General features: G+C 43.7%; 4 protein-coding genes, 1 non-coding gene and 2 pseudogenes across 17 annotated transcripts; 3 read left to right on the top strand and 4 right to left on the bottom strand.

Moving 5' to 3' along the window:
- Positions 1-12952: 12952 nt before the first annotated feature.
- On the bottom strand, positions 12953-127638 carry PTPN20 (protein tyrosine phosphatase non-receptor type 20). The gene is made up of 11 exons (XM_078076854.1): positions 127550-127638; positions 83824-83927; positions 77570-77667; positions 74974-75083; positions 66010-66012; positions 50322-50470; positions 47309-47399; positions 26838-27172; positions 22777-22992; positions 15287-15349; positions 12953-14397 (listed from the first exon to the last, which is right to left on the bottom strand). Exons 1-11 carry the CDS (start codon positions 127554-127556, stop codon positions 14332-14334), a joined length of 1242 nt encoding a protein of 413 aa, XP_077932980.1. The 5' UTR covers positions 127557-127638; the 3' UTR covers positions 12953-14331.
- On the bottom strand, positions 19598-19730 carry LOC118542737 (small nucleolar RNA SNORA42/SNORA80 family). The gene has a single exon (XR_004920743.1). It is a non-coding gene; the product is annotated as a small nucleolar RNA SNORA42/SNORA80 family (small nucleolar RNA).
- On the top strand, positions 58034-58436 carry LOC118542720 (activated RNA polymerase II transcriptional coactivator p15 pseudogene; annotated as a pseudogene).
- A 10352-nt stretch (positions 127639-137990) lies between the features above and the next one.
- FRMPD2 (FERM and PDZ domain containing 2) lies at positions 137991-161374 on the bottom strand. Its single transcript, XM_036103167.2, has 7 exons — positions 161267-161374; positions 159290-159437; positions 157380-157594; positions 154919-155017; positions 148678-149021; positions 142446-143679; positions 137991-139905 (listed from the first exon to the last, which is right to left on the bottom strand). Exons 1-6 carry the CDS (start codon positions 161372-161374, stop codon positions 143631-143633), a joined length of 963 nt encoding a protein of 320 aa, XP_035959060.2. The 3' UTR covers positions 137991-139905; positions 142446-143630.
- Positions 161375-254006: 92632 nt separating this feature from the next.
- MAPK8 (mitogen-activated protein kinase 8) lies at positions 254007-365662 on the top strand. Of its 4 annotated transcripts, XM_078077466.1 has the most exons (13): positions 254008-254162; positions 255528-255676; positions 328199-328369; positions 332751-332880; positions 338297-338355; positions 338442-338580; positions 351257-351422; positions 354635-354706; positions 356491-356673; positions 356997-357121; positions 357667-357730; positions 360904-360981; positions 362801-365662. In XM_078077466.1, exons 3-13 carry the CDS (start codon positions 328248-328250, stop codon positions 362944-362946), a joined length of 1284 nt encoding a protein of 427 aa, XP_077933592.1. In that variant the 5' UTR covers positions 254008-254162; positions 255528-255676; positions 328199-328247; the 3' UTR covers positions 362947-365662. The 4 variants fall into 4 exon arrangements, with proteins under 4 accessions (XP_035959055.1, XP_035959057.1, XP_077933593.1 ...); XM_036103162.2 differs by lacking the exons at positions 255528-255676; positions 354635-354706 and adding an exon at positions 355070-355141 and having other exon boundaries at positions 254007-254162; XM_036103164.2 differs by lacking the exon at positions 255528-255676 and having other exon boundaries at positions 254007-254162.
- A 10176-nt stretch (positions 365663-375838) lies between these two features.
- ARHGAP22 (Rho GTPase activating protein 22) lies at positions 375839-548176 on the bottom strand. Of its 10 annotated transcripts, none has more exons than XM_036103151.2 (11): positions 547796-548154; positions 544018-544182; positions 491253-491452; positions 465620-465707; positions 405600-405776; positions 387481-387688; positions 384557-384689; positions 383586-383659; positions 382855-382976; positions 380103-381009; positions 375839-376402 (listed from the first exon to the last, which is right to left on the bottom strand). In XM_036103151.2, the coding sequence occupies exons 2-11, from the start codon at positions 544067-544069 to the stop codon at positions 376174-376176; spliced, it is 2190 nt and encodes a 729-aa protein (XP_035959044.1). In that variant the 5' UTR covers positions 544070-544182; positions 547796-548154; the 3' UTR covers positions 375839-376173. The 10 variants fall into 10 exon arrangements, with proteins under 10 accessions (XP_035959044.1, XP_035959046.1, XP_035959048.1 ...); XM_036103153.2 differs by having other exon boundaries at positions 405648-405776; positions 547796-548153; XM_036103155.2 differs by lacking the exon at positions 405600-405776 and having other exon boundaries at positions 547796-548153.
- Positions 457464-458190, top strand: LOC118542714 (small ribosomal subunit protein uS3 pseudogene; annotated as a pseudogene).
- Positions 548177-576716: the final 28540 nt, after the last annotated feature.

Genomic DNA, 576716 nt, shown 5'->3' with positions numbered 1-576716 from the left:
TCATTGTGAGCTGAGCTTCAGATGAGGTGATGGGTGGCGTCTCTGCGCTGTGATCCTTATTCTGCAGGGAAGCACAGACCTCACACTCCACGGAGGCTGGCGCCACTCTCCCTGAGGGTCACACAAAGAATCAGCATTCAACTAATATTGAGTAAGGACGAACTCACCCCGCTGCCCATTCTTACAACATTTATTTACTTGATTCGTTCATTTCCCTAATGTTTCTGGGGGCCAGAAAATACATCAAGCACTGACAATACAAACTGAATATGGCAAAATTAGAAATACGGTAGACCAAGGTTAATTTAGACGTTAAGTAGTGAAATTATCACCCCAACCATAAACTTTCAAAACCGTGGTCTATTTTTCTTTTTCTTCCTCTGGCGGAGGGTGGATTTCTATAAGGTGAAATTCACCTGGGTAATCAGAGAGGTGGGACTGCTCTGCACCCAGCCCGGCGCAGGGCTCCCCCCCACCCCCCAAAGGGAGCGGGGGTAAGGAGGAAGCTAGTGCGTGACCAAGAAAGAGGAACGCTGGGCCCCGCACAGGTTCTGCCCAACCTGCGGCCCACAGCCTTCCTTCTCAGCAGTGTGGAACACGGACGTGGCGTGGGGTCTCCATGGGTGGAAACGTTTCTGGCCCAGGGCAAGTCATCACCCAAAGGGACCTCAGATTCTTCTTGTCAGTGGAGGGATGAGCAGCAACTGCTACTTAAGGGAACACTGTGATCCCACTTCTTCCACAGGAGGAGCCCACGTACAAACCGTACCCACGGAAGAGGCCCCGTGTACAAGGCCAGGGCAAAGCCAAGGTCCACACGAGCCCAGCCACAGGTGGAAAGCACATCACACCCAACAGCAGTATTGTCAAGAGGGCCCGCTTGCACTGGTGAGCTCCTATTTTGACTCAAGGATTATCACTTTCTCTCTCTGTTCTCCCTGGTCCCGTCGGTTTCTTGTTCCAGGTGTTCTCAGTGAGTGAGCGGTCAGCGGTCAGGTTCCAGGATGAACAGGACCCGCCTTTTATCGTAAGCACCTGAGACACACGGGCCAAGGGGGTGTGAACGTTTGCGCCGCTCCACACATGGCGAGCAGAATCCTGGGGTCGACATCCACTGCGGCTTATTTTTAACCAGTAACCTTGGTTTATCTGTTATCAGCTGAAGCTGCTAAGCAAAACAGGAATGCCAACATTCAGAAGGATTAGCTTCACAGAGGTTTCCCCAAATGCCTTATACAAACAACAGGAGTCCAAATGGTGACTGTACTTTCATTATTACTGGCTTGCCTCTCTTGAAAGTGGCCTGGGAGAGAACGAGGCCTAAGGTGCCATTTGGCCTGTCAGATGTTATCTACTTAACTCCAGTGGGCACGGCAGAATGAAAATTCAATGTGTCCCTTTTCGTTACCCCATAAAGGAAAAGTCCTAAGGGCCCTCTGTGACAAGACTTAAGCTATTTATTCTTGGCCCTGCAGTGGCACTTGGTTTCTCGAAGAGCAAAAGACCATGGGTGGCAGCCTGCTTCACCAAAACACGAGGAAAATGCATTGTGAAAAATAACGTATTTGCCTGCATTCACCCATGCAAAACTACACACCGCTTGGAACTGAGCAGCAGGGACACACGCAGAGGACAGCGTTGCTGAGGACACATTTAGAGACTTTAAAGACGACAGAGCAAAGTCCCAGCTGTCAGCTGAGCCAGCCCTCAGCCCTGACTCAACCCCAGCACCGCCATTAGCTGGAAGGAGAAGGGCTTCCTTTCCAAGGGGAGAGGAATTACCATGGAAGCTGGTCAAAGATACTAGAAGGCACATGCATTTTATACGGAGCCAAAATGTCATACACGCATAAAAACATTGTCAGATACGCCAGAAATCCAGGAATGGGGAACTCATGAGCGCATCTTGAAAAAAACCATTGGAGGATGAACTCTCATCGGCCTGTGGAATTTCTATCGATCCACTAAAGAGACAACACCAAGTTTGTTACTGCATTCGGATATTTAATTCACTCCTCCTTTGTCCTCCAGCCACAATCTCCTACCAGAGGCTGAGAGAGAGATGGCATGTTTGCATCCAAACTCCCTTCCAGGCCCATCAGACGCGAGCGTGCTAACATGCTCTATGGAACTCCAGGAGGGGCCTCTGGAATGCAGTGTTTCCCAAACTTCTTTTATTTTTTAAAAAACATTTTATTTATCTGAGAGGAGAGGGGGCAGAGGGAGAGGGAGAAGCAGACTCCCTGCTGAGCAGGGAGCCCAACTCAGGGCTCGATCCCAGGGCCCTGGGATCATGACCTGAGCCAAAGGCAGACACTTAACTAACTGAGCCACCCAGGTGCCCCCCCCAAACGTCTTTGATCAAAGAAGCTTTCTCGTACTGACTCTCACGGGACGTTTCTGTGGAACAGCCTTAGGGTTTTGGGCAGGTATGCTCATGTGGAAACCAATGTCTATGGTGTGAACCACACTCCAAACTACTGACATCATTACATACAGGTAAGTAATCACAACTGCTCTGTTCACTCACTCTCCATTCACCTAACTTTTACTGAGGACCTACTCCATTTGGGCATCGTGCTAGGTAATCGTGTCTCAAAACAGAATAAAGCACAAGCGAGCCCTGGAAGGAGCTCCTGGGAAAGCCTTCAGTCCGTAACTGCCTGATGTGATGTCTGCTGCGGTCAGGGCACAAACGCTCACTGTGAGCACCGGGGCCAGAGCGGACAAAAGCAGATAATGATGCTTCACGCACCTGCACCTGTGTCTCCTACCGTCCTCACACCTGGCAGGAGAAGGCGGTGACTGAATAGGACGCTGCTCCCCCCCGCCCTGCTCAGCACGGTGTGGGGCCGGCAGGGGCACCCGCAAGAATGTCCGTGTGTCGGGGGTGCGCACCCAGGGAGCGCGCGAGTGGGCAGACGGGAGCGCGCCGGGAGTCTATCTTCGGGCAGTCCGGGAGCAGAGGCCGCAGCCAAAGCAGCCTCCCCAGCCCAGGGCCCCTCTGGCCGCCTCCCAGCAGCATCCAGGTGTTCTGGAGTCACTCCTGGCTGCGCCCCCCGCCAGGGCCTTTCCCCTGAAGGTCTGGCGCCAGAGGAAAGAGCAGCCCCCGCCCTGTGCTCAGGAGCAGGCCTCCCTAACAAACCCCTTACTCATGGTCCTTGGCTCTGGCCAGAGCCTTGGCGGCGTCCCCCCCCCGCCCCCCGCCGACTCTCCCCCACAGACCCTGACCTGAGAAGTGAGGGGCTGGCCGTTGTGCCCGGATGCCCTGGCAGGAAGAGTACGACTTCGCTCTGGGGGCGGCAGGCAGTGCCAGTGGGCGCAAGCCTTAGCTCCCCCAACAGGTCCTTGGAACTCTCGAAAAAGTAAAGGGCCCCCACGAGCACGCCCGCCCAGGCATGCTAGGCAGGCCCACCTGCCCCCCCTCGCCGGCCAGGCAGCTTGGACCGCGGCTAAGAGAGCCGCACCCCACTCTGTTCTGTAGGGCCCAGAACGCGCACACTCGGGAATGCTGCGCCTGCCTCGTCGGCTGGGCCCGTTGTTGCAAAGGGCTTCAGTGTTCCCCGTTGTTTTCTGCTTCGTACTGGCGGAATCCCCTGTGAATCAGCACTTTACACGAGAACGCTGTACTCTTCGGGAGATGTATTTTCCTGGAGAACAAAATACTGCTAACACAGGCCCTTCTGTTTGGCCTGAAGTGCCTTTTATACGTTGGGTTTTTAAAAAAGGATTGGCTCTGGGTTGCTGACAACTTAGTGGTGACCCTGAGCAGCAAGGACACTGGCAGAGGATTTTAAAGCTGTTCTATGGGGTATAATGAACCAAATCCCCTCCCCCCATATCTGAGAAAGAACTTAAGAATCATCACCAATGAGGAAGGCATGATCTTTTGCATAAGAAGATGCTGTCACTTCCTCGGGGTGAATATCCAAGCCTGGTTGTGTGGTGGACTCAGTCTCGCCGGTTCCACTCCCCGCTCCCCATACTTTTCAGAAGATGAGTCCAAGATAATACTTGGTTTATAGGAGGGGAATAGTATTTACTATTAAATAAATGAATGTCCGCTCTAAGCTTGCTGTAGCTATTTGCTCCAAGATTAAGGTAATTCTCTTCTATTCCTAACTTGCTAAGTATTTTCTTTTCTTTTTCAAAATCAAGAATGGATATCAGATTTCATCAGAATTTTTCTTCTGCATCTATTGAGCTGTCCATAGGATTTTCTTTAATCCATTAGTGTGATGAATTATATTCATTGGTTTTACAATGTTAAATCAATATGGCATTCCTAGAATAAACCCAACTTGATTATGATATATTACCCTTTTTATATTGCCAGGAAAAACTGTGACGGGCCCTGAAATGAATCAAAAGGATTACTTGATGTTCTCAAAGGTAAACTGGAAATTTTCTAATTTTAGGTTTTCTGATTTTATGGGAACTATACTTTTTGTAGTCTTTGAGCTATTTTACAACTCTGTAAATTGTACATAACTAACAGCAATGCAAATGATTCTTACTTGTATACATGCAAGTTAATTCTGCCCAGTGGAGGTACAACTGGTCCTTCTTCCTACCCCTATGGTAAAAGTCAGTTTATTATCTATTTGTAAATTTCAGCATTGATGTGTGGTTCTTTGGAATTTTCCTATGAAACAGCTATGGGTTCCCTCATTAATTGATGAGTTAAATAAAATCTTTGACTTGTGTATGTTTAATATTATGAGAGGGGCGCCTGGGTGGCTCAGTCAGTTAAACATCTGCCTTCGGCTCAGGTCATGATCCCAGGGCCCTGTCGGCTCCCTGCTCTGCGGGGAGCCTGCTTCTCCCTCTCCCTCTGCCACTTCCCCTGCTTGTGCTTTCATCTCTCAATCTCTGTCAAATAAATACATAAAATCTTTAAAAAATATTATGAGAGTAATAATTACACTTTCTTTGAAAATTATCTTCTAACATTTTATTTCTGGATTCAATTTGCTGCTGCTTTAAACTACATGCATACATACTCGTAAGTGAAATTGACCTGTCATGTTCTCACAGTTTCCTTTTGGGGTTTTGGTATGGATGTTATGCCAACCTAATTCTTTTTCTCTCATATAATTGTATAAGATTGAAATCATTTCTATTTCATTATTTTGGAGAACTTGCCAGTGAAGCCACCTAGGCTTGAACTTTTTATTGTAGAATGTTTTTAATTATGAATTTGTTTCCTTGAAATTTTAGACCTATTGCAAGTTTTCCATTTTGATTGTGTTAGTTTTAATACTCTTCCAGGAATCTGTCCATTTCAAATTTATTGGCATAAACTTATTCATAATATTCTTATTTTTTTTCAGTTTTTTAAAGTGAGGTATATAACTGACATAAAATAGTATATTAGTTTCAGATATACAGTATCATGATTCAGTATTTGTATATACTGCAGAACGATCATCAGAGTAAGTCCAGTTAATGTCCATCACCGCACATAGTTACAAAATTTTTTTTCTTGTGATTAGGACTTTTAAGGTCTACTCTCTTAGCAATTTTCAAATATGTAACACGGTATTATTAACTCCAATCACTATGCTGTACATTACATCCCCCAGACTTTATAATGGAAAGATTGTACCTTTTGACCCCCTTTATCTATTTAGCCCACCCCCAACTCTCCCTCTAACAGCCACCAATCTGTTTTCTAGATCTATGAGTTTGGTTTTGTTTGTTTAAGTTACGCATACAGATGAGATATGGTATTAATCTTTCCCTGTCTGACTTATTTCACTTAGCATAATGCCCTGAATGTCCATCCATGTTGTTGCAAATAGCAAGATTTCATTTTTTGTGTCTGTATAGTATTCGTGTGTGTGCGTGTGCATGTGTGTGTATCACATCTTCTTTTTCCATTCATCCATTGGGTTGTTTTCATACATTGGCTATTACAAAAAATGATGTATTTTCTTTTCTTTATATGTATTTAAGGCTATATATTCTCCTCTAAATACTGCTTTAGCTGTCTCACAAAAGCTTTTCAATGTAATATTTTCATTATCGGTTTAAAAGTTATTTTAATTTTGATTATGATTATTCTTTTGTTCTATCATTTGAAAATACATTTCTTAGGTTTCAAGTATATGGGGTTTTTCCAGTTATCATTCTGTTTCTAATTTCTAGCATAATTGCATTTGGTTCAGAAAATGCATATGATTTTAATATGGGTTTTGGAATAAATTGGAACTTACGTTATGTTCCAAGGTGTGATTATTTTTGGTGTGAGCATATAATATGGGTCACAAGGGCTTGAAAAAATTTATATTCTGCAGTAGTTGTATGCAACTGCTATATATGTTCTTTGGTCAGTTGGCTATGTCATGTTCTTCCATAATCTGATTTTTTTTTTTTTTTTTTGCTTAAACAACAGAAATCTATTTTCTCACAATTCTGGAGGCTGAAGGTCCAAGAACAAGGTGCTGGTAGGGTCGATTTCTTCTGAGGCCTCTGGCTTTGGCTAGTAGAGGGCTGTTTTCTTCCTATAGTTTAAATGATTTTTGTTCACTTGGCCTATTAATTACTAAGAGAGATGGGTTAAAATCTCCATCTATTATTTGTACTTGTCTATCTCTTTAGAATTTCAATTTTTAGAGAAAGGAGTTAAGATGGCAGAGGAGTAGGGGGACCCTGAGCTTGTCTCATCCCTCAAACACAGCTAAATAGTTATCAAATCATTCTGAACCCCCAAGAAATCAATCAGAGGTCTGAGAGAACAAAAACTGCAAGTCTACAAGTAGAATTTTCAATTTATATATATGCTTTGTTTTGTATATATGCCTTATATATTTTAAGGTCCTGCTCTTAGGTGTATGCAAATTTAGAATGGTCATATACTCCCAGTGAACCTCTTGATTAATGCCTTTTGCCTGAATTCCATGCTGTCTAAAAGTAATATACTACACCAACTTTCTTTTGGCTGATGTTTGCATCATTTTTTACACCCTTTTTTTTTTCTTTAAAGATTTTATTTATTTATTTATTTGACAGAGAGAGATATAGCGAGAGAGGGAACACAAGCAGGGGGGAGTGGGAGAGGGAGAAGTAGGCTTCCTGCTGAGCAGGGAGCCAGATGCGGGGCTCGATCCCAGGACTCAGTCCATGACCTGAGCTGAAGGCAGACGCTTAACGACTGAGCCACCCAGGCTCCCCTACACCCTTTTGTTTTCAACCTTTTCATATCCTTGTGTTTTAGATTTGTCTCTTGATGTTTTTCATCATTTACCTTAAGCATTTGATCCACTTACCACTTATTGTAATAACTGATATCTTTGGGCTTCAAGCTATTCTCTTAGATGCTTTTTATTTGCACCACCCTCTGTGTTTCTTTCCTTTTCTTTCTCTTTCTTCTTTCTTTCTTTCTTTCTTTTTTTCTGTCTTGCCCATTGTTACTTTTTCTTAGTTTGGAGATTATATACTCTTTTCCTATTCTTTTAGTAGCTATAATAGAAATTATAAAAAGCATTTTAAAGTTATCAAAATCTACCATTGAGTGGTAAATTCACCCTTCTCTTGAATAATGTAAAGACCTTAGAACATTTTAAATTTATCTACATCACTCCTGAACAATATACTAGTGTTATAATGTATTTAAATTCAGTATGTGTATTTTAAACTCAACAACATATTTAACCCATTCTCTGCTCTTAATTCCATCATTAATCTGAGATCATTTTCTGCCATTTTCATTTTAGAATTTCCTTTAGGGTATTCTGCTTGAGGCAAACTCTCTAGTTTGTTGTGTCTGAAAATGTCTTTCTATCACTTTCACTCCTGCAAGATTTAGAAACTGAAATCTGGGCACTAGTGATGTTCACTTTTACTGGTTGGTCACTGTTTCTAGGCCATTTAAGTTGACAGAGCATCCATCTATTATCTTTATCATCTATCTATCTATCTATCTATCTATCTATCTATCTATCTATCTATCTATCTATCTACATACCAATCCCCTACCAACGAATCATCTATCTATCCATCATCTAAACAGTTTCTTAGTTCATATTGTCATTTCTAAGTGAGAACTATATGGTTTTTACTAAACTTCTGTATTATACCGTATCTTTTTTCTTCCACATTGAGAGTCCTCATTCACAAGGATGCAAAGGATGATTGAATTCAAATATTCCATAATTACTCACTGGCTTTCCCCAACATTACGATAGTGTCAAAATAACAATTCAATACTACTCTACCAGTTATTACCAAAAACACTTAAACATGTTTTGCCTATATTATACCCATGTTATACTATTCTCTCCCATTTTTAAAAGATTATATCTACTTTGTTAGGTAATGTAGACATTTGTATACTATAATTTCTCCCTTTTATTTTAAAACACATATATCCATACATTTATTAGCATTAAACATATATAATTCATATTATATATATAATTAGAATACATATATATAATGTCATTATGTAAATGACTCTAAGTATTTTGGTTATTTAAAGTGTGTTTTTTTAGTAGGTTCTCCAGAAAGGGAACTTGGGAACAATTTTTTCTCCCATGTTGACATTAATTTACACCCTTTATACATCAAGGTTTTACCAGATATAAAATCCTTGGCTCATATTTTTTCCTTGAAAATCTTAAATATATTACTCTATTTTTCCTGTCATAAAATGTTACTGTCAAAAAGACTGATAGTAACCTAATTTCATTTTCCTCCTATTCTTTTTGCATAGATGCCCAAAGGATTTTTTTCCTTTTCTTCAAACTTCACTAATTTTACTAAAACATTCCTTGGCATTGGTCAAGCTCACTTGATAGTCTCAGGTATGTACTGTAGTATTCCAATATGTAATTTTAAATATTTTTTTTATTTCAGGAATATTTTCTTAAATTATATTGTGTTTCCTCTGTACCCTTTCTTTGGTTTTCTTCTTTAAACTTCTATTATTGGGGTGCCTGGGTGGCTCAGTCGTTAAGCATCTGCCTTCGGCTGAGGTCATGATCCCAGGGTCCTGGAATCGAGCCCCACATCGGGCTCCCTGCTCCGCGGGAAGCCTGCTTCTCCCTCTCCCACTCTCCCTGCTTGTGTTCCCTCTCTCGCTGTCTCTCTCTCTGTCAAATAAATAAATAAAATATTTAAAAAAAATAAAAGTCATATAATCTGTATGCTAGTCTTCTTTGCCTATCATTGATATTTGTCATGCTCTCAAGCTGTTTCCTTCATTTTATTTTGAAAATGTTTCTCCTCTGAAACCTATTTCTTATCAAGGCATCAGTTATTGTATTTATTTACTTGTGTTCTTTCTAATTTAGTCTTCATTTTTAAAACTTTTGTCTCTAATCCTCAATTTGTCAAACAACTTTGAATTCTTCTCATACTGATCTTTGTAGTTTGTGTATCTTATGTGATTTTCCTAATGTCTTTAAGCTAATTTTGAAATACTAGGTTATAGTTTTGATCTGTTTTTTGATCACGTCTTTCTGGTGTACCTTCATTGTCTGTAGGGATGCTATTGAGTTTCCCAGCACTTTTTCCCCCTTGTAGTAACTTGTATGTGATTTAATCATGATACTTTTCGGTTACTCATTTTTATGTGAATTTAATTTTCCTGAACTTTTAAGGGGTTTGCTCAGATAGCTCTGGTAACTTGACTGAGCTCACCTTCTGAAGTTTTGCCTCTGCTCCCCTTGTTCACTTTTATATGGGCCTTCTCTTTTCTTCACCGCTATTATCCCTGTTTTGCTCAATTTTGATTCTACAGTTTCTCCTCAGTGTGGGACTTGGTTCCAGAAAGGAATCTCAGCTCATCAGCTTTTAGAGTAGATAAAAGCTAGATTGTTCTAACCCCTCTAGGCTTTACCAGGTGCTCCTTGCACTTAATTACTTTTTAAGTGGACGATCTTCTAGCTTTAGCTGTTGTCCTCAAGTTAGCCCACCACATTTTCCAGTAAATATGTGATGGGTATTTTGGCTGTTTTGGGATCCATCTGTTTGTAAATAAAATGGGTCCTTCACCAGAGAGTTTGAGAAGTGCTGATGAAGGAATCAGAGGAAGGACAGATGAGTATTAGGAGGCTTCATGGGCTTCGTGAAAAAGGTGGATTTTAGGCTGGGCCACGAAGGGCAGTCAAGGTAGGAATGAATGTTGACATTCTCCAGGACCCTGCCATTGGCCTCCATCTCACTTTCTTTGGGGGAGCTCATCCATTCCCATACTTTCAAGCACTGACTTCAAGGAAAACATTCCTCCAGATCTAGGTCTTCAGCCCAGGCTTGTAGAGCCACTTGGAGGTCCCATAAGCATAACAAATTCAGCACGGTACAAACTAAGCACATGACTCTCTCCAAAAACTTTGTCACTGCATTATGTTTTTATTTTATTTCAAAATATTTTTTGTTTTTATGTTTTTATTTTATTTCAAAATATTTTCTAATTTCTCTTGTGGTTTTTTTCCTTTGACCATAAGTTATTTAGAAGTATACTGTTTTATTCCCAAATATTTTGGGATTTTTGAAATATCTTATGTTATTGATTTCTAGTTAATTCCATAAACATACTTGTATAGTTCCTTTCCTATGAATTATATTAAGGCTTATGATCACCAAAATATGATCACTCTTGGTGAATGTCCCACATGCACTTGAAAAAATGTGTATCCTGCTGTACTTTGGTGCAGTGCTCTAGAAATGTCAATTAGGTCAAAATGGTTTGTAGTGTTATTCAAATCTTTTATATTCTTACTGATTTGTCTGTATACTTATTCTATCAATTACTAAGACAGGAATGGTGAAATCTCCAAAGACAATTGTGGACTTGTCTATCTTTCTAGTTTTATCAGTTCTGTCACTTTTTGTGTCACAAATTTTGAAGCTCTGGATTTGAAATGCTACATTTAGCATACAATAAATTCATAAATATATATGAGTCTGTTGAGTCTCCTTCTTGACTATTTCGTTCTATTGATCCATTTGTATATCCCTGAGCCAGAATCACCTTGTTTGAATTAACTGTGACTTTAGATAATACTTTGATTATTGCTAAGCAAACAATCTCTCTTCCCCACAATTACCTTTACTTTTTTTTGAATTTTTTATTTAGATTCAATTTAGTTAACCTCTTCTTTTTCAAAAATGTCTTGGTTCTTTTCATGTATTTATTGTTCATTTAGAATGCGAGCATCAATGGGTCAAGTTCTTGGTAAGTTAAATCTTAAGTATTTTATACATTTCACATCTCCCTGTTGCTCAGAGGCATTTTTCCTATTGAAGATATAGAACAGAGGGTGGCAGACTTTTCCTTTAAAGGGCCAGATGGTAAATATTTTTAGGCTCTATGGGCCCTATGATCTCTGCCCCTGCTAACCTGGCTATTGTCACTATAGCACAAAAGCTGCGATAGACAATACATAAATAAATGGGCATAAAACTTTATTTACAGAAGCAGGCAATACATCAGATTTGGCCTGTGAGCCATAATCTGATGACCCCTGATATAGAAAAAAATTAATTTTTACAGTTATCTTGTCTCCAGACTTCATGATGATTTTTCTAATACTATATTTTAGTTGTGTCTATGATTTCTATGTGGGCAAACATACAAACAAAAGATCATTTTGTTCTTACTTTCCAATATATTTATACCAGTTATTCCCTTTTGTAGTCTTCCTGCATTGACGAGGTAACTCCAGAGCAATGCTGTGGTGCTAACAGGAGTTACTGTTTTGCTAATGGGAAGGCTCTATTTTTTCACTTCCCAATATGATGTTGCTATTAGTTTATAAAAAATGTTCTTTATCATGTTCAAGTTTCAGATATGGTAGTTACATTAGGTATGTTTTAAGATCCCTTGTAATTCAAATTGTTTCATGACGAGGTCGTTACTTCCTGCTTTTTGATTATAGCTGTAGACAAAGGGGGTACTCCACTGAGCAGTACATCACCCCCACTGAGTGCCACTGACCTGTTTCTACTTAATGAATACTTTCCAGATCTTCTGGTTCAATTACTTAATCCTCAAGACAACATATAAGAAAAGTAATTCTTCCCAGGGATTAAGAAAAAGTAAGTAGGAAATGAAACTGTTTTGTTTTAGAGTTACCTAAGGCGTTTTTATTTAAGACTTTTCAATAAGAATAAATCACTGAAATGACCTTTGAGTAGTAAATGTAAAGTTAATTGAAAATTCAATAATGTTCTAGATAGATTAGGGGTGAAAAGCTCAAGGAAAAATAAATTACCAAGACTTATATGAGAATAAAACCTACAATGTTTATTTCTGAAAAGCTTTGGTCCAACATGTAAGTCCATCAAGCACAATGCAACTTTAAAAATATGTATTTAAGAAAGTTAATAAATGCATATATGCTTTTATCTAAATAGTTTAAACTTTCCTCTAAATAAGCATTCATATACTTACAAAGGTGTCAGTGGGAGTTTCATATTCATATTCTAGGCTAAGATTGATTTACTGTTGGTAGGAAACTTAGTATTTCAATTAGTCAAAAGCTTTCAATTTGGAATTCACTTTCCAAAAATGAAATAAAACAAGTGCAATCAGTATTTCCATATTGACTTATTTAATTTCCCTGAAAAACTAAAAATTAGTCCAGCTATAAAAATATGAGGCACACATTAAAGAAGAAACATGTTTACCATCAAAATTGTGGCATTTTTCTTTACAAGTACATTTCAAGGCCTAGATAATAAAAATACTTCAGGCAATACACAGTAAGTCTTTTCATTTAAATAACAGCATAGAACCTTCTCAGGAATACTGTTGTACATTATATCTATTATTTTACAATAACAGAGAGAAAATAAAATTAGGGATACAAATATTAAAAGCCAATCATCAAAATGAAATTAATGTTTAGCATAGACTATTATTTATATGAACAATGTAAATAGGTAGAATCATCAATTTGATTTAATATAAAATACATTTCTGGGATAAAATTATCAAGTTTAATTCAACAAATTCAAATATTCATTCAGCCAAGGGAATAAAATAAGCCTCTTATAAATTCAAGATTTACATTAATATTAGACATTTTCTCAATATGATACATAGAATATTCTGATCTCCACTGAATTACACTGTACAAAGACATGTAGCAATTGCTATATAGCTTATAATCAGGTATAACTGGTCACTAAAATTCCTTGACCAAATATCACTGTAATTGTATGAGGCAAAGTCCTGTAATAAGATGGATATAATAATGGCCACATCTTTTCAAAAAGAGAATATGGAAGTTTTCATTTTCACAACTATGACTTTGGTTTTCCAAAACCTGGTTCCCAAAGCCAAGTTCTAAATGTTACAGCAGAGGTGGGGCAGTAATGGAAAGAAATGATTTAATGGAACTCTGAAGAAAAAAATAACTACCATAGATCTTAGTGTGAGAAATATATCTGGCGTAAGAGATACACGGAATTATGTAATAATGCTTATATCAAAGTTTATTGGTTAGCTAAAGGGCAAAGAGTAAGAGGCAAGTAAAATGTAATATGTGCTTTTAACAAAGCAGACTGAGTAATACATTAAGTGTTAGGGTGGGATAGGAAAGAACTCAAGCCGGGCAAAAATCTCCTCTCGGACTTTCTATATAAACATCTATTTTAGTTTTGGACCATTCACCAGTGTGCTCATGTGATGGAGCAGAGGAACTCTGCCCACCCACAAATACTTCCCCAACCAGCAGGTCCCTGTGCAGCTGCTCTAGAAGGGCAGCTTGTCCTCTGAGGTCCCTGGGGCCCCCGAGAGTATGGAACTATAGGAAAATGGAATCCAATTTGTGTGGAAAGTTAATTCTCCTAATTAGTGAACTGAGTTATTCAAATACGAGCTAAAAGTGCAGCCTCTAGCTAAAAAACATGGATGAGTATCTGTCTTGAAAAGGCCTGTAAGAGCTCATGATGTGATCTTGCATTTACTAGCCCTGTGTTCTCCAGAATAAGGTAAGGGCTTTATAAGGTCCTGGAAATCCTCAGCTTCCTTTAGCTGCCTGTCCAAATGGCATCTTAATGAATATAGTTCAAGTCCTTTATTGGGCTCTGTAATCCCTTTAACCACATGGGCTGCAGTTGTTTTATGCAACTTTTGTTTCACTGGAAAATGTGGGAGTGTATTTTGCTATTATCGAAGTAAGATGAATGGATAAACACTGTTCACCCCAAACCAAATGATGCTGCCTTCAGGGAGTTGTCAGAAAGAAAGGCAAATGATACACCCAGAAAGCACATGGTACACGTAAGCAAAGCCCTTCAGCACAACCGGAACGTGTTCTTTATGAGGAGGCTCCAAGGCACTTGGTAATTTCAAATGTGAGGCAACAGAAGTCTTTCTTAATCTAAAGTCAGAAGCTTCTGAAGAACTTCAAGCACAACTTTATAACAAAAGAAATACTGCTCCTATATACATATATATGAAAAACAACAGAATGTTAAGTAGTTGAATACCAATATTCACTTTCAGAAAACATAGTTGTAATTTTCAACCATAAAGGAAAGTTCCTAAAAAGAGCAAACGTTTAGCCAGGAACTTCTTTACGAAAACATATATTTTTTAAATATCAGGAAGAAAAATGGTAATATAGTGCTTGGTCTAGAATTAATTAACTCAAGGCTTAGCTGAACAGAGGGGAAACTGACCCTCAATCTCAATCTCCTTATATTTCCCTGGATACATCACGTTTAAACTTTCTTTTCTTTTCTTTCTTTCTTTTTTTTTTTTTAGGTGTAGCCTCAGGTCTCTCAGACAACCCAAGTTCAAAGAAAATGCTTCCTATCATTCAACATTGGCCTAAAAACAGGTCAACCTAAGGATTTAGGGGTTCCTGTTTGTTTTCATTATCCATACTCTTGATTCCCTCTCCCAGTGATTAATAACTAATCTGTAACATCAATGCTATCTTTTTATGACATGGCAATGACTTCGATAATTTAGTGGCAAGTAAATATCCCAAAACTTCTATCCAGAAACCTATGAATAACTTTAGATACGTTACTTAAATAACATGGCATCATGGATGGACAAAGCATGTGTTTGGGCATCAGGAGACTTCAGTTTCCCACCTGGCTCCTCCACGTACTATATGAATGACCTCACAGAACAGACTTCATTATTCTGAACGTGAAGTACTTCATCAGTAATATCAGAGAAAAATTAACGTCTACCCCAAGCAGTGAGAATTCAATGACATCATATAGGTAAAAGAGATTGACAAATTGTAACATGCTATACATGTTAATCTTTATATTCATTATTCTTTTTATTAGAATTTATGTAGTGAGAGCTCACCTTCGTTTGAATCATGCCATAACGCTGTTCCCTCATTTGGGTCACTATATTCTTGATGTTGAACTGCAACAGGATGACAGTGATTTTTGTGTTATTCACGTAGGGGGAAAACACAAACCCACAGACTGCCAAATGAGTACTCCATAATTCTTTCCAGTAAAAGAGATGTCAAGATTTAACCAGAAAGGTCTCATTTCCAGCAATAAGAAAATGTACTATTTTTAACCTACTCTAATGGAGAAGGAAGACTTTAGTTTAAAAGGTTTCCAGGAAAAAGCAGGAAGCAATCATTTATAATAAGAAATGCTCTCCAAAAGAAATAACAACAAATTTGCCCCGGTGTCTACTCTTCTGTTCTCCAAAGGGAAAACTTAAAGCAGCGCTCTAATTCTGGAAAAGTCTGAAGCATAGAATACTTTCTCTGGCCACATAGTAACACAGCTGTTTCTCATCTAAAGAGCCCTCTCAACTCAAATGGAGACCCCGAGCAACAGTTGGCCTGATACCAGAGTCTGCACCTGTGCATGGAGACCAGCCTAGCCAGTGTGGTTGCTGAGCTGGTGCAGGTCTGCAAGGAGCTGTTGCTATTCCACAATAAGGTAAGTCCAGAAACTGGTAGTTAAGTGTTTAGAAACTCTTCTGGCAATCTGACAGCAGCATCAAGGAGAATCACTAGCAGAACAGGATATAGACCATCTCAGGTGATGCTGAACTTGCCTAAGAGCCACAAGTGGTGCAAGCTGAGGACCAGTCATGTTCAGCAAAACCTCATCAATACATGAAATTTTAAGGTTTGTTATTTATAACCCCAAAATATATGAAAATCAGAGAAAATGTAACCAATCCCTTATATTTATAACTTTTCATTTTTATAATAATTTAAAATTTTAACTGAGCCATTAAAAAATTTTATACTGGAATAATTATAGATATACAGTAAGTTGCAAAAAAAATGTACATGGAGATCCTATGTACCCTTCACCCAATCTCCCCAATTATGCCATCCTGTATAATTATAATATAATATCAAAACCCAGAAACTGACATTGGTACGATCCATGGAGCCTATTCAGATTTTGCCAATTTTTCAGGCGATCATTTGTGAGTTTGTGTGCATGTGTTTGTGTAGTTTTGTGCAGTATTACTACATGTGAAGACTCAGGCAACTGCAACCACAATCAAGATACATAACTGTTCCACCACAAGACTTTCTCATGTTATCCATTAGAACTACTCATCCAACCCAGTTCCTAACCCTTGGCAACCAGTCTCATCTGTTCTCCATATCGACTGTTGTGTTACTTTAAGAGGATTATATGAATGGAATCACATAATATCTAATCTTTTGAGACTGACTTTTTTCATTCAGCATAATTGCTTTGAGATCTATCCAAATTGTTGTGCAAATCAATAGTTCATTCCTTTTTATTGCTTAGTAGTATTGCATGGCATGGACATGTACCAGTCTGTTGAATCATCAGCTTGTGGAAGGACATCTAGGTTGATTCCAGTTTTTGGCTATTATGAATAGATCTACTATGAACATTTATATACAGGCTTTTGTGTGAACGTAAGTTTTCATTTCTCTGGGACAAACACCCAAGAGTGCTACTGCTGGAGTTATATGGTAAATTTATTTATTTATTTATTTATTTATTTATTTATTTATAAAGATTTATTTATTTATTTATTTGAGAGAGAATGAGAGACAGAGAGCATGAGAGGGAGGAGGGTCAGAGGGAGAAGCAGACTCCCCGCTGAGCAGGGAGCCCGATGCGGGACTCGATCCTGGGACTCCAGGATCATGACCTGAGCCGAAGGCAGTCGCTTAACCAACTGAGCCACCCAGGCGCCCAGGTAAATTTAGTTTAGTTTTGTTTCTGTTTGTTTTAAAGAAATTGTAGGGGCACCTGGGTGGCTCAGTTGGTCAAGCATGTGACTCTTGATTTTGGCTTAGGTCATGATCTCAGGGTCATGAAATCGAGGCCTGTGTTGGGGACTGCACTGACTGTGGAGCCTGTTTAAGATTCTCTCTCTCCCTGTGCCCCTCCCCCCACCCTGCACTTGTGCGCTCTCTCTAAAAAAAAGAAAAGAAGAGAAGCTGTAAAACTATTTTCTAGAATGAGTATACCATTTTACGTTCCCACAAGCAACAAATAATTAATCTAGTTTCTTCAACTCTAAACCAGCACTTGGTGGTGTCACTATTTTTTATATTAGTCTTTCTGATAGATGTCTAGTGATATTTCATCATAGTTTTAATTTCATTTCCCTAAAAGCTAATGAAGCTGAACATCTTTTTATGTGGTAATTTGTCATCTTTTTATACTCTTTGGTGAAATGTCTGTTCATATCTCTTACCCACTTTCTAACTGGGGTGCTTTTTTGTTTTTTGTTCTTTACTACTGAGTTTTGAGGATGCCTTCTATAATTATAAATGTAAGACCTTTGTTGGATATGTGATTTGCAGTTTCTCCAAGTCTTTAGCTTGTCTTTTCTTTCTCCTCACAGGGTCTTTTACAAAACGAATTATTTTAATTTGCTTTCCCCCTAACATTAGTAATGGCAAGAATGTTTGCTCTCACCACATGTATTAAACCCAATACTTAAAGTTCTAGGTAGCTTAACAAGGCCAGAAAAACAAATAAGAGGGACACAGGTTGGAAAGAAAGAGAAAAATCTGTCCCTATTTGTAACTAGAATGATTGTCTACATAGAAAATCCCAAGGAATCTAAAAACAGAACAAAATAGAATCCTCCCCCCAAAAACCCTGTTAGAACTAGTAAGTGAGTTCAGTAAAATCACAGCATACAAGATCAACACACAAAAATCAATCACATTTCTACATACTAACAATGAACATGTGGAAGCTGATAGTAAAAACACAATACCATTTACAATTGCTCCAAAGAAAATGAAATAGGATAAATCTAAAAAAACACATATAGGATCTATATGCTGAAAATGACAAAATGCTGATGAATGAAATTAAAGAAGACCTAAATAAATGGAAAGACATACCATGTTCATGGATTGGAGGATTCAACATAGCAAAGATGTCATGATGTTCTCCCCAAACTGATCTGCATATTTAAAGCAATTCCTATCAAAATCCCTGCAAGCTTTTTTGTAGACATAGACAAGCTAATTCTAAAATTTATGTGGGAAAGCACAGACCCTGTAAGAGTTAAAACAATTTTGAAAAAGAATAAAGGAATCACTCTTCCTGATGTTATATACAGATACAGGAATCTATAGAGTGGTACTGTCAGAAGGATAGACACACAGATCAATGGAACAGAATACAGAACCAGAAAATGGCCCATACAAACATGCCCAGTGATTTTTGACAAAGGTGCAAAGCAATTTGGTGGAGGAAGGATAGCTTTTCAACAAATGGTGCTAGAAAATTAGACATCTATAGGCAAAAAATAAAAATAAAGAAAGGAAAAGTAACCTTGATTTAAACTTCATACCTTATACAACAATTAACTCAAAATGGATTATGGACTTAAATATAAAACATTTTAAAACACAGAATGTTTAGAAAACAATATAGCAAAAATTATTTGGGACCTAGGCTAGGCGAGGAGTTCTTAGACTTGAAACCAAAAGCATGATCCATAAGAGGAAATATTAATGAAATGAAATCTCACTGAATTTAAAGACTGTTACTTCTTTGAAAGCCTGTTTTCTAATTTATAATTTAAGATTAGGCAACTTATGGAAATGAATTTTGTATTATTCATTTTTCATCTTAATTTAATGATGGCAAAACAAGTTTCAGTGGACTGTCTTGTCAAGAAAAACACAGCTTTCTGAAGGTAGCTATAGTGGTTAACCCAATGATGACAATGGAAATAACTGCAAAGAAATGAAGGCAAAAAGAGTTCATGTTCATTTTACTTGGAACTATGATTCCTTATGTGTTGTATCTTATATCCATTACTGATTGTGAATTGCTAAAGCCACACCTGTTTTAATTGCAAAGATGTACTGGCTAATAAAGCAAAGGAACTATTAAAATTTACTTGTCATTTACAAAAGAAGAAATAAGTTCAAAGACAAAAGAATTATTTAAAAGAGTATTAAATTTAAAAACAGAAGCTGATGTTCATTATTTTTCACATGTAACATTAATGTTCTGCAGACTTACAAAATAGCACTTGAATTGCTAAGACTAAAAACCCATATACAATTACCAGGACAACGATGAAAGACTACTGAAGATGTTTTGGCAAATTTGGGTAAATATGTAGCAAAAAGGACAGTTAAAGTACCGTTTTCTTTTCTTTTCTTTTGTCCCCCCACACTGTACAGCCCCCTTCAGTGCTCACAGCCCACCTGCGAGAAGGCTGGGCAATGGTTCAGGGCTGCATGCTCCTATGGCAGGTTCACTAGGAGAGGCCCACAGAAAGTACCGTTTTCTAATGACACAACAGCTTGACAAATTCAGGGACTGGCTAATGATATGAAGTGGTGCCAACTTATGAAGCAAATAAAAGTATCAACGCATTCACCACTGCAACTTAATGAATACGGAGATATTGCTAACAGTGATTCAGCATGTGTGTTATTTGAACATGATATGTCAAGAAGGAGGAATTCTTCCTTTTTTCTGCTTGATTACTGACAAACAACTAGCTCTAAACTGTGCAGAAATGCAAGTATTACATTGTCACCAAATGTGATTTGGAGCTTGGGCTTTGTGTAGGATTATGTTCTAGTAGCAGAGCTGCAAGGACAAGAAAGCCGTCTGAGGTATTACACCGATCAAGGAACTTGTGCCCAAAGATAAATCACACTGCTTCATCAAGAGAATCTTACTACAGGGATGCCTGGGTGGCTCAGTCAGTTAAGCATCTGCCTTCGGCTCAGGTCATGATCCCGGGGTCCTGGGATCGAGCCCCACGTCAGGCTGCTGGCTCGGCGGGGAGCCTGCTTCTCCCTCTCCCTCTGCCTCTCCCCCTGCTCGTGCTCTCTCTCTCTCTGTATCTCTGTGTCTCAAATGAATAAATAACATCTTAAAAAAAAAGAGAATCTTACTACAAAGAACAAAAACAAAAACAAACAAAAAAACAAAACCCTGCCAGGTAAACTTGACAGTGTGCATAGTGGTGTAGTAAGAATTTTTAATTATGTAAAGGCTAATGTGTTAATTCTGGATTATTCACTTTAGTATGTGATAATATGATTAACTGATAATGAACAGCTCTTCTTGCACACCAAAGACTGTTAGAGGAGAAAGGTCGATTGAGAATGTCTAAAGTACAGAGCAATCTCAGTTCTTCTGCAAGATAAGAGCCAGTTTGCTCCCAACATTTTACGGATTTTTAAGCAGGAGTGATTAAAAATGAAAATGACTATAAAAATAACAATTAAAAAAGAAATAAATGGTTACATATTCTCAGCTTTTCATACCCTTTAGAGTTATAATTGATCAAGGAATCTTACAGCATTGCAGGTCACAACTGTCCAGTCTCACATAGCTGGCATGCAGCTTGCTGCATGTACAACTCCCCATGTGAGTTCCACAACACACAAACTGGTCTACACCCCATTCGTCAAGACCAATCCACTCACTGGTCATGTTCTTGGGTGTCACAGCAATACAGCAAACTGCTCTGGAAGTTTCTAAATGCTTACTCTCAATTTCTAGGAACTTCTCTTACTGTAGATGACAGACATCCACAGATTGGGGCTGGTTTAAGACCACATTTAGTAGCTCTGGTGGACAAAATTTCTGAAAAGAGTAGAAAGGGGCATCAGTAAGAACATTTGACAGTTCAAGGTTCTGTGGAAAGCCAATAAGGAAACAGTGGATGTGTTTTCTATTTTTGAATTACTCTCTCAAATCTAAGGATCCTTAATTGCAAAATGCATCATTATTTTATGTACCACTAAGAAAAACACTGTCAATTAAACGTGACTCATTATAAAACACATTCCGAGTTTAAAGAAGGTATAATGTGGGAGAAAACAGTGCTCCTTAGGATCATGAAGTATAATATTTACAGTTTTTACAGTTTCTACAAGGAAAATAAAATAAGGACAAACACAAACCAATTATTTAAGAAATTATGATGGGGAATATATAAAAGAAAATTATACTAACAAATTTCTGCTAAAAGAATCAAACAACATTAGTTATGGGAATGGGTAATATCAGACTTATACTACTTAAATTTTCAGCACTTTTCAGCACATTGGTCTTTTTTGGGAGGATGGGGGGCACTCTCCAGTTTATATTCATTCTCTGAGTTTGCTTTGGAGAACCATTCCTCTCTCACTCTCAGCCTTATGGCCTGGTGTAGTCCTGACTGGCCTAAAAAGACCAGCATCTCCCACAGTGATTAGTTCAGGGAAGGGGCTACAACTCAGAAGCAGTTGAAATGCTGGGAGATACTGGCTCAAGTTTCCGACAAAAAGAAATTTCCTCTGTCCTCCAAGGAGTTATGGGGAGAAGCCATTTTCCCATCCTCCCATATAATATGGCCTGAGGATGCTGAGTTCTGGAACCAAAACAGCCATTCTGCTGCCATGGGAGAGAGCCTCCCACTGTTAGGGTTTAACTAGGGAAGGCCCAAGAGAGCAGAGATTTAGTTGTTGTGATGATAATCTAACTGCAGAATTTGCCTGGCAAGGCAAATGCCTGGTAGCAGGCTTTCTCATGGGGGTGTGTGGTTTTTTGCATTCCTTGTGGTCATGGCACGGTGGTAAGAGCCACCCCCCCCCCCCCCCCGCCGGACCCCCCTCATGCCTGCTAATAAACAGATGTCTTCCCCTTTGCACTTCCGCAGCACAGGAAAAACAGTTCAGTGAGTCAGCCTTTCTGGCCACAAATCTCAGGTCATGTTCCCTAAGCAGTTTAATCAACAGTAAAGGTAATAGTATAAGTAATATGTGTCTAATTCTTGGGTCTATCTCTCAGCTGGTTCCAATTTTAGAAGGAAAGCAAACAATTGTTAATGATGGACTCAAACCCAACAATATTATTATCCTTATTTTACACAAGAGAAAACTGGGTTTCAGAGAGGATGAGCAATGTGCACAAAGTCACCAAAATCTAAAGTATGAGGCAAAACTGTCAGTCCAAGCTAGGGACCTCTCATTAAAACTCTAAAGTCTACATTTTTTCCAACGTGCTCATGTGCATGCATTTCTGTTCATTAAAAACAGGCATACTTCATCAACATTCTTTAACCAGATTTAAAAACCTCTATGTGTGGGTAGAGGGGAGGAAAGGGAAATGAAGTTGCATCCACTGTGCATCTACTGTGTCCCCAACACTGTCCCATATCCTTCGTGTGCTTTCTGTGCTGTGAGCATCATGGCCACCTCCAGGAACCTGCGGCACTGAATTTAGAAGCAGGTCCCCAAAGTTCACAGGCTTTCTCTTTACTGAGTTCTCCTGAAGGCCAAATCTTAGTCTCCAGGCCCTAGAAGGCTGTTACAAGTAGAGTGTTTACTAACAGCATCACACACTTACTGGAAAGTTCTTTTCAATGGCACAGAACACAACATCCGCACATAGGAACACCCCCGTCCGGCCCACGCCAGCACTGCAGTGAACAAGCATAGGTCCTGTAAGGTGGCTCTTCCTCACATAACGCACGTACTTTATGAAGCCATCTACCGAGGCAGGAGTGCCATGGTCTGGCCAGCTGGTGAACTGCAAGTGTTTTACAAAGTGACTACTTCCTGTCTGTGGAGAGAGAAGGGGAGGAAGAGAAGAGGAGGGAGAGGAAGGGAGGGAGGAGGAAGGAGGGGAAGAGAGAGATTTATCAACTTCTTATATTAAAGATCTAAATTGAATTTCTAATATAGTACTACTACTAATAATAATAATAATGGCTCTATGGTCATACAATAATGAAAATCACAATACGAAGAGGTAGCATGATTTAAGCCCTCACGATGTGCCAGGTACTATGCTAGAAAGTTCACACGCATTCTTTCATTTAATCCACACGTCAACTCTGGGAGGTAGGTACTGTTTCATCCCCATCTTACAGATGAAAAAGTAAGGATTCAGGTGATTGGGAGATGCATGCTAGGTCAGAAGGCTCGCATGTTCAGAGCTGGAACTATAATGTAGGCCTCCTGAATTCAAATCTATCATCTTTCTTCTGGACCACGGTACTGCAGAAAAACCAAGAACCCAAAAAACTCAGAGTGAAAGATGGGCTAACACATTAAGAAAAGCATTCTATCTTAGCTTAAATACTATGATACAAATTTTAATTAAAACAGGTAGGTGCTGCCAGGTTGCTTGACCAGTGGGGCCCCAACCTCTTCTGGTGATGAGGACAGGGTAGGTGATGACCAAGTGAGTGGACTGTGCCCCCACTCTCGTGCTGAGCCCCCTGAAAATACAGTCATGAAACTCCCCTCAGAGTTGACAGATAAAGCACTTTGAGTTTACACATTGTCCCTTCCAAAGTGGGAGCCTTTCCCAGTGTGAAGCCCTCATTTTACTTCACTGGGAACCCTTGTGGGAAAACTCAGGATGGGTTTCTTACTCCTCCCCTGCTTCTCCCTAATGCACCCATTTTTCCTGAGTTCCAAACAGAAATAAGTTTTCCTAAGTCCAAATAGAAAACTCAAGTTTGAATCACTGGTACATGAAATTGAATGATGCCAACAACCCTTGCAAAGTTTGTGAAGGCACCAAGTTGAGGACAGCTCTAACCCTACCACGTATTTTAGGGGTTAAATCTCTCCTGCCACTGGTGACCACTAAGAATCTGCGTAAAGGTGGACCTCACCACTTTCCTGACCTAATACCATTCAGACAGAAATCCTGATGCAGATTCTTCAAACATGAACCCCATGGTTCTGAAGCTTGTGGGCCTCAACCCCATGCCAAGGCTCCACAGGTGGACCCCAGCCTTTGAGTCCCTGCAACCAGATCATTCCTCTGTGCCTCCCACCTGCCTATACTCTCCAAGCAGGCTGTCTTTCTTTTGCCATAACATGTGCCTCACAAGTCAGTTGGAATTTCCTTTCCCACTAGACCATAAGCACTCTAAGAGCTGAGAATGTGTATGTATTCTGTCTCTAGCACCTGGCACAACACCTGGTTAATACAGGAGGGAATTAACAAGTATTAGGGGAGTGAGGGCTGAGGCGAGTCCCCAAGTGCACAACCAAGTGCAAGGCCTAGCACACAGCTAGCAAGTGTCAGCCATCATTCTTGGCCTCCCTGGTCACCACCCATGCGCCGATCCTCCTCATACTTTTCAATTCCAGCTTTCCCTCCGACCCTACTCCTTTAACTCATCAACTTCTCCCTTTGCAAGCAGGTGCCCCATCCCATAGTAAACTCTTCGAAACCCTCATCATTTCCCTAAATGCTTCTTCCATTTCCTTCCTTGCCTTCTACAGCGCTTCACTCTCTGCAGCCCCTCCCTCCCATGGAGGCCACCTACTCTCCCGTTCTCCAGGTCCCACAGAGCATAGAGATTAGGTTGTGTACTCCTTGCTGCCCACTCCTGTTTCCAATCCATCATTTCTTCTTGTGTAAAAACCCTTTCCCTTTTGAGTGTCATACCTCTTAGCTTCATACCTTCACCCTCTCATTACTATTACCAAGTGGCTTTAGCCTCCAGTCAATCTGCCACATTCACTGAAGACCCTGACCTTCCCTCTCCCACAGACTCTGACATCATCCAGGGCAAACCTGGGTCTCAACAGCCCAACAGACACTCTAACCTCACAGCATTTGTATTTCTCTCTTGCAGAAGAGACTACTCGTTTCTTCTAGTCCTCACAGTGATGGTCACTCCTTGAACTTAGCATTACCTATAATGTCCAGTATTAAAAATCTTCCAGTTCTTAAATTCCAACATCACTTTCTGACCAGAAGTTCATATGCTACCATCTCATTTGTGCCCCACTTCTACTCCAACAACAATGTGACCAAATGGAGCCCCTCTGTCCTTTACACCCTCCACTTACTCCTACTTGACTGGTTCCTGGATCCATTTGTCCCCCTAAATTTAGACTTCATGGCTGACTATCTGAATCATTTTCTTACCAAACTGTTACGACCTTTCATCCTTTGAATTTTACCACACATAGTCCTACCCTGGGTCAGTCCCATAACCTGTGTTCAGGAATCCCATAGTTAGGATGCTGGGAAGAAAATAATCTGTAGGTACATATTTTATTGCTATTGAAAATTTATGGGTTCCAACTTCAGCGCTTCCAGCAACCCTTTTCCTAGTTACTGTTTGGACTCCAATCAACTTCTTTGGTGATGACTCGTCACTCTCGTCAGGCTTCCTGTTTAACACCCATCCCCTTCATTCCTGTTGAACACATGTATCACCTACTTGCTAATCAAATCCACTTAGAGCAATGTAACTCATCACTTTTTTCCTATAAACCATTCCTTTTCTATTTTTGAATCTATTAAAGCATGAAATCTAGGAGTTCTCCCTTCTCAACTTCTCCCTTCCCAGCAGAACTTTCTACAATGATGCAAATGTTCTACCTCTGTGCTGCCCAATATGATAGCCATTAGTGACATGTAACTAAACACCAGAAATGTGGCTACTGCAAGTGAGACACTGAATTTGTTGTTTCATATAAGTTTAAATAATTTAAATTTAAGCTTAAATAGCCACATGTGGCTATTGTATTGAATAGTTTAATTCTGACCACTCCTTCTGGTCACTTGTAAGTCACAAGTCATAAGTCACATATAAAGTCTGCCAATTTTATATGAAAAAACACCAAAGTCTCTGCATTCCATCTCAATGCCAACTGCCCTGGTTAATCATGGCACCTGCTTATTGAAATTCTTCAATGTCTCCCAATTATCTTCATAATGAAGTTCATGCTCCTTAGTTAACATCCAAGATATTTCATGTTCTGACTGGTCCCTGCTTACTTTATATAGCTTCATCTCACCTCTCATTATTCCCTGGCATTAAACTTTTACATTCCAGAAACACTTAACTACCTACAATTCTCTATATATACCCCATGCTATTTTAGATCTTGATTACCTACTTTTTCTTTCCATCTTTGTCATTTGGGTAGTTCTCAATCCAGATGTTCCCTCCTCCAGCAAACCTTCCCCTAAGCCCTACGTGAAGCTACGTACTTCCCTTCCAGGCCCTCAAAGCATCCCATATTATCACGGAGCACAGTAACTGGAAGTATCAGTAAGCATACCCAAATCTCCAATAAGTAAGGTGCTGATAATGCCTGGCACAGTGGTTAGCAATATACTTTAAAGACTCAGTACATCTCTGTCACACTCAGCAGAAGCAGCCAAAGGACATCCCAGGATTAGGCAACTTCCAATACTGTCACTCCCTGCCCCACCTCCCCTGTTTAGGTTTTTCATCTCTCCAGTCAGAGTTTGGTTAAGCAGAAGCAGATACAGTGGTGTCTTAGTTTCTGGTACCAGTGAGAATTAAAAACAAATTACTCAAAAAAGTATCCCCAGTCTGTAACACATCCTAATCCTAACTTCTCATCCTGACATGTGGCTTATCTAAGCAAATATATATCTCATACTGATTTTTTAAAACTTACAGACTTCTTCACAACGTGAAATATTCGGATGATAAAATATTGAAGTATCTGGTAGTTCTCCAGGAAGATACGACAGTTTTTCAATTCCAAAGGCTTCTTCATAGAAATGGGCCAGTAATGGTGGCATTTGATAATTCCACCTTCTATCTCTCTGGTTATCATGACAATAACATTAGAGTTATTCTCTAAAACCATTTGCCAAAAGTCATCTGTGGTACTTGGCAGTGGTCCTTGAGAAGCAATATAAAAATACTCTTCTCCAGAATTGACTATTCTAATATAGCTAGCATTGATGTAGTCCTTGTTTTCTCCAAGAGGAACACGTGTTGAATCATCTATCATAAAAACAGAAATATCTGGTAGATAAAGGAAAAGTAGGAGATACAATATACCCTGGATTCATGAATGTATTTCACACTGGTAAATCCATTTCTCTCTTTGACCAGGAGGAATCACATGAGTCCATGAATTTCAATTCTTCCCTCCCCCAAACCTATTGGCATGACTTACAAAATACACAATGAGGAGTGTTTTTTGTTTTCATCTGTTTCTATTAAACAGAGAAGGATGCCATCAGTGTCCAGACACTTTGGGAGATTTCTATTAGATATGGCACAGGTAGGATTAGGCCAAGGGAGTTACCTACTAGTCTGCAACTGAACACAGCAAAGGAGGAACCCTCTGAGGGAGTAAGTGAATGCCATTCTCCTACAAATCCAGAGAACTTGCAAGCCCAGAGCAGTAGGGGCCAGGAAAAAAAAAAAAATTTGACTGTGATAGTTGATCAGTTACAAACCCAAGGATTAATGGAATTCTACCAATGCTCCAAATACATGCCAGCCAATTTTTATGTCCATCCTCAGCATTCACTGGGTAAAACAGCATGCTAATCAAAGCAAAGATATTGTGGCAAATGATGCTATGAAGGGATTTGGTCCAAGTAACATGGAACTCACATAACATGGACTCTTGCAACAAATATGAAAGAGGAAGCCCGCTACTTGGCCCTGGAGCTCTTTATTCATTTTACATAGACAGCTGGACCTCTGGTTCAACCACTGCTCCCACACAGATAGTAAATGCCCTCAGTAAAGGATGGACCTTCCCTGCCATGCAGCGGTCTCACCAATAGCCCCTCTCTACTACTCAAGAGTCCTGTGGACCACTTATCTGGCCAATAGGGTATGACCAAGATAACTGAACAGGGCCTTACACAGTTTCTGAGAGAACCATTCTCAGATTCCAACACAGCAAATGTAAACTTCCCCTTGTAAATATGAATAAATTGGAAAAACAATCACTAGATATATAAAGATAGCCAGTTCTTCACAAAAGGAGACAATTTTTAAAAATCACAGCAAATATTTTCCTTTCTATAAGAGGGAAGAATACTTTGAAACTCCTATTTTTATTTAAAACAAAATCTGAAAGGACATTATTTAAAAGAATAACATACATCTATGGTTACTGACATATTATTAAATTATAAAGGAGGTAACAAAAGCGTTATAGTGAGATCTTTCATCATGTATGTACATATATATATACACACATATATACAAATACATCATATATAAACATGTAATAATAATAAACCTGGCAAGTATTCACCAAAATGTTAGCAGGGGCTCTTTTATTATCTAAATTTTTATAGTGAACATATACTATTTTATAGCAGAAAAGCATTTTTTTATTTTTAAAAGGGAGATTAAATGTGTGAAAATTAAACAATTTAAAATAATAAAAGCTTGCTTTTTTTTTAATTTTTTTATTGTTATGTTAATCCCCATATATTACATCATTAGTTTTAGATGTAGTGTTCCATGATTTATTGTTTGTGCATAACACCCAGTGCTCCATGCAGAACGTGCCCTCCTCAATACCCATCACCAGGCTAACCAATCCTCCCACCCCCACCCCCTCTAGAACCCTCAGTTTGTTTTTCAGAGTCCATCGTCTCTCATGGTCCGTCTACCCCTCCGATTTCCCCCCCTTCATTCTTCCCCTCCTGCTACCGTCTTTTTTTTTTTTCTTAACATATATTGCATTATTTGTTTCAGAGGTACAGTTCTGAGATTCAACAGTCTTGCACAATTCACAGCGCTTACCAGAGCACATACCCTCCCCAGTGTCTATCACCCAGCCACCCCATCCTCCCACCCCACCCCCCACTCCAGCAACCCTCAGTTTGTTTCCTGAGATTAAGAATTCCTCATATCAGTGAGGTCATATGATACATGTCTTTCTCTGTTTGACTTATTTCACTCAGCATAACACCCTCCAGTTCCATCCACGTCGTTGCAAATGGCAAGATCTCATTCCTTTTGATGGCTGCATAATATTCCATTGTATATATATACCACTTCTTCTTTATCCATTCATCTGTCGATGGACATCTTGGCTCTTTCCACAGTTTGGCTATTGTGGACATTGCTGCTATAAACATCGGGGTGCACGTACCCTTTCGGATCCCTACTTTTGTATCTTTGGGGTAAATACCCAATAGTGCAATGGCTGGATCGTATGGTAGCTCTATTTTCAACTTTTTGAGGAACCTCCATACTGTTTTCCAGAGTGGCTGCACCAGCTTGCATTCCCACCAACAGTGTAGGAGGGTTCCCCTTTCTCCGCATCCCCGCCAACATCTGTCATTTCCTGACTTGTTAATTTTAGCCATTCTGACTGGTGTGAGGTGGTATCTCATTGAGGTTTTGATTTGGATTTCCCTGATGCCGAGCGATATTGAGCACTTTTTCATGTGTCTGTTGGCCATTTGGATGTCTTCTTTGGAAAAATGTCTGTTCATGTCTTCTGCCCATTTCTTGATTGGATTCTTTGTTCTTTGGGTGTTGAGTTTGATGAGTTCTTTATAGATTTTGGATACTAGCCCTTTATCTGATACGTCATTTGCAAATATCTTCTCCCATTCTGTTGGTTGTCTTTTGGTTTTGTTGACTATTTCCTTTGCTTTGCAAAAGCTTTTTTTTTTTTTATTTAAATTTTTTTATTGTTATGTTAATCCCCATACATTACATCATTAGTTTTAGATATAGTGTTCCATGATTCATTGTTTGTGCATAACACCCAGTGCTCCATGCAGAACGTGCCCTCCTCAATACCCATCACCAGGCTAACCCATCCTCCCACCCCCCTCCCCTCTAGAACCCTCAGTTTGTTTTTCAGAGTCCATCGTCTCTCATGGTTCTTCTCCCCCTCCGATTTCCCCCCCTTCATTCTTCCCCTCCTGCTACATTCTTCTTCTTCTTTTTTTCTTTCTTAACATATATTGCATTATTTGTTTCAGAGGTACAGATCTGAGATTCAACAGTCTTGCACAATTCACAGCGCTTACCAGAACACATACCCTCCCCAGTGTCCATCACCCAGTCACCCCATCCCTCCCACCCCACCCCCCACTCCAGCAACCCTCAGTTTGTTTCCTGAGATTAAGAATTCCTCATATCAGTGAGGTCATATGATACATGTCTTTCTCTGTTTGACTTATTTCGCTCAGCATAATACCCTCCAGCTCCATCCACGTCGTTGCAAATGGCAAGATCTCATTCCTTTTGATGGCTGCATAATATTCCATTGTATATATATACCACTTCTTCTTTATCCATTCATCTGTTGATGGACATCTTGGCTCTTTCCACAGTTTGGCTATTGTGGACATTGCTGCTATAAACATCGGGGTGCACGTACCCTTTCGGTTCCCTGCTTTTGTATCTTTGGGGTAAATACCCAGGAGTGCAATGGCTGGATCGTATGGTAGCTCTATTTTCAACTTTTTGAGGAACCTCCATACTGTTTTCCAGAGTGGCTGCACCAGCTTGCATTCCCACCAACAGTGTAGGAGGGTTCCCCTTTCTCCGCATCCCCGCCAACATCTGTCATTTCCTGACTTGTTAATTTTAGCCATTCTGACTGGGGTGAGGTGGTATCTCATTGAGGTTTTGATTTGGATTTCCCTGATGCCGAGCGATATTGAGCACTTTTTCATGTGTCTGTTGGCCATTTGGATGTCTTCTTTGGAAAAATGTCTGTTCATGTCTTCTGCCCATTTCTTGATTGGATTCTTTGTTCTTTGGGTGTTGAGTTTGATGAGTTCTTTATAGATTTTGGATACTAGCCCTTTATCTGATATGTCATTTGCAAATATCTTCTCCCATTCTGTCAGTTGTCTTTTGGTTTTGTTGACTGTTTCCTTTGCTTTGCAAAAGCTTTTTATCTTGATGAAGTCCCAATAGTTCATTTATGCCCTTGCTTCCCTTGCCTTTGGCGATGTTTCTAGGAAGAAGTTGCTGCGGCTGAGGTCGAAGAGGTTGCTGCCTGTGTTCTCCTTTAGGATGTTGATGGACTCCTGTCTCACATTGAGGTCTTTCAACCATTTGGAGTCTATTTTTGTGTGTGGTGTAAGGAAATGGTCCGGTTTCATTCTTCTGCATGTGGCTATCCAATTTTCCCACACCATTTGTTGAAGAGACTGTCTTTTTTCCATTGGACATTCTTTCCTGCTTTGTCAAAGATTCGTTGACCATAGAGTCGAGGGTCCGTTTCTGGGCTCTCTATTCTGTTCCATTGATCTATGTGTCTGTTTTTGTGCCAGTACAATACTGTCTTGATGATGACAGCTTTGTAATAGGGCTGGAAGTCCGGAATTGTGATGCCGCCAGGAATGTTTTCAACATTTCTCTGGCTATTCGGGGTCTTTTCTGGTTCCATACAAATTTTAGGATTATTTGTTCCATTTCTTTGAAAAAAGTGGATGGTATTTTGATGGGGATTGCACTGAGTGTGTAGATTGCTCTAGGTAGCATTGACATCTTCACAATATTTGTTCTTCCAATCCATGAGCATGGAACGTTTTTCCATTTCTTTGTGTCTTCCTCAATTTCTTTCATGAGTACTTTATAGTTTTCTGAGTACAGATCCTTTGCCTCTTTGGTTAGATTTAGTCCTAGATATCTTATGGTTTTGGGTGCAATTGTAAATGGGATCGACTCCTTAATTTCTCTTTCTTCTGTCTTGTTGTTGGTGTATAGGAATGCCACTGATTTCTGTGCATTGATTGTATATCCTGCCACTTTACTGAATTCCTGTATGAGTTCTAACAGTTTTGGGGTGGAGTCTTTGGGGTTTTCCACATGAAGTATCATATCATCTGCAAAGAGTGAGAGTTTGACTTCTTCTTTGCCAATTTGGATGCCTTTTATTTCTTTTTGTTGTCTGATTGCTGTGGCTAGGACTTCCAGTACTATGTTGAATAGCAGTGGTGATAGTGGACATCCCTGCCACGTTCCTGACCTTAGGAGGAAAGCTCTCAGTTTTTCCCCATTGAGAAAGATATTCGCTGTAGGTTTTTCATAGATGGCTTTTATGATATTGAGGTATGTACCCTCTATCCCTATACTCTGAAGAGTTTTGATCAAGAAAGGATGCTGTACTTTGTCAAATGCTTTCTCTGCATCTATTGAGAGGATCATATGATTCTTGTTCTTTCTTTTGTTAATGTATTGTATCACGTTGATTGATTTGCGGATGTTGAACCAACCTTGAGCCCAGGGATAAATCCCACTTGGTCGTGGTGAATAATCCTTTTAATGGACTGTTGGATCCTATTGGCTAGTATTTTGGTGAGAATTTTTGCATCCATGTTCATCAGGGATATTGGTCTGTAATTCTCCTTTTTGATGGGGTCTTTGTCTGGTTTTGGGATCAAGGTAATGCTGGCCTCATAAAATGAGTTTGGAAGTTTTCCTTCCATTTCTATTTTTTGGAACAGTTTCAGAAGAATAAGTATTAATTCTTCTTTAAATGTTTGGTAGAATTCCCCTGGGAAGCCATCTGGCTCTGGGCTTTTGTTTGTTGGGAGATTTTTGATGACTGCTTCAATTTCCTTAGTGGTTATAGGTCTGTTCAGGTTTTCTATTTCTTCCTGGTTCAGTTTTGGTAGTTGATACATCTCTAGGAATGCATCCATTTCTTCCAGGTTATCTAATTTGCTGGCATAGAGTTGCTCATAATATGTTCTTATAATTGTTTGTATTTCTTTGGTGTTGGTTGTGATTTCTCCTCTTTCATTCATGATTTTGTTGATTTGGGTCATTTCTCTTTTCTTTTTGATAAGTCTGGACAGGGGTTTATCAATCTTGTTAATTCTTTCAAAGAACCAGCTCCTAGTTTCGTTGATCTGTTCTACTGTTCTTTTGGTTTCTATTTCATTGATTTCTGCTCTGATCTTTATTATTTCTCTTCTCCTGCTGGGTTTAGGCTTTATTTGCTGTTCTTTCTCCAGCTCCTTTAGGTGTAGGGTTAGGCTGTGTACTTGAGACCTTTCTTGTTTCTTGAGAAATGCTTGTATTGCTATATACTTTCCTCTTAGGACTGCCTTTGCTGCACCCCAAAGATTTTGAATAGTTGTGTTTTCATTTTCATTGGTTTCCATGAATTTTTTTAATTCTTCTTTAATTTCCTGGTTGACCCATTCATTTTTCAGTAGGATGCTCTTTAGCCTCCATGTATTTGAGTTCTTTCTGACTTTCCTCTTGTGATTGAGTTCTAGTTTCAAAGCATTGTGGTCTGAAAATAGGCAGGGAATGATCCCAATCTTTTGGTACTGGTTGAGACCTGATTTATGACCTAGGATGTGATCCATTCTGGAGAATGTTCCATGGGCACTAGAGAAGAATGTGTATTCCGTTGCTTTGGGATGGAATGTTCTGAATATGTCTGTGAAGTCCATTTGGTCCAGTGTGTCATTTAAAGTCTTTATTTCCTTGTTGATCTTTTGCTTAGACTATCTGTCCATTTCAGTGAGGGGGGTGTTAAAGTCCCCCACTATTATTGTATTGTTGTCGATGTGTTTCTTTGCTTTTGTTATTAATTGCCTTATATAATTGGCTGCTCCCATGTTAGGGGCATAGATATTTACAATTGCTAGATCTTCTTGTTGGATAGACCCTTTAAGTAGGATATAGTGTCCTTCCTCATCTCTTATTATAGTCTTTGGTTTAAAATCTAATTTGTCTGATATAAGGATTGCCACCCCAGCTTTCTTTTGGTGTCCATTAGCATGGTAAATGGTTTTCCACCCCTCACTTTAAATCTGGGGGTGTCTTTGGGTCTAAAATGAGTCTGTTGCAGACAGCATATCGATGGGTCTTGTTTTTTAATCCGATCTGATAGCCTGTGTCTTTTGATTGGGGCATTTAGCCCATTTACATTCAGGGTAACTATTGAAAGATAGGAATTTAGTGCCGTTGTATTGCCTGTAAGGTGACTGTTACTGTATATTGTCTGTGTTCCTTTCTGGTCTATGTTGCTTTTAGGCTCTCTCTTTGCTTAGAGGACCCCTTTCAAGATTTCTTGTAGGGCTGGTTTCGTGTTTGCAAATTCCTTTAGTTTTTGTTTGTCCTGGACGCTTTTTATCTCTCCTTCTATTTTCAATGACAGCCTAGCTGGATATAGTATTCTTGGCTGCATATTTTTCTCATTTAGTGCTCTGAATATATCCTGCCAGTCCTTTCTGGCCTGCCAGGTCTCTGTGGATAGGTCTGTTGCCAATCTAATGCTTCTACCATTGTAGGTTACAGATCTCTTCTCCCGGGCTGCTTTCAGGATTTTCTCTTTGTCTCTGAGACTTGTAAGTTTTACTATTAGATGTCGGAGTGTTGACTATTTTTATTGATTTTGAGAGGGGTTCTGTGTGCTTCCTGGATTTTGATGCCTGTTTCCTTCCCCAAATTAGGGAAGTTCTCTGCTATAATTTGCTCCATTATACCTTCTGCCCCTCTCTCTCTTTCTTCTTCTTCTGGGATCCCAATTATTCTAACGTTGTTTCATCTTATGGTATCGCTTATCTCTCGAATTCTGCCCTCGTGATCCAGTAGTTGTTTATCTCTCTTTTTCTCAGCTTCTTTATTTTCCATCATTTGGTCTTCCATATCACTGATTCACTCTTCTGCCTCATTTATCCTAGCAGTTAGCGCCCCCATATTTGATTGCACCTCATTAATAGCCTTTTTGATTTCTACTTGGTTAGATTTTAGTTCTTTTACTTCTCCAGAAAGGGTTTCTCTAATAACTTCCATGCTTTTTTCAAGCCCAGCTAGTATCTTTAAAGTGATGATTCTGAACTCTAGATCTGACATCGTACTAATGTCCGTATTGAGTAGGTCCCTGGCAGTCAGTACTACCTCTTGTTCTTTTTGTTGAGGTGATTTTTTCCATCTTGTCATTTTGTCCAGAGGACAACAGATTAATGAGAGAACAAAATGCTAGCAGGGTAACAACATCCCCAGAAAATATACTCTAAGCAAATCAGAAAAGACCTGAAGCAGTGGGAAAAGTAAGGGGAAGAGCGAAAAAAGAAAAAGAAAAAAAAAGAAATAGATAAAGATAAAAACAAACAAAAACAGAACAAAACAAAACAAAAAAAACCAGAATGTGATCAAATATGTTCAGGCTGGTATATAGATCAGTGCCACACACTAGATTTTGGGTGTATTTTGGTCTGTTAGAAGAAAGTGCCTCCCAAAATTTTAAAGAAAGAAATACTTATATATGTACAAAAATAAGGGTTGATATGATGAAGGGATGGAATATGACTGTAAAGATGGAAATTATAAAAAATTTTATAAAAGGAATTGATAAGAAGTTGTTTGAAAAAAGAAAGAAGAGGATTTAAAAAAAAAAAAGAAAAAAAAGGGAGAGAATGTGATCAGGCAGGGGAGTAGAAAAAAACCATACACTAGAGATTTAGGGTATATTTTGATCTATTAGAAGAAACTATCTCAAAATTTTAAAGAGAGAATAACTTATATATATATGCCAAAAATATGGGTAACTACTATGAAGGGATAGGATATGACTCTAAAAATGAAAAAGAAAAATATTTTTTAAAAAAGGGATTGATAAGATGTTGGTTGAAAAAGGGAAAAAGAAAAATTCAAAAAGAAAAAAGAAAAAAGACAGTTAAAAAAAAAATTAACTTTGAAAGACTAAAGAATCATGGTAAAAAAGCCATGAATTCTATGTGCATTTTTCCCCTAGCGCTGGAGTTCTGCCGTTCTCATTGATCGGTAAACTTGGTCTTGGCTGGCTGTTCTCGCTGATCTTCTGGGGGAGGGGCCTGTTGCCGTGGTTTCCAAATGTCTTTGCCGGAGGCGGAATTGCCCCACCCTTGCCCGGTCCGGGCTAAGTAATCTGCTCGGGTTTGCTCTCCGGAGCTTTTGTTCCCTGCAAGCTTTCCGTACAGCTTTGGAGGCCAAGAGTGAAAATGGCGGCCTCCCAATCTCTGCCCTGGAGGAGCCGAGAACTCGGGGCCCCGCTCCTCAGTGCACCCCCAGAGAAAAGCAGTCAGTCACTCCCATCTCCCCGGTCTCCGGCCGCACTCCGTGCTCACCCGGCCTGTGACTGCGCGTTTCTATCTCTGGCACCCGACCCTGGGTGAAGTCTCCAAACCCAGCAGATCCCTGCGGTGCGCTCCTGTGCCGCTCCTCCTGGGGGAGGAAGAGGAGTCTCCCCGGATCTGCCGCTTGTTGGGTCCCTGCTGGAGGAGCAGTGGCCCGACTGTGCTGCGGATCACGGTTTATGGCAACCCCGAGCCGAGAGCCCGCGCCTGGGCTCCGTCTCTGCAGCCGGCTTCCCTGCTCCGATACCTGGGAGCTCTGCCGCACTCAGGCACCCCCGGTCTTTCTGTGACCCCGAGGGTCCTGAGACCACACTGTCCCATGAGGGTTCCACCCCCCGCTTAGCCACCGGATCGACGTCCCTCAGCGGAGCAGACTTCTAAAAGTTCCGATTCTGTGCTCCGCGGCTCTATCACTTGCCAGAAGCGGCCGACAGAGGCCCCTCCCCCGCCGGCTATCCTCCCGAATATCGCCTCGGATTCACTTCTCCGCACGTCCTACCTTCCAGAAAGTGGTCGCTTTTCTGTTCAGAGAGTTGTTGCTATTCTTTTCTTCGATCTCCTGTTGAGTTTGTAGGTGTTCAGAATGGTTTGATCCCTATCCAGCTGAATTCCTGAGAGGAGACGAAATCCAGGTCTCCTACTCCTCCGCCATCTTGCTCCCTGTCTAAAAGCTTCCTTTCAAATAAAAACCACAATTACTCATTTAAAACCCCTAAAGTGAGAAGTGAATGGGGAAAAAAAAAATCAGTGGTGGAATTTTCCCAGAACTCAGGAAAAAAGATGAAAAACATGATGATAATATTAAAATGTTAAAGGGTACAGAGCATGTAAAGAAAATACATAGAAGGAATATCAGAAGCAAACTATGGAATACACAGCAGGAAAGAAATAACTCAAGTGATCACAGGAGAAATGTTCCCCTGAGAGAAGAGACAATTGTACAATTTAGTGCAAACATGCGCAGGTCCAGGCAATGTACGTACTCTGTATGTATGTACTCTGTATGTACTCTGCATACATCACCTCATTGGAACTTCAAAACAATCCTTTGAATGAAGCACATTATTCATTCTTTTCAGATGAGAAACCCTTACTCAAAGTGGCTAAGTAATTTGTTCCGTATTATGTAGCAATTCTTCTAGATGCCACAGTCCACAAATAAGTCCATGATCTGCTGCCCCTCAAGGAAGACCAAGTTTGCAGATGGAAAGACCACATCAAAAGCCAGACAAAATTACTGAAGACAGCCACTAAGACCTCAAGACTAGCAGAGCATAAGGTCACAGACACAGGAAGCAAAACTTTGCTACTGGATCACTAGAGGTCTCAATGAGTTGTACCACTCCCATTTCCAGTCCTCAATTCCTGAATCCTGGCTATGGCAGAAATAGCAACGTACACTGGATGCTAATTTGGAGCATATACAACCTCTGAGAGAACACTGCCCCAGCCCTTTGAGGTACTGCCACCTAGCTGGCACTGTAAAAAGCCACTTCATTGCTCTATCAAGCCAGCTGCTTCAGAAGGATGAGGAATATGTTAAGACCAGTGAACTCCATGAGCATGAGCCCACTGCCACAAACCACCTGCCTTAAGGTGAGCTCCTTGGACAGAAGCAATGCTGTGTGGACTACCATGATGTTAGATAAGGCATTCTGTGGGTCCATGAATGGCAGATTTGGTAGGAGTACTGCATGCAGGGAAGGCAAATCCATATAGTGTCTATTCTGTAAGAGAAGTGCTGAAAAAAAAACTGTTTCTTCTATGATAGAAGTAGTTCAATATAATCAACCTGTCATCAGGTATTGGCTGAACACCCTGGGAAGCAGTGCCATGTTGGGGCCTCAGTGTTGAGATCTGCAGTGGGCACACTGGACACTCAGCAGTGACCATAACAAGGTCAGCCTTGGTGCCTAGAAGTTCATGTTGCTGAGCCTATTTATTCATAACTTCTATTCCCACCAGCATGTCCATTTTGTTCATGAATCCACTGGGTAATGACAGGATTGGCTGGGAAAGAGACTGACTGGTATGCACAGAATAGGTCATTCTATACACCTGATTATTAAAATTTTCTCCTTAAGTCACCTTTCAGTGAACATTCCCATATGACACAAATACGTTCATGTTTTTTGCCCATTCAGAGAGGTCTACCCACACACCTCTTCCTCAGACCTCCTTGTAACCAACTTTCCAATCATGTTCCTTCCAAGTCCCTGACCATCCAGTGAAGCCATTGGCCACAGCCCCTGAACTGGTACAGATTTATACCTCTGGCCATTGCTCCTTCTAAGCAAAATGGACAACCAAGTATACTGCTAAAAGTTCTACCAACTGGGAAGATTTCCGTTATTCACTGTCCTTCAAGGATGTCCCCTCCAAAAAGGCTGTAATGTTGCTGCTGTCCACTTCCAGGTGGTGCTTCCATATGGTGCAAAAGCATCTGTAAACCACATCCTAGTTTTCTCTTCCTTGGTCAACTAATTATAGGGAACTCCTTATGAGGCCACAGATGCAGGCTGGGAGAGAATAGGTAATGTAGCAGGAAAGGGGACCTCAGATATTTTGCTTTCTTCATCTAACTTACTCATGCCTTCAAGGCCTGCTCAAACCCAACCTTGTATATACCACTTCCATTTGATGATGGAATGCTGCTGTGCACACACTCTACTTTCCAGTTTGATGGCCTATGGTTAAGTGTCCAGTCTCTACTAATACCCCATAGCAGGGCAAAAATTGTTCCTTAAAACAACAGTAGTTATACACAGAGATTGGCAGGGCTTTGTTCTAAAAGCCCATGGCATGAGCTGAGATTCACTTGTAGGGGCCTGTCACAAGCTCCAAACAGTATCCCTGGCTGCCACTGACACTGCATCTACGAGATCATATGGCCCAAGTGGCAGAGCAACTTGCACAGCCTGGACTTGTTGTACAGCTTTCTCTTATTCTGGGAATCACTCAAAATGAGTCTTAGTAAAATGAGCCAGGGTAGCACACCAAAATGAGGAATATGTTGTCTCCAAAGTCCAAAGAGGTCATTAGGCATTTTACCTCTTTGGGCTATAGGAGGGACCAGATGCAACATCTTATCCTTCTCCTTAGGAGGGATTATTTTGGCATTCCCCACACCACTGGACCTCTAGAAATTTCAATGAGGTAGAATTTTTATTGGACTCATTTTCCCCACTGTGACTCACAAATATCTTATGGATAAGTCTGGAGTAGTTAATTGCTACTTCTTATTCCCTAGATTCAATCAGCATAATGTCATCAATATAATGGACCAGTGTGATGTCTTAAGTAAGAGAAATGTAATCAAGATCCCTGGGAATTATGACATAAAGGGCTGGAGAATGGATCTATTCCTGAGATAGGGCAGTGGAGGTGTACTGCTGGCCTTTCCAGCTGAAAGCAAACTGCTTCTGGTGGTCTTTACCAAGAGGTATGGAGTAAAACACTTGCCAGATCAATAGGTATACCCTAGCTACTAGGGGATGTGTTAATTTTCTAAAGCAACGAAATCACATCTGGTACAACAGTTGCAGTTGGAGTCACCACCTGCTTATGTTTATAATAATCTACTGTCATCCTGAGATCATCCTTTTCTTTCCCTACTTTGCCCAGCACAATTAGAAGCAACCAGCCAATCTCATTACACTTGTTAGTTTGACAAAAACATTCTAAGGTATGGAATACACAGTCATCCAGACCTTGCTTCTTATAAGTATTTGAGAAGGAATACCCAGTGATGAGATTCTGTGTATCTCTACTGCCATTATTGCACCATGGATTATCACTGCTCTCTTTATTACTGGAAATAGAGTCACTAATGCCTTTAAATTTTATCAGAGTACAAAACCAATTCATAAAACTCATCCTTAAGATTCCGTTCCTCTAGAATCACTCTTGGTATCAAAATTTATATTAGTCAGTGTTCTCAGAGAAACAGAATCTATAGGCTATGTACATACACACACACACACACACACACACACACACACAAATGAGAGAGATTTATTTTAAGGAATTGGCTCACACGACTGTGAGGACTCGCCAGTCTGAAATTTTCAGGGCAGGCTGTCAGGCTGGAGATCCAGAAAAGAGTGGATGCTGCAGTCTTAAATCCAAAGGCAATCTGGAGGCAAAATGGCTTTTTTCTTGGGGTACCTTAATCTTTTTCTCTTAAGGCCTTCAACTGATTGGATGAAGCTCATCCATATTATAGAGGGTAATCTGAATTACTCAAAGTCCACTGATTTAAATACTAATTACATCTACAAATACCTTTACAACAACATCTAGACCAGTGTTTGACCAAATAACTGGGTAGTATGGCCTAGCCAAGTTGACACATAGGACTAAGCGTCACACAAGCTAAAAATTTTAGTGGATGATTTGAAGGAGGAAGGGCTCTCTGGAAACTTAAATTAGTTCCCTAGAAGACCAAGTGAAAGAAAGTTAACAATAAAAACGGGGGTGGGGGGGGAGCATGTGCCAAACTACCAAGAGGCAAAAGTAATGAAATAAATAGGGAAAAGATGAAAGCCTTAGAAGACAGATCCAAGAGACCTGCCCTATAAATCATAGGAGCTCCAGAAGAAGAAAAACAGAGTAGAGAGAGGAAGAGCAATTACTAAATAACTGAAGAAGCTTTCCTATAGCTAAAGGAAGACTGAATCTGCAGATTAAAAGGCTCTATGGATTCTAGGTAAGACCAATGAAATGAAACATACATGGTAATGTTCCCAAACTTCAAGGAAAAATGAAAATGTTAGAAGGTTTCAGAATGAAAGAATATGTTTCTTATAGAATAAGGTCACATTACCATTGTATTTGTCACCTAAAACACTGGAAGCTGGGGGACAATGAAGTAACACTCAGAAAAACTTAAGACAAAAGGACTGGAATCCCACAATTCTAAAATCAACAAAGATATTCATTTATTGGGGGGGGGGAAGGGAGAGAAAGCTGCAGATAGAGTCTGAGGCAACTATATCAACTACACAGCCTATCTCTAACCAAACACATACATAGCCTATCTCTAACATACTACATAGCCTATCTCTAACCCCGACTAATGAATCAGAACAGAGACCTCAAATTAAGGGAAGATGGAAAGAAAGGGAAATAATAGAGAGCAACAAGCTTTGCAAAATATAGTTTTATATCTATATAAAGAATGACTGAGAATCTATCGTTAAGTGCTAAAAATCGTTCTTGAAATAGAAAATAACATATAGCACAAGAAAATCTTTTAATAGTCTAGAAAAAGAACAAAGAGAAGCACTATTGCATAGTGGTTAAACCTAGGTTTGAATCCTAGATCTGCCTCCTATTTGCAGTGTTGACTGGGGGGAAGGTAATTAATTTATTTTAGACTTTTTTGTAAAGCAAAGATACTAAGAGTACCAACATCATAGGTTTGTGGTGAGGATTAAATGAGTTACTACCTATGAAGGACTTAGATCAGCACTGAGTACATACAAACATATTACTGCTACTACTACTGCTGTTATTGGTGGCGGTGGTGGTGGTAATAATAGAAACAAACATACTGGGGTGCCTGGTGGCTCAGTCGGTTGAATGTCTGACTTGATTTCGGCTCAGGTCATGACCTTGGGGTCGTGGGATTGAGCCGCACTTGGGCTCTGAGCTCTGTGGGGAGTCTGCTGGAGGTTCTCTCTCATTTCCTCTACCTCTGGCCCTCCCCCGCTCTCTCTCTCTCTCAAATAAATAAATCTAAAAAAAAAAAAAAAAAGAAACAAACATATAGTGACCTCAGCTAATGTATGCGTGTGGATGCTTGTTAAATCTCTCCCTTAGAGAGCTGTATTTTCCCAGCTGTCTATATATTATAATGGTAAACTACAAAATATTAAAAGTGTGATATATCTTTTATACTCACTCATGAACCATTTTTAAAAGTGTATTGTGGTATAACTGTTATACACGCACACCCATGAAACCAATACTACAAGAGAGATAATTGAACCTCTCCAGCACTGCTAAAATTTTCTCATGCTCTTTGGTGATCTATCCTGCTTGCTCCACTCCTGCCCTCAAGGTAACCACTGATAAACTTTATGAATTACTTTGAATTTTCTAGAATTTTATGTAAATGGAGTAATACAGTGTATTAGTCTACTCAGGTTGCCATAACAAAATACCACAGACTGGATAGCTTTAAGAACAGACATTTATTTTCATAGTTCTGGAGGCTAGAGGCTAGAAGTCCAAGATCCAGGCATCAGCAGGGTTGGTTTCTTATAAGGCCTCCCCTTGGCTTGAACAGGCCTGCCTTTTGTCATGTTCTCATGTGGCCCCACACCCCTCTGTGTCCATACATCCCTGGTGTCTTCTGAGTGTCCTAACTCCTCTTCTTACAAGAAAAAAAGTCAGATTGAATTAGGGAACACCTGAAGGGCCTTATTTTGTTTTTTGCTTTTTTAATCTTTTTTTTCTTTAAGATTTTATTTATTTTTTGACAGAGAGAGAGAGATACAAGTGAGGGAGATACAAGGGAGGGAGAGAGAGGGAACACAAGCAGGGGGAGTGGGAGAGGGAGAAGCAGGCTTCCCGCAGAGCAGGGAGCCCGATGCGGGGCTTGATCCCAGGACTCTGGGATCATGATCTGAGCTGAAGGCAGATGCTTAACGACTGAGCCACCCAGGCGCCCTCCTCATTTTGTTTTAATTACCTCCTTAAAGGCCCTATCTCCAAGAACAGTCACATTCTGAGGTACTGGGTGTTAAGACTTTAACATAGGAATTTTGAGGGAACACAATTCAGTAGATAATGTACAGTATATATTCTTTCAATTGCTTTTTTTCATTCACATAATTACTTTGAGATTCATCCATGTTGCTGCCTATATCATTAGTTTACTATGATATGGGCATATCAAATTTGTCTATCCACTCTCCTGTTGATGGATATTGGGTTGTTTTCAGGTTTTTGCTTTTGCAAAGAAAACTGATATGAACATTCATATACATGTCTATATGCAGATACATGTTTCAATTTCTCTTAGGTAAATACACAGGAGTAGAAATGCTGACTCATGTTGTAGATATATGCTTAATACTATAAGAAACTGTTAAACTCTCTTGCATCGTAGCAGGTGTGAAGTGTATCTTATTATAGTTTTAATTTGTGTTTTCCTAATGATTAATGATGTTGAACATCTTTTCACATATTTGTCCACCCATATATCTTCTTCGAAGCGGCCACTCAAGTCTTTTGCTCACTTATTTTTGGGTTATTTGTCCTCTTATTGAGTTGTAGAAATTCTTTATATATTCTAAATGCAAGTCCTTTGTCAGATAAATGTTTTGAATGTATTTTTCTCCCAGCCTGTTGCTTGCCTTTTCATTTTCCTAACAGTGTACTTTGAAGGGCAATATATATATATATTTTAAATCACAGAAGTCTAATTTGTTTTTTTCTTTTATAGTTTGGGGTTTTTGTGTCCTATTAAGAAAAACTCTTCCAAACTCAAGGACACTAAATTTTTCTCAAGTATTCTTCAGAAGTTTTATGGTTTTAACTCAAATTAGGCCTATGATCTATTTTGAGTTAATTTTTATATAAGGTGTGAGGTAACGGTATGGTTCATTTTTTAATATAGGAATATGCAGTTGTCCAGAACCATTTGTTGAAATTCTCCTTTCCTCATCGCTTACATCCTTAAATTCAGACATTATCATCTACGCTGCCTTCCTTGAATGACTGTAGACAGCACTCAATGAGATATCTGTAAGCATGCTCTGTGAAGTGGAAAACTACTAGAAATCTAAGTCACTATTGTTATTAGTTAGTTCTGAGTAGATCCTAACCCAAAGACGAGTAACAGAAAAAGTATTAGGCCAGAAGTCGGAGAACATGACCTGTGGTTTGTCCCTACTCCTTTATTAGCCTTCAAAACACCTTTTATCCCAGAACTTATTCCCTCTTCTGTGAAGTAGGAATTATGGTATCCAATGGTTTACTTCAGAGATATTTTATGAAGATTATATAAGATTATGCATTTTAAAATGCTTTGCAAATTGTAAAGCGTTATAGAAATCCAAGATGTTGTCTTTATATCTAAAAATCCCTGGACTACATAATGAGGCCCATTCCTTGCATAGTAGTATAGGGCCATAAATATGACCATGCAAGCTGAAGCTGTACAAAAGATCTTAATAATCAATAGGACAAATTATGATTGTTCCATAATCTTTTCCAGGGCAGCTATTTATTCTATAACTATTCACATTCTATTAGAATCTCGCTCCTAGTATTACTACTTTTCCTTTCTTTGCTTCAATTTCATCTTTGTTGACCAATCAACTTTTGATAATCCATTTTTATAAAATGTAATGTGGGCTTATCACCGAAAAATAAGGAGGCAACACAACTACATGCTTTGCTATCTGTGCGTGAGCTGAATAACAGACACAGAGTGACCAACTGTAGACCTATTTTAAAAGGAGTAAAAAAAAAAGAAGAAAGAAGAAAAGAAGTGACATGATTAGTCAGTGATCATGATGAGCACCTGTTATTTACATAGTAATTTGCAGACTGAAGAGTTAGACGTGACATTTGTACTTTATGCAATTACTCTCACTTAATATCTTGTGATTACTGAAATTTGAATTGTATTGTTGAGGGGCTGGTGTTCTTTAAACCACACTAACTGAAATTTTTGCATACCGGAGCCATGCAAAGTGAGGACCACATATACTTGCAATGTCCTAAGATGTATGAATCCTCCAGTTAGTCTTCTCAGCATTTAAAAAGAGGGAAAAATTAATTATTTCTCTGGCTTTCTTGATGTGATTCCTTAGGAAACTTCTCTGTTAATTCAAGAATTGTGTGGTAAAGAAATCAAAGAAACTTTCTATGATTGTCACTTAAGGAGGCTTATTGAGATTAAATTACACTGTGGTATAAGGTAGATAAATCAGTGGACTTTAAAACAGAATTTGGCTTAATAACTGTTGATTTTAACAGAAAAGTAAAAAGGTTTACATGATTTTCCCTAGTTTTAATCATTGAACTTTATTGTTCATATCTTTGCGTCTCTTTTCTCTATAGTTATTATTCTTCTTGTACCCAGAGTAAAGAGTTCAAGCCAGATCAAATGTTAAATGTACCCCATATCCTAAAACAAGCTTCTTACAATCCCCAGAGCCTCATTTTTTAAACGATTTTTATTTTATTTTTAGAGAGAGAGAGAGAGAGCATGAGCAGAAAGGGCAGAGGGAGAAGGAGATAGAATCTCAAGCAGACTCCACACTGAGCGTAGAGCCCGATGTGGGGTTCTATATCACAACCCTGAGATCAGGACCTGAGCTGAAACCAAGAGTCGGACTCTTAACTGACTGTGCCACCCAGGTGCACCCCCGGAGCCTCATTTTAAAGGCTTGTTTGCATTCGGTTTCTTGAGGGCTAATTGCACATGCAGGGATGGGAATTATATAATTGGGAACTTTGACTCTCAGAGTAGCACCAAATTGTTGGCATTATCTCTTAAAATGTCTAATAGTGGTTCATTACCATGATTTCAGAAATATTCATCAATGTATTTCGGTACATTCTCCCCACAGAAGGTAGTAGAATAAATTATTTTAATTATCTGGGAAGGTATTCATTACTTTTATAATCATAAAGTTGTCTTAGATTTGAATGAACCAACTAAACATAAAGGTATTGATCCAATTATGGCAGTCACTGTCTTACCCTAATTTCTATCATAACCACCTCAAGTCTAGTGCAAGAAACGAACACAAATAGATAATTAAAATATAATTTGTTAAGTTGGGAAGAGCAGTCACAAGACAGTATGAGGCTATCGGAGAAACAGTCAAACCTAGCTTTGAGGAAAACAAGAAAGGTCTGGCTGAGCTAGCTCTGAAAGACAGCAGGAATTACCTCAGCAAAAAAAGGAGGATGTATGGTTCTTGCAAGAACTGCGGGTTCAAAGGCTTGGAGACAGGAGAAAGAGAATGAATTCCAGAAACAAAAAGAAGTCTGTGAAAGAGCTGAGACAAGAAAGATGAAATTTATGCCATGATGCTAAAGAGCTTTACCATGATCGTTATAGAGAGCCAAAGAAGAGTTTTAAAGGGATTTGTGTTTTAGGAAAATCATTTCAGTGGCCACTGTGAGTAGATGGGCATGGAGGCAGTGAAGACAGACCAGCTGAGAGATGAAACAGGCAGATTCAATCTAAGTTAGCAGCAGTGGGAACTGAGAGATGGGGGAGGATTCTGGAGGTATTAAGGAAGTAGAATCAAAAGGACTTTATGACCACTTTTAAATATCACTGGTGACTCAAAGTTTTCTGGCTTGGACAACGGGGTGGTTACATTAAATAAGATAGAGAATAAAGGAGGAAAGGCCAAGATGGAGGAGGAAAAATGGTAAAGTAACTTGGAAAATTTTTTACTTTGAAAGGAACGTGAGGCATAAAATGAGATTTCCTACCTAAGATTAAAAATGCGGTGTATTTGGTTTCTGCTCTTCGGATGGCCTGGGATAGACAAATCCTGTAAGTAACTGGCTGGGGAGGAGAGGGGCACGAGCTTCACCCAGCGCAGGGAAGCAATGTGGAGGGCCCTTAGAGACAAACAAAGAGCAGCCTCCTGTTGGGAGGGTAGATGGGCAGTTTTATTGTCCAGGAGAAAGGATATAAATAGCCCCATTGCATCTGTATGTCTAAACAAAACAGCCAAGGAAGGTGATCAGGGGTTGGGTTACCAAAAGTGACAATGTCTTAGGCTACTAGACTTTATATTTTAGATGGCTCATGCTCTGAGAAGTAGCATGTGCATAAGGACAAGGTTGAGGGACTTCTATAAATAACCCTATGATAGTTGCTTGAATGTAAGACTTGAAATTCACCATGTATTCTAGCATATTCAAGAATATGCCCAGGCTACCCACTGCTAGCTATCAGAGCTCTTCATCATGGTCACAGGTCAAAATGCCTAAGTACTGAAAGCCATACAACCCATTTTTTATCTTTTCCCAAATGCAAACAGGAAAATAATCAAAACCATTTTTAGCTTACATGGAAGAATATCCCGATATCTGTTTTTTTCTCTGTTGCGTAGTTCATTCCCAGAGTTGAACGCATCAGGTATGTTCTTATAATCTAAAGTCTTTAAAAGGTAAGAAATATAAGTCATGTATTTACTATAACAAAAAGATAAAGAAAAAAAATCTGCTCTTGCTTAGTGTTCATGATCCTTAAACCTCTATATGGCATGACCTGGTGTTAAATGTGTTGTATGATAAGTGAAGTCAGAATCCCATTAAAAATACTATATACTGAGGGATTCAGAGGGGATGGGGGTAGGGGATGGATTAGACCGGTGATGGGTATTAAGGAGGGCACATACTGCATGGAGCACTGGGTGTTGTACGAAAACAATGAATCGTGGATCACCACATCAAAAACTAATGATGTATTGTATGGTGACTAACATAACATAATAAAATAAAATTTAAAAAAATAAAGAAAGAAAAAAATAATAAAATATCTCAAATTTGAGATGTCAATCAACAAGTTGCTTGATAAGAAAATACTAATCTTGGGATGCCTGGGTGGCTCAGTTGTTAAGCGTCTGCCTTCAGCTCAGGTCATGATTCCAGGGTCCTGGGACCAGGTCCCGCACCAGGCTCCTGCATCAGGCTCCTTGCTCAGCAGGGAGCCTGCTTCTCCCTCTGCCTGCCGCTCCCCCCCCCCCCCCGCCGTTTGTGCTCTTTCTCTCTCTGTATCTCTCTCTCTCTGACAAATAAATAAATAAAATCTTTAAAAAAAAAAGAAAATACTAATCTCTCTGGACATACTTTTTCCCTTGAACTTCAATATTTTTCCTTTTCATTAAAAAAAAAAAAACAATAAAGAACATTCACTTCTTAGGACCTACTCATTAATCTATCATTTTATAAACAAAAATAATAAAATAACAGCAAGAAAAATATATAAATATATAAACCAAAAAGAAAAAAAAGTCTCACAATTTACTCCTTGCCCCATGAAGGAATTATAGCCAGGATACCAATTAAAGATTTCTTCCTTTCAAAAAAAATTCATTACCAAGTATGAATTCAATAAACACGACTGAACACTTAATACATACTCAGCACTCTTCTAGATATTGGAATAAAGAGATGAATCTGAAAATGGCCCCCTCCTTAAGGAGCTATCAGAGCAGTCCGAGGGGTAGTCAATGCCACAGAGATGTTAGTACAATGGTAGTGCTGATGACCGTCATCAGAAGTTAGTCATATGAAAGTCTGTGTGTGTGGAAGGAAAGGAGAGCTGAGGTGAGCAGGTTATCACACCAGGTGGAAAGGACAGGAATAAAGGCATGGGGGCATACATCTCCTCTTGGGGAAACGGTGAATAGCATGGTAACAAGAGCAGAGAGAACATGATCTAGCCCAGAGGGAAACTAAAACTACCTAGGAAGGCCTTGTTTCATATACAAAAGAAGTGGAGATGTATCCAGCCCTAGTCTATTAGAATATTTGTGGATAAAGCCGAGAATCCGTACTTTTCAAAAGCTCTTTAGTAACCCTTGGGTAGCCAACTTGGCACCACCAGTCTTTAAATAAGTGTTAGCAACTACTGGCTTGGCAAATGAGAAGCTAGTGAAGGTTTTAAGCAGTAGGATAATATGATCAGATTTTTACCTTTCTTATCTTTATGCAAGCCAATTATAAAATTAATTTGGAAAAATATCTGTAGGAAAAACTAGAACAATTTTGTAAAAGAAGAGAACTGAGGGAAGACTAGTATTAACAAACAGTAAAAGATAACATAAAGCTACACTAATTAAGAGAGCTTGGTACTAGTACATGAATAAACAAATCAATGGAAGAAGTCCAAGAATAAATTAAAATTTATGTAGAACTTCAGTATATAATAAAAGTGGCCTTTTACATCACTGAAGAACAATTTCAAGAGGATCTGGGGACAACAGGATAGCTATATAATGCTGAGTCCCTACCAAATACCTTAAATTCTAGCTGGATCCATTTTAAAAAATCACAAAAATATTAGAAAAAGACATGAAGTAATTATTATGATCCTAGAGTGAAAAGGGCACCTACAGGATACAGAAAACCCTGAAGTTCCAATAGATTGTCATATCTGACCACTACAAATTAGCTATTTCTTCATACTAAATGTGTATATGTGCGCATGCACACTTCTGTGTAGCACAAACAAGGGGGAAAATTTACCATATATAGCACATACAAAAGAGACAGTTTCTTCATTATATAAAACTATTAATAAGAAAAAGAATAAACAGAAAATTGGGCAAAGAATCGGAACAGTTCACCAAAAATAAATATAAAAAGCTTAAAAACATATGGAAAGCTATTCCTTTGTTCTCAAATAAGTGTCAATATAAATCAACAAGGAATCATTTGTCATATAAGACATAAGCAAAGATCCAAAAATTTGACAGCACAAAATACTGGTTGTGTTTCTAGTAACTTGTTATAAGAATACTCATACATATGCACAGCCATATGAAGAGGGGTAATTGCTGTTCATAAATAACAAAGACTAGAAAAATCTAAATGTTCACCACAGGGGCCTACTTAAAGAAAAAAAGTCTTTATCTATATAATTAACTACACTATGAAATACTTAAAAATAATGAGATAAAAAAATGAGATAGAGCTATATGTACCAATAATATATTTGGAAATTATTTCCTATGTGAAATATTTTTCAAAAAAAAAAAAGGAAAGAAAGGGTAGAATAGTTACTAAAGTACATGCTGATAGTTTTCTAGACACTTATATGAGAAACTTAAATAGTGGAAAGGGGGCCTAGGAACTCAAGAGAGAAAAACAAAGAGGCTATCCTTTTATAACCTTTTATGCTATTTAACTTTTCTTTTACTATATAAACCTATTACTTTAAAAACAAACTTAATATTTAAAAACAAAAAACAAAGTACTCAACCTAAAAGAAAAGATTAAAAAGGAAAAATAAGAAACCCCTCTGTTAGTAATGTGGAAAATCACACACAGACTTTTGTTAAGACCAAAATATTTACCATAAATTCCTGGAGGATTTCATATTCTGCTACTTTTTTCTCAAGCATTTTAAAACAATCCTTGATGACTGATTGCTCATGAAAATTGAATAGTAATGGTCGAACCTGAGCCAACTGAGCTAGCTCCCTTTCAGAAACAATTTGTATACCTAAGAAAAAGAAAAATTCACATTTTTAAGTTACTCATATGTATGTGAAGGGAGATTTTATTTTGTCGTGTTTTCTCTTAAGTGAAGGCACAGTCACTTAAGGATTAATGGAAATTTATTTTTCCAGAAGTGAAGAGTCTATTACCTTGAAAGAAAGAATCCTTGTTTTAGAAAAATCATGATTATGTACCTTGAAATTACACAAAACCCACTATTCTTAGAAAAAACTGTTAAGTGCTATAAATATAAAAGATGCTATAGACTGAGAAGTATTCTGCTTTATAGTGTGAATTAAGTATATGTACTGACAATCATGCCAAGGCAAGCATATACAAACAATACTTGGATGGGAAAAAGTGAGAACTTTTGCCCTCCCTCAGACCAAGTATTTGAAAGCCCCTGGAGCCTTAGATGAGAGGATGTGGACAGTCTAACACACCTCTTACTCTAAAACAGATCACATACAGACACACAACAACACACATACACATACCCGCCAAGGATAGAGAGACTCTATATAATTAATAAGACTAAAAATATATATAATATGCAATATAATTATATATAATAAATATTTTGATATACATTATATAGTTACACATGTATAACCAATAATAATAGAAGAGAATACATGCTATTTAATAGTACACATGGAGGTTTTTTATTTTAATGATGATTTTTTAGGCCATGTTGACAGTCTAGATTCCAAATATCTGAAATTTTACAGATCATGTCCACTGACCAAAATGCAATAAATCTAGAAGTCAATATTAAAAGAATATTTTTTAAATTTCAGAATTTTGAGGTAATGTGCTCAAGTGAAGCCAGTTCTCAAAATCTCTTTCCAAAGCCAACTAATATGAACAAAAATCAAGTTAATATTAGCAAAAAAATATATACAAGAAGCAATTCCACAAAAGAATGGGCATAAAAAAGATAAAAGCTTCTAAAAATATGCACAGTGCTGTAAAACTCTTCTTGTCTTGGAACCCTATTTAACCAAAAGCTCTCTATAGGGGTGGGAGTAAGGGACTGTTGGGTTGGGAAAGACAGTCACAGAAATCCTAAAATTTCTCACAAATATCTCTAACCTTTGTATGAGAGGAGGTCTAGGAAGCCCAGAGGGGGAAATAAAATTCCACGAGAGTAGAAGCCATTTTGATCATCTTTGATCCCAAACAGAAAAATCCTTAGAGCTCTCCCCATGTATTCCAGCACTGCTGGAACAGAAGCTGAGAGCAGGGAAGGAGAAGAGGAATAAAAACGTAGAATGATGGTAATGGACCCTGTCATTGCTTCCCCAACACTGATTCTACCCTGATGGTTAGTTTAGAGCCATATGTGATCATTCCACAATAATTCCCTTGCCAGTGAATAATTCAGCAGTATGTAGGTGATTTGAGCCAATGGGAAGTAAGGAGAAGTTTACTCAGGGCTTATGGGCAAAAGAAGCAAGCCTTTCTCCCATCTCCATCCATTGTCCTGACATAAGTCCAGAGTATAATTATGGCCCTGATTATTACAAGCAGCCCTGCTGTGACATAAAAGGAATGAACTGAGTACAGCAAATATGAAAAAAAGAAAACATAAAAAACCTAAGGTGTTAACGACATCACTGAGCGATGTGATCATATTGAACTTGGAATACTGCCTACCTTTGTACTTCCATTATGGGAGAAAATATGTTTCTTTATCGTTAACATCATTTTCAATTTGGTTTCTTTTTATTGCAGCCTGGCCCAAGAATTCCAATCAAGGTGAATAAGTCAGGCCTCAGCTACAGATCATGGCAATCATCGCAGGAGGGGAGTTTTTGCAGAAAGGCAGTTTACAGGAAGGGATTTTATCTAGCTGTTTGGTGCTGACATCATTGGACAGGTTAGAAGAGCAGGTTCTTCCCCATATCATGGTCCAAAAATAACACCACAAAATGGTCTGCCACAAGAGGAGCTAGCTCTGGGCGCCTGGGTGGCTCAGTTGGTTAAGGGACTGCCTTCGGCTCAGGTCATGATCCTGGAGTCCCTGGATCGAGTCCCGCATCGGGCTCCCTGCTCAGCAAGGAGCCTGCTTCTCCCTCTGACCCTCCCCCCTCTCATGTGCTCTCTCTCTCTCATTCTCTCTGTCTCAAATAACTAAATAAAATCTTTAAAAAAAAAAAAAAAAAAGAGGAGCTAGCTCTACTGTGATGAGGAATCTGAGGGAGCTGGACACCACTGCTGTAACCACTAGCTCCTGGATGCGACTACTTCAGCAACCATGGAGGAATTAGAAAGTCACCACTACACCTGCTGGCTCATAATGTACCACTTTAGTTATAATGAGACACTAGGAATGCCATGCCTGTTATGGTGTGTATCAGCAACACGGATGCTTCTCTTCACATTTCAGTCTTGGCTAAGTGCATATGATTGGCCAAACCCATACTAACTACCAGGATTCCTGGGAAATGTAATTTTCAGTTTTCTTGCCTGGACCCTACAGAAAGACACACTAGGAGGAGAATGTGATTAATGTTGAGTAAACTAGTCTTTAACATCTGCAACACAACTCATCCACACCCATTGAGTTTTCTGCTCTTTTCCCCCAACCCTTCTAAACACTTGTCATTATCCTCTCAGGCAAAATCCAGCCCTCAAAGTGTAGTTTATAATAGAAGATAACTAATCAAACCAAATCAAATAGAATGGGAATCAACAAGAATTCATTCATGACGGGGTGCCTGGGTGGCTCAGTCAGTTCAGCGTCTGCCTTCGGCTCAGGTCATGATCCCAGGGTCCTGGGATGGATTCCCACATCTGGCTCCTTGCTCAGCAGGGAGTCTGCTTCTCCCTCTGCCTGCCACTCCCCCTGCTTGTGTACACTCTCTCTCTCTCTGTCAAATAAATAAATAAAATCTTAAAAAAAAAGCATTCATGCTCAAACAGCAAAATCAAAGAGATGCAGAACTATATATGTTAGTGAACAAGCTGGAAATAAAACACAAAATGAAGAAAAAAATGAGTAATGCAATATGGTATGCAAATAATTTCAATCCATTCTGAATGGATTACCTAAATTGTAGATCTATCATCTGTAGAAAGAAGTAATAAGAGTATAAATTATTTTATTTTATTATTTTTTTTGTAGGTTCCACACCCAGATGGAGCCCAATGTAGGGCTTGAACTCAGGACCCTGCGATCAAGACCTGAGCTGAGATCAAGAGTCAGATGCTTAACTGACTGAGCCACCGAGGCACCTTCAGAATATAAATTATTTTAAATGACTTTAAAAGTAAGATTAAAAAAACAGAATGACCTTTTACATGAGGTTCCTAGAGTAGTCAAATTTGTAGATACAGAAAGTAGAATAGTGGTTGTCAGGTGCTGGGGGGAGGGAGAATGGGGAGTTAGTATTTAATGGGTACAGAGTTTCAGGTGAGGAAGAGGAAAAAGTTCCAGAGATGGATGGTGGTGTTGGTTGCACAACAATAAAAATGTACTTAATACCACTGAACTGTACACTGAAAAATGGTGAAGATTGTAAATTTTATGTTCTGTATATTTTACCACAATTTTTAAAGATGTCACTAACAAGCGAGATTCTTTGCATCACTGCAGTCTGTTACCCAGAGATCAGCTGCTATTATAAGATTAGATTCTCCTCACGCTCATGAGAAAATTGTCAACAGCTATATCAGAGCCACACATTTTCTTGCTTACAAGCTCTCTCTTAATAAAGCAAGGACTAAGTTTCCCAAAAGATTCCAACAAACCTCTACTTGAATTTCAGGCAAGCTGGGTATCTGAACCATACCCAGCAAAAGGGATAGGTTTATCTTCAGACCAGTCAGGGTCACACCTTGAGTTGAGAGCAATTCCCCAACTTGCCTTGCTGTAACTCAATGGAAATGAGACAACAGGAGTGCTGAAGAATCAGCCACGGTGGTCACTACTGCCTCTACACAACATCCGCAGCAACCTTGACTCAAGTGCACAGACTAGGGTGTAAAATCTGTGTGCAAAATTCAAGCCATTCTTCCAGCCCTTCCCCAGCTGTCCGCTCCCAGTGCCAGCGACACTCCCCTACATCTCAGTTCTGATGCCTCCCCATGTCTTACCCGACAGTAGTCGGGGAGGTCACATTTTTGGGGGGACAGGGGAGTAGATGAAGGCATCAGAAAAGAGGCCACATTTACATTTGTATCAATATCATCTAGGAAGTGCCTTGAAAATAGGGGTTCCTGGCTCTAAGCCAAGAAAGGCTGAATCAGAACCTTAAATAAAAACTAAATTAAAAAAAACAACAACAACAACAGAATGAGGTGAAAAATAAGTTTATAGACCTAAGAAAACAAAGGTCAAAAGTACATGATTATAGAATTAATAATTAAATCAAAAACTACAAGAAACAAAGTAGACAGCTGAAAATGAGCTTATTCATAGGACAAAGACGTGTACATAAATTAATGAAAAGAAGAAAAGACAAAAATACAAAAGATAGTGCATGTAAGGGCCTCATTAGAAGTTCAGAAGAAAAACTTAAGATAGGGTGAGGAACTCAAGAAATCTTCCCCTCGTGGTACAAGCTTGGAGAGGGAAGCAGCAGCTTCCAGGTAGGAAAGGTACGATGCCTCATTCTGTTCCTTTTTCTCTATCTCCCCTAAGGATCAAAAGCGTAAGAAGTTGGGAAAGTGCAGCAAACCCTATTATCCACAAAGTACAGGTTAAGACACAATAACATTGGGAATTAGGAGGGGAGAAAAGCATCCTCTGCTCAGCCCATATCCTCTACCCCTAAAGAAAGGACAGGTAATTAAGAAGGCACCATCCCTGACCAGGGATGAACCAGAGACACTGCACCTGCCTGCAACTGATGCTGAACAAGGACAACAGAGAATGAACTCCCACACCCATTTAGGTGAGCAAGTAACATAGTTACAAATAAGAGCACTCTATTGCTGGGGAATAAACAAGGTCATGGACAGGAACCTCCTCTCAGGTGCAGGTGTATTGGGGACATTTAAGCAAAGGGTAGACATTGAAATAAACCCTCTGGCATTTTCCATTCTAAGCACAAAGTAACAATACAGGAATTTGAAGACAGTGATACACTAAGAGTAAGCACAGCAACATCAAAACCCAAACCCTGCTCAATTCCTGACTAAATTGACTCAACTCATCAAACTGAAGGCCTACAAAAGGAAGAGGTATGTCTATTCCTGTTTACCTCAGTCTCTAAAACACAAGACATCCAGATTTCAACAAAGAAATTATATGCACACTAAGAAGCAAGTAAAAGAAGAAAAAAAAAAAAAAGGTCAAGAGATAAAGCAATCAAAAGAACCAGAAAGAGATATGACATAAATGTTAAAACTATCAGACAATTAATTTTAAATAACTAAGATCAAAGCTAAAGGCTTCAGTGGAAAAGTGGACAACACACATAAACAAATGGGGAATTTCATCAGAGATATGGAAACCACAAAAAATCAAGCAGAAACCCTAAAAATGAAAAATACTATACTAGAAATAAAGAATGCTATCAATAGGCTTATCTATAGGCTTGATACAGACAAGAAAAGAATCAACAAACTTAAAAATAGGTGAATAGGCATTATTCAAACTGAAAGACAAAAAAGAGTCAGGGAAGGCACAGAAGAGACCATCCAAGAGCTACAGCCCAATATCACACAGACCAATAGTCCTACAACTGGATTCCCAAAATAGAACCAAGAGAAGGTGAGGATGGGGGGGTGGAATTGGGCAGAAAAAATATCTGAAATGACAATGGTTGGCAATTTTCCAAAATGAATGAAAGACACCAAGCATCAGATACAAAAGCTCATTATAAACAATACAAGTCAGAAGACAACCCAGAATCCTATAACCAACAAAAATGTCTTTCAGAAAAAATGAAGGAGAAATAAACACTTTTACAGACAAATACTGAGAGTTCATTAGCAGCACACTTACACCATAAGAAATGTTCAAGAAAGATCTTTAGGCAGGGTGAATATATTATAGAACAGGAAACTGGATCTACACAAAGAAATGAAGAGTTCTAAAGATTCCATAAATGTAGTTAAATATAAAATTCATCTTTTTCCTTAATTTTCACTTCTCTGGAGTGTAACTGGCTATCTAAAACAAAAGCAGTAAATATGTATTTCATGATTATTGTTATGTAAAATTAAAACATTTGACAACAATTGCACAAAAAATGAATGGGAGAAAAAAAATGAATGGGAGAAATTAGAGAGACACTATTGAAAGGTCCTTATACCACCTGTGAAGTGATAAAATGTTATTTGAAGATAGAAAAAACAGACTGTGAGAAATTAAAGATGTATATTATAAATCCTAGGGTGACCAAGAGAACATTTTTAAAAGAGGTATAACTAATAAGCCAATTGGGAAAATAAAATGTAATTACAAAATAATCCAAAAGAAGGCAAAAAATTAGGAAAAAAGATAAAGAATAGAAGAATAAGTAGAAAACAATTAGCATGATGGTAGAGTTAAATGATGGTAGATATAAATGCAAACAGTCTACATATACCCCAATTAAAAAACAGAAATTGTGAGATTGGGTGAAAAAGCAAGACCCAACCATACAATGCCCACAAGAAACCACTTTAAATACAAAAGTGTAGGCAAGTTAAAAGTAAAGAGATGGAAAAATAAATACAATGGGAGCACTAATCAAAAGAAGCTGGAGTGGCTATATTGATAGCATAAAATGTATCAACAACAAAGTAGACTTCAGACCAAGAACATTACCACGTTTAAAAAGGTCATTACTGGGGAGAAGAGGGATGAATAAGGGGAACAAAGAGAATTTTTAGAGCAGTAAAACTATTCTGTTTGACACTATAATGGTGGATACATGCCATTACACATTTGTCCCAATCCACAAAATTTACAACACCAACAGCGAACTCTAATGTAAATTATGGATTCGGGGTGATAATATGTCAATGCAGATTCATCAACTGTCACAAATATACCACTCTGGTGAGGAAGACTGATAGTGGGGGAGGCTACACATATGTGAAGGCAGTGAGGATATGGGAAATCTCTGTACCTTCTGCTCAATTTTGCTACAAACTTAAAACTGCTCTAAAAACTAAACCTATTTTTTAAAAAGATGATTACTAATGATAAAGGGGTCAAAAATCACAGAGAAGACATAACAATGCTAAATGTGTATGCACCTAAAAGAATTTCAAAATACATGAAGTAAGAACTGATAGTGCTAAAATTAGAAAGAAAATTCAGGATTATCACTGAAGACTTCACTCACAAATCAATGGAACAAATACACAGAAATTCAGTAAGGACAGAAAAGAACTGAACAACTTGATTTAATTGATGTTTATAAAACATTCTGTCCAACATTATAAAAATTCTCAAGTGCACACGGAACCTTCACCAGATAGACCATATTCTAGGTCAAAAATCAAACCTTAACAAATTAAAAAGAATTAATATAAACTATGCCCTTGGACCATAATGAGATTAAACTAAAAATCAATGACATATCTGGAAAATCTTCAAATATTAAGAAAGTTCAAAGCAGAGCTGCAAGTGAGCGAGCAGAAGACAGTTCGGCTGCTAGAGTGGAGCAATGCCTAAATCAAAGGAATTTGTTTCTTCAAGCTCTTCTGGCAGCGATTCTCACAGTGAGGTTGACAAAAAGTTAAAGAGGAAAAAGCAAGTTGCTCCAGAAAAACCTGTGAAGAAGCCAAAGACTGGTGACACTTCAAGAGCTCGGTCATCCTCTGAGCAGAGCAGGGATGAGAACATGTCCCAGATCGGGAAAATGAGGTACGTCAGTGTTCGGGACTTTAAAGGGAAAGTCCTAACTGATATTAGAGAATATTGGATGGACCCAGAAGGTGAAAGGAAACCTGGAAGAAAAGGTATATCTTTAAATCCTGAGCAATGGAGCCAGCTGAAGGAACAGATTTCAGACACTGATGGATGATACAGTAAGAAAACTGTAAAATCAGAGCTATATGAAACTTGTACTATCCTAGTTGTTTTAATCTGTCTTTTTACATTAGCTTTTGTTTTCTAAATGTTGTTTTCCAAGCTACTGTATATTTGGGTTGCAGAACAATTTGTAAGATGAATACTTTTTTTTATGTGCATTATTAAAAGTGTTCTGAGTGAAGCTAATTGTCAACTTTATTAAGGAGGATTGCTTTGTGCCCACCACCTAGTGTAAAATAAAATCAAGTAATACCAAAAAAAAAAGAAAGAAAGAAAGAAAGAGAGTTCAAAGCATATTTCTACATAACCCATGGATCAAAGAAGTCACAAGAGAAATTAGAGAATACTTAAAAAAAAAAAAACAACCAGACTTTAGAATAGATTTATGTTTACCAAAAAAAACAGTAGGAAGTACATAGGGTTCCCATATATCCCCTGCTATAGTTTCCCCTATTATTAACATTTTATATTAGGATAGTACATTTGTTAGAATTAACAAACCAATATTAATACATTATTGTTAACTGAAGTTCATAGTTCATTCAGATTTCCTTAGGTTTTCCTTAATATCCTTTTACTGTTCCAGGATCCCATCTAGGAGTCCTTATTACCTTTAGTTCTCATGTTTCCTTAGGCTCCTCTTGGCTCTGATGCTTTCTCAGACTTTTCCTGTGTTTGATGACCTTGGCGGTTTGAGAAGTAATAATCAGATATATTCTAGGATGCCCCTCTATTGGACTTTGTTTGATGTTTTTCTCATGATTAGCCTAGGGTTGTCAGTTTTGGGGAAGATCACGGAGGTAAAGTGCCATATTCATCACAATATATCAAGGGTACCTACTATCAACATGATTATTATTGATGTTGACCTTAATCACCTGCTGTAGCTGTGTATCATGCTTCTCTACTATAAAGTTACTCTTTTTTCCCCCTTTCCACACTGTACTCTTTAGAAAAAAAATCACTATGTACAACCCACACTTAAGGGGTGGGGAGTTTGGCTCCATCTACTTTAGAGTGGAATATCAACACAATTTATTTGGAATTCTTCTTCATGGGAGGTTTGTTTCTTCTCCCCACTTATTTACATATTCAATTATTTGTTTGTATTAGTATGGACTCACAGATACTTATTTTATACTTTGAGTTATAATCCAACGCTACAGTGTATTGGTGCTCAAATTTTTCCAGCTGTCACCAATGGGAATGAGAAAGCATTCTGAATTGAATGTAAACAAAAGCACATCAAAATTTTAGGGATATTGCTAAAGCAGTATTCACAGGGAGATCTGCTTTATTAAATGCTTATATTAGATCAGAAGAAAGAACTTATATCAATGAAGAAATCAACCAAATCAATAGGAATAATACTAAAAATACTAGTGAAACTAAAAGCTAGTTCATGGAAAAGATCATAAAAAGACAAATACCATATGGTTTCACTCATATGTGGAATTTAAGAAACAAAACAAAGAAAAAAAAAGACAAAATAACAGACTGTTGAATAGAAAGCACAAACTGGTGGTTGCCAGATGGTGGATGGTGAAATAGATAAAGGTGCTTAAGAAGGACAAACTTCCAGTTACAAAATAAGTAAGTTTTGGAGAGAAAAAGTAAGCATAAGGCATATCGTACAGTAAGTTGGTAATAACATTGTATGGAGACAGATAGTGACTATACTTATTGTTGTGAGCACTGAGTAATATATAGAACTGTTGAATCACTATATTGTACATCTGGAACTAATATAACATTGTATGTTAAGTATACTTCAATTAAAAATAATAAAAATAAATAAAATGGCATTGAATTTAAAAAATTAATAAATTTCTAACCAAACTGATCAAAAAATAAAAGAGAAAAAACACATTTTTCCAAATCAAGAATAAAAGAGAGGGCATCAATTCAGATATTACAGACATTACAAAGTTAATAAGGGAACATTATGAACAATTCGAATTCCATAAATTAGACAACTTATATGAATGAGACAAACTGCCAAAGCTCATTAAAGAGAGAGATGATCTAATAGTCCTTTATCAATTAAAAACATTGAAGATTGCTATAGGCTGAGTTGTGTCCCCCCCTAGAATTTTATGTTGAAGTTCTAACCTCTAATAACTCAAAATATGACTGTATTTGGAGATGGGATATTTAAAGAGATAATTAAATTAATGAGATTATTTGGGTATACCCCAGCCCAATATGACTAGTGTCCTTATGAAAAATGAAAATAGGACCCAGATACCACACAGGGAGAAGATGGCCATCTGCAAGCCAAGAAGAGAGGCCTTAGAAGAAATCAAAACTGCCAACACCTTGATCTTGGACTCTAGCCTCCAGGATTGTAAGAAAATAAATTTCTGTTGTGTAAGGCAATCAGTCACTAGTTTGACTAGCCAATCAGTCACTTTGTTATGAAAGCCCTAAAAAATGAATACAAATATGTATTTTAAAATTTTACAAACAAACACATTCCAAGACCAGATGGTTTCACTGAATTCTACCAAACATTTAAGAGAGCAATAATAACAATTTTGTATAAACTCTTCCAGAATATAAAATAGGAGGGAACACTTCCAAACCAATTTTATGAGGGCAGCTTTACCCTGATACTCAAACCAGAAAAAGGCATCACAAAAAAGAAAACCACGATCAATATCTATCATGAACATAAATGTAAAAATCCTCAGTAAAATACTAGCAAATCAAATTAAACAACATATAAAAAGGATAATACACGAAGTTGGGCTTATCCCAGGAATACAAAGCAGGTTGAACATTTGAAAATCAACCACATCAACAGGCCATAACTCACCATATCAACAGACAAAAGAAGAAAAACTATGTGATCATCTTGGTAGATACAGAGAAAGCATTGGAAAAAAAATTCAACATGCATTCATAATGAAAACTTTCAGGAAACTAAAACCAGAAAGAATGTCCTTAATATGATAAAAGACGTCCACAAAAATCCTACAACTAACATTATACTTAATGATGAAAAACAGAATGTTTTTCCCCTAAAATGGAGTCTACTCTCTCTATTCTTATGCAGCATTGTACCAAAGGTCCCAGCTAGTGCAGTAAGAAAAAGAAATGAAAAGCATATACATTAGAAAAGTTGAAAAATAAAACTGTGTCTATTCACAGATAACATGAGAGTCTTCATAGGCAAATTCCAAAAAAGAATATACAAAAACAGAATTAAGAGTGAATTTAATAAGGTAAAAGGATACAAGGGCAATATAAAAAAATGAATCATATTTCTTTATACCAGCAATGAATGAAGTTAAGGTATTTATTTATTTTTTTTTAAGATTTTATTTATTTATTTGAGAGAAAAAGTGAGAGCAAGAGACAGCAAGAAAGCACAGAAGGAGAGGGAGAAGCAGACTCCCCCCTGAGCAGAAAGCCAGAATCAGGGCCTGATCCCAGGACCCTGAGATCATGACCCGAGCCAAAGGCAGCCGCTTAACAGACTGAGTCACCCAGGCGCCCCAAAGTATTTTTTAAAGTCCCCTTTATAATAGCACCAAAACACAGAAGATAATTAGATAAAAACCTAACAAAATATGTACAAGATCTGTATGTTTAAAACTATGAAACACTAATTACTGATGAAAGAAATCAAAGCAGACCTAAACAGAGTGAGAAATGCTTCCATCAGGGAACACAACAATGATGCCATTAAATTAGAAGTTGAGAATGCCACCAGGCCATTTTAGGTTCCTCATGCTTACTGAATTGACAGGCAAAGGTGGGTTACTATATTGCTTGATACAACTAATTCTTTTTTTAATTTTATTATGTTATGTTAATCACCATACATTACATCATTAGTTTTTGATGTAGCGTTCCATGATTGTTTGCATATAACACTCAGTGCTCCATTCAGTACTTGCCCTCTTTAATACCCATCACCAGGCTAACCCATTCCCCCACCCCCAACCCCTCTAGAACCCTCAGTTTGTTTCTCAGAGTCCATAGTCTCTCATGGTTCGTCTCCCCCTTCGATTTCCCCCCTTCATTTTTCCCTTCCTACTATCTTCTTTTTTTAACACATAATGTTATTATTTGTTTCAGAGGTACAGGTCTGTGATTCAACAGTCTTACACAATGCATAGCACTCACCAGGGCACATACCCTCCCCAGTGTCTATCACCCAGCCACCCCATCCCTCCCACCCCCCACCACTCCAGCAACCCTCAGTTTGTTTCCTGAGATTAAGAATTCCTCACATCAGTGATGTCATATGATACAGGTCTTTCTCTGATTGACTTATTTCACTCAGCATAATACCCTCCAGTTCCATCCACGTCGTTGCAAATGGCAAGATTTCATTCCTTTTGATGGCTGCATAATATTCCATGGTATGTATATACCACATCTTCTTTATCCATTCATCTGTCGATGGACATCTTGGCACTTTCCATAGTTTAGCTATTGTGGACACTGCTGCTATAAACATCAGGCTGCACGTACCCCTTTGGATCACTACATTGGTATCTTTGGGGTAAATACCCAGTAGTACAATTGCTGGGTCATAGGGTAGCTCTGTTTTCAACTTTTTGAGGAACCTCCATACCTATTCCAGAGTGGCTGCACCAGCTTGCATTCCCACCAACAGTGTAGGAGGGTTCCCCTTTCTCCGCATCCCCGCCAACATCTGTCGTTTCCTGACTTGTTAATTTTAGCCATTCTGACTGGTGTGAGGTGGTATCTCATTGACGTTTTGATTTGGATTTCCCTGATGCCGAGCGATGTTGAGCACTTTTTCATGTCTTTTGGTCATTTGGATGCCTTCCTTTGGAAAAATGTCTGTTCATGTCTTCTGCCCATTTCTTGATTGGATTATTTGTTCTTTGGGTGCTGAGTTTGATAAATTCTTTATAGATTTTGGATACTAGCCCTTTATCTGATATGTCATTTGCAAATATCTTCTCCCATTCTGTCAGTTGTCTTTTGGTTTTGTTGACTGCTTCCTTTGCTGTGCAAAAGCTTTTTATCTTGATGAAGTCCCAATAGTTCATTTTTGCCCTTGCTTACCTTGCTTTTGGTGATGTTTCTAGGAAGAAGTTGCTGCGGCTGAAGTCAAACAGGTTGCTGTCTGTGTTCTCCTTTAGGATGTTGATGGACTCCTGTCTCACATTTAGATCTTTCAACCATTTGGAGTCTGTTTTTGTGTGTGGTATACGGAAATGGTCCAGTTTCATTCTTCTGCATGTGGCTGTCCAATTTTCCTAACACCATTAGTTGAAGAGACTGTCGTTTTTTCACTGGACATTCTTTCCTGCTTTGTCAAAGATTCGTTGACCATAGAGTTGAGGGTCCATTTCTGGGCTCTCTATTCTGTTCCATTGATCTATGTGTCTGCTTTTGTGCCAGTACCATACTGTCTTGATGATGACAGCTTTGTAATAGAGCTGGAAGTCTGGAATTGTGATGCCGCCAGCTTTGCTTTTCTTTTTCAACATTCCTCTGGCTATGCGGGGTCTTTTCTGGTTCCATACAAATTTTAGGATTATTTGTTCCATTTCTTTGAAAAAAGTGGATGGTATTTTGATGGGGATTGCACTGAGTGTGTAGATTGCTCTAGGTAGCATTGACATCTTCACAATATTTGTTCTTCCAATCCATGAGCATGGAACGTTTTTCCATTTCTTTGTGTCTTCCTCAATTTCTTTCATGAGTACTTTACAGTTTTCTGAGTACAGATTCTTTGCCTCTTTGGTTAGATTTAGTCCTAGGTATCTTATGGTTTTGGGTGCAATTGTAAATGGGATCGACTCCTTAATTTCTCTTTCTTCTGTCTTGTTGTTGGTGTATAGGAATGCCACTGATTTCTGTGCATTGATTTTTATATCCTGCCACTTTACTGAAGTCCTGTATGAGTTCTAACAGTTTTGGGGTGGAGTCTTTTGGGTTTTCCACATAAAGTATCATATCATCTGCAAAGAGTGAGATTCAGATGCCTTTTATTTCTTTTTGTTGTCTGATTGCTGTGGCTAGGACTTCTAATATTATGTTGAATAGCAGTGGTGATAGTGGACAGCCTTGCCGCATTCCTGACCTTAGGGGGAAAGCTCTCAGTTTTTCCCCATTGAGAATGTTATTCACTGTGGGTTTTTCATAGATGGCTTTTATGATATTGAGGTATATACCCTCTATCCCTATACTCTGAAGAGTTTTGATCAAGAAAGGATGCTGTACTTTGTCAAATGCTTTTTCTGCATCTATTGAGAGGATCATATGGTTCTTGTTCTTTCTTGTATTAATGTATTGTATCACACTGATTGATTTGCAGATGTTGAACCAACCTTGCAGCCCAGGTATAAATCCCACTTGGTCATGGTGAATAATCCTTTTAATGGACTGTTGGATCCTATTGGCTAGTATTTTGGTGAGAATTTTTGCATCCATGTTCATCAAGGATATTGGTCTGTGATTCTCCTTTTTGATGGGGTCTTTGTCTGGTTTGGGGATCAAGGTAATGGTGGCCTCATAAAACGAGTTTGGAAGTTTTCCTTCCATTTCTATTTTTTGGAACAGTTTCAGAAGAATAGGTATTAATTCTTCTTTAAATGTTTGGTAGAATTCCCCTGGGAAGCCATCTGGACCTGGACTCTTGTTTGTTGGGAGATTTTTAATTACTGCTTCAATTTCCTTAGTGGTTATAGGTCTGTTCAGGTTTCCTATTTCTTCCTGGTTCAGTTTTGGTAGTTTATACATCTCTTGGAATGCATCCATTTCTCCCAGATTATCTAATTTGCTGGCATAGAGTTGCTCATAATATGTTTTATAATTGTTTGTATTTCTTTGGTGTTGGTTGTGATTTCTCCTCTTTCATTCATGATTTTATTTATTTGGGTCATTTCTCTTTTCTTTTTGATAAGTCTGGACAGGGGTTATCAATGTTATTAATTCTTTCAAAGAACCAGCTCCTAGTTTCGTTGATCTGTTCTACTGTTCTTTTGGTTTCTATTTCATTGATTTCTGCTCTGATCTTTACTATATCTCTTCTCCTGCTGGGTGTACGCTTTATTTGCTGTTCTTTCTCCAGCTCCTTTAGGTGTAGATTTAGGTTGTGTATTTGAGACCTTTCTTGTTTCTTGAGAAAGGCTTGTATTGCTATATACTTTCCTTTTAGGACTGCCTTTGCTGCATCCCAAAGATTTTGAACAATTGTGTTTTCATTTTCATTTGTTTCCATGAATTTTTTAAATTCTTCTTTAATTTCCTGGTTGACCCATTCATTCTTTAGTAGGATGCTCTTTAGCCTCCATGTATTTGAGTTCTTTCTGACTTTCCTCTTGTGATTGAGTTCTAGTTTCAAAGCATTGTGGCCCAAAAATATGCAGGGAATGATCCCAATCTTTTGGTACTGGTTGAGACCTGATTTGTGACCTAGGATGTGTTCTATTCTGGAGAATGTTCCATGGGCACTAGAGAAGAATGTGTATTCTGCTGCTTTGGGATGGAATGTTCTGAATATATCTGTGAAGTCCATTTGGTCCAGTGTGTCATTTAAAGTCTTTATTTCCTTGTTGATCTTTTGCTTAGACTATCTGTCCATTTCAGTGAGGGGGGTGTTAAAGTCCCCCACTATTATCGTATTGTTGTCGATGTGTTTCTTTGCTTTTGTTATTAATTGCCTTATGTAATTGGCTGTTCCCATGTTAGGGGCATAGATATTTACAATTGCTAGATCTTCTTGTTGGATAGATCCTTTAAGTAGGATATAGTGTCCTTCCTCATCTCTTATTATAGTCTTTGGTTTAAAATCTCATTTGTCTGATACAAGGATTGCCACCCCAGCTTTCTTTTGGTGTCCATTAGCATGGTAAATGGTTTTCCACCCCTCACTTTCCCAATCTGGAGGTGTCTTTGGTTCTAAAATGAGTCTCTTGCAGACAGCATATCAATGAGTCTTGTTTTTTTACCCAATCTGATAGCCTGTGTCTTTTGATTGTGGCATTTAGCCCATTTACATTCAGGGTAATTATTGAAAGATATGAATTTAGTGCCATTGTATTGCCTGTAAGGTGACTGTTATTGTATATTGTCTGTGTTCCTTTCTGGTCTATGTTGCTTTTAGGCTCTCTCTTTGCTTAGAGGACCCCTTTCAAGATTTCTTGTAGGGCTGGTTTCGTGTTTGCAAATTCCTTTAGTTTTTGTTTGTCCTGGAAGTTTTTTATCTCTCCTTCAATTTTCAATGACAGCCTAGCTGGATATAGTATTCTTGGCTGCATATTTTTCTCATTTAGTGCTCTGAATATATCCTGCCAGTCCTTTCTGGCCTGCCAGGTCTCTGTGGACAGATCTGTTGCCAATCTAATGTTTCTACCATTGTAGGTTACATATCTCTTGTCCTGAGCTGCTTTCAGGATTTTCTCTTTGTCTCTGAGACTCGTAAGTTTTACTATTAGATGTCGGGGTGTTGACCTATTTTTATTGATTTTGAGAGGCGTTCTCTGTGCCTCCTGGATTTTGATGCCTGTTTCCTTCCCCAAATTAGGGAAGTTCTCTGCTATAATTTGCTCCAATATACCTTCTGCCCCTCTCTCTCTTTCTTCTTCTTCTGGGATCCCAATTATTCTAATGTTGTTTTGTCTTATGGTATCGCTTATCTCTCGAATTCTGCCCTCGTGATCCAGTAGTTGTTTCTCTCTCTTTTTCTCAGCTTCTTTATTTTCCATCATTTGGTCTTCTATATCACTGATTCTCTCTTCTGCCCCATTTATCCTAGCAGTTAGCACCCCCATTTTTTATTGCACCTCATTAACACCTTTTTGATTTTGACTTGGTTAGATTTTAGTTCTTTTATTTCTCCAGAAAGGGTTTCTCTAATAACTTCCATGCTTTTTTCAAGCCCAGCGAGTATCTTTAAAATCATGATTCTGAACTCTAGTTCTGATATCTTACTAATGTCCGTATTGATTGGGTCCCTGGCAGTCAGTACTGCCTCTTGTTCTTTTTGCTGAAGTGATTTTTTCCATCTTGTCATTTTGTCCAGAGGAGAATAGATGAATGAGAGAACAAAATGCCAATAGGGTAAAAACGTCCCCAGGAAATATACACTAAACAAATCAGAAAAGACCTGAAACCGGGGGGAAAGAAAGGGAAATAAAGAAAAAAGAAAAAGAAAAAAAAAGGAAAAGGAAAAGATAAACGCAAACAAAAACAAAACAAAACAAAAAAAACAGAATATGATCAAATATGATGCATAGATCAGTCCACACACTAGATTTTGGGCGTATTTTGGTCTGTTAGAAGAAAGTGCCTCCCAAAATTTTAAAGAAAGAAAACTTATATATGTACAAAAATAAGGGTAAATACGATGAAGGGATGGAATATGACTGTACAGATGAAAATTATAAAAGATTTTATAAAAGGAATTGATAAGAAGTTGGTTGAAAAAAGAAAGAAGAGGAATTAAGAAAAAAAAAAAAGGAGAGAATGTGATCAGGCAGGAGACTAGAACAAAGGCATACACTAGAGATTTAGGGTATATTTTGGTCTGTTAGAAGAAAGTGTATCCCAAAATTTTAAAGAGAGAACAATTTATATATATACCAAAACTAAGGTTAACTACTATGAAGGGATAGAATATGACTCTAAAAATGAAAAATAAAAATGTTTTTTATAAAAGGGATTGATAAGATGTTGGTTGAAAAAGGGAAAAAGAAAAATTCAACAAAAAAAAAAATTTAAAAAATTAACTTTGGAAAGACTAAAGAATCAGGGGTAAAAAGCCATGAATTCTATGTGCAATATTCCCCTAGCGCTGGAGTTCTGCCGTTCTCATTGATCGGTAAACTTGGTCTTGGCTGGCTGTTCTCGCTGATCTTCTGGGGGAGGGGCCTGTTGCTGTGGTTCCCAAATGTCTTTGCCGGAGGTGGAATTGCTCCGCCCTTGCCGGGTCCGGGCTAAGTAATCTGCTCGGGTTTGCTCTCGGGAGCTTTTGTTCCCTGCAAGCTTTCCGTACAGCTTTGGAGGCAGAGAGTGAAAATGGTGGCCTCCCAATCTCCGCCCCGGCGGAGCCGAGAACTCAGGGCCCCACTCCTCAGTGTGCCCCCAGAGAAAAGCAGTCAGTCACTCCCGTCTCCCCGGTCTCCGGCCGCACTCCGTGCTCACCCGGCCTGTGACCGCGCGTTTCTATCTCTGGCGCCCGACCCCGTGTGGAGTCTCCAATTCTAGCAGATCCCTGTGGTGCGCTCCCGCACCGCTCCTCCCGGGGGAGGAAGGGGAGTCTCCCCAGATCTGCCGCTTGCTGGGGCCCTGCTGGAGGAGCAGTGGCCCGACTGTGCCGCGGATCACAGTTTATGGCAACCCCGAGCTGAGAGCCTGCGCCTCGGCTCCGTCTTTGCAGCCAGCTTCCCCGCTCCGATACCTGGGAGCTCCGCCGCACTCAGGCACCCCCGGTCTTTCTGTGACCCGAGGGTCCTGAGACCACACTGTCCCAGTGAGAGTTCCACCCCCGCTTAGCCACTGGAGCGACGTCCCTCAGCATAGCCGACTTCTAAAAGTTCCAATTTTGTGCTCCGTGGCTCTATCACTTGCCAGAAGCGGCCAATGGAGGCCCCTCCCCCGCCATCTATCCTCCCAAATATCGCCTCGGATTCACTTCTCCGCAAGTCCTACCTTCCAGAAAGTGGTCGCTTTTCTGTTCAGAGAGTTGCTGCTATTCTTTTCTTCGATCTCCTGTTGAGTTCATAGGTGTTCAGAATGGTTTGATCTCTATCCAGCTGAATTCCTGGGACCAGACGAAATCCAGGTCTCCTACTCCTCCACCATCTTGCTCCTCCCCTCGATACAACTAATTCTAATTATCAAGGGGAAATTGGGTTTCCACTACATAGTAGGGGTAAGAAGGAGTATGTCTAGAATGCAGGTGATCTTCTAGAGTGCCTTCACAGTGATTAAAGTCAATGGAAAACTATAACAATTAAATTTAGACTGTTACTAGCTTAGACTTTTCAGGGATGTCTGTTTGTGTCACCCTACCAGACAAGGAACCACAAGCAACTGAGGTGCTTGCTGAGGTCAAAGAGAATATGGAATGGGTAGAAGAAAGCATCTACCAGATACAACCTTGCAACCAGTTGCACAAATGAGGATGTAATAGTTACAGGTAAATCTTTTTCAATATAAATATTTGATATATATATATTTATATATATACATATAGATATATAGATCATATACATTCAAATATATAATTTAGCCAAATATTTTTGTTTTCTTTTACAGGATATTAAGGGGGAGTGTTAATTAGCTGAAGAAGAAAGACATCACTCAAAGACCAAAAAGGAGATTTTTATATCCTCTTTTGACGACAGGGTGAGAGCGTGTTTTCAGTTGCCCACAGGTTAACTGTATCATCATAGATGGAATAATAATGTTTTTATTTGGAGATTAGGTATGGCTTAAAGAGATGTGTATGGGTGCCAAGTTGACAAAACATGGACTGTGGTCATTTTGCAATATGTCAACATGGCTAGGCTGAACTACTTCTCCAAGAATTCTATTTCCCAAATGTTTTCAGTTAAGATGGTTGACAAGAGAGGTTCTTATGTGAGATTTTGGAAGGTGAACCTGAAGCAATAGCCATTTTGTAGTTCACACACACAATAGCTGATCTCCTGACACACCTCATTCTTTACTTAGAAGGAAAAACTTAATATCATAAAATGCCAATATTTCCCAAATGAATATAAATGTCATGCCACTCTAATCTGAATTTCAAAAGGGTTTACATGGGTATACATGTACCCCAGCAGCATTATCAACAACAGCCAAATTATGGAAAGAGCCCAAATTTATATCGACTGATGATGGATAAAGAAGATGTGATGTGTATATATATACACAATGGAATATTACTCGGCCATATTAAAAAGAATGAAATCTTGCCATTTGCAACGAAGTGGATGGAGCTAGAGAGTATGACGCTAAGAGAAATAAGTCAGTGAGAGAAAGACAAATACCATATGATTTCACTCATGTGTGGAATTTAAGAAACAAAACAAAAGAACATGGGGGCAGAAAAGGAGAGGCAAACCAAGAAATAGACTCTTAACTATGTAAAACAAACTGAGGGTTACTGGAGGGGAGGTGGGTGCGAGGATGGGTTAAATAGGTGATGGGTATTAAGGAGAGCATTTATTGTGATGACCACTGGGTGTTATATGTAATTGATGAATCACTAAATTCTACAAATGAAACTAATATTACACTGTACGTTAACTAACTAGAATTTAAATAAAAATTTGGGGAAAGAAAAAAAACAAAAAACAAAAGGGTTTACATGGGAATGAACAAAATAATTTAAAACACCATATGTAGCAATAGCCCAAATAGCCTGTAAAATTTTTTGATTGAAATATAATTGATATACAATATCCTATTAGTTTCAAGAGCATAGTGATTTGATATCTTTATATATTATGAGATGATCCCCATAATAAGTCTATTTACCATCTGTCACCAAAGTTATTACCATATTATTGCCTACATTCCCCATACTTTATATTATATCCCCATGACTTGTTTATTACTGGAAGTCTGTACCTCTTAATCCCCTTTACATTTATTTTTTAAAAATTAAGGGGAAGATTTGCCTTTCTAGATATGACTTACAACTACTATAATCAAAACAGAATAATATATCCACAGGAACAAACAAGACAATCAGTGGAAAAGTTTGGAGAACAGAAAAGGATACAAACATTTTGGGGAACTTAATATGTGATAAATGTATATTTAAATTTAATTGGGAAAAGTGGCTTAGTGAATAGTGCTGGTATAATTGTCTAGTCCATTTTCTACAGGTCTACCATACTTAGCAGACAGATTAGTGATCTAAGTAAAAATGAATGAAGGAAGGAAGGAAGGAATGGAAATTCTGGGAGAAATTTGAGTATTTGTACATTCTTCCAGTAAAGAACTTTCTAAACATTCTAGAAACCACAGTGGTTATGAAGTCTCCCTTCTTATATGGGGCAGGAGAAGAATTTGTATTTGTCAGACAGACAAGATGTTAGGATTTCCAAAATGTAAAGAGTTCCTACAAAATAATAAGAAAAAAATGGCAAAGGGTACAGATATGCAAATGAAAGAGGCTAATAAACAAACAATAAGATACTCATTCTCATTAGCCATCAGGATAATGTGAATTACAGTAACAAGAAACTGCTATTTTTCATTCATCAGATTGGCAAAAGTTAGGAAAAGGCTTATCTAGTGATGATAAAAATATGGGAAATTGAACCCTTCAAAACAGCTAGAGCAAGAATAAATTGCTCTAACCTCTGGAAAGGAGTCTGATATTATCTATTAAAATACAAAATGAATATATACCTTGACTTACCAAGGGAATCTAACAACAAAAAAAGCACTAGTACATAGGAAATATGTAAAGAATACATGTTGCAGATTAGTAAAGGGAAAAAAGTCAACAGGGGAATGCGTTAATTTACAGTATTTCCAAAAGATGGAAAAGAAGAATTCAGATAAAAAAAAAAACCTTCATATCTTGCTGAAGGCTGAATGTGGCCTAGTGTGAGAGCACAGAATTCTGGGAAGCCACAGATACTAGAGAGTTTACAACACCCTTGCAGACTCAACAGGCCTCCAATAGGTGCTCATAAAACAAAAAAGAAAAAAAAAGTGGACACAGAGCTGGAAATGGAAGGAATTCTTCCCTCAGTGGCACAGGCTTAGAGAAGAGTTACTGCCACTGTGGAAAATGTATAAAGCCCTATTTGGACCTGCCCCCTCCCCAGAGAACAAAAGTCTTCAACTGAAGGAGGACTAGCAGCAAACCCTGTTGTGCACAGGTAGAGAACCAATGCAGTTAGAAAAGGCTAAAGAAAAACACTCTACTCCTGGAGGAAAGGCAGAAAATGGTCCTGAGTCGGATCCTATACGATACTATCACCAGTCTCCTACCACTAAGCAAGGAACAGGAAACCTTCTCCCACAGTAAACCTGCCAAAAATACAAAGCAGAATTTGAATGCCATAGTGAGGAGAGACGGCATCACTGACAAAGCCTCTCCCCTGACAACCAGGAACAGAGAACCTGCCAAAGGGAGAGACTGGACTATGACCACAAAGAAGTCTGCCCTCCTGTCCAGGCCAACCAGCACCAGGCTACCCCTAGAGCAGGGGCATGAGGGTGGGGAAGAGCCCTTCTGAACCACAGGTACACAGGGAAGGCTTCAAGCCAAGGATGGAACAGGAATGTGAAGAGAAACTCTCTAGCATTGTGGTTGCCACACTAAGCACAATTTAAATCGTGAGAAATTCTAAATCAATAGTTCACTGTAGGTAATGACAAGCAACACAAAACCAAAATCCAGCTCATGTCCCAAACACACTAAATCAAGAACCTACACTAATGGCCTAGCAGAAGAACAGGCATGATATTCCCAGGCATAAATTCTACTTACCTCAATCTCTACTCTTCTACACCCAACATCAACACCCTATCAAAATTTACAAGACATACAAGAAACAGCAGCAGCAATGACAAAATCACTGTCAAAAAAAAAAAAAAAACCAAGGCAATTCTACAGAAAAAAACTTAGAAATGACCCATGTGTTAAAATCATGAGAGAGGGAATTCTAAATAACTATGATTAATATGTTTAAGCTCTTATGGAAAAGGTGGACAAAATGCATGAACAGATAGGGAATTTGAACAGAGATGGAAATTATAAGATAAAGTCAAATGGAAGTTTTCTCAATAAAAAACTTTGTAAGATGGGTACCTGGGTGGCTCAGTCTGCCTTCAGCTCAGGTCATGATCTCAGGGTCCTGGGATCAAGCCCCACACAGGGCTCCCTGCTGAGCCAGGAGCCTGCTTCTCCCTCTCCCTCTTCCCCTAACCCCCACTCATGCTGGCTTGCGAGTGCACTCTCTGTCTCTCAAATAAATAAATAAATACATACATACATACATACATACATACCTACATACATACATACATACTTTGTAAGAGAGCTAAAGACTGTTTTCAAATGGGCTTATTTGTTAGTAGACTAACAAAGCTGAGGAAAGAGTCAATAAATTTGCAGATGAGTTGATAAAAATTACCTTAAACTGAAACAAAAAGAGAAAAGAGTAGGAGGAGAAAAGATAAAATGCATACAGGTACAGCCTCTTTGGAAAACAGTCTATCAGTTATATACTTATGACTCAGAAATCCCACTCCTAGATATATTTACCTTAAAGAAATGGAAACGTAGATTTACACAAAACCAGTATGTGAATGTTTGTAGTGCTTTTTTTCGTAATTGTCAAAATGTGGAAACACCCAAATGTCCCTCCACTGCTGAATGGATAAACAAACTGGTACAGCCATACAATGGAATACTATTCAGAAAAAAAAAATTAAATAACAACAAAAGCAATGCTTGATATTGGAAACAATATCAAGCATTACTCTAAGTGAAAGAAGTGGCACTCAAAAGGCAACATATTTATGATTCTATTTATATGACACTTTGGAAAAGACAAGACTAACAAGAACAAACAAAATCAGATTACTGGTTGCCAGGTGCTGGTGGTGGGATGAGGGGATGACCAACTACAAGAGCATACTAGAAATATGAAGTGTGAAGGAAATGCACTGTATCTTGATGGTGGTGGTAGACCTTTGTCTAATCTCACAGAACTGTATGCTAAAAGGATGAATTTTACCATATGTAAATTATACTTCAGTATTTAAAAAGTATTTTCTTGTAATCTATTTTTGTGTCAGACCTGTATTTTAATAATTACACAGTGTGAGATTACCTTAATTAGATTTGACATTTTCCAAATTTAAAAAAGTCATTAGAGAAGATGATTCTGGCACTTGATCTAAGGTTGAAATGCATGATCTCTATAATCCTCTCTAGCTCCAAGGTTTTTTGAGGTATGGGATTCCCCAACCTCACACACACAAATTTTACATATATAGAAATTTATATGTTTTTATATTTATAATTTTTATAATTTATATATGTATAAATCTAGATATGTTCATGGTTATATTTATGTTTACACTATATACAAATATAAATATACACACATAATTTTGAATATTCTTCAGTATTATGATTTTTTATACATATTTGTATTTTCTTTTTTCCTTACAACATATGTGTAATCAAAAAAAAAGATTCCTATTTTACTTATAAAATATATACTGTGCAACAAATTAAGAAAATGAGGAAGGAGGTCATATGCTAGTCTATACAAATCTGTAATTCCTAGTATAAGAAAATATAAATAGCTCATTTTATTAAATTGACATGTTTAAAGAAACATTTAAAGAAAGGGAGACTATTTGCCCTTATGAAGGTGGGGTGTGGAGCATTTTCTTCATTCTTAAAAAAAAATCCTAGGAAACCCTGCTTTCCCCATCTAAAAAAGTTTTTCTTAGCTCTTTCCTGCATTCATATTAGAAATTTCTTTGTTCATACCTCTGAAATATAGCCTCTTCAAGAATGTGCTAATAGAAAGAGGATGAAGTCTTACCAGGAAGCTGAGGAGGGACGGTCTGGGATGGCCCTGCAAGCTCTTCATCCTCACTGCTCCACTTTTCTCTTAGAAAGGAGCCACCGGGGGCCAATAGGCTCTCACTCTCACTAGAAAAGAAATTTATGTATTTGTTCATGGTTTCAAAGAATATATACATTCATGAAAGAATCTCTGATAATCTATATTAATTATTCAGTTGACATTCATCTCCATTTTAGTTCAGCTACGTACTTCTGTTGTCAGCCCCTGGAGTTGGCCCACTTCCAGAGATCATTCCCAAGTCCCAACGCCTGATCACAAACTCCATCTCTTCCCACATCTGCCTGGCTTGCAAACTAGCCATCTTGGATCAACTAGCCTCCTTTACCTCAGCTGTGGGGAGAAAGTACTGAGGTCACTGGGGTTTCCAATATCAACAGAAAGCCATCTGGAAAACACTGGTATGTCCCTGTTGAGTTTCCTCTACCTTCCTTCCACGGCAGCTAATTCTGAACCACCATCCTCATGTAGACCCTATCTTAATTCTCTGCCTTTGTAAAAATGTAGCCCCTTCTAGAAAATGTAAGCCAGAAAGCAAGAACACGTTCAACTTACTTTTTTAAAATGTGTACTTAGATACATCAACATTTTCAATTATTCCTTACTTTCTCCCTGATCAGAATTAATCCTTCCATATTCAACTCTGTGCCTTCTGTCTCCTAGACATTTTTCCTAAAATTATCTTTTCTTATATATATAATTAATCTCCCCTATGTACAAATTCTTCCATAACATAAGAATACTTGATTCTCCCTGATCTTAAAAATAGAAACCCTTTTCAACTTTCTATCTCTTAGCAGATTTTTCTTTCAAATACTAGCCACACTCTCTGTCTGTTCCTTTCCAGCTTCTCACTATTCCGTTTACTTGTTGCCCTTTCATCTGCACCCCTACTTAACAGAAGCCTCCTAATGTGATTTCTGGTTCTAATCTCCGATGTCTAGAGAAAACTCTCCCTAAATTCAAATTTAATTCTACCTGCCCACCAACTTCAGGAAAAACCCAGGTCCCTCACAGAAGTTTAAGTTACTGGCAATCTGGCCCCTTCCTACTTTTTCATCATCAGCCCTACTAATCTCTTTTGTGCATCTTATGCTTTAACCTTAACAAAATAAATGCCTTTTTCTTTTGCTTCCATGCGTCATTTCAAGTTTCTTATTCTTTCTCCTTCTCATCTTTTTTGGGATTACTATAAATATCTAATTGTTCCCCATTTCTTGCCAGATATCATCCACCTTGCTACCTGCCATCCTCTTCCTAGACGGGTAGACAGATATATGCATTAATACAAGAAAAATTCCATCTGTACTTCCTTTTAATTCTAACAAACTGACTAAAATATGCACTCCTTGGTTTCACGTATATCAAGTTCCTTCACACTCCGGCCCACATTATATTTTTGGCTCTACCTCTTATCTTCTCAAGCTTCCTGGCATTCCAATTCACAGGTACCCTACAGCTCTTAACACATAACATTTCTCACCATTAATAAGATATTTTCACAACTTCTTATCTTTGTTCAAACTTCTTCCCTGAGCTTGACATTTTCTCCCCTCCCTTTTCCCCTGCTAGATTTCTACTTATTTAAGATCCTAAATCCAACCTAAATATTTTTTATTCAAAGAAGCTGGTGAGAAGCTCCCCCCATGCATATTTCTGTCTTCTGTATTCACAATCCTTGGACTTTGGCTCTATAATACTTACTACATTGTATTTAAATTTGTCTTTTACATATATGTTTCCCTAATTAAACTATAAACTAAAGGGCAAGAACTGTGTAATATTTTGCATTTGTATACAGTGCTTAGTATATAATTAGCATCTAATAATTGGTCTATACTATTAGCATATAATAGGATCTCAAAATGCCTTTTGAATTACTATTTGTTCACTTAATGCACTTTTGAAAGTTGTATATGCAAGTTTTATACTATATACATTATTATGCGGTGCTATTCCAGTGACTACAGCTAATATTACTTATAAATCTCTATGGAAATATGGCTCATTAAAATGTTCTCTTCTTTGATATGATTTTGCATATAACACCTAAATTTGAACATTTTATAAGCACGAATGTTATTGTTTTTGTTTTTCTAATGGAAATTTATTTTCTCTTGGTTCTTTAAATGTTTTCATATATAGTGCCAAGAATTCACCATGCTAACAGTTCTACTGTTTCTAGCACATTATTTTCTTTCTTGGAAACCTATATAATTTCTAGTAGAATTAATTGTGTCCTGTGCTTTACCTTACCTCAAGTATACTGCCCTCTCCATAGCTCCCAACACATTTACAAAGACTCTGGAACTGTATAATTCTTGAGATGACAGAGACATTAAATTCTTTAGGAGTATCTTCTTCTTGTGTTAATACCATATTTATGAGATCATAAATACATCCAATTTCCAGCCAAATCAGGTTGTACTTACTACAAAGAGTTATCTCTTGAGAAACTAATCAAACATTTGAGGGCCGTTATTCACTGTCTCCACTGACAGGGCTATGAGCATGAATAGACAGAAAGCTCACTAAATAAGCATATTGGTTATACCTTTCTGTAGCATCTTTAAAAAGATCATCGTAATTATGGCGTTGGAAATTCTGAACAGAGTGGTTTACTTTCCCTGAGCTATCTGCATTTTCCAAAACCTACGGGAATAAGAAAGAAAAGAAAATTATGGCTATGATTTTAAGAATGTATAGTTTAAAAGAAATATGATTTCTATAGCTTCTTAAAAAGAGTAATAAAGTCTTCAATAATAGAATTAAAACCACAATCACAGTCAGTGTGATTTTCACTTCTAGAAAATCACCTGAAATGTATTGCTCCCCATTAAATATTTTACAATCTGTCAAAACAGAGTATAAAGTACTATGCACACACAAGTGAATTTTTATTGAATCAAGTTATTTTCCAAAAGTTGATAAAAATAAGCTTCATTTTCAATTAAAAAAACTTATCACTGTAGCCCAGAGAAGACTCTTAAAATGAGTACTTATCACATTTGGTTTACTGTAAATACAAAATTCTTAGCACTATCTTTATTTTAGTTCTTATATAATCTAAGCACTAAGACAGTAATTCTGTCTCTGCCATGAGATTTTGTACTGCCCCATAGACTTCAGTCCATTCTGTTGCATTCAGAGTCCTGCATAATTAAAAAAAAAAAAATTGAGTGTAGAGGGGGAAAAAAATCACATTAAAATAAAGATTCAGTAATTCTGCTTCAATTAATCCATTCATTTGACAATTCTTTTCTGAGGACCTAGTATGCACAGATACTGCCCTAAGTGCTATGGATAAAACAATGAACAAGAGAGGTGTGTGTTCTGCCCTTGCAGAGCACGTATATTCTCATGAGGAGAAAGAAAATACACAAGCAAACATACAAATTACAGCTGGTGGTGTTAATGCAGTAACAGAGTATGGTGATACATAACTGCCCTGTACCTAAAAGACAAAAGGAAAAGCTAAGCAAAGAGAAAGGGAAGCATACTGAGCAAAAGAAACAGCAGATCTGAAGTCCAGGCAGCCTTCCATGGTCTGGCCTCTGCCTAACTGACCACCCTCATCTCATACCTATTTCTCATGCAGCATCTCAAGCCGTAGCCTATACCATGTCTTTTCATCTTTTCTGAAGTGTCTTTTGACGATTCTGACTGTGTAGAACTTCTTAATCTTTCCCCTCTTGCTAATATGTTTACACGAGCACATGTGTGAGTGTTTTGTTTATTCCATGAAACTTCTTAGACCTGGAATACCTCTTGTGGGAATACATATAGCCATCATTTCAGAACACGGACCCAAACACAATCAGTTTTAGAAACAAGCATATTAATGGAAAGATGTAAACAACTACCCAGCACTCTTACCAAGCGTATTCATTTGGCTGAACAAGTCAAAACATAACTTACTAAGTTTTTAACCTAACATGAATAAGGATTACTTGAAATATAAAGTTAATTTATATTTTAGTAGTAGTTTGCTAAATATATTAAATTCTAGTGGATTAGCTAATTGCCATTTTGAGCAATATATAAAACATAAAAAGTCCTTCCTTGTGGTGAGCATACCCTAACATACAGAGCTGCTGCATCACTATGTTGGACACCAGAAACTAATGTAACATGGTAGTCTCAACTATACTCAAATGAAAAGAAGTAGAAAAATAATAATTAAAATAAAAAATAATTAAAAAGTCCTTCCCTATGCGAGTAAGAAAAATACCAACTGTCAAATATTTTTACAAAATTTTTTAACATTTGCTTTTAATATTTGGGGATTTAATTCACCTAGATTCAATTTCAGTGTAAAGTGTACCCTGCCCACTCTGCTCAACCACCAACAGCGATCTTGTATTCTACTGGACATTCACAAGATCCAGTAGGCCACACCCGGTATCAGATGAGCTTTGCAAAAGGATACAGGTGAAGAGTCACAACATGTCAGCAGGACAGCCTTAGACTTGCCCTCATCAGGAGTCCTAACAGCATTCTAGTGTAAGCTCAGGTGTGATGCAATGAGACCACATGGGTGTGTACCTAAGTCCCCCTGGCTTAGAAACCTCAAGTTACACAGGAACCAGTATCTCTTATAATAATTCATGAACCTAACCTCAGGCTCACAGCAAGGGGATTCCCACATTCACCCCATTTGTACTCTCAACAAGACATTATTGTCATGGTCATAATCCTCCCAGTCCAGGGGTCATTTTTACCATAACCAATGCGCCTGGTAACACAGCTGATAGTCCACCTTTATCAGGTTTTCAGAGAAACAGGGTCCTGGAAGGCTAACACAAGATCATTTCCTCAATGGGAAGAAGAAAAGGTTCTGTTCATCTTTACTCACAGGTAGTAATGCATTTTATTTGTCCTATTGAAATAACCAATTGTACCACACCATTAACTGAGCAGACCACTGTAGAAATCTACAATGTCACCTGTCACATAAAAAGTTCCCATACGTATATGGGTCTTTTTCTGGCATTTCTATGCAGTTTCATTGGTCTTATTTGCCACTTCCGATTGTATTACCACATTTCTTTAATTCCTATATAGCTTTATCCTAAGCCTGGACAACCTGCAGTGCCAGTGGCCCCTCCACCACATATATATTCTTGCTGCCTTTCCTAATACTGTCTTGCCCATTTTTGACTTCCTATTTTCCCAAAAGATTTTTAATCAGCTGATCAAATCTCATACACACACACACACACACACACACATTGAAAATTTTATTGAAATTAAGTTAAACTCATTTTGTAGTTTAAATTAGGGATAACTAGGACACTGGGTGGCTCAGTTGGTTGGGCATCCGACTCTTGATTTCAACCCAGGTCATGATCTCTGGGTCGTGGTATTGAGCCCCACAATAGGCTCCATGCTCAGTGGGGAGTCTGCAGGAAATTCTCTCCCTCCCTCTCCCTCTCACTCTGCCCCTCCTCCCGCTCTCTCTCTCTAAAATAAATAAATCTCTAAAAATATAAATAAATAAATTAGGGATAACTATTTTCTTCATTCATTAAGACTTATTATCCATTGATATGATATAGCTATAACAACAAAATATTTTTAAATATTCTCAAGAAAAGTAATTCATACCTTTTCTTAGATTGACTCCTACATACTTTATAGCTGGTACCATTGTAAATGTAACGGTGTAATCTATTATGGTAGATAATTTGATATTTGGTATACATGTGCTAACTACTGCATAATGAGAAAACCACACATTTTTATATACTGTAATTTTGTATTTATTCTATTATAAATATTTTAAATTTCCACTATGACCTCTTCTTTGACCCATGAGTTTTGAGTATGTCTTGAGTGTGTTTTATCTATTTGTGGTTGACTTCCAACTGAATTTCTCATGTCAGAGGCCACAGTCAGTACTATAAAGATTATTTGAAATTGGTTGAGATATATTTTAATTTGGTACATGGTAAATTTTTATAAATGGTCCATGTATGCTTGAAAAGAATGTATGTTCTCTAACTTTTGGATGCAAGTTCTATAGATATGTTTGTTCTATCTATCTGGATAATTTTTTTATAATTCTATACTCTTAACTATTGTCTATTCTTTTAATAAAAGATATCTTTTTAAATGGTCCACTATCATAGTGAATTTATCAATTCCTTCTTATAATTCTGTCCAATACTGATTTACATATTCTGGTGCTTATAAATTTAGAATTTTATATCTTCCTTGTGAACTAAACCTTTTAGTATTATATAGTGACCTCTAAAGCATAATACTTTATACTTTTAAGTCTTTTTGTCTGATATTACTATAGCTACATTAGTTCTCTTTTGTTAGTGTTGCTCTGTGTATTTTAATTCTTTTACTTTAAAACATCAAGGGAGGGCGCCTGGGTGGCTCAGTCATTAAGCGTCCGCCATCGGCTCAGGTCATGATCCCAGGGTCCTGGGGGCTCCCTGCTCCGTGGGAAGCCTGCTTCTCCCTCCTCCACTCCCCCTGCTTGTGTTCCCTCTCTTGCTGTCTCTCTCTCTCTCTGTCAAATAAATAAATAAAATCTTTAAAAAAAATAAAAAATAAAACATCAAGGGAAGGGACACCTGGGTGGCTCAGTTGATTAAGCGTCTGCCTTTGGCTCAGGTCCCAAGGTCCTGGAATCAAGTCCCACATCGGGCTCCTTGCTTAGCCGAGAGCCTGCTTCTCCCTCTGCCTGCCACTCCCTCTGCTTGTGCTCACTCTCTCTCTCTTTCTCTCTCTCTGACAAATAAATAAGTAAAATCTTAAAAAAAAAAATTAAATCTTAAAAAAAAAAATCAAGGGTGTCCCCCAAAGATTCCTTCTCATTAAACTACACAGATGACCAACAAATTGAATGAGTTCTACAGAGTTTGCCTAGTCCTGAAAACTAGTTTGTCAACACTAATTGGTAAAACAAATCCTTAAACACTAATTTCGGGAGAATTAAAAAGGAATGTGAAGATTATGAATAAAATGGGATGGAGGAAAAGAAAGAGAATAGTACTATTGCACCAATACAATCCCTCTCATCTCCAACAAGACATGTTTAAAAAGCCATTTTCTTATAACTCAGTTACTAAGAAAAAGTGACATCACCTGGGCGAGAATTCCTACCATAATTTAAACCTGAGACATATTTCAAGTCACACTTCAAAATCAACTTGATTACATTTATCCAAGAAGCAAACTGCTTTAGATGGCTGCAATTCAAATTAAAGCCTCACTTAGGACTCTAATATGTCTTTGATTGAGTGAAATGTGATTTGGCTAACAACGTTAAGAAGGTGCAAGGAGAAATATACCAAATTACCAAGATGTCAGGTCTTTTTGGAGACTGCTCACTGAATCAAATTAATGTCAAATTAAAGAAAGGGCCAAATAACTTTTTCTGAGGAACTTAAGTTAGCTTTTCTGCACTGCATATATATGCCAAGGACATATGAGGACAAAGTAGTAAATACTAGGAGTAATACTAGGAGCAGTAATACTAGGAGATAGGAGCCTGGTTTCTAGTCTTTGCTGTGACTGAAGAGCTGTATGATCACAGACAAATCATTTCAGCTCTCTGGGACTTAGTTTCTTCACCTCTAAAATGAGTGTTGGAATAAAAATGTGTTGACCTAGCTTCCAAATCTAATCATCTATAAGTCTGAGTCTAGATAGTTCCTAGGGATAGCATCATAACTGAAAGTGCATCAAGTGGTTATAACATCAAATTAATTCATGAAATGTTAAGAAAAGCAAATCCTGGTAAAATCAGCTGGTTTTCCCAACATGCTACTCTAAAAACCATCCAGAAATGTTCTCTAAGATACTCTTTTCTAAAATGAAATTTTAAAGCATATCAAAATTCATCCTAGATAGGTCAAGCCATAAAATATAGGGGAAAACAAACAAACAATAAAATGTACTTAGTTCTAGAAGGGAGTCAAGTATGGACATTCTATGAAAGTGCTCACTTTGAAATTATCTCTCCTTCAAGTACAAAATCATTCTGATCAGAGAAAAGTATCAACAGTGGGGCTGAGAGCCCAGCAGTACATTCAGATTTAGAGACTGCCAGCCAGAGATATGATGGTAGGTGGGCTCGATGCAGCACAGATTCCTATATGAGAGGTCCCTTCAAAGCAGCAGCATGACTGTCAGTCCTGGGTGGAGAGGGCAGCCAAACTGGAAAACGGGAGAAGCAGTATCTGTTCTTGGTACTTACTCTGATCTCTAGTAATGCTGGAACCTACAGAATAGAATGTGAGTCTGAAAACAGCAACATGATGGCAGTCCCAAAGCTCCAGTAGATAAGAGAAAAAAACGCAAGCCACCCACATGATGAAAATGCATTGCTCTTTTTGTGCTCTAATCCTGGCAGTTATCTCCACAAGGAAGGAGACACATGTCAAGGTGAGAGTGTTTGCCCCAGATTTTCCCAACCCTCTACCTTTCCATAGTTTAGAGACACTGTACCATGCTGTCTCTATCATTTAAAAATTCCATCAATCAATATATCTAAAGGTGCTTCAAATTTTATATGAAATTCATTTTGTATCTCTATTAGTAGCACAAAATGAAATTGATGCCAAAATAAGTAAAATTTCCAGAATAGTATCAAGAGGTTTTCTTTAGAGTTGCAAAGAGTTCCACTCTTTCAAATTGCTATTTTGGTTGTCTTCAACATCAGAGGGACAGAGAACTGAGAATTAGTGTGCTAAGGAGAACAAAATAGACCCCCCCTATGCCTTAGAGAGCTTACTCTGTGATTCCACAGTAGCCACAATCATTTAGCAGAGATCCCTCTTCTAGTTTTACCTCATGAGTCACTGATTTAGGTGTCTTTTCCTCACTTGATGAAGTCAAAGTCTCCCTGGAAATCATGTCTTCTGAATCACAGTCATGTACCTTCTTATTTTTTCCTGAAAAAGAGAAGGGAAGAATTGATCAAATGCAAAGGGTTACACAGAGAAAGGTTGTGCCTTAATGAGAAAACCCAAGCTACACAAGGGGAATGTTCGCCTACTTTTCCTATTGTACAGTCATCTCATCTTTATCTCCTATATTAATCACTTTTCTCCCTGCTTTAAAAAAATAACATAGCAAACATGATCCTTCTTCTAGGATCATCCTCAGAAAGTTAATTTTTGAGCGGTCCCTTTGTTCCTACTTCTGTATTACTCTTCAGGTAAATCCTAAATATACACAACTTCCAGAACCTATGCACTGGGTATCACATAAGATAATTCTTCTGTTTTTCAGGGTCTACTTCTTAGATAAAGAACAGTGTGCTACATAAATCTCACTTTAACTTCCTGAATTATTAATAATAAATAAATTAGCAATATGTTAATGTATATAGAAAGTCATTTCAGGCTTTATTGAGGAATAAAATATGAATCCTCCCTAGGAAAGTCATTGCTGGTTTTATTATAGGATCATTGCTAACCTGTTATTTTCACTGCACAGAATATTTCATATAGAAGCCAAAGGAGATATTTTTCTCTGATTTTGGAACAAGCATTCAGAGTACTGTTCCCTATATCGTGGTAGCCCTAACTATTATGGTTTAGAAATTTTGTGACATGGCATATTATAAAATCAACAAAACAAATATAGTAAAAAAAATATATAGTAAACGTATACTTTGGAAACGAAAAAGGTCATTCATTAATGTGTTAAAAAGGACAAAAAGAAATTGTGAACTATTATAACACGAGTTAATTTTATATGTATACATTATGAAATATCAATGAAAAAACAACATATCAAAACTAACATGAAAGTTAACTAAAGCAGTATTTAAAGTGGAAATGTATAGTTTTAAATACATTTATAACAGAAGCAGAAAAAAAGGACAAAAATGAGTTTTATATTTAATCATAAAGGCCAAGTAAAACTGAGGAAACCCCCAAAAAAGTAGAAAGTAAGACATCATAAAGAAATACAGCAAACAGAAAACAATTTAAAACAACAAATCAACAAAATCAAATATTACTTCTTTGAAAAAGGACTTAAAAATATGCAAATGTCTTTCACTACTCAATTTAATTAACATTAAGAAGGAAAAAGGGCACGGCCACGGACCCAACTATCATTTTTAGAAGTAAGTACCTTTAGACAAATTTGATGAAATGGAAACTTTTACAGAGAATTATAAATCATCAAAATCTACCCAAGAATATGTAGAAAGCATAAATAGTATAATAAGCATTTAAAAAGTTAAACCAATAATTAAAAATCTCATCCCCAGGAGGTAACAGACATCTGGGCCCAAAGAGGCTTCCAGATGAGATTTTATCAAACTTTCAATGAACAAAATCTCTTTCTTATACAAACTATTTTAGAGAATTTTTTAAAATGTAAAATTGTGTAATTTATACTAAAAGGTAGTAAAATCCTTACATGAAAACAAAACATGTAAAATACAAGAAAAATTATAAGCCAAACTTAAAAATGGACATCAATGCAAAAATCCTAAGTACAATATTACTAAATGGTGCAATGGAAGAAATGTGTAGACTAAGATTTATCACAAGACTTCAAATTATGGTCGGTATCATAAAAATCTATCAGTGTAAATTGGTATATAACAAATGTCAATTAAAGGACAGAAATCATATTATCATCTGAACATATAAAGAAAAATCATTTTAAAAATTCAATAGCCTTTCAAGGTAGAAATAGAAAGGAACTTCTTTAACTTATAGAAAAGGTTATCTATTCAAAATATTGAGCCAACATTAAGCTTAATGCTAAAACTTTAGACATATTCTCATTGTTTAAGAAAAACATAGAAATGCCTGTTACCACTACCCTTATTTAACATTGTATAATGTATAATGTATTTGTATTATTGCCCAAGCAATAAAACAAAAGAAGAAGAAAAAAAACCTTAAGAATTGGAAACAAAGCAAGTAAATGGTATTTGCAAATACACAGAAAATTAAAGAGACTCTATAGTCAAATTACTAGAAATCATAAAAAAGTCTGACAGGATAGCTGATACAATAAATTAGAAACATTCCATAAACCAACAATAACCAACTAGACACTGAAACAAAAGAAAATGTATCATTCACAATAGAAATAAAAATATAAGGTAACTAGAAATAAACCAAAAATATATAGTAAAAATCGCAAAATCTTACTGAAGTTTACAAAAAGTAGAAGAACCCATATTCATATAGGAGAAAACTCAGTATCATAATAATGGTAAGTAGCCTCTAAATTAATCCACGGATTCAATGCAAATCCAATCAGAATTTAAGCAGGATGTGTGTGTGCGTGCATGTGTGTATGTGTGTGTGTGTGTGTGTGTGTAGACAAACTAGAGAATATAAGTCCAAGAACAGCAAAGACAACTTGGACAAGGAAAACAGATTGGGGCATTTGTCCTATCAGGTATCAATACTGATTATAAGTTAGAGTAATCAACAGTGTGAATTGGTATAAGAGTAGAAAAATAGAGGACGAAAAGAGAACAGGGATTCAAAAACATGCTCAAGTACATAAAAGCATTTACTATTAGATAGTGGTGGCATTGCAGATGAGTAGGGAAAACACTAAAATAAATGGGGTTGGGACAACTGGCTTTCCTACCAGAAAAAAAAAAAAATTATATCCCTATCTCAGAGCCTGATAAGATCAAAGATCAAAGTATACAAAATAAATAAATAAAAGAGGCTATTTTTATTCTCTCAGGGTAGGAATAAATTTTCTAATTACAAAAGCACAACTTATAGGAGAAAATATTGATAAACTTGAATATTAATTAAAAGATACTGTCAATAGGGGCGCCTGGCTGGGTCAGTTGGAAGAGCATGTGACCCTTTATTTCAGGGTTGTACGTTTGAGCCCCAGGTTGGTTGTAGAGATTACTTAGAAACAAAATCTTAAAAAAATAAAAAATGGAAAAAAGAAGATACTCTCAATAGAGTTTTTCTTTTTTTTTTAAAAAGCATTCACCAGGAAGAAGTGATATGTATCTAGGATACATATCGCATTCCTGAAATTCAGTAAGACGAGCCAATGGGGGGAAAAATGAGTCAAGTATATTAAACTAGCTGATACTCTTAGTTGGAAGTAACAACATCCAACTACTGCTGATTTGAGAATAAATAAAATTTATTGTATGTCCTCTGGGCAGTTCCTCTAACCACCAAAAAAGCCGAGCAAAAAAACATGGTCTCCTGAATGCTGAGGGTGCACATCTAACACTCACTCCTGTTACTGAGTGCTAAAACTATACCATGTCTTCCCATAATCCTTGACATTAAATGTTACTGCCACTATTGATTCACACCAAGATTCAAAGAACCAGGAATTCTGTACTTAAAAAGGAGCTTCATATGCTAGGGAGGCAAATTAAAAGAAAAAAATATATCTGTAAGAATTATAAACAAGCAACTCATAGAAGAAGAAAACTTACAGGCCAATAAATGTATTTAAAAAAAATCCAGTGTCACCTAATAAACAAATGAAAATTAAAGTAATCTACCACTGACTTTCACTTCTGCCTATGAGAAATTTATCACTTAATCACAACCAGAAAATAGGACAAAATACATTGAAACCACAATTTTCAGACATTGTGCAATAGATTATGATCTCAGAGAGAGGGGAAACAAACGAGGTGAGTCTTATGATTGCCCCACATTAAGTCCTCAAGGAGTTTCCAGGCCACAGCTCAGGGAGAGAAGAAAGAGTCCAGTGATCTCATTGAGTTGCAGAGAAAGAGATCAAAGCTCAGAGAGACCATGGCAAGTAGAATTTGCAGGGCAGAATATCAAGAGAGGAGATAGTTGTACAGAACAAGAGAAGTCTGAACATATGCAAAGAAATCCTCTCTTATCCTTTACAGAATATGGGTCTTCTTATATGTAGGACAATCCCTGATATCAAGGAAAATCAGTGGAAAGCAGCAGAGTTTAGTAAGGGTGAGGAACAGTTTGTGTTCTTACAAGCCAGAATGAGATCTCGCAATACATTAGGCTCCAGGGAGAGTTCACAGAACAGACACTTCTTAGCAAAACTAAATTATCCCCAGAATAAAGGCTACCCTGCACCACCTTTAAGAAGCTTAATAGCAAGCTTCAAAAAGAATCAAGTTTAATTTGAACTTCAAGTAATATAACTGCAAGGCAGAAAATACCAAACACTTTCTTAAAGGAATAAAAAAAAACCCAGCACCCAAAAATCATATAATTTGCAGCATCCAGCATCCAGTAAACAATTAACAAGGATGCAGAGAAATAGGAAAATATATCCTATGACCAGAAAAGTCAGTCAATAGAAATATACTTAGAAATAATAGCTGATGAAAGTTATAAACAAGAACCTTGAACAAGCTGTTACAAATTTTATGAAGGTGCTCAAGGAAATAAAATAATACATTATATGTTTAAGAAAAAGAACAAGAAGATAGTAGGAAGGGAAAAATGAAGGGGGGGAAATCGGAGGGGGAGACGAACCATGAGAGACTATGGACTCTGAGAAACAAACTGAGGGTTCTATAGGGGAGGGGGGAGGGGCAGGGGTTAGCCTGCTGATGGGTATTAAAGAGGGCACGTATTGAATGGAGCACTGGGTGTTATGCAAACAATAAATCATGGAACACTACATCAAAAACTAATGATGTAATGTATGGTGATTAACATAACATAATAAAATAAAATTTAAAAAAAGAAAACATAGAAGAGAAATAAAAAATGTAAAAATGAAACCCAAATGGAATTTCTAGAGATGAAATACATAATATATGAACTGGATAGAACTAACAGCAGACGAGAGAGTAGAGAAGAAAAGACCAGTGTATGTCAACATACAGCAATAGAAATGATCCAAAATGAAGGAGAGTGGGGGAAAAAGGACTGAACAGAAATTCAGCAAACTTTAAAAGAAAAAAGAGGGAAAGAGATACCATGCTAACACTAGTCAAGAAAAAGTTAGAATGGCTAGATTAGCATTAGATGAAGTAGACTTCAGACTAAAGAGCATTACCAGTGATAAAGATGACATTACATAATGGTAGATGTTAATTTATTAGAAAAATAGCAATTCAAAATCTGTATTCAACTCATAGCAAAAACCCAGATTAATATGAAATAAAAACTAACAGAACTGAAAGGAGAAAGACACATATCCACAAAACTCTCTTTCAGCAACTGACATGAAAGAAAAAAAACAGGGGCACCTGAGTGGCTCAGTCAATTAAGCAGCTGCCTTCGGCTCAGGTCATGATCTCAGGGTCCTGGGATCGAGTCCCACATCAGGCTCCCTGCTCAGCAAAGAGCCTGCTTCTCCCTCTCTCTCTGCCTGCCTCTCTGCCTACTTGTGCTCTCTATCTCTCTGTCAAATAAATAAAATCTTTAAAAAAAGAAAAGAAAAGAAAAAAATCATAAAGACAAAGATTTGAAACACACTATAATTCATACTGTCCTAACTTAAAAGTACAAAACACTTCACCTAAAAACAACAGAATACACATTGAAGTATGCATGGAACATTTTCAAAGATTATACACTGGGCCATAAAACAATTCTCAAAAAATTAACAAGCTATGAAATCATATAGAGTTTATCACATAAATTATAAAGATCAGATCACAATGTAATTAAATTAGAAATTAATAATAATAAGGTATATGGGAAATCTCCAAATATCTGGAAACTCAACAACAAATTTTTTTAACCTGTGAGTCAAAAAATAAATCACAAGAGAATCTAGAAAATATCTTAAACTTCATGAGGGTAAATAAAAACAGCACATTGAAATTTTAAGGATGAAGCAAAGTAATGTTTTATAGAAATGTAGAGCATTGGATACTTGTATGAGGAAAGTAGAAAGGCCTAAAATCCAATTATCTAAACTTCTACCTTAAGAAATTAGAAAAGAAGAGCAAATTAAATTCAAAGAAGTAGAAGAATGGAAATGGTGGTAAAAACAGAAATCATTGAAGGAGAAAAACAATAAAATGCAACCAACATTGGGTTCATTGAAAAGATCAATAAAATTGGTGAATTTTCAGATGCATCAAAAAATAAAAGAGAGAAGAGGGGCGCCTGGGTGGCTCAGTCAGTTAAGCGGCTGCCTTCGGCTCAGGTCATGATCCCAGGGTCCTGGGATCGAGCCCCGCGTCAGGCTCCCTGCTCAGTGGAGAGTCTGCTTCTCCCTCTCTCTCTGCCTACTTGTGCTCTCTCTCTATCTCTCTGTCAAATAAATAAATAAAATCTTTAAAAAAATAAATAAATAAAAGAGAGAAGAAACAAACTAACAACCTCAGAAATGGAAGGGAGGACCTCACCATATTTTCTATAAAAATGTAAAGTGTGTTAAAAGAATAATAAGGATAACTTTATGTCAGTAAGTTTGACAACTTAGATGAAATGAACAAATAATTTGAAAGACTGAAATTGAAAATCTACCATAGCTCATCCAGGAAGAACTAGATAATATGAATAGCTCTATATCTCTTAAAGAATTTGAATTCAACATGGTTGGAACTGGAGGGGATTATGTCAAGTGAAGTAAGTCAAGCAGAGAAAGACAATTATCATATGGTTTCACTCATATGTGGAACATAAGCAATAGCACGGAGGACCATAGGGGAAGGGAAGGAAATCCAAAGGGGGAGAAATCAGAGAGGGAGATGAACCATGAGAGACTATGGACCCCGAGAAACAATCTGGGGGTTTGAGAGGGGAGGACAATGGGGGGAGGGGGTAACAGGGTGATGGGTATTGAGGAGGGCACGTGCTGTGATGAGCACTGGGTGTTATATTTAACTAATGAATCATTGAACACTACATCAAAAACTAATTATGTACTATACAGTGGCTAACTGAACATAAAAAAAATGTGGCTACTAGATTTTTTTTTAAATGCCATTGGAATCTTACAGAGATTACATTGAATCTATAGATGGCTTTTGGTAGTATTGAAATTTTAACAATATTAACTCTTCTAATCATTAAACACAAGATACAAAAAAAAAAAGAAATTGAATTCATAATTTAAAATCCTCCCCCAAACAAACATCAGATCTGAATAGCTTCACGGGCAAATTCTATAAAACATTTAAGGAAAAACACCAGTTCTACACCAACTTGCCATAAAACTGAAGAGAAGGAGACATTTGCCACCTAACCAAAGATGCAAAGGATCTGTACTCAGAAAACTATAAAATACTCATGAAAGAAATTGAGGAAGACACAAAGAAATGGAAAGACGTTCCATGCTCATGGATTGGAAGAACAAATATTGTGACGATGTCAATGCTACCTAGAGCAATCTACACATTCAATGCAATCCCCATCAAAATACCATCCACTTTCTTCAAAGAAATGGAACAAATAATCCTAAAATTCGTATGGAACCAGAAAAGACCCCGCATAGCCAGAGGAATGTTGAAAAAGAAAAGCAAAGCTGGCGGCATCACAATTCCGGACTTCCAGCTCTATTACAAAGCTGTCATCATCAAGACAGTATGGTACTGGCACAAAAGCAGACACATAGATCAATGGAACAGAATAGAGAGCCCAGAAATGGACCCTCAACTCTATGGTCAACCAGTCTTCGACAAAGAAGGAAAGAATGTCCAATGGAAAAAAGACAGTCTCTTCAACTAATGGTGTTGGGAAAATTGGACAGCCACATGCAGAAGAATCAAACCGGACCATTTCCTTACACCACACACAAAAATAAACTCAAAATGGTTAAAAGACCTCAATGTGAGACAGGAGTCCATCAAAATCCTAAAGGAGAACACAGGCAGCAACCTCTTCGACCTCAGCTGCAGCAACGTCTTCCTAGAAACATTGCCAAAGGCAAAGGAAGCAAGGGCAAAAATGAACTATTGGGACTTCATCAAGATAAAAAGCTTTTGCACAGCAAAGGAAACAGTCAACAAAACCAAAAGACAACTGACAGAATGGGAGAAGATATTTGCAAATGACATATCAAATAAAGGATTAGTATCCAAAATCTATAAAGAACTTCTTAAGCTCAACACCCAAAGAACAAATGATCCAATCAAGAAATGGGCAGAAGACATGAACAGACATTTTTTCAAAGAAGACATCCAAATGGCCAACAGACACATGAAAAAGTGTTCAACATCGCTCGGCATCAGGGAAATCCAAATCAAAACCTCACTGAATTATCACCTCACACCAGTCAGAATGACTAAAATTAACAAGTCTGGAAAGTACAGATGTTGGCAGGGATGCGGAGAAAGGGGAACCCTCCTACACTGTTGGTGGGAATGCAAGCTGGTGCAACCACTCTGGAAAACAGTATGGAGGTTCTTCAAAAAGTTGAAAATAGAGCTACCATACGATCCAGCAATTGCACTACGGGGTATTTACCCCAAAGATACAAATGTAGGGATCCGAAGGGGTACGTGCACCCCGATGTTTATAGCAGCAATGTCCACAATAGCCAAACTGGAAAGAGCCAAGATGTCCATCGACAGATGAATGGATAAAGAAGAAGTGGTATATATATATACAATGGAATATTATGCAGCCATCAAAAGGAATGAAATCTTGCCATTTGCAATGATGTGGATAGAACTGGAGGGTGTTATGCTGAGCGAAATAAGTCAATCAGAGAAAGACATGTATCATATGACCTCACTGATATGAGGAATTCTTAATCTCAGGAAACAAACTGAGGGTTGCTAGAGTGGTGGGGGGTGGGAGGGATGGGGTGGCTGGGTGATAGATATTGGGAAGGGTATGTGCTATGGTGAGTGCTGTGAATTGTGCAAGACTGTTGAATCACAGATCTGTACCTCTGAAACAAATAATACAATATATGTTAAAAAAAAAAAAAAGAAGAAGAAGATAGCAGGAGGGGAAGAATGAAGGGGGGAAATCAGAGGGGGAGACAAACCATGAGAGATGGTGGACTCTGAAAAACAAACTGAGGGTTCTAGAGGGGAGGGGAATGGGAGGATGGTTTAGCCTGGTGATGGGTATTAAAGAGGGCACGCTCTGCGTGGAGTACTGGGTGTTATACACAAACAATGAATCATGGAACACTACATCAAAAACTAATGATGTAATGTATGGTGATTAACATAACAATAAAAATTTTTTTAAAAACCTTAATAAGCTCTTTAAAGGTCTTATCTCCAAATACAATCACACTGGGGATAAGGGCTTCAACATGTGAACTTCAGAACATAGTGCAGTTCCTAACAACTATCTTGATACCAATATCAAAGATATTAGAAGAAAATTATAGATCAACATCCTCTCATACAGATGCAAAAGTCCTTAACAAAATTTGCCAGATCAAATCCAGAAATACATAAAAAGGGTAGTATACTGTGACCACATGGAGTTCATCCAAAAATGTAAAGTAGGTTAACACTTGCAGAGTAATCAGTATAAGTCACTGTATGAATATACTCACAATGAAAAAAGACAAATAAGAATTTCAATAGATGCAGAAAAAAAATTTAACAAAGTTCAATTACTGAAAAACCCTCAGCAGACTATGAATCGAAGGGAAACTTCTCAACCTGATAAAGAATATCTACAAAAAAACCTATGGCTAACAACATTCTTAAGAGTGAAAGACTGAACTCTGTCCCTCTAAAATCTGGAACAAGTCAAAGATGTCTGCTCTTAACACATCCTTTCAACAATGTATTAGAAGTATTAGCCAGTGCTGTTAGGCAAGAAAAAGAAGACAAAAAGATTGCTAAAGAAGATGTATGAACAAACAATGAATCATGGAACACTACATCAAAAACTAATGATGTAATGTATGGTGATTAACATAACAAAAAATTTTTTTAAAAGATGTATGAAACTCTTATTCAAAGATGATATGATTGTCTATACAGAAAATCATGAGGAATCTATTTTTAAAAGCTTTTAGAAATTATAAATAAACTTAGCAAGGTTGTGGGATATGCAGTCAGAATACAAAATCAGCTGTATTTCTATGTTAGCAAGGAACAATCTAAAATTAAAATTTAAAAATTTATTAATGTAAGAAACCTGAAATACTTGAAACATGCTTAAGACCTGTACACTGGAAACTACAAAGCATTGGGGCATGTGGGTGGCTCAGTCGGTTAAGTGTCTGTCTTCGGCTCAGGTCATGATCCCGGGTCCTGGGATCGAGCCTCAAGTTGGGCTCCCTGCTTAGTGGGAAGTCTGCTTCTCCTTCTCCCTCTGCTCCTCCACTCCTGCTCTCTCTCTCACTCCCATTTGCTTGCTCTCTCTCCCAAATAAATAAATAAAATCTTTAAAAAAAAAAAAAACTACAAAGCATTGCTGAAAGAAATTAAAGAATACCTGAATAAATGGAGAAATACACGTTGCCTTTGTGTTAGAAGACTCGATATTGCTAAGATGTCAAACCCCCCACAGTGATCTCAATCAAAATCCCATCAAGAGTTTTTTGTAGAACTGACAAGCTAATTCTAAAATGTATATGCAATGCCAAGAGCCTACAATAGCAACAACAATTTTGAAAAAGAACAACACCGAAAGACTTAACCAATTGATTTCTAGACTTATTACAGAGCTATAATAATTAAGATACTATGACATTGGAATAAGGACAGAAGTATACAGCAATGGAAGAGAATAAAAAGTCCACATATAATTCTACACACATATATTCAATGATTTTTGACAAAGAGGCCTAGGTAATTTAATGGAGAAAGGACAGATGTTTCAAAAAGTGATGCTGAAATAACATGGAAAAAAAAACTCAATCCTTATATTACCCCATTAAAAAAAGGAATAAATCAGAGATATAAATCTAATAGCTAACACTATAAAATTTTAGAAACAGGAGAAAAATGTTCACAAGTATGCAAATATGTCTTAGTGCACAAAAAACATGAAGGACAAAAAAAACCTGATAAATTGAATTTCCTCAAAATTCACTGTTTGATTAATCCTAATAATTTCTCAGCACCTTTCTCTTGAATTTATCCAATCAGTAATTTCCAAGTGTTATATATCACACTTGAATTTCACCTCTTTGATCCCAGTTCTGTCATTTATGTGGTGCATGATTTTGGTCAAATTCCCTAATCTCTCTCTGTCTCAGTTTCATCATCTATAGAACAGAAATACCAACAGTGCCTGTGTCGTAAGGATGTTATGACAATCAGCTGAGGTACACCTGAAGCACTCAGCACAGTGCTTCACAAAAGGCTCAGCATTTAATGTGTTGGTTATTACTGTTAACATTTTGAGAATTCACTTTGTTCATTTACATTTTTTCAAGATTTATTCCATTAAACCATGTGATTATTTTTCAGTCTGTTAAAAAGAACTATCCAGGGGCCAGAAACAATGATACTACAGTAGCAACAAACAAGCCCAGTGTCCATATCTTGATTCTTAAATACTATTCTCCAATAAAAGAAAACAAATCTTTTTCGAGAAATGGCTGAATCTAGGCCGGGCTAGGGGGACACTTGAGATAAGCCTGGAGTATCTTGTAATGCAATAAAGTAGTGAAGTGCTCAAAAAACTAAAGGATGGGATATGTGATAGGACAGGACATAGGAGTCAACCTGAAAGACCTTCCAAGGGCCAGAGCTAGAACAACTGGAACACTAAAGTAAATAATAATTGGATTATAATGAAGTATAAAATAAATATAAATGAGTCCCTACTCATATAGACAAATGATCAAATAAATAAGCAGGGGAGGAGAGACAAACCTTCTTTACAGAATAATCCCCCAAAATGTATATATACTCCCTCCTCCAATAGGTAGAGCTTAATTCTTGCCCAATTCCCCACCCAGGAGGGCAAGCTACACTTAGTGACTCAGGTCCAAAGAGTGAGAAAAGGGAAATAGAGTAACTTTACAGCAGAGAAAACATCTCTGGCAAATACCACCTTAACTAAATGATGACCATTAACAGCATCAGTGGTGTCACGTGGATGTCATGTGCCTTCTGATATGATGTGACAAGAAGAGCACTTCACTTCTGTGGTATTCCTCCCCCAAACCCATAACTCTAGTCTAATCATTAAAAAAAAAAAAATCAGACAACTGTAAATTGGGGATACCTGGGCCACTACTCAGCCTGTCAAGGTCACGAAAAACAAGACTGAGAAACTGTCACAGACCAGAAGAAACTGGGGAGACACACCGACTAAATGCAATGTAATATCCTCCATTGCATCCTGGAACAGAAGAGAACATGAATGGGGGGAAAATGGTGAAATTCAAATAAAGTCTGGGATTTAGTTAATTCTCATATACCAAGACCAGTTTCTTTAAGGTCAGTTTTGACAAATGAACCCTGGTAATATAAGATGCTAACAACAGGGGAAACTGGACGAGGGGTATTGCAGATGTTCCGTACTATTATAATTTGTCTATAAATCAAAAGTTATTCTAATATAGAAGTTTTTATGCTAACAAAATTAATAATTTAGGGAAATAAATTTCTTCAAAGACACAATTTTTTTTTTAATTTTTGGACATGTGCATTTTAATAGAATATGGTCCCTCTGTTCCATTGTTTTTAACAGAATCCTCCTTATTTCACTTTTACCTGAGGTCTCCTCATGATTAAATTCAGATTATTCATTCTCAACTGGAATACCGCATAGGTGAGGCTCCTTTCTCAGCGTTTCACATCTGAAAGCTTACACTGTCCATCTCTCCCTCATTAGTGATGTTAATTTTGACCACTGCTTTAAGTCCAGTTTTTCTCCTATAGAGTATTTTTATTTTATCTTATCTTGCAATCAATGCACAATCTATAGGGAGACACTTTGCGACCACACACATCCTGCTCTTCATTGAAATTTTCACCTAGATTTAGCATCCATTGTTGCTTTTTGCCTGATTCAGTCTTTTGTAATGGGTACAAAATGGTAAGTTTCCAACCCTAGCACTCCCTCCACCTTTTTTTTAATTGGGGTAGAAAACATATAACATAAAATTTACCATCTTAACCATTTTTAGGTATACAGTACAGTAGTGTTAACTATATGCATACTGTTGTGAAACAGATCTCCAGAACTTTTTCATCTTGCAAATCTTAAACTTAATACCCATTAAACAACTCCATTTTTCCCACTCCCCCCAGCACCTGGTAACCACCGTTCTACTTTCTGTTTCTATGAATTTGACCACTTTAAATACCTCACATAAGTGGAATCATACAGTATGTATCTTTTTGTGACTGGCTTATTTTACTTAGCATAATATCCTCAAGGTTTATTCATGTTGTAGCATGTGACAGGATTTCTTTCCTTTTCAAGGTTGAGTAATATTCCATTGTATGAATATACCACATATTTTTTTATCCACTCATCCACTGATCAATTCCCAGTTTTATTCAGATATAATCAACATGCAGCATTGTATACATTTAAGGTGTACCACATAATGATTTGACTTATGTATATCATGAAATGATTATCAAATCAGTATAGTTACTATTCATCATCTCATATAGATTCTCTTAACAAATTTCATATATACCATACAGCAGTGATAACCAGATAGACATCATGTTGTACATGACATCCATAGCACTTATTTATCTTATAACTGGAAGTCTGTACCTTTTGACTATCTTCATCCAATTCCCCCCTCCCCCATCCATTCCCCCCTCTTCTGGTAACCCCAAATCTGATCTCTTTTTCTATGATTTTGTGTTTTGTTTTTTGTTTTTTTAGATTCCACATATAAGCGAAACCATACAGTTTTGTCTTTTTCTCTCTGATTTATTTCACTTAGCATAATGCCCTCAGGATCCATCCATGTTGTTGCAAATAGCAAGATTTCCTTCTTTGTTATGGCTGAATAACACACCTGTGTATGTGTGTGTATAGCTTCATTTTTTTACATATGAATATTTAATTTTCTTAGTACCATTTATGGAGGAGACTGTCTTATCTCCATTGAGTATTCTTAGCTCTCATGTCAAATATTATTGACCATATACATGAGTTTATTTCTGGGCTCTCAGTTCTGTTCCATTGGTCTATATATCTGTTTTTATGCCAGTACCGTACTGTTTTGATTACTACAGCTTTATAAAATAGCTTGAAATACAAAGTGTGATGGTTTTTTGTATTGCCGTGTAAATTTTAGGATTGTTTTTTCTACTTCTGTAAAAAATGCCATTAAAATGTCAATTGGGATTGCATTGAATCTGTAGACAACTCTGGCTAGTAAACACATTTTTAACAATTTTAATTCTTCCAGTCCATGAACATGGGATAACTTTTCACTCATTTATGTCTTCTTTGATTTCTTTCACCAGTGTAAAGACACAAATTTTAAACAAACACAACAAGAAATAGAAAATCCAAATAAAGAAGTTGAAAATTTGGGTCAAAAATCTTGCAAAAGACATACAAACAACTTCTAAGGCTCTATGACTTCACTTATACCAAGTATTTCAGGAATAAATAATACCAATTCCACACAAAGTATTCCAGAAAATAAAGGAAGACAGAATACTTCTCAAAAACATTTTGTGACACCAGAATTACCCTGCTATAAAAACAAACAAAAGTAGTAAAACACCAATACCCCTCATGAACATATTTAAAAAAAAGTCTTTCAATACCTGGTACCAGTTCAATTAAATATCCATATTCAAAACTCATTCCAGAAGGATCATAGATCTAAATTTGATAAGTTAAATAAGTTTTTAGAGGAAAATATCTTCATGACCTTGAGAAAGTGAATATTTCTTAAACAAACACTAGCCATAAAGGAAAACATCGAAAAACTGGACTTCCTTAAAATTAAGAATTTCTCTTCATCAAAAGATACCATTATATAATAAAAAGGCAGTGGTGCCTGGCTAGCTCAGTTGGAAGAGCATGAGTTTTGATCTCGGGGTCATGAGTTCGAGCCCCACATGGGGTGTAGAGATTACATACATACATACATACATACATACATACATACATACATAACTTTTAAGAAAAGTTAAGTCAAAAGGCAAACCATAGAGTGGGACAAGATATTTGCAATACATATATATCCTATAGTAAGCTCATTTAAATGATATATAGAGAACTTCTACAAATGAATAGGAAAAAAATCAGACTACTCAATAGAAAAATGGGAAAAGTGTTTGAACAGATAAAATAGATAAAAGAACAGATAAGGGAGGATATCCAAGTGGACAATACTCATGAAAAAGTACCCAATTTCACTAGTCAACAGGGAAATAAAAATTAAAAGCAAAATATAATGTTACTACACAGCCACTAGGCTGACAAAATGAAAAATACAAATAAGTTCTATTAAGGATGTGAAGCAACTGAAACTTCTGAACATTGCTGGTGGATTAGGCACTTTGGAAAATTGGTAGGCAACATCCACTACACCTTAACAGGTGCATATTTTATGAACCAGCAGTTTCACTCCTATGTATATCCCCAACATGAACAAGTATATATATTCACCAAAAGACATTTACAGGGATGTTTATAACAGTACCATTTGTAATAAATACTAGTAACACTGTATTCACCTAAAATAGAATGGATAAATAAACTGTAGTATATTGAACAGAATATTACTTAGCAGGAAGAATGAACAAATCACAACTACATAGAGCAACATGTTTGAATCTCACAAATATAACAAGAAGTCAGACTCAAAAGAGTACATAAAATGTGCTCCCATTTACATAAAGTTCAAAAACATGCAAAATTAAACTATGGTATTAGAAGTAAGGGTAGTAGTTCTCCTTTGAGAAAGGGAAGTAATTGAAAGGAGACTCAAAAGATATATTAAGATTCTGATAATGTCTTGCTTCTTGATCTGAGTGCTGGTTACACAAGGTGCAGTCCATTTGTGAAAATTCATTGAGCTTTTACACTTATGAGTACTTTACTACATGTGTATAAAATAAACTATACTGGGATAGTATTTTATTGTATTTCAATAAAAATATAAGAAAATAAACGATAAGCTAGAACCTGTGAAAAGATCTTTGATTTATATATTCAAGATAACGTTACAGAACATACAAATTTTTTAAAAAAGAAAAAAAAAAGAAGATAAGAACAGAAAATTCAGATGAAATGGAAATAGCCTAATAAATAAAAAAGATAACCTTGCTAGCACTCAGGAAAGCATACATTAAAATAGTGTGATATCACTTTATCAGTTGAGAAAAATTATTAAAATGGATAAAATTCACTGTTGATGAGGGTTTAGTGAAATAGGCTAAAGGGAAAGTAAATTGAAATAGTATCAATCCCCTTTAAATGTGCATAAAATTTAACCAGAAATTCCTCCTCTATATATCTCTCATACAGAAATACTCACACATGTAAAAATTGATCAAAGGACAGGATGTTTATTGTAGTACTATTTAGGACAATAAAAATTGGGGAGAAAAACAAAATGTCCTTCAGTTTTGGGACAATTAATAAATTAAGACATTCATAAAATGGAAATCTAAGAGACTATCCTGAATTCCCTTGATTTCTATCCCTCTGCCCTTTCAAAGGCTTTCAAACTTGATAAAGCTCTACTGGGTCAAACAGTTTGTGAGGTATAACACAATTAGTTATAAATACTAATCAAATAACCAAAATTGCAGGTCATATATTTATATCAGAAGTTATTAGTTTAATAATATCATTTGGTTAAGATGCCTGTCTGACTTAAAAGGTTATGGTTTCGATGCCCTGTAGAACATTAATCAGTTTTATTTCTAATTCAGAAACTTATTTCAAAATGCCTTCCCTAATAGACAGTACATACCTTGTTCCTCAAAATGTTCTATCAACCAGCACTACTCCCTGATTAATGAGTTGAATAAATTATTTGAAACAGGGTTTTTCTGTATTTGTAAGGGCTTTCCGCTAATACAATGTAGCTAAATGAAGTGACACTTGAACGCAGAGTGATTTTTCAAGAATATATGATTTTGACCTTTAGAATAAAAAGGGATTGTGTCTACTTGTCTACAATGCTTTTGAGAATTTTGTCAAATCAGAAGCTTTCAAAATTTGATTTGAATAAATGAAGAACCTTCAAGTTCACTAGACCATACTTTTTAAATAACCTTTAAAGAAATGCAGGGCTATGTTAAGAACTTTTTTAAAATTAAAACAAAAACCTGCTAGATTTACTGACCCACTTTTTGTGCTTATACCAGACAGCTTCCTCTCTACTAATTTATTTATATAATGCCATTTATTGTCATAATCGCATCTCATGGTCCAGTTAGATTTTATACTTAATAGTCTAGCAATCTCTTAAAGAGATTCCCTTATATGATTCTATTCAAACCTGTATCGGCTTGTGTCAGACAATCACGATTTAATCCTGGAATAGCACAAGCCATTAACACGTTCAGCCAGTCTTGCTGTGTAATCTTTGACTCCACTCCTGCACTCTGGAGCACCACAGAATGCGTCCCTTCACAACTGTTCTTGGCACATTGGCTCCCTGTGTAACATCTACCGTTAGGTTCTCTTCCCCAGGGTTGACATCCCTAGTTCCTTATTTCACTCCCTTCAATTCCTTTCTTGTTCTACATTGAAAATAAATGTGATGACACTTCATGTCTGAGAAACCCTTTCTTGTGGCTTCCACTGAGATACTCTGATAAGCTCATAATAATCGAGAGCACATTTCTTTACCTGTGACCTGTTTTATTCTCCCTCACTGGAAACATATAGGATTTTCTCCCTGTGTTTCGAAATTTCACAATAATGTTCCTTGATGTGGTGTCTCTTTTGCCTTTTGTTTTGCTGGTACTTGAACTCACTCTCAAATCTAGAAATTCATGTCCTTCCATCTGGAAATTTTTCTTCAGTAAGTAGCTCCTCAATCGCTGTTTTTTCCTTAATTCCTATTAGTTACATGCAGGCTATCGTGGATTCATCTTCTAATCTTATCTTTTTTTCTATTTTCTATCTGTTTATCCCATTTTCCGAAAAATAGATCTAACTTTATATTCAATTCTGGTATTTATTTCTGCTAATAGTTGCTAAATTTCTCAGAGCTCTTTCTGCTTATTGAACGGTCCTTGTTTTGACCATCCTGTTCACATTTCTTGGTGCGGTATTGTTTCTTAGTTCTCTAAGCATATTAATTACAGTATTTACTTATTTGTTTTCTACCTGCATTGTCTCTGAATTCATTTTTTTTCCCATTCATTTATTTTACTCAAAGGCTTTCCTTAGATTCCTGGTCACCTTTGGCTATTCATTCATGCATCACACTGAGATATTAAGAAGGTAATTAGGAGCTGTGTATGTGGCTGTGTGGCTCATTGACTACTAATAAGTAGTCCTTGTTATATGAAAATTCAAAGAGAGAGGGAGACAAAACACATTGTCCTTCAATTGAGAACTTTCCAAAGTCTGTAGATCTCTCGGGCCAGCCAATTTCCCCAGGGAGAAATCCTCTGACTTCCTGCCTGGGGAGTATAAATCTAGCTGCCAGCCTTGTTGAGAGCTGAATGGAGGAAAAAAGGCCGGTTTAGGGGAAGGAGGGAGGATGAGTCTTAACCATGTGTTAAGTGCAGACTTTTAACTACTTCCCTGTTTTCAGTCTAGCAGCCCACTCCCACTCCCAGCTCAGCCAACCTCCAATCCAAACCAACTCCTCCAACGTCATCTCTACAGAGTAAGCCTCCCGTCGTCTGCCAAGGTGAGGGAAGAACACTTATCTTGCTGCTCAGGCTAACAGAAGAAACCTAGGTGTCTAAAAAGTTCTAAGACAGACTCTAAACAATTATCCTGTTTCACTCAGCACCTTCAATTACTGAACATGTCATAGTTCCAATGCAGAAATCTGATAGTTTCTAATTGGCAGCTCTCCTACCCCATACTCCAACCCTTTCTGGCAGTTGGGTTTCTGCTCTGCTCTGCTAAAGGCATTGCCCGCCTCCTTTCCATTTTCCAGAATGGTTAGCCTTTTTCATCTGCTAATGTCTCCTCTCCTGTCAAGATGTTTTTGCGGGTTTACATCTTTTCCTCCTTCACTACCCCTTCGGTAGGATTTCCAGAGGGATCATACACTAAAGCCGGTGCTCGGTCTACCAAGTTTCTGTGCAAGGATCACTCAGGTTCTTGTCTCCCAAGTATATTTGAAGCACAGCTTACCCTGGTCATACTCAGACATAAACTTTTATAACATAATAAACAAAAAACATTAATTTTATTCTTACTATGTTTTACCTTTAGTTCCTTTTCCAAATCTGCTGAGATTACTATAGCACCTTTCTGATATGACTGTTACAGAATTACCATTTGTATTACAATTTACCTGCATACAAATTACCACAGTATATTGTAATCTCCTTGGAGAGACCATGCTTTCTCTACTTCCCTACTTCCAACCCAGAATACAGTGCCCAGGCCAGAACATGCACTAGATAAATGTCTACAGAACAGTGAATTTTGCTATCAACTGTCATTGTGTGGTCCATCTTATTACATGTTTCTCTAGCAATAAGAGTACTTTCCCAGGTTTGGACAAATGCAAGGTGTTGGGCAACATGGAAAGCTTTTCTGTTAGGATGGTGGGGGAGTGCCCTTCCATCATGGATTCTGGATTAGTTGACTCAAATGGTATTGTCTCAAAACCATGAAAATCCCTTGGCCAGAAGAAGAGTCCAAATCAGAATCAAAGAAGGAAAGCAACAGGTCAAAACTGGAGAAGGAGTACTAGGCATCAGTTCAAGGACTGAAATATGAAGTGGAAAGCTAGAAGAGCAGGAGTAAGTCATACAAGGCATATAAGGCCATAAATTAATGAGGCCCATGAAAATGAAGACAAGAGAGATCCAATTTTATGCATGCTCATGTGTGGCTTAGGGGCAGACGTGAATGTTTAAAAGTACGAGGATGGACAAAACACCCCCTTGTCCCACCCTACTCATTCCTAGATTCCCTAGCCTTGGGATAAGGTAAGCTGTCCCTTTTTTGCCTAGTCTGAGATCCCATTCCTAAGAAAGTCTAAGCCTCAAGTTCCTATGAACTCCTTTGGTGTCCAGCCTTTCTCCTTGGTTTGGGCCCTGGAGCAGGCCTTGGAGGAGGCTGTTTGTAGAGCATGTTCTGAAAGTTCTGGTGCATGACAATATCCATGGGCATGTGGGAATGGTCAGGAACAATAAAAGACAGGGAGAACATGAATGAATTAAATTATAGTAGTAGAGAGGTGGTCACCTTTATTACTTCAGTGATTCAGGAAGAATCCAGAATGTGGTTTCCTAAAAGGTTCACATAATAGAGATTTCATGGGAGTTGAGCAAGTCTAGATTGCCTGTGGGATTTTCCCAATGGTGAGTAATGCTGTATCAGCTGAGGCCTAGTAGCAGCCCCTGGTGTATTTATATCCTATAAATCCTTCTTGTGGATGGAGATTCCTCGACCAATGGCCAGAGTCAGGATGGTTCTAGATAGAGGAGAACCAGGACGGAAGGACATAATTACTATAAAGGATGTGTGGACTGATTTCATAGCCCACTGTACATAAATTCAGCATCTGGGTGTTATGCAGCCTGTCACTCTACCCACACAAGGCACAGAACCAAAAGTACTTTCCAGTGACTCCTCTAAATAGCCCATCTGGCTTCCTGATAGGTGGGCATGAACTCAAAGGCCTTAAAAACAAGATACAAATGTCACCCTTTCTCACATGGGTGGGAAGGTGAGAAAGAAATATCTCTTAAGAAAAAGTAGGGTTGACTACAAGAACTAAAAGTGAACTGGCATAAAGAACCCAGTGGTGTGTTTTGGCATGGACATTTACTATAATAAGAATTGTGTTCTCTTCCAGGATACTCAGGAACTAAGAGAGAGCAGCATAAACCCTGGGCTAGCTAGCACAGGTCCTACATGGTTCTGTATAATTCAAATTCTATTGGACCTGATGCAACAAGATGACCAGAAATTTCAGGTCACTGTGGCTAAGTTTTAAGGAGCCTAAAACATGAAGAAGGCTGAGGATCTTTACACACTTTCCCAAGAGGACATCTAAGTGACTAGTTAACTAGTTAACCTAGTAAATGAATCTCCTGAGTATTCTACCACTTTCAGAATCAAAAAGGATGACTTCTGACATCAGCAAGCACTGCTAAGTTCAAGCACCTATCTCACTGGATTCCAGGGGAGGCTTTAAGGCCATCAAGAGCTCCAAGCAAAGAATTCCCTGGGGTTTGGTGGTTTGGGTCATCCGAATCTTAGGGTGGCCAGGAAGAAGAACATTTACCCTGTCAGGATGAGGAAAGCTTCCTCTTGATCCAGGGCTGCTCTAGACTACTCTATTCAGACCCATTAGCTCAAGGATCCCAATCCTGAGAATTTATCCTAAAGAAAGAATTTAGCCCAAAATAAAAGAAGCTGGTTTAACTTGTCTTGTTCTTAGTGAAACTCTGTTCTTAAAGAGCATTTCATCCTCTCCTAAGGGCTCACAAACGATCTGTTTGGAATAAAATTTGCCATAAATCAAAACTGCTAATCTGTCATTTCTTAAAGGACAATATATTGTAGAAACTACAGATCAGGGGCGCCTGGGTGGCTCAGTCGTTAAGCGTCTGCCTTCGGCTCAGGTCATGATCCCAGGGTCCTGGGATCGAGCCCCGCATCGGGCTCCCTGCTCCGCGGGAAGCCTGCTTCTCCCTCTCCCACTCCCTCTGCTTGTGTTCCCTCTCTCACTGTGTCTCTCTCTGTCAAATAAATAAAAAAAATACTAAAAAAAAAAAAAAGAAACTACAGATCAGTAGTACCTCTTCTATTCTCTGCTTTCTTCCACCATTAAAAGCAGCTCTGAAATGTTTAACTCAACAAACATTATTAAACATGTACAATATACAAAGCACTGAGTGTGTTTAAGCAAAGAGGAAAAAGACTCAACCTTTATCCTCTAGAAGTTTGTCCTTCAATAGGGAAGTATAAAAATAACTATAATGTGAGACAATAAAACAAGCACTCTAATAAGGATATAAATAAAGGCTTAAGGAAGCCCAGAAAAGAAAAAAAATTCCATCTGGAATTCCATGAAAACTATAAATGCTTCTAATAAGTGACTTTGGGACTGGGTCTGTGGCTAAAGATTTTAATTCACTTAAAGTAACTTGGTTCTTGCTCTCTCTTATTGTGGACTTGAAATCCATCTATATGTTTTGCAAAGCAATTTTGCAAAGCACACTCTTTCCTTGGGAAGAGAGGCCATTCACTAGGTGGCAATAAAGAACAAAGCTATAAATTACCATATATATTTAGAATCTAAAAAGTTCTGCCAACAAAATATGACAATTGCTACTTTCATTATAATTTCTTTTAAGGAAACCCATCCAGTTTGGTCACTTGCAGAGTATTGCAAAGGTCTTAAGTAAATGGGTGCCTCAACTATCTTTTTGTGTACTGTTTTTGTCCTTTTCACAAAACCTAAAATAAAGGAATGATGTGTTTGGGCATAAAATAGGAAAGAAACGGATTCAAAATTATATTTAAAAAGACTCCAGTAAAAATTTACAATTTGATCAGATTCTTAAGTAGAAGGTCAGAAGATAATTGATGAAACTGTTAGTGCATAGTTATCTCAAAAAGGGAAAAGCAGCAAGCAGACTTTTAAAAAATCAAGTTACACAAAATGAAATAAATAGTCCTGAACAGTAATCATAGAAATGGAAGACAAAAAGAGGCTCAAGATATATTTCATAACAACTAAATTACCTTCTTGCTGTGATAACAAAGGGAGGTTATAGTATAACTAATATACTGCTGGTAATAGGATTAACCTTTTCTGGAAAATAATGTGGCAATAGAGAGTAAAAAGCAATACAAAATTCAGACCCATTAGCTCAAGGATCCCAATCCTGAGAATTTATCCTAAAGAAAGAATTTAGCCCAAGAATAAAATCCATAAATAATAACATGCTGTCAATAGTAATGTCTATAATGGAAGGAAAAAAAAAAACTGGAAACCACATATGTGCTTGGATAAGTAGTATCACAATGAGAAAGCAAGCTGCTTCTGGGTCTTTCAGGATGTAGACAGGACCAGAAGGACTTCTGGAGTCAGAGCTGCAAGACTAGAGAAGCAGCCCAGCAAGGACGACCCTCTGTAGAGCTCTGGCTTTGCCCTCTGAGGGAGGGAACAACACTGAGGACAAGGAGGGCAGGACAGAAGAGGGTGCAGAAGCTGGGCTGAACTTGGAAAGAATGACGAAAAGTATAAAAGAAATGTTGAAAAATGCTACCAATGTTGGAGACAAGACAACGACAGTATGGGTCACCGGGAAACAGTGGCGTCTCATTAGAACACTGTTCGCATTATGTATCGAAAGCCACTTTCTTTGTGTTTTTGTCCAGATTCTCTGCAAAAAATATATTTATTACTATATATAATTATATATTACATGTTATATATGTAACATATTATTATTTACATAATTGGAAAAAAATGTTATTTGGAAACACAAGAATCTAATCCTCGCCACTCAACTAACAAGTGTGACAGCTTGTTAGATGTGCACAATCTTGTGTTTCCATACAGACCCAGTGAATCAGAATCTGCAGGTTAACAAATGCACAGGGGTTCCCACTTATATTTATAGTCTGAGAAGCGCTGTTCTGGTTCCTCCTGCTCCTCACACCCCCCAAAGTATGTGAGGCACGAGAATTTACCAGACTCTTTTGTGGCCTTCCTGTATGAAGACATGTCCCCATGCCCGGATGAGGTGGATAAAAGGCTTCTGGAGGTACTAAGCCTTGTGCCCTGAGAGTCAGGCAGAAGGTCTGATTGGTATCCTGGGGCCAGCACACAATTGTTGTTCACCTGGTCGAATATACAATGCAAAGGCATTTCTATTACACAACTCGAGTTTTCACAGCTTTAACAAATTATTAGTGACATTTAGTCAGTCACTGCATCTCAGGGACCTAACTCCTTTAATGCCACACTTACGCTAAATTAGGTGTTGGGGATTCAACACTGAATGGACAAGAACTAACTAAAGAGCCTGTCTTCAAGTATTTCATGTTCAATCTATCAAAAATCCTCAGAATAAGCACTGTTTTTTCTCTTCTAACCTTTGCCATAACAGGCCTATAAAATCGTGTTATGTTGTTCCCACTGGTTAAAACCTAGAATATTTTTTGTCTGGCAACCTCTCCATTAGCTACCTGCAAATGATAATGGGTTACTATAACCTGAATCTAAAAGTTAATATTTTGAAACATGCATATTTTAAAACTTTGAGCTATAGGATTTGTTTTAAAGATCTTATTTATTTATTTGACACAGAGAGAGCTAGAGAGAGAAAGGGACAGAGAGCAGAGAGCAAGCACAAGCAGGGGGAACGGCAAGCAGGGGGAACGGCAGGCAGGGGAGAAGCAGGCTCCCCGCTGAGCAAGGAGCCCGACGTGGGGCTCCATCCCAGGACACTGGGATCATGACCTGAGCCGAAGGCAGCTGCTTAACCGACTGAGCCACCCAGGTACCCCTGAGCTATAGGATGTTAAGAAAGATTATTTAAAACATGGATGGAAGGCAAAAAGGTAGGTGGCATTTCCTTTTAATGTTATATGAGGATGATATTTAACAGGCCCTCTCAAGGATTATTCAGTTATGTAGTGAATTATACCTTCAACTCATTGTTTAAATCCTAGACTTAGTAAAGTTACATGTTAACCTACAGATCTTTGACCGGTAGGGATACAAATAATTTCTGATAAGAAATATAACATCAAAGATTATCATATATTGCCCTGTCAGATGTTAAACCAGACTTTCTAAATCTAACCTAGCATTCTTATTCTAACATTCATTCCAAATGCCTATAAAAATCTGGATCCTCAAATGTTCTCTGAACCACCTTTGCCATCTTCTTGCTACCTTTATTAATCATAAATTGAAAAAATCTCTAACATGGCTTCATCTCAAATTTTAATGCATCACATTTTTTATTTTTTTAAATACTACTTTGTCGAAGGGGAAAAAATCTTTTCTTTTTAAAAGGACAGTGGCTGCCTCATGACTGGTGATGTGGTCATGGACTTCAGTGGTGAGCCTTCCCTGGAAGCAGAACTGAGAAGTTAAAGACCTCACTGGTAACTAAGAACCACTAAGAATAATGCCCAACTTTCTGCCTCCCAAATACATGAACTAAAAATATTTAAAATGATACAATCTTAATTAAAGACAAATAAAATGAATTTTCTTTAGAAATTTTGTTAGGTAATTCCAAGATACTCCTTGATAACTGGAGAGACACCTACTTAAATACCAGGTTTTAAATATGTTACATGCTGCATTCCACCAAATAAACATATGAATGGTCCTATACTCCAACTTGTCCTCTTTATATAAATACGCCCCCACATACATGAAAGATCTCTCTAGCACACCGATGAGTAGACTGAAATTCATATTAATCCAAACCAACAGTCCCCAGTTTCACATCTTTCATAGAAGTCAGTAGTGCTCCCAGAGCAAATAACTTTGATCAGAAACACAGGCCCATTTCTGGCATTTATTAGTGCAGTGAGTTTGAGATAGGCCTATAGAAACAGAACAATCAAAATGGATGAATTTCTCTTATCTTACATTTTATCTAGTATATCTTAGGACAGATAGACAAAAGAATATCTTAATTAAGCTGATTAACATTTAATTCAGTTTTTGAGTTGTAGCTACTATAGTAAATCAGCAATAGTTTAAGATTATACAATTCAACAAGTATGTATTAAAGCCTAGGTGGTCTATAAAGTCTACAAAAGTAAATTATATAATAAAAACAGAATCTTCATTTATTATAATGCAAAAGAAATTTTTAAGGAAATATAGTGAAAACTTTAACCGTATTACCACTTCCTCCAATGCTTGACTAAGTAAGCCCCCAGCAGTGCTTCCCCTATAATTTCCTTTCTCACAATGATTTCTGGACTCATCTTTCCAAGTTGAACCATAAACACCTTGAGAGCAGGAACTTTAACTTTTTCATTTTTGTATGTTCAGTGACTAGCACATTCTAGACACTCAAGAAGTGTTTGATGGATTAACTAATTAGTTAATTCCATGAAAAATGTGTATGCACCATCATGTCAAGAACTCTGGGAAGTCACAGAGGTCAGATCCCTAAATTAAAAGTTTCCCTCCAATTCCTAAAGAAGGTTGCTGTAGTACAGAAAATCAGAGAATTAACCCCGAGAAGGGGAAAATATAAAAAAAAAAATTAGTACTTGTTTGGGATACAGCACTGAGGATAGACAAAGTTCCAATATGGCACAAAGTGGTCCCATGTGCTCATAAGAGGAAGGAAACACAAGTGTTTGGTTTGCCCAAGAAACTAAAGCAGGACATTTTTCTTCAGGAGTTAGAGTGACATAGAAGAGCCAAGGAATACTGTACATATTATCAAAGGCCCAGTTAAGGCGCTATTTTCAGTCTGCCTCAAATGCTCTCAGAACTAAAGCAGATGCCAGCAAAGACCATTCCTGCATACTGGACTTTATGTTGGATGCAAGATGCCAAAATAGAATGTGAAATGACATGCTCATCACCTTGTTCTGGTAATTCTAACCTCTAGGGCTGAGCACTTCTAATTCTTTTGAAAGTTCTATCATGATCCACTCTCTCTGAGACCTATGTTGGCCTAGAGAGAAGAGAATGAAAGAAACCCAAATACCCAGTACTGAGTATCCTACTGCCCTACCTGAAGTCACGTCAGGAATAAGAGTTCCTTCCTGTGGAATCTATATTTCCTGTGATCAAATTCTCAGGGCATGCTTCTTGGACTATTAGTATTTAGCATGTTTTACTCCATTTAAGAACTGGTTTTAGTTTAGTTGTGTGTGTGTATTTTTTTTTTTAAGGAATAAATTTTTCCAATTATGAAGATAACCAATATTCATGTAGAAAGTAAAGTTACCTTTAGGAAATGTCACTTTTGATCAGTAGCTTCTTAGTCACTCTCTGCAATATGTGTGTGTGAGGCTTGGAAGATACGGAGCAGGGAGGGATGAAGCGCTGAAGCGCTACCTCAGGAGCCACTGGTAGTTCTGGCCAACACAATCAGGCAAGAAAAAGAAATAAAGTATTCAGGTGGGGAAGGAAAAACTGAAACTGTCTTTATTCACAAGATGAAGATTTTCCAACATAATTATACCTCAGTAAAGCTAATTTTTAAAGGCCATAAAAAGATAAGTAGTCTATTTCAATAAAAGTAAAATAAAACACACTGAGGTGATTGTGTAAGAACAATTTAAAAAATCAAGTTACCAACGGAAGTTTAAACGTTAAAAAAAAAATAGTTGCTATCCACCGATCAGAAATGAGAAAAAACTGTCACCCCTCTTGGGTCCTTACCATCTTGTTTGTATTTTAAAAAGCACTGGAATTCTGTGTCAACAGTGATCAGCCACTTGCAACCCAGGGACTGACATACTTACCATGAGCCACACTCTGAGCAAATATTTTTTCAATTGTTAGAATGGCACTAGTAAAAATAACTACTTATTAAAAACATCATTTTAAAATGATTTCATTACCTAGATGCTTCTGCTATTTAGGTACCAAAATAAACAATCTTCTACTGTTTGTTTCATTCATGACATAAATTGCTTTGGCATATTCCCTCAACATCAGGTCCATCTGTCTGTCCATCCATCTGTTCTTCCTTTTTATCTTCCCTCTTACCTGCCTCTCTCTCTTTAGGAAATATGCCAGTAATTACAAGAGCATGCCTATTTCAAAATATATAGTTCCTGTACCCTTAATCAATAGACCTTGGCTTGTATAATCCAAGAAACTATTTATTTATAGGGCACAGTCACAAACATATACACATTATATATGTGTGTAGGCAAGAGTTGACATAGCAGGCCTGAGACTGCTACACGTAGAAAAACCTACTTGCAAGGGTGGGCCTTGGCTATCATCTGGGAATTTGCCTGGCAAAACTTTCCCTTAATGAGAAAAGAGGCTCACCGTGCCTACACTGTATAAATGATGTGGTGTATGCTGAACACCTGATCTCTTTATGGGCATCTGGAATTTTAGTGACCACCATCAGTCACACAAGCACTGTGTGCCTCCATACTGACCCCCAAGAAAGACCCTCAATTCCTAGCCTCAGGTGAGCTTCCTTGGTAGACAACATTTCATATAAGTTGCCATAACTTGTTGCTGGAGGAATTAAGTACATTCTATGTGACCTCACTGGGAGAGGACTCTGAAAAGCTTGCACCTGGTTTCCACCTGTAAAGGACTGAATGTTTGTGTCCCTCCAAAATTCGTATGTTGAAACCCTAAACCCAATGTGATGGTATTTGGAGGTGGGGCCTTTGGGAGGTAATTAGATCGTGAGAGTGGAGCCCTCATGAATGGGATTAGTACCCTTATAAGAAAACCAGAGAGCTAGACAGCTCTCTTTCCACTACGTGAGGATACAACAAGAAAATGGCAGGCTGCAACCTGGAAGAGAGTCCTCACCAAAACATGACCAGGCTGGCACCCTGATCTTGGACTTTTAGCATCCAAAACTGTGAGAAGTAAATGTCTGCTGTTTAAGCTTCTTAGTTTATGGTATTTTGTTATAGCAGCCTGAAGTCACTAAGAGGAAAACTGGTACTGAGAAGTAGGGGTGCTGCTGTAACAAATACTTAATGCAGAAGCAGCTTTGGAACTGGGTAATGGGTAAAGGCTGAAAGAGTTTGAGGTTCATGCTAGAAAAAGCCTAGATTGCCATGAAAGGACACTTAAAGGCAATTCTGGTAAGAGCTCAGGAAGAAAAGAGAGCTACAGACAAAGCTTCCATTTTCTTAGACAACACCTAAGTCACCATGAACAGAATTTTGGTAGAAATATGGATGGTAAAGGTGATTTTGATAAGGTCTCAGACTAAAATGAGGAATAGGTCACTGCACAACATTAAAGGATCAAGTGGAAAAGGAAGATAACATATATGAGCAGATGGAAAATTTCAGTAGAGTGACAGAAACTACTTTACAAAATCAAATGGAAATACTAGAAATAAAAAAACTATCAAAGATAAAGGATTTCTTAGATGGAGCTATTAGAAGACTGAACACAGCTGAAGAAAAAAATTGTAAGCTTGAAAATAGGTAAATAGAAATTATCCAAAATGAAACAAGCAGATGAGTGAAAATCAGAAGATCATTCAAAAGTTATGGGACATTATCAAATGGCCTAATTTCTGTATAATTGGAGTCACCAAAAGAGAGAATAACTGAGAAATTTCCATAATTAATATGTGATAAGAAATCACAAATCAAAGAAATGTTCAGAACCCCAAGTGAGGCGGGAGAGTATATGGATTGCACACATTATAGTCCAAGTGCTGGAAAAAAAAGATATTAAGAAAATCTTGGAGGTATCTAGAAAAAAAAAAGAAACATTAGAAGAGATTCCTTAGCAGAAATGATTCAAGCCAGAAGACAATAGAATGACATCTTTAAAGTGCTGAAAGATATCTGTCATTCCAGAATTTCACTTCCACCACAAATATCTTTCAATTATGAGGTCAAAAGAAAGAAAAACGAAAGAAAATATAGAAAAAATAAAGAAAATACAGAAATACAAAGAAAAAATATAGAAAAATAAAGAAAAAAGAAAAGAAAACTGACAGAATTCAGTGTCAGCATACTAGCACTAAAAGAAATGTTAAATGAAGTTCTTCTAGAAGAAAATGTGTGATACACATGGAAATTTGAAGCTACACATTCTGGTAAAAAATACCAGAAATGGTAAAAATATAAAGGATTTTTTAATCTCTTTAACAGATAATTATGACTTCTGGTTTAGATTCGACATGCAAAGAGCTAGGAAGTCATCACTCCCAACCTCACAAGAAAAAGGCTGAAGAAAGTAAAAACCAATGACTTTTCTTAGATCCACCAGACAACTGAGGTAGCAGAGCAAATAACCACCCCAAATCTGGAGAGATAGGTAAATACAGAGAAACACAGCTGAGATCAGCTTACCTACAACAGAGGTACCAGCGCCAATTAGGAGTAGGAAGAATTAAATAGTAAGTTTTACAAAGTGCTGGAGGCTGAGTATGGACTACTTTGAAAGTGAAAAACCCCTGAGGTGAAGGTAGTCAAAAGGTACAGACTTGCAATTATAAAATAAATAAGCTCTAGAGATGTAATGTACAGCAGGTGACCAGAGTTAATAATACTATGCCGTATATTTGAAAGTTGCTCAGAGAGTAGGTCTGGTAAGTTCTTACCACAAGAAAAAATTACAACTCTGTGGTGATGGATGTCATTTAGTCTTACTGTGGGGATTTCTCAATATATACAAATAATGAATCATTATGCTGTTCACCTGAAATTAATATGTTCTAGGCCAATTACATCAATTCTTAAAAAATGGGCAAAAGACAGACACCCAAAAGAGGTAAAGAAATTGCCAGTAAGCATGTGAAAAGATCGCAACATGATTAAATAACAGGAAAATGCAAAATAAAACTGCAATAGATACCACTACTCCCCCCACTAGAAAGCCCAAAATTAAAAAGGCTAAAAATTGGAAGTGTTGACAATGATTTGGAAAAATTACAAGTGTTGGCAATGATTTGGACAAATTATGTATTCTCATATATAGTTGGAGAATGTAAAATGATACAAATGCTTTTAAATCAAGTGTGGCAGTTTCTTTTTACATTTAACATGTACTTACCATAGAAGCAGCACATTCACTCTTAGATATTTACTAAGAGAAATTTATTAAGTGAAATGAAAACTTAGATGGGCACAAAGACTTGTTCATCAATGTTCATAGCAGAGCTTTTCATAATAATTTCAACCTTAAAACAGTCCAGATGCCCCTCACTGGATGAATGTATAATGACACCATGAAATGAAATACTGTTCCAAAATAAAAAGGAGTGAAGTGGGGGGAAAAAAACCCAAAACCGAGGGTCCATACTTACAAGGGCCCCAATACTTGTATGGATTTTAACTCTAGGTACTCTACCAAGTTCTCATGAGGAAAATTATTTTTAAAAATACCCCTGTGTTTTAGATGAGGGAGGGGAGAGCAGAGTAACCATTTTGCATTGTCCCTAAAGCATTCTCCTGGATACAGGCCTGCACTCCAAGGAAAAGTACTTGAGCCTTATCTGACCTGGAGGAAGAGCAATTGGCAACTCTAGCCTCCTCTAGTCATCTGTCTTATGTAAAGAGGAATAAAAAAGAGACTAAAAACACTTCAGAAAGTCACATCCCCAGGACTCAGGCCCACCAAAAAATGAGATCTAATCATAAAATTTTACCATGCTTTTCCTTCTCAAAACCCTACCATATCAATGAGGCTTTAGTATGTTAGCAGTGGATTATAACTGAAAAAGTTGCAAGTTGCAAGTCACGAACTTTACTTAAGGGGGAATTCTTAGGAAGACCCAAAGACAACGAGGTAGGGAAAGATTTAAAAAAAAAAAAAAAGGAAATTAGAAGAAACTGCAATCCCTGGCACCTACAGCTATAGGAAACATTAGACAGAGCCCAGCTCCTAGCCAGAATGACAAAAAAACCTCACTCTAAAAGCCTAAGTACCTACCTCAGTTCCTATTACTCAAATACTATGTCTGGCTTTCAACAAAAATTACAAAACATTCTAAACAAGTAAAAGAAAAACCCCACTATCTGAGGAGACAAAGCAAATATCAGAACCACTTTCAGGTATGACACACACATTGAAATTATCAAGTAGGGATTTAAAATAACTAAGAGCTCTGACAAAAGAAAAAGTAAATAATGTGCAAAAACAGATGAGTAATGTACACAAAGAGATGGAAACTCTAAAAAGAATAAAAAGGAAATGCTCAAAGCTGAAAACATTATAACATAAATGAAGAATGCTTTTGATGAACTCATCAGTAGACTGGACATGGCTGCAGAAAGAATCAGCGAGCTTGAAGATATGTCAATAGAAACTTCCCAAACTAAAAAGAAAGGGGGGGCAGGGAACAGAACAAAATATATAATAACTACTGGACAATTCAAAAAAGTATAACATATGTATGATGGGAATGCCACAAGGAGAATAAAGGAAAGAAGGGAGGAAGGGAGGGCGGGAGGAAGAGAGGGAAGGAGGGAAGAAAGGGACAGAAATACTTGAAGTAAAATTAATCAAGAATTTCTCAAAATTAATAACAGACACCAGACCACAGATCCAAGAGGCTCAGAAAACACCAAGGAGGATAAACACCCAAAGCATATCATATTCAAACTGCAGAAAACCAAAGACAAAGAAAAAAATCTTGAAAGAAGCGAGAAGGGGGTAAAAAAAATCTTGAAAGAAGCGAGAAGGGGATACCTATAGAGGAACAAGGATAAGAATTACATCAGATTTCTCCTCAGAAACCACACAAACAAGACTATAGAGTGGAGTACTTTAAATGTTGAAAGAAAAAAACCCAAATGTAGAATTCTGTATCCAGTGAAATTATCCTTCCAATGTGAAGGAGAAATAGACTTTCTCAAACAGACAAAAACTGGGGACTTTGCCACTAGCAGATCCTCTTTGCAGGAAATTTTAAAGAAGTTCTTAAAAGAAAAGGAAAAAGTCAGAAACTAAGACATACATTAATGAAGGACATCACAGAAAGAATAAATGAAGGTGAAATAGAATTGTTTATTTTTCTGGAGCGCATAGGTGACTCAATCATTAAATGTCTGCTTTCAGCTCAGGTCATGATCCCAGGGTCCTGGGATCGAGCCCCAAATTGGGTTCCATGGGTTCCCTGCTCAGCGGGAAGCCTGCTTCTCCTTCTCCCACTCCCCCTGCTTGTGTTCCCTGTTCCCTCTCTTGCTGTCTCTCTCTCTGTCAAATAAATAGAACCTTAAAAAAAAAAAGAATTGTTCATTTTTCTTATTCTTAATTGATCTAATAACTTTCCAAGTAATAATAGTAACAATGTACTGAATGATTATAGCATGTGGATAAAAGAAATAAATGACAACAATGTAAAGGATAAGAGGGGAAAAAACGGGACTACTGTGTAATAAGATAATTGGAGTTCCCATGAAACAGCATGTTATTTGAATGTGGACTTATATTTATTATAAATGTATACTGCAAACACGAGGGTAACCACTAAAAAAATAATTTTCTAATTAAGAGGAGAGAAAATGATTTACCATAAATGACTGACCACAAAATGATGAATTAAAATCAGAAAAAGCAGGAAAATGGGGGAAGATCAAAAAACAAAGAACAAATACAACAAATAGAAAACAGTTACAAATATGGTAGACATTAAATCCACTACATTATTATCACTTTAAATGTGAATAGTCTAATAAATACAGTCACATGTCAGTAGATTTTTTAAAAGACCAAAATACAAGTTGTCTACAAGAATCCCACCTTAGGGGCACCCGGGTGGCTCAGTCAGTTAAGCATCCAACTCTTGATTTCGGCTCAGATGATGATGATCTCAGGGTCGTGAGATCAAGCCCCCATCGGGCTCTGTGCTGGGCATGGAGCCTGCTGAAGATTCTCTCTCTCCCTCTCCTTCTTCTCCCTCCCCCCCCAAAAAAGAATCCCACTTTAAATATGAAGACAAAGATAAATTTTGTAGAAAGGGAAAGAAATAGATATAGCATGCTAACACTAATCAAAAGAAAGCTAGAGTATCTATATTAATCTCAGGCAAAGCAGACTCCAGAACAAGGAAAATTATCAGGGACAAGGAGTGGCACTACATAATGATAAGTTGTCCATTCTCCAAGAGGACATAACAATTCTTAACATGTATGTATCTAACAAAAGTGTCAAAATATGTGAGGCAAAAAGTAATAAAGCTACAAAGAAAAATGAACAAATCCACTATTTTAGTTATAGACTTCATCACCCTTCCATCAGTAGTTGACAGATTCAGTAAGCAGAAAATCAGTAAGGACACAGTTGAACTGATCAACACCAGCAACCAACTATATCTAATTGACATTTATTTATTAAATACTTCCTTCAACAACAGCAGAATAAACACTCTTCTCAAGCTTACATGGAATATTCACAAAGATAGGTCACATCTCAAGCCATAAAACACACTAAAATAAATTTGAAAGAATACAAAATATGCTATCAGACCACAGTGAAATTAAACTAGAATAATAAAAGGATAGCTGGGGATTAAACAACATGTGATTATATAACACAGAGGTCAAAGAAGTCTCAAGAGAAATTTAAAAATATTTTGAAATAAATGAAAATGGAAATACAACTTATCAGAATTTGTGAGATATAGCAAATGCAGTGCTTAGAAAGAAATTTAAAGTACTAAATACATATATTAGAAAAAGAAAGATAAAATCAACAACAAAGCTTCTACCTCAGGAAATTAAAGAAAGTAAACCTAAAATAAGCAAAGAAAAGAAATAATAAAAATTAAAGCAGAAATAAATGAAATTGGTAACAGCAAATCAACAGAGAAAAATCAATAAAACCAAAAACTGGTTCTTTGCAAAGATAAATAAAATCAATAAACTTATAACCTGGCTAGCCAAGAAAAAAAGTGAGAGGATAGCAATTACTAATATCAGAAATAAAAAGGGCCCATCACTACTGATTCTATGGACATTAAAAGGATAATAGAGGAATTTTATCATGCCCTCAAATTTGATAACTTAAAGAGACCAGGTCCTTATAAAACATAAACTACCAATATTCACAAAAGAAAAAGTAGATCATGTGAATTGGCCTATGTTTATTAAAGAAATTAAATCATTAAAAACTATACCAATTCCCTCCAATCTCTTCCACAAAACAGAATCATACAGAACACTTCCTAACTCATTCTATGAAGCCAACATTGCCCTAACATCAAAGCCAGATAAAGACATTTAAAAGAAAAGAAAAAGAACTATAGACCAAAATCACTCATGAACACAGATACAAAAATCCTCAACAAAAATATTAACAATTGAATCCAATAATATATACATATAATTATACACCATGACCAGCAAAATTTATTCCAGGTATGCAAGGTTGGTTCAACACTTGAAAACCAATTGATGTAATGCAACAAGACAGGCTAAAGAAGAAAAATTATATTAACATATCAATATACAAAGAAAAAACATTTAACAAAATCCAAATTCATTCACGATAAAAACTCTCAGGAAACTAAGATTAGAGGAGGGGAACTTCCTCAACTTGATAAAGAACATCTACAAAAAAATCTACAGGTAACTTAATGATGATAAACTGGATGCTTTCTTCTAAGATGGGGAACAAGGCAAGGATGTCCTCTCCCACCACTCCTATTCAAGATCAAATTATAGAAGTCCTACCTAATGCCTAAGACAAGAAAGGGAAATAAAAACACAGATTGGAAAGGAAAAAATAAAACTGTCTTTAATCTCTGATGACATGATTGTCTAAGAAGAAAATCCCAAAGAATAAACAACAAAAAAGAACTCCTGGAACTAATAAGCAATTATAGCAAGGTTGAAGGGTACAAAGTTAATATACAAATGTCAATTCCTTTCCTATATACCAGCAATGAACAAATGGAATTAGAAATAAAAAAACACATCATACATTAGCTTCACCCAAAATGAAATACATAGGTATAAATCTAACAAACTATGTACTGGATGTATAGGGGGAACACAACAAAACTGATGAAAGAAAGGAAAGATCTAAATAAATGAAGAAATATTCCATGTTCATGGATAGAAAGACTCAAAACTGTTAAGATCTCAATTCTTCCAAATGTGTTTTATGGAGTCAATGCAATCTCAATCCAAATTCCAGCAAGTTATTTTGTAGTTACCAATAAACTCATTCTAAAGTATATGTGAAAAGGCAAAAGATTTAGAATAAGCAACACAATGCTGAAAAACAAAGTTAGAGCACTGACACTACGGGATTTCAAGACTTAACTATTATAAAGCTACAGTAATCAATACAGCATTGTACTGGTGAAAAAACAGACAAATAGATCCATAGAGAGCCCAAACACAGACCCACACAAATTCAGTCAACCAATCCTTGAAAAAAGAGCAAATGCAATTCAGTGGAGAAAGTTCTTTTTGACAAATGGCATTGAAACAACTGGACATCCATAAGCAAAAAAATATATATATACATATATATATATATATATATATACTTTACCCTTACAAAAATTAACTCAAAATGGCACAAAACTATAAAATTTCTAAAAGGTAACTGTATTGGTGCCCAAGGGCTACCATAACAAAGTATCACAAACTGGGTGGCTTTAAAAAAAAAGAACCCTTAAAAAGCTCAACAATTAAAAAAGATTTTTTTTAATGGGCAGAAGATGTAAACTTACACCTCACCAAAGAATATATGGAGCTGGCAAATAAGCATATGAAAAGATGCTCAACATCATACGTCATTAGAGAGCTGCAAGTTACCACATGTTACTACATACCTATTAGAAAGGCTAAAATCCAAAAAACTGACCAAACCAAATACTGTTAAGGATGGAGATTCATTGCTGGGAATGCAAAATGGTACAGCCACTCTGGAAGACAATTTGCACATTTTACAAAGCTAAACATAGTACTGCCATATGACCTAGCAATTGTATTCTTAGGTATTCACACAACTGATTTTAAATTTATATCCACAAAAAACCCTATGTTCAAATGTTGATAGTTGCTTTATTCATAATCATCAAAAACTGGGGACGGGGAGGGGGGAAGCTGGAAACAACCAAAATATACTTCAATGGTTGAGTGCATAAACAAACTGTGGGACATCCACACAATGTAATATTATTTGGTGATAAAAAGAAATGAGCTATCAAGCTATAAATAGATATGGAGGAACCTTAGTGAATGTTGCTAAGAAAAAGAAGCCAGTCTGAAAAGGCCACACTCCCGATGATTTCAAACTATGTTACAAGTCCTCTATCAGATACGTATTTTGCAAACATCATCTCAAGTGTGAGGCTTGTTTTTATTTTCTTATCAGTATCTTTCACAGAAGTTTTTAACTTTAATAAAGACTAAATTATCAATCTTTTCTTTCATGGTGATCCACAGATGATTCCTTTTGGTGTAGTATCTAAAAACTCATTGCCAGCACCAAGGTCACCTGTATTTTCTCCTACGTGATCGTTGTGGGCAAATTGTATCTCCTAAAAAGATATTTTGAAGTCCTAACCCCTAGTACCTGTGAATGTAAATTTATTTGGAAAGAGGCTATTTGCAGACATAATCAAGTTAAGATGAGGTTCTAATGCAATGACTGATGTCCTTTTAAGAAAAGAGAAATTTGGACACAGACGCAGAGGAAGAAATCCATGTGACAACAGAGGCAAAAACTGGAGTGATGTGTCTAGAAGCCAAGAATAGCAAGGACTGCTGGCAACCACCAAAAGTTAGGAAGAAGCAAGGAAAAAGATCCTTCTATAGAGACTTCAGAGAGAACATGGCCTTGTGACAAAATTTCAGAATTTTGCCTCCAGAACTGTGAAAGAATACATTTCTGGGGGGTTTTTTGTTTTTGTTTTTGTTTTGTTTTGTTTTGAGCCATCCACTCTGTGGCACTGTGTTATGGCAGCCCTAAGAAATTACTACATATGCTGGTACCAGAAAGTACAGTGTTGCTGTAGCAGATACCAAAAAAAAAAAAAAAAAAAAAATGCAGATGTGGCTTCAGAATTAGGTAATGGGTAGAAGATTGAAGAGTTTTGAGGCACATGATAGAAAAAGTCTAGAATGCCTTGAAAAGATTGTTAGTAGAAATATGGACGTTAAAGATGGTACTGTGAGGGGTCAGAGAGAAAAGAAAGGAATGGTGAAAAAAGCACCTACAATCTTAAAGAATACATACACCATCTTAGAGAAGATGTATACTGTCAAGAACAGAATGTTGCTAGCAATATAAACTTTAAAAATTCTTCTGGCAAGACCTTAAAAGGAAATAATGAATATATTATTGGATACTGGAAGAAAAGCAATCATTGTCACAAAACGGCAAAAACTAGCTGAATTATGTTCTACTGTTGGATGGAAAGTAAAACTTAAAATTACAGTAGACCCTTGAACAAAGTGGAGGTTAGGGGCACTGACCCTTATGTAGTAAAAATCCATTTATAACTTTTGACTCCCCAAAAACTTTACTAAAAGCCTACTGTTGACTAGAAGCCTTGCCAAAAAACACAGAGTCAATTAATACATCATTTGTATATGTATCATATACTGTATTCTTTTTTTAATCATATACTGTATTCTTACAATAAAGTAAGCTATAGAAAAGAAAATATTATTTAAAAACCATAAGGAAGAGAAAATATATTTACAGTACTATACGTTATTTATTGAAAAAAATTCACATATGCGTGGACCCATGCAGTTCAAACCTATGTTGTTCAGGGGTCAACTGAATGAACTTGGCTATTTAGCTGAGGAGATTTCTAAGCAAAGTGTGGAAGATGTGACCATGGTTTCTCCTTGCTGCCTATAGCAAAATGCAAGAGGAAAGAAATAAACTGAGGAAGGAACTGTTAAGCAAAACAGAACCAGCACTTGATGATTTGGAATATTCTCAACCTATCTAATATATCATGCTCTGGAAATAAGACTAAGGGTATGGCTGGACAAACTTCAGTGAGAGCATAGCTCCACTCACAACTTGATTTCAGACTTCTAGCTTCCAGAACTGTGAGAAAATACATATATTAGGACACTAAGAGCACAAACCACAAAAGAAAAAATTGATAAGAGTCATAAAAATTTAAAAACCCTGCTCTTTAAAAGATAATGTTAAGAAAATATGAAGATAAGCCACAGGCTAGAAGAAACACCTATCTGAAAAAGGACTTGTATTCCAAACATATAAAAACCCTTATAACTCAACAAGAAGACAAACAACCCATGTTTTTCTAAATGAGCAAAATATCTGAACAGACATTTCACCAAAGAAAAACTATGGATGGTAAATAAACATATGAAAAAATGCTCAATACCATTTGTCAACAGAAAATGCAAAAGAAAACAATAACAAGATACCACTACAGACCCATTAGAATGGCTGAAGTGAAACACACATGCACACAAACAATACAAAATAGTTCTAGCAAAAATGTGGAGCAACTGGAACTCTCAGGCATGGCTGTCAGGATCACTTTACTCATTACCTTGCTTCATTTTCTTAAAAGTACTTTTCATTACGTTAAAGTTTACTTATGTATGTAAGTCCTTACGCATCTGCTCACATGTTTACTATCTCCCTCAATATAAGTACCATGGTGACTTGTGTCACCATGTGTCATCTCAGCACCAAGATGAATGGCACAAAGTGGGCATTCAACACATACGTATTAAAGGACGAGAAAGAAATGATACGAAGGAAGTAAATTTGAGAAGGCAAGGAACCTAGTCATAGCAGTCCACAGATGGCTACCTGCTGGTGTAAAAGAAAATAAATTTAGACCACCAGGACTGTGCACATTCAAATTACCTGGAGCGCTCTGCAAAATACTGATTCCAGGCCACGGCAAACCAATGAAATCAGAATCTAAGAATGGGATTCAAGTTTTGATCATTGAAGTTCTCCAGGTGATCCCAGTGTGAAGGCCAGATAGAAAACTACTGAGGAAATGGAACCTAGGCTGTGGAGCTGCACACACTGGGGTGGAAATCTGGGGCAAGTTACTTAACCTCCCTCAGCCCCAAAAATCTCTTCTACAAAGTAGTAATAATACACACTTCCTGAAGATTGTGATTATACACAAAGCTCTTAGTAAATGTTAATTTGCCTCTCCAGGGCAAACGTGATGAAATTTTCATTGCGGGGGCGCCTGGGTGGCTCAGTCGTTAAGCATCTGCCTTCAGCTCAGGTCATGGTCCCAGGGTCCTGGGATCGAGCCCCGCATCGGGCTCCCTGCTCTGCGGGAAGCCTGCTTCTCCCTCCCCCACTCCCCCTGCTTGTGTTCCCTCTCTCGCTGTGTCTCTCTCTGTCAAATAAATACATAAAATCTTAAAAAAATAAAAAAAATAAAAAAAATAAAGAAATTTTCATTGCGTAGTATGATAAATGTTAATTCAATCGTCAATTCATACCTTCTTTTGTTACCTGATTACTGAACTGAACATTTGCATTGGAGAAGTTCAGAAATGCTAACTTTTTTCACCGTCCTGATGATAAGATGCTGCCTGAACTATGTCTATTTTAAATCTATGAGTAACTAAACTTTGAAGGGAAATCTAGCTGATTATTTATACCAGTGATTCTCAAACCTGGATGCAGGTTAGAATCAACCTAAGCTTTTTTAAAAATAACCAATACCGATGTCCAGACCTTGTGCAAGTCAATTAAATCAGAATCCCTGGGGTAGGTCCAGAGTTATCAGTATTCTTTAAAAAGCTAATTGATCTGTGATTCTAAAACACAGCGCTGAAAAACACCTGATTTGCACAAATGACATCCAATGCTAACTGCACATCTGAGTCATTCGTGGAGCTCTCAAAAAATATTGATTCCAGAACCCTGCCATAACTTAATGATTCAGAATCCATGCACATGGAGCCTGTCATTTCGAAAGCATCATAAAACTTCCCCCTGGTGATTCTGACAGAAACCCACAGAGAAGCATTACTTATATCATGCATTTACTCTCCCTACTATATACCAGCAAAGATCATTTAGAACTTTCACTGGCCTTCCATGCCAAGCCTGCCCAGTTGCTTTTAATCAGTAACTGATACAACACATCACAGAAAGTCTAAATTTTTTCAGAACATTTTAATATGCAGACTACTGACCCACATCATTTACCATACGCTGTGCCCAGCCAACAGCTATGCAGGCCGCTGGTCTTTCTAACTAAATCCCATTAGGCTGCCGATTTGGGAATGACAAAATGGGATGCCCAGGCCTTATTTCCCTTTAAGTGGTATACAACACCAGGACTAATGAAATTAACCTCACTGGTCAAATGAGTCTGAATGAAACCTAAGTCGTTTTCTGCACCTAGAGGCAAATTGTTATATTTGCTTCCCACAGAGAGATAATAAAATCTAAGGAAAGGCAATCCCTGAATTAGGAACATTAATAGAGTACCCTGCAATTTTCAAACTCCACTAAACACAGTAGCATAGCAGGGGCCTTAGAGAATGATTTTAGGGGAGTCAATCAATCAGTACACATATCACCCTGGCTGCACTACCAGGGAGATGATAATAGCATTTAAACAACCAGGCATTATTTTAAGCTTATTAAATACATTAATTCATGTGATCCTCACAATAACCCTACCAAGCAAGTACTATTATTATTCCCGTTTCATAGAAAAAAAACAACAACAACAACACAAATGTACACAGAAGTTAAATGATTTGAACAAAGACACAGAGCTAGTAAGTGGCGGTTTTTGAACCCAGGCAATTTGGTTCAGTCTGTTACCTTAACTACTACACTACAGTGTAGATGAGTGATGGCCAAGCAGTCTTAAAACAATTTTTTTAAAGTTAGGCTGCAGCAGAAACTGGAGATCAGACTGTGTGTACTATGGGTCAGTTATTTAACGTCTCTGCACTATTTGTGCACCTGAAAAAGAAAGATAATGACAGTACCTGCCTCACTTGAGTTGGGGTGAGGATTAAACAAAACAATGCATGTGATATACTTAGAACAGTACTTAGCATTTTTTAAAAGAGCTGTGGGTGTCAGCCCATATTATTATTTGTATCACAATACAGCACAAGTGGTCAGGGAGAAATGACAACCTATTAATCTGAAAATCTCTTCTGGTGATCTTAGAACTGTAGATTCTGTAAATCCCCAGTACATCAGATCCAATATGAAATGCAAAATAGAAGATTTTCACAAGAACTTTACAACTGCCACTGTGACCAAAGCCCTAGCCCATCCAGTTCAAGACTGATTCAGTCTGACAATGAGAGCCCCATTTGCCACAGTTTGGCCTTTTTAGCCAACATCCCCAATTATCAAGCTGTATAAATATAACCACACCAGAAGCCAGACTTCCAAGGAGCCGGAAACAGTGCATTCAGGGTTCACTGGAGAACAAGACCCTGTCAGGTGGTAAAGGTCAGCTCCCCTTAGTTACATTTGCATAAACAAAAGAAAAACAAAATGAGAACTCAGACAAAAATAGGTAACATTCATCATGTGCTTGCCACTTATTAAATGGTTTCCATATATTGCCTCATTTAATCCTCAAAACCCACTTCCAGGGTCTAACATTCCCAGAGAAAACCACACAACCCCCACTGGTTGATCTCACTTTAAATTCATGACTACACATCTCAAACAGGTATTCAACACTGCTTGACAGTCCCATCCCATTTCCCTAGTAAGTTCACTTTTCCAGTCTCCAGAAGGACGATGGCACATGCGTCTCCTCCAAGTCCTAACACCTCTTCTCCTCTCCCCTGTGCCCTTTCGGCCAATGACCGCATCACAGACACATGGTGCCACTACCCCGTCTGCATCCGCACCGATTGTCGTAACGGAATATGTGTTCCTGTCAATTCAAAGCCAACTACCCATGTGCCCTGGGGTCTCCTCCCTTCTCAGATATTCAAGGACTTCCCCCTGCAATGTTCCCGTCTCTCATCTGCAATTCCCCCTATGCGTTCAATCCCACTGGCATATAAACATATTCTAGTTTCTTCTATCTTGCAAAAAAAAAATCCACTTGACCTTAAGGCCCCTCTACTCCACTGAAGTCTTTCTTATTAAAATGATTAAAATCCTAACTCTGCAATTATCTTACACAGTAGCATTCACCACAGTTAACCACCACCTCCTCCTTTTTTTGACTTCCCCTCCTCTTCTTTGTGTACACTTTCAACCTAAGTGTTCAACCAATCCCTTCGTTTAAATACCATCTATATAGTAGTGATTCCAAAGCCCTGACATCACCCAGGACTTCAGACTCAAATTTCCAATGGCCAATCTAACAACTCACCTTAAAAATCTACTAGATTTATGTTATGTATATTTTACCATAATAAAAATAAATAAATCTGCAGGGTGACAGATGGAGAGGGACAGAGAGATAAATCACTATGTGAAAAAAACCAAGGGTGGCTAGATGTTAATGGTAGGACCCAGGTGGTGGGTATACAGAGTTCACTGGAAAATTCTTTCCAACTATGTTGTTCGTATGTTGCACGTTGGAGAAAAACCTAGTGGGCATCTCAAACCTAACATATTCAAAACCTAATTCTTGGTTCTACCCCTTCCAAAAATGAAAACTACCCCCCACCTACAGTTTTCCTCATCTCATTAAAGAGAGGCAAAAGTAGGCAAGGCAAAAAAAACAGGACTCAGCCTTGACTGGCTATCTCCCACCTGTAATATAACTCCTTCGTGGCAGGAACCCTGCCTATCTTGTTCATGTATATTCTCAACTTCCAGAACAGTGCTTGGCACACAGGAGGTGTTCAAAACATGCTGTTGAATTAACTGATGAATTAATGCTGTTTCTTGCTAGGCCCCTCAACCCTCACTGGTCCTTGAGTGGGAATGGAGTTCTTGGCCTCTAAACCTCCCCAGCCCGGGCCAGCGAAGACCATGTCTTAGTACCTTAGTACCTTAGATTATGGCTTCTTACCAATCATATCAGCTCCATGCTCCTCAACGAGAGTTCAAGGCCTTTCTTTACCACAGAGCCAAAGTGTTTCCTGCCCCAAACCTGTCACACACAGGAACCACAACACATATCACAGTACAGCTGGGCATCACACTGCCCAGGCTGAGGGTCCTCACCGCCCCGCCAGGCTGCAGTGGACTCGGGCCTCACTCTGCCCAGGGCCTGCCCGAAAACCAGCGCAGGCAGGCCTCCTGGTGTCTAGGGCCACAGCCCACTCTTTCGGCCCCTGGGTATCAATGGCATCTCCCTCTGGGACCACAGGGTGGGCCCAAGTCCGCCCTCTCACGCTGCTGCGCAGCGGCCTCCCCCATCGTCCCCCGTCCCACCTGGCCCCCCACCACCTTTCCTCACCTGGCCCTGCCCCGCCCCGCCCCACCCGGCCCCGCCCCGCCACGCCCCGCTGGCCCCAACCGCCCCCGGCCCGCCCCCAGCCCGCCTTGCCAGTTGGGTTCTCGCGGGAGCCCGCCGGCCCTGCGGGGTCGGAGCCGTCCAATCCCAGCGGCGCCCACGAGCCTGCGCATTGGAGCCTCGTCGCTGCCGGGCTGGCCTGAGTCCGCAGTGCCTCCCTTGCTGGCATTCCGAGGCACTGCAGCGCTCACTGGGGACACGGCGGGGACTTGTCTGTGGTCGCTGGTCCACCACCCTGTTGTACATACCACTTTCCTAAGCTAGGCTCCTGATGCCAGCAGCATTCTGAGCCATGCCCACATCTGGAACTTACTGACGACTATGTTCCCTAGGGGTGGTCACTTGGTTCATACTTACCCCTGACCGCACCCCCCCACCCGCGACCACCAAAACCGAGTTGCAGAGGGGCCGGGGTCGGGGTGGGTTTGCAGTGTCAGAGCAAGACAGATGGAGTGTTTGGGCGCTTTGGACAGGACAGACTATTGCAAAAGTCATTAACCTGTGCTAGACTGTGAGGTCAGTTGGCTACAGGTCAGCTGGGAGTTTCAGTGTTGTCAGTGTGTAGAGAATTCAGGATGTAAACATTGCCTCAATACATGAAGCCAGAATCTTTTTATCTTGGTGCGTACATCTCTCTCCATTTGGTCCTGACCAGATCCAGTTTCCTGGAAGTCATGACAAGACCTGCCTCTCTTAGCCCACAGCCTTAAACGGTGGTCTAAGGAGACAGCCATATCCTTGAGCTGGGAGGGGAGAGGGGGGTGCTGAGCAAAAAACGGCCACCCTCTGTCCAGGCATGGAGGGGTCAGCTCTCTGCTCTGTGAGTCACTGACAATAGGTAGATGCCTTCTTTCCATCAGAGGCCTGGTTTTTCCTCAGCAGCCAAGGCGCCCTCCAGGTGAGCTAAACCAGTGCCAGGGTGATTCTTCTTCAAGATGGACCCCATGTCTGATGTGTCTTTTGTTTTTCAGTCTGTAATATCAGAACTCTACACATGGTCACCATTTCACAAATAGGAGCAGCATGAATGAATTGAAATGTTATGAATATTGTAATGTCCCTACACACATGGCTGTCCGGGGACACACAGAAGAAAGAAGTCCCATCCACAACATCAGGAAATCCCTGAATGGAGACTAAATGAACACTTGGTCAAAGTGACCCTGAGGTCTCTATCCCCCAGCTTTCTTCTAAACCACACAGTACCCTCAGAGGCCACTGACCCAGAAGTCTTTTTTTGGCTTCTGTGAAAAATTCAAAGAACTGTAGAGTGTGTTATCAAACTTTCTACCACTCTTTGGAGGCCTTTTCAAACCCTGTGTCTGATCAGTTATCAGTAGTGCAAGGAGTCTCACAGGCCTGGACTTCAGTCTCTGCTCTGCTACAGAATAGCTGGTGACCTCGAGCAAGTTACTTCCCAACTTCTGCCTCGGTTTCTTTTTTTAACAAAAGAGGCCATAGGGTTGTAAGTGCTTAATGAGACAAAATACAAAAGCTTCCAGCACTGTGTCTGGCACTAAATGCTGCTTCCCTTTCCCAGGAGAATGGTTTCACACATTTTGCTAGGACTGTGGCTCTTCAAGAGTTGCTGCACTCACTGTTTCCACCCCTTATTGTCTGTTTCTCTCTAAGCAAAGGACTCATGGCAGCTGTGGCCTCTGCCCTGTTGTAGGTAAGGCTGGATACCCTTCACAAATTAGACCAGACATATGCACACATCAGTCATTCAAAATGCAGGTCTAGAAGACCAGGTTGCTAATATTCCCTTTCCTCTGGGCCCCAGGACTCAACCTCACAGGACTCTCCACCACACAACCCCAGGCCCTTGCTCCTTATTACAGGCCTGGTCCTCCAGCCCAGACCTCAATCTGCCTCTCCTAGTCCATCCCTCCAGGTCCCCTTTCTAGCCTAGCTGAGGAGTCTCCTGGTTATCCCCCCCCACCCCCCGTTGCCCCACAGACACCACCTTCTAATGTCCTCCTTTGCCTTAGGCTCACTGCAGATATCTGGGAAAGCTCATATTGGGGGGAGCAGCAGTGACCAGCCCAGAGACATAACACTGATTCTGCAATTCTCAGTCTGCCTCCCTGCCCCTGGTCTGGGCATCCCGGCTCCCTCTTGGATGGACCTGAGAGCCAGGCAAATACCTGCTCTCTGCTGAGGTGGGGCCCATCTGCTTCTTTCAAGTGCAAGAATTTACTGCCAAAATGGCCCCTCATCCCAAGCCATAGGTCTCCGGACACCATCAGAGAGGACCCATGAGGGGCTTCCAGACCCCAGTGAACAGCTCCCACTCACAACCTCACAACCCGAAGTCATTTTTTCAGTCCACAAGGTCAGTGCTCAAGTTTAGAATTTTCTAAACCTGGCTTGAACCACGGAAGAACACATAACAAAGAATAAGAAACACTGGCATAAAAAAAGAATCATCTCAGCAACACTACCCTTCCCTAGGATCCATCATGGTACAGGCCTCTGCTTTGCAGCCTGGTTTATTTTTAGATGATGTTCTTCACACCCAACACCACCAAGTGTGAGTCGATGGGGATCGTGAGCTTGGAAGAAGCCATGGGGCCTTCCTGTGTGTTTCTTTCCTTCCCTCTGCTTAGCTTTGAGACACTTCACATAAAAGGCTCTACAAAAATAAATTGTGGAAAGTACAATGCCAATAAAAATCCCCGTGGAAGCCGAAAACTCTTTTATTTAAAGAGCAGAAGGACATGCACTTACCTCATTGTGAATTCCCAGCCGCCTAGTCCCCAAGCCCGGCACATGGTAGATGCCCAATAATACTAATTGATTGACCTATTAGTTGGCTGCTCATCTGTTTGCAGAGCGTCAAGCAGCCCACCACTCTGCATGCATACCCCGCAAGGAGAGAGAATCCTTAGGCTTTGACAGGAGAGCTGCTAAGTTGGCGGGCTCACCTGCCACAAACTCTTACACATAAATGCCCTGCCTTCCACTTCCAACTCTACTTATTCACAGGAAAATAATGATGTGGCAGAAAGTGAACTGCAAACACTGCCAAATTCTAACAGAGGAGCTGGATACGTGCCTTTCAAACCTCATGTATTACCCCTTGGTCTGTGCTAAGCCCTGGGCTTTCCAGCAGGACTACAGATGCCATTATCTTATTGCATCTTATAAACTAGATAGAATGGGTGAACATAGAAGGCAACTGCTTTGTTTCTCTCCAGTGCCATTCAAGCTCAATGTCCAGATGCATTTTTTTCCTGGGCCCTTGCATATAAAATCTTGCGCAGGTCCCTAACTTTGAGCACCCAGAACAGTCCCAGTTCAGTGTAAGATTCCCTCTACCTTCCTATCTGTTAGGCTCTCTCTGCCCTTGAGGTCAGGACTGCTTTGGGCTGCAAAGAGGCATGGGAAAATGGGCGCATCCATTTCTCCTTCCTCACTAGGCTGCACACCCACCTCCTCCTCTCCAGACTCAGCATCTGAGACCTCTGCAACTGGAATCTAGCACCAGGCCTCCGGGCCCCGCAGGTATTTTTGAGCCGACTATTTATCCTAAGAGAGAATCTTGCGGTTTCCCTGAGAATGCCCCTGCAGGGTGTCTCCTCCACTGCCTGGGTGATGTTTCTCTGGCCAGCTGTGGATAATGACTTCCCTTGCTCCTGCCCGCTCCAGAGTACCAATGAGTTTATGTAGTCTGTGCTGTGAGCAAAGGTGCCAGACAAATGGGTAAGTGGAGGCCAAAATGCAGACTTGGTTTTGTGCCCCAATGAGGGACTTCTCAAAGGGAGAAAAGGCCACTTTTGTATCATTTATCAGCCACAGAAGGGTGCTTTTTTATGCTGCTCACTAATACATCCCCTGTGAGATCCGAAGGGGTACATGCACCCCGATGTTTATAGCAGCAATGTCCACAATAGCCAAACTGTGGAAAGAGCCAAGATGTCCATCGACAGATGAATGGATAAAGAAGATGTGGTGTATATATATATATACAATGGAATATTATGCAGCCATCAAAAGGAATGAAATCTTGCCATTTGCAATGTTGTGGATGGAACTGGAGGGTGTTATGCTGAGCGAAATAAGTCAGTCAGAGAAAGACATGTATCATATGACCTCACTGATACGAGGAATTCTTAATCTCAGGAAACAAACTGAGGGTTGCTGGAGTGGTGGGGGGTGGGAGGGATGGGGTGGCTGGGTGATAGACATTGGGGAGGGTACGTGCTATGGTGAGTGCTGTGAATTGTGCAAGACTGCTGAATCACAGATCTGTACCTCTGAAACAAATAATACATTATACGTTTAAAAAAAAAAGAAGAAGAAGAAGATAGCAGGAGGGGAAGAATGAAGGGGGGGAAATCAGAGGGGGACACGATCCATGAGAGACGATGGACTCTGAAAAACAAACTGAGGGTTCTAGAGGGGAGGGGGGTGGGAGGATGGTTTAGCCTGGTGATGGGTATTAAAGAGGGCACGTTCTGCATGGAGCACTGGGTGTTATATGCAAGCAATCATGGAACACTACATCAAAAACTAATGATGTAATGTATGGTGATTAACATAACATAATAAAATAAATAAATAAATAAAAATTTAACAGTTAAGAACAACAACAACAAAAAATACACCCCCTGTGAGTTGAGGCTCTGACCCTCTGGTTAGGCCCATGTCAGACCTACTTATTTTACCAGGGCTCTAGGCTGTGCCCCACCTGTAGGGCCATGTGGCTGTAAGAAAGGCGTCCTTACCCTACAAAGGGTATGACAATTTATTCCCGGGCAGTCCTTTTTCTCTTTGCTCTCCCACCAGGCTTGTTGCTTCTGCCATCACCTCTCATCTTTAGATTCTGCTGGCATGGATGAGACACCAGCCCCTTTGTATGGTACGTGCTGGAGAGCCGGCTTGTGCAAGCACACCCTGAACGTCCCTGGTAATCATTATCTTGAGAATGTAGAGATCCCATCCTCCTTCTATAGTCCCATCAGGCAGAATACGTAGAACGTGTTGTTCAGCACTCAAGGTCAGGGGCTCTGGGGATAGCAAACCCAGAGCATCTCCCTTGTAATGAAGAATGTCCAGATGGCAGGCCTTCCTCTCCTTGGAATGCTGGCCGCGCGAGGAGGAAGAGGCTACAGATAGTTGCTAGGCTGGTTGCTACAGTTTAAAGGCTTGCTACGTGTAGATGCCAGGAGCAGTTGCTTTGTCCAGTCAGTCACTCTGGACTCCCCGTACATAAGTTGCACGAGTCACCCCATGTCTTGACCTCTGTGTCCAACTCCTTTCTTTGGCCTCATCAGACCATCACCCACACTTGGCTTAGAGTCTGCTGGAGTGCGGCTACACACTCTTGTGTCCCTGCACCACCACCACCAATTGCAGGAAACCCATATCGAGCCTTCTAAATTATTCTTTTCTGCCAGGTGAAGCACCGCTCTCCCTCATGGGTATGGAAGAGGAAATGTCATAGCATTCCAACATCTGTTTTCAGAGGAATTGTCCATTCCTGGCCTCCTTACCCTTTAAACCCTTACAGGCTCTGGGTGGATGATCACCAGTGCTGCTGGCTTGCCAGATGAAGTGACTCTTGAGTCGTTAATTGAATGAAGAAGGGAGCGTGTACTACATGAGCATGTCCCTCCTTCTGTTGCTCCCTTAAACGTTAGAGTGGTTATCTTTGGGGTCTGTTCTAGAGAATCTCTTGCAGATAAAACCATGTCATAGCATTGCCTTGAGCCCTCAGTACCTCTTGCAATGAAATTCATGTTGATCCCATCTTAGTGAAACTATCCCTCTGGGGTACCTCATATCCAGAGATATCTCAAACTCAGAATGTATAAAACCAAACTGATTGCTAAATATGATATTCCTTTATCATCCTCCATCTCAGTTGATGGGCCCACCATTCCTTCTGCTCTGGAACCAGCAGTGGTTTCCAAAGTGATCTGATTACTGCTTGTCTCTCCCACACCAATCCTTCCTCCATCCCACAAACCAGACTAATTTTTCTGATTAGAGTTCTGATTATAACAAACACTGCTGAAAAGCCAACCTTAGTTCATAATCTGTCCACACCCCGCCTCCTGGCTCCGCTCCTACCTCTCAGCCGGCTCTTCACTCTCTGTATGCTGCATCCCTATGCCCTTCAAGGCTTATACCTCTCCTCCTAGAAGAACATCTTGCTACCCCATCCCAGACCCTCCCCTTGGGCAGGATTGATACTCCCTTCTGGGAAAAATTCCCTTTCTCTATACCCTCATTCTAGCGTTATTCCCATTGACTATAGTAATGTGTTTGTATTCTATCTCCTTCACAAGACCCAAGCTCCCAGGGAGTCATCAGCATCCACGGTCATGTCTATCCCCTCAGCCTCGTCCAGAGCCTGCTATATACTAGGTACTCTGAATGTCTGTCAACTGAAGATGGGGCAGAAACACGTAGAGCTGTTCCAATATTCTTCCTGTTTCTTTTCCTCTAGGATTGCTTGACTCTGAAGCTGAGTCCCTTATTCTGCAGCAGAGATTTGTGTAGCTGAAGGATGGGACTGTAATTTATGAAAAAATATATATATAGTGCAAGTGCCACAATGATAGCAGTACGTAGATGTGCTGGGAGGGAGTCGCGTGCACTACAGACACAGCTGGACGCAGAGAGCCCTCCCTCTTGGTCAGTGGGTCTGTAACTTTCTGTGGAACACCCTGCCCGTATGCAGAGCAGCCATGACATGGTTAAAGCAGAGTGGGGAAGACCATTTTTTTTTAATTGAACTTTTTTCATTTTGAGACAATTATAGATTCACATGAAGTTATAAGATAGAATACAGATGATGCCTTGTACCCTTTACTCAGGTTGCCCTAAGGGTAACATGTTACAAAACTAGTATATCACACCAGGATATTGATATTCATCCATCTCTCTTGTTCAGATTTCTTTCATTTTACTTGTACTTTGTGTGTGTGTGTTAAATTCTATACAATTTTATCATATGAGTAGGTTCATGTATCCAACACCACAGTCAAGACATAAAGCAGTTCCATTACCATCGGGGTCCCTCCTGGTGCCCTTTTATGCTCACACTCACATACCTGCCCCCTCTTCCCCTCCTCCCTCCTTAACCTAAGGTAACCGTGAATCTATTCTCCATTTCTAGAACTTTGTCACTTCAAGAATGTTATATAAATGGAATCATACTGCACACCCTTTTGTGACTGGCTTCTTCTTGGCATAATTCTCCAGAGATCCATCCAAACATACATAATTCACTCTTTTTGGTATTCATGTATCATGGTTTGTGAAACCATTCATGTGGCTGAAGGGCATCTGGATTGTTTTCAGTTTGGAGCTATTACAAATAAAGCTGTTATGAACATTCATGTACAGATTTTTGTGTGAATATGTTTCCATTTCTCTGAGATAAATGCTTAATATGCAACTGCCAAGTGTTATGGTAACTGCATATTTACTTTTTTATAAGAAACTGCCACACTGTTTTCCAAAGTGACTACAGCATTTTACATTTCCCACTGGCAATGTGTGAGTGACCCAGTTTATCCACATCTTCGCCAGCATTTGGTATTGTCACTCTTTTTTATTTACCATTCTGATATTTGTATGGAGGTATCTTATTGTGGTTTGATTTTTCCATTTCCCTGTTAGCTAAGGAGGTTGAACACCTTTCCATGCTTACTTGTCATCTGGATATAATCCTCAAGGAAATACCTGTTCGTGTCTTTTCCCTATTTCCTAATTGGATTTTTGGCTTTTTACTGTTGAGTTTTGAGAGTTCTTTAAAAAAAAAAAAAAAGATTTATTTATTTATTTGACAGAGAGAGAGAGCACAAGCAAGGGAAGAAGCAGAGGGAGAAGGAGAAGCAGGCTCCCCACTGAGCAGGGAGCCCGATGCGGGGCTCGATCCCAGGATCCATGACCTGAGCTGAAGGCAGACACTTAACCGACTGAGCCACCCAGGCGCCCCTGAGAGTTCTTTATATATTCTACATACTAGTCTTTGTTGGATATGTGGTTTGCAAATACTTCCTCCCACTTTGCAGTTTGTCTTTTTATCCTCGTAATAGATTTTTTCACAGAGCAGAAGACCAATTTATCCATTTTCCTTTGATGTGTCATGCTTTTGATGTAAAGTCTAAGAATGCTTTGCATAGTCCTGGATCCCAATGCTTTCCTGGGTTGTTGGGTTTTTTGGTTTTTTTTTTCCCCTAAAAGTCCCATAGTTTTACATTTACAGTTAAATCTGTGATCCGTTTTGAGTTCATTTTTGTATGAGGTGTGAAGGTTAGGGTCAGTTCTCTCTCTGTCTCTCTCTCTCTCCCTCTCTCGGTCTATGGATGGCCAATTGTTTCAGCACCATTTATTGAAAGGCTATCATTTCTCCATTAAATTTCTTCTGCACCTTTGTCAAAAATCAGTTGGAAATATTGGTGTGGGTTTATTTCTGGGTTCTTTATTCTATTCCATTGATCTGTATGTCTACCGCTCTGCCATACCACACCGTCTCAATTATGGCAGCTATATAGTAAGACTTAATGTTGGATACAGCAATTCCTTCCACTTTATTCTACTTTTTCAAGATTATTTTAGTTACTCTAGGGCCTGTGCCTTTTCAGAACATATTTTTTATTTATATAATATAAATCACATTTAAAATATAAAATAAAATGTATAAAGCTTAGAACAAGCATATCTGTATCTACAAAATACCTGGGCGGACATTTGATAGGAATCACATTACACCTCTAAATTAAACTTTGTGGAGGAGCATTCACATCTTCACTATGTTGAGTTGGGAAGCCCACGTTAGCTCTACAATTGAGTGGTGAATGTGTGTATGTTTGAGCAACCTTATACAAATGGTTTGCTGGCACATAATAAAAGCTTAATCAATATTTACTGAAGAGTTTGCATCAGTGGTTCCCAAATCTGGCCATACATACAATCCTCTGCTGAGCTTGAAAGAGGGACAGATTTCTGGGTTTTACCCCAGCCTTGCTGATTCAGAGTCTCCAGGGCTGAAGCCAGTGATGCTGTATTTTTAACACCCTCTATAGTTAATTCTAAGGTACAGCCAGGTTTGAGGATGTATAATGCACAAGCCAGACTTGGAAGCAGTTTGCAGGCAATGGGCTGAGTCCCTTAGGACTGCACTGTCCTTTCTGACTTTTGCCCTGAAACAAAGCAAGTAGCAGCTTCAGTCAAGCCCGCCTAAGGCAAATGAACATGTTCTTCATGAGATATGGCTCCAAAGGAGTCTGGCCGGGGGGTGGGGAGTTCCTTTCCTATAAGCAGGAGGACTAGATTCATTTTGAACCTGTAGGCATCCATTTCTTTTCCAAAGAGGATATAAGAAACCAGGTTTCAGCAGAGTGTGAGCAGTTCCAAAATTATAAATACTGTTATTTATTCACTTCGTTGCATACTTAATTCCCTAAACTTGAGGCCTATGAAACTGTGTAATAGTGCACCTAGGGAGCTGGCTCCAGTCCTGAGCACATTTGAAACAAGACTGTTCAGATGCCTGGATATTTCTTTTTCATTAAGAGCAAAACAAGCCAAATGACCTATAAGACTTCTCTCATAAAGAGGACAAGAAATTAAAAATAAAAACACACAGAGAAGAGTTCATAAATTAAGTTTTAGAGCACAGGTTTTTTAAACCTCTGTCTTTGTCTCTTCTGTTGTCTCTCTTTTTTTTTTTTCTATTTTGGTCTCTTTATTTTTAACTTAAAATTCATGATACAATTAATAAATATAGAAGACTAAAGGGATTTTTAACAAAATATACTCTCTTAATCTATTACCCAAATGCTGGGTGATTTCTCTTCCATCACTATACTTGTCTGTGTGTACTCGTAGATGCTCTTCTGTGGATGTCACCAGTGTGCCATTCCAAATGCATTTTGGAGTTATTATATCAAACAAATTTTTAAAAAGATTTATTTATTTGAGAGAGAGTGTGAGTGGGCGAAGGGGCAGAGGGAGAGAGAGAATCTCAAGCAGACTCTCCGCTGAGTGCAGAGCCCAACATGGGGCTCGATCTCACCACCCATGAGATCATGACCTGAGCCAAAATGAAGAGTTGGACGCAGAACCGAATGAACCACCCAGCTGCCCCATATTATCAAAAACTTTTCTAAGTTGTGACCTTTTGTATTTGTTTTATTGTCTTCTTGGCTACATAATATCCCATGATGCTACTATACCATAATTGTCCATTTTCTTTTACCATCCTCTCTTTAATATTACCATATTTTATTTCTTATGCCATTTCTGTGCTATTCATTTTTTTCACCATGCTGATATAATTGTCTTTAATATTACTATATTCTAAGGCATTTCACCATTTCAAGTTGTTTTTATCAAGAACACTGCAATGACCATCTTAAACAGATTTTTTTCTTATTCTGAATTATTCCTTTGGGATAAATTCTCAGGACTGGCATTGTTAGGTATGGGCGTATGCATTTTTATGGCCTTTGATATTTCTGAGTATACCAATTTCACTCAAATTTTGCCAAAATTGGAGAGTATTTTTTTATTCTTGCAAATGTAGTGAACACAAATTAATCCATTGACATTATTTTGATTAGAATATGTATTTTTCCACCATTTGCATTTTTATTGTGTACACTGTCTACTGAAATCCTTTATTAATCTATTATAAACCGTCATGGGCTTTCTAAATATTATAGATATTCATCTTTATTCACAATTATGTAAATGCTTCCCAATCCATTGTTCCTATTTTTACATTAATTTTGGCATTTTTGCTGTACAGAAGTTTTAGCTCTTTCAATATTGTCAACTTTGTAGCTATTCTTTGTTATACCTTATTATTGCTATAAGCCAGAAGTGTATTATTCCTCTGTAGATCTGATAAAACTAGAGTGTGCTTTCTACAGCTTTTCTCTGTTTGTTTTTTTCCTAAGTCAACCCATCTGTAATTTTAATAGATGAAGTGAGCTTTTAATCTAAACCCTCTTTTCCAGCTACCCCAGTTCTGTGAAGGTGGCTTCCTTCCCCCATGTTGAAATGCTCACTGCCATGTATCCCTTATCATATCATGCCAAGTGTGTTCCTTGGCTCACACTGTGGTCCACCAGCTCTATTTTTGTGTGTGTGCATTTGCTAATCCCACATGGTTTTAGTTTCTTGTTATGGTGGAGGCTATATATCATAACGTCTGGGTAATGCTGGATCTACAACTTCTCTCTTTCTTTTTTATTAGGTGTTCCCATCTTATTTTTCTTTCATATCGTCTTTAGGATCAGGTTGCTGAGTTCAAAAGGAAAATGCTTTTAAAAGAATTTATAACCATATGGAGTTGCATAGGAAGAACACAGAAAGATGTCAAAACACATTACTCCTATGGCCTTGAGCCAAGTCTCTCAGCAGAGTCCCTCAAGGGAACTGACAGCACTTTGAAATCCGTGGAAACTCCTTCAACCAATGGAGAACTAAAAAGTGCAAACTGGAATATTGCATCTCTCCCAGAAAATATGTACCAGTGAGTGCAACAGCGAGACCTCATCCTGGGCTGGCTTATCTTGATGTAGGTGGTTGGTTCTCAAATCCTTTCATGAGGGGGAAGCCCCCTGTGAGCACATGCACACACATACACAGCTTTATTCAACATAAACCCCAGAATGGTAGAGAGGTCATGACCGCCATTCAAAACGAGTCTCAGAAGTGACAGGCGTGATCGTTTGAAAGTTAGTTCTTAATTAGGCCAGACCCTCCATCCCCTGTCGCCTCCTCAGGGACCCACAGACTTCTTTCCTGGTTGTAGAACTCCTATGTACATTCTCTGGACCAAGGACATCTGAGGGCTCTTCCACATGATCACTGTCAAAAGGACGTCCATGCAGAAACCTCAGGGTTCTGCCTCAGGTGACTCTCAGACTTTCTCGGTTCACCTAAAACAACAAGCAGCTTTCACTGGCTTGCTTAGCCATTTGGTCAGCAGGAGCCTTCACTAAAGAGAACAGTTCAATTGCCTTCTCAATCCCACCAGACAACAGAGATTGTTTTAGCCTCCTAACAGAGAAATATTTTGCGAGAGAAATAGTAGGACTTATGACACGTGATGGAAAGACATATGTGTCACACAAGTCCACGTGGAAAACACATTCTAGGGGAAATGCAAAAACGCACCAAAAGTTGAATCAGACAGATGCACTGTGACTCTGCCCCTCCTAACTTTATGATCTTGGACAAATCAAATGAACCTTCTAAGTCCTATTTATAAGAGAGGAATAAGAATACCATTCAAAGTTGATATGAGCACTAAATCAAATTATTTATGGAAACTGCCTATGTACCATTATTATTTCAATGTCTAAAAGGACCAAAGAAAATAATATGTTATATGGTTTTAAAGGATGCATGACTCCATCCATAAGTAAGGTCCTCTTTATACCCTTCAAAACTTATCCCCACTTCCAGGATAAAAAAGAGAATATATACAACAGATATCCTTAATCTTTTGGGGATTATGGACTACTTAGAGAATTTAAAGTATGTTAAGAGTTGCTTTTTAAAAAAAAAAAAAGGGCGGGGGGTTCTTTTTCCAAAAGAAGCATGGAAGTCAATATTCTAACTGTAGAAGTACATGGATGCCTTGAAGCCCCTCTGTGGGCTGCTCCACAGAGCCCAGGCTATGAACTCACACCTTGAGCACTAACCTGCAGGCCTGCCTTCTATCAGCACCAAGAAGTGACTACAGCAGGTCTAGACCTAATTACATCCTAAACCACTGTCCATAGCTGAGAGCTATTCAGTCTACCCACATCCGGACACCCCTACCATGAACCAGTATTTCTCCTCACCCCACCCCTCACATTAGAGCACAAGTCTGACAAAGTTACCTAGTTCCTTTGTCTACATGGAAAAAAATCAACAGGATTGAATGCATTCATAGGGTTGCATCATCTCACTGAAGTAATGTCCTCCTTTATGATTTCTGACTAAAATGTACTAAGTCCTTACTACTCACCAGGCAGTGTGCTAAACCCTTGACATGCATTGTCATCTCTTAGAGTAACAGTATGAGGTGGCTTCTGCTATCCCCATTTGGTAGTCAACTGAGTCTTTGATGGTTTAAAAGTCATCTGTTGCAGGTCACCCAGTAAGTGGCAGAGGCAGGCTTGGAGTCTGAGCCTCTCCAACCGAAAAGCCCTGTTGTCACTACTCTGCTCTCTGCTCCCATTCCCAGGGGAACTGCAGCTCTCCTGGGACATTTCATGAAACTTGAGGGTCCTTACCTCTTCCCTGTGGGTCCCCAAAGCATTGCTTACCCCATCTTCTTTTAGCTCCCCAGCCCTGAGGAGCCCACTCTAGAAAGATTGCCCTCCACATAGAAGCCACTCTCTGCCTGTACCACACTTCTGTGAATCCATCATGTATCATTCCCAAAGCTGTCAGTGTCCCACTGCCCCGTGAACGGCGGGCATGGTCTTCAAAGCCTCCATGCCCTCCCCTCTATTAACCTGTTGCTTCCTATTTCAGATCAGAACCAGTCCTTTTGTCATATTTGAGTTTCAAATATCCACCTACCTTCTCAGCTTGCCTGCCCCTGTCCTCTAAGAATCCAGGTCAATCATTTGTGGTGAAAATGTAGCTAGGACACAGTGGGATGAAAGTGAACAAGACTGTTTCAGTCCCACCCAAATCTTCACGAGCCAAGGCCTCAGTAAGTTTCAATGTGCCTTGAAAATGTGTTTATGTGAAAGTTTCTTGAACATTTAGCATTTTAAAAATACCAGAACAACATATGCTATAGGCACTTTAACAGAATGTTGGGTGGTTTACCAACCTGTCAAGAGTTTAATCAGCTCTGCTCCCAGTCTGACAGTTTTTGTTACACTTACTCTTCCCTTGTCTTCATCGGTGCCATCTGACCCCAGCCCTGACTTCTGGTGGCATCTTCTGTTAACAGATTGACTTTCTTGACCAAGAAAAAGCTCACTGTGTTGAGACATGGTGGCTGTTGAGAAGGGCCACATTACATGACACCAAGGCTCTTCTCTGAAATATACTGAGCCCAAGGGCAGGCATGAGCACACAAAATAGGAGTCAGCACTTCACAAGCAGCCCACCAAGAGAGATGGTACACCCAGCCACGCGCTGCTGGCAGCAGAGGACAGCGCCGAACATGTGGCCTGAGGAGTGGGAGAGCTGGGGATGAATTCTGACTCTGTCACTTACCCACTGCGTGACCCAGGGAAAGTCCCAAATGTGTCATCTGTAAAATGGGAATGACAATAACCCTATCTTATAAGGTTGTTGTCATGGAACACGGGCCATAGTAAGTGCCATGATGAGGTGTGACCCCCTGAGGGGACATAAGGGGAAAGAGGTGGCGCCCATGGGCCATCACCCTGCCAAAGTGGACTGAAACACTGAGCCCCACTAGAAGAACTCAACCCAGCCTCAGTCTACCCAGAGTGATACCCACCTGAGGGTGCCATCATCCAGGTCCACAGCCTCCTCTAGGTCTTCCCATTCACTCTCACTATCACACGCCTCTTCTGCAGACAAAGACTCTGAGAGAGCACGCCAAGAACAGAACTGAGGTAAGGGAATGGTCCCCGAATCTGCCTCCAAACATTCTTCACAGAGTAGCTGGCCTTCCCATGTAGAACTGATGGTAAGATATGCTTCATTTTCCACAGTGGGAGAAGGGGCTTCGAGTAGATGACGTGTGTCTCCTTCCTCATCATCTGTGTCCAATTCAGGACTAGAAAACAAAAACCCATGCGTCTTCCAGCATTGATAAGAAATTCCTCTCCCCACCTTCTTTCTTTCAGGCTGTTCATCATGACAGAGCACAGGAGAGCCAGCCAGGGTCCAAACAGCTCCTGCCAGAGACTGTTCCGAACAGTGAATAAGGCGAGGCTCCTGTCCTTAAGGATCCCCTGATTTATGGGAAGAGTGAGCGGGGAACAAATGTTACCATCCTGGGAGAGGGTGCTACGGTAGAGCAGGGGGAGCTCCTGACTGAGTCGGGAGGCCACGGAGGACCTGCCAGAGGACGTGGTATTGAAAACAGAGCTATGACTCTGTTCTAGGGCTGACTATTCATATGGGGAGTCAGGGAGACCTCTGGCAAGCTTATTAACTTCTCTGGGACCTCAGTTTTCTCATCTGAAAAATGGAAAGATTGAGAAACTTATAAGATTGCTGGGATGCTTAGATTATGTAATTCTGATGCATCCGTCCATGGCTCCTGGCACAGGGTGAGTCCTCAGTAAATGGGAGGGGCTATCATCGAGAGGATTTAGGATTGTGATTTCTACAGAGGGGTTAGAGGGAAAGGGCCAAAGCAGGAGGCTAGAAGCAACTCAAGCAGGTGACCTTCAAAGCACTTTGTGGAAGTATCAAGTCCTTTTCGGAGTGCTGAGAAAGAGCCTATTTGTAAAGGCAGCCAGCTGGAGTGAATTTAGTCCCCGTGTGACACAGGAGGCAGAAGAGTGGTGAGTGAGGTGCGCTGTCTGGTGGTGAAGATGCAGAGACAACAGTGGAAGAACACGCTTTCCGGGGGCTGCCCAAAGGTCGCCCCACAGGCTTTCTGATTAGAAAAAGCAGCGCAGACAGATGGTAGAGCACTTTGTACAGTGCTTCAAGCATGCAGAGAACGGGCTCAGAAAATATCTGTCGAAAGTCCGGTTAGAGAAGATGAGGAGGAAAATCTAAAAGAAATGCATGCAGATTTAGCTTTTCATCAAACGCACAAATCCCCATTTATCAGCCCCCTTCCCCACACCCAAAGCAACGGCTTGGCTTTATGACCTGCCACCTGCCCTCCCCTCTCGTCCCTTTCCCGAAATGCCCCTTTTAAACTCAGCTCTGGTGCCTCCCAAGAGCTCCAAGCCCCAGGCGCCCAGAGGGTCGGTCCTCCTCCCCAGGGGAACTGGAGTGTCTGTCCCCACCTGAGTCTCACGGTCAAAAAGATGTTATTTCTGCTCATGAGACCTACAGGGCATACGTAAGTGTGTGTTTCATGTAAACAGATGCGCACTCACGTGCATAAAAAAGGAGACTGTGTGCCACCAGGACTGAAGAGGAACACTCACTTTAAGAAAGCAATATTTTAAAATCGCCAAGCACTTTGAGGGAAAATCGGTTTAAAACCTTAAAGCACTTGACCAAATAGTGTAGAAAATGCATCTTCTTATAAACATGGAAGGGAATACTGTGGAAGTTTTGTCAAAGAACAGGAAATCCAGCCTCTTGCCCAGGCCCACCTTGTGCCCCACCCCACCCCACCCCTGCCCCCAGCAGCAGCCCGCTTACCGTGCCCCCCTCCCCCAATGGGCAGAGGAGAAGCACATGCCCTGGGCCACCGCAGTGCCTGACTGTTCACACCTGACCTCTCGCCACCATCCTCCTCCAACCTCTCTAACAAGCTCCCTGCATGAGGCGAGGTGTCAGAGAGTCTGAGGGGGCTTGGTGGCCCCAAGGGTGAGCTTGCGGTGTGTCTAAGACATCAAGGAGGGAAGTCCAGTGGACTGTCAAGCTCGCATGACAATCCTGAGCTGAAGATCAGTGTTTAGGAGTTACTGGAGTGGTGTGCCTGGCCATGTGTGGTTGGGGAGGGGGCTGGGGCGCATCTGGGGCTTGGGAGCCTGTAAGTGTGCAGAGAGAAGCCAGCTGAAGCAGCCAGGCCCCAGTCCTGCCCTAGCTCTGCTCTTAGACTTCCGCCATTCCTGGCCAGGCACCTGCCTCACTCACTTCCCCCAGGCACGCTCCAGTCACACAGGGGTTCCCTGTGCCCTCCTCTCTGACCAACAGCCCACTCGTCGGGCAGCCTCCGGCCTCGGCCAGCCACGCGGATGTCACAGCGGGCATGGCAGCCGCTGTTGGGTTAGACCTGTAGCCTCCTACTCCCCCTTTGCTATTCCAGGAACAGCGCCCGCCCCAGAAGGTATACAGTAACTTTAGGTTCGTCTCAAGGACTCTGGCTTCATTTTGTATTCTTTATGACCATGAAGACTTACAACATCACTTTCACTAAATGATAATTGGTGACACTACCTGCATTTTAATTACCTGAATTTAACTATATGTGCTAGGCAAGAAAGAGAGAGAAATAAGCTTATACCATCGTGCTATAACCAGCTTTCCACTCCATGAGCATAAGCCCGGGAATGAACACATGTGGAGGCCTTGAATCCGTCATCCCCATTCATTCCTATGAGTCCAGCACGTAAAGATAAGCATTTGGCAGACAGCAAGGCCCTCCCCCCGAGGCTCAACCAAAGAAAAAGCTATCTGCTCCCACACCAGGGGAGCAAAGAACATCACGCCTTCCAGAGTGATGTTCAAGGGTAACGTGACTTGATGGGATTTTCGCTTTAGGCCCTAACTTTAGAAACGAACCTTGCCTAAGATGCGACACCAGCCAAGTGCTAAGCCCCCAATCTGGCAGGCACGCAATTCCAACCCTCCTCTATGAAAATGTACAGTACTGCTTTCTGAGCCTGCTTTATAAGCATCTCCTGAGACACGGCGGAGTCTCCAGATGTGCCGTTGTAAAAGAGAAAAACAAGGAAGGAAAAGTCAAATCTCATCTTCTCTATGAACACTCTGGGTTTGCTGGGGTGCTAGCAGCTACCTGGCTTTAGGAAGTAGCCACCTGGCAGCTGGTAAATTCTGGCAATCTGCTGGGCATTTTAGTTGAAGGGACCTGTTCTTTAGTGGGCAAGAAAGCGAAAGAAAGTGACTTGTGTTAAGTTCCCATGGTGCACCAAGCGCCATGCGAGGACTCAGCAGGTGTGCTTTCTTTTGACCTGCACAGTGTCCTGCTCTTTGTTGACAGAGAAGCCTCGAGCTCAGAGGAGTCAACACTCCAGGCACACTTAGTACATGGTAAAGCTGAAACCAAGGTTATATGCTCAAGAAGTCCGTGCTCTTTTGGCTCCAAACTGCAAAAAGAGAGCTTGACTCACAGATGCCAGAAACAAAGAGGTAGTTGCCTGGGACAGCCACCCCACAGCGGAGGGGCAGCTACTTCTAGAAGGAGTCTGCAAAGAGCCACAATCCCACCAGGAGCTGGGGGAAAGTATCAGGAACTGCTGGGCATGTGCCATGCTTTTCTTCCTATAGGGGACAGTCACTATGTATGCAGCAGAACAATCAAGTTGTCTTGTTAGAGGAGAAGCTAATATGGTTTGAGTCCTTCCTTCAGAAAGAAAGAAAGGTTCCTGAGTGGGGGGAAGAAAACAGCAAAAATGAAACCAGGAAATGTGAGGAGGCAGAGCGCTGTCATTACCAGGACCACCACAGGGAGGCCAAGCACAAGGGGGAGGTGTTGGCCATGGAGGGAGCCAGGACAGAGAAATAGTAAGGCTGCCCGCCTATGGCTCCATGGGCCACACTGGCCTGGGTAACAAGCATGGGGCAGCAACCATGACCAACTGAATATCAGAAGTTCCACTGGAATGTTCTGGAGAGCCCTCAGGATTCTTGTGTAACTCTAGGAGAGGCAACCCCCTCCAAAAATGGCATATTTGGGACATCGGGTATACCCTCTCAAGTAGGAACACTAAGCCAAATTTAATTTGATTCAGAAAAATAAAATAATGTGATGTTTCTTGCAAAAATAACGACAAAAAGATAGGAGGAAATAGGCGTTAAAACAGATTTCACCTTAATATAAGGAAACACTTTCTGATCAACAACTACATGGTGATAAAATGGGCCACTTTAAGAGGTAGCAAGTTTTGCATCCCTGGAGGTATTCAGTCAAAAGCATGCCCCGTACTCTGGGGATGTTATAGAACAGATTTCAGCACGGGGTGTGAGATTGAATTAGATCATTTTTATATTGAACGACCTTGAGATTCTGTGACTCCATGAATGAAACAGCAACTAAACTAATAACTAGTAAAAAAAAACAAAAAAGAACTATTGTTAATAACTGATAACTATATTAGATTAAAGGCACATGGCAAGTCAAACTCCAGGCTTGGAGCTAAACCCAGAGTCCCTTTATAATCTGATAATCCAACCCTCAGGATTTCTGTCCATCATCCTGAACTATCTGGCAGTAAAACCTTTAAAAATCCAAAAACCTTTGAAAATCTATAAGGAAGTACAGCTCCTTTTGTATTTCCTATAAGATCACACTAATCATTGTCCTCGTATTAACCTCTGGAGGTTCTTTCCTTTATCATGTGACCAAGTATATCAATTACTGCCTAGAACGCAATTATAAGAAACTATAAATACACTTTTATTTATGCATTTTCAGACAATGAAAATGAATACCACTGATGAATGTGCTTACCCATTCTGTTCTACTTTGCACACTAGCTAGTTTTTGTTTGGCTGGAATGGTATTCTTATAAAGACTGTATCGGAATGCTTTCATATATTTATTTATTTATTTATTTTGAGAGAGAGAGAAAGCAGGGGGAGGGGCAAAGGTAGAGGGAGAGAGGATCTCAAGCAGACTCTCCGCTGAACACAGAGCCAGACGTGGGGCTTGATCTCACGACCCTGAGATCATGACCTGAGCCAAAATCAATAGTCAGATGCTTAACCAACTGAGCCCCCCAGGCGCCCCCTGAATGCTTTTAGGGAATGTACGCCTGGCTCCTGTTAGTCACAGATCTCACCTTGCCTAATTGCATTACACGGCTGCTTCATACTTCATGTCACCTACCAGGCCCTATAGATCTGCCCTGCTCAGCCTTCTAGGATGAGCAACAAAGAAGAGTCATTTCACAGCAGTGAGTTTATCCGGTGTCACACACAAACCGTCGTTCCTCATTATTTGCCTGCTTTGTCCCCGTGCATCGAGCTAGCACACGTCTCCAAGCAGTACCTCACACTTTCTCAGTATTTGCACCCCGTTCTCTGTTCCTGACAGGTTCCCGTGCACCCTGAGTCTATGTGATAAGTACTGTCAAACTGAATCAAAGAGAATGTTTCCCATCAGAACAGGTTGGAAGACTGGAAATACTTGTGGGGAATGAGAACAAAATGAAGGCTAAGTTAAAAATGGCTATTAAAATGAACGTTTCGGTCTGGTGTTTAAAGACATAGATTTTTTTTTTAAGCTGGTGTCGATTGTCAAGTATTCTATTAGCAATAAAAATGGTGATACATACAAGGGAACTTCTTTCTTACCACAAGACTTTAAAAGGCGCCCAGGGGGGCGGGGAGGCACCTGGGTGGCTAGGTCAATTAAGCTTCCAACTCTTGATTTTGGCTCAGGTCATGATCTCAAGGTCGTGGGATTGAGCCCCGTGTGGGGCTCTGTGCTCAGCGGCAGTCTGCTTGAGGATTCTCTCTCTCCCTCTCCCTCTGCCCCTCCCTCCCCTGCTCTCTCTCTCTCTGTCAAATAAATAAATCTTAAAAAAAAAAAAAAAAAACCGCCATGCAGGATGTAGCATAAAGGTTCGTATGCTGGGAGAAACACCTGAGGCCTGCCATCTGTAGGCGCCAAGGGTACAGGAGGGCCACCGGGTGGGGTCAGCTTTCCCAAAAGCTCACGAACTGTGGTTGCAGCAGCTCCAGACCTTATGCTTCTGTTTCTTCTGCCACACACACCCCCACACCCCTGTCTAATGCCTAGAATAGTGCCGGACCCAGTAAGCACCTGAACACAGTTATGAACTGCTTGACTGTAATTTCTAGCAATGAAATACATACCAAGTATCTGCAAATGTGGTGATTCTTACCTTTCAAGTCTCCTGACATCACAAACTGAATAGCAGTTTTGCCTCATATCCTTTTCCAAAGAGCTGGCCAATGCTGATGCATCCACTCCTTGTTGAAGTCTGCATAAATGAGGGTGGGAATCCTGAGGATGCATCAGGGAAGTGGCCCAGGGTCTCTCTAGGTCTTGGTCCCATGGTGCCTCCCTGGTGGCTTTTTGGAAAGATTCTGGCCTAAGACCCAGGCTTTCTCCTGGGTCTGGGGAGGCACTGTCCCTCCGGCTGTCCTCGTGATCCAGACTGGGGCTCTGCTCTGAGTCTGTGCAAGTTGCCCTGGTGAACTCTTTGTCTGATGAGAGCACGGCTGTCTATTAAAAGAAATGCTAAGGGTTATTAGATCCATGGTGCACACTAAGCAAAATCTAAAATGTGCTTCTTTAAAAAAAAATCATTTTTTTCATGTGATTGTGGGGCAAAGCAGTTAAGAGATGGGCTCTTGGGTCAGTCTCCCTTTGTCAGGACCCCAGCTCCCACTGGGCCCTAGGTGACACAAGTAACCATCTCTGAACCCCTTAGTTTGGGGCATCGGAAAAATAATGTAAGCATTATTTTTTTTAATATTTTTAAATCTTAAAAAAATCAAACTCAACAGCCAAAAAACAAATAATCCAGTCAAGAAATGGGCTGAAGACAAGAACAGACACTTTTCCAAAAAAAGACATCCAGATGGCTAACAGACACTCAACATCACTCATCATCAGGGAACTACAAATCAAAACCACAAGGAGATACCACCTCACACCTGTCAGGATGGCTAAAATTAACAACACAAGAAACAACAGGTGTTGGCAAGGATGTGGAGGAAGGGAAACCCTTTTGCACTGTTGGTGGAAATGCAATCTGGTGCAGCCACTGTGGAGAAGAGTATGGAAGTTCCTCAGAATGTTAAAAATAGAGCTACCCTACGACCCAGCAATTGCACTACTAGGTATTTACCCAGAGGATACAAAAATACAGATTCAAAGGAATACATGCACCCCGATGTTTATAGCAGCATTATCAACAACAGTCAAATTACGTAGACAGCTCAAATGTCCATCAACTGATGAATGGATAAAGATGTGGTATATATAAACAATGGAATATTATTCAGCCATCAAAAAGAATGGGCTCTTGCCATTTGCAATGCCATGGATGGAGCTAGAGTATATTATGCTGAGTGAAATAAGTCATTGGGAGAAAGAAAAATACCATGTGATTTCACTCATATGTGGAATTTAAGGAAGAAAACAGATGAACATATGGGAAGGGGGTAAAGAAAAAAAGAAAAGAGGGAAACAAGTCATAAGAGATTTTTAATGACAGAGAACAAACGGAGGATTGATGGAGGGAGGTGGGTGGGGGATGGGCTAGATGGGTGATGGGTATTAAGGAGGGCACTTGCTGTGATGAGCACTGGGTGTTGTATGTAAGTGATGAATCACTGAATTCTACTCCTGAAACCAATATTGCACTGTATGTTAACTACCGAAAATTTAAATTAAAAAAATAATAAATAAATAAATAAAATTTTAAAAAGAAACGTAAAAAATATGGAAACAAAAGTAACAATGACGCTTTGTCTCACTTTCCAGTAAGAAATGAGTTTTGTAAACTCTCGTCTTCATCTGTCCTCATCCATGATGGCTCATTCTCACAGCCCCACTCCCCTTCCCATCCTGATTCCCTGCCCTGGGTCTCCTCCTCACTTATCCAAATATTACTTGATTCACCACAACTGCTTATATCCCTGTTGGGCCTTTTAGGTTCTAATTTTGATGACACACTGGGGCACACTAACACCGTGGGAACAAACTTTCTGTAGGAAAAAAAAAAATCTACGCTTTGTTTACAGCACAACCTTCTGGGTTAGCTGATTCTATGTATTCTTTATTTTGAGCTATTTCATAAATCTCTATAAACAAATATGTTGTTCTTTGAAATCTCTTTTGAACCAATTTTAACATCTGCCCAGGTCCCTCATTGAATGGGTTAGATAAAATCTTTAACATATATTCATTTTTACATCTACGTGAGAGTCATGAGTTTACTTTTTCCTGAAAATTATCTTTTAGCACTTCCATCCCATGATCTACATGCCTGACCTTGTAGGAACACATGGACTTGAGAGCTAGACAGGGCTGGCCACCCATCCCTGTCCTCACCAAAGCAGAAAAGAAATTGCTACTCGTCCACTCGCTCCGGCGGGCTCCTCACCTTGCTGATTGCCCATTCCTCAAAATGAGGGGGGATATGCTTCCAAATATGCATTTTTTTTTTTTAAGAGAGAGAGAGTGAGCAGGTGGAGGGGCAGAGGGAGAAGGAGAAACAGACTCACTGCTGAGCAAGGAGCCTGACATGGGGCTCGATCCCAGGACTCTGGGATTATGACCCGAGCCGAAGGCAGACACTCAGCTGACTGAGCCACCCAGGCGTCCCCGCAAATATGCACTTTTACTTAACTATAAATCATAAACTCTTATGACTTGGCTGATATACAATGCAAATTATAAAGGACATACCAAAAATTAAAATTTGAAGTGGATGAGATAAAAAATAAATAGTAAGAGCAGTTATATTTTCTTATACTACCCCTAGGGAGACCTCCAAAATCTCATGTTCAACCATTCCCCTCCCTCCACCTCATCACCCCCAGTGCTCACTCTACAGTGATCCTTCACCCTCTTCAAGGCTTCCGGTCAATGGTGCCTTGTCACCACCCCGTCCCCCACCCCCACCCTCTTCCTCTGCTAAGAGTCCATGCTTCTGCCCCATAAACACGCACCTTAAAGATAAAGAAGACTCCGAGCTCCCATTCTGCATTATGTGCCTCCATTTGCCTCCATTCTGTGTGACACTCAGGGGCCGTATGTGAACTCCAACCCCCAGGGACGCCCTATGTGGACTCCGTAGCTGCTTCTAGACACTCATGCCACGTGTACGAGTGCAGGTATCTAACAGGCATTCAAGACTTCCAGATAATCTTTCTTTACTTCCTTAGTGAAGTCAGTTTCCCATTCTTTCTACCCTCTCCGTTATTTCTCATCTCTCTCCTCAGCCACTCCCCTGAACTTGCCTCTTACTTCACAGTGAAAATGGGCACATCCAGATGAGAATCCTTCATCTCCCCACGGCAAAGTCTACCAACCAGGCCGCATCCCTCTCCCAACCTCCTCCAAATACCAGCCACTCCTTTCTCAGCTCCTCAAATGCATGCTTATCCTCATTATTTCTGTCCGTGTCTCCCCGCTTCTCCCTGCACACACTCCACCCAGGCTTCTGTCTCCATCATCCAACTGAAGGAGTTCTGCTCAGGGTCTCCAGTGACCTACATCTTTCTAAGCCAAGGACAATTCTCTCTCCTCATCTCATTCTACCTCTCAGTAGCATGCAACATAATTGGTTTCTTCCTCCTTCTTGAGAGCATCCTTTACTCACTTATTCTACTTGCATGTGTTCACTCTGAACTTAGCCCTCCCTCGTTTTCCCACCATCTCCCAGGCCCCTACTGCTGTGTCATTTCTTTGAACTGGACCTTTCAATGTTGGGGGGTCCCACGGCTTACTTCTCTGCACTCTTTCCCAAGGTGATCTCATCCATTTCATAGCTTTAAATAATGTTATTTGCTGACAGCTCCCAAATCCACCTTTTCCAGTCCTGATATCATGCCAATTCTCCACAAACACCTGCCTAATTGACATCTCCACTGGCTATTCCATAGACATTTCAGTTTTGCTTACTCCCAAGAACTATCGCTTCTCTTCCATGTACTTTAAACTGCACTCTCCAAGCACTCCCTATCTTGGCAAGCAGTATCACCATTCAACCAGTTGTTCAAGCCAAACTTTGCTCTCTTTCCATGTGACCATATCTAAGCCAAAACTAATCCTTTGGGCTCTACCTCCTACATCTGACTACTTCTTACCAACTATTCGGCTACAACCTGAGTCCAAGCCACAGTGGTTTCTTTGAATGACTGCTGGCTTATCTGCTCCAGTCCATCTCCAGCTCAGTGGTCTTTCTAAAGTATAGACCAGATGAGGGTATGCTCCTGCCTAACCCTTCACTCTCCCACCACTTCCAGCCCAGGGGCTTCCCATTGCCACCAAGATGGAATCCGCACATTGCCAACATGTACAAGGCGCTACATGATGTGGCCCGTGCCTCTCTCTACAGCTTCTCCCCTTCCACACCTGTTATATTCTTGTCCCTCAAACATCTAGGTTCATTCCTGTCTCAGAGCCTTCACACTTGCTATCGCTTCTGCCTGGAATGATCTTCTTACTCCAGATGTTTGTACGGCTGCCTCCTTTCCATGACCACTTTATTCTAGTTAGGAATTAAAGGCTCCCTTCCTTGGTCTTCTATCTGACCTCTGAAGCCACATGAATGAATGAAAATTTCTCTTCCACTTGGCCCTCAAGTATAAACTGAGAGAAAGCATGCCCACCATGCCTCACTCCAAGCCCTCCCACTGGACTTTTCTGGGCCCTCCTAAGTAGAGCCATTCTCCAGAACAGAAGGACCACTTTTTCCCGGCATTTCCTAGATATCTCAACAAAAGCACAGGGCACAAGCCCCACGGCCTGATCTCTATGCATGCGAAGCTTGACCTTCTCGCACCCCGGTCAGTTGCTCAACACAACTGCCATGTCTACCTTCTCTCCCAAACTGGCAGCTTTCTAATTTCCTTTCCCTGGCAATTTTCTCACAAAGTCTGTGTCAAATGACCTCTTGGAGTCCAAGAATCAGAAGGATCTGGATCACAAAATCTTCTGTGATGTCTCTAGTGATTGTCACCCTCAGGGATGAGCGATCGACTCTATCCACATCTTATAAATGAGAAATCACAAGGCCTAGAGAAGTCAGGCAATTGCCCGAGGTCCACACAGTTGGTGCGTGGCAGAGCAGGTGCAGCTGACTGCAGGGTACCCACACAGACGCCTCCCCAGGATGAAGGCCCATCCCCCAGCTGCCGGGAGTGCTGGTTACTGACAGCTCACAGCTAGCCCTTCCCCAAGAATCCTGCTCAGCTCAGCTCAAGGGAGCTGTCTCAGGCAACGTCCGGCCCCCTCCCTTGGGCAGCCCACACCGCAGTGCTGGTTGATACAAAGTGCAAAGGCACAGGCTCTCTTGCCATCCCAGCTCCAAAGCTCCCTGTGGCATAAGCAGAGGCCCCTGCTGCAGCTGCCCCATGTTAACGTCTCCTTCCACCTGGCCCTGCCTCCCTCACCCTCACGGGGCTTGTTCCCAAGAGCAGGCCCCATAAATCTCTGGCACTCAAATCTCTGCTACAGCGTCTGTGTCCCGGGACCCAACCAGTGGCATTATGACAATTAATTTTATCTGTCAACTTGGCTAGGCCACGGTACCCAGATGTGTGGTCAAACACTAGTCTAGATGTTTCTGTGAAGGCATTTTTTAGATAAGATTTGCATTGAAATCAGCAGACTTTGAGTAAAGCAGATGACACTCCATGATGTGGGTGGGCCACATTCAATCAGTTGAGTGCCTTAGGGGAAAAAGACTGAGATCCCCAAGGAAGAAGGAATTCTGCCTCCCGTCTGCCTTCGGACACAAGCTGCACCATGGACCCCTCCCTAGGTTTCCAGCCTGCCAGCCTACTCTGCAGAATTTAGACTGGCCAGCCCCCACAATCATGTGAGCCCATATCCTAACCTCCCCTCCCACCTACATACCCCTACACATACACACCCTATTGATTCTATTTCACTGGACACACTAATATTCTTAATTCTTAATTTTCCCGATCTCATTGCCTCTTCTTTGGACTAAACCATACATGTCTAATTCATACTTTAGGAAAGTGGATACATATCCTGCTCTCCATTTCATTCCTCAGAATGGAAATTCTTACCTTTCCTCAGTCTGATTTTGTATTATTATTCTTGCTCCTGGATTCCCCTCTCTGATGCTTGGGCCACCAGAAGGCCTGAGTCTAGAAGTTTCACAGACAAGATCTAAACATATAACTATCTACAGGAAGATGCAAACATTGTAGAGGCAGAGTAGGGAGGGCAAGGAGAAGACAGACATGAGATCTCATGAACTTGTCACAGACTAATTGAGGCTTGGAGACCAGCTATTTCCCTGCCCCAGTGGAAGAAGATGGCATTGAACCCTACCTAAAACAAAGTTGGGTTTCTCAGGACCCACCAGACAAGAAAAAGGGTGCTTGAAGGCACCAGAGGGCCCCGCTGCTTACCTGCCATCCCTGGTCCACCTCAGGCAGTGCACCTGGAGGGGGTCGGCAAAGCAGGAGCGTGACTTCCTGTGAGGCCCCTCGCAGTAAATGGAGCACCTCCTACGAGAAACCAGAATCTGTGGTTGGATGTGGGCGTGGCATGGCTGTGGCATCTCCTCCTATGTGTTCCCCACTGTCTCTCTGGCACTGTTCCCTTGATCTGTTTCTCGGCTCTAGAGAACTCTGGAGAACACTGCTATGGGCCTGATTTCCTATAGTGAGAGACGCCAAAGCCACTGGCCTGGGGTCCCCATGAAGGCAATGCCCCCATGCTGGGCTGTTAGTGGCCATGGTCTGCCCAGGATCTTTTCATGGCAGCACTTGCCAATACAGATGCGTGTTCTTCACTGAGAGAATGTCCTCATCATCTCAACCTCCCTCTCCTCTCAGCAGCCCCCCATCTCAGGGGCCATCGGTCACGTACGCTCCACCACCCCAATCTCTAAAGGGCACTCGGAACCTCTCACCTGTGCCATCGCAGTGCCCTCCTCTGCTCCCTTCCTCCTCCAGTGTCACCCACCTCCCCTCCTCCATCGTGATCAAGAGCGCTCTTTCCACAATGCAGATATGACCAAGTCACCTCACATTCAACAAGCTCTGCAGGGCAGCACGCGGGGTCTGTTCTTACCTGCCACTGCCTTGCTTAGCCCCCTCTCTCTCCCACCTGCTCCCGCTGCTCCCACAACCTAAGCTCCGACTATGCTGAGCCTCTTCCTCCAACACTCTGTCTCAGAGCCCAGGGCTTCAAGGTGCCTTGAGAGTTCCTATCTCCTATCTAAGCCAGAATTTCTCAACGTCTCCTTAGTACTGACATTTTAGGCCGGATAACTCTCCATTGTGGGGGCTGCCCTGTTCACTGTAGAATGTTGAGCGGCATCTCTGGTCTTTGCCCACTTGATGCCAGATGTCAGTCGTGACAACCATAAATGTATATGAACTTTGCCAAATGTCCCCGGAAAGGCAGTATCATTCCAACTCGACAACCGCTGATCCGGACGCCACTTAATACCCCCTTAGCAGCAATGGACTTCCACGGAACGTGCTTCCTTCCTCAGTTCCCTGCGGCAAGCACTTTCTTTTCCCCCAGTTCCCTGGGGCAAGCATTTTTGTTTCTCGTGACACTTGTTTTCCACAGTCAGTTCTGTTTTCTTGTTTGTCCCCCCACTACAAGCACTGAGAACATATGAACTGCCTGCCTCTGCGTCGTTAGCTCCTCAAAGAGCTGCTGACCCAGCGCTCATTCTCAGGAAACAGTTCTTGGCTCACAAACTAGACAGATGAAAGTATTGCCACCCCAGCATATGCTGTCCTGGGGATTCTCCAGCTCTCACCACTCAGTCCAGAGCCACTCTCCACCTTGCTCTGTGTTCCGGAGGTGGGCCTGCGCAGACTGGCTTCCTGTTGGGCTCAGCCAATGGGAGCATGGGTGGGATCAGAGACAGGAGAGGGAGGTGCTTCCTCTTGGACTCAGCCAATGGGAGCATGCGTAAGGATCAGAGCTGGGAGGAGAGAGAGGTGGGTATTTGTTTTCCCGCCTCCCTCCCCATGGGGTTGTCGCAGAATGGCTGGGTCCCTCAGCAAATGTCACAGTTCATGTCATCAGGTCCACTTCACCAGCTCTCTCAGTTTCCCGGGTTGTATAATTGCTCCTTCCCATATGTCTTTGGACTTGGGAGGGGTGGATGGATAATTGCACCCACTCTTCCCGGCCCCAGGGCTCTACACTCTCTCTTGAGCTTCCCAACAACCAGCTCACACCTTTATTAAACTCTCCTCAAATGACTCAATTTCCAGCCAGGACCCTGACTGATATGCACAGTATTCCACTGAGATTATGGTATATGCGTTGAGAAGTGTCCACATTTTTTTTAAGTTGGCTCCACACCCAGTGCGGAGCCCAGTGCAGGGCTTCAGCTCACAACCCTGAGATCAAGATCTGAGCTGAGATCAAGAGTCAGATGCTTAACCGAATGAGCCACCCAGGCGCCGGGAGAAGTGTCCACTTTTTACTCTTTTTTTAAATTTCATTTTTAAATATATACAGGACAACTGATGCAACACTGCATGTCAACAGCTGTAAATTTAATAGAGAAATGGGAAGAAGGGCAGAAAGGGACCCACTGCAGTCTCTTCAGCCCACATACCCACCTCCTAGAATGTCAGGAGAGCTTTAGCCAGCAGAGAGCCAGGGCTTTATCTTCAGTTTCATTATAAACCTAATTAGAAGCAAGGCTTATTCAAGGTCAGATATTCAAGAACTGAGACAGAAAATTAAATGTGAGAATGGTCCACCCATTGCTCTCTTTGTATGATCCACGTTCCAGGTGTGACTTTCAAGAACCCAGAGTATTCCTTATGGTGGGTGGGCCTGAAAGAAACATGGCTGGTGTCAGTGTGCACACGGGGTTGCATGGTCTCCTACCTGGAAGACGAGGCCTTCTGTGGGCCTTCCATTCACGGCCAGGATAATGTCACCCGCTGCAATGGCCCCATTCTCCTCAGCTGGCTGCCCTGGGAAGAGTCTCTTAATTCTCACAATATCATTCTTGAGATGGCTGCAGCTTTCTTTCTCCATCTGCACGAAGCTGAATCCCAAACCACTGGCATTTTTTTTCAGAGTGACTTCAAACTTAGGACCTGTATTGTGGGATGTGGACAAGATAAATCCCTTAGTAGATTCTGAATGAAATTGACTGGCCTTAAAACGTAAACTGTCAAGTAGATGAATTATTTCTGTTTTACATGAAAAGATTTCATTTTGCTAATTTTTATGAGAGAGTCCTTTATACTTATTATAGATCAGTGCTGCCCAGTGGAAATATAAGGTGAGCTGCAAATGTGAACCACGTGTGTAATTTCAGTTCTCAAATAACTACATTTTAAAAAGTAAGAGGAAACAGGTAAAATAAACTTAATCATATAGTGCATGTAACCCAATATATCTACAATATGACCATTTCAACATGCAGTCAATATAAAAAAAGTGTTAATGAGATATTTTGCATCCTTCTTATGTACTAAGTCTTCAAAAATCAAATATGGATTTTATCAATTTAGATTGGCTATATTTCAAGTACTCAATAGCCACATGTGGCCAGTAGCTACCATACTGGACAAAACAATTATAGATAATCAACAAGGTTTATATGTAAAGATATAGTTTATAGACATACACAATATGCCTATATCACTTAATAAAACTTATATCATATATATTCCTATTACTCCTTTAGAACCTCAATCATTTTTAGTATATTTGAAACAAAATTTTGCATAATTAGACTCTGGAGAAAATTCTGGTAAATTCTATGGAAATGTTTTCTTTAGCCATGTGGACGGACCATAGACAAAACAGCTGCCTCTGGGCAGCAAAGATGGACACAGCTCCGGGAACCTCGTTAGTCTAACAGCCAGAGGCCTTTGGGTCTCTCCTAGCCTGCCTTCCACTCAGTTGGCAATGAATCAAAAGACAGAGCACTGACTCATAAACCTTAATTTGGGACAAGAATGAAAGCATCCGAAGCTTTTAGTTGCCGGTGTATCATATGACCAATTTCACCATCACTGCCATGAGACCCCCTCACCTCATTTGATAGTGAGTCTGTCGAAGGGCCTCACTGGAGTGAGCACAGGAGCAATCAAAGAGGAAACAGACTCGTCTTACGCATGCGTGTTCCCTTCCTCCCAACCCCATCGCTCACTATGGCTACCGTGCATCCAACCTGACTCACACCTTCAAGAAAATCTCTAAAAACGGATTGAAAAGTGGCTAAGCTCCAAATCATGAAATGCTAAAGGAGTACATGTTTTCCTAGCAGGAAACAAAATCACAGGGCAGTGCAGAGAGGCAACCCATCGTAAAATATGCCATGATGTCCCTGCAAACTGATGGACGTTTACTGTTTTACATGAAGCTGATAACAAGGCTAGATTTCTGAGCACCTTCCCCTCCCAGCCTGCCTCAGCACACCCCAGATCTTTTGCTATGAATGTCTTGGCTAGAAGGTAGAGATTTGGTCAGAAAATGCCTGACCCTTTCATTCCAATTTCATTCCTAAAGATTTATACACAAGTATTCAGGCACCTGATCGAGAAACCTCAGAAGGCACAGGGGAGAATTACACCTGGCAATCATTTTGGAACAATGCATTTTTTTTTCCAGAAACATATTCCATTATATTGGCTTCCACTGCATCCAAACACCAGCCGCATCATGCTCACAGTGTTCTGTGAAGCCAGAGGAGGCCTTCGTACCTTCCCTTTTGAGTTGAGAATTCAAAGGGAGCACAGGATGACATGACAATAGTAACACTCAATTCTCTCTCCTCTCACCATCTGTCGCTGAGACACAGCCCGCGGGCCTGCCAGGCAAGGCTGTTGCCAAGGAAACAGCCGTGCATTCATCTCCCGTCCTGTCCTTAGCAGAAGGACACTGCTGGGCGGTCCTGGGGCCTCTTCTCTCTAAGACCAGTCTTGCAACCTAGAAGATGGTTGGACAAACTCCATTTGCACTTCATATGGTAACCAGCAGGCTCTCCCTTCACCCTGCAAATGCTTCTTGATTTTCTGATACTTCCAATAGCTGCTTCATTTGAATCTCAAATTAAAATCTCCAATCTAGCCCACTTGTTGGGATCCAGAGCCATATTTTCAACTGCCTGTCGGACAGGGTTTCTGGGGTAACACATGTACCTCCGTTTCAGTGCATTCAAGGTCAAATTCATCTTCTTCCTCTCTCTCATCTTTACTACCCCCTCCTCGTTCTGCCTAAAACATTCCTCCCCTTGCATCTGCTCTCTCCGAACATGGAACCATCCCTCTACTAACCTCCTAGGGGCCACACCTGCAGGGATCCAGCTTACCCCCTTCTGCCCTCCAAGTGCCCATCTGATTCCTAAGACTTGTCTGTTCACCATCAGAAACATCTCCCCCAGGGCTCCCCCTCCTCCATTTCTTCTCCTGCTGCCAATGCCCAACTGGACAGTGGCAAACTCCAGCTAACTTGGCTTCCTGGACCCTATCTCCTCCTCCTCAGGTCACTCCCCACCGTGGTTACCCATGGGTTGATCTAAGACACAAACTGAGCATGCAACACTCTTGATCAAAAGTCTCTAGCATTTCCCATCACCTAGCAGGGTATCCCAGAACTATGCCATTCTGGCCTCCCCCTTTCTTTTGGTTTGATTTTCCATCCTTCTTCCCTACACACTCTATACTCTTTTTACACAAAGTATAGTTCAGGGACCTGTGGCTAGACATCACCTGGAAGCCTTTTAGAAATGTCGAGCTTCCATTCAGGGGACTTGGGCCTGCTAACATCCTTCTGCTGCCATTGTCATTTAGCACCACGCCCATGACCCCAGAGTGACAATTCCTACCTGTCATCACTGCTGCTGGCAGCAGGCAAGAAGTACCTTCTCTAACCACGTTCATTAGCAAAAGTCTGAAGAGCAGAGAGTGCTAATAAATTACGACTCTGTTCTCAAGATAGGTCAACCAAGGTAGCCAGCAAAAGTAAATTTCACTGCAAACCAGAAGACTGCTTTGGGAAAGGAAGCAAACAGGGGCCCTTCTGCTCCCTCAGTTTGCCAGAAGGGCCCACAGGAGTCCTTTCCGTGTCTGCCAGCTCCCCAGTTACCTAGAGGGCAATGCCAGCTCTGAGGCTTAGGACACTGAGGCACAAAAAGGCTCCCACCCTCAGGCAGAGGACTGAACACAGCATGGTAACATCCAGATGCTGTCTGGGCACTACATAGAATAAGGAGTCCATAACAGGTCAGTGCCTTCGGCTCTGGGTGTCTGGAATTTCTACTTCCCTGTGATCAGAATCCCAGGACAGCGTGGCCTGAATTTACCTAGGTTGATGGGAATAGCATGAACTGGGGAGAGGGTGTCAGCAAGTGCAAAAGCCAGCTGGTGACAGGGCCGGAGGGCAGATGGAAGCATCAGCCAGTTTGGGCTGGAGCAGAAGGTGTGAGGGGGCAACCAGAGCCAGAGTCAAGCAGAAGTCATCCACCACATCAGCCCTATTTGGCTGTCTGATTCCAGAATCGAGGCAAGTAAAAAGCCAGCTTTTCAAGGTTCGTTGCAGGGGGTGAGGTATTCTGCTTGGGAAACCTGTCTGCTTCCTCCTGACTTTCACATCACCATAGAAAAGTGAAAAAGTGAAAGAGAGAAGAAGACAAAGAAGAAAGTCTTGTTTTGTTTCCTGCCTGTCCACCTCCCACCCAGAGGCAACCGCAGCTTCTGATGCTGTCCAAGAAAGCTCTGGAGGGCAGAAAGACAACTCCCTGCTAGTGGGGCGCTCACCTGCCCAGAACCCTTGAGGTACTGCACAGCCTGCTTGTGGGTGAGGCCGCACAGACTCACTCCATCCACCTGCAGGAGCCGGTCACCTGGGAGGGGGACAGAGGTCATGTCTTCGAGCTCCCGAGGCTGCAGGAATGACTGTTGCTAGAGGCCCCCGCCCAGCACCCTTCACGCAGCCTCAGGGAGGGTCAAGAAGCCGAGCTGTGAGAAGCCCCGACGGGGCTTGGCTGCCAGCCACCTCTCAGAACACCTTCGTAGATCAATGATACGGGAATCTTTCTATTATTGGCTCACAGAGGGGTTGAGCAACTCTGCATAACCGTATCCTTTCTCCTGTTTTCTTGTGAAACCATTTCTGAAAGTACTTTCAAGTCACTTAGGGGTAATATTTATATCTCCAGGATGTTCTTTTTTTATTTCAAAACAGGTCAAAAAGACCTGGTTGATGCCAGGGACAGCAGAATTCTTGGGCAAATAGAGATAGCTAAGATCCTGGGTGCCCTTTCTAGCTCAACTTGCCATTTTGGAGAGCAATAAAAATCACCCCCTTGCTTCAGAGCAGGGGACATGAGGAAGGGCGGAGAGAAGGCTTGCCACTGTCCTCCCTGGATACTGAAGTGGGGGTCACCAATGCACGCTCTGTCCTCTATGGGAAGAGCTACTTTCTCCCATGAAGGCCAAGCAGCAACAAGCTTATTTAAAATCTCCTATTTTAAAATCACCTTATACTTCCCAATGCACCACTACAAACATTTCATCCCCTTGGTAACTTATCATGGAGGTGGGCCAGGTTGAATCAGCCCCTTTCCCAGGTGAGGAAACCAAGACCTGGAGAGGCAATCATTTGCATGAAGTCTAGGGTGAGACTGGGGCAAAGCCTGAAGGCTGTAGCTCCCAGACCAGGATCACACCACAGAATGCAGTTCCCAACATGACTCCATCCCTCACCCCGCAGGATCTGCCCTTCCTTGGCAGCTGGCCCTCCAGGAACGATGGATTTCACGTAGATACCTCCATAGAGCACGGTTGTGTTAATGCCACCCTGGAAAACACAATGTAAGATTCGCCACCCGTCTGCCCCCTCATGACAGGGCCTCCTCAGTCTCCCGAAGAGGTACCCCTCTGGCTGCCACTCTATCCCATTACCTCATCTCCACATGACAACATCTTAGATACTCACTTGTTTGTTCAGACTACACTGTCCACTGTGCCGCAAGGTTAGATGCCCATAAGGAGTATAACAACACAGCTGCAGGAGGGAGCTGTGCTGCGGCCAGCCCAGCACGGGCCTGCACCAGGTGCTCAGAAATCCAAACCCGGAATTCACTACACAATGCTCTATAACTGACTTTTTTTCTCTAACTTAACACTAGATTGTGAGCATCCCTCAGGTTACTAGATGAAGATCTAACTTTATCTTTTCTTCTGACTTCTTCGTGCACGTATCTGCACACATGTACGGGTTTTTCCATCAGTGAGATTGTATCATTCTTATACAGTTTTTTCCTCCCTCCTCCAGGGTCTGCAGCTAGAGCTCAGAAACAAATGCAGAGTGGCCATCCTGAACTCTGGTCTGGCCAAGGTGACTCTGTTCTGCCCTTGGAAGCGGGAACACTAGGCTCCACTGTGACCCCCCTCTGGAGGACCGTGGATCACCTCACGCCCCTTTGGCTTATGTCCCTGCAGTCCCACTCTGCTGCCCTTTCTTTGTTGTGCGGCATAACCACAGAGTGGGGACCCATCACCTAGTCCCACCCACGCTGCTTGGAGTGCCTGATCATCCCAAGTCTGCCCTGCATCTCCTGGTTTGTCTTTCAGTCCTCCCACCCACCCCCCACAGAGGCCCCACTGACTTTCTTGGCTCACCACTTCCCATGTGCTGCTTGTACACAAGGAGCACATTATCAGAGGTTGCCATATGAATGGAATGCCCACCAAGGCTCCAGGTGAACATCTTTTCAACTGTGTACTTCCCAAGCTTGCTTAAAATTCTTACAGTCACGCTGAATCCAAGTGTCCCATCTTCTTTAACCAGTTCCACAAAGTAGATTTCACTGGCATTGACTTCTGAAGGTGGTGGAGAACAAGAAGAACCAGCACTCTGTCCCCAAAAAACCAATGAAAACAAAGAAGGCATAAAGACACTTGCCCTATGCAAGCAGATAGCACCTCTTAGCTCTCACCAGCATTGCACACCAAAAGGGGCATGAATTTCAGGGCTCAACAGGGATCATTCCCAGCTTTATCAGCTCCTCCCTATGTCACCTTGGGCCGGTCCCTTGGTCTCTCCAGCCTTGGTTTCCCAATCCAGAGAACTGGAATGAGAGATCCCCTTCTTAATGGGACTGTGAATCATACACAGCACATAGCAGGGCTCAATAAATGTAAGTTCCCTCCTGCTTCCACTCAAAATGCAAATATCATGTGGAGAACTAAAGCCATCCAAGCACTTCCTGGTGACTTCACACATGACACCAGCTAAGTGATGTTGGATCCCAGATACATGGCAGCTTCTTGAGTAGAAGACAACCTCAGGAGGAACTTCAATCATCCCTAGCAAGAGTAGCTGCACTGGGGCTCTACTCAACAGTGGTTGAATGCCGGAAGGAAGGACAGAAGACAAGAATTATCTACCACGTGGCAGAAATTTAGCTCAGTACTACGACAAGAACCATGGGTGGTTTGTTTATTCATTCATCCAATCATGCAACAACATTAATTGAGCACCTGTTACATGTCAGGCATTGCGCGAGTTGAGGGGACAGCATTGATAAGACAGACCTGCCCCTACTGAACTACTGTTTAGTAGGGGAGAAGCTTTTAATGAACTGTGCCCAGAAGATGGAGCCACGGGTACTCCCGGCCTTTTGTCTTATCTGCACCCTCTGCTTAGCTGGTTCACCATATTGGAAAATACCATTAATACAATAGGAAAATAAATACCCTGAAGTAAGCTAGAAAATTATCAATCCAACAGAAGAGTTTCCAAAGTGATCAGTATAGAACAGACAAAACTCCAGTTGTTCCAGAGACACTCCAGACTGTGTAGTCTGGCAAGGTGTTTTGTCCAAACTTTAAAATTCAAAGAGTAAAGCAACCGCTGAGGTTGAAGTCCAAAGCAAGAGTGTGAACTCAACCACACCACAGAAAGTTGCCTGCCCCCAGAGCTGGCCCCATGACCCGGAAGAACCTGGCTTGCACAGCGTCTACAGCCTGTGCCATGATCAGCTGTGGCCTTGGAACGCCACTGCTCCCTTCAACAGCTCACAAAAACCAGCCCACAGGTTTGTAGCCTCAGAGGCCCCAACTTGAATCCCTTTTGGCCCTGCTTCCTGTCAAGGAGGGCCCTCTGAAATACAGCCCGGGGGTGAAGGCTTCTGCTCTGGAGTCCCACTTCTTGGATTCAAATCCCAGCTCTGCCTCCTACTCCCTGAGAGACCTTGGGCACATTCCTTTCCCCTCTGTGCCTCAGGTACCCCACCTATAAAAAGGGTTGCTGATGATAATTATGTCATAGGCCTATAATGAAGCTTATGTGATATAACACATGTAGGTACTCGGGGTGCTGCCTGATACATGGTTCCTCCCTCAGTAAATGTCCGCTCTTAGGAGTATTCTCTTGCTGACCCCTCATCCAGCTTTTCATGGGGTGCACCATCCAGCTGAGCACCATGGCCAAGTAGGAAGGAGCTAACATTCCTGGAGGCCTACAGCGAGACACTTCTGTCTCCACAGCTCTGTGCACGACGTTACGTCTACTCACAAAGGATAAAAGGAGATGGAGAGAGGTGGGATAACTTGCCTATTTCAATCAGAGTCCCAGCAAGAAAGCAAAGGTTTACAGGCTCAACCCGGGCCACGGAGGAGAGCTTATACCAGGAGGCCTGCTTTCAGAGATGTTGGCACTTAAAGAAACCAATAAGGAGGGCCAGACACCCTGGGGCTAGAAACGGTAGGTGCTGTTCCCTTCTCTAAGCCTGAGGAGCAAAAGGAGGGCATGGCTGATGGAAACTAGAGAATAGTTCTACAGTGAGGAGCACGTGATAGGAGCTGTGCTTTCAGGAGAGGGACATAGCCCACCTGATCACAGGCAGAGAGTGACAATACTGTCCTTGCTCACCCCCAAAGGCTGGCTGCCACCACGGTGTGAAATAATAGCAAATATATATATTGGCCTCTCCTCACTTCCTGTCACAGAGCTCCCTCTACCCTTGTAATTTCCTAAGTCTTAAGGGACTGGGAGCATCTCTTGTTCTAATATCTGGCCTTTGGCTCTAGTTTCTGACACAGAGCTCTCAAAGCCCTTGGAATTTCTTGGGTGATAGTCTTTTGTTCTAAAAAGGCAGCTCTTGGTGGGTTTCTGGATAGCTTCAGGATGGGGGCTAGTTACCAGAAAGACCACGCCATGATTCAAAGCTTGGAACTTGCCACCTCACCCCACACCCCATCCACTGGGGAGGAGAGAGGAACTGGAGACTGAGTTCATGATCCATCATGCCTAAGTGAGAAAGTCTCCATAAAAATACCAAAAGCATGGGGTCCAGAGAGCTTCTGGGTTGGTGGACACATATATGTGCTGGGAGGATGGCACAGACAGAAGTTCCTGTACTCGGGACGTTCCAGACCTTGCCCTATGCATCTCTTCACTGGCTGTTCACTTGTACCCCTTAAAACATCCTTCGTGATAAATTGGCAGTAACAAGAAAACTGTTGTCCTGGGTTCTTTGAGCTGCTCTAGGAAATTATCAAGCCCAAGGAGGGGACATGGACACCTCCAATTTGTAGCCAACTTCAGACAAGTGTAGGGTACTTGGAGACCTATTACTTGTGATTGGTATCTCAGATGGAGGCAGTCTTGTGGGACTGAGTCTAGTCCTACAAAACCTGTGGGATCTGGTGCTAACCCCACTCAGTTACTGTCAGAATTGTTTCTGGGGTGAAAAACCACAACAGTGTCAGAAGTGTTGTCCTAGTGGGGTCCTAGTGTGAGAGTAAGGAAAGTGGAGAGTTTTTTCTAGACACGGGGCCTCTCTTGGACAGAGCCATCCAGAAGACAGAAGGCCGACAGGGTCTGTGAAGATCAGCTTCCTGGGCCCAGAGCAGAAGGGAGAAAGTTCTAGAGGGCAAAAGGAGACCTTTCCACCCAGTGTCCAAGGAGACACAGCTTGAGGCGGTGGCCCTGGGACTGAAGTACATAGCTCTCTGTATCCCAAAGCTGGTCTTGTCCTCTTCCTCCCCGGCATTGTCAAGAGCAAAGCCACTGAGGACCAACTAGAGGCCAAGAATGTCTGTCCCTACATTGCCCTCAGTGGCAGCCGATGTTATTACCAGTAACAAGTATAATCAGTGACTGAGGACACTGGAGGATCAAACACTGGGCCCCATGGCCCAGGCACTGCACCAGGAGCTTTGCCTTTTTCCCTTTATGTTCTTCTCAACAACCATGCAGTGTAGGCACTTATTTCCATCTTGCAGATGAGAAAGCTGAAGGTCATCGGATTAAGTAAATTCTATCCAGTTGACACGGCAAAAAATAAAGCAAAGAGGGACTTTGGAGCCAGAACTGTTGGGCTCCACACAGCCTGTTCTCTTTCCTCCAAATTCTAGAGAGGGAACCAAGGGGATGATTACCTTTAATGGCAGAGGGGAAAGCTGAGGCCTCACCCTGGGCAGTAAGCTCTGAGTCTGAGCCGCTTCGAGTTCTTCAGTATTTTTCTCCTGGTCTTGCATGTGTGACGAAAGACTTCCCTGGTGCCCGTTGTTCGGGCTGTCTGTAGAGAAGCCCCCAGAATTGGACGTGCTATTGTTTTCCTCACTTGGGGTATTTCCACAGATACCTATAAAAACGAGCCATGAAGTCAGCAGCTTGGAAAGGCTGACATCTCAGTGGAATCATGCTACATGGGTACAGGATCTTCCTCCAATGACAGACAGACCTTTGACAGCTGCTGGGAACGATGTGAGTTTAGCACCTCGGGAAGGAGGATGCATTTAGAATAGAGAAAGGGAAGATTCTGGGTGTGATTTAAAAACCTAAGTAGAGGTTTATGACCCAACTATGAAAATATAGGAACAACTGGAGAGTTAATAATGCCAGCTCCATCTTACTAATGTCTTGCCATGTGATGGGCAATACACACACACACACACACACACAAACACACACACATATTTTATATGTATATATCTTTCTATCTTTTCAACACATCCACCAGGAAGATGTTATCCCACTTCAAATACGAGAAAGCAGAGTCAAGAGGATGAAGTAGCTTGCCCAGCATCCCATAGCTAGCATGTGGTGGTGCCCTTAAACTCGGCCTCTTCCAGAAATCCCACTGAGCACACCTGTAATCAACATGTGATCCAAAGAACAACATGTTAGGTCTTTGAGGGAGGACTTGGTCATAACAAGATAGTGGACTCCTTGTGGGCAAAAACTGGGCCACTGATTCCTATGTACCCCATATCTGACCCTTGACCTGGCACAGAACAGGAAAACGAACGTGAGGTCAGGGATCAATAGGTAAAATCTTAGGCAAGGTACTTACCATTTCTGGACCCCAATTTCCTTCTAATTAAAGTAGAGATAATATCAACTACCTTTTCGGGTTGGTAAGGCTTAGAAGTTATATATGGAGAGAGATTTTACATATGTACAGAGAGAGATAAAGAGAAATTAGTTTAGTACATGGTAGAGCCTCAATAAAGGTATTTACTATTAATACGTTAATATCAGCTGTTCCATAAATATCTGTGGGAGAAAGGCAGAATAGTCCAATTTTCTTTAGATGTGGATATAGAAACACACAAGTAGGTTTACTTTTGATACAGACTCATTAGCACTCAGGGAAGTACCCAAACTCACACACTGAATGAACCGTAATTTAATGAATTAGATTGGAAGTTATTCAAACCTAAAGGTATTCAGGAGGGAATGGTGAGGCGACTGTTCCATAATGCCTTACTCCTAACTACCTCATTCACAGATTCTACTGTCCTTGTCCTTCTGGCAATGTTGGAAGCATCTGCTCATTTTCTCCCATACCCCCCATGAGAGATGAGGATGGAACTTATGATTGAATTAAAAAGTCAAGCTGTACAACGTGAGCCTGCCTCACGGAAATACAAGCTAGGAGACCTTCTGTGGGGAATGAAAACTCAATCTGTTGTAGAGAGTGATGGCTGCCCGTGATGGGAATGTTATCTCTCTTGTCCCTGACCTCCAGTGTAGAGCACCTGCCCCAACAGCAAGCTAACCAGATAGAAATTCATGGCAGTCAAGCCTCCACAGCTGGGTAACGAACCCCAACTGTGGTGAAGCAGAGTTACCAACAGGGGACTGGGGCCCTAGGGTGGAAAGACATGTAATTCACAGGCATCATGGGAAAGCGTTTGTCCAAAATTCTAGTGTGAAACTGGTTTGAGCCTCACAGACTCTGGGGGCCCGTTTTTGACACCTTCCATCACAACGGCCAGCCTTGAACGACACTGAATCATTCCCAACTCAGCTGCATTGTTTCCTGACAAAAAGGATGGTTTGATGCCTCCTTTCCATCCTAGTCCTGTGCTTGTGGAGGGAAATGCAAGGAAAGCTGAAATATTATGGGAAGAACAGTGACAGTGTTGGGAAATGCAGCAGAGACTGTGAACTGGGGCTGGTGTTTCTCAAGAGCTGGGGCCAAGCCCCTGGGTCAGCTCCAACCACAGGATGGAAGCCACGTGCTGAGGTTCCAGCTTTGCCACCTCCTATCCCCTGTGCTTGGAGCAGCTGCAACACCTGGGAAAACCATCTGGCCACGGCATAAACGTGTGCAAGAGTGCGAGGATGCATGTGGTTTTCAGAGGGCAAGGCAAATGGGGTGCCTACATTGAAGACGTAGAAAATGTTGGTTGGTGTGATGTGAAGCATTTCTGGACATAAGGGGAAATTGTCCAGATACCCTGGAGTGTGAGAAAGAAATCTAGGAGCCTGGATTCACAGGCAATCTGTGATTAAATTTCAGGATCATTGAACCAAAACTCAGTGGTGATTCCAGGTAACCAGGAGGGAAAGAAATGTTAACATCTCTATTACTTCTTTTTTTTTTTTTTTTTTAAGATTTATTTATTTGAGAAGGGGTGGTGCTGCAGAGGGAGATGGAGAGAGAGAATCCCAAGCAGACTCCACCCTGAGCGTGGAGCCCAACTTGGGGCTCGATCTCATGACCCTGAGATCACGACTTGAGCGGAAATGAAGAGTCGGATGCTCAACCAACTGCCATCCAGGTGCCCCACATCCCCCATTACTTCTACCCACCTCCCCAAACCCGCTCCAAATAAACATAATAAGATTATTCTTTGATATGGGCAATTATTGCTCTCTCATACTTACCTAAAGGATAAATAAAAGCATCTTTTAAAAGAACTTTACTGTTCTGGATAATCTCCAACAGGCCAAGTCTTAACCAGTTAAGACCAGCAAGCCCGCTGTGTGAGCTCACCATCAAGAAGAGTTCTCCCATCTCCTCCCCAGCTGATTGCCACATCCAAGCCCCAACTATGTAGAAACTCTGGAGCAGCCACTTTCCATAAGGACTTGGGTGAGAAAACGACTGTCCTCCCTGTCACGCAAGCAAAGCGGGCAGAAAACCACGCAACAGCTGGACGGGCCATATCCAATAAAGAATTGGAGTAGGCTGCTCCCATCGGGCAGAGCAAGCAACAGCAGAGCCCAGTCTGCCCGTAAGCCTGCCAAGCTTATGGATTTGTGTCACAACGGTGCTCCTTTGCAAGCCACCACCAGGAGAAAAGCAACATCAAGCCCAAGTAAACTTAAAGATCTAGTACCTCATGGTAATAACGAACTGCTGAAGATAGAGAAGGTTCTCCAGCTTCTGAACACAGGTGAAGACGTACCTTTTGACTGAGAAATGATTAATTCTATGCTGTCAGGAGAATTCTGAATCATTCTAACAGCCATGTCGAACGTGAAGCCCTCCAGACTGATGTGATTCAAGGCTAGTATCTGCCCTCCTGGAAAAATAAAACATCTTAATCATACCAGCAAGGAAAGAAAGAGCAGTTCCTGAAGGCAAAGTCTCTGGCAATGGGAAAAGACGTACCTGGCTTGATCTTTTTAGCTTTTTCAGCTGGTCCCCCAGGTATAATAGAAGATATAAAGATGCCAGGGTCAGCTTTGCCAACACCTTCTCCCTCGTTAATGACAAAGCCTGTAATCCAATGATTTTTAATAAGACAATACTTAATGATTTTGCAGCCCAGAGAGGTTAGGTTATTTGCTTGAGATCACACAGCTGCCAAGTGGGGCTGCTGATATTTCTAGCTAAGTCTTCTGAGTCTCAAACAGCTCTTTCCACTCTGCGAGACACATGGAGAAAAGTTGATTGCCCCCCATTAGTAAGCACAGCTAAAGCTAGGAACTCAACCCATTGATGTGCACTGGATTTTGCCCCAGTAGATAATCAGAAATAGGAAAGAGATATTTTGTTCTTTTAGTATAGTTGACACACGTGCTACATTAGTTTCAGGTGGGCAACACAGTGATTCAACAAGTTCATACATTATGCTGTGCTCCCCACAAGTGGAGCTGCCGTCTGTCCCCATACATCCCTGTTAGAATATCGTTAACTGCACTCCTTATGCTGTGCCTCTCGTTCTCCTGACTACTCATGCCATAACTGGAGACCTGATCTCCCACTCCTCTTCACCCATTTTGCCCAACCCCCCACCTCCCTCCCCTCTGGAACCATCAGTTTGTTCTCTGTATTTATGAGTCTGATTCTGCTTTTTGTTTATTCATTTTTTTTTAGATTCCACATATAAGTGACATGATATGGTATTTGTGTTTCTCTGTCTGACTTATTTCGCTTAGCATAATACCCTTTAGGTCCATCCACATTGTCTCAAATGGCATGATCTTGACCAGAAAGAGATGATTTTTAAGAGTATCTGGTCTCAGTGTTTCGTTTCTTGTGTGGTTTTTCAGGGCCTTTAAATGTAATAAACAATAGATGTGAAAAAGACTGACTATTCCTTCCCATCACTAAGAATCTAAGTATACTAGAGAAAGGTTACATGGTATTAGGATAAAAAGTCTCTTTCTTTCTTTTAGAGAGAGAAAGGAAGAATCCTAAGCAGGCTCCATGCCCAGCACGGAGCCCGATGCAGAGCTCCATCTCATGACCCCGAGCTCATCACCTCAGCTAAAATCAAGAGTCAGACGCTTAACTGACTAAGCCACCCAGGCACCCCTAAAAAGTCTCTATCTTGTACTTAAATTCTCAAGATATGAACCCCCAAATTTTATCAGGCTTAAAAGGAAAACTTTGCCCCAAAAGTCCCATTATTTGTTAGAGACACTTAAAGGGAAGAAAAAGAAATGATCACTGAAAAAGGCAGGGAAAGAGGCAGGAGAGGGGAGTAGAAAAGTCAAAAGGGGAAATGGCACACGCCTCCCTTCTGTGTGGAGGGAGAGACTGGGTCTCACCTGCCAGAAACCCTCTTACCGAAACCACGACGTGGATCGCGGCTCAGAGTCACACGCACGATTTCTCGTTCCGGCTCAGCTATAAAGCCCTTTCTCCTGTTATTTTGTGGCCCTAGACATGGAAACAAAGCCCCACATTGTGCTTTTTCCCCAAATTATCTGAGACCTCATACAAAAGGGGTAAACAGTATTTTACACACACACATGTGCTCACACACACACAATACTGGGACTGGATCACTGAACATGCACTTCTGACTCCCCTCGCTGGGTCACTGTGCTTGCTTTGGCAGCACAATACCCTCACTGGGTCAGCACTGGCTCACCAAGAGCAGAGGCAAGAGTGGGGGCAGGGGACCCAGGGTTTGTTTTCTATACAACTTACTATAGCTACTTTTTCCTGCATTAGTCTCGGGACAAGACAGAGTTTAGCAGAGATGTACTTGGGGGCAGTGAAAAATAAAACTAAGGCTAGAGCACAGAGATGGGATAGCAAAGCCTTCCCCTCCTGGGTCTCTAATAATCAGAGGCAACATGGCCCCACAGATCAGCAAGGGCACCCTGCAGGGTTTCCCCCAAAGCTTGGGTCTTGGAGGGGACCTAAAGCATGGCCCTGAGGTTGCTCTGGGCAAGCTGGAGTCCTGGGGTGGAGCGCTCCAATGCTGACCACAGAGCACGTGGGCAAATCCCCCAAATCTGACCCACCACTCCATGCTCTCCACATCTCTCCCCCCACCCCCCACCCAGGGACCATAGCAGAGCCTGATGACAGTTCATGGTAAAGAGCTGCCCAGTGGTGTTCCAGAGTCAATCCCCAGACTTAAGGCTAGCCAAGTCTAATTTTCTCTAGTACTGGAATCTTTCTGTCTTTACTTTCCCTGGGGTCTTCCCCAGAGGATGTATGACAGAGGAGAATGCTGCCTACCCTGTCTATGTTTTCTGGTAAAGAGTGACAGCTGATATTCTGGGTCCGTGAAGATTGGAACTGAAGTGGCCAGTGTGTTTCTGACCCGCCGCTCCACGGCAGGTAGTCCTCGTGCTCGACCAGAGCGCTGAGGACCTTCACCCACACTAACACATTTCAGAGCCACCTGCCCAGCCCAAGCCAAAGGTGGACTGCAAGGACTCATCCTGACCATAAGTAGTTTTGAAATTAATTTAAAAAACAAAAAGATTGTGGCTATTACTGGGTAGGCAAAATGAAGTAGAGGCAAAAGTTTTCAAGCAAGCGTCACGTGTCAGGTTTCCTTTTTCCCAAACCCGGCTCACGCCCCAGCCCATACCCCTGTGCACGCTCTCGACAGGCAGCTCGGAGACAGGGTCACAAGTCGTTGGCTTCTGGATCAAACAGATGGTCTCCAGCTGGTCCCGACCTGCACCAGGGCTGCAGGGAAAGGCCACAAGATGAGAAACAGTGACTCTAAGAGGCACCTTCCTGGCATTTCTGAGTCTGCATGGTGGCCCGGGGAAGGCAGCCCCATCAGCCAGGAGACCCATCGACAGACCCCATCACGGGCTGACCTGGTTGTCAGGAGTGTACTGGGAAGAATAGCTTTGGGGTCTTTCTGTCTCAGAGGGGACCCTAGAGGCCCCCGAGCCTCCTATGAGCCTCCTCCTGTCTCTCCTTTCAGTTGGATATGCACCCTTCAAAACCTCCTTTTCCTTAACCAGAAAATAGGAATAATATTATTTCCCATGCTTGTGAAATGATAATACATGTTTGGCTTCAAAATAAGGTAGTAAGTGGGTCCTGAGTTTTTGTTGTTTGCTTCTGTTTTGAGTCGGGCTAGACATACTCCAGCACCCCCACGATGATGCCCTGTGGTCTCCGCACAGTAACTTACCTGCTTGATCCCTGCAGGCATTTGGGTTGACCACCCCCTCATCATACCAAGCTTAGAACAAGACCCTTTCATGCAGGCACGCAGCTGGCCTTGGCTGAGCCAGTATTCTAGTAAACAAAGAGTACACTATGCCCCAGGAGAATAATGAATTCAGGGGTGACACTGCCCCGCCCCCCAGGGTCAGCTGTGCACGAGATAAGCTACACGGAGGGATGAGCAAAGTAGAGAGTGAGAAGGAAGAGTAGATGCACAGCCGCCAGGGCTCAGAGCCCTGGAAAAAACCAGCACTGGGCCTCCTCTAAAGAAAGGAAGGCCAGGAAAACCAGCATCGGACAGATTTGGCCCTTCCTCACCCAGACTGGCCCCAAGCTAGTGAGCTCACGCCCGCCCCACTGCTTCAGACAGCCAGACGAAGGCGGGGATGTGAGCGTGGGCAGCCTCCCACTGAGCCTCTCCCTGTCCCCTTGGATCTGTGACTCCAGGGGCTCTTGGCATGGAGCCTGGCACTGTCCAGTGGGGCCAGAGCTCCAAAGGGAAGAACAGTAGTGAAGGGGGAGAGAAGGCAGGTGCAGGGGCGAGGAGCAAGCACAGAGCCATTCTTCAGAGATTAGAGATGAGGCCTCAGTCTGCCTTGACTCCTGTTAATACTGTGCATTTCAGCAAGTTCAACCCTAGCTGACTGAGCACCTACCAGGTGTCAAGCCCCGGGGTGGCAAGACACTGAGACTAAAGGTGGATCCGACATGGGCTCTGCCTTCTGGGAGTCCCCACCCCACTGCAGGATGTGCAGCGGGGGCCTTTCATGCCAGGTAGAGCCGACCAACGTGCCCAGGGCGAGGCATGGGCTTTAGAGGAAGGCAACATCCCTCAGTCCTGGAAGGGCCAAGATCGGCTATGAGGACATTTGGGAGGGCTTTTGCAGGAAGGAAAGGACTGTTATGCCCCAGGTTTCCATGGCCTACCTGATCTGGCCACAGGTGCCCCTCCTGCTTAAGAAGGCCGTGGACTGGTGCTTACTGCCAGCCACAGAAGGGCAAACTGCGGCAGTGAGAGGAATCAAAGTCACGGGGGCAGAAGGTAGAATGGTGGCTCCAGGGACTCAGCGGGGAGGATGGGGATTATCTTCTAATGCATATAGTTTCGGTTTTGCAAGCTGAAAAGAGTTTTGGTGCCCTCCTCCCCCACTTTCCCCACCTTGCCTAAAAGTGTGAGAGAGTTAATGCCTCCCGCAGACAGCGTTCCAGCAGAGGGGGTAGGAGCCAGTACGGACGTGTCCACGTGCCTGTCCCTCAGACGGACAGTTCCGGGAGGTCTTCTGTACACTTGTCATCGGAAGGCAGGCCAGGATGCCCACACCAGCTACTTTGATGACACTGCCCTCGGGGTCAGAGGGGGAGAGAGAGGGACAAGCGGACTCCAGGCTGAGAACGGAGCCCAACGCGGGGCTCGATCCCACGACCCTGAGATCACAACCTGAGCCGAAACCAAGAGTCGCATGCCTAACCGACTGAGCCACCCAAGCGTCCCCCTGCCCTCTTTTTTTGGATTTTCCCTCCCCGTCTCACTCTCCCTGCTCACTCCTGCTTCCTGGCACCAGCTCCACAAAACCAGCTGCACCCAGTCATTGTCTCAAGCTGTGCTTCCGGGGACCTTCCAGCTGGCCAAGGACCCAATTTCCCTTTTCACGTAAGGGTTACCAGTAACCTCTGGGGTGAGTTATTAAGGGTCCTGAAAATGTGGCGTTCGTAAACTAAAATTAGAGTAGTGGCAGGGTTTACTGAGGCCTCTGATTCAGCTTTCTATTGAGAAGGCTGGCTGCCACACAGTGCTGTGAAGGCCCTACTGGGTGAGCCCACTGGCAGAAGGAAGCCCACCACCCCCGGGGAGGATCCTTTGCAGTCAACACATCCTCAAGGTGGCCTTGAGTCAGTCATAGCTTCTTCAGGCTTTTCATCGAAAACATGTTGTCAAGTACTATCAACCCGAGTGACAGATGAAAAATGGCCACACACTCTTTGACACTCCTACATCAAGAGGTGGACTCTCTTTCTGCTACCCTTGAATTTGTGCTGAGCTGGGAGTACTTTGACCAAAAGAGGCTGGCAGAAGCGACACTGTGTCAGCTCTAGGTCCAGCCTTTAAGAAGACTAGAAGCCTCCCCTTGGGCCCGTGGAGCCCTGAGCTGCCAGGCAGGAGCCTGATTACCTGGCTGGAGGCACCATGTGGGGAGGGCCTGAGGCCACACAGGGAGTGACACCGTCCCAGCCATCCCTACCAAGGGGCCACACGTGTAAGTAAAGCCATCTCGGAGCCTCCAGACCAGTCCCGCTGAGCACCATCGGTGACCCCGGGCCATGCCGCACGAAGAGGAAGAGTAACCCAGCGAAGGCCTGCCTGAACTTCTATCCCACAAAACTGTGAAAGAGAATAACAAAATGGTTGGTGTTCTAATTAAGTCACCGCGCTTTAGAGTCCTTTGTCACACAACAATTCGTCCACCGCAGTCTGGCTCCATCATTACTGATTTCATTTGCGCTGCATGGTGATGCACATTTGCATCAATAGAATTTGGGGCAATAACCTTCTAAGAATTACTTTGGGATATATACTATTTATACATACAAAAGAATTCTAGGTAGGTAGCTCCAGACAGACAGACATCACAGTTCAGACGAATCATCCATGCCCTGTTGCTGAAGCAGAAGTGTAACTCGTTCCAAAAAGCAGCTCCTCCGGCAACCTTCAGCGGTCACGTGCTGCCTGTGTGCATCTCTGCTATTTCTAGAACTTGCAGTGTAAGTGTAATCCAACTTCTAGGCTATTTTTAAGTTTATGGATCCATGTGTTATAATGGAAAGTTGTGTTTCGGAGCTCATTATTTTCACTTACAAATTAAATGACAAGCCATCCATCCGTAGAGAAAGCAGCATAGCGTAGAGGTTAGGAGTCTGCACTCCAGGGCCGGCGGCATCTGCTCGAACCCCGAACTCTCCATTTCTTCCCCGGTACAACTGGGAGAATGATAGAAACCACTCCGCAGGGCAGGGCGGCTGAGGGTAAAATCAGCTGATGTGTGCAAGTACTTGGAACAAGCCCTGGCTCATGGTAAGACCGAACAGGTTTATTATGACCCGTTTATTTCATCCTCCTTGGTTTTGTCTCATCACCTAGTTCTTTCTCCACCAAAACATAGAGCAACCGCATGGGGGATGGGATGTCTGCCCTGCAGACTTCAGCAGAGACTTTGCCCAGGGCCTGCCTTCACGAAATTTCTATGGAATGGATACTTCCCTTAGACATCTAACATCCTTTAAACAATTCCTTCAGGGACGGAATGCTCCAGAGCGCCAAGTACAAAATGGTTTGGGCTCAGAGAACAGATGTGTCAAACCCACCTGCCTCGGTTTCCTTGTGCCGCAATCCCCTTGCTGGTTTCCACAGTGAAGTTATCCAGCGACGTGGGCAGCAGGCCCCCTGCGGCGGCCTCCAGCCTGGGTGTGGGTGCGAACAGCGCGTTTTCTGATCTCGACAATCTCCGAATCCAAGTGAGACTCTTGGACTGGGGCAGGTGTGCAAGATTCATATTGGGCATTTGTACACATTTATCATGGTCTGAAATTTGGGAGAAAAACATGAGCAACATAGATACAAAAAGCATGATGCTGGATCTTTCACTCTTGGAGCAACAATGAATCACAGATCCCAGGTTCTATTGTTGCTTTTCTTTCTGTACAATCTGTCCTCAGGCTGACTCAGGGGATTCTTGCGATTAGTCCCAAGGATGCCAAGCCTTCCTAATTAGCACTCGCTAATGAAAGCCACCTCAGAACATAGGAAGGGAAAGGAGATACCCTCCCTCCCCCTATAGCTGAGGGGCCCCCAGCCAAGGTTCTGATGGGTGTTAACATTCATGGCAATGTCACAATAAAACTTGTAGAAAGAGCCTGGTATCAGATTTACTGCCACCATCCATTCTGCTTGCTGCCTTTACAAAACCGTCCCCACAAACGTAACAAATGGGGCTTCAAATTACCTGGGCTCCAAGATTAGGCTCTGGCCCATGGAATATAATCTTTAACCTCTACACAGTTTAGTTTCCCTGGTAATAATATTTAAGATCCAATATTCTGAAATATGAATACATATCAGATGTATTAAGTCTCCCAGCCTTGAACTTCCCTTTCTCCTTCATGCAGAAAGATGTAATAAATGGCTCTAATGAAGTCCCTAACTTGAGACCACGCATGTAAGTGACTCTCACCACTATTCATGTCATTCATAAGAAATTGAGATTTGATGGATAGAGTCCTTAAATTAACTAGGCTTTATAAAGCCCAGTCTGTATTGTGAAAAAGGAAAATGATGACTGAATTCTGGCCATCTGCTCCCTGCTAAAACAGAAGGAAAAAACGTTCAGGCACGTGGCGCCTCTGTGGCTCTGGTTTTGTGTGTGTGTGTGTGTGTGTGTACACGTGTGCAAAGCACGGTGAAATGCTTCCATGTCCAGGGGGTCCGTGAGCATGTCTTTTCTCAAGCAGAAACCCCCCTTATCTATAATGGTGTCTGGTCCATAGCCACGGCTGTGCCCCCTGAAAAAGGTACCCTTTCAAAAATACTTCTTGAGCACTTTCTGTGTCCGTGAGGCATTTGGTACCATCACTCACACCCAGTGGGCATGAGAGAACAAAGGACTGGAAGCAACTTGAATATGACCTGCAGCTTTTGCATGAGTTGTACAGTATCTCACACTAGAGCTTGGGCTCATTCAGACACAAGGCAACAATGGTAATGTCAACACCAACAACTCACCATGTATGCTGAATGCTTATTACGTGCCTGGCACAGCAGTAAGCACATTATCTATATGGTCTCCTTTAAGCCTCACAACAACCCTGTTGGGGTAGATATTATTATACCCATTTTATAGAGGAGGAACTGGAGGCTAAGAGCTAATAATTTGCTCAAGGTCCCAGGGCTTGCAAGTGGTAGAGCAGGACCTACACTGGAGTCGGCTGACTCCACACTAGAAATGGGAGAGCCCAGGACACAGGGCCAAAAACAGCAGTGTAGGAGATTCATCCGAGACATGCCCAGCCTTCTGATCACCAGGGCCCAAAGGGACAGTCATCTCAGGCTTAACTATGGACCTGAGACATCTTCGTGTGCTCTGCAGCCTGCGAGACAGCACGCAATGTAGCTGGAGAGTAAAGTGGAGGACTCAGGGCAAGACATACGTCAAGGTTCAGGCCAGATTGGGGAGAGTCTGACATGCCTCTCACAAGGACAATGGGATTGTCCCTGCAGACAGCAGAAGTCCCCTGCAGATTTGCAGTGTGGAAGAACGCGATCATATCGGTGCTTTTAAAAGGTCACTTTGAACACTGAGAGCAAGACAATTAGAGGGACATGACTGCCAGTGGCAAGCCCATTTGAGAGCACTCGGTGAGAGGTGGGATTGACAAAAGGATGCAGTTTGGGAACCCCCTGCCCCCTGCCCAGTTTCTTGCAGAGTGGGTGGGTGGTCTCAGTTGAAAAAGACAAAGATCATGGTGGTGAGAGTTGTATAGAAGGGTGAGATCAATTGCAGACAAGCTGAGTTTGAGGACCATAGGGGGCCATCAGATGGACATGGTCAGTTCTTAGCTGGATGCAATCACTGAAAAGGCGGTCTGCAGAAAGAGTTTCTAATACAAAGACATTTTTTTAAAGGCAAAGAAAAATTATCTGATTTTTCCGAAGAAGACATACAAATGGCCAACAGGCCAATGAAAATGTGCTCAATATCACTAATCATCAGAGAAATGGAAATCAAAAGCACAATAAGATGTCACACCTGTCCGAATGGTTACTATCAAGAAGACAAGAGACAACGAATGTTGGCGAGGATGTGGAGAAAAGGGACCGTTTGTGCACTATTAGTGGGAATGTAAACTGGTGCAACCACTGTGGAAAACAGTATGGAGGTTCCTCAAAAAGTTAAAAATAGAACGACCATATGATCCAGCAATCCTACTTCTGGGTATATACCTGAAGGAAATCACAACACTACAGTGAAGAGATCTCTGCACCCCCATGTTCAACTGAAGCACTGTTTACAATAGCCAAGACAGGGAAACAACCTAAGTGTCCATCAACACCTGAGCGGAAAAAGAAATGCATATATGGATATAACATATATATATATACATAGATATATATATAGATATAACTTAAAACATATATATGATATTTTTCAGCCATAAAAAAGAAAGAAATCCTGTCATTTGAGACAACATGGATGAACTCTGCGGGTATTCTTTTAAATGAAATAAGTCAGACAAACAAATATTGTATATTCTCACTATATGCAGAATCTAAAAAGCTGAACTCATAAAAGCAGAGAGGAGAATGGTAGTTGCCCCAAGCTGGCGGGGGGGGGCGGGGGGGGGCGTGGTGAGGGAAATGGGGAGATGTTGGTCAGAGTACAAACTCCAAGCTATAACATGAATAAGTTCTGGAGATCTGATATACAGCATGGTGAGTATATTAACAATATTGTATTATATCCTTGGAAGTTGTTAAGGGAGTAGCTCTTAAATATTATCACCACACAAAAAATTGTAATTATGGGAGGGAATGGAGGTGATAACTATCTTATTGTGGTAATCATTTTGCAATAGATAGGCATATCAAACCATCACATTGTACACCTTAAACTTATTTATGTCACTAATAATTCAATAAAGCTAGAAAAAATAGAAGAAAATAGCATCACATTGACCCAGCCCCCAAAAAAGAAAAATTGTCTGAAATAACCCTTTTAATGCAAATGTTGGATTCCTGAAAACTCTTATGATGGTAGAATTTGGAGTTAAGAGAACACTATATTATGAGCAAAGCAGGCTTAGAAGGACTAGTTTCACAAGTGAGCCTGTAGACCTTTATAAATATTTTATATTCACTGGTATCAGGCAATAAAAGCAATATTGATGACGTTTCACACTGTATCTCAGCAATAGCAAGTAAAATACAATTAATTTACATTTATTATCTCCACTTCCCTGCAAACACCCTAAAACTGCCACTCTGCGATTTCAATGAAATATTTATAATTTATCTGAGTTTGCTGCTAATCATATGTCCCCTTTATGTTCTGTGTTTGGTTCTGCATCCAAATGCTCAGCGATTTTGTTTCCTGATTGATCCCATGTCCCAGGCCCCCAGAACCTAGTGTTCACTGTCCCCCCCCGTGAACTAGCTAGCACGGAACCAAAGCCCCCACGAGCAGGAGCTGCTATTACTACTCACACGGAGCAGTGAACACGGGACATGGAGCTAGAAACATCACACATACTGTCCCTCTAAAGCCTACCAGACACTGGTGTGCTCACCCGAGGACACTGAGGCTCAGAGAAGGGAAGTGAATTGCCTCAAGTCACGCAGCTAGTAAGTGTCACTGCCTTGAGTCCACTGGGCTCGAGGGGCCACATTCCGGGTTCTCAAACTCTTATGTGCATCCAAATCCCCTGGGTTCCTTTTCAAATGCAGCTGTATTCAGTAGGTCTGTATGGGGCCTGAGATTCCGAAGCCCTAGCGAGCTCCGGAGTGATGCACACACAGAGACCACTGTATGACTATGAAGGCTAAAAGCACTATAGTAGATGGTTCTCTTTTCTAACTAAAGAAGAAATAGTGCTTAGAGATCAACAGCAAATGTGATCCACCCAATGCTCAACGCCAAACCTCTCTAGTCCTAAAGTCCCTGTTCTGGGAGGATACAAAAGCTGTACTGGCCGAATGAAGGGCACAGGCACAGGACTCAGGGAGTGCCACCCAGCTGGCCCGCTGCTTCACTTCTGCGAGCTTCGGTCCGCTTCCATCAGTAATGCTGGTGCCTCGTTAGGCTGCCTGACCGCTGCGCTTTTAGCAAACGGTGTGTTATGAGCATACATGAGATAATTCATGGAAGGCTTAGCATACTGCCTGGGAAAGTACAATAATAAATAGTTCCTTGGCACTTCCTAGATACTCAATAAGTATTAACTAGTCTTCTGTGATGTGTGGCTTCATTTCACCTAATAGTCTCTTTCCTAATTAAAGCCATTCTACATGCACATTGTTGAAAGCTTGGTAAATCCTGAAAAATACACAAAAGAGAAAACAATACTGCCTGTGTGCCTGACCCACAAAGGTAATAACAAACCCATGAAGGTACTCTGGTGCAGTTCATTTCCATATTCTTCCTTTCTTGTTTTGTAACGTGTTAAAACCAACCCAGTTACTATCCTGGTGTTGAGGCCAGTGCTTTCCAGGGCAGTAGGCACAGGTGGCCATTCACATTTAAATATGTTAGTTAAAATTAAATTAAATTAACAATGTAGTTCCTCAGTTCTATCTGCCACCTTTCGAGTGCGCAGTAGGCACACACTGGCAGTAACCTCGTACACAGCGGTAGTGACCCCAGAACGAACAGTGTGCATATTTCCATCACTGCAGAAAGTTCTATCAGCGCGAGATACAACTTCGTATTTTGTGTTTCCTCACTTAGCGCCATATCATGCACATTTTCACGTGTCATCGTTCTCTAAAAACTGACTTTAGTGTCTAAATTATAGAGCTGTGTTGTGATTTATTTCACTAGTCTTCTCTCTTTGGAGACTTAGTTTGCTTCCAAATGGTCACTGTTATAAATAACATTCTGGTGAACACCCATGGGCATAAACTTCTGTGTACTTCTATATTTATCACCTTTGGAAAAACATCTGTCTACAAGTGAAATTGCAGGGCTAACAGACATAGGCTTTTTAAAGACTTTTGATATATTCTCCCAACTGTACTTCGGAAAGATGGTATCCATTTACCCCACCCCACCCCCATGTTATTTATTTTAGCATTTACCAGTCAAAGAAAAAAATGTATTTCACCTTAATGGTATTTCTTGAGTCATTAGAGAGATCTAAAACTATTTAGAGGCTTCTGGGTCAACTGTCGATATTTATAAAAATTGTTTTATGGAATAATAAACTTTCCAAACTGGAGGTTGAGAATATAATGTCTACTCACCTGCTGCAACAGGCAGGAAGCTCGTCTGAGCATTAAACCCATGCTGGGCAGAACAGAGTCCCAGTAAATATTTACAGGTCTTGGCTGAATCAGTGACAAACGTGTGCTTTTTCCCAGTGATGCTGCTTGTGATGGTGAACTTCTTTCGCTGAAGGAAGCAAACACAGGTTTTCATATGTTGGTTATGTTTACCATCCGTTGAAGCACAACTATCCAGAGTTATCAAATGCTGGAGCCCTCAGTTCTGGACCAATGTACTAGGCATCCAGAAGTGTATGCCAGATGTCTGACCGTGGCCCAATATTGTTTCTTAGATTAAAGAAGATTCCTCTTTTTATTTTTTTTCTTCATTCGCAAAGCAAATGTTTGTTTATTGGGCAATTGCTAACTGCCGAGAAGTGCGCTAGGTGAAAAGCATATGAAATGAGTCAGGTACACACTTGGCCCTCAGCAAGGAGTGAACACAATCCTCAGTGTGCATTTCAAAAGGCCATAAAATATACCTATAGTTTTCATTACCCAAAATCCCGGAAGTTGCAGACAAAATTTCAGCTAGCGGGGTTATAGAAAAGATAAGATCGCTGTATGCATCCTCATTTTTTGCTGTTATGGGCAAGGCTCTGTTCTAAGTGCCTTCTTGATATTAATTCATTTCATCCTCAAAGCTACAGAACGAGGCAGGTCATACAATTGTCCTCATCCTACAGATGAGGAAATACACCAAGAGTCCTCAGAATGCAGCAGAATTCAGGTCACATCACCAAGAAATGCTTCCCCACATTTACACCTTCAGGGCCCACATACAAAGTGATAATATTGTACAGCTCAGTGGGGTAAACTAGAGAGGATTATCTATATGGGATTGTCTATATGGAGCTTTGGGGGGAAAAAAATCCGTGACTATTTTCAATACACAATGTTAATAAAAACAATAAAATGCAAAGTAATAGAGATGATATTAAATACGAATGTATATATAACTTCTAAATAAAATCTCTAGTCTAGATATTCTAGGTATTTCAATAAAAGCCTTGAGCTTGCTCTTAGAAAGATAACTTTTATAAATACAGGGCTTATGCTTGAAAGGGTTCCCTGGAACTCCTGATCCTTGTTAATGCTAATCCCTTTTAATTCATAATAGTCACCATTTCCCAGAAGCTCCATCTACAGGGTCAAATATTAACAAAAGGCAGATAATTATTCATCACTTTTCCTCTGAGAAACTTTTTTTACCCATAACCTTATTTTAAATAACTTGAGCATTTTCTAAATGTTCTTTCACTTTATTGACAAGTGTAATGTTGAACCTCCTTCTACTAATGTGAGTGGATTTGGAGTCCAATTGAACTATACTATATCTAGTATTTTTAAAAATAATGTATTTTCTTGAACACTCATAAATGCTGCCCTGCTAGCCTTAATAATTTTTTCTTAGTATTCAAATTGTAATGACGCCTGAACTCCAGCAGTTGAATATTTGCTTTTCCAAACTTAAATATTTGCTTGGAATCCATCTGCTTTGTCAGCACCCATTGAAATGCTCTCATATAGTCTTGACAATTTTATATTAAGTGCACTCAGGTATTAAAAAATTTTAGATGAGTAGGTCATTTTTTTAAAAATCTAGTAACTATTCTTTAACAAATCTGAAAAAAGAGAATCATTCACACATACGCACACACACACCCCCCCAATATTTCTTTCAACTCATAAACTCTTTTTTTTTTTAAAGATTTTATTTATTTATTTGACAGAGAGATAGAGAGCACAAGTAGGCAGAGAGGCAGACAGAGGGAGAAGGAGAAGCAGGCTCCCCGCTGAGCAGGGAACCCGACGTGGGGCTCGATCCCAGGACCCTGGGATCACGACCTGAGCCGAAGGCAGCCACTTAACTGACGGAGCCACCCAGGCGCCCTCAACTCATAAAGTCTTGGCAAAACTCTCCTTTTAGACACTAATGCTTTAAGGTATTAAGCACCACAATAAGTGCAATTTCCAGGCATAAAGCTGAAAACAGTCTCAGCTGTGGTAGTTTGGATTTCTTCTCCATTTTGATAATATCACTTAATGAGAAATCCATATCTGCAAGCAAACTTTCACAGAGACAAACTCTGTGAACAAGATGATGTCAAACTTGAATCTCAGAGTTTTCAGTACAGGCAAAAAAACTTATTTACGCCTCTGTTGTTGCAATACAAACACACTTGGTGCTTCTATAACATCACCCTCGTTTCAAAGCATTGTTTTACCATTTCGAATATTTCATCCCCTGTAGTTTTATTGTTATTGCTGTTTGTTCACCCGCTAGTTTGTGTGTCTGGTGTGATATCTCTTTGCAGAACAATGATGCTTTTCCAGATGGAGGCAGATCTGCCATGGAGCTAATGAAGCTGAGGGGGCCGGGAAGGGCTCTGGCCAAGTCTTCACCTGTTCTTGTAAAGTGCAGAAAGCAAGCTTTGAAATGTTCAGAGCTAGAGGCCAGTCTGACAGAAATCTCTTTCAGTTGTCAGAAATGAAATACTGACCTAATGCTCCAAAACACCCCGATCAAGTGGAAGTTCTGTCCTAGCAGGGATATACTAGATACTGCGTTCTCAACACATCACACCGTGTTTTTTCCTTTTTTGATGGAGAATCACACAAAATAGAATGCACTTGTAGTCCAGAAACCTGCAGAGGCACGCAAAGAGCAAGTGTGACTCTGCGCAGAGCTGCAGGCTTTTATGCATCTTCGCAATAAGAAAAATAACTCCCAGTCAGCCAAGCTGGAAGAAAGTCTAAATTATACTTCCATTGCCTCTAGAGAAAATACTACAAAAGTGCCATGATATAGAAACATCATCAGAGCGCACGCCACCAACATTTGAAAGAAAAAAGGAATTCCAGTTTATTGGGGAGGGAATTAATAACAGTAATCGTTTTGGGCTTGATGGTTTTGCAGCAGTTGTTCACATTTTTAAATTTGCAAGTTGTGGAGATTTCTTTTCTCATTCTGAAGGAATATTCACTTTCATTTCATAGTTTGCATTCAAAACTTTGTATTCTTTTTCTTTTTTTTTTTTTTAAAGATTTTATTTATTTATTTGAGAGAGAGAATGAGATAGAGAGAGCATGAGAGGGGGGAGGGTCAGAGGGAGAAGCAGACTCCCTGCTGAACAGGGAGCCCGATGCAGGACTCGATCCAGGGACTCCAGGATCATGACCTGAGCCGAAGGCAGTCGCTTAACCAACTGAGCCACCCAAGCGCCCGTATTCTTTTTCTTAAAGGGAGCCTTACCAAGCCTGTATCCTGCCCTGCTCTCTGCATTCCTCTTCAGGCTTTCAAACTACTGCAAATAACCGAGAATGGCTACCAACATGGGTAGGGTCATCGTTCCACAACGAACCCTTTCTCGATTGGATAATCTTCTGAACTAACGTTGTCTGTGTCACAGACAGGCTGCCAATACGCCTACAAATCATCAACTTCCAAAATGGCATTTTCTTCTAACTCTATTGCTATTTCCCTGCAGGCTAGCAAGATGAATGGTCTGCAGTTGTCTGAAGAGTCTTGGCGTCTGCTATTAATTAGGCAAATTTCAAACCAACTTCCTGAGCTCATTCTTGCATTGTTCATAGAGTTCCGCATTTTGTGCTTGCAGAAGCATGAAGAGTGACAGTCATTTTCTGTGCAAGATGCCTGATTTCTGGCAAGCAATTGGTGACATCATTTCATGGGATGACTTTTCCATAAAAAAGATACTCATGCTGAGGAAGACAGTCATCAAGGCATGGAAATCCTAATTAGTGGCAAGATTGTTTTTTTTTTTGTTGTTGTTGTTTTAAGCTACTAAGTTGTCTTGTGAATCTGATGACTTTCCAGCTTTAGTCAAGAAATTGTCCCTGGGCATGGGAAAATAAATACCTATAAACATTAAACCAACTTCAATATAAAGCATTTACTTAAGGGGATTGTTAAGCTTTATAACTTCAAAAATTCTATTTTTCAAAATTACATTTTAGGTTATCTGCATTTTTACAAATGTCCTAAAACAAATTACATTGAAAAATTTAAACAGTTAACCATGACGTAAATAAAATAGGAAGCAATGCAACAGTATTGAATTAATTCAGTAATTAAAATTCCTCAAATAATCTTTCAATTGAATTAAAGTAAGTCGAGTCATTAAAATTATAAAAAAACTTACAAATATAAATATTGTTTACTTTTAGAGATAGTCAAAAATATTTGGGAAAAGTTTCCCGATAGTGTAGTATAAGCCACTTTAATGAACTCAATTAAATTCTGTTCAGTTACTTTTAGATATAAGCTTTTTTTCCAAAGACAAACAATAATCTATCATGAAACACTATGAAGGGGGTGCCTGGGGGTGGCTCAGTTGGTTAAGTGTCTGCCTTCGGCTCAGATCATGATCTCGGGGTCCTTGGATGGAATCCCACATGGGGCTCCGCACTCAGTGCAGAGTCTGCTTCTCCCTCTCCCTCTGCCCCTCCCCCCTTTGTGCTCTCGTGCACGCTCTCTCTCTCAAATAAATAAATAAAATCTTTTAAAAAAAGAAAGAGAAATACTATCAAGAATCATGCTTAAATATGTCAACCTCAACAGCCAAGATGGAAAAAACAAAGGAAACATTAAGAAAATGAATTAAACCAATTATGCTCTACTTAGGAAACTCTAACATCAGATAATGATCATAAAAACAGCAATCTAGCCAGGAGGAAAATTCTTAAAACCCTAAGAGAAAATTAAATAGAGAGAAAAAGCTAATTTTTTTTCATGGGCCAAAAGACGAAGACCTTCACAATTGATAAGGAAATCATCACTAAAGGAAAAGGCATACTGGCTGGGGTGACCCACGGGACAAACAGGAAGATTAGGTACTGGAGCAATCTGCTGTGGGGACACGCATAATGCTCTTGGTGGCAAATTTATTGTAACTAAATTCAGGAAGTATATAAATACTCATGCAAATGGCGTTGAAATACAATTTCAAATGTGATACATTTAATAGGGATTTTTTGTTTCTAAAAAACAGCTTTTAAATGTTCAGTGGGCACCAAAGGTCTGCAGTCCCCAGCATCCTATAGCACACCTCGAGTTCCTGGGAGACAGGATGGATGCTTCAGTACACTGTGTGCACGGGGAAAATTTAAAACACAAGGGAAATGTTTCAAAACCTGGCAGATTTCACTCCACCTACAGTAGGCTTTCCTCTCCCATCTCCCAACACCAATCTCGCTCTCAGCATCTGTGGATTCCCCAAATTAAGAGAACTCTACCCACAGGGAAGGTGTAGCCTTTTCGGCTGATGGCTCTTTATGGGGGTGCAGAGGGACCGGGCAAGAGACCGTGGGGAGGAAACTGCCTCCTGGGGACTTCCAATCCCTGGGTAGGCTTCTTCCAAATATGCCACAGTGCTTATCTGTAACCGGTATGAGCTTATCTGCTCAGGAGAAGATCAAGCAACCCCACTGCTCCTTTCAAGGGGCAAGAGATCAAAGGGAAATAAAGCAGTTATCCACTGAGGTACACTCACACAAGTTGAAATCTTCCTGATTTCTCTCCACTGAAACCGCAAAGTTGCAATTCTGCTGTTGTTTTTCACTTCATATACTATGACGCCCTTGGCACAGATCCCCAAGGCCATCTCTCCTTCCCCCCTGGTCTTCTCTGGGAGAACTTGATGGACCAGCACACCATATTCCGGGAGCTGCTGAGTGACCTGGAGCAAGAAAAAAGCCAATTTAGAAGGGACAGTCCCACTAACCTAAAATTATTGGCTTCAAACCAGTTCATGAGAAGAATTTTAACAGATGTTCCGAAAACAAAAAGAGGAGGACTGCCAAATAAGTTTAAGAAAACACTGAGCTAACCCGATCTCCTTGTTATAGGATTTCTCCTCATCTCTAATATGATAGCATTTCCTATTTTATTAACCCTGGGATTCCTTTCTCATGGAGTACCTAAAACAACACCTGGAAAACAGATACTATGAAAATGGTAAAAGAGAGTAAGACTATTCTGAACAAGTTTTTAGAATTCAGACTCTTCTGGGTCACCTCAGGGTAAGGGATTCCTTTTCCCAATTGCATCTATCAAGGTCTATTGAAATATTATCTGCTACAACGCCTTCATTTTACAAATGAAAGAACTGAGGCCCAGGCATAGAAAGCAATCTTCCAGATGGTCAGCATCGCTGTGAAATCAACATAAGCCATGAACATCCTGCAGGGCAAATAAGCAATCACTGGCCTCTGTCACCATGTCACAGTGCATTGGTGGGGTCCCTACAGCCCAAGTTGGTCCTCAGTTTACCAGGTCAGAAGACTGAATTTTGTCAGAGCCCTGAGGGTCAATCAGGGATGGGGACTGCATCAGGCCCATCAAATTCTTAAGAGATTGGAGTATAAACCAGATGCAAATGTTTTTATGTCTGAATGGTAATCACGTCTCTATCCTGGTGTCTACCATCCGCATCTTCACCTGCAAGATTCCAGGCCTCATCAGAAAGCTGATGCACCTGGACTCACAGTAGTGACTTCTTGCTCCCGAAACTGGCAACCCTCTTGGAAGGGTTCCGTGGGTGAGATCTGTAACCCACCTCTACCCATCAACAGAGAGCACTCTGTCCAGGCCAATTTCTCCCGCTCCCAGACAGGGTATAACAATAGGGACAAATTAGGACTTCTGACAGCTCCTTTCTCAGGATCCTTGCTGTACTTTTTTTCTTCTGTTAATAATCTCTGCAGACAGGTTATGCTGTCTGCAGAGCCTACAGCTCTTCACAGGATGTCGATTAAGTTTCTGGGCCTTGAGCCTGTTTGTTTTAACTCTGGAAACTGTTCATCACCATCCTTGTCATCAGCAGTAGCATCTAAAACACTATTTATTGAGCACTCGGTGCTGAAATATCCAATGGCCAGACTAGGCGTGTGCTTAAGGTGTTAATTAGGGCCATCCCAAAACAATAAGGTAATTCTTTTAAATAACTGGATGTGATATTTCAAAAAAAAAAATTAAAGCCTTAAAACAGTCTTTGCTGGACTAAAGATGCCTTTGCTAGATTTGCCTACATGTTTTAATTGTTTAGTATGTAATTTTAGTTTTTATTTTATTTTTTAAGTATATAAAGAAGCATGTGATCCTGACGTACTTGGAGTGACAAAATTTTTAAATGGCAAAGCGTCAGAACGCCTGGGGGGCTCAGTCGGTTAAGTGCCTGACTCTTGATTTCCGCTCAGGTTATAATATCAGGGTCATGAGATCGAGCCCCACATCGGGCTCTGCACTGGGTGTGGAACTTGCTTAAGAGTCTCTGCCCATCCCCCTCCGCCTCTCTTTAAAAAAAAACAAAATGGCAAAACACCATTGTAAACATTTCCCATGCATCATGCTGTTTAACCTTCACAGCGGTCACAACAGAGAGGTGTAGCTATGTCTTTTCAAATGAGAAAGAGAGGTACACTTAGGAGCCAGAAACGGAAGCATAAGTCTGTCTGTTTTTTTTTTTCTTAAAGATTTCATTTATTTATTTGACAGAGAGATAGAGCCAGAGAGCACAAGTGGAGAGAATGGCAGAGGGAGAGGGAAAAGCAGGCTTCCCGCTGAGCAGGGAGCCTGATACAGGACTCGATCCCAGGACCCTGGGATCATGACCTGAGCTGAAGGCAAACGCTTAACCATCTGAGCCACCCAGGCACCCCAAGTCTGTCTGTTTCTGAGTCCTCACTCTTAGCAACTAAAATACAGAGTTCCCATAACATTTGGAAACACGGGTGAATATACATAAGATCCTCAGGGGCATTTTTAATCTGTAAAAAAGTAAATTATATTCTCTCTCTCTCCGTGTTCTACTAGGGAATCTTCTGGAACACCTCTCCTGGTCACTCTGTGTTGCAGTTGCTAATTGTCCTCTGAGAGGGTCACTTTATCTCCATGTGCTTAGGGGCATCTCACTATTTTCTCCTCCTCCCTCCAGCGGCAGCCAGGTTTAGACTGGACCCAGGCTCTCCTGGCTCCCAGCCTATGCAGCAACCTTGCTGTATTGAAAACTGTTGGAAAAAATGGGACTGTTTCATCAAGAGAGTCATAACAACTCAAATGCTTTGACCCTATAATTCCATTCCTGGGAATCTGTCCTAAGAAAATGTACTGAATAATCCAGATAAACCCTTCTCATAGTGAGGTAGGGTGCAGACTAGCAGGCTTGGGGTGGGGGACAAGCTCCCAGAGATAAATATTTCCTAAAGTACTGCCTTAAAAGGGATCATTAGGTAGCCTGTAGAAGGGATATTTACAAAGCATTTGTAACGATCTGGGGCGTGCATATGTTATATGCTAAGTGGGGTAAGACACAGGATATAACCAGTATGATTTCAACAGCTGAAAAAAAATAAAAAAGAAAATGTTTTAATAGCATATAGAAACCCCTCGTTTATGTGGGAAAAAAATGGTTCCCTGGTTGAAGAAGTTTGGAAAACATTGAGTTAACCTCGAACAGGTTGTTCTGGGATTAATATGCTAATGTAGTTGTGAATCTTCCAGACAGAGTATGTTATTCAGTGTTACCCACGCTGGATTTCCGCCAAATCTTCTTCCAGTGTGAGATGATGAACTAGCAGAATTAGTCGTCAGTGAACCGGAGGCCAAGAGGCACCATCTGATAATGGAAGAGAGGAGCCCCGAGGAGCTGTAATTAAATAATCCAGTGGCTGTTTATGGAGTGACTGAGCTCTGAGGATTCAGGGCCCTGACATTTACAACCTAGTAGGGAGGACAAGAAATGTACAGAAAGGACTGCAATGTAGAATGTCTTAGCAATATATATCAACGATGTTTCAAATGTTCATAACCTGAGACCCTATAATTCCACGCATGAGATTCTATCCCTAAGAAATTAAGCACAAACGCAGCTAAAGACTTATGTAGCAAAAGTGCTAATCTCAGTATTGTTTAAAATAGTCCCATATTTAAAACAATGTATGTGCCAAAAAACAGAGTATTGAGAAAAAATTTAGGGTACACCATGTGTTGATTTAAAATAAAGTTTCAAAATGTTGGTGAGGTGGGATTATAAAAATACACAAATCTGCATGTATAATATAAACCCAATTTTAAATGTGTACGTGTATACACATGAAAATGCACAGAACAGAGAAAGAAGAATGAATACTACAAAATATAATTGTGCTGTCTCCAGAGGGCAGAATCATGAGCAAATTGTTACTTTTATAATTATGGGGGGAAAGATTTGGCTTAACTAACACTCACCCAAACGAGGAGGGTCCCGATGGGACTATGGGGGTCACAAAGCCCCCTGGGGTCTCACACAGCAGGGGCGGTACACAGCCCTCGCATGCCCAACCAGCCAGCATGGGGACTTAAAACCCAGCGATCCTTGAAACTGATAATATGGCATGCAAATGAAGTCAAATCCATTCACTGTTTTCCATCAATGACCGAAATAAAGTCTTCCTGTATTTCTGCTTAGGAGATGGTGGCTTCCTTCGTAATCAATTTTCATCATTCAACCAGGAGAGGGAGGGACACAGAGAGCAGGACAAACAAAGCTGGACACTGGGGAGGGGTGAGCAGGTGGGCATTCTTGGTCTTACAGAGGCCTCTGCAGGCCCAAGTCCTTGGCCTGCCCACTGGTTCTGTGGTTCTGCCTCCACCCTCCATTGGATGCATGCTGATGGCTTTGAGGTACCCACTTGTCCCTCATCAAAGGAAGGCTGCTTCCTCTTGACAAGGAACATGCCCGAAGGCTGGATGATAGGAAGCAGTGAGTGCCTTTCCACCAGGGCTTCTCACATGAAGTGCTTATAGGTCTACATGTGTGAGGTCTTGCAGACAGTCTGCTCAGTGACAGACCAAAAAGAAAAGGCCAGATCTTGCCTGGGCAGTTCTGCTTTCAAACGCCCATCTCTATTAAAGGCAAACAACATGGACACTCTTCCTATGCATCTTGGGAGAGTAATGTACAAATCCAGAGTTTTGTACAGAGAAATGTACAGAGAAATGTACAAATCCAGAGTTTCTTTTGAAACTCTTCCTTAGCTCTAAAGGCCAGCCAGGTATCCTTCCCTGGGGAAGCTAAGCTGGTGGGGGGGGGGAGGGCGGGTAGCGGGAGGGGGGTCCTCCCACATGCCCCCCCCAGCTCCATCTATGCAGGCAGAGTAGCCACTCCCTGACTTATCGTTATCATTCTCATCACACAGCACCCTGTGCCTGCCCCTGGGTACCTGCCTGTCCTCCCCATGAGACTTGGGATTCCCTGGGGGCAAGGAGCATGTCCTTTCTGTCTCCATTCCACACGGCGCCTGGCCCAGAGCAGGTAAGTCGTGGAGTGTGCAAAGGCTCTTCATCCTAGGCTCCGTGTGTACCCACAGATATGGGGGGCTCAAATGCCACTGCTTTTGCTTGAGGGCTGAAGAGAGTGCGGACCAGAGCTGTACCCATATGCGTGGACCACACCATCTGTGCTGTGTTGAGGACAGTTGCCTAGAAGCCTGGAAACTTGAGGTCTTCCAATGGCTTTGCTTTGGGCCTATACCCCAATTTTGCACTTCAGTTGCCCCATGTGTCTCTGTGAGAGCTGTGGTCTCCTCACTCAGAGAAAAGTGACTGTGAGCTCTATGGTTAAAGAAGGGCTCTGCCCTATCCGCTTAGCCCAGTAAATCCTACCCATTTGGGGGGATCATTCCCAATGCCACCTGCCTCCAGAAGCCTCTCCTTGCCCTGCAGGATGTTAGAGCGTCCTCCCTCCCAAAGTCTCACGTCCCTTGCTCATACCTCCATGTAGGTCTGAGCACATCCGGCCCCCCAGAGAAAGCTCCAGAGGGAAGGGCTGGTTGCATGCCCTTGAACACCAGCAACCCCTCCAGAGGTTCAGAGGCCTCACCCTCAAGAACTCCAGCTCGGCATCCTCTCTCCAGAGCACAGGACTGAGATGGTGCATCTCTGAGACTTCAACATGGACCCGGGGAGCAGTCATCCTCTCAATCAGACTTGCTGGGACGTAGTCTTCAACCCGAAAATAGGCTTTACTCTCTATCTGCTGGAAAGATGCAGAAGAAAAGCAGCATAACCAAGATGCCTTCCATGGGATGCTGAGCACAATAGAAGCCTGTCTGTGAGCCAAACCCCAGGTAGGGCCTCAGGCCAAGGATGCCCCCTTGAAATGCCCACCTAGTGTAGCATTTTCTACTGTATTCGGGGTTGGCCTAACCCATGTGACATGAATAGAAGGGAGAGAAGAAAGCGGCCACCTGTCTTTGAGACCCTTCTGTGTGCCAGGTGGTCCTCAGAACACGTTAGCTCCTTCGATCCCACAGTAATCCTATGAGGATGATATTATTAGTGCCATTGGCAAGATGAACAAAATGAACAAGGAAGGAAGTCATTCAACAGGGCCGAGAGCACACCACTTAGTGACAGAAACAAGATTCCGTCACCCGAAGTCCTCACACATTCCATGATGCCACACCACTTCCCGAAAGGCACAGCAAAACCCTGGCCCTAAAACTTTGTTTCTTTTATTCATTTAGCATTTATGTGTTGAAGTCTCAGAGATGCACCATCTCAGTCCTGTGCCATGGACTAAGAATCCTCAGCTGAGAGCTAGCCCACACCGGTTCGGGGCTCAGCTCAGATAAACAAACGGAAAGAAACTGACCACCAATCTGCTGCCTAAAAAAGCCTTTGGAATGCTATTAACGTGGCCCAGATCTGGAACACTGACAACAGCAAGTGCTAGCGTGGATGCGGAGCCACGGGAACTCTCCTCTGCGGCCAGTGGGAATGCAAACTGGAAGACAATGTGTCTTCCAAACCTAGTCTTACCGCAATCATGCTTCTTGGTATTTACCCAAAGGAGTTGAAAACTTATGTCCACACAGAAGCCTGCACGTGGATGTTTATAGCAACTTTACTCATAATTGCCAAAACTTGGAAGCAAAAGATGTCCTTCAGTAGGTGAATGGATAAAGAAACTGTAGTACATCCTGACAACAGAATATTAATCAGCACTAAAAGAAAATGAGTTACCAAGCTATGAAAAGACAACTGACATGGTGGAAACTTAAGTGCATATTAAGTGAAAGAAGTCAATCTGAAAAGACCACGTACTGTATGATTCCAACCATATGACAGTCTAGAAAAGGCAAAACTATGGAGAAGGTAAAAAGATCAGTAATTGCCAGGGGATGGTTGGGGGCGTGGAGAAGGAGGGACACATATATGGAGCATAGAGGATTTTTAGGGCAGTGAAACTACTGTATGATACTCTACTAATGAATATATGTCATTATAAATTTGTCCAAACCCATAGAATGTACAACACCAACAGGGAACATGAATGTAAATGATGGATTCTGGGGGACAGTGATGTGTCAACGTAGGCTCATCAGCTGGAACACATGTACCATTTTGGTGGTGGGTGTAGATGATGAGGCCGGCTGTGCATGTGTAGGGGCAAAGGAGTACATGAGATATTTCCACATCTTCCACTCAATTTCACTGCAAACCTAAAAGTACTGAGGACCTTTGACCCAGCTAAGACTATGTCCAAGAGAAGAAGTCAATATGGAACTAAAAAAAAAGCCCTAACACAAACATTGATTTCTATGTCACTCATAAAAAAGAAAGATCAGAAGCAATGGGAACAATAATCACAGAATTACCCCTCACATGGTCCTTCCAGGTGCTGCCGAACAGTGAGAGGACCGAAAGGTGAGCAAAGGTCCGTCCCAGGGAGGTGTACCGCATAACCATCCCAAAGGTCACTAGGTCAGGGCCACGGGAAGACATCTGCCATCAAGTGGGAAAGATGAATGCAACTCAGACATGGCACTGTTTTCACCTGTATGAGGTCCCCACAGGTCATCAAAGGCTGGAAGGGAATGCCCCCCGAGGAAAGCTGTTGAGCCACAATGATGTGATTAAGGAGATTTATTTTTTTAAAGATTTTTATTTATTTATTTATCAGACAGACAGCACAAGCAGGGGGAGCGACAGGCAGAGGGAGAGGGAGAAGCAGGCTCTCCGCCAAGCAGGGAGCCCGATGTGGGGCTCGATCCCAGGACCCCAGGATCATGACCCAAGGCGAAGGCAGATGCTCAACCAACTGAGCCACCCAGGCACCCCTAAGGAGATTTATCTTTATACCAAAATGTCTCTGCCTGCCTTCTTAAAATGCAAATGTAATCATGTCACTTCCCTGCTTAGAATTCTTCAGGGGCTCCCAGGCTTTCTTTGCAGTGGTTTCCAAATTAATTTTTTCCCCCAGCACCAGAACCATGTATCAAACAAAATATAAGTCCCTTCGGAGAGCACAGGAGGTTTGCCCGGGATCTGGCTGGCGGCCGCCGAGCGTCCTGGCCGCATCACCTAGGGCTGCAGTGACATAGCAGGAGCCCTCCCCGCCTGCCTCCTCAATGACACAGACACAGGGACAGTCTGAGTCTCCCCGACACCCTCTGATGTGCCCAACCCAGTGCCTGGCACACAGCAAAGCAAGGCCCCGGAAATGAGTCCTGGCTGGGCTCTCACTAGCTTCGCCAGCCTCATAGGGGTGCAGGCTTTCTCAACCATGGGTGGAAATAACACGGGCTTTGCAGGGTTGACAGAGGGCTTAGATGACACCGAGCATGAGGACCAAGAGAGTGGGGCCCAAATGAGCGGGTTTGTGTCATCTGTTGACTTTACACATACAAGGGAAAAGGAAAAGGTCTGCCTTTTGGGGCCACGTGGGGACAGCAGAGAGTGTCTTGGAACCGCTCTGGTGCACATCAGTGAGAGAGGTCGAGGCTCCACAGGATCTGGGGAAGGAGCTGGAGGTGGAAGATGGCTGATCAATAAGTACACATACCCATATACCATGCCAGGCGGTGGCCAATGCTATGAAGAAAAACGCAGCAGAGTGAGGGCATAAAGAGGGCCTTGGAAGACTCTGGACGCGGCAGGACCTTCTGAAGATGTACTGGGAGGAAAGCCAAATGGTTCTAGTATAGTCTAAAAAGGGTTTTCAAACTGCAGCTTGTAACACACTATGAGCTAATGATTAATGGTTCATAACCAGCATTTATAAATTGAACTACAGGATAAATAGAATAGGAAATCCCAATGTGTAGCACATACAGAAAGGGTGCATCTTATTTCCTAAACTTTGCTTCAATTCTGTTCTATGTGCATGTGTGGGGGTTGGGTTATATAGGTATTAACTTTTTTTCTTTATTTATCATGGGTCATGGCACAGAACATTTGAAAGCCACTGTTCTCAAGAACCATTTTATTTTATTTTATTTTATTTTTAAGATTTTATTTATTTATTTGAGAGAGAAAGAATGAGAGACAGAGAGCATGAGAGGGAGGAGGGTCAGAGGGAGAAGCAGACTCCCCGCTGAGCAGGGAGCCTGAGGTGGGGACTCGATCCCAGGACTCCAGGATCATGACCTGAGCCGAAAGCAGTCGCTTAACCAACTGAGCCACCCAGGCGTCCCTCAAGAACCATTTTAACATTTGAGCTTGTCCTTGCTCTGAAACCCAGTTACTGAGGCGACGCAGGCAAGCTGTGACGAAGGTCACACACGCCTGCCGTGTCCACCCCACACCGTGTGAGAACTAAGCCCACACTCCATGCCGGCTGTAGCTTCTCCTTCTCAGACTCAGGTGTATTCGTTTGCAGGGTCGCCATAACAAGTACCACAGGCTGGGGGTCTTAAATGACAGAAATTCATTCTCTCACAGTTCCGGAAGCTAGAAATCCAAGATCCAGGTGGCGGCAGGGTTGGTTTCTTCTGAAGCCTCTCCCCTTGGCTTGCAGATGGCTGTCTTCTCCCTGTGTCTCCACACGGTCTCTCCCCTGTGCTCCCGCATTGTGGTGTCTCTCTGTGTGTCCTAATCTCTTCTTACAAGGACTCCAGTCAGATTGGAGTAAGACCCAACCAGAAAGCCTCATTTTGACATAACCACCTCTTTAAAGCCCCCATCTCCAAATACAGTCACGTTCTGAGTACTAGGGGCTACAGCTTCAATTTTAAAGGAACATACTTCAGCCCATAACATGAGGCCAGACCGAAATGACTCCAGCAGACTCAGAACTTCAGCCAAACACAGCTCCTTTGGTCACCAAGGGTGTAGCATGGCTGACCACTAAGTGCTCACTGGTGGTAGACATATATATTTAGCCATGTGCAACCATTCCCTCTCTTTCTGGAAATGGAAGCCATTGCTCCTCCCTCTCAGTCCATGCCTTTGCATAGTGTGAACTCTACCCTGGTTCTCAGGGTGGCATGTAACTCAAGTCTAACTAATCAGAGCATGGCGTCTCCCACCACAGTGATTGGCTTGAGTAGACACATGACCCTAACAGAACCAATGAGACAGAACTGCAGGATTTCCATGGTATTACTGAGAGGGGGAGAGAGAGAAAGAGAGGGCGAAAGAGAGGGAGAGAGAGGAAGTTCCTCTCTTTGGTGCAAGAAGGGTAGAATCCAGAAGCCGCTGAACACAAGCCTGTGGAGGGAGCACAGCCCAGAGATGCAGGAAGTCCAAGGCCTGCTGATGTCCTTTGAATCCCTACACCCAGCAAGCCCTAGGTATGGTTAGGACCCCAGCCCTGGAGGCTAAAAAGAGAGAGGAAGAAGCTACCAGGTAAGCAGCAAAAGGACTAGAAGCCTGTCAGGGTAGGGAGGACCTGGACACTTCAGTCTTGCAAGACAATAAATTACACGTTGTATTCAAGCCTATCTGAGCTTGATTTTCTGTCACTTGTTATCAAGATAGCACTGAATCATCACTTCTCCTGGCCAAGAGGTGTGAAGATGTCAAAAAGCACCCGAGGGTGCAGGGGGGCATTCCTTCTACTTGTAGAGAGGCCAGGAAAGTTGTGGGGTTGGGGTTGGCCTTGGAGGGTGAATAAGGTGGGGCAGATGCTGCTGGGAAAGCATGCAAAGGCCCAGGGGCATAGGGATTAAACCTTGTACTTTTTTCCTTTTGAGGAGTGGATTCCTCCTCCACACAGTCCTCAGGTCCTCTCTTGAGTATATCTTCTCCAAGTTAAGCACTTCCTAGAGGCACCAAGCTTTTGTCACGTGACAATGGCAATATCCACCAAGATAAAGCACAGTGGGCTGGTAGGGAGCCCATGTTCCTTGCTTTTCCCCCTCAATTTTTACTGAGGCAGACTCCACGTTTGGATGGCATGTCACACTGCTGGGTCACATGACTCAGTCTCAGTTGAGGTCTGTTGCCAAGCCCCTTTCCCCTCATGTGGGACATGTGTGGGGGCTTTGGGAACCCAGAGCAAAGTTGCCCTGTTCTCTGTCACAGCTCACCTGGCTGGTCCCCCTTTCCAGCCTGGTCCATCCCCCCATTTTGAATCTTAAATAAGTAAGTGAATATATTAAGATCATCCCTCCCAACTTTGATGTATCTGCAAATTAAATAACCAGTAGCCTCCACTAAGTCCCTGGGGACTGTAACACAGGACCATCACAGGCAAATTCAATCAAAGAAACTTATACGCAATTCTGCTGCAGGGACAAAGGCTTGGCCAAAAAGATTAGAGACTTTGAGAGGCAGTGTGTCCAGCAGAATCGGCATTGGCCTTAGAGTCAGACACACCTAGGCTCAAATTTAGACTTTACCATTTTCTAGCCACACAAGTCTCAGATTGTTCTTCCACAACATGTGAATAATAGCAATGCTGCTGTGACAATTGAGTGAGTTAACAACTGTGGAAAATGTCTGGGTCAATGGTAAGTACAGAGTGATTTCTTAATAAAGGTTGTTCATTACTGTTGTTAACAACGATGATGATGGGAACTCAATAAATTAGTAAATTATTGTTTTTAGGAGAACCCTTAGATTAGAACTACATTACAATGTATACACTTGACTTGTTCATCTTTGTATCCCCCAGAGCCTAGCAAAGAACACTCAATGAAAGCTTGTTGGATGGATGGATGGATGGATGGATGGATGGATGGATGGATGGATGAATGGATAGATGAATGGGTGGATGGGTGGATGGATGGATGGATGGATGGATGGTTGGTTGGATGGATGGATGGATGGGTGGATGCACATATAGGTGGATGGGTGGATGAATGGGTGGATGGGTGGGTGGATGGGTGGATGGATGGATGGATGAATGGATGAATGGATGGATGGGTGGGTGGATGGATGGATGGTTGGATGGATGGGTGGATGGATGGATGGATGGATGGGTGGATGGATGGATGGACAGGTGGATGGGTGGGTGGACATATAGATGGATGGGTGGATGAATGGGTGGATGGGTGGATGAATGGATGGATGGATGGATGGATGGATGGGTGGGTGGATGGATGGATGGGTGGGTGGATAGATGGATGAATGGATACCATTTACCTCAGATAACTAGATACTGAAAACACTTCTCAAAGTCTCAGTCTCCATATTTCTAATAGTTCCCCCTTTTCCCATAACTGCTTCTCCAATGACCCCACCACAGGCCCCAGGTTTCCACCCCTACCTCCTCGGGGTAATTGCCAAACTCAGCCTGCAAGGCAAGGACCGCCAGTTGCTGAAGTGTCTCATCATTGCAGTAGAGCTTCTCCTCCAGGATGTCTTTCCGAAGCTGCAGATAAAATTGATGCCTTGTCTGGCTGTGCCTGGGAAAGAGATGAGGAATAATGGCCACCGGAATGCTGAGGGGGAAAGAGAACACTATGCTGAGGGGGAAAGAGAACGCTAAAACCAGAGGGTTTTCTCAGTCTGGGAAGCAGGGAAAGGACAAGAGGTGGGGTACAAGCCAACAGAACCCAGAGGGCTATGTTCGTAAGACGAGTGTGGTCTCCTTTATCCACATCCTGCCTCCTGCCACGAGTTGAGGGCTACTCTGTGCCAGGCACTTGACACAACGCCCACAGAGATGTTTGTTGCTGTGGCTCAAGTGAGAAAACTGATATTCAGATGATGTTTTTAGTAAGCAAAGGAATAAAGAGGCAATGACCCAACTCCACAGTCATACATTACCCTTTCCTTCAACCCTGATCACTGGGCTGCTGAGGGAGGGTCATGTTGGGGACAAGGGAGAACTTTGACTTTGAATGGACCATGTTTGAAAAAAAAGGCAAGTTCTCATTTTGACCAGGGCCGAAACACTGACTTCCCCCTTTTCTGTCATACTGGAAACTAATCAACAAGATCAACCACAATCACTGTTGTTACTTATACGTAGTTCACAACTCGCCAAGCACTTGCTACCCATTATCTCTAAATTTGACGTCAGCCAGCAGATACACAGGTCCCGTAAGGAACAAATGAAGAATTTTGGAACACTCACTGGAGCTGCGCACAGCAGTTGACAAAGAACTTTATCCTCAGAAAGAGTGTGAAGGTATTCGAGGAGGTCTTCTTCTGGGGTTGCTCACTCCAGGCTTCAGGAGCTATTTTGCACAACCTCGTTTCGTGGTCCAAGAAAAAGAACTCTTTCCCTGAAATAAAAGTAGAGAGGGAAAAGCAGTCAGGCAGGCCCCACCCCTTCAGACCCACAACCCTGAGCTCTGCCCAGAAGGGTGAGACAGGAGACATCTGAGGGCAGGAGCGAGCAGGAAGCAAGTTCTCTGGACCTTTGCTGGGTCCGTGAGGGGCCAGGAGTCGGAGACAAAGAGGAGAGAGTCAAGGAAGAGGAACTCAGCACCCAGAGGAGAAATGTGATTATTTATCTCAGAGAAGATACCACTTAACAGCTGCCTTCCAGCTACGTATGCAGATAAAGTGAAAAACAAAGGAATGAGTATTCATTCCATTCCTGCCGTGGGCCAGGCCCTCTGTCTCAACTGGACCAACCCCAAGCTCCCCCAGCCATGGGCATGATATGGACTGAATGTTTGTATCTCCCCGAAATTCTTACCCCCAGGGGTAAGGTGGAACCTCTGGAAGGTAATTAGGTTTATCGTGGGGCCCCCATGAGAGGATTAGTGTAATAAGAGGAAGAGACCAGGGCTCACTCTCTCTCCATATAAGGACACCATGAGAAAGTAGTCAGAACCTCAAACTTGACCATGCTCCAACCCTGAGCTTGGACTTCCCAGCCTCCAGAACTGTGAGATAGAAAAACCTGTTGTCCAAGCCTCCTAGTCTGCGGTATTGTGTTTTAGCAGCCCCAGCAAACTAAAACGGGGCAGGAGTGGAGTCACCTTTGCCTCCTGACCTGAATGTGGCCAGCTTGGAAACTCCAATCCAAGCTCAGGACTTCAGCTCTGAGCTGGTCTGTCCTCCAGCACCTCTGCGAGGGAGGTTGAATCAGCCCCAGCCACTGCACGCCCTCCATCTGGCCCTCTGCTCTCTTCGGGGTGAAGCCTGACCCCCCTCCCCACTCCCTCTGGGACCCCTGCAGGTCTGCCCCAGCCCTACCCTGCCCCACACCCTTCATGCTTCACTCTCTCAGCCCAGAGGCACACGACTGCAGGTTGCCTGGGCACAGAAGTTGTGCCATGTTTTGGAAAGCAGACCTGTTAAGTGGATAACCAACCTTTACTCTCAAAAGCCGTGCATGCTGGGGAAAGGGAGGGAGGTGTCCAGAGAAGTTCAAAGAGCATTCACCATGCAGCGCCCAGACCTCTGTCCCCTCTGCCCTCAGCCCTTGGTGCTGAATCTGATTCCCCACACCAACTCACCCTTCCCTCAGGGCTACTTCTCTCCAAGCCACAGGCAGGTCTCCATTACAGTTTGGCTAGCAAACCCTCCCAAGGGGGTTTATTTCCAAACCCCAGACTGGTGACTTTTGAATGATTTACCCAGGACACCCCAGTTAAGAGCTCTAGAATGTCCTCAGGGAGGGGTCCGGGACTGGCACCGGACTGGGAGGAAGCAATCCAGGATAAGTGCAAGGTTGGACTCAGAGCAAGCACACTGGGTTTCTGTCAGTTGCATGTTACTGATCAATAAAAATACAATGTTTCCTAAAGATTCTTCTATTCACACTCTACAAAAGATCAAGCAAAGGTCAGTCCATCACATCAAAGTATATAGCGGTTGTTCAATTTTATTTAGGAGAGGGCTCTTTCGGAGGTCTGTGGAGAGCTATGGGGAGAGGACCCCCCCATGGCACACTGAATAACCCCCCACAAGAAGCTCCGGAGCTCCTCCCATCAAGGATGGGAGAATAGAAGAACACCGAGATGATGACTCCTAAGCAAGATGGGCTGGCAGAGCCAGAGTTGAACCTGAAAGCCCAAATGATCCCAACCCTGCCTCCTTCCCATTATCCCTCACAGTGGTTAAAGAGCTTCAACAACAGCAAAGGTATATTTGCGTAGATGGAACTAGGAGCCCCATAATGGAAGGACAGAGATGGGGAGTAGGCTCGCCTTCAGGATCTTCATAACGGATTCCTAACTTAGGCTCCTGGCGGGGTGCTGATTTCCCATCAGTCCTGTATGATTGGGTGGAAATCTTTTTTTCATTTTTCATTGTGGTCAAATACACATAATAACAAATTTACCATCTTAGCCATAGTCAAATGTGCAGCTCAGTACTGTTAAGTATATTCACACTGTTGCGCAGCCCTCACCACCATCCAGCTCCAGCATTCTTCATCGTGTGGAACTGCACAGCTAAACCCATCAGGCCATATCTCCCAGTGCCCCTCCACTCAGCCCCTGGCAACCACCATTCTACTTTTTGTCTCTAGGATTTTGACTATTCTAGGTATTCACACAGGTGGAGTCACAATATTTGTCTTTCTGCAACTGTTTTATTTCACTTGGCATGACATCCTTCAGGTTCATCCATATTGTAGCATATGTCAGAATTTCCGTCCTTTTCAAGGTGGGATAACATTCCATTATATGTACAGACCACATTTTGCTTACACATTCATCTGTCAATGGACACATGGGTTGCTTCCACATTTTAGCTACTGTGAACAATGTTCCTACAAACATGGGTATAAAAATCTCTCTTGAAGACCCTGCTTTCAATTATTTGGGGCATGTGCACAAAAGTGGAATTGCCGAATCACGTGGTAAATCTATTCTTAATTTTTTGAGGAACCACCATACTGTTTCCCACAGTGGCGGTGCCATTTCATATTTCCACCTACGTGGAAATGCTTTCAACATCCACTTATCCGACATCAATGCTTTGAGATTGATCAACCAGACCCAGCACCTCACAGAAACCCACACTGTCTTTCACGCACTATTTCATTATAATCTTCTGCACTTCCTTGACAATGAGCCTTCCTGTGCAATGAGCCCTTGAAGCCTGCCCCGTGCTAACGGATGTCTAGACGTGCAAGGTGAAGCGTCCTAGCCTCAAGCAATTTTTTTCAAAGGAATAGTACTCAGGTCCCCAGATATCTGGGTTACATGAGGCACCAGGCCAGCTGTGGGCTGCCCAGGAGCCACTTACCTTTCATGTAAGCCAAGCCAAAGTAGGTGAGCTCCCCAAGGTTGACAAAGGACATGACAGCACTGAAGACGGCTCCCACTGTTGACATAATGTCACATTTCACCTCCAGACGCTGCCCACTCAACAGCACCACACAGAGGTCCCTGAGAGCCAAATAGGATTTCCCTTTTTTGGTCTGAAAACAATAAATAGTATCAATTGTAACAATAACTACAAGACGTGGAGTCTTTGCTGTGGGCTGGCTACGGTGCTAAGCACTTTATACGCATCGTCTCACATAATGACAAACAAACCTAAGAGTTAAGTACGTTAGGGTTCCTATTCAGCAGAGATGAGTTTCAGAGATAGTAAGGGACCTGCTTAGTGGCAAGGGACAGTAAGGATAGCAAGGGACAGTTCCAGAGGTAAGTAAGAGGCAGAACTGGACTCAAATCCACACTCTGCAGAGCTCTGCAGGGCCCATGAAGACTGGGAGGCAGGTCTAGATGCCTCTCCTTTGCTGAAATCCCAGCTGCCCCCTGGGCTCCACTTCCTGGGAGGGCTTAGGCTGCTCAGGGCCCTCATCCATGGATCAGATGTCCCAGGGACAAATGTCGATCACTCTGAATCTGTCCCTCGAGGGACAGCCCAGTAGAGAGAATAGTGGTAGGTGCAGATCTAGTGAAAAGGTAGAGGCTAAGTGGATTGCTCTGAATCCAGACATTGGTCAAAAGAGCCGCGTCCAAAGATGAGCCGCAGTCTGCCTTCTCGCTTCACCCTGTTCAGATTAATTCCAGATTCGGCTGCCACCACGACCACAGTCACCACTGCTCAGCCACCCAGAATGCCCCATCATTCTGCCACCACGTGGGCTTGTCAGCCTGTGTCTTTGCACACAATGCCCTCTGCCTAGAATACTCTTCCTTTCCTTCCCCACGTGGCAAGTTCCTATCAGTCTTTTAGGTCTGACTCCAAACCCTTGCTGTGGCCTGGAGGGTAGAGCTGCCCACTCCCTTCTCTGCTCCTAGGGCACCTTGTGCCCAGAGCCCTGGCCTCCCGAAGGACATAGGCTGAGTATCCCCTGTGCCCCACAGCCCAGCTGGGGCCCAGAAAGTCCTCATTACAGGACAGTCATGGATGGACCCTGGCATGTGTGACTTTATGGCCACACCCTATCCCCCGAGGCATGCAGGGGCAGCCCCCACACTCCAGGGGCCAGCAGGGACCTGAGGGCCCTGTGGGAGAGGGTTCCCATATGATTCTGGGCAGGGCTGATGACACAGTATACTCTGAGCCCCCTGGTACAGGGGCTGAGAGAGAGGTGTGCTCTGAAGGGCCCTCTGCTGGGGGTTAATGCTCTACAAGTGCCCTCTTGAAATTCTTAATAACTGTGTCCTTGAACGTGCGTTTTCTAAGTGAGGACCAATGGGACGATGGAGCTGCACATGAGCTTCCACGGCCCCACCTGCCAGAATGGTTCTGGTAGCTAACTCCTACTGACTGGCACTCCAGCCCCCCTCAACCTGTCGCTCCCACTCCACCCTTCCTACTCTCCACCAGGGCAGCCTATCACTCCCTTCCTCTGCAGGGGGCTGGCTTAGGAAGCGTCCCAGTAAAGCACACATGCCCCAAGACATCTCGGAGCAGGGCATGGCAGTGGCTGTCCCCATTCTGGGCTGGTCTCACCAAAGCTCTTTCAGTGGCTCTTCCAGGGACAAGCCTCTCACCCACCCCCAATCCAGGTACCGAATGGGTCTCTCCATACGGAGGTTGAACCTCTTGGGGGGTCCACAGTCTTCCCAGGGTTGGGACAACAGGGCTCAGGGAAGGGAGACTGACTTTTCCACCTCAGAAACTAGACAAGTGCAAATATGCTAGAAAGTAAGCTCTACGTGGAAAGGACTCTATTTTGTTCACATTAACGATCGGGGGTCTGGAGCAGTGCCTGGCACCCGCTAGATGCTTAAACAATATTTCCTGACTCATTAAGGTGACAAAGTTGAGCTGACTCTGGAAAGACAAGGAAGGCTGAGCCAGAAGTGGCAGAGGGCTCCTGTTCAAGGAAAAGAGGAAGTGTTGAAGGACTTCCAGGAAGCAGGAATGTGACTTGGCAGAGGGCTCTGGCGGGAGTCTGGAGGAGACAGTGAGCACCCCCCAGGGCCCTCCCAGCCTGAGACCCCAGTCAGAGGTCAGTCAGCCTCCAGGCCTGCCCAGCAGGGCAGTTCCCTCACTACCCCCCACCCCTGCCCAGTTAACCCAGCAGTTACCACAATTGAGCCGGGCAGATACAAAGTCACCGGAGCCTCTCCAGCCAGCAAGACGAACTCCGGCCTAGAGACCTGGGGAAAACACTCAGGGTCAGTCATGGTAAAGAAGAGGAGTCACATTCCAGGGGGTCTGGCCCCCCAGCTCTGGGACTGGGCTCCCCCCATGCGCTCACCTCCCCTCACCCTCTACCAGCACTCCCTTCCCCAGAACCATCAGGACACAGGCTTCAGGGAAATGGGGCTCAACTGGGCTGAGGCTCCAGTGAGGCTGGGCATCTCAAAGCTGATGTCTTAATGGTGGGTACAGTGCTCTTGGCGATGTCCTAACTCTTAGGTTGGGTGTCCGCTTCATTGTACGTTTCATAATTCACGTATCGTTACATAATCTTTTGTATGTATCAAAATTATAAAACACGTTATATAACACAAATATATATTATATGCCAGAGATTTTCTAAAGCAAAAATACCTTTAGATTTCGAAGGGATGAAACATATTTCTACCTCTGTATGTTGAATCAATAATGTGCATGGGCAGCTATTTCCAATTTCACATTGTTTGTACCACACTTGTGATGGGGAAATACTTTCATACCTATCATTGTTTAGACCCAGCCATCATCCTGTGGGGTGAATATTCTCAACCCATTTGGCAGGAAATTGAGGCTCCAAGAGGTTAAGAAATTCACCCAAATCTAACACCTGAGAGTGGTAGGATTGGGTGGGCCTACTAATGTGCCCCCCAAGATAACCAACCAGACTCCTGTTTCAAAAGGCCAAAAGACCAGCCAGGGCATGATGTGTGTCCTGAGAGAATCTCCAGTAGAAGCGTCCTTAGTGAGTGAGCATGATGAAAAACCAAAGAAAGGGAAAAAGGCCTCCCTGACCCTGTCTACGTGCCCCATAGCTCATGAGAACGTGAGAGTGACATATGAGGGCAGCAGGGGCCAGTGGGGAGTATGGGAGCCCAGAGCCACAAGGGAGAGGACATTCTGAGGCTACTCTAGGCTCAACTCATCTCAAATTGGCTAAGGAGCTTTAAGCAAATCTCTCGGCAACAGATAGGCAGACAGATGAAGGCTTTCTGGGGGTATCTGGGTCTGATGTTCCCAAAGGGGATGCAGATGCACAGCAGAACGCCCAGCAAAGGCAGTCTTCTCAGTGAATAGCCAAGCAGGGGCTTGTCCCTGCTCCAGTGGACCATTATCCCTTCATGGTCATTGAGGGCTTATGTGGTTATTAAAACAATTTTCAGCTAATGACAGTGTTGTTCAAGGAAGGGGTGCTTTTCTTCTGAACAGTGGAAGTGGCTCTGCTGGCTGATGCCAGGGCTGTTTCTGGCAGAAGGTGCACCCTGGGACCAGCCCTGATCTCACCCTCCAGCACAGGCTTAGCAAGCTGGACCCTCAATAGAGACGCCTGCAAGGAGACAGCGTCCCCTGGAGGCATGAGCACACTGCAGGGCCACCAGACACCTGTCCCTCCTGTCAGCCTGGACATCAAGGCCAAGGAAGGCTGGCCTGGCTACCCTGCAGCCTCTATTCCCCACACTTGCCCAAACCCTATTACCCTCTGTACCAAGCAGAAGGAGAATCTCTCTTCCTCTGCCCCACCCAGACCTTCGCTCCTGCATTTTGCCTGCTCAGAAGGCACCTTCCAAGTACACTGGGCCCTCTCAACACATACCTTGTTTTGCCACCACCCCACATTGGTGGCTCTCAGCTTCCTGAACGGTGTGACCTGACACCTTCAACCTTCTATCCTACACAGCATCTACTACCTCAAGCCCGCCCGATAACCACCTACTGCCCCAGCTTGCAAATGTCAAGTTTGTTGTAGTTTAATTCTGGAACTCTCAGCCCAGGGAGCCTGCCCATTTTCAACAACTGTGTCAGCCACACACAACTCCCCACTCAAACCTCTTTGAAGAATGTCCTTCGGTCCTCTCTCGCTCACCTTTCCTCTTCTTCGCAGAAAAGCCCTTTGCGAAGGAGCTGCTGGCGGCGAGGTTTCTGCGGCCGCAGAGGGAGGGGCCCCGGAGCTGAGCCGCTGTCCGTCCTGAAGCTCTGGGGGAGCTTCCATTGGAAGAGCACTGGCCCGCGGTCAGGAAGGGGAGAGATGACGCACAGTGTAAATGGCCTCCAGCAGTGAAAGCCCACGGCGCGCAGGTGCTCAGCTGGACAGGCTGTGTCCACTACTTTCCCTTTGCCCCACGCCTCCGGGGGGGGGGGGGGGGCACCACCATATGCACTTTTCCAAGGAGGCCACTGAGGCTGCAGAGCCGCAGGAGTGGGGAGGGGTATGAGGTGCAAGGCCCCAGGCCATGTCTTCTCCACCCCACAACCCGGCTTCAGCTCACTGCGCTCCAGACAGGCAGGTCCTATGACCCCAGCTCCTGAACACCTTGAAGCCGGTGATGGGGTTACCGGGGGTTCTGACTTTCCTGATTAGAATTTTATATATCGTTCAAAATGTTTTGGTAAAAAAAAAAAAAAAAATACATTGTTTATGGAATCAGGGGAAAAAAAACTATTTTCATTGGGAAAACAGAGAATAGAGTTTTAAATAGCAGGAAAAATCACTATGAGGTGAACCCTACGGCATCCGGTCAAGGCCCCAGCTGTGTATGTGACATCAAGTATCACCACAGCCCTTGGCTGAACTATGGAAGGACAACAAATCAATATGTAAAGAAATCAATACCCAAGCTTCAGAATTCCTAATGTTCCAGATGTGGGACGATATGGTCCCATGCGGGTTTTGAGCGGATATAAGCATCCGACCCGTGCCCTTTGCATCTCTCTCCCTCCGTCCCTTCCCCCCTCCCTCCCTCTCTCTCTCTCAACCCTGCCGTTGTCATAAGGACAATCCAGGGCTAACCTGCTGGTGAAGATCCAGGGCTCCCCCAGATAACAGCCAGCCACCCCCAGAAGTGAAGCTGCCTAGCCAGGCTGCAGCTGATCACAGAGGCACAAGGGCATCCAGCAGAGTCCAGAAGAACCTCCCAGCTGAGCACAGCCTGAATTTCCCAACTCACATAATCAAGAGCTAAATAAACCATTATTTTTTTTTTTAAAGATTGTATTTATTTATTTGAGAGAGAGAGATTGAGAGGAGGAGCAGGGGTGGGTGGGGCAGAGGAAGAAGGAGAAGCAGACTTCCCGCAGAGCAGGGACCCTGATGCGGGGCTTGATTCCAGGACCCTGAGATCATGACCTGAGCCAAAAGCAGACGCTTAACTGACTGAGCCACCAAGAGCCTCTAAACTATTATTTTTAAACATTGTGTTTTGTGGTCATTTGTTATGCTGCCTCGTGGGGCAACAGATAATCACAACATGGGAGCATGTTGTTGTTATTTCTAGAACTGAGCCTGAACTCGATTCCCAGAGGAGACAGAATGCCTGACGGCACAGCTACCATCTGGTCCCTCATCACCTTGGCTGCACATCTGCTTAAATGTGGGTTTGTTTTTCACCTGCCGATGGAATAGGATCAGCTTTTTCTGGAGCAGCAAAAGGTTTTGCATCAGTAATCAGTCAAGAAGCAAGGTACGGCAGTCCGCACGCAGATGGCCCATACCTGTACACCTTGCTGCTTACCTGCTAACCGAGAGGCTGTGGGAACTGTGTACTGAGGTGCTCAGACCGGGCTCCAGGGAGCTCTGGGTCTCTGTGCTTCTCTCTGAAACTAAGCAAACAGCATGGTGGAAGACTCGGGAAGACACAAAGGTCATGGCTTTCTTGAATCAAGCAGCCTGGAGTGTGGATATCAGCATCGTAACTTACTGGCGGTGTGACTTCGGCAAAATTACTTACCCTCTCTGAGTCTATTTGCTCTTGTGAGAAATGGAAATGACAGTTACAGAGAGTCAGGAGAGTTGTTTTGTTGTTGTTGTTTTGTTTTGGTTTTTGTATTTTTGGTTTTTTGGAGGGGGAGAGTTAAGACCTAGTGGCAAAGAGTGCCTTGTTTTAGGTACAACAAACAATAACATTAATTCTTTTAAATCCTTTATTTAAATTCAATTTAGTTAACATATACTGTATTAAGAGTTTCAGAGATAGAGTTCAGTGATTCATCAGTGGCATGTAACAGTCAGGGCTCATTCCATCAGGAGCCCTCCTTACTGCCCGTCACCCAGTTACCCCTCAGGTTCAGTTGAAGAGTAGAGAACAGTAGATTTGAAGATTATTCTAAAAACCATGCCCTTAACACAGCTAGAGCAACAATAAAAACAATCTTTTAAAGATTGCTTTTCTTTTTGCTCCACCTAGACACTAATTAAAAAAAAAAATTGCTCTTATGTTGTGTGTTGAAATTTGTTTTATCAGCTTGGACAGTTCAAACTTAATTTTAAAAAAACGAGTTTATGTTTGATATAAATAATATTTCCAGATGAAGCTTTCCTGAGGACACAGCCCCTTCTCTTTGGGGGCTCCCTGGAAGAGGGGAGCTTGCCCGGGTGGACATCTGGCCCCCTCGGGACAGGAACCAATAGAATGGGGATGCTCAGGGCGCTGTACCCACCTCTGCAGGGGTGCAGACGCTCCAGGGCCCACGCTGCTGGGTTCTCACAGCTCGCCTGCTGCAGCCTGTTCCTGAGCAGGCAGCTTCTGTCCTGCGGCATGGAGGAGCTTCCTTCTACCACTCTCCTCTCCACCTGAAGGTCAAATGTGTCACACGTCCACATCCCAAAGTCAAGAGGGCACATTTGTATAGACACAGACAGACTGGCTGTCAGATTAAGTCAGCTCGGAAGTGTCTGTCGTATACAGCGAGAGCCTAACAAGGCACTCTGGCAACCAGAACAGGCTCCAGACTCCGCCACCCACACGCACCCTGGAGGTAATCCGCTCCCCTCTTCCACTGCCAGTGGACTCCTGCACAACTGGGCCTTTGCTCATGCACTCCCCCTACTGCCTAGGGTCTCCCTGCTAAGCTCCTCTTAGCTGCCTCTAAGACCCAGAGCTGTGTTCTCTCTACTTCCAGACCTCTCCCCTTCTGTCCCCAAGGCAGAGGGAAGTGTCCCTTTTGTCACCTTCCCTCATCACCTTACTCACATCTCCCTCTACCATACGACAGTATATCAGGTTTTCTTGTTTGTCCATCTCCCCAACCTCGCTGTGTGATTTGTGCTTCAGTGTAGCTCCTCCGGCTCCATGAGTAGGAGCAACATATTCAGATGCCACGACAGAGGGATCCAAGGAGGAGGACAAGATGGGAGAGGCCTTTTCTAAATGACCGGGGGCAGCATCCGCCCCAGCTGTCCCCTCCTCTCCATCCACATGGCCCCTGCATGAGTCTTGGTCTCAGTCACCAACACTGCCCGACAGAACTGCAGTGATGAGATTGTTCTGTATCTGCCCTGTCCAGTATGCTCATCACCAGCTCCATGTGGCTACTGAGCACTTGAAATGTGGTCGGTGTGATGGAGGAATTGAATATTTTATTTTATTTCATTTCAATGAACTATACTTTAGCTAATTTAAACGTCAGTTGCTACCTATAGCTAGTGGCCTCCGGCTTGGGAAGCCCAGATCCACACTGACCTCGGAGATGGTGCCCAGAACCAAGCCGGCCAGCTGTCGGACGTGGAGATTGGCAGAGGCTGGGTATACAGCCACTTCTTCCCGATGAACCCGACACGCTTCCAGAACTGACGGCAGGGGCAGCCGCCTGCGAGGCTGGTCTTCGCACATGGTCAGCAGAATGGAGTGCAAGGGCTCACGGAGCCGCAGAGGCTGGAGGGAAGAGGGGCTGTGTGAGAAGTCTGAAGAGCTGCTGCCGCTGAGCCCAGCGCTTTGTCTGGTGTGCAGTGGACTCATGGACACAGATGATCTCATCACCACGAGACAGATGCTTGCCCCCTCTGGAGAGTTTAGGGCCAGACACAAGCTCTATCACTGGGACCACAAAATGCAGAGCAATTATCTCTGCGCCAATTGTGTGAAGTTGGCTACTTTCTAGTCTGGAATGTTCTTTGGTGCACAGAGAGCACAGACATGTGCTTGGAATACTTATGAAAAATAGGTGCTTGACAGAATGGATTTCCACCTATGCCAAGCACTCAGCTCAAACCAGGGATCAGCCTTCAACTCACACCCACCTGGGCAACTTGTCAAATTATTTCTCGATTACTTCTCCAATGTAATTACTTCCTCAATTACTTTCTGCCAAATTACTTCTCAGAGTATTTATGTGGGTCTCACTGAGCCTTTCCCCTAGAATGTGAGTTCCGGGAACATAAGGACTATGCCTTTTTTTACTTTGGAATCTCCAATGGTCAGCACAAGGTCAATAATCATTGGCTGAACTTTATGTCACATGTACCCATCAAGCAAAAGAAAAAACATCTTATTAAGCACTTCCCTCATGCATTTAAATGGCCACTGTTTATATGGAGAAGTCCTCAAATTCAGACTCAACATCAGGTTTTTTCTCATGCTCCCCCATACCACGAGTCATTTTTGAGATAAAAGTTTCAGTACCATTTCTGGCCATGGAGAACCGTTATGACTCCCCATCCCCATGTGTGAGAGGGATACCGTGTCCCGGGCTCATGCAGCCAATCCGAGCGCCTCTGATGTGCCCGGGACCCCACGGCTACTGGAGCTACAAGGTGGCAGACACTCTCTGCTTTCAAGGACTTCACAGTCTGATGAGAAAGATGGTCAATGCAAGGGACAAGGACTTTGGTCTTGGGAAGCACAAGACATGGTAATAACACAAAGGAAAAGATCTAATCCAGCCTGGGGAGGGAGTGGGGAGCTGGAGGAAAGAATGTGAACTAAATCTCAGAAACCAGGAGGAAAGTGGGGGAGTGAACCACGATAGAGGGAGCACTATATGCTAAGGGGGGGCCGTGTCTGAGAAGGGGGCTATGGGCAAGACAGAGCCCAGGGAAACATGACAATGTGGGGTCCCTTGTTCAAAACTTTTAAGAATTTCAAGATGGTCATTAAATCAGAGCATTAAATCAAGCATGGGTCCTTGTAAGTGCAGGTCACCCAGGAAGCTGGCCCAGATGACGGCAGAGCTCCAGAGAGGAACCAGAGCCACAGGTAAGAGCCCGATTTGGGGCTCCAGGTATGCCCTGCTGAGAAGTGGAACCTAACCCCAGGGGTAGTGGGAAGCTGAGAAAGATTTCACATGGAGAGGGACAAGAACAAAAAGCACCAGGAAACACTGGGATGTTGAATTAGAGAGGGCAAAGGAGAGAGGAAGGAAGGAAGGAAGGAAGGAAGGAAGGAAGGAAGGAAGGAAAGGAAGGGGTGGGGGGAGCCAGACAGGGCAGGGTTCTCCAGCTTTTGTTACACTGGTTTCTAAGGAATTCTTACAGTGTCAGATGAAAATTTACACACATACACACACACACACACACACACACATTCTATAGTCAAAAATTTTATACAATGCTGTGATAAAGTTTAAAATTTCCTTTGCTTAAGGCTTTCTCAGAGTCTTTAAAAATTACTCTGCCGTATCTTTGAGAGGAAGATATTGTAGTGAGCATTCTTCCAAATTCACTGAGCACAGAACCGTTTCTCAAGGAAGCATGTCACTTCAGGAAGGGCTGTTTTCTACATCTGTATCTTCGCTATCTGTAGAACCCTCTAGTTTGCTACTTCCTCTGAACAGGTCAGTCTTGCCAGTCCTAGACCGTGGCCGGCTGCATTGCCACGCTGAGCAGCATTCTCAGGTGCTCTCTGGACTCAGCAGGAGCACCGCTGCAATGGGTCGGCACTGCCTTCCCAGAACCTAGGACAGAGCGGTGGCCCACGGCCCAAGAGATGTGATCCCCGTCCTGAAGAAAACCGCTAATGAAATCCAAAGACATGACCTGGTGAGACTTGGCATCTCTTGCTTACAGACCTGATTTTGTGGGACACGAAAGCCTGCTGACCAGTAGAGGGTCATGCCCAAAGAATACACGTGCATCTGCCCAAGATAAAAAAAACACCAGGTTAGATTGCAATCACCTCCATTATTCCGTAGTCCTGCAAATAAAGTACCATTCCAGTTCCACGCACGGCAAACCCTGTTGGCTGGCTAGCCCGACTACCGTCCGTCTGCGACTCCCATAAACTTTCCCATCTCCATCCTACTCTGGTGGCTTAAAGCCTCAGTGACCATTGACACCCCGCTTTGGCAAAAGACGCAGGAGAAGTCTGTTACGTGGCGTTTGAGAAAGCCTTTGCTTTACTGACAATAAGAACGCAGGTAGCTGGCCCCATCTTTCCTCCTTTTTGCCTTGCCCACTGATGGGATAGGTGGATCCACTGCTGCCATCTTGAGACCATGAGGCAACAGGCACGAGAGCAAAAATCCAGCAGGTGAGAAGAGTGGAATGGAAAGACACAGCCGGGATCCTTGATGACGTTTACTGAGCTGCCAACCCCGAGACTCCCTGTGAAGCAAATTGTAACTGTATCTGTGGTTCCAGCCTCTGTATTTTAGGCTTTCTGGTCCCTGTAGCCAAAGCCCTCTGTTGGTGACACACTCGGGGGCGGTCTGATTTAAAAGCATCACGTGTTGTCAGAAAGCAACGTGGTGAAATGGAAGAGCATTGTCTGACTTCTCTGAGCCTCACTTTGCTCATCTTTACAGTGAGTGTTCTGCTTGAATACTCATGAGCATTGAGTAAAAAGAACCTAGAAATGGTAATGATAATTATTATGATTATCAGATGCAGAGCATTTACCTGGCAAGCTGGGCTCTAAGCCTTTTACTTATATTAACTCATTTAGTCCTCACCCCAGTCCTAGGAGGTTAGTATTTTAATTGCCTCCATTCTACAGAAGAGGCAAAGCAAAGGTGACTTAGGGAACTTTCCCAAAGAAGACCTAAAGCCTAAACTTGAGCCAGAGTCCCTGCCCTGGGCCTTGGCTCTGTTGCCTCTGGATCATACAAAGTTCTCAATCAATGTCTATTTATTATTGTTGTGGGGCTTCTGTGGTAACTGACAAGGCACATTCCCCTTAAGATCTCTCTTTGCAGGAAATGACTTTTGGAACTTCAGCAGGGAAGCACTGAATTAACAAAACATGGTGTGTAAAAAAGCGTGGTCACTTGAGAAATCCACTCAGTTAAATTCGAGTGATTTTGGTTTGGTTTTTTTTTTTTTTGCATCTTTAGGTCAAGGGTGTATGTCCAAGTATCACATGTGCCAACTTTCTCTCTGAAATTGTACCCCTAAGCCAGTAATGAATGTGACTAGACACCTGCAGGAAAGTTCACAAGCTGCATCCTCATCTCCAGAGAATTGCCTCTGAGAGCAGACACTGGAGCAGACTCCTGAGCATCGCCAGAGGCACCATCCACACTCGGGAACTGACCTGGCTTCCAAGGCTTCTGTCTAAGTATCCTAGGGTGAGGCCCAAGGCCAAAATGGCAATAGGCTTCATCCCAAATCCCAAATTCAGCCCATTAGTAGATACTACCTGGAGAAGGGTGGTGACAGTTTGGAAGGCAACTCCTGGCTCAATGGGAAAGAACACTGTGATCGATTGGTGATGTCTGCCATGAGCACAGGATGGGATGTGATGGCATGAGTGACTTGTAGTTAGAGACCTGCCCACACCTTCTCCCTGCACTGGAATTAACAGTCCAAACAGTGTAGTAAATGTGTCTGTGTGCTGGGGAAAGCTGGATGTTGGCCTGAGGAGAGGAGTCAGAGTACATTCTCCAAAGCTCAGGATGGAGCCCAGAGCTGGGGGAGGATTGTGAGCACAGCCTCTGCTGAGACCACTTTCTTGATTGCTTGCCTCACCTCCCAGAGCACCCGAGCCATGTTGGATGCAGAGAGGAGCGCCTGGGGGATGGTAGAGAAGAGCAGTTCATAGAACTGAGTGGAGGGAAGTAGTAAGGGAGACAACGGCCAGGGGACCCTGTCTCCTGGCCTACTAAGCACCAGTCTGCCACTGGCTGAGGTTCACCCCCCAGGAAGCTAAGTCCCCTGCACTTTCGGGGTGCATCAGCACATGCCCTTCTAGTGGTTGCTCAGAGAGTCAGATCCCACGGCTCCAGCTGTGGCATCTCAGCCGAGTCCAGAGCGGAGGAGGCACCACCAGACAGACCCAAACAGAGGGACTGAGTCTAACACGGGAGTCCGGGGATTCACCCCTGGGATTCTGTCAGTGTAGGAAAGGGTGTCGGGGTCTGCAGTGCCAGGTGACTGCCTGTGGGGTGACAGAGTCAGGGCCACTGCTGCTTTCCCTGCTGGGGTCTGACTTGGAGACACGTGGACCCAGGCAAACGAACCCCGGAGGCCGCCGCGGCCCTGTTCTCCGAGCCCGAAGGAAAAGCAGCCCCAGTTCCGGGATGCCTCCTGAGAGGGGCGGGACTTCCGGGCCGCACTCTTCTCCGGAAAGGACTGGAAGAAGAAGCCGAACTGGCTGATGAAGGGCCCGCTGTGCCCTGAGCGCTGTGTGCCTGCCTTACACCGCTCTCTCCTTAGGATTTCTTCTTTTGAAAATTGAAAATAATGTTTACTAGACCTTGTGCAATTCAGAAGCAAAACACGCCCATGGAAAAACTAAAAGCATCACTGATGTTGCCATCCAGAAATAATCACTGCAGACACCCTGGTATATATATATTTTAGAACTCTCTCTCATCTCTGTCTCTATCTCCGTGTGTGCATGTGTGCGTGTGTGTGTGTGCGTGCGCGGGTGTGTCTGTGTGTGTTTATTCACGTAAGGTCACATTGTACATACACATATTTAAGTTCTTTTCAAGCCATTCCATACGCCCCCACAGCCTTACCGTAATGCTGTCTTATTTACTGGACATTTAGTTTGTTTCCAATTTATCACTAATGTCAACAATACAACAATAAACATTGCTGCAGCTAACTCAATCCTAACTCAATCCTTACTCAATGCCTTAGGATAAATTCCTAGTTGAGGACTTTTTAGGGTTTTCCTACACGCTGCCAAGGGTACCAATGTCCCAGACCGTTTACCCACAACTTTTCTAACACTTCTTTTTGAATATTTATAATAAGCTGATGGATTATGGCAAATGAGCCCCATTTTACAGATGTAGAAATTGGAGCTCAGAGAAGTTGACCTGTCATCATCTAAGAGCTAATAGATTGCAGGCAAAAAAAAATCCTGGGAATAAAATTCCTTAAACCCATTCTGCCTCAGTGTTCCTTGGGGCTAAGCTGGGAGCTGGTGATGCCTTTCCCGGGGACAGGCCCAGAGGTGCTGCTGAGATGCCACACACCTTACCTGAGATGCATCAGGCTGCTCATCGTCACTCTGTCCCTGTAGCAGTTCAGGGGCCTTGAAAGGAGCAGCCTCTATGTGAGAAATATGGTCCTGGAAGGAAAGACTTCCGGCTGCAGACAGCAGGGCTGACCAGGGACAGACCACATAGTCCGAGGAATCTGAAACCAAGGCCGTGATGGGAGTATAGAGACGGGACCACTGTCCGGAGGGCCAAGTGTGAGACTGTGACCAGCAGGTGCCCCTGGGGTGGACTAAGAGCAAGACCCAGGTAAACATAAAGTGAAATAAGCTCAAGCCTGATAACATGCGTGCACAGGAGCGCGTGTTACCCAGGGCGGCTGCGGTGGTGGCCAGGAAAACTAGCACCTGCCTCCCAATCCCTCAGCGCCTCAAGAGTCTCAAGGTAAGAGGTAAAAAGAGGTCAGGTCCGCTTGGAAATAAGCCCAAGCCTGAGTTCTTTGGAGCCAAGCCCGGGACCAAGGCAGCTGGTCTTCTGGGTGTACTGTAGCTAGCTGTTCATCAGTCTTCCCCGGGACAGGGAACAGGGAGTGAAGAATCACAGGGAAGATGATACGAGAGGTGCAGGTGCACAGCCTCCTTTATCTCCCCACACTGGCACCTGCTACTCAGGGGATCTCACCCGCGGGGAGCCTCTACTGGGGCCTGCGGCCCCCAGGCACGTGTGACTTCAGAGCTGATATCTGAGTATGGGTAGTCAGTGTTTGTTCCAGTTACCAGCGAGATGTGTCGCAGCTTCAAATTCATCTCTCAATACCTGCTCTCTTGAGCATCTGTCCTTTACAGCGAGTGCGACCTGCAGCTTTCTCAGTAGAGGGCGCTGGAGAGACACTGCGGGAGGCGGGGACTCCTCCTGTTGTTCCCGGGTCGCAGAGCGAGCGCGGGGACGCCCCGTGACGCTCTGAGACGCCACGCGCAGGACCCGCAGTCCGTGGCCACCTCCCGGCCCGGCCTGACCAAGTGATCCCTCCGTCTACACAGATCCCGCGGGCTCCAGGCCGCCTACCCGCACTGGCTCCCGAAGCCGTGGCTCCCCGGTGCCCGCCTCCACCCAGGGGGTCGCTGACCCTCGCCCCTGTGCCTCGTTCCTCCCGTGACTGCTGGCCCCTTCTAGCCCCGCAGAGCCGCGGAGTTCGTTGTCATTGTGGGCTCCAAGCGCAGCCACTCCAGCAGATCTGAACCCCAAGCTGGACAAGGGGCTTCCTTCAAAGTTTGTTCCTCACTGGGACCGCCCTCAGCCCTGGGGACCATGTAGAATTTTCTTGTATCTTACAATTAGCCTTGGGTGGGAATTTAGTAATTGTTTGTATTAACCTCCCTCCCCCTCTCTGGACCACCTAGTGTGTGGGTTCTATCCTCTGATGGGACACAAGATGATGCACCACCAGGCAAGGGACAGTCTGGGGGTGTCAGCTGTCCCGGTAGCTGGCCCCGGCCTCCTGTGTCCTTAGGCTCCGACTGTCCAGATGTGGGGAGAGGCCCAGAGAGCTGCAGCCACTGTCTCCCTAGAAGCAAGGCCTTTCTTTCAACTCCGCAGCATGCCGGGTCCAAGAGCAGGGCCTGCCTTCCCAGTGCAGCTCCAAAGGCAGGGGTCATTTGCCCTCCTGATAACTCATCTGAGAAGGAGCAGCCAGAAATGTGCTCAGGAAGCTTTGCACTCCTCTCCCTGTGATTCAGCTGCCCCAAACACTCTCTCTTACCTTCACGGACATCTTCCAGGAGCCGCTCAGCAGCTAAGGACAAGAGGGACCAGATTTCCTCCTCCGACAGAGCTTCACCCCTGACCTGCAGGGCACTGGCCAGGGTCACAGAGGCCGGGCTCATGCCTGCAAAGACACATATGTGGCAGAGTCTCTGCAATGTCCCCAGCACATCGGGGCCCGCACTTACCGCTCCAGCCCAGCTGCAGTCCAGGCCCCTGGGCAGCACGAGGCACCTTGTTTACATCTCCTGCGTCTCTGGGGCTGGGCACACAGGAGAAGCTATGGAAATGCTTACGGGGGTGCCGGCTAGGCTGGCCAGCTGATTCAGTGAATGAGCAAATAAACTCCCAAATGAAGGCTTAAAGGAATAAATGAATGAACAAATGAACCCCGAGAATGGCACCTCCCTCTGAGCGGGGCCTGTGTTGTTAAAGAGAGCCAGCTAGCCATGCCCAGGTAGCATCCTTTGCCTGCCCTCCCCTCTGTCTGGGAAAGTAGGTTAACATTTTTTTTTTTTAATCTCTAATGCATGATTCGTGCCTTTTCCTCTGCCACATGCAGAGTTGGATTTGGTGCCGGCAGCAGCCCTGTCTGTAATGATCCCCAATACCTGCATGAAGAGTGAAAATCACTAGATGAACTAGTGAGCCCTGTGTTTTGGAAAGGTACAGACTCACAAGAAAGCACAGGACTGCTTTGCTGGAGGAGGGATAAAGAAGGCTGGTCCTCTCCTTCCTCTCTTCTTAGAAGGGCTCCTTTAAGCCAAAGCTGACATTTACATGTCTGTCCCTACCCCCCTCCCCCAGCCCACCACCCCACCCCTCCCCCCAACAAAGCTGCCACACGCTAATCTCCAGTCCCAGGTGGGGTGGCAGCAGGAAGAGGCCAGGCAGGCTTTTCCTAATCCATTGACGTCACTGATCTTTTCTACAGCCTCAGGAAGGGCTGTGTGGGGAGCAGGGTAGAGAGCACATTATGACCCCCTCATCCCTCCATCCAACATGGCTAATCCAAGCTCTCCACTAGCCAGCAGCTCAGCTCCCTGTGTACACCCAGAAGTCCCGGTGCGATTCCCGGGAGAAAAAGCCTTGCACTTCCTTCTCTCCCCTGGGGGCCAGAAGTGTGCTGTAGCCAGCCTGGGAGCTTTATGTGGGAGAGTTTGTTTGCAACAAGGAGTCTGCCAAGAAAGTCTGTGGTTCCCACTGACAGGCAGGAAGGCAGTGCAAGGTCACCCAGGTAAAAAGTAATAGATTCCAAACTAAAGGGCAGGCCCTCTCTTGTCTTTCTTTTTTCTCCCTCCTACTTCTTTACCTAAACTTTGCTTGAGACATAAGGACTAGACACTCCCATTCCACCATTTGTTTCTAGCTCTCTAAAGCCACAGTGGAAGCCTACTTATTAGAGAAAAAACAGACAAGATTATGATTTTCAAATAGGACATCTCTGAATCTCAAAATATCTCATGAAATACTGAATGTGTTTTCTTTTTTTTTTTTTCCCAATCATTTTATGACTAGGAAAAAATTGCATTAAAAGTATTTTAGGCTGGTGTAGTATGGCGAGTGAAGACCATCATTTCAATATAGTAACTCAATAAAATGGCACTGGATCCATCATGAAAAAAAGCTCATATCTTTTATAAAAATTAACTCAAAATGAATCATAGATCTAATATAGAACATAAAACGGTAAGTTTTTTAGAAAATAACACATCAGAGGAAATATTCAGGATCTAGAACTAGGCAAAGAGTTCTTAGATTCGTCACCAACATGATAGCTCAGCCTCACCTACCTTACATGTGCTCGGAACACTTAGATTATCCGATAGTTGGACAAAATCATCTAACACAAAGCCTACCTTATAATAAAGTGTTGTCTATCTCGTGTAATTTATTGAATAGTGTACTGAAAGCAATAAACAGAATGGTTGTAAATGTATCAGTTGTTCACCCTCGTGACCCTGTGCCTGACTGGGAGCTGAGGCTCGCTTCCACTGCCCTTGTCATGAGAGAGGAATGTAGTGCATATCACTAGCTCAGAAAAACATCAGAATTCAAAGTTTGAAGCATGGCTTCTACTGAATATGTGTGGCTTTTGCCCCATCGTAAAGTCAAAAAACTGTAACTCAAACCATTACAAGTCAGGGATCATCTCTATATAAAGAACTCCCACAATTCAATGTAAAAATACAACCCAATTTTAAAATGGCCAAAGATGTTGACTATACCTCAATAGTAAATAAGTTAAAAGTACAATTAAAAAAAACAATTACAATAGGCAAAACTGAGAGTGTCGTAGGCAATCTGGAAAGTAGGGTCACCCAATTTTTTTTAAATGGGCAGACTATGAATAGACATTTTTCCAATGAATAACCAATAAGCACATGAAAAGATGCTCAACATAGTCATTAGGTAAATGCAAATCAAGAGCACAATGTGATACCATTTCAGATCTATAAGGATGGCTATAACCAAAGAGATGAACAATAGTAAGTGTTGACAAAAATGTGGAGAAGTTGGAACCGTCATATATTGCTGGTGGGAATGGTAAGTAATGTAGCCACTCTGGAAAACAGTTCAGCAATTCTTCAAAGAGTTAATCATAAAGTTACCATAGAACTCAGCGATTCCACTCTTAGGTATATACCCAAGACAAATAAAAACATGTCACACCAAAACTTGTGCACGAATATTCATAGCTGCATCTTTGGTAATATCCAAAAAGTGGAAACAACCCAAACGTTTAACTAATGAATGAACATACAAAATGGTATATGCATACGATGGAATACTATTTCGCCATAAAAAGGAACAAAGTACTGCTACATGCTACAAGATGGGTGAATCGTTTTTCTTAAACTCCCATATTAAGGTGTAATTGACATATAAAAGGCTGTACATATTTAATGTATACAACTTGATGAGCTTGGAGATAAGTATATATCCATGGAACTGTCACTAGAATCTATGCCATACAAGATTGATGAATCTTGAAAGCAATACACTAAGGAAGCTAGTCACTAAAGGTCACATGTCATATGATTTCCTTCATATGAAATGCCCAGAATGGACATAGAAAGAGAAAAGAGGAAGGAGATTAGTGGTTGGCAGGAGTTTGGGGGAGGAGGAAGTGGGGAGTAACTGCAAATGGGTATAGATTTCTTAAGGACACGATGACAATATTCTGGAATTCGTTGTGTTTGTTACACGATTTTGTGAATATACCAAAAACTTCTGAATTGTGCACATTAAAAAGGTGGATTTTATGGTATGTGAATTATAGCTCAATAACTTTTTAAGAGAAAAGAAAGGGATGGAGAGGAATCTACAATTAAAAGATATATCAAATTGATTTAAATGAGTAAAACTAAACATAGGCTCTAGGAATGCAGGTGGGAGGGATAAAACTATAAAGAAACAAAAGGACGTGGTGACTGTAAAAGCCCGGATAATGGTTACCTTTGCGGGAGTAAGGGGACTATGATCGAGCTGGAGAATATTGCGGGGTTTCTGGATTGGGTGGCAAAGTTCTATTTCTTAGCCTCAGTGATGGTTACAACTGTGTTCGCCTTAGAATGACCCATTAAGCTACACATTTGTTGTAATGGTTCTCTGCGTCTGTTCTTCTACAATAAAGTTTAAAACAACCTCAAGCACTGCCCTGCTGAAAATATTTTTTTTATTTAAATTTTTTATTGTTATGTTAATCCCCATACATTACATCATTAGTTTTAGATATAGTGTTCCATGATTCATTGTTTGTGCATAACACCCAGTGCTCCATGCAGAACATGCCCTCCTCAATACCCATCACCAGGCTAACCCATCCTCCCAACCCCCTCCCCTCTAGAACCCTCAGTTTGTTTTTCAGAGTCCATTGTCTCTCATGGTTCTTCTCCCCCTCCGATTTCCCCCCCTTCATTCTTCCCCTCCTGCTACATTCTTCTTCTTCTTTTTTTCTTTCTTAACATATATTGCATTATTTGTTTCAGAGGTACAGATCTGAGATTCAACAGTCTTGCACAATTTACAGCGCTTACCAGAACACATACCCTCCCCAGTGTCCATCACCCAGTCACCCCATCCCTCCCACCCCACCCCCCACTCCAGCAACCCTCAGTTTGTTTCCTGAGATTAAGAATTCCTCATATCAGTGAGGTCATATGATACATGTCTTTCTCTGTTTGACTTATTTCGCTCAGCATAATACCCTCCAGTTCCATCCACGTCGTTGCAAATGGCAAGATCTCATTCCTTTTGATGGCTGCATAATATTCCATTGTATATATATATATACCACATCTTCTTTATCCATTCATCTGTCGATGGACATCTTGGCTCTTTCCACAGTTTGGCTATTGTGGACATTGCTGCTATAAACATCGGGGTGCACGTAGCCTTTCGGGTCCCTACTTTTGTATCTTTGGGGTAAATACCCAGTAGTGCAATTGCTGGATCATATGGTAGCTCTATTTTCAACTTTTTGAGGAACCCCCATACTGTTTTCCAGAGTGGCTGCACCAGCTTGCATTCCCACCAACAGTGTAGGAGGGTTCCCCTTTCTCCGCATCCCCGCCAACATCTGTCATTTCCTGACTTGTTAATTTTAGCCATTCTGACTGGTGTGAGGTGGTATCTCATTGAGGTTTTGATTTGGATTTCCCTGATGCCGAGCGATATTGAACACTTTTTCATGTGTCTGTTGGCCATTTGGATGTCTTCTTTGGAAAAATGTCTGTTCATGTCTTCTGCCCATTTCTTGATTGGATTCTTTGTTCTTTGGGTGTTGAGTTTGATGAGTTCTTTATAGATTTTGGATACTAGCCCTTTATCTGATATGTCATTTGCAAATATCTTCTCCCATTCTGTCAGTTGTCTTTTGGTTTTGTTGACTGTTTCCTTTGCTTTGCAAAAGCTTTTTATCTTGATGAAGTCCCAATAGTTCATTTTTGCCCTTGCTTCCCTTGCCTTTGGTGATGTTTCTAGGAAGAAGTTGCTGCGGCTGAGGTCGAAGAGGTTGCTGCCTGTGTTGTCCTTTAGGATTTTGATGGACTCCTGTCTCACATTGAGGTCTTTCAACCATTTTGAGTCTGTTTTTGTGTGTGGTGTAAGGAAATGGTCCAGTTTCATTCTTCTGCATGTGGCTGTCCAATTTTCCCAACACCATTTGTTGAAGAGACTGTCTTTTTTCCATTGGACATTCTTTCCTGCTTTGTCAAAGATTAGTTGACCATAGAGTTGAGGGTCCATTTCTGGGCTCTCTATTCTGTTCCATTGATCTATGTGTCTGTTTTTGTGCCAGTACCATACTGTCTTGATGATGACAGCTTTGTAGTAGAGCTGGAAGTCCGGAATTGTGATGCCGCCAGCTTTGCTTTTCTTTTTCAACATTCCTCTGGCTATCCTGCTGAAAATATTTTTAGGCAGACCCCCCAAAAAGCACTCCCTTTCCACCTCCTTTCTTGAAATATAAAGCCAACAACCTTCATCAGTTATGTTAAACTTGTCTGAAGAGAATTATCCTGAAATCCTGCCAACAAATGCTAAACAGCTAAAAGGCCCAATCATTCTTTCCACTGAAGGGAATGTCCAACATCGAGAAGAGCACATAACTGATCAGGTTGGCCCGTCAAACACCCCTCTCGGTTGTTAGAGATAAGAGTTCCTTGAGGCTTGAAGTTGCTATTCTCATTGCTGGAAGTGTCAGGGATTACAGTTTCCATATCAAGGGCAACCCCAAACACAGGAAATAATGCTGGCAAACTAGTCATCATCCTCTCCATTAAAACAGAACAAAACAAAAGACAACTGTCCCCCTTGTTCCAATGCACACGCGAGATCCCACTGCAGAAGGAAATGTCTGCATTCCACTTCTCTCTACCAACTCTATCTGACCCCAGGGTCACAGGTGAACTTTACATTCTGTCCACAGGGGTAAGGGGATGCCTGGAGGGAGTGCAAACACTTGGGAACCACTGGCAGCTCTGGATTTCCGTGGCAGCCCTGACCACACTTCTCCACTCTGATAGGGAGCAACCTGTTTGGGGACACTTCAGGGATTCCATTCCAGTCTGCCAGCCCTCAGGGAGCAACCCAAATTTATATTAACACTGTAATCTCTGTAATGTTGCAAATTTCATTTCAGAGCCAGCTGATACTAACAATACAAGGAGACAGTCCATGGTGCTCACTGTATGCCAGGCACTGTTTCCAGTGCTTGGTGCGCAGCAGTCCCGGCCTCTGCGACAGCAGCCATCAGCTTTGTCCCCACATGCTGGGGTGCCTCTGGGCTTGCCTCCGAGTGTTTCTACAGAGTCTGCTGTACCATGAACTAAAAGGGGACCATTAACTATCTAAAGGACGGAGAGATCCCACCTCACAGATAAACGCTCTCTCCCTGCCAGTGAGGAAGCTCAGGGAAAGTGTCCAGCCCGTGGGCATGCTTTTGGGAGGCAGCTCTGTTGTCACACCCTCATGTCTCATTCCCTTCCTAGGCTCCCCTCCGTGGGCCAGGTCCTCCGTATTGACTAGATTCTCTGAAGGCTCCTGCGGTCATCTGCTAACCCCAAAGTCTTCTCCATCTGAAGCCTCGTTGCCGTTCAGGAGTCTCCTCGGGCTCCCTTCCATAAGTTCCCATGCTATGGTGCATCCTGTCTCTGGGGACTCTCCTCCAGTGGCCTCAGGCTTCCAGCAGCCCCTCCTGTCTGCTCTGGCTCAGCCCAGAAGCTCCGCCCATGCACTTGACATCCTTGCCTCAGCCATCCCTTTATCTAACAAATACTTGCCAAGGATAACGTTAGTATATTTCAAGGTACAAACAGAAAAGTAAAAATATATCAGCCACCCTTGCGGTCTTACATTCTAGTGGGGATGGGCAGAGGGGGACAGATACTGAACGGGGAAACGGATAAACAAAATATGTCCACAGAGAGAGAGACTAGGAAGAACAAGTAGACAAGGGGTTGGGGACACACTTGAGCTGCAGCGGTCAGGGAACATGCCCTATGAGCTGAGGCCTGAAGCCTGAGAAGGTGCCGGCTACAGGAAAAACTTCCCAGGCAGAGAGAACAATGGGCACAAAACGTCAGGGCTCGGCAGATTCTAAGAACAGAGAGAAGCAGGCTGGGCTGGAGCGTGGTGAGGGAGGTGAGCAAGGAGGCACAGAAGTGTGAGGGGGAGTCGCAGAGCTGGCCAGGTGCCCCTCCGCCTCACCCCTCAGGCTAAGAGAAGGAGTTTTACGCATTTGTCTAGGAGCAATAGGGAACTCGGCCTGCCCGCTAACCTGCAGAAGTGCAAGACCCAGCAGAAGCCTTTCTGAGCCATCATGCTGCTGACTATTGACTAGAGCAGAGAGGGAATTAATAGGTTGCATCTCCAGCTCCCCTAACTCCCTGGCTGTCTGAGCTTGGGCACAGAGCATATATATACTTAACCTCTCTGAGCCTCAATCTTGTCGTCTGGGAAATCGGGTAAATCATAGCAGCTACCTCATGTAACTGTTAGGAGATTATATTAAAGGGCTTAGTATGTAAAAGGTGATGAACGCATTTTATTTCCCTTCTCTTTCTGTCTCTGCTCCAACCACCCAGAGAAGGATTTTAAGCATCAGAGCAGCTGAGAAGTTTCCAAGTATGAGATTCTCAAGATATGGTGCTAATTGTTTCCATCTGTCTGCCAGGATTGAGGTGCTATAAACATCCCATTTTAAACTTTAGCAAAATACCTAAAATATCTCAATGTTCCCAAAATAGACACCCCAGGGAGGAACTAGGAAAGGATGTGGGGCTCCCAAGGAATCAAAGCTCTCAGAATGATCCTTTTTGCCTCCTCCTTTTGGTCCTTGTGTCTCCCTTCATTCCTTCTCCCTTTGGACATTCATTAAAAACCCTCTGCATGCACTCAGACCAAAATCTGAGCAAAACTCCAGAAGGCAAATGCCATCCTCCCCCCAAGAGGAAAAGACAGCTTCTGCCTCATCTGGGCTCTGTTGAAAGTGCTAAAGTTGTCAGGGCTCTTAACTTCCAGAACTCTCCTATGGAGCTCCTTGAAACTTGATCTCAAGTGGGTAATGGATGAAATTGTGTCACTGCTGCATTCTTCACACAGACCCTGCCCTACTTTCCGATATAAATACTGGCTGTTGCACCAACATGGTATGACCTTGAACAAGTAACCTCTCAAAATCTCTTTTCTCCACTATAAAATGGAGATGATACCTCCTATCTTACAAGGTGGCTGTGAGAAACAGAACAAGCTAATGAAAAAATGGTGACTAGCAGATGTCTTACCTTTCTTCAGTCTTCCAAGGTGGAACCTTGCATTTCTAGATAAGAGAATGGATGCTGAAGTACAGAAAAACATTCAGAGTATTTTAGAGTAGTGTTTCTCCCACCATCCATCTTTACCTAACATTTTCCTAATATTTGCTATATTACGTGTGCTCATAAGTCAAGTTTTTTATTTAAGTGCATTTATTTTAAAGGGAAACTGTATGTTGTCATAGGAAATGGAAAATTAGTATTATTGGGTATAAATAGCAGGTAATTATAACATTTTTTAAAATCGTTCTTGCCAGATAATATTGCCTTCCAGTGAGCCCAAAGCCTGGTCTTTCGCTGTGAAAGGAGCAATCAGTTTGAGAAATGGGAAGGCCTATGTTTCTGGACAGACTTTCTTCTTGATATAATCTGAAGAATTTAAGTAAAATGTCAAAAACATAACTCAATGAGATTAATGCAGTTCGTGTTCTACCTGTGTTCTGTGGTCCTGCCTGTCCCTAGGGAAGCCCTGTGTCATCCTTTTTGTAAGGTCTCAGCACCAGTTTTTTTTTTTCATTTCTTTTTTTTTTTTAATTTTTTTATTGTTATGTTAATCCCCATACATTACATCATTAGTTTTAGATATAGTGTTCCATGATTCATTGTCTGTCAGCACCAGTTTTAATGTTATCTGTACTCAGAGTGGATTGATTGAATCCTCACCAATTTTACTTTAAAGTAATGCCTTCTAAGGAGAATGGCCCTTTGCAGCTCATAGAGTTTGCAGACATTTTTGTGATTCCCACAAAAATCCTTCAAAGGATTCCTTCAAAGGCAAGGCAAAATGATTCCCATATCCAGATGAAGAAACTGAGATGTTAACTGACTTAAGATCCCAAAATTCTGGCTAGTAAGTGCGATTTAAGTTTCTAAAGTACAGGAGGGTGGGGTTGTAAGCTAACAAGACTGATTAAAGCTACGTATGTTTAAATTATTGTTCAATTTATTAAAGTTGTGTATTTTAGACGAGAATCAATCTTGTTAGGTCCATGAGAATGGTCTGGTATTTCAGGGTAGGTGCTTTTGGACTCTAAACAGGATGGAAAAATAATAATAAAAATAATAATAAAATAAATTTGTGAATTTTAATAACTACTGTCTTGTCTTGAGCCTTTAAATTCAGCTTTAAAGTATTTTTTTAAGATTTTATTTATTTATTTGACAAAAGAGAGAGAGCACAAGCAGGGGGAACAGCAGAGGGAGAGGGAGAAGCAGGCTTCCCACTGAGCAGGGAGCCCGATGTGGGGCTCGATCCCAGGAGCCTGGGATCATGACCTGAGCCGAGGGCAGAGGCTTACCGACTGAGCCACCCAGGCGCCCCTAAGCGTCTGACTCTTGATTTCAGCTCAGGTCATGATCTGAGAGTCATGAGATCAAACCCCATGTCAGGATCCTCACTGAGCACAGAGTCTGCTTAAGATTCTCCCTCTCAGGCGCCTGGGTGGCTCAGTTGGTTAAGCGACTGCCTTCGGGCTCAGGTCATGATCCTGGAGTCCCTGGATGGAGTCCCACATCGGGCTCCCTGCTCGGCAGGGAGTCTGCTTCTCCCTCTGACCCTCCCCCTCTCATGTGTTCTCTCTCATTCTCTCTCTCTCAAATAAATAAATAAAATCTTTAAAAAAAAAAAAAAGATTCTCCCTCTCTCCCTCTGCCCCTCCTCCTGCTCACACACTCGCGGGCACGCTCTCTCTCTAGAAAAAAAAATCCATTCAACTGAGATTTATATATAAAAAGAACTACTTCACATATTTGATTAATGTTCCACTAATTCATAATATAACTGTGTTAGCAGTTCTGCAAGGAACCAGTTTTATTTATTTTTATTAATTCGAATATATTTATTTATGTATTTGTTTCTTTAAATTGGCTTACATGACGGTGGGGCTGGCGAGTCTAAAATCCATAAGACGGCAGGCTAGAAACTTGGGAGGAAGTGGATGCTGTAGTCTTGAGGCAGAATTTATTCTCCTTAGGGGGAACTTCAGTTTTGCTTTTAAGGTTTTTCAACTGATTGGCTGAGGCCCACCCACATTATCAAGGATATAGTCCTTAATTTAATGTCAACTGATTATAGATGTTAATCCCATCTATAAAACATGTTTATAGCACGAGTCTTACCACTGCCCCAATCCAGTCTCCATCCTAAAGAACATTTGCCCATGTTACTCCTCCACATTAAATCCTTCACTGGCTATTGCCCATGGAATCATTTCCGTTTCCAACCTCCTGAATGAGGCTTACGGGACCTCCAGCCCACCCCTCCAGACTGAGCTCCAGCCACTTCCCCTGCCTCCATAGCCTCTCTAGCTCCAGACGCACCAGAGCCTTCCTATCTCCTGTCCTTCCCACGGCCGTGTGGGGACACTCCTGCCTGGAGTCCCTTCTTCCCTGTAGGCTGAATGACTGAGAAAATCAGTGAATAAGTAGGGAGCTGCCTGTTCTCTGTGGACCAGCATCATACAGAAAAGACACTGATACAAGAAATAAATGAGGTACTTAGATGACACTTTCTTTACAGGTCTAACACATTTCCTGCCTCGCCAGACACTTTGCCACACCTCTTTAACCTATGGAAAGTAGGTCGTTCTTTTTTTTTTTTTTTTAAGATTTTATTTATTTAGGCGCCTGGGTGGCTCAGTCGTTAAGCGTCTGCCTCCGGCTCAGGTCATGATCCCAGGGTCCTGGGATCGAGCCCTGCATCAGGCTCCCTGCTCAGCAGGGGAGTCTGCTTCTCCCTCTCCCTCTGCAGCTCCCCCTGCTTGTGTTCCCTCTCTCGCTGTGTCTCTCTCTGTCAAATAAATAAATAAAATCTTTAAAAAAAAAAAAAAGAGAGTTTAAAAAAAAAAGATTTTATTTATTTATTTGAGAGAGAGCAAGAGCGCATGAGCAGGAGGAGGGGCAGAGGGAGAGGGAGAAGCCGACTCCCCGATCCCAGGACCCCAAGATCATGACCTGAGCTGAAAGCAGACACTTAACTGACTGAGCCACCCAGGCACCTGTGGAGAAGTTCTGGCAGCTTAGTCTCAAAATCTACCACTTGATTGGCACCAATGCACCCCAAACTGATCCTTTTCCACCATTCTGTAGATCTCCTTCCTGCTTTCCTTCACTACCTACTCTATTTCCAATGATGTTGGGCTATTATAACCATTTTAACTCAAGGAATTATGGGGAAAAGGAAGTAGAGCAGTAGAACTAAGGCAAGAAAAAAAAAAAGGGCAATTAGAAATAGAGCTGCCAGTGACCAAGAATAAGATGAAGATCAAGTCTGGGGACGGGGAGTTAGCCAGATAGTCCCAGGCAAGAGAGGTCAGGGAGGAAAACAGCTAAAAACACTGACCTCAGGGCCAGTAAATAGAGGAAAATGGAAATAGCGAAGCATAGTGGCTGCGAGGGCAGGTTCCCAGGTCAGAGTTGGCCTGACTCCTGTCTACTTGGGTAACTTATTTTTTTCCTCTTTACTCATCTATGACAAGAGTTATTGCATCTGACACATGGTAGCTTCTCAATAAACTATAAAATATTCATATGATCATGTTGAATATAAAGTGAGGGCAGGGGATAGGGTGGGGACAAACCCACAGAACTAGGGCTTTCGAGAGCAGAAATGGCTTCACCCCTGGGGCTGCAGGTGGCACTGACCCCAGTCCCAGTGTGATCCCTCAGACCAGCCATGAGGGCATCACCTGGGAACTTGTTAGAAATACAGACTCAGGCCTTCCCTGGGTCCTCTTAGTCAGAACCTATGTTTTGGCAAGATCACCGGATGGGTCATCTGCCCACTATAAGTTACAGATAGCACTGCCCTAGGTCCCACTGCTTATTTGGCAGAACCAGGTACAGACGGGCAATGGCTGCAGTCAGCAAAGATTTGGAGGTAGAATTAGTGTGTTAGGTAACCAGGAAGACCCCTACCTAGGGCTTGGCAGTGCTCCAGGGTACTCGGGTAACTACTCCCTTAGATTGAAGGGGAGGAATTTGGTGGAGGACGTATGAACTGAGGCCATAAACCTGAGCCAGCTACACAGTATCAGGTGGGCTTGTGTGGCCTGAACACGGAAGCTGTGAGTGAAGGGGACGATATGTGAGAGTGGGGTGACTCCCGGGGCCAGAGACTAGGGAGATTGAGAGCGGGCGAGATGGTCAACAGGACTGTTTTATATGTGCTCCCTGACAGGCTGTGTGCCCGCCCCACACTTCCCTGCCCCAGAGAGCACTCCCTTGGTCGAGCCAGGCCCTCTGAGCGTGGCCTGTCCTTCCTCTCTAACCTCAAGTCCATGAAGCATGACTGACGGAGAGGCAGCGTGGGCGAGGGGCAGCACCCAAGAAGGTTTGCATCACTTTCCAGATATTCCTGAAGGCTTAAAACATGGTTTGAAGAGAGGAGCATTACACTCACTTTCTAGAAAGGCAAAGTAAACATTACCTTCAAAATAAAAGGATTAATGCAGACCAACTTAGTCAAAATAAATTCCATCGAGCACTGATATGCCAGACCTGGGGATTTAGATGCTGGAAATTCAAAGTATAGGACCCACTGCTCCCCCACAGGGGCTTGCTGGCAGGGGAATGAGCACAGATTCTGCCGGCATCTGAAAAAATCCAGTGACTTCTCTTCAAGACTGCAAATAGTGGGGCGCTCAGTCGGTTTAATGTCTGCCTTCGGCTCAGGTCATGATCTCAGGGTCCTGGGATCGAGCTCCTCATTGGGCTTCCTGCTCAGTGGGGAGTCTGCTTCTCGCCCTTCCTCTGGTTCTCCCCCCCAACTCCTGCTCTCTCTCTCTCTCTCAAATAAATGAATAAAATCTTAAAAAAAAAAAAGACTACAAATAGCCCTCAACCTTCTCCACTCTTTATTTAAATCCAAGGTTATCTTTCTATGTTGGTCTTTTCAAAGACTCTTAACATTGCTTTGTACTCCTGAATCCACTCCTGTATTTCTTATTTTGGTGAGTGGTATGTTTGTCCATAGAGAGAAGCACATATTCTTCTTAATTCCTTTCTTGGTCCCTGCTTCTCCCATCACTGATAATCATATTCCCCTCCCCATGGATTCTGTCTCTTTAAAACTCTCTTGGATCCCGTGCTGTGCTGAAGAAGGCTCCTACTGACCGGTGAGAGTCAATAATTAAATCTCCAGGAATTTGCAAGCTGGTTGTTAAACATAGCCACTGTAAAAAAATAAGTTACATACACTTCCAATTAAATAAATAATATTTATAATATATTCCCAAACCCACCATTTCCTAATTATTTTACTACATTTTATTATTGTCTATGCTCTTTAGCTCCTTTAAATCAATTGCATTTGCGTGGCGGAAATATTATATAATGATGTGCTAGTACTTATCTCTTCAAACTTTGTGTTCAGTGACTGCACCTTGGGAGCTTGGAATTGACCACAGAGGGAGAATTTGCACCACAGAAATTGGCAAAACCTACAGATCAGGGCTTGGTTTGTTGTTTTGCTGATCATCTAGACTTAATAAAGTGATGGAGAAAATGTTAATAATTTAGATTAAACCTAAAAGTGTGTCATGTCTGGAGCAGTTATATTGTGAATAGCACAAAAATGGAAGAAATGTTCTTCCAGAATTCAAAAGCTATTATCTATTTCAGCAGTCACTCAAGTCATTGACAAATGGTGAAGTTAAAACATTCACCTTTCATTGTTTAACTTTCTTCTTACTTGTCAGTGTAAACAAAATAGCAGCCAACATTCATGTTGCAACTATACTCATTGGTCAATTGCAACCATAGGCTGACTGAGGATGTAAGAGTTCAGCAAAATCAATGTATGCGGTCTATGTGAATGGACTGGCTATATGGAATTTGCAATATCATATATTTTGCTACTTATCAATTGTGCAATATGCACATCCTTCATATAAATAAAATTTATAATAAACTTACATACATGTATATGTATGCATGTTTGTTTATCTTTCTTTTCCCAGTGCTGGCAATCCCTGCTTGGAGGGTCTATACATCCCCACCGCTGTTTCCTTAGGTTAGTCTGTCTGTCATCATCCCAGGCTTCATCCCTTCCAACCCCACATGTATATTACTACCAGAATAATCATTCTAATATTTAAAGGCAATTATGACATCCCCTCCTTAAAATGATCAATGGCTTTCCAGAACTTTCTGAATGGAATGCAAGCCATAGAAGGCTTTCCTTGCTCTGCCCTGTTCACTTCTGCAGCCTCCTTTCTTCTCAGACGCTCACACTCACGCTTCACTACAGTTACACCACACTGCCTGCTATTCCCAAAGTACGCTTTACTTATTCATACCACTGGGCTCTTGCACATGCCTTCCTCTGCCTGGGATAGCTTGCCCCAACTCCTCTCCTCCCACCTCCTGCTAGTTCCTGCCCGGCATTTAAACCCTGCTCACACACCATCTCTTCCAGGAGCCTGCACCACTTCGGCACTTGCTACTGCCACACTTTGTCATGCAGGCTCAGCCTGTGGGCTCCCACACTCACCTGGAAGATCCCCTGAGCAAAGACAGATGTCCCCAGCACCTAGCACTTGGCTTGGCAGCCCGGAGATACCTTGCTGAATTGATTAATTCATCAGTTTCAGCTATAACCTACAGCAAATAATAGGATGTAGCCAGGAGAAACATGCACACCTCATCTCCAAATTCAATTGTTACTTAAAAAACAAAAGTCAGATGAATCGTTGACACTTTTTTTTTCCCATTGCTTTCCAGAAGTCAATTAGAGAAAGCCTGAGACTCTACTCTGAAGCAATGACCTTCTTCAAACATAACCAAAATAACCCATTTCTGAAAGATCGTGACAGTTATCATTTACCGGACTACTCCTCTGCTTCAAGCATGTGCTAAGTATCTGAAATATGTCACATCATGTATCCTCAGTAACCCTACAGTGTAGGTACTATTATCCCCATTTTACAGATGAGGAAACTGAGTCTCGGGAAAATTAAAACATTTGCTTTGAATTTGAATTTGCTAACAGAGGCTGAGTCGCAAAGCAATGATTTACACAAGGGTTGGTCTGCCTCTAAACCCCGCATTTTCTCTGCTGAGCCCATCCTTTACTGCTTTAAAGCAAATTCACCATTTGAATCAGGCCCCACTAGTAGCCTAGAACGAATAATACTCCAAATAATACGGCAGAGTCACTCACACAGGGCTTAGACCAGTTGTGTTATCCTTATTCCCGATATCCAAAGCGAGTGAATAGATTTGCCTTTCCCCTGACCCAGATTTACGGAAAAAAACTGAACAACACCAAGAATACCTGTGTCCTGAGTCAGAGGCTGCATCCAAAAGTTTCTGCGGTCTCGATCAGATCCAGGCCTTCATCAGAGACAATTTTCCAACAAACAGCAGGGATCTCTTGCTCGTCTCTCTGCTGAGCTGCCACGGCCACTGGAGCTGCTGCCTCTGTTTACTGTGTGTTACTAAGGACTTGGCTGCCCAGCGAGGGAGTCAACAAAGGGCCTTCCCTTTCCTGCCACTTGCTTTCTTGCCCTGAGCCCTCGGCAGCTTCTGGCCTGTTTGCAGACAGAGCCACCCCACTCTAACTGCGTCCCCAAAGCTGATGACCTGAGAGAGAGCTTGTAAGAGCTCAAGTGGATTAGGTGCCACTGAAGACAATAGGATTGTGGCTCAGTGGGGGTTTTACGAGGATGTCACTTTATTTCCTGGTCCAATCAAAAGAAAGAGCCCTGCGAGGAACCAGGGGGCCCACCAAGAGCCGAGTCTTAGTTTCATTTATTCAACAGCCCTCCGTGCCCTTCATCAGAGTCAGACTTTGGACCTACACCCAACAGGGTAGAATAACATGCAAGATCATGGTGAGGAACGATAACCTGGAGCTGCCAGTGGGAAGGCAAGAGGGATGTGGTTGTGATTATTATACACACACAAAATTAATAATCACAATAATATAAATAACTCAATAAACAAAGAGGGCAGGAGGAAACTTTTGGAGGTGATGGATATGTTTATGGAATAGATCATAGTGATGCTTTCACAGGTGGATACTTACCTCCAAACTCATCATGTTAAATAAATACATTAAATATACACAGCTCTTTGTACGTCAATCATACCTCAATAAGATGTTTTGTTTTGTTTTGTTTTGTTTTGTTTTGTTTTTTAAATGTGGTCAGAGAAGGAGGAAAAGGATTTCTCACACCCTCTGGTACTTGGATTCAGAAAGGAACCAGCAGAGGAGGAGAACAGCAACAATTAGACCCTAGTTCTGCAGAGGTAGGGGTGAAAGAACAGGTCTTTGGAGCCCCCTAAATCAACAGCCATTTCAAAACTGACTTTCAAAAGAAAATATGCATTTTACTTCACATATTGACCAAAAAATAAAATAATGACATTTGATGAAGCCCAGTGCTTAAGGACCTGGTGGACCAGCAGTCCCATGTCAGTAGTGGGAATGTAGATTAGCACACGCTCTTGGTGGGGCATTTGGTAATATTCATTAAAACTGTAAATGTACCGATCATTTGCAAACCTAATTGTGGGGACCTGACCCCATGAACGTTCTTGCAAATGTTCATTCAAACATATAAAAAAGGACACTTATTGAGGTATTTTTTGTTATTATGGTGAAAAACTGGAAGCCACCAAAATGTCCATCAGTAGTAGACAGAAAAGTAAACTGTGAAAATCCAACTCCACAGCTGTGAAAAAAGGAGGTAGACCTGCGTATGCTGGCATTCAACACCTGCCCAGAAAATCTTTTAAAAAACCAGCAGTGTGGATTCACCCTGTATGATTCCTCTTAGTGTGAACAGATATATAAATATATATAAAAAATATAATAATATATATATTTATAATAATAATATATATAATATGTGCTTTATATATAATCTAAATTATATTATATATTAAATTATATGTATTAGATATTCATATATATTCTTTATCTAGCAGGAATCACTAGAAACTTTTTTAAATTTTATTATGTTATGTTAATCACCATACATTACATCATTAGTTTTTGATGGAGTGTTCCATGATTCATTGTTTGTGCATAACACCCAGTGCTCCATGCAGTATGTGCCCTCTTTAATACCCATCACCAGGCTAACCCATCCCCCCACCCCATCCCCTCTAGAACCCTCAGTTTGTTTCTCAGAGTCCATAGTCTCTCATGGTTCATCTCCCCCTCCGATTTCCCCCCCTTCATTTTTCCCTTCCTGCTATCTTCTTCTTCTTCTTCTTCTTCTTCTTCTTCTTTTTTTTTTTTTGACTAGAAACTTAATAGTGATTCTTTTGTGGAGAGTTTTAAATGTTGTGAATTAGTCATAGTTATTATTTAATTAGGAAAATTATTGTCCATTTTTGGGCTTTTCCCCTGTAACCTTGTCTTATATAGTTTTTTTGAAAGCAAAAAACATTACACAATATCTTACAAAATTTATTTTTTCCTGCTTAAAGCTACTTGCTTTCCACACTAGCTAGTAAAGGCTTTTACAATAATTGCAACCGTCTTGTGCTGTTTCTCCCAAATTTGTCTATTCATCAGATTCAGAATGGACCTTGGTAGAATGTAAATTCCCAGCAGCACCCTAGGACGCTGAACCTGACTCTCTGGGAGAGAGCAGGGAGATCTGCATTTTAATAAGTGCCCAGGTAGTTTTTATTTAGTAATTTGTTCAGGCCAACCATGTACAATTGAAGAAACTGAGTCCCAGAGGGGGAAAGTGAACACTTCCAAGCATGGGGCTGGCTCCTTGGAGAACAGAGAGCAACATCTAAATCACTGACACGCAGGGACCTACATGCTGGTCTGCTTGAAGTCGCCACTGTCTTCACCTTTTTTGTTACAAATATTAGCACTCAGCAGCAATTTCCTTCTGTACTTATCTCTGCTAAGATTTCATTCATTCAAATTAAAGCAAGGAAAAATCCTAATTCAGTACTGAGATTTTTGGATTTGCATATTTTTAGAAAATCCAATTGCTTCACTTTCAAGAACCATGTTTATTCACATTTAAATAGAGTTCTTTAAAGTAGGATATAGAATCAAGTAGAATTTAATACTAAAGCCAATTCCCAGTTATGCCCCTTATGTTATGTTCGCTACCAGGGATATGTCCAATTTCTATACTGTCATATATTGCAAATCAGTTACATCTAAAATAATAAAGTTTTATTATTCTAAACAGAATCCAAGACCTCTCATACATTGCTGGTGAGAATATAAAAATGATGCAGCTATCCTAGAAAATAGTTTGGCAGTTTCTTAAAAAAAGAAACATATTTTTGCCAGTAATTGAACCCCTGGCATTTTTCCTAAAGGAAAGAAAGTTTCTATCCACCCAAAAATTTGTACATGATTGTTTGTCAGCTTTATTTACAACAGTCAAAAACCGTTAACAATCAAAATGTAGGTGAATAGTTAAACAAACTGGGGAACATTCATACCAAAGAATCCTACTCAGCAATAAAAATGAGTGAACCTTTGGTACATGCAACACTTAGGTGAATCTCAACGGCATTAAGCTGAGTGGAAAAGCCAATTTCAAAATGTCACATACAGTATGACTCTAGATGACATCCTTGCAATGACAAAATTGTAGAGATGGAGAACAGATTAGTGGTTGCCAGAGGTTAGAGATGGTGGAGGGAGGGGTGAGTATAAGGGCCTGGCACAGGGCAACTTCTGGGGTGATGGGAGCGTTCTGTGTCTTGCTTGAGGTGGCGGTGACGCAGAGGGTATACAGCTCTGTCCATCCCCGAGCTCCTCGCCTGACTCTACCTCCTGTAGCCTTGGCTCGCCTGGCTGCCTCTGTAGGGTCCAGGTGTCTTCCTTGCTCCGCTAACCACTTCTCTGACATTCTACCTCTTCTCTGAGATACATGACAAGACGCCCTGCTGTTCCTTCTGCCATCGTCTACTGACTCCTAAGAAATCTGCCACTGAGACCATGGCAAGAAGGCCTGCTTGGTCCTCATCTGAAGGCACCCCTTCCCAGCAGGTGAGAAGTCCATGGGCCAAGGGTTGACCCAGCCCCTGTGTCCGTCTCCTGGGCTTTGTTTGAGGTGCCCTGCCCAACCAGCACTGAGCCTGCTTTCAGGGCTTGGGCAGGTCTCTCCCGGTGTAGGTAGGGCTGTAGCTTGGATGTGAAGACCAAAAGCCCCTCACAATGTGTGGCAGAGCCTGGCACTAGAAGGCCAAGGCAGCTGTTCTCATAAAACCCAGAGGCTCAGAACTTCCATTTCAAATGTAGTCTTGCAGGGAATTATAAAGGTATATTTGTCAGGGTAACAGGAGAGACATATTTTATTTAAAGTCTGGTGGCTTGACCTATAACTTTTAAATATTTAGACCTAAGGTGTGTGGGCCTCCATTTAACACTTTCCCTGGGCCCTGCAACAGTTAGGGAGGGGCTGCCCCTATTCACTGACATGTCCGCTCTGGGTTTTCCGTGGTCTCTCCTACCATCTTCTTTATGACCTCAACAAGTCCTTGACCATGTCACTTCACCTTCCTCACCCCACCTCAGCCATCCACTCCTGTGTTCACATGTAGCCTTTGTCATTACAAGTAACTGCCATCACCTCCAAAACTTACATTTCCAATATCCTAGGCTCAGATAACCCACTGACACTTATTTTTCCAGCTTATTTACTTCAAGTTACCTCCACTCTGATAAATTTCTTTGCCCCTGGAGATCTGCCATCCATGGGCCCTACCATCTTTTCACTGATCATCACTTACCTGCTGTACTTTCTTCCCTCATTATCCAGTTTCAAGTCCATGGTCCATGTGGCAGAAATTCCTGCTAGCCATCCATCAAAATTTGTTCTCCCCTTCCTCCTGGACATACATCCAGACTACACTTCCCAGCCTCCTAGTGGCTAGTGGAGCCATGTGACAGAGTCCCAGCCAGTGGAGAGTGAGTGGACAGGATGTGTGCCCCCCCACACACAGCAGGGGGTGCTGGAATGGCAGTGAAGATGACCTCAGGGACCTCGGAAGTCACAGATTATAGACGGCAGAGTCCCCTTCAACCTGGGACCTCAACTTCCACCCACCTAGAAGATTTTCCCTGGAGTGTTAAGAAATAAAAAAATATGTTGTCTAAGCCATTGAGTTTTGTCCCATCAGTTACATTAGTATAGCCTGTCACTAAAATCATCCACCTGCAGGTAAGTGGGAGCATGAGCTACAACACAGTATAATGATCAAGAGCAGGATTGTTGAGCTAAGACCGCCTGGGTTCAAATCCTGGCTCTGCCACCTACTCACTTGGGTACCTGAGCAAGTTACTGACTCTTGTCTGTGCTGTCTCCTCATCTGTGAAGTGAGGGCTGGGAGGACGTGAATACACGTCAAGAGCGTAGAGCGGTGGGACCAGTGCCGGACACAGTGAGCGCATGTGTCTGCTGCTATTGCATACACCCTTCTGCTGCTTCTACCAACCACACCCTTATGTCCATGCAGCCAAACCAGGTTGAAGAACAGCACAAGCCTGTGCTAACTGGTCTCACTGTACACCCGTGACCACACATCTCACCCACGATGCCCAATAATCTCACCACGTGTCCCTAGCCCGGTTGCCCTCAATAATCTCAGGCCACAGTCATGCCATCTCCTCTTTCCCCAAGCTCAGCAGATAACCTCAAGCTGCACTGAAGAGGAAGAATCTGTCCAAGAGGAGCCCCTTCATGGTCCTAGCATCGAGTCTACTGCCTCTTGCTCTCCCCACTCTTGTTTCCTCACCTCTCCTCTCCTCAATCTTCTCAAATCAGGTTCTCCCCACAAAAACCATGGAGAGGCTATTTTTCAGGCTGCTGAGTCCAAGGGTCAGGTCTCAGTGCTCATTTTGCTTGACCTGCAACAGCATTGGATTATTCCCCCTTCCTTGGAATGCTTTATTCCCTTGGATTCCAGAATGAATTCCTCTGACTTGCCTCATACCTTGCCAGCCACTTCTTCAATCCCTGTGCCTACTTCTCTCCTTCTGCTGACCTCTAAATGCTGGAATGCCTGGTGATTTCTTCCGCAGCCCCCTCCTTCCACAGCCTCTCTTTTCTTTCTACTCTTACTCACCACATAAAATCTCAACTCCCCTGGCTTTACCTGCCACCTATCTGCTGATGAATCCCAAATTCATATTTATGAAAAGCCCTTACCCCTCTAATAAACTGGATTCTCTTATACAACTACCCACATATCTTCATTTTGAGGCCAAATAAGAAACTCAAATTTAAGTTTATCTACGAGAGGATTGGTGATTTCTAAAATCCCCTTCCCCCCAAAATAAACCCTTTCTCCTTCCTCAGTCTGATTATCTCAATAAATGCCACCACCCTCCATCCATTGGCCCAGGCCAAAAAAACTAACAGTAACTTTTGATTCCCCTAGGTCTTTTTCACATCTGATGCCTGATCAATTGGCAAGCTGCTTAAAACATATGTTGGATCTAATGGCTCCTTATCAGCACCACCCCCTACCTTCCATCGGAACCACCATCCCCTCTAAACTGAAACAGCAAAGTAGCTTCCTTGCTGGTCCTGCTTTAACAATTGGCCCCTCCCCGAATCTTCTCCACTCGACAGTCACAGTTGTCCTTTTCAAACCAAAGGCAGATCATGTCATCACCTTGTTCAACACCTTCCCATGAATGCCCATCACACTAATGGCGTAAAAGCTGAACATCTTACCATGGCTCACGACGTGCAATCTAACCCAGCTACCTCACTCTCCTCTTGACTTCTTGCGCTCCAGTCACAGTGGTATTTTGGCCACTTTTCAAACAGGCCAAGTTTGTTCCTGATCCAAGGATTTTCACTGCTGTTTCCCCCGCCTGTAATGTTCTTCTCTTAGATCTTCATATGCTTCCTTCTTCACTTCATTCAGGTCTTTGTTCAAGTGTAGCCTTCATAGAAAGGCTATTCCTTAAGTAGCATGCCTTCATCATTCTGGATCCCCTTGCTTTCTTCACTTCTCTTTGCACTAATTATCACTTTTACCTTAATAGTGTGTATTTATATGCTGACTTGTTTATTTTCTATCTCCCCACTGACAGATACAAGCTATATGAGGGCAGGGACTTTATCCATTTGCTTACTGCTTGCAGGATGTTTTCAGCTGTGTGTGGCAAGTGAAACAATGGAAAGTGACTCAGACAATCAAGGATATCTGTGTTCTCACATAAACGTGTGTTTGGCAATTCAATAGCCTCAGAGCCCTGGGTTGACATTTCTGTTCTTCTCACACTGAAGAATGGCTGCTGCAGCTTCAGCTTTCACGTCCTGACCCAACCATGTTATAAGGGAGAGAAAGGACTTCATCTCCTTGCATTTCTTTAGAATCGTTTTCAGAATTCTAGCAAACTTTCTCTTTTATAGTGTTGTCCATATGAGGCCATGGGCCTGCCCATGGCAAAGATCAATCACGGTTTCTCCCTGGAGAGGAGGACAAACCCATCTTTCCAGAGCACCTGCTCCCTGATGTCTGCACAAACTGAGGGCCTGACACCAAGGCAGATGGATGTGGGTTGTGATTACTGGGTGAGAAACCAAGAATATCTGCCACCCCCATATACCTAGAATGGGGCCCAAGTCAGAACAGATGCTCAATATATACATGCTGACTGGATGATGGAATATTTGTGCCTCGATAGACTAAAAGTGACCCAGACAGCACCTACGATGACATTGTAGAGATATACTTTCTTTGGTCCAATCTTGCTCATCTCCCATAGCAGCCCTGTGAAGTCAATGTCTGTTCACTCCTTTTCAAAGAAGAAGATTAGAGCTTGAACAGGTTGACTAAATTAGTCAAGGGCACCCAGCCAGAAAGTGGATAAAGTGTTCAAACCCATGGAAAAGTTTCAAAAATGGCAGAAACTACACTCCAGAACAATGGAATGGTAGACGATGAGTGATCTTACAAGAGCAGGACCGGGAATCAACTTGCTTAAATGAGGGTCTACTGTCTGTCAAGGCTTTTGACATAGAGTGTATGATTCCATATGCACACATACTAGAAAGTAGGGAGTATTATCTCCATTTTACCGATGAGGAAACTGAGGTTCACAGAAGTCAAATAATTTTCCCAAGGCCACATAGCTATAACAGATGATAAAGTTAGGATTTGAAATCCAAATAGTCACACTTCAAACCCTGTATTCCTTCCACCAGAAGAACCAATGCAAAGGAAAGCCTTGGAGAGGTGGAGAAGTAGCTCTTTTTTTGAGGTGGAAGAAAGGGGAAAAGCTGAGTGAAAGGACACAGAAATTTTGAGGCTGATGGAGGAGAATTTGAAATTTCATGTCAGATGGCCTCGATCTTTTCAGGAAAGTAGCTCACAAAGTCAGTCAAAGTTCAGATTTAAAAATGGAAACAATGTGTGGTGGGCGCCGGGAAGACTGAGATGGTGATCCATTTGAGGGGAATGGCTAAGATGATGAGCAGCAGGTGGGCGCATTGGGGTGGGAGCTCTGTAGAGGGTCAGAGAATCAGGAAGGCCAGAGGGAGGCCCAGGGAAGGGAGAAAATGACTGGGACAAGGCATGGACAAGTGCCAAAGACTGGCTCAGTCACTGACATTGCATGTCCTCTCAGTGGGGGAGGGCAGGGATTTCTAAAGACCAGTCACCCAGGTTCCAAACCTGGAGCAGATGGCCCCTGAGCAGGTACTTGAAGAAGACTGGCAAGAAGGGAGCTTTGAATACAAAGGAAGAGGATCCTGGTAAATATCACAGAAGGGCTGTCCCAGGGCCAGGTAGTGCTGAGCAGGACAGGGCTAGGCTATGTGGGATCTGTATGTGATCAGAAAGGACAGGGAAAGTAGGGAGATGGGGGAGGGGGACAGAGCCAACTGAGACTGGCAGACCAGCCAGAAATGTTGGGGCAGGGCCTGGGACCTGCTGCTTTACTTACCTGCCTCAGGGCTTAACTTTCAACTTCCGCTAAGCCTACCCAGTCAGGTGCAGGGGCATCTGACCAATGTGTGTGATTTGGAATGACTGACCTTAGTTAGCATTGCTATTACCTACTGAGATAAAATTTGGGCATTGTTTTTCTATGAACCATAATTGAAGAGAAGGCACATACTTTAATAAGATTCACATGGCAAGGTTCTGTGGTCCAACTCTGTAAGTCATGAGGAGAATGCAAAGGAAGGGTCCTCACAGTCTGAGCAGAGTAATGCACCTCAGGGTCAGACACTGTGCATGCAGACAACTTTTCCCTGTTCATGTCACCTTGTGTGGCTCTCCTTTCAGGAGCAATGATCTCTATAGAATGTTCTGGCCCAGGTAGACAAGAAGGCAAGTCTACAGCTGAGAGACAAAGCAGCAGTGCACTGGGGTCAGAATCCACTGAAGCCAGCTCTGCAGACAGAAGAGGAACAGACAAAGGCCCCTGAGATGCAGAGCAGGTGGAGACAAATACAGGTCAAGGCCACCAAGGTGAAGCTTGAAGACACCAAGCTCCCGTGTCCTTTCTTCTCATGGCAACGTATTCCAGCTGCTGGCAAGGTGCTAGGAAGAGACAAATAACCTCTTGTGTGCCCAACAGAAAAAGGAAGCACAAGATTCAGGAAAGGGGCCCATTCTTTGATGGTGTCTCTACCACTGAGAAGGTGAGCTTGGCCAGGGCAGATCCTTTGTCATTGCTCCTTCCGTATCACAGGCAGTAGTAGACTCCTTGGATTTGCTTGGTAATAAAGGGGAGAGGCACACTATGTTCCCACCACTTTTTGCCCAAATGTTTTCCTTGATGAATGAGACAGGCTTCATCCATAAATGGCCCACACTGGCTTTGGCTCACACTCACTCTTGATGGAAGTGCTGCTGTTGGGCCCAGAGATAGGAAGGTAGTGCTTTACAGCTTTGCCCTGCTGCCCCCACTCTCAGTCACGGTCACAGCTACACACCCCTGCCCGATGCTCCCTCCCACACCCTCAACAGTCCGCCCACCTGGGGAAGAGAGGTCAGCCTCTCCAGGTCTTCCCCCAGCAACCCCCAGCTCCAGAGGCCTGGCCTGGAAAAGCATGAGAACAATGAAGCTTTTGCATCCTTCCATCGCTCACTCATTCATCAATCCCACCACTCGATGGCCATGGGAATTTGGAGGAATTACTTTACCTCTCTGTTAAAATGGAATGATTGTGAGAATTAAATGAGCACAGACACAGATACAAGTTAATCATCATCATTTACTGAAATCAACCCTGTGGCAGGCACACTTCCCAGCCTGCAAAGGAGAATGGTAAATCAGGTCTGTGTATAAACGGCTTAGTACCCGGGAGGCCCGCAACACTGCCCCTCTGTATCTACCTCTGTAGTCCATTATCTGTAGAAAAAAATACTTTTAAATAAAGCATTTCTTTTAGAAATCTAGGAATTCTTTATATTCTCTTGGGTCATGAGCTCAATGTCAGTATGATTTCTTCCCATGGACTGAAGCATTCATCCAAACGTCGGCAGGAGTTCATAAAGAAAGAAGGAGTGGTGTGCATTGTCCAGGATGTTTTTCTTTGCTCTTGTTAAGTCGCTGAAAAGAAAGGCTTTCGAAGAACAATGACAGGGCAGTCCCCTGTCCAACAACGCGGACTCAGCACACTGCAACTGACCGGTGACCGCGACACCTGCTGGCCACCCTTGGAACCACAGCCAATCTCCTAGACAGGAAAAGCCATGCATGGGTTTTTGTCAGGATGACTTTGAGGATCACTGGATAAGCAACCCTGCCTAATTAAGGCGACCATTTCTTAGAAATTAAAGAGGAAACAACACATTCCTTGGGAGGCAGCAGTGGCAGTGACTAGAGCTAGCCCTGAGTTTCAACTCTAGATGCTGCTGGTGAGGACCTTGGCGACATTAGGCAAATGACCTCACCTCTCTAAACTGATTTCCTCATCTGAACAAGAGTCTTAATATTACTTCTCACAGAGTCATATGAGGAGAATATGAAATTCTGGACTTCAACTCACCTCCAAGGGGAACTTTGGCCTCTGCCAGATCATCTTCTCCCGGCACAATGTCAAGATCCAAGGGCACAGTGTCAGTGGTTCCAGGACAATTAAGGTATGCGTCATTGGTACCAACATGCCCAAACTGGGGCAAAAACCTTTCTCAGATGTGGACAGAGGTTGTATACTTCCACGGACCTGCTGACTTTATTCCAGTGTTCTCTTTCTGATCCGTGCTCCTGAGAGCCGAAGGATCCCCAGCCTGGAAGAAAGGAAAGCAGTACGTCCTAGACACGTTGGACAGGTACGGATAACTGACCGTGTCTAGCTGCTGAAGACTAGTTCAGTCCACCAAAGGGAAAATGGAAGTGACTGGGTGGGCCACTCACCCAAATTATCTCTCACTCCACTTTCCTGGGATACCTTTCTCACTCTTTACCCATCTCTTGACCCTGTGACAAGCCTGGAGAAGAGAAGGGTTAGCTAACCCCAAAGCTGAGTACTTAGCATGAAAGTCCTCTACCCAGAACCATGACATTAGAAGCCGGAGTGTGGGTAGCTTCTGTCCTTGAGTTCAGGCCAAAGAGTTCATATTTGTGAGGATGCCCAAGGGAGGGTCTCTGGAGACCAATGGGAAGATGGCTCCTGCTGAGTCCCAGCACTGTCCTCACACAACTCCCCTCCCCTGTCCTGGGCTGTGGCCACTAGTGCTGGTTTCTGTTTCTGCCACTGCTGGTAAATGTAATCATTCAAACCTGGGTACTTTTGAAAGTCTGGAAAACACTATTACTCATTACACTGGGGCAACTGATATAACGTGGGCCCATCCTGGACAAGCTGGGACATCTGGTCAAACTACCTGCCAGACACAAAAGGCTCACAGTCTCTCTATTACTCAGTTTACGAGATCTGTACTTCTGCTTCAGACCAACCATTCACAGTTATAAACATACCTAGGGGATGCTCCATGTTGAAAACTTAAACTGCAGTGTCTCATCCAAGTCCTATCTACCTCCCTCTTGAACTCCCTTATGTGCATTGACAACCATCCTCAGTCCTAAAGTAGAACAGAAGCCACTTGCTCCCTGTGTGAGTTTGGCCCCAATCTATGTGTCCTCTACTGGCCTCACTGTTCCCCCTGCTCAGCCTGGATCCTGGGGTCCTTATTTGGACCTCCTTGCCCTTCCTCTTTCCATTCAACAAGCCCAGGAGCCCCTCACCACCTGCTGGATACACCCCTTCAAGTGCTGTCACTGTTTCTCCACCCAGGTTGACAACGATTCTAGAGAAATGTGTCTACAGTTATATAATTTTGAATCCCTGGCTTTCAATCCCTACTGAGTACCACTCAAAACTCCTTGATTTTATGATTTACTCAGCATTCTCAAGCATCTTCTCTCTGATCTATAAGCTGTAGGACTTTTTGGAGTAGGAGGAAATCTAGTGCTTTGGCTAGCCTCTTTGGGGGGATTTCGTTTCTGTGTGTCTGCATAGTTTTGTTTTTTTATGATTACTATCTCTGCCCCTGGGGCCAGCTCTCTCTATTTGGTTTTCTCTGGCTTGCCTCTTTCAGCCCTGTCTGATCTCCCTCCTGGGGCTGTTGACCTCTGAAACAGTGGGGAAATTCTGCCTCCTGATGTCCCAACCTGCTGTGAGGCCAGACTGAGCCAAGTATTTGAATCTGATGTCCTTTCATGTGATTTCATCTTCTCTAAGTACATGGGTACGTGCCCTCATAAGGTAATCCAAACAGCATGGTCACTGTCTCTACACAGACACTCCTTCCCTTGGTAGACCTTACTTGATTGCTTGGAGGTAGACAGAACCACATGCATGACCATACCTTTGAGAAGAAGATATTAGTGACATCCCTATTTTTCCTGCTGATTCCAAGGTAAGTCCTGCTCTCTGCTCGGCATAGGCTGACAGTTACCAGCCGCACCTTGACTCTACAAGGAAACAGAATACTGTGGGGTGGGGTTGGGGGGAGAAGAGCTAGGGTCTGAGTTTGAGAACTTACCCAGTCATCATGACTTAGCACCCCCAGAAATAAATTTTTCCTCTATTTACCCTGAATTGCTTATCCCTCAGGCATTAGTTGGAGTGTAGACTGCCTCGGATTTAGGAAGAAATGCTTTCTTTGTCCTCTATGTAGTAGTCCTTAATTTTAAAAATCATACCTTAAAGGGTTACGGCCCCTCCCCCTGCCTTTTCCCAAGTACAGAACCTCTCCTCTCCTCTGCCTTCTTAGTCCCACGACAAACTCTGAGCTGGCCAGCCTGAAACAGCTATGCCAACCTGCAGCTGAGAAATTATTCCCACTGGTTTTGACACGAGGGGCACTGGAACCTACCCTCAGAAGCAAAGCTGCCTTGTATGGAAATCTGCTTCAGGAACAGGATAAAGGGGTGTTGAAATTCCTGTATCAGATTGTCTCTTAACCTCTGCTTTCTAGAAGCAAGAACACCTTCTCAGGACGATGGGAGGGCCTCAGATCATGTCTGGAGTCAGGGAAATGAGACTAATCCTGTCCAGTCAGGAGCAGGGAAACCCCTCTCTTAGCATCACTTTTGCTTTCTGAGGGGCTCAAAATTCTGCCACTTGCGGGCAATGACTCAACCCTCCAGGGATGCTAGAATCTCTGCTACCTAGTAACACCACAGAGAGCCTTTTAAGTTTCAACTGATAAGGAGTGGGAATTCACAGGATCTCTCTGACAAACAGTCATTTATGGAATGCCAGTCTAGCTTGAGTTTCAGTTTTATATCTGAAAGGTGAGGGAAGGACCATGGAGGGGGAGGGGGAGGGGGAGATGGGTCCTCCCTGAGGATGTCAAGGGTGCAAGGCCAGTAATAAAGTGCTGCCTTCTCTCTACCGTGGGGCCTGGACAAATTTCATGCAATATAGGAGTTACAAATGGCAAAATTCCACCGCCCTGGAAGAAATTCAAGCTAAATAATTTCAATGAGGCAGAGAGTCCTTGTCCAGACTTCTGGTGGAAAGCCTTCTTCCTAAATATATGCTTATTTAAAACAACAACAAGCTTGTTGTTAGTTACAAGACTTCAACAATGTATTCTTTCCCTCCCATTCAATTCCCTTTCTCTTTTTCTCCAGGGAATAAGTACTGAATACCTTCAATATCTGGATGTGGATGGAAAGAGGAAAATATAGCAGAGGTACATCTAAGTTGTGGGAGGTGGGGGGCAGAACATTAGAAAAAAGAGCCAATAATGAAAGTAAGGATTAACAGAGAAACTGGAACACAAAAGCTAGTAGAGGGCAGGTTGTCCTGTCAGGTTTGCTCTGAGATTTTTTTTTTTTTAAGATTTTTATTTATTTATTTGACAGAGAGAGAGCACAGGCAGGGGAGCAGAGGCAGAGGGAGAGACAGGCTCCCCGCTGAGCAGGGACCCTGGACCCAGGACCCTGGGACCATGACCCGAGACGAAGGCAGAGATCCAACTGACTGAGCCCCGCAGGCACCCCTGCTCTGAGATTTTAAAGAACAGAAAATATGTTGAATTAAAGCACTGGCTCTCAATCTTGGCTTACATCAAAATTACCTGAGGGGTTTTGAAAAACTACAAAAGCCTGGTAGATCTCTGAAAAAGATTCTCCAGAAGTGGAGTCTAGGCATGGGTAGTTTTAAAAATTCCCAAGCTGATTTGAAAGAGCTGGCTGCCTTGAGAGCTAGTATCCTAGAGTCGAGCTTCTCAAACTTGGGTGGGCACCAGAAACACTTGGAAGGCTCATTAAAACACAGATGGGGGCGCCTGGGTGGCTTAGTCATTAAGCGTCTGCCTTCGGCTCAGGTCGCTGGTCCGGGGTCCTGGGATCAAGCCCCGCATCGGGCTCCTTGCTCGGCGGGAAGCCTGCTTCTCCCTCTCCCACTCCCCCTGCTTATGTTCCCTCTCTTGCTGTGTCTCTCTCTGTCAAATAAAGAAATAAAATCTTAAAAAAAAAAACAACAAAAAAACACAAATGGGCCCTCCCTTAAAGCTTCTAATTCAGCTTGAGTCTGAGAATCTGCATTTCCAACGAGCCTCCAGGCGACGCTGATGTTGCTGGCTGGAGACCACAATTTGAGAACCAGCATCTTAGAGGAATAAATGCTCACCATTTTTTCTATGAGAACATGTGTGCATACTTGATCTATAGGTTTGAATAGCTGGGTTGTCTCTTGCATGCACCTGGGAACCATGTGCTCATATGGGGGCGAAGGGAAAAGGGAAGCCCAAGTGAAGGGGGAGACTTTTGTAAGTTCAAATCAGAGAACTGACCATTTCTATCTCCACTGTGTTTTGTTCGAGTTGTGGCTGAGGAGCTCTGTTCATTTGTGGTCCTGTTTTACTCCTGAGGACAGAAGCCATAGTTCTCAAAGTTGCAGATATCAGTTTGCCAGATGAACACTCATCTTTCCTCTCACACAGCCAGGGCCTAAACTCGCCCCTCTGGAGCCAGCAGGATCTACCTTGAAAGAGCCTTAAAGAACATCCCAGAGACAGGGGTGACTGACCAGGGCGCTAAACCTCCTCCTCTTACAGAGGAAGTAGACGTGACCAGGGGCATGGTTAGAAAACCAGACCGGGGGCTGCCTGGGTGGCTTGGTTGGTTGAGCGTCGGACTCTTGATTTGGGCTCAGGTCATGATCTTAGGGGTTTGGGATCGAGCCCTGTCTTGGGTGCCCTTCCACAGACCTTAGTCAGTAAATACCCTCTCCCTGATTCCCCACCCCTGAATTGAAATCAGGGAACTAGGAAGTGATATAAAGTCTCAACTTTTGGTTTCTATACCCTTGAACAGCTTCGTGAGATCCACCTTACACATTAGCCAAAGGCCCAACTCTAACACAGTCTAGTGTATGTGTGTGGTCTAGGGAGAATGACAAGGGAAGAGGTACTCTGGACAGAGTGTGACCTTTTCTTGACTATCCCTCAGGGCTTCAGCAGAGACTGGATTGAAGGGGCCTATAGCCTCCCCTCCTTTTCTTCCCCCATCCCAGCCTCAGAGAGAGCCGAGAACCAGATGTCCCCAAGACAACTCCCCTGGGACAAAAGTCAAAAAGCCTGAATTCCTTAGCTCTTCCTCATTTTCTAAGTTAGCCCCCAATAGGTTAACAAGAGAGCATAAGAGGTTAACAAAGAACAATACCATGAGAAGGATGGAGGCCCAGAGCCACATCTGGACACAAAAAGCATTCTGAATTTGCAGAATATCAGAGATGATGACATTCAATCACAAGCAGTGAAATGCTTTCTGAAGTCACACAGATGAACATATACATATATAAACATGCAGGATATCCTTTGCAGATATAGATAATTGGAAGTTGACCCTGGTAGGCTGATGCTAACTCAGAAGCACTCCTTGTTGAATGAAAGAAAGGCTGTTAATAGCGTCACAGAAATGGACATGAAACTCACAGGAGTTCTGTCCTGAAGTTCTGCAGGCCTGGCTCCTGGCCTTCTTTTCTTGCTTCCTGCCCTTTGTGGCATGGGCCTGGGCTAACTCTTCCATACCCAAGACTTCAAGTTATCACTCTGTCAATGACTCATGTCTTTTTTTCCCCCTGGGTTTATTGAGAAATAATTGGTATACTTCACTGTATAAGTTTCAGGCATACAGTATACGGTTTGATTTACATATGTTGTGAAATGATTACCACAGTCGGTTCAGCGTACATCCATTTTCTCATATAGATACAATAAAAAGAAAAGAAGGAAAATATTTTTTTCCTTGTGATGAGAACTCTTCAGATTTACTTTCTCAACAGCTTTCCCATATATCCACATCAATGTTAGCTCTAGACATCATGTTGTACATGACATCCCTAGTACTTATTTATCTTACAGCTGGAAATTTATACCTTTTGACCTTCACCAATCCCCTCTTCCCCAACTCTCTGCCAACCACAAATCTGATCTCTTTTTCTATGAGTTTGGTTTTGCTGTTGTTGCTGTTTTTAGATTCCACATATAAGTGAGATCACATAGTATTTGTCTTTCTCTGTCTCACTGATTTCACTTAACATTTGCCTTCGAGGTCCATCTGTGTTGTTGCAAATAACAGGATTCCTCCTTTTTCATGACTGGATAATATTCCATTGTACATATTTATGCCACAACTTCCTTATCCTTTCATCTATCGATGGACGCTTAGGTTGTTTCCATGTCTTGGCTATTGTAAATAATGAATATGGGAGTCCAGATATCTTTTCAAGTTAGTGTTTTCATTCTCTTTGGATGTACTTCCAGAAGTAGAATTACTGGATCATATAGTGGGTCTATTTTTAATTTGGGGGGGTGGATCCTCCATACTGCTTTTCATAGTGGCTGTACCAATTCACAATCCCACTGACAGTGCACAATGACTCCCTTTTCTCTACATTCTTGCAAGCATTTGTTCTCTTTTGTCTTTGGGATGATGGCCATTCTAACAGGTGTGAGGTAATATTGTGGTTTAAATTTGCATTTCCCAAATGACTAGTGATGTTGAGCATCTTCTCATGTACCTATTGGACTTTCATATACCTTCTTTGGAGAAATGTCTATTGAGATCCTTTGTCCATTTTTTAATTGGGTTATTTGGGTTTTTTTTTTTTAAAGATTTTATTTATTTATTTGACAGAGAGAGAGACAGCGAGAGAGGGAACACAAGCAAGGGAAGTGTGAGAGGGGAAGCAGGCTTCCCACTGAGCAGGGAGCCTGCTGTGGGGCTCGATCCCAGGACCCTGGGATCATGACCTGAGCCGAAGGCAGACGCTTAACGACTGAGCCACCCAGGTGCCCCTTGGTTTTTTGTTATTGAGTTATCTGAGTTCTTTTTAAATATTTTAGATATTAACCCCTTATATGGTTTGGAAGTATTTTTTTCCCATTCCATTTATATAGAATTACAAAAGACCCTGAACAGCCAAAGAAATCCCGAGAAAGAAGAACAAAGCAGGAGGCATCACACTACCTTGTTTCAAGCTATGCTATAAAGCTATAGTCATCAAAACAGTATGGTACTGGCATAAAAATGGACAAATCAGCCAATGGAACAGAACTGAGAGCCCAGAAATAAACCCAGACGTATACACTCGGCTAATATTTGACAAGGGAACCAAGAATATTCAATGGATAAAAGATAGGCTTTTCAATAAAAGATGCTGGGATAATTGTATATTCACATGTAGAAGAAAAAAACTGGGCCTGTACCTTACATCACTCACAAAAATTAACTCAAAATGGATTTAAGACTTAAATGAAAGACCTGAAACCCATGAAACACTTAGGAGAAAACATAGGAATAAAGCTCCTTGACACAGGTCTTAGTAATAATTTTTTTGGTGACACTTAAAAGTACAAGCAACAAAATCAAAAATAAACAAATGGGACTACATCAAACTGAAAAGCTTCTGCACAGCAAAAGAAACAATCAACAATGGGGAGAGAACGTATGAATGATTGCTCACATATATATTTCATTTCAGAATCACTGGGAACAGGCCAGCCCAACAGGACATGGGAAGATAGTGACTTGAATTCACTCATTTATTCAACAAATATTTATGTATTCATTATTAAAGTAATGTACTTTTTTCTGATTATGAACATAATTGTTTCATTTGGAAACCATGGAAAAAAAATTCCCAAGTATAAAAGAAAACCAATTCACCTTTCATTCCAGAGGGCAATGATGAACTACTGTTAAAATAATTTGGCAAATTTCTTTTCAGGTTTTTTCCATGTATACATAACATATAGGTAGGATCATTATATACAGATCTGCTTCTTTCTCTTAATGATATATTGTCAGCATTTTCCTGCATTGTTAAGAATTCCTTGAACACATGGCATTTAAATTGCTAAGATACGTTCTATTGCATGGATGTATGTAATTTAGAAATCCATTGTTGGGTATGTAAGGGCTTGCCAATTTGTCACTGTTATAACTAACAAACACATGTTTTGTGGGGCTCAGAGATCAATAAGGTAATACATTGAATCTGGCACAGTGGATTTGGGGAAAACAGGAGGCAGCTTTTTCCAGGTGGCTGAAAAGAACAATTACTGTAGGTTGCTGGGCTCTGGACAGGTGTCCTCAGAATGTAATGTGTTGTCGGTCAAGGTAAGGAGCATTTTGCCTGTCGGGTGTGTGCTCAGACCGGGGTGGCTGCTCCCTCACTTCCAAACGCTGAGGCGAGGAGCCCCTGACGCTTTGGCTCCCACTAGTGGAACGCCCCTGGCCAGAAGCTGGGAGTTCTGGCCACACGCCGCCACGTGCCAGGAGCAGGGCCCCGCCCCACCGGCTCCCCGACACGCCCCTCACACTTGGCTCTCAGAAGCCCTCCCCGCAGCTCCGCCTCCAGGAGACCTCCGCAAGTCCTCCCTGCCCCTAGAGGAGCCCCGCCCCCGGACTGCCGGCCCCGCCCCCGCAATCCGGGCCCCGGGGCTGCCCCGCCCCGCGGACCGTTTCCGAGGCGCGGGGGCGGGGCCCTGCGCGATGACGTGGGCGGGCGTGCGCGGTGACGGCCCGCGTCCCTGTTACTCAGCGGAGCGGCCGAGGCCGGACGACGCGGCCAGGAGTGCGGAGCCGAGAGCAGCCCTGGGTAACGGCCGTGGCGACCGCCCGGACGGCGCCAGTCCCGCCGGCGGGCTTTCCTGTCGCCGTTCGCTGCGTTGCGGGGTGAGTGCGGCGGGTGCCGCAGGGCCGGGGTGGCCGGCGGCCCCGCCGTGTTTATGTTATTGTGCCGCCGCCACCGCCGCCGCCTTCTCCTCAGCCGTGACCCCCTCCCGGGAGTGGGGGCGGGAGCGCGCGGCGGCGGGGGGCGCGCGGCGGGCGGGGGCGGCGCGGGAACAATAGCTGCCGGCGAGGCGGGGGCCGGCCAGGGGGCGTGGGGCTGCGGGACCCCGGTGCGCCCCAGCCGTCAGCCCCCGGCCCGCCCGCCCCAGCTCCACCCGTCCGTCCTCGCGCGCCCTCCTCGCGCGCCCTTCTCGCGCGGGTCCCGCGTCCCCGTCGGGAGGGGAAAATGGAGCGGGGGGTGGGTGGCAAGTTCTGAAACACTTCGGGGAAGGTCCGGACGGAGGCGCCTGGGCGGCCCGCCGCGCCCTGGCTGCCTCTCCCGGCGATGGGGAGCCGAGAGCGCTCCTCCGGTCGCCGGGTCCCGACGCCTGACTGGCGCCCACAGGGTCCGTGTTTTGTTTCTCGGTGGTTTCTTTGTGCTAAGGTCTGGGCAGACGCAGGGAGCGGCGCCGAAAAAGACTGGGGTGGCCTTCGGCTCTGAGCGGCAAGGGGGAGCCCGGGCCCTCGACTTGCGCGGAAGGTGTCCATCAAGCTGTGAGCGAGCTTCAGTGGTCAGCGGGCTTTTCTCTTGAGGGTCACTCGGTGATGACCTTTTGACTTTTTTACCCCACCCTCGCCTCTCTTTGTCTTGCACTTGTGTTCCCAATCCTTAGGTGGTGGAACCAAGTCCATTTTAGAATATTGTGATGAACACTTTTCATTTTTTAATTTCTGAGAGTTCGCATCAGATGTTTACTGTGAACTTAATAGCATGTTGACTGCATGATATCAGTGTTCAGTGGTTACTGTTTTTACCTCTGAAATTCAGTAGTCTTTTCAATAGAATTTTGGTCTGTTAGTCCATTGTGTTTTGAGATAAGCATCCGGCAAGTATCTTTTTGGCAATTAGAACATCTGTTTATTTCATTCATTCATTCAGCAACTGTTCAGTACTGTACTCAGATGGAGAGTTTGAAGGTAAAGAGAAATATCTTGTAATGGAAGAGGGTGCTTTGACGGAAATAAAATAGATGTCCCTTTAAATGAGACAATTATGTAAGTGGTGTGTGTTAAAAAAAGGTATAGTTATACTCTGGGTCACTTTACTGTTTTGTTTTTGTTTTAGTACCATCTGGAACTTACAATGTTGTATTGGGAAGTAGAGTTAGGAGATTGGTCTAAATGTACAATGGCTTTCTTTATTTACAAATTTAACTTTTCAGTTTTAACAGCCTGCAGTCTTACAGTCATTGGTAATGTTTATCTCAGATTTCCCTGCTGTACGTTAAACCTAGGAGGTCATATGCTGTAAGTGAACATATTTAGTGCTGTGCCTGACAAAAGCAAGGAATCAAAATGGGACTTCCTTGAGGACAGGTCTGTCTTGCATCTGTTTCCAACACCTAGCCTGAAATACCGTAAGTGTTCAATAAGAGATTGATGAAAAACTCTTTACAATGAATAATATTTAAAATCCAGTCTTTACGGTTCTCTGTAAAGTTTTGTAAGCGTCTTGTAAGCTGTCACTTTCAGATGGCTAAATGATTGGTTCATACGTATTATCTGTCGCCACAGTAGGGGCTTTTGAATATTTTATTTATTTTTAAAGATTTTATTTATTTGAGAGAGAGAGCACAAGCGGCGCGGGGGGGTTAGCGGTGGGTGGGGAGAGGAAGAAGCAGGCTCTCCACTGAACAGGGAACCCGATGTGGGGCTCCTGGGATCATGACCTGAGGGCAAGGCAGACGCTTAACCGACTGAGCCACTCAGGCACCCCTGAATATTTTATTTTATTTTATTTTATTTTATTTTATTTTATTTTATTTTTTTTAAAGATTTTATTTATTTATTTGAGAGAGAGAATGAGAGAGAGCACATGAGAGGGGGGAGGTCAGAGGGAGAAGCAGACTCCCCGCTGAGCAGGGAGCCCGATGCGGGACTCGATCCCGGGACTCCAGGATCATGACCTGAGCCGAAGGCAGTCGCCCAACCAACTGAGCCACTCAGGCGCCCCCCCTGAATATTTTAGTATCAGTTTTTTTTTTCTATCACTTCTAATTCGCTATCCTACAACAAAACCTTGTCTAAAATGTCTTTTTTAGTATGTGTATCACACACAGACATAGTGATATTACAATAGGGGTCTAAAATGATTGGTTTTTTGCAAATGTTGCTTGAAAAGTTTCTGATGATGCCTATAAGCAGAAAAGCTAGACTATAGGAAATAAGCTACATAAAAGTTTTATTAGAGATTTTAATTTCTTTTTTTTTTTTTTTTAGATTTTATTTATTTATTTGACAGAGAGACATAGCAAGAGAGGGAACACAAGCAGGGGGAGTGGGAGAGGGAGAAGCAGGCTTCCCGCGGAGCAGGGAGCCCAACGCGGGGCTCGATCCCAGGACCCTGGGATCATGACCTGAGCCAAAGGCAGACGCTTAACGACTGAGCCACCCAGGCACCCCAGAGATGTTTAATTTCTAATTGCATTTTTGGAAATGTTTAATTTTTTTTTTTTTTTTTTTGAAGATTTTATTTATTTATTTGAGAGAGAGAGCACAAGAGGGGGGAGCGGGAGAGGGAGAAGCAGACTCCCCGCTAAGCAGGGAGCCCGATGCGGGACTCAATCCCGGGACTCCAGGATCATGACCTGAGCCGAAGGCAGTCGCTTAACCAACTGAGCCACCCAGGCGCCCTGGAAATGTTTAATTTAAAATTCTACCTTGGTGAAGCATTTGGGCCTAACTTAATTTAAAATTCTATTGGTGAAGCATATGGGCCTAAAACTCCAAATAATACTTATTTATCCAAGTTTTATCTTTTTTCCACTCACTACTTAATACATAGCATTTGTTTTGGATATGAGAGAATTTGAGGTGAGCTTATTGCCTGATGTAGAGTACAAGTAAAAAGGAAATGATACTTTATTAAGATAAGGAATGAAAATCTTGAGATACCAAACTTTTATTGCTTTGCCTAGTTACAGTATGTTAAATTTCAGGAAGGGTTACTGATAGAAATCCTTTGGCAGTAGCTCACTGTCAGGCTACATGTTAAAGCAGTTTTTTTTTGTTTTGTTTTCAAATTTCTTTTGTTTCTTTAATAAATAACAGCTTTATTGAGATATCATTCACATACAATAAAATTTACCCTTTTAGAGTGTGCATCAATGGTTTTTAATATATTCACAAAGTTCTGCATTGATCGCTACTAATTCCAGAACATTTTCATCACCCCAAGAAAAACTCTGTACCCATTAGCAGTTATTCCCAATGTTTAAAGGAAGAGATAGCACTGATTCTTTTGGTGAGTATATTCCATTAATTAGTTTGAAATGGGTTGTCTTTGTGTCCTGGCAGAGTAGGAAACTATATCCTTATACTCCTTTAGATCCTGGGAGGAAGGCCACTTGGAAAGGAAATTAGTTTAAGAATAAATTCTACCCAAATTAATGAGGTTAGAATCTTAACTTAGTGCCTAAAGTTACGGAAATGACCTTGTAAAGATACTCAGTGCCCAGTGAAACAACTTGAAATAATTTAAGTGACCAGTCACAAACAATCCTAGCGACAGTCGAAGTGGTTGAATAGAAGTCTGATTCATGTTAGTCTGTTTTGTCTATGAATTGAGTTTGGACACATTCGAATCATCTAGATCGTTCAGATGTTGTGTTGCACAAGTAGAAGTATAAAATAATGTCTGACATAAGATGCCAGCTCTCTAGAGGTCTCTGGTCAAGTCAGTGGTATGGGTAGTAGCCTTTCTGATTCATGTGCAAGGAAGTCATTATAGCCACATAGTTCTAGATATGAATCATTTGCCTATTTCAGAGCTGTGATAGCTTATTGTCTTAGTCATGAGCTCTTTACATGAACATTTAGAAAATTAGCTTTCTTACTGTAATGCAGATTAACTTGAACTTTGATTTCAGAAATGAGTTTTGAGTCAACAGACTTTACTACCTAAAAGGAGACAGGAGTATTGAAATAAGAGCTGTCCTAACATTCAGGGCGATAGGTGAAACTAGACCTGTAGGGAATCAGACCTAGATTCACTTCTCAGTTCTGTCTTCTAGACTTTGTCATCAACAAGTTCCTGAGCCGTAGAAAAGTTGTGTAACCTTTTTGGATTTAGAACTATAAACTGAGGCTGTTGGAACTCTTTTTTTATAGAAATGTTGTTCCTCAGATAGGTTTTTCTTCAGAAAACATACTGGGACAAAAAGAGTCTTTGGGTCATAATCAGAATCCTGTGTCAAGAACAGCAATGAAACAGACTTTTGTAATTTTCAGAAGCAGAAAAATTTAAGTCAAATATTTTCTGTAATCCATTCTTACAAAACATAAAAATTTCACTGTAAGCTTGAGTTTTTTGAATGATAGATTTTATTCATTCCACAGCACCATGCTTACTAATGGGACTCCTTACTCTCAGAGAGTTAGTGAAGATGTGCAAATGAATAGTTGCCTTAAGAAGCTTATGATCAGGGGTGGGAATAAAGGCATATCCAAACAGTGAATTTATATTCTTTTATAAGATTTATGAGAGGGCTTCCCCCAAACAAACAAAAGCCTGCCCCAAATATCTGGGCAGGCTAAATTTCATTGAAATCCGTTTTTTAAATTACATGTGAGTATGTATTGAATAAGATCTTTTAGAAAACTTATTAGCTGGCATTCTTTTTCAGGGTGGTGGGTTTTATCAGAAATATAGCTAATAAAGTACAAATATATGTCTGTGTCCTGTTATCCTTTGGTAGTATGTCAGGTTTGGTTAAAATCTGCCAGTTCTTTAGGAAGTGAAGGAGCCCAAACTTAATAGTCATTGTTAACATGAGTTTTAAGGTAGCTCTGAGTTCAAATTCATGATCCAAATCTAACTCACTATATGGCCAGGTTAGTTCAGATTATATAACATCTTTGGGCCTGTTTTATTATTTGTCAAGTGAGAATAATAACAGCACATAATCTCATAGGGCTGTAAGGTTTAAGTAAGGCATTGCATGTAAAGTGCTTGGCTCTAGTACAGTACGTAGAACACTAGATGTAAGTATTCAGGAAATTTTAGCTATTATTATCACTTATTATTTTTAACTTGGAACAAATGCAAAATGCCAAGTAAATTAAAAACTAATTTCATGTATACATCTGAATTCTCCAGAAAATTTCTGCCAGTTGTTTCCCCTCTGCATCTTTGGGGGTTTATTTAAAATTGGGTTGTCTTATCTAATCTGAATTGACTGAAATGATTTAACATTTGGACCAGTTATCCTCTCTGCTTTTAAATTTGGAAACATTCCAAAAGCAAATATTAAAGGAAAATCATTTGCCACATTCTCTGACACCAAGTTATTTTGCTGTGTTTACTTTTTCCACTGCAGAGAGTTGTCTAAGCTTTCCTAGGTTGATTTTGACAGATTTCTAAAAAGAATGGTAATCTAGGAGCTGGGAATAGCTGTATCCTGTTTCTGTATTTGAAGAAAATGGAATACTGTTGCATCTTTAGGCTTACTGGAATTTTTGACTTTGTGAAGATTGCAAATTTGTCAGAGACTGGGTAACCACAACAGTTCATTAAGCATTTTCTAGAGGTCTCCAGAAAAACGAGGGAAGTTATTTATCAGTAACATCTGGAAATATTTTTCCTGTGTTTTTCTAAGTTTTCTGTGTAGTGTTTTTGTGGTTATATTGGTACATCACTCCTTCTTGAGGACAGCAACTATGAAATGATACTGGTTTTACATAGGCAGTATTCACTGAGAAGCCATCTATACCAGTCCAGGTATTAAGTGATGTGGGGGCAACAGGAAGTAGAAATTAGTCTCTACTTTCCGTGAGTATAACCTGATGGGCAATAAGGACAAACATCAGTGCATTTATGTCCTAATGCAAGGAACCAGATATTGGTAGGCATTTCATTGGGAATTTCTTTAACCTTGAAGCCTGAGTGCTAGATGTTGGGGCATTTGGGGACTTCCAAACCATACATCTCTCACTTTGCCTTTTAAAATATACTCACTAGATAAACCACAAAAAGCAAGATGTCTTCTTTCCTAATTTCTGATTAAAGGTGAGAGTGTGGTACAGATAAGTCAAAATCTAAATCATAAGAAAAGATAAATCTTAAAACCTCAAAACCGTTTTGGAACACAAGGTATTAAAAGAAGTATATGAAAAGCAGATAGAAAAGATGCTACTCAAATACTAATCAGAGTCCTCAAACTCTTCTGTTTTGAACCTCTGAAGACTTACAGCTAGATTTATGCTAGGAGCTTTTCTTAAGTTTTTCTAATATTGAGAAGTATGGGCTTCCCTACTTCCTGTTGCTGAGGGGCCCAAGGCCCACCATATTTTTGGGGTCACTAGAAAAGAAAAACCTTCTTTGCTTGGCATGAGGCATCAAAACATCAGCTGAAAGCTGTTAATAGGGGTGGATACTCACCCTTCCCTGACTTGCTCCTTAGAGGGTGACTGTGACTCTCAGCTGCCATATGGGTCAACCAAAAGTGAAATAAAGGAAAGCCATCATTATATAGATTTCTTTGTGACTTAAGAAAGGGTTACTTTTTAGTCAAAACAAGCAAAAACCAAAGTATATAGCTGAGAATTGAAAAGTTTTAGTAATTTTATTTACATTTTAAATAACATATTCACTTTGATTCAGAATTTCAAAGATTTAAAAAGATGTACAGTATAGTCTCCTTCCCATTCTGTGCAGCCACTCAGTTCCTCCACATGGAAACACTGTTAAGTTTCCTGTGAATCCCTTCAAAGATAGTTTATGTATGTGCAAGTAAGTAGAGATACATAATTCCTTGTCCAAAACCCTTGATCCAGATGTATTTCAGAATTAAGGCATTTTGTTTTGTTTTTTGAGGGGGGGGTGCTGTGGGAAGGTAATATAGTGCATCTGCTGTATTATTCAAAATCCCTAGTTGGAGGGGAATGTGTAGCGTCTTGTAATTAAATACATTAATATTTCTGCATCAAAAGCATAAATAGTACAACAACGATAAAGATTATAAAGTCTTATGGAAATTATTGTCAGATTTTGACACCAAATAGGTTTGTACTAAACTTATAAAAAAATACTTTTTCTGAGCTTTACAGATTTTAGAATTGCCAGTGATGGATTGTACGTCTTACATATATAATGTATGTTCTCTGCTTTCACCTCCTTTTTCATTTAAGTTGTTGCATACTATGCACAGTATCCTTTACCTTTTATTTTTAACTTAACAATATAGCTTAGGATGGTTTTCTGTTAGTCATATCAGGACATAAATACCATGCTTATTCTTTTTTTTTTTTTAACACTTTCACAGTGTATCATTTGTCTTAATCAGCTTGGGCTGCTATAGCAAAATACCATAGACTGGGTGGCTTAAACAATAGACATTCCAGTTCTAGAGGCTGGGAAGTGCAAATCAAGGTGCTCAGAGATTTAGTTCCTGTGAGGACTCATCCTGGCTTGCAAATGTCAACTCAGTGTGTCCTCACATGGAGAGAGGGAGTGTCTGCTCTCTCTTTCTCTTTTTATGACATTAATCCCATCATGGGGGGGCCCATCTTCATGAGTTCTTGTAGTTCTAATTACCTCCCGAAGTCCCAAAGGGGACACAAAAATTCAGTCTATAACACCATTATACATGTATAACATAGATTTAAGTAGCCCCCTTTTTGATGTACATTTAGGTGATTTTCAGTCTTTTGCTATCAAAAGCTGTGGTACAGTGGATTCCTTATATATACATTTTTTTTTTAACAGCTTGTATAGAACACATCTAGAAGTGGAATTGCTAGATTGGAATGTATGTACTTTCTAAATTTGATAGATATTGCCAAAATAACATTTGTAGAAATAGTTCCAACTTACATTCCATCAGCCCTGCTATTACGAATAACATTAAACATCTTTTTGTCTTTTAAGGGCTATTTGTAAGAAATATTTGTATTTTCTTTATTGTGAACTGTCCCTATCCTTGCCTATTTTTATGTCACTTTGTTACTTCTTAGATTTGTAGAATTTATTTTTATATTAGGGAAAATAGCTCTATGCTATTTTTTTGGAAGTATTTTTCCTAATTTGCTCTTTACTTTTTAGGTTGTTTATGGTGGTTTTATCATGCTGAATTTTTTTCCCCAGTAGTTAAAATGCTTACCAATCTTTACTGACTTCTAAATTGTATGTCATCATTAGAAAGTCTTTCCCTGACTCAAGATTATACAAGAATTCTCAAATGTTATTTTTCTAGTACTTTTATGGTTTTTTTTGTTGTTGTTCATCTCTATCTTTTTGTATTTTTAATTTTTTTACTTATTTGGAATTTATTCTGGGATAAGGTATGATGTATAGGTTCAACCTTATTTTTGTCACCGTATGACCATCCAGTTGTCCCAACATCATTTATTAAATAATCCATTTTTGTCTTACAGATTTGAAATGCTGCCTTTATAATTTCCATGTGTATTTGGGGCCATTTCTGGTCCACTGATCTGTCTGCCCATTTGGGAACTAAACTGTCGTGTTTTAATTATTGCATTTTATATTGTGTTTTCTGTTAGGACTAATTCCCTTTCATTTCTTTTCCAGAATCTCTTCTGGCTTTCATCTTGTTTATTTTATTTTTTATTTTTATTTTTTAAAGAATTTATTTGAGAGAGAGAGAGCGTGCATGCTCAAGCATAAGGAGGGGCAGAGGGACAGGGAGAAACAGACTCCCCACTAAGCAGGTAGCCTGACATGGGACTTGATCACAGGACCCTGAGATCACGACTTGAGCCGAAGGCAGATGCTTAACCAACTGAGCCACCCAGGCACGCTGCATCGTGTTTATTTTATATAAATTTTACAATCAATCCATTTAGTCTAGTTGCCATTTCTGTTGGGAATGACTTAATTACTTATTTTATGGAGGTAAAGGTTGCATACAGTAAGATGCACAAACCTTAAATTTACAGCCTAATGAATTTTGCCTATATATTGTGCAGTAGCCAGATCAAGATACAGAACATACCATCACCCAGAAAATTTTCTCATGCCCTTTTCAAGTTAATATGCCCTTCTTTCTTTTATCACATAGATTCAGTTTGTGTTTTAACATTTTCTTTGTATTTATTGGCAGCTTTTTGGTGTTCTTTCTATCCAAGAATATGGGAAAACTTAATATTTTCATTTCTTCAAGTCCCTTTTTGGGTTCCTAATAGCATTTTTAGGTTTTGTATTATTTCTTCTTTCTTTTTTTTGCTGTTTCTTTTGCTGGCATTTTTTTTCCCATTTTATCTTCTACCTAGTTGTATATAAAAAAGCTGTTTATTTTGCTTATTGATTAATACTTGTATATTAAATAAACTCCCTTTTAGAAATTGTTACTGTTTGTAATACTGTAGTTGAATTTTTCTTTCTTTTTTTTTTTTTTTTTAAGATTTTATTTATGTGGGAGAGACAGAGATGGTGAGAGAGAGCACAGGTGGAGAGGAGAGGGAGAAGCAGGCTCCCCGCTGAGCAGGAAGCCTGACATGGGGCTCCATCCCAGGACTCTGGGATCATGACTCTAGCCAAAGGCAGATGCTGAACGAACTGAGCCACCCAGGCACCCCGAATTTTTAATTTTCAAGTATAAATCATATATCCTTTTTTTACTTCCTCTGATTTTTACCTCCCTTCTCCTAACTTTTACACCCCTAGTTTTTCTTTTATTGCATTGGTAGCTGCGATTTTTAAAACATAGTTTTCCTCCACAATGTATGAAACAAGGATCAAAATATCTGTGTACTTGCTGAATATTTAAAGGATATGAATAGTAATTGAAATTGAGGGATTATGAGAGTAATTAGAGCAATGTGAAGTTTTTCAACATTAAATAAACTTGACTTGTGGTTTTAAAAATGTCTAATAGACAAGTTAGTGATCATTTGACAGTGAATGCAGAGTTAGTAACTTTTTTGTTTCTTATTTGATAATACAAATAGATTGTTTTCTATGTGCTTAGCACCCAGAGGCAATTTCCAGAAATGTAACTTAGTCTGCTGTCTGGAAGCATATAATCAAGGTAGAGAGGTAAGCTATGTAGAAGTGAGCAGCAAATGAATGTGGACAAGAAGGACTTAGGCTTAGAAAAATGATATTGGCAAAAATCTGCAAGTCTAGAAAGCATGGAGGTGGGGGAGGGAGTGGAGGGAGTGAGTTTGATTTGACTGTTGGGTTTGGGGTAGCTATGTTGTGGGTGAAGATACTTGGCTGAAATTCAGTAGAGATCTAATTGTTTAATGGATATTTCATAGTTTATTTTGTATCTTACCACTTCCCCCCACAAAAATCTGAGGTGGTTTACTCCTCCAGGACTCACACACTGTTGAATAAGCTAGAAATAAAAAATCAAAACCAAGGGAAAACAAGAATCCAGAATATTCTAATAATATAATAGCTGATAGTTATTTGGTTCTTATCATTTATCATGCACTGTTCTAAGGCTTTACCTATGTTAAAGTATTTAAACATTACACAACAGTTCTATGAGGTAGTCTCTGTTTACTGTTATTCCTGTTTTATGGATGAGGAAGCAGGCACAGAGAGATTACGTGGGAAATTGTTGGTGATGTTGATGAGTTTTATTAAAATAAAGAGAAAGAAAGCAAATTGAGTCAGTTAAAAGACACTGAATGAAGATTTTTTTAAGAGTGAATGAGAAATGAGCAAATGCAGATACAGTATATGTAGACAACTTTTTAAAGACTAGCCATGAGGTGAAACAGAGAAGTGAGTGGGTAAAGGAAAATGTAGGGTTTAGCGATGAAAAAGAGAATACGCAAAGGAGGGAATGGAGAGCCTGGGTAGAGAGATTGGCCTTTGTTAGAGGTTGTCTATCAAACAGGAGGGAATGCAGAAAAATTGTGTGCTCTTCCTTGCAAGGAAGTTTGGTGGTTGGAAGATGAAGGCTTATCTTTCTGGCATTCATTTTTTTTGTCCTAGTTTCTGTTTTCTCAGTGAAGTAGCAGATTGGTATGGGCATGGGCGGCGGGCGGGTGGGAGGGTGGGGGTGGGGGGAGTGTGGGAAGTTTTAAGCAGTTTGCCAAAAGTATTGATTCTTTTAAGGTTTGAAATCTTGAATTTAAAGTGATATTGGGGCGCCTGGGTGGCTCAGTCGGTTAAAGTGATATTAGCCTGGGTTTTGTGATCCCCCCACCCCCCCAAGCATTTTTTAACTGGTTAGCTACAAACACAGGCAGATCAGTTTCTGGGGTGAGGTTTTGCTAGGTGTATCAGAGTTCTCAGAGAACAGCATCAGTAACAGATATGTATGTATGTATATACAAGGAGAGTTCAGGGAATTTGCTTATACAGTTATGGGGGCTGGCAAGTTGGGAATCTGTAGGGCAGGCCATCAGGAAGCTTTTGGGCAGGAGCTGATGCTGCAGACCTGAAGCAGAATTTCCTCTTCCTCAGGGAAACCTCAGTTTTGCTCTTAAGACATTCCAACTGATTGGATGAGAAGCACCCACATTATTGAGGATTGTCTCCTTAAAGTCAACTGACTGTGGATGTTAGCAACATCTGCAAAATATCTTCACAGCAATACTTAGATTTGTGTTTGACTGAATAACAGGACCATCACCCCTCCAAAGTGACACGTAAAACTAGGTCAATATAAAATAAGGAAAAGGGAAGGTACAAGGGAAATAAGGGCTTTTTTTTAAAGGGAGTACTTACAGGAGTGGTGATGAATCATAAAATCTTAACTGGATAAGCACAAGTTGAAGTCAGGATGGGTAGTAAGGAAGTGGTAGCATCAATGTGTTGGAAATTTCAATTAGGATTGTTGGGATGGGATAAAGTAATTATCTAGAAGGATTGAGTGTTTTGGTCAGGGTGGGATGCTCGAAATAGAGATTTAACAGGTATGGTAGTTTCTAGCAATGATAATACCCAGGATGGGCTTTGGGAGTGGGCTGCTAAGGTGGAATTGAATGAAAAGTCTGTGGAAATGAGGCCAGTGAATAAAAGAGGCTGAGCTATTAAAGGGGTCAGTCAGTCTCCATAAATGGTGAAGACAAGCAAGTGGTGAGGAAGTAAGAATACTTACTGTGAGTTGCCAGCATCCTCAATCAGTGGGGAGGAATTGGAAGGAGGGTAGATGATAATAAGGAGTGGTAAAGGTAGTATAATCAGCTGAATTTGGCTGTCAGAAATTAGGAATTTCAGAAGGCCAGTGAGGCTTAGGAGGATTGAAACATTGGGTAAAATGGAGGATGTACTCAATACTGTGGCTTTAAGAATTTGGGGAAGATGACCAGGAAGAGTTGGACTTTTTCTGGGATCTGAGGTGTGATGGGATTAGTCCTGATTATACAGTGGGCATCAGTTCTGGCAGTGTTTTTCAAATTGCCAGTTATGAATTTAGGAGATTACAACTAATGTATTTTTAAATGAAATGTAATAGAAAATATCACAGTGTAATATCACAAGTATATATCACAGTAAAATATCAAAAGTAATAAGGGGCTAAGAATTTTTTAACAACTTTATTGAGATTTAATTCACATACCATTACAGTTCACCTATTTGAAGTATACAAGTTATTTTTTTGTGTGTACTCATGGAGTAGTGATACCATCACCACAGCCTAATTTTAGAACATATTTGTCACTCCAAAAACTCCATACCTATTAGCAGTCACTCCCCCATTCCTGTGCAACCCCCCACTTTTACTCTAGCCCCAAGCAACCACTTATCTTTTACTTTTTGTCTCTGTAGGTTTGTTTATTTTAGGCATTTTATGTAAATATAATCATGTAGTATATAGTCTTTTGTGACTGGTTTATTTTACTTATTAGCATAATGTTTTCAAGGTTCATTCATCTTGTAGCATGTATCGGTACTTCATTCCTTTTTATGGCCTAGTAATATTCCATTCTACAGGTGTACCACATTTTATTTATCCACTCTTCAGTTGGTGGGCATTTGGCTGGCTGTAAGTCATGCTGTCATGAACATTCATGTACAAGTTTCTGTGTGACAGGTTTTCATTTCCTTTGGGTATATAACCACATTGGATTGGAATTGCTGGTTGTATGGATAATTCCATATTTAACATTTTGAGGAACTGCATACTGGCTTTTCAAAGTGGCTGCAGCATTTTACATTACCACCAGCAGGGTACAAAGGTTCTAGTTTCTCTGTGTCCTGTCAATGCCTGTGACTGTTTGTCGTTTGAATAGCCTTCCTAATGGGTGGGAAGTGGTATTTCATTGTGGTTTCGATTTGCACTTCTCTGATAGCTAATGATGTTGATCATCTTTACATGTGCTTATTGGCCATTTATATATCTTGGGAGAAGTGTTTATTCAGATTCTTTGCCTGTTTTTAAATTGGGTTACCTTTTTATTATTGTGTTCTTTATGTAGTGTAGATCCAAGTCCCTCATCAGACATGTGATTTGCAGATATTTTCTCCTGTTTTTGGAGTTTTCAGTTTCTTTTTCTTTTTTTCTTTTTTTTAAAGGTTTTATTTATTTATTTGAGAGAGAGAGAATGAGAGAGAGCACATGAGAGGGGGGAGGGTCAGAGGGAGAAGCACACTCCTTGCCGAGCAGGGAGCCCGATGTGGGACTCGATCCAGGGACTCCAGGATCATGACCTGAGCCGAAGGCAGTCACTTAACCAACTGAGCCACTCAGACGCCCAAGGAGTTTTCAGTTTCTTGGTAGTGTTGTTTCCAGCACAAAAGATTTTAATTTTAACGAAATCCAGTTTCTGTTTCTTTTGTTGTTGCTTGTGCTTTTGGTATTTTATGTAAGAAACCATCACCTAACTCAAGGTTATGAAGATCACATGTGTTTTCTTCTAAAAGTTTTGTAGTTTGAGCTCTTACATTTAGTTCTGTGACCCATTTTGAGTTAATTTTTTTGTGTATGGTGTGCAGAAGGGATCTGACTCCATTCTTTTGCATATGGACATGCAATTGTCCTAGCACTATTTGTTGCAAATACTGTGCTTTCTTATCAAACTGTCTTGTCATCCTTGTTTTTTTAAAAAAAAATGTTTTTTTCCTGGGCTATCAATTTCCATTAATCTATATGTCTCGTTATACCAGCGACCCTGTCTTGATTATTTTAGCTAAGAATGGTTTTTTGAAATTTGTGTTTCAGTTGAGTGTGCTTATATATAGATACACCCAGAGGTTGTAATAGGTTAAGATGTAAAATGCTTTGAAATCTCTGATTTGAGCTATGGTGGTTCTGTGTAACAGTTCATGCTCTTATAGCAAATTAATGGGCTATAATCCCTCTCAGGGAATGTACCAATAAGACAGGTTAAAGGGCCTGTCTCTGGGTATAGAATTCCTTTTATTGAATGACACATTTTTCCTTCCTTTAGTAGATGTTCTTTTTGGGTGTGTGTGGACCAAAGGCGAGAAAGGAATAAGGTTTAGAACAGCTGTGGGAATTTTTAATCAGAGATGAATCTAAGGAATAGGAAATGAGGTGTGATTTGAAATTTCAAAGTTAGGGTTTTGTCCTGGGCCGGTTTTTCATGACTCTGTTTTTATTTTTTGTCTTTTTAAAGATTTTATTTATTTGAGAGAGAGAAAGAGAGTGAGCACAAGCCAGGTGGTGGGGGGCAGGGGGATGGTGCAGGTGCAGAGGGGAAGCCGACTTCCCGCTGAGCAGGGTGCCCAACTCTTTGAAATCTTTGAAAATGTTAAGCATGTCTGTATTGGGTAACTTCATTATATTGATCCTTTGTAGGTATTTTCCTATAGGCTTTTGTGTCACTCAATTTTTCATCATGTTGTCTTTGTCTTTTATATTTGGATATTTCTTATTAAGACATTACATATGCAAAAATCTAGGGATAATTTGAGTTTTAGGGATGATGTTATCTCTTTCCATAAAGGACTTTTGTTTGCTTTCAATAGGAGGCTAGCTAGTGGAACTAGCCATCCTGAATCATTTTAATCCAGTCAGAAACCAAAATGTTTCACAGCCGGGCTCCAGACTCTGCAAAGGCTGGTCTATTTTATGTTTTCTTTACTCCTAAGATATGATTCTTTGGGATCCTAACATAAAACAGAGTTGTTATAAGCCCCTCTCTCTGTCCCCATTTCTCTACTCCCATACTGCATTGGGCCCTTACCTCCAATATTTAACTCTTTTAGCCTTGTAGATCTGTGAAAAGTTCAGCCAAGCTTCTCAGTTACCTGTATGGAATTGACAGATGCAACCTGGGAAAAAAGACCCTAGATGCCTGGCCCACCTCTGAGAATTTCCTTACTATCTCAGTCTTAGCCTCCTTACCTTTTTTACTGCCTTGTTAGCATTCTGATGCCTTCAAAGAGGTGTGGGGTTTTTGTTTTTCTGATTTTGCCTGGGGGAAGGGGGTGTACAGTTTTTCTTGTTCTCAGTAAGAGATTGGTCTGAATTACCTAATTCACCAAAGTAATTTGTTAGCTTGATGAAGGCCTATCTCATAAGATTTCCAGTATATGTAGTTTTAGTTTTTCTCAAGGTGAGATTTTGGGTACCAGTGTTGTTATATATACATTATGTAGCCATATTATATATGTTATAGCAGTTATTAGAGAAGGGGAAAACAGACTTAGGAGTAGAAAAGGGAGGAAACAAATGGCAGAGAGAATGATATTTTTGCAAAGTTTGGGAGAGATAAAGCTAGGGTAACATTTTCATGTCTGTTAGGAGTATCATAGGACAGTTATGTATAAAAGGAGCTGACATTTATCAGCATGAGATTGTCATAGTTATGTGGCTGTAGAATCTCAGATATAGTGGAGCAGGCATAGGGAAGTATCTACTCAGTTATGTTAAGTAAAATTTTTAAATTTGTTCCACAAAGAAAAGCCCCAGGATTGTCTTGTAAGTCATTAAGGAGGGTTTGACTTTGCGGTTTATGGTTATACCTTGTAACAGTATGAATCTACAGCACAGCACAGCCTCTAGTAAAGGATTAAAAAGAGAACTTAATTCCGTGAAATCCATTATTAATATAAGATATATGAAATCGTATGGATTTTGATTTAATGTGGTACTTAATATATGCATATTAATTAACTTACACATTTCATGAGTTCATTTATGTTCTTGATCCTCCAACTCATTTTCTGTATTTCTGAAATTTCTAAGTTATAAAATTTTCTGTTACTCTTCAATTATTGTAATTGAAGAGTGAAAATGATATCTCTTTTGTAGTCCCCTTTCTTCTGAGAAAATGAGAGATATTGGAGGTGTCCTGTCTCAGGTGATTTTGTCAGCAGGGTTTTGGTTGATATTTTAAACTTTTGGAAGATGGGAAGTGTTTCTTAAACTGATTCTCTCCTTTGTGCTCCACCTTCCTAATGTTTATGCAGTGTGTGTGTTATGGGACACTGGTTTAAAATCTGAAAGTTTGTTATATTTGTCTATAGAATCTGCTATTACTCTATTTTGGAGCTTTACAGTTCATCATTTGGCCAGGCTTTTTTTCTTTTTTTCTTTTTTTTAAATTTCCCCACACCATCCCCAAACTATTTTAAGAATGTTCAGGGGCGCCTGGGTGGCTAAGTTGGTTAAGCGTCTGTCTTGGGCTCAGGTGGTGATCTCAGGGTCCTGGGATCGAGCCCTGTGTTGTGTTCCCTGCTCAGTGGAGAGTCTGCTTGTCCCTCTGCCCCTCTTCTGCTGGTGTGCATGCTCCATCTCTCTCTCTCTCTCTCAAATAAAATCTTTTTTTTTTTTTTTTTAAAGAATGTTCAGGGGCGCCTGGGTGGCTCAGTCGTTAAGCGTCTGCCTTCGGCTCAGGTCATGGTCCCAGGTTCCTGGGATTGAGCCCCGCATCGGGCTCCCTGCTCAGCGGGAAGCCAGCTTCTCCCTCTCCCACTCCCCCTGCTTGTGTTCCCTCTCTCGCTGTGTCTGTCAAATAAATAAATAAAATCTTGAAAAAAAAAAAAAAAAAGAATGTTCAAACATACAAGTTGAAAGAATAGTACAGTGAGCACCCCAGATTACCATTTGGATACAGTTGTTAACATTTTGTAATATTTGTTTATATTTCTCTTAATAGAGACTTTTTGTGTATGCACTTGACCCCTAAATGCTGCAGTGCATCTCCTAAAATTAAACACATTCTCCTACAGATGTCATTCTTTTAAAAAGAAACGTTAAGTTTTAGTCTGTATTCAGGTTTCTTCAGTTGTCCATTTGTAGATGGTTTTCCCAAACCACGGTTCAGTCAGAGTTCATATGTAATATTTGTTGTTGCTTTAGACACTTAATGTGCCTCTCCATCTGTGGAGTATATGTTCCAAAGACCTCCAGTGGATGCCTGAAACTGCAGGTACTAAACCCTATTTTTTTCAATATATGCATACTTGTAATAAAGTTTAATTTCTAAATTAGGCACAGTAAGAGATTAATAATAATAAAATAAAACAATTATAATTATATAAAAGCTATGTGAATGTAGTCTCTCTCTAAATATCTTATTGTACTGTACTTACCCTTCTTGTGATGATGTGCGGTGATAAAATGCTTATATGATGAAATGAAGTGAGGTGAATGACGCAGGTATTGTGAATAGTGTTAGGCTAGTATTGACATGCTGATGGTAGATCAGAAGGAGCTTCATCTGCTTCGTGGAAAGCAAAACCTCAGGTAAGGGGAGACTACCGTACTACAGGTGTCCCTATCTCCACTTCCCCCCCCCCCCCCATGATATTGCCTTCTTAAAAAGATAAGGCCAGTTGTTTTTGCAGAATGTTCCACATTCTGGATTTGTATGATTGTTTCCTTGTGGTATTTAACTTGTATCTGCAGCCACTGTGTTTCCTAAAAATAGAAAGTTGGGTCTAGAGGCTGGATTATATTTAGTTTTTTTGGCTTAGATGCTCCTGTGTACATAATACTCATTCATAACTCAAGACATATAACACCAGATTGTCTGCCTAAATTGTAGTCATTTGATTAAGGTGATATTCATTAGATCTATCCATTACAAAGATGGATTTTTTCCCCTCCTCCTTTGTAATTAGCAACTGATCAGTGAGGAAATAGTTTGGTTTCCTGAGAATATTCTGTTACCCAGCAGCCTTGGCCTGATGTTTCTTAGCCTTTATTGATGAGCCTTGTCTAAACCAGTTATTTCACTTGGGCTCATGAAATGTTGCCTTTTCTAACCCTGTCATCCTTCTGGATCTATTAGCCAGCTATCCACATTAAAAAGACCTTTTTCTTGTCAACTAGGATTGAACCACAGTTTTTCTTGAAAAGATGAGGTAAATGCTTATTTTCCTTTGATACATCAACTTTTAACTCTGAAAATCATTTTCGAACTCTCAAACTCTAAACTTGATGTCTACTTTGAAAATCAGTTACCAGTCATCTCCAATGGAGGCAAACAACTTTCTCTCTTTCTCTCTCTTTCAGTATGACAGAAATTTGTGGGTTTTTTTTTTTAGTGTTTTTATAATCATTTCAGGCACTATTCCTTTTTTTAAAAAATTAACCAACATATAGTACCTCACTAGTTTCAGATGTAGTGTTCAATAATTCATCAGTTGTGTATAACACCCAGTGCTCATCACATCACGTGCCTTCCTTAATGCCCATTACCCAATTACCCCATCCCCCCACCACCTCCCCTCCAGCAACCCTCAGTTTGTTTTCTATAATTTAAGAGTCATGGTTTTTCTTCCTCTGTGATGACTTCCCATGCAGTTTTCCCTCCTTCCCCTATGATCCTCTATGCTGTTTCTTCTATTCCATATATGAGTGAAACCATATAATAATTGCCTTTCTCTGATTGACTTATTTCGCTCAGCATAATACTCTCCAGTTCCATCCATGTCAGTGTAAATGGTAAGATTTCATCCTTTCTGATGGCTGAGTTATATTCCATTGTATATATATATATGCCCCATCTTTTTTATCCATTCATCTGTCAGTGGACATCTGGGCTCTTTCCATCGTTTGTCTATTGTGGACATTGCTGCTTTGAACATTGGGGTGCAGGTGCCCCTTCGGATCACTACATTTGTATCTTTGGGGTAAATACCTCGTAGTGCAATTGCCAGGTCGTAGGGTAGCTCTATTTTTAACTTCTTGAGGAACCTCCATACTGTTTTCCAGAGTGGCTGTACTAGCTTGCATTCCCATCAACAGTGTAAGAGGGTTCCCCTTTCTCCACATCCTCACCAACATTTGTTGTTTTCTGTCTTATTAATTTTAGCCATTCTGACTGGTGTGAGATGGTGTCTCCTTGTGGTTTTGATTTGTATTTCGCTGATGCCGAGTGATGTGAAGCATTTTTTTCATGTGTCTGTTGGTCATTTGGATATCTTCTTTGGAAAAATGTCTGTTCATGTCTTTTGCCCATTTCTTGGCTGGATTATTTGTTTTTTGGGTGTTGAGTTTGATAAGTTCTTTATAGATCTTGGATACTAGCCCTTTATCTGATATGCCATTTGCAAATATTTTCTCCCATTCTGTACGTTGCCTTTTAGTTTTGTTGACTGTTTCCTTTGCTGTGCAGAAGCTTTTTATCTTGATGAAGTCCCAGTAGTCCATTTTTGCTTTTGTTTCCCTTGCCTTTGGAAACATGTCTAACAAGAAGTTGCTGCAGCCGAGGTCGAAGAGGTTGCTGCCTGTGTTCTCCTCTAGAACTTTCAATCTGGAGGTGACTTTAGGTCTAAAATGAGTCACTTGCAGACAGCATGTGGATGTGTCTTGCTTTTTTATCCAATCTGATACCCTGTGTCTTTTGATTGGAGCATTTAGCCCGCTGTATTCAGAGTAACTATTGAAAGATGTGAATTTAGTGCCATTGTATTACCTGTAAAGTTCCTGTTTTTGTAGATTGTGTTTCTTTCTGGTCTGTGTTACCTTTGGGCTCTCTCTTCGCTTACGGGATTCCCTTTAATATTTCTCACAGGGCTCGTTTAGTGATCACAAATTCTTTTAGTTTGTTTGTCCTGGACACCCTTTATCTCTCCTTCCATTCTGAATGACAGCCTTGCTGGATTAGTCTGGCTGCATGTTTTTCTCATTTAGTACCCTGAATATATCATGCCAGCCCTTTCTGGCCTGCCAGGTCTCTGGATAAGTCTGCTTGGCAGTGTAATGTTCCTACCTCTGTAGGTTAAGGACCTCTTATCTCGAGCAGCTTTCAGGATTTTCTCTTTATCTCTGAAATTTGCACGCTTCACTATTATATGTCAGTGTGTTGATCTATTTTTATTGATTTTGGGGGGTTCTCTCTGCCTCCTGGACTTGAATGCCTGTTTCCTTCCCCAGATTAGGGACATTCTCAGTTATGGTTTGCTCAAATATACCTTCTGCTCGTCTCTGTCTTTTTTCCTCCTCTGGGACCCTAATAATTCTAATATTGTTTTGCTTTATGGTATCATTGATTTCTCAAAGCCTCCTCTCATGGTCCATTAGTTGTTTTTCTCTCTTTTCCTTAGCTTTTTTCCTTTCTATCATCTTGGACTCTTCTGCCTCATTTACCCTAGATGTTAGAGCATCCGGTTTAGACTGCATCTCAGCTAAAACATTTTTTATTTTGGCGTAATTAGGTTTTATTTCTGCACTAAGAGATTCTCTAGTGTCTTTTATGCTTTTTTTCAAGCCCAGCCAGTAACTTTATCATTGCTATCGTGAATTCCAGCTCTGACATTTTACTTATATCCATATGGATTAGGTCTGTGGCAGACAGTATCATCTCTGGTTTTTTCCTTTGTTGTGAATTCCTCCTTCTAGTTATTTTGCCCAGAAAAGAATCGATGAATGAAAGAACAAAATCAAAAATACCAACCACGCCCCAAGCAAAATACACACTAGACAAATCAGAAGAGGTAAGAAACCAAAAAAAAGGGGGGGGGGTGGAGAGAATATAATCTCCCCAAGTGGACAAAACAGGGTGGTCCACTTGGTCCTGGCTGTATTTTGGTCTGTTTGTTAGAAGACACTAAGTCCCAAAATTGTAAAAAAGCAAAACTTACATGTATGCAAAAATAAAGGTGAATACAGTGAAAAGAAGCAAAACATGAAGAATATATCTATAAAATGGAAATGTAAAAATGAAAGTTTAAAAAAAGACTTAAAAACAGGGTTGATAAAGTAGTTGAAAAGGAAAAAAAGAAAAGGAAAATTTGAAATCGAAAGATAAAAGAATTATGAGAAAAAAATTTCAAATTCTGTATACTGTTTTCCCCTGGCACTGGCGTTTTGCCGTTCTGTGTGCTCGGTAAACTTGGTATTTTCCTAATTTTCCACCTGGTCTTCTTGGGGAGGGGCCCGCTGTGCTGATTCTCTGGTGTCTTTGCCTGGGCAGAGTTGCACTGCCCCTTACCTGGGGCTGGGCTCAGTGTAAGCCACTTGGGGTTGTTTTATGTGGCTTTTGCTCCCTGAAGGCTTTCCGCTGCTGTATCACTTTCCAGTAGTCAGCTTATAGAGGTTCCCTCCTCCCCCCCGCCCCCGCCATTTATATTCCGATATATCCCTTCAGATTCACTTCTCTGCAACCCCTACCTTACACAAAGTGGTCGCTTTTCTATTTGTAGAATTCTAGCAATTCTTTTTTTACATCTCAGGTTGAATTCATAGGTGTTCAGAATGATTTGATAGTTACCTAGCTAAATTCAAGAGACCAGATGAAATAAAGTCCCCGACTCTTCTGCCATCTTGCCTCCCTCCCCTTACTATTCCTTTTTTTAGTAGACTTTATTTTTTAGAAATTTTGAATTTACAGAAAAAATGAGAACATACTACAGAGATTTCTCTTATACCCTCACCCAGATTCTCTTATTATCAGCAGCTCCCTGTGTCAGTATGGTACATTTATGACAGTTATGGACTAATAGCAATACATAATTTTTTAAAAGATTTTATTTATTTATTTGAGAGCGCGTGTGCATGAGCGGAGGGGAGGGGCAGAGGGAGAGGGAGAAGCAGTCTTCCCACTGAGCAGGGAGCCCGACAACTGGGCTTGGTCCCGGGACCCCGGGATCATGACCTGAGCCGAAGGTTTAATTGACCCACCCAGGTGCCCCAATATGTTATTATTAATTAAAGTATGTACATAGTTTATTCAGTTTTCCATAGTTTTTACCTAATGTCCTTTTTTTCCATGTATTCCATCCTGCTTACATTACATTTAGTTGGCCTATCTCCTTAGAATCTTCTTGCCATTGAGTTCTCAGACATTCCTTCATTGTTTTTGATGACCTTGACAGTTTTGAGGAGCACTGGTCAGGTATTTTGTAGAATTCCCCTTTGTTGGAATTTGATGTTTTCTGATTTTTAGACTGGGATTATGGGTTTAGGGGAGACAGATCATAGGGGTAAAATGCCATTTTCTTTTCTTTTTTTTTTTAAATAAAGATTTTATTTATTTATTTAACTGACAGAGAGACAGACAGCTAGAGAAAGAACACAAGCAGGGGGAGTGGAAGAGGGAGAACCAGGCTTCCCGCCAAACAGGGAGCCCGATGTGGGGCTTGATCCCGGGACCCTGGGATCATGACCAGAGCTGAAGGCAGCTGCTTAACCAGCTGAGCCACCCAGGTGCCCCTAAAGTGCCATTTTCCAACACATCATATCAAGGGTATACTATTAACATAATTTACAGCTACTGATGTGGACCTTGATCACCTGGCTGAAATAGTGTTTGTCCGATTTCTCCACTGTAAAGTGACTCCCCTTTTACTCCACATTGTACTGTTTGGAAGAAGTCACTATGTACAGCCACACTTAAAAGAGTGAGGAATCATGCTCTGTCTCCTTGAGAGTACAGTACATAAATTAGTTGGAATCCTTCTGCATGAGAGATTTGACTCTTCTCCCATTTATTAATTCAGTAATTTGTATCAGTATAGATTCATGATTATTTTATACTTTGGGTTATAATCCAGTCTTACTTTATTTTCTTGCTCAAATTGTTCCAGCTTTGGCCATTGAGAGGTCTTCCAGTTGGCACCTGTGCTCCTTTGACATACTTGTGTCAAAGTGGGTTTTTTTTTTTCTTGAGGTTTTCCTTACTTTCTGCCACTACAAGGTGCTTCCAGCCTATCTTATATATTTCCTGCCCCACTCTTAGAATCAACCACTTCTCCAAGGAGCTCTATTTCCTTTTATTGGAGAATGGTATTAGAGAATTAGAAACCAAGATCTAGGTGCTAGGTGTGCTTATTGCTACTAGGATATGGCTTCTTTCAGTCACTCTCAGCAGACAGCAAAGAAATGAATGTGTATATATATTAATAACACATATAAATTTGTGTCTATGCAGATATCTATAAATATTTTTTATAACCATCTGTGTCTATATTAAGCTAAACATGAGTTCTTACTGTCTTCAGCTCTAATCCATTACTACATGGATCTTTCTGGCATTCTCCCCTTAGTGATAGTAAATTTCCTCCAGCAGTGAGAAACCTGTCTCCTACCATACAGGATCCATTTACTTAATTGTTTAATTCCAGTATGTATACATTTAGAGCAGTATCATAATTATTAATTTATACCCAAAAGGAAACAAGTTTATCAACTAGGAGTTTTTTGTGTGTGAATTCTTTAGGAATTACTACATATGTAATCACATTGACAAACAAGAACAGCTTTATTTTTTCTTTTACAATCTACATACCTCTTATTTTCTTTTGTTGTTTTACTGCAATAGTCAGAAATTTTTGTATGATACTGAATAGGAGTGATGAGAGGGGACATCCTTGTCTTGTTCCTGAACTTAGAGGGAAAGTAACCAGTTTCTCACCATTAAATTTAATGTTAATTATAGGGTTTTGTTTTGTTTTGGTAGATTTCTTTATCAAATTGAGGCGAATACTCTCTAGTCCTAGTTTTCTGAGAGTTTTTAGTATGAATGGGTGTTACGTTTTGTCAAATGGCTTTTCCTCTTCCAATGATGATCATATAACTTTTCTTCTTTAGCCTGTGAATGTGGTGGGTTACATTAGATTTTAGAACCAGCTTTGCATACCTGGAATAAATACCTTTTGGTTGTGGTGTAGAATTTTTTTTATACGTTCTTGGATTTTGTTGCTGATATTTTGTTGAGGATTTTTGTATCTGTGTTCATAAGATATATTGTTCTGTAATTTTCTTTTTCTGTATTGTCTTTATCTGATTTTGGTATTAGGGTAATGCTGCCCTCATAGAGTGAGTTAGAGAATGTTTCTTTTGCTTCTGTTTTCTGGAAGAGACTGTAGAGAATTCATAATATCATTTTTTCCCCCTAAGTATTTGATAGAACTCATCAGTGAAACCAGTTGGACTTGGTGCTGACAGTTTGGGAAGGTTAATATTGATTCAGTTTATTTAATTGATATAGTCCTATTCAGATTATCTGTTTCTGTTTGTGTGAATTTTGGTAGGTTGTATCTTTCACAGAATTGGTCTGTTTCATCTCAGTTAACACATTTGTGAGTATAGAATTTTTCATAATATTCTTTTACTATCTTTCTAATGTACTTGCGATCGGTAGTGATGACCCCTTTCATGTTTTATATTAGTAATTTGTGTCTTCTCTCCCTCTTTTTTTTTTTTTCTTTTCTTCTTGCTTAGTCTGGCTAGGGGTTTATCAATTTTATTTATATTTTCAAAAACAGCTTTTGTTTTTGTTGATTTGTTTTCTTTATTTTTCTCTTCTCAGTTCTCTTGATTTCTGCTGGGTTTTTTTTTGTTTTTTGTTTTTTCTTTTTCTTCTTCTTTTGCTTGCTTTAGGTGTCTTTATTCTTTTTGATGCTCACATTTTTCCACATTTGGCCAGTGGGAATTGCTTGAGGTGATGGCTCTATCATTTTGATCTGACCTGGTTGGTCATTGAGTGCTTCCTGGCAGAATAAGATGTGTGTGTTTCAACTTGTACTTACCCTGCCTCAACCTGGAACACTCCATTTCTTTAGGAAATTAGTTTTAGTCTTAGTTTTACATGATTATTCATTTCTTTCATTTAAACTTTGAACAGATTTGCCACAAAAGATTAGGCTTTTTGCTTTTTTTTGGTAGTCTACAGAGCAACTGAGGTATCCTGTCCTGCTTGTATTTTTTGCATCCTTCCTTATTTCAAAAACAGAATGTTTTCTTGTTCAGTATGTGTAAACATAAAGATACTTCATATATAGTCAACCTTCTGTTAGGTCCCTGAAAGTGACTTGAACTTTAGCATTTTGGGCTCCTGCTATGTTAAGAGATAATTGCATACCACACTGCATACCTTTTTAAGAAGTTAGAAAATTGAGTATGCAGTGTTCTGAATTATTTCATTTGCCTTTTCTGCATCTCTAGAATTATTTCATCATTTATATTTAAAGTGTTTGAACTTTAACTTCAAGGTTTTTTTGTTTGTTTGAACAAATATTTACTATCTGCTAGCACTTAACAATTAACACATTTAATCTTTTTAACAACCTTTATTATTCTACTCTCTTCTCCATTTTATAGATGGGAAAACTCAGGCAGGTGAAGTTAAGTAAATTGCTCAGGGTGGTGGGGCCAGAATATGAATCCAGATAATCTGCTCCAGAGTCTGAGCTTCGATCACTGCTGTGTGTGGCCTCTCCTGTGATGGTTAAGTGAAAGAGTTGTTTGTGATTTTTGCATCAAGTTCTCCCCTTCTTTTCATGTTAATTATGGTGCAATAGGTGACACTTTTATTACTGTAATGCTTTGGTGTGGCATTGCCGGCATTAGTTATTTAAGCAATAGAATTTTGAGATCCCTAATTGGAAGAATTCAGAGGCTTGTATTATTGTATTTCATTGCTTTGCTCTGTTGGCCCTTTGCTGCAGTTCTTTTTGGTCAAGAGACAAACATTTTCTTGAATAGTGATGATCTCCAAAAAGATTGCATTCTCCTTAAAAAAAAAAAAAAGTCCAGTAAATCCATTTAGAGTATGAATTTTGAAGTACAATACTCTGTGATGATATAAAAGGAGAGTAAGTGAAAAGACTTCATATAAGGTACAGAGAGCTGAATATTTGTAACAAGTTTATTGGTGTACATAGTTCTGCTGGTACTGTATAGGAAGGATCATTATTTTAAGAGAACATTTTGCTGGAAATCCAAGTTCTTAGAATTCTAAATTTCAGTTCTTTGGTTTGTTAACATGGGGTCTACTACATCCTGTTTTCTGGTGTAATTTTCTCTTCCTTCTCTGCCTCCCTGTAGTTATTAAGACCTGCTGCTGATTCCTTAAGGCTAGGGCACACTTCCTTTGAAAAGAATGTTATCTAGTGCTATGAGAGGAAGAGAGTAGGGAAGGCCTGGAAAAATAGATTTTGCTCTAAAAGAAATGTGTCCTTAATGGAGTAAGAAGTTTTGTAAAACAGGAGAAGATTTGCAGTGTTGGTCTCTGTACCTTAGTCTGCTAAGGTTTGTTAACATCTCTGAACTTTAGCAGTAGAAAATATAGGAAGGGGTTTCAAGGGTTCCATGAAGTCAAACTGTTTTTATAACAATACTTAGTTGTTATTTGCCTTTTTCGTGCTGTTCTCGAGTTTTCCAGAGGCCACGTGACCTGACCTGTGATGTGGCAACAGAGTGAGTGCAGAAGCACCTAAGAGAATCCAGCTGTCTGAAATTAAGCCAATAGGGAAAGGAATTTGTAAAAATGTAAAACAGTGGCACCCTTCTCAAAAGTGTTTAAAAAGAAGTATTTTCCACCAAAATGCTAGTTATAGTAACATGTAATAGGTTTGTTATTATATTTAAATAAGTTTTAAATGTTCGGTTTTTAATGTGTAATGTAGTATATATTTATAGATATAATCAGTATAAATTATAAATAAAAGTTCTTTGGGATCCTCAATAATTTTAAAGAATATATGGGATCCTGAGACCCAAAAATGTAAGAGCAGCTGCATTATAGGATATCAATAAATCATGTTCATATCACTGCTTATTTTACTAGAAATATCTTGGGAAGCTGTCAAGATTCACAAGGACAGGTTTAAATTTTCCAGAATTTTAATTTTCACTTGAAAGTTTGAATTTTATCCTTGGTAGTAAATATTGTCATTTGTTTTCCTTGAACTAATAGGCTTACTTTGTTCATTTTCAAGAAAATGTCTTCCACATTCCCTACTGCAAATTAATAGTTTGTCTGTCAGTCATTCTTTCAAGTAAAAATGGAATTCCATGAAAACGTAACTCCCAACTCAAATAGTTGCACAGGTGCCTTACCTTTGAGACAACTGTTATTTTTCAGTATATAGTAACAGTGCTAATGTGAGCTTCCCATCACATCAGATTATTTGAATATTCCGCTTATATTACAACAAAATTTGACAATTTAACAACAGTGTGACATCTGAAACCATATAAATAATTTTTTCATATTCTATTATATTAAAACCCCTTGGTCTGTCTTGCATTTAAATGAATCTTTTACCAGTGCATTGATCATTTGGAAAATACTGGTTCAGTGAGGCCTACAGATCTTCTAAATGTTGAAATATTTCATTATGTCATTATTGTCATAGTGTTTTACGAGGACTCACAGGGCCATCACCAAAAACTCCATCTGTCTCAAGTACTTGAGGGCCAAGATTTATACAGTTAATAATTGCTGGGGAAAAAATTACCAAAATTGTTATCTGAAGCCAGACTGGTTAGTATAAGAAAAGAGAGTCCCCAAATTACCAATATCTAGAGTAAAAAAGGGACATGACAACATAGCCTGCAGACGAAAGGAATATTATAAACAAGTATATAGTAATAATTAAACAACTTAGATGGAATGGAAAAATTCTTTTTAAAGATATGCATTACCCAGATTGACACTACAAGAAAGCTTTGTATTAGAAAAATTGATTTTGTAATGAAAAAGTTTCACATAGGCTCTTTGGCACCACAAGGGAATGAACACTAATTTGATTGGGCCACTACTTCTAAAGCTATGATTCCCAAATTTTTTAGTCTTGAAATATCTTCATGTTTTTAAAAATAATTGAGGATTTCATAGGGTTTTTCTTTATATGAGCTATAGCTATTGAAGTTTACCTTATTAGAAACTAAAATTAAGAACTTTAAGAAATGTTTATCAGTTTATTTACAAAATAACCAATTACAAGTTAATGTGGCTAACTTTTTTTTTTTTAACATGAACAACTTTTTTTGTGAAAAATAACTTTTCCAAAAGAAAAAATATCTGTTGTGAAATAACAGGTCTCTTAGCTCTGGAAAATTCTTGTATGTTTGTGAATGAGAATGAAAAAGGCAAACGATAATGTATTTCTGGATTGACATTTTTGTTTTTCAGCACTCTTAAAGTTGTAGTTTCCTTGTCTCTGACTTGTACAGTTTCAGAGAAGTCTGGTAACTTTTATCCTTGTTTCTGAATGAGTTCTGGAAATTGTTCATCTTAATAGCTCCCTGGCAGTGGTCCTGTCCCTCAGTCTTGGCGAGTTTTGCCTTACTCATGTGTAGATTAGTATTCAGCCAAAGATACAAGAGGACTCCATGCTGATTTCTGGAGCTCTTTTTTCTCTGAGTACCTCTCTTCTCTTTACTCTGCCCTCAAGATTCTAGACACCTTTGCCTTCCTGATGTGACTTCTCAACTCATTGAAGCTGCCATGCTGTTAAGTGTGGCCTGTTCTGCACAGTGGTCTGGAAAGGGCCCCCAGGCAGAACTGCAGGGCAGTTACAGAGTTACTTTGTTTTCCTTTTTTCAGGGGTTGCAGACCTAAATCTCTCTGTTGTCCAATGTCTGATAACAGTGTTGTATTTTTTCTGCTTTCTAGTTACTGAAAGAGGGTAAATCTGATACTTGTCCTCCAACATGCCAGACACAGAATCAGCTTTATTAATTTTTATTTTTAGAGATGCTTCAAGAACTATTCTTTTAAAGGAACTGAACCATATTTAATATATAGTGGATAATAGGAACAATGAAATTTTTTTTTCCTTTAGGAAAATCTAAATATCTGGATCAGGGTTAAAACATATTACAGGTCCCCCTTCCCCCATCTGAAAGTGACACCTTTGTATGCTAAAATGCATAAAGCAAAGAAGCAATCACCATTAACGTATTTGAAAAATTTTTTGAACATTCCCAGACCCCAAAATAACCTTAGGCTTTTCTGATACCTCAGAACACAGCTTGCTAACAAATACACAAAATAAATTGAGATAATGCACAGATGCTCACAGACACAGTTCAAAGCTATGGCCATTTGATGCTGAGATGCTGAGTGTAGTTCCTGGTAAGGAGCTTTGCAGTGCATTGTTGTTGCTTGGGGGTGTGTGCTGCTTTTATAATGGCTCACTGCAAAACAAATGCTGATTGCTATTTTTGTTTTTTACCCTTTTTTTTTAAAAATAGAAATGGAAATTCTCTTTGAATTTCTTTTGATTAAAGGAAACAAGTACTAATATAGGTCTTACCTAATATAGGTCTTCCCTAAAAGTGAATTGGCATAATGTAAACTTTAAAAAGCAGTAGATAACTGTAATTAAATATAAAGAGTATAGGTGACTTCGTCTGAAGAAATAGATTTCAATTTTCATTTGTTTATTTATCAAATATTTTTTGGTATTTTCCTATATGCTGGGCACCATGCTTAGGCTTTTAGGATATAGAGTGAAGAAAGCAAGCATTCCCTGCCATCTTGGAGTTTATAGTCTAGCGGTGAAGAGAATTAGTCACAAAAATAAGTGAGCAGTTAGAACTCTGATAAATGATACAAAGGAGATCTTGGTATCATGAAAGTGTGTAAGGATACCCAATTTAGATTGTAGAGTGAGGGAAAGCTCCCCTGAGAAGTTGGCAGCTGAGCTGAAATCGGAGATTTGATGAGCAGGAGCTCCTCAATGGTAAGGAGAGGAAGTAGGTTGAGTAGAACTTGGAGAGAGTAATCTAGGCTGAGAGATTGCATATGCAGAAGCTATCAGGAGAGAGTCTTACATATTCCAAGGAATGAGGGAAGGTTAATACCTTGATTGGAGGGCAGAATACCATTTGCTGAGACAAGGAACACGGGAAGAAGGACCAGGTTTGGTTTTTAGAGTTGTTGATTTAGAGGTGCTTTTGGAACATCTAAATGGAAATATCATGTAGACAGTTGGGTTTGAAATCAGAGGAGAAATCAGAGTTGAAAATACATATTTGGATTTGTTTTATTGGTGGTAATTGCTGTGGATGTGGATGAAATTAATCAGAGCAAAGGAGTAGAAGTCGTAGCCTTTGAGGAATTCCTTTTTTTAAATGTTTAGTTGGAGAATGATTATTAAAAGCCCAAGAAGAACTGATTTTAGCATACAGGGACAGTGAGTTATTAAAGAAGCTCCAGTGTAGTAGTTTTCTCTGGCTGCTTTAACAAATTACCATAAATTTAGTGGCTTGAACCAACAGAAATTTATATTCTTTCATAGTTCTGGAGGTAACAAGTCTGAAATCAGTATTATTGGGTCAAAATCAAGGTGTTGGCAGGGCCAGCTCCCTCTAGAGATTCTAGAGACTCTTTCAGCTTCTGGTGGCTGCCAGTATTCCTTGAATTGTGGCCCCACCACTCCAGTCACTGCCTCTGTGGTTATATGGCTTCCCCCTTTTCTATCTGTTTAATCATCCTCTGCCTTATAAGGATATTTATGATGGCATTTAGGGTCCATATGGATAATCTTATCTCAAGATCCTTAATGTAATCACATCTGCCAAAGCTTTACCCTGAGCAGTATTTAGCTATACAACACTTCTGACACCAAATGTGTGGGTTTTTTTGTCATAGCAACCAACTCTCCAACTTTCTGGACACTAAATGGGTGTTCTACAATTCAACGTTGACACTATTAGAGACCCCACAGGTTAAAGGCCTAGTACCACAAGATTGCCCCCACTTCAGATGTCAGTTGTAAGTTTGGGTCACCCATAATTCTGACTAAATGGCTGTAAAGTCAAGGTGTGGGGATTCCCACAACCCCTCACCTCAGGTTTGGTAATTTGCAAGAAATGACTCACAGAGGTCAGAGAAGCACTTTACCTACTATTGCTGGTAAAGGGTGCAACTCAGGAATCGAAAGATGGAAGAAATCCATAGGACAAGGCATGGGGGATGAGTTTGAAGAGTTTCATGCCCTTTCTAAGCATGCCACCCTCCTAGCACCTTGTTGTGTATACCAACCTGGAAGCTCTCCAAACCCCACTGTTTAGGAGTTTTTATGGAGTTTTACTATGTAGGCAAGCTCAGGGGTGCCTGGGTGGCTCAGTCAGGCTCAGTTGGTTAGGCTCAGTCTGTTAAGCGTCTGCCTTCGGCTCAGGTCATGATCCCAGGGTCCTGGGATTGAGCCCCATGTCTGGTTCTCTGCTCAGCGGGGAGCCTGCTCCTCTCTCTCCCTCGGCCTCCCGCTCCCCCTGCTTGTGCGCGCGCGCTCTCTCTCTCAAATAAATAAAATCTTAAAAAAAAAAAAGATTGAGTAAATCACCAGTGTCTAGTGATTTAATCAATCTCCAGCCATTCTCCCCTCCCTGGAGGTTGGGGGTTAGGGCTGAAGGTGCCCACTCTCTAATCATGCTTTGGACCAGTACACATCCTGAAGGATGGGAATAATAGTAGTAGTGGGGAGTAAGCAAGATACCTATACCACCATTTGAGAAGGCAGCGTAAGTGGTGTTTTGAGACAAGAAGTTTCATTCAAAGCAAAGAAGCAAAGCAAATGTTTGGAAAAAAGATTGAGAATATAGGGGAATTGGGAGCTGCAGATTTAGTGGCTCTACGGAAAGATTTGGGAAGGTTGAGGAAGAGTGGAGGCCTTGGTCACAGGTCAGAGAGGTATAGAATTCCATGGGGATGATGGTGGGCATTTGGTTGGGCATTAAAAGTAATTTTTTTAATGAAATAATAGCCATTATGAATTTTATTGCCCCTTTCTTTGAGATGGTGGATACTAGGCCCAGTTCTCAAAATAATTGACTTCACTTGACCTGAAGTGAGGGCTTTAGTTGATTACAGTCTTAACTTGCTTCACAAAGCAAGTGCTGCAGCTTTTGTAGGTTTTTCTTTGTTTTCTTTTTTTTTTTTTAAAGATTTTATTTATTTAGTCAGAGAGAGAGAGAGAGAGCGCTCACACACAGGCTGGGGGAGGGGCAGAGGGAAAGGGAGAAGCAGACTCCCCTCGGAGCAGGGAGCCTCACGTGGGGCTCAATCCCAGGACCCTGAGATCATGACCTGAGCCGAAGGCAGACACTTAACAGACTGAGCCACCCAGGTGCCCTATTTCTACTGTTCTCAAGAGAAGGCAGTAGAGGTCAGGGAGCCAGAAGTGATAGAGACAAAGAAAAGAAGGTGGTGACATACATAAAAAATATATGGAAATATGTGCTATAAATTTATCAGTTCAAACCTGGATTATTTGCTATGTGGGTTTGTAGTATTTTAATTCTAGACAGATTACCCATTGAACATAGCACATATGTATGTTCTGGTATACCTCCAGTCTCGTTTAGCCAGGATACATTTAAGGAATGCCAGTTAAATAGTTGGTAATATAGAACAATATCAGAGTTAACAAAAATCAGATGATATTTTGACTCTAATTATGGGTTTCCCCAGTGACCACAGATAATTTAAAGGCAACTATGGTTGGTCACCTTTGAAAATTATTATAAGGAAATACGGTCCAGATGAATTATATGAAAGTTTAGGGTAACAGATTTGCTTCTTTATATTCATTTTTTAAACTGCACAGATTTTTGTGAGCTACTTTTGAGTTTACAGATTCTGGTGCTATTTATAACTTCCTCTTGTCTTCATCTTCATTCTTAAAGAGCTACCCCCATTTAAGATTGTTGCCAGATTGGCCATCTGCTTTTGTTTCCCACTAGTCATTAGTTTTTCATCATGTACTTCACCAAAGCAGTTCTTCTGTTCATTCCTGCTCTGGGGAGTTTCACATCAGGCCACTGTATAGAAGGTGACTGAGTATCTTGTTGGTGGCCATACTCAGCATACATTTCTAAACTGGCAGACTGTTTGCTTATTAGGATCCCACTGTTGATAGATTTTCTAACATCATAATGCTGTAAGACTAATCGTCCTGTTTAATATAAATTCAAAATATATCTGTTAAATATCTTCTGTAAACAAGGCAATGTGTTAAATACTTTGGGAAACTTTTTAAAAAGTAATAAAAAATTTTCTATCCTCCAAATGCCTACGGTCCATGGAGAGATAGCATGTATGTAAATATGCCCAAATCATATAGTTACAGTTGCTTTGAGACAAAGTTAAAATGCTGAAGTTCAGGAATTTTAGGTGATAGTAATATGATCGTGGGTCTTTCTCATTCTTTTTTCCTCTCTGCCTACTGAAATCCAGGTAGAGTCAGAAAACAAAAGGTAGCTAGATGCTTTCTAAAAGAAAATCATTTAAAACCAAGTGATGCAGGAAGGTTAAAGGTTAAAAATAAATTCATGAACTTTTTAAAGAAGAATATGAAATTATAAAGGAAACTAAGAATAATATTAATATCAGATGTGTTGGAATTCAAGGGATAAAACATTAACAGAACAGAAAGGGCCTTTTTTATTGATAAATCATAGTGGGAGATTTTAACATACTTATCTCTGAGAGTAAAGTATGCAGAGAATAAATAAGACCATAGGAAATAAGAGATTTAGATAAACTTGTCAGGAATTCCCAGTTTCATGACTTGATCCAATATTCCTGTAAATTCCCCACTTTATTTCCTTATGGTTGACTTACTCTCTTCACTGCTGGATACCTTCCCAATTTGGCTTCTGGGTCATCAAATATACAAACCTTGGGATACTTGTTATTTTCTGCTAGAAAGCCAATCCTAAATATTTTGTAATAAGTAAAATTACCAGGTATTTGTAGTGTCACAGGGAGGTGTATGAATGAAATAGGACCATATCTTTGAGTCAAAGATCTGATTTTTTAAAAATTTTATTATGTTAATCACCATACATTACATCATTAGTTTTTGATGTAGTGTTCCATGATTCATTGTTTGTGCCTAACACCCAGTGCTCCATGCAGTACGTGCCCTCTTTAATACCCATCACCAGGCTAACTTATCCCCCTACCCCCCCTCCCCTCTAGAACCCTCAGTTTGTTTCTCAGAGTCCATCGTCTCTCATGGATCGTCTCTCATGGTTCGTCTCCCCGTCCGATTTCCCCCCCTTCATTTTTCTCTTCCTACTATCTTTATTTTTTTTAACATATAATGTATTATTTGTTTCAGAGGTACAGGTCTGTGATTCATCAGTCTTACACAATTCACAGTGCTCACCATAGCACATACCCTCCCCGATGTTTATCACCCAGCCACCCCATCCCTCCCACCCCCCACCACTCCAGCAACCCTCACTTTGTTTCCTGAGATTAAGAATTCCTCATATCAGTGAGATCATATGATACATGTCTTTCTCAGATTGACTTATTTCGCTTAGCATGATGTTCTCTAGTTCCATCCACGTCGTTGCAAATGGAAGATTTCATATTTTTTTTTGATGGCTGCATAATATTCCATTGTATATATATACCACATCTTTATCCATTTATCTGTCGATGGACATCTTGGCTCTTTCCACAGTTTGGCTATTGTGGACATTGCTGCTATAAACATTGGGGTGCACGTAACCCTTCGGATCCCTACATTTGTATCTTTGGGGTAAATACCCAGTAGTGCAATTCCTGGGTCGTATGGTAGCTCTATCTTCAGCTTTTTGAGGAACCCCCATACTGTTTTCCGGAGTGGCTGCACCAGCTTGCATTCCCACCAACAGTGTAGGAGGGTTCCCCTTTCTCCGCATCCTCGCCAACATCTGTCGTTTCCTGACTTGTTAATTTTAGCCATTCTGACTGGTGTGAGGTGGTATCTCATTGAAGTTTTGATTTGGATTTCCCTGATGCCGAGCGATGTTGAGCACTTTTTCCTGTGTCTGTTGCCCATTGGATGTCTTCTTTGCAGAAATGTCTGTTCATGTCTTCTGCCCATTTCTTGATTGGATCATTTGTTCTTTGGGTGTTGAGTTTGATAAATTCTTTATAGATTTTGGATACTAGCCCTTTATCTGATATGTCATTTGCAAATACCTTCTCCCATTCTGTCGGTTGTCTTTTGGTTTTGTTGACTGTTTCCTTTGCTGTGCAAAAGCTTTTTATCTTGATGAAGTCCCAGTAGTTCATTTTTGCCCTTGCTTCCCTTGCCTTTGGCGATGTTTCTAGGAAGAATTTGCTGCAGCCGAGGTCGAAGAGGTTGCTGCCTGTGTTCTCTAGGATTTTGATGGATTCCTGTCTCACATTTAGGTCTTTCATCCATTTTGAGTCTGTTTTTGTGTGTGGTGTAAGGAAATGGTCCAGTTTCATTCTTCTGCATGTGGCTGTCCAATTTTCCCCATACCATTTGTTGAAGAGCCTGTCTTTTTTCCACTAGATGTTCTTTCCTGCTTTGTCAAAGATTCGTTGACCATAGAGTTGAGGGTCCATTTCTGGGCTCTCTATTCTGTTCCATTGATCTATGTGTCTGTTTCTGTGCCAGTACCATACTATCTTGATGGTGACAGCTTTGTAATAGAGCTGGAAGTCCGGAATTGTGATGCCACCAGCTTTGCTTTTCGTTTTCAACATTCCTCTGGCTATTCGGGGTCTTTTCTGGTTCCATACAAATTTTAGGATTCTTTGTTCCATTTCTTTGAAAAAAGTGGATGGTATTTTGATAGGGATTGCATTAAATGTGTAGATTGCTCTCGGTAGCATTGACGTCTTCACAACATTTGTTCTTCCAGTCCGTGAGCATGGAACATTTTTCCATTTCTTTGTGTCTTCCTCCGTTTCTTTCATGAGTATTTTATAGTTTTCTGAGTACAGATCCTTTGCCTCTTTGCTTAGACTTATTCCTAGGTATCTTATGGTTTTGGGTGCGATTGTAAATGGGATCGACTCCTTAATTTCTCTTTCTTCTGTCTTGTTGTTGGTGTATAAGAATGCCACTGATTTCTGTGCATTGATTTTATATCCTGCCACTTGACTGAATTCCTGTATGAGTTCTAGCAGTTTTGGGGTGGAGTCTTTTGGGTTTTCCACATAAAGTATCATATCATCTGCAAAGAGTGAGAGTTTGACTTCTTTGCCAATTCAGATGCCTTTTACTTTTTGATGTCTGATTGCTGTGGCTAGGACTTCTAGTACCATGTTGAATAGCAGTGGTGATAGTGGACATCCCTGCCGTGTTCCTGACCTTAGGGGGAAAGCTTTCAGGTTTTCCCAATTGAGAATGATATTCGCTGTAGGATCTGATTTTTTTTAACACACATGTACACCCCACACTCCAACACACACACACACACACACACACAGCCTACCCCTCTTTACCAAGTTTCACCCTGAAGAAAATATAAAAGTAAATTTAAAAGTGAGGCTTCCAGAGGGATGGAATAGATATACTTTCCCCTATTGCTCCAGTACAGCTAAAAACCCTGGACATTACGGATAAAACAAATATAAGAGTCTGAAAAGTGGAGAAAAGGTAGATTGGCTTGGGATCTCAGGACTCAAATAACATGATGTAAAAATCCTGGGTTTTCTTGTTTCCTCATATATTCGAGAATGGGTGTGGAGAAGTTGACAACCTTGATATGTTGGGTGCAGACAAAAATTCTGAGAAAAGTCTGTCCTGTGTTTAGCCAAAGATCAGGAAAGGAATAGCCTAGTGGGAGAGAAAACTTTTAGACGATAACCACTCTGCTCCAGCCAGATACACAGGAAAAATCACCTTGATTAGCAAAAGCCATGTAGGGACCTAGACTTCCACTCTCCTAAGGCATAACAAGGCAACCCTTCCCCACGTGGTGTCAGTGGAGGTGATGTGGGGATCAGTCTCCATGCACTTTTCCCAGCCAGGGCGGTGTTAATGAGGATCCTGAACTGCCACCTTCACCAAGAACAGCAAAGAGTTCCAGCTTTCCTCCCTGCCCACTTGTGGTCAGCAAAAACCTGGTGAAGAATCTGTACTGCCACCAATGCCAGGCAGTAATGAGGCTATGCCCTTTCCTTACCAGAGCATTGTTAGAGGAAGCCTGCTATAACAGAATATTTAAGTAAGATCCAGAGTCTCATAATACCTCAAATATCCAGGTTTCAATTGAAAATATATCAAGAACCAGAAGTGTCTCAACTAAAAATAGAAAAGACAATTAATACAAGCCAGCATCAAGATAACACAGATGTCATAGTTAACTGACAGGATTTTATTTTATTTTAATTTTTTTTAAAGATTTTATTTATTTATTTGAGAGAGAGAATGAGAGCACGAGAGGGAAGAGGGTCAGAGGGAAGAGGGTCAGAGGGAGAAGCAGACCCTCCACTGAGCAGGGTGCCCAATGCAGGACTCGATCCCGGGACTCCAGGATCATGACCTGAGCCAAAGGCAGTCGCTTAACCAACTGAGCCACCCAGGCGCCCTAACTGACAGGATTTTAAAGCAGTATCAAGGAAATGTTTCAACAAGCAATTGCAAACATACTTGAAATAAATGAAAAAATAGAAATTCTCAACAAAGAATAAGTCTCAGCTACTTTGATGAACTGAACCGATTGCACAGAAAGCACAAGCTGCCACAACTCACACAGTGTGATGTAATTTGAACAGCTCTATTAAGAAAATAAAATTTGTAATTTTAAAATGAAAACTAAACCCAGATGGTTTCGCTGGAGTATTCTACCAAATGCTTGCAGAATTCACACTTTTTCTACATAATCTCTGGCAGGAAGTACAAGATGAAGGAACCCTTCCTAATTCATTTTATGAAACTAGTATTAACCTTGCCACAAAATCAAAGACATTATGAAAAAAGAAAGCTACAGACCAGTTTTATCGTATAGATGCAAAATTTTTTTAACAAAATATAAATAAATCAGCAATATATAATAAATTATACACTGTGACCAGGTGAACATTATTCCAGGGATGCAAGGTTGGCTCAATATTTGAAAATCAGCCAGTGTAATCACCCATATTAACAGGATAATGAAGAAGAATCACCTGATCATATGAATTATTGTAGAAAAAGCATTTTACAAAGTTGAACACTATTCATGGCTAAAACTTTCAGAAAACTAAGAGTAGAGGGGAACTTCTTCAACTTGATAAAGAACATGCACAGAAAACATACAGTTGATGTTATACTTGATGAAAGAATGAATATTTTACCTTTATGATTGGGAACAAGGTGTCAAGGATGTCCATTTTCACTACACTTATACAGCATAGTATTGGAAGTTCCAGCCAGCATAATACAAGAGAAAAAAAAAAGGCATACATACAGACTGGAAAGGGAGAAATGAGACTGTTCCTGTTTTCCTAAGATGTGATTGTATGTGTAGAAAATTCCGAATAATCTACAAAAAAATCTGTAGAACTAACAAGTGAGTTCAGCAAGATCACAGGATACAAGATCAACATACAAAAAGCAGTTTCTATATTCTTGCAATGTGGAAATTGTAGTTAAAAATACCAATACCATTTGTAATTGCTTAAAAAAAATGAAATACTTAGATATGAAACTAGAAAACATGTATAGGACTTGTATAGTGAAAAGAATAAGATGCTGAGGAAAGAAATCTAAAATCTAAATAAATGGGGAGACATACTTTGTTCGTAGTTTGGAAGACTCAACAAAGTGCAGAAGTCTTTTTTCCCAAAATGGATATACAAGTTTAACAAAATCCCAGAATCTCAGCAAGATATTTTTGTAGGTATAGACAAAAATCATCCTAAAATTTATATGGAAAAGCAAAGGAAGTAGAATCGCTGAAACAATTTTGAAAAAGGAAGAAAAAGTGGGAAGAATTACTCTACATGATTATGTAGCTCAAATAATTATGACTGTGTGGTATTGGTAGACAAACCTATAGGTCACTGGGACAGACTAGAAACCCAGAAACAACTCCACACAAGTAAGGCCAGTTTATTTTTGGTAGAGGTGCGAAAGAGAGTGGAGGAAGGATATAGTCTTTACAACAGATGGTGCTGACATAAGGGGATATAGATAGGCAACCAAATGAACTTCAACCTAAATAAACCTCATATATTACACAAAAATTAACTCAGAGTAGATCATAGATTTGAATATAAATCCTACAACCATAAAAATTTTAAAAGGAAACACAGGGGAAAATCTCTGAGATTTAGGACTTGGTGAAGTGTTCCACAGTTCATGTAAGAAAAAAAAAATCAAGAAATTGTCCTTCACCAAAATTAAAAATATTTGCTCCATGAAAGACCTGTTAAAAGGATGAAAAGACAAACTACGTACTGGGAGGAATTGTTAGCAAACCACATAACTGACAGAGCACTCATAACTGAAATATGTTAAGAATTCTTAAAACCCAATTGTAGTAAAGCAGTCCAGTTAGAAAATGGGCAAAAGATGTGAAGAAACATTTTACTGAAGAGGATATATGGATGGCAAATAAACATATAAAAAGATGTTCAGTATCATCAGCCTTCAGGGAAATGCAAATTAAGATTATGAGCTATATCTACCCAAGTATCAGAACCATTAAAGTAAAAAAGTGGCAATACCAAATGCTAGCAAGGATGGCAGAGAAACTGGGTCCCTCATACACTGCTGGTAAGAATGTAAAATGGTACAGCTACTCTGGAAAATAATTTGGCAGTTTCTTAACGGCTAAACATATTCTTATCATATGGCCCAGCAATCACACTCCTGGGCATTTATCCCAGAGAAAGGAAAATTGTCCATACAAAAACCTGTATGTGATTTTTCATAGCAGCTTTAACAGCCAGAAACAGTTAACTAAAATGTCCTACAGTAGGTGAATGATTTATCTGTCATGCATCCATACCGTAGAATGCTGTTTAGCAATAAAAAAGGAATGTGATATATGCAACAGCTTGGATAGATCTTAAAGACATTTATGCAAGTGAAAAAAGTCAGTCTCAAAAAATAGCTATATAATTCCATTTATGTAACACTCTTGAAATGACAAACTATAGAAATGGAGGGGAGGTAAGAGGTTAGTTGTTGCCAGACATGAGGGAGAGGGGGGTGAGGAAAGAGAGGGACCCTGGTGTGTATGACTGTAAAGGCTTTGTGATGATAGAATAGTTCTGTATTCTCATGTGTTGGCAGTAGTTACACAGATCTACACATGTGATAAAATGATATAGAACTATACACACATGTTATACCAATGTCCATTCCTAGTTTTGATTTTATATGGTAGTCCAATAAGATATAACCTTTGGGAAAACTGGATGCAGGGTACATGGACCTCTTTGTACTACCTTTGCAACTTTCTATGAATCTATAGTTATTTCAGATTAAAAAGTTAAGAAGAATTCTAGCTAAAGCATCAAAAAATTCTCAGAAAAAAATTAGGTGAAGGCATAGGATCTATGAGAAGTTAAGTATGTGGTACTTAAACTGGCTTTCATTCAGAGGGCATTTGTAAAACTTGGTAAAGTTGAATTTCCTTGGCCCCAGGAAACATTGAGGAATTTGAAGAAGTAATACGGTCTTTTTGAGGTGTTGAGTCTAGTGACTCATCCTCTTCCCCTTAAAGCTGAGTCTCAGTGGGCTAAACTGGAAACCTCCACCAACCCCATCATCCTTCAAGACTGCAAGGAAAATTGATTTTCTCTGTGCTTTTCAGTTTTTAATATGTATCAGAATCACCTGGAGGGCTTATTCAAACACAGATTCCTAGATGAAATCCCCAGAGTTTATGATTCAGTAGATAGGGGATAAGGCCTGAGAATTTACATTTCTAACACGTTTCCAGGTGATGCTGACTTTGCTGGTTGAAGATCACACTTTGAGAACCATTAATCTAGGTGTGTGGGGGCAAGATCATTGCTGAGAATTTTGAGCAACTCAGCTGATGTTCATGTGATTCATGATTTGAATTTAACACCACCTAAGTAGTCTAAAAAAGTTTCCCTAAGATAATTTGATTTGGATTTATTACCATAATTGTGGTGTTCATACACTGACTGTATTTCTGGGCTCTTGGTAGAAGCAAATACAAATTCTCATTGGAGAAACTCATCTCTATCCCAGGGTGAAAGTTTTCCCAGAAATAAAATTCCAAATAAGTAGAGCAACTGAAAGTCAAAAATAAAAACATAAAGGAGCTGAAAGCCATGAACAGGAGTCAAGAGCAGACCTGCTGGAAGACAGGAATAGTTGGACACAGAATACAAAATAACTGTTCAATAAGTTTATATAAAAGATGTTGAAAATACATTCCAAGGTTAAGATACTTTTTCTTTTTTAAGATTTTATTTGTCAGAGAGAGAGCACAAGCAAGGGGTGCAGCAGGCAGAGCAAGCAGAACAGGCAGAGGGAGAAGCAGGCTCCTCCCTGCTGAGCAAGGAGCCTGATGTGGGACTTAATCCCAGGACCCTGGGATCATGACCTGAGCCGAAGGCAATGCTTAACTCACTGAGCCACCCAGGCATCCCAAGGTTAAGATACTTTAAAGAATATCCAAAAAGATTTTTTTTCCAGAACCAGCTATGATTTATAGAATTGAAAATTATGCTAATTTAATTTGTAAAAAACATCCTCAACTAATGGATTTTGCAACAGGTTATGTAAACTTGAAGAAAGGAATAATGAACTGAACGATACATCTGAGGAAATCATCCAGTGTATATTCAAAAGAAACAGATGAAAACTATATGTTTGCGGGGTGGGGAGCGGGGGACAGAGGGAAAGGGAGAGAGAGAATCCCAAGCAGGCTCCACACTCAGCATGGTTGGGCCAGAGATTATGACCCGAGCCAAAACAAAGACTCGGATGCTCAACCAACTGAGCCACCCAGGCATCCAAGAAACAGATGAAAACTATGAGAGAGCAATTAGGAGACCTGTCTAAAGATGTCTAAACATTGACTTAAATGGCCTTCAAGAAGAGAGACTGGGGAATAGACTACAGTTGAAAAGATAATGGTTAGGAATTTTCCACAGCTTATGAACAGTTCTAACCTATGCATTCAACAATCATAGGAACCTAAGCTGGTTAAATAAAAGGAAATCCTCACTTAGCTTTGTTATAGTCAAATAGAACACCAAAGACAAAGAAAATGTCTTAAAATTACCTCAGGAGGGAAGAGGGATACTTTCAGTGGTGTCACACCCAGAAGACATTGGAACATAATCTTAAGTAAAAAGAAAAAACAGTACAAAATTCTACATCACGGAAAAAAGTAAGGGGAAATTCAGATACTTCATATAGACAAAAACTGAGTGTTTTCATTTAAGAAGTCTTCACTAAAGGAAATTTTGAAGGAGGTATTCTAGACAGGAGGAAAGTGATTCTTGGATGAAAAGCCTGAAATATAAGAAGGAATGAAAAGCCCAAAAAGTAGTGAATAGCTTAGTAAATTTAAACAAACAGTGATTTGCATACAACAGTAATCATGTCTCATGGGCTTTTAAAAATGGAATTAATATATATGTCAATAATAGCATATAAGTCAAAGAGGGGTGAATGGAGTTAGTAACAGTGTACTTACTGGTGAGGAGAGTAAAGATACATAACTTTTCAGAGTCTAAATTAATTAGCATATATGTTATAAAGAATAGCAACCTAAACAAAATAGAAGGAATAACTTTGAAATAATAGTGTAGAAAAGGAATAAGGAAAAGTATGAAATTTGAAAACAAACAGGCAAAAACATAATTCACAGAATAAGAAAACATAAAGTGATGGACATAAATTCAACTATATCAGTAAACCACATTAAATATAAAATGGACTAAGTCCCAATTAAGACTGGATTTAAAAATTTTACCATTCAGTTTACAAAATAAAGTTAAAAGTAAAACGGTGGAAAAGATATGCAAATACTAGTACAGATTTTTAAGTCAAAAAGCTTTACTAGAGATAAATTGGGTTGTTTCACACTAATAAAAGATACAGTTTGGGGCCCCTGGGTGGCTCAGTCGTTAAATGTCTGCCTTCGGCTCAGGTCATGATCCCAGAGTCCTGGGATCGAGCCCCGCATTGGACTCCCTGCTCCGCGGGAAGCCTGCTTCTCCCTCTCCCACTCCCCCTGCTTGTGTTCCTGCTCTTGCTATCTCTCCCTCTGTCAAATAAATAAATAAAGTCTTTAAAAAAAATAAAAGATACAATTTAATAGGAAAAATAATACTAAATGTTACATACCTAATACTGTGACCCAAAATATATAAAGCAAAAAGAAAATATGAAAAAAAAAATGAGGAAAAAAGACATAAGCATAATTTGAGAGTTTTCAGCATTCTCTCATTGACTGATAAAATAAGCAGAAAAAATGTTGACATAAAACTTGTTTATAGTATCCTTTTACCTATTTCATGTCTGTAGCATTTGTAGTCATATCCCTTTTTTCAGTCCTCTTACTGGGGCTAGGGGGTTTGTGCCTTCTTTCTTTTGCTTCTGCTTAATCTTGCCAGAAGTTCATCAATTTCATGCCTTTTTTTAATTTTAATTTTTCAATTTTTAAAATACATATAAAATTTACTAATAGTAAATTGGTATTTACAGTGTTGCACAGCCGTCACTACCTCACTCCAAAAGGAGACCCTGTACACATTAAGTAGTCACTTCTCCTTCCCCCACTCCAGCCCCTGGCAACCACATATTTACTTTTTGTCTCTAAGGATTGCCTGTTCTCAATATTTCTCATAAATAGAATCATATAATATGTGGCCTTTTGTGTCTGACTTCTTTCACTTACCAGTGTATTTTCAGTTCAGGTCATGCATGTTGTAACATGTATCACTACTTCCTTCCTTTTTACGTCAGAATAATATTCCATTATATGTGTGTACCACATCTGGTTTGTTCATTCATCAGTTGATAGACAATTGAGTTGTTTCCACTTTTGGCTATTGTGACTAGTGCTGCTGTGAACATTTGGGTACAAATACCTATTTTCATTTCTTTTGCATTTATGCCCAGGCCTGGAATTGCTGGGTCATATGTTAACTAATTCTATATTTAACTTATTGAGGCACCCACCAAGCTGTTTTCCACAGCATTTGCACCATTTTATATTCCTGCTAGCCATATGCAAGGGTTAATTTCTCCACATCTTGCCAAAGCTTGTTATTGTTTGTCTTTTCGATATAGCCATCCTAGTGAATATGAAGCGGTATCTCATGGTTTTGATTTGCATTTGCCTGATGGCTAATCATGTTGAATATCTTTTCATGTACTTACCATTTGTATATAATCTTTGGAGAAATGTTTTTGCCCATTTTTTAAATTAGGTTGTCTTTTTGTTAATTGTAAGAGTTCTTTATATATTCTGAAATCTGGACCTTTGTCAAATATATTGAGTTGCAAATATTTTCTCCTATTCTGTGGGTCATGTGTCACTTTCTTTCTTTTTTTTTTAAGGTTTTATTTATTTGACAGAGAGAGACAAAGCGAGAGAGGGAACACAAGCAGGGGGAGTGGAAGAGGGAGAAGCAGGCTTCCCGCAGAGCAGGGAGCCCGATTGCGGGGCTCGATCCCAGGACCCCGGGATCATGACCTGAGCCGAAGGCAGATGCTTAACGACTGAGCCACCCAGGCGCCCGTGTCACTTTCTTGATAATGTCCTTTGATGAAGTTTTTAATTTGGTGAAGTCTGATTCATCTGTTTTTTTCTTTTGTTTGGTGTGTTGTTTTGGGTCATATCTAAAAAATCATTGCCAAATCCAGGGTTAAGATTTATTCCTGTCTCTTAAGAATTTTGGCTTTTATGTTTAGGTCTTTGATACATTTTGAACTAATTTTTAAATGTGGCATAGGTAAGGGTTTCATTATTTTTCATGTTGTTACCTAGCTGTCTAGCATCAGTTTTGAAGAGACTGTTACTCATCCATTGAATTATCTTGGCATTTTGTTGAAAATCAGTTGACCATTGGTGTTGGTTTTATTTCTGGACTCTGTGATCTTTTTATCTGTCCTTACTCCAATACCCACTGTTTTGATTACTGAAATTTTGTAGTAAACTTTGAAATCAGAAAGTGTGAATCTTCCTACTTCATCATTTATAAAAAATTCAACTTTTGGTTTTGCTGATCCCAGTACTGTTTGTTATGTTTCATTAATTTGTGCTCTCATCTCATTTTCATTATTTCCCTCCTTTTACTGTATTTCTTGGATTTATTTTGATATTCTTTTTCTAACTTTCTTGGGTTGACCTTTATTTGGCTTATTAATTTTTACTTTTTTTTAAGAATGAATTTCCATCATTATACTGCATAACTTTATCCCTTAAGTTTTAAGGTGTTTGGTTTTTTTTTTTTCATTAATTCAATTCCAGCTGTCACTTTTAGTAGTTTTCTGTTTATACTTTACTGTTTCCTGGAGATATTTTTAGTTTTATCATTTAAAAAAAAGCAAACTGTGTTACACAGGCTTTAACAAATCAATTAGAAATAGACTTCAAAAAGTGGAAAACTGAAAGGTAGGTAAACATGAAAAGATTCCTAATCTCATTAATATTTAAAGAAGTGTAAACTAAATTATGTGAGATACTGTTAGTTTACATTAAAAATTCTGTCAATTCCAAGGATTGGTGTTACCACTTGGGAAGATAATTTGCTATCACCTAATAAAGCTGAACATGTATTTATTCTATGACCCAGTGGTTTAGCTCCCAGGTAAAAACCCTAGAAAAGCATAAGCAAATGTGTATGGGAGATATCTGCAAGAATGTTTATAGCAGTGCTTTTCATCACAGTTCAAAATCGAAAGCAACCTAAATCTCCATCAATAGTAAATTGGATAAATTGTGGTGTAGTTATATAGTGGAATGCCATTCCACAGGGGCAGTTAATGAACTACAGTTTACACACACACTCTCTCTTACACATCACAGATGTAAGATCAAAGGAAGGAAAACAACCACAGAATATATGCGACTATGATTTCTTTTATATGAAATTCAGTAAGGGGCAAAACTGAAAAATGTGACTGGGATAAATACCTAGATTGTGAAGCTATAAAGAAAAGCCAAGGGAATGATTCCACAAACTTGAGGATAAATGGTTACTTGTTGTGGATGACAGAGGAAGATAGCTTTGGAAAGGAATTTCAAGGGACTGGCAATAGGTGATGATTCACTGATGTTCACTTCATTCTTTAAGTATATATATACATATGTGTGTGTGTATATATATATATGTAATATACTTTAGATATATGAAAAGTTTCACAAGATGAATTCTTTCTATATTTATGCACCAGTAAATCTATAATATTGATGAAATGGTTGATTTTTTTCAAGAACATATAAATAACCAAAATAGGATCAAAAGAAGTGAAAGACTTGAATTGATCAATATTATGAAAATGATATCAGGCTAGGTGCTTTTATGTGTGAAGTGGGAACCCTGACCCACTTTTTAGAGCTCTGCTTTTGTATTTCCGTAACTCTCTCAGACGCCACCATCTGATCACATGGCTAAGATCAAAATTGTCATTTCCAAAACCAGTTTTTTCATCTGCTTTTCTAGTGTTGCCAGTCTCATTGTTTATTCTGGTTGGCTCCCCTATTTGACTTCTGATCACCACTGCACTTACTTTATAATTGTTTCATTTTCTTCATGTTCCCAGGCTCTCCCCGTCTACTTCCAGTCCCTTATTGCTCCCCAGGACCTTATGTTGTTTTCAGTGCCAAAACAGAAGCCACTGAACATGAATCCTTTCAGCTTACCTTTCCTAGGCTTAAATGTTTCCATATTGCTTATGGAATAATGCTTACCCTTTTCAAAAAGGAAATGTCTTAGAGGTATCACAACTTTCCTTTTTATCTCCTTTTCAGTTTTCAAGCCACTCCACACTACTGACATTGCTCTCTCTTATACTTCTCCACGTTTTCCTTCTTACCCTGATTGCTGTTGTCATTTTTTCCTTACTCCTTTCCTCTTTCCTATTCTCTTATTAGTACTTTCAAGTCTTTCCTCATTTCCATTGACCTGGCCAGATTAATTTGCCTTTCTTAAAGTCCTCAGGTGGTTCCCCATGGTCTTCAGTGCAAAAATAAATTCATCCCACCTTCCTAGTCTTATTTCCAGCAATAGCTCCTTCATGAGGCTTGTATGCACAGCAAAATGGACTATTTTTTACTCTTTCTTGACAGTTGCTAGTTTTGCCTCCTTTTGGCGGGGGGGCGCTTTTGTGTCTTTTCTACCATTTATTCTTTTCACACATATACCCATCCCTTCTGCCTCCTCTCCCTCCCTAAGTGAATCTCAGAAAGAATGATACATACTGATACATAAGCAAAAGTTGGCTTTTTTTCAGGCTAAGTTCTTAGCTTCAAAGATTTCTATAGCACTGTACTTGAATCTTTAGACTTTTTTTTTTTCTGTCTTGCATTAAAGTGAACTTGAGTTCAAGTGTCTTATTTCTAGTCACTGGTGTTTTCTACATCTTAAGGTCAGGCAGTCATCTTTATTTCCTCTTTGGAGCATGAGACAGTTTCTATTGTTAATGTGAGTTAATGGGAAAAAAATTCAAACCAAAAAAATCATATTTTCTTTTAGTTAACCTCTTTCTTGGGGGAGGGCACCTAAAAAACCATTAAATTTTAGAGTTAAAAGTGATCTTGCTTCTTATTTATTCCAAGACCATAATTCTATGGATAAGAAAAAAGTGCCTCCCAAATTTAAGCAAATTGCCCATATCACACTGTTCAATTAATTTGTGGCTTCTGAAACTTTTAAATTTCACGTTCTGACTTTTAGAAGCAATGCTGTTGATCTGAGTACTTGGAAGAGTACTCATCCTTCCTGGGGCCTGGAGTTTAAGTCTTCTCCATTTTCCTAAGGCCTCCTGCTCTGCTGGGAGTTGTGGGGGTTTGGGGGAGTAGGAGGAGATCCTAAGTGAGCTGGGGTCCTCATAACCCTAATAGCATGGGAGTCCTCAGGCAGAAAGGTGGCATCATCTATCACTCTATTCCCAGTTCCCTTTTCTTCTTTTTATCCAGAGGCTGCCACCTTGTTTCTACTGCCTGTAGCCCTTCCTCAGACCTTTGCAGCCGGAGGAAATCTTCCTTATTTTCTGTAATGTCTTTTACATAGTTACATGCATTCTGATTATATGTTGTTTTTTTTTTAAGATTTTATTTATTTATTTGAGAGAGAGAGCGAGAGATTGAGAGAACAGGTGGGGGGGAGAGGCAGAGGGAGAAGCAGACTCCCTGCTGAGGAGGGAGCCCGATGTGGGGCTTGATCCCAGGACCCTGAGACTATGACCTGAGCCAAAGGCAGACGCCTAACCAACTGAGCCACCCAGGCGCCCCTCTGATTATATGGTTTTAAGAAAAATGTAAGAACGAGTGTTTGTCTCTATTAATCTTTATTATCCATAAAATCTGAATTTCATCCAGATAAATTTGTCACCACTTTATTCTTCATCTTTCCCCAATACCTATTCTTAGTTCTCTACTATCTTTTATAGATTGTAATTTACTATTCCCCAAAACATACACATTATTTTTTTCACAGAAGAGAATTGGGACAATAGGCATTTTTCTTACAGAATTAAACTTACTTTTTTCTCATATCCACTAGATGGCTCAGGTGTACCACTTTGGCAGCACATATTGATATTTGCCTGCTATGCATGTGATTTTTGTTTTCTGAGTACTGCTTGCTTTTAAGGTATCCGTATGAGCTCTTATCTGGACCAGTTATTCCAGGGCTTTAAGTATATGTGAATGCAAATTCCCCACATTTTCTGATTATTTACAAACATCTGAAAAGTAACTGAAGTGTTCTTCATATAAAAGTAAAGAGGGTAAAGTGTATTACAATGCTTAGAAGATTTTGTATTTTGCTTTCAAGAGCTGTTTTGGGCCTGAGTTCAGTTGCCAATAGTCTATATATAGATTCCCTCAAACTGGGCACACGGTTAACTCATCCTTTTCTTCCTGACTCATAGTCTCTTTGAGTCATTTTGCAGAATGTGGTACTTTACGAGTTTTTTAGGCATATCAGGACTATTTGCTTCAGTTTGGTAGTAATATTTATTGAGTGTTCATGTATTTGGCATTGTACTAGGCAGTGGGGAGAAATACCAGATGAATAAGCAGGACATGTTTATCAGTAAGGAGCCCACTGCATTAATTTTTTTCCTTGAGTTTTTGAAGCCAAGTAATAGGAGAGTGGAATGACTGATGGAGGTTAGGGTTGTAATCAATCATGTGTATATCATGAGGAGAATTTTATCTTGTTTTGACATTATCCCTGTTGGTATTGTATGAAAATAAGATTTTTTAAAACTGTATTTTTTAGAAATATTTTATGTTTATGGTTAGTTAAAATTTTGAGTTTATAAGTGGAAAGGAAAGGGAACTAAGGTTGGTTAAATGCTTAATCATTTTCCAGTTTCTTAAGTGCTGTATAGTATTTAATTGATTCTCCCAATAGCCTGGAAGATAAATAAAGGTATCTCCATTTTACAGATGTAGAAACCGAGGAATCAGTCAGGTTAAGTAAATTGCCCAGGATCAAACAGCTAGTAAGTGGAGAAGCAAAATTTGGATCCATGTCAGACCTGCTTCCCAAGTCAGACCTGCTTCAAGGCTTTTATTCTTTCTAGGCATCAGTGTTGTCTCCTGGGGAGATGGTCCTTGTGCCTCCAAAAAGGGAAACTGGCCCTCTGGGATATCAAGGGTTGCTTTTATTGTTTTGACCAAAATAAAACGATTATTTCCTGAAGTGTCAGAACCATTTTAAATGTTTATTTTAACTGGTTGAATACGTCCATATTTTGGCAGAAAAGGCAGATATTCCAAACAGTGAAATGATTGCCTCTGACAATTGATCTTTTAAACACCTTTGATAGTATAAAGAAGTCTTATCAGGAAACTAGAGCAGTCAGTCATACTGTCTTTAACATAACCTTAGAATGATAGTAATCTTTGTGTAAAAATTCATTTACCCAGAGAAACTGTACCTAACCTTATTTTTTCAGGGGCACCTGGGTGGCTCAGTAGTTAAGCATCTGTCTTCGGCTCAGGTCATGATCCCAGGGTCCTGGGATCGAGCCCCGCATCGGGCTCCCTGCTCCGCGGGAAGCCTGCTTCTCCCTCTCCCACTCCCCTTGCTTGTGTTCCCTCTCTCGCTATATCTCACTGTCAAATAAATAAAATCTTTAAAAAAAAAAAATAAATAAATATATATATATATATATATATATAGCATATATATGGTTGTGGTATCATTTTTCTTGGCTCTGTAGTCTTTGTCCTTTTACATTGTATTAGTAAAGAGTCGTTAGGTACATAGCCTTCAAAGTTTTCAAAGTTGATATTGTACCTTCACAACTGTGAAAACAAAAATAATCAGAACTGCTGACTTGAACACATGGATGTCATTTTGTGTCATCACATTGCAGTTAAACAGTGTCATCTTACCATGACCATGCTTGAGTAGTTTATACCTGTCCTGTCACATTGTAAATTATCCTACATACTGCCTAGGTACACTGAGATTTTTATTCCTCTTTATTTATTATTGGGCATTGACACTATTATTACCAGATTCATAAAATGTTGCATTGTATGGAAATTCCAAAGCTTTGCCAACTCTTGATAACCAAGATAATGATAAACTAGGGAAATCTTATTCCATCTTTTGAGGGAAATGTAAAATTATCTGTCTATAAAGAAACTTTGGCCAAGGTGTTTTAAAAAGTATGTTGGGGGGGGCGCCTGGGTGGCTCAGATGGTCGAGCGTTTGACTCTTGGTCTCAGCTCAGGTCTTGATCTCAGACCCCACGTTGGGCTCCACGCTGGGTGTGGAACGTACTTTAAAAAAAAAAAAGGTTTGGAATTCTTAGCCATTTGTTATTGATAGCTATGTATCTGAATGATTTTTTAGACATAGGGAAAGAACTCTAAGTTGTCAAGAAATGAGCATGTTCATTGAGTTACAATGATCTTGCTGAATCAACTTAATCTAAATCTTAATTGCATATTTTATCGTTTAGTCACTTCCTGATTCAAGAAGTCACAATAGGTAGTAATTTTTTTTCCATATTTTTTTTATTATTATGTTATGTTAATCACCATACATTACATCATTAGTTTTTGATGTAGTGTTCCATGATTCATTGTTTGCGCATAACACCCAGTGCTCCATGCAGTATGTGCCCTCTTTAATACCCATCACCAGGCTAACCCATCTCCCCATCCCCCTCCCCTCCAGAACCCTCAGTTTGTTTCTCAGAGTCAATAGTCTCTCATGGTTCATCTCCCCCCTCTGATTTCCCCCCCTTCATTCTTCCCCTCCTGCTATCTTCTTCTTCTTTTTTTTAACATATAATGTATTATTTGTGTCAGAGGTACCGGTCTGTGATTCATCAGTCTTACACAATTCACAGCGCTCACCATAGCACATACACTCCCCAATGTCTTATCACCCAGCCACCCCATCCCTCCCACCCCCCACCACTCTAGCAACCCTCACTTTGTTTCCTGAGATTAAGAATTCCTCATATCAGTGAGGTCATATGATACATGTCTTTCTCTGATTGACTTATCTCGCTCTATAACACCCTCCAGTTCCATCCACGTTGTTGTAAACGGCAAGATTTCATTCCTTTTGATGGCTGCATAATATTCCATTCTATGTATGCATGTGTGTATATATATATATATACCACATCTTCTTTATCCATTCATCTGTCGATGGACATCTTGGCTCTTTCCATAGTTTGGCTATTATGGACATTGCTGCGATAAACTTTGGGGTGCATGTACCCCTTCGGATCCCTACATTTGTATCTTTGGGGTAAATACCCAGTAGTGCAATTCCTGGGTCATATGGTAGCTCTATTTTCAGCTTTTTGAGGAACCTCCATACTGTTTTCCAGAGTGGCTGCACCAGCTTGCATTCCCACCAACAGTGTAGGAGGGTTCCCCTTTCTCCGCATCCTCGCCAACATCTGTCGTTTCCTGACTTGTTAATTTTAGCCACTCTGACTGGTGTGAGGTGGTATCTCATTGAGGTTTTGATTTGGATTTCCCTGATGCCGAGCGATGTTAAGCACTTTTTCATGTGTCTGTTGCCCATTTGGATGTCTTCTTTGCAGAAATGTCTGTTCATGTCTTCTGCCCATTTCTTGATTGGATCATTTGTTCTTTGGGTGTTGAGTTTGATAAATTCTTTATAGATTTTGGATACTAGCCCTTTATCTGATATGTCATTTGCAAATACCTTCTCCCATTCTGTCGGTTGTCTTTTGGTTTTGTTGACTGTTTCCTTTGCTGTGCAAAAGCTTTTTATCTTGATGAAGTCCCAGTAGTTCATTTTTGCCCTTGCTTCCCTTGCCTTTGGCGATGTTTCTAGGAAGAATTTGCTGCAGCCGAGGTCGAAGAGGTTGCTGCCTGTGTTCTCTAGGATTTTGATGGATTCCTGTCTCACATTTAGGTCTTTCATCCATTTTGAGTCTGTTTTTGTGTGTGGTGTAAGGAAATGGTCCAGTTTCATTCTTCTGCATGTGGCTGTCCAATTTTCCCCATACCATTTGTTGAAGAGCCTGTCTTTTTTCCACTGGACGTTCTTTCCTGCTTTGTCGAAGATTAGTTGACCATAGAGTTGAGGGTCCATTTCTGGGCTCTCTATTCTGTTCCATTGATCTATGTGTCTGTTTCTGTGCCAGTACCATACTGTCTTGATGATGACAGCTTTGTAATAGAGCTGGAAGTCCGGAATTGTGATGCCACCAGCTTTGCTTTTCGTTTTCAACATTCCTCTGGCTATTCGGGGTCTTTTCTGGTTCCATACAAATTTTAGGATTCTTTGTTCCATTTCTTTGAAAAAAGTGGATGGTATTTTGATAGGGATTGCATTAAATGTGTAGATTGCTCTAGGTAGCATTGACATCTTCACAACATTTGTTCTTCCAGTCCATGAGCTTGGAACATTTCTCCATTTCTTTGTGTCTTCCTCAATTTCTTTCATGAGTATTTTATAGTTTTCTGAGTACAGATCCTTTGCCTCTTTGGTTCGATTTATTCCTAGGTATCTTATGGTTTTGGGTGCGATTGTAAATGGGATCGACTCCTTAATTTCTCTTTCTTCTGTCTTGTTGTTGGTGTATAGGAATGCCACTGATTTCTGTGCACTGATTTTATATCTTGCCACTTGACTGAATTCCTATATGAGTTCTAGCAGTTTTGGGGTGGAGTCTTTTGGGTTTTCCACATAAAGTATCATGTCATCTGCAAAGAGTGAAAGTTTGACTTCTTCTTTGCCGATTCGGATGCCTTTTACTTCTTTTTGTTGTCTGATTGCTGAGGCTAGGACTACTACTACTACTACTACTACTTTGAATAGCAGTGGTGATAGTGGACATCCCTGCTGTGTTCCTGACCTTAGGGGAAAAGCTCTCAGTTTTTCCCCATTGAGGATGATATTCACTTTGGGTTTTTCGTAGATGGCTTTTATGATATTGAGGTATGTGCCCTTTATCCCTACACTGTGAAGAGTTTTGATCAAGAAAGGATGCTGTACTTTGTCAAATGCTTTTTCTGCATCTATTGAGAGGATCATATGGTTCTTGTTCTTTCTTTTATTAATGTAGTGTATCACATTGATTGATCTGCGGATGTTGAACCAACCTTGCAGCCCAGGAATAAATCCCACTTGGTCGTGGTAAATATCCTTTTAATGTACTGTTGGATCCTATTGGCTAGTATTTTGGTGAGAATTTTTGCATCCATGTTCATCAGGGATATTGGTCTGTAGTTCTCCTTTTTGATGGAGTCTTTGGTTTTGGGATCAAGGTAATGCTGGCCTCATAAAATGAGTTTGGAAGTTTTCCTTCCATTTCTATTCTTTGAAACACCTTCAGAAGAATAGGTATTAATTCTTCTTTAAATGTTTGGTAGAATTCCCCTGGGAAGCCATCTGGCCCTGGGCTCTTGTTTCTTGGGAGATTTTTGATTACTGCTTCAATTTCCTAAGTGGTTATAGGTCTGTTCAGGTTTTCTATTTCTTCCTGGTTTAGTTTTGGTAGTTGATACATCTCAAGGAATGCATGCATTTCTTCCAGATTATCTAATTTGCTGGCGTATAGTTGCTCATAATATGTTCTTATAATTGTATTTTTTTGTTGTTGGTTGTGATCTCTCCTCTTTCATTCATGATTTTATTTGTTTGGGTCCTTTCTCTTTTATTTTTGATAAGTCTGGCCAGGGGTTTATCAGTCTTATTAATTCTTTCAAAGAACCGGCTCCTAGTTTCGTTGATCTGTTCTACTGTTCTTTTGGTTTCTATTTCATTGATTTCTGCTCTGACCTTTATTATTTCTCTTCTCCTGCTGGGCTTAGGCTTTATTTGCTGTTCTTTCTCCAGCTCCGGTGTAGGGTTAGGTTGTGTATTTGAGACCTTTCTTGTTTCTTGAGAAAGGCTTTTATTGCTATATACCTTCCTCTTAGGACTGCCTTTGCTGCATCCCAAAGATTTCGGACAGTTGTGTTTTCATTTTCATTGGTTTCCATGAATTATTTTAATTCTTCTTTAATTTCCTGGTTGACCCATTCATTCTTTAGTAGGATGCTCTTTAGCCTCCATGTATTTGAGTTCTTTCCAACTTTCCTCTTGTGATTGAGTTCTAGTTTCAAAGCATTGTGGTCTGAAAATAGGCAGGGAATGATCCCAATCTTTTGGTACCAGTTGAGACCTGATTTGTGAACTAGGATGTGTTCTGTACTGGAGAATGTTCCATGTGCACTAAAGAAGAATGTGTATTCTGTTGCTTTGGAATGGAATGTTCTGAATATATCTGTGAAGTCCATTTGGTCCAGTGTGTCATTTAAATTAAAGCCTTTATTTCCTTGTTGATCTTTTGCTTAGATGATCTGTCCATTTCAGTGAGGGGGGTGTTAAAGTCCCCCACTATTATTGTATTGTTGTCGATGTGTTTCTTCGCTTTTGTTATTAATTGGCTTGTATAATTGGCTGCTCTCATGTTAGGGGCATAGATGTTTACAATTGTTAGATCTTCTTGTTGGATAGACCCTTTAAGTATGATATAATGTCCTTCGTCATCTCTTATTATAGTCTTTGGTTTAAAATCTAATTTGTCTGATATAAGGATTGCCACCCCAGCTTTCTTTTGGTGTCCATTAGCATGGTAAATGGTTTTCCACCCCCTCACTTTCAATCTGGGGGTGTCTTTGGGTCTAAAATGAGTCTCTTGCAGGCAGCATATCGATGGGTCTTGTTTTTTTATCCAGTCTGATAGCCTGTGTCTTTTGATTGGGGCATTTAGCCCATTTACATTCAGGGTAACTGTTGAAAGATAAGAATTTAGTGCCATTGTATTGCCTGTAAGGTGACTGTTACTGTATATTGTCTGTGTTCCTTTCTGGTCTATGTTACTTTTAGGCTCTCCCTTTGCTTAGAGGACCCCTTTCAATATTTGTTGTAGGGCTGGTTTGGTGTTTGCAAATTCTTTTAGTTTTTGTTTGTCCTGGAAGCTTTTTATCTCCTATTTTCAATGACAGCCTAGCTGGATATAGTATTCTTGGCTGCATATTTTTCTCATTTAGTGCTCTGAATATATCATGCCAGTCCCTTCTGGCCTGCCAGGTCTCTGTGGATAGGTCTGCTGCCAGTCTAATGTTTCTCCTGGTGTAGGTTATGGACCTCTTGTCCCGAGCTGCTTTCAGGATTTTCTCTTTGTCTCTGAGACTTGTAAGTTTTACTATTAGATGTCGGGGTGTTGACCTATTTTTATTGATTTTGAGGGGGGTTACTCTGTGCCTCCTGGATTTTGATACCTATTTCCTTCCCCAAATTAGGGAAGTTCTCTGCTGTAATTTGCTCCAATATACCTTCTGCCCCTCTCTCTCTTTCTACTTCTTCTGGGATCCCAATTATTCTAATATTGTTTCGTCTTATGGTATCACTTATCTCTTGAATTCTGCTCTCGTGATCCAGTAGTTGTTTATCTCTCTTTTTCTCAGCTTCTTTTTTCTCCATCATTTGTTCTATATCACTAATTCTCTCTTCTGCCTCATTTTTCCTAGCAGTTAGAGCCTCCATTTTTTTTTATTGTACCTCATTAATAGCCTTTTTTATTTCGACTTGGTTAGGTTTTGGTTCTTTTATTTCTCCAGAAAGGGATTCTCTAGTATCTTCCATGCTTTTTTCAAGCCCAGCTAGTATCTTTATAATCATCATTCTGAACTCTAGTTCTGACATCTTACTAATGTCTGTATTGATTAGGTCCCTCATAGTCGGTACTGCCTCTTGTTCTTTCTTATGAGGTGAGTTTTTCCGTCCTGTCATTTTGTCCAGAGGAGAATAGATGAATGAGCGAACAAAATGCTAACAGGGTAACAACATCCCCAGAAAAATATATAAACAAATCAGAAGAGACCCAAAAGCGGGGGGAAAAGAAAGGAAAAGAAAGAAAATAAAAAAAGAGTATGATTAAATATGATCAGGCTGGTGAATAGATCAGTGTCACACACTAGATTTTGGGCATATTTTGGTCTGTTAGAAGAAACTGCCTCCCAAAATTTTAAAGAAAGAAAAACATATATATATACAATAATAAGGGTAAATACGATGAAGGGATGGAATATGATTGTAAAGATGAAAATTGTAAAAGGTTTTATAAGGAATTGATAAGACAAGTTGGTTGAAAAAAGAAAGAAGAGAAATTAAAAAAGAACAAAAACAAAACAAAAAACAAAAAAAAGGGGAGAGAATGTGATCAGGCAGGAGACTAGAACAAAGCCATACACTAGAGATTTAGGGTATATTTTGGTGGTTAGAAGAAACTATATCCCAAAATTCTAAAGAGAGAACAACTTATATATATATATATATATATATATATATATATATATATATATACAAAAAATAAGGTTAACTACTATGAAGGGCTAGAATATGACTCTAAAAATGAAAAGTAAAAAAGATTTTTAAAAAAAGGGACTGATAAGATGTTGGTTGAAAAAGGGAAAAAATTTCAAAAAAATAGAAAAGGAAAAAAATAAAGAAAATTAAAAAAATTAACTTTGAAAGACTAAAGAATCATGGGTAAAAAAGCCACGAATTCTATGTGCAGTATTCCCCTAGCGCTGGAGTTCTGCTGTTCTCATTGATCGGTAAACTTGGTCTTGGCTGGCTGTTCTTGCTGATCTTCTGGGGGAGGGGCCTGTCGCAGTGATTCTCAAATGTCTTTGCTGGAGGCGGAATTGCCAGGCCCTTGTCAGGGGGCGGGCTAAGTAATCTGCTCGGGTTTGCTCTTGGTAGCTTTTGTTCCCTGAAAGCTTTTCCTACAGCTTTGGAGGACGAGAGTGAAAATGGCGGCCTTCCAATCTCCGCCCTGGAGGAGCCGAGAACTCGGAACCCCACTCGTCAGTGAGCCCCCAGAGAAAAGCAGTCAGTCAGTCCTGTCTCTCTGGTCTCCGGCCGTACTCCGTGCTCACCTGGCCTGTGACCGAGTGTTTCTGTCTCTGGCACACGATCTTGTTTGGAGTCTCCAAACCCAGCAGATCCCTGCGGTGAGCTCCCGCCCCGCTCCTCCTGGGGGAGTAAGGGCCAATCTCTCTGGATCTGCCACTTGTTGGGTCCCTGCTGGAGGAGCAGTGGCCCGACTGTGCCATGGATCACAGTTTATGGCAACCCTGAGCTGAGAGCCCACTCCTTGACTCCCTATCTGCAGCCGGCTTCCCCGCTCTGATCCCTGGGAGCTCTGCCGCACTCATGCAACCCCGGTCTTTCTGTGACCCCGAGGGTCCTGAGACCACACTGTCCCAGCGAGGGTTCCACCCCCTGCTTAGCCACTGGAGTGACGTCCCTCAGCAGAGCCGACTTCTAAAAGTTCTGATTTTGTGCTCCACTGCTCTGTCACTTGCCGGTAGCCGACTCCCCGCCACCCCCCATCTTCCCAAATATTGCCTCGGATTCACCTCTCCGCCCGTCCTACCTTCCAGAAAGTGGTTGCTTTTCTGTTCAGAGAGTTGCTGCTATTCTTTTTTTTGATCTCCTGTGAGTTTGTAGGTGTTCAGAATGGTTTGATACCTATCTGGCTGATTCCTGGGACCAGATGTAATTTAGGTCTCCTACTCCTCCGTCATGTTGCTCCTCGCCCCCGTTTTGACTTTTTGATTATAGTCCATAAGAAATATCTGGTCCATAAAAATATCTCAAAAATACTGTTCTACAGTGCACACCGTGTGTGTGTGTGTGAATGTAAAAGTTTCACAAATACTTATTAACACATGAGCTGCTCTCTCTGATCTTTATTCTCCTGTTTCATTAAAAAAAATTCTAATACACTAAATTGATTTCATGATCCATCAGTGGGTTGGGATTATAGTTTGAAAATTTGAATAGGATTGAAAATTGTTCACCCTAAGTATTGGCAACCAGCTGTTCTGAAGCAGTTGGATATTTGGAAAGCTTTATTATTGCACTTTAATAGCTGGCTTGAAATAAAAAAATCTTGCTTCCTTGAGTCCTCTCTGCTGCGTAATCACAGCATTATTTCTTTTTTTTTTTCTCTTGGAAGCTTAAGACTTCTTTTGTTTTTTTTTTTAATTTAATTTTATTATATTGTGTTAGTCACCATACAATACATCATTAGTTTTTGATGTGGTGATCCATGATTCGTTGTTTTCGTATAACACCCAGTGCTCCATACAGTATGTGCTCTCCTTAATACCCATCACCAGGCTAGCCCATCCCCCCATCCCCCTCGCCTCTAAAACCCTCAGTTTGTTTCTCAGAGTCCATAGTCTCTCATGGTTCATCTCTCCCTCCGATTTACCCACTTCATTTTTCCCTTCCTTTTCCTAATGTCCTCCATGCTATTCCTTATGTTCCACAAATAAGTGAAACCATAGGATAATTGACTTTCTCTGCTTGACTTATTTCACTTAGCATAATCTCCTCCAGTCCCATCCATGTTGATGTAAAAGTTGGGTATTCATCCTTTCTGATGGCTGAGTAATATTCCATTGTAAATATGGACCACATCTTCTTTATCCATTCATCTGTTGAAGGGCATCTTGGCTCTTTCCACACACAAACATTATTTCACTTTTTCTTTTGGACTTGAGTATTTAACTGAATAATTAGAAGGTGTTAAACCAAGAACCATTTGAGATACCAAGCCCACAAATGAAATTTTAATATTGATTGAGATACGTTGGTTATTTGTTCACCTTTATAATTAAAACATTTTAGTTAATACAAAGAAAGTTCCAAGTTAATTGTTTAAAGGAATGTCGTTAACCAGCACAAAGCAGCAACCGTTGGTAATGAAAACATTTTAAATAAGAAAAGTCTATGTTGTAGACAAGTGCAATTTTATTACTTATAGTAACCCTGATTATTACCACGTTTGAGAACATTAATAACTCAGTCACATCATTTACATTGAATTGTGTTACATGTTTTATCTTTGTGTAATGAAGAAACTTGACATTTTTTGGTTGAGATAATATTTTACAGTTAGGTATGTAGGTAACTTTTAGTACAGTAAAAAATACTAAGTTGTCATAAACAGTATAGATAAAATTCAGATGAAAAGTACCATTTTCTGGCCTTATATTTGAACACTTGGAAATGATGGAGAAGGGCATTTCACAGAAGAGAACAGAAAAAAGGCAGAAAAGTTTGATATGTTCAAGAAATAAAAGTAGTTCACTTGGATGGGCTTTGTTCTAGAGTCAGTTTTTAAGCAGAGGAGAGAACTAACATCTCTTTTAGTATCTACCTGTTACAGGAGATAGGATGGATTTGAATGGGGTGAAATTAGGCAGAGAGATTAGTTAAAAATTCATTGAAATAACTTAGGGAAGAAGAAATGAGGTTGAATAGGATGGTATCTATAGAAATAAATTTTATCAAGATATTTTGTGTGTAAAATCAACACAGTTTGGCAACTGATTCTGTTCATTCATAAATAGTTGGGTATTTGCTGTGCATTTCTATGAGCACAACTGTGAACAAAACAAATGCTGTTTGACCTTACAGAGTTTTACTAGTCCAGTGGAAAACTCAGGCATTTACAATTAGGATAATGCATATGCTGCCATAGAGGAAAGCTAGTGTGCCCTGGCAATGACTACACTGGCCACTAAACTCAAAGCCTCATTGATGAGTAGATCTTGACTAAGGAAAGTGAGTAGGGAGAAGTATTTTGTAGGTAAAAAGAAACTATGTGTCACCTTGGAGGTGAGAGAGATTGTGGTACATTATGGAACTAAAAGAAATTCGTTGTCGTATCCTGGATTGGAGAGGCCAGGGCCAAATCATCCATAGCCCTGGAAACCCTAATGAAAGATTTGGGCTTTGTCCAATGAGCCAGAGGGAACCATGGTATGATTTTAAGCAAGGGAGATTCAGGATCAAATTTCCATGTTAGAAGGATTATTTTTGTTAAGGATTAGTTTTAAGTAAGAAATTTAAGCAAAACACAAAGAAAGTGATCCAGAGAAGTTCAGCATATGCAAGGGTAGGAAGTGCAGCTGGACTTCACAAAGGTCTGGGACCAAAAATGGGTCCTGAATTAGTATCAGGCTCTCTAGGTCTGCCCTCTTCTTCACCTTCATCACAAGGTATCTTATCTCTAGCTTCTGCTTCATTGTTCTTTCTCTACTGGCTTCTCTGTTTCTTTTAACTACAAAGCTAACCCACAGCCTCTTAGTTTTTCTTCCAATTCCACATCCCCTGGAGAAAATCTAATTGGCTCATTAAGTCAGTTGTCTCCCCTAAATCTAATCAGCTATGGCCAGGAGAGCATATAGCAAAAACCAGGGCTTCAGAGCCCACCCCTCTCATGATTAGGGGGTGCAGTGAGTTGTGGGCTGGGTAGATGTCTCAGAATTAATCAGCTTCAAAAGATCAGTCTGACATCAGAGTGAAGAATTGAGGGCAGGGGGACTAGAGGCCTTCTTTAGGATAATACAGTAATTCAGGCAATAGATAATGTTGGCCAGAATTAGAGTGGTGAGTTAGAGAATGAATTTGTGGTAGATTAAAAATTGGATCTCCAGAATTGTATGGTAAATTGTATATGGGAAGATGAAGAATCAAGGATAATATCTGTGTTTCTGGCTTGAATAACTGAGTTCATGATGATAGTACCCAAAACTGGAAAGAACATAGGAGAAGAAGATTCAGTGGGGATTAGAAGAGATGGAATGAATTCATTTTTACACATGCAGAGTTTGAGGTAGCTTTGAGACATTTAAATGGAGATGCCTAATAGACCACTGAATGTATGCATCTAGGGCAGAGGGAAAAGCTCAATAGTAGATAAATGTTTGAAAGTTAGTTTTAAGTGTTAACTGAAGTCATGAGAGTGGATAAGATGGCCCTGGGAGAGATAACAAGAGAAGAGAGCCAGGACAGCCCTGGAGACAGTCCTGTTTGAGGGCTGGCAGGGAAAAGGAGCCTGCAAAGGAACACTGAGAAAGAACAGAAGGTGAGAAAAATCAAAACATGCAACGTTTTTAGGAATTCAAGGAAAGAGGAGAATGTGGTGAACAGTGCCAGATTCTGCTGATCAGCATAGAGTACAGTTCTGTTGATTTTCAGAGCAAGGCATTTGTTGATCACCTTGGCAAATGAGTTTACTGGTGGTAAAAATGCGAACAGAGGATTGAGGACTCTGGGGCATAAAGAGGTTGGAAGAGCATATGAGAAATTTGAGAGGAAGGAAAGAGAGGGGCCTATGGCTAGAGATTGCTGTTGACAGTGAAATAGGGTTTTTAAGTGTGTGTATGTATTTTTTTTTTTTAATAGCAGAGGCTTAGTCATTTTTGAGTGCTGGGAGAAAGGAGCAAAAGAGAGTTATTCAGAGCACTGTTACAGTATAATAGTGAAGAATGAAGCAAAAATAAATATATGGATATTGGTTTGGCAAGAGAAAGTTAAGGTATTTCCTGACTTTGTTTTTTCTCTAGGAGGGGATTGCTATTATCTGTAAGTAAGGTAGGGTTGAAGATTTAAGGAGCAGGGTAACTATTTCAAATAGATTCAGTTGACCCTTGAACAATGCGGGCTTGGGGCACCAGCCCTTGCACAGTGGAAAATCTGCATCTAACTTTTGATCCCCCCAAAACTTAACTACTTATAGCTTACTGTTCATTGTAACCCTTACTGATAATATAGTTAACACATTATGTATATGTGTTATATACTGTATTCTTACAGTAAAGTAAGCTAGAGAAAAGAAAATGTTACTAAGAAAAATGTTATTTAGAAAATCATAAGGAAAATATATTTACAGTACTATATTGTATTATTAAAAAAAAATCACGTATGAATGGACCTGCACAGTTCATATCTGTGTCATTCCTTGGTCAACTGTATTGTAGAAATTAGAGAAGATAGCTGACTAGGGAAATCTAGGATTTTCTCTCTGGCTTAGACTGTGGGCCTTGAATTGAAAAGCAGTACCAGTATGCACCATTGTGTTTTTTGTTCAGCAGCTTCTGTATATGCTCAAGACGAGGAGGACCCAGTTTGGTCCCCACTGTGCTGTTTCAGGTTGGTGTATCAAGGAAAGAGCAGGGATGTTGGCTTAGTGGTGGTCTAACTAATAGACTGTGGAATGTAAAGTGAGGAAGGAAAAAAGTAAAAGCATGAGAGGACTAATGGGAAAGTAGAGTTGTTAAAAGCCTGGGGCTCATTTTGTGCAAAGAATAAATGAGAGTAACTATAAGAGATTGATCCTAAGGTGAAGGTGACACTAAAGGAAAATGAACCAGTAGTTTCTTTGGAGATTTCCAGCCTCTGTTACTAGAAGAATGGTACTGCTGACAAAGGAAATAGATATGGAAGCAAGAACAAGTTTTGGAAAAAAGGTTTGATTTTAACTATTTAGAGTTTGAATACCTATGGAACATACTCACATGACCAAAAGACAGTTGAATATACCAGAGAGGTCTGGGCTGGAAACAAAACTCAGAGATCATAAGTGAAGCCATGAATTTACCAAGGAAGGGAAATATATGGAAAGGTAAGGTCTTCTTAGGTATGGTATGCATTTAAGGAGTGAGAAGTAGAAGTAGAGAAAAGTTGTTTGCAAGGTTTGAGCAGTTTGTGGAGTGGTTCAAGAGGAGTTGATTGAGCAGGCCCTGAGTTTGGGAACTTGTAAGTGGCTCTTCAGAGGGTTCAAGAGATAGTGGAGTATGAAGGGTGATTGTAAGGATTTGAGGAGTAACCGTGACTTTTTGTAACATGTTTACTGCCAGTTTATGATGTGTATTATATGTGATTTTTGTCTCCCTAATATACTAACATTTACAAAATATAACTTTGGTTGGCTTCTTTATAAAAATTTATTAACCAGGTTCTGGTTTTCTGAAATGGAGTACACTGGTCATTTAATTTCTTAATGCCTCAGGACTATTATAATTATTGATGATTATTCAGGGTTGCAGTCCTGCTGGGGCCTTTTGAGCCCTCTTGGGATCATTTGGGTCTAGCATACTTTGTTTTTCTAGGCTTTCTTCCTGTGTGCCATTTATTGCATCAAATCATTTGACATTATTATTCAAGGATCTTTTTCCTTCAAAGTACTTCATTGTTTTGTAGTTTAAAATTGTTAGGGGCCCTTTTAGGAACAAATAAATACATGTAAGTTGGTTAACACTGTTTTCTTTCATGAATCAAAAAATCCAAACCAGAAAAAAAGCCATTTTATCACTTCTGCCATTTAGCATGTGGGGCACCCATGTAATGTTTAAATTGCCTTCTCAGTGATTTCATGAGCTTTTTCCATATATAGGTTATTGAATTACAACAGCAAGTCATAAATCTTCTTGGGCCGTGTGAGGGGAGGAGGATTAGAGGAGAAATACTTAGTATCTGCTATAAATTTATGCAGGGAAAAAAAATCTGTGTATTTAGTCTTTAGCCTTTGTGGCTGTTAATGTGTTGGTAGTGAAAAAATAGATTTTTATGATACAAAATACAGGTCTTACTCAGTGAAGAGCAACCTGAAGATGAGTTAGAGGTTAAAATTGAAGGTATTTTGAGTGATTGATTATAGGTTTGTAACTGGACAATTAAACCTTTTTATTAATCTTGCAAAAATCTTCGGCTTAGATTTGTTATATCTGGTTATCACAATCAGATGGAAGTGCTGTTTTTCTCTCCCATCTTGCTGAGCTTTCAGATTTTGAAACATGGTGTAATTTACTCTGAAATTCAGTGATTATTTTTTTCTCCTGGGAACGGCATATTTAATTACAGAAAGCTGTTTGTAATGGAATCACTTTCTTCTAACACCTCCCTAGCCCTTTTTTCAAAATTCTGATCATAATTATACTGCTGGCAAGATAAACTAGTGGTAATTATATGTGGAATTAACTATTATGAATAAAATTCCCTGTAAAATGCATCTGGGACACTTCTCATTTGCTATTCCTAATTTGTGGTTTTAGGAAGTGTCTCTGGTGGTGGTTGAATGTGGTCAACATTTTCTTCTCTTGTGAGCCTGAGAATCTTATTACTAGAAGACTTGGCAAAAGTTATAATTAGAAAAGTCAGGCATTTGAATATTTCTCAAGGAATGAGTTCTTTTGTATGATCAGTTTTTTCAATCGCAGAAGAGTTAACCCAGGGTTCCACAGAGTACAAAGATGCCCTTAAAGCTATAGGTATTCTTTCTTGCCTAAGAACTCAAAAAAGTATTATAGGAATTTACAAGTATACATTTTTCTTAGCTTTAAAATGAAAGTATCTTTTGAGTACCTTGAGAAGTAGTGTATTCTTACAAATTAGGTTACTTATTTTTTTAAAAAAAGATTTTACTTATTTATTTGCCAGAGAGAGAGCGAGCGCACAAGCAGGGGAGCGGCAGGCAGAGGGAGAAGCAGGCTCCCTGCTGAGCAAGGAGCCCCATGCGGGACTTGATCCCAGGACCCTAGGATCATGACCTGAGCCGAAGGCAGATGCTTAACCAACTGAGCCACCCAGGCGTCCCTAGGCTACTTATTTTTATTAAATTGAATGTCACTGAGAAAATTCTCATTGCATTTTAACCACTAACATTAACAATCTAGATACAGTTGAGCAGCCCAGAGCCAGCTTTCTAATATTTTGAGATTTTTGCCATTTTGAGTACAAAATAATTTTAGAATCTTGGATACCAGCTAAGAAAAACATGAATGGTAATAGAATACACGTATTGGGCTGTTAGTGTTGTTTAAAAAGTAGTCAGAAGCATGCTACTTTATTGCTTAGGACACTGCTATAAAGTCCTGAGATCTTTAATAAATAACTTGAATGTCTGAAGTCTTGGAAACTTGGAGAAACACTAAACTAGAGTGTAAAATATAATCCAGGAAAAGGAAAGGTATACAAATGTCTGTTCACACTATTCAGTTTTAGAGATGGTGGATAGGTGGTAGAGAATTCTGTTTCTTTTTGTCTGTTGGTTTTACTTCATTCTGTTTTAATAATAAGCTTTTTAAGTCTTAATATTTACTAATAGCTTATTTGTTGTGAGGATTATAGGAGCTTGTTGAGTTTCACTTTTCTGTAGGATAACTTCTGAAGTTAGTTGGTTAAATTCTAAGCTTAGCCATTAAATATATTTGTGATGCAACCTGCATTATTTTCTGTTATCTGTAAGGCCTTTTGTGTGACTGCATTGAACTCATTCTTTTTTCCCTAAATACTTTTAATATAACTTTTATTTAACTTGTCTGTCTCCACATTCAGGCTTGCCAGACCAGCCATTTTATAGGTGGGCCAACCTATAAAAGCAGTAGACTTTTGTTCCTTGTGTAGACATCACAGAAATAAACCTTGAGTCATTAAAACCTAATTCAATCTTTTTTTTTTCCCCTGCTAATGAAGGAAAACACCGATGAAGAGAAACAGAACAATTTATTATGTAATTTGTGACTTTAAAAAGATTTATATTCTTGGTTAACTTCTTTAAGCAGTTAGTATTAAATCATAACTGTTACAGAGAGCTGATATGTTAGAAATCTGAAGATGAAGGAAACAGTCCTTACCCTCAAAAAGATCACAGGCTGGGGGCGCCTGGGTGGCTCAGTCAGTTAAGCGTCTGACTCTTGGTTGCAGCTCAGGTCATGATGTCGGGGTTGTTGGATTGAGCCCTGTCTTGAATCCCGTGTGGTCTCTGCACGCAGCATGGAGTCTGCTTGGGATTCTCTCCCCCTCTCTCCCTCTCCTTGCATGTTCTCTCTCTTAAATAAATAAAATCTTTTTTTTTTTTTTTAATCACAGTCTGGTAGTAAAATCTGTACATTTAAATATACAAAGTAGTTTAGATGAGAAATTAGGTTCAAGTTGGTTTGAGTAGAAAAGGCTTCATGAGCATCATACTTAAGCTAGTCTTTGGTAGATAGAATTGGGATAGAAAAAATGGTGAAAATATTTCACAAAAAGGAAAGGGAAATGAGCAGATTTCAGGTGCATGAGAGTTCTGGGGGATGACAATTTAGCCATGTTGACATTGAGTTTAGTGTTCTTGCTAGAGGAATAAGAAGAGGTGAAATTTGAAGGCTAGAGCTGAACCTCAACATTTCCACAACATTTGATCATATGTTAGCCTTTTTGAGCCTCAGTTTAGTCGTCTGTTGAATGGGATAATAATGCCTATCTTTTCTCTTATTGCTGTGAGCTCTATAACCAGTCACATCTAAATTCTATAACTATAGTTCCTTTGTTTTAAATCCAAGAAGAGGCCTTCCTGAGTAGGGTCATGAGTCATCAGTGACCAATAGCATTTCCTCCTCACACTCTTGCTGTTCCAGTATCATCGTGGAGAGAACAGGAGAACAAATGCATCCTCCATAATGTCACCAGTATCCTTCATGCCCTTGTCTTGGAAATTGATCCTTCCATCTCAGTCTTGATGATATTTTCTGATGGCAGAGCTATACCAGTATCTCCATCTGTATAGCCATACATGTGTTCTGGATCACATTCCATTCTGCTTTTTCAGAGATATGGTGCTATCTGAAGCTTCATTTTTCTTTTTCATTCCCCTGTTCTCACCCTTCCTCTCTATATTGGATCCTTTCTATTAGTAGGTAAATGTGTTCATGTTGTCTTTGTGTTATATATGCTATGCTATACTATGTTATGTATTATATATAATCTAATTATTCTCCCTTGACCACTTACTTTTCTCTATCAGTTTCCTCTCTTCTTTGCTAAATTTCTCTTAAGAAGTACTGATACTACTTAACTTGTTTCTAAAATCATATCCTGCTTATACCTCAGCTCATTCCAGTCTAGCTTCTACGAACCCCATTACTCTACTCGAGTGGTTTCTTTGATATTTCTATGGCATTCACTGCTATTGACCACTGTTCTTTAAAACACTTCCTTTGGCTTCTCCAATGTGTTCTCTCATTTTCTGTGGCTGGCTATCTCTCCTCTGACTTCTTTGTTGGCTTATCTTTTTCTGATTGCTCATTAAATGTGGGTGTTCACAAAGCTGAATCTTAGGTCTCTCTTCCTTCATACTGCACTCTTCTTGAGTAACATCATTCTCATTGGTTCAGTAACAACTCTTAAATTTGTATCTTTTACCCACACTCTCCTGCTAGGTCCAGTTCTATATCTGGCTACCAACTTGATACTTACATTTGGATGTCTTAGAGATATCTCCGACTCAACATATTTATAACTGTACCTCTCCCTTCATACCCTTTTTCATCACCAAGATTTTTTTAAATTTTGGACTTAATACAGTGTATGGGTGAAGGACTCAGATCTTCACTCTGCCCCTTATTAACTTTGTAACCATAAGCAATTAACTTTTCTAAGACTTAATTTCATCATCTGAAAGATAGAAAAACAGTAATTCCTATCTTAACATAAGGAAACATCACGCAATAAGTACATGGGATTTATGCTTCCAGCCAAGTAGTAGTAACAAGAACTGAATTTACCCTTTGGCATAAACAATTAGAAAACCTTCATAGGCCTGTTGTGAGGATTAAAGGAGATTTATAAAGCACTTGAAATAAGACCTGGCATAAAGTAAAACTTATATAGGTGTTGGTATTTATTTTATTGTTAAATATGGATATGATGATAACATATTGTAGGAAGAAGCTAAAGTGGTGAGTAAAATTACAGTATTAAGTGCTTATATTAAAAAGAGTTTTCCAACCAATACTTTTAAGCTTCTATTTTAAGAAACTGGAAGAGAATAGCAATATCAAAACAAGCAAAAAGAAGGAAATAAAGACAAGAGCAGGAACCAGTGAAATAGAAAAGTGCAAAACAATAGAGAAAGTCAGGAATAAACTCTAACTTTTTAAAATGATCAAAAATAGTGATAAAATTCTAGCCCGGCTGATCAGGAAAAAAAAAGAAAAGACACAGATTATAGTATAGGGTTGAAAGAGGATACATGATTACAGATCCTGTAGACATTATATTGGACAACTTAGATGGAATTAGCAAATTCCTTGAAAAACACAAAACTACCAAACCTCATTTAAGATGAAATAGATAACCTGAATAGTCCTAGGTATATCTATATATATAAAATTTTAATTTGCAATGAAAACCTTACCTCAAAAAAGACTCTTGTCCTAGAAGGCTTCACTGAGACATTTTATCAAAATTCAAGATGAAATAGTATCACTTCTACACAAAGTCTTTCAGAAAATAAAAGAAGAAGGAACACTTCCCAACTCATTTTATGAGGTCAGCATTATGCTACCATGAAAGAAAACTGCAGACCAATATTCCCCATAAAAATAAATGGAAAAGCCTTCAACAAAATTTTAGCCAAATGAATCAGTAGTATAAAAAGGATACTTTTGACCAAGTGGGATTCATTACAGGAATACAAGGTTGGTTCAACATTTGAAAATCAATCAGTGTACTTCATATGAACCAACTAAGAAAATAAAATTATATGATTGTCTCAAAAGATTCAGAAAAACAATTTGACAAAATTAAATACTTATTAATACTAAAAACTCTCAGTGAAATAGGACTTAAAGGGAACTTTCTCATCTTGTTAAAGGCCAGCTAGTAAAATCCTGTCATTTACATCATACTTAGTGGAGAAAGACTGAATGCCTTCCCCTCAGATCAGGAACCAAGGGAATGATGTTTGGTCTTACCACGTCTATTCAGGATTGTATGGAAATTGTAGTTAGTACAGTGGGGCAAGAAAAGAAATTCAGAGGCATCCAAATTGGAAATGAAGATATGAAACTGATTGTATATGTGGAAAATCTCAAAAGAATCCACAAAAAAGGCTACTAAGACAAATAAATGAGCTTAGTACAAAGTTATTATACAAAAAACTTAATTGTATTTCCATGTACTAGCAATGAACAATTGAAAATTTAAAAATAAATTAACATTAAAACATTTACAGTAGCACCTAGAATATTAATACCTAAGGAAAAGTTGAACAAAATTTTGCAAGGCCTGCATATTGGAAACTATAAAGGATTACATATTATGTTATTTCATTTACATAACATTATTTAAATGAAAAAAATTATAGTGGTGGAAACATCATAGTTGCCAGGGGTAGGGTTCGCAAGAAGGTGTAATTATATAAAGGGATAGCACGAAGGATTTTCTTTGGTGAGATGAAACACTTCTGTATTCTGATTGTGATTACACTAATAGATGTATGTGATAAATTTGCAAACAAAGTACATGTAAAAACTAGTAAAATCTGAAATAAAGTCTGTAGTTTGTTTAACAGTATTGTACCAGTGTCAAGTTTCCTTTTCGTTAATAGTATGTACCAGTGTCAACGTTCTCATTTTGATAATTGTGCTGTGGTTATGTCAGATGCTCCCATTTGCATAAAGCTGGGTGAAGGATAGCCAGGATCTTTGTACTATTTTTGTAACTTCTGTGTGGTTCTAAAATTATTTCAAAGTTAAAACGTTAAAAAAAAAAAAAAGACATTTAAAACGGAAATGGAAAGGCAAGCCACAGACTGGGAAAAAATACTTGCACAACGTCTGATAAACGATGTATATCCAGAATATATAAATTAGTACTAAAGCAGTCATATTTTTAAATGGGCAAAAGTGTTAGCTACTTCATCAAAAAAAGATGTAGCATATAAGCCTGTGAAAAAAATGCTCAACATCATTAATTATTAGGAAACATAAATGTAAACTACAGTGAAACCCACTAGTATACATAAAGTTAAATGGCAATCACAAGAATGTGGAGCATTTAGAACTCTCTTACTTTGCTGTTGGGAATGAAAAATGGTATGGCCACTTTGGAAAACAGTTTGGCAGTTTCTTATAAAAGTTAAACCTAGGACTTAGAATCCCACTCCTAAATATTACCCAAGATGAATGGCAGAAAAAAGTGTGAATGTTTATACTAGCATTGTTTATAATAACCTCCAGACTGACAACAATCTAAATGTCCAAATGTTATATCCACACAATAGTAAAAAGGGATGCAGCACAGATGAATAGTAAATGCATTAGGGCAGGGGTACCTGGCTGGCTCATTCGGTGGAGCATGAGACTCCTGATCTTGGGGTTGTGAGTTTGAGCTCCACATTGGGTGTAGAGATACCTTAAAAAAATAAAATCTTAAAAAAAAAAAAAAAATTAGGGCAAGTGAAAGAGCCAGATACACAAATTATGTAATGCTGTGTGATTTCATTTATATGAAGATCTAGGAAAGACACAACTAAGCAGTTCATTGATTGCCAGGGGTGGGTGGGAAATAGAGGGCAGGGATTGACCCACAGGGAACATTTTTGTGGTGATGGAAATAATCTATATCATGGTTTGGGTTGTGGTTATAGGATTGTATACATTCATCAAACTCATGAAATTGGACAGTTAAAGTTGGCGAATTTGCCTTGCATGTGCTGTTTGTTCTGCCTAGAAAGCTCCCTTCTCTCTGTGCCTGATTAATTCATATTCAGTGTTCAGATCTTGCTCAAACATCACAGCATCAAGGGAATTTTTTCTTGAGCCCAGACTAGCATAGTCTTGCTTCTACTAGCATCCTGCCCTTTCCCTTCACACTCTTATCACAGCCATATTGATACACAGGCAGATACTAAGCAACATAATAAGGTCTCTTCATCTGTCTTAACTGCAAGCTCCATTAAGGGGCAGATAGATGCTGATTACTGTTGTGTTTATTGTATCCAGCACAGAGTTTGACTCAGGTATGCCAGTAAATATTTTGCAACTGAGAGCATAAATGAGTAGAGTTTTTTTGTTTTTTTTTTTTTTTTAAGATTTTATTTATTTATTTGAGAGAGAGAGAATGAGAGAGAGCAAGTACATGAGAGGGGGGAGGGTCAGAGGGAGAAGCAGACTCCCTGCTGAGCAGGGAGCCCGATGCGGGACTCGATCCAGGGACTCCAGGATCATGACCTGAGCCGAAGGCAGTCGCCTAACCAACTGAGCCACCCAGGCACCCAATGAGTAGAGTTTTTTATTTCTTGTTTGTGGGAGTGGCAGCTGTGGCTTTTGTGGAGGGTACAACTGACTGGGCCTACCTACTTAACCTTGGGTACTTTGCTGTGCCTGTTCCTGGGGAGTTATGTTAACTATCATCGCTCAGCTGCTGCCACAGCTTAGTCTAGACTTCTGTGTATGTACCATGGGCACTCCTGCTCCCGGGCCATTCTGTTCTGGGAATAGAAAGAAGCCTTTCCTTGCTATTATGGAGGCTCTGTGCTCTGCCTCTGACCATATGTGCACATTACCAGAGACCATTACTATTGTCTCCAGGCCCTAGGCAGACCAGGTTTCCAGGATCAGTGTGTAGAGTATTTGATGAGGGACCTGACACCCAACACTTCCCTCTCTTCCTCTTTTCACTTCTCTTTCTTTCTCCTTATTTCCCTACTCTGGTAGACAAGAGGGAATTCGGGTTACTTTAGGAAATTGGTCTGGGTACTCAATACCTGTATTTGATCATCCCATGAGCATATCTGAATGTTTAAATCATTACCAAACTTTATTCTTTAACTTCTGGTCTGTCTTCTTAGGCAGAATTAATGACATTTGTCATTTCAGACATTTCTCTCTGGAGTATTACATAACTAGTTTAGTTATTGATTTTGGAAATATTTCTCTGGCCCCTCTTTAGTGTATCCAAATCATTTATCTGACTTCTCAAATTGCTTTCAATTTACTTACCTTCTTTTTTAAAGCTTACACTGTTTGGAATTTTTGTTTAGTTTCATCACATCTAAGAATCCTCATTAATTTTAATTTCATCTCATCTGGATTAGTACAATATCTGGATTAGTGCAATAGCTTACTAGTTCTCCTCTTCCAACTTTTGTTCCCCTCCTCTTGCAGTATAATCTCCCAAGTAGCAGCCAGGATGCTGGTCAAGGTACTCTTGCTCTCCACTTCCCAGTGCCTTCCATCCTACTCTAAGAATTCAACTGTGTTAGAATCCAGTTCATGAGCTTCTACATAGTCTGGCCCTAGGGCCCAACATAGTGCCTGGCACAGGTTAGGCACTTAATATTTGTTAAATTGATTTCTTTGCATTGTAAGTCTTTCAGGATTTTGTTTTTATTTTTGTTTTTGTTAGCGTTGTCTTAAAACCGTACACACACAACACACTAATTCTTTAGACCTAACTGGTTTCTTGGTTTATTGTGGGATATGGAGAGTAGTTTGGTGCTGTCTTATGTGCATTTTAGGAATAGACCACTTTCATCTAGTAAGAATGGGTAATGGGTTTGTAAATAAATACAACTCAAATAGGTGGAAAAAGACTTCCTTGATTTGTAATCGGGCATGTGGTAAAGAGCTGTGGTCAGAACTTAGGTCATGCTTTTGAGGCCCCACACAATTCAGAACAGTATTGTTTTATTTCACATCCTAATATACTAAATGTTTTTCTCTATATATTTTCTCTTATATTTTCTTATTTTTAACTTTATTTTATATCTTCTTATTTTATCTTATATTTAGTACCCTGCTTCTCATCCTTTCAACCATTATAACCTCAACATCTGCATTACACCTAGTTGTTGCTGTTGGGGATCAGGGGCTCTGTTATCGTGGCAGCACTATGCTGCTCTGTGTTTGTTAGGTAGGGATCATACATGCTGACCAGCTCACTAGCCTCCCACTTGGCCGTTTCTTCCATGTCACACTAAATGAGATTGTGAATTATTTTTGAATGAAAGTTTATCAATTTCTCACAAAAATTAAGGTTTCCATATTTTATAAGAAATACATAATCAACATGGATGGGACCGGAGGAGATTATGCTAAGTGAAATAAGTCAAGCAGAGAAAGTCAATTATCATATGGTTTCACTTATTTGTGGAACATAAGGAATAACGTGGAGGACATTAGGAGAAGGAAGGGAAAAATGGGCGGGGGGAATTGGAGGGAGAGATGAACCATGAGAGACTATGGACCTGAGAAACAAACAGGGTTTTAGAGGGGAGGGGGGAGGGGGGATTGGTTAGCCTGGTGATGGGTATTAAGGAGGGCACGTACTGCATGGAGCACTGGGTGTTATACGAAAACAATGGATCGTGGATCACTACATCAAAAACTAATGATGTATTGTATGGTGACTAACATAACATAATAAAATTTAAAAAAAAAATAAAAAGGACTGGTTTTAAATTTTAAGCTATGAAAGTGACCTTAAAAACATGTTTCGTTTAATTATTTGCTTTTTTTGTTTGTTTTTATAGTTTTCCAGTAAGTTAAGACATGTGTGCATTTTAATACTAGTGACTTGTAGTGGAGAAACTGTTAACCCTTGTAAAAGTTTTGTTTTGTTTTTAACGATCAATCATCTCCTTAAGTATAGCAGATGCTAACCAAACTCTGTGGTATTTTTTTCTTTCTAATTGTGTTTTAGTGAAGCAGCTCTTTTAACATGGTATAGCAATCTGTACTACTATCAGTGAACAAAGTGAGGACTTGAATTTTAAGATTAAATAAATTCATTTTGTTAACATCACATTTTGTTCCATTTTGCAGCTTCTTGGTGAATATTTGGATGAAGCCATTAAATTAATTGTTTGCCATCATGAGCAGAAGCAAGCGTGACAGCAATTTTTATAGTGTAGAGATTGGAGATTCTACGTTTACAGTCTTGAAACGGTATCAGAATTTAAAACCTATAGGCTCAGGAGCTCAAGGAATAGTATGGTAAGTTTTTACTTCCAAAAATTAGGCAAAGAATCATTAACTGCCATTTTTTCTTATATATACCTTGGTAAATATTTAACTTGCCTCAAATAATTCAAACTATAAAGTTTAAATTAAAGCTATAACATGGCAGACTGTTTTGTTCGCAGGTTGATTGCCTTTATTATTCATTAAACACAACTTTATAAATCACTGCCATCTTTTTAGAAGATTTTTTTTTTTTTAAATTTTATTTATTTGATATAGAGAGACGGAACACAAGCATGGGGAGTAGGAGAGGGAGAAGCAGGCTTCCTGCTGAGCAGGGAGCCCAATGCGGAGCTCTGTCCCAGGATGCTGGGATCATGACCTGAGCTGAAGGCAGATGCTTAACCGTCTGAGCCACCCAGGCGCCCCTTTTTTTTTAAAGATTTTTTTTTTTTTCATTTGACATAGAGAGGGAACAGCACTGCCATCTTTAAATATAAAGTATGATTAAATACTTTGTCACAAGCCATGTAAAGACAAATATTATCAGGAAAGAATAAGTGGCATGCTTGTTAATTCCATGTATACATCTGTTCCCATAGCTAGTTGTTTAATAAGAAAATTGACTTAATCATCACTTTCACACTATAATGAAACTGAAATTTCAGAAATCTTACTTTGCATTGGGGAATGAAGTGAGTTAATATCATCTCATTGAATGTGTTTCAGAACTCATATGTATCTTTAGAATTGATTTACTGGCTAATTTCTATTAAAGGCCTAGGCTTTATAGATCAACGTAATTCCTTTTTTTTTTTTTTTTTTTTTTTTTTAGATTTATTTGTTTTAGAGAGAGTGCACACACAGGGGGAGGGGCAGAGGGATAGAATCTCAAGCAGACTTCCCACTGAGCACAGAGCCCAATGCAGCCTGATTTCATGACCCTGAGATCGTGACCTGAGCTGAAACCAAGAGCTGGACATTCAACTGACTGAGCCACCCAGGTGCCCCAACATAATTCTTTATAAAATGAAGGGTAGAACACTTTTTAGGACAGTTCTGCTAATGATTTTAGATAACTGAGTTAGCATAATAAGCTAATGTTTGGGGGAATTCTAAGCCTCACTCTGGCATAATTATATATTACCTCTCCTTAAACCAGATTTATTTCAGAATATATTAAAAAAAATAATAAGTGTCATGACCCTGCAGATCTCCCAGGTTCTAGAAAAACTCTTGCACATGTACATAAAGAGACATGCATAGGGCTGTTCTTTGCAACACCATTTATAATAGCAAAAATTGGTAACAGCAGCAAGTCTATCCATGAGAATAAAAAATTGTGATATATTCATATAGTGAAATACTATACAACATTTAAAATGAACTGGAGGTATGTTTCAACAAAGACAGTCTCAGAAATGTACAGTTTAAAAGGAAGATGCAGAATATATATGCATTATTGTACCCTTTATATATAGTTTAAAATATGCAAAATAGGACCATATATTTATGGATGCATCCATATGTAGGAAAGTATAAAAGCCATTAATAAACACCAAACTCAGAATAATGCTTACCTCTGAAAATAGAGACAAGGGAGGGGACTTTACCTGTGATAATATATTACTTTTTAAAAAATTCAACCCTTGGGGCACCTGGGTGGCTCAGTCAGTTAAGCGTCCAACTCTTGATCTCAGCCCAGGTCTTGATCTCAGGGTCCTGAGTTTGAGTCCCGTGTTGGGCTCCGTGCTGGGTGTGGAGCCTACTTTAAAAAAAAAAAAAATTGCAATTATGGTAAAATACTAAAATAACATTTCTCTAATGGGAACAGTAGCATTTATTCTTTTTCTGTACTCTTGAAGTAATTTATAATACCAAAAATTATAGAATTTGGGCAATTTTATAAAGCATTATTGGCTGGCTGGTTGTCATCTTAACCAACCATATTTAATAAACCACAAATTAAATTTAAAGAAAATAATGTGCTACAGTCAATACAGGAAGGATTCTGAAAGCCAGCTCATGGTTCAGATTCTAGCTTTATGATGTATTTGTGACTCATGGCAAGTTAACACTTCTAAGCCAGTGTTCTCACCTAATTTACATGGTGGTTGTAAGGAATATAGTATTTATAAACTTCTTAATAGTGTTTAAAAATGTTTTTTGTGGGGTGCCTGGGTGGCTCAGTTGGTTAAGCATCTGCCTTCAGCTCAGATTGTGATCTCAGGGTCCTAGGATCAAGCCCTGTGTTGGGCTCCCTGCTCAGCGGGGAGTCTGCTTCTCCCTCTCCTTCTACCCCCCCCCATGCTCATGCACACACATGTGCTCTCTCTCTCTCTCTCTCTCTCTCAAATAAATTAATTTTTTTAAACAATAAAAATAAAAATGTGTTTTCTGGGGGCATTTGGGTGGCACAGTTGGTTAAGCATCTGACTCTTTGTTTCAGATCAGGTCATGATCTCCCGGTTGTGAGATGGGGCTCTGCACTCAGTGTGGAGTCGGCTTAAGTTTCTCTCTCCCTCTGCCCCCTCCCCCCGTGTGCTTTCTCTCTCTCTCTCTCTCTCTCTTTCTCACTCTCTCTCTAAAATAAGTAAATAAATCTTCAAAAAATAATTTTTTTTTTAAACTCTATATTATCATCAGAATCAACTGAAGAACTTAAATTTTTTTTAAAGACATCATTTTGGGCCCAGTGATAGTAAGATTCATACCGGTCTGGATTGGGGTCTCTAATTTGTGCACATTTAAGTATCAACATTAGATATCTAACTTCCTTGGATACAAAGTAGTGTAACCTACTCAGATACTTTAGAGTTTGAAATATTACTTTGATGTAACAGATAAAAAATTAATAGGAATGAATTTAATGCTTAAAAATAAAGCATACTTGATCTGAAACAGTCAAAACTTCTATTTTTTTATGACCCCTAATGTTTGTTTGTTTTTAAATTGGGGAGAACATATCTGTAAATATGGCATTTTCTAACTCAAGGTTATAATATTTATGTCTGTTTTGCTATGTGTATGTATATATGTGTATATACAAAATGGTTATGGCATATAACATATAGATGTGTCCATTTATGCCAGAGTACCAATGTCTTAATACATTTCTTCACTACATTTGAGATAGTAAGATAGCTAGAGAACAAACTCAAGTTTTCAGTTAGATGAGAAAATAATTTCATTCAGCAATGTGCTAACTTTCCAAATATCACATAAATAGAAGTCTTACAGTATGTTAGGTAGTCCAGTATGAAAAGCGATAACCTCATGTCTTAGTCTTTTGGTCTCAGCTTTGCTTTTAACTCTCTGACTAACTTGGGCAAATTAACCTCCTGGCAGTGGTGAATTCAAATGATTTTTAAAGTCTCTTTCAATCATAATATTCTATAATTTTAAGATGCTTTTCCTTATTTGTGCTTTACTTTCTCTGATCTGTCATTTGCAAAACATGCTGTTTAGTCCGTGTCATATGGTAGAAAATATGAAGAGTAATGAGGATGATGTTATATGTCGCAGAATTACAGGCGTTTCTTTAACAGTTACGAAGCAGCTTCTAATGTCCTGAGATCTAGCATTTATATCTGTAAACTTGAGTTTTTAATTCTTCCTCCCAAATTTTAAGTACTTCCTGTATTGTAAAATAACCTTTAATATACCTTTATATATGTGTTCTTTTCTCTTTCTGCATTCATTTTGTTGTGTCCAAGGAAATGGAAGTGATCTACTTATGTAGAATTCTTCAGGAAGTATTTGGGTAGAATTTATGACCACATGTATTCTTTTTTTTTTTTTTTTGAAGATTTCATTGATTTATTTCACAGAGAGAGAGAGACAGCGGGAGCAGGAACACAAGCAGGGGGAGTGGGAGAGGGAGAAGCAGGCTTCCCAATGAGCAGGGAGCCCGATGTGGGGCTCGATCCCAGGACCCTGGGATCATGACCTGAGTCGAAGGCAGAAGCCCAACAGCCGAGCGACCCAGGCGCCCGACCACATGTATTCTTTAATCGTGACCACATGTATTCTTTAATCGTGACTTTCCTTGGTGTAGGTGCAGGGTGAAGGATTCATTACTCTTAAAGTTATCTATTGGACCTGAATACTCATTAAATATTTGTACATTGAGTGCCCATTGTATGCTAGGTGGATCTTGGAGGACACCCAACGAACAATCACTGTGTCTGTCTTCACAGTCCATTGAATATATTAACATTTTAAGAAACAGAACAATGCTATACACTGTTGGAATATGCTGTAATAGGTATAGAAGAAACATATTGAATATCAAAGATTGGAAATTGATACAGTTGCATTTTATCTTTGGAGAAAGGAGTCTGTATGAATGTTTCATAAATTCAGTTTTGCAGATTTTAAAGTTTTTTTGTTGTTTTTGAATTTCTTGTTACAGTGCAGCTTATGATGCCATTCTTGAAAGAAATGTTGCAATCAAGAAGCTAAGCCGGCCATTTCAGAATCAGACTCATGCTAAACGGGCTTACAGAGAGCTAGTTCTTATGAAATGTGTTAATCACAAAAATGTAAGTGAACATTTTAGAAAATGTCTTAAGTATAGATGAAATCAAGATTTGTTCATGAATACATAACAAAAACTTTAAAAGTATATTAGGTGCTTTAAATTCTTCTGGATTGAAGCATTATTTAAAAGGGGTATATATCTACAGTATAAGTTTTTTCTCAACTTTATTAAATTATATCAAAAGAAAACAGCTTCTGAAATTTAGATTGTGTAATTTTCTGACATTTAATTTGCAAAAGGAGTTTTAAAAGAAGTAGGTGTTTTAGAAGAACTTTATTATAGGCTTGATCTCATCTTCTACTTTTTGTTTTCTCTCAGGCTGACATTTCAGAAGACTGTAGCCTTAGCACAGAGATCAGATTGTTCCCATTTTACTTTGACACTGGAATTTTATTTACTAATATTAGATACAAAATTCAAATCATTTCTCCCTACCCTACTCCCACTTTTTAAAGTGATGCTGATACTCACTGGTCACTTTAGGTTGAAGATAGTCTGTGATTTTATAAAGCAGTTTAGCAGAAACTTCAAAAAATATTTAAATGAAATTAGGAAAATATCCCTAATTCTTTTTCCTAATGATTATAATGACTTAAACATACAACTTTCACTCATTTTGAGAAGAAATAGTTACACTTTTTTAAACTTAAGCATACTTTTATGATTATTTTAATGGAGTAATTTCAGCTGAGAGGAAATAAACTAGGAGTGAATTGTGTAAGGGACAGTTTTATGAAGTACTAAACCAAAAGCATCTGACCAGAGATGTCTTGTGGTATTTGTACAAAGGAGTTTATAAAATAAAATAAGCTCAGTGCTTTCTGATTGCAGATAAACAGTTTACCACATTTTGAGAGCTAACTATGCAAGCCCTCTGTGTACTGGAGTTAGTAGATTAGTCACTGAGGGGAAAAATTCATGGAAGTTAAGGATGAGGCTCCTTATTTGGGGTAACGTATAGGGTTATTTTGAAGACAAATACATAGTGAAATATCAAATATGATATAAAGCAGTGGAAGTTTGATTGTCAAATTGTGGTAGATGGAAAATAAGTGCTGAGCTTTTAGGAGAGAAGATTGCGTGAGCTTTCATGAAATGGGAAAGCTTTGGGGAAAGGTGGCCCTAGACTAATTCTTAAAAATGGGGTAAAAATTGGATTGTTGAAGGAAAAGGGCCTCCCAGAGAGAAAGAACAGCATATAAAAAGAGGTATAGATTAAAGTCAGGGACAGGGAACAAGTTGTGTCAGCCATTCTTGTTCTGGATGGGAGCCAGCCATGTTGCTTGTCAGGGTTTTGTTGGTAGCCTCCTACCCTCGGATTTAGCTGTTCATGCCCCCTTATAGTCTGTTTCATGGCGATGATGGTGGTGATACTGCCTTTGTTTTGCATTGGGGACATGGCCAATGACTCCTACTTCCTGTGCCTGGGTGACTGCAAAAAAAGATGGTTCCATCGACTAGATGGAGGGCATGGAAAGCCTGTTTCACATAGTTAACCCTCGGATGGGGATGGCAAGGTCCATGCAGGCAGTACCCTTGGCACCTACAAGAGTGCTGACATAGAGTAGATGCTCAAAACATATTTGTTCAGAGACTGAATGTAAAACTAAATACAGTTGACCCTTGAATAATGTGGGAGGGATGTCAATCCCCTGTGCAGTTGAAATCTGCATATAACTTTGACAACCCCAAACTTAACGACTGATAGCCTACTGTTGACTGGAAGCCTTACCGATAACATCAATAGTCGATTAAGACACATTTTGTATACTATATGTGTTGTATTCTTAAAGTAAGCTAGAGAAAAAATGTTACTAAAATCATAAGGAAAATTCTTACACAGTACTGTACTGTATTTATCAAAAAAAGTCCATGTATACATGAACCCACACAGTTTGAACCCATGTTGTTCAAAGGGTCAACTGTATAGGGAAACCAGGAATGATAATGGAATTTTTATACTCCTAATGGATGGATGTTTTTGTAATATCTTGCCTTTTCAGCAGTTTCATGTTCCACACAGATCATCTCTTCGTTGGTCTAAAAATCTCTATTTTTTCTCACCTCTTTTTTTTGTGTGTGTGTGTGGTAAAATACACATAACATAAAACTCACTATCTTAGCCATTTTAAGCATACACTTCAGTGGTACTAGGTACATTCATACTGTTTTGTATTTCCTACTATTTTCGTAGATGCTTTTGAGTTTGTTTTTCAACTTGGTCACTTATGTCTGAACGTACTTTGGTATGTCACCTAGCACACAGTACTTCATGTCTGATTGAATTCTCCAAGAGAACTGATGAGGCATATCATCTCCTCTTAACCATGGACATTATAATCCTGTTTAGAAATCAGGTCACCATTTGATTCACATTGTCTTAGCAAGTTATTCTTTGTCACAGGCCTGCTAATAGATCACATCTTTCCCATCTTTTACTTTCTTTTTTGTTTTTTGTTTTTTAAAGATTTTATTTATAACCCCAAAATCAAGAGTCGCATGCTGTACAGACTGAGCGAGCCAGGTGCCCCCCCATCTTTTACTTACTATCTTTTGGTTTTGGAGGTTAAGTATAGTACTTCCTATTTCTCCCTAGAATTTCACATATGAAATCTGGTTACTCTTCCCAGACTGTTGGGGATTGCTTTTTCTTTGTTCTGACTTTTCACTTGCTAGTTTCATATTCCAGTTTTGCTCAGGATGCCTTCATAATAGCTGGATTAGTTCATTAGTGACCCTTGGCATACCACAAAATGACATGTGTAACTATAAAAATTACCCATCTCTCCTGAATTCTTCATCTTACTCACATGGATATATGACTGGAGACATTTTCAAAAATGCCTTTTTGAAATCTTCATATACTTATCTGGTCACGTTTCTGATCTACTGCTGCTATTCTTTGTTGTCGTTTATTCACAGAAGGAAGTACAGTTTCTCAGTGAATTTTTACCTGCTCCTAGTAAGTGTTACTTCTTTCAGAGTACTTATATATCACCCACTTAATCAGTCCTTGACTTTTGTTTGACCGTCCAGTCTATGAGTAGTATAATTTCCTTTATTTTCCTTTTTGGAAAGTAAGACAGCTGTCTGTCTTAATTTTTTATTTTATAACTGCTTCTTTGAGATACAGTTCACATGCCGTACAGTTTATTCATTTAATGCGTGTAATTCAGTGGTTTTTAGTATATTCACAGATGTATTTGACTTTCCATAGTTCTAGAACATGTTCTTCACCTCAGAAAGATTCTCCATATTGTTTAGCTCTCATTTTCCTATCTCCCACAACCTTTGGCTCTAAGCAACCACTAATCTTTTGTCTTTATATGCTTTTCATCTTTAACACTTCTCTTCTACTCTAGGATTTCTCAGATATGAACAGTTTTACTATTTCTCCGAGTCTCTAGATGTGCAGTTCATCTATTTAGAAGTCAGGAATTAATTCATTTAGAGCAGCTAGATGCATTCTTATTATCACCCTCCCTATCTTAAACAAATTTGTTTGACCTCTTCTGATCTGGAAATTATTTCTCTGAGTTTATTCACTGAACAAATATTTTGAATGCTTTCTATAAGCAAAGCTTTATGCTTAGATGAATGACATAGATTCTGCCCTCATGAAGTTGGTCTAGAAAAACTTTCCCATCCGTAATTGTCAACAAACGTTTTAAAGATGTGTGTCAGGTATCTCCCTATGGTACTAGGGCTGAAAAAGTGAATATTTCTTTCTAACAAGGATCCTGGTGTGATTGGGATGAGGCTGTTGTGAAAATGAAACTATACGACACTGTGTTAAGTGCCATAATAACATGTAAGATATTGTGGGGGCTAAGTAAAGAAAATATTCAGCAACCTGTCAAGGACTAGAGGTTGTCAGACTCTACAAAAGACATCAGTTTTGAAGGTAACTGAATTCAGTAGGTAAATATGACAAGTACAGGGAAGAGTATGTTTAAACGCATTGAAATTTTTTAAAGATAACATGTTTAAACTTATTTAGGATGGCTGAAGTATCAAGTTTAACAGAGAGCTTAGCAGGCGATGAACTGGGTTGATGTTCTGTCATGGAAGGAAGGCTTTGAATGTATTGCAAGGGAGTTTTGGAATTTTTTTTTCTGGCATTAAGTTTTTGAAGAGGTCAGTAATATGATCACGTCTTTCTTTTACCATATTATAGGCAATAAAATGGAAATCATTGTTTAGGGAACCTTAATGTTAGAAGTAATTATAGCATGAACAGTCTAGATGAGATGTTAGAATCCTCTATCTATATAGTAGCACGGAATGGGAAGAAGAGGTTGAAGGTCAGCTGACAGTAGAATGGGATAGTATTTTTTATGGTGCAAATATTTATTTGCAGTATTTATTTTGGTGCAAATACTGAAAAAGTCAAAAATCACTGTGAGCCTTCTCTTGTAAAAGAGAAGGCACTCTGGAAAAGTAAAGGGTTTGGGTAGGAATGATAATGAGTTCAATTTTATGTTTGTGAGATTTTCATGTGAAGTGGCAATATATAGGCAATATATATTTGAGACTTACAAACTAAGCAAGGACTTTTAATGTCCACATAGAAATGTTTAGACAAAAAAACAAAAACCAAAAAACCATATATTGCCCAGGGAAAGGGTACAGGTAGAGAAAAGGATTAAAGACAGAATGGTAGGAAAGAGGGCATGCCTGTGGATGAACCAGTGAATAGACTGAGAATGCAGAAAACTGGGCAAGTTCATTATTATGAAAAACTGAGGGCATTGCAGGGCGGGCTGAGATTATATACAGGTATTAAGTTAGGTAAGAGCTAGTAGAAGCTGTTTAAAATTTGCCTACAAATTACATAGAGGATTGTATAATATAAGTCCTTGATAATTGAGTATTCATAAATGGAATGGATATGTGGAGCTCTTCTGTTGATACAGTTTTTTTTAAGGCTTTTTTTTTTTTTTAAGAGCGTTTTTAGGTTCACAGCAAAAATCTCCCATATACCCCCTGCCCCCACACATGCATAGCCTCCCTCATTATCTGTATCCCCCACCAGACTGGTACATTCATTATAATCACTTGATGCATCATTTTTACTCAAAGTCCATAGTTTACATTAGGGTTCACTCTTGGTGTTGTACATTCTTTGGGTTTGGACAAATGTGTAATGACATAATATCTACTATTATAGTATCATACAGAGTATTTTCACCTCCCTAAAGATCCTGTGTGCTTTGGTTCCCTCCCTACCCCCAATCCCTGGCCATAAAGTTTTAGTATGTAAAGTAAGAGAAATTACTTGGGCTTAGAACATAAGATTTTAAAATTCTTACACTGACAGTGGATTTTTTTTTAACCCATGTATTTGTAGTTCCTAAATGAAAGTATTATTAGTAGCAGTGGTGTCTAATTTTTCTGTCTCTTTGCTTTTGCCACAGATAATTGGCCTTTTGAATGTTTTCACACCACAGAAATCCCTAGAAGAATTTCAAGATGTGTAAGTTTGACAATTAAAATTTTATGTTCGTACATTATTCTTATGTTGCTGTACACTTTAGCTGTGGTCTTTTTTCACCCATGAAGTTACATAGTCATGGAGCTCATGGACGCAAATCTTTGCCAAGTGATTCAGATGGAACTAGATCATGAAAGAATGTCCTACCTTCTCTATCAGATGCTGTGTGGAATCAAGCACCTTCACTCTGCTGGAATTATTCATCGGGTTAGTAGAGAAAACTATCATCATATTCCTTTTTTAATTACTGAGGTGAAATTCAACTAACATAAAATTAACCATCTTTTAAAGGGTTCAATTCATTGACATTTAGTACATTCACAACATTGTTCATCCACCACTGATAGAAAATTTTGAAGTATTTTCATTGCCCCCAAAATCCTCATACCCATTAAGCAGTCAGTTCCCATCTCTCTCTCTCTCCCTAGCCCCTGGCCTCATACCAGTCTGCTTTCTGTTGTCTATGGATTTATGTCTTCTGAATATTTCATATAAATGGAATCATATGTAACCTTTTGTGTTTAGTTTCTTTAACTTAGCATAATGTTGTCAGTCTCGTTCATGTTGTAGCATGTTATCAATAGTTCATTCCTTTTTATGACTGAATAATAATACAGTATATGGATGTACCACATTTTGTTTATCCATTCATCCACTGATAGACATTTGTGTTATTTCTACCTTTTAGCTTTTGCGGATAGTGCTGCTATGAACATTCATGTGTACAAGTATTTGTCTGAGTTCCTATTTTCAATTCTTTTGGGTATCTTCCTAGGATTGGGTCCTATGGTAATTGTATATTTAGCTTTTAGAACAACTACCAAACTGTTCTCAACAGTGGCTATTCCATTTTACATTCCCTGTAGCAATGTGTGAAGGTTCTGATTTCTCCAAATCTTTGCCAGTACTTATTGACTTGTATTCTAACCATCCTAGTGAGTACAGAGTGGTATCTCCTTGTGATTTGCATTTCCCTAATAACTAAAGATGTTGAATGTTTTCATATGCTTGTTGGTCATTTGTGTATCTTCTTGGGAGAAGTGTCTGTTCAAGCCCTTGGCCCATTTTTTAAAATTGGCTTGTTTGTCTTTTCATTGTTGATTTATGGAAATTCTTTCTATATTATATATATGTAAGTTCTTTATATATTTTATATATATATATAAGTTGAGTTATAGAAGTTCTTTATATATTATATATAAATATATATAAAAGATACTAGACCCTTATCAGATATGTGATTTGTAAATATTTTCTCTCATTTTGTATATTGTCTTTTCACTTTCTTGATATCCTTTGATGCATAAAAGTTTTAATTTTCATGAAATTCAAGTATCAGAATTATGTGGAACTGCTGTAAGGTCAAAGACATAGACCAATGGAATAGAACTAAGTCCAGAAATAAAATCACATATCTATGGCTAACTGATTTTCAACAAGGGTGTGAAAGACCATTCAACTGGGAAAAGATAAGTCTCTTTAAGAAGTGGGGCTGGGGGGGTGCCTGGGTGGCTCAGTCGTTAAGCGTCTGCCTTCGGCTCAGGTCATGATCCCAGGGTCCTGGGATCGAGCCCCGCATCGGGCTCCCTGCTTCGGCGGGAAGCCTGCTTCTCCCTCTCCCTCTCCCCCTGCTTGTGTTCCCTCTCTCGCTGTGTCTCTCTCTATCAAATAAATAAATAAAATCTTAAAAAAAAAAAAAAGAAGAAGTGGGGCTGGGACAACTGGATTTCCACAAGCAAAAGAATGAATTTGGATCCTTACCTCACGTCGTACACAAAAATTAACTCATAATGGGTCAGTGACCTAAACATAAGAGCTAAAGCTATAAAACTCTTGAAAGAAAACGTAAGGGTAAACCTTAATGATTTGACAATGAATTCTTACAAATGGTACCAAAAAGCACAATCAACCAAAGAAAAAAAATAGATAAATTGATACTGTAGTCTTCTAGTAAGTTTTGGGAAAATGAGAAAGTGTGAGCCTTCCAACTTTATTCTTTTTAAATATTGTTTTGACTGTTCAAGGCCCCTTGTGACTCCATATGGATTTGAATGTCAGCTTTTCCATTTCTGCAGAAAGGCCATTGGAATTTTAATAAAGATTTCATTTATTGACTGTAGATTGCTTGGGTTGTTTTGCCTTCTTAACTATACTTAGTATTCCAGTTCACAGACACCCGATGAATGTCTTTCTGTTTACTTACGTTGTATTAGTCTGCTTGGGCTGCCATAACAAAATAACACAGACTCAGCAGCTTAAACACAGCTATGAAATTGCCCTCTGAGCCTGCTTTTTCTGTATTCCCTACATTTTTATGTGTTGTATATTCATTTTCATTCATCTCAAAGTATTTTCTCATTTTCCTTGTGAATTGTTCTTTGCCCCATTGGTTGTTTAAGAGTATGCTGTTTAATTTCCACAAATTTGTGAATTTTCCAGTTTTCTTTTTCTCTTGATTTCTGTCTTCATTCCATTGTGGTCAGAGAAGATACATTGTATGATTTCTGTCTTTTAAAATTTATTGAGACTTACCCAACATGTGGTCTGTTCTGAAGAATATTCCATGTGCACTTAGAAAAATATGTATTCTCCTGTTTTTGGAGGGAGTATTTCTTAAAGGTTACCATTAAGATTGCAATTAATGTCTTCAACTTATAACAATTTATTTTGAATTATTACCACCTTACCTTCACAAAAACTCTACTCCTGTATATAGTCTGTTCTTCCCCCATTATGTTGTAGTTGTCACATATTACGTATTTATACACTGTGTGCCCAGTAAGATAGAAATGCAATTATTGTTTAATGCATTTGTCTTTTAAATCATATTGGAAAAAAAATAGGAGTTAGAAACCCAAAACACAGTAATACTGACGTTTGTATTTACCTATGTAATTACCTTTACCAGTATTCTTTATTTCTTCTTACAGCTTCAATTTACTGTTTAATGTCCTTTTATTTCTACCTGAGGGACTACTTTAGCCTTCTTTATAGGGCAGGTGTAACTAACAACAAATCCCCATAGCTTTTATTTATCTCAAAGTATCTTACTTATCTCCTTTACTTTTGAAGGATAGTTTGTTAGATACAGAATTTTTGTTTGGAAATTTTTTTTCTTTTAGCAGTTTAAATGTGTCTTTTCACTGCCTTTTGGCCTGTATGGTTTCTTTTGAGAAATCAGTTGTTAATACCATTGAGGATCTCTTATAAGTGATAAGTTGCTTCTCTTGATTCTTAAGATTCTCTTTTTGTCTTTGGTTTTCAGCAGTTTGATTATAATATGTCTCAGTGTAGATCTTCTTGCTTTTATCCTTGGAGTTCACTGAGCAGCTTGGGTGTATAGATTTAGTCTTTCATTAAATTTGGAATTTTTCAGTCATTATTTTTTCAAATATTTTTTCTGCTCCTTTTCCTTTTTCCTCTTATTTGGGACTTCCATTATGCATATGTTGTACACTTGATGGTATGTCATGTCTTGTTTTCTTCAACTTTAATGTTTTGTCACAGGCAGAATGGGTTATTCATTTGCCTCACAGTGTTTTTGAGAAATGCCCCCTATCTAGCCCAAGACTAGAGTCCCACAGTGAGAATGCAGGCTGCTTTCTTCAAGACCCTCCCACCCAGCCAGGAAGATGGGTGGAACAAGGGCTAGTAAAAACACCACACATCTTTCCTTTTGTTTTTAAGTTGCCTTTTTCTTGATTCTGTGTTTACTTGGTTGTTGTGAACATTTAACTGTTTTCCAGATTTTTGAAAAAGTTTATTCTGATCCATTTTGCTTTGCTTTTTGGTGTTTCTGTGGAGCAATCTACTCTTCCATTTTTGCTGACATCACTGCCTTTAATTATACTTTGGGAAAGTTGCATTTCACTGATTTATATGGAGTAGTATAAGCTTAGTTTTGCTCTGAAATGAAGCGGTATATAAAATATCCTATCATTATCAATTATATAAAACTGAGTATCGGAGTTGTGTTTCTCATATATTCAGAAATAGTTTATATTTTTGTAATCTGTTTTTTAACTGCTTTATTGACATGTAATTCACATACCATACAGTTTATAAAGTGTGTAATTATATTATAGTCAAAGGTTGTACAACCATCAGCACAATTTAATTTTAGAACATTTTCACCACCTTTAAAGAAATCCTGTACTTATTAGCCTTCAGTTCCTGTTATTCCCTGTTCCCTTCACTCCCAGCCCTACACAACTACTAACCTACTTTCTATCTCCATATATTTACCTATTTTGGATATTTCATATAAGTGGAATTATATATATAATGTGGTCTTTTATGTCTGGCTTCTTTTCCCTAGCATAGTGTTCTCAAGGTTCATCCATCTATTTATCGTGTTATCAGTACTTCATTTCTTTTTATTGCCAAATAATAGTTCATTTTATGGATGTATACCACATTTTGTTTACCATTCATCACTTGAGGGACATTTGGGTTGTTAACCATTTTTTGGCTATCGTAAGCAATGCTGACATGTACGTGTGCGTGTGCAAGTTTTTGTGTGGACATGTGTTTTTGTATTTTAGTTTTAATTCTAGCTTATTCTTTGAAAAGAATGGCATCTAATTTGAGAGGAATTTCTTGAAAAGTATTTAATTCAGTGGAATTATATCTTTGAGCTACCTTGTGTCAAATAACCTAACTCAAAATGAATACAGAGATTCGTGCTCAAGTTATCTATTTTAAGACAATTATGTATGTGAGTTATTTAGGCTTATTCTTAGTTATCATTCTAACTGAATTGCTTTGTATATTGCATATGCAACTGCTATCATGTCTAATGTCTAATGCCATCTTTAGGCAACATAAGAGAAATCTCTTCACATGGGAGAGTATATTATCTTCCTCATCCCATTATATATTGTGTGAGGCAAATGAGTTAAACTTCTGGGTTTTGTTTTTGTTTGTTTCTTTTGCCCTGTGAACCAGGACAGTACTCTGCCACCATGGAAGTTAATTTGATCTTAGTAAAGTAAAATTTTCCAAATAGAAAATTTTCAGATTAATGGGGCTAGCAGGTGGGTAAAACAAATCACAGACTACATGATAGAAGAGGAAACAAATGAAATAGCAGGAAACATAAAAAGGAAACATTAAATTACAGAAGACCAATATATAAAATAATGGGTAAAGGGGATTAACCCCTTACTGAACAAAGTTCAAATTTTGACGTACAAAACCACCACCACCAACTATGTGTTTCTGTAATGCAAACAATTGTAGCTAGCTTCCAAAGGCTGAAAGCAAAGGTATTGGCAAAATAAAACATGAGAACAAGGATGACTGTATTTAATCAAATGCACTGAATATGGTGGGGCCAGGGACAAAGCATTTTTCAGTGACTTTGTGAGGAAAATGGGTGTAATCCACCTATTTGGAGAAGTAACTGTCAAGAACTTTATACATGCAGTGGAGTTGTAATACACAAAGCTTAAACTGTGGAAAATAGAAGAATTATCCGAACACGATCGTATTGGGATATTTTAACATACTCCCTTAGTGTGGATGGATAAAGTGGTAAAAATACAGTATAACTATAGAAGACTTACATAATAAATTTGAGCTAATAAGAGACATACTAGGATCTGTTACTTATGAAGAAGAATGTGCCTTTATTTTAGGTCAGGCTATCTGGGAAACAGTCTCTAGGATGGAGATATACGTGTAAGAAGTTTGTTGGGGAGTCCCCTCAGCATCAACATCTTTAAGGGAGTAAAGAAATACTGGACAGAGGGAAAAATTGGATTGGATGCGATCACTCCAGAGTCCTCAGCTGGTGACTCAGTTGGACTTTGAGGAGCAGCATGACCTTGGAAAAGTGGCTCTCTGTGGCTGAAGGCAATTCCAGGAGAGAGATTTGCTGAAAACTCAGCAACCAATACTGCTAGCAGCTGGAAGAGATCCTGAACCAGGGATCAGAACAGGCACCACAGGACTCACTATAGGACACCTCTGGTGCCACTTGTTCCTATTTCCTTCATACAGTAAGTTCTGGAAACTCTTCCTCCAGGATTTTATTTGATGTTTGTTCCTTGAGTCACTTACAAGAAGTTTAATGGGATAAACTACAGCACCCACTCCTGAAGCTGGTCTTGAGGCCACAACTGATACTCATCTCTCTGCTCTACTACTAAGTCTAAATACCCTCCACCCCAGCCTAATACCTCTGCTGGTCTAAGATCGTTTACTTGGTAAAATAACCTGAACTTTCATCCCTTAGGGTTTTAGTACAAGTCAGGGCTGGGAATGGGGTTCCACATAGTCACTCAGAGACCCAAGCTGAATGAGGCTCCACCAGCTGCATAGTTCTGGTCATTGTGTCAGGGGAAGAGAAAGCCAGGTGGTATGTACTGTCTCTTCTATGCTTTGGCCTGGAAGTGACACACATCACTTCTGCTCTGAGCCCATTGGCAGAACATGAGGACCTGCCTAATTATAAGGGACAGGGAGATGTGGAGAGGCAGACTTCAGCATGCATGAGCATTAGTCTCTGTCACAGTCTTCCCTTCTGGTCATCAAACATTTCTTTGCTCCCTTTATTCCACACGTAGTACACTCACCCCCTGCTTAGGGGAGATAACTCGAAGTCCTAGTCTATCAAGGCATTTATTTCCAAGTGATACATGGTAATCCCTACTTCATATCCAGTAAACCGTCCCATTTGGGAAATTGAAAAGTTTAGTCATTGGTTATTTGTAATTTGTAATTTGAAATTCTGTTGGGCAGAGGTGCCTGAGTGGTACAGTCGGTTAAGCATCTGACTCTTGGTTTTGGCTCAGGTCATGACCTCAGCATCATGGGGTCAGGCACTGTGTTGGGCTCGGTTAAGCATCTGACTCTTGGTTTCGGCTCAGGTCATGATCTCAGCATCGTGGGATCAAGCCCTGTGTTGGGCTTCACGCTCTGCCTAAGGCTCTCTTACTCTCTCTGAAATAAATAAATACATCTTTAAAATTATTTTTTAAAAAAAGGACAGTCTGTTGGGCAGACATTGTCAGTGTCACTTCCTTTGGGGATGGGGTGGGGGTGGTGGGGATATTCCTTGATTAGTCCCTGAATCTCATTTCTGCAAGGATTGCTCTGTCCACTGTTCTCTGTGGCTCTGTTCTGTGAAGAGTCTTTCTTTTCTACTATCCTTTTGAATATATCTAAAGTGGTTATTGGAAAATGTGTTCTCCTTGGGGGCTGCTCAGCTTTCTTAGCTTATGGTCTGTAAAAGATTGGGGGCCTTAGTGTCATTTTAAGGCAGTCCTTCTCAATCTGGACACTGTTGATGTTTTGGATGAAGAATTCTTTCTTTTGAGGAGCTGTCCTGTGCATTGTAGAATGTTTAGCACATTCCTGGCCTCTACCCACTAGATGCCACCAATACTCCCCAATTGTGACAACCAAAAATGTCTCCAAACACTGCCAACTATCCCCTGAGGGCAGAATTGCCCTGAATTGAAAACCACTGTTCTCAGGCTAGAAAAGTCACAGGCTAATAGTTTTTTGATAGTACAGCTCTCTCAGAAACTTAGGAGGCTGCTGCTTTTTAATTACAGTTATTTTCAGAGCACATTTGTTAGTCACTGGCTCTGTATTCTTTGACTTAATGTCTACCTTTAAGCTTTCAGGCTTCTGTTGGCAAGTCTAAGGCATTTTCATCAACTGAAAGAATGTACAGCTCTTTTTCCCTCAGAGGTTTTCAGGATTATTAAGTGGAAGTGATGCACGGAAAACAAATCCAAGGTATCGATGGCTTAACATAACGTTCATTGCTTGCTCAGGGGTCTGCAGGTTGGTTGTGTGGCACTGCTCCAGATCATGGGGTCAGATTCAGGGTTTGCCCTTGTTCAGGCCGAAGGAGTGCCTCCCTGGGGCACATCGTTTTCTCATGGCGAAAGATAGCGGAGCAAGAGCCAAGCTAAATCAAGCATATTGAAAACTTTTTCAGATTTGGTGAACATCATATTCCCTCACTTTCCATTGCCTAAACAAGTCATCTGTCAAGACTCATTAATAAAATGGAGGAGTACAGATGGTCCCCTACTTATGGTGGTTCAACCTAATTTTTCAGACGAGATCGGGCGCGTTCAGGGTGGTATGGCCGTAGACTCAACCTAATTTTTCGACTTTACAGTGGTGTAAAAAGTGATACACATTTCACACTTTGCCGGGGTTAGCAGTATGTAGGACGCTACTGTCTTATGTGGCTGAGCAGCAGCGGTGAGCCGCAGCTCCCAGCCAGCCAGGTAGTCACAGGGTGAACAACCGCTACACTTACAAGTATTCTGTGCCCAAACAGTCATCCTGATTTTCACTTTCGGGACACTACTCAATAAATTACGTGAGATACTCCAACAACTTTATTATAAAATAGGGTTTGCATCAGATGATTTTACCCATCCATAGGCTAAGGTAAGTGTTCTGAGCATGTTTAAGGTAGGCTAGCCTAAACTATGATGTTCAGTAGGTTAGGTGTATTAAATGCATTTTCAACTTACGATGTTTTCAACTTGTGAGGGTTTATTGGGACATAACCCCATCATGAAGTCAAGGAACATCTATATCCTGGGTTGGGTGGGGGAGAGATTTACGGGACAGTCTGCCATTTTTTTTTAAGGGTTTAGTAGCATTTAACTTTTCTAGAATGGCAAGGTCCTGAAATTCTAGATTCTGGTTCCCGTTCATTTCTGCTTTTAAAGTGGCCAGTTCTTTCAAATGCAGCTAGTAGCCACCAACACACTACTAAAGTTTTGCTTTCCAATCTCTTCTAGAGCAGGGGTCAGCTAACTTTTTCTATAAAGGCTTGACAGTAAATATTTTAGGCTTTGCAGATGATAGAGTCTCACAGCTATTCAACTCTGCCATTGTAACACAGAAGCAGCTGTATACAGTAAGTGATTAAATGGGCAGGACTGTGTTCTAATAAAACTTTCTTCACAAAAACAGACAGGCCTTAATTTGTTAACCCTTGTTCTAGAGTTTCAGGTTCATTATGCAAGTGTTGTGCTTTCCAAGTGATTGCAAGGGGCGGTATCATGAAGTGTATTGCTATTATATAACCTGGATCACCTATCCAACCTCTGGTATTAGTTTCCCTGCTGCCTGCTGATCAAACTGCTAAGCTGTGATCCTGTGTTTATAATAGTAACATCCCACTTCTGGCACTAAGGTCAGTGTTAGACTAGTATAAAGGAAAAACATTTCTAGGTGTCTCCTTTACTCTTACATTATTACTTCTAACACTAAATGTGTGGTAGTTTTTCCCACACCAAACAAGTCTCAGGTTCTCTGGACACCGGCTGGGGATCTTGTATTTTAACTTAGTCCTGATATTACCTACCTGGATAGCATCAGATCCAACAGGTTAAGGGATCAGTTCTACAAGTGCCTGCTGTTCAGATGCCATCTCAAACCCAGGTTGTTATCTGTGGTTTTGACCTACTGGTTGTAATTCAGAGGTTTGCAAAACCCCCCTCCTCAGGCTCAATTAATTTGCTAGAGTGGCTCACAGAAATCAGGAGAACATTTTACTTACTAGATTACCAGTTTATTACAAAGGACATAACCAGAAACAGCCAAATGGAGAAATGTATTGGGGAAGGTAAATGGGAAGGGGCCAGAGCTTCCATGCCCTTTCTGGGTGCACCAGTCTCCCAGCATTTATGCATGTTCACCAACCTGCAAGTTCTCCTTACCAGTCCTTTTGGTTTTTTATGGAGACTTCACTACCTGGCATGATTGATTAAATCATTGGCCTTTGATGATGGAACTCAGTCTTTAGCCCTCTCCACTCCCTGGAGGTTTGGGGTAGGAAATGCTGAAAGTTCCAACCCTTTAATTACTTTGTTGTTTCTCCTGGCAATCAACCCCCATCCTTTGAAACTTTCCAGAAGTCACCTCATTAACGTAAACTGTGGTAGGAGCAGGAGTACAGGGGTGCAGGAGGAGGTGGTACAGAGGTAGAGGGAGAGAGAGAGAGAATCTTAGGCAGGCTCCATGCCCAGCATGGAGCCAGACATATGGGGCTCAGTTTCACAACTCTGAGACCTGAGCCAAAATCAAGAGGCCCATGCTCAACTGACTGAGCCACCCAGGTGCCCGGAAAGGGACTTCTTATGAATAACAAAAGGCACTCCTTTCACCTTTATTGCTCTTACCTTTTAGGTAATTCTAAGGGTTTTAGGAGCTGTGTGCCTGTAATTGGGACAAAGACCAAATACACACTTCTTATTATAAATAACAGCGTTACCACTAGGCTATGCCAAGGTAACAAATAAACCCTAAATTCGTAGTAGCTTAACACAACTAAGGTTTATTTTCCACACTACATGTCCAGGGTAGATCATGGTAGGGTAAGGATTCTGCCTTACTTAGGTGCTCAACAACCTGGGCTGACGGAAGATCCACTACCTGGAATGGTACTAATCAACAAAGCAGAGGAAGAGACGACAGGATGTTGTGCATGGCCCTTCTGTTCTTCGCTCCCGCTCCCGTCCTATTGACTAGAACTAATCACAGTTAGTTCCTGCATGTAAGGAAGCTGAAAAATTTGGGGGGAGAAGTCGGAATATTAGGTTAGTTCTACTTCCTCTGCCACAAATTTATACAAGTTCACTTATTCTTCTCATATATAATTAACAATGTTACTAACATCTGTAGAAAGGTATAGATTGATATACAAAGATGAATTTCAGGTAATATTCTTTGAAGCATTTTTTTGACTGTTTTTTCTTGATAAAAAATATTTCTAAAAAAGTATTGTGCTCTTAATCTTTCCAAAATAAAGTGTTTAAGGTTGAAATCTTATCTCTAGGCTAGAATGCAGTAGTATAAAGAGCCATTAATCTTTACCCATCACAGTAGATACTGAAGTAGTGTCAAAGCTTGCAATATGTAATTCTTGAACAGGCTGTGTTACTTTGCTGAGATAATGTATTTTGTAAATAATGTTCAGTTTATATTTACAGAATAGCAATAATGAAAATTTTCATCTTCTATTTCACTAAGCCTGTTGATACCTGTTTTTAACTTGAAAAATCCCTTAGATTACATATCTTCTAAACCCATTCATGATCACCTGTCAAAATATGCTAAAGACAAGATATGTTATTTTCTGGATGCAAACGTTACAAAAGTGTAAACTGTCTTTCAGGCCAGCTTTTTTTCTTTTGTATTAATCACTGGCATTGAATGTTATATACTACTTGTCAGTACCAGTAATGGAATGGTTTTGTGGTGTGGATATACTGTGCTTGCTTTCTTTGGTTTCTTGGTTCATAATAAGATTCATCGGAGCTAACAGGCAGTGTGTTGGACTTGAAGTCATGAATGCCTTTTAACGATCATAACACAGAATTCCTTAAGGTTGGGTTAGGTGGAAAATTCTTCACAAGGACATTATTTAGTAGCATCAACAGCAAGTAATTTTATGGATTAGTGGCACCAAGACAGTGGTGTCCGACTTCCATGGGCAGATGACAATTTTATGAACAAATTTGTGTAATTTCAAGTGGGAATCCAGTTATGGAAAGACTGATAATGACCATTTCAGTCCTTTAGAATTGAAAGTCTGCCGGTTTGAAAGGTCAAATGACATTTGCTTGGATTGACATGGAATGACCCATTGTTGACTTGTAATATCTATATAAAGCTTACTGTGACTTTAAAATGAGATTTTTGGGGGGCGCCTGGATGGCTCAGTCGGTTAAGCATCTGCCTTCAGCTCAGGTCGTGATCTCAGGTTCCTAGAATCAAGCCCTGCATCGGGTTCCACACTCAGCGGGGAGTCTGCTTGAGATTCTCCCTCTCCCTCTGCTCCTCCCCTCCCCACTCGTTCTCTCTCTCAAATAAAATCTTTTTTTTTTTTTTTTTTTTTTTTTTAAAGATTTTATTTATTTATTTGAGAGAGAGAGCACATGAGAGGGGGGAGGGTCAGAGGGAGAAGCAGACTCCCTGCTGAGCAGGGAACCCGATGCGGGACTCGATCCAGGGACTCCAGGATCATGACCTGAGCCGAAGACAGTCGCTTAACCAACTGAGCCACCCAGGCGCCCTCAAATAAAATCTTTTTTAAAAAGATTTTATTTGAGAGGGAGAGAACACGCTAGCAGGGGGAGGGGCAGAGGGAGAGGGAGAATCTCAAGCAGATTCCCCGCTGAGTGTGGAACCCGATGCAGGGCTTGAATCCATGACTCTGAGATCACGACCTGAGCCAAAATCAAGAGTTGGACACTCAACCAACTGAGCCACCTGGGCAGCCCTAAAATGAGATTTTTAAAAAATATGGTAATTTAGTATACAAGTGAGCATAAATGCTAACTTAGGATTCTCTTTCTTTTACTATAATAACTTTGAAATGCCTTACAAACTGCTTTTATTGCACTTGATTGAAAATTTCTAGCTAATCATAATTTCTAGAAAATAAAACATTACAAATTAATCTGTATGTAGGTATTCATAAGTGAAAAATGCCATCAAGCTAATTTCTCAACATTGCCTGTTACGATGAATCTGAGCAGTGTGATGTTGATTATAATGAGAGAAACTACAACAGTTATCATGAATTGTTTTATAAGTAATCTAATAATGGGACACCTGGGTGGCTCAGTGGGTTAAGCATCTGACTTGATTTCAGCTCCGGTCATGATCTCAGGGTCGTGGGGTGGAGCCCCATTTCAGGTTCCCTGCTCAGCAGGGAGTCTGCTTGGGATTCTCTCTCTCCCTCTGCCCCACCCCCTGCTCACTCACACACTTCCTCTCTCTCTCTCTCAAATAAATAAATAAAATCTTTTTTTAAAAAAGTGATCTAATAACCTGTAAACTGTAAAATGTTTATATATATCATAGCAGTCATTTCTTTGTTTTTAATATTTTGAAGGACTTAAAGCCCAGTAATATAGTGGTAAAATCAGACTGCACTTTGAAGATTCTTGACTTTGGACTGGCCAGGACTGCAGGAACTAGTTTTATGATGACACCTTACGTAGTGACTCGCTACTACAGAGCACCTGAGGTCATCCTAGGGATGGGCTACAAAGAAAACGGTCAGCAAACACTATTTACTTGAAATACTGTTATTTGCTTTTGTTTATCAGATTTCTTATGTAAAATTTTTAAGCTGAAGTGCATAGAAGTTAAATGTATCACTGAAATGTTTATCACAAGTTTGAAAGTAACTATAAATTTTGTCATAAATGTTTGGAAAAACTTGGGGCCCCTGTTTATTTAAATATAAGTACATAACTATCAACACTACAGCTGGATAAAGGATTTGTTGCAGTGGCTCCTAAAACAGAACGTAATGCCATTTGCTTGCCTATAACTTGAAAATGAGTATTTCTAACGGGCTCAAGGAAGTATATGGTGGACTGACAGTTTATCTTTAGTAATAATCCTACTTTGCATTAGTGATGTTTGAACCTATTTCTAAACGTATGAAACTAAAGTTATAGCACTTAGTGTAAACTTTAAGAGCTACAGTGAGGCCATTCTGCAAAGCTGATGGATAATTAAGGTGATCTTTTGGAAGAAACAGTGTTTCATCAGAGCCTTGTGTCCCACCTTAAAGAAATGGCATTATTATATGTGGGTATATTCAATTAAATATTTCAGCATTAGAATCAAGGTTGAAGAAAATGATCAGGCATGTAGTTCACGTATGTTTTAAAATGTTATATATATATGTACATACATGTAACTTAAGAAGTTTTGTTGAATCGCAGATATTTAGGACATAAATAAATCTACACAGGATTATTATGGACTTAAACTGTAACTTTTAAAATGTGGTCATTTCATCGAAAATACTCCCTAGAATAGGACCTAGATGTTTTTTTTTTTTTTTTAGTAAGGAATCTGGAACAGCAGTTCACTTTGAATCAAGAAACTCTTATTAATCTTCAAGATTCGTTTTTATAAAAGACAACATTGAACTGAGGATTTTAGCTTAATTTCCTTTACTTTTCTGAATTAATTAAAAACAAATACTTCAAATATTTATGATTATTTTCTTTAACATGCTGTTTTTTCTTACTCTCTAAAATTGTTTTATACCTTAGAATTCAGTGAGTTGGATTTAGTATTAGACTCTTTTGAGAAATGAGACTTTCAGTGACCATCATAAAGATTACTTTTGCATTTGCTATAAAGCTATCAATTGTCACAGATACTGTCACTCAGTGTCCTATAAATGTGATCTTAGTGATAGCTTCCTACCAGAAATTAGCACCAAGAGAAACTATCATAAAGAATTGACATGCTTTCCTGTCTTAGATAGGAATTGTATAGATCACTTTATTGCCCATTTTTGCCTCAGGAAACAAAGTCGAATGTAATGCTTAATCATGATAACAATAAGGTTAAACATTAGAACTTCCTTCTTTCGGTAACATCCCACTCCCACTTGTTTTAACAACTTTGTTTTGTCTTTTATTGCAAGCTACCGTAAAGCTTTTTACGAACTGTAATATAATGGAATATATTTAAACTGCCTAATAGACTAAGCAGTTAGACCATTTAAAGCTAGTTTTGTGTTTGAATCAGGCACACCATATTTTGAGAAAGTCTTCACTAACCCAGGCAATATCTTCTCATGCTTGCAGATTTTGAAATTTGTTTAAAAATATGTTTTTCTTAAGGTCACCTGCATAAATTACGTCCTGGATATTTAAAGTTTGCTCTTCTTTAAAATCTATAGGGAAATTTATTGTGGTAGATTTATTCCAAAAATGAAAACCTTGGAAAAAAATTGTTCTCTGAACTGATTTATGAGTATTACCTTTTCCTCTAAAATTTTATTCTTGAAAGTTGAATCATATAGAGTCATATGAATTTTAATATGAAATTTTAGAGAAACTTTAGTTCTACAGGATTTCCAAAATTTATTCCCACCTTTGTTACAAAGATTCTGTAATGAGCTGGCAGTCTCTTTATGAGTACATTAGAAAGTACAGACTTCTAATTTCATAAGTCCACCAGCATGGGCACTTCTCCCTAACACTTACTTCTTCCCCTTTCTTCTTTTGCTCTTAAAAAGGACCTTGAAACTTCAAAAACATATGCAAGTTTCTAAGGCTTTCTTTTTAAATTGCTTATTCTTCCCCTCTTCTATTAAACTGCAACCACCTACTCTCCTTTTTTTTAAATTGAAGTATATAGTAGGCATACAATATTATGTTTCAAGTGTACATCATAGTAATTCAGTCTTTATATATACATTATGAAGTGATCACCACAATGGATCTAGCTACCTCCTCTCCTTTTTTTTTTAACCAAATTTTCAAACCAAAGATATAAAATGTCAGGGTGTATTAGTGAACCAGGTGGAGATTTCCAAATTGCCATTTTCTTTGTCTAGCAGATTATTTCCAGCATTGAGAGCTCCCATTAAAAGTTGATGAGGGTCAGTAAGTCAACAAGGAGACTCCATGTAGATAAATCTGTGGGAGCTTTCATATTATATCCAACTAAAACTAACTTCTTAAACGAAAGCAGTTTGGTTTTATGGGTTTAAAAAACCTTACGTGGAAAACATATAAAATATACTTCTTTTATGAAGTTTTGTTCATTGATTATTTGTTCATTTTCTATGCACTTGTTCCTTTTGGGATAATAGGGTAAATGTATTGTGACATTGCCAAGAAAATAGTAACTCAATTCAGAATAAACATAGGACTTCTCAAATAAATTTATCCAGTTTGAAATCCAGTTTGAAAATTTCTGAAGAGCTTTTGATTAACTTTTTAATTGTAATGACTCATAGAAACACATTCTTTCTGTTAAATATTTTAATATACTAGATTATTTCTGCTCATGCTTTTTTCTTTTATTTGACTTAAAGAGAGAGTATAATGCACAGTTGAACCTCAAAATAGCGTCAAGATTTTATTATTTAAATTTTGCTGCCTCGTGTTCATTTTCAGCCTTATTTGAAAAGATGTGTTCGGTTCTGTTTCATATTTTATGAACAATTTTTAGAGACAAAATTTATAGGTTTTTCAGTTACGTGATTTCTGTGCATAGCTCTCACTTTAAAATTAGATATGTAGTTAAAAGGCTACACTTCACATTTGCTTTTGTGAATCAAAGCCTTTTGAAAAATATTTTGTGTTTTAAATTATTCCATTAGCTAAAATTAAAATCACTTTTTTCTTTTTGTGATGTTTTGCAGTTTTTATATAATGCAGTCATATTATGCTTCTTTGATTTTAACGACCTTTTGCTTTGCTTTTCCTTCTTTTGTGCTGCAAACATATAGTGGATTTATGGTCTGTGGGGTGCATTATGGGAGAAATGGTTTGCCACAAAATCCTCTTTCCAGGAAGGGACTGTATCCTTGTGCTGCTGCAGCAGTTAAATTAGTTAGGTGATGAACTTCCTTATATTCTCTAATGAAAATAAATATGGTACATTCATATATATGGGTTTCTTTAAACAAATGTAAAGTTTGTGGCTGTTATAGTTCAAAAATTGTTGAGACAAGAAGCTGAAATATTTGTAGGCTGCATCTGGCAGTAGGACATACAGTCTCTGCTGGTAGTTAGAGCACATTCACTGTCATTCATTTTTATTTTATACTGCTTTCTATAATTTTAAAGTATACATGGTGTATGTGATTTTTTTTAATGTTTAAATATTTTTTTTTTATTTTAACCAAAATCTTTATGTTAATGTCATTGCATTTTGTTTTCAGTTGACATTTGGTCAGTTGGGTGCATCATGGGAGAAATGATCAAAGGTGGTGTTTTGTTCCCAGGTACAGATCGTATCCTTATCTTTGGCCTAAAATGTAGTTTCTGAAGGTCAAAATGTATGGTAGCACTTCAGCTTGGTCAGGTGTAATGTATTTTTGTCTCTCCCTGATAATGAAGTATTGTTAAATTACTCTTTCAAAATACCACCTGCTATTTGACATAGACTTTCCTTTCCCTCATTTATTGTTTTATATGTTAATTCTGACAACTGCTCAAGTTAATTATCCACAATTACTTGCTGGCTTTGAGTTGATTTATTTAACCTAAATCAAAAATCATGGCTTGCATTAAAATTTCTAATAATTATACACTTGAGGAAGTCTAGAAGTACTTAGGACTTAATATGAATTTTAGAATTGTCTGTTGCTTCTGTTCATCCTTTTGTTTTGTTCCCCCAACCACCTCCTCTTTTGTTAATGTTCTTTGTGTTTTGTGTCTTTTGGTTGTTGTCTCATTGCTCAACATAACATACTGATTTTTTCATCTGAGAATTTTAGCAGTAATAGTTTTATATTGTGAGTAGATTTGGATTCATTCTTTTTGTTCATCTGACTAGTTTCAGTATTTATATTAACAGTGATCTGTTATGTGTTTATCAGTTAGTAACACTTAGAATTGTTATAGGAGGAGGAATGGGAAAAACCGTACTCACTGGGTTATAGTAGGAAAGTTTGAGTTAGTCTGCAGGGAGGACTTGGAATATAAAAACTAGGATGAAAAAGACCAGGGAATCTTAACCTCACAACTTACCAAAACGCAGACTCATTTTCTTAGGTTTCAGAGCTTTAAAAACATTTTAATTAACATAAGCTAAACAAAGAATGGCAAAAGAAAATGCCACTTTTGTTAAAGCCATCATTTTTATTGCTAGTGGTTATTTTCTGTTAGTGCAGAAAACAAAAAAATATAGGACAGATAATAAATATTTCTTATCCTCCAGGAAATGCATTCACATTTTCTGATAAGCTGGAACAAAAGACAGATTTTGTATTCTAGAATTATGTACAGTTTAAATTTAGAGTCCCTGTAGGTAGTAATTGTCATTATTCCTTGAGTCACTTACCATTTGTATTTAGAATTTGTGGGTTTAAGCTTCTGTTTTAATGGTAAAATCAGTATTAGTAGACACACACACACACACACACACACACACACACAATAAGGTTAACAAAGCTTATTTATTGATACTTTGTATCTACAGTCATTGCCTTTTACAAGGTGGCTGTAAGAGAAGATTTATAACTGCCACATTCTTTTCTTAGGATTTTTTAAATTGCCGTTTTCTTGTTATTTTAATATAGATATGGCTAATGTGTTGAACATTAGATACAGAGTATTTTTCTTAGCTACTTGATATTAGATATTGATCAGTGGAATAAAGTTATTGAACAGCTTGGAACACCATGCCCTGAATTCATGAAGAAACTACAGCCAACAGTAAGGACTTATGTTGAAAACAGACCTAAGTATGCTGGATACAGCTTTGAGAAACTCTTCCCCGATGTACTTTTCCCAGCTGACTCGGAACACAACAAACTTAAAGGTACTTTTTATAAATATGTATATTTAGTCCCATTTGGGGTGTGTGTGTGTGTGTGTTTATGTTCTTAAGGGATATAACCCAGCGTTCTCTCGGGGTGGGGGAAAAAAGGGAAAGGTTTTAGTTAAATTTTTGTTATTTTATTTTATTTTTATTTTTTTGTAGTTCTGTTTTTTAAATCATATGTATGACCTGATTTTATAGTAAAATCTATTCTTTTTAAAACATTTACTTTTTGATAAATGATAGTTTCAAGTTTCTAAAATTTATGATAATTTAAAAACTTTTATGAAATACATGTACATTAACATCATTTTTTTTTACAGCCAGTCAGGCAAGGGATTTGTTATCCAAAATGCTGGTAATTGATGCATCTAAAAGGATCTCTGTAGATGAAGCTCTCCAGCACCCGTATATCAATGTTTGGTATGATCCTTCTGAAGCAGAAGCTGTAAGTTCTTTTCTTAATGTTTGAAGAATATATTGAATTAAAGTTAGGTTTGGAGGAAATTTTTTAATTTTAAATAAAAATATACATAAATGATTATGGTGTTTTTCTGTTTTTGCATGAATAGTATCTTAAGTTAATGAGCATATCCAAGCACCCTCCACACAAAATAAAGTTACATCCCACTATTTCTTGCCTTTTTGCCTTGGTACATGATGCGCTAGAATGTTGAGCACTTTGGGAGAACATTCTGACTAGTTTAGTTACAAAACAGACTGTTGTGTCCAAAGCATAGCACAATTCTGTGATGTAAATGTGACAATTTCAAAAACTAGAAGAAAAGAAAAAGAGAGTTAAACATCTTTTTTCCTGTTGTGAAAATGTCATCCAAAACTAGTTTCTACATAAGAAGGCTGTTGGTGATTGGTCAGTGTTGGTCTAATGATGTATTTTTGAAAGTCTCTGCCTGGCTAATAATTCAAATAATTATAAAGAATTTATATACTACCAATAAACTGACTCAATTATTGTTGCCTTGTGTTTTTCAGCCACCACCAAAGATACCTGACAAGCAGTTAGATGAAAGGGAACATACAATAGAAGAATGGAAAGGTAACATTCACCAGATTCTTAGAGATGAAACTGGAAGAGCTTATGGATCTTTATGTTGATTTATTCATGTGAAGGAAATTAAAAATATTTTCTATTATTCATAACTGATATTTGGTAAAAAGACTATTAACATTTTTACAGAAGTAGAAAGTAAGTCTCCTTCTGTCCGTGACTTAATCTGAATCTCTCAGGTTTCCCACCCCGACACATTGATGCTTTCTGGAATTTTTATGTTCTTCCATAGTGTACAGATATACAAACTTGTGTTTGCTGTCTCCCTCATTTCCTCTCCCACTCTGTGTTAATCACAAATGGTGGTATACTGTGCACACTTGATTTGTTGATAAAATCATTTATCTTTGAGATTATTCTGTCTTGTTCCACGTATCTGGCTTATTTGGTTTAATAGCTGATTAGTGTTCTGTTGATGGCTGTGTCACAATTTCTGTATCCAACTCCCTCTTGAAGAGCTTTAAGTTGTGTCCAGGTTGTTGTTACAAACAACTCTGCAGTCTTCTTGTGCACATGTGATAACATGCCTGTAAGAAAAATCCTACAAGGAGATTTGCTGGGCCAAAGGATATTTTTCAAGTATTTCCAAATTATTCTCCAAAGAAATTTTAGCTGTTTATACTTCTGTCAGCATTGTGTAGGAATGTCTGTTTTACCCCCACCCTTAACCAACAGAGTGAGTTAATTTTTAATCTTTGTGAATCTAATATAGTAGTTCTACTTTGTGAATGTGGGTAAACGTTAATAATGCACTGACTGTCATAGAAATGTTAAAATATTTCTTTCTTTAAAAGAGTCACTGGATCATTGGGGCTAGACAATTTTTAGATCCTATTTACTTCCATTTGATTTGTTGTCATTTAGTAGTTTGACCACTTTTAGCTACGTGACTTTGGGCAAGTCACTTGGTCCCTTCTTTACCTGATCTTAAAATGGAGACAAAAGACGTTATTAAGAGCTTAAGTACCTAAATAGTTGGAAAGGCTAAAGGTAGTGGGGAGATATAAACCTGAACAGGTGATCCATCTATGAATCTATTTGGGAAGAATGAATTTGATTCTTTTTTCTTAGGAATAACCAAGATTAGTTTTCTCTGAGTTAACTTTTGGGAAACATGTAGTTAGACTCTATAGAGCCCACCAGAATGATAGAATTGAGTAGAACCTAGTACATCTGTATACGTAATAAGTAATGTACAAGGATGTAATTGTGGACCAAAGTATGTATTAAAATATCTTACCTGATATTTTTATATATCATTACATTTACAATAGACATTTATGTGTTTCCTGTAATCTTAATAGGCCACCAATTGTAAAACACACATAATTATACCACTAAGAGAAAACACTGCCAGTTGCACTGCATCATTGATTATAAGATGCAACTCCATTTCATAGATATTAAACTGGAAAAAGTGCATCTTAAAATTAGTGAAACATAGTACAGTTGACCCTTCCATCAATGCAGGGGTTGGGATACTGACTCACACACAGTCAAAAGTTCACATAGAGCTTTGGACTACCCCAAAACAACTGCTTATAACCTGCTGCTTTCTGGAACCTTTACTAATAACATAGTTGATGAACACATATTTTATATATTATATGTATTATATACTGTATTCTTATAATAAAGTAAGCTAGAGAAAAAAATGTTATTAAGAAAATCATAAGACAAAATACATTTACAGTACTGTACGTATATTTGTTGAAAAAAATCCACGTATAAGTGGACCCATCCATTTCAAACCTGTGTTGTTCAAGAGTCAGCTGTATTTTTGTTTGTGTATAAAGATGTATCTGTGATTTTGGATTACTCTAAACATGTTTACCTTTATTCTGTATCTTTTTCTCCTAGTCCAAGTGCAGCTCATTTACCCACAAACTGCCTTTTTTTAAGATCTACTTAAGAGTTTTAGCATTATAATAGAAAAAAAAATCCATTGCCAGAACCATTAGCTTACAGGTTGTTTTCCGTAATTAGTACTCCTAATTAGCTTTGGTTCCTATGCCCTAATACCTCTTCACAAATGGGTGTTGTTTTCTCTTTTTTAAAAAAAATCCTATTTGAAATACTTATCATTCCTTTTTGTTGCTTTCAAGAAAAGCATCTTCCATTCTTTCCTCTATCCAGACTTCCTGTTTTTCCTCCTTCTAAGACCAGAAGATTACCATAGCAAGCAAACTTAGCTGTCTTTAGCTCCTTTTCATTCTGACATATCCACTTACTTTACCTTATAATCAGAGATTCTTTATCAGCTTAATTTAAGGAATTAGATACCTTGAAATTCTTTGAACATTTTCTGGTTACATTTTTCTTAGAAGAGGGTTCATTGCTCTTACGCACTTCTCACAGGATTCCATGACCCAAAGAAGATGAATAATGGTGATGTAACATCCACTAGAAGGTTCTTCTGAAGTAGACATTCCGACCCACAAGGTGCATCACACTTGACATAGAAGAACACAGGGCAGGGGGCACATATGGCCTCAGGACAGCATCTGCTCTCCCTTCAGGTTGGAGCAGTGCTCACAACAGTCCACCTACTGTACAGTAAAAAAAAAAGATTTCCGTGGAGAAATATTGACTGTGATAGTATGTCATGCTTCAAATCATAAGGATTTGAAGGGTAGCTACCTGCTTTTTTAAAAAATAAAAATGTATTTATATTCCATTCTGATTAAAGAAGCTTTCATACATGCTTGCATTTAAATCTTTTAACAGATATCTGGATAAGCACCTGATGGACTATACCACAGCTCAGGAAATAGATGTGAATAAGACAAATGTGATTCAAGCCCTCACTGAGATTGAATTGAGCATTTGTAGTATGATGTGTAGGATGATACGGTATAGTACAAAATGCTGGTGGAGTAAAAAAGATAAGGCTTCTAACCCAAGCACTATCCTTAATCCAACTTTAGAAACATTAGTTATAGCACAGATTTTTTTCTTTTAGTATAGTTCATAGTTCAAGATCAGGGAATTGTTACTAACACCTTTGAATCTCAGACTGACACTTAAGGGACTCTTTGCCATTGAAAGGACACTATTAGAAATAGTTAACGTGTATAAAAATGTTTTACTTAAAACGTAGATATCTGTGAGATTGGCTCTCAGACTTTTGAAAAGTTTGTTTTTGTTCACTTCTTTTTCAGAGTTGATATACAAAGAAGTTATGGACTTGGAGGAGAGAACCAAGAATGGAGTTATAAGGGGGCAGCCCTCTCCTTTAGGTTGGTTACAATATAAGCTTGGTTAAGGTTACAGTTTACTTCTTCTGTGGTAATCTTCAGTTGCATGAATCCTGCAGTTTACCACGGTTCTTGTTCAAAGTTTAAGAAGTATAGGGAATACAACTTGGGTAGTTAAATTTGAAAGCACTGGTACACTGTTGTACCAATACATCATACTAATTAAAGATTTGCCTATTCCCATGCCCCTGGCTATTTCCTTGTTGCATTTGAAGACAAGCTCTCAGAGGACCTTTTGTATTCCAAAGTGTTTATTGTTCATCATTAGACAGAATAGTAGGATAATTTCAAACACTGAGATGCTGGGTTCTGGAGCAGTGGTTTTCAACCGGCTTTGATTGTTTGTTTTTTTATTGTTAGTCACCATACAGTACATCATTAGTTTTTGATGTAGTGGTCCATGATTCATTGTTTGCATATAACACCCAGTGCTCCATGCAATACATGCCCTTCTTAATACCCATCACCAGGCTAACCCACCCCCCCCCACCCCTTCCCCTCTAAAACCCTCAGTTTGTTTCTCAGAGTCCATCAACTGGCTTTGTTTTTAGCATCCTTCAGTGCCTAAAATTCAGCGCTAAAAATTCTTACTGCTCAATTTGGAAACCATTGCTTTTATTCCATAAATGTGTTAAGAACTATTGTATAACTTGAATTATTTAATAAACTCAAATTTGGAATGACCCTTATTTAGTGATCACATAGTTCAGAAATACCATAAAAAAGTACTTACCTAGAACATGAATCACCTTTAACATACTTCCCACCCCCCATGACATTCCCTCCCATTTCCTAACCCAACTCCCTTGAAAGGATTTCTCTATTGGTTATATATTCCTGTTTGTTTTTTTTTAATCCAGTAAATGCTTCTTAGCTATACTTTCACTAAAGGAAACAGTCTTCCCCTACTTTTTTTTAAAAAATATTTTATTTATTTACTTGAGGGAGAGAAAGAGTGAGAGCACAGAGGGAGAGGGAGAAGCAGCCTCCCCGCTGAGCTGGGAGCCTGACGCGGGACTCGATCCCAGGACCCCGGGATCATGACCTGAGCCAAAGGCAGACGCTTAACCAACTGAGCCACCCAGGCACCCCAGTCTTCCCCTACTTGATCTGTTTAATAAATCATATTTGCTTTTATCAAGTATTCATTAGAGTAAAAATAACAAGACTAGGGCATTTTAGTGACCCTGGCAAGTCATATAACCTCAGGCAAACTGGGACAGTTGAACTCTAAGGCCCTTTCTTTTAAAATGATTTTAGCCTTTGTCTTGGCTTTTGCTTTAAAACAAGATGACCAGGGGGCACCTGGGTGGCTCAGTAGGATACATGTCTTGACTTTGACTTCAGCTCAGGTTTTGACCTCAGGGTACTGGGATGGAGCCCCAAGTTGGGCTCCCTGCTCAGCCAGGAGTCTGCTTGTCCCACTCCCTCTGCCCCTCCTCCCACTCATGTGGTCTCTTCCCCTCTCTCTCAAATAAATGAATAAAATCTTAAAAAAAAAAAAAAAAAAGATGTACCAGAATACTGTTTGGAGTTTACAGTGAGAAGATAAGTCATTTTTAGTAGGGCAGGCAGTAGTTTTTAACTTTGTGGGTCATATATCTCTTTGAGATCCTCTCTCCAACAAAATGCAGTACAGTCTTCCATGTATTATCAGTATTATTCACGCACAACCTAATGAGCCTTTTCAAAGCCAAGAGGAAAAAAATTATTGACCACTAGAGGTAGCCAGTACAGTATAGGTAGCTCGGTGTGCAACTCTGTCTGCAACTGATTTGCTGTTTTGTTTCTCATAGCACAGGTGCAGCAGTGATCAATGGCTCTCAGCATCCATCGTCATCATCGTCTGTCAATGATGTGTCTTCAATGTCAACAGATCCAACTTTGGCCTCAGACACAGACAGCAGTCTAGAAGCGTCAGCCGGACCTCTGGGCTGCTGTAGATGACTACTTGGGCCTCGGGGTGGGGGGGTAGGGTGGGGGAGGTGGGGAGTCATTGAGTCATTGATAGAACTACTTTGAAAACAATTCAGTGGTCTTATTTTTGAGTGATTTTCAAAAATGTAGAATTCATTTTGTAGTAAAGTAGTTTATTTTTTTTAATTTCAAGTGATGTAATTTAAAACTTAAGTTGTGTTTTAAAACAGCAACAAAACTGTATTGTATTTTCGCTGTAATTAACTGTATAATGTAAACCTAATTATTTTATCATGGTTTAAAATTTTTGCATATTTGCTTTATCTTATGCTGCTGATTTTTTTTTTTTACTGAATTTGTAAGATTTTGTTTATCAAAGCAACTATTATGTGGTGACTTGCCTATATCATGAATTATTTAAGATTTTTATAGTTTTTTTATTAGAACTTTATTTCAAATGTTTTGTTCATGATGTTATCCTTCAGGGTTATGTGCTTATCAATGAAATAACCCCAGAGGAATGAGGGAAAATAACCTGTAGCCAGTTGTATTCAGGAATAACTACTGTAAATGATGAACGTGTTAAAAAACCTCCAATATTTGCTACTTGCCAATCCTAATTTAATTACAACAGTTGGTAGGTATCTTACATTGTTTTTTGGCAAAAGCCCCATCATCTAAATGGCAGAGTAACTCAGAGCATGTCTCTGAAGATGCTGGGCGTCTACTACCGTCCTCCTATTCCCCCACCGCACACAACAAAAGTAAAGTAAAAAGAATATGGTATTTTCTGCAAATTTGTGGCATGCTCAAAGCTTATGATCACATAAAGTCAAGAGGATACTTCATGAATAATACATTTCAATGCAAATAAACAGATGGTTCACTTCTACTAGCTATGAGCCTGTTTTTCTATACACTGAGTTAATCTACTCAGGCTGTAGGTCCCAGCAGTGGTCTAGAGTCTGGTCTTTCCCTTTCCTGCAGCCTCAGGCCCTTGGACCTTTCTGGTTTCCCATCACAGTATCAGTCAGTTGAGCACCAGTTGTCAAGGTGTTTCTGGCCATTTGATTCTACCTGTAGCATAATCATATTTATACTAGCTGTTGGGAGGTTCCAAAGCCTACTTCAGTTTCTGTAGGTGATGTATCAAATGAGCAATATATCGTTCATCTGAAAATAGTAGCACACAGCCATATATAGGATATCATTTTCTAAGGACTGTTTCTTCACATTGAGCAGAGCAGGCATAAGTGGTGGTTATTTAGTCTGAGTCTTTGTTTTTTTATACCTGATTTTCAATAAAACATGCAATGTGGATGTTGAGTAGTGTAAGAATGGTGCTGCTCCTGACAAGTGTATGTTAACTGTTTACATTTTATACCTGCAGGATTCTTTCTCCACAACTGAATTATTCTTAAGTAAATGTCATTGAAGTCTCATTATCTCTGAAATACATTCTCTGTATTGCCCCCAGGCACCTTTTGTTATTTTTGGAACAAGAGGGATTTCATGTAATGAACTAGGAAATGCATACTTAAGTAAATGACAAGGTTCTAGGCAGAAAGCCCATGGGAATTCATGACCAACAGGACCAAGAACTGGTGCATCTCAATATGCAGTGTCTGAAAGTTCGCTTGGCATGTTATTCGTATATTTAGTGCAAAATTCCTTTTGAGTTAGGTATTTTAGGTTATTGTTAATGTGCAATATTTAGGATTAAAATACATTAGCCTTTTTCTATCCTTTGAAATAGCAAGTTTGTTTTTGACGGTTTCAAGTCGTGATTTCCAGCCTCTTGAAGTTGTCAGCCTTTTTATCAATCCCTTTTCTACTCATACAACATGGTGCGTTAATTTTATTAAGCAAATTAGAGTTTTGAGACTATAACACCTCTTGAATTACAGAAACAGAATTGGATTTACGATTTTAGCAGAAATTTGAGCATGAGTGTGTTCTTAGTTTATATTTGGCAGTTAATCAGCTTTATTTTCCCTGGGATAGATTGTTTCGCTGTTGCACTTTAACAGCTGACATGCTTTCAGAAGTTTCCCATATTTTCTGTTTGATTCTAGTAAGCCATCTCTGTTGATTAGAGATCTTGCTTAAGCAAGGAAAACCAGGTGTTCTTACTGTATCATTTGTTAAATGCCAGCTCCCCCTTGCCAACCAGCGTGCTTCAGTTGATGCAGAAAAAAGCAACTCTTACTAGTTAGCATAGACTAAAATACTGAACAAATTCTATCCTGAAAACAAAGGCTGTTTGTTAATTGTTGCGTGCCCTGGGTTTTTAAAATGCAGTATCTAAATACAGCTTTCCCTCGTCTCTTAAATCTGTTAAGCTAAAGATGTACTGGTTCTTTTGATTTTACAAGCTTTTTGAACCTTTAAAACATCTTAAACATTTGTGTGTTGTTTTTTTTAAGAGAAATTACAAATAAGATTTCTGTCAAGCAGTACTTATGTAAAGCCACCTTGCTTCTCTTATAACTTTGGTTTTTCAACATTATATATTTAATATACCCATTGTCTTACTGTCAGAAAATTATTTTGATTTATTATTCAACTTTCTATCATTTTATTATTCAGCTTTATAGGAAAGAGACACTAATTCTTTCTACATAGTTCTTCCTGGTTACTACTCTGTTACTCTCTAATATATACTGACCATTTGTAAAATAATTGTGGTGTTGGGATTGCTTAATTATAATATACATAAATAGAGCATCTCAACTCTTTCATACTGTTTGCTGAACAGTTCTCGTTTTGTCACACGCCGTTGGCTGCTGATTGTTCCTGGTATGCACTCTTCCAGGTTGGTTCAAGGCACAGTGCTTCACACCAGACTTCCTAAGAGAAATGCCAGCCTCTTAAATGAGGAGGCTACCCACACAGCCCCCTTCATAGTACAGAGAAGCTTGATGGTATGCAAAGCAGCAAACTTTACTGTAAGCCCTTTCATTATTCTCTTCCATGTTAATCCTGCTGTTTTGTCTAAGAAGATGAAGGTAAAGAGGACATCAGTGTCTGATAGTGAGATCAGAAGCGGGCAAGTGAAACTTTTTGGGGTTACAGATAAGACTTGGTTTACACTGTCGGCCAGTATGTGCTATACATATGAAGACATAACTACTCAGTGTTGCCTAGGCACAAGCCTGCACAACATTTTGAGGTAAAGACATAGTCTATTTTCAAAAATACTGTTGTAGTTTGTGAGTGTTATTCATTAGTCACACATTAGCTGTAGAGTGAATGCATGAAGCCCCATAACCCCAGTAAACTCTTCTCAGTAGAAAAAGCAAACACCACTGTTCTGTCATTAGCAGCCCTCTTAAATGTTGCCTCCGTATCCTTTACATGTTAGTGTACATTGTGTTTCTATGATCTCTCTTAGCTTTTTCCTGAATCAGAGGAAACTGATTTTTCCTTAATAGCAAGAAAGATGAAGAGGTAAAGGGCATTGAAGCAGAAATGTATAGTTTGGGGTACGATTAGAAAACTCACAAGGAAAACAAACGTTCTAATTAATTTCAAACTAACTGCTCTTAGTTAAGTGCTCTTAAGGAGAGTCTCGTAAGAGTAACAATTTCTGGCCATTTCTAGTTTAGATTCTCTTCGTTCCTGAAACTTCTGAGAAATATTACCTGTGGATTAGTTTTGCACAATGTTCTATTCTCACAATAATTTACAAATTAAACTAGGTTTTTATTGAACTACCTCACACTAATTTTCTATGCTTTCCCAAGTAAGCTATTGCCCTTATTGTAAGCTCTTTACTGAGTGTGAATTATAAATGTGTGTTAAATACTTTATAGCCAATGTTGACACAATACCAGTAAGTGTGTAAAATATATACCTTGCATCAGTAAGAGAGACTCACGTGGAAAATCTTTCACTGTATATCTTGGAAAATTGTGTTAGATGTGTTCGTTGGACATTATTACTGTCTGTTTTTATAAGTAGAAACCTGCTCGTGATACCAGTCCATTCTTTACATTTTACAAAAGGAATAAATCTTAGTAAATTTTACGAAGAAATAAATTACTTTTGTAGGCCCGATATTTGGTATATTTTTGAGAAGCTCTTAATCTTTTAGCTGAATGATGAAGTTAAACTGAACTAGCTGTCTACCTGGACTGTGACATCTATTTTCTCATTACAGTTTATCCTGTTCAACGGGTTTTAAAACCTGGAAACCTGCATATGATAATTGACATTTGTTTTTCTCCCTCTATGATACCATTCCTTCTTCATTCCTGTTCCTTCCCTGTGTTCCATTCCCTCTCCTATCCTCTCCTCTAGACAAAACAAAATGGGGCACTTTGTAGGGAATGCTGAGATAATTATTGTGGTTTTTAATCATTCATGCCCTAGTCATTAAACATGCACCACTGGAATGTAAACATTGTTACCTAGTATGTTAATTGGTTATAATATTTTAAATAAAAAAAAAAAGTGGTATGAAAAATATGAAATTAAGAGTTTTTTCATTGAAAACAAAATGTAAATTTGTGGTAAAAAGTTTTTCTGGGTAATCTTAAGATTCCTGTGGATTGGGATTAAAGGGGTAGTAGTATTAGGGCAGGTTTCTTAGATTTGGATTTATACAGATTGTGAAGAGCCTAAAATACCACCCTGGGTTTCTGGTTTGTCTAGTCTTGTTTTTCTTGTGTTTAAAATCTGGAGAAACTTTATCTAAAAGGAATTTTCTTCAGTGCCTTTAACCTAGTCCTTGGTAACCATGTGGGAGAGCAGCCATCATGGCCACTTGGTAAAAATAAGTTTAAAGAGGATCTATTTAAAAATAAACTGGGGATTTCAGCTTTGAGTGTATTTTCACCTTCGCCATATTTATATTCTCTTTGCCTGTGCTGGCCAGGATGTCTCTGTATGACGACACTCCTCTATCTTGCTCAGCTCTTGCTCCAGAAAACCATCTTATCCATGCTGTCCCCACCCTCACCTGCACTGAAACTTCCCTGCTTTGAGGAAAGGACAGGACAGGGGGTAGGTCTTTACGTGATCACTGCTGCTCCATCAGCCGATGTGGTTGCCAACCTGGTGCATGCACTCACTGTTTTATCACAGTCATTGGAGAGGCCTCCAAGGAGAGACTGGGTGACAAAAGCAGACATCAAAGTGTTGAGTCAGTATTCATCCAGTTGTAATACCGCAGTGATGCTAAATAAGATGGGAGTAGTTCGTCCTTGTTAGTCTAGGTACTCTATTTATTTTAGTATTGTTCCTTCAAAGGTCCATTGACTTCATGTAAATAAAAACTGATTTGTACTGATTTTGTGGTTTAAAAATTTTTTTAGCTTTACAGTTAACGTACCAAATGTCTTTGGACTTTGTTTGAAACTAAAATACTTCAAATACGCTTTGTTAATGTTAGAATTCTAACATTTAATTTCATCAATTGATGAATGCATATATGCCTAAGATCCTATGTTGGAAGGTGGGGGTAAGGAAAGATACAGAAATGGATGACAGTGTGGTCAGCCTGATTGAAATAATGTGTAGAGGAACAGGAACCATGCTGAAGGAACACAGGGAGGGATTGATCAGAGGAAATGAGGGTTTTGCAGGGGAGGCATTTTTTGAGCCTTGGTGTAAGGAAGGGTATTCCCAGGTTAAGGGGAAAGCAAGGAGGTTTAAAAGTGTGTGCATGGGCAAGGAAGGTGGAATGGCCTGGCATGAATGTGGGTATATGAAGAGAATATAATGAGAGAGAAGTCTGAGAAATTGGGGATCAGAATTGAAACATTTGGAGAAATTGTCTTCATTTTAAAGGCAGTACGAACTTATAGTTTGTGAGGAAGAGTAATGTGACCTTTGTTTTAGGAGGCACACGGATTGTGGGAGCAAGCTGGTTAGACTGGAGGTCTGGTGACTGGAAAGCCAAAGATACTCAGCTGAGGGAGCTTTTTGCACAGTGAGAATGGAAGAGAGAGGACTCAGGTTGCCATTAGCTAGGTAAAATGGCCAAGATTAGCATTTGGGGCTGAGCCCTAAGGATTTGGCAGCACACAAGATGTGCAGGGAAAGTAACATCCAGTGATGTATTTTCCAGTTTGTACATTATAGTTTGAAGAGACTATGATGGAACACACGTCAGGTATGGCATCAGCTTGCCACTTAATGTTTCAGGGTGGAAAGAAAGGAATAATTTCTCCCTTATTGCCTATACACCTCTCCAGTCTCTTCCATTGTGAGGTATGTGTCATCTGCTTGTATGGCTCATAAACCATTTCCGTTAGTGTCATTTTGTGGACAGAAGGAAAAAGGGGATTCCTGTTGGGTATAACATATGTAAGACTTAGGGTTACCTGGATAGGTGGGGACATAGTTATGATTGAGTGGTAAAACAGCAGTAAAGAGGACTTTTGAAAAGTCAGGGAATAGAATCATGACATGTCTTGAGAAAAATAGACTGAAGGATCAGAACGAAAAGGAAGAACTAAAAGCACATGTGTCTTGACAAGACAAGGTCCAAGAGAGGATGAGACCTACTGAATCCTATGAATCCAGGTTAGCCTGAGCTCAAGATGGAGAGTTTGGGCAATCTTGGACAAGTCTCAATTTTGCTGAGCCTGGTGCTGCTTCCTTCATCTGTCACATGAAGATGGGAGATGGCCTCACAGGGCTACTATAATGATGACTTCATGTACTTTTATAAAAAATAATCAGTGTATGCAAATGCAATTGCTGGCTTTAACCTTGCAAAGGAACAGAAATGGTTTAATGTAGAGAAATGTCGAAGAGCAAAGGAGGAATTTTATATGGTCCCCACCTGAGAACTTCTGTACACTCTGACCTTCCAAGTCATTTTTTTCCATCCCAAGTAGTTGCAGTCTTTGTGTGGTTGGTAAGAGTAATTAAGAGAAATGCCTCATTTGAGAGAAATGCCTCAAAATCAATACTGATTTTTTTTTTATATAATTAGAACAGTTAAACATTTTGTTTTGGTTCTGTTTCATGTCACATTCCTGCCGTTCACCCCATTCCAGCTGAACCTCCTCTGTGACATATACTTTACATCTCTGTGCACATGGTTTGGTTGCTTACTCCTGCATTTGCCTATTTTAAATCCTCATTGCTTAAGACTTAGCTCAGATAATTCTCTGATGAACCTTCCCTGCCATGACTTTTTCTTTCATATACCTAGTGCATGCTTGCTAACTCATTTATTCATTTGTTCACTCCCCACTTTTTTTCCCCACAGGATATAAGACAGCAACATATTGTGGGCCTTTTAACGTTCTGTGAGGGCACCCTGTGTGCTTCTCTTCTAGAGCTTCACTCTGGAAGCCCTTGGATGGAAGAAGCTGTCTTGACTTCTAAATAATGCCTGGGAGGTAGGCATTCAATAAATGTTGGGCTGGGTAAGCCAATGACTAGGACCTATCATCTATGCTATTTCTGTCCTCTGAAATGCAATATTCATGGCCCTCAAAATGTGTCATAAGGAAACTATATACAGCACTCTGAAATGACTGTAGTAATGTGAGCATGGGCTCTAATGCCAGATACCTAAAGTAGGATCCTGGCTTCACACTAGTTCCCTCACCTACAGCAAGTTGCCTAAACTCTCTGAGGCTCTTGTTTTCTCAGAAGAGGTTAGAGGGAGAAGAGGGTGACTCCTACAAAATTAGAAGACGATGATATGCCCCCCCCATCCGTTACCAGCTGCCTTAGAAACCTAAATAAATACACAACTCTCCACCAAGAGCAATGACAGATGGGGTGCAGGTCACATCAAGAATGAGGCATGCCAAGGCTCAAGTGGTTACTATGGAAGAAGGGAACTGGGAAGACACCAGTAGATCACTAAGGGGAGACAGAGATGTGGAAGTGGAGGATGGGCAGATGGTGCAGCCAAAGTAATGACTTCAATGACTCAATACCTAGCACCAGTTCTAGGTGGCTCTGTGTTGAATTAGTAACAAGATTCGTGGAGTGCTTACTCTATGCCAGGCACTAAGTGCTTCTTAAGAGCTCACAGACTTTTTACAACTTTATGTGGTAAGAACTGTTCTTTCCCCTCTTGTGATCAAACCGAGGCACAGAGAAGCAGAGTAACTTGCTCAAGGCTACTTGACCAACCTGTGGTGAGGCCAGGATCTGAATCTGGGCAGTCTGGCTATAGTCTTCAGTTTGTAACCACAATGCTCTACAGGGGATACAAAGTGAAGACTGAGAAGTTCTATGTGAATAAAGGCTTTTGTGTTCAAGTAAGTTACGGGGCTCCTACTTACAGGTGAGCATGTTCATTTTTCAGGACTTCTTAAAAACTTCAGTATGCATTTTCACACACCTGTCTGCAACCATGTCCGTGTCCTCTGTCTTCCCAGTTCTTATCTCAGAAGCCAACCCTTCCACTTCCTTGCATTTTTTTTTTTTTTCGGACTTCTCTCCTCATTACCACCCTCACTTCTTCATCATCTTTCCCTTTCTACTGAGTCATTCTTAGCAGCAAACATGCTCTAGTAATTCCCATCTTTAAAAGGCTCTCTCTCACCCCCTTTCCCTCTGCTACCCTATTTTTCTGCTCCTATTCACATCAGGACCTCTGTAAAGATTGATCTGGGCACGGTGTCTTCCCTTCACCCCTCATTCAGTTTTCCTGTCTAGTTGCTGGCCTGTCACTCTACTACACTTGGCCTGGACCACACTTCCCGGACTAGCTTCCCTGCAGCCACTCCCCGTCACCCCCGCCAAATTTATCCACTCTCCACCAGTGGCCAAAAGAGCCTTGTTGGAATACAAGCCAGTTCACGTTCATTGATTTAAAGCCTTCAAATGCTTTTCTACATCCCTTAAAATAATTCCACCTTGGGTGACAAGGCCCTACCTACAGTGTCTGGCCTTGCCTGGCCCCTGCCCTGTCTGTCCCCCGTGCCCACAGGGGTGCCAGCACTCATGCGGACTTCTACAGCTCTTTTTCTTCCGCCTGCAGCTGTCTGGTTGCATGGCTGCCCTGTCTGTCCTTCAGTCTCTGTTCAAATTCACCTCAGAGAGGACTTCCGGACCAAATTGTCTAAAACAGGCCCTGGGATCACCTTTTTCAGAGCACTTATTAAAATCTGAATGTATCTTGTTTATGTGTACTTCTGTTAAAAAAAACACAATTCAACTAAGTAAATTTAGATCTTAATGGCTTTATTCAATGATTCATAAATATTGGGCAGTATACAACCTAACAGAAATGAGCTCTGAGGAGTTGTAAAAAATGAAAAACTTTATAGGCAGAAGGGAGCAGGAAATTATACTAGACAAAAAAGCAGGTTGGTTATTGTAAGGTTGCTTTCTTGCAGGGGATGGTTGGGGTCTATCCGACAGATGACCTAACTAGTCTGGGAGAGCCCAAACTGTAAGTCTTGGTTTCGTGGAATGAGGCTGAGTATAAGTGACTCCATTTGGGACCTGTTGTCTTCTTTGTAATACTTCTTTATGTTCTGTCTTACCCCACTACAATGTAAGTTCTATGAAAACCATGACCTAGGTCTTGTTCCTTCTATCCCTACAAAATTGAAAGGCCTTGTGGATTTCTATAGTGGATATAATATGCAGCAGGGAAATCCTCTCCTAAAGCATAAGGGCTAAGAGCATATCCCACCCTCCGTGACCAGATCCTTGCCACCTCTAGCCCTCCATCCTCCCCCACCCCTCTCCTTTCTCTGTCTCTCTCTCTCACACGTACACACCCCTTTTGCTCTGGTTACACACATCAGCATACAAAACAGTTGAGGTGTCACATCTGCGGGGAGCTTTCCCTGACCTCTGCCGTCGTCTGATTTAGAGGTCTCTTATAGCACTTACTTTGCATCCCGTGCACAGACCTCATTAAAACATGATAGGGGTAACGTTTTAAAACTATCAAGCCAGCATCTCTTCAGTTTGGACGAGTAAGTAAGAATACAGGCTCTTAATTAAGACTCCCTGGGATGGAAGCCTGACTCCTTCACTAACTTGTGTATGGTTGTGGTCCAGGTCCTTAACTTCTCTGTGCTTCCAAAGTACTCAGCTCTAAAGTGCAGAAAATAACCGTCGCCTAATCACATGCGAGACACCTAGACCTGCTGGCGCAGCAACCACTCTCTGAGGTTATCCTCATTTTAGATAGGACGGAACAGAGACCCACAAAGCTTAACTTCCCCAAGGTCTTCCAGCTGCACAGACCCAGCCCAAGTTCTTTGCTCTATGCTGAAAAGCTTTCTGTGGCTGTAGCTCTCCTTTCTCACCAACCACCACACAGTTTTGGCACCTCATAGGTCCACCTGTCACAGGGCTTGGTGGAGCATGGAAGTAGTAGCAATGGGCTTGGTAGGAAGGGCAGCAATTTCTGGCAAAGGTGGGGGCTCTTGGTGGAGACAAGAATGTAAGAGACAGCAGCATTATCGTATCTACTTAGCTGTGGGCTCATATAAATGAGAAACTGCCCCTTTGTGATAGAACCACATAGGATATTAGGAGAACTCTCCAGGGGGCTGGGGCCCTCCATTAAAAGGAGGGGGAGCCCACGAAACATGTTGTTACTGTTACTGACTCCATTTACTGCCCACAGGTCTGGGAACATTTATACGTGGACTCCATTCCGAAGCCCTTTCACAGTGTGGAGTATACAGTCATGCCTGGTCCCTTATTCAACAGCCAGGTAAAACAAGGAATTCTCCCTCTCTCTCTCTCACACACACACCCTAAAAACTGTACTCTTAAAAAAAATGGACATTTGTTATTAAGCCAATTCCTTTTTTGTTTTTTAGTATGAGACTTATAACTTCCAGTTTTTGCTTTAAAGCCAAACACAAATTTTAAAACACTTTTGAAGTAATCTAAGAACAGAATCCTAGATTTTTGCCAATTTTATGCTATTGCATGGTTGATTTATCCACAATTTAGCAATTTTTTAACAATTTGCCTTTGCTCTTTCTGAAGCATTCCAAAAACGCAAAGGTCTTCAAAACATTAATTTCCTATATTTTCACATTCATAATTCATTGGTTTACTTAATTTGAAATGTCATTACACTAATAGGTACAACTTGAATCCACAGTTCGGGAATAGGTTGTTGAAATGTAACTCAGCTGGGGAGAACCTAAGTGGATAGGGACAGGGTACGAGGCCAAAGCCCATCGGCCCTGGTGCTGAGCGTGCTTCACAGGTAGAAGTCCGTATGTTTTACGGATAGAATGGAAAATGCTGGTTAAATGGAAACTGGAGGATAGAACTTCTACTGAATATTGCCTACTGATTTTTGGAGAAAAATTGCCTTTGCAGATCCTAGTTTTGCCAGCAGGTGGCAGATGTGGTCCACGAGCTAGTTTTGGCCAGGCCTTGGCTGGAAGCTGAGCCTTTGCCAGTATGAACGGCTAAGAGCAGACAAACTTCCTTTTCATCGTGTGAACCCCCTTTTGTCTTTCCTGCTCCTTTGATAGCCTGGTGGTATCTTCTCTCCACGTCAAAGTTGGTAGAATTCCAGGACTATGGTAGGGAACCCAGGACCATAAAAATACACTGGTGTTCCCACCGATTTTCTCCTAGCCTCAGTTTCTCCTCTGAGCATGGGACCAGTTCCTATCTTGTTGAGGAATCAGTCACTTCTTTTCTCTTTCTCCTTGAATAGAGGGGAGAGCAATATTTTACCTTCTGGGGAAACTGGTAACCCAGATCATCTGCTATAGATTGCCTGAGAGTAGATCTGGGTGTTGCTCTCCACTGACCCCCCTCCTCAAAGTTTCCCAAGAGAACTCTTGCCTGCTGATGCTGCTGGGTGCCCTTGGCAGGCATCTGGCTTCCTGGTTGGTAAGACCATGGGTGGCTCAGCAGAAGGCCTGTGGTCAGCCTGCCTCACCACTATGGGAGTTACCAGAATGTCAACTTGGGCCTGTGGGCTTGTACGTCATGGTATGAAGCCAGCTCTTCTCAGGAGCACCAAGACCCTGGCATTTAAAGCATCAGTGTTGTAGTTTATACCTGACTCTAGGTGGATGGGTGGTTGGGCCTGAGGGACTTTTCCAGAGATAGTGATCAGAAATTGGGGCACTTTGGTGCTCAGGATAGCAAGAGGTGATATGTAAGGACACTGTGAGCAGGAGTAAGTGAAGCGATGCCAGTCCTCTCCGCTCAGAGGCCACTCCTTTGTTGCTCCCTAAGTCCCATCCCTAGGAGCTCTGGCCCAGGCCTGCACATGTGTGGTGGTGGCCAGGTAAACACTTTGTTGAAAGCTCTGCCCTGATGGAGCCTTGAAGTCTGAGGATGAGCTGGAGAAGGAAGGTAAAATGGGCATGGAAGGAAGAGGGACTAGCACTAGCTCGAAGGGGAGTCTGCAGGGAAACAGGGCACCCAGCCTGAGGGGCGCCTGGAGGACAGAGAATGGGCACTTCCCATCCCCGTGGCTCTCTTTTCCTTCAAACACCCACTGTGCCCCCACGCACACCCAGGTGCAGAAGTGAGGTATAGAGTGCCCATGCTGAGCTCTGGCTCAGGGGCTCTGGCCCTGGAGCAGATGGGGGGCCAAGCAAAGGCAAGCAGGTTATGGTGGAAGGCTTGAGAGGAATTCCAGGCCAGATACCAGCTGCAGAGGCCCAGGTGGCTCAGAGGGGGAAGGAAGGCCTGACTGAGGAAAATCGTCTTGCCTTGGGCACAGGGAACATGGAGCAAAACATAGATTTGCATAAATCCAGCAGGAACATGGAGCAAAACATAGATTTGCATAAATCCAGCGGGAACATGGAGCAAAACATAGATTTGCATAAATCCAGCTTCAGTGACTGTGACAACACTGTGTGTTTCTCAGGGAGCTTCATAACCCACTTCTGAAGCCCAGGCCATTCCACCCATGGCGCACCTTGGGGACTTCCAACCCTGCGAGCAACTTGGTAACCCCCGTTCTACATGACCATAAAGAAGGAGTCAGGCATTGAGACATCATGCTATGGTAGCAAATTTAATAACGAATGCAAAAAAGTAGCCCACTGGGCTACTCAGATCCCAGGTGCCATCTTTTTTGGTGGTCACGAGACACCTGCCAGGCCCTGCATGGTTGGAGCAGCATCCAGATCCCATGTGGGGCTTGGGCTCCCAACAGTCCCCCCTGGGGGCGTCAGGACTCCTCCCTCCAGCTGGCTCCAGAGCTCCTGGCACCACTGAAGCCCACGTCCAGGCTGCAGGGCCTTGTGGCTCCTCGTGAGGCTGGCAGCCATCTCTGCTCAGAGGCGGGCGAGCACCCTGTGGACGGGAGCTCTTTCCACTCCTTCACTTTGGGGCTTTGTCACCTCTTGCCCCTACAGTCAGGCTTCCCAGGGTTGAAAAAAACTCCTCCATTTCCTTCTGCAGCAGCTGGTTCCTCTTCTCCGCGTCTTCCCGTGCCCGCTCTGAGTTCCTCAGCTTTATTTCCAGCATTGTGTACTTTTTCTTTTCCTGGTCCAGTTCTTCTTCTAGCCGTGACATTCGTTTCCTCAGGTTGGCACTACCTTCTTCGAGTCTTTAAAATCAAGAAGAAAGACACTGTTTTAGCCTTTGGCTGGCCGGGTTTCAGCAAACATGTGCCTGCGTGCACTCCTTCCAAAGGAGCTGGTCAGGCAGCCGGCGGAGGGGAAGGACACATGCAGGCTCGGACCTGGCTCTGGGACAGGCCTCACAGGCCTCATCAGCTCCTCAAAAGACCCGGGCACTCACCCCCAGGGGACCTCTCCTCAGCCTGTGATCCAGAAATGCCAGCATGAGCATCTGGCCCTTTGGCGCTCAAGGCCGGGGGGGCCTCCCTCAGTCCTCACTAAAATATAAAGTCCACTTACCCTCCAGCCCAGCCAACTGTCCACTGAGGAATGGGCTGCTGGCTGGCAGAAAGCAGGCCTGGTCCCCAAATGGAGAGGTAAGTAGGAAACTGTCCCCTCGCCTTTGCTCATCTGCGAGGCCCCTTATACTGCAGCCTCCCTCTGGCTTCCCCACCTCCCACGCACCGCGACTCAGGGGAAACCCCGTTCAGGTTGTCACCTCCACTACTCCTTGTCCTTCACGCCCCAGCTCAAATGTCCCACCCTCAGTGATACTTCTTTGGATCCTCCCCACAGACATGCTTCTCTGGATGTTGACACCACACTCTACAAAGGCTGGCACATCTGTCTTTCCGACCAGATGACTACCTCCTGTAAGGTCTTTGGGGCATGCTGAGCCCAGCCCCTGGGAACCAACACACTGGAGTTTGAGCCCCAGCCGGCTGTTTATGAAGCAACACAAACTGCTCTGAGTCCTGGTGTCCTTTCTGAAAAAATGCAGGGGCCAGCCCTTCCCCCAAGAGCTACAGCTACAATGGACAAAGAAGACCACGCACAGTGAGCGCACAGCGCAACACCTGTAATGTGGTGTTTTGGAGTAAGTATCCATTCCCCACCCCGTCCAGGATGAGGCCCAGGCCTCCACCCTCAGTCACCTAACACAAAGCGTGAAGGCGGCAGGAAAGCTGCCTGCGCCCCAGCCCGCCATCTGCGGAGCACGGGACATGCTGTGAGACAGAAGAACCCCCAAGGTGAGTGGCAGCAGGGACCCCACAGACCCCTCATTGCATCTCCTCTGGATCCAGCCCCCTCTTCGCTCGTTCTTCCTCTCTCCCCTGGTGCACTCAAGCTCGGGCCTGGGCTTCCTGTATTCCTCTCTATGTGATTCTTTGTGTGACCTCATCCCATCTCCAGACCCGAAGTATCATCTCCATGCTGACAAGCCCTCAGCTTCACTTGACTGCACTCAAACTTCATAAGCATTGCACCTTAACAGGCCCACAGGTGGCTCCCGACTCTTCCTCTCCAAACCACTTCTGCAGTCCTGGTGTCCCACTCAGTAGACACCTTCTTTCACTTACTCCACCAAAACAAAAAGTTGTCCCTTAAGTCAGTTTTCTTTCATCCCCACATCTGACCAATTGGCAAAATCCTCCAAATATGTTCAGAATCTGGCTCTTCTATCTTGACTGCTGCCCCTTAGGTCCATGCTACCCACGTATCTAGCCAGAGCCCCACACTCCACCCCCCTTTCTCACACTCCCTTCACCCCCACTCTTTCTTCCACCTGCCTCTCCCACCACAGCCCCTGGGCTTCTGCACCTGGCCTTCCCTCTGTCCCAGCATGGCCTTCCAGCCCTCTCCCCGCCATGCTCCCCCCTTCCCTTCACCCTGCTTTGTACTCCTCCTTTATCTAACCTTCTAACATACCATAGATTTTTAAAATCTATCTTGTTTACGGTCTCTCTCTGCCTCCAACCCTCAAACACCACCAAATAAGAATGAGGGCAGAGGTTTTGATCAGTTTTGGTCTTGGCTGTGTCCCCAGCATCTCGTACAGTGTCTGCACATCATAGACACTCAGTGAATTCTCTTTTGGGAATACAGGAATTGGCACAGGGGAGGGGTTCTGAGTCCTGGGAGGCAGGGCAGAAAGCTGGTTTCCCCTAACCCCCCAGACCAGACGCAGTGTTGACTGACTCCTGTGTGCAGATGTATTCCCCAAAGACCCGCTGGATGGGGCTCCATTCTTTCATGTGCTCAGACAGACCCTTCTCTCCCTAGACCACCCTTCCAACCAGGATGACAGCACAGACCACTCTGCTAGCGAGGGTCCTACAAGGGCTGCTGCTGTCCCTTTGCCTCTGCGAGCTTTAGCTTACCTCCAAGCCACCAAGCAGGAGGAAGTGTGAGCAGTGAAAACTCCCTGAGCACTCTGGATGCACCAGGCCCTGTGCCGAGCACTCCCATCCACTGTGGCACTTAATCCTCACGACAAATAGGTGAGGTCACCCGAGGCCAGAGACTCGACCCTAGGCAGTGTTATCTAGAGCCCTCCACGGAACAACTTTGCATTTTCCCCTGAAAAACCAAGCTTCTGAGAAGGTGAAAAAGCTAGAAGCTCAAGTTGGCTCCACAAAGAGCTAAAGAAGTGAGAAGCTGGTTCTGACCTCTTCTGAGGCTGTATGACGACAGCCTCCGCCTGGTAATACTTCCCATGTATCCTGTAGTTTTTGTCTGTGAGCTCATCTTCAGCTGTAATCATCTTTTCCATATCTGCAGGGTGTTCCACCGTTCCCGCTGCCTGGTAAATTCTAACCCAGTGCTCACACTTGTGGGGGTTTCCCCCCAGTTGTATACCTCACAGTTTTACTCATGTTGTGTCCTTTCTCCTCCTTGCTCAGCCCAATCCTATTGGTCCTTCAACTCCTGGCTCAGACATTGCCTGCCGTGACCCTCCCCGACCTCCTGCAGAACAAAAGGGCCAAACGCTGCCCCTCCAGCTCCCTGTAGAAATCCCAGGCCCAGAGTGAGAAGCAGGAACCCCTTCACCTCCACTGTCTCTGATGGGGAAAGGAGGATTGTCAGAGCCCACAAACAACTTCTGCTATGGGTGGGGCCTGATTTATAGGTCAGACAGCTGGGGCCAGGGGCTAAGAAGCCTGAGATGCTGGCAGAAGCACTGTGCACTGGCCAGTGCAGGCTCTGGTGACCTTGGTTGGAGAACCTGGTGCCTCAGAGCTGGAACACACCCTCCTCCCAGGGAGGCTGGAAGGATCAAACTAGGACCATCTGTGAGCAAACTTGCAAGGCTCAGAATATGGCACAGGGCATCCTCCTGTGACCAGGGAAGGTAGGAGGGCAGGGCTCAGCACAGCCAGCTCCCTCCTCATAGGAAATTGGATTACAATCCTAGAAGGAGTCCTCGTTCCATATCAGGCCCAACCATGGTCAGCCAGCCAGGCTGGCCTGGGGCCTGCATTGCACATGGACACTTCCTTGGGTCCATGCACATCTCAGGGGGCCCGTCTCCTCCCTGAGGGCCACACAGGGACTCCTATGCTGAGCCCCTCCATTAAAGGTGCTCTGAGCAGCTCAGGCTGGGATTCTGACTCACTCACTCATTCAGCAGGCATTTATGGAGCTCTGCACACCAGGCCCTGTAGCTCCTGAGCTTTTCCAGACATAGGACCCCACCCCTCCATTCCCAGCCCTGTTCTGGGGGCATTCTCCCAGAAAAGTGGCTTCCTGGGGCTGGCTGCTCTGAGCCTTGCCTCAGAGAGGCTTGCTTTCAGAGCCAGAGGCAGACTACCCAGGGCTGGTGCCCCGTGAGCTGCTGGCCACAAGGGCTCTGCCCGGCCCTGGGGGTGCCAGCCTCGCACTCACCCCATGGCTGCAGCCCTTTACCTTTTTATACTGGTCTCGTACTCAGTCCTCTGCCGGCACAGCTCCGCCCTGAGCTCTGTGACCAGGCCCTGGAGAGCCTCGGAGCAGCGGGCATAGTCCTGGGTGGGGCTGCCGGGGTCGCTGGGCTCGCTGCTGCTGATGCAGGTGCCCACCTCGTCCAGGCCCCGGCCCCGGTCCGGGGATCTGCGGTCCTCACTGCTGCTGGGGAAGGGGGAGGGCTCGAGGGCCCCGTCGGTGTGCAGGGAGCTGCAGGCGGATGAGTCGCTGGCCCGGCAAGCAGTGCAGCTGCTGATCGAGCCCCGGGCCGACGCCTCGCAAGAGGAGGCCCCTGACCACGCCGTGCTGGCCACACTGGGGGTGCTGGCAAAGAGGCCGCTGGGCGGGGGCACATTGTCGTAAGTGGAGAGTCTCTGCGAAGAGCCTGAGTCCTTGAGCCGTTCTCCCGAGGAGGCCCGGCGGTGGCCGCGCAGGGAGGACAGCCCGTTCATGAGCCAGTTCCCTCCGGAGGAGATGATGGGCACCTCCAGGGATGAGCTGCCCACCTTCGGGCTCCCCGAACGGGACCCTGACTGCCAGAAAGAAGACTTCCAGCTGGGCAGAGTCTGCACTTTCTTCCCAGGGCTGGTGGTGGCAGGGCTGCCTCGGCTACCCAGGCCCGTGGGGGAGGTTCTAGACAGCGCTGCCACAGTGGCCCCATCCAGAGACGAGGTCCTGTGTGAGGGCAGGCCAGGGCTGCTGGGGCTGCTGGGTTCTGGCTGGCCATCCCTCGGGACCTCCTCGGAGCCCCATCCCACTGTGCACGGTGGGCCCCCACGCGGGGAGGCCGGTCCTTCCTCGGCCCTCGCGGTGAAGAGTTGGCCGTGTTTGCGGATCAGGACGGTCATCAGGTGCTGGACCAGAGACGTGCCTGCCAGGAAGAGAGAGAGAGAAAGCCTGGCTGTGGATGTCTCCAGTCCAGGCTCTCTAGATGAGACCCAACCCAGGGTGCCTGCAGTCCGGAACCAGGCTGCCCCTCAAGAGAGGACTCAGCCACCACACCCTCCAAATCTAGCACAGACAGAAGAATCCTGCCCACGAATCCCCTTCCTTGGACACACAGGGGGCACTGTGCCTCCAGCCCCGTCCCTCCCTCTGGGTGTGGGGAGGAAGCAGGCACTACGCCCACTGAGGCCACAGAGCGAGCCAGTGGCAGGCTGGCACTGGAAACCGGGACCTAGACGTCACAGCCTTGTCGGCTGCCCCTGCCCACGCCACTCCCCTGCACTGCCAGGGAGGGCTGTGCCTGACTGTCCGCACTCGGGGGGTCACAAGGCTCTGGGTCAGGGACAGAGAGGTCTTACAGGTGCAAGTGGACACACCCCCCCACACACACACAATCCCACGTACACATGGTCACAACACACAAATGAATGTACGCAGCCCCCCAACATGCACCACCCGCCCTCCCCCCACCCGACTCTCTCTCTCACACACACACAAACACACACACAATGACACACACAATACCTCTTCTCCAGGCCACGGCCCCTGAGATGCAGCCTGTGGTGCCTGTGGTTCCTGCCACTGGGATTTGGGGGTCAGCGATGAAAGGGGGACCATGGTACCTATCTGCTTGCCTTGTTCCCTCCTGTTACCCTCCACCAAAGACCAGAGACTGGGAAGGTTTCCAGGTGATAAGGAAGGAGGGGTGGCTGGGGCGACCCTCCCACTAGAGGTAACTAAGAATCCTGGAAAGAAATAAGGAATCCTTAGCCAGAAAACCGGGTGAAGCAGGAACTCAGTGTTTGCTGCTGGGCATTTGTTCCACCTGGCAGGCCCAGAACCTGGGGGGCCTGGGATGAGACCGAGCTAGGCAGGCCAAGGGGGAGATCTGAGGGAGAGTGCCACCCCAAGAGCCACAGCCTAGGCTTGGGGGGACACAGAGCTCCACAGCCCACCCCCACATTCCCATCTCTCCCAGGTCACGCTCAGCAAGGAATGGCAACTCCGGCCTCAGCTTGCCTGGTGCCAGGGGCAGCAGCTCCGGCTGGCTTTGTGCTGTGTTGAGTCCTAGCCTGCCTCTGCACACTCAGCCGGGACTGGCTGTGGGGCTCCCATCCGTGGGCAGCAGGACTCCCACACTAACCACTCCGGGACAGTCTTCCACGGGGCCTCCGAGCATGGGCTCTAGCTTCCAGGACAGCCTGCACCTGTGCCCTTTGGTAAACCTGGCTGACAGAGTCACCTTTCCTCTCCTGTCCTCAGTTTCCCCATCTGTAAAATGGGTGCAATAACCACATCATGAACTTGTGAAGCTGACAATGAGGTGATACAAGGAAGGCACTCCTAGAGACCCTCACATATCGCAAACAGCTGCTACTGCTATTTTTGGTCATTATTTACTCCCCAGGGTACGGCTCTGACATCCAGGAGCCTGTGACAACTACTTAATAATACTTACTTAAGAAAAGCAAAAACATCAGTGTATGTTCAAGGGCAAGGGCACTGACCTCGTCCATCCCCCAGCCTCTCCCACCATCCTAATTGCTCCCAATGACCCCATCCACAGGGCAAAGTTCCTTTTCCTTTTATAGCTGGACCCCATGGGGTCAGGGAGGGAGGAGGAGAGGGCCCCCTGGAATGGAGCCCCCTCCCACCAGCCCGGCCCTGGGCTGGACTGATGCAGGGTGATGCTCCTGAGGACGGGCCTGCGACCAAGGACAGGCCAGCCCTGGGCAGCACCCAGCACCGCTACGCATGCCTCCCCCGTTACCTTCCATGATGGTTACCGGGTCTTCTATCTGTGGCCGAAGTATGTTGGGTCCAAAAACAGTTGCCAGGTTCTGGACACTCATCTTGTTGACATTTGAGTGGGACTGGACTTCATCCAGAAACCTGTATAGTAAGGAAGCAGCAGAAGCCAAATCTGCTGGGAGCTGCCTGGCCTCCATGCCCAGCCATGTCCACACGTCCACGGCTGCTGGGCGTAGCCAGCTGCCCCTGGCAAACTCAGAAGAGGGCAGAGCCTCCCCCTCTGAGGGGCAGCAGATGGCCATCGGAAGCAGAGGCCGGCAGGACAAGGGCCCACTGTCAGTGTGGAAGCAGGACACACGACTTTCCCGCCTGCAGTGGGGACAGAGGCCCGCGAAGGCCCAGAGCCCTCAGGCGCACTGCATGCCCTCTCCCAGCTCCTGGGGCGAGGCCGGTGTGCTCGGGAGGCAGACCCCTGGGGGAGGGGACGGTGGGAGGCACCCAGAGAAGGCTGAAGGGACACAGGGTGTGTCCCTTCTCTTCAGGAATGCTACCCTGGGGACTGTTTAACACTGCCTGCTCCCACAGGGACCGTAAGCTCCATGAGCGCAGGGGCTGTGTTCTGTTATGCCCCTCGCTGGCTCCGTCAGCACATGGGGGGGAGATGGGGTGGGAGAATGACCGAGGCCCCCTCCGTGAGGGGAGCAGAGCCAGAGCGCAGGGAAGGGGAGCTCCCTGCCCCTAGTCACTTACTTGCAGATATATCTGAGCAGGTTGTAATTGGCCAGGGGAAGGCTGCTCACTTGTTTAGCCAACTCCAGAGTCCCCTTGGGATCAAAAGAGAAAAACAGCATTTCAAAGGCCAGCAATGAGACTCCAGGTTGGAGGGAGGGCTGGGAGTGGGGGCAGGAATCCGAGTCTAGACCTCCAGCCAAGGCCCATGCAGCCAGGCCCCAGGTGGCCAGAAGGCGCCCCCACCTCCATCTCCCTCTGAGGAGCGGGGAGGCCAGCCTTGGGGAAGCAGATTTACTTTTGGGGAACTGATGTGAAGGGTATGCCTCTGCAGGGCGAAGGAGGAATGTCAAGGCCATGGCTCAGCACACTTAGGGAGGCACAAATATTTGCCAGGTAAAGACCCCTCGTCCCCCACAGGGCCAGAAGGTCGACAGATGGTCCTTCCGCAGCCAAAGCCAGCTAGGGCTGCAGGCAGGCACCTGCAGGAGAGGGCGAGGGTAGGCGTGGGAGCCCTCTGTCCTGGAAGCAGCCTCAAATTCTTTTGGGAGGAGGCAGGATATAAATAGATGAAAGGTCTGGTGGTTTCTGAACCCTGTGGCTGGCCTGGGGAGCCTGAGGTTGAGCTGGGTAGTAGAGCAGGAGTCCCTGCTGTGTTGGGGCCCACACCTGGGCCCCAGGCACTCAGAACCACAACTGGAACTCAGCCTGCTTTAGGAGGTACCTGCCCCTCCCAGAGACCGAGGCCTGCACACAGAAAGGACCGTACACAGACACGGGACGCTCCGGGCACCCTCCCACACACAGCAGGGTGCTCCAACCACCCCCTCACCGACATACATAGAGCAGGATGCTCCAGGCCCTTCACACAGCAGGCTGTAGGCCAGGATCTGTGGGGCCCGAAAGTCACTAAATGTCTGTCTGTGCCCTGCTCCAGACACCCACCTCCCAGCAGGCCCACCTCCCAGGATGGGTCCCGAGGAGCCACTAACCTCCCCCTCGTCCTTGGTGAGCAGCTGGGCACAGCTGAGGAAGTCCTCGTACCTGGCGAAGGGGACCACGGGCTCGGGGAGCTCCCGCAGGTAGAGCTTCAACAGAGAGGCCACCGTGTGCACATCTGTTGTGCTGTGGGCAGGGGGACATGCATGAGGCCTGGGACACCAGGGAACCCCAGGAGTGGCAAGCACCTTGTGCCACTCCCCCAGGGGCAGCCTGCGCCCTCATGTCCACGTGCGACATGACGTGAGCCTGAGCTTGCTCCCCCCACCCCCCGACTAGCCCACCAGTAGAAGGAGGGGCCATGTCAAAGGCACCTGCTTTGCAGGCCTGCTGAGCTCCTGGGAAGAGCAGGCATCCCTGGGCACTGGCCACTAGGGGCCGGGCAGGTCAGAGGTCAGGCCCTTTCCCTCAGCCTCTGGGTTCCTATTCACATTATAGACGCCTGGGCTTCTATGTTCATCACGCTATTTCCAGCGCCCCAGTGTCCTGTGTGTCCTCTTGGAGGCCTCAGTCTCCTGTGCCCCAGCTTGGAGCTGCCCAAGCTGGTTTGCCCCCAGTGGAGGGCAGCAACCCTGGGCCTACTGGCCTCTGGGTTCAGGTCCTGGACTGCGATCTTGGCACCTCCTCTAAGCTTGCTTTCCTGGATGGGCCTGGGCCCTAGGTATTTCATCTGCTTTTCTAGAGCCCTGAATTTAAACCCTGAGCCTGCATCTCTCCCGTGGCAGGCACTCAGGAAAGATGAGCCTGGGGCCAGGAGAATGTGGCTATGCCATTAAGGTGCCACCCGGCCCTGGCTGTCCATGGCTGGTCTCGCTGAGTTAAGCCCTAAGGTCCCTTCTGGCTCTGGCATTTGGGATTCTAGAGATCTGTATACCCATATATACTTCAGACCCGCAGACCTAGGGCCCCTCCCTGCCTCAGGCCTGGTGGCTCTTAGTCTGGCCTGGCCACACGGCCCCTGGCTCTGCTCCCACTTACCTTCTCCAGCCAGGCATGCTGCTGCCCATGCCCTCCACTGCCTTCCCCCAGGCCCCCTTCCCACCTTTGCCAACACCGCCCACTTCCTGGGTGCTCACAGCCCCTGGGGGCACCCAGGCTTGAGCCCAGTGGCCCCTCCCCCGCTGGAGTCCTGTGGTTCAGTGCTGGCCACTGCAGGAACTAGAGCCCCAGGGGGCTGAGTGGAGGGGCAGGAAGCAGGGAGGATCTGCGGGCTTGCCCCCGGGGAAGACGTGGACAGTGAAAGCACAGACGTGTGGCCAAGGCCCTACGGATATGTCTCCCCTTGGTGGGGGAGGTGAAAGCTTTTCTGTCCTGGGCAAGTGGACTCAGAGCAGCCCTTCCCCCCTTCTGCTCTGCCAGCCTCACTGGCTGGAGCCCCTCCCTGGCTTCTCCCGCATACCCTCAGCTTTCAGTGCTCTGGGCCCGGAAGGCCTGGCCCCTAGCTAGTCCCAGCAGCTCCAGTGCACAGCCCCTGCCCCACAGGTCCCTGCAGTCAGTCATGTCCAGATCCTCTGCCCCACCCTGGTTTAGGGAGCCTGGCCCAGCACCCTGGCTGCCTCACCTTCTCTCCTCCCTGTCTAGAAACACACTTCCTCATCCTCTCCCCTCCTTCCCTACTCACTGCAGAGCCTCTCCCTTTGAACAGTGGCTTAAGGCTTTTTCTTGGTACTTCTTGCACCCCCCCTCACCACCCTCCCCTCCTACACACACCTACCCTGAACCCAGACACCCTACCCCTGCACCCAAGGACAATGTTCTGCGGCCCACAGCTCTGTGGATGCCCCCCAGCCTGTGAGCCCCTCTAGGGCAGGTGCCATCACCGGTCCCGCTCCCTCCCCCCAGGATCAGGCTCACAGCATGTGGTGGAAGGGGACTGGGTACACAGACAGGGAGGGCAGCGCAGGGGTCTAAGTCAGCTTCCTCCCTTACTGTAGGTGTGACTTGGAAAGAGGTGGCTAACCCGAGAGCCTTAGTTTCTCCGCCTGCAAGATAAGGCTTCCATTCCTCAGTATCTCTTCTTTCCTAAGGGCAGACCTCCCCTGGGAACGGGGTCAGTCCCAGGCTCCACATCTATCGACAGACTCTCCTAGCTGCAGTGATGGGTCTTGGCAGAAGCTGGAGGCCCGGGGGTGCTCTGCCCCAAGAGAAGAGCTGGGAAGGCCAGGGCTGCCAGCAGGGACCCATGGGTTTATCCTGGGGGCAGAAGGGGGCCTTGCCTATGAGGGCCGATCTGAGAAGGGCCGCTCCACGGAGGCCGAGGTTGGCTTGATGCACGAAGAACTTCCTATGAAAACTGCTCTAGAACGGGTGGGGTGCCGGCAGGGAGAAGAGGCCCCAGTTCGCCCCATCTCCCGGGTCACGGCCCTTGGGCTCTTCAGGGAAGTGGACTCTACCCACACAGTGCAGCCCCAGACCCGGGAAGCCCCAGTGATGGGCTGGGATGGGCACTGGCTCCCCACCCCCGTTGCCTGAGAGAATGGGGGGGCTGCTGCCCCATCTTACCACTGAAGGGGCCTGGGCGTGGGTCACCCCAAGGAAGCAGAGCCCAGAGGGAGGCCCTGCAGGAGGCCTGGAGTCCCAAATGGAACCAGCAGAGGCCCTTCTCTTCCCCTGCCTGGCTTGGGTTTACAGGCATCCACCATGGACAGAGCCCGCGTAGACACGAGCGCGCCTCGTCTGCGGCAGGCCCCAGCCCTGAGAGGTGGCCCAGGGCTGCTGCAGTGATCTTGTGCCTGGTGCTCTGCCCAGGGGGTAGCGGGGGGCACGAACTGAGCCCATGCACCACTGTGGGGAGCTGTGCCACCCACCACCCCGCTGCCAGGCTTCCTGGATGCCAGCCCACCTCTGGCCCCTGGAGCTTGTGTCCTGGGGAACGGACAGGTGATCCCACCTCTGCCGCTCTCCCCTAGGAGCTCACCTGTCAAACAGTGGCTTCTCCCCACAGTCGAAGGAATCCTGCAGGTCCCTCACCAGGTTGGCCTGGCCGGGCATGCGGAAGAGCCCCTCCTCGGTGAGCCCCCGCTCCCGGATGAAGTCCACACACTGCTCCACCAGCAGGGGGGCCAGGCGGGGGCCATACTTCCGCTCGTGGTGGACTGTGTCCTCCAGGCGCTGCCCAAAGATCCCTGAGCACAGAGAGGAGCTGGTCAGGCCCTCAGCGATCCAGCTCAGCAGTGGGAAAAGGGCGCTTGGGACAATGGGCGGCAGGGGGCGCTGTCAGGGCCCAAAGGGCTCTTCCCTGAGGGAGCAAATCAGAATCTGGGAGGGCACACACCAGGCGGCTGGACCCTGGGCCACCAGGGACAGGGAGCAGGAGGGCACAGCGGGCAGGGGGCCTGTCCTGTGCTACAGAATTTTTCTAAGCCCGAGGAACCTTTAAAGTTTATTTTTATTGGTTTATTTATGCAACACTAACCTCCAAACAGGAGTGGCTTACATTTAAAAACCCAGGACTATGTCCCCAAAAAGAGGCACTCTAGAATGTTCTTAGCGGCACTCTGCAATCCCTCCAAATGGGAAACCACCTAATAATGCCCATCGGCAGTAGAATGAGCGGGTATGTCCCGGTCTACTCATACTGTGCAGAACCAGACGGTGATAAAAACAGACGGCGCGCAGCTCACACAACAAGACAGATGACACACTGATGTGAAAACATACTCATGGCACAGCACCACTGATCGTTAGGGAAACGCAAGTCAAGCCACAGTGAGGTACCACCTCGCACCGCATTAGAACGGCTACTATCAAAAAACCCCAGAAAACAGCAAGTGTTGGCGAGGATGTGGAAAGACTGGAACCCTTGTGCGCTGTTGAAGGGAATGGAAATGGTGCAGTCACTACAGAAAACAGGGAGGTGCCTTCAAAAATGTTAAACAGAATTACCACATGACCCAGCAATTCCACGTCCAGGTAAATAACCAACGGAACCAAAAGCAAAGACTTGAACAGACATTTGTACATCCATGTTCATAGTATATTATTCACAATATTTGAAAGGTAGGGAGCACCTGGCTGGCTCAGCTGGTAGAGCACGTGACTCTTGATGTCAGGGTCGTGAGTTCAAAGCCCCATGTTGGGCAGAGAGCTTGCTTAAAAAAAGCAAAACAAAACAAAAACCAAAGGTAGAAACAAACCAAGTGTCCATCAACAGATACATGGATAAACAAAATGTGGTACATACGTATAATGGAATATTATTCAGCCTCAAAGTCAAAAGGAAACTGAGACACTCTACACCGTGGATAAATTGACATTGTGTCAATGAAATAACGCCAGCCACAAAAAGACAAATACTGTGTGATTTCACTTATGTGAAGTACTTAGAATAACAAATTCCTAAAGACAGGAAGGAGAATGGTGGTTGCCAGAGGCTGGAGGATGGGGGGATGGAGAGCTACCGTCTAATGAGAATGGAGTTTTAGTTTTACAAGATGGAGTTCTGGAGCTGGATGGTGTGGTGGCTGCATATTGCAAATATACTTAATGCCACTGAGTTGTACACTTAAAAACGGTAAAGATGGTAAATTTTATCTTAGTTCTATTTTACCAACAATTTTTAAGAGTTTTTAAAAAAGGGGCTCCTGTGTAGCGCATTTGGTTAAGCCTCTGACTCCTCATTTCGGCTCGGGTCTTGATCTCGTGGAATCGAGCCCTGCATCAGGCTCTGCGCTCTGCAGGGAGTCTGCTTCAGATTCTCTCTCCCTCTCCTTCTGCCCCTCCTGCTCATGCCTTCTCTCTCTCAAATAGTAAATAAATCTTTTTTAAAAAGTTAAAAAAAACCATGAGCAGAAGCCAGACCTAGAGTACACACTGCATGACTCCATCTGGGTAACGTGCAAAACCAGAGCAGGGCATGGTTACCCTGGTGGGTCAGTGACTGGAAGGGGTCCCAGGGGCTTCTGGGGTGCCGGTAGTGCTCTGATTCTGGACCTGGGCACTGCTTACCCAGCTATATTCACTTTGAGAAAAATCATTAAACTGTACACTTGTGAATTATACACTTTCCTGTATGCTACATTTCAATAATGTTCGCAAAACAAACAAACAAAAAACCGAAAAAACAAACCAAAAAAACAGGAAGCAAGAGATCCAAAGCACAGGACAAGAAAGCAAATGAGGGATGGAGGGAGAGAGGAAGAAATAGAGGAACTCTAGACTGAGAAGACCTATGACAACTAAATACACAACCAGCTGAGAGGGTCCTGGCAGCCCGGGCAAAGAGCAGAAGCAGCTGAGGTCCATAAAGCACTCGCGACACACACACACACACACACACACACACACACACACACAGTGACGCTAAGAGCAGAAGCAGCTGAGGTCCATAAAGCACTCGCGACACACATACACACACACACACACAGTGACGCTAAGAGCAGAAGCAGCTGAGGTCCATAAAGCACTCTCGTGCACGCTCGCTCGCTCTCTCTCACACACACAAACACACACACACACACACACACACACACACACAGTGACGCTAAGAGCAGAAGCAGCTGAGGTCCATAAAGCACTCTCGTGCACGCTCGCTCGCTCTCTCTCACACACACACACACAAACACACACACACAAACACAAGGAGAAACACACTTCTCCCGGCCCTAAGCTCTACAAGGACTTTCAAATGCCCAGCGTCTTCCACATGCGTGCGGGATGCAGAGACCTTCCCCGCAGGGGGGCTTTTGGGGTGCGCCAGAGGCACGATGCCAGAGCTCCACTGTGTGCAGGCACGTGGCTACCGAGGCCGGGTGGTGAGCGAGCCAGGGCAGAGTGCGAGCTCTCCCTTGCCACCGAGCAGTGGCAGGACTCCGGGCACCTACTCGGCTCCCCGCACGGTGGCGAGGTTGACGTAAGCTACTGCCGTCCCTGACGCGGTGCCGTCCCTGACGCGGTGCCTGGCATAGAGCAGGGCTCAGTGCAAGCTCCTTCTGCCCCTGCCTGACCCAAGGACAAAGCACACAGCATCTGCGGGGGGGGGAGGGGGGAGTGAGACTTCTCCCTTCTAGAAAACATGCCCGTGTGGAGGGCAGCCAGTGATGCCATCAACGCTTTAGGGAGCAGCGCGCGCATGCGTGCAAGTGGACGCGTGTGTGCACGTCCGAGCACGTGCGCCTGAGGGCGGCGCTGACGCAGCCGACACGGCGCGCTCACGGTGCGGGGTGCTGCTCTAGGCGCTGCCCGGACACCGGGGCACGATTCTCATGCAGCTCCGTAACTGAGGGACTACTTCCGCCAGCATCACTATCAGCTCCGTCCCCTTTTTTCAGACGGACAAACGGAGACGCATGCCCGAATTCACTCAGCATGTGGCAGGGTCAAGGTTCAAACCCACGCAGGCTGGCTCCGGGCCTAGGGAATGTTCCAGGCCACACTGCTGCTCCCCACCCACGCTGGTGCTGGATACCCAGCTACTAGCCACCCACCAGTCCCGCTTCCCGTTTCCCCGGGCTGCTCGTGAAGACAGTGGGCAGAGGTGAAGCGGAGGCTACAACGGGACACGAAAGGAAAAGCTGTCTGCCTCCCGGGACTCGGGGGAGAGCGCAGGGCCCCTGCCCACAGGGGTGGGGCCTGGCGGGCCAGTCAACAGCCTCGAGAGCAGGGGCTGAGGCTGCCGTGACACTGGCTCGGTGGCTGCCTGGGGCAGCCCTGAGAAGCCCGTCGGAGGCGCCCCCAGGGCCCGCCGCTAACAGCCTCCGGGCCTCTCTGCCGGTCCCGCGGCCACAGAGCCACTGTCCCCACTCACCTCACTCAGGGCACGATGGCCCATGCTCAACAGTGGGCCACGTGGGGCCAAATGCTCCTGTTCAGCTAGGGTGATGTGTGAACCATTTTAATATTAGTTATTTAAAATCAGGAGATTTCATATAAAAATCTGGATTTCCAGCTTCTCTTGAAAAAAATCCACAGATCTGCAAGTACTAGGCCAGAATTCCCAAACGGCAACATTGGCGGAGTCCAGCGGCCCCTGTGCCCGTGATAACCCATCACCTGCCACCTCTCCCCAGTCCTCACCGCGCCCTATTGCCTCACACCCAGCCCGAACTTCACTCATGCGGCTCGGACAGGAATTCACCCCTCTTGCTTTGACCTCCATGGCCCAGACGTCCCCCAAGGGTACTGCGGTTGGGATGAAGGAGGAGAGCGGTCCTGATTCACAGGAGGCAGAAATGGGGAACCGTGCCTGTCATGACCCGAGGCATTTGCTAGGACCTCAAACGAGCGGGCAGAGGACATACAGGGGCAACTGCCCATGAGCAGAGGGTCCCCAAAAGGGGGGGGCTAGCCTGGCATCGCACCCTCAGTGCCTGCCTCTTGCCTCCCTCCCCACTCACGCACACGTCCCTTTCTCGTCAGCTCTACCCACTACTCGCCCTAAGTGCGTCTGCTTTCCTGCTGCCCGGCCCGTGCACCGGCTTCTGCCTGGAGGTCTCCTTCCTCTTCAGTCCGCGCAAATCTCCTATTAGCCCTTGGGAACAGCTCGGATGTCCCCTCCTATGTGAGCTGTGAGTGCGTGAACACTCACCTCTGCCCGCATCCTCACTGGGAGCCACCCCCCCTGCCCCCCCCCAGTCCCGAGCTAGTGCTGGCCTGGGAGCACCTGGGAGCACTGAGTGAAGCGTGACCCATCCAGAGTTCCTGCACTCAGCTCCCCACGCTGGGCTCACAGGTGACTGAAGGCCACAGTCAGGGAAGAGAGACACCGAGGAGAAGAATTCTGAAACTCCCTCCAGAGATCCACCAAGATGGGGTAATCCCATCCAGCCTCCTCTAGGCTCTAGCCCTTCCTGCTCTCCCATCTCCTGTCCCCGGGACATCCGCCATCCTCCTGTCTGTCCATCCGCCCACCCACCCTTCTACCCCCCTCACACTTGCGCCTCACCCTGCTCTAGGGAGTGGACGGCCTCAGTCCACTCCCACTCCCGAGGGCTGGAGACACCAAATCCTACCGGGGCCTACTCAGCTGAACGCCCCTTGCTGCCTCCCTCCCCCCCCAGGAGGAAATGCACCGTGGCAGGCAGGCCAGGCCCTGCCCCACCTTCCTCTGGGGTACAGACCTGGGCCAGAGAGAGGGCAGCCGCTTCAGGGCAGGCCCCCAGCTCTGAGAGTCCCCTCCCAACCTCAGCACAGCCAGGGCCACCCCCGGGAGCCCTTCCTCACCGCTCACCCCGCCCTCCTACACAGGGCTGGGAGCCAGGAAAGGGAAGTCCACAGGGCCCGGAGCGCTTCCAAATCGGGGCGATTAGGGGGAGGAGGTGCCATGGACACTGGGGTGTAAGGATGAGGAGATAGGCAGGCAGGCAGGCGGGAGTGGGGCGTGGGGGCAGAGGCCCCAGGGCAGAGCTGGGTGGGGGTCTGACGGGGGCCACAGGGGTCGGAGGCGGGGCCGGAGGGAGCAGAGCTGAAGAGGACCAGCCGCCATGGTGAGCACTGACCTCCTGTGTTGCCCAGGGACTTTGGGATATGACGACACTGTCCCAGAGGCCCTCCAAGTGCTGAGCCCGGTGACTGGGCTGGGCTGGGGCGGGGTGGGGGGTGGCGGGTGTGGAGACACAGGCAGGTGACAATCACGACTGAAGGCCATAAAGACAAACATTCTGAGCCTACATGTGCACTGGTCTGGGTGTACATCCCAGCTGAGCTACTGAGGAGAGGAGGGGCCTCCTTTCCTGGGCCTCAGTTTCTCCATCTATAAAACGGGATGATCGCACAGTCTCTAAGAGGCTGCCCTGAGGCCCTGCCCGAGGCACCACCAGGCCTGGCACGGAGCCCACATTCCCAGCACGGCTGTGGGGAGCCTTGCAGGAGACTGTGGAGGCTTCAGGTGCTAGCTGCCCCCTCACCTCCCTCTGGGGAGAGAGGTTTTGTGGAGCACCGCGGGAAAGCTCACCCCAACTCAGCCTCCTCGGGCCTCCTTCCCAGCTGTCCTCCTCCCGGGGGCCACCTGCACTCGGGCTACAGGGCCGGGCCGCCTTCCGCCAGGGCCTTACCCACCCCTCCCCAGGCCAGGGTCTCTCTGGCAGAGCCGGGTGGGGCCGGGAGCAGCCGCCTGAACTTCCTCAGCCCTCCTGGCACATCTCGGAGGGGGAGCCTTGCCAAGAACCAGTTCCAGTAGGTTCGTCAGATCCCTGGAAACCCAGCCAGTGTGCGGGTTCCTCGAGGTCCCAGCCCACGCTCTTCACAAAGTACCGGCTCTGCCACCAGAGAGGAAACTGGCAGAGGCTGCCTTCCCTCTGGATGAACCTGCTGCTGGGTTCGGGCCTGCGCCGGGCCTCCCCCCTGCCTGCTCTCCCCCGCAAAGCCCCGCTCTCGCTCCCCTTGCCCCAGCAGCCCATGCAGGAGCAGGAAGTCACAGGCCACTGGCAGGGCAGTTGGCTGGCTCACGCCCCTGTCCCAGATGACCTTGGGCACAGTCCTCAGTCTCTCGGCCACTTCATGGGGCTGTGAGCAGCCATGGCAGAGCTCACCACGACAGGCACGCTGAAGCAGGTATGTGACACACGTGGCCTTCTCCTGACCCAGGAGCTCCGGCCCAGGGCCAGGGCCAGAGCTCTGTGGGCTCCGAAGGCCCCAGAGGAAAGGAGAAGCTGGTGTTCCCTCTTGGAGCGGATTCCTGAGCGGAGACCGCAGGCCTGTCTGGCTCTCCTGGGGCTCTGTCTAGTTGGGGGGCAGCAGGACGTTGTGGGGGGGGGGCAGGCCACATCAGGGAAAAGACACAAGGAGGAAAACCATTAAATTTTCTCTGGAGCTGCAGACTTTGGGAAGTCCCTTCCTGCTCTCAGCTCTGCTGCCAAGGTTGTCAACCCAGCCTTCCCACACGGTGTGTGCCCATGCGCCTGGCCCTGCTCTAGGTGCAGCTCAGAGCGGCCCCGGGGGGCCCGGGGGGGGGGGGGGGCTGAAACCAGGCCTCACCAACCAACAGGCTGACATCAGCCAGGAGAGAGAAATACAGCGAGAGGCGAACATCACCTCGCCGCCGGTGTCCTGCCCAGGGCGAGCCAGCCCCAGGGCAGGGGATCCCTCTCCCCCGGGGGGTCGGCAGCCCCACGCCCCGGCACAGTGGCCTTCCTGAGGCCCGGGGCGGGGGCGGCAAACGTGGGCCGAGCACTGGGTTTGGAGTCGGGAGCCTAAGGCTCCCACCCCGCTCGGTCCCCTCAGTAGTGGCGGGGATGACCCTGGACGGGTCCCCGCTCTGCTCCGGGCCGCCACCCCGCGGCACAAGATAGGAGGGGTATGCGGCCTCCGCCTCTCGCCGCGAACACGCGCGCGCCCCGCTCCCCGGGCCCGGCGACCCACCGGCCGCGCGCCGGGCACCCCGACCCCCGCGAGACACACGCGCCGCACCCCCGTCGCCCGCGGCTGGGGTTCGGGACGCCGCTTCCCCGCACCCCGTCCCGCGCTACCTGGGGCGGCGGGCGCGCAGCAGGCGGGCAGGCGGCAGGGCGGCGGCGGGCAGACGCAGCAGCGGGAGAAGGCCCGCGCGGCCGGCATCAGGCCCATGGCGCGCCCGGTGCGGCGGCGCAGGAATGCCCGGCACGCGCGCAGGTAGCGTCTTGCCCGCCGCCCGCCCGCCCGCCCCGGGCCCGGACCCTGGAGGGAGGGCCGGCACTCGCGAGTTCCTGAGATGCCACGCCTGAAGAGCTCCCGGCCCAGACGTCTCACCCCCTTCTCCCGAATGCTCAGTGGGACTAGGCTCCGGAGGATCGAATGCCAGCAGCAGCTCCCGACGGGGGTCCCTTCCTCCGGGGGGTGCAGAGGACTCGCTCGAGCAGCTCCCATTCCCCCGCAGGCTGGGAGGCAGGTGTTCCCGGTGGGGCAGCGGAGGCCCAGGAAGGTCAGGTAATTCGGCTGGGTCACCCAGCGCAGGGAGTGCCGAGCTCGTATCTAAAGCTGGGCTCCTGCCTGCAGAGCTGGTGCTTGGGACTTAAAGTCAGGTGTCTAGTGCAGCCCTGAGAGCTAAGTATTAATGTCCCCATTTTACAGACGTGGCTGGTAAAGCCTAGAGCGGTTATGGAATTTTCCTAAGGTCATACAGCTAGTAAATGGACAGACCGTCCATCAAAACCTAAATTACCTTTCTGCAGAGATGCGTTCTTCCTGGAGCAGGATGCTGTCTCAGTGAAGTGAGCCCACAATCCCCTACTTCCAAAGTCTGAAGAGTGGGATGGATAGCCAGCCTCAGGGATATACCAGGAGGGCGGGTGGAAAGCAAAGCAAAGCTGGGGGCTCTGCAACACCAGGCAGGAGAAACAGAGGTCTACAGGGGTCTGTGGGCAGAATTCTGTAGGGAGGGGCTTGGGGGAGCCCTGCGGCTGGAAGCTGAGTGGGCAGCGCAGGGCCCCTCTTCTTGCTCTACTAAGCAGGGTTGGGGCTAGGATGAGGCAATATGAGGCACTCCCCACAGGTGCAGAATTTAAGGAGGTATCAAAAACTTCAATAAGATAAATATTTTATTGCAATATTTTTAAAAATACAAATTAAATGCAAAAAAAAAAAATCCATGATGAACGAGTTATCAAAATTTTAAGTAATGACAGGCTCCAACCCTGCTCTTGCAAAGACTTCGTGAGCGCCTCACTCTAACCCCATGGATCCTGTCTTTATTTAAAATTTCGACATTTATCATGGGTGTTGTAGGCTAAATAACGACCCCCCTAAAATGTCCAAATCCTAATCCCTGGGACCTGTGACTGTGTTATCTTACCTAATAAAAGGGACTTGGTAGACATGACTAAATTAAGGATGGAGAGATTATACTGGATCATCCAGGTCAGCTTCCTAAGAGGGAGGCAGAGGGAAGTCTGACCATAGAAGAGGTAGTGATGTAAAAAGGGAAGCAGAGACCGCAGTGATGGGGCCACAACCAAGGAAGGAGGGCAGCATCTAGAAGGTGCAGAGGCAAGGGACAGGGTCTCCCAAGAGCCCCCAGAAGGAACAGGCCATGCCAACACCTTGATTTTAGCTCTGTAAGACTCAGTTCTGACTTCTGTCCTCCAGAACTATGAGAAGATAAATTTGTGTTGTTTTGAGCTAGCTTGTGGCAATTTGTTGAGCAGCAAGAAGAAACTAATGTAATGGACTTTTTACATTAATTTTCATTAAAAAAATATTACAATAAAATGTTCATCTTGATTACTGAGTTTTTTGGTGCCCCCCCTAAATTCTGTGCTCCGTGTGCTGTTGCCTTCCCAGAGTTCACCAACACAAGGAGGGAGGAAGGGCATTTCATGATGCCGGTGAGGGCCACAAGCCAAGGAATGCCCTGCCCTAAACCTGCCAGAAAAGCCTGGAGCTCCCACGGCCCCGGGACTCTCTGGGTCTGAGCAGCACTGTCCACCTTAAAGAGAAGGGCCCAAGGGCTCAGTTAAAGGCACCTACTCTGGGAGTAGGTGGACCCTCCCAGTGGACATGTGGGCTCTGGTGCTGACTTGCTTTCTCCTCCTGAGCTTCAGTTCTCCCACCTGTGTGGGAGGTACTTATTTGGGAGGGCAGACCCTCAGCTTCTCAGCCCTGCCCCAAGAGGACAGTTTTATGACCATTTCTGAACACCCACCCTTACCAGGCCCCACAACTAAAAATGACCCCCTCTCCATGTGGGATGGGTGTCATCCTGGCCAGGGCATAATCTAGAGCTCATTATGGCAGTGCCCATTAGAGTCCAGAGCCTCCTAAATGGAGAGCACCTGCCGACTTCCGTCCATCTGGGGAATTTGGGTGGGGGGGTGGTAGAGAGGATTCTGGCAGGTCTAACACGATGACCACATGGGCTGTGCTAGGGCAGTGCCCGCTGGTCTGTGAGTGGGATAGTTACCGTGCAACTAGTCATAGAGCGCTGGCCCCCAGACTCCTGCATCCAGCTGCCCACGCAGCCCCTGTCCCGGTTTAATGACAAATAGACCCCTCAAACTCAAACGTGTCCAGATGGAACTGCGGTCTTGCCGTGACCTCCCAAACCTGCTCTATGCTGAGTCTTCCCCTCTTGGCTAATGACAGCTCTGTCCCCAAGGCCTCTCAGTAGGACCTCTCCGAGTCCACCTGCCGGCCCCCGCTCTCTCACACCCCCATCCAGGGCTCGTCGGTCCTATTTCAAAACAGACTCAGAACGCGGTTACTTTCACCGCCACCCACCGAAGCAAAAGCACCCCTGACTCTTGCCCAGAGAAGCCCGAATACCTGTGTCCGGGCTTCGCCTCGTCATTGTCCCTGGGGTGGGGGCGCGGGGGTCAGCAGTCAGAATGGCCCTTTTCAGCTGTAGATCAGATGCCGTCATTCCTCAGCCCAAAGCCCTCCAACGCCCCCTCCCCCTTTCACTTGGGAGTAGGAGGCCTGGGCGGCAGGCTCCTTCCCATCTGCCCTGTCCCTCGCCCCTCAGGCCCACCTGCCTCCGCGCTCGTTCAAGATCACATCGGACGTGCTCTGCTGTGGCCCAGGCTGTCGCCTCGGTCTGGTGCGCCTTCGCCAGACCTCCCTGCTTGCTTTCTCACCTCCCAACACTGTTTGAATGTCCTGCCCTCACCACTGTATTTAAAACTGCTGTTTGGGGGCGCCTGGGTGGCTCAGATGGTTAAGCGTCTGCCTTCGGCTCGGGTCATGATCCCAGGGTCCTGGGATCGAGCCCCGCATCGGGCTCCCTGCTCAGCGGGGGGTCTGCTTCTCCCTCTCCTTCTACTGCTCCCCCTGCTTGTCCACTCTCGCTGTCTCTGTCAAATAAATAAATAAAATCTTAAAAAAAAAAAAAAAAACTGCTGTTTGTACTCACCACCTTCTAAAACACAGGTTCACCAGCAGCACTAGCAGGGCCTGTGAACTTGTTCGAAATACAAATTCTAGGGCACCAAGTGAGCTGGAAGCCTGCGGGCGGGGCCAGCAGTCTAGGTTCACAGGCCTTCCTCTGGGCGACTCTGATGCTAGCGAACACTTGGGAACCACTGCTCTGTGCCTTGTGATTTAACTTTCCTGGTTAGTGGCCATCTGGGGAGTGGGAAAGAAGCTCCCTCTGATCTCTTTTTTGCCCTGGCACGTTCCCTGCCTGCAGAGGGCAGGTGTGCTGTGTTTGCTGAATGAGTCAGGGCTACCTAGTATTGAGGGCACCTGGGTGGCTCAGTCCGTTAAGCGTCTGCCTTCAGCTCAGGTCATGATCCCAGAGTCCTGGTATCAAGCCCCGCATCGGGCTCCCTGCTCAGCGGGGAGCCTGCTTCTCCCTCTGCCTGCCGCTCCCCCTGCTTGTGCTCTCTCTCTCTCTCTGTGAAATAAATAAATAAAATCTTTTAAAAAAAATCCACGGTTATTTAAAAAAAAAAGAGTGCTGAGCACTTGGCATTGATCTTCTCTCTTAATTCCCATGATAATCCTGCAAAGAAGACACTCTTATTCCCGTTTTGCAGAAAAAGACAGAGAGGGTAACTGGCATACCCAGGGTCACACAGCAAGCCAAGGGCAGAGCCAGATCACATGAGAACACAGCCCAATGCTGAAATCTGTGCTCACTCCGCCTCCTCTCACCCATCAGTGCAACTGGTGTTGCCAAGCACCTTCCTATGAACATCAGACCCTCCCCTGAGGGCTTGCAGTCCTCTCCAGATACCCATGCAAGCACCCACCAATGCCAGGGAGCCCTAGCTACTCTGTGGGCCCCTCCTGTCCCCTCTCACAGCGAGCTGGCTAGGAGGTGCTGCCCCTGTTCCCAGAGCTGGGCACAGAAGTCCAGAGATCCACAGGAGAGCGTTATCCTCTACACAAGATCAAGTCTTCTGATCCATGAACATGGGATGTCTTTCCATTTATTTAGATCTGTTTCGGTTTCTTTCAAAAATGTTTTGTCACTTTCAGAGTAGTAAGTTTTATACTTCTTTTGTTACATTAATTCCTTAGTATTCTCTTCTTTTTTTTAAAGATTTTTATTTATTTATTTATTTGAGAGCAAGAGAGAGAGAGAGCACAAGCAGGGTGAAGGGCGGAGGCAGAGGCAAACTCCCTGCTGAGCAGGGAGCCTGATATGGGACTTGATCCCAGGACTTGGGGATCATGACCTGAGCCGAAGGCAGACATTTAACCAATTGAGCCACCCAGGTGCCCGCTCAGTATACTTTTCTTTGGGATGCTATTGTAAATGAAGTTGTCTTAATTTCATTTTCAGTTTGCTCATTGCTCCTAAAAGAGAAATACAATTGATTTGTGTGTACTGACCTTATATCTTGCAGTCTTGCTGAATTTTTTATGACTTTTAATTGTTTTCTAGTGGATTTCTTAAGATTTTCTGTACATGAGATCATATCTGCAAATAAGAGATACATTTACTTCTTTCTTCCTTTCTAATCTGGACGTATTTTATGTCATTTTCTCATCTAATTGCTTGGCTAGAACCTCCAGTACAGTGCTGAATAGAAGTGAGAAAAGTGAGAATCCATGTCTTCTTCCTGATCTCAGAGCAGAAGGATCCAGTCTTCCTCCATAAGTATGATGTTGCCTGTGAGTTTTTCATAGATACCCTTTATCAAGTTGAGGAAGTTCCTTTCTATCCCTATCCCTAGGCCCTTGTATGTTTTTATTATGAGAGGGTGCCAGACTTTATTAAATGCTTTTTCTGAGTCTATGAGATGATTATGTGGTTTTTGTCTTTTCTTCTATTGATGTATTACAATTGTTGATTTTCAGGTGTTAAGCCACCCTTGCATTCCTGGGACAAATCTCATTTGGTCATGGTATATGATCCTTTCATATATTGCTGGATTCAATTCGTAAGCATTTTGTTGAGGATTTTTGCATCTAGATGCACAAGAGCTATCAGTGCTCTAGCCATTCTTCTCTCCCTCCGCTGTACCATCAATCTTTCACCTTGCTGTTTTATCTCCCAACTCAAAAAACAACAACAACAACAACAAAACAACCCTCTCTTTACCTGACTTCCCCTCCAGCTACTGTCCCATTTCTCTTTCCCTTTACAGCAAACTTCTTGAAACAGTTGGTTATTCTCACACTCCAATTCCCTTCTTCTTATCCTTTCTCACGAGCCCACTGTTCTCAGGCTTTATTGCCAGCACTCCGGCGGAACCACAGGTGCCCAAGGCAGCAGGGAACTGTGCTCAATGTCTGTTCTCTTCTTGTTGATCTGTCCACAGTGCATGTTGTCACTGCTCCTTCTTCCCGAGACATTCTCTTCATCTGGCTCTGGATCCCCAACTCACTCCTGGCTCCTCTCCTTTACTTCTGAGCCCCCTCTGCTGGCTCTTCCTCTGCCCCTGACTTCTCACCTGGGAGTAGCTCAGGGCTCAGCCCTGGTCCTCTGCTGTCCTTACACTTGCTCCATGGTGTCTCATCCAGCCTCATGGCTTCAAACCCCATCTATGTGTCAAAAGCCCCCAAATTCTCTCTCCAACGCAGTCCTCGCTCTAATTCTCTAGACTAAATGTTTGCCTGCTAGACATTTAAACTTAGTCTCTAACAGGTATCTCAGACTAAGTCCCAGTGTGATCTCTCAATCTTCATTCCAAACACTGTACTTCCTGTGGTCTTTCTCATCTCAGTTAATGGCTAATCCATCCTTCCAGTTGCCTGGACCAAAACATCTTGGGATTACCCTTGACTTTTCCCATTCTCTTATACCTTTTTTCCATTCCAGCAGGGCAATACTACTGCCTTTCCCTTAAAATATATCAAGATTTCAATTACATCTCATCACCAATACCACCCAGGACCAAGCTGCCACCATTTCTCACTGGCATTATTGAATAATGAGCTCCTACCCGATCGCCCTGCTTCTGTCCTTGCCTTCTTCGATCTCTTCTCAGCACGTGGCCAAAGGGATCCTGTCAGAACCCGAGTCAGGCTCTGCCATTCTTTGTTCAAAACCCACTCACGGCACCAAGGTACTCAGGAAAAGCCAGGGTCACCATGACGACAAGGCCCTACTGACTTACATACCCCCGCCTCTCTGACCTGTTTCCTGCTCGTTCCCTCTTCGCAGACTCTGCTCCAGGCACACCGGCTTCCTTGCTGTTCTTCCAACACGGACACTGCTGTCTCTGCCTCTGAAACTCTCTGCCCGGATACGTGTGTAATTCACCCTCTCATGTCCTTTACTCCAAGGTCCTGAAACTCCGACCCCCATCATTCTTGCTTGCTCTCCCCACCTTATCTTTCTCCACTGAGCTCATCATCGTCTAACCTGCAATGGGCTTCCTTATCTCACTTGTTCCCTGGTTTCTCTTCTAGAACGTGCGCTTCATGAGGGAGGGCAGGGACCTTGTCTGTCCTGCTCACTGCCGTACCCCCAGCCCCTAGAACACATTCCCAAGTGAATGAATGACTGGCGCAATGAATGAATGCCCAGACAAGTGGTACCGCGGTCCGGGCCACCTCTGGGCAGGCCATCCGCGGTAACAGGCTCCGCCGACCCCGCGCATCTGCCCCCCCACTTTCTCTGTGGGGACAGCTGGGCTCTCCCCTCACTGCAGCAGGCACGCTGCCCGCTCCCGGCTGTCAGAGGTGGCCCGCTCTCTGTCAGAACAACCATGCCTGAAAGGGCTCGCGGGTTCCGTGATGAACAGTGAAAGAAGGACCGATCCTCTACGCCTCCTTTCCAGGGGAACCCAGGCTAATAACCACTTTGCCAGGAAAGCTGCAGAGGCTGACTGTGCCCACCTGCGAGTGCCCACGGCTTGCCCAGACACGTCTGGCATCGCTAACCCCGGGATTTCTGCGTTTCCTCTACGCTGCAGGTGGAAAGGAGATAAGCGCCTTTGATGATGGTTCCTGTTTTAATTCTTCCACGTTCTTCAGCACACAGCCTGAGAAATTTGATAAACGCTGGGGGGCAGAGGGAGGGACGCATCTGGGTTCTACGTGGGACTCTGCGAAGGGTCCCAGTTGTGCACAAGCACAGAGGAGGAGGCAGGGAGGGAGGGGGCGAGAGAAAGACAGAGGGAGACATAGACGTGTGGCCGGAAGCCGGCTCCCCGTGTAGACGGGCTGTGCCAGAGCCCTGCGCGGTCCAAGTCAAAGCACAACGGCGTCTGGGGTCAGAGCACCCACCTTCGTTTCTCAGCTTTGCTCCCTGATGGGCTGGGTAGTCTTGGGCAAATTACGTAGCCTCTTCGGCCTTTAGTTTCTCTTTATTTATTTTTTTTTATATTTTATATATTGAAATACATGTACATCCAGAAATGTACTTCAGGTGTACGTGTGCAGACTACACATTATTGCAAAGTGAACGCCTGTGCAACTCGGACCATGGCATTCATTTCTCTGCCTTTCTTTCTTTCTGCTGCCTCATTATCTATCCCCAAATAATACAGTTTCCTGCTGCCCTATTTTTCAGCTTTATAGAAATGGAATCATACCTATAGCATGTTACTGGGCCTCCCGAGTCCCACCGTATGTGTTTAGGATTCATGCGTGTTGCCAGGTGGAGCCGTAGTTAATTCTTTCTCATTACTGGTGGGTTTCTGCTGCGAGAACGAATCATCTGTAGTTACCCAGTGCGTTGTTCCTAAACACCGGGTTAGTGTCCGGCCGGCATGGGTAAGGCTGCTGGGAACGCGTGACCCGTACAAGTCACGTGCACTGTTTTTGTTTTTGCTTTTGAGAGAGCACGAGCGGGGAGAAGAGCAGAGGGAGAGAGAGAATCTCAGGCAGACTCCACACTAAGTGCAGAGCTGGATGTGGGGCTCGATCTCACAACCCTGAGATCGCGACCTGAGCCAAAATCAAGAGTCAGACCCTTAACCGACTGCACCCGCCAGGCGCCCCGTGCGCCCAGATTTCCACCCGGGACATGCGTAGCTGTGGAACTGCTGGGGCCTCGGTGTGCGTAGCATCGACCGCCGCGATCCTGCAGGTTTCCCTAGCGAGTCGCACAGGTGCCTGGAGCTCTCTGTCCGCGTCACCACTTGGAACCACCCGCCTTTTCCGTTTAGGCTTTCTGGCGGGTGTAGTGCTTTCCCACGCACCTCCCTGAGCACCAGTGGGTGGAGTACCGCTGCCTGTGTTCACTGGTCACGAGGATTTCTGTTTGGGTGAAGGGCCTGGTCAAGTCTCCTGCCCGAGCTTCTACGGGCTTGTCTGTCTTCGCAGGAGTTCGCAAAGTTCACCCTGTGAGCTTGTCTGTTCATTTTCCTAATCTGCCTTTTAAGAACAGACGCTCTTCATCCTGTGGAGGACAATTTATCAGGCTTTTCCTACAAGATTAATGACTTTTGGAACTCCTGCAAAAACTCTCGCTCTACCCCAAGGTCACGATGATGTTCTCCTTCCCCCGGTGTTCAAAGGTGGCACCTGTCATCATCAAAGTCCAGCTGCATGAGGGCCTGTCTCTGGGCTCTACTTGGTTCCATGGGTTCAATTTCAACCAGCCTGCACCGAAGGCAGTCTGTGAAGGCTGCAGAAATCCCTGGGTGGGCTTGGGTCTGGGGTCAAAGTTGCTGCGATCATCAGGAGCAGGGAGGCCATGGCTAACAGGGTGAGGCCGTTTATGCCACGCAGGAGAACACCGGACTTTGGAAATTCTATCGGCTCTCCTCCGTGAGGATTCCTGGCTCTCGGAAGCGCGGTCGGGCAGGCCGCAGGCGGCAATGACAAAGGAGAGAGATGGCGAGGTGAGGCGTGAGGAAGGGGCTCGGCCTCTGGGGCACCCGGGGTCTGGAGATGGGCTCCGGGCCCCCACGGGCGAGCTTCTGCCGCCGCCTGACCGTCCACCACTCAGACACTGTGCGGGGGAGAGGGGGCGTTCACGGCTCGCCCGGTCACAGGCCGGCAGCCCCTGGTCCCCACGCTCAGCGGGGAGTTGGTGGCCCCGGCCCGGCCCGCAGGGCGACCCCTTCTACAAGCTCTTTCATGATGACTGCAGAGGGCCACCAACCTACAGAGACAGCAACTGCACAGCCGGGGGCCATCCGTCCTTTCTCTCGCACCCCACGTCCCTCAGCAAAGCCCGGCAGCTCCACCTTCAGAACACACCTGCGGCCGGGCTCGCTTCACTGTCTCCTCCGCTCCCACGCCAGCCCCGGCCCCCGTCGCCCGTGTCTGAGGGCTGTCTCAGCCTGCTGCGCCCACTCTTGTCTCTCGATGCTCCACCCCTCACGTGGCGGCCAGAGGGCCCTTTATAAATCCGAGCCAGGTCGTGTCTCTCTCCTGCTCAGAGCCCTCCTTGGTGCCCCATCAATTTAGAACAAAATCTGAGATCCCCACCATGTCCCCAAGGCCTCGGTGACCTCTCCTGCCTCACATCCTCCACTCTCCCGTCCTCACTCCCTGAGACGCGCTGGCCTTCCCGAGATTCCCTGTGTTCACATCACTCATTCCCACCTCAGGGCCTTTGCACTCGCTGATTCCTCTGCCTGAATGCTCCTCACCCAGCATTCCCCTGGCTCTCTTGGCCACTTCACTGAGCTGGCTGGGCTACAGCATCTAACACAGCGTCCCCTACCATCCTGCTGAGCTTTACTTCATTCCGTTTCTCTCTACTCGACATCATGTGACACCTTTACTGCTTATTGTCTGTCTCCCGCCGGACGAAGGATGGGGGGAGGGAGGAGGAATCCTCTATTTTGTTTATTACTGAATTCCTAGTGCCTGGAATACAAGCGGTATTACAAGTACGTTTCAGGCACCCAATCAGTGCTCCTAGTCAAGGCGGAGGGAGTAAATGGCGGCCACTGCTGTGAGATGGGACCCGGGAGCAGGCTGTGTGCGCAGCGCAGGGGCCCCACGTGGCTACAGCGAGGCACGGCAGGGGGAGGGACACCGCGCCCGGTGCACACCACCTCGCGGACGCCTACTGTCCAGCCGGGCTCTGGATGCAGCGAGGCAGGCACGCGCCCGCCACAGCACTCTCATTGGAGGAGGGCATGTTTTGGAAAGTTGCCCTGATGTCCCCCACCGCCCCCCCCCACCCCGGCGCACAGGAGGTGTGACTCTTGGGGACTGGCAGCACCCGAGGCCAGCACAGCCTGCCTCCTGTAGGCCGCTCGGGACACAGCCAGCGAGCCCTGGGTGAGAGGGGTCTTGCAGGCTCAGTGCAGGGCGGAGGGCCATGATTACCTGAAGGCAAGGGTTCTAGAGGGTGAGCATGCGATCTACGGGCAGTACCTCCGCCAAGCGGGGCCCAGATGACCCGGCGGATGGCCTGCACCCAGTCTTCCATGTCACGCTGGGAGCTGGCCATGAGCAGGAGCGCCTCGGGGGTGGCCGGCACCTTCTCCCGCTCCCCAGCACCACCTGCAAGACAGGAGACACAGGCTTACTGCAAGGACCCGTGCGACCGCGACCGCGACCGCGACAGCACTCTCCACCCCGAGGCCGGTGAGCCTCTTCTTCCCTGCTGTGGGAGGAGGCCGCCTCTCCCAAACCTCTCCGCAATGGCCAGGCTTCTGGCTCTGTTTGGGCAGCCCCCTGCCCCCTGCCCCCACCCCTTTCCCACTTCCCACGTCTGTCTTTGGGGCCCTTCCAGGTTTCAGTGTAATCCCTTGGTCTTTGTTACATTTCCACATCAAAACGGAAATCATTAGAGCACCCCCAGCCCCCACACTATTAGGGAAAAAGCCCTCAGATCTGAGGCCAGCTGGGAGAAGCGCAGAACCCGGAGCAGCCTCACTATGTATTGTGTTTTAAATCCGCTTTCCACCTCCTAATTACAGTGAAACATCACTCTGTGCTTTTAACTTAGGCTCTGACATCACAGCCTGCCCTCCTTCCCGAGCCTGAAGATGAGACCCGCTTCTCCAGAAGTAGTAACGTTACGGAGGCTTGCTGTTAAAGCAGCATGAAGCAGAACGCTCCAGAATTCTCCCCCTATCCCTACTCCCAGCTAGACACTGGATCCTTATCTAAAGGCCGAAGGGTGGGAAAGCTCAGACTGATGTTCATTAAGTGACTTGTTCCCTAATGTAGCTCCAGCGGGTCTTACATTTTCACGTGTAAATGAACTGATCTTTGGGATATACACAAAACCCAGTTATACTGAACTTTATAGGTGATTTAAGGGATGTTCAAGAACACTCTTGTCTTTGTTCATCTGCAACATCCTGCAATATGTAACTCCCCCATGTGATTGCTTCTGACCCCAGAGCCTCAGACCCTAAGCAGGACTGTCTGTGGGTAGGGGTGTGAGTCCCAGGGACCTGGGTTCTCAAGGGAGTGGGACAGCAGTTAGGGAGAACTGTGAGACCCAGGACACCCCTCGCTAGAGCCCACAGCCCTGGGACGGAGACCAGACAGGAGCAAGTGCTTCCTGAGTACTCGGTACCTGCCTGGGACTCTTCTAGAAGCTGCGGACACTTAAGTGGACCAAACTGACAGACACACCAGCCCTCCTAGGATTCTTTCATCTTCACTAAGACTCTGTGGAGGGAGGTACTATTACTTTCTGCACTTTACAGATGAGGAAAGGGAGGCACAGAGTGATTATGGAACTTGCTTGAACTCACAGCTACTACGAGGTAGAGCCTGGGATCCCAAGCCCCCTACTCTGGGCTCTGGCCCACCCCATGCTCCTGTCACCCCTCACAGACAAGACAGCCTGCAGGGGTCAGTCTGATAATGGTCACGGCAAAGCCCCCAAGGACCAGGAAGCAGAGGAGAGTGCTCTGAGAGATAGAGCACAGGTGGGGTGCGTCCTCACTGAGGGGCACCGAGCAAGGCCAGCAGTCTGGAGAGGCCCATGCGGCCCAAAGCTCAGGAGGGTGGCGAGCAAGGAGACAAGCTTGCTGGGACCCCAGGATGCCTTCTGCACACCCAAGCCTTGTCCCCGCTGGGCAGCAGGGCTGTGGAGACAGACGGGAGGGGAGCCAGGGGAGAGACAGCAGAGCCCGAAGCCGGAGAGGTGGCCCCCATGGCTTGGTGGGCTGCTGTGGTCATTCACGGGGTGTGGGCGCTGCCACTGAAGCGGGGGTGGGGGGAAAGCCGGGTGCCACTGGGAAGCTTCTCTACAGAAGCTTCTCTGAACCAGTGTCTCAAGATGACTCAGAAGAAAGGGATCTAGGACTCCAAGAATTTGTAGTTACTTGCTTGTCCTAAGTACGCACTTTTGTACCTAGTCTTGATTTCACATTTTAAATTCTTTTTCCCTAAGAGAGCCACTCATGTCGCATAAGCTTCATTCAAGTTCCCACCAAACTTGGATCCATCCTGCCCAGAGGTCGGCAGGTGCTCTCCTGCCCAGCCGTACCCCTGCCTTGAGTCCTGCCCTCCTGATGCTCTGAGCCTGCACGTTTAACTTTTCGTGAATGTTTATTTATGCGTATTTTTATATACCCATGTTCAACTTTTTAAGAAACGGCCACAAGTGATTTCCCAAGTGAGGGCACCATTACGTTCCGGCCAGCAAAGTACGAGAGCTCCAGGGCTCCACTCGCCAGCACCGGGTGTGGTCAGTCCTCTCGCTCTTAGCCATTCTGATGCGTGTGCAGAGGTAGAGCATCGGCTTTAAATTTGCAGCTCCCAGATGCCTAATGATTTTGGACATCTTTTTTATGTACTTCACAGCTATCCGTGTATCTTCTTCAGTGAAATATCTGTTGAAATCATTTGTTCATTTTTGAAATGGATTGTTCATTTTTTCCTTATGGAGTTTTGAGAGTTCTTTACATATTCCGGATACAAGTCCTTTATCAGATCTATGCTCTGCAAATATTTCTCCCCGTCTGTGCCTTTTCTTTCCGTTAAGAGTGTATTTACAAGAGCAAGGGCGCCTGGGTGGCTCAGTTGTTAAGCGTCTGCCTTGGGCTAAGGTCACGATCCCAGGGTCCTGGGATCGAGCCCTGCGTCGGGCTCCCTGCTCAGCGGGAAGCCTGCTTCTCCCTCTCCCACTCCCCCTGCTTGTGTTCCCTCTCTCGCTGTCTCTCTGTCAAATAAATAAATAAAATCTTTAAAAAAAGAGTGTATTTACAAGAGCAGAAGTTTTTAATTTTAGTGAAGCCCAATGTATCCATTTTTTTTTTCTTTTATGGAGGGTGCTTCTGGTGTTGTATCTAAGAAATCTTTGCTTAACCCAAGGTCATAAGTTTTCTGCTAGAAGTTTCGTGGCTTTAGGATTTACATTTAGGTATATGAGTTAATTTTTGTATTTGGTGCAAGGCATGGATTGAACTTCATTCTTTTGCATATGGAAGTCCAGTTTTTCCAGCACCATTTGAGGAACAGACTGTCCTTTCTCCGTTGACTTGCCCGTACACCCACACGGGTGATGGTGGCCACCCGCACAGACAGTTTTATTTCTTCCTTTCCAATCTGGGTGCTTTTTATTTCTTTTTCTTATCTGATTGCACTGACTAGAGCCTCAAACATAAGGCTGAACATAAGTGGTGAGAGCAGACATCCTCTCTTATTCTTGATCTGATGGGAAAAGCACCAAGCTTTTCATCAAGTAGATCTGCTGTAGAATTTTTGTAGATGCCCTTTCTCAGGCTGGAGAATTTTTCATCTGTATTCATGAGGGATTTTGGTCTGTGGTTTTCTTTTCCTAGAAGGCCTTTGTCTGGTTTGGGTACTGGGGTCACACTGGCCTCACAGAATAAGCTGGTAATTATTCCCACCTTTTCATTTTTTTGGAATAGTTTGTGTACGGTTGCTATTATTTCATACTTTAAATATTTGGTAGAATGCAATGGTGAAGCCACCTCGACGTGGAGTTTCCTTTGTGGGAAAGTCTTTAATAACAAATCCCATTTCTTTAATACATACATGTATTTTTTCTTGAGTGAGCTTTGGTAGTTTGTGTTTTTCGAGGAATTTCTTTCATCTCAGTTGTCAAATGCACTGGCGGAAAGTTGTCCATAATATACCCTTAGGATCCTTTTAATATTTGGAGACTCTGTAGTAACGTCACCTCTCTCATTTCTGATGTTGATCATTTGTGTCTTCTTTTTTCTCTCTGATCAATCAGCATTGTTAGAGGGTTACCAATTTTTTTTTTTTAAAGATTTTATTTATTTATCTGAGAGAGAATGGGAGACAGAGAGCATGAGAGGGGGAGGATCAGAGGGAGAAGCAGACTCCCCACTGAGCAGGGAGCCCGATGTGGGACTCGATCCCAGGACTCTAGGATCATGACCTGAGCCGAAGGCAGTTGCTTAACCAACTGAGCCACCCAGGCGCCCCGGGTTACCAATTTTTTTGATCTCAAAAACCTAGCTTTCTGTTTTACAGATTTTGTTTATTGTGTTTCTGGTTAGCAAACTTTTTTTTTAAAGGGCTAAATAGTAAATATTTTAGGTTGTCAGGCCATATGGTCTCTGCCATAACCACCCACTCTGCTGTTGTAGCTAAAAAGCAGCCACAGACAATACGGAAACAAAAGGGCACAGTTGTGTTTGTGTAAAACTTTATTTCCAAAAAGAGGGAGCCAGCCACAGGCTGTAGTCTGCAAATGTGTATTCTAGCCCATTGACTGCATCTCTGATCTTTGTGACTTCTTTTCATCTGTCTACTTTAGGTTTCATTGGGTCTTCTTCCTCTAGTTGCTTATAGTGATTAGCGCTACACTGTTCTAAGTACTGCTTCCAGGCACCCCCCAGATTTTGGTATGTTGTGTTGTGTTCATTTAAGTCAGCTCAAAATATTTTCAACTCCAAATAACTTCCCTTTGGATTTCTTCTTTGACCTATGAGTTATTTGGAAATGTGTTAGTCTCCAAATTGGGGGAATTTTCCAGAAATCTTTGTTATTGATTCCTAATTTAATTCCATTGTGGTCAGATAACACATGTTGTATGATTTAAATCCCTTTAAGACTTGGTTTTGCCCCAGAATATGGTCTGGCCTGGTAAGGGTTCTCTGAGCACTGTTTCTGATGAGAAATTGGCTGCCCCCAACCCCCCCCACCGCATTTTGGTTCCTCTGCATGTAATGTGTCTTTCTTCTTTTTCAGCTTCTGAGCAATTTGATTATGATGTGCCTCAGTATAGTTTTCTTCATGTTTCTAGTACTTAGGACTCATTGAGCTTCTCAGATTTCTGGATTTATGGTTTTCATAAAATTTGGGAAATGTGGGGCCATTACGGCTTCAAATATACTTTTCTGTCCCCTCTCCCCATTTTGAGATTCCAAGTACATGTATATTAGCAACCAGAAGTTACCCTACAGCTCACTGATACTCTGCTTATTCTTGTTAAATTCTTTTCTCTGTGTTTTATTTTTGGATAGTGTGGTAGGTAGTCCAATAGTCCCCGAAGACACCGACTTCCTAGGCCCTGGGACCTGTGACTGCGTTAGGCTACAGGGCAAAGAAGAATCAAGGTTGCAGATGGAATTAAGGTTGCTCATCAGTAGGGCCCTAAGGTAGGCACACCCCCTGGATTATACAGATGCGCCCAATGTGACCACAAGGGTCTTTAAAAGTAGAGGAAGGAGAGTCAGAGAGAAATATGACCACGTACAGGTGACAGTGATGCGACATGAGGGCTCGATGGCCATTTTTAGCCTCAAAGATGGAGGAAGGGGGCCAGCAGCTGAAGGAGACTGGCAGCCTCTGGAAGCTGGAAAAATCAGGACAATGGATTCTCCACTAGAACCTTCCAAAAGGAGCTCAGCCCTACCGACACGATGATTTAAGCCCAGGGAGACCTGTGTCCGACCTCTGACCTACAGAGCAAGAAGATAATACATTTGTGTTGTTCAAGCCATAGAGTTTGTCGTAATTTGTTACAGCAGCAACAGAGAACTACAGACAATTTTGATTGCTATCTTTAATTTATCAATCTTTTTATCAACTTCTCTAACCTGCCATTAATTCTATTTAGTATATTTTTATCTCATACGTTTTAGGTTTGATCTCCAGAAGTTTGATTTGGGTCTTTTTAAAAATAGTTTTCATGTCTCTACTTCACTTTTTGAACCTATGGAATACAGTTATAAGATCTGTTTTAATGTCTCTGTCTGCTAATCCTAATAGTGTCATTCCTAGGTTGGTGTCAGCTGACTGGCTTTTCTCCACATTGTGGGTCCTATTTTCTTGCTGCTGCGCAGGCCTGATATTTTTTATTAGGTGCCAGACACTGTGATTCTTAAAGGGTTGGGTGCTGGACATCTGTGATTCCTCTAAGTATTCTTGAGTCCTGTTCTGGGATGAAGTTAGGTGACTTGGAAAGGGTTTGATGCTTACAGACTTTGCTTCTAAGGCTTCTTAGGTGGGTCCAGAACCCCCGGGAGTGAGCTAATTATTCCCCACTGCAAAGGGAAAACCCTTTGTGTTTTCTATGCAATGCCCCATGATTCATGAGGCTTTCCAGGAGGGCAGGTGGGGTCTGGCACTATTCCCTGCCCTGTGTGAGAGGGCACACTGCTGCCTGGAATTCTCTCTAGTGGTTCTTTCCTCAGGCTCAGGTCATTTCCTCGCATGCACATGGTGATGAGTTCTCAAGGAGTTTTCTCTCTGTGCAGCTCTTTCCCCTGGGTATTCCATCCTGAAAACTCTAGATGCTTTGGTCTCTCTGTCTCTAAGCTCTGTGTCCTTAATGCATGGAATCTAATGGGCTCCACCTGGATTTCCCCTTTTTGCATCACAGCCGGAACTTTCTCAAGGCAGTAAGCTAGGGCATGTGTAGGGCTCACCTTGTTTGCTTCCCATCTTTTGGGGATCACAGCCTTTCACTGAATAATGTTTAGAATCTTAAATGTTTCATATGACTTGTCCTTTTTTGGGGGGGGGTGTTTTAGGTGGGAGAGCAAATTGGTCCCTGTTGCTCCATCTTATCCAAAAGTGAAAGACCTGCTACCATGTACATAAAACACTGTACAAGATGCTTAACACACAGCCACACTTAGGCCTCATGAACACCATAGGAAGGAGTGTTACTGATCCCATTTTACAGATGAATAAACCGAAGCTCTGAGAAGGTGCACATTTAGCTCATAAGCAAACAAGTGGAAGGGCCAGGATTCAAACCTAGGTTTGTTCAACTACACATTCATTCTCTATTTATAATACAGAACCTCCTCTGGCAGTGGAGGGCAATGCATGGAAGATAAAATAGGTCATTAAGGCAAACTCCGGGGTTTTCTACAGCATTCGATTATTTATGTGGACTTTTTCCTCTGCTGCTTAGGAAAGAGGTGTATTAGCTTTAGTTGAAGAAAAAAATCATAACAGCCAATTATTTCAGGAAGAAGCACATCATGAAAGCGGAGGGTCTCTTGCTACTGTTTTTGGTTTTCCCTGTCCTCTTCTAAACCAGTCTGTGTGGCCACTGTTTGCAGCCCATCCTGACACAGGTGCAGGCCTCTGAGGCCTCCTTGAACGGGGCTGAGCCCAACCTGGGGCCCACCCTTCACTCCAGCAGGGGGAGCGCGGTGACTTCACGTCCCCAAGGGTCAGTCACACCCCACACCCTGGATGGTGAAGAAAATGTAGGTTGGCTGCTACCTTTTCGGGAGAATGAAAGGAGGTCCTCCCCTCGCTCAGCACCTGGCCTCTGACAAGCACTCTTTAAATGCTCGCTTTGATTATCACATTCAGTTAGCTACAACAGAGAGCAGACTTTTCCCACCTCAGCACTCCGGATGCTTCCTCCTCGGGGTGACGGCCAGCGGTCTTGTGCAGAGGAGGATGTTTAGCAGCATCCCCGGCCTCGTCCCACCAGATGCCCATAGCAGCCTGTCCCTCTCTCCCAGGCTGGCCACCAAAAAAGTCTCCATATATTGCCAAGGGTCCCTTGGGGGGCAGAACTTGCCCAGTTAAGAATCAGATACAGAGCAACCAAATGTATGCTTCCTCTGAGTCTAAATTTAGTCTTTTACAATTCAACAGTGTGTGACGTCCCACAGGCATAGCATGGCTGGTCTGAAAATCATCATGACTTGGTCTATCCCGCCGGCCTCCTCTTGTGTTCCTACCTCAGTGCCGGGCAGTCAGGTACCCCCGGCAGAAAGTTAGGGTCACCTGGCCTTCCCCCCTCCTTGTCCCCACACTGACCCACACTGTCCTCTGGTGGGCTCATGCAGTCTCAAGACTTTCTGCGAGGACCATGTCATCCCTATGCTGATGACTTCCGAGTTCACTGTCCCCTGCCCTCCAGACCCAGTATCCACTGCCCGCCCCACAGCTCCACTGGGATGACTCAGGCACCTCCCACTTACCTAGTACGAAATCCACTCTGGATCTGCCCCACCCTCCCCTTCTCTGGTCAGGGCAACTCCCTCTTTTAGCTACTCAAGTGGAAACCAGATGCATCCTCAGCTCTGTTCTCTCACATTTCACATCCATTCCTATCAGTAAGTTCCATGGTTCCTCCGTCAAAAGATATTCAAAATCTGACCACTTTTCACTGTTCCACCTGGTCCTGGCCACCGTCCTTTCACATCTGGATCACTGGTGTGGTCTCCAGGCCCTGTCTTGTCCCTACGGTCTGTTCTCAATATGGCGGCCACAGTGGCCCAGTAAGACCCACACCAGCTCACACGCCTCTGCTCAAAGCAAAAAGTGCCCCTTGAAGCAGAGTCCTTACAATGATCTTCCAGGCGGCTCCCTCCCACCCCCACCCCACCCCAGCCTCCCAGCCCTCCCGCTACTCCTCTGACTTCATGGCTTTCATGGCTGCTCTCTCCTTAGCTCTCAGCCATTACTCCCATTACTCAAACCACCAGGCATGCCCTTGCCTGAAGGTCTCTGCACCTGCCCTTGCTGTTGCCCCAAAAGCTGTTCTCCCAGACACAACCTCGCCTCCTTCAGGTCTGTCCTCAAATGTCACCTTCTTGGGGCATCTGTCCTGATCACCCTATTTAAACGTCATCATCCACTGCAACCCATGCCTCTTCCCGGCCTTGATTTCTCCACAGCACTTAGCACAATCCAGTACACATATAGTTTATGTGTTTACGTGATATGCTTATTTATACTGTTTATTTTTGGCCCACCCCACTCCGTCCATCTTAGCAGCAACTCCAGCAAACCAAGCAGTGCTTGGCCCGGGGAGGGCATGCAGAGAGTCTGTGATGAATGGAAGGTTAATTGCAGCGGCAGCAGAACCAAGGTGATGGGCACACAAAAAGCACTCGCTTTAAGGCAGGTGTGATGTCAATGAATCGATGAGCATCACGTCTGAACACTCACAAAGGAAGTGGTGCCGTTATCCCAATCTTACAGGAAAGGAAACTGAGGCCCAGAGAGGTTTAGAAGCATGTCCAAGCTGTAAAATCAGTGAACTAGGACCCTAGGCAGACTGGTTCCTGACCCTGTCCCCACTCTGTTCAAGGGACTGGCTCCCAGGTGACCTAGCCAGGACCCCAACCCAGCTTTTCTTGTTTCCAGCTGGGCCATTCTTCCCCTCTGAGCTCCTCAGTTTAAGAAACTCCCTCTGTGCATGAGTCTTTCTTTCCACCCATGCAAGGGGCTTTGGGGGAGAGGAGGTGACTCCAAAATGCAGCGGATCCTGGTAGGGTTTCCAGGACAGGACCCACTATCTCTCAACTTTTCCGTATAAAAATTTTTATAATAAAAAGAAAAAAAAAAAGAGTAAATGGTATTTATGAAAGCATTTTTTAAACTACTGTAGTGCAAAGGACTCATTCTATGACATTCAGGTGAAAAAAGTGTCATTCCGATGTAATAATCAAACACTATCTGTATTAGACCAGGAGTTATGGAAAATTGTTTAAAAAATAAAAGAAGTCACTATTTAAAGGTGACAGTACCTGCAATAGATGACCTGCCACTGGGCCCTCCATCTTTCTAGTGGGAGCCCAGGGGAGTGGGGAGCCCCAGGGAAGCCCCCGCTGATGGATTCCCAGGGGTGAAGGCCAAGTGTGGGAATACAGCTGTCTGAGGCACTGTGGGCCAATGGAAATATAATGCAAGCTACATGTACATTTTTAAATGTTTTCGTAGCTACATTTAAAAAGTATAAAGAGACAGGTGAAATTACTTTGAATGATATATTTATCCCAACACATCGGAAACAGTACCATTCATTTCAACCTGTAATCGATAATTTTAACGTATTTTTTATACGCGGTCTTCAGAATCTAGTGTATATTTTGTACCAACAGCCCATCCAGACTAGCCGCATTTCAAGTGCTCAGTAGCCATATGGACTGGTGGCTCCCGGACAACCTCAAAGCTGGGGCTGGAGGGGCGGGGGAGAACCTCCACCCTCAGACTTGCTGAGACTGTGTGTGTGTGTGTGTGTGTGTGTGTGTGTGTGTGTGTGTGTGTGTGTGTTGGGGGGGCCGTGCCAGCTGGAGCAATGCCTAGGAGCCAGCTAGCCCTGTCCGGCTGCAGTCTCCCTGCCCATCCCTGCCAACCCACACCAGGCTGACCCCAACCTGGGTCCAAGCCGCCCCTCGGGTTCCTGTCCTCTGTCTCCACTCATTCCTTTGACCCGCTTGGAGTCACCCAACGCCGCTGGCCCTTCAAGGGTTAATCACCCCTGGCCTCGTGTCCCCACAGCCTGCCCTTGACCCCGGCTGCCCACTTACCCCTGGGCTGAAGCCTGCTCCTCCTCAGATGCCTGGCGGGGCAGAAGGGCATGGTGTGGCAGCGGAGGGGGGAGGGGCGGGGGGGCTTGTGGCCGCAGGAACAACCGCTGGGCACAGCCGGCCCAGGGACCGAGGCGAGGCGCGCTGGCGGCGGGTGGCTCGTGCGCTCTGCTGTGGGCACCCGGCCAGGCCCTTTTTGTCTCCTTTGGGGAACTTCTGCACTCCTCACCGCCCCAGAGCCGGACTGTCTGGGGCGGGGCGAGGAGGAGGCCAGAGCCGGCAGATCCCCGTGGGGCCCTCCCGCTGCTGCAGGGGCTGCGGGGTTTCAAGCCCCGGAAATCCCAGCGCAGGTGTCCTGCGCCAGCCACCTTGCCCGCTCCCTCCCCTGCATTCCTCCCCCCACCAGCTCAGCAAGGGGCTCGGGCAGCCTGCCTGCTGCTGTATCTATCCAGTCCCCCAGTTCGCTAGGGCCCCAGAGCACAGGGCTGGACCCCCAGCCCCACCAACTCTGTGCCTCAGGGTCCTCTCCAACTGGAGACTCAGAGAGCCCACCTCAGTGGGTTGGTGGGGACTCAATGAACACATGGAAGAAGCCTGAGAAATATAAGCGCTTACTGGCCACAGAATCTCTCAGTTTTCATTTTTTCATGGGCAAAATGAGGCCAGTAACTAACCGGATCGTTCCGGTGGGAAGACAAGGAAGCCATGCGCTGGGCATGCCACCTGCACAGGCTTTGTAAGCCATCACCATCCCTGCCTGAGACAGGGGAGCCCGGGCCCCGGGAACTTCCAGGGGCCCAGGGCCACCCGCCTGGCACAGTAAGGACTTGAACTTAGCTGTTTGGGACTCTTTCCATGAAATCAGCTGCCATCCCTATGGTGTCTCCACCATCCTTGAGACAAAGAGAGCCGGAGACAGCCCCCTTGCCCAGCCTGGCTGTATGTATCTCCCGCAGCACTCATTCCTTCCGGGACACCGTGTCAGAACCCGGGCCGCAGGAAGCTCTCAAGTTATTTCCTAAAGGGCTGGGGCAGGCAGCGGGTGCGAAACTCTGGTAAGACGCTATGCTGGTGTTGAGTCACCTGTTCATGTGCCCATCTCTCTCCCCCCGATTTGTCCATCTGTCTGTCCACCCACCCAACGATCCATCCATCCACCCACCCATTCATCCATCCACCCACCCATTCATCTATCTGTCCATCCATCCACCCATCTGCCCATCCATCCCTCCCTCCCTTCAACAAAGAAAAGCAGCCAATTAAGAACAAAGCATATCTGCTTACAACTCTTCGGAGGGCCTACTGTTTTTGGAATAAAACCCAACTCTCCTGTGACCCTGGGGTTCCAGGTTCCCTGACCACATGTCTCCCCACTTACCCACCCTTACTGCCCTCAGCCATTTGGACTCTCTCTTCCTCAGACGCACTCTCTTCCAACTAGAACGTCTGCACTTACAGGTGCTCAGAAGGTTGTTTTCCCAGGTTCCTGTGGGGCCAGCTCCCTTGTGCCTTCACACCCCAGCTCAAATGTCACTACAGAAACTCTCCCCTTCCCCGGGGGGAGAACCTCTGTCAAATAACTGTCCCTCCTGCCCAATGACTCTCGCACTCTTTTCTCTGTAGAGCTTATCACACTGGGAAATTAGCTTATTTCTCTACTTGTTAACTGTGTCTTTGTGAGAGGAGACAAGTTTCATGGGAGCGGTGCATGCATCCCTTGGTCCAGCTGGTATCCCCAGGGACTGGTCCAGTGTCTGGAAAAGGGTGGGAACTCAAGGAATGGCAGTGGTCACCATGGGGACACATGAGAGCTCTGTGGAAGTGACAGGGAATCTCGCTTAGGACAATGTCCAAGTTTTATTGGGTCTTCACAATATTCTGGGCATGGTTTCTACAAACTGCATATTGTAGCTCAGTATTTTAGCTTCACGATGACCCTATAAGATAGTACAGTGATGACAGTCACTTTGCAGATGAGAAAACAGAGGCTAAGTTGTCTGAGGTCACATGACTAACCGAGTGCAGCTTACAGTGGCCCTGGGCAGCAAGGGGAAACTGCACGCCAACTGGTCTCCTAAAGTGTTGGCCGCTCACACCCCACTCTTGCGGGCCGAGGATCTGTCCTCCCAGTTCCATCTCTGTGGTGGGCAGCATCTGAGAGAGCCCCCGGTGAGCCCTGCTTCCTGGCATCAGGAATGTGGGCTGAACCTAGTAACTTTCTTTCAATGAATAGAAATGGCAAAAGGTGATGGATGTCACCTCTGACATTAGGTTCCAAAGAGACAGGCTTGTATCGTGTGTGTCCTCCTTGGCAGCCGCCCTCAGCGGGCATGCCTTTTTGTCTCCTTTGGGGAACTTCTGTGCTCCTCAGCGCCCCAGAGCCGGGACAGATGGATGAGGAGAGACTAACACCCCACCTTTGCCTTTCTAGAAAGCCTTTTCATTGTCATAAATGCCAGAGAAAAAGGAGACAAGGGAAGGCAGAAGGACCCAGGAAAGAGGATGTTGAAAGCTGGGGGGGGGTCCTAAATACTCCGCCTCCCCCCTCTGCTCCATCACCAGGGCTGCGAGCCACAGGCCCAGGGGGCTGGAAGGGGTGGAGGGCAGAATATCAGGAGGTGTCCCAGTGAGTGGAGGAACCCGCAGTTCCTTTAGGGCTCTCTTGAATCTGTTTTTCCAAGGAAAAACCTTAGAAGGCACTTCACAACGTTTAACATCCATTTTGATGGAAATTTTACATGAAATAAAAACAGATGGCCCCTTCTTCAACATGGACGTAGCAGAGCCAGCCCTGTGTTCGTGGAGAGACACCAGCAGAGCTGCTGTCCAGGCCAGAGACGACAGGAACCGGCCCACCATCGTCACTGCTACTTCACATTTTCCTGGAAGTCTTCAGCAGTGCAATTAGATTGGAGAAAGAACATCAAACAATAAAAGCTGGAAGGAAGGTACAGTGTTATTATTATTGCTATTGTTATTTATATATGTGGAAAACCAAAGTCAATGACCTGAAAGCAACTGCAAGCAGTAAGAGAATGTAGTAAGGTGGCCAGACAGAGAATTAATATACAGAGACCACAAGGTACTTATAAATTAGAAGAAACAGAAACACCATCATGTAAATAGGAAAACCCACATAATAGGATACTGATTCACCCGGATTTCATCTATACATTTAACACAAGAAAGTACTCGTAGCATTTCTTTTTAAATTAAACAAGTTGAGTCTAAAGTTCGTAACAAAAACAGCAAATGCATTTTGGGAAAAAAAAATGAAGTGAGACCAATTTATTAAAACGGAGTCGAGGATCCAGCTACGATAAGTAAAACCAGCCAGGTCCCTCGGTACATGAACAGAGATAGATTCAAATACGCATTGGAGTTTGGAAACGAGTTATTTCAAGTGGGCAAGGACAAGACATTATTTAATAAATGGAAGAGAGACAAAGGGATAGCCACCTGGAGAAAAATGACCGAGTTGGATCCTTATATCTCACCTTACAACAAAATAAAAATTCACCATGGATCAAATATTTAAAGATGAAAAATGAAACCACAGAAGCATGAGGATCAACAGTGGGAGGAATTCCCTATGATCTCCAAATTGGGGAAGGCCTTTCTACATATGACACAAACCACCAGAGACCACAAAAGAAACTTTTACTCCACAAAAGTGGCATGGCAAAGAAAAGAAAGTGAAAAGACAAATGACAAAAGGAGGTGAGAGGGACAGACAGTCATCAAATGTGATGTTCTGTGGGTATTAAAAACTGTGAGGATGTGCTTAATGCCCAGATTTGGAATGTTCTCTGCTAGATACTGTCAGGTGAAAAACGCAATGATATGCTCAGTCGGTTGGGGATCTGCCTTCGGCTCAGGTCATGATCCCAGGGTCCTAGGATCGAGCCCCGCATCGGGCTCCCTGCTCAGCGGAGCCTGCTTCTCCCTCTCCCTGCCGCTCTGCCTACTTGTGCTCTCTGTCAAATAAATAAATTAAATCTTAAAAAAAAAAAAAGAAAAACCTAAATGACAACAGAATTTATTTTTTTAACTTTTTTAAATGACAATAGAGTTTCATATAAAGTGATAGTGAAAGAAGCCTCCCATCACCTGTGGGCCATGGGGGCGATGAGGGGTGGGCTGCAGGCTGTGTATTCAGCAGGGAATGGCCTAATGGGCCTACTGGCAGCTGGGAGTCACTGGGTGGGGGGGCGGGTGGAACCAGCTCGCCATGGAGTGAGGGGGTGCACTATGTTGGTAGGAGCAGATTTTTGTATCTCTTTGGGAAATAGTTTGACATTATCTATCAAAATTTTAAATGGTCAGCAATCCCTTCCCTCCAGGGAATTTACTCAGTGGATAAATTCGCTCATGTGCATAAGGAAGCAGCAAGAATAAACTGGGGACAACTTAACAGTCCATCAAGTTACATAAATAATGTACTGAGTAAATAAATTATGTATCCCCCCCAAAAAAAGAAGGTGGCAAGATATGTGGTAGGGGATGATACATTATTACGGAGAGAGCACAAAACAGTGTGACCAGTATGCTGCCATTTGCAAGAGTCACGTGTACGTAGGGGCGGGGTGGTGGGAGCCCATTTCTGCAAGGACGAGCAGGACTGGGTGCAGGGGCCTGGGCTCGGTTCAGGAGGGGAGACAGGGGGCTCAGGAACAGAGAGGCTTACTTCTCCCTAAGGACTCTTTGAAGTGTGTGTGTGTGTGTGTGTGTGTGTGTGTTTTGGGCACAGATTACTTTCTTGAATAAAGATTATTTCTTTTTATTGTTAAGGGAGGTGGTAGTTCCTGTGTTTGGTCCTGGAGAAGTTAGATCTGCCTGTGCTTTGAGTACTTTTTTTTTTTTTTAAGATTTTATCTTTCAGTAATCTCTACACCTGACGTGGGGCTCGAACCCACAACCCCAAAAATCAAGAGCCGCATGCTCCACCGACTGAGCCAGCCAGGCCCCTTGAGTACTTTTAACTTAGGAAAATGCCCCAAACATTCTTCAGATGGTTTGAGCTCCAACTTCCCCTCTTGCCAGCCCATCCCACACCAGAGTTTCATTTCTCAAAACCAGCATCTCCCTGGGAAATCTTCTGTGGTTCTGGGGATGTTGGGGCTTTTAGGGAATCCATACTGACCTTGCCCCAGGCAGCACCCGTGGGAGAATTGGGACTGTGATTTTTCTCACAAGGGACAATTGCAGAAGTGAAGGAAGAATGTGGGGCTGTCTGGGGAATGCCTGGCCAGAGGGTCCCCTCTGAAATGCGAGTCACAGCTCTCCCTTCGCTGGTGAGAATCCCACAGCACGGCCTCCCTCCTCTGCCTTTAGGAGGTGTTGCAGTTGGCTGCTTCCCACCTGGGCTCCTCTGGGATCAGCTGAGTGTACCTTTTCAGGATGGCCACTCCAGGCACTCTGCCCTGCTTCTTGTTCCCGGGATATACCATGCACTTCATGTCTCACTGTCTTCGCACATGCTGTTCCCTTCTTCTTGGGACACCTTTCCACTTTACATTTGGTAAACTCCTCCATCATTCATCAAGACCCAGCTCAAATAGCCCCACTTCTCCTTCACCTTCCTTAACTGTTCCCCCTCGCCCACTCCCAGTGTTCCTTATCCCATTCTCCTTCCACAAATATGTATTACAAGTCCACCACGTGCCAAGCACAGTGCCATGTGCTGGGGACACGGCAGTGACAAAACCTTGGAGAATGCAGCCCGGTGGGGAGGACTGGCCTGGACCATTATCACACACACATGCAAAACCACCATCAAAAGCTTAGGCAGGATTCCAGAGGTCTGGGGGCTGGGGGCTGAGACTGTAGCTTGAGAACTGCATCCGCAGGGCCACCTGATGCCAGACCTCCGGCTCACCTGGCTCGGTCCCCCGCCCACCCTGGGGGAGCCAGGCCTGGGCAGGAAGGCTGCATGGCCAGGACTGGAAGACACCGCTGATGGTAAGGCCAGGGCCCCCCGCCCCCCTTTAAAAATAACTTTTGTGGAGAGAAAAAAAAAAACAAGTAAAAAACAGCACCGTATTCAAATGAAGTATGCTAATTGCCAGAGAAAGGGCAGGTTCTGAGGGCTCAAGGGTGGGGAGTTGTAAGGGAAGAGGGGTGGGCCTGACACTTAGAATGGAAACAAATGCGATTTATGCTGAATGACCTGGAGGGAATAATGAATAATGAATAAATTCATTATTCTAGGGATGGACAAGGGAATTAACATTTATGAAGTGCCCACTCGGTGCCACCTTCCTTACAAACCCTCGGATTCACGCTCTCCGAGGTCTGCGTGCGGGGCTGTGGGGAGGGGGGCTCCCTGTTCCTGCTGGGCCCCAGGCTGCTAATGCCAGCACAGGCTTGTACCCCTCCCAACAACAGTGTGCAGGAGAAACCCTCGCCAGTGGTCAAGGCTCCCAAGCCCTGGGATCTAGTAAGTGATGGAAGCTTGGCGTGCACCCAGGACCCCTCCTCCGACCACACCCAGCCGGGTCCCCTTCCAGCCCCAGGGTTCCTACCCTCCCGGGCTCACTTCTAGGATTCTTCGGGTATGAGCTGCATCCAGTACCTCTCCTACACCTGACAGAACATTTTGCTCCGGGTGAGTGCATCAGCACATCCGTTAAATGAGTGAGCAAAGCACTGTGGGCTGATCGGAGCTGTTACCAACTGCAGGAAACTGGAACCTTTGCTACTTTGTATTGCTACCGAGTGTGTCCCCCCCACTAACTCCACTCAGCCTGGGCTCCTCAAAACCAAAGCCTGAGACGAGAGCTCGTGTGCTGGTGCGTTTGGGAAGCTACCCCAGGGAGAGGTGCGGGGCAGGGAGTGAACCCGGGAAGTGGACAGAGCCCAGAAGGAGGTGGGCTGGAGCAGGCTGCTGCTCTGGGGGCCCAGGGGCTCCATCCTGCCACCTCATGAACTCCCAGCCCAGGCACGAAAGGGGAGCAGCTACCCATTGGCTCCAGTTACCCACTGGTCAAGGGTGGTCCCCGGAGATTTCCACTTCCCTCCCCTCCCCTTTTCCCATCTGTTCTGAAGGGTGTGACCTGCGCAGCACTGGTAGGGAGGCTTCTCCTTTCAAAGGGATAACAGATACTCGGGGAGACCCTACTGTACCAGCTCTGTGCTTGGAACAGGGATAATGGGGCGGGGGGTGGTTCATGGGTGAACAAGACAGGCAAGGCCCCACCCTCCTGGAGCTTATTCTTGGGGGAAATGGACAAAGGACAAGGAAGGAGGCAAGCTCAAGTGGGGTGACTAAGGCAAGATGGGGTGGGGTTGCTACTTAAGCAGTGGATCAGTAAAGGCCCACTTGAGGAGGGGGCCCCTGAGCCGCGCACTAAGTGACTAGAAGGGCTGGTTTTCCTGCACTGATCTGGTCCGGGCACAGAGGGTTGAGGGCGCGGGCAGCAACTGCAAAAGCCCTGGGGTAGGAAAAGTACTGAGATCCTCTGTAGGGCTCAGCGCACCCAGGAGGCTGTGAGTCAGTCGGGAGGTAGATAGGAGGTGGTGGCAGGTATCCAGGCTGGGGATGCAATGATGTAGGCCAGGCAGGGAGGGGTGCAGGGGGAGATGAGTGCCTGGTTCAGGATCTGTATTGGTGTTGGTAGCGATCCAGAGGAAGTGCAGAACAAAGGATCAACTTCCAGGCACTGGGCCCAATGCCGGTAAGAGGAGAGGGTGTCTCATGTCCTACCCCACTCTGCTCACTGTCTCCAGGAACTGGACATTTTAGACAAAATCTAATAAACAAAAATCACTTTGTAATTGTAATCACCAATTTTTAAAATGCTGGTGGCTTCCGTTCTCATCCCCTTCCCAACTGAACCCCACCTGGGCTCAAGCCCAGCTGCTTGAAAAGCACAGACTGAGGAGGGACCTCTGTCCTTTTCCCGGCGGTTAGCTCCCTGCACCCAGGCCCCCTGGACTGGCATCACCCGGGAAGGACTGGAGTACAGAGCAGGGGCTGACTGGCGCTCAAGGGCCTGGCCCGGATTCTTATCACTGACACCAGGAGGTGGCGGCCAGCCCATGGCTACATCTCCATTTCTCCGTTTACCAGAAGTTCTTGTTTGTCCCCAGGTGCTGGATACAGACCTTTGGAACAGGTGTTTGAGAACGGCCCACCCTGAAGGACATTCTTGGGTCCTATCGTGGCACAACTTAAATCCTGCCAGGCGGCATGCTAGGAACTGGGGACGCAGAAATTAAGCCCGCGTCCTCAGGGAGCCAAGGGCAGGCGGGTCAGCCACAGACTGGGAAACAACCCAAGAAGACAAATTGGCAACAATAACATCTGCCCTCTACTCCAGAATCTGGGAGGAGGTCCACTTGAGAGATGGATGCTCCTCCCCTGCCTCTCTGCTCTTTATTATGGAGGTCGTCAGCCCCTTCTCTTGTTCTGCATCACAAAACCTCTACCTCACAGGCACTCTCCCCGGTGAGGGGTGGGGGCGGGGAGGAGGCCTGCAGGCACTCCGTTCCCTCCAGCAGCCCGGAGGAGTAGGGGAAGCAGAATTCCTAGGGTAGCCATTTCTACTCCCCCCAGACAAGTTGGGCTTCCTGGCCAAGGCCAGGCGGGCACAGAGGGGCAGGTCTGGAGGGCTGCCTGGAGGTGGCTGGCAGCAAATGTAGCCAAAGACCTGTAAGTAGTTCTGCCAGCTGGGGAGAAGGGCTGAGTGCAGAGGTAGGCTCAGGGAAAGGGACCTGCCAAATGGCACAGAAGTGCCCGGGGCCTGTGGGGCTCCACACCCATGTTCTACTCACCCAATCCCGCACACTCACCCCAACCTCCCAGTTCCTTTCTGCCTGCTCTAGCCACTCACGTGGACATTTGCTGAGCCACAGAATCTATGTTGGGCACCCGAGAAATTCCCTTAATTTAGTATGGACACCATGGATCTCTCACTAGTGCTCTTTTCCTTTGCCGGGGGGCTCTGGTGAGGCCCAGCCAGATGCGGGCCCACCCACCTCCGGCAGGTGTGTGTGGGAGCTCAGGGCTTTGGCTAATGTTCTCTCCACGCTCTTTTCACCCAAATTCTTCAAGTTCTTAAAAAAAAAAAAAATACACTGTCTTTATAAGCTGCCTCTCTCCTGGAGGCCAGGTATAAACAACCAGACCAGTAAGAAGTCTTGCAAGGATGGAAGCTACATGTGTTCTCAGCTAACCAGCACCACTCCCTGGTCCAGCTCCTAGATGCTGCTGTCATTCACATGCTAGTCTAAGAGCAAGGAACCCTCTGAAGGCAGCCATTCATCTTATAGGTTTTTTTTTTTTTTAAGATTTTATTTATTTATTTGAGAGAGAACGAGAGACAGAGAGCATGAGAGGGAGGAGGGTCAGAGGGAGAAGCAGACTCCCTGCTGAGCAGGGAGCCCGATGCGGGACTCGATCCCCGGACTGCAGGATCATGACCTGAGCTGAAGGCAGTCGCTTAACCAACTGAGCCACCCAGGTGACCTCATCTTATAGTTTTAATGAATGGCATCCCGGAGAATGAGATCCACATTATTATTATTATTATTATTACTATTATTCACGTAGTCTAAGTGCATGGCATCCCTCTTCCCCCACCCCTTCCAGGCAGCCACTCTCATTGTAGTCTAAATGAATGGCGCCCTCTGGTGGCACCAATTCACATTGTAGTTTATGTGAATCCCTGCCTCAGCAACCCCCTCCCCCTTCCGTCCTGGAATTGCACAACACGGTGGCCTCATGTTGTCACATTTAAGCCTTAAGACAACCCTGGGGAAGTAGTTATTTTTCCACTTTCTACAGAAAAAGACTGCCCAACGTCTCCCAGCCAGAGAGCCAGAGCTGAGATTTTATGCCTTGTCTATCTGGTGTCCATTGCTTTCCCCCTCAGCAGAACCGGAAAGACTGAGGGGCAAAACCTCCACTCCTCCAGACTTTCAGGGCTTCCTGCCCCGCTCAGGCCCACAGCAAGCCCCACACTAGGCCTTACAGATCCCATTTTACTGATGGGGAAACTGAGGCATGGAAATGCCAAGCTCCTTGCCTGAAAGGCTGCAGTCAGTGAATGACGGGGGCCTGCCTGTCTCAGAGGGAGGACCCCTCTCCAGGGTATCCTGCCTTCTCCCAGGATGGTAAGCTTCCAGTTCAACTTGCCAGGGCTCCAACCCTGGGCTGGCCACCATCCACACTGAGGTGGGTATTGTTCTTTACGTGGTGCTTCGCGAGAATCCCCAAACCATCCCGGGGGTGTCAGTCTCTCACCCGGTCCTCACCCAGGTTCGCACCACCAGGGCCCTTGTCAAGAGTCCCACTTTGTGCTGCAGTTGTGTGTAATGACCCCATCACTGGTCAGAGAGTGGCCCAAGTGTCCTTTGTGACCAGCTGTTACCAGGGACTTGTCGGAGACCTGCCAAGGACATTTAAAACCCACCATGGGAGTCTGGACATCAGTCCTGGCCAGCACAGCTGCCCAACGAGGGAGCTACTGGGCCCCGGCCTGCCAGGCCTTTCTGGGCAGCGAGGGGGTCCCTCCAGCAACCACCAGACACATAGCGGGTCTGCTGCAGGCTCTTGGCCTCAGGCGCAGCTGGGACGGCTAAGCTGCCTCCTTTTGGAGGAATATCTGATTTTCTATGCAACACATGGTTAGGTGTCAGTGGGGGAAGACAAACATTGAGAAGTTATCAAGCCCTTTGACCAGATGGCGCTCCAGCCATACCCATGTCCTGAAGGGGACACAGGAAGGTCCGGCTGGAACATCACTGGGCAGCTAGCAGCCCTGTGAGGGAGGGCCTGGAGGTTCTGTTTGGGAACAGCTGTCCAGTGCATGGTCCGTTGGCAAGGCTGGGGGAGTGGCGTCCAACCCCAGAGAAAACACTCACCCCCACTCAGCTCCTCGCTTGCTAATAGGACCCCTGCTCACACGTTCCTGAGAACGCACTGTGGGTGCTGCTGAGGGGAGGGCAGAGAAGCAGCTGATGAGGACCCTGCTGTGGATGGGGAGGACACGAACACCTGCAAACACGAGAACACCAGGGCTCTGATTCTGGACAAAAGTCTTACCTCTCGGCTCCCTCCCCGATGACCCCCACTTCTTCTCTCTCATCTGTCCACCCAACTGTACCTGAGCTGAGCCCGCGTGTGGCCTGGTGACAGCGCTGACCAGACCTGGGCTGCTGGGGGGTGGCCGCTGGGAAGGGCACACTGTCATTTACGGGGAGCTGAACGCCGTCCTGCACTCGGCCGGCCAGCCTGGCCCAGGGCCCACTCCAGGCCAGCGCAATGGACCAGAGTCCATGCTGGACCCCAGGGGCCCCGCCTGGGAGCCCCCAAGACAGGGACAGCCCCAGCACCCCCATCAGTGGGGCGGAGGGGTGCCCTCTGGCAGGGCCCAGACGGGATGCCGAGCACAGCAGAGCTTTGTTCCAACCTCCGCCATCGATCGCCGTGCAGACGCTCTGTGAATGGCACTGTTGTGGTATTTTAAGAAGATTCTACAAATAGCACTAACTCAGAATGGGCCTCAGAGCCAGCTTATGAATGCGGCAGTGGCGAGGGCGGGCCAGCCTGGGAGCTCAAGGAGGACAATGGGGCCTCACAGGGGAGGTAGGGCAGGATGTTGGGTGACCCTGTCCTTTTCCGGGGCTCCGTGGCCTCATTTCCCCCAACGTACTCAGGCCCTGCCCCCATCAACCAATTCTGATGGCCGGCTTCCTGGGAATTTATTGGGAAGGAGCAGCTCCCCAGACTTTGCAAATAAAAGGAGGGGATGCGACATCCTTCTGGCGCCTGCTACTCCCGGATCTCTAAGCTCTGATGATGTCCTGGGGGTCACAGGGGAGGCGGACACAGGAAGGAAGGATGTCCTTAGGTTTTCATCACAAATCACTTTATTAGGTAGCCAGAGAAACCTCAAAGACTCATAGTCCTGGCAGCCAAGGATTATTAACTGGAATCTTTCCAGAAGAGTCCATTCTTGAGACTTGAAAGACAGCTGAAGAAAGAGAAAAAGAACAGGGATTTGGGGGTCATTCGGAGCTAGGCTCAAACTTAGTGTGACCAGTGCCCTCTGGTTCCCTAACTCTCAGAGCCTCGATGTCTTCCTCTCTAAGACCAACAGTACCGGCCCCCCCTCGCGGGGCAGGTAGAAAAATCGGAGGCACCGCATGCGCCGTGCTTGGCACCAAGGCACTTGCCAAGTGTTAGCCCCACTTCCTTCCCAAATGAAAGGCCGTTTATTTAATGGCTGAGTGCATTCCACACATAAAATGTTTCTGAACTACGGCTGGCCGAGAAACCTGGCAGGCATAAAGGGAACCCTCTTGACCCTGTGAATCTACAAAGACATCAGGCATCAGGGCCTTGGAGTCGCTGCAAATGAGCAAGGCAGGATAGCAGAGAGTGCCAGGCCTGTGGCAAAGCGGAGGGGCTCAGATCGAAGCCCCCTCAGGCCCTTCCGGTACTTGGGACAGGCTGACACGACAGAGGAGGGATCACTGACACAGCTGCCCGACCCCCCCAGCACATTCTGAGCCCGGGCCACGGCCAGGGGGCTGACTGTGCGTCCGGCTGTCAGCGGCGGCAGGAGAGGGTGGCTGCCCCACACCTATTAGCTCCTTACGCCCAACCCTCCACCATGCCTTGAATAACTCGTATCTGTCCTGCCCCTTCCCTCCATCCAACCCCCGAGTATGGAAGGGCCACACCTGTTCTGTCACGGCCCAGCCCTGTTCTGTGCACACAACCTGCCCTCAATCCAAAGGGACTAACTTAGGATGAAGTTGGGCAGCCTTGTTCAGAGCCAAGAGCACAAGGGACCCCTGACTCAAGGGACTGCAGGAAGGAGTCTCAGCTGGGCCGCTGACAGGCTGGGTGGCCTTAGGCGAGTCACTTCCTCTCTTTTGGGCCTTTTAAAAGACTCATCTGGAAAATGAGAAGGTCTGGCTAGGTGATGTCTGAGGACCTCTCAGCTCACCCCCTCGGAGTCCAGATGTTCTGTCTATAAGGACTGACAATTTGATCATTGTACTGAATGGTGGATGTTCTCCTTAACCCTCCCCTGGGAGGCCTTCTCTGGGAAAGAGATTGCTTATTCCCCACACTGAATTGGGACAAGGTAGTGGCTTGTTCACAGGCAGGTAGCCCTGGACATGGCCCTGGGACCTCGCCAAGTTAGAAGGTGCTGGTGTTACTCCATAGCCCTGGCTGTTGGGGGAAGGCAGCATTTGGTGCTGGTGGGCACTCATCCTACACAGGTCCGCTTCCTGCACAACCTCTCTGCCTCAGGCAGGGGCAGCGGGCGAGGTGGTGCTCTCCCCGCGGTGGGGCCGAGGCCCGGAGGCACGCAGGTCAACCTGGCAGAGTCAGGACTGGCTACCAGGGTGCCTTGACTCTAAGGCCATTCCTGCTGCCCCCCTACTTTGCACTCCCAACCTGTAAGGGGCTCACACGCTGTCCCAACGAGCCGTGTGCCCTGGAAGAGTGACAGAGACCTCTCTCCATCTGACTCTCTTAATCAGTAAATGAAGGAAACAATCTCATCTCAAAGATCTTTCCTTGCTCCCAAGTTCAGGGGCTCTTTTCTCCAGAAGATGTTGATGCAAACTGACTGGGTGGGGTCCAAAATCTGGACCCAAGGGACCAGGGCCAATCAGAACAGGCAGGGCCATAACCCATACCCAGGCCCAGGTGGCCCTGCGGGGTCAGGCCTGAAGTTTCAGGTGCTAGATAATGGGGAGGCTGGGGAGCTCCAGGGAGGCCGGGAAGCTCCAAGGAAGCTGGGGGTGGCGACAATTTACTAAGTGGCCTGGAAGTATTTCTGTGGTTTACAAACCTCCTAGCCTTTCTGGTGAGTGCCATCTGAGTATCAGCCAAGGCTGCAGGCCTCCTGGGGAGGAAGGAATTTGAGAGCCTGCCAGGTTAGGGCCCTCCTCAGGGAGGCCGCAGAAGAAGGCTGCGGAGCAGGTGCAGAGGGCCCCAGCAGGGCTCCTGACCCACACCTTGCGCTCCGTTCTCGTTCTCGCAGAGACGGTCACGTGCCAGGCGGACAGCGGCCACTGTGACATCACTGGCGGGGACGGGCCCATCTGAGTCTGAAAAGACTGAACTGACCCTGGGGCAGGGGGTGCCTGCTCCTGCAAGGCCTCGGTGAGTCTCGATGAGCATCCGGTGACTGCCCACCCCCGCCCGCGGCTGCGGAGCTGACCGAGGGGGCTGAAGCACAGCACCCCGACTGTGGCCTCGGTCTGCGTGAGCGCCCCGGTGGGCTCAGGGACACCGCAGCCCCTGCCCTACAAGGAACCCCAACGGGGGCTGGAGGGGTGCCCGCCCTGTGTGTGACTGATCCTCAGAGAGGAACCTAGCCCAGCTGAAGCCACAAAGGAGAAGCTGCTGGTGTGTGACTGCCCTTTGGCTCTTTTCAAGCCGATGTGACAGAGGGGGTGTTCAGCTTTCTGTTCCAAGTTTCGTGGGCACAGGGCCTATGCTGCTTTCTGTTTGACTCTCGCATGGGCTCCCCGCTGCTGGCCTGGCTCTAGGTCAGGTGGTAGTAAGTGAAATAAACGCAGAGCGCGGGCTGGGAGTGTAGACTCTGGTGCCAGGCAGTCTGGGTTGGACTCCCAGTTCGGAGCGGCCTCGGGCATGGAACTCAGTGCCCGTCTCCTCGTCTCTAAAATGACATACATACCAGAACCCACTTGAAGGCTACTGTGTGGATTCAGTGCACCCCTCCCTGCCTGTGAAGCGCTGAGCCCAGGGCTCGGCACACAGTGAGTGGTAGTGTTGTAAGTGCTTTTATTTCAACAGGGCAACACTGGCCTCATCATTTTTTAGAATCTTCCCCTAAGCCTCAAGTGAAAGAATCATCCTTCCCGTTATTGGGCATTTTCTTGTGTGCCAGCCGCCTCCCGTACAGAGGCCAAGGTAATTCTTCCCTTCGCACAACTTGCTGAGGTTGTCGATATTCCAGTTTGCAGATAAAGGTATCCCTCTTTGGCTCGGACAAGGGACCTGTCCCCAGGGCCGCACAGACAGCAGGCGGCGCAGACAAAACTCAGAACTGCATCTGCCCAACGCAAAGCTCCACAGGCTTCCAACATTTCACGCCGCCTCCCTGCAACCAAGCCCTCAAGCACCTTCACTCACCTCCAACTCCCCACTTCACATCCAGGTCGTCTAGTGAGAGAAACAAAGCGTAAACCAGAGAAGACCTAAGAACTGCTCACATACCTCCCTGGGTATGACTTAGCATCTCACAAAGTACCCTCCCCAGAGCACTGCAGCGACTTGATCTGTCTAGATCCCTGAGAAAGCCCCATTTACATAGCACCGTCAGTATTCGACCTGACTCACTCTGGAGAAGCCCTTATCTCCAGGGCATTTGTCAAAAACAACCAGTGGGAATTCCTTATCATTACAGCTATCTAAAGCTGTGATACTAATTTGGGCAAACAAGGCTGACCAAAGGAAGATCTGGGGGACGCAGAAATCCACCAGGGGCTTTGAAAGCCCTGACCTATTTCTGGAGATCTAGAAGCCCATGTACATGTGTAGAGCGGTGCTGATGAACAGGGAAGACCTGAGAGGTCCCCAGTCTCTCACTTCTGACCAGCTACGAGCAAGCAGGGAGTGAAGACTAAGACAGTCATAAACTACCTGAGCATTGAAGGTGCAGAATCCAGAAATTCTAAAGGGAGTCCTTGAGGCAAAATGAAAAGAACATTAGATGGTCACTTGAATCTACACAAAAAAAGAAAGAGCACCAATAAAGGTAACTATATAAGTAAATGTAAAAGACAGTAAAAATGTATTTTTTGTAGCTTTTTTTTCTTCTATCGGATTTAAAAGCTACGTAAAACAATACTTATAAAACTGTGTTGATGGGCTTATAATGCATAAAAGATGTAATTAGTATGATAATAATGGCACAAGGAGGGGGAGAGAACAGGCTGTAATCCCTAGAACAATCATTAAGAAAATAACTTTAAAAATATGGTAAAGAAACAAAAGGAGAGGCACCTGGGTGGCTCAGTTGGTTGAGTGCCTGATTATGGCACAGGGCATGATCTCAGGGTCCTGAGATGAGCCCCGTGTCCATCTGGGCTCCCTGCTCAGAGGGGAACCTGCCTATCTCTCTCTCCCTCTGCCCCTCCTCCCGCTTGTGTGCATGCACGTGAGTGCTCTCTCTCTCTCCCTCTCAAATAAATAAAAAAAATTTTTAAAGATTTTATTTATTTATTTGACCAAGAGAGAGCACAAGCAGGTGGAGTGGCAGGCAGAGGAAGAGGGAGAAGCAGGCTCAATCCCAGGACCCTGGAATCATGACCTGAGCTGAAGGCAGACGCTTAACTGATTGAGCCACCCAGGTGCCCCTCAAATAAATAAAAGACCTTTTTTAAAAATCTTAAAAAAAAAAAAAAAAGGAAATTAAAATGAAACAACAGAAAAATATCTATTTAATATAAAAAGAAGGCAGTAATAAAACAAAAAAGACATGGCATATATAGAAAACAAACAGCAAAATGGCTGACATAAATCCATCTTATCGGTAATCACATTAAATGTAAATGGATTAAAAAACAAACTATATACTGTTTATAGGAGACATATTTAGATTTAAAAACAAACAGGTTGAAAGTGAAATGACAGAAAAAGACATACCATGTAAACAACACCCAAAAGAGAGCCAGAGTGGCTATACAAATATGGGACAGAATAGACTTTAAGGTAAAAGTGTTATTGGAGATGAAGATGAACGTTTTATAATGATAAAAGGGTTAACGTAGCAGGAAGATGCAACAGTTATAAACATATGTCCCCCTAACAGCAGAGCTCTATACTTATGAAGCAAAAATGGACAGAATTGAAGTGGGATTCCACAATATTTGGAGATTGTGTAATCCACTTTCAATAATGGATAGAACGAGGTGGAAAATCAATAAGAAAACAAAAGACTTAAACAACACAAGGAACCAAATAGCCCTAACAAATACCCATAGAACACCCCATTCAACAAGAACAGAGTACACCCTCATCTCAAGGGCACATGGAAGGTTTTTCCAGGATAGACATTATATTAGATCCTAAAGCAAATCTTGAACATCTCAATGGATTGAATAAATCAAAATATGAATGTATACTCACCAGGTACAGAACAATAAAATTAGAAATCAATAAGGAAAGGAAATTTGGAGAATTCATAAATAATGTGGAAATTAAACAACTCACTCCTAAATAACCAAGGAAGAAATCACAAAAGAAGTTTTAAAAACACTTTGAGTTGAACTGAAATGAAAACACCACATATCAAAACTTATGGGATGCAGTGTGCTTAGAGTGAAACTTATAGCTATAAATGCCCGCATTATAAAAGAAGAGAGATCTCAAACCAATAACTTTGATAGATAGGACAGAGATCTCAAATCAATAACAAGGCTTACAATACCCTTGGAAACTAGAGAAAAACCAAACCAAACCGAAATCAAACAGATGGAAGGAAATAATTATGATTAGACTGGAAATGGTTTAAATAAAATAAAGACTAGAATATAATAGAGAAAATTAAAAGAAAAAACACCAAAAGTTGGTTCACTGGAAAGATAACCACATTCGACAAGCTTTAGCTAGACTAACCAAGAAAAAAGCAAGAGAAGACTCAAATTACTAAAATCAAGAATAAAACAGGAGACATCACTGTCAACTTTACAGAAATAAAAGGAATTATAAGGGAATAATATGAACAACTGTACGCCAACACAGGAAGTAAGTTAGATGAAACAAATTCCTAAGACATAAACTAGCAGAACCGACACAAGAAGAAATAGAAAATCTAAATAAACCTTTATGTAACAAAAGACTAAGTGAATAACTTAAATATTCCCCAAAATGTTTCACTGATGAATTCTACCAGTCATGTAAAGAATTAATACCAGTCAGTTTCATGGGTAAATTCCATCAAACGTTTAAAGTATTAAAACCAATTGTTCACAAACTTTCCCAAGAAATAGAAAAGACAAGAGCGTAGTTCCCTGCTCCTGGGTGGCCAGGATTCCTCTGATAACAAAAACAAAAACACCACACGAAAACTATAGACCAACATTCCTTATGAACACACATACAAAAATCCTCAACAAAATACTAGCAGAATACAACCCAAATGCTCACCAACTGATGAACAGATAAACAAAATGTGTCCTACTCATAGCATGGACTATATTTAGCCATAAAAAGGAATGAAATAGTGACCCATGCTACAACATGGATGAACCTTGAAAACACTACACTAAGTTAAACAAGCCATTCACAAATGGCCTAAAAGTAATTGCCTGGGGCTGCAGGAAAAGGGGGGAGGGTTGTCTTGGGAATGGGAAATGACTACTAATGGATATAGGGTTCCTTTCTGGGGTAATGAAAATGTTCTAAAATTGGATTATGCTGATGATTGCATAACTGAATATACTAAAATCTATTGAGTTGTACAGTCGAAAAGGATGAATTCTATGTGAAATATATCTCATTAAAGCTGTTTTAAAAAAGAGTGTGGTGATGGGATGTTTGGGAGAAGAGAAGAGCTCAGCAAAAGTTGTAATTCAGGCAAGGATATGCACCAGCTACGTAGCTGGGTTGGAGCAGGTAGATTAGGAAAACTGTTTCAGGGATTCACTTCACTGGGATGCCCCGGGTTTTGGTCCCAGCATTCCTGAATAGAGCCACCTCACAGGTTCAAGGGCCCCCCAGCTAACAAGACCAGAAAACACAGCCCTAGGCATTTTCTTCCCCTCTCCCTTCAGGAGTTAGGACCGAGCTCTCAGGGAGGCTTGCTGCCCTAATGGCCAAGGTCAGAGTCTTCCAGCTCCCCCAACTCTGGCTCCCCTCTGGGGCCAGCACTGTCAGCTGTGGGTTTGTGCTGGTTAAACAGACCTGTTCATGAACCTCATCCAAGGGGGGGCCGCTGACCTATCCTTGCAGTATCAAATCCCTGTCTCTTGCTCCCAGAGAGATGACCCCTGGCGGAGCCCGTCTGAGATAGGAAGAGGCATTTGGCCTTTTTTTTTTTTTTTTTTAAGATTTTATTTATTTATTTGACAGAGAGAGACACAGTGAGAGAGGAAACACAAGCAGGGGGAGTGGGAGAGGGAGAAGCAGGCTTCCCACTGAGCAGGGAGCCCGATGCGGGGCTCGATCCCAGGACCCTGGGATCATGACCTGAGCCGAAGGCAAACGCTTAACAACTGAGCCACCCAGGCGCCCCGGCATTTGGCCTTCTTAATGCCTCCCTGCTAGGAACATGGAGCAGTTCTGGGTTTCCTCAGTCTGAGATTTAAGCTTACACAACCTTAGTGATCATCTAGTCTTGCCGATTTCCCTCTTTAGAGAAGAGAAAACTGAGGTCCTAAGTGGTAACCCAGCTAAAAGGAGTGGAGCTAGAACTACCAATAGGCCTCTTTGAGGTTAGCATGCTTGTCCCCATTTACAGGTGGGGATGTAGAGGTTCAGAGAGGTAAGGGGTGGCCTGGGGTCCCCTGGCCAGGAAAAGGAACCAAATCCTCTGCCTGAGGCTGGTTCCCTTTTTGAAAAACCCACAGCACTGCTGCCCAGGACACTTGAATGGGGAAGAGGGAACAAAGAGGGACGCTTTTCGGAAACAGAGTGGGACCCATGCAATCTTTGAGCTACAGACTGAAGGCCTTAGGGCTCTGGGCCATGAGCTCAGCCCCTGGAGTAGGAAGCTCTAACCTTCTGACATGTCAGTCTGGCCTCATGTCTGTCCTTGTCATATCTCTACCGTCTTCAAGGTCGGGTCAGACTTCAATGCTCCCACAGAGCCTGGCTTCTGCCAGCCTTCTGAGAAGCAAGCAAAGCACAGAGCCTGCCCTGCCTTCAGGGAGCATTCAGCTCATTTGAGAGAGAACAGATTTTACAAACAGACGCAGGTATATTTATGCACTGTGATACGTTTTCAAGTTAGACTATAGGACAGCAAGTGAGCAAATAACAGGGGTCAGATTCTCAAGAAAGATAGGCACTTAGGCCCACCCAAATGTTGGGGTCCCCAGGTCCAGAGCAGGGGCAAGGTGGCCGCAGGCAGGGAAGAGCATGGGCAACCCCAGAGGTGGAGAGAACGTGGGGGCCCGGGGCTCCTGAAAGTGGGCTGGGTGTGAGCGCAGGCTGGTGAGCAGCCGGGAGGGGGAGGGGGCGGATGGCTGCCGATGGCACTGCGGCTGTGAATGCCCCTGGATCACAGAGTGTTTGTGAGGAGGGAACGATGAGATCCCGCAGGCAACCTGAGCAGGCACGGCCTGCTGCTGGGGGAATGTACCAGAGCAGACAGTCCACGTGGGAAGACCCATCAGGAGGCCACTGTCGGAGCCCGGGCAGCGTGCAGGTGGCTGGGACCCGGGTGCTGGCCTGGGATGGAGACAAGCAGAGGACTCATGTGTATTTTGGAAACAGAACTGCCAGGAGTTGGTGATGGCAAATCAGAGCAGAAGGACACAAAAGCCAGAGTTCAGGTTTAGCCTGAATAGCTTTGGCCACTGTCCAGTCCAGGAGAACCCCATGGAGGTGTCAAGCAGGTCTGGTGCTCCGAGCCCGGGCTGGGCTGGAAAAATGGTGACTCTGAAGGGTTTGCCAGCAAGAGGGCCGAGTGGGTGGGGGCAGAAGTGAGCGGAGGAGCATCTACAAGGGAGCTGCGGGGACAGGCAGGAACCCCTGCGCCGCCCGAACGCCTCGGCCCGCACACCTCTGCAGGAAAGCCCTTCCCTATTTTCTCTGCTGCGGGGCTGCTCCCTTTCTAAGACTCAGCTCAGGCATCAGGTGCTCCGGGCATTCTCCGAACCTCCAGGCTGCGTGGGACGCTGGCCCACCCAGAGCAGCGAGGCTGGCTGTTCTTCCCTGTCCCTCTTCGGCGTCTCCCCGCCACCAGGCTCTGAGCACCCCGGGGGCGGAGCTGCACCCTCCCCACCTCTATCCTGGAGCTGGGCACAAGGGCAGGCGCAGGGTGGGAGCCCAACAGATAACGGCTGCATGGACGGACAGAAGCCTGGATGGCAGCTGTCTATTAGCAATCTTGGAAGAGTTTATGAGAAATGGCACCCTCTCCAGAAGGCGGGCTCAAGTGCCTGTATAGGAGTTTACCCAGGAGAAGCAGTTCTACCACTTCCACCCCCTGACAGCCTTGCCTCTCCCCAGGACAGAGCACACCTCTGCCTGCCTGTCCTGCAGGGTGTCCAGCCCGGCCCACCGGCCTCGGCACCCAGGCCGCCAGGTGCCCCAACAAGCCCTCTGTGCATTAGGAAAGGGGCACGGGGGCCACGCCCTGTGCCTCAGCCGAGCGCAGCAGAGTGATACACGGAGCGGGTGCCACTGGGGTCCCCAGGGAGTCCGGCAACACGAACAGGCAAAGGTGAGCACGACTGTCTCGTCCAGCTGGACTCCATGCACTGAGCATAGCGCCGGCGTGCAGAGGTGACACCACACCTAGCTAAGGGCGACAGACCCAGGCCAACCAGGCACTGGGAAGAATGCAATGAACTGGGGCTCCAGGTGCTGCCCATCTCCCCCATGGTTGACCCCTCTTGGGCCTGACTGAAGGCTCTAGGAGAGGGGGTGGTGCATGCGGGGCCCGGAGGGGTCCAGGTGGTCGGGGAGAGAGGGGACATGACAGGGGACAAGATCCTGGAAAACAGAGGAGGGCTCCCAGTGCTGAGACCAGCAGGAAGGGTGAATTTGGGGATGAATTTGGGATGAAGAGGCAGCAGGGGGCCAGTGGACCTTAAAGGTCTTAGGGGCCTACGGGTCTGCTCGTGCCCCCCCCACCCCCGCTTTGAACAAAAGCTCCTTCCATGTTGCACTCCTGGACCACCTCTTCCTCTGAGTCTCAGCCTTGGACCACAAGGCAAAGTAGAAGAAAATGAAACTTGCGACTAAACAGACCCACCATAGAGCTCTACATGGTGGAAGCATCTGGAAACATTGCCTAGAAACAATTAAATCAAAGTGTTCTCAGAGTTCAGATCAAGTACATCTGCCCTCTGCTTTGAGGAGGGGTAATCCTTCTCTACACATCAGATCCTGCTCACTGACCTTTCAGCGTCTTCAGGAGCACCCGGGACCCAGGACTGCCCCATTTGCAGTGATCTGTCTTGTGTGTGATAGTAAGTGTGATTAGGATCACTGCGTATCATGTCTGAAAAGCATCTGTAGCAGCAATCCCTCCCCAGGTCCACACTGCCCACCCGAAGCTCCGCAACTAGCGGGTGAGCAGGTGTCTCCCGGAGGGAGTGCCAGGCTTTGGATATAAAGGCATGAGGACTAGATCTGCCGTGGTGACTCTGGCACATGACGGATGTCTTCTGCTCTCTTCATGGGATTTATTACTTGAGCTTTTCTGCTTTATACAGTACACTTTCACACAGGGATAACATAGTCAAATATTCTGTTGTAAAAGTTTTGTTTCAGAAATTTCCAACAACGAAATCCATTAACAACAGCTATTGTCTTGGGAAATTTTAAATTACATCGGTGACGAATAGACTCTCTTCTGATCTTTTCTTAAATGAAATACCTACACACATTACTGGTCTGGAAAGTCAGAAAGCTCCCTACCCAGGTCGTTGCAGCAGCTAAACACACAACACACCCCCTGGAAACAGATACACGACGTCACTGCTATGACGACTGAGTCGGTTTACTCTCTGAAGGAACATTTCTCAACGTGTGTCCAAAGATATGGGTGCTGAGGTGCTCCATGGAAAGCGGGTCCCCTGGCTGAAGGTTTGGAGACTGTACCTACAATCCACCCGACTTGGAGATGCACAATGGCACCGATGTGTTAAACGCACTGAGAAGACTCGCAGTGAAAAACTGTCCAAATTTTGATAACTCATGATTTCTAAGATTATTTGACTAAGGAACCACTCCTCCCCACTCTGGGTTTATGGCAGAACTCATTTTGCACAATGGTCCAAACTGTTCCGGCCTAGCCAGATTGGCCAAATTTATTAAATGAGGCAACAATATTTAAACATTTGGAGATTTTACATTTAAAAAACCCCACAAATATCTGCCTTCCCTGAACCACAGAAAATCCTTCCTGCCTGGCAGTGGCTGGCTACCCACTCATCACAGTGCTCCCTACCCACTCTCGCTCCGGACTTGACCAGCTTTGTTAATTTAGAAGGGCTGCGGGACCATGTGGGCCCTTCAGACTGGGTCTCTGACCCCGGGCTGCTATGGCTGGCTGTGCCTTGGGATGGCGGGGGCGCCAAGCTGGGAAACATTCCTACTCCAGACCTGTTCCTCACCTGGATGGGTGTAGCCTGGGCATCCACGGCCCCAGAAGACAAAGCTAGCAGGAGATGCCCTGGCCCCCTTCCAGGGCTGCTAATTTTGTATGTACCCTCCCTAACCATAGTCCTGTAAATCGACCCTTGCTTCTGGGACCCAGGCTCCACCCCTTGCCCTGTTTACTGAGAAGGGTCAGGCAGGATGAGACCAAAGCAGCTCCAGTCCAGCCAAGCCCCCAGAGAAATCCTTCCTGCAGTGCTCTCCCTCAGACCTGTCCTCAGCCAGCATGCAGCAAAACCCTGCCCTCTGGGTCCTACTGATGCCCTGGCTCCTGGAACAGTCAAGACTCACTAACGCTCAGTCCTCTCCCCTCAAACATGAAGCCCCACAGGCAAAATTCCTTTTTGCTTTTCAAAATCAAATGCTAAGAAAATTGTTGCTTTGGGCAATGAGAACCATGCAACCAGTCACATTTCCTATTTAGTTTTGGCTGCAGAGAGTCTCAACCACAGATAGTATCTTATGGCCAGATTAACTGGGCTCTTTTCTCTCTTTGCTCAATGAGGTCTGTTTAAATGTAGAATCCGGTTCAGTTTTTAAAATATGTTTATTTGTTATACATGTTATATATAAGCTATCTCAAACCCTTTGTGAAACAAACCTGTACATTTGTGGGATCATTATCACCTGACAAGAGTCCTTCAAGCTGCTTGACCCAGTCATACATTTATCCGGATCCAGAATATATTTTTCAAGGAATCAGGACCTGAGGCCCATCCTGGGAAAGCCTACACTGACCTTATGGTTTACATACAAGGCTACCCAACTCACTGGTCATGGCCCTCACTTGGGGAAGTCCTTAAACACAGCTTCGCAGGCCCTTCCGCAGGGCCTACCCAGCAGGTCAGGGTGGGGCCCGGCGATCTGCATGTTTCATGAGCAGGGAGGAGGGGGGGTGTTAGGTGAGTTTTAGGGTCAGGTGAGTTTGGGAAGCGCTGCAGTAAAACGACGCACTACTAAGTTTCTGACAATCAACAGGGATCGGTTCAGGTTCAGTCAGTCAAGGGTTAAAAGCCAGAAAGGCCACTGCCCGAAGGAGGCCGGACCTTAGGCTGCCGCCGCCACCGGCTCCTCAGCCCTTTTCCCCGCTTGGAGCCCTCTCCACGTCTGCTGCATTCCACAAGCAGCTCCCCTCGCACGTTCTGCCGCGACTTTTGAAAGACTCTGAGTCAGGGTCCCTGGGTCCAAGTTTGTGACAGAGGCGGGCAAGGAGAATGGAGGTCCCGCTCCCGGCGGTTAAGCCGCAGAGGCGGTGCGGGCCGCTGGCCGGGCTCAGTCTGCAGAGGACCGGGGGGCGGGGCCGGGTCCGGGGGCTGCTCCGCCCCAGCCGTGGACTTGGCTGACCTAGAGGGCGGGCGCGCCCCGCTCGGCTCGGCTCCCCCCCACGCCCTCCCGGCGACCCCGACCCCAGCCCCCAGCCGGGCTCCGCGCGGCCAGAGGAGCACCTGGACGCACGCTCCGAAGTTCGGAGACTCTCGGGGAGTTGCAGCCACACCTGAGCCCTCTCCAGGGCTGAGGCAGGTGGCGGGCGGCCCTGGAGAAGTGGCGGACAAGTTCCCCGAGGCGGGTCTGGCGGCCCCCGGCAGGAGCTGGAGGAAGCCGGCGGCGCGCGTCCCGCTCCCGAGCGCTGAGGTCCCCAGCCCGCGGCGCACGTGCGCGCCCGAGAGTTACCTTTGGGCGCCGGCAGGTGTCCCCTCCAGTCCTTGCAGCAGCACAGCCCCATGGCAGCCGCCTGCGCTCGCCGCTCGGCTCCGCTGCCCGCCGCGCCGCCTGCTGCCGGCCCCGCTCCCGGGTCCGGGCGGCCGAGGTCCGGCCCGCGGGCTGTGCCCAGCCGGGCGCGGGGCTGCGCGCGGGGCCGCCGGGTCGGCGGCTGCCTGCCTCTCACGCTCCGTTCCGGCCCCGCGCCGCGGGCATCCCGGCCTCCGGGCAGACCCTGCTAATCAATAGGAGAACGCGCAGATTGCGCCGGCCGCGCGGCCAGCCCGCTTTTATCTCCGCGCGCCGGCTCCCTGCCCTCGCGGGCGCCCTCCCCGCGGCCCGTTACTCTCCCGGGGCGCCAGCCTGCGCGCCCGCGAGGGGCCGCCAGGGGGCGCGGTGCGAGCCCGAGCGGTCTCCGGCTCCCTCCTCCGCGCGCCGGGAGCCAACCGAGGGGTGGGGGGCGACACCCGCCTGACTTCTGGGCGGCGCGGGCGGGAAAGAAGGGTGCCTTGCTGTGTGCTGTGCGGGGGCGGCGCCTCCCTCCCCCTGCGTCCTCTAAGCAGTCACCTCCTGGGTCACTGGGGGAATGGGAGGGGGGTCTCATTTTGCCCGCTCACCTGAACTCTACAACTGCAGTAGCAGTAAAAGTGTTTGCCCAAGCTACCCCCAAACCTGGCTGCCTCACCTATGGACTAGGTGACCTTCCTAAGTCACTTTCCTTCTGAGACTGTTTCTCCACCTGAAAAGTGAGGGAAATGACACCGTTTCAGATGTCATTAAGCGCAAATTAAAGGTTTGATGGTACCAAGTTATTTAAACATTTTGTGCTGTTTTCCTGTCTATAAGACAGAGAATAATAGAATTGCTCCAATGAATCTTTCTGAGGAATAAATGAGTTGATATAATAGATCTAGTCATAGATCTATAGATATTTACTATACATATATAAAGAACACAGCTAGCGGGTCACTAAGTATCTTGTGTGACCGATCATTGTCAAGTGTTCGTGAGGTTTGGGCCAACGGGTACTTTTGGTGCAATGACTTTGGACGGTAACATGTGAGCTGCTTCTTTTAACTAGAAATGCTAACATCCTGGGCCCGGCAGTTCCATTTCTCAGCACACACCCCACAGAAATGCTTGCTCATGTGCCCAAGTAAATCTGTACAGGGCCATTCATCACAGCCTTTTTTGTAATTGCAAAAAAATGAAATCAAAATTTCATTGGTAAAGGATTATCAAATACACGGGCATTTTCATGAAACGAAATACTGTATCAAAGTAGGGAGCTGGAGCTAACTGTTTGAGATCTATGGATTCGCAGCACCTACATAAATACACACACCTACAAAATAGTACCAGACGGGTCACTCGGTGTGCGGCACAGCTCTCCACGCTGGGGCCTAGAAAAATCTCTGCGGAGAGGGTGAGTGACAAGAACAGATTGAAAGATGGTGTCAAGAGACTTTAGCATGTTGACAGTGGTCTAATTTCTCAAAAGAAAGGTGTATTTACATAATGTGTAATTAAATATCAGGTTCTTTCTCAGCCCATCAGGTCCTGGGATCTGTTCTGCGCCTAAAGGGCTATGATGAGCCTCTGATGGCTTTGGCTTGCTGGGGATTTTCTCCCTTCTGCCCTACCTCTTGGGAAAACAGAGGTGGTCCAGGAGGAGAGCAGCCGCTAGCCCAGGCTGCCTGTGGCTGGAGTAGAACAGTTACTGGGGGTTGGGGTGGGGGGGGACCCGAGGAAAGAAGGACTTGGAGCTGAGAAGAGGTTTTCCCAGGAGTTAAGTCTTATTCAAAGGAGAGATTAACAAAGGGGCAGATTTCTGCCTCCCTCTCCTTAATCTCCAGAAAGACCAGGATGAGGCTTTTTCAGGGAGAGAGAAGGGTTGTCCTGCAGTAGATCCGGAAAGAAAGATGTTTTCACTTCATGACATGTAGGCGGGGGTTACAGAGAGGGAGGAACTGAGAAAAAACGGAGAGACCTGACTTATGGTTGCTGCCAAGTCATTTTAAACAGTTTTAGCACCAGGCAAGATCACTTAGTCACAGCGGGCTTAATGAGGCCCCAGGAATTCCAAGCTAGAGCTCCCTGCATTCAGGGAGAGCATGTGCGGGGAGCGAGCCCCCGGGTGATTGTCCAACGGCCAAGTCCTACATTTGGAAAGCAAGATTTAAAAGAAAACATCACAGCGGCCATTGTGGGCTGCTTGTTTATCTTTCTAAGAGGAAGTAGCAAAGCAGGATCATTTCAAATGAGCCTATTATAGAGGGTCAGCATCCCCATTGAACCATTCAAATATATTTTGGATACTCGACTTTTCAAAGTGACTTTTAATATCAACTCCCAGGGCAGTTTAGGAGACAGAAAGCAAGGCAAGAACTTCTAGTATTACTGCCTTTGTTTTCACACAATTTAATTCCTGATTATTCATTGTCTTTTTATAGTTTTCTAGTTATGTGTCTATTCCTTAAAAGGGAAGAAAAAAATAACATTCACTATGTGCTTCCTACCAGGTGCCAGGCAATTCACAAGTGCTAATATCACAGTTTACCATAGGACAATCCTATGAGGTAGATGACATTAGATTCCACCTACGGAGGAAGAAACACAAGTTCAGGGAGGTGAAGAAGCTTGCCCAAGACCAATGAAGTGGTAAGTGGTAGAGCCAAGACGTATGGTTGGATGGATGGATAGATGGATGGATGGATGGATGGATGGATGGATGGATAGATGGATGGATGGGTGGGTGGGTAGGTGGGTGGGCAGATGGGTGGATGGATAGATGGGTGGATGGGTAGATGGCATTTCCTCATTTAGGGATAGAGGTATGGGCTGCAACTGGAAAAGCACATACTGAGCATGGAATCTGCCTGAAAAACCAAACTCCTTGAACGTAGCTCTGTTCCCTGAATTGATCATGACCCCAAACCATCTTGAATTGAGCCAAAAGATCAGGAATACTCAGTGGTGCAAGGCTCCAGATGAGCTCAAGCCACCCCACTCCAGGAGAGTAGTCAGGGTAATAGGGGGCTCTGAGATCACTTACTGAGCTGAAAGGCCAACATCCTGCACACTACTGGGAAGCAGAGCCAGAATCTGGGGGGTGGGTTTCCAGTGAGCGCAGTGGGCTCTGGGAGGAAGGTTGGATACCAGATTTGGAGGACAAAAACTCTGGGGCTGGGGCTAGCCCCATCCACCCAGGGCTCTGCCTTCGATGCTTCATTCCATTTCAAAGTGAGGATATGGAGTTGTTTCTAGGAAGGATGCTGCTGCTAGGATCCTGGCTTTGTGCAGCCTGAGCTCCTGGTTCCAGAAATGCCCTAGACCATTCAGGGATTTGCTCAGGAGACTCAGGAGCTGGTCCTTCTACCTCTCTGTAAGGGAGGTTGCTCCTCCCTGACATACCAAGGCACTCTCATGGTACCATCTCAAGGTGTGAGCACAGCCTTGGGCAGCTCAGGGGAATGGTAGGAATGGGGTCATGGTATCTTAGTCACAGGTGTAGCTTTGGGGGCTATGATGGATCATTCATTCATTCATTCATTCACTCATCTATGTACCAAACAATGACTGGACACAATTAAACGTGAGAAAACCCGAGGCCTGAGCTCTATAGAGGCCAAGAGGACACCCTGAGAACTCTGGGTGGGGGGCAGTGACCCAGTGCTGAGGGGGGGTCAGAGCAGAGGTTTTTTGAGATGAGCGTTGAGACATGAGGAGGACACCAGCTCCTCAGAGGATGGCATAAGAATGGTCCTCTGACGGGCAGTGCTGTGATACTGTTGAGGAGCTAGTTTCCGGGGTGGGAAAGTGCAGCGGGGCATCTAGGGTAGGGGAAAATGAGGCAGCCTGTGATTCTGACTCATCAGCCTGGCATGGGACTGAAGTAGGGACCGGAAAGGGGTGACCGGGAGCAGGGAGAAGCTAAGAAGCAAAAGGCAGCTGCCTGAGCGCAGCAGTGGGGGATGCAGTAGGAGGGAAGAGGAGGAGACCAGGTGGGATGTGTATCAGCAGGGTGGCCCTGGTGACCCACACCTCCCCGTCCTCCCACCTGCGTGCGCCCGTCCCCTCGAATCTGGGCTGCCTTATGACCTGTGTTAACCCACAGGTGACAGCAGTGACTCTGGGCCAGTTCTGGGGGTGAACTGTCTTCCCCCTGTGAGTGGGGGGACTGTCCTGAGCCTGCCACGCTCCAGGAAACCCAACCTAGCAGCACAGAGAGACCACAGGGAGAACCAAGGCCAAGGCCAGCAACCTCTTCTTCCAGCCCTGTGAGTGAGGCCGCCCTGGAAATGGATCCTCCAGCCGATATACGTAGAGCAAAGACGAGCTGGGCCCGCCGAGCCCTGCCCACACCGTAGAGTAGTGAGCAAATCGGATGTTGTAAGTCACTAACCTCCGGGGTGGTTTGTGATGCAGTAAAACAACTGGACCCTGGGGAGTAGTATATAGTACTCATCACCGGCACTGTCGGGCTGGGCCGGTGTGCTGGGCCAAGAGCTCGACATTCCGTTCAAGTTCAGAGCAGTCCTATGTGTTAGGTATCATCATTTATTCCACTTTAAGGTGGAGGACCCCGAGGCACAGAGAGGTAAAGTAATTTGCACTGGGTCCCACAGCTAATTAGTGTCAGCTCAGACTGGAACCTGGCCTATCTTGCTTTGGAGCCTGAGCTGTTAATGACTCTGGGAGATATTCTGGAGGGGAAAGGGACAACACTTGGTGTTGAATCCAGGGCCCCATGGGTCTAAGGCGTATCTGTAGGTGAGACATGGGATAGAAAAGACAGCCCCTGTGAAGGGCTGGACCACGCCTGGCAGGAAAGCCACGGGAAGCTCATTGCTCTGTTAGCTTTTCAGCGTCAGGGCCACTTCCTGGCAGCCTTGGCACCTGTAGAAGGGGCGTCTTGAAGACAAAGGCACTTTGTAGACCGCGTGTCACAAACCTCTCTCATACTGTCGCTAGCATCTCCTTTCCTGTTCACAGCAGTCCGGTGTGGACCCTTTCACAGGAGAGGCTATGGATACCTGCTCAGGCCGTGTGAGCTCTCCAAGTCACACAGCTGGTGGGTGGGAGAGCCCGCCCTGCAATCTGGACAGTCTGACCACCATAGGTCACCTTCCTAATGACCAGACTCCTGCCTCTTGCCTCTGGGAGGTGAGGGTCTCCATCTGGGCTGCCTCCCCCGCCATCCTCTCCTCCCATCAAGTTCTGATCTGTGGTAGGATTTTGGCCAAAATGTGTACACCATGTGTACACCACCAAGACGCACAGATGTTCTAGAACTGGAAAGACTTTATGGTTTAGTACAACTTCCTCACTTTTCATGGGAAATCTGCGAGCCAGATCCACCCCACATCAAGCATTTCTTGAGGGCCTGCTTTGTGCCAGGCACTGAAAGGTAAGTTAGTGACAAGTCGGGGCTACATCCAGTCAGCTTCGGTTTTTGCCCTGAAACAGACCTGCAGAAATGATAAACAGAAGGGAGGCTGCTCACCCCGTATCTCAAAATATGTTCTGTGCACTTCTACCACAGTGCATGGAAGCCAACAGGTTTGGATTTCACTATCTGATTAAATGTGTTCACTAGCACCCCTCTTCCCATATTATCTGTCATCAGCAGCATTACCGTTACTATTCACTTTACAGACTAATTGTTCTGGTTTCTTTCTTTTCTTTCGTTCTTTCCTTCCTTCCTTCCTTCCTTCCTTCCTTCCTTCCTTCCTTCCTTCCTTCTTTCTTTCTTTCTTTCTTTCTTTCTTTCTTTCTTTCTTTCTTTCTTTCTTTCTTTCTTTCTTTCTTTCTTTCTTTCTTTCTTTCTTTCTTTCTCTCTTTCTTTCTTTCTCTCTTTCTTTCTTTCTTTCTTTTTTTTTAATGAAGGATGTGACTCTGGGGAAGGTAGAGTCTGTTTGAAGCAGGACTACACTGCTTTGTGCTAGAAAAGGCTGTGGATTCCATAAGGTCGGGTCTGCTTTTTCCTTTCCTTTAATGAGACTTAACTCCTATTTGTCTTTTTTCCTTTGGCTGCCAGGAAGCTCAGAGAAAATTTAAAGTTTGGCTTTGGCAAGTATGAAGGCCCTAAGGTAGGCCATCACATCCATGCTTGTGTGTGCTGATTTTGCTTTTCTACTTTTTTTTTTTTTTTAAGCAAACTCTATCCTCAACATGGGGTTCAACCTCATGACTCCAAGATCAGGAGTTGCATATTCTACTGAGCCAGCCAAGCACCCCTGCTTTTCTACTTTTATTTGTATTTTCTCTGGTCCTTATATTTTTTTTAATTATTACTATTGTGTTACCTTCATTTTATACTAAGTGCTCTCATTAGAAGCCATCTTAAATCCTTTGTGGAATAACATAAGAATATAAGTAAATAAGTGAAGGTAATATATTCTACTTTAAACCAAGAGTCAGTAAATTTTTTCTAAGGGGTAGATCATAAACATATTTAAACTTTGCAGGCCACATGGTCTCCACAGCAGTTACCCAACTCTGTCCTTGTAGCATGAAAGCAGCCATAGACAGTACATAAATGAATGGGTGTGGCTGTGTTTCAATAAAACTTTATTTGGAAAAGCAGGTAAGCCATATTTGGCCTGTGGGTTTATGTAGTTTGCAGCCCTCTGTTTTAAAAGAATTTTAGAGCATTAGGAAATTGTTTCGTATTAAGCCAGGAAGTACTTGGCTTAGAAAAAAGTGAATTCCCATCTCTAAGAGGCTGGAAGAGGTAGGAATTCTGTCCAAGATGGCTAGTTTCCACCTCTGGGTGACAGCTTGGGAAAAAGCAGCTGCACAAACTGTCCAGACAGTCGGCTCTTGAGAGGTGTGTGCAGTGCTGGGCAGAGGTCAGAGTGGGCTCTGAAGTCGGCCAACGAGAGCCCGTTCTCCAGCACATTTGCCATGCCTACTCCTGGGGGTGGGGGTGGCCCTGGAGGCGGGGCCCCAGAGGTGCCTGGCCAGCCGGGTTCCCCAGCTCTGGCCAATGGGTCTTCAGCTGCTGTGGACGTTGTTCATGGAAGGAATGTGTCTGCAGCTCCAAATTCCCACAGAGAAAGACAAGGGGAATCGTTGGGGAGAAATTCCTGGGCCACATTTTTCTTGCTGTTCATGTGGCCTGCAGCCATTGAACTTGGCCAGACTGCCCAGAGAGGGATTTTACAAAGCCCATTGTCTTTTCCTGGAGTCTCACCCCCACCCCTGCCCCCACCTGCTCTTTCTGCCTTTCTTTCTTTCCTCTCCCGCCCCCGGGAGAAATGCAGCAGGGGAAAGAGCGGGAGGCCACAGCCCTGGTCGGGAGGGCTTTTGCCCCCTGCCTAGGGGCCTGGACAGCTGCAGCCGTACCTCCTCGAGGGAGACTGTGGCATCAGGCCTTTCCACACACTCGGGTCTGAAGGTGCTCTCAGCTGCTTGACCGGGAGTTCCTAAGCGGGATACTTGCTTTGGTAGGAAGAGCGACGCACATTGAGCACCTGCTGCATGCCAGGCACTGTTCTGAGCATTCTACATTTATTAACTTAATCTCCACAAGAACCTTATTACATCCACATTTTGCTGATGGGGAAACTGAGGCACTGGTAGGCTAAGTGATTTACCTGGGGTCCCACAGCTTGTGACGAGAAGAGACAGGCAGCGTGACTCTCATCTGTCACTTTAAGTGTGTATGATCCCCTTAGCTCAGCATCCCACTTACAGATCCTCCCTGATGGTGTGTCTCCACAGTTAGAGTAGACTTCCAGGAGACAAAGCATTTGCATAGACAGGACCTATGTGCCCTTGAAGGCTCCTAGCATCTGCACATGCCGCAGGAGATGAGACCCTCCACCCGGAGCTGGCCCACCTGCTGTCTGGTCCACCTAGCTAGAGGCATGGCACTGTCAACTGGGGCTTAGCACGCCCTCCTTGCTGTTGTCACCATTATTGTTGTGGCTGCTGATAGTGCGGGGGAGGGACCTCAGGGGGTGAGCCTTTGAGTGTTTGCACTGTGCCAGCCCCCAGGTTTGGCGATTTACATACAACGTATAGCATTGACACAACAACCCTGAGAAGGAGTGCTGATAACCCCAACTTGCAGATAAGAAGGCGAGCTCATTAATCAGGTAATTAATGCTTGCTACTGTAACAAACAACTGCAAAATGTCAGTGGCTTAACCCTATAAACATTCTCTCTTGCTCCGGTCACCATCTCGTGTAGAGCAGCATGAAGGGAAGAGGGGGAGGGGTTTCTGCTCCATGTGGTCACTTGGGGACCCAGGCTCCTCCTAGGACCTTGGTGTCGTCCTCTGGATCCTCTCCATCTGTTTGTCAGAGGAGGGAATAGGGGGCAGGGAGACCTCGGGATTTTAGGGGCTGAGAGCAGCCTATATCGGCACTCCCACCCACATTCCATTGTCCAAAGCTCAGTCATGTGACTTGTCTTACTGGATGGGGAGGCTGGGAAACAGTCTGCATGGCCATAGGAAAAAGAAACAGGTTTGGCTGAACCCCTGGGGTTCGGACGGCTGAGGTGCCATGAAAGGCAGTCAGGTGATTTGATGCCCAGGCTTGTATTTTGCCACCATACTGAAATGGATGCCAAGGCTGTCTGAATTGAATTCCAATTTGCAACATCTTGGATGACCCTCAGTCCTTCAATGGGGGCAATGAATGGGGCTGAAGGTCCTGAAGGACTGTGAGGATTAACTGGGGTGCTAAGAAAAGAGCTTGACACAAATTCAGTGCCCAACAGCCTTCCCTTTCTTAGCGGATGGGGCGCTGGGCAGGTGGAGGGGCTGGAGTGGGAGAATTCTACCCCTGAGGAGGGAGATGGGGATGCAGAGTCCTTAGGAAGGGGACGGAGTACTTGTGCTTGTTGCCGCCACCTAGTTGTTGAAGGAGAAAATGCAGGACAGCTCGGCTTCCCATTTCTCCGTTCTGGTGGATAAGTGTCCAGGCCACTTCTTCCTATCCCATGCCCATCAGGCTACTGAGCAGAAGCTAGCATTGGCCATGCACCTAAAGCATAGATGTGGGGATGGGTAGAGTCTCTATTCCCTGGGGTTTTGCATGTCCCAGAGGGCCACTGAAGGGCCACTTTCTGTAACTCCTCCTGGGTGTTCCATCCAGGCCTCAGCATCCTGCTCAGTCGGGAGGGCTCCCTGCCAGATAATTCAGGGCCTCTGGGGTACGACTGTGGATTCCCTCACTTGGTCACTCCCACAGGGTGCTGGGCTGCCCCAAGATGGTGAGCTTGGGGCGGTCCCCTCCCAAGCTGGCTGCGGTAGGGGCAACAAGATTACAGCTGTGTGGGGATGGGCTGCTGGGCATCACAGATATGCCCCCATGGGGAGGGAGAGGGCTGCCGAGTCTCTCCAGAGACACACAGAACCTCTGGCACATGCCCCCCAACTTGGGGAGACCATCCACCAGCTTCTACAGACCTCCTCTGTCAGATCTCACACACACAGACACACACACACAATTACACAATTTCCAGGGGACCAGTAGGTCTCAGATAGCTGGGTCAGAGGCAGTCCTGGTATCTGTTAAGCCCCCAGGGCCACTGTTCCTCACCTCCCTAGTTCCTCAGCCCTGGATGGGGCTCACTACCCTCAAGGCCTCTCCTTCCATGGCCTCAGAGTCCTTCCTGCAGCCTGGCCTTGGTCCACCCAGCAGATCTCCTGAACTCCAAAACCAGGAAGCATTTTTCAGAGTATGGGCTCAACCTATTAGGGGGTCATGAAATCAGCTCAGTGGGTCTTGACCAGTATTTTTAAAAATGAGATAGAATCACATAGAATTAAAAATGCCACTGGACACTGCATATGCGAATAAAGCCATTTTGTGAAACCTTTGCTTCAGCGTGTGCCTGGGCCCTGGGGTGGGACGTAATGTTTATTTCTTGTTGTCAAAAAAGTGTGAAGGGGCGCCTGGGTGGCTCAGTCGTTAAGCGTCTGCCTTCGGCTCAGGTCATGATCCCGGGGTCCTGGGATCGAGCCCCGCATCGGGCTCCCCGCTCCGCGGGAAGCCTGCTTCTCCCTCTCCCACTCCCCCTGCTTGTGTTCCCTCTCTCGCTATGTCTTTCTCTCTGTCAAATAAATAAATAAAATCTTTAAAAAAAAAAAAGTGTGAAAACACTTTATGGGTGTAACCATCTCATTCCTTCCAGAAAACTTGGGCTCTCGGTGCAAATCAGTCCACAAATTTCTCCTGCACCAACTCTCCCAGCAAAATCCCCGTCTGCTGTAGGCCAGAGAAACGCACAATCTTTGCCAAGCCGCTCAAAAAATAAAAAAACAGAACTCACCACCCACAGCCACAAAAGGTCCCCGTTACAAACTGATCCCAGGACACTTGTCAGGCATTTGCATATCCAAGAGGGCCACTTGAGCGACCCTTCACAGAACAAAGAAGATCAGCTTCTCTCAACTTAAAACAAAGAAATCTCTGCACTGCACATTCCTTCCACGCAGGCTCTTGTGTGGTGGGCTGGCCCGCCGGCCCTCTGGCACATCTGCTGGACTGTTCTTTCCTGCTGCAGCATTTGTCCTTTGACACGTATTTGTGGGGTACCACTCTGTGCCAGACACAGGCAACCAGACCGGAGCCTCCCGCTCTGCACGCCCCTTCTCAGCCCAGGGCCTGTGTATCTGTGATGAGGACCGGTGTCTCCCACCTCCCTCGCCAGGCCTCTTCCCCCCAGAGGAAGGAGCTGCGCACGGAGGGTGTGTTCTGGCCCAACTCCACCTGCTCTAGTCCTGCCCCAAGCCCATCGGGAGAAGCCTGGCTTTCCAGGATGCTGGGATTCTCAACTCTTCTGACCCTGGGAGGGAGGGAGGTTCTCACACATATGGAGCACCTGCAATGTGCATCCCTACCAAGGCCCATCCAGGCCATTATTATCATCATCCAAGGACGCTCGGGCAGACGGGGTGACTTTCCAAGGCAGGGCTCAGAGCTAGGAAAAGCCCGTTCTTTTCTGGTTCTCTCGGACTCCTATAGCTCTCTGCTCTTTCCACTCGATCACAGACAGCACGTGGAAGTCACGGGGGGAGGCTGCGGGCCCGGGGACTGAGGTGTGGTGGCGGGAGTAGCACGCTGCCCATGTGCTAGAGCTGGGCAGAGAGGGGGTGCGGGAAGGTGGGCCACCCACTGGGGCAGGAAGGGAGGAAAAAGAGCCAGGTCTTCCGGGTTTTGGCTCCTAACAGTGTGGCTTGGATTCAAGGTCAGCGAAAGCAGGCCCTGCTGAGAAGGGCCTGAGGCTCTGGCAGCTTCCCTTCCAACTCCATGACTGTATCGGTCCTAGGGATGCTGTGACGAACTAGCACGGACCAGGTGGCTTAACACAACAGAAATGTGTTCTCCCCGAGCTCCGGAGGCAAGAAGGCTGAAATCAGGGTGTAGGCAGGGCCGTGCTCCCTCTGAAGGCTCTAGGGAAGCCTTTGGACTTCCAGGCCTCTGGACTAGCTGCTGGGGTCACTCGGAAATCCTTGGCATTCCCCGGCCTATGGCTGCATCAATTCAGTCTCTGCCTCCATCCTCAAGGGCCTTCTGCCTCGTGTGTCTGAGAGTCCAGATCTCCGTCTTCTTGTAAGGGTACCAGTCACTGGACTTAGTACCTCCACTACTCAGGACCTCATCTTAACTAATCGCATAGGCAAAGACCTGATTTCCAAATAAAGGTCTTGGCCTCCCCAGCTCTGATTCCTCGCACTTAGTAAAGCATCAGGGCGAGCTGTGCCCTGGCGACCCAGAGAACTGTTACTGACCTTCAGAAGAACTTCCAAATCTGCAGTCTTTTAACTGATTGCAACCCCAGTTTTCAACATTCTGGTATTCCAGAATAATGTGCTTTTCTTTCTTTTTTTTCCTTTTTCTTTTCCTTTTTTTTTTCTGAGAGAGAAAGAGAGCGCGAGCGCATGCATGCATGTGAGCATGGTGGGGGAGGGGCGGAGGGAGAAGGAGAGAGAGAATCCCAAGCAGGCTCCGAGCTGAGCACAGAGCTCCATGTGGGGCTCTATCTCTTGACCCTGATATCATGACCTGAGCTGAAATCAAGAGTCAGACGCTTAACTGAGCCACCCTGGCGCCCCCAGAATAATGTGCTTTTAAAAAGTGCTAACTGGGCACCTGGGAGGGTCAGTCAGTTAAGCATCTGTCTTCGGCTCAGGTCATGATCCCAGGATCCTGGGATTGAGTCCCACGTTGGCCCTCCTCCACAGGGAGCCTGCTTCTCCCTCTGTCCCCCCTCCCACTCATTCTCTCTCTCTCTCTCAGTTAATAAATAAAATCTTTTTAAAAAAATAAAATAAAAAGTGCTGAACTATGGGCATTTTTGTGATATATTTTTTTTAAAAATTGGAATCATTTACACACGGGATAGCCTGCAGTAGAAGTTTGGATCCAGTAAAAGTAAACTTGTTTAGAAAGTGGTTTTCTATTTCTCCATCATCCAGAGGGGAGGCAGAAAACCAAGGTGACTGTGTCACACCATAAACCCTTGTTCTGGTTCAAAGACCTCCCAACCCGTGGCATTCAGACCCAACAGCCTAGAGATTGCTCCAGGCGATCCATCGACCCGACCCACTAGGATCTCCACCTACCCAGGAGAACACTCGAGAAGATGAAGGCAATCCCGAAACTCTTTTTTTGAAATACAACCAGAGTTACTAATCAATTAAAAGATGTAGTCGCTGCTAAGAACAACAAAAAAGGGGGACAAAAATAAAAATCTTGAAAGTATCAAATGAGAAATGGATTATTTGAAGATGAAGAACTCAAAGGATAATATTTGGAGTTAGCTTGAAATTTAGCTTGGAGCACTCTCCTCACCAGCGCAGAGTGAAAAATTTTTTGTGACAGCTAGAAAAAATACGCACAAAAATAGGCTCACGATTCAAGAGTAACATCAAATAGTATTTCAAGTGTTTGTGATTATTAAAATTTTCTTGATTTCATGGGGATTGGTCTGCTATGTTTGACTATTTTATTAAGTTAATCTGCTAATATATCTTTAATGCTTCTATTTCATAGGCTTATGTTTTTATTTCAGGCTTTTGATATGTATACATGTTCAAGTGTATAAAATATTTAGCCTCACTGAATTTTAAACATTTATGGAATAGGTACACCTTTATAGGGAACATATTGATATTAACGTCATCATTAATGAATAATCGCCATCATTCATGTGGAAATATTAGCAATGCAGGGAATAAATGCCTGTCTGTATACCTGTGTGTCATCCTGCTCTGGCAGCTGCAAGGGCTAATGTCTTGCAAATTAGCTCCGGCTAACCATGTGCCAGGCTTGGGGCTTTATGCTCTGCTTCTATGGAGGCCATTTTACAGATGAAGAGCCCGCAGCGTGAGGCCCCCAGACCTGGGAAGAGGCCGAGACAAAACTGAATCTCAGACAGCGTGACTGAACACCTCGCCCTTAACCACAACCCCACATGAGGAATGCCTGGAGGTGTCAAATGATTCAGCCAACGTACACCTATCATTTTCTAGCTGTCTCTGATTTGAGCTTATGATCAGCCACACTAGGGTTCACGGACTCGAACCTTTATAGAGAGATCAGGCATGGACGATGAACGGAGGAAGCAGGTGGGGTACCTTAGGGAGTGGTGGGGATTTTAGCCAAATGGAGAGCCATCAAGCTCTGTCTCCGAGGGACCTGTTATTGAGCTGCTGCTCACTGTTCTTATGGAGAAAGCGACCCACATTTACTCTATCGAAATCGGTATTTTCCATAAGTAAAACTTTTTGCTTTGAAAAATATTTCATGAGCCAAACACCATTCTTCCTGTGGGCCAGAATCCGCTCCTGGGTAATTGGCCCTCTTTGGCCACTCCCTTTGTAGTCTGAGAGCTAGACCCAATTTCTTGTCCTTGTTTGCCTCTCTCTACCACCACTCTCAGCTCTCTTCCTGCTCTGAATTATTGCTCCTTCATTGGTTTAATTTATCAAGCGCCTTCAGAAGCCAGACACCAGGCTCTGAGCACACAAGCGTGATCCTTGCCTGCAGGCGCTCACAGTCCGTGGGCATTGGTTGCCTCGAAGGCAGCGTTTCCTGCATTTGAATGTGCACACAGGTCACCAGGACACGCTGCTATCACACAGGTTCTGTCTCAGGAGTTCCGGGCGGGGCCTGAGAATCTGCATTCCCAACAAGCTCCCAGGTGATGCTGATGCAGCAGGTCCATGGACCACACCAGGTGTAGGAATGATCTAGACTAAAGATTGGCCTTTTGTCTAAGAAAGTTCCTAAGCTGAAGGCTCCCCATTGGAGGAGCCTCTGTACCTGGGCTTGGCTTTTTGGAGGTGACCTGGGCCCTCCAACCACCCCTTCCCCACTAATTCCCTGCTACATTCCTCCCCTCATCTTAATTTATCTGGAGATTTAGTCTCGCTGAGATCACTTGTAAAGAATTTTATCAACATCTTTGTTCTGAGCTGGCACGGAGTGTGCCTCCTGAACGTTTGCCTCTTCCCTATCAGATACAGTATCTCTAGCTGAGGAATTTCTGTCTGTGCCCCTCCATGTCTCAGAGCTTTGGTACCTAGCACCTGCCTGCGTAAGGGTGACACCCTGGGGCGGCATAGAGCCTGGACTCCACTTTCTACTAGTTCTGTGACCTTGGACAAGTCGCCCCTCTGTGCCAGTTTCCACATCTGTAAGACAGGGACATTACGTCCACTCACCAGGGTGTTAGGAAGATTAGGCCAATACGTGGTAGGGTACCCTTCTCACTTCCCTGTCTAAAAAGAAACTCAACAAATCACCTTAAGAATCTCATGTTGTGGGCCGCCTGGGTGGCTCAGGAGGTTGAGTATCCGATGCTTGGTTTTGGCTCAGGTCATGATCTCAGGGTCGTAAGATTGAGCCCTGCGCTGGGCTCCGTTCTCAGCACAGAGTCTGCTTATCCCTCTCCCTCTTCTCCTCCCCCTGCCTCTCTCTCTCAAATAAATAAATAAAACCTTAAAAAAAAGAATCTCATGTTGCTTGTGTCCTGCAGAAAAATATTAACATGAGGAACTAATTTCTGTTGCTGCCCCAGGAACATGATCAGTTACACTTGGAGGAATTAGCAGGTTTTCCTTGGTGAGTGGTCTTTCACTCAGTCAGTCGGCAAACATGTCTGGGACCAGACGTGCGAGGGGCAAACCACACAGGTGGGCAGACTTGTGAGGGGCGGGAGAGTCACACGCAGGTGTCTACAAAGTCAGGAAATGTGAAAGTAAACTGTTGAATAGCATGCTGGGCAGATTTTCAGATAATAATCTTAATGCACTGTCAGGTGAAACACTTCTAAGAAACAATGTCCATCGACAAGCACACCACTGAGTGTCCAAAAAGTTACAAAATCCAGAGAACGTATGGTATTGTCATACTTTTTAAAAGATGAACAACTGGAGCCATTGCTTTAAATTCAGAGGCATTTTATCGGAAAAGGTGTCTGGTGGTTGAAGAAAAGCAGACTGAATATACTATTTGGGAAGGTTACCAACATACTTTTTAAAAATAAGTTCATCTTCTGTTTCTTGATCTTGCAGGCACCCTGTTATACTACTTACTTGTCGAACTTCATGGAATACTTAACACAGATATTACCCTAAGCTACAGCTGCACAATGTTACAACAGCACTGTGGGGTGGGTAGGTATTTTTAAAAACCTTTTCATTTTGAAATAATTCTAGATTCACAGGCAGTTGCAAAGAAATGTAAATGTACAGTGAGGTCCTGTGCACCCTCCCCCAGCCTCCTCCAGGGAAACACCCTACGTAATTACAGGACAATATTGAAACCAGGCAACAGACCTTGGTACAATCCACACAGCCCATTCAGATTCCACCACTTATACCTGGACTCGTGTGTGTGTGCATGTGTGGGTGTGTGTGTGTGTGTGTGTTGAGGGGGGCACTACGCAATTTTATTGCATGAAACCATCACCGCAGTCAAGACACTTAACTGTACCATCATCCTGAGTCTCCCTCTGCTACCCCTTCCAGTCCCACCCACTCCTTCACCCCCATTCCTAACCGAAGCAGTAGATACTTTAATCATCCGCGTTTTGCGCATGAGGAAACTGAGCCACAGAGAAGTCAGCAACTTGCCCAAGGTCACGTAGCTAGTAGGTGCTGGGTCTGGCTTTTGAACTCTATCCTCAAAGAGGCTTATTGTGGAGAGGGGGTCTGGGGCGGGGAGCTCAGAGCTGCAGGTAAGTGTGGTGGCCTCCAGCCTCCTCCCGTGTTGGAGACAGCCCGTTTGCATCAGTTTCTCCTAGCACAGTGCCAGAATTGGCCATGGCCCCGGATGGCACCTTCTTTATTCCAGACTCATCTCTGTAAACACAGCCTCTGGGCTCCTTACCCCTGCAGCTGCTCTTCCACTGTCCTCCAGATTGGCTGCAGAATTAGTGGGGCCCAAAGCAAAATACAAATGCAGGGCTCGCCTTTCCTTTCCACGGCGCACGGCGGCAAAATGGCGATGCAAATTTCCAAGAAGGGGAAGTTTGTCGCTGATGGCATCTTCAAAGCTGAACTGGATGAGTTCCTCCCTCGGGAGCTGGCTGAAGATGGCTACTCCAGGGTTGAGGTCCGAGTTACGCCAACCAGGACAGAAATCATTATCTTGGCTACCAGGACGCAGAATGTTCTTGGTGAGAAGGGCCGGCGGATCCGGGAATTGACTGCTGTGGTTCAGAAGAGGTTTGGTTTCCCTGAGGGCAGTGTAGAGCTTTGTGCTGAAAAGGTGGCCACAAGAGGTCCGTGTGCTGTTGCCCAGGCAGAATCTCTGCGTTACAAACTCCTAGGAGGCCTCGCTGTGTGGAGGGCCTGCCGTGGTGTGCATGAAGAGTGGGGCCAAAGGCGGTGAGGTCGTGGTATCTGGGAAACTCCGAGGACAGAGGGCTAAATCCATGAAGTTTGTGGATGGCCTGATGATTCACAGTGGGGACCCTGTTAATAACTATGTTGACACTGCTGTGCACCATGTGCTGTTCAGACAGGAGGTGCTGGGCGTCAAAGTGAAGGTCATGCTTCCCTGGGACCCAAGTGATAAGATTGGCCCTAAGAAGCCCCTGCCAGATCATGGGAGCATTATGGAACCCAAAGATGAGATACTGCCCACCACCCCCATCTCGGAACAGAGATGTACCCACAGCATAACAGGGTCCCTTTGGCAGCTGGATCTGGAGACTGGATTTTAATCTGTAAAGACCTTTGATAAAATCTTTGAGAAAGAAAAAAAAATGCAGGGCTCTGTCCTCAACAAGCAGGAAAACAGTGCCATTGAGGAGGGTATTCAATAGGAAATGTATTCTTTTCTTTTGTGAGTTCTCTTTTGACCTGTCAGGGTGTGATTCCCAGACCAGCAGCTTCAGCATCACCTGGGGGAGATGGTTGTAAATGCAGGTTCTCAGTCCCCACCCCAGAATTCTGGAATCCGTGAGTCTGGGGATGAGCCCAGCAGCCTGGTTTTAACAAGCCCTCCAGGGGATTCTGGAACACAGGGAAGTCTGAGAATAACTGCTGTAGAGCTAAGATTCCTATTTTTTAAACAATAGACTAAAGAAATTTGAAATCTTATTTGAAGCTTGCTTGTGTATGGCAGATAGGAGTTGAAAGAGAAAGGAAGGAAAGAAGGAGGGAAGGAAGGAAGAAAGGAAGGAAGGAAGGAGAAAGAGAAAGAATGGGAGGAAGGAAGAAAGGAAGGAAAGAAAGAAGGAAAGAAGGAAGGGGAAAGAAAAAGAATGGGAGGAAGGAAGGAAGGAAGGAAGGAGAGAGAGAACAGGTAGCAGAAAGTGGGGGAAGTGTCCTCTGCACATCCATGTATCTTAGTTCACTTGATGGTCACAGCTATCTTGCCAAGCTTATTTCTATTATCAGACAATGGAAAGAAGACTCAGAATTTAAATGATTGGTCCAAGTTCTCCAAATCAGCGAGCAGCTGAATCTGGGTCTGACTCCAAAGCCCAGGCTTTTCCCCAGTTCTTCTTCCTCCCTCCCCACTTCTCTTTCCTTTTAAGGGTGCTTGCTGAACACCTGTTCTATGCCAAGCACTACACTGAGTCACCTCCTTATTGCAGCTCACTGGGCACCTCGGTTCACCAGACACATGTGGAATGTGGCTGGTGTCACTGAGCAACAGTATGGTTCATTTCATTACAAATGTGGCTTGCATTAGGTTTCTATGGAACAGAGCTGCTCTGGAGCCTGATTTTGGCCAAAAGAATGAACTGAACGCTCCTCTTCAAGGACATCTATTTCCAGGGACCCTGGGGGGAGCTTCCCACACCTGTTTCTGTGTTTAGTTGGGCAGAGTGAGGTTAGGACAGGAGAGCCAGACCGCAAAGCCGGGAAGTCCAAGCAACCACTCTCGGACTTGCTGATTCTCCCACTCCTGGGGGTGAGGAGCGCGGGTGAACTTCTCATCTGATTTCATTTCTAGTCATTACCCATCGTCTGGTGCTTGGCAGGCAAACTCAGCGGGGCCTCGTGAGGTCAGGCTGATACGCAGGCTGGCTGGTACCAGGTGCCGAGATAGGCCGAGCTCAGCATCCCGCTCCGGAGGCGGCTAATGAGATGAGCGATGCTCTGTGGAGGTCAGGAGCACGGTATCAGTCTACTTCTCCGGGGTAATCTGTGTGCGCTGGCTTCGTTTCAAGGTCAGGCCTCAGAGATAGTGGGTGGCAGTGCTCCTAACTGCTCCGAGCTGCTGGCGGATAAGAACAGGCAGCTGCAAGCTCAGGGCCCAGAGCGTCTTCAAAGACCCCATGCAGTTGTGAGAAACTGCTAGAACCCATTCTTTCCGGGTGGCACCTTGGAGGTCGTCTGGAAGAGTGAAACCTTCCCTAACCCCCCCAGGCAAGTCACCCTCCCTCCTAGCTTTGGGCTCTCAGCCCTGGGGACACCTGTCAGAGCACTACTCACACTGTATCGGAATTGTTGACTTGCAGGTATTAGCTAAGCAGTGACTGTGCTGTTATGATTAATAATAACGGTAAACAGAGAGACTGCAGGGAGGAGGGAAGGATGTAAAAATAGCAGGTACTTCCTATGAGCCGGGCTCAGGTATCTCACTGCATCCTCCCCAAAACCTGAGGCCCTCGGCTCTATTACTACCCTCAGTTTACAAGTGAGGAAACACAGGCACAGGGATATTCAGTGACTTGTCCTGACTCCTGGCGAGATGGGCAGTCTGGAACATCAGCTAGAACCAGATGCTACGGGGACACCATGCCCTGCTGGGAGAGTGCAGAAAGCAGGCGTGAAGAGAGGTGGCACCTGGGTTCGGCCTCCTGACTCTCTCCCCAGGGCCCCCCTTTCTGCACGCAGACACCAGCCTGCCCCTGGGGAACATCTGCATCGCTGCCACGTTTGGGCCCAATTGACAGCTCCCTGAATTCCACGCAGTGCCATTGCTCGCTTTGCCTATAACCTCAACCCCCCAACCCTGGTTAGAGCTGAACACCCAAGATGTCAGAGGCACCCCCCACCCAGGGCTGGCTGCCCTCAGGGTGTTCGAGGAGTTGAGGGGAGGCAGTCCGGGAGCTCCGTGGGAGAGTGGAGTGCCTGCCAGGCCTCTGAACTGGGCGGCCTCCACTGGAGTCTGCCGCGCTTTATCTTGAGAAAGATAGTCTGCGGGCCCAAAGCAGACAGGCGTTCCACCGTGGGAATGGGGCCCAGACTTCGGAACAGCCATTATATCCTCTGTGTCTTCCTGCTCAAGGAGACAGCACTTTCCTCCGTCCGTCCCCTCAGATTCAGGGCAGCGGCCCTTCCTGTCCCACAAGGGCTCATCCTCAGCCCCACATGCTGGGGTCCTTGCGCTCCCAGGAGGAGATGCGCCTGGAAAGGCACCCCATCTTGGGGCCCGGTGTGCAGAGAGGCCAAGGCCAATGACGTGACACCTGGCCCTCAAAAAAACAGAACCATAGACTGTGTCTGGTGAAGTGCATGTTGGTGGAGATGGTCACCTCCTCTCCCTTCGTGAAGGCACCAGGGTCCCTTTGGGGCCTCCTTGCTCCCACGGTGTGAAGTCCCAGTGGGAGGGCCTGTCCAGACGCTGGAGTGGACAGGCGTTTCCTTAGCACCCCAGTGTCATCAGGCCCAGGCCTGTGGCCAAAACACAAACACAGACCAAGACTCCCGACCTAAGCAATCGATACCAGGACTGAGGAGTCGCTGGGATTCAACCTTTCCAGCTCACAGTACTGACCTACACTCCGTTCCTGCCTCCAGGACCACTGAGCAGCCCTCTGCCCGCCCCTTCCACAGGTAGTGCCCCAGCTTCCCGATGATTCTGTGCGGCCCCACAACCTCTGGCCCATTCTCCCTTTGCCTGAGTTAGCCTGAGCTGGCTTCACCTGCAATCAGGACTCTCGAAAGACATACCAGTGATGGAGGAGACATGATAGTCATGAGTTTACTCACCAGAAAGACTTAGGGCTCCCATCTAAACCCCTGTAGGCAACTGACCTGCCTCCCTTTGCTAACACTGTGCTAATACCAGAAGAAGAATATTTGAAACAAGTTGCGCTTGCTTTATTGATTACCTAACTCGTTCCATCAGACACAAGCATCTTGTGGATTTAGCACCTCTTTCTGTCCACAGTGCCAAAGCAGGCCTCTCTACTCCTCACTCCGCCCCTGTGTATATGGAGGGACTCCTAAACATGGCCTGGGGTGGATGCCCACTTTGCCAGGACCGGGAGCCCAGCAGGATCAAGTCTGCAAGGGGCAGACAGCTTTCAAAGGGCCGGGAGGCAGTGGGGTGTGCCAGGTAAAATTCTGGTCACTAATTATAGTGTGTGTGGGTTTTTCCCCACATCACCAAGCCGTTCTCCAACACCAGCTGGGCATCCTACAACTTACTCTATTTTCATACTGTCTACCTGGAGAAAATGTCAGATCCCACAGGTAAAGGGTTCAGTCCTACAAGACTGCCTCCCCGCACCTTGAGATGCCAATCGCCAAGGCCATGTTGTGCTTCTGACCAATGGGCCATAGATCTGAGATTCCAACAAGCCCCTCCTTGGGTTTGACTAATTTGCTAGAGCGGCTTACAGAACTCAAGGAAACATTTTCGTTTCTAGATCACTGGTTGATTATACAAAGATATAACTCAGGAACAACCAGATGGAAGAGCTGCATAAGGCAAGGTATGTGGGAAGGCATGTGGAGCTTCCTTGCCCTCCTTGTGTGCCCTCTCCTCCCCAGATTTCCACGTGTTCACCAGCCTGGAAGGTCTGCAAACCCTCTCCTTTTTTTTTTTTTTTTTTTTTTTTTTTTTATGGAGGCTTCATTGCATAGGTATGACTGATTAAATCACTGGCCATTGGTGACTGAACTCAATATTCAGCCCCTCTCCCTACCCGGAGGTCGACCTGAAAGCTCCAATCTTCTAAACACCTGGTTGGTTCCCCTGATAACCAGTATCCATCCTTAGATGACCTGGGGGCTCTCCAAAAGTCATCTCATTAACATAACAAAAGACACCTTTACCACTGTCTTCACTTAGGAAATTCTGAGGGTTTTAGGAACTATGTGCCTGGAACCAGGGTGAACACCAAATATCTATATCTGTATCTATATATATCTATCTTAATCCAAACCACAAGATCACACTAGGCAACCGTCTGGGCAGAAGAGGCCAGGTGGTTAGGAGACCCAGGGTCCTTGAGTCCCAGCCCCTTTCTGGGGCTTCGTTCCTTCCACCTGACCCAGGACTCTGGTTTAGACTCTGGTTTAGAGGTGGCTCAAGCTTCAGTCCCACCACTTAGTTTCTGTGGGAGCCCAGCCACAATCATGGTGGGGCCTGGTTGAAATAGTGGTGTGTTGAAATAGGGGTTGCGGGGTGTAGGTAGGAGGACTTGTAAGGCCTGTCACGTAATTGGCAGGTCTCTCCACTAGAGGGCGCTCATAGTATAATTTTCCCCCCCCTCTTCTATTGCCTCTTTTAATTCTATCTTGATGAAACTTGGGATTTTTTTTATATTGTTGAAGAACAAAAATAGAACTATAACTTAAAATTCATGTAGTTGATCTTATGCATTATCCTACTTGGGTTCTGCCACATTTCTAAGAGTTGTTAAGTGTTCCCCTCCGGGGTATTGGGTGTGGCAATACACACACCCCACCTGGCCTTTTGCAGCTACAATGATGGGCCCGGAGAGACCATTGAGCCTTTCCGGCTCAGTACTCCACAAAGGCTGAGTGGACCCCTCTCTGCCCACCACCGACCCGCTTTCCCTGAGCTGCCTCACAGCTGCCTTCACCCCCACTCCCACCCCCACCGGGCCCCCAGGACTTCAGGAGGGCTGCGTGTGCAAAGGCAGGGGGGTAGCGACGGATACCAGCCCTGACCTCTGCTACCATCTAGCTGTGCGTCCTTGGGCAAGCTGCTTATCCTTTCTAACCCCCAGGGTCTTTTTAAATAAAACAGTCATAAAAGGACTTCTCCCTTAGAGGGATGTTTTGAGCATGGGGTAGACAGAATAATGGTCCCACAGAGGTGTCCACATCTTAATCCCCAGGACCCATGAATGTTGCCTTACATGGCAAATGGGTCTTCTTCCCCCCACAGGCAAAGAAATCCTTGTAAATAGCTCTGACCCAGACCAAGAGCATGCACACTGGTGATTTCTCCCATCTGGTCCTTGGGGCACACGCTCAGGGCCTTGCTGAGTTCATGGCGAGGGTGTGCTGACCTCTACCTTTCAGTTCCAGCCTCACCACCTTCCTCTTCCCTGATTGCCAAGCCCAGGGCCCCTGGCCCATCCCCCAGCCTCCCTTCCCGGGCCTGCTCCCCCTCCCGCAGATGGCCGGGCCCTGTCCACCTCACAGCCCTCTGCATTTCTTCCCTATCTTCTTTGCAGAAGCCTTTGCCCCCGTTCCATAGTCGACCAAGCTTCTCTTTTCCACTCCACACTCTGGGACCCCTCTGTTGCCCCCTTCCAATGTGCAGTTTTAGTACCAAGGGTTTTGCAGTAGATTAAATACCCATGTAGGAAAACCCAAATGAAACCGTGGGTTCTTGCATTTTGCATCCAGGACGTGAAATTGGGGAGGGGCTCCCTGCACATCACCTTCTGCCTGTGTCTTCTGTAATTCCCAGTGTGGACAGAGCAGAGGTGAACAGGGTCCTGCCCCAGGCTTGGCTGCACTCACTGCGGCTCCCCACGGGCTGGGGCTGGCTGGCCTGAGCCTGGCCTGATCCCTCCCTTGGTGCCCGGCTGATAGTCGGTTCAACCCCTCAGACTGATTGGAGACTGTAAACCGCTTGGCTCACAGAGGCCAGTGAGACCCTGGCACACTCAGTTCACAGCCACCGCTTCCCAGAAGGAAGTCTAAATGAGGACGGCATGCTGGTGGCACCGGATGACTAGTCGCCCGTCACCCATGCCCTGCTCACAGCCCCAGCTCTCGCTGTTCCCAAGCACGAGGGCGATGCTCCCTCAAGGCTTCTGTCTGTAGGGAGCTTGGCCATGCCTCGGGCAGGCCAGAGATGCCGGACTTAGCTCCCGGGAGGCCGCTGGCAGAATTAATAGTGGGACGGTGGAAGCAGGTGGGTCACCCCCAGCCTCCTCGCTCCAGGGGTGGGACAGGTCCGCGGCCTGCTCCCCGCAGTCTTCACCGCCCCTGCTGGAATAGAACCTGGGTTCCCACAGCAGCAGTCAGCTCACTAGCACACCCTGCATGGCTTTCCTCCCTCCCTGCTCCCTTCCCCCTACTTTTTGGGAATCCCCTCTGAATAAACTGCTCAGAGCCTTGTCTCAGGCTCTGCGTCTAGGGGAAGCCGAGGTAGAAAAACAGCACCTGAGGAAGCAGCCCTTCTAGAAGCAGACTGGCTCATCTTCAAGACACATCTATTTCGTTCCGCAACGATCACATTTTAAAACTGGGAATTTTAAAAGATGGTTTTGTAACTGCTAACACGACAAGGCTCCTTGGGTTAAAATATTTCCCTTCCTCCCACCACGTCGCCATTCTCTGTTCTGAGATTCACCAAAGAGCTTACTTTAACGCTCTGTACCTGTGCTGGTGGGTTTTCCCTGGACTTAACTGCATATGATCCAGATGCTGTGTTTGGACCTTTGCCTTAAGATGTCCCCATTGACTGGTTTCCCTTGCATTTATTGTGAATTTTAAAATCCATATTTTCCTCTCGCCCAAAAGCTAATTACTCAGTTGACTGGATTTTCTTTCTTTCTTTCTTTCTTTTTTTTTTAAAGATTTTATTTATTTATTTGACAGAGAGAGAGACAGTGAGAGAAGGAACACAAGCAGGGGGAGTGGGAGAGGGAGAAGCAGGCTTCCCGTGGAGCAGGGAGCCCGATGCGGGGCTCGATCCCAGGACCCTGGGATCATGACCTGAGATGAAGGTAGATGCTTAACGACTGAGCCACCCAGGCGCCCCAACTGGATTTTCTAATACTCGCCCAAGTTTACAATATTCTCTAGATTTGGCCCAAATTTCTGAGTTGTCTTTGGAGACAGCGCTGATGTTCCTACAGGGAGGAGCATCCTGAAGGAGGTCTGCTTTATGGGCCAGAGGCTCGGTGATGCCCCAATCGGGGCCACCAGCGCCAGGCCCCCCCCGCCCCCAGCACAGAGCCGAAAGATGCTCAGGCCTACCTGGGCTGATCTCAAAGAGGTGCTTCCCTGGGTCCTCAGGGCCAGGAAGAAGTTCAGTCACCCGGGTCCCTTGTAGAGAAATAAATCCCTAAAACGAAGAGACAGACACAAACACAGGAGGCATGAGATGGAGGGGAAAGGGCTCCTGGAGAGAGAGGGTGGGGCTGAGGGGTCAGACTGGGTACCACGAGGAGCCCACCTGGGGTCCCTGGTGGAGTGGGGTGGGCATTATGGTTTACACACATGGTTGCAAGAGTCTGCCCACAGGCAGGGCCGGGACTGTCTGGAATTGTTACTCCCTGGTTAAGGCACGGAAACGCGAATCTGGAGCAGGGAGGAAGGCCCCCATCATCCACACCCCCTCACTGCCCATTCCAATGCACCCATCTGCAGCCTTCCTGGGGCCTGAGTTTAAGGCTGTAGAGGGTCAGGGACAGGAATGCTGGCACACCGGGGCTGGCTTCTTGTATGGAACTGGCCCCGAGCTGACGGCCATGGGAGGGAGGATCAACAGATCGATGCGTCCAGCCCTGCCCCCTCCCGGTGGGTGGGATTTCATTTATTGTTCAGTGGGAGTCAGCTACCACAGAGGAGGTACCCAGCACAGATCATGCCACCGTGAGCCTGGGGCACCCGTGTGTGTCCATGACAGGGGGTGAGCCCACCCTACTCTCCGATGCTGGAATCCAGCAGTCAGGCTATAAAAGATGCAGAGAAAGAGAATGGGGTATAGGGACAAGTATGCTGGGTTTGAGTCTTAGCCCTACACTTCTGGGCTGTGTGACCTAGGCAGACCACTTAACTTCTCTGAATCTCAGCTTCCACATCGGGACAATGGCACAGTAACTCCCACTTCTCAGGGGCATTGAGATACCAGATGTTCAGGGGGTCCTGCTCTAGATGGGGTGATGTCACAACCACCTTTACACCAGCCCTTTGCCCACCCACAGGGCTAGGCAGAGCTTCCCTTTCTCTGTTAGTGACTGATCTCTGCTGTGGCTTTTCTTCATTTTGCTCATGTTCAGGTTTGCTCATTTAAGACAGCAGGTGACTCTGACTATACATTTTTGGCTCTTTCCATGAGAAACCTATTTTAAACTCCATTCCTATAGCCTAACTGTCTGGGTTCAAATCCTGGCTCAGTTATTTACTGGCTGTGACCTCAGACAAATTGTTTAACCCCTCTGTGCAACCTCACAATTCTGTTATTCATGAAGTAGGGATAATAATAGTACTTTGTGGGGCTGTTGTGAGCATTGAATGAATGAGTACTTGGGAAGTCCTTACAACAAAGCATCCTTGCATCTGCATTTGCCCCGGTGAGGGGCACGATCATGTCGCCTCCTGCTCCCAACTCCTTCGTGTGCTCACAGAGCGCTCATCTCCCCACGCCACCTTTTCCCAGCAATTCCTGGGAGCCTCTCCATGGCTGCTGGGGTCTTGTGCTGCAGGGACCCTTGGACAGACCTTTTCTTGCAGAAGCAATGTAAAGGCAGGACCATGTCTTTGCCCACACAGACTTGCTTTAGAGAAATTACAGCAATAAGCCAGAGAACCAGCTGGTAATTGTTGTAACTGAATTATCAGTTACTTTCTTGCTAGGAAATCTGGAGCTACTGGAAATAAATTAGGAGTGCAGCCCCAGGATGGTGAAACGTGCTCATTCGAGGGTGTGGACAAGATCCATCGCTGGCTAACGGGATGGCCTCTGGTATTTGCTCTTTCAGTAACTGTGTGATTTGGGGCACTGTGCTTTATTCCTCTGTGCCTTGAAATCTGTCATCCATAAAATGGGAATAACATTGTTGACATGGATGTTACTTTCTACTCCAGCTACACAGAAAAGCAGTAATAGCTACTGTTTATGGAGCTTGTTCTATATTCCCGGCTCTTTGTTGAAATGATTGGATTTAATCTTTCTGGAGGCCGCATGGGGCAGGTACTACTATTCTCATCTTCCTGGACGAGCAGAGGGAGGTTGGAGAGGTAAGGCGAGCAGCTCCTCGTCCCACTGCTAGCAAGGGCAAGCCCAGGTGCAGCCAGCCATGTCTGATGCGGGAGTGCTTTGCCTCTCATTTGTGGTAGCAGCTGCGGGCTGACTCTGTGCAAGAAGCTGTTGTGGGGAGCCAGCCTGGACTTTGGGACCCACCGTTCTCTTCTCACCCGGTGAATCCCAGTGGGCTCCTACCACAGCAAGGCGACTTCAGAACTGGCTTTGGGCCGCCCAGATCCCTCCTGCCTGCACACATCAAGAGCATGGCTTTGATCCTAGTGCTGTGCTCAGGCACTGGGTGGGAGTGGGGGTGGGGAGAGAGGCAGGGGAGCTGAGGCAGTGTGCTTTCCCAATCCTCTTGTGACAGTAAGTAGTAAGACACGGAAGGGGTCCTAGGAAGCGCCCAGTGGAGACATTCAGGGCAGGTCTCAACTTTGAGCAGGGCACCAGAATCACCTTAGAGCTTGTCAAAACACAGAGCACCAGGTCTGGGGGCAGGGGGGCTGCTGGCAAATGTTTAGCCATAGGCTCTCTGAGGAAAATAAGGCCACCAAATGTGTAGTGTTTGCCAACTTCTGTGATAGAAATCCCTGCCCCCCCAACATGGCTGATTTTATACATTGATAGAACACAGAGACAAGAAATCAGTAAGGATATAGATGGCCTGAAAGAATACCATCAACTTACTTGACCTAATTGCTGCCCCCCTCCAAAGCAGAACATACATTCTTTTCAAAGGCACAGGAAACTTTTATTATGATGGCCATAAACAGGTCTCCATAAAGGGAAAATAATTTAAATACAACACATGTTCTCTGATCACAGTGGAATGAAGTTAGAAATCAATAACAGAAAGATTTCTGGAAAATCCCCAAATATTTGGAAATCCCATTAACATACTTGTAAAAAATCCATAGGTCAAAAAAGAAATAAAAGAAGTAAACAGTACTTTGTACTGGATAAAAAGGAAAACATGACACAAAAATCTATAAAATGCCTTTAAAGAAGGACTTAAAGGGGGCGCCCGGGTGGCTTATTTGGTTAAGCATCTGACCCTTCATCTCGGAGTCTTGATCTCAGGGTCGTGAGTTCAAGCCCCAGGTTGGGCTCCACGCTGGGCGTGGAGCAAAAGAAGTCCTTAAGGGATAAGTTACAGCATTCAATACTGATATTTGAAAGGAAGAAAGGCCTCTTAGGCTTTCACCTTAAGAAAGTACATAAAGAAAAACAAGTTAAGCCCAAAGTAAAAGAAAGAAAAAATAAAGATCAGAGTGGCTACAAATAAAATGAAAAATAGAAAAATAATAGAGAAAATCAATGAAACCAAAAGCTGGTTTTTTGAAGGGATCAACACAATTGATAAGCCTTTAGTCAGACTAATCAGGAAAAAAAAAGAGATTACCAGTATCAGGAATGAGAGAAGTGACATCACTATAGAGTCTTCAGATATTAAAAGGATAAAGTAATGTTAAGAACAACATTATGCTAGTAATTTGACAGCTTAGGTAGAATGGACCAAAAAGACAGAAACTACTGAAGCTCACTCAGGAAGAAATAGCTAAATAGCCCCTATCTTATGCAGAAATGGAATTTGTAGTTAAAAATCTTCCCACAAACAAAACTCCAGGCTCAGACAGCTTCATTAGTGAATTCTAGCACATATTTAAAGAAGAAGTAATACCAATACTACCCAAACTTTTCTTGAAAATTGAGAAAGAGGGCCTACTTTCCAATGCATTTTTTTTTTAAGATTTTATTTATTTATTCATGAGAGATAGAAAGAGAGAGAGGCAGAGGCAGAGGGAGAAGCAGGCTCCCTGCGGAGCAGGGAGCCCGACGCGGGACTCGATCCCAGGACCCTGGGATCATGACCTGAGCTGAAGGCAGACGCTTAACCGACTGAGCCACCCAGGCGCCCCTCCAATGCATTTTATGAGGCCAGCTTTATCTTTATATATAACCAGCTAAAGGCATTACAGGAAAAGGAGACTACAGATTAATATCCCTTGGGAACATAGATGCAAAAATTCTCAGCAAGATTTTAGCAAATCAAATTTAACGATATATAAAAAGGAAAACACATAATGAGCAACTGGGGTTTGTCCCAAGTATGCAAAGTTGGTTTAACATTCCCAAACCCATCAATGTAATTCACCATATTAATAAAGTAAAGAAGAGAAAAGATATGATCATCTCAATAGAGGTAGAAAAAGCATTTGAAAAAATTCAACATCCATTCCTGATGAAAAATCTCAACAAGTTAGGGATAAAAACCCAATTTCCTCAACCTGATAAAGGGTATCTTTGAAAAACTAAAAGCTAATGCCCTACTAAAAGTTCTTCCCCTAAGACCAGGATCAAGACAATGATGTTTAAATTCTTACCACTCCTATGAAATATTGTCCTGGAGTCCCAGCTGCTATAATAATGCAAGAAAAAGAGAAGTTGTCCAGATTGGAAAGGAAGAAGTAAAAGTGCTTTCACAGACAACATAATTGTCTATGTAGAAAAATCTGGTGAAAACCTACAGAAAAAGCTACTAGAACTGATAAATGAGTTTGGCAAGATTGCAAGGTACAAGAGAAATGCACAAAACTGAATCATATCTCTAGATACCAGCAATGAACAATTGGAAATTGAAACTCAAACCCATTTTTAATTGCATCAAAAATAGGAAATCCTTAGGGATAAATATGGCAAAAGCTGTTCAAGATCTGTACACTGAAATCTGTAAATCATTGCTAGGAGAAATGAAAGAGGGTATAAATAAATGGAGAGATACACTGCGTTCATGTGTCATCTTTCAGATGCAGTTCTCCCCAGACTGGCCTCTAGATGTAATGCAATCCCAGTCAAAATCCCAGTGGGTGTTTTGTAGAAATCGACCAGCTGATTCTAAAATTCATATGGAAATACAAAGGACCTACAAAAGGCAGACCATCTTGAAACAATTGTTGGAGGTCTAGTATTGCCAGATTTCAAGACTTATTATAAAGTTACAGTAATCAAAACGTTGTGATATTAGTGTCAAGACAGACAAGTAGACTAATGGAACAATTAGAAGTTTATATATATATATAAATACATACATCAGTTATATATATATAATATATATATATATTTATATATATATCAGTTATATGTTTTTGACAAAGGCACAAATGCAATCTAGTGGAGAAAGGATAGTGTCTTCAGGAAATGGTGGTAGAACAAATCCATATTTGTGTGCAAAAATAATGAACTTTGATCCATGGCTCACATCATGTCACGTATGTTCAAATGAATCATTAGCCTACACATAAAATCTAAGACTGAAACTTCTGGTAGACCACCTTTATGACTTTGTATTAGGCAAAGGTTTCTTAGATATCACATCAGAAGCACACTTCATTAAACAACTAGTTGGTAACATGACTTATTTAAATAAAAACGCTGTTCCTTAGAAGCTACTAAGAGAATGAAAATATGAATTATGAAATAAAAGAAATGAAGAATAAGAGAAAATATGAGAATGAGAAAGTATTTGAAAATCATGTGTCTGATTGAGGACTTGTACCCAGAATATATAAAACACTCTCAAAATTTAATAATGATGAAATAACCCAATTTAAAAATAGGCAAAAGATTTGAACTGATCCTTTACCATAGAAGATACCAGGGTGGCAAATAAGCTCAGAAAAAGATCCTCCACACCGCTGGGCATTCTCATACACTTTTGATGGGATGATGGTTTGATGAAGCCTTTTTGAAAGCGATTTTGCAATTTCTAAAATAATGTTAAAATAAAAACACCCCTTTAACCCAGTGTTGAATTTTGAGAATTTGTTCCAAGGAAAGACAAACACATAAGGATACACGTATAATGATGCCCATTGTAGCATTATTTTCCTAACAGAAAAAGTGGAAAACAACTTACTTGTCCATCAACGAGGGAGTGGTTCAATGATTTGGGGTACAGCCCTCCAGAATGAGGTAAACACAAAAGGCTTCTAAGCGGAATTGTTAAGTAAAAAAAAAAAAAAAAAAAGGAGCGCTAGAAAATAACTGTAGAACGACTGCTATGACTAGCCTCTCTCAAGAACCCACAAGGTGCTAACCACACAGAAAGGGCCCTGACAGCTTGCGGTCTCGGACAGAGTGGAGAGGCAGCTTTATGGTTTGCCCCGCAGCATTGGCATCAAAATAAGGAAATTTAATAAAAGTAAAAAAAAAAAAAGGCAGTCAGATCATTCACAGGGCACTGCCCACACCTGATGGCTTGTTGTCACCCTCCCACTGTCACTCCCCGAAAGAACGCTCCTCCACTTAACGTGTCAAGGGCCTGGCCAGCCTGCCCAGCATGACCTCAGCTGGAATGTCCATCTGTCATTCTCAGGAAAAGGACAGTGATCTTCCCTTCCTCCTCAGGTCTCCCAACTTCCGTCGGACAAAAATCTAGTGAGGGCTACTCTCCAAGCCCTCTGACCAGAGTGCACCAGCCTCTGCCCAACTCCCCATCCTCCGCAATCCCCCCAGGTTGCTGCAGCTCGCTGGGCAAAATGATCCCTCGTGGCAACAGCTCCCAGGGCAGCCAGTGGTCCGGAGGCCTCAGCTCAGTCCGGAGGGACAGCGAGGGCAACAGGAGCACACAGTGACAAAGATTTCTGTTCATCTGTCTCCATTCAGTTGTCTCACCCCCAGGATTTACCCACGTTGCAAAAAGGCAAGCAATATTTCAATCCCAACCCCATTGCTAATCAACAAGAAGCATGTGAACAAGTTTGCCTGGAACAGCCTCAGTTTCCCTCTCTGTTCAACGGGGTTCCCTGGGAACCAAATGGGACAGAGTGAGCAGAAGGCCTGGAGTGGGGCCGGGCTGGGGCAGCACCCAGGACAGCAGCATGGTGGAAGCGGCTTAGTGAGAGCTTAAGGACTAGGGTCTGGCACAGACAGGCGAGCCTCAGTTTCCTCCACTGTCACGGGCCGTGTTTTGAAGATTTCATGAGCTAACGTCTGGACAGCCCTGGGTTGTGATTTATGAATTATTTCATAACTGAGGAGTAGAGTCCGCTGATGACCATTTTTCAGGAGTTAGAATATATATAAACACTTTAAAATCATTTCAACTTGGGGCACCTGGATGGCTCAGTCGTTAAGTGTCTGCCTTGGGCTCAGGTCATGATCCCAGGGTCCTGGGATCGAGCCCCGCATCGGGCTCCCTGCTCGGCAGAAGCCTGCTTCTCCCTCTCCCACTCCCCCTGCTTGTGTTCCCTCTCTCGCTGTGTCTCTCTCTGTCAAATAAATAAATAAAATCTTTAAAAAAAAATCATTTCAGCTTTATAATAATTATAATTATTTTTAATAATTTATAAATATTTTGTTTATAATTATTGTGACATCATCACTTAGGTGGGACTCAAGCAGCTTCTGGGCTGAGCCCTGGGTTTCTTACCTGTAAAAATGAGGATATTAACCTCTGTCCTTTGCTGCCTCAGCTAGTGCTTTGTAAGCACTTAAGGCTGAATGAACAGGAGTAATTGTCCTGATTATTATTGTAAAGATTATTTTGGCCACTATACCAGTTTGTTCTGGGAACAACCCTTCCCACAATAATACCATTCCTGGTGCCCCCAAAATAAGGTCTGATGTAGATTCAGGAGGCCCAGGATGGTGATGGTAGGGTTCCTCCTTCAGTTTGTGATGACAGCCCTGTGGGGACCTCCTACAGGGCCTGGGATGCCTGCACTCCCCCCACTGGCCCGAATTTTGGGGTTCGTGATAGTCCTGAGAACTTCACACTCTAATTGAGCTCTCTCTCCGGCCTGATCAAAGACTGGCCCTCTGGAAAGTCTTCATTTTTCACCCTGTCTAGAGAGAGACTGAAGAACCAACTTCTGAAATGCTCCTTAGCAAGGACATGATAAGATTTTCCACCAGCAGCGTCTTAGAAAATTGCAGACACATTTCAAAAAGCAATCACTCAAGGTTCCTTATCTCCTGTAATTCTGATTGTGGCCTCAGATCAATCTTAAAAAGCCTTAGCCTCTGACACTCAACCAGGAACTGAACCACTCCGAATTTTAAATAACACAGATCAGAATGAAGTTCAGTGCCAAGCAGGGAACATCCTCCCTTTCCTTATCACACAAGCCTGTAACCATGGCTATTACTGTCTAAAATGCAGATATTAAGGAAGGCAACCTAAAGTTGGAGACAAATTGCTTCTTGGCTGGGGCACTTTCCCTCCCTAGGGGGTTGAGATGAGTCACTTGTTCAGCCAATGTCTTTGCTAAGGACTTGTTCTCGAAGCTTCTCCCAGCATATTGCAGAGTAATGCTGCATTTGGTATGCTCCACATGTCCCCACACCCTGATTTACCTAGTCTCCCCAGGGAGCCTGTCAGCAGGTGACCCTAAGGGACAGCACTGTGTCTTCCAGCAGGAAGCAGGGGCTTTGGGGGCTGAGCACCAGCTCCCTGCATCTTCCCAGCTGACCACAGTCCCTGCATCCCTTATCTGTGGGGCCTCCCAGCCCAGGGCCTAAGTCCATGAAGATGGATCCAGCTGGGATCCAAGGGTGAGCCTGAGGCCTAGGGCAGACTTGCAGCTCTAAGCACGGGGTCTGGGCAGAGCCCCCAGGAACCCTCTGGCCTCATAGCTAAGAGCTAATCCCAACCTCTGAGGGAGTGTCCTTTGCGTGGGGGGTGGGTCCTCTTTCGGAGGTCCTGGTTTTCCCTGCAGTTAGTTAGCTCTGTGCCACTCCAGGTTCCTGGTCTAGACCTCAGCCCAGATCATATACCCTGACCTGCACTGAGTCATTTCTGGGGCCATCCCTTTAGGTGGCCCCATCTCCCTGGATCCCTAAGTCTTGCAGGAGGTGATGGGGTTGAGGCTGTGCCCCGGATCCTCAGCTAAAACCTTGCTCCACCTGGGGCCCTTGTCATCACCGTGGGTGTCCTAATGCCTGTGACCAAGTTCATGGGAACGAAATGCGATGCATGTTGCAAAGTGCAAAGCCAGTGCTCATGAGATTTAGTGTCCTGGCCTTGCCGGGTCAGACCCACAGTGCCTGGGGTGTTGAGCAGTCTTTTAGGGATACAGGGGAATTAATGCTTGTGACCAGTGGACTAGAATGCTTATACAGGGGCTTTCCCAAACCTTCTAGTGGTGACAAAGCTCTGGCCAGTGGGACTGGGCAGGAGTGACCTCCAGCTTTCTCTCCTTCCTGCCCTGCTAGGTCAGCCTTGGAGGCCTTGAGAGATAGATGAGGTTGCCACTGGTCCACAGCAAAAGATAAATTTTTTATTGTGTTTAGGTGCTGGGATTTCAGGACCATGGGGCGTTGTTTATCGTAACTAATTAGAAGTTATTTTGAGAGATTAAATTTAGATAATTTTATCCTAAACCGCTCACTTGGCCACACACACAAAAAGTTTTAGAATGATGGTACTATTTAAACATTGTATTTGTATGAAAGTAAAGCTGTTTAATTAATAAAGATTATTCTCTTGCTTCTCTGATTGGATGTTGGGAGGGAAAGGCAATGAGAGGTCAGGCCCATCTACCTGTGATGTGGTATTAGGAGGCGTGGGGGAGCTGCCTCACTCTCATGGTCAGAAGCACTGAGTGGGGCTTAGAAGAAGGTTTGGGTTCTGGCCCTGAGCTGTGATTGCCATGTAGTACCCCCTTCCTGCCTGACTTTTTGGACTGGAGCACTGGAAGGAAACAGCAAGGCTATAGATCACTGTGAGTGAGGGGTCATGGCTACCACCCCAGTCCCTGGCAAATGCCCAGCCTGTGTAGGATCTCCCCTGAACAGAGCATGAAAATGACCCCTCTTCCTCCTTGGCTCACTGGACCCAATGGTAGGCCTCTTTGCCTCCTTAAAATACCTGATTTCCCGGGTGCAGGGGTTAAGGGAGAAACAGAGATAAGTCCGATCCATCGGGAGCCCGGGGCACTTGGTGTCTGCAGTAAAGGGCCAAGGCATTCACACGGGAACCAGCCACCAGCGGCGTGAGCTCTGAGCTTCCTAAGGGGAGGGGGTCTTCGCTGGCTACCCGCCTCTTCCCAGTATTTTCTCCAACCCAGGACTTGTGTGGATGTTGGTGTAGATTTCTGTCCCACCTCAGTGCTCACCCTGCCCTTAGCTCTTTGGAGCCTGCCTGGTGGATTTGGAAAAGCCTCTGTTGTTCCTTTGGAACTAGAAGCCTGAGGGTTGTGGCGGGGGGAGGGTGGTGGGGACACAGGGCCTCTCTACAGCCTGGGGTCTACGGTTCAATCCCGTGCTCTTCCGTGTGGTTGTCCCTGCCGTGTTTTCAGCCTTCTGTCCCCACGATAAACAGGCTGTCCCAGAGGCTGACCCTGCCTGCTCAGCCTGGCCCATGCTTCGGAGCGCATTACCTCAGCAGTTTGTTTCTGCTGGGAATATGCACTATTGACAAGTGCTGATGCTGGGTCCAGGGACTTGCCTTGAATGGGAGGGGAGCTCCTGTGGCTGGACATGGTTTGGTTCTCTTACTGCTCTCGAGGCCCTGCAACTAGTACTGTGCTCCGGGGTCTGTGGTGCCTCTGAGAGTGGCCACTGTACTGTTTACTTAAGAACAGGTCAGTCTGAGAAACAGGGTAGAGATTCCTGTGCACTGACCTGTGCCTGGTGGCCCCACTGAGGGGACCGCTACCAAAGGGCATGGGCCGTGTTTGCTGAGAAAGGCATACCTCATGCCGATCCTCTCAAAAGCTGCTGGTCAGAATATCATTCTCAATGGGGAAAAACTGAGAGCTTTTCCCCTAAGGTCAGGAGCAGGACAGGGATGCCCACTCTCACCACTGCTGTTCAACATAGTACTGGAAGTCCTAGCCACAGCAATCAGACAACAAAAATAAATAAAGGGCATTCAAATTGGCAAAGAAGAAGTCAAACTCTCACTCTTCAGATGACATGATACTTTACATGGAAAACCCAAAAGACTCCACCCCCAAATTGCTAGAACTCATACAGGAATTCAGTAAAGTGGCAGGATATAAAATCAATGCACAGAAATCAGTCGCATTTCTATACACTAACAATGAGACAGAAGCAAGAGAAATTAAGGAATTGATCCCATTTATAATTGCATCAAAACCATAAGATACCTAGGAATAAATCTAACCAAAGAGGTAAAGGATCTGTACTCAGAAAACTACAGAACACTTATGAAAGAAATTGAGGAAGACACAAAGAAATGGAAAAACATTCCATGCTCATCGATTGGAAGAACACTATTGTTAAAATGTCTATGCTACCCAGAGCAATCTACACATTCAATGCAATCCTTATCAAAATATCATCAACTTTTTTGACAGAGCTGGAACAAATAATCCTAAAATTTGTATGGAACCAGAAAAGACCCCGAATAGCTAAAGGAATGTTGAAAAAGAAAACCAAAGCTGGTGGCATCATAATGCGGGACTTCCAGCTCTATTACAAAGCTGTCATTATCAAGACAGTATGGTGCTGGCACAAAAACAGACACATAGATCAATGGAACAGAATAGAGAACCCAGAAGTAGACCCTCGACTCTATGGTCAACTATCTTTGACAAAGCAGGAAAGAATATCCAATGGGAAAAGGAGGGTCTCTTCAACAAATGGTAGTGGAAAAATTGGACAGCCACATGCAGAAGAATGAAACTGGACCATTCTCTTACACCATACACAAAGATAAACTCAAAATGGATGAAAGACCTAAATGTGAGATAGGAATCCATCAAAATCCTAGAGGAGAATGCAGGCAGCAACCTCTTTGACCTCGGCCACAACAACTTCTTGCTAGACACGTCTCCAAAGGCAAGGGAAACAAGAGCAAGTATTGGGACTTCATCAAGATAAAAAGCTTTTGCATAGCAAAGGAAACAGTCAACAAAACCAAAAGACAACCGACAGAATGGGAGAAGATATTTGCAAATGTCTTATCTGATAAAGGGCTAGTATCCAAGATCTATAAAGAACTTCTCAAACTCAACACTCAAGGAACAAAAGATCCAGTCAAGAAATGGGCAGAAGACATGAACAGACTTTTCTTCAAAGAAGACATCCAAATGGCCAACAGACACATGAAAAAATGCTCCACATCACTCGGCATCAGGGAAATACAAATCAAAACTTCAATGAGATACCACCTCACACCGGTCAGAATGGCTAAAATTAACAAGTCGGGAAACAACAGATGTTGGTGAGGATGTGGAGAAAGGGGAACCCTCCTACACTGTTGGTGGGAATGCAAGCTGGTACAGCCACTCTGGAAAACAGTATGGAGTTTCCTCAAAAAGTTGAAAATAGAGCTACCCTACAACCCAGCAATTGCACTACTGGATATTTACCCCAAAGATACAAATGTAGTGATCTGAAGGGGCACATGCACCCCAATGTTTATAGCAGCAATGTCCACAATAGCCAAACTATGGGAAGAGCCCAGATCAACCGGGAAGAGCCCAGATGTCCATCGATGGATGAATGGATAAAGAAAATTATCCATTTTCTGGATAATTTTCACACACAAACACACACTCACACACACACACACACACACACACACAATGGAATATTACTCAGCCATCAGAAAGGATGAAATCTTACCATTTACATCGATGTGGATAGAACTGGAGGGTATCATGCTGAGCAAAATAAGTCAAACAGAGAATAACAATTTCATATGGTTTCAGTCGTATGAGGAACATACGAAACAACGCAGAGAATCATAGGGGAAGGGAGGGCAAGATGGAATGGGAAGAAATCAGAGGGGGAGATAAACCATAAGAGACTCTTAACTATGGGAAAGAAACTGAGGGTTGCTGGAGGGGAGAGGATGGGGGGATGGGGTAACTGGGTGACGGGCATTAAGGAGGGCATGTGATGTGATGAGCACTGGGTACACAACCAATGAATTACTGAACACTACATCTGAAACTAAGGATGTACTATATGTTAGCTAATTGAATTTAAATAACAAAGAAAAGAAAAGCTGCTGCTCATTCTGGAAATGCTCCCTTCATCCTCAGGGGCAGCAAGGCAGCAGTCCTACAGAGACCCTCCCCATCTCCCCCATTTTGCTCGGCAGTCTACTAAAGTATTAAGGAGCTAGAATGCTCCAAATATAATTAAAAATAAGTTATTCCGGTCTAAACAATGAATAAAATATATTTTCCATGCTGCCTCAATGTCGTTTGATTGTTTTTCTGCCTAGTAATAGACAAAACTAGCAATTTACCAATCAGTCTTGTAGCTCTTACTGTAAATTAACTGGGTTCAATTGAAAGCCAAAGGATTGATTGTAAGTGGGAGACACTTAAGGCCTGTAGGCTAATACCCGTGCTGACTTAAATGAGCAGACCCTGAGAGAAGCTCATTACATGTGCATCAACAGTCAGGCCGCACTCAGGGAAACACAGACATCATCTGGAGAAGGTGAAGATCCGTTTTGCAAGCAGTGACACTCTGGGTACAAAAGAATTTGGGGGCAGCCAGACACTTGTCGCTTGTGGTTTATAGATTCTTGCGTGTGTCATCAGGCCTCTTAGTATCTTGGTTTTCTTTCCCCAGAACAGTAGCAAACATTGCCCTATAATGATTAGTGCTAGGTACCCACAGGTATCGCTGGTCTCCTTATTCTGGGGCCCGCTTCCAAAACCACTGCTGTACGGTCAAGATAAGCTTTAAAACATACATTTTGGGATGATTCCTTCAATCTTGTATTTTTCCTTCACATGCCAGGTACAGAAAAACAAAAAGGGGGGTTTAACCAAACATTGTTTAAAAATTGTTTAAAAACCAGTTGGCTGCTGTTACCAATTTGAATTTATGAAAGACATTTCTAGTGGATTTAAATTAACTGACTAAAACTTTCATTTTGATCTGTTTAATAGTAGAGAGTTATATTTCTCAAACAGCTTCAAATATATAAAGCCTCCTTTAAGAAAAGTCACAAATTCTGATGTTTGATCCTCAATAAATGACTTTCTCTTTCTAAAGACTCCAGTAAGTAATTCTTTGCGAAAGAAGCATTCCAAGTTGTCCCTAAGGACGTTTTGCACAAGAAAACATGTATTGTTTAGTTTTTCTTCTGCAGCACTAACAGTAATGTTACCATCAGTCCCCAGTTAGCTCACAGCGACCTCGAACACCCTGCGGAGGACGCCTGCTCAGTAGCTCTGGCATTAACCTGAGGCAGCGAGCAGAGCTTTTGTGGTACTTCAGCGCCTTTCCATCACACTCGTGTGTTCCTTCTGAGCACAGCGAGATCAACCGGGATTTGCTGTGGCAAGATCGATGGTAGCAGCTAGGGAAGTCATTAGTCACTTGCTCTTCTGTGCACAGAGATTTGCAGGTGGAAAGTAGGAAGGAGGAAGAGAAGTCAGGCTCTCCAGATGTTCTCAGGAAGTCAGGGGCAAGTTCACTAAGCCAAAGGTGACCAGCTGGACACACCAGCTGCAAAGGTCCCACGGCATCAAGGTCTATATCCATCAGCTCTCTTGCCACCAGCCGTGTCTCCATGAAGACCTTGGCCAGGGCCACAGTTGGAGCTCTTTACCAAATGGCCACCCAAGACCGAGAGTGGCGCCAACAGCAGGAACTCTGGGTCAGACCCCTGGAGCTAGGCTGCTTCTTCAGCCTTGTGTTCTACTCATCCAGGATGGAACTTCTGCAAACCACTACGGTTTGGCTGAATCTAGCTATTGTGCCTCCAGTCCTCTTGATCTTGTAAGGTCTTCGCTGACCTTTTGGCTTTGAGTTGAAAGGGTCCTCGGAGATCATCTCTGGCCAACTTCCCACTCGATGACCAACTCTCTCTCTGAAGCCAAGTGGTGGTCTGGCCTCAGCTTGCACAGCACCAGGGACTGGAACTCAGCCCTGACCAGCAGACCACTCCACTGGTACAGAGAGTTCTTCCCATATGGGGGGACATGGTGGCCTTTGTGTAATTCTACTTGTCCTGGCTACGGCTTCTGGAGGTTCCCAGAATAGATACAGTCTTGTTCACGTGAGGTGCCCTGCCCGAACTAGTGCCCTTCCCAGGATTTGTTTTCTCCAGATAATTTATTCAGTTTGTCCCCCATGTGGACAGGTGTTCAGACCCCTTGCCCTCCTGGCTGTCCTGCTGTGCTGAAAGTGTGTGCTTTGAGGGGCTATCATGTGACCCTTGTGACCCGGTCTGCCCATGGCAGAGCTTAATGGGTTTTCCCGTCCCTTGTTCTAATTTCTGTGCATCTCAACACAACCCATGGTCCCCAGTTCCTCTGGCAACCACAGCTCACTGTTGGTCTATACTGAGCTTTGAAGCTGATCTCAACTCTTAACTCTGCCTAATTCAACCTGTTCTTAACCTAGGTCTCTCTAATCTAAGAAATCAAGTGATTTTTTGAACCAAACGGAGGACTTTATATTTTATCTTAACAATTTCCCATGAAACCAGCCTGGCCAAGTTATTTTGAATCTCAGTGCTGTTTTCCACCTTTGTGGCCCCTCCCACCTCTGCAAATTTACCAAGTGTGTCTTTGGTTTTTCAATATCATCAAAAGCACACCACAGCATAATGACTAAGACAGTGGATTCTGCCATCAGATTGTTTACTTTTAGATCTTGGTGCTCGTGTTGTCTAGCTTGATGTGATCTTAGGCAAGTCACTTCACCTCTCTGTGCCTCAGTTTCCTTCTCTGGAAAGTGGGGATAATGATCATTCCTCAATTGTTTCAGTCAATTATTGCTGTAGAGTGAACCACCCCCAAAACTTAGTGGCTTAAAAATCTGATTTTTTTTTTTTCATTATTTCTCATGATTCCATGGCCCAGAGTGCAGGCAGGACACCGCTGGCAGTCCCCCCCCGCCCCCCACCCCACCCCGGCACAGTCCACGGTCACTCCCTCAGCTGTCTGCAGCTGATGGTTGGGATTGGCTAGAAGGTCCACGGAGGCCTCACTCGTCTGTCTGGGCCCTGTGGTTTCTCTCCTCCTCCTGTTTCCTCATCATTTTGTGGCCCACTCAAGCATCCTCACAGCACGCAGCAGCTTCCCAGAGCAAAAGCAGAAACTGCCTGGAGTCTCGGGGGCCCGAACCTGGCACTTGCCCAGCATCACTTCTGTCTCATCGGGGACAGAGATTCCAATTCCTGTTGGGAGGAGCAGTGGACACTCAGGGAGGGAATGCAGGAACGGGTGGTGGCCGTCCTTGGAGAGGATCTTATCACATACCTTGTACAGTTGCTGTGAGCATGACAGCAAGTTAAAAAGGAAGCTCCTAGAACCATACCTGGTTCATAAGGCATATAAGTGTTTGCTTTTATGTGGATTCAAACCCACGGAGTAAGGCAGAGCCAAGATCAGGACCGCGGTCCATGCCACGGGACTCCTCTTACTTGACTGAGCTGGGTGGCTTGCTGGTACAGTTCCACCCAGGAGAGAAGATCACCGCTAGGGGATTACCTACATGTTGAATCTCACTGTCAGGGTAGTCCTATAAGGTAGGCATGGCTATTCTCATCTCACACCGAGGAACGGAGGCTCAGAGAGGGAAATCCCTTCTCTGGTTACTCGCTAGAAAGCAGTGAAGCCAAACTCCAAATATCTGTCCTTCTTCCCTATCACAGGGGATTCTGTAAAACAACTTGCTGGGGTCCAGACACCGGGTGCCCATAGCAGTCCTGACACCCACTGGCCTGGACTCCTAACTGAAGAAGGCAGTGTGGACCATGTGCATGCTTGCTCTCAGGGAGCCTTGCTGATTCGGGTGGTCCTCACTTTCTGGATCTGTCACTTGCTTTTCACATTTCATTTTAGAAGCCTTCTTTTTTTTTTATTATGTTATGTTAATCCCCATACATTACATCATTAGTTTTTGATGTAGTGTTCCGTGATTCATTGTTTGCATATAACACCCAGTGCTCCATGCAGAATGTGCCCTCTTTGATACCCATCACCAGGCTAACCCATCCTCCCACCCCCTCCCCTCTAGAACCCTCAGTTTGTTTTTCACCCTGATGTTTATAGCATTTTAGAAACCTTCTTAACATTTCTTGGAGCTCTTCTATTTTAGATCCCTCTTGAAGGACTGGACAAATCTTGTCTCTGAGGGTTTGGGCAGCATTGACACCACCAACTTCCATCGTCTGACCCTCAGTGCAGCCAGGGCCCAGAACACCACACCAAAAGTGGGAGCAAGGGGGGGGCTTCAGTGATCTCCCCCCCATCTGCAGCTCATGGGTGGTATAAATGGGATTTGAACTCAGGCTCTCTGGTTCCAAATATGGAAAATTATAGTACGCAAGCTTCCACTCCACCCTGGGGAGCATCACTTTCTCCATCTGTACGATGGAAATGAATTGTACCTGCTCTGGTAACGTTGCTGGGAGGCTCAAAGGAAATCATGAATGTTTATTCAACAAGTGTTTACTGAGCTTCTACTTTGTGTCAAGCACTGTTCTGGACACGGAGGACCAGTTACAAACAAAATAGACAAAATTCTGAACTTGACGAGCTTACATTCTAATAGGGGAAGGCCGTTCTATAAGCTCCTTGCCAAGCATCAGGCATTTTCCAAAAACAATGAAATATTTTCCTACTGAGGATCTAACACAAGGCTGGTGCAGAATTCACTCATTCATTCAGTTCCTTCCTTCCTTCCTTCCTTCCTTCCTTCCTTCCTTCCTTCCTTCCTTCCTTCCTTCATGTATTCATGTAAGCATCAGATATTACCGAGCATCAGTTACGTGCTTGGCCCTGTGCTGGGTGGTGGGAAAAGAGAAGGGATGAGATCAACTGAGGCCCCCCCGAATGAAGTTGACAGTCCAGAACGGAGAAGAGACATTCAGCTGAGGAGGTGTTATAAAACCACAGCAACGCAACAACAGCATCCTCAGCATCCTCATCTTTGGCTGGGCTGAGCAACAGCCGACAACCTACGAAGGATGCTCAGTTAGTGTGCGCTAAATCAACTCCAGCTGAGTCAGATTTACAAGGTCTAGACGTGAAGGAGCGTCTGAGGCATGGGCTGCCCCGTGACTTGCTGAGAGCACAGGATGGGCTCTGACCAGCCTGACGGCATCTTGATTATGCCCCCAGACAGGGCTGAGATAAGGGCTGTGGTGGGTAGAGTCTGACACAGGCAAGGTTGAGAGGTCCTGCGGGCAGACATTACACAGCCCCGCAAAGAGCTGCCCCCTAGCCGACCCGCTGCACATCTGTGACTTCAGGCGCTACGGTAGCCTACCTGTTAACCTAGGCTGACGCCGGCCCCCTGCTTCCCTCATCTGAAAAATCCAGGCACCTTCTCCAGGGGCAAAGACCCGAGGGACAAGCTCATGACAGCACCACTTTCCCTGTGCTGTACACTTTTGGTACGCAGTGGCAGAGGGCAGGGGTGCCTGGCTGCATGCTGGCACATTCCCTGGGACCTTCAAGCTCTAGGGTCAGATGGCCTCTCTTTCCTCCCCAGAGGTTTCTTCTTTAAGATTTCTGGCTTCTGACTGTCCAGGGTTAATGTTCGCTCCTAGAAGTGCATCTGCTTTCCCATCCACCTTGTGTTTCCTTCTCCCAATACCAAGCTTTTACTCGAAATTAAATCAAACGTTAAATCAATCTCCCCTCCCATGGCCCAGCTTCTCATCACTTGTCCTCCTGGAAAAAACAAAAACCAAACCCAGCTGTTCTCCAACAGGGATTTTTAAATCACCTCTGCGAAAGCCTGCGGCTGCATCAGCTTCCTGGGGCATAGATCAGAGACTCTGCCACTCAACGCTGCCGGCGGCACCTGCCACGCTTTCTCCTCTGCGGCCGCCAAGCCTCCTCACCCCCTTGCTCTGGGCACCATGGTTTTCTAGGCCACACCGGATGTCACGACAAGAGCTGCATCTGAATGGTGTTTCGGCCTCCAGCCTGGCCCCCCTCCCAACCCCTGCCTGTGCTGCTGTTGGATGACTTCCCTCTCAGAGCTCTGAGGGCCAAGTCTGAGCCCCCAAACCTTCAGAGTCCCCTAACACCATTGACAGAATAAGGACCCAGGCTCCTGGATGCAGCACCCAAGCCCCTCCACGTCCACCTTCTGGTATCCTGTCCATGGTTGGTGTTCCTGACAATACAATGAGCCTCACACTTGGTCTTCAAAGACTCTGGGCTCCCTTCTTGGGCGTGAGCTGCCAGACACACAGGCCCCCCAGGTTTACTTTAAGTGCATTTTCTGAGCACCTCCAATGTGCCAGGGCCAGCTCTGCAGAGACCAGCTGGGCTCAGCGGCTCTGTCTGGAAGAGGGAGCCCTCTGACCCCTCGGCTCATCCCCCTTCTGGGGCTGTGTCCCTGTCACATTCCCTCTCTGGCTTGAGTTTTTCTTTTCTTGTTTAAATTAAGAAAATTTTAAGGTATGGATTTAAATGAATATTGTCTCACTGTAAGAAATTAAAAGAATACGGATAAGTCTCAAGTGTCTGGGTCACCACCCTCACTTTCCATGCCCTCCTTGCAGCTTGTATTCTGAAAACTCCCAAATAAATTATTTCAGTTTTATTTCACTCACTTTTCCAGTTAAGGTCCTATCTCAACACAGCTGAACGAATCACATAGTGCCACAAGGTGGGGTGTAAGACAGCAATTCTTTCCCATCTACGGGGTCCGGATCTCAGCCACCAGTTTTGGCTCTTTCCCACTGGGCTTCTTTCTTTCTTTCTTTCCTTATGTTCATTTCTAAATAATATGCTTACGTGACCGTGTCTTCAATGAAAATTCTAGGCATTACTGATGGAATTCCCAGCACGGAAGGCGGAGACTTTGCTTTATTTAAGCCCCAGGTGGCTTCCAGCAGGTCCACAGTGACGGTGGTTCTGTGGGTCAGCGCTCAGGGCTTCCACACCCCTGCCGGAAGTTTAATCTAACTGAAGCCGCTCCGTGAGGATTCCTTTCTTCCCTCTTTCTAGAACTCCTCCCATTCAGACGTTGGGTTACCTCTTCTCTTTTCCTCTCTGTTGTTCCTCTCTTCTTTCTGGGAGATTGTGTCACATTTTTCATCCAACCCTTCCCTTGGGTTTTTGTTTCTGGCATTTTATTTCTGGGTTCTGGGAACTGTTTTTTTTCTCTGTCCATTTTAATAGTCTGTCCTGAGGATGTTGCAGATAGTTTTATATAAACGTTTTTTTCCCCAAGGCGCCTGGGTGGCTCCATCTGTTAGGCAGCTGACTTCAGCTCAGGTCGTGATCTTGGGGTCCTGAGATGGAGCCCCAAGTCCACACTCAGTGGGGAGCCTGCTTCTCCCTCTGCCCCTCCCCCACTCATGCTCTTTCTCTTTCAAATGAATAAAGTCTTAAAAAAAAAAAGGTTTCCCCCTGCATGGTTTTCATTGCCTCCAACTTGTTTTTTTTCTTTCTTTCCTGTGTGTGCGTCTGTCCTTCACATGAGACTCTTTCCTTAAATGTGTAGTGACCCCAAGCGCTTTGTGCCCCTACTTAGGAGTGGTTCTGTAAACAGTGATGGGAAAGCTGTATGAGGGGCGGTGTAGAACCATCTACATGGCAGGCCAACAGAGAGAGATCGCTGGGGCTGCCTCACTGGGGAAGCCCAGCTGTCGGTATATTTTGTTTTTTTCTTCTCGGCCTATTATGTTCTTCAGTGCAAGTTCTTCATTTCCTTCCTGAGGGCTCTTCCTGACTGCTGGGGCCTGGGAGCCACCCGTGGGTTGGAGATGGGGAGGGCCGAGTAACTGGAGCCCGTCACTCTGGGTCTCACCCTCCTGTTCTGGGGATGGTGCTCCCACCCACGGCAGGGCAGGTGTCCTCAGCCTGGAGTGCCTCTCTCCCAGCCCTCCTGGAGAACCAACTCCAGGGTTACGCCACAGAGACAGAGGGTGGTCAGGCTCGACATGAGGTTGTTCAAGAGATCTGGGACCTCGCTGCTTTTCAAGCTGACCTTCCACCAGTTCTCCTGGTTTTGGCTCCTGTTTTGCCCTCATTTCCAAAGATAAGTGGTCTTACCAATTCCTGAACCTTTGGTGGGAGGTGAGGGGTGCTGCTTTGCAAAGCAGACAGATTTTTGTGCTCTCCTAGTGCTGGCTTGGAATTGAGCTCTCTGGGGTTTGCTGAGTCAGCTACCTCTTGCCCATTTGTTTTCTAGCATCCAGAATGCTGTGATGGTGGCTGTCTCCTGTCCCTTCCACCTAGCTGTGTTCACACCTTCAAAAGCACCTGTCAGTGCTCTTTACTGGAGTTGTGGGTTTGTTTTTTTTTTAAAGATTTATTCATATGAGAGAGACACAGAGAGAGAGAGCGCGAGACAGAGAGAGAACGAGCAGGTGAGGGGGACAGAGAGAAGCAGACTCTCCAAGGGGCTCGATCCCAGGACCCTGGGACCATGACCTGAGCTGAAGGCAGGCACTTAACCGACTAAACCACCCAGGCACCCCTGGAGTTGTGGGGTTTTTAAATCTGTCATCTTTAACTAGAAGTTTGCATTTAACTTTTGATTTTTTTATTAATTTAGGAGGTATTATAAAGTGTGTGTTTTTTAAAATTTGAGAGAGAGAGAGAGAGCACACGCCCATGTGCATGACAGTGGGTGGGGGCAGAGGGAGAGGGAGAGAGAATCTCAAGTAGACGCCCCCTGAGCACAGAGCCCAATGCGGGGCTCAACTTGCGACCCTGAGATCATGACTTGAGCCAAAATCAAGAGTTGGATGCTTAACCAACTGAGCCACCCAGGCGCCCCATGAAGTATGTTTTATTTCCACATGTATAGAACTTCTCTCTCTCGCACACACACCCTCACTATCATTTTGTTCTTAATTTATAAGTCTTTCTTTTGCACTATATTCAGTGAATGTGTCTCTATAATTTCACTTTTTGAAAAAAATGGGAGGACAATGAGTATTGTTTTTCTTTGTTTATGTATCCTTCAAAGCTATGTCACTCAGAATATAAACATTTGCAGCTGCTCTATTTTCTCAGTATGTTATTTGTATTATTATGAAATATTTCTCTTTGTTCCCTTTTGTTCTTATCACCTTGAATTCTATTATTTCTGATTTTGATGTTGCTAAATCTGCTCTCTTTTTGCTTGCTTGCTGCCTTATCTTTTCTCCATTGTTCTGTTTTTTAACCTTTCTGTGTTCTGTTCTTTTTTAAAGCCAATTTTCCACCGTCTTTTAAGATTCAGGTGAATCTGACCGAGTCCCATTTGTTATGATGACGGCAATGGTTGTACCTATTCCTTGCCATCCCATTTGCTTGTTTTTTTCTTTTCTATTTACCTTCCCCTCTTGTTTTTTTTTCCTTCCTCCCATTTTCTGCCCATTGTTGAACTGATCGCATTTAATTTGTTACATTCTTTTTCCATCCTATGTTTTGAAAGTCATACTTTCCATTTCTATTCAAAGCCAAGAGACCCACAAGTGCAGGACCTGGATGTCAGATCACTAGACTAAAAGTGAGTTCTCAAACTGCAGAAATGCACCAGGTTGCTCAACAAAGAGTGTGGCGGGAGGTTCCATGGCTCAAGAAACATTTCCAGCTGAAGCAAAAACCACTAAGATGCAAAAACCTGGAATCTTATCTTAGGGAATCCATAATGTCTGTCTGCTGACAGGCACTGGGAAAAGCAGGAAGGACAGGGGCACATTTCCAGGTTCTGTTCTAAACACCTTTGCCTAGTCTTCCCATCTGACCTTGTGCAGCCGCTTTGCTTCCATCTCGAATTTTCCCCATCTCTATGCTCTTATGTTCTCTGCTGGTCTTTCCGCTAGTTAGAAGGGGGCAGGGGAAGTGATAGAGCTTTGAGAGAGAACAAGAATATGGGCTGAGAGTCATCCCCATCATGAGTTATGTGCTCTGGGCAGCATCGAGGGTAGCTGGACGCCCCTGCTCTCCACAATTACGTCTGCTAGACAGATGACAGGCTGTCTGTCAGGACAGTGCTTACAGCCTGGGCCCTTCTGTCACTGTAAACAGTGAGCAGGGCACATTTTTCCAGGAACCAGATATTGAGAATTAGTCCATTACATGTAGTTCATGCAATTAAGTGGAAATGTGTGGGCTATTTTGCCAGCAGGCATGCGGGTTTGAGATCATACTGTAGAAGCTAAATGAGTCCAATTTAACCAACCGTCTCCTTGAGATTGGGAACCTGTGCAACAGGGCTACCATCAGGTTTTGTGGGGGAGGGGGAATTATGGGAAGAAGTCGTGTCCCAAGAGGATTTGGAGGTGTCAGCCAGGCCCAGAGAGGCCAAAACAGGGGAGCTGGGCATGATGCTGGTATCTCTTGGGAGACACAGAGGCCTTTTAGAGATCCAATGGCTCTCTGGCAATGAATGCCCTGGTTTAGTTTGGATTGGGCCCCAGGCTCCTCCTGTGCTCAGGCTGATGACTGGGGGTATGGACGCCACCATATTGTTAGCTATTTCCACCAGAAGCCACTGAAGTCTGGAAAAGATGGTGGGTGAGGGAGAGGAGTGTCCAGTTTAGGAAATCCGGGAGACAGAGCTTCCTCATGGAGCTGCAGCTGATGGGCGAGGGCCACCTCAGGCTCGCCATAAGGAATGTGTGGGGAAGCCTGGGGCAGGGGTCCACACATGGCCTGGGCCAACTCAGTGTGTTCCTTTTGTCCACTGGGCTCGCCCAGCATCAACACACAGTTCTCCCAGGAGATGGTGTCATGGCTGGGCCAGGAGGGGATGACGGTAGGGGCCACAGACAGGGCCCCAAGAGGGCGGGGACCCTGGCAACTTTCCCAGTCATCAGAGTGATATATCACTAACAGGTCAGGCAGGAAAACTAAGAGTTCACTGAAGGGCCAAGGGGGGTCTTCAACACAAGAAGTAAAGGCCAGAAGGAAAATGGTGGTGGGCAAGCCAGAAATGTGGTGTCCAATCTGGAGAGTGGGCTCAGCGATAGGGCCGGGGAGGCAGGGAGCAAGGCAAAGGCAGGGCTGAGGAAGCATGAGGGTACCCACCCATGGGCTGGGATTTGCAATCAGATCTGTATATGGTCTATAATCTGACCCTTAGCACATTTCTGTGACGTAGGGAATAATGTCTCCAGTTAGTAGTGATAAAACCAAAAGTAAAACAAAAGTAAGTGACTTGTCCCAAGTCATAAAGCTAGCGTGCTAGACCTCATTCAGATCAAATGCAGATCTGCCTGACTCCAAAGTTTCTATTTGTTCTACTCGACCTCTCTGGGGTCATTTCCCTTCCTTATGCAACCAGGGAGGCTGGACAAGATCAGGATTTCCGGGGAGGCTGGACAAGATCAAGATTTCCTAAGCTATAGTTCAGATCCAGCTTCACGATTTGTGTCCAACCCACTTCTCTGTACTAGCATTCATGTAAAAGTTTTCCTTAAAGAATCTCACACTTGTTATTTATTTATTTTTTAATGTGGTAAAATCTACATAACATATAACTTACCGTTTTAACCATTTTTAAGTGTGAGGCCTGCTGAGACATGCACAGGGGCACTAAGTACCTCCACATTGCTGTGCAACACTTTTTGATTTTTTTAAAAAAGATTTATTTATTTATTTTAGAGAGAGACAGAGAGAGAGAGCACGCAAGCATGGCGAGGGGCAGAGGGAGAGAGAGAATCCTGAAGCAGACTCCCTGCTGAGCATGGAGCCTGACACGGGGCTCGATCCCATGACCGAGAGATCATGACCTGAGCTGAAATCAAGAGCCAGACGCTTAACCGACTGAGCTACCCAGGCGCCCCAACGCTTTTTGATTTTAACTTAGATACATTTTAGAAGGGAAAACGTGATATCACTGTCATGGATGGAGACCAGTATCACTTTCCACAAACAGAAGTTAACCGTTAGAATAATAGCGAAGACAGAACGTTATGTGCTATTACCACTGAAGGCTTGGGAGTGAGGCCTGCTCCTTCCCACCCCCGTCTCTATTTTTTAAGGGAGGGTCCCAAATGCTGGAGATGGTTAAACAGATGCTAGCACCCAACTGATGCTTCCCCTTGACATACTCAGAAAAATTGAAAGAGGGGTGGGAAGGTCATCCATCCTCCTACTGTGATGGCCACATGATCTCAGGCTGTGCCCAGGTCCCTCCTCCCACTTTGCCCATCACTGAGCATGCTCTTTGCCCCACAGGCCCCAGCTCCACACTGTGAGGCCTGCTGAGATGTGCACAGGCTCCCACCCACCTAACTCCAGACCAGGTGGATCTTCCAGTACTGGCGGAACATGGAAGCAGCCACTGAGAAGCAGAGGCATTGGACACGGGGGCTCCACAGTAAGCCAGATTTCAGTTTGAGGTTAGAATTGTCTTGGGTACCCATGTCCTTGGACAGTGGAAGTAACAGGGTGTTACCAAGAGGCTGAAAAGAACCCAGGGAAGACTTGCCTTCCTAAGCTGTGCAGAGATGCTCTCTACCAACATTATATGGAGACACGTTCATTACTCGAGCTGTGGATTTGCTTCAGTAAAACAAGCCAGGATGCCCGGAACATGGGGGCTGAGAATAAAAACCACTTTGGAAATCCTGATGAGGTGCCACTTGTGAGTGAAGTCAGTGGCTTGGGGGCTTGAGGAGCAGAGGCCCAGACAGGAGGATCTCTCTGCCTTCTCCCCTCTCCTGGGCATGGTTAGCCCTCCCTCGGGCCCTGCCATGATGGCCCAGGACACAAGACACATGCCTCTCACCTGGGGCTTGGTCTCATCTTTGTCCTTGTAGTAGAAAAGCTGATCCCCACGCAGCACGAACCAGCGCTGCTGCCAGTTCTTCATGATGCTCCTCTGCTTCTTCAGCCAGCCCTCCTTCAGCACGGGGCCCAGCCTGCGGGGACAGGGCAGCCGCCCCGGGCTGCGGCTCTGTTCCCCCATCACCAGGCTTTTGGAGCGAGCTGGAAGCCGAAAACACACACAGTGAGTGTGAAGGATGCGTGACCCCCCTGTTCTGGCATCCCCTCTACCCTGTGGCCAAGGCATGGGAGCCTAGGCCAGCAGGACATGATGGTGCCTGGCATACACCCCCTGCATTCCAAGGGGCACGGGCTGGAACACCTCAGCAGCAGCAGCTGCCTAGGGGTATCCACCTGGGCTAGGGGCACAGCCTGCCCGTCCAGTTAGCTTCTGCTATGTCTCTAGCTTCCTAGGTTCTTCATTTCCCCCAGTTTGTTCATCCATCCATGCATCCGTGCATGCATGCACACATCCATCCACCCACCCACCAATGCATGCATCTATCCACAAATCCATCCATCCATCCATCCATCCATCCATCATCTTTCCATTTGTTCAATGGTTCATCCATGTACTCATTCAGCAGCTATTTATTGAGTTACCTGTATGTGTCAGCACTGTTCAAGGTGTGAGGGATAAAGCAGTGAAATAAGGAATAGATAAAAATCTGAGTCTTCCTGGAGCTCACATTCCACCAGGGTTTCTGTCACTCAGGCCCCGAGGGAGCTGGCCCCATCAGTCCCCCTCCCTGGTTTCTGCATGGCACCCTTCTCTGGAGGCATCAGACTTGAACACCATTGCCCTGAACCCCCAAAGCTACCCTGTTGCTTCACTGGGATCATCTTGGCAGAGTGGGCCTAGACAGCGGGGCCTCTGATTCAGCTGCTGGTCGTAACTTGTTAGTGGCTCCCTGGCCGGGCAAAGGGGCCGTCTCTCCGACCTCAGCGTCTTGGAGTGCCCATGAGCCCTTCTGCCCGGCAGGCTTCCTCTGCTCCCCACTTGACACCACTGACTGGCACCCTGCCGGGACTGGTACTGCCCTTCACAGTAGGTCCCCTACTGACCCTCCTCTAGCCCATCACCTCCCCCTCTCCTTTGTCTCAGGAAAAGCTCCTCTCCCCTCCCTGGCCAGTATCAAGCGTAGTGTGGCAGTGGTAGCCGGGAGGAGCCATCGTGGACTTATGAAGGACAGTTCTTCTAAATGTAATCACACGTGTAATTCTTAGTCCATGGAGCCTAACTTCTGACCAGAATGCATGTTCCCTGTGACCCACAGTTCTGGCGTTGTACGATTCTGTGTGTGTGTGTGTGCGTGTGTGTGAGCTCCTCCCATTACACCAGTGACCGCAGTTCCCTAAGCCTGGCCTACCCCCTCCCCATGCTGTCCCACTAACCTGGACCTTTCTTCCATCCCTTTCTCACTCAACTCCTGGCTTTGGATGCTTGGTGAGCTCCAGCTCAGATACTTCTTCTGCAGAACCTTCCTTCTGAATCTCCTCCAGAGAGTCATCCCCTCCCCTCCCCTCCCAGGACTTGTGACCCTTGGCTCGCCATTATCTGGGGCTGCCTTTCTGCCCCAGCAGACCGAGGTGCATGGCGGGGAGGACATGATGTCTTACCCAGTTCTACATGTGTGGCCCTCACCACGTGCTGCTCAGGGAATGGATGTAAGTCATGCTTGTCAAACATGACCGGCTACTTAGGCCCACCCAAATTAGTAGGTATGTCTGCATCTTACCATGGCATTAAATGTACCATGACACTCAACTGCTTGCCGAGGAGATCGTATAGTTCGGTGGTCCCCAGCTTTGCCTCGAGTGACATATGGCCTGGGATCCAATCCTGAACCGGCCACTTTTACAGGAGCGAAAAATAAGGAGGCCATCCCATGGGCCCTGCTCTCGAAGGGGTCAGCTCACCAACAGCAGGGAGATTAAGGGGAGACATCATCCTCTCTGCCACCCTGAGCCGCTGTGATAGCCCAGACTACGTCAGTCCGCACCTTCTCCACCTTGATTCCCCGTTGCCCTCCCTTGGCTGTGGTGAGGCAGTGCTCAATGTTTCAGCCTTGTCTTGGCTGTGCTTCTGCCCAGAGAGCAAGCAGCCTGTTTCCAGGCTCACTCTAATGCACAGAACAGGGACTGTCGATCCCTGAGGGCAGAGGGTCTTTCTCAGAGACTAAAGGGAAGGCAAATCAGAGAAGGCAGGTGGTACGACTCGGATCCTCCTTCCAGGGAAGTGGCCCACCTCTGAAGCCCTGCGCCAAGGGCTGAGCTTCACTTGCTCTTGAACTCACGGGCTGCTCCCTACCTTTGCTCCCCACCTTTCTGTGGGTCCTGGTCCCCATGAGTACCAATGCGTACTAGATTAAACTCTACTTCACTCCTTTATTTCTGTGGCTATTTACTATCCCTGTGAGTTACCTAAAGATTCCCTCATCACTGGGTATTTGGAGTCCTTCCAATGTTAGTGATTTAATTAAAGAGACAATGGGGTCCATTTGAAGAAATACAGGATCATGGCCAGCTCTGTGAATTGTCTGTGCCTCAGTGTGCTGTTGGGCAAGCTGGCGGCGTGGGGGAGGGCGATACCTGACCCTGTGGAGTGAGCTGGGGGAGGAGAGATGGCCATGTCTGGCAGAGTGCGTGGCATGGACGTGGTGTCCTGTCACTGGTTACCATGGCAGCGAGGACCCTGCTAATGGAAATGGTGCAGCGGGCGTCTCCATGCAGAACTGTTTTCTGGAGATGGGTTCCCAGGGCGGACTCACGGGACGGAAGGCATGGACTTTTCTACAGCTTTTAGCTGGTTAGGTGCCATTACACCCTTCCTTCTAAAAATGGCGTGTGGATATATTACAACTCACAATATTATACTAGTGTAGCACTTGCTTCATAGCCATCAACACGAAATGTCATAATTTGAATATTCCTACTCCATAATTTAGTAGTATGAAATGACACTTAGTTACTGTCTTAGCTCACCCTGTTACCGGGATACTTATCGGGGGACATCTTTGCATCGGCTCCCACTCCCTGTATAAAGCTTCTGCTCGCTCCCTTTGCCCACTTAACCGATTGCCCCTGGTTGGAAGAGCTGGCTGGGGGTGGGGGAGCAGCTGGGGTCCTCGTAGTTCTCCTGGTCACCTGGACCCCCTTCGCCTCTTGAATGAGCCTTAGTAATTCTCTAGAAGTGTCCCTGCAGCCCTAGAAAAGCTGCCCTTCCATTTCCAGGTGCCCAGAGCACCACGCCCGGGGTCTGCGCTGCGCTCCGCCTCGGCTCCGCACCTCAGCTGTTCTGCAGGAAGAAGCGCTTGGGCCGAGCTGCTGGCAGACAGCTGGGGGCCTGTGCCCGACACGACCCCACAGCATCGGGAAGGACCTCTCTGCTCCCAGGACTGTACCTGCCCATCCATGTCTCGTCCCATCTCAAGCTGTACAGGGGCTGGAGCAGGGCTGGATTCACCGGACACTGATCCCGTTCCAGGGCCCGGGGCTATATGGGGCCCTAGCGGCTTGGGCACTCGGGTTACCCCAACCCCAGTATTCTGGTGGAGTCTGACAGAGGACTGAGGTGGGAGAGGGGACAGCTGTGTCCCCTAGTTACTGAGTTTTCTTCCCTGGGTCTCAGTTTCTTCATCTCTAAAATTCCTTTAATGGGTTGAGGATCAATGGTAAAATGAAGTCAGCAGTGCTAGGCTTTTGCTTTTTAATTACTTGAGATTTCTAACATGAGCCTTGACGGAACCTGGGCCCCTGTGGGTGAAGAATGGAGGGGGTGCGTTGGCTCAGGCCTCCTGTCTATTTGCATATTCTCCTCTTCCTCTTCTTAGGGAATCTGTAAAGACTGTGTAGGTCCTTCCACCCTTCTAAAGACCCTCTGGGGTCTCTAGTGGGGAATCTGGCTTTATGGAATGTTCTAGTGGCACATCTCTGGTTCTGTCTATTGTCTTCTAGTACAACAGGACCTGAAAGGGTCTCATTTGACAAGAGCATAGCACCGGTAGGACCCAGAATACACCTGCCCTTCCTTCCATATCCCCTATAACATTTTGAACAGGGCCAGCACATAGTAGGAGCTCGATAAAAATTCAGTGACTCATCAGTGCACCCCAACACTGAGGAATGCTGGGGAGCCCTCAGCCGGGCCCTGGGCCATCTCTGCAGAGACAGTCTCTATCCAGGCCTGTCTGCCCAGGAAGGCTGAGCTCTCGGAGCACAGAACAGTGGATGCTGAGCCTAGTGGACAGCAGGTGCCCAGCAAGAAATAAATGACTGCAGTGTGAGTGATCTGCTGTTCCCTCCTAGGCCCTGGGCACTACCCTCCCGAGGGCTGCAGGTATGGAGGAGGCAGGCAGGGGGCTTGGGGCTTGTTTCCTGGGGCAACGGGGTTGGGTCTGCCCTGCACTGGTCTCTGAGTAGATCCCTGCCTGCCCTGCCCCAGGCTCCCTCAGAAGACAGGAAGAACCAGCTCCCGCGGCCTCATTCACCGGCAGATGCTGCTTAGGCTGCCTGACCAGCCCAGGCTTTTCCCCAGCTGATCAATCACAGCAATACTATTTCTTATAAGGCCAATTGAGTGTCTTGAAAGGAAAATAATCATTGTTATGATTTATTAATAACCACTGTTCCTGTCCTCAGCATTTCCTTGAGTCAACTCATTCAGTGCTTTAAATGCTTAGGCAAAGCTTTCAACTCAAGCAGCCTGGACATTCTGAGGCTCCAGACCTGATGCAAGTTTCCCGAGAGGGCCCAGGAGCGGGCCCAGGGCTAGCTCGTGACTTCGGGGAAGGAGGGTGCCCTCCGCCCTCCTCCCAGTCGGGGCTCTTCTGCTCACATAACAACCATTCACTCATTCATTCATTCATTCATTTCTGCCTTCCAAATCTACGGAACCCCTCCAGGTACAGCGCAGTACCCTGAGTTTTTGGTGTTTCCCGGGAGCCCCCACACACTTGCAAACACACACTCATGCATGCACACACTCTCACACACTCATGCACATACACACTCTTACACACACACACATACTGGCAAACATACACACACTCATGCACACAGAGCTCCCCACGAGGGAGCAGGGTCCCCTACGTCTTCACAGTCCTTATTCCCAGGGAGACGTCAGAACTCCAAGTGGAGGAAATGGAAGTTAAGTGCCCCAAGGTTCATGTGTTATTAGATAAGCGCAAAGCGGGTGCAGCATCAAGGTGTTGCTAGGACAAAATGAGAGGCGGGGCTGGCCCACCAGGCCCTGATTCACGCCTGCGCCTACCAAGGAAGTGGGGAGCTTTCATTTCTCAGAGCTGAAGAAATGAAAGACGTGAACAGGTAATGTACACAACAGGAAATAAGAATGGCCAATCGAGATGTGCAGAGATGCTGAATTTCGGGAGTAATCAACGAAGTGCAAACTAGAGCCAGAAGATAATACAGCACTGTGTACCTTTAGGCAGGTAAATTCTGTGAAGTCTGTTAATGTCATGTGTTAGATGGGTTGTGAGTAATTTTAAGCCACTGCACAGAGGGTAACTGGGCTGTATTTATTAAAGTTAAAAACATGCACAGTCTACAACCCAGCAATTCTGCCTGTTGCCCGTGCCCGTGTCCTCCAAGAAAGAACCATGAGTGCACAGGCAGGCAGTCACCCACAGGGATGCCCTTGGAGCTCTCTGTGTGATCCCTCTGGTCTGGTCTGTTCGGTCTGGAAGCTCCTCCCTCGTCTGTGTTGAGGTCCACAGCCTAGTGTGATGCTTGTCACAGATAAATATTTGTAGACATTTGAGTTCAGAATGAAGGGGCTGAGAGAAGCCTTGCGGAAACCCCAAATGGCCAACAGTCTGAAGATGGCCAAATAGACTGTGCTGTTTTCACGTTGTAAGATGCTTTGCAGAAGTTAAGCAGAACGAAGTGAATGTATGTAAGCTAACATGTTTAGTCCCCCTTCTTATCAAGCACCTCAGAAGACGTGTCTTCAGTCCCTTTTCTCTAATTCCTCTCCTGGTCCCTTTTCTTTTTAGTAAAATATATATAACATGAAATTTACCATTTTAGCCATTTTGAAGTATACAGTTCAGGGGCATTCAGTCCGTACACATTGCTCGGTAACCATCACCACCATCCAGCTCCAGAACTTCCTCATCATCCCAACTGCTCCCTGTTCTTCTTGGACCCCACCCAGTCAGGTTTCCCCTACTCTGCCCCACTCAGACTGCTCTTCTCGAGGCTGCAGTGACCTTCACGTGGCTCAAGTCAACAGTCAAGTCAGCCCTCCCATTCCTCGAACCCTGGTGGTACTGGATCCAGTTGGTAACCTCCTTCCACCAGGGCCATTTCCACCCTGGGGCTCCAAGACCATGCTCCCTGACCCTCCCCTCCTTCACTGGCCATGACACTGTCTCACCTTCCTGCCTCTTAGTCCAGAGCCCAGGGCTCGTCCTTGGACTCTATTTCTATCCACACTCAGTGTCTCAGGGATCTGTTCCTGTCTCAGGGGTTTAAACACCATCCGTGGGCACAAGGTGCCTATGCAGAGACCCACCTCTCTGTCACGCTGTCTACAGGACACTGCCAATGTCACATGCCCAAAGCGGAACCCCCAGGCTTTCCAGGCCCTGACCCTACTCCTCCCATGGTCTCTGCCATCAGTCAGTGGAAACACCATCCTCAGCCTGCCATCATTTCTCACCTGAATTCCTGCTGGAACCTCTTCTGCAGGCTGTCACCCTGCCACCCCCTCTGCAGCCTCTAACAGGCAGCCAGACAGCATTTTTAAAGATGGGAGTTAGAGCATATTGCTCCCTATGGAAGCCCTATGGGACTCCCCGTTTTGCTCAGAGTAAAAGTCAGAACCATCAGTACAGCCTACAGGGGTCCCCTGGCCCTGGCCATGCGACCTCTCCGGCTTTCCCATGCTTTCCCAGCCCTGGCCACCACACTGGCCTCTGCTGTCCCTCAGACCTGCCGCCGGCTCTGCACCTGCGCCCCCCCCCCCCCCCGCTGCCCCATCCCTGCAACGCTTCTCTCAGCCCCTTCGTTCTGAACTCAATGCCACTTTCTCGCTGGGGAAAGCCTGACCACCCTTTAAAAAGGCATCCCCAAGCCTCCCCGCTCCCCTTTCCTGCTTTATTTTAACATTTACTTAAATTCTGTTACAGTGATGGAAGAAAGCAAGTTACAGCACAACACACAAAATGTAAACCTCTATTAAAAGGGAAGAAAAAACACAACCCCCAAACAAAGGACATCACATTGTATTTGTGGTGGGTGCATGTATTTGCATAGAAAACACGTCACAGCCCTAATGGTGACTGTGGAGGGAAGACAGAGCTGTGGGGGTGTGCGTTTCACACGGGGAAGGAACGCATGCGTTACTGAAAGTAAATGAAAATAAAAACTGCAAAATGAAAGAGTTCTTTTGGAATGGAACAGGATCCCCTTAGGAGATCTAAAATAACAAGTAAAATCACTAGTTTGATAAATGTCTACAAATATTTATCTGTGACAAGCAACACACTAGGCTGTGGACCTCAACACAGACGAGGGAGGAGCTTCCAGACCAAACAGACCAGGACCCAGGCCCATCTGTGGCCCTTCCAGAGGACCAGGTCAGGGGACCCCTCTCTGTGAGCCCTTCTGGTGGAGCCTGGGTCCTCTCCAGCCTATCTGCTCCCCCTCCACGTAAGGAGGGACTCAGTGAGGGTGTGTGGGTCACTCACCCACCCAGTGTTGCAACTACCGGGGCTTCCCGAAGTGCTGAAGCTTACAAATTGCTGAGAACACATCAAAGACACCTTAGATTGTGGATCATGTTGAAGCTTTGCCTGAATTCCCTTGGATCCCTTTCCCTGTTTTTATGTGCACCTCCCCCTCCCCCCCACCCCGCATGCTACTGCTTTACTTCCAGCAGCTTACCCTGGGGTGGGTTTCAGGGCTGCAGGCCTGTTTTGGAAGCCTGCCCTGGGGCTCACGGAGATGGTTTTGCAGAGGCATTAGGAAAACCAGAAGTGCCTGGGAATTTACATGCCCCCAGCCACCAGCCCTTGGCCCAAGACTCCTGGGTGTGGGATCCTGAAAACTCCTGCAGCCTAGTTTCTAGTTGGAAGCCACTCAGAGGGGTAAAAAAGTGTAATTCACACTTCAAAGTTCCAGAAGGCTCAGGCTGACACCTCCCTGGATTGGGCTTCTACCAAGCTTGGCTCTCTTCCCTGTCCTGTTCCCCCACCCTCTCACTGGTGTCTCCTGGGGGCACCTCTTTGATAAATGACTTCATGACAATCCTCATCTCAGGGTCTACTTAGGAGAACCCCACCTAACATACCCGATCGCTTTCCAGGCCTTTTGAATAGGCCTGTGGCTGCAGCATCGGCCTTGGGCAGCTGCTGGAGCATCTGGCCCGAGCTGCGCTCACTGGGGTTGGGCGCCCTGCAGCCGGCCTGGGGATGATTTTCCATCTGCAGCTCTGTAAGTGCAAGCCCAGGAGCATGGAGAAGTGGCCGCCCAGGAGCTAAAACATAATTGATTTATACAAGTCAATGGGATTTTAAAGCCAGGCTGGAAAACTAGCAAGATGGCTCTCAGAGTGGAATTGATTTAAAGGGTAAGTATTGAGGCTGAAAGATTGATTGAACAGAGAGGTGAGGTAATGGAAGGGGCAATCTGGAGGGCGGGACAAGACGGTTTCATAACGTTAATGCAATCTGCAGCCGAGGGCGAGGCCTCGTCAGGTGCCCATGCTGTCCTGGGAATACGGACGGCTCGAGCCGCGGTGATTTATTACACCACGGTTCCTGAGTGTCCCCTACTTTTTTTTTCCCACTTGTTACCTAGCATTCTTTCTGGACTCCATTTGGTCATCTGTTCTCTGTTAGGTCCCCCATCTAAAGGGCCTAGAGAAGCAGCCAGGCCCTCCTAACAGATCTCACTTCAGGGCCTGGAGGACGAAAGACAGCAAGGGAGAAAACCGACTCCCCCACACGTGAGAAGTACAAATTCTAAGATAGCGCTGAGGCTGTCTAGGAAGTTGGGATTTTTTCATAATGATTACTTTAATGATTAAAAAAAATCAATATAAAAGATCACATTCTTAAAAGTCATTTTTGTTGGCTCTTTCTGGGTCTGCCTCCTGGCTCCACTGGTGCTGGTCTTTGGCAAGAGGGAGCTGAAGGCAGAGAGACACCCAAACACCTTGATCTACGCTTCCCTGTAGCACGGCCCCTCAGATTCAGCTGGGTCTGGCATTCATTGATCCATTCATGCAGGCCTCCTGGGCATCCACCCTGTGCTAGCCATGGGGGGCATGGAGATGAAAGGCATGGGCCTGCCCTGGCAGAGGGACAGGGGGAGCAGAGACGCCCAAACGCAAGGTCTCATGGTCATCACGGCACATGTAAGGGGACATGCGAACACGTAGGCGGCAGGATGAAGTCAGGCTGGGAGGCTGGGAGGCCAGTGGGGAGGCTGAAGCTGGATGAAAGAATGGAGTGAACATTGGAGGGGATCAGGTTATGCCCCCCAAAATATGCCACTTGCTGATGGCAATATGGCCATATGGCACATTGATTATTTTGAGTTGCAGGCAATTGAGAAATAGCAAACACCAAAGGAGCTCTCTTTCTTCCCCCTTTCTGCCTAAAAGAAGGGTATGTATTTCCTTTATAGGTGCCTCTCCTACTCCTGTACAAGGAAGAGGAGAGTGAGACTCTAATTGTCATCTGAATAACAAACCTTGCTAAATAACCTTATCTATCATACACTTCCTAATCACCATCCCACAATGTACTGCCCCTGGGATTTAACTGCCTTTCCTCCTGCTACTGGGTCTTCTGTCAGTTTAATTAGCAGGTCCCAGATTCAGAACTTAAGAGGGTAGAGGAAAAGTTTTTCATCTCCTGCACTATGAAAGGCCGGGAGAAGAAGGGGTGTGGCCAGCAGGGAGCACAGGAAGCCATGCAGGATGAGAGAGCATGAGGTCAGACCTGGGAACTCTGGCTCCCCGGCTCTTAACACTGACTCTCACAGGACCCACATCTCTCCCCTAGAACAGACTATACTCTAACCCCTCCTGCTCAAGACTAATGAAAAAACTCTTCCTCTGAGAAAGACAAGCCTGATGGACCTCCATCCATTTCTATCTACAAGCTGGACCTCCAACCACCATCACAGTGATGTCGCTCTTGCTGGGTCTCCTTTGAAGAGGCCGTGCCTTAGCCATCACTGACATGGGTATGAAGTGGAGATGAGGAGAAGGTCTCTGTGAGCCAGGGCTCTGCCAGATCTCCAGCTTCACCTCCCACTCACACCACATACCTCACTCTTTCCAAGCCAATGACTGGTCCCCACATGGGTCATTTGATGCCACATCTCTGCATTTCAGTACTTGCTGGCCTGATGAGTCCTGACTCACTCTTGAGGCATCAGTGTAACTGTTTCCTACCACGTGAAGACTCCTCTAGGAGCTTCTCAAAGCAGAGGGGTTGACTTCCATCCATTATGCTGCCGCCATGACTGGCACACACATCTGCCAGATATCTCTGCGCCATATTGATTTGTGAGCTTCTTATGGCCAGGGAAGGTGCCCTCCCTGGGCCTGGATCCCCACACTGTAGCACAGAGCCTCTCAATAAATGCTTGCTGAGTGAATGAACGAACATGAGACAGGAATCCTCAAGTTCAAAGAAGATGGGGAAGATCAAATCCAAGAGACCTTGTGCCTTTGTAGATGATCTTCTTGGTTTGGAAGAAATCTGCCAACAGGATTTCTCCTACCCTCGGCCTGTTTTCATCCAATTATAAAGTTAAAGGGCATGAGATCATTGATTCCATTTCCATAATCGGAGAAGTGATAAGCAAGGAGACAAAGCTCAGAGCCGAACCATCGTTTTCCTACTTTTCTTAGTTTGACGGTCTGGAGAGGCTATGTGAGGTCACAGAAGGGGTACAGAGTTTGGAGGTCTGAGGCCTGTTGGCCTCTTGCAGTCCCAGATTTCCATATAAAATCGGAGCAAAATACAAATCCTATCTACCTCTCAGACTTTGGTGAGGATGAAATGAAGGGTATTTTGGGCGCCTGGGTGGCTCAGTTGGTTAAGCGACTGCCTTCGGCTCAGGTCATGATCCCGGAGTCCTGGGATCGAGTCCCACTTCGGGCTCCCGGCTCAGCGGGGAGCCTGCTTCTCCCTCTGACCCTATCCCCTCTCATGCTGTTTCTCTCTGTCAAATAAATAAATAAACAAAATCTTAAAAAAAAAAAAAAAAATAATAATAGAAATGAAGGGTATTTTGAAAGTGCTCTGGAAAGAGAGAGGTGCTGAGTGATTGGTGGTTAGTACTGTTGTTTTATTATTGCTGGCTGAGCGCCTTGGAAGCCTCTCTCCTCTCTCTGCACCTTGTCCCAGAGCACCTGGCCCCAGCCTCGCTACCTCCAGTTCTGTCAAGATCAGCAGGCCATGGGGCGCCTGGGTGGCTCAGTCGTTAAGCGTCTGCCTTCGGCTCAGGTCATGATCCCAGGGTCCTGGGATCGAGCCCTGCATCGGGCTCCCTGCTCTGCGGGAAGCCTGCTTCTCCCTCTCCCACTGCCCCTGCTTGTGTTCCCTCTCTCACTGTCTCTCTATCTCTCAGATAAATAAATAAAATCTTTAAAAAAAAAAAAAAAAAAAAGATCAGCAGGCCATTCACCAGGAGCCTGGGATCGGTAGAGTCAATGTAATTCAGTATCGATTATAAATTTCATTTCTGTCTGCCTACAAGCCATTAGCTTAGATCAATATATTCTCTACCCTTGGTTAAGTAATCATTGAGGCTGTTGATGATTTCAGCAGAGTCAGGGCATGTCCCTGGCTGTCTTGGTGGGGGAGCTTAAGGCAGTCTTCTGGCCCAGGCCTACCTAACCCAATTCAGGCCTGTCTTGCAAATAAATCATTTATTCCCACCTCCAAACAGTAAGATCGTGGCCAGCTCTCTTAGTTCTCTGGGGCCAGAAGTCCAGCCTGGAGCTCCTCTGGCCCAGCATCTGGTAGTGTCCTGTGTCCTAAGAGTGCTGGTGTTATGAACTTTGGGCATCTTCTAAAGGTGAAGATCTCAGTTTTCCCATCAGCTGGGATCTGGGAGGAGAGGCAGGAGAAAGGAGGCTTGGGTTCACAGTGCATCTCTCCAGGACACACTCTGGGGGCTGGAGCAGTGTCCAGAAGCAGGGGAACCTAGCTGGTAGCAGCTGAGTGCTCCGAGTAGATGGGCTCTGCACAACGGCCCCGCTGTCCCCTCACCCCCTCCCAGGTGGGAAGCGCCATTGCTCCCAGAGCATTTACTGGACAGCGGCTCTCTCCTTGTTCTTACCCACTCCCTGCAGACACACTGCCCACACTGCAGTGAGCCTCAGTGTCTGACGCTCCATCCAGCCACATCACTCCCTTGTTTAAAGCCCTACCTGGATGTGGGACGGGTCTCTTCCCCGGGCTACATCACCATTTTCCCCCTGCCTTTCAGCACTGCTGCCATACCCAGGGGCCCACAGCTTGCCCAGGGCCTGTGCCTCTGGTCTTGCCTCATGAGGCTTTCTCTGCCCAAGAAGGCTTCTTTCCTGCTGCCCGCAGAGGGCCCTACTGCATAAATAAGGAAGTGCACAATGGCGTTCAAGAGCCTTTGGGTTTTGAACCCCAGCACTGCCACTCCTGGCCCATACTCTTCCTGGCTGTGAGTTCTTTTAGCTCTCTAGGACTCAGTTTCCTCATCTGAAAAATGGGGCAATGGTGGCCTCTCACTAGGGGTCTTTTGAAGATGAAAGGAGATTCCCCACAGGGTAGTTGTCATAGGACATAGAAATGGAGACTCCAACAGGGCACGGAGACTCGAGAGATGTGACCTTCTAAATGAAGGCCAGACCGAGAAGCACACTTTCAAAGAGGTGGGCGAAAATCAGCTCTGCAGCCCTGGGATGGACGTGGAAATATTGAAGTGGTCTTGCATTTTGCAAACGAAAGTGACTCTAGGGCAAATCATCACCCAAGAGTGGCCAGAGTTGTCACGGGGCCTTAGCCAGGCAGGGACAGGGGCAGGCCTGGCCCCCTGGTACGGTGGCAGGCACGAAGAAGGTTGCTTTGTGAGTTGTGCTTGTTCTAAAGCATGGTTACATGAGGTCAGTAGACGTGAGCTATGGTTATTGCTATTATTAAATATTTGGTCAGCGATCTATGTGTCCCTAATGCAAGCAGGGAGGTGAAGGTATCTGCATCTGCAGTATTCCAGCTGGCTAATTTTGTTGGAAATATGGCAAGTTGAAATAAAATAGCAGCCAAGGCTGGGATTCCTCAGCATCAGCAGGCGTGGAGGGGGCCAGGCCTGCCTGGACCCACCACACACCTTTGTACCCATGGCCAGCCCTGCTGCACCCACTCATGAGGGCACTTCCACAGGATACCCACTCTCCTCTTCCTATTGAATCTGGAGTCCTTCCTTTTTTTTACTAGCCTGCTGCTCAGCCAGGGTGCCTTTCAGCTGAACAAATCTGAGACACACCAGGACAAAGTGGGTGGCATGACCCTGTCTTCTGTTTCTGTCCCTGCACCAGGTGATGCACAGTGAATACCATGGAAACGGGTGCTTCCCAGGGATCAGATAGCTTGGCATGGCTGGGGCCCAAGCTGCTCAGTGACACCATCCAGCCCTCACCTCTGGACAGGCCTATATTGGGAGAAGGAAGCTTCTTGAGCCTCAGAGTCCTGTGGTTAAGCTGCTTTTGATCTTACTAGTGGTGTGATTTTGAGCATTTTACTTAAATTATCTTGCTTCCATTTTCTTCCTTGACTCATAGGGCTGGTATAAGGCACATGCTGAATGCTCAGCAGACATTTTCTGACTTTCCTTCCTTCCTTCCCTGGAGAAGAAAAGTGCAAAGGCCTCTGGGGCCTTTGATGTGTTAGTAATGAGAGAGTCATATTCTATGATTCCATTTATATCAAGTTTAAGGATAGGCAAAACCACTATACCACGATTTCTATTCATGGTGACAGAAATCAGAAGAGCGTCTGTCTGTCTGGCTGTGAGGAGAGACAGGAGGGATGGGGAAAAGAGGAGGGAACTTTCTGGGGTTAAAGGAAAGGCTCTGTATCTTGACCTGGGTGGTGGTCAGAGCTATACACTTAAGATCTGCACATTTTACTGTATGTAAATTATGCTTCAATTTTAAAAATGAGGAAAATATTAGAAATGAATCATGAAAATCCTAGAATAAATAGTATTTAAAAAAAATCAGGCTGCAATGTACTTTGAGGCCACTGTCATCCAAAGATCCTCAAATTGGGAATTTTATTTCCTCTGACCAGGTCCTTGGGGCTGGTCCTAGACTTTTGGTTCATCTGAGGGCTTCTGCAACTTCATTTCATTTCTGAACAAACTTCTGGAAGGAGAGATAGGAGAGAGCTCAGTAGCTCAGTCTTCTGTGTGGGGGTAGAAGGCCCAGCCAATGGTAGAGAACGTCTAGGCTTGGGCACTTGAACCCTCGGGGAAGGTGACAGCCCTGAGCAGTGGTGCCAGGGCCAGGCCTGGAATAAGGAGACCACTGGGTGAGTCTATCCTGGCCTTCTTTCTGCACCAAAAGCTGCTGTCTGGGAGGCCTCTAGTCCCTACCTGGCCTCTGGCCCAGACCCTGGTTCCACTCTCTAGAAACCGTTCTCCTAGACCACCTCCCTGACCCCTCTCCTAGCCCTCGATCCTCTCTCTGAGTCTCAGGCAAAGCCAGGTACTGTGTCACTTAAGTAGGCTACTGTCCCTATGTTGTCCCACTCTCAGGGCCATGGAAGTGTTCTGCCTTAGGGAGACGTCAGTGGACAAGCCTGGGCAGGGGGCAGCCTGGAGTCACCATGGGCATATCCTGGAAGGCCACACTATTCAGAACCAAGCAATCAGAGGAAGTCTGTGAACCCCATGGTCATCCCTTAAGAGCAATCCCCCAGTTTTAACTGGTATGAGGTTACCTGATCTCAAGGCTATCACTCCTCAACCACATCTCTGGTAGTCCTATAAGCCTTGGTGTGAAACCCGGCAGCCTCCTGTTCTTCCATGACCTTCCATTCCCCAACCCCTGGAGGCAGTCACTTTCATCCTTTTTCGTTTGATCCTTTTGGTTTTTACCTCTACATTTCTAACTGTATTCATTTACTACCATTTTTCCCCCTTGATTCCCCATCTAGTTAATGAATACATCCATCACATCACATATTTATCTTTTTTGTGTGGGGGAGTACATATCACTTCTACTCTGCTGGCAAATTTCAATTACACAATACAGTGTCACGACTACGTCACCGTGTTTTACATCAGATCCTCAGACTTTGTTCGTCTTATAGTTGAAAGTTTATGCCCTTTTACTAAACTCTCCCTACTCGGCCCTCCACCCCCCACACCCCAGTCCCTGGCAACCACTTTTCTACTCTCTGTTTCTGTGAGTTTGCCTTTTTTAGTTTCTACTTATAAGTGATACCATGCAGCAGTATTTGTCTTTCTCTCTCTGGCTTCGCTTAGCACAATGCTCTCAAGATCAATCCATGCTGTCACAAATGGCAGGATTTCTTTCTCATGGCTGAATAATAGTCCACTGTATCTATCTGTACACCACATCTTCTTTGTCCATTAATCCTCTGATGGACACTTAGGTTGTTTCCATGTCTGGGCCGCTGTGACTAGTGCTGCAATGAACATAGGAGGGCAGAGATCCCTCTGATATCCTGTTCTCATTTCCTTTGGATATAGGCTCAGAAGTTGGGTTGCTGGATCCTATGGTAGTTCTATATTTAATTTTTGGAGGGTCCTCCATACTGTTTCCCATAGTGGCTGTACTAATTTACATTCCCAACAACAGTATGCCAGGGTTCCCTTTTCCCCACAACCTCACTGGAGACAACACATCCTTGTTATCTCTTGGGCTTGTTTGTTTATTTTACGATAGCCATTCTAACAGGTTATGAGGTGGTAGCTCTTGCGGTTTTGATCTGTATTTCCCTGACATTAGTTATGTTGAACACCTTTTCATGTACTTGTTGGCGATTTTATGTCTTAAAAATGTCTATATTTAGTTCCTCTGCCCATTTTTAAATAGAATTGTTTGGGTTTTATTTTCTTTCTATTAAGTTGTGTGAGTTCTTTATATATTTTAGATATTGAGCCCTTACCAGATATGTGATTTTCAAATAGTTTTTCCCATTTTCATTTTGTTGATGGTTTCTTTTGCTGTGCAGAAGCTTTTACGTTTGGTGTGGTCCCGCATTTATTTTTGTTTTTGTGTTTTGTTGCCTTTGCTTTTGGCATCAAATTAAAAAAAAAAATCACCACTAAAACCAACGTCAAGGAGCTTGCCACCTATGTTTTCTTCTAGGAGTTTTATGGTTTCAGGTCTTACTTAGTTTTTAATCCATTTTGAGTTGATTTTTCTATATGGTATAAGGTAATGGTCCAGTTTTGTTCTTTTGCATGTGACTGTCCAGTTTTGCCAACACCGTTTATTGAAGAGACTATCCTTTCCCCATCATCTGTTCTTGGCTCCTTTGTCATAAATTAATTGGCCATATATGCTTGGGTTTGTTTCTGGGCTCTCTATCCTGTTCCATTGACCTATGTGTTTGTTTTTATGACAAATCACTTCCTGATTTTTCTTTTTTAAGTATTATTTGTTGACTTGTCACTATGGAAAGTGAGGATTTTATTTCTCTCACTCCCCCGGCCCCACCACATGTAAGCACCCACTTCATCCTCCCAACATAGTTATATTGTGATTTTGATTTGTTCAACATGCCAAATTTGCATTATTAATTTGCACTATGTAATTGCTAGTCCCAATTGAGCTATGTAGTATACTATAATAATTTTTCCTTTCATGCATCACTTTTGCTTTCCCTTGAGTTCATAATTGTCTTGTTTTTTTATTTGCTTAGTTTTCTACTACATATTAATAATTCAACCTTAAATATTCCAACAGTTGTCTAAATTTAATCTCCATGTGTTCATATTCAGTGGGCATCTTCTTAAAAATATCATCACAACACCAAAAAAAACTAATAATCTAATTAAAAATGTGCAGAAGACATGAATATCTTTTCAAAGAAGACATCCAGATGGCCAACAGACACATGAAAAGGTGCTCAACATCACTGATCATCAGGGAAATGCAAATCAAAACCACAATGTGCTATCACCTCACACCTGTCAGAATGGATAAAATAAAAAACACAAGAAACAAGTGTTGGAGAGGATGTGGAGAAAAGGAACCCTCGTGCACTGTTGGTGGAAATGCAAACTGGTGTAGCCACTGTGGAAAACAGTATGGAGGTTCCTCAAAAAAATAAAAATAGAGTTACCATATGATCCAGTAATTCTACTACTGGGAATTTATCCAAAGAAAGTAAAAATACTAATTTGAAAAGATATGTGCACCCATATGCTTATTGCAGATTATTCACAATGGCAAGATATGCAAGCAACCCAAGTGTCCATGAATAGATGAATGGATAAAGAAGATGTGATATATATACAATGGAATATTACTCAGCCATAAAAAAGAATGAAGTCTTGCCATTTGCAACAACATGGATGGATCTAGAGGGTATAATGCTAAGTAAAATAAGTCAGAGAAAGACAAATGCCATGATTTCATTTATATGTGAAACTTAAGAAACAAAACAAATGAACACAGAGAAAAGAGACAAACAAAAAACCAGACTCTTACCTAGAGAGAACAAACTGGTGTTGCCACACGGGAGGTGGGAAGGAAGATGAGTGAAACAGGTGAAGGGGGTTAAGAGGACACTTATCACAATGAGCACTGAGTAACATATAGAATTGCTGAATCACTATATTGTACACCTGAAACTAATATAATACTGCATGTTGGTTTAAAATTTTTTTTTAAATTTAAAATTAAATAAAAATAAAAATACATCACTGCATCTTAGACTCAAAGGATCTATAGCCCTCCTGGGGACATGCAGGGCTACCGTCAGGGGTCTTTGGCTGGTGTGGATCCCTGCATTGGGTCAGGGAGAGAGGTCAGAAGCCTTGGCATTGGACAGACATGAGTACGAATGCTGCCACTTATTGGCAGGGCCCCCGTGATGCTCTTTCCACACCTGCTAACATGGGAGCACTGATGCCTCATCAGAGTGTAGTTATGAGAATTAATTCCTAGAGCATGGAAGACACATAATATATGATGGCTTACTTTCCTGTGGGGAAAATCAAGAACAATGAGGCCACTGAAAGTACTTCATCTTCTAGAGCTTTCTCTCTCCATCCCCGAAGTACTGACCAGGCTCTGCCCATTCATCGAGGCTTCTAAGACACTGATACTCCTGCTAGGAAAGATAGCCAAAACTGCTGTAGCATGGCCCATTAGTTCCATGATTTCCTCTAAAAGAAGGAGCCTCCTTAATAGCAACATCAATCTTATTTTTGTTTTGTTTTGTTTTTTTTTAAAGATTTTATTTATTTATTTGACACAGAGAGAGACAGCGAGAGAGGGAACACAAGCAGGGGGAGTGGGAGAGGGAGAAGCAGGCTTCCCGCCGAGCAGGGAGCCCGATGCGGGGCTCAATCCCAGGACCCTGGGATCATGACCTGAGCCGAAGGCAGTCGCTTAACCAACTGAGCCACCCAGGCGCCCCATCAATCTTATTTTTGAAATATTCTAAACAAAGGCAGAAACTCTGAAAGAAAATATTGATAGAATAGCGACATAAAAATTAAAAACTGATGTACATCTGGGGGGGAAAAAAACCCTAATAGAAAAGTAAAAGGCAAGCAACACATTGGGAAAATATTTGCAATATATAAGTCAGTCAAGGGCGGGGGGCTGACTTTCCTAAGGACCTGGACCAGTTAGGGCAGAGACGGCGCTTCAGCCTCCCAGGCTAATGCTTTCACTACCATTCATTCATTCATTCATTCATTCAAAATGTATGTATTGAGTTCCTTCAGGTGCCTGGCGTTGAAGTATAATGATATTCAAAACCGGAAATGGTTCCTGCCCTCCTGGAACTCAGTCCAGTGGAGGGACAGATATCCATCAGATAATTCCATTTGGGAGTGTATACCTATCATCCAAGGTAAATGCTGTAAAGAAAGGAGAGCTTGCAGCAGAGGACCTAGCTTAGACTGGGGTGTGTGGGAGGACTTTCCTGGCTGGTGACACTTGAACTGAGAGCTGGAGGGTGAGTAGGAGTCAAGGAATGCATGTATGTAGGGAGAGGGGGGAGAGGGAGAGAGAGAGAGGCATTCCAGGTAGGGAAAATGGTGTGCTAAGGCCCTGTGGTAGGAGGCCCATGGAACAGTGGAAGAACAGGAAGAAGGCCAGTGTGGCTGGAGCCTGGAGAATGAGAGGAGGCTGGAGGGGTAGCCACTGGCTAGACTGTAAGAGGGGTCTTGTGGGCCTTGGTAAGACTTTGGATTTTAACCCAAAGAGCAATGGGGAAGCCACTGAAGGATTCCAAGTTGGGGTAGAGGCTGGAGGTGAATGTATGGCTGGATTTACATTTGAAAAGATAGCTCTGGCTTTGGAATGGAGAATGGATGAGGGTGGGTGGGAGGCAGTCTTATTGCCAAAGTCCAGGTGAGAGATGATGATGGCTGGGGATGGGTGATGGCATAAGGGTAAGCGAGACAGGCAGAGTCAAGAGCTCTTTGGAAGATAAAGAGACAGGGCTGCCCCCCATCTCTCATCCTTGTGGACTAGGGCAAGGCCAGAGCAATAAGCCTCTATCAAGACTGACAGAACATACCAGTCTCTGAAGACCTAAGTCCTAGTACAGTGGGATTTCAGAAAGGGGAACAATCCCAGCCAGATGGGGCTGCATCAAGGTCAAGTATTTTGGGGCTCTGTTCTGACTATGGCTGGAGAGATGGGGAACCAGGTCTGGTTCTAACCAGGTGCTCCCAGGGGCTCTGTGAGCAGAGGAGGGAGCGTGGAGGGCATAGGATGCCCAGAATGCGGTAGTGGGCCTGAGGGTATGGCATGAGGCTCCACTGCTGCTCCTCTCCTATTTCCAGGACAGAAGGCACCTGCCTTATGTTTTTATTTTCTATCTTGAAAAAGAAACTGCAACTTTCACAGTGTCACAAAGCACATGGACTTGTGACTTGCTCCACTGTATATGTAATACATTCAAGGAGTTTTAGCGAATTTATCTTATTTTTTTTCTGGGAAAATTGGCAAGGGTAGGGGTAAACTGTCTCTTCTGGTCCCACTCTGGGAATGTGGAAACGGAAATCAGTGGAGGAAGAGCTTGCTGGGGCAAAGTGATTGGAAAGGGCCTCTGGAAGGAACCTCTGGAGCCAAGGGGGAGCAGGGAACCACACCTGGCTCCAAATAGCCTGGACTGGCTTCAACAGGCCATGACTAGCTAGGATGAGTCTGAACTGGTCCTAAGCAAGCAATGGCGAGCTAAAATCACTTACGTATTAATGGCCAGTGTATGCTGATTTGAGCCAATCTGGACCACCTTCCTGAAATCAGTCTGAATAGTGTGATGCACTTAAAACCAAGCACACTATTTGAATTTGGCCTATTTTGAGCTACTTCCAGCTAGTTTGGGTGCCTGTTTTTTGAATTATCGTCTTGGGGTGTGTGTGTGTGTGTGTGTGTGTGTGTGTGTGTGTGTGTGTGTCCATATATTGACACCTGCCTCTTTTGCCTCTAACTTCTTGGAAATTGAGCTTGGTCAGGGCATGACAGTTGATCAAACTTAGTTCTATATGCAGGTAAGTGACAATAGGGTTTTTCCGTGGGAGGTTCTCAATCTTGACATCTCCCCCTCCTTAGAAAGGAGACCTGAGGACAGCTTTCAGGGTGTTGGCAGCCTTTGCAAACTCCCTCAGGGCTGGCCTCGATGGGGGCCTTCCTGGAAGTTAACAGCCAACATGACTCTGACATCTGCACAGCAGCCTTTAGGCCAGACCCCAGAGGCTTTTGAGCTGGCTGAGGCTGATGTTATTAACTATCTCAGAAAGCAACCCCAGTCTTTTTCGTGCAACCCAGCCTATCCACATAGTGGTATAGCCTGGAAGTCTATCTGGAATATGGATGGTCTGGAGCAGTCTGGACAGGGCAGTATCTGGATACCAAAGGCTGTGATTGCATACTCCGGCTTGCTGTGTTTATGACATGTATCCTGCCCTGCTTCTAAAAGGTTCAATGGGGGATGAATTTTGATGTGAGCTCTTCTTTCTACCACTTCTACCACAGCCCAATTACTTAAAGGTACACACGTGCGTGCATGTACACACACACACACACGCAGGATTTTGGTCTGTATTTCTCTAGAAATGTCACCAGGGAGAATTATTCCGTAACAAGCTGCAAGCCTGACCCTACATGAGCCAGTTCCCAACCTGGTCTCCAGCCTCATGCTGTGCCTGCCGCCCCTCCCTGCCCCCAGCTCCAGCCTCCTACTCCCGAGCGCCCCCCCCCCCACGGCACCTGCACATGCCGCTCCCCGCCTGCAACGTGGCCTCGTCCCTCCACCATTCTTTGCCTAGTTAGCTCCCTGCCATTTCCCAGCTCACAGCTCAAGGACCTCTTACTTCCTCTGGATGCCACATTTGTAGTATATGCTCCTAGAAGGCTTCTTATCATAGTTTATGATCATACATTTTTGTGGGTAAGTGGTTAGCTGACACACGACACCATAAACATCATCTTTTAACATATCTTACCAGATAATATCATCAAGTAGACTGTTCCCCAACCTTATCACTACAGACATTTGGGGCCAGGTAATTCTTTGTTGCAGGGCCTGTCCTCTGCTTCTGAGGATGTTTAGCAGTGTCCCTGTTCTCTATGCACTAGAAGCCAGTAGTGCCCTTCAGTTGGAACAACCAAAAATGTCTCCAGACAATGCCAAACGTCCCCTGGCAAGTGGGGCAAAATCACCCCTGGCTGAGAACCACTGACCTAGGACAACTGCTTGTGAGAAGTTTGGGATTTCAAAGGCTGGCTTCCTGAGAGCCCCTTTGCTGAAGCCCTGGTCTCTTTCTAGACGAGCACTATGCAACAGGCATATAATGTAAGCCACATATGTAATTGTAATTATCAGTGTTCTAGTAGCTGCTTCATAAGAAAGTAAAAAAAACAGGTGGAATTAAATTTAATAACATTGTATTTAACTCAACATATCCAAAATATTGTCATTTCAGCCTGTACTCAATATAATTATTAGTAAGATATTTTACATTCTTTTTTTCTGCCAAGTCAACAGAATCTAGTGCATATGTTTCTCGATTTGGACCAGCCATATGTCAAGGGCTCAATAGCCACATCTGGCCAGTGGCTAGTGCATTAGACAGGGCTGGGAGGGTAGACTTCAGTTTTCTCAAAGGGCATGCATGGCCTGGCCCATCCCTTTAGGTGGTCACTAGATTGCACTCCCAGCCTTCAGCAGAGCCATGCACAGCCTGCTTTTGCCCACTGGGGCCCACAGGTGATTGTCCATTTGGAGCACCCCACAGAGGGGTCCCGACAGCCGTGACCATGCTCTGGATGGCCAGCCCACCCCGCAGTCATCCGTTAGTAGCTAATGAGATGGCTGGGTTGCCTGTGAGTTAACAGGAGGCTGGAGGGTCCCTGTCACACACACACTGGGCAAGACATGCTGTTTCCAAGCTCTGCAGGCAGATGTCCCACCCACCTCTAAACCACCCATCCTCATAACTCATTGCTCAAAGGGAAGCTCAGACCTCCGTAAACACTGGCCACCTGAAAAGACACTTTCTATTTTCTTAAAAGACAGATGTTCTTAACTAAAATGACACTGGCCAATAAGTTGCTGTCCCTAGGGAGATGCTGTCCCTAGTCCAGGGGCTTGTCCTGAGTTTCCAGGCCACTCTGCAGGGACACAGTCTGGCTGGGGCACTAGTCCAGTCCCGCAAGATCATCCTGCAAGGTTCTCCAGACTCCCATCTCTGACTTATCTCCAGATCTGTGCCCTCAGCCCTCTCATGTCCAGGCTGTGCGGCTTCCGGGGAGTTTTCCCCCCGGGGAACGCCTGCCTGAGGAATTGAATTGCTTCCTGCAGCCCAGCCCTGGCAGCTCCTGCGGGCTCTACCGAGCACCGTCCCAGGCCACAGGAGTGAGGACTCTCCCTTGGACCTGGCCATCTCCGGAAGCCAGGGCACAGCCCTCCCTAGTGAGGGCCACTTGTGTCTTGGCTGCTGGGGCGAATCATGAGCATTGAGCACTTCCTTTTCAGTAAAGAAACAAAGTTTTCCCTAAGTTGTCACCTGGTCACTTTGAGCAACTCAGGAACTCGGCAAAACACGGAAGATGGGGTGAGGGTTGCACACTGGCTACAGCACTGAAATGGCCATTGCCCTTTTACGTCTCAGGGCTGACCCCCACAGACCCCAAGAGCCTCACTAGGCAGGCCTGTCAGTCAGGAGGATGCTTCTGGAATGCCTACCTCATCTGACCCCCAGTGTAGCAGCCGGCTAAGCGTCTGCAGGCTAAGTGTCTGCATGTGTTAGCCAAGAGACACACACTGTGCCCAGACCCGCCCCAGGAAGTTGGACTTACCCCTCCTGGCTTGCCTGATCTTTGGGCTCAGCATATTCCAGAAGCCGCCAGTCCGGAGTCCTTGTGCCGATCATGCTGTCATCCACTTCCCTTTTCTCTGCCTCTGGCCCAACTGCCCCTCCTGCCCGGCTCGGGCCCCCATGGCTGCCGGCTTTACAGGCGAGGCTCCCTCGGGCTCCCTCTCCTTGCTTCCGACCGACGACTTGCCTTGGACTACACCAACCTCAATGCATTATTTATCCATCCCAGAATTAATGCCCATCCAGGCGAACCAGTAAAAGGCTGCTCGGTGAGGGCTGCTGATCAATCACTGGGCCAGGGCGGGGCGGCCTGGCTGTCCCTCCGCCCCGGGGCGCACGCGGCACTACCCATCCCGGAGCCTCCAGCGCGTGGGGCTCTGCTCCCCTCCGGCGAGCGGGCGGGTCCGCGAGGAGGGCGGTGCAGCCCGGGCCCAGCCGCGCGGGCGGGTCGGATGGCTCCCGGCTCCCGGCTCCCGAGCGGATCCGCCCACTGCGCCCACTGCGCGGGGAGGGCCAGTCTGGCGCGCCGCCGGCAGAGAGGCCGCTGGCAATCTGCGCCGCCGCCGCCCTCCTGTCGTGCCAAACCCCTCCAGCCCCCTCCCCCGGGAGAGCGCTCTTGGGGAGAAAGGGGAGACCCCTCCGGGCCAAGGCCCCCTCCAGCGCCCATCCAATGGGACCCGCTCTGTCTGATGTCTCCGGCCAGGGGGGTCCAGAAGGCGGTTTCGGAGCTCACAGTTCAACTGTGAAAGACAGGTGTGTCTTACACGGAGCTCGCAGCCTGGCCGGTGTTCGGATCCTCCCCAGGGATGGGCCCAGCAAGCGGAGGGATGCCCCTTAGGGATGTTTCCGCTGCCTTAATAAGGTGACAGCAATCAGAATGCACGTGAAGCACTTAGTTTAGGGCCCCTCACGCAGTAGGGTCTCAAAAACTGTTCACTGAGTAGTGAATCTGCTAATTGTCATGTTTCCGTTTAATACTAACATAACTCTAAAGAATGCATAGTGGGGCTTTTGGGGGAGCTCAGCCTCAAGAGCCTAAAAACTGCCCAAGAAATGTAATCACAGTATTGGTATCATTTATTAGGTGCCTACTAACCTGCCTGGCATTAAGGCTGGTACTTTATATTCTGTATCTCATTTAATTCTCAAATTCTCTGAGGCAGGTGCCATTGTCATGGCTTTTCAGATAAAGAAAATAAGGCACAGAAATGTTAAATAACTTGCCCAAAGTCACACAATACTGTCAGGACCGGAACTGAACCCCGGGGCAGTGTGTCTACAGCTGATGATTTTCTGTGACGCCAGGTCTCTCTAAATCCCCAATTTCCAACCACTTCATGTGAGCAGTTTTTGGCTTGAGAGTCCTCAACGAACTTGCTGGATGGTGAGGACCAGCTTTTGTGCACCTGAAATGACCCCGTGTGCTGTGTTAGGCATTTGTACCTGGGGCTGGGTCTTTCTGAGTTTGAGTGCTGTGTGGTCCTCTTAGTTGAAGATGAGGGATGTGAAAGATGACCTCTCCGTTTGAATGGCCATGCTCCCTCCCTGATCCTCAGAGTGCCCCCATGTCCACTGATCCCCGAATGAAGTATTAATGTGCAATCAACTCTGGTGGCTGGATATCCAGAAGTTCTGGAGGCTAGGGGTCTAGCCCCTGCAGCAATCCATGCTAGAGAGGGCAGGGTCTGGCCTACAGAGAGGAGGGGAGAATTGGAGAGGTCAAGGACTCACCAGGATGTGGGGCTCCAACGGCCAGGGGGCAGGGAGAAAGCAGAGTTCATGGAGACAAAGCTGTCTTACTCAGTATCCAGTCACTTGTTCTGGCCCTCAGCCACTCCTCAGAAGAGAGGAATCAGTATTTTGAGATAATATTCAAGGCCTTTCCATGGTACGGTCCACGCCTTTATCCGTGACCTATCTCCTGCTGCTGCTACACACGGCCACGTGCACGTGCAGCCCCTGTGTGCCCCCGTGCCTTTGCACCCATGGTTCCCTCTCTCAGGAGTGTCCTTTCCCACAGTTTCAGTTACGCAAGCCTGATTATTCTGAGCAAGTCCCTGCGAACCTCTCCTGATTCTACCACCAGAAAGAGCCATTAAGCACTTCCCCAGGGCTCTTAGCTGGGTCTCACAGACTGCCCAACACCCCTCCTGCCCTCCCAGTCCTGAGCCTCAGGGCTGGACTCAGGCCATGAGCCCTGGGAGGAATACTGGCTTGAGGGACAGATCCAAGAAACACTAATGAATGACCGAATTGCCTTTCTTTTCCTTTCTGGCCAGGTAGAGGCCGGGTCAGGCTGGGACACAGGCTACCCGGGAGGAGTGGGGAGGATACAGATCTGGAAAGTCTCATGTTGACATCAGGGTCACAGGGTGAGGTCCCGTGGTCAGTGACAATGTCTTGAGCAATCCTGAAGCCCTGTGAGTAATGCAGCCTGGACCACGTCCTCCAAGCCAGAGGCAGGAAAATGCCCTGAAGACTTAGTTTGGGTCCACTCACACTTGTTTTGGTTAAGAAACCACCCCCAGTTGATTTTCCTGTGCAGCTGTTTCCCCCAATGACATTAAGTCGCTGCGCTCACCCGCCTGCTTTTCCCGGGATCAGTGTTGGACTCGGACAAAACCACGGAGGCTCTGGGCTCAAACCCAGAAGTAAAGCTGGGAACAGGGCAAGAGCTAGTCTGGACTCTGCACCCATGGGGTCCAGCTGGAAGGGACATTAGCGCCCCCTCCTTCCTGAAGTTTACAAAGGGAAGATACAGGCCTCCTGCAGAAGCAGAAGCAGAGAGGCGGCCCTCTCCCCACGGCCCTGCCCCTGCCAACCCGGCACTGATCCCCCAGCAGTGGTCCTGGGTCTCCCCCAGTTTCCTGCCTGACATTTTCTGAGGCTGCTGTGGGCCAGACTTGGCCAAGTGCTGAAGGGTGAGTAGGAGGGTTGGGAGGGCAGAACTCTCCAAAGGCAGCTGCTGGAAGGCACACCTCTCAGTCAGGTGGTCACCCACCAACATCACTGGCCAGCTCCAGCACGGCTTCAGGTCAGTGGCTCTTAAGCTTGGCTGCACACTGGGGAGCTTTGAAAACTCATTTCTGTGTCCCGTCTGCCACTGGGTCCTGTTTAGTCTGGCATGTGCCCTGGTCACTGGGAGTTGTAAAAGCTCCTCCTGTGAGCCAGCATGTGGCCAGGGGTGAGAACTACTTTAGAAGATAATTGCATAAAATTGACAAGGCAAGAAACAACAAATGTTGGCGAGGATGTGGAGAAAGGGGAACCCTCTTACACTGTTGGTGGGAATGCAAGTTGGTACAGCCACTTTGGAAAACAGTGTGGAGGTTCCACAAAAATTTAAAAATAGAGCTACCCTATGACCCAGCAATTGCACTACTGGGTATTTACCCCAAAGACACAGATGTAGTGAAAAGAAGGGCCATATGCACCCCAATGTTCATAGCAGCAATGTTCGCAATAGCCAAACTGTGGAAAGAGCCGAGATGCCCTTCAACAGATGAATGGATAAAGAAGATGTGGTCCATATATGCAATGGAATATTACTCAGCCATCAGAAAGGATGAATACCCAACTTTTACATCAACATGGATGGGACTGGAGGAGATTATGCTAAGTGAAATAAGTCAAGCAGAGAAAGTCAATTATCATATGGTTTCCCTTATTTGTGAAACATAAGGATTAGCATGGAGGACATTAGGAAAGGAAGGGAGAAATGAAGGGGGGGAAATCGGAGGGGGAGATGAACCATGAGAGACTATGGACTCCGAGAAACAAACTGAGGGTTTTAGAGGGGAGGGGGGTGGGGGGATGGGTTAGCCTGGTGATGGGTATTAAAGAGGGCACGTATTGCATGGAGCACTGGATGTTATATGCAAACAATGAATTATGGAACACTCATCAAAAACTAATGATGTAATGTATGGTGACTAACATAACATAATAAAATAAAATTTAAAAAAAAAGAAGAAGATAATTGCATATCGTTGAGCCTGGGGACACCAGAGGTAGTCTCTACCTGCTGTCACCCCAAGGGAGTCTTCTTCTCAGAAAGGGACACATTTTGTCAATCAGTCTCCCAGTCAGAAAGCAGAAAGGGGCCCCTCTCCCAAGTCTCAGTGGGAGACTGCTCCATTCCACATGGAGCTACAGGTACGGTTGTATAGCCTGTTCACTGTACAAAGTGTCCAGTAAACAGGGGAGTAGGGCTGGGTTTGGGCTCTGCTGGAAAAGCTGTGTGTTCTAGTTCTGTTGGAGGGGTCCGCTGCCAGGAGGGTGAGCCTTTCTCTGTTTTTTGCCAAGATGTCATCTAGATAGCAGAAACTTGCTTCCCTATTCTAGAACCTCAGAGAGGACAGAGTGTGCTCTTCTGGAGGCAGAGGGAGAAAACACTGCTACCCTGGGTCTGAGATGCCTGTGCAGTGCTCACCAGCACCAGTGTCCCCTGACTTCCTGATTCGACTGCTCTCTGTCCCTGTTGCCAGGAGGCTGAGGCTCCAGCTCTCTCGCATGTCGCTCCTGTCCATCCCAGTGGCGTGCTGGAACAGCTGGCCAGAACAAACGCCAGTGAGAGCTGATTGCTAAGTTTTCGGGAATTTTGCAATTTTAACACAGACATCATTGGAGATTACATTTTATAAACTTACAGTGAAATAAATCAAATTAAACATACATACCCAACACACATCACTTCCTAATTATTTTACTACATTTTAGTATTATCTACATTCTTAAGGTTATTTGCACTTATTGTATCTGCATGGTGAAAACACTACTGTGAGAGTTGATTTTGTATGTCATCTTGACTGGGTCACAGGGCGCCCAGCCAGACATTTGGTCAAGCATTATTCTCGGTGTGTGTGTGTGAAGGTGTTTCTGGATGAAACTGGCATTTGAATCAGTAGACTGAATAAAGCATGTTGCCCTTCCAGATGTGGGTGGGCCGCACCCAATCAGTTGGGGACCTGAGAAGAACAAAAAGCCTCACCTTCCCATGCATAGAAGGGAACTGTCCTGCCTGACTGCCTTGAGCTGGGACATTGGTTTTTTTTCCTGCCTTTGGACTAGAACTGAAAATTGGCTCTTCCTGGGTCTTGAGCCTGCTGGCCTTTAAACTAGAACTACATCGACCCTCCTTAGTGTCCAGCTTGCCAACTGTAGATCTTGGGATTTTTCAGCCTTAATAACATACAGTATGTACGTATGCATAAATATGTATATATTCTTATTATACTCTTGAGAGATACTTAGCTCTCTCCTGTTGGTTCCATTTCTCTCAAAAACCCTAATTCATCTGTTTATTAGGCTGTAACCTCCCATCTCTTGGTAGCACCTAGTTCAGGGATCATGCTGGTAGTTTGAAATGGATGGTGGTGGGAGTATTTACATCAAGAAAATTAGCACACGCTATCAATCCAGACTTAAATTTTTTTTCCTTCCAGAGAGCCAGTCGTGAGGTGTTTGCCAGCCCACCTCTGGCCATTCCCTACCCTGTCGACCCTGTGTGCCCCACCACTGTTGACTCCTTGCTGCGTGCAGAGGGGGCTAGCTCTGCACCAGACCTGTTCTCCCCTCCCTCCTGGGCATGCCCAGATGCCCTACATTTCCCAGGCTCCTTGCAGTTCCGTGTGACTGTGTCCTGGCCATTGTTTCTGAGCAGACATGATGCAACTGCTTCTAGGCCTGGCCCACAGGACTCCTCCCTCCAACACTCCTCCAGGCTTGTCTCCCTTTTCTGGGGCCACCTGGGAGGAGGAGGAGGCAGAGGCCCTGCAGTCTGAGCCCCTGAATGACTGAGTGAGGCCAAGCCCCACTGTCAACCTGGAAACAACTCAGATGGCTATGAGAGGGAGAGCCATCACCTACTTGGTCCTCTTCATGACTCCAGCTGACCTTTCCACCACACACACCCTCCGCCTGCCCTTCTTTGCCTACCAGACTTCGATGCCTCCTTTTGGACCCTGTTTCAGTGTCCCCTCCCTGCTTGGTGTCCACGGTTAGAGTCCAGCACCTTTACGATCTCCCACGCCTGAGGCCACAGGAACCTTCTAAAAGGCCTCTTGACAGGGCTGATGAAGACTTGACCCATAATTTAAATATATAAAATTTAAATTACCTATAATTATTACCCATACTCAACCCATAATTTAAAAATTAACCCATAATTTAAATATTATAACCCATAATTTAAATATAAAGTATAAACAAAACTTAAGAATATGCTGAATTTAAAGTGTTCTTTCTAGACTTTTTAATTGCACGATTGTGTGTGATTCACCAAAGGTGAACTTTTCTGCCACTTTGGTGGCCTTGTCTTGCTGGTACTCTGAGCATGTCCTTGGTTTTGCCTGCGGGCACTTGGGTGCTGTAAGCTGCTCCATCCCAGAGAGCAGGGCCTCTCTTCCTGCCCACTGTGCCACAGTCCTGTGGCCTTAGGCCTAATATCTGTCTTTGCTGTTGGCCCAATGCCTCCTTCAGATGCCTAGCTTGGCTTCTCATTTCAGTCTCAGGCACACACTTCAGTGTATGTGACAGCCTCCCATACATAGCCCAGGCCTCCAGAACGGGTCTAGAGCCCTGGACTCCTACTTTTCTGCATCTTTGGTGTCCTAGGCTCCTGGCCAGAGAGTCAGAAGGACAACGATGCAGAATCCAGGATCGGGCATTGCAAAACCACCCAGACACAGCAGGCCAGAGCAAGAGAGTGGAGACCAGAACAGGGAGGCTTTGCTTGGAAAGCCCCTCGGTTGTGACTTGCAGCCTCAGGCATGGTTTCTAGAGTTCTGCAGCCCTGATATCGGGACAGAGGTGGCCTAGGATACCGAGCAGGTTCAGACAACACGGCCTTCTGTTCCAACCTCCACTGTCGCGCTGATCACACATCGCCTTCAACTTTGGACAGGCTAACGTCCAGGCAGCTGATGTCCGGGGTGGGGGGCTTGCTGTGTGCGATGGATGAGTGAGTGGTGTACTGGCTGGGTTCTCTAGGGCAGATGCTGAGATGAGAGTTTTATTGGGAATTAACACCTGTTCAGGAGTGGGGTGGGAGGGGGAGTGTCGGATCACCAAGCAGACCAGATGGCATCTCTGCCAGCACTCTGGGGAGCTCCAAAGCACAGGGCTCATTAGGGGGTCTGGCTTTGGGTGGAGGCTGTGTACCGCTGCCTTTTGCAGTCATTGGCTGGGGCCTTCTCAAGAAGAGCATGGAGCTGGCTTGAAAGCTGAAGCTGACCCTAGAAGAGCTAACAGCCAGTGGCTGTCACACGATCCCACTCCCTACAGCTGGGCAGGGAGTCCTTTCTCAAAGGGGGCTCTGAGCAGCTACCGCATAGGGGTTCTATGGAGCTCAAAAGCCTCATTTTTAAGTCTCTGTAAATGTTCGGTTCAGACAAATACTACTCACTTAAGAATCTTTACTTGGCCAAGTGTCTGAGCTCCCCATTTAATTGGGCAGCTTTCAGATAAAGATTTTATTGAGCTGCAAAGTCTCACTGTGAGTTTCTTAGAAGGGAAAGCTTCTATTAGGGAGTGTGTGAAACTGACAGTGGCAGTGGGACGGCCTTGCTGTGAGTCTGTGGGGTTCCCCAGGGCACTAGGGGAGGGCAGGAAGGACCCCAGCCCACAGGCCTGACACCCTGGGCCAGGCAAGATCCCCTGCTGGGCTCCTGCTTTTGGCAGAGGCTGAGAGGAAAGAGGGAAATGTGACCTCACTAGTGGGTTTCTGAGTCTTGGAAATATGATGTACTGAGGTTCCAAGGAGCTGTCACCCTTCCCCTGAAGCAGGGGTGGGAGACCCAGTGGTGGGGCTACTGCCTGCCCAAGCTCAAATGGCAAAACCTGTCCTCTCACTTGGATTCAGCGAGGAAGCGGGTCTGAAATGTTTTCCACTCTCCAAAAGAGTCAGATTTTAGAAAGTGATGACTCACCACTTTGGTCAGTTTTGCCTTATTGAAAAACAAGTCTTCTCCCTTGTGAAAACACCTGCTTGTTGTGGAAAGACCGGGTTTGGGACAGATGGAAAGAACAGAAGTTTCCCAGATGCCTTCTCTCTCAACTCACACCTCTCCCCAAGGTCAGGATTCCTCCCCTGCACAACGTGCCCTGCCCCTTGCTCCTCTCCTCTGGGCAGACTGACCCGCCCCCTGGCACATAACCTCCCTCTGCTCCTTCTAGACATTTCCCCTCCTTTTGCATCTTTAATCCCTCCCTCCTTCACTGGCTCTTCTCTCCAAGTTGGCAAAACCACTCAAGAGTCCCTTGCTCTCAAAATCACACCTTTTCTTTCCTTCATTTGTTATGGTGGAATGGAACTTCTTTGGGGGCTGCACAATATCTAGCCCTTTCCTATTGTGGGGCAATCTCCCTCCCTCTTTGGAAACCTTAAGGAATAGATCTGCTGTGTCCTGCAGGCAGTCAGGTGTGGCCAGGTGACGGAGGTTCAGCCCACCAGATGCCCCTGCCTGGTTTTTAATCCAATCTTGAGCATCACAGAAAGTCTGAGAGATGGTTAGAATTTAATTCCCAGCACTGGCAGCAGTGATAATGTCCTGCTGTGACAGTGGTGGCTTCCAGTACAGGGGAGGTATCTGGCAGGGGTGTCTCGGCCATGCTGTCCCGTGAGAAAAGAATCCTTGTGCTTCTTGCTTCTAGGCCCTCTGGAGCCACCACCATTCTTGTCCATTCTACAAGCCTAGTTCTTTAGCTCTCAAAAGATTTTGTAAATCTTCAATATAACTCTGATAAATTCTCCTTTCTGGCTTCAGCTGGTTTGGGTTGCCTTCCAGTGACTTGCAGCTCACAGATTTCTAGCTGGTGCCCCTATCATGCTTCTCAGCCCATGTTTCCATATTCCTCTTCTCTCTCACTTCCTGATCCTCCTGACTCAGCACAGATGGTGCATCTCCCATGTGTCTCTTCTCTCACAGATGGTATTTCCTTCCTTATTTCCCCAATTATGCCACCAAGCTAATCATCGCTTGTCTCAGACTAGAAACCACAGACCATGCTTCCTAACCATGGCTGCAGTCTTCCGCAGCCTCTTGTCCTGTTTCCCGGGGGAGGCTCTCGTGGGTTATGACTGACAGTCATTTCAGCTCTCCCAGAAGGGGCAGCTGGATGGGGTCTTCCCACTCTGACAGACACTTCTTTCCTTCCAGACTCTTTCATCCTCATCTGTTCAAAATTCAACTCCTGTCTGGGTGGGCACCTCTGCCCTTTGTTTAGTATCTGGTACACACACACTACCTTCCTTTAACCTGCAGTGACATATTTAGCCTTTGGTGCTGAAAAAAAGTATCCTGTCAACCAATAATTCAATATCTGATGAAATTATTCTTCCAAAATGAAGGAGCGATTAACACATTCCCAAATAAACAAAACTTAGGAGAGCTAATTGCAAGCAGACCTGCCCACCAAGAAATGTTAAAGGGAGTCCTTCAGGCTGAAATGAAAGGACACTAGACAGTAACTCAAATCCACGTGAAGAAATAAAGAACAGCAATAAACTATACAGGTAAATATTTAAGAGAGGATTAATGTATTTTTCTTTGTAACTTCTCTTTTTTTCTTATCTGATTTAAAAGATAACTGTATAAGACAATAATGGCAAATTTATGATGATGAGTACCCAATGTATAAAGCACACAGTGTATGAAGATGTAACACACACATAAATATGTGTGTGGGGATAGAGATACCTAAGAAAAGGTTTTGTATAGTTGGTATTAATCCAAAGCAGATTGCTATAAATTAAGATGTAATCCCCAAGGCAACTGCTAAGAAAATAACCCAAAAATATATACTAAAAGAAGGAACAACAAGGGAATTAAAAGAGTATGTCAGAAAGTATCTACTTAACACAAAAGAAGTCAGTAATTAAAGATCTGAGGAACAAAAAATGATATGTGGCACAGAAAAAAGTAGCAAAGTAGCAAAAGTAAATCCTTCCTTATCAGTAATTACACTAAATATAAATGGGTTAAGCTCTCCAATTAAAAGGCTGAAGTGGAAGAATGGATTAAAAAGATACCAACAATATGCTGTCTAAGGAGACTTATAGTAGCCATGGGGGATATGCTCCAAGACCCCTAGTGGATGCCTGAACCACAGATAGTACCAAACCCTACATATATTATGTTTTTTTCCTATACCTGTATACCTATGATAAAATTTAACTTATAAATTAGGCACAGTAGGAGAGTAACAACAATTCATAAACAGAGAGAACAATTATAACAATATACTGTAAGGAAAGTTATATGAATGTGGTCTCTCTCAAAATATCCTATTATACTGTATTCACCCTTCTTCTTGTGATGATACAAGATGATAAAATACTTATGTAATGAGATGAAATGAGGTGAATGACATAGGCAATGTGAATAGGGTTAGGCTAGTATTGTCCTTCTGATGACACATCAGAAGGAGGATTATCTACTTCCAGACCATGTTCGACCACAGGTAACTGACACTGGGGAAGTTGAAACCATGGGTAAGGAGGGACTACTGTACTTTATATTCAAAGACACAAATGGGTTGAAAGTGAAAGGATTGAAAAAGAAACCTGCACCAACAGTAACCAAAGAAGAGTTGGGGTGGAGTACTAAATTCAGACAAAATATACTTTAAGACAACAATTATTACAAGGGAGAAAGAAGGACAATATGTATTAATAAAAGAGTCAGTACATCAAGAATATGTAATGATTATAAACATATATTCACCTAACAATAGAGCACCAAAGTCCATGATGCAAAAATAGACTCAAGAGATAAATAGTGCAACAATAGTAATTGGAAACCTTAATATCCCACTTGCAATAATGGACAGAACATCAATGAGGAAATAGAGGATTTGAATAACACTACAAACCACCTAGACCTAACAGACATTTATAGAATACTTTGCCCAAGAATAGCAGAATACATATTCTTCTCAAATGCACATGGAACACATTCCAGAACAGACCAAATGCTAGACCACCTAACAAGTTTCAATAGATTTAAAAGGATATCTGCTCTCACCACTTCTAGTCCACATTGTACTGGAGGTTCTAGCCAAGGCAGTTAGGGAAGAAAAAGAAATAAAAGTATCCAGATTAGGAAAGAAGTAAAACTATCTCTGTTCACAGATGACATGATCTTGTATATAGAAAATTTTAAGGAATCTACTAAAAAACTATTAGAATTAGTAGATGAGACCAGCAAGATTGAAGGGTAACAAGATCAATATACAAAAATCAATTGTATTTTTACACACTTGCTGTGAACAATCTGAGAATGAACTCAGAAAAAAAATGATTCCATTCACAACAGCATCAAATAGAATAAAATATACAGGGATAAATTTAATAAGACAAGTGCAAAACTTATTCTCAGAAAACTAGAAAACACTGTTGAAAGGAATTTAGCTGAAAAGATCTAAATAAATGGAAAAACATTCTATGTTCAATGATTGAAAGATTTAACATTAAGATGGCAATACCCCCCAAAATGATCTACAGATTGAACACAATCCCAGAAGACTTCTTTGCAGAGATCGACAAGCTGATTCTAAAATTTATATGGAATTGCAAGGCATCCAGAATAGCCCAAACATGTGGGCTGGACATCAAGCCCCAGTGCAGTGGTGATTTTGGCCACAACACAGGGAGATGCGCTTGTCATGGTTGCTGACTTCAATGTGAAAGTTGTTTCTTAAGTGTCTTTGTCTATGCGTAAAGGGGTGGCTCCCTACTCTGTACCCTACCCACTTTGTTCCTTACCTCTGTGAGGGAAGCAACACTCCTTCTCTCCACTCACAGCATCCGGGCTCATCTATCTTCCCACCCAAGAGGCTGGCTCATAACAGGATGGCTCACAAGGGGTTCAAGGTGGCTCTTTGGGAGTATTGGAGGCTGAGAATTGAGCAGGAGGATTGGAATGATCTAGGCAAGGGATGACTAAGGCTCCAACTAAACTAAAATGGAAATGATTGCTGTGGCCAGCTGAAAACAGCTCTTACAGTGGGGAGCTGAGAGGATGAAGAGCAAGAGACCTGAGTCTGACTTCCTGGCTTCACCAGCCTTGATCCGAGTAACTTTGAGCAAGTCCCTTAACTTTTCTGTGCCTGTTCCTTCATCCATCAAACAGAGATGATAATTTCTTTTCTGCCCATCCCAAATGGGCCATGCTAAGGTAGGAAGGCTGTGTACATGGAAGCTCTTTGCAAACTGCTGAACACTATATAAGGACATGTACAAGAGTGTGTATAAGAATACAACACGATGAGCAAGAACCAGCTGTGCACTGACAACCCAGTAAACTCTGCGAAGAACCACTACTGGTTCATTCTTTCCCAAGATTTTGGCCCCAAGAGCTGAATTCTCATACCAGGAGGTAACAGATATTCCCGCAATATGACATATCCTCAGGAACAGCCGCCATGAAATCTATGTTCTTACTGATGAAGGTAACACACTTATTTGCACTGCACATTAAAAGAGTTTGCTCACTAGTCTGCGGTTTGCTTTGACATCTTTGGCATGTGAGTCTTGTGTTTTGGTCAATAATTTCAAGCCTTCCCAAACGTGGCTTCTCTGTTTACAGCTCTGTGTAACTCAGCAGGCAGTCTCTTGATGTAAATACAACAGGGAGTGGAGGGGGGAGTTGACTTCAGAGGAAGTGAGCTGGAGGGGACACTCGCCGTGCCCACTGCTTAGGCGTGCAGCCGCTACAGTTTGGCACACACCAAACACCAGTGCCGAGGGCTCAGAGCCCCGGACAGCCCTCTGCAGACCCAACGTTCCGATGAGCTTCTATCATCTGATTAGCTTTTATTGTTCTTGGTTTCTGTTTGCCGGGTTATGGGAGGCGGTGTGATATCACGGACAGAGCATGGGCTTTGGGATCAAAATCTGGCCCCACCATGCACTGGCTGAGTGGATCTAACAAGCCACTTCATTTCTTGGTAGCTTAGTCACCTCAGCTGCAAAATGGGGGCAGCAATTGTCACCTCCCAGGGTGGTGATGGAGATGAAATGAGACCAGGATTTGAAGCAGGTAGCATATGCTTGGAACATATTTGACACTCCACAAAATGTAGGTATGTGGCTTCCTTTATGTCAGTTATGAAACAGGTAACCTGACAAGCAGGGCTTCTGCTTTTAAGAGCCTATAATCTTGTGAGAGGGGGAGGCAGACATATGAAACTGCTAACCCTCACACATGCACTCACATGTGCACATGCTCATATGTGTGCATGCACACAACACACACACATGCATGCACACTCACACACACACCCTCACAGTCTTACATACACACCCTCACACTCACACTCATACACACACATTCTGTCTCAGGCACATGATCACGCTTAGGTTGAGACACAGTTGAACACGTCCCCTTGAACTTGGCTTCACCATCCACACATATGTGTATATGTATAGAATGACACATATCACAGGCTCACCCTCACACAGGTGTGCTCACCGTCATGAAGTCACCACGTTGTGACAGCCCTGGAAAACACTCTAGCCCTGCTGTCCGTGAGTCCCACTCCTCTGTCACTATCCGCTGCTGCCCAGTGTGGGGATCTGTGCTGATTTGGGGGTGGGCTCCTCATCACCAAGGGGTGGCACATCTCCCTGCCCTTCCCCATGCTCAGTGTTTATTCTCAGAAAATACTGACTCTGGTCCATGGCCTCTCAGCCCTCTTTCTAAGAGCAAAAGCCTCTGGTCCAGAAGTAACTATAGGCAAAATGTGCTTCTGTCGTCTCCATCAGGGACCAGCAGCCTGCTGACCCAGCCTGGCCACCTCTGGGGACTTCCTAGTTCTGTCTGGTCCTCATTCTATGAGCTCTGCCTTCCCCTTCTGCTTTCAACCAGCCTTCAACAGACCATCCTGGCTGCCTCTGAGCTCAGGGGCCCTAGGAGCGCCTACTGCTCTCTATTGCTCCCAACTGGTCACCCAGTGCTGGCCAAAGCAGCCTGGCATCTGCATCTGTGTAGCAATGTGAAGGAAGGCTGCATAGTCACGGTTTTGACCTAGCTCTGTGAGTATGTCTTAAATTTCCTAGGGTTTCTTCCAGAAACCTTGTACAGCTTTGTGTCTCCAGGGACCTTAATAACTATTCACTGAATGAATGGCTGAGCCATCTAGGGCAAATTTGCCATGGTGCCTTGGTGGAAGGTTGGGACTGGTTGTGGAGAGAGGGTGTATCACTTTTGCCCCAAACACACTAAAATGGACTGAACAACAGAGGAGAGCCCAGCGGGCCCCTTGTCCAGGTCAGGGGACACCTCTATCCCTTCAAACCCTTCGGAGCAAAGGACTGACCTTGCTGCTAAAGAAATCTGGACTCATCACCAAGTTCCTGGTTCAGAGAAGACCAGGTCCAATCTCTGGGGCTGGGGGGTGGGGTGCAAATTGACATAGAAACTGCCACAACAAGAATGTTTGGGGCACATCCCGAAAAGAGGAACCTGGCCTGGAGTCACTGTGACTCATTTGCTCTTGGATTTCCCAAGAGGAAGTTAAATCAATCACAGAATACCACTTCCTGAAATGACGAGTGGTTAGAGTGTTTTCTTCTCCTTGTGAAATACAATTCCCTAATATTGAGGTAGGCGTGTGTATTTCTCAGTTGCTTTTCTTGAATCAGCCCCTGTAGTCACACTTGACTTCCAGCGCCAGGTTGGCCCACTGACAAGAGGTTGAACCCTGGACAGATCAGTTAATCTCTCTGTGCCTTTGTTCCCTCTTCTTTAAAATGGGGACAAGGGGCGCCTGGGTGGCTCAGTTGGTTAAGCGACTGCCTTCGGCTCCGGTCATGATCCTGGAGTCCCGGGACCGAGTCCCGCATCGGGCTCCCTGCTCAGCAGGGAGTCTGCTTCTCCCTCTCCCGCTCCCCCCTCTTGTGCTCTCTATCTCTCTCACTCTCTCTCTCAAATAAATAAATAAAATCTTTAAAAAAAAATAAAATAAAATAAAATGGGGACAAGAATACCATCTGGCCAGCACTGTTGAGAGGACTAAATAAAAGGGCCGATGCACATCTCTTCAGACAACCCAGGAAAATATAGATGTTAAGCACCTGTTCTGAGTCCCATCCAGTCCAGATCTTTTCCCTCTTACTGGAAAATGCAGTAATTTTCTAGCATTTTCCTGTGGACTGGATAACTTCGATGGTATCTTCCAGATCTGAGAGAACATGACTGGGCCAATAGAAAGATAGCCATTTTGAGCCAACTCTGAGAAAGATAAGTTCTCATGTCACTGAGAGAAAAGTATGTTGAGCAGTGTGGTCAGGGTGAAAGGATTCTACCACATTCGAACCCTAATGGGAGGCCCTGCTCCTATTAACAATTGTCGCTTCCCTGAAAATAAGGGTGATTCTCAGGTAACCACAGCTAAGCCATCGTGTTGAGTGAAGAGTAGGTAAAATATCTACACAAAACACATGATGTCTTGTGACCGTTACGCTCTTCTAGGATTTGGTCACCAGAGGTCTTTTAGAAGGAGTCAGTCAAGGGAGGCCTGGGGAGTCGAGGAGATTACTTAGACTTTACGTCTCACGAGACCTGAGTTCAAATCCTCCACCTGCTCCGAGGTAGCTCCGAGAACTTGGGCCTGTGGCTTGTGTTCTCTGAGTTTCAGCTCCCTCATATGTAAAACAGGGATAACGGGGCTGTGAGAAAGTTAGAGGTCAGAGAGGAAGTCTCACGAATGAGCTCCTCTCCCATGACTCATACCTTCACAGCAGGGATGAATATGTTATGATCAAATTGCATTTATGAGTACACACAACTGTGGAAGTACTTTAGCTCAAATCACTCTGAGTTAGCTGCCATCATGACCTCCCGTGGCGCTGAGGGCTGTGGTGGCCTAATGGAGGTCCTACAGAGAGTCAGGGTGGGGCTGGGATTTAAGCCCAGATCCATCTGTCCCTAGGATTTACATCCGAATCACAATGTGACACTGACACCAGGACACGTGGCAATGCATTGAATGGCTTCAAAATCACGCACTTGATATTTGCAATATGCCCAAGTTAAGGGTCGTTCCTTCTAGCGCTGTTATTTTGCATTTCCACTCAGAAGTGCTTTCCCAACTCTCCTTCAGCTTAAAGATGGCTGAGTCTAGCAGGAATTAGACCAGATGGGCCTTACATTGCCCTTTCTTGCAAAGGAGGGGCCTCCCCCCAGTACGCACACTCACACACCTGCTTTGCTGGGCTTGTCTTCTGGCCCAGGCTTGGCTCAGGCTGGTGTCTCAGCCTCAAGCTCCCAGGAGGTAAGCTCTGCTCCATACCCATCCACACTCAGCCACCCCAGGGTCCTAGCAAAGAAGTGGGTTTATACATGCACAACATGTCACCTAGAACAGAAAGTGCTTCTCCAAATGCTTAGCTCACCTCTAGGAAATCTAGCCCCAAGAGAGATCCAGGAAAACAAGCAGCCATGTCCCTCCTGTGGTAGAGTGATTGCAAAAATCCCCCAAATCCCTCAGCCCTCTCTGCATCCATGAGAGACACGTGGCCCCATCACCCCAGTTTTTGCCCTAGCAGATAGCCATCAGCCATCACACAATAAGGGAGGCCATCCTTACCAGCATCCCCACCGTGGACACGCCAGCAGAGCACAGAAGACTGCGTGAGAGCTTGACCCATCAGCAGCAATAACTGTTTACGCTTTGAAGCCACTGAGTTTTATGGTTTGTTATACTGCAATGGCTAACCTCACCCGCCCCCCAAATTGCACCCAGTTATAACATGGACTTGCCCAGCCAGACCTCCTTGGCTTTGAATTTCTCATGCCCTGATTCCAGCCAGGACACCCGACAGGGGGTCCACGAGAAACAGGCTGGGTTTGAATCCTAACAGCCCCTGAGTCGTAGCCTCTCAGATCCTTCTTGGGACTAATGATATCCAGCCCTCGGGGCCATGGTGATGACCCGTGAACACATAGATGAAGCTTAATACTGAGTAGGTGTTCAATAAATGGTAGCTTCTGGGAAGTGCTACATTGACACTTGTTAAGTTTTTGTCTTCAGAATTGAAGCCCCGTTTCAAACCCATGGCAACACCGTTGGGGCTTCAAGGAAGGTGGAAGACATTCAACCCCTTCTTCTCCATGTGTACTTGTTAACAACCAGTGCTACACAAAGTCCAGTGCCGAGAACTGTGGAAGGATCCAACTTGGGAGAACACAGTCCTCATCCCTAGGACACTCGCATGGAGGGCATGTGTAATGGGAAATTTATATTTGGTCTTTGTCCCTGGTTCCTGGCACAGAACTCTGAGAACTCTAGGAATTTCCTGAGCAATGGGAACATCTTAGTTATTCATATCAAGCCCCTTTCGATCACACCTGTGTCTATGTTAGGCCCCTAGAGACCTTCAAGATGGGGGCTGGCCTCCAGGAAGACCAAGACATGATTAGCGGGCTGGAGCTCTCAGTCCCCCCTCTCACTCCCACCCCTGCCTCTGGGGATGGGGGAGGGACGCGAAGTTGATTTCAATCACCAACAGCCAATGATTGGATCAATCATGCCTATGTCATAAAACCTCCCCAATCCCCCACCCCCCCATCCGGATGACAGAGTTCACAGAGCTTCCGGCTTGGAGGTGTTGGGATGGTGGCATGCCCGGGGAGCTATGGGGTGCTACCTTCACCCCATGCCTCGACTATGCATCTCTTCCCATTTGACTGTCCCCGAGTTGTACCCTTTAACATGAATCAGTAACAGTAAGCAAAGCGTTTTCGTGAGTTCTGTGAGCCATTTGAGCAATTATTAAAGCTGAGACGGGGGTCACATGAATCCCTGAGTTTGTAGTCAAGTTGGACAGAAGTGTCTGGGCATGGCAACTAGTGTCTGAAGTGGGGGCAGTTTTGTGGGACCGGGACTGTAACCTGAGGGGGCGGTGCTAATTTTGAACGGCTGGTGCAGAATTGAATTGAATTGTTGGGTACCCAGTTGGTGTCAGAATCAGAGAGGGTAAGACAAATATCCATGGCTGTCATCTTCCCTCTGGATATGAACCTTCAAGGCCAGGGCCCGTCACACTCCCTCCTGGGTCTATGTCCAGGGCAGGGTTTGGGAGAGAGCAAAGAACCAGGGACTGTGCAAGGGCTCTGGTCTCTCCGAGGGCAGGGCCATGGGAAACAGCTTGGGCCTGTGTCCATGGCATCTTTCTCCTGTCTCCAAATTTGCAATTTTGAATATCAGTCTCTGCCAATATCCCAAGGGATTCACAGAAGATCCCAAACCTATAATTTGGGGCACACACCGTAAGAACACTTGTGTGGGGCTGGGCATTTGGGCCTGGCTGCCAGTTTGCCTAGCAGAAGAGACGCAGGGGGTTCGTTCAGGCCGGGCTCTGCGGTCTGGGCCTGGGGCTGGCTCAGCCTGAAGAAGGGTACCTCTGTCATTTGCAGAAAGGTACTGTCTAGCCTCAGGGCCCTGGCCCTATACTGTGAGCTGCCTGGAGAATCAGTCGCTAAGGCTTGAACACAGTACTCTGGGATTCAAAGAAAGGGCAGTAGCCAGAGGTGACAGCAGGGGACTGACATCAGGCCTATTTCCCCTGCTCGCAGCGGGCACGTGAATCCAGCCTGACCTCTCTGTTCAGGATGGCCCTGCCTTCGCAACCATGCACTCACACAGAGCCAGCCCCGCCAGTAAGGAGCATATTGTGCCCTGGTGGGAGCACCTCCCTTCAGTGCAGACTGGGGCAATCCTATGTTAGCAGTTACCATTTGCTGAGCGCATACCACACGCCAAGCCCCGATATCATGGTTCACACACACCACCCTCCAAAGAGGTCTTGTTCATTCCTGTTCTAGGAGGAAAGTAAGGCCCAGAGGTGGTCAGTGATATGTGCCAGGCCACCCGCAAGCAGGGGCTAAGCCAGCATCTTAACCCCAGCCTGCCGGGGTGCCTGATACCAGATGGCTCCATCTACTTCTGAAGCGAGCACCATCACCACCAGATGGTACGTGTGTGATGGAGCTGACTGCTCGTTCTGTGAGCTGCACCCGCCCACCCCGGAGGCCCCCAAACCACTGACAGGCCCAGAAATTTGCTTTCAAGGCATTTCATTCTCACTGGTTACCTTGTTAGCAAATTTAAAGGATAAAGACTTTTGAAAATAAAAAAAAAAGGATAAAGACTTTTGAAAGTCATCAAGTCACGGACTCAATAATATTTGTTAAAGCATATTCATAACTGACAGGATTTCATCATAAAATGGGCCTAAACTCCTCATCATTCTCCATGCAGTGCCCCCCCACCAAGTTCCTTTCTTTGGTCCAGGTAAGATGTGGGGGCATAGTCACGTGTCCCGCCGGGGAGGGTCAGAGCTTGCCTTGCCGTCCATGAGGCCAGGAAGTCTGAGCGGAGAGAGGAACGCCACCCTTCGGAGCATATTGTGCCCTGGTGGGAGCACCTCCCTTCAGTGGAGACTGGGGCAATCCTATGTTAGCAGTTACCGTTTGCTGAGCGCATACCACGCGCCAAGCCCCGATATCATGGTTCACACACACCACCCTCCAAAGAGGTCTTGTTCATTCCTGTTCTAAGAGGAAAGTAAGGCCCAGAGGTGGTCAGTGATATGTGCCAGGCCACCCGCAAGCAGGGGCTAAGCCAGCATCTCAACCCCAGCCTATGCAGCCGATGCCCAGTGACAGGACTCGGGGAGGAACAGAGGGCTCACCCCTGACCCAGCAGGTCAGCCCCCGGGGGGCTGTATCCTGCAGATGCATTATCTTGCAGACAAAAGCACATTCACAGCACTGTTTGTAACCATGAAAATCTAGAGATGGCCTGTCGTGGGCTCTGCTGTGTAGCCTGGGTGCCCCGAGGACTGACATGCAGCCCCCCTCCTCTGCCTGCCCTGGAGATGTCCTCACCTAAGGTACCCTCCCTTCCTGGGGGCAGCCGTCACCCATGGCTGGTCACTGTGGGGGTATAAAGGCCTGATCTTCTCGCCCCAACTCAGCACAGCCCCCAGCGCCCACCCCAGCCTCGGCTGAGTGTGCAGTTGACTGAGGCTCTGTTGTGCCTCCATCATAGTCCAGCTTCTCCCTCTGCTCAGTCCTGCTTGCTGACTCTTCACAGGTGTTGGTCCCCATAAACTTCCTCCATGCTAATCCCCACCTCACAGCCGTTGTGAGATAACTCATGGTATCGTCAGAAAGTCCGTAACACCCTCATCATAGTTATTTTAAATTCTCCACCTTACAATTCCAAAATCTCTGCCATGTCTGAGTCTGGTTCTGATGCTTGGCTAGAGCTGCCTGGAGTTGGGTATTGACGCTCTTTTGGTCAGTCAGGCTCTGATCATACTCCATTACGTTGGGCTCTGATGAACTAGTTTCCCTTGACGTCAGGCCTTGTTAAGAACAGAGCATGCTAGTCAAAAATGGTTCCTTTTCCTCTCCTCCTGCTGATACTTACTGTGGGAACCTGGCCAGGCTCCTGGAGGTAAATCACACAGTATTGTGGGGCTCCCCTATGACTGGGTCCCCCCGGAGTTCTTAACTCTCAGAGCCGTCCACACCGAGCCTCCAGCAATTCATCAGCTACATTGCAGGTTTCCCTCTGCTGGGACTGGTTCCCACGGTGGCATCTATGTGTGAGTCTCTGCTGTAATTGTGACTCTTTGTGCTTGTCTGTCTCCAATCCTGGAGGCAGTGGTTTGCCCTGTGTCCTCCCTTCTCTTACGGCTCCCAGAAGGGTGGTTGATTTTCCAATCTGTTCAGCTTGTACCTGTTCTTAGGATGGAGTGGTGACTTCCAAGCTCTTTATGTGTGCTTAGTTTTTCTCCTCAGGCTGTGTTTTTTGTCTTGCTGTTTAGCATGTTTTGTAATTGTTGGTTGGAAGCCATACATAATGTATTGGGTAACAGAAACTGAAGTGAGTAGCTCTTGGTTTGAGGTTTTACGTTAATCTGGCTGGGCGCCGTGCTGTGATTAACGTTGATGGTAACTATAAGTGCCAGAGGCTTCAGTTTTTCTGACTTCCTTGTTTTTTTTTTTTTTTTCCTTTCTCTATGGTTTTTGGGTTTCCCTAAGAACTCCTTCCTAAATAGAGCCTCTGTTTGCCGTTCCTTCAGCTGCGATGCAGTTACACTTGAGCCCAGCTGATGTGTTGGTGAGGTGTGAGGAGGGAAAGCATTTTATAATCTTGTGATTAATTCTCAGGCTTTTTGTGGGCCTGAGTCCCTGGGCTATGACCCTCAGAAGTATTAAACAGGCCACCCCCTGTTTTTTCTTCCTCCCCTGAGGTGAGAAGGCGTCTAGATAGTTGGATAATTACTATCCCACCAGGTCACTATGGCTCTGGTAAGTGGTTTTACTTGGAGGGCAGGCTTTTGTTATGGAGAACATTCTGGTCATCTTTCCCAGTGGTTACTTTTCCCTTCCCCCTGTCCAAAGCATACAGGGATTTTTCTTGATTCTTCATCTTGAGAATCTGGTGGCATTCCTGGAGGTAAAGCCCACGAAAGTGTGCCCCTCCCACTGGCTGATTCTGGGCCCTCAGGAGTTTCTCACTCTCAAGCTAATCTATAGCCCGCCTCCAGCAGGAAGTCAAATATAGCATTTCAGTGTTCATACCAGATCATGATTCCAGTGGCTTCTGCTTCAGGTAAACTGCTCTTGGCTTTATTTTCTAAATTCCCCAATGTCTCCAGATTTGTGGTGGTGGTTTGCCTTGGGACCTCTATTTTCTGATGAGTCTAAGAAAAGTCGTTGATTTGAAGTTCATTTACTTTTTTCCTTGTTGTATGGGTGGAAATGACAATTTCCAAGCTTTTTCTATGTCAAATTTTATAGCTGCTACAGAAAAACTATTCTTTTTCAAACAACTCCTACTGTACCTCCCACCTTTCTGTCCCTAGAAGATCCTGATTCACCTCCCAGAGGCCCATGATCTACATGGAAGACTTCAAAGAACAGCTTCCTTTAGATCTCGCCATTAGATTGTAACAAGTGATGAACGAGCCCCAGGAAGTGGGCATTTTTATCAGTTTTGTTACCTGCTATATCTCCAGTGCCTGGAACAGTGCCTGGCATAACGATTGTGTGCTGAGTGACTAAATGAACTATCAACCCTTCGTTAGAGAACCCTTGAGTGAACTTCCCAGGCATGGCCACCTTTGATGGTCCCAGCTAGCTTTCATCTCTATGACAGTCTGACTTTCTCTGGGACCCTCAGTTGACTGGTATTGAGTTAGCATTCCCTGAACACTGGAGAAATAAGACAAGGTGCCTGTTCCAAGGAGAGGGTCCCTATGCCCCTACACAGAGTCTCCATGAGGCACAAATTGATCATTCCACTTTCTTTTCAAAAAAATTGTCAAAGGCAACAGCTCAGAGCCAGAGATTAATAGTAGAATCCAGTGGTTTGTCTGGACAGGAATTCTTATTCATTCAAGAATTACTCTGTGCCCTCCCTTAAATGCTCTGTTTTTTTTTATTAGATATGTAATCCTTATAAAGTTTCTGTGATATGACCTCTCATGATCTCCCTTTTATAGTGAGGAACCCAAATGGAGAGATTATGTAACTTGAATAAGCTCAGAGAGTTAGTGGTGGGCCTAGGATCTACATCCAGACCTGGCTTTCTCCAAAGACTAGTCTTATCTTTTCAGAATTGGGAAAATGATGTCAGCAGCAAGGTGGGAGTGTTGACTTTCCCTGTGCACTGGTAAGGTAACAGGACTTGGATCACAACATGGGGCAAAGAGGAGGAGGGAGCAGAGGTCTGGGTAGAGGAGGGAGGGCCATTGCTTAAGAGAACACTGGGCAGAACTGGTCTTCAGGATGCCCTGACTCTGAGATGGCATTTAGGGCAGCTATCTGAAGGTCAAGGCCATGGGCATCTACGTTCCCATGTTCATCTTCACTTTCCTCCCAGGTCACCAGGATGCTTCTTCCTCCTCTCCTTGTTTCTGGGGTCTCTGGCTGGCACTGACAGCCATCTAACGTGTTGAGAGAAGCCAGTTTGCACCACTAACCCAGTCCTACTGCAGGGAGCTGGATGGGCATGTTTCAGATTCAGGTGGGGGATTTGATGGCCGTGGCCAAGGGTGTGGTCGATGTCCCTAAAGGCAGAGGTTCAGCTGTGAATGAGCACTAGAGATGGGTCAGCTCAGATCTGGGTTGAGTCCTGCCTCTGCCACTCATTGGCTGGGTGCCCTCAGGAGTCAAAAAGTACTCCCCGAGTCTCAGCTTCCTTATCTGGTGGACAGGGGGAGCTGCTCTGCCCCCAGGAAGCAGGGGCAGCATTAAATGAGACTGCAGGGGAGGGGGAGCTGCAGAGAGCAGAAGGGCTGTGAGCCCTCTCTGAGGTTTGCTATTTTGCAATCACCCTCAGGGTCAAATCACTTCTCCCAGATGTGCAGGAACAGAAATCATCGTAAGAAATGGCTCCCTAAGGAAACCCTCTGACTCAGCCCCTCCTTGGTTCAGTTGCTGGGGGTGGGTGAGTGTGGGCTTCCGCTTGGCTCCCCAGTGGGCAGTGTGTCTGGCAGAGCTTCTGTCTAGACATTCACTAGGGGCTCTGCCGAGCCTCTCCCCAGCTTCCTTGTTCCTGGGGCACAGACGCCTCAGGGCTGCCAACTCGGAGCCCACAAAAACAAGAGGGCTCCTTCCTGATGTTATGGGCTGTATCCCCCCCTAAAAGTCATATATTCAAATCCTAACCCCCGGCACCTCACAATGTGACTGTATTCGGAGGTAGGGTCTTTAAAGAGGTAATTAAGTTAAAATGAAGTCATTAGGTCCTAGTCCAACATAACTGGTTAGAAGAAGAAATTGGGACACAGACACACACAGAGGAAGACATGTGGAGACACAGGGAGAAGATGCTATCTGCAAGCTAAGCGGAGAGGTCTCAGAAGAAACTAACCTTGCCAATATCTTGACCTCAGACTTCTAGCCTACAGAACTAGGAGAAAATAAATTTCTGTTGTTTAAGCCACTCAGCCTGTGATACTTTATTGTGACAGCTAGAGCAAACTAACATACCTGCTTTTCCTCCTCACCATGAGTCAGTGTGAGGGGTGAGGGGCAACGAGAGACAGGTGCAGGGATGGATTGGTTACCCAATCAAGGCCAGGAGGCAGCGGTAACAATTACAAATATACACACATGTGAGAGAGCCTCAAAATACATGAGGCAAAAATGGATAGCAGACAACTGAATAATAAGAGTTGGAGATTTCATATCCGTCTCAATAATTGCTAGAACAATTAGACAGAGCATGAGCAATGACATAGAAGGCCCGAGCAACAGGATCAACCAATCTGACCTAATTGCTATGTATAGGACACTCCTTATAATGGGTACATAATACACATTATTTTCATGTACATATGGAACTTTCTTCAGGATAGGTCATACGCTAGGCCATAAAACAATAAACCAACTAGTGAGTGGGTAAACAAAATGTACATCTGTACAATTGAAGTATGATTCAGCTAAAAAGGAACAAACCACTGATATATACAAGACCATGAATGAACCTCAAAAACTATGTTAAGTGAAGGAATCCTGATGCAAAAGACTACATAATATATGATTCCATTTCCATAAAATGTCTAGAAAAGGCAAATTTATAAAGACAAAATGCAGATCAATGGTTTCCTTGGGCTGGAGTGGGAGTAGGGATTAATTGCAAATGTGCACCAGGGAACTTTTTTGGGTGACAGAAATGTCTTAAAATTGGATTATGGTGATGGTTGTACAATTCTACAAATATACTAAAAATCATGGAATTGTACACTTAGAATGGGTGAATTGTACTCTTAGAATGGGTGAATTGTACACTTAGAATGGGTGAATTTTACACTTCAAGTAAAGTGTGTAAAGTAAATACATACACATATGAGGGGCTCCTGGGTGGCACAGTTGGTTAAGCGTCCATCTCTTGGTTTTGGCTCAGGTCGTGATCTCGGGGCTGTGAGAATGAGCCTGAGGTCAGGCTTTCCACTCAGTACAGAGTCTGCTTAAGTTTTTCTCTCCCTCTCCCTCTGCCCCTCCCCCTGTGCTCACTCTCTTTCTCTCTCTCTAAAATAAATAAATAAATCTTTAAAAAATAAATAAATTCATACATACACATATGAGATAATAATAAATGATGTGAAGAAAAATAAGGCAGGGAAGAAGGGTAGGAATGTCAGAGTGGGTTGCAAATAGTCCAGTCATTCATGGCATTTGCCAAATACTTCCAATCCCCCCCTTCTAGGGACATGGTAGGATGACACTTCCTGGACTCCTTATGGGTAGTTGGACAATGAGCTGGCAATGAGTGTGACCTGTGGGACTTCCAGACTGAGGATTGCATTGCTCACCTGAGACCTTTCTAGAGCTCAGTCTCTCTCTTGACCCCGTGGCCTGGCCACCAGTACCACGGGATGTGATTATTTCATCAGCCTGGGTGTTTGAGTCACTATGATGGACAGGTGACCCATGACTCAGTTACTGCATGACCTATCCTACTGGGACACAGACAGGTGGTCAGGGAAAGCCTTAAAAGAAGATGGTAAAGGTCTAAGGGAGGTCAGTTGTGAGCCGTGTGGATGTCTGGGGGGAAGGGTACTCCAGAGAGAGGGCAGAGCACATGCAAAGACCTGGGGCATCTGAGGAAGAGCAAGGAAGCCATGTTGCTGGTGCTCAGCAAGCGGGGGAAACAGGAGATGATGTGACAGGTAATGGTGAGTCAGCTGGAGGACAGACACGGGAATCCACTGGGATGTGCTGAGCGAGTGCCACTTCTCATCAGGTTTAGGCTTTAAGAGCCTTGTTCCAGCTGCAATATTGGGAGGAGATGGATGGGCCAGAGGTAGCATCAGGAAGACCAGTAAGGAGGTCTTTGTAAGAATCTAGGTGAGAGCTGACTTCACATACTTCGGCCACATCATTCTTCCTATAAATAATTCTCCCCCCCCAGCTTTATTAGGATATAATTGACATCCAGCACTCTGTAAGTTTAAGGAATACAGCATATAATTTGATTTACATCTATTGTGAAATGATGACCACAATCAATTTAGTTACCATCTCATGTAGGTACAAAAAAAAGAGAAAAAGAAAAAAATGCATTTTCCCTTGTGATGATAACTCCTAGGATCTCCTCTCTTAACTTCTAAATATATCATACAGCAGTGTTAATACAGTCACTGTGTTATACACTCTACTCCTCTATGGGACTTGTTTATAACTGGACATTTGTACACTTCGACCACTTTCCTCCAATTCCCTCTCCCCCTGCCCCACTTCCAGTAACCACAGATCTGATCTATTTTTCTTTCTTTTTAAATTGGAAGTGTAGTTGACATATAATATTGTAAGTTCAGGTGTCCTATAAATCTGATCCAATCAGTCCTACACTTACAACTTTCAATAGCTCCCTAGCGCCCATGAAAAAGAGTCCAAGTTTCTCAACATGGCATCAACCTACCTCTCCTGTACCACCTACTACTTCCTTTCCTATGAGTTCAGTTCCCCTGTCTCTGAGTCTCCTATTCTCCCACACTCTCCCCCCCCCACCTGGGTCCCTGCGGTTTCCTCATGTCCCTGCCATCCACAGCAGGGAGGGGAGAGGAGATGTTCCAGAGAAAGACCAAGTGAGCAAAGCCAGAGTTGGAGGGCACCGGGGTGGGGTGTGATGGAGGATGCCCAGTCCAAGCAGCCCGCTGGCCTTGGTCTTGAAGGCTAGCTTGTGGGCCAAGGAGCTGGGGTCCTCAAGGGATGACTGGACTCAGAGCCGCTTTCGCCTTCCTTCTAGACTCTTTGGCCCAGTATGGGCAGAGGTTACCATCTTCCTGCCCAACATGATTCAGACCTGCAGCGGCTACTCATGGTGGGAAGTACCCAGGAGCGTCAGCTAATTGGGAGAAGCCACAAGTCCTTGGGAGAGAACCGGGCAGGCCAGTGGGCAGCAGCGTGGGAAGCTGGTGAGCAAAGAGGCTGCAGATGGTCCAAACGGGCAGGATCGTGCCACAGGAAAAGCTTACAAGTGGCGGTGCCCATGGCTGGGTGAGAGTTTTAGCCAGGTCTCCCCAAATGAGAGACCAAAGTGCTGGCTGGCTTCTGGCTTCCTGCTACATGGCAGGTCCTTGACTCAACAAAACTCTGGGCAGAGTGAAGAAATGAAGCACAGCACCACAGTTTAACCCCAAAGAATCTCCCATTTGCCCCAATTCCCTGGAAATAGCCATTAAAAGCAAGCTCAAGTTTCCAAATGACCTCCTCTGGAATCTATGGTGAGAGAGTCGAGAGAAGAGGGAAAGTCAGAGAGAGAGAGACAGACAGACCGACAGAGAGAAAGAGAGAAATCGAGAGAGGAAGAGAGACAGAATGGCCGACCCAGAGAGACCAAGGATGAGGAGGAGAAACTGCTTCCCCTCTGCTAGCCAACTCTCCTATTTTCGGAAGCCTTCTACAGAACAGCACGGCTGATCCTTTTTTATAAAGCTGCCAAGCTGTTTGTGGTCAGACAATGATTTTAAAATTAATTAAGTCTAAAGGAAAGAAAAGTACCGATGCATGCTACCATGTGATCAATCTCTAACACGTCACTCTAAGCCAAAGATGCCAGACATAAAAGGACACATGCTGTGTGGTTGCATTTATATGAAATATCCAGAGTAGGTATGTCCTAGAGACAGAAAGCAGATCGGTCGGTGCCAGGGCTGGGGGAGGTGGGGAGCCACTGCTCAGTGGGTACGGGGTTTTCTTTCGGGATGGTGAACATGCTTTGGGACTAGAGAGAGGTGGTGGTTGAACAACATCATGAATGTACGAATCACCGCTGAATTAATGGCTCGCTTTAAAATGGTTAATTGGGTTATGTGAATTTCACTGCCCTTAAAAATTCAATTCAACCAACTTCTTTAAATTCAGGTATCTCGTGCAATACCTCATTTGTCTTTTCCTTAAAGAATTAGCATCGGTACTCTGAAGCCAGGCAGGGGTGGGGGTGGGGGTGCGTGGGTATCTGTATACCGTGAAAATCTGGTGGCCAGAAGCTTCCACGAAAGCAAGTGACTTTTCCTTTCAAATCAGATGATACTGTAAACCCAACTGAGGGGAAAATATCTGGAGCTTTTACAGACCCCTAATGCATTGGAAGTAAACAGAATTAAAGGCTAATTTCAGCTGCTCCCCATCCCTACTGCAGAAAGGGAAATCCAGGAGATGACACATTATGAGCAGTGTCCCGTAGCACGTGTCCAGCCTAGTGTCAGATCCCGGTGACCTGGCTTTGTGAACACAGAGCTTGACTCCTCATCCCTACACACACCCACTCAGACACCAGCACGGGCCGCTGTGGGCCGTCTGAAGCCTCCCCAGCCTCGGTCGGGTGGTTCCGGGCCCTGCCCGCACATGAGGTTCACCTGGGAACCGAAAAATATGCTGATGTCTGGAACCCACTCCAGACCAATCTCCAAGTATTTAAAAATATCTGGGGATTTTTTAAAAGCTCCTTCATGATTCTAACGTAGAGCTAGGTTGAAGACCACTGTCTGCGTTTCTTCCTCTGGTATCTGGGATTTCAATCATCCTCGGAAAGTGTCCAGGTCCAAAGAACATGAAACACCACGGCACAACCCCCAGCCAGCATCTGTGTGCTCCCCCCCACAAGCAGCTGCACGACCACCCACATAGCACCTGCACGTGACCCACCCTGAGGGGTGTCTCACTGTGCCTCAGTTACCTCCTGGCACTTTACTGGGGGCTACTGAACCAACTGCCTGGCTGAATTGCTTCCAAGCAGGATACAGGGCGGCTCTAGGATGTACCTTCTTCCCCGTGAAGGACCTGCCTCTTGTCCCCACAGTCTCTGGGCATGGTGGTCCTGCCAGACTCTGAATGTCATCAGAGCCCTGAGTCACTGGACTCAAATCCCTCCAACGATCATGGTCATGTTGAAGGCTCTGTGTTTCAGGCAGACACAGAACAGCTCCCAAGTTCAGGGGTGAGGTCTGTGGGCACCATCAGCCAGTGCCCAGGCCTTGACCACAGATGATGCCCCTTAATGCTTCCAGCCCACAGGACCAAGACAGCTCCTCGAGTGACCCCATCTCTCAGCCTCAAGTGACCCCATCTCTCAAGCCAGAAGCCAAGAGCAAAGGTAATCATAGTCCAGATAGAATAAAATAAAATTCTTACCGAAATATCTGGCTGCAAATGTTCTTCTTTTGCTGGAAGCTGTCGGCAGCATAATGAACCTGGCAGACTATGTGCAAATTTCTTGTGTATCCTTTTTATAAAGAACCAACCACATCCTCAAGCAGACAAGCTAATTCCTGTTTTCCAGTAACAGGAGATCAGCATCTATAGAAAAGAAATATATTTAGAATGCCCTTTATCTGGTGTTTTCTTGGATTTCGAACAAGAAGTCTTGCTGTGAGGAATTAGTCTCTTAAATACAAGTGGGCCCAGGGATCTTGGAATGGCCTTGGGCAAGTCACGGGACCACTGGGTATCAGTTCCTCATCTGTTAAATGGGAACAATAATGACAACTGCCCCTCCGGGCGAGCAGGGCATCAACAAGATGAGGAAGGCTGCAAAATAGCAAAGCCCTTCACACGTCAGATGCTCTGCTTGGTCCTGTCCATCAGCTGACCTGGATTCAGAAGGAGCTGTGTTTCCCACACAGTCTAGAAAGTGGCTACAGACAATGACCTGCAAGCACGCAGAGACTGCCGAGATGCTGTCTGTGACTCCCAGCTGGTGTGGGCCCCAGTCCTGCTAGTGGGGAGACCGAGGACATGGTCCCCACGCCCGCATGGAGAGACGTAGCCCCCACAGCAGCCAGCAGCAGACCCTCAGCCTGGTACTCTGGCTGCTAAGGATGAGGCTTTTTGTTCCATTGCTGGAAAATTCAGCGCCATCCCTGCATCATTTCCACGTGTGGGAAATCGGAAAGAAAATCCTGATTGGGAAACTGCCAAGTGATGTTTAGGCAGCCATCCATGTCATTGACATCGTGGTCTTTTTTTTTTTTTAATTTTATTTATTTATTTGACAGAGAGACACAGCGAGAGAGGGAACACAAGTGGGGGAGAGGGAGAGGGAGAAGCAGGCTCCCCGCCAAGCAAGGAACCAGATGCGGGGCTCGATCCCAGGACCCTGGGATCATGACCTGAGCCACCCAGGCGCCCCTGACGTCGTGGTCCTGGCAATTTCAGGGAAAGGCAGTTCCCAGGGGGCGGTGCTGTCCCATTTAAATATATATGCAGTTTACAGAGGCCAGGAGCATCCCCTGGGAGGACAGCCCCCAGAATGTTCTTCTTACCCCCCTTCTCGTCTCCTCTGCTCCCCTGTCTCTGCAGTATCGTCCATGTAGCGTGTTTGTGATCGCAGAACCAATCCCCAGCACCCAGATAACACAAGCATGGCCAGCACTCGGTGTGGGCAGATCCCTTCCCCCCCCAGGCTGCGGGAGAACAGGGACTCAGGCTGTCACGGCCACACGAGGTGGAAGCAGGGCTGTGGGCTGCTGGACCGGACAGCACTGTCCTAGGCCGCATGGGGCAGTATCATCATGCACCAGCCTTGGCCTTCTGTGGACAGTTCCAGCTGCTGGCCTCTCTGAGGGGAGCACGGGGCCAGTACAGAGGAATCGCCAGGTGGAGCCTCGGGGCAGCGACCTGGGACAGCAGGCAGCCAAAGAAGCCACACTGCTTGGAGAGAGCAGCAGGGCCCCAGACCAGAGGCCGGCGTGCAGCTCAGTGCAGGGGCTAGAGGGGCAGAGTGGCCAGCAGAGAACTCTGGAGCTAGGACAGACTTGGAGACCCTTAGGGACCCAGCGTGACATCTCTTTGTATTCTCCAAGCACATAGGACTGGGATGGTGGCCGAGGGGAATGAAGAATGACAGGAAGAAGCCCTTCCTATGATCTGGTATAATAGGGGCTTTAGAATTGAAAACTCTGGATCTGTGTCCAGGTTTTTCCTTTTTCTAGTAGTGTGAATCTGGACATGCTACTGGAATAGGGCTACCAGATTTAGCAAATAAAAATACAGAATGCCCTTATGTTTTTAGTGTAAATGTGTTCCAAATATTGCATGGCACATAGTATCTACTATAAAGGTACTCATTGTTGGTCTGAAATTCAGATTTAATGGACTATTCTGTATTTTAACTGGCAACCTGGTGTTTATATCTTCTGAGTATCGATTTTATCTTTGGTCAAAAGAAGATAATCAGGTAAGAAACTTTCAGTTGCTGGAAACAAAAAGGACAATTAAAATTGGCTTCAAACACAAGGGGGGATTTATTGGCTCCTTTAGTGGGAAAGGCCTCATAATATGAACTTCAGGCATGGCTGGATCCAGCAGTAGATAATGTTAACCAAGTCTGCTTCCCTCCCACCCTCAAGTTCCCCTGTTTGCTTCCTGGGTGTCTGTTTCATCCACACCAAGGTTTCCTAATTATTAAAAAATGCTGGATGCCAAGCTTCGGGAGCTAATATTTTCTCCTTCATGTCTAATAGGAAGATAACATATCTTTCGGTGTTTCTCTCAGAAATGCTGGGAAGCTTCCCTTCCCTACCTTTCCAAATACCTCTTGTCTTGTGGCTTTGATTGGGCAACCAAATCCATCCTTGAAGCAGTCCGGATGGCTGGGGAATGAGATGTACGTATTGGCTAAACCAGCCTGGTATCATCCCAGGAGCTGGGGGGACTAGGCTGGTACAGGAAAGAGGTAGATGCTGGAATAGATGCCAGAGCCCTGTGACCAATGTGGGGAGCCGGCTCCAAATACAGTGCGCACTGCAGACTGCTGTAAGGATAAGACAGATGAGACTGACCCCGTGTGTGTGTGTGTGTGTGTGTGTGTGTGTAAAATGTTAGTTCTTCCCCTTGGACATGATCATTCTTACTTTTGTTCTCAGCCCCTACCTGCCTCCTGGCCACATGTCAGCCCTGCTATCACAGAGCAAAGAGGCCTCCCTGGGAACCAGTGTGCTGGGCCCCTGTCCTGGCTGTGCCATATGCCCTGGGCAGGTCTCTGCCCCTCACTGGCCCCCATTTACATCACGGGGGGAGTGCACGTGTGTGGGGGTGTGGCGAGTATGATTGTACCAGCAGGGCTCTGGTTAGAGGAGGGGCCTTCGCAGACCTCAGCCTGCAGTGAGGATGACAAGGCTCTAGGGCATGGGCTTTTGCTTTGGGGAAAACAGGGGTGGAAGGGCAGATATGGTGGGCCTTGCTTGTTGGCCGCAGGGAGAGCGGGAGGAACCTCAGGGGCAGAGGAGACAGAGAACTGCTCTCCAAGCACCCAGCCTAGCCCTCCCCTTACCCTCACCCATCTTTCTTGGCAGCAGTGTTCAAGGGCAAGCCACATCCCAGGTAAGCTCAGCAGAGTGGGGGCACCGCTCCCAGTGCCTAGCAGCCCCCTGCAAGGCAGTCCTGGGAGCTGAGGGATGACTCAGCCAGGAGCAGCTTGATTGGCACCGGCCACACAGCCAACCGGCTCACCGTGGGAGAGGGCGCCGGGAGCACCAGGTCGTCCTGGACTCAGGCCAGTATGCCCTGCACCGGGCATCCCCCGACCCACAGGCATTAATAATGACAACCAGCACTCAGTAGGCCCAGGTGTGGAGCAGATACATTAACCTGACAGTACACAGAAATGAATACTACAGTGGACTCGTGGGTCACCCCATCCCAGTTTAACGTGGTGGAGGTGGGGCATTCAAACCCACGGTGCTCGGGTCTCATGGCCACCCCATCCCTCTAGGGCGCCAAACGGTCCCGCCGTCCTGCACTGGGCTCCGCACGTGTTCATCCTGTGGCCCCTCGTTCATCCCCCGCAGCCTCGGGCTGCCCCTGCACGGGAGCCGTGCCAACGAGCACCCACCACCTGGCGGGCATCCGGGCCCGGGCAGGCGGACGCCCAGGAAAGCTGCGTGGGTGCTGCCCGCCGGGGTCGGCTCACCTGGGACCCGGGGCCGGAAACCGCCGTCTCCGCCGCCCAGAGCCTGCCTGGGATCCTTCCTCGGACACCGCCTGGAGGGAGCGCTCGGCCTCCCTGCCCCCTCTGCTCACCCCGTGGCCGTGGCCGTGGCCCTGCCCCCCGATCCCCCATGTGAGCAGGGGAGGCGGGCAGGACCAGGAGGAAGCTGCCAGGGCCCAACATCATCAGTCAGATGCAGGCTCCCTGGCTCCTCGGTGCCTCTGGGGACGATGCGCTGATGGCCGTCCTTGGCCTGCTAAGAGCCTGCGGCCGCCCCGCCTGAGAAAGTCTTGCCCTGCCAGGCTAACCTCTGCCAGGAGGGGCTGCGGCAGGCTGGCCGGCGGAAGCCCGCCTGGAGTCCGACTTGGTGCAGAGCGCCCCCTGGCGGGCACCAGCACTCACCGCCTCGCACGCCCGGGGACGTGGCCTCGCTCGCAGTCCCAGCTCAGCGGCTCCCAGCCTCCGTGTCAGCCGGCTCGCACCCTCCCCACCCTCACCTGTAGCCTCACCTTCCCGGGGGCCACCTGTGGCTGGGAGGGTGTGTAGGATTCCTGGGGATTTCCACACTGGGTCTTCCTGAATTCTGCACAGCTGGCCAGTCTTGTGTCTTCAGTCTGGGCAGGAAGATGGGGCTGGAGGTCATTAGCAGGGCAGGAGCCCTCAGGTTGGGGGGTGGGGGGTAGGGATGTGAACCACTTCCCAAAGAACCAGCATCACTTGGGAAACTGAGGTCAGAAAGGTTCAGTGAATTTCCCAAGGGGACAGATTACAAGTGGTATTGCTGAGATTTGAAACCAAGGCCAGCTGATTAAAAATCTTTTGAAAGCCAAGGTCAAGGACAGAAACAGGAAGGTAGCCTTTATTGACCTGGCCTCCCAGTGGCTCTGGTGGGCAGCCCCCTTCTGTGAGGGTGCGCCGGCCTCCCCCCTTCCCTGGACTCAGTGTGGCCTTTGCTCTTGTCCTCCCTGACCAAAGCAGGGTGGCTGGCCACGGACTGGAAATCTTAGAAAGTCTGATTTGGCATCTGGGCAGAGCTGGGGCTGGGTTGGAGTCTCGGTCAGTCCAGCCTCAGGGAGATGATGATGATGGCAGAGGCAGGCCCGTCATCTACCCTAAGCACTGCCCTTGGAAGCCCCTGAGAGTAGGGTGGGTGGGCCATGATGGAGTAGTTGCTGGCAGAGGCAAGGGGGCACACATGCTGTTGCAGGGCCAGAGCTTGTGAGAAGCAAGGCGTGGTGTATTGTTCTTGGACCCTGTCCATCCCCACGGCTACGGCGGGCATGATTGCAAAGCAGCGTGCTAGGCCTCCTTTGGTCATGCACTGTGGAGGGCCACTACCTGGCTCCAGGCTTGCTGGGGGAGGCGTGGGAGCTGTAACGGAGGGAGCAGACGCACTGGAGTCAGGCAAAGGTGGTTTTTGACTCTTGCCTGGACACTTTATCCCAGGGTCACTGGTAAGTTACGCTGCCTCTCTGAGTGCCGTTCCCCATCACGGCAGTGCGGATTGAGTGAGGTAAGCCGCTGAAAGCACCTGGCTAAGTGCTCTGGACCTGTCCTAATGGCCATGATGCAGCTACACTTAACAGGGGCCCAGGAAGGGTTGTTTCCTCCGTCGGCAGCCACAGCATTAGCCAGGGCAGTGTTTGGTTCTCAAACTGGGTCTCCTGCACATTTTTATATGTCCTGCATTTGAATTCACATTACACATCAAAGAGTAAGCCATTTTTATAAGGTGGGATGACTACCTTACAATCAAACTACGTGATGTCGGGGCCCGAGTTTTCATTTGTACCTAAAACACAATTAACAGCAAGTGGTAGAGAATGTGCCTATCTTTAATGTTTCTGTTGGGCTCTGGTGTCCTGGGCCTCAGGAGCCAGCAGCCATACTATGGCTGCCTCTTGGGTCTTTTTCTGGAGACTCCCAGGGGACGGAATGGGAACCCTCAGTCCTAGCCAGGAACCTGTCACCATCAGTGGGCTGACTGGCTTCTGTGAAGTTAGGGTCCTGGGTAAGGGAAGCCCCCAGAAATCATGGTAGTCACAATGATCCTCTGGAAGCTTCTTATCAATCAGCTGTTAAACCCCAGCAGTCACAAATTCAGCCAGAACCACACTGTAGATCACATTGCATTAAGAAATCTTAGGAGACTTTTTGTCTGTTTTTCCATAGCAAAGTTTTGTTTTTCTTAGTTGTTATAAGTTATAAACATTGGAAGGATATATATTATTTTATGGATATAAATATTTAATTTGATGCTAGAGTCAGGGGATTGTCTCCCCTTCTTTTGAAGAGGGCTTCCCATTATTGAATAGAAGAAGCACTGAACTAATTAATATAGGTAGAGCAAGGGGCGCCTGGGCGGCTCAGGCAGTTAAGTGTCCTGCTCTTGATTTCGGCTCAGGTCATGATCTCGGGGTCATGGAATTGAGCCCTGCCTCGGGCTCCGCACTGGGCATGGAACCTGCTCAAGGTTCAGTCTCTCTCTCCCCCTATCCACCCCCGCACGTGCACACTCTTTCACTCTCAAAAAAATAAAAGATAGGTAGAGAGATAGATAGATAGCAATCCTGACTGTAATTGGCAATTGTGGCCACACGATGGTGCTCTCGGCACACTACTTATGGGGCGTGGTTGTGTGCGCACACGTGCGTGCGTGTGTGTGTGTGTGTGTGTGTGTGTGTGTGTGTGTTTTCAGCAGCATGCTATCATTTCAGAGGAAGCCCTTCTGAGGAGGAGCTCTGTAGGCCTGAGGGGGCTCAGAGCAGTGACTTGTGCCGCACCCACCGGAAACACATAACTTCTGGGCAATTCAAGGCTGGGGCAAGGGTGAGTCAGGTGAGGCAAGCCAGGTGCAAGTTTGAAGGAGGTAACGAGTGCCTCACTTGCTTGCCGGCAGTCCAGGACCTGGCCTTCTGGCTGAGATGAGTGGCACAGGCACTGGGGAACGGCCCCCTAAGTCCTTAAGAGAGAAGAAGATGCTTCGACCATGACTCTGGTCAGGTAGGGCCCAGAGAGTGTGGCCAAGATAATCAGCTGTACGTTCCGGGAGAGGATTAAGAGGGATGGGCAAGGTGCTGCTCGTCGGAAGTTCCACTCTGAGTCAGAGTCAGTGTGAGCACGGCGGCCAGCCACAGAGAGGCGGGAGCGGTGTGGAAGCTGAGCAGAGCATCGCCCTGGAGGCTGCTCGCCTGCCCACAGCTCAGGCTTGCCCCAGCCTTCGGTGGCTCCTGCCCACAGTCGCTCCCCCTGAGGTGGAAGGAGCCGCAGTGCGCCAGCTGTACTCAGAGCCGTGGACGTCCTGGCACCTGTGGCAGGGGGTCTCTGCCCAGGTCCGGGTCCTCGGTATCATAGTGACACTGAGGGAGTCAATGCTGCCCGCAGTGTGGCCTCTGGAAGTCGATGGAAAGAGCTGACCTACAAAGAAAACCTGGGGTGCCAAATGTACAGGTGGAGGAAGAAGTCGGCAGACATTGTGGTCAGTCTAAGTCATCATTGTCTATAAAAGAAATGAGAGTAATGAATTAAGATGGGGGCATGAAGAACAAGGTGGAGAGGATATTGCACATAACAATGACTAATACTGAATCTAATAACACGGAAGAGAAGAATGGAGGGAGAATTAGAACCTCCAGACTCCTGGGTCCTTCCTTGGGGCTTGAACTCCAGAGGAACATGTCTCATAGAGATATAATGTGAGCCACACAAGCAATTAAAATTTTTCTAGTAGTCATGTTGAAAAAGGGCAGAGGAGGGGCGCCTGGGTGGCTCAGTCGTTAAGTGCCTGCCTTCGGCTCAGGTCATGATCCCAGGGTCCTGGGGTCGAGCCCCGAATCGGGCTCCCTGCTCGGCAGGAAGCCTGCTTCTCCCTCTCCCACTCCCCCTGCTTGTGTTCCTGCTCTCGCTATCTCTCTCTCTGTCAAATAAATAAATAAAATATTAAAAAAAAAAAAAAGAAAAAGGGCAGAGGAAATAGTTTAATAATATATTTTATTTAATACAATATATCAAAATATTATATAGTTGACCCTTGAACAAATGTGGGGGCTCAGGGTGCTGACCTCCCCCCACAGTCAAAACTCTGATTTTGACTCCCACAGAACTTGACTACTAATAGCCTATTGTTGATTGAAAGTCTTACTTATAATAGTCGATCAGCACATATTTTCTATGCTATATGTATCATATACCATATTCTTAAAATAAAGGAAGCTAGAGAAAGGAAAATTTTATTAAGAAAATCTTAAGGAAGAGAAAATGCATTTATAATACCGTACTACTATATTTATCAAGAAACCCATGTTGTTCAAAGGTCAACTGCCATTTCAACATAATATCAATATAAGTACTATCATTGAAAAATTTTATATTCTTTTTATATAAGCCTTCCAAATCTGGTGTGTATTTTAACATTTATACCACATCTCATTTGGATGCTAAATTTTCACTGGAAATATTTCATCTATATTTAGATTTCACAAGATTTAGAGTTGAAAAAGACAATTCACCTACCCAAATTGTTCCAAGCATATGTAAAAGCTTTCCAACAATGGGATTGTGTATCAATTTTTAAATTAAAATGAAAATTAATTAAAATGAAAAATTTAATTGTCCATTGATCCCATTTCCAATGTGGCTATTTCCAGAGGTGGTTAGTAGCCGTGCTATAATGCACAGTTCAGCCTTAGACTTTTTATTTAATTAATTAACTAGTTAATTAATTAAATTTAAATTTTGTTAGTTACACATAGTGCAATATTGGTTTCAGGAGTAGAAGTCAGTGATTCGTCACTTACATACACCACTCAGTGCTCATCACAACAAGTGCCCCCTTTTAATATCCATCACCCATCTAGCCCATCCCCCACCACCTCCCTCCATCAACTAGCTCTAGACTTCTTAAGGTTAAGTATGTGTGTTAACATTTAAGAATAACAAGTAAAGAATAGATATAGAATGTATAACTTCCAAACCAGTAGAGGGAGATAAAGACCAAAACAAAACAGAACCAAAAAAACGAACCAAGAAATACTTAATAAATTCAACAGAAGGAAGAAAGGGGAAAAAAAAAAAACTTAAAAGAAAAATCATGGTAAATAGAAACACAAAAGAAGGTAAAAAATAGGTATAAATATATCAGTAATCATAGTGAATGTGAACAAATTAGGCTCATATAGTAAAAAGTAGAGGTTACTTAGGTTGAATTTTTAAAAATTCAAATTATAGATGTTCGCCAAGAGACATATCTAAAACATAAGAACACCGAAATATTGAGAATAAATGAAACGGTTATACCCCCAAATCATAGCCAAAAGAAAAATGCTAGTGATAAGACAGAAGATGTTCTGAGGAGAAGCTTTAATGAGGGTAAATTTTATTGTCATTACAAGACAATAAAAAGAACAATTCACGGAGATACAAAAGTCTTGAACCTCTAAACACCAAAAAAGCTTGAAAGGAAGAAAACAAGCAAACACAAACTTGTGACCTAATGAGGAGAATCTGACCAGTTTACAACCTTAGTGGACATTTTATGACAACACTCTCAGAAACCAATAGAACAAGCAGAATTAAAAAAAATTAGTAGAGAAGTAAAGATTTGTATTTTATTTATTTATTTGACGGGGGGTGGGCAGAGCACAAGTAGGGGGAGCAGGAGAGGGAGAAGCAGACTCCCTGTTCAGGGGGGAGCCCGATGTGGGGTTCGATGCGAGGACCCTGAGATCATGATGTGAGCTGAAGGCAGATGCTTAACCGACTGAGCCACCCAGGTGCCCGAGAAGTAAAGATTTTGAGCAAGCCAAGGAGCAAGCTCGAAGTAATGGATATTCACAGAAGCCTTCCCTGTGGAATGTTGATAGAAACTGAGCACATAGCTCATCAGAAAGGAAGGCACAACAGATCAACACTAAAGAATCAGTATTATTCACAGTTCTCCAACCTCAGTGCAATAAAATCAAGTATCAGTAACAAAAAAGAGCTGAAAATAAAGGATGTACATTGAAATGCTAAAAAATTCATTGTTTTTTATGTCCCAAATCAGATATTGGAATGGAAATCAGAAAATATTTAGAACCTCATGCAACACAAACAACACGTTTTAAGACTTACCATAGGTAACTAGCTAACATGGTTCCTCAAAGGAAATATATGGTGCTAAATGTGGATGATTAGAAAACAAAAAAGTTGAAAAGCACGAATTAAAGACATGAAACAAAGGTGGCATGTGATGACAGTTGTGGTTGTTGTTTTGTCTATCAAGTTTAGCTCTGCAGGGGGTTGGAGAAATGGGTTGTCCATGTGGTGTACAATTTCTAACTCCAGGGCCTTGGCCTCGGCCCTTTCTCTCTTGTACACTCTCCCAGTCATCTTAGCCACTTCTACCAAGATTTAAGAGATCATTTGATGAGCCCCAAATTGGTATTGACAGGTAGCACCCCTAAGTTACAGGCTTCCTTTCCTGACTGCCCCGTTACCCTCACCAGTTGGCTTAACACGTCCCACACTGGTGCCCCATCCTGTCCCAAGCTTGCTTCCTTCTCCATGTCAGTAAATCTTACTGCCCACACTAACTTTCAGCAAAATCCCAGGAGGCCATTCTTGATTTTACCTCCTGACCCATTCCATGAGGAAGCCTTATGATTACTCCTATTTCTAATGTATATCCCCAATCCATCCCTTTCTCTCTGTCCCCACTATTATCACCCTAGACAGGCTGCCACCACGACTTGTCTGACTTTATACGGAGACTTCCTTACTGGCCTCTACACGTGCCCCTTTATCCCCGGGCCATTCTCCACAGGGCAGGAAACAGTAAATTGGAATGTGCCAATTCTCTGCTTAGAACACTTCACTCATCATGAAAGTCTCAAGTCCAAACTTCCCTTCAGATCTTAGAAGGTCATCCCTGAGGGATCCTTGCCTGTTTCTCCATGTCATCTTGTCTGCATCACCCCCCCGCAGCCCCACCCATTACTAGCATTATGCTCTGGGCAAGCTGGTCACTTAACTCCTTTCCTGTCCCAAAACATTTGCACCTGCTCCTCTCTCTTCTTGAAATCCTCCCACCTACTCTGTCAATAAACACTCTTATTTTGTTGAATAAACAAATACATACTTACCTGTTAACATAGGGATTTTTAAAAATCCTTATTACATAGCCAAGGACCATGAGGCCTAGAGAGATTGAGTCTATTTTTAAAGGCATTTTTGGTTATAAGAACATAAGCCTAATGGTTCCAGCAAAACACTTGATATGCTCTCTGGCTGAACCACTATGCTCCACACACACATTGCTGTGTCCAGGGCAGAGAATAATCGCATCTGATGGATTATCATCATGTGTCCATCCACTGCTGAGGGGTGAGATCAACCCGCACCAATCCCCATGGAGAGAGGATAGGAGAAGGGAGGTTCCCTGAAGCAGCTGTATTTGTAACAGCCCCAAAGAGAAAGCATTCAAAGTGGTTAAACAGGTGAGTAGTTAAAATGTGGTACATCCATGCCATGGAATCCTACTCAGCAATGAAAAAGGATGAGCTTTTGATACACATGACAAGGTAGATGGATCACAAGGGTATTATGCTGAGAGGAAAAAAGCCAGTCTCAAACAGTCATATACTGTATGATTCTATTTATATAACACTCTCAAAATGACAAGATTGTGTACATGAAAATCAGATTAGTGGTTGCCAGGGTTAGGGATGGAGGGGGCAGGAGGTGGGTGTGATTACAAAAGGGGTAGCACCGAGGAGATCTTTGTGGTGATGGAATAATTCTGTCTCTTGGCAGTTACAGAAATCTACCAATGTGATAAAATGTCATAGCATGTTATCAATTGTACCAATGTCAGTTTCCTGGTTTTGAGATGTAGCCAGTGGGGAAAACAGGGTAAAGGGTATGTGGGACCTCTCTGTAACATTTTTGGAACTTCTTATGAATCTATAATCACTTCAAAACACAAAGTTTAAAACAGAATATTCACTAATAGCAATAATATACATTCCTAATCTATTACATAGAAAGGTCTTCTTTTTTTTTTTTATTAACATATAAGGTATTATTTGTTTCAGGGGTACAGGTCTGTGATTCATCAGTCTTATGCAATTCACAGTGCTCACCATAGCACATACCCTCCCCAATGTCTATCACCCAGCCACCCCATCCCTCCCATCCCCCTCCACTCCAGCAACCCTCAGTTTGTTTCCTGAGAGTAAGAGTCTTTTATGGTTTGTCTCCCTCTCCGGTTTTGTCTTGTTTCATTTTTCCCTCCCTTCCCGTATGATCCTCTGTCTTGTTCATAGAATGTCTTCTTAGGAAGTTAAAACTTTGCTAATATAATCACTTTTAAATATTTCTCTAAAAGATCAAAAGGCAAAATGTATATGATAATTAATGAATACAAAATTGAAATAAAAACTCCTTGAACAAAACTAAATTTTTATTGTGATTTAAAAAATAGAAATATACAAATTAAACTATTGGCAACCCTGGTGTTGATTGTCCATCTAGCGGCCATTGGGAAGGATCAGCGTCACACTTCGTGTATGTTATGTCTAGAGCTACATATATGCATTTAGGAGCAAGTGAATTGTTTAATATTATTGAACATTTCCAAGCTGCTATGTAGAACCACTGTGAATATTGCACGGATGTGCTGTGCCTATGGGACTATGAATTTGAGCTCTAAGAGAAACTAGAAAATGGATGCTTGGCGCTATTGGGAAATGAGATTTTGTTGTGGAGAATCTCCCACTTTCAAGTGCTCTGAGGGGAAGGGTTTGAAAAGTTAATTAGATTTTTTTCTATGGTTTCCATATTCAGTCTCTCACCATACACTGAAGCAGTGTCCATGCTAGCCATGGCACAACTTGTAAAGGTAAACCTGAGCCTACCAACCAAATCCATGACATTTGCTTTTTTTCTCTCGAGGACGTCGGGCAAGAGATCTGGCTTCTGGACAGTGCTAGTCTAACACACAGATATTTAAGGTCAAGGCCACGGATCATGCTGGGCCAGCACTTTGTGTAAATCTCGAGGGACAGAGGCACCCATGTATTCTTTAACAGATGTATGTTGTGTATATTTGGGTTATTGTGGATGCTCAAAGCATGGTCCCAGGCAGGGACCCCTCTCCTTCCTGGACACGTGGCACTTTCTGTCAGTGCTCATGTGGGCACATGGGTGTCTGGGTTTCCATGGCAATGTGCTTCCCCTCCAGCAGAGACTGGCTCTCAAAGGATGTGAAGGTTGCCCTACTCACCTTGGTCTCCCCCACAGGACAGAGCACACAGTTGTCGGGGCTCAGGGAATTTGGGGACACTGGGCTGGGCAGGCTTCTCCAAGGGGCCAAAGGTGCCAAGGGCTATGGTCACTTACTGCCAAGTAGAGCACAGCCTTCCTGTGGGGAGAGCCCCCGGCTGGCTGCTCCTGGGGAGGGGACTGCTGCAGCCCTTCTTCCCAGGACTCGATGCCACTCTGAACAGAAACAGCAAGATTTCAGCTAACGCTGCTCCAGACCAGCTGAAGCCAGTGTTAATTTTCCCCCAAGTTCTCCTCTTTTTTTTCTATTCATCCGGTATCAGATTCTCCAAAGATGGCCTTCCAAGTTCCCCCCTCCTGGTATGCACATCTCTTCTCCCATCAAGACGTGGACATAATGCTGTGACAGATCTGCACATAGCCTCTAAGAAGCCTGTCAGCAACACTTTCTCTCTCAGAGAGTCAGCCGCCATGTTGTTCGTGGCTTGTGCCAATCTAGTGAGTGATGACAGGCCGTGTGGGAAAGAGAAGCTACCTGGAGCACCGAGGCACCAGCCGTGTGAATCAGACCCCTTGGACCTTCCAGCCCCTCTAGACCCCAGGTGAATGTCACTGGCGGCCCTCAGCCCACACTACATGGAGCAGAAGAACCACCCAGCTGAGCCCTGTCTGCTTCCGGTCCTACAGAGTCATGAGAAGCAACAACTAGCTGTTATTTTAAGCCATTATGTTTTGTTATACGGCAGTGGGTATCTGAAACACTCTCCCACAAAACTTGGAAAAATCTGATGGCCAAATGTTTGAGCACCTACTATTTGCCAGGTTCTGTGCTTGGGGCTGGAGCCACACAAATGGACGCGAGAGTCCCTGACTCAAGAAGAGCAAGGAGGCAACTATAACAGGGTGATGTGCAGAATGGATGAGCAGTAGGGAAAGCGTAGGGTGCTCACGGGCAGGGGAGGACAGAGAATCCTACCGCAGAAAGGCAGGAACAGGAACAAGGCATCTCGCCCGGTTGCTCCATGCAGCAGTAACCACTAGGGGGCAGTTGGTGATAGTCCGCTGCCGTATTTTATGTGGATGGATTTTGCCAGATATGCAGTAACAGCGCTACTTATAGCTGATGTCAGTGACTTACTATGTGCCAGGTGCTGTGGATCCTCTCACCGTTTTCCTCACAACCGCCTATGAAGAAGGGTATTGCTATGGTCCCATTGTACTGGTGAGAAAGTTGAGGCCTAAGGAATTGCAGTGACTTGCCCAGGGTCAGGAAGCTAATGAGGGACAGAGGCAGGACCCAACTGAGGCTCTTGGATCCAGAGCAGAGGCTTACGGCCATGATGCTGCTCATTGGCTTTTAACTTAACATTTCTAATCAAGCATTTCCTCATGGCATTAAAAATAACACCTGAAATGGCATATTAATGACCATATGTTAATTTAAAGTCCCCTAAAACAGAACACTTTAGATTATTTCCACCATGCAGAGAGCACCTTTCTGCATAAAGGTTTGCTCTGCTCCTGCATTTATTTACATTCCCACATCATTACATTATTTAGAAAAGGATTGGAGGCAGGTATATAAAAAGCTGTTTCTGAATATTGGGTCATTTCCTTCAGATAGATTCGCAGAGGGTAAATAAAATACTTTAAGTTTAGGGTTTTCTGCAAGAAACCTCTGGAAGGAAAAGACAATCGATCTCCATGAGTGGTTGTCACATCCACCCATATTTAGAGCGATCATTTCCACATTTCATTGTTCTCTGGAAACACAGAGAGGTACTTCTGCAGAGGACCTAGCTATAATGACTTATAATGAAACTGCCCATAAATTTTCCCTTAAAACTTGAAGTGAACCTGTGGCTGAGGTTTGAGAATTCAAATGTGCTCTCTGGGCAGACACCTCGGTGGGTGTGAGCAGAAAGCAGAAGTGGCCTCCCCTCCATGCTTCTTTCCCTTGCGTCAGAATCAGGCCAGCTCCTGCAACAGCCCCGGTGCTGGTGGCTTCCCAGGGTCTCCAGGTGAGCCTGGCAGCGGATGGCCTTGGGAGTTTGAACCACGGGTCCTGCTGGTACTTGGTGGTGGGCCCTCTCCTAAGGGGCAAATATGGCCCCTGGGCCTGCACAGTGGCACAACCACGATATTTATGGAGCCTCACAACTGCCCCATGAGCCTGGGGGGAGGGATCAGCAGCCTCCTTTTAGAGATGTGGGTGAAGGCACAGAGGAGTGATCTGCCCTGTTAACCCTGCTGTTTCCCAGGATTTCCTTCCCTAGCCTCAGTGCCAAGTCCTAGTCATCCTTGTGGTGAGTCCTATAACCCCCTGGGACCACACTGGCCCTGGAGCATGAGAGCAGGAGGCCTTTCCATATTCTCCTAATTTCTTATGTGATGTGATGGTAAGGTCAGCAAGCCTGTGAGACAGTGGTGTGCTGGTAAACCCTTAACTATCAGCTCTCAAAAATATGTCTGTCTGCCTGTCTATCTATCATCTATCTATCTATCATCTATCTATCTATCTATCTATCTATCTATCTATCTATATCTATCTATTTCAGTTTATTATAATTTTACTGATATAAAGTATGTGTAGCATAATATTTACAAATAATAATAAATTTACAAATAATAATAAAGCATACAATTCTCAATTGCAAATTCCATTTAGTCAATTAATTCTTATGGAATGCTGTTACTACTTTTTGCCAAATTTTTGAATCTGTAGCCAAACTAGAGTGTCAATTTAACCACGATTTGACAAATGGAGTTGCGCCCTGATCCGCAGTGCTTTACCCAATAATTTACAGTCATTAAGTCTGATATGTAATTTACTGCTAAACTCTTTCTCAGATGATGTTCATTAACTGAAACCATTTTCAGGTTTCGTGCTACCAGAAAAATATTTCCTCAATTTTGTATGCTCCTCACAATGTGATGGCTATAGACACGGCCCAATTTAAACTTAATCTGCCTTATTAACAATTTCCCCACCACTTTCTTAAGTCTAATCCACAAAATAACAAACCAAGGCCTTGTCTGTAGTATTTTCCAGTTTCCACGATGTAAATTCTCCCACCAGGGTCAATTTTAAAATACCAACATGAGTTGGGAGGTGTGTGGTAGCTCGTCATTATACAGTTTCCCCCACAGATACGATAACCTCAGAAGCACGAGAGTGAAGTGTAATGAAATGAGTACATTTTGAACACTTACTACCTTTGCTTTAATGATGAGTTTTATGTAACTGAACTTTAAGGTTTTAAGGACACAGGAGTACTTTTCTTCTCTCTGGGTCAATCATGTTTCTTGATTCTACAATGAATATTATGTGAAACCACACTAATGTCAATGCTGTTTATTAGTTACTGAGGTTTTAGGGCCAACCTATCGACAAAGCAAGTAAGAGACTTGTCAGCTAACACAAAGGTTTTAAAGCATGATGACATGAAAACAGTAATATAAGAAATATAAGGGGATGAGAGAGGATGAATAAATAACCAGGCTAGTATTTTATCTTTCACAGCAGCTAATATTGTCTTGATTTAGTAATCGAAGACTGAATGTACTATGGAAAGTCATGAAAGCAGCTGCCAGAAAGAAATATAAGAATATGATGAACGAAGTTGGAAAGGCAACATGTAGAAGAATAAAATAAAAATATGATTACAAATCAGGAAGGAGTATGAGAGAGGACGAAGAAAATAAGGGAAGGAAGCTCATTTTCTTTTCTTTTCTTTTTTTTTTAAAGATTTTTTATTTATTTATTTGACAGAGAGAGACATAGCGAGAGAGGGAACACAAGCAGGGGGAGTGGGAGAGGGAGAAGCAGGCTTCCCTCTGAGCAGGGAGCCCGATGTGGGGCTCGATCCCAGGACCCCTGGATCATGACCTGAGCCGAAGGCAGACACTTAACGACTGAGCCACCCAGATGCCCCGTGTTCTAAGTATTTTCTAATTTCCATTTGTCGTTCCCTTTTTGTCCACTGAGTTGTTTAGGAATATATTTCTTAATTTTCAAATACATGGAGATTTTCTAATTATCTTTTTACTATCACTTACCAAGTTAATTACATTACTGTTAGAAATCACATTTTTTTTAAAGATTTTATTTGACAGAGAGACACAGTGAGAGAGGGAACACAAGCAGGAGGAGTGGGAGAGGGAGAAGCAGGCTTCCCGCTGAGCAGGGAGTCCGATGCAGGGCTCAATCCCAAGACCCCGGGATCATGACCTAAGCCGAAGGCAGACGCTTAACAACTGAGCCACCCAGGCGCCCCATTCTTTTTTTTTTTTTTTAAGATTTTATTTATTTATTTGACAGAGAAAGAGAGAGAGAAAGAAAGCACAAGCAGGTGGAGCAGCAGGCAGAGGGAGAGGGAGAAGCAGGCTTCCCGCTGAACAGGGAGCCCGGTGCGGGGCTTGATCCCAGGACCCCAGGATCATGACCTGAGCAGAAGGCAGACGCTTAACAGATTGAGCCACCCAGGCACCCCAGGAAGCTAATTTTCTTGTTTTTCATTTCTGAAGGTCTAAAGGTACTGTGTAAAATTAACCCTTAAATAGAGGTATTAAAGTTGTAGTGGTAACCTTGAGAAGATCTACAAGAAATCACTCTTAGTGATCATTTGGGCAAAGGTGAAAATGACCACAGGTAAAAGAGAAGCCAGTTTTTGTGTTTTTAAGTAAGCTGAATTTTGCTTCCATGTGCAGGTATAGTTTTATAAGTGAAAAAAAAAGAACCCACATCAGTATTAAAAAAGCAACTTCTGCTTCCTCATCCTGGACCCCATTTACTTCGCAGTAATCTTTTTTACAGTATATTTTGCTTTCGACCACATATGCAAATATCCTGCATTCACATTTCATCCACTTCCCTTGGCTCTCCCCTTTCCCCCTGCCAGCCAGGGGGATTCTCTCCTAACACTGGGCAGTGGTCACATTTTGTGCTTGTCTACACTACAAATATTCACAATATGCTGAACATCACACTCTGCCATAGGTACATTCTTAGTATTTAAATCCCATTACCCTAAATGTATGTATTGGAAAGGGAGGCTCAGGGGGCTTAGACACCTTACTCTGAGTCCCACAGTTTAATGGCTTAAATTGGCACATTCCTGTTATTTGCAGCAAAGGATTAGGATAGTTAAACCAATATCAGCATGAGCACCCCCCAGGAAATGCCCCCAAGCAGAACTGTTGAGAAGGGGAGGGTGCCCTGACCTGCCAGTTTACACACTTGTTCTATTTGATTCTCATGAAAGCAAAATCCGGATGAAATTGTAATTTCTTCATTTTCAGATGAAGGGACAGTCTCAACACATTTAAATAATGGGCCAGAGATCACCTTTCCCCGCCGGCTCCACCCCCCCCCCCCAACCACCTGCCTACAGGAACATGTGGTCAGTTCCTTCCTCTGATAGGTCTCGTGGCTGCCGGGAATGGTGCTCCTGGGAGGGAGGATGGCAGGGTCCTGCAGCCCCCTTTCTGAGCACAAGGGCTCAGTGCCTCTGATGGGAATGGCGGCAGCCCTGCTTCAATGTTCAGAGCTCACGCCGATCCCCTCCTGCTCTGCCTTTCTCTGCAGGAAGTGTCCGGGAGCCATGCCTGAGTGGAGGCCCACGGGGGCCACAGACCAGCTGGCGAAGTGGTTACTGAAGCATGGAGCCGGCACCTGCTGTGCTCCCGCTGCTTCCCCTGTCACCGAAGGCCACTGTCGGGGGAGGAGGGGCGGTGCCAAAGCACAGAGGCCCCCAGGATGGCTGCGGAGGAGTTGGGACCCGAAGAACAGCCCTGGGACATGGAGAAAGGTGCTTCCCTTCCTTTACATCGCCTCAGTGCATCTTGGCAGGAGTTGGGAGGGAGGTTCCTCCACAGAGGCATCTGACCTTGACCAAGCTCACACCTCCAAGAACGGAAGCTCGGCCACTCTGCTCTTTCTGCTCCACCCTGCCTCTCCGCACAGTCCTCGGGGAGCGCATCTAACCTCATCAGCAACTCTGGACCCACCACCCCCAGCCTCCCAGGTCTTTGGTTCCCCTCCTCTGAGGTCAACCATGGCAGCACCTCATTCAAAGTGGCTGCGTTCCCTTCTGTCTCCTTCCGCTCAAGGAGAGGACAGGCTTTGCTGCCTTGCAGTGACCTTTTTGGGGCATGAGCACCTGGCTGGGGATGAGGCTGTAAGGATGCAGGATGAGACAGCCTTCCGTGCAGCTCTCCCGCCCCCAGCCCCTCATGGGGTCGCAGCCGGGACAGCCAGCTGTGCTCAGGGTGAGCCACCAGTGATTGTTCTGATCCGGGGACTTGACCATGGTGACCCCAAGATGACCAGATCGCAGTCACTTCCCAGGTCCCACAGGCCACATTTGGTTGGTCCAGGTGTTTACAGATCCAAATGAAGATGTGAGGGGAGGGAACAGCTGTCTCTGTCATGTGAGGCTGAGCTCACGTGAGAGAGGACACTTAGGAGCCACGCGTGGCCGTGTTCCACCGGGGATGCCGTGGACAGGGGAAGGGAGCAGGTGGAATGGTGCAGGCAGTGGGAAGCAGGCACCAGAGGAACAGCACCTCCTGCTCACTTCAGTGAAGGTGGTCATTCGCTGTCTGCACCTCCAACCGAGGGCTTACCCGGTGAGGCATGTGGAAGGAGCACCCAGGCTCCTGCCTGTGGGGGCGGAGGACATCCTCCCACCCAGACCCTACCCCAGGCTTCCAAGGACAGCAGAGACAAGTCTTGCCTCCAGAAACCGTGTCTCTGTTCTCTGCCCCATCCTCCCTCCCTGATGTCAAAGGGCGTGGTTGCCACGGCCACAGTGCGGCTGTCTTCATTCGGGGTTTGCCCACGGGGTCAGATTTACTTCCCAGCCAGGCCTTGGAGGTGCCTAGCAGGTCCTTGGGGGCCACTTTCCCTCCTTCATCTTTCTGGTGACAGCCTGGGAAAGCTGAGCACAACTCCGTCCAGGCGTCCCTGCCGCGCCTGCCCCACCTGCCCTCCCTGCGCTGGAACATGGCCTCCTGCCCGTTCCCAGCTGGCCTCTGAATGTCTCTGCCTTCCTACCCCCTCCTTCCCGGCCCTCTCCCAGCCAGCTCGCAGCACTCCCATTCTCTCCAAGGTGCAGACTCTCTTCAAGGGGCCTGATGCTCCAAGGTCAATTCTTCTCGGGCCCTCCCCTCGGGCGAGTTCTCTGTAGCCAGTAAGGGTTGAATGGGGCCTTTGGAGATGGAAAAGCAGCCCCTCCTGGATTGGGTAGAATTTTGGAAGGGCCGTCATCTAGAGGTCTAACCCCTCTCTCTTGTGGCCTTGCCACGCCATCCTTCTGCTGCCGGCTGTATCCAAGATTCAGTCGGGGCTTGCCATGGTTGTTCTAGATGCCACACCAAGGCAGAATGCTCCCCTCCTCCTCTGCCCCCTCCCCTTCCTTCCACCCTACCCCCAGTACAGCTCCTGCAGCTGTGGTTGACCTGGTGCAATGAGCGCAAGGCAGTTCGTCCCTTCCATGGCATAGCCCCGGGCACTTATGAAATGAACCTGTGTTTTACTTTGGTTTCTCCTGGTTTCCCCAGGCCTGTAAGCAACCTCTGGGACCCTGCGCCCCACTGCTCAGCTGTGCCTGCTCCTGGAACCCTAGCTCTTCACGTCGGCCCCTCCTTGGGTTCTCACTAGAGGTCTGGGTCCCTGGCCTTGAGCCTGCCATCTCCTTGGGACTGACCTGCTTTGTGGTCACCTCTCTGGAACTATATGCCCCCTGGCACCTACCAGGTGCTTTGTGAATGCTTTTCATTTTTTTTCTTTAGCATTTGTTTAATTTTTTTTTTTGCATGTAAACAGTGGATTCATTTGGCTTTTATTGAGTTGTGAGAAATGATCTAATTTTATTTTTTCTTTTATTTCTATCCAGTTGTCCTAATACCACTTATTAATAGATCATCTTTCCCCTCTGATGTGAGATGCCACCTTTGAGTATACTAAATTTGCACACCTGACTGAGCCTTTTTCCAGGTCTTCTTTTCCATTGTTCCCTCTATTTATCCCTGAGAACACTGTTCCCATGATGGAAGATATAGAGTATGTTTTGATTTGTAGTATACCTAACCTTCCCTTCTTGCTCTCTTTCTTTCTCTTCTAAAAAAAGTTTTGTTATGGAAAATATTTTAATATACATAAAGTAAATATAATAATATAATGAACCCATGTACCCATGGATAAACTTCAACTTCGATCAGCACTTTGCCATTTTTGGTTCATTTATATCTTTTTTTCTATGTTTTCTTTAAAAAATTTTTTTTTAAATTTTATTTTATTATGTTATGTTAGTCACCATACATTACATCATTAGTTTTAGATGTAGTGTTCCGTAATTCATTGTTTGCGTATAACACCCAGTGCTCCATGCAGAACGTGCCCTCTTTAATACCCATCACCAGGCTAACCCATCCCCCCACCCCCCTCCCCTCTAGAACCCTCAGTTTGTTTTTCAGAGTCCATAGTCTCTCATGGTTCGTCTCCCCCTCCGATTCTGCCCCCCTTCATTTTTCCCTTCCTACTATCTTCTTTTCTTTTTTTAACATATAATGTATTATTTGTTTCAGGGGTACAGGTCTGTGATTCATCAGACTTACACAATTCACAGCAGTCACCATAGCACACACCCTCCCCAATGTCCATCACCCAGTCACCCCATCCCTCCCACCCCCCACCACTCCAGCAATCCTGTTTGTTTCCTGAGATTAAGAATTCCTCGTATCAGTGAGATCATATGATACTTGTCTTTCTCTGATTGACTTATTTCACTTAGCATAATACCCTCTAGTTCCATCCACCTCGTTGCAAATGGCAAGATTTCGGTTTTTTTGATGGCTGCATAATATTCCATCGTATATATATACCACATTTTCTTTATCCATTCATCTGTCGATGGACATCTTGGCTCTTTCCACAGTTTGGCTGTTGTGGACATTGCTGCTATAAACATTGGGGTGCACATGCCCCTTCAGATCACTACATTTGTATCTTTGGGGTAAATACCCAGTAGTGCAATTACTGGGTCATAGGGTAGCTCTGTTTTCAACTTTTTGAGGAACCTCCATACTGTTTTCCAGAGTGGCTGCACCAGCTTGCATTCCCACCGACACTGTAGGAGGGTTGCCCTTTCTCTGCATCCCTGCCAACATCTGTTGTTTCCTGACTTTTTAATTTTAGCCATTCTGACTGGTGTGAGGTGGTATCTCATTGAGATTTTGAATTGGATTTTCCTAATACTGAGTAATGTTGAGCACTTTTTCATGTGTCTGTGGGCCATTTGGATATCTTCTTTGGAAAAATGTCTGTTCAGGTCTTCTGCCCATTTCTTGATTGGATTCTTTGTTCTTTGGGTGGTTGAGTTTGATAAGTTCTTTCTAGATTTTGGATACTAGCCTTTTATCTGATATGTCATTTGCAAATATCTTCTCCCATTTTGTCAGTTGTCTTTTGGTTTTGTTGACTGTTCCCTTTGCTGTGCAAAAGATTTTATCTTGATGAAGTCCCAGTAGTTCATTTTTACCTTTGCTTCCCTTGCCTTTGGTGATGTTTCTAGGAAGAAGGGTTCATTTATATCTTATTCCCTACTTATTTTAATCATTTCTTAATGTAAAATTTTATGTATATTGAAATGCATGATTTAAAAAAATTGCTCCATTTGTGTATGTAACCTATATCTATCAAACATAAAATATTTTCATCACTTCAGTAACTTCCTTAGGGACTCCTTCCATTCCATACCTCCTTCCCAGAGGCAACCACTGTCCTGATTTTTTTGTTGTTGTTGTTACCATAGGTTATTTTTCATATAAATGGGATCACAGAATGCACTTTTTGTGTGCAGCTTTATTTAGTCAGTAAAGTCTGTGAGATTCATCCGTGTTGAAGTGTGTATTGATGGTAGGAGATTTTTATTGCTCAGTAGAATTCTATTATATAAATATACTATGATTTGTTTATTGATTATCCAGTTGGTGGACATTTGGGTTGTTTCTGGTTTTTAGCTATCACAAATAAAGCTATTATGAACATTCATGCATGATCTTTGTGTGGACATGTATTTTTATTTTATCTTGGGTCAGTAGATAGGAATGCATTCCTGAGTCACATAAGTGTATGTTTAACTTTATAAAAAAACTACTAAACTGTTTATGAAAGTAGTTGTATCATTATACATTCCTACCAGCAATGTAGGAGCATTCCAGTTCCTCCAAGTCCTCACTATTTGGTGTTATAATCTTTTTTTACCATTGTGTGGGTGTGCTGAGTCATCTCAGTGTGATTTTAATTTCCACTTACTTGATAAGTAATAATGTCAAGCACCTTTCCATCTACTTTTGGTCATTTGTATATACTTGTATGTATATATTCATGTACATATATGCATATGTGCATATATGTGTGTTCTATATATTAAATTTTTTTTTGGTATTTAAGTCTTTTGTACATTTTTTATTGGGTTGTAAATCTTTTAATTATTGATTTGATGGAGTTCCTTGTATGTTCTTGTTACTTCCTTGGTCAGATATATGCTTTGGGAATATAATCCCAGCCTGCGACTTGCCTTTTCATTGTCTAACAGTGCCTGTCCAAGAAGACTTTTCCTCCTCTCAGGGTCCATAGATATTTTTTAATGTTTTCTCTTAGGAGCTTTATAGCTTTAACTCTTTCAGTCTAAGAAACCCCTTATGTTTTGTTTGTTTATTTGTTTTGTTTTAAGGTTTTTTGTTTGTTTCTTTTTTTTTTTGTATATGGTGTGAGGTAAGAGTCAAGATTGATTTATTTTCATCATGGATATCCATGTTTTTCCAGCACCATTTCTTTTTTTTAAATTTTGTTTAGGGCGCCTGGGTGGCTCAGTTGGTTAAGCGACTGCCTTCGGCTCAGGTCATGATCCTGGAGTCCCAGGATCGAGTCCCGCATTGGGCTCCCTGCTCAGCAGGGAGTCTGCTTCTCCCTCTGACCCTCCCCCCTCTCATGTGCTCTCTCTCTCAAATAAATAAATAAAATCTTTAAAAAAAAAAAAAAATAAATAAATAAAATAAAATTTTGTTTAAATTCAATTAATTAACATATGGTGATTATTAGTTTCATAGGCAGAGTTCAGTGATTCATCAGTTGTATATAACACCCAGTGCTCATTATATCACGTGTTCTTCTTAATGCCCATCACCCAGTTACCCCATCCCCCCACTCCCCTCCCCTCCAGTAAACCTCAGTTTGTTTCCTATGGTTAAGAGTCTCTTATGGTTTGTCTCCCTCTCTGATTTAGTCTTGTTTTATTTTCCCTCCCTTCCCCTATGCTTCTCTGTTTTGTTTCTTAAATTCCACATATGAGTGAGATCATATGATAATTGTCTTTCTCTGATTGACTTATTTCACTTAGCATAGTACCCTCTAGTTCCATCCACATCATTGCAAATGGAAAGATTTCATCTTTTTGATGGCTGAGTAATATTCCATTGTATATATAGACACCACATCTTCTTTATCCATTCATCTGTCAATGGACATCTGGGCTCTTTCCAGAGTTTGGCTATTGTGGACATTGCTGCTACAAACATTGGGGTGCAGGTGCCCTTTTGGATCACTACATTTTTATCTTTGGGGTAAATATCTAGTAGTGCAATTGCTGGGTCATAAGGTAGCTCTATTTTTAACTTTTTGAGGAACCTCCATACTGTTTTCCAGAGTGGCTGCACCAGCTTACATTCCCACCAACAGTGTAAGAGGGTTCCCCTTTCTCTGCATCCTCACCAATGTTTGTTGTTTCCTGACATTAATTTTAGCCATTCTGACAGGTGTGAGGTGATATCTCATTGTGGTTTTGATTTGTATTTCCCTGATGCCGAGTGATGTGGAGCATTTTTTCACGTGTCTGTTGACCATTTGGATGTCTTCTTTGAAGAAATGTCTGTTCATGTCTTCTGCCCATTTCTTGAGTGGATTTTTTGTTTTTTGGGTGTTGAGTTTGAGTCCTTTATAGATCTTGGATACTAGCCCTTTATCTGATAAAACATTCGCAAATATCTTCTCCCATTCTGTAGGTTGACTTTTGGGTTTGTCGACTGTTTCCTTTGCTGTGCAGAAGCTTTTTATCTTGATGAAGTCCCAATAGTTCACTTTTGGTTTTGTTTCCCTTGCCATTGGACTTGTGTCTAGCAAGAAGTTGCTGTGGCCAAGGTCAAAGAGGTTGCTGCCTGTGTTCTCCTCCAGGATTTTGATGGTTTCCTATCTCACATTTAGGTCTTTCATCCATTTTGAGTTTATTTTTGTGTATGGTGTAAGAAAGTGGTCCAGTTTCATTCTTCTGCATGTGGCTGTCCAATTTTCCTAACACCATTTGTTGAAAAGACTGACTTTTTTCTATTGGATATTCTTTCCTGCTTTGTCGAAGATTAGTTGACCATAGATTGAGGGTCCATTTCTGGATACTCTATTCTGTTCCATTGATCTATGTGTCTGTTTTTGTGCCAGTACCATACTGTCTTGATGATGACAGCTTTGTAATAGATACTGAAGTCCCGCATTGTGATGCCACCAGCTTTGGTTTTCTTTTTCAACATTCCTGTGGCTATTCCGGGTCTTTTCTGGTTTCTTACAAATTTTAGGATTATTTGTTCTAGCTCTGTGAAAAAAGCTGATGGTATTTTGATAAGGATTGCATTGAATGTATAGATTGCTCTGGGTAGCATAGACATTTTAATAGTATTTGTTCTTCCAATCCATGAACATGGAATGTTTTTACATTTCTTTGTGTCTTCCTCAATTTCTTTCTGAGTATTCTATAGTTTTCAGAGTACAGATCCTTCGCTTCTTTGGTTAGGTTTATTTCTAGGTATCTCTTGGTTTTTGGTGCAATTGTAAATGGGATCGACTCCTTAATTTCTCTTTCTTCTGTCTCATTGTTAGTGTATAGAAATGCAACTGATTTCTGTGCATTGATTTTATATCCTGCTATGTTGCTGAATTGCTGTATGAGTTCTAGCAACTTTGGGGTGGAGTGTTTTGGGTTTTCCACATAAGATATCATGTCATCTGCAAAGAGTGAGAATTTGACTTCTTCTTTGCCAATTTGAATGCCCTTTATTTCTTTTTGTTGTCTGATTGCTGAGGCTAGGACTTCTAGTACTATGTTGAACAACAATGGTCCAGTACTATTTCTTGAAATGGCTCTGTTTCCCATGAATCTTTTTTCAAAACATACCCTCACCTTCCTTATTGCCAGAAGCTGCACTCCATTCCCCTCCTAAGCCGGCTCCTCACTGATATCCTCTCTCTGGTCTCATGAGATCTCCCTGCAAAGTGGAGCCTCTTTAGGGAGGACCTCATTTCCGTCAGTGCTGTAGCAGTGGTGGGAGGGCATAAAGGCACTCAGAGTTAAACAGAAGTTTCAGCTGTTTATTCCTACTTCCCTAAAATAAAACCGTTTTGGCATGACAGGTGTGTGGCTGTGCATGATGTATGTGATGTCTATGAATTTCCCACAGACAGACTGGATCTTATCACCATAGGCGTCAAGCACGGTGGCAGGCATATGGTGGTGTCAAGGAGATGGCAGTGGGATAAATGGAAGTGTGAATCAAGAGAGGTTTTGTCCAGTGCCTTACTGAAGCTCACATCCTTAGTGATGCCTATACCTTCTCAACCACCAAAAATAAATGAGCTTAGCCTAAAGGACTTGTTCTTGGGTTTAAAGCTCCTTGAGGAAGGCATTCTTCTCTCTTATTGTGTCTGTAGAACCCAACTTAATACCTGGTTCTGACAAATCATTATGCTAGTTGAAGTGGGTTGAATGGCTTAAATTTGACTGAATAATGGCTTATGGTTCTTTATTTTCTCAGTGAGCACCTTTTTGAGTATGATGTCAATACTACCAATGTGGAGTTATAAATTCTACCTTCCAGCTATTTTTGAAATTTCAAAGAAGTATTTGACCATTTGTAGTCTCCTGATGCCCTGTCATTCTCCAAGTCTCCTCCTATCACCAACAGCATCTACCACTACTCCTCAGGTTCCAGGTGTCTTGTAGGGTTACTTCCCAGTTGCAGCAGTATTCACATCCTCCATCTCCAAGAAAGTACAGTCTGCTGGTTGGATTCCTTCCTTTTTTCTGGAGTTTATCGTAATCCTCACAGGGACCGTGAAAATTCAAGGAAATTGCTTTCTCTTCAGATTTAAAAAAATGTCCCACTGCTATGTAAACAGTCTTCTTTCTTCTTGATTCCAACTTGGTGTAAGAAATACATTGTAATAATGAAATGGGAAAGTGTTTATGATGATGAATTAAGTGAGAAAAAAACCCCAACATGTTATAAAGCAGAATTTATGGTATGATTTTAAATTTGTTAAGAAAAAAAAGAAGACCAAAGAAATATATTTTGGTAAACATAGAAAAAAATGAAATGTTATTCTCACATGGGTTATTGCTTAGTGGTTTATGGTATTTAGGATATTAATGATTTTAATTTTATGCTGTATTCTTTGTACTTTTTTGCATCATTTATAAAATTAACATGATTTATTTTAAAAGTCAGGAAAATACTGTCTTTTTGTTTATTGTCCTAAGTGTGGATCATAAGCTGTCTGAAGAGAGTATGATGGAGACTACCAAAATGCATTCTCTCCTAATAATAGGATTAGGGTTGGCACATGGTTGAACTGCACTTCCCGGCCTTCCTTGCCATTAGACATGGCCATACAATCACAATGGCATGGGAACCAAAGTGATGCATGCCACTCACAGGTTGTCCATTCGCTTTCCCGGTTTGCTGATGGGATGCAGATGACAACAAGACTTTAAAGGACAAAGTAACTTGTGTTCCTGAATCACTATCTGAGGAAGAACCACCTGCCCACTTGAGTAAGTGTTGTAGGAAATAACCTTAATGGAAGCTTTGTTTACTCATCTCTGTTTCTCCAGAGTCTAGCTGGGATCTAGTACAGAATAGATGCTCAGTGTTTGTTGATTAGAACTGAACGTTGACTTTCCTGGTATCTTTGTCGCAATGTTAAAAATAAAATATGTATCCTTAACTTATCTCAATTTTATTACGCAGAGTTAATAAAGTACTATGTCATGTAAAATGTGAGAAGCTTGCAACAGCATGTTTCCACTTACTCCTTCATCTTTTTGGGACTGCTGTCATGTATTTCTTGTAGGTATGGTATAAACTCCAAAGTACAGTGTTACATTTTTTGTTTTAAACTGTCCTAGTGTTTTAACAAAATTAAGGTAAGAAACAGTAACTAGTTTGATTATATTTGCCATTACTAGGGCTCTTCTTGTCTTCTTGTTGATCCACATTTCCTTCTGGTATCTTTTCCCTTCAGCCTCAAAGACTTCCTTCAGAATTTTTTTTTTTTTTTAAGATTTTATTTATTCATTTGAGAGAGAGACAGAGACAGAGCACAAGCAGGGGGAGCGGCAGAGGGAGAGGGAGAAGCAGGCTCCCCGCTGAGCAGGGAGCCCAACTCATGGCTCAATCCCAGGACCCCAGGATCATGACCTGAGCTGAAAGCAGACGCTTAACAGACTGAGCCACCCAGGTGCCCCCCTTTAGAATTTCTTGTAGTACAAGTCTTCTGGAGATGAATGATTTCAGCTGTCATTAATCTGAAAATAACTTAATTTCATTCTCATTTTTTAAGGATTTCATTGACTAAAGAGTTATGTGTTACCAGTTTCTGGTTTTCTTCTTTTAACATGATAGAGATATTTTCCTGTTGTCTTATGACTTCCATTTTTTCCTGACAAAACATCTGCCCGAGGTTGTGTTTTTGTTCCCCTGAATGTAATACTAATTTTCTCTGTTTTAAGATAACCTTTTGTTTTTCAGTGTTAGGAGTTTGACAGTAATGTCCCTAAGTGTGGGTTTCTTTCCATTGTGTTGTGCTTGGGACTTAATAAGCTTATTGTATCTGCAATTTGTTACTTTTCAACAAACTTTAGAAATTTCAAACATTATTTCTTCAAATACTTTACTCTCTTCTCTCTCTTCTTTCCTTCTGGGACTTCAGTTACACATCTATTATGCCATTTGGTATTGTCCCAAAGGCTACTGAGTGCATGTTTATTTTTCTTCAATCTTTTCTTCTCTTTCAGATTGAATAATTTCTATGGATTGGTCTTCAAATTCATTATTATTATTATTATTATTATTATTATTATTATTATTGCAGTCACCATTCTGTTGTTGGCCATCAGTAAAATTTTCATTACAAATGTACTTTCTGGTTCTAAAATTTACATTGTTTTGTCCTTCTCTTATTTTATTATTTAACACATACAGTGTTATATTAGTTTCAGGTGTACAATATAGTGATTCAACACTTCCATACATCTCCCAGTGCTCATCACAGTAAGTGCACTCCTTAATCCCCATCACCTATTTAACCCAACCTCCCACCCTCCACCCCTCTGGTAACCATCAGTTTGCTCTCTATAGTTAAGAGTCTGTTTCTTGGTTTGCCTCTCTCTTTTTTTTCCCTTTGCTTGTTTGTTTTGTTGCTTGTTTGTTTTGTTTCTTAAATTTCACATATGAGTGAAATCGTATGGTATTTGTCTTTCTCTGACTGACTTGTTTCACTTAGCATTATACTCTCTAGCTCCATCCATGTCATTGCAAATGACAAGATTTCGTTCTTCGTTATGGCCAAATAATATTACATTGCATACTTATACCACATCTTCTTTATCCATTCATCTATTGATGAATACTTGGGCTGCTTCCATAATTTGGTTACTGTAAATAATGCTACTATAAACATAGGGGTGTGTGTATCCCTTTGAATTAGTGTTTTTGTATTTTGGGGGCAAATACCCAGTGGCGTGATTACTGGATCCACGGTAGTTCTGTTTTTAACTTTTTGAGGACCCTCCATACTGTTTTCTACAGCGGCTGTGCCACTTTGCATTCCCACCAATAGTGCCGGAGGGTTCTTTTTTTTCCACATCCTCACCAACACTTGTTGTTTCTTGTGTTTTTTATTTTAGCTATTTTGACAGGTGTGAGGTGATATCTCATTGTAGTTTTGATTTGCATTTTCCTGATGATGAAGGATGTTGAGCATCTTTTCATGTGTCTGTTGGCCATCTGGATGTCTTCTTTGGAGAAATGTCTGTTCATTTCTTCTGCCCATTTTTAAATAGAATTATTATTATTATTATTATTATTATTTTGGTGTTGATTTGTGTAAGTTCTTTATATATTTTGGGCACTAACCCTTTATTTGATATGTCATTTCCAAATATCTCCCTACATTCAGTAGGTTGCCTTTTAGTTTTGTTGATTGTTTCCTTTGCCATGTAGAAACTTCTTATTTTTATGTAGCCCCAATAGTTTATTTTTACCTTTATTTCCCTTGCCTCAAGAGACATATCTAGAAAAACGTTGCTATGACTGGTGTCAGAGACCTTACTGCCTGTGCTCTCTTCAAGGATTTTTATGGTTTTAAGTCTCACATTTAGGTCTTTAATCCATTTTGAATTTATTTTTCTGTATGGTGCAAGAAAGTGTCTCAGTTTCATTCTTTTGCATGTAGCTGACCAGTTTTCCCAGCACCATTTGTGGAAGAGACTGTCTTTTTCCCATTGGATGTTCTACATTCCAATCTTCTTATAGTTTCCATTTATTTGCTGAAATTTCCTACCTTGCAATTATTATGACTATCTTTTCTTTTTAAGTCCTTGAATATATTTCTAATAGCTGCTTTAAAAGTCCCTGGGTGATACTTCCAACATGGGGTTCATCTTGGGGTCTGTTTGTATTGACAGTTATTTTTCTTGTTATAGGTCACATTTTTCTATTTCTCCAGATTTCTACTAATTTTAGTCGTATGCTGGAGAGTGTAGATGTTACACTGAAGGGATGCTGCGTTATGTTTTCTTCCATTAGAAGATGATGAGTTTTGTTCTGGTTGGCAGTTTAACTACTGGAATCTCCTTTTGGTTCTGCCAGGTTTGCTTTTATTATTTGTTAGGACTTTTCTATTTCAGTTTTGAACTTGTTCCTAGTTCTTGGCTCCTGCTCTAGGATGCGGTTCTTACTTCTCTGTGTGGTCTTTCTGGACTGTAAGATGAATTCTCAACATGCTCAGTGAAGTCCTTCCAATCTGAATGGGATGTAACTCTAACCTTCCTAACGCTGCCCAATCTCTGCCACCTCCATTCAGTTCCCAGCCTTGGAGAAGGTGATCTAGGTCTTTTGAAATCTTACCCCATACATGCACAGGCAACCCTTGGCCAAGGACACACATGATGAATTCCCACAAAACATATTCTTCTCAGGACTCTGCCCTGAACATTCCAGCCCCTTCTGTCTTACACATTTTTAGTTCAGGGAGATTATTGCCCCTGGGCCTCTGCTTGCTTGCACCTTGTCAGGAAGTAGCCATAGGCAGAAAGCCAGGGCAACTGTGGGGTTCACCTTTTATGTTATTCTTGTCCCAAGGACTGTTGTCTTCTGCTTCCTGCTACTCAATGCAGGAAACAGTTGTCTTATATATTTAGAGTTACTTTCAGTGGGAGGGTACGTTCTGTAACAGTTACATTGTCATAAATGGAAGCAGAAGTATAATTGCTAATTTTGGACATTTTAGAAAAAATCACAGAATCTCACATTTCCCTTCAATAAAAATACACATGTACATGAACAATTCATTGTTCCCTGGCTGCTTCAGTGTCCGAGCATGGTCAAGTGTCTCAGTAATAACAACTCATACTCTTACAGCTCTTTCTAGTGTTTAAAAACCCCCTTGCAAATATTACTTGATTTGTTCCTATGACATCACAGTCGTTCAACCCCACAAAGAAGAAACGACGTAAAGATGTTAACTGTTTTAGTATAGTAGTGACAATTTCAACTGAGATTTTCAACCCAGGAGCCCAGCCTCTAACAATCTATCCTCTTAAGTCAGCAAAAGCAGGTCTCTCCTTCCTGGGGAAGGGTCTTGTGCCAGCTGCCAAGAAAATTAATGTTTCTTTTCCCACAGTGGTGCACAGTATACAGCATCATGGATCTTGGAAATAGTATAAGCAGAGATTTTAATTAGTTGCTTTAAAAACACTGGTGCCCATTCCTGCCTGATAAGGTGATTCTCATGCTGTTGTATGCACTGTGATGTGTCTCAGGGTGACCCCAAGTTGCCCCTCCTGTGCTTCCGGGTTTCCAGCTTCCAGTGTAGCTTCCTTTGTACCCATAAAATGAAAGCTTCAAGTAAGCATGCTGGTACCTCTGCCCCCTCTGGGGAATGGGCTTGGGGTCAGCAGGGGCATGTGGCCTAGGGCTTAAGCTGGACAGGTCTCCCATTTTGGCTGCTGTCTCCTGGCAAATTCACACTGGCAAGAGTTGAGTTTCGTTATAACTGTGTTTTCATTTTTGAATCAATGTCAGAGCCTTTTTGCCTCCCATAAGAAAGGATGTTGCCCCTCACTTCTAGTTGCTTATGAATGGTCAGTTGGTTGTGAACTAGGAACAGGTCATGAGCTAGCTTGTAAGGATCAGGCATTCATGCTACCCACCGCTTTTGCTCATGTGGCACAGGGAGGTATTTTGTTTGGGTGGACATGCTGGCTGATGTTACAGGGATGATGTTGTGGATAGGTGATATGAAATGATTCAA

This window comes from Halichoerus grypus, chromosome 7, assembly GCF_964656455.1.
Source record: "Halichoerus grypus chromosome 7, mHalGry1.hap1.1, whole genome shotgun sequence".
Taxonomy (NCBI): Eukaryota; Metazoa; Chordata; class Mammalia; order Carnivora; family Phocidae; genus Halichoerus; species Halichoerus grypus.
This window is presented reverse-complemented; position numbering and strand designations above follow the sequence as displayed.

Bases quoted from the DNA above. Each gene is read 5' to 3' on its own strand.
- FRMPD2 (XM_036103167.2), bottom strand. From the start codon at position 161,374: ATGACCTCTGTCCCCCTCCCAGGTGACCGGCTCCTGCAGGTGGATGGA. The intron at 149,022-154,918 runs GTAAGCAGCGGG...TTCTTTTAATAG, and splicing joins AGGTGGACCAGGGATGGCAG to ACAGCCGTGCTCTCATCAGA. The intron at 143,680-148,677 runs GTAAGAATCACC...CATTTCTTTTAG, and splicing joins GATGTCAGGAGACTTGAAAG to ATTTTCCTCCTCATCTTCTC.
- MAPK8 (XM_036103162.2), top strand. From the start codon at position 328,248: ATGAGCAGAAGCAAGCGTGACAGCAATTTTTATAGTGTAGAGATTGGA. The intron at 338,356-338,441 runs GTAAGTTTGACA...TCACCCATGAAG, and splicing joins CTAGAAGAATTTCAAGATGT to TTACATAGTCATGGAGCTCA. The intron at 338,581-351,256 runs GTTAGTAGAGAA...AATATTTTGAAG, and splicing joins CTGCTGGAATTATTCATCGG to GACTTAAAGCCCAGTAATAT.
- ARHGAP22 (XM_036103151.2), bottom strand. From the start codon at position 544,069: ATGCTGCCGACAGCTTCCAGCAAAAGAAGAACATTTGCAGCCAGATAT. The intron at 387,689-405,599 runs GTAATCATGGCC...CTCTGTGCTCAG, and splicing joins TCTAGAACCCTTGCCTTCAG to GGATCTTTGGGCAGCGCCTG. The intron at 384,690-387,480 runs GTGAGCTCCTAG...CCCTGCCCACAG, and splicing joins GAGAAGCCACTGTTTGACAG to CACAACAGATGTGCACACGG.
- PTPN20 (XM_078076854.1), bottom strand. The intron at 77,668-83,823 runs GTAAAACTAGAA...TTATTCCCGTAG, and splicing joins CTAAATCAGTGACTCATGAG to GTTTTGGAAAATGCAGATAG. The intron at 15,350-22,776 runs GTAAGTGTGTGA...ATCCTGTTGCAG, and splicing joins CCATTGAAAAGAACTTTCCA to TTCAACATCAAGAATATAGT.